The 576,716-nt window shown below is 38.8% G+C and overlaps 34 protein-coding genes, 5 long non-coding RNA genes and 2 other non-coding genes across 50 annotated transcripts; 24 read left to right on the top strand and 17 right to left on the bottom strand.

Annotated features, from left to right (window-relative positions):
* Window positions 1-2,904: 2,904 nt before the first annotated feature.
* Window positions 2,905-63,577, bottom strand: wdr83os (WD repeat domain 83 opposite strand). Of its 2 annotated transcripts, XM_072384601.1 has the most exons (5): window positions 63,568-63,577; window positions 6,883-6,991; window positions 6,392-6,497; window positions 5,240-5,337; window positions 2,905-3,309 (listed from the first exon to the last, which is right to left on the bottom strand). In XM_072384601.1, the coding sequence occupies exons 2-5, from the start codon at window positions 6,930-6,932 to the stop codon at window positions 3,243-3,245; spliced, it is 321 nt and encodes a 106-aa protein (XP_072240702.1). In that variant the 5' UTR covers window positions 6,933-6,991; window positions 63,568-63,577; the 3' UTR covers window positions 2,905-3,242. The 2 variants fall into 2 exon arrangements, with proteins under 2 accessions (XP_072240702.1, XP_072240701.1); XM_072384600.1 differs by lacking the exon at window positions 63,568-63,577 and having other exon boundaries at window positions 6,883-7,026.
* Window positions 7,215-11,461, top strand: wdr83 (WD repeat domain containing 83). 2 transcript variants are annotated; one of them, XM_072384595.1, is made up of 10 exons: window positions 7,215-7,330; window positions 7,568-7,683; window positions 7,909-8,029; window positions 8,375-8,480; window positions 8,625-8,673; window positions 8,920-9,046; window positions 9,265-9,332; window positions 9,502-9,610; window positions 10,258-10,372; window positions 10,589-11,461. In XM_072384595.1, the coding sequence occupies exons 2-10, from the start codon at window positions 7,581-7,583 to the stop codon at window positions 10,742-10,744; spliced, it is 954 nt and encodes a 317-aa protein (XP_072240696.1). In that variant the 5' UTR covers window positions 7,215-7,330; window positions 7,568-7,580; the 3' UTR covers window positions 10,745-11,461. The 2 variants fall into 2 exon arrangements, with proteins under 2 accessions (XP_072240696.1, XP_072240695.1); XM_072384594.1 differs by having other exon boundaries at window positions 7,215-7,334.
* On the bottom strand, window positions 18,851-20,699 carry gtf3aa (general transcription factor IIIAa). Its single transcript, XM_072384593.1, has one exon. The coding sequence runs from the start codon at window positions 20,614-20,616 to the stop codon at window positions 19,534-19,536; it is 1,083 nt and encodes a 360-aa protein (XP_072240694.1). The 5' UTR covers window positions 20,617-20,699; the 3' UTR covers window positions 18,851-19,533.
* On the top strand, window positions 20,734-25,745 carry yju2b (YJU2 splicing factor homolog B). The gene is made up of 10 exons (XM_072384592.1): window positions 20,734-20,806; window positions 21,291-21,332; window positions 21,456-21,509; window positions 21,594-21,676; window positions 22,789-22,844; window positions 22,928-22,988; window positions 23,134-23,276; window positions 23,566-23,738; window positions 24,475-24,613; window positions 24,750-25,745. The coding sequence occupies exons 2-10, from the start codon at window positions 21,330-21,332 to the stop codon at window positions 25,208-25,210; spliced, it is 1,173 nt and encodes a 390-aa protein (XP_072240693.1). The 5' UTR covers window positions 20,734-20,806; window positions 21,291-21,329; the 3' UTR covers window positions 25,211-25,745.
* On the top strand, window positions 26,786-54,420 carry LOC140305647 (complement C3-like). The gene is made up of 44 exons (XM_072384596.1): window positions 26,786-26,923; window positions 27,014-27,031; window positions 27,125-27,160; window positions 27,489-27,527; window positions 28,947-29,136; window positions 29,603-29,768; window positions 29,910-29,980; window positions 30,080-30,171; window positions 31,390-31,472; window positions 31,594-31,681; window positions 31,946-32,048; window positions 32,756-32,870; window positions 33,619-33,734; window positions 33,810-33,953; window positions 35,546-35,761; window positions 35,906-36,106; window positions 36,714-36,869; window positions 36,994-37,123; window positions 37,818-37,886; window positions 38,349-38,618; window positions 39,349-39,625; window positions 39,959-40,044; window positions 42,179-42,318; window positions 42,407-42,616; window positions 42,796-42,856; window positions 43,710-43,793; window positions 43,880-44,083; window positions 44,458-44,533; window positions 44,809-44,971; window positions 46,133-46,243; window positions 46,881-47,031; window positions 47,639-47,802; window positions 47,979-48,134; window positions 48,262-48,321; window positions 48,544-48,634; window positions 49,389-49,440; window positions 49,810-49,897; window positions 50,067-50,156; window positions 50,381-50,486; window positions 50,732-50,821; window positions 50,916-50,999; window positions 51,266-51,346; window positions 52,126-52,267; window positions 54,016-54,420. The coding sequence occupies exons 1-44, from the start codon at window positions 26,847-26,849 to the stop codon at window positions 54,158-54,160; spliced, it is 5,292 nt and encodes a 1,763-aa protein (XP_072240697.1). The 5' UTR covers window positions 26,786-26,846; the 3' UTR covers window positions 54,161-54,420.
* Window positions 50,654-95,921, top strand: LOC140305648 (uncharacterized). Its single transcript, XM_072384597.1, has 3 exons — window positions 50,654-50,664; window positions 93,346-93,441; window positions 94,252-95,921. Exons 2-3 carry the CDS (start codon window positions 93,423-93,425, stop codon window positions 95,736-95,738), a joined length of 1,506 nt encoding a protein of 501 aa, XP_072240698.1. The 5' UTR covers window positions 50,654-50,664; window positions 93,346-93,422; the 3' UTR covers window positions 95,739-95,921.
* On the bottom strand, window positions 56,299-58,476 carry LOC140305017 (uncharacterized). 2 transcript variants are annotated; one of them, XR_011915311.1, is made up of 4 exons: window positions 58,246-58,355; window positions 58,098-58,158; window positions 57,578-57,774; window positions 56,299-56,482 (listed from the first exon to the last, which is right to left on the bottom strand). It is a non-coding gene; the product is annotated as an uncharacterized lncRNA (long non-coding RNA). The 2 variants fall into 2 exon arrangements; XR_011915310.1 differs by lacking the exon at window positions 56,299-56,482 and having other exon boundaries at window positions 57,521-57,774; window positions 58,246-58,476.
* On the bottom strand, window positions 60,282-63,673 carry LOC140305149 (neural cell adhesion molecule 1-like). Its single transcript, XM_072383908.1, has 7 exons — window positions 63,494-63,673; window positions 63,136-63,363; window positions 62,532-62,864; window positions 62,189-62,407; window positions 61,690-61,956; window positions 60,481-60,747; window positions 60,282-60,289 (listed from the first exon to the last, which is right to left on the bottom strand). The coding sequence occupies exons 1-7, from the start codon at window positions 63,552-63,554 to the stop codon at window positions 60,282-60,284; spliced, it is 1,383 nt and encodes a 460-aa protein (XP_072240009.1). The 5' UTR covers window positions 63,555-63,673.
* LOC140305016 (histone H4) lies at window positions 67,390-67,777 on the top strand. Its single transcript, XM_072383799.1, has one exon. It carries the CDS (start codon window positions 67,406-67,408, stop codon window positions 67,715-67,717), a length of 312 nt encoding a protein of 103 aa, XP_072239900.1. The 5' UTR covers window positions 67,390-67,405; the 3' UTR covers window positions 67,718-67,777.
* LOC140305014 (histone H2B 1/2-like) lies at window positions 68,597-69,307 on the top strand. Its single transcript, XM_072383798.1, has one exon. The coding sequence runs from the start codon at window positions 68,614-68,616 to the stop codon at window positions 68,986-68,988; it is 375 nt and encodes a 124-aa protein (XP_072239899.1). The 5' UTR covers window positions 68,597-68,613; the 3' UTR covers window positions 68,989-69,307.
* LOC140305642 (histone H1-like) lies at window positions 72,672-73,846 on the top strand. The gene has a single exon (XM_072384591.1). The coding sequence runs from the start codon at window positions 72,729-72,731 to the stop codon at window positions 73,359-73,361; it is 633 nt and encodes a 210-aa protein (XP_072240692.1). The 5' UTR covers window positions 72,672-72,728; the 3' UTR covers window positions 73,362-73,846.
* Window positions 75,653-76,113, bottom strand: LOC140305013 (histone H2A-like). The gene has a single exon (XM_072383797.1). The coding sequence runs from the start codon at window positions 76,037-76,039 to the stop codon at window positions 75,653-75,655; it is 387 nt and encodes a 128-aa protein (XP_072239898.1). The 5' UTR covers window positions 76,040-76,113.
* Window positions 76,375-76,900, top strand: LOC140305012 (histone H3). The gene has a single exon (XM_072383796.1). The coding sequence runs from the start codon at window positions 76,382-76,384 to the stop codon at window positions 76,790-76,792; it is 411 nt and encodes a 136-aa protein (XP_072239897.1). The 5' UTR covers window positions 76,375-76,381; the 3' UTR covers window positions 76,793-76,900.
* Window positions 79,297-80,292, top strand: LOC140305011 (histone H2B 1/2-like). The gene has a single exon (XM_072383795.1). It carries the CDS (start codon window positions 79,306-79,308, stop codon window positions 79,678-79,680), a length of 375 nt encoding a protein of 124 aa, XP_072239896.1. The 5' UTR covers window positions 79,297-79,305; the 3' UTR covers window positions 79,681-80,292.
* Window positions 81,752-82,352, bottom strand: LOC140305010 (histone H3). The gene has a single exon (XM_072383794.1). The coding sequence runs from the start codon at window positions 82,271-82,273 to the stop codon at window positions 81,863-81,865; it is 411 nt and encodes a 136-aa protein (XP_072239895.1). The 5' UTR covers window positions 82,274-82,352; the 3' UTR covers window positions 81,752-81,862.
* Window positions 82,587-83,002, top strand: LOC140305009 (histone H2A-like). Its single transcript, XM_072383793.1, has one exon. The coding sequence runs from the start codon at window positions 82,616-82,618 to the stop codon at window positions 83,000-83,002; it is 387 nt and encodes a 128-aa protein (XP_072239894.1). The 5' UTR covers window positions 82,587-82,615.
* Window positions 84,745-85,938, bottom strand: LOC140305650 (histone H1-like). The gene has a single exon (XM_072384599.1). The coding sequence runs from the start codon at window positions 85,901-85,903 to the stop codon at window positions 85,271-85,273; it is 633 nt and encodes a 210-aa protein (XP_072240700.1). The 5' UTR covers window positions 85,904-85,938; the 3' UTR covers window positions 84,745-85,270.
* LOC140305008 (histone H2B 1/2-like) lies at window positions 89,145-90,147 on the bottom strand. The gene has a single exon (XM_072383792.1). It carries the CDS (start codon window positions 90,120-90,122, stop codon window positions 89,748-89,750), a length of 375 nt encoding a protein of 124 aa, XP_072239893.1. The 5' UTR covers window positions 90,123-90,147; the 3' UTR covers window positions 89,145-89,747.
* A 2,554-nt stretch (window positions 95,922-98,475) lies between the features above and the next one.
* On the bottom strand, window positions 98,476-99,302 carry LOC140305006 (uncharacterized). The gene is made up of 3 exons (XR_011915309.1): window positions 99,060-99,302; window positions 98,886-98,972; window positions 98,476-98,775 (listed from the first exon to the last, which is right to left on the bottom strand). It is a non-coding gene; the product is annotated as an uncharacterized lncRNA (long non-coding RNA).
* Window positions 99,303-102,568: 3,266 nt separating this feature from the next.
* On the top strand, window positions 102,569-105,119 carry LOC140305649 (C-type lectin domain family 4 member E-like). The gene is made up of 6 exons (XM_072384598.1): window positions 102,569-102,730; window positions 103,123-103,212; window positions 103,423-103,506; window positions 103,625-103,767; window positions 103,864-103,964; window positions 104,177-105,119. Exons 1-6 carry the CDS (start codon window positions 102,613-102,615, stop codon window positions 104,322-104,324), a joined length of 684 nt encoding a protein of 227 aa, XP_072240699.1. The 5' UTR covers window positions 102,569-102,612; the 3' UTR covers window positions 104,325-105,119.
* A 13,742-nt stretch (window positions 105,120-118,861) lies between these two features.
* Window positions 118,862-121,454, top strand: LOC140305653 (uncharacterized). The gene is made up of 3 exons (XR_011915368.1): window positions 118,862-119,093; window positions 120,786-120,875; window positions 121,435-121,454. It is a non-coding gene; the product is annotated as an uncharacterized lncRNA (long non-coding RNA).
* A 421-nt stretch (window positions 121,455-121,875) lies between these two features.
* Window positions 121,876-147,598, top strand: LOC140305210 (uncharacterized). Its single transcript, XM_072383960.1, has 16 exons — window positions 121,876-121,939; window positions 123,044-123,100; window positions 124,531-124,599; window positions 125,599-125,655; window positions 126,078-126,140; window positions 126,364-126,426; window positions 143,633-143,701; window positions 143,934-143,990; window positions 144,086-144,154; window positions 144,394-144,450; window positions 144,601-144,669; window positions 144,942-144,998; window positions 146,429-146,497; window positions 147,062-147,118; window positions 147,252-147,314; window positions 147,483-147,598. The coding sequence occupies exons 1-16, from the start codon at window positions 121,918-121,920 to the stop codon at window positions 147,596-147,598; spliced, it is 1,014 nt and encodes a 337-aa protein (XP_072240061.1). The 5' UTR covers window positions 121,876-121,917.
* Window positions 132,268-137,091, top strand: LOC140305005 (uncharacterized). Its single transcript, XR_011915308.1, has 4 exons — window positions 132,268-132,404; window positions 134,161-134,250; window positions 135,602-135,649; window positions 136,970-137,091. It is a non-coding gene; the product is annotated as an uncharacterized lncRNA (long non-coding RNA).
* Window positions 147,599-147,806: 208 nt separating the features above from the next.
* On the top strand, window positions 147,807-151,519 carry LOC140305654 (uncharacterized). Its single transcript, XR_011915369.1, has 6 exons — window positions 147,807-147,865; window positions 149,006-149,074; window positions 149,967-150,023; window positions 150,722-150,790; window positions 150,911-150,967; window positions 151,468-151,519. It is a non-coding gene; the product is annotated as an uncharacterized lncRNA (long non-coding RNA).
* Window positions 151,520-153,657: 2,138 nt separating this feature from the next.
* On the top strand, window positions 153,658-156,563 carry LOC140305209 (CD209 antigen-like protein A). The gene is made up of 5 exons (XM_072383959.1): window positions 153,658-153,682; window positions 154,098-154,160; window positions 154,521-154,663; window positions 155,070-155,167; window positions 156,361-156,563. The coding sequence occupies exons 1-5, from the start codon at window positions 153,658-153,660 to the stop codon at window positions 156,506-156,508; spliced, it is 477 nt and encodes a 158-aa protein (XP_072240060.1). The 3' UTR covers window positions 156,509-156,563.
* Window positions 156,564-165,383: 8,820 nt separating this feature from the next.
* LOC140305640 (centrosomal protein of 95 kDa-like) lies at window positions 165,384-177,166 on the top strand. 2 transcript variants are annotated; one of them, XM_072384589.1, is made up of 21 exons: window positions 165,384-165,582; window positions 166,277-166,405; window positions 166,997-167,104; window positions 167,219-167,329; window positions 167,737-167,854; window positions 169,875-169,993; window positions 170,312-170,541; window positions 170,921-170,987; window positions 171,210-171,277; window positions 171,409-171,602; window positions 171,721-171,850; window positions 172,357-172,474; window positions 172,704-172,915; window positions 173,254-173,340; window positions 173,946-174,096; window positions 174,766-174,935; window positions 175,018-175,092; window positions 175,183-175,335; window positions 175,670-175,816; window positions 175,914-175,985; window positions 176,212-177,166. In XM_072384589.1, the coding sequence occupies exons 1-21, from the start codon at window positions 165,558-165,560 to the stop codon at window positions 176,386-176,388; spliced, it is 2,661 nt and encodes an 886-aa protein (XP_072240690.1). In that variant the 5' UTR covers window positions 165,384-165,557; the 3' UTR covers window positions 176,389-177,166. The 2 variants fall into 2 exon arrangements, with proteins under 2 accessions (XP_072240690.1, XP_072240689.1); XM_072384588.1 differs by having other exon boundaries at window positions 167,734-167,854.
* On the bottom strand, window positions 176,885-187,859 carry LOC140305641 (uncharacterized). Its single transcript, XM_072384590.1, has 7 exons — window positions 187,618-187,859; window positions 186,681-186,791; window positions 182,817-182,906; window positions 182,532-182,625; window positions 178,658-178,748; window positions 178,493-178,568; window positions 176,885-178,405 (listed from the first exon to the last, which is right to left on the bottom strand). Exons 1-7 carry the CDS (start codon window positions 187,839-187,841, stop codon window positions 178,156-178,158), a joined length of 936 nt encoding a protein of 311 aa, XP_072240691.1. The 5' UTR covers window positions 187,842-187,859; the 3' UTR covers window positions 176,885-178,155.
* Window positions 187,860-192,770: 4,911 nt separating this feature from the next.
* LOC140305637 (E3 ubiquitin-protein ligase SMURF2-like) lies at window positions 192,771-242,866 on the bottom strand. Its single transcript, XM_072384586.1, has 20 exons — window positions 242,463-242,866; window positions 223,267-223,305; window positions 222,014-222,122; window positions 216,859-216,992; window positions 213,257-213,322; window positions 212,809-212,893; window positions 212,589-212,672; window positions 210,706-210,917; window positions 209,309-209,393; window positions 208,339-208,497; window positions 207,446-207,499; window positions 199,867-200,080; window positions 197,302-197,405; window positions 197,061-197,175; window positions 196,526-196,704; window positions 196,176-196,313; window positions 195,906-196,026; window positions 195,564-195,765; window positions 195,142-195,217; window positions 192,771-194,509 (listed from the first exon to the last, which is right to left on the bottom strand). The coding sequence occupies exons 1-20, from the start codon at window positions 242,512-242,514 to the stop codon at window positions 194,410-194,412; spliced, it is 2,328 nt and encodes a 775-aa protein (XP_072240687.1). The 5' UTR covers window positions 242,515-242,866; the 3' UTR covers window positions 192,771-194,409.
* A 1,036-nt stretch (window positions 242,867-243,902) lies between these two features.
* Window positions 243,903-251,600, bottom strand: LOC140305639 (importin subunit alpha-1-like). Its single transcript, XM_072384587.1, has 10 exons — window positions 251,141-251,600; window positions 250,914-251,054; window positions 250,401-250,489; window positions 249,499-249,767; window positions 249,014-249,108; window positions 248,049-248,312; window positions 247,210-247,443; window positions 246,826-247,008; window positions 244,812-244,961; window positions 243,903-244,157 (listed from the first exon to the last, which is right to left on the bottom strand). Exons 1-10 carry the CDS (start codon window positions 251,204-251,206, stop codon window positions 244,071-244,073), a joined length of 1,578 nt encoding a protein of 525 aa, XP_072240688.1. The 5' UTR covers window positions 251,207-251,600; the 3' UTR covers window positions 243,903-244,070.
* A 345-nt stretch (window positions 251,601-251,945) lies between these two features.
* Window positions 251,946-252,018, top strand: trnar-ccg (transfer RNA arginine (anticodon CCG)). Its single transcript has one exon. It is a non-coding gene; the product is annotated as a tRNA-Arg (tRNA).
* Window positions 252,019-253,638: 1,620 nt separating this feature from the next.
* LOC140305636 (uncharacterized) lies at window positions 253,639-259,343 on the top strand. Its single transcript, XM_072384585.1, has 5 exons — window positions 253,639-253,731; window positions 254,137-254,790; window positions 255,223-255,309; window positions 256,940-257,131; window positions 257,964-259,343. Exons 1-5 carry the CDS (start codon window positions 253,659-253,661, stop codon window positions 258,149-258,151), a joined length of 1,194 nt encoding a protein of 397 aa, XP_072240686.1. The 5' UTR covers window positions 253,639-253,658; the 3' UTR covers window positions 258,152-259,343.
* A 4,882-nt stretch (window positions 259,344-264,225) lies between these two features.
* On the bottom strand, window positions 264,226-305,017 carry LOC140305635 (nucleosome-remodeling factor subunit BPTF-like). 4 transcript variants are annotated; one of them, XM_072384581.1, is made up of 36 exons: window positions 304,195-305,017; window positions 301,384-302,206; window positions 298,162-298,213; window positions 297,796-297,964; window positions 295,478-295,735; window positions 294,869-295,072; window positions 293,700-293,885; window positions 293,236-293,411; window positions 292,830-293,006; window positions 292,370-292,551; window positions 291,913-292,044; window positions 291,031-291,160; window positions 290,203-290,338; window positions 289,483-289,755; window positions 287,246-289,262; window positions 284,940-285,064; window positions 284,562-284,690; window positions 284,174-284,324; window positions 283,960-283,999; window positions 283,476-283,701; window positions 283,095-283,244; window positions 280,188-280,318; window positions 279,532-279,646; window positions 279,184-279,401; window positions 278,362-278,602; window positions 277,869-278,152; window positions 277,599-277,712; window positions 276,949-277,110; window positions 276,547-276,629; window positions 274,320-274,545; window positions 273,836-274,170; window positions 273,279-273,452; window positions 272,421-272,613; window positions 271,803-271,887; window positions 269,109-269,295; window positions 264,226-266,290 (listed from the first exon to the last, which is right to left on the bottom strand). In XM_072384581.1, exons 1-36 carry the CDS (start codon window positions 304,763-304,765, stop codon window positions 266,254-266,256), a joined length of 8,892 nt encoding a protein of 2,963 aa, XP_072240682.1. In that variant the 5' UTR covers window positions 304,766-305,017; the 3' UTR covers window positions 264,226-266,253. The 4 variants fall into 4 exon arrangements, with proteins under 4 accessions (XP_072240682.1, XP_072240683.1, XP_072240684.1 ...); XM_072384582.1 differs by having other exon boundaries at window positions 277,875-278,152; XM_072384583.1 differs by having other exon boundaries at window positions 264,226-267,301; window positions 304,195-305,016.
* A 961-nt stretch (window positions 305,018-305,978) lies between these two features.
* Window positions 305,979-306,060, top strand: trnas-aga (transfer RNA serine (anticodon AGA)). The gene has a single exon. It is a non-coding gene; the product is annotated as a tRNA-Ser (tRNA).
* A 3,704-nt stretch (window positions 306,061-309,764) lies between these two features.
* On the bottom strand, window positions 309,765-317,521 carry nol11 (nucleolar protein 11). 2 transcript variants are annotated; one of them, XM_072384579.1, is made up of 18 exons: window positions 317,333-317,521; window positions 316,760-316,873; window positions 316,272-316,328; window positions 315,850-315,998; window positions 314,852-314,909; window positions 314,545-314,686; window positions 313,655-313,861; window positions 313,440-313,516; window positions 313,015-313,138; window positions 312,814-312,911; window positions 312,362-312,427; window positions 312,082-312,266; window positions 311,732-311,857; window positions 311,241-311,480; window positions 311,017-311,095; window positions 310,819-310,911; window positions 310,545-310,652; window positions 309,765-310,434 (listed from the first exon to the last, which is right to left on the bottom strand). In XM_072384579.1, exons 1-18 carry the CDS (start codon window positions 317,477-317,479, stop codon window positions 310,321-310,323), a joined length of 2,184 nt encoding a protein of 727 aa, XP_072240680.1. In that variant the 5' UTR covers window positions 317,480-317,521; the 3' UTR covers window positions 309,765-310,320. The 2 variants fall into 2 exon arrangements, with proteins under 2 accessions (XP_072240680.1, XP_072240681.1); XM_072384580.1 differs by having other exon boundaries at window positions 312,814-312,905; window positions 317,333-317,520.
* A 1,179-nt stretch (window positions 317,522-318,700) lies between these two features.
* LOC140305632 (beta-2-glycoprotein 1-like) lies at window positions 318,701-323,470 on the bottom strand. The gene is made up of 8 exons (XM_072384578.1): window positions 323,353-323,470; window positions 322,668-322,844; window positions 322,051-322,147; window positions 321,690-321,766; window positions 321,258-321,446; window positions 320,743-320,922; window positions 319,470-319,667; window positions 318,701-318,914 (listed from the first exon to the last, which is right to left on the bottom strand). Exons 1-8 carry the CDS (start codon window positions 323,426-323,428, stop codon window positions 318,850-318,852), a joined length of 1,059 nt encoding a protein of 352 aa, XP_072240679.1. The 5' UTR covers window positions 323,429-323,470; the 3' UTR covers window positions 318,701-318,849.
* A 1,371-nt stretch (window positions 323,471-324,841) lies between these two features.
* Window positions 324,842-329,044, bottom strand: LOC140305631 (beta-2-glycoprotein 1-like). Its single transcript, XM_072384577.1, has 8 exons — window positions 328,915-329,044; window positions 328,370-328,549; window positions 327,300-327,396; window positions 327,138-327,214; window positions 326,745-326,930; window positions 326,391-326,570; window positions 325,939-326,136; window positions 324,842-325,614 (listed from the first exon to the last, which is right to left on the bottom strand). Exons 1-8 carry the CDS (start codon window positions 328,985-328,987, stop codon window positions 325,526-325,528), a joined length of 1,080 nt encoding a protein of 359 aa, XP_072240678.1. The 5' UTR covers window positions 328,988-329,044; the 3' UTR covers window positions 324,842-325,525.
* A 3,672-nt stretch (window positions 329,045-332,716) lies between these two features.
* prkcaa (protein kinase C, alpha, a) lies at window positions 332,717-457,139 on the top strand. 2 transcript variants are annotated; one of them, XM_072384574.1, is made up of 17 exons: window positions 332,717-333,081; window positions 334,561-334,592; window positions 372,949-373,031; window positions 398,737-398,848; window positions 401,908-402,036; window positions 413,663-413,819; window positions 414,056-414,190; window positions 414,849-414,942; window positions 421,164-421,307; window positions 421,456-421,629; window positions 422,865-422,956; window positions 423,234-423,296; window positions 424,614-424,752; window positions 435,867-435,947; window positions 437,505-437,612; window positions 444,080-444,220; window positions 452,801-457,139. In XM_072384574.1, exons 1-17 carry the CDS (start codon window positions 332,915-332,917, stop codon window positions 452,963-452,965), a joined length of 2,016 nt encoding a protein of 671 aa, XP_072240675.1. In that variant the 5' UTR covers window positions 332,717-332,914; the 3' UTR covers window positions 452,966-457,139. The 2 variants fall into 2 exon arrangements, with proteins under 2 accessions (XP_072240675.1, XP_072240676.1); XM_072384575.1 differs by lacking the exons at window positions 444,080-444,220; window positions 452,801-457,139 and adding an exon at window positions 443,159-443,227.
* A 2,447-nt stretch (window positions 457,140-459,586) lies between these two features.
* LOC140305004 (voltage-dependent calcium channel gamma-5 subunit) lies at window positions 459,587-482,586 on the top strand. Its single transcript, XM_072383791.1, has 6 exons — window positions 459,587-459,801; window positions 469,337-469,579; window positions 475,642-475,728; window positions 478,313-478,453; window positions 478,633-478,778; window positions 480,235-482,586. Exons 2-6 carry the CDS (start codon window positions 469,384-469,386, stop codon window positions 480,496-480,498), a joined length of 834 nt encoding a protein of 277 aa, XP_072239892.1. The 5' UTR covers window positions 459,587-459,801; window positions 469,337-469,383; the 3' UTR covers window positions 480,499-482,586.
* Window positions 482,587-494,471: 11,885 nt separating this feature from the next.
* Window positions 494,472-503,942, top strand: LOC140305003 (voltage-dependent calcium channel gamma-4 subunit-like). Its single transcript, XM_072383790.1, has 4 exons — window positions 494,472-495,006; window positions 500,103-500,186; window positions 502,290-502,430; window positions 502,676-503,942. Exons 1-4 carry the CDS (start codon window positions 494,784-494,786, stop codon window positions 503,227-503,229), a joined length of 1,002 nt encoding a protein of 333 aa, XP_072239891.1. The 5' UTR covers window positions 494,472-494,783; the 3' UTR covers window positions 503,230-503,942.
* An 8,806-nt stretch (window positions 503,943-512,748) lies between these two features.
* On the top strand, window positions 512,749-524,825 carry LOC140305630 (voltage-dependent calcium channel gamma-1 subunit-like). The gene is made up of 4 exons (XM_072384576.1): window positions 512,749-513,303; window positions 520,163-520,237; window positions 523,122-523,268; window positions 523,413-524,825. The coding sequence occupies exons 1-4, from the start codon at window positions 513,066-513,068 to the stop codon at window positions 523,643-523,645; spliced, it is 693 nt and encodes a 230-aa protein (XP_072240677.1). The 5' UTR covers window positions 512,749-513,065; the 3' UTR covers window positions 523,646-524,825.
* Window positions 524,826-525,925: 1,100 nt separating this feature from the next.
* On the bottom strand, window positions 525,926-575,544 carry helz (helicase with zinc finger). The gene is made up of 33 exons (XM_072384573.1): window positions 575,462-575,544; window positions 568,113-568,355; window positions 567,784-567,820; window positions 566,877-567,001; window positions 565,923-565,979; window positions 565,545-565,593; window positions 565,277-565,352; window positions 564,147-564,345; window positions 562,085-562,192; window positions 561,801-561,942; window positions 561,182-561,337; window positions 560,780-561,050; window positions 559,135-559,261; window positions 558,810-559,022; window positions 557,413-557,543; window positions 553,791-553,970; window positions 551,658-551,759; window positions 549,516-549,694; window positions 545,582-545,700; window positions 544,373-544,518; window positions 543,536-543,683; window positions 541,757-541,940; window positions 540,489-540,717; window positions 539,425-539,704; window positions 536,236-536,281; window positions 535,652-535,839; window positions 535,213-535,417; window positions 535,005-535,091; window positions 534,385-534,888; window positions 533,068-533,326; window positions 531,638-532,268; window positions 530,864-531,152; window positions 525,926-530,744 (listed from the first exon to the last, which is right to left on the bottom strand). The coding sequence occupies exons 2-33, from the start codon at window positions 568,335-568,337 to the stop codon at window positions 530,365-530,367; spliced, it is 6,072 nt and encodes a 2,023-aa protein (XP_072240674.1). The 5' UTR covers window positions 568,338-568,355; window positions 575,462-575,544; the 3' UTR covers window positions 525,926-530,364.
* Between the last annotated feature and the right edge of the window lie 1,172 nt (window positions 575,545-576,716).

Here is a 576,716-nt window from a genome sequence, read left to right as displayed (position 1 = left end):
TATTTGAAAGTACTGTGTAGGCGTTCCTCTTGTGGAGCTCACCAGTCTTCCCTGTATGTGTTGATGAGACACCACAGGATATTCAACTCAGCATCTTCCCTCTCACAGTTTTCATCCAACAGTTACACCTTTTAAAATGAATGAATAAATCTAAACATAGATAAAGCCTCAGGCTGCATATGTGATCTCTCAGGCACATACATTTGAATATTGCAGTCGCTGAATGTGGTCATTTGAGCATCTGGAAAAGAATCTGACCACCGGAGAGTTCAGTACACACACAACTGCATGGCCACACAAACAGTATCATAAGCACACTCCCAAATGACAACGTGTCAGACTGCGACATGTTATTATTATGGATTATGGATGGTTAATATCTTAGATTTAGACTGTTTTGTCTTTATTGGATAATTATAATATGGAGAGAAGGGAAATTTAGTGCAAACCATATAGTAAAAGCCCAGACTGGCCAAGGATCAAACCAGCGACTCACTGCTTCAAGGGTCACCCCATGTATTATGTGCCCTAAAAACTCAGTTAACAGCTGCCCTGTAATTTTAATATCCATTAATGTAATTACACTTAAGGCTCAGTATCGAGTTTTATGGGTTAGGTTAATCAAGAGTCCTACTTTCTTTATCCCGACTGTTGTTTAAGATCACTAATTTCTTCACTTTTAGATATCTTGTTATTGTGATTATTAGAAATGAAAAACATCTAAAATAATGATAATATATGAAAAATCAAACATAGACATTTTCTTCAAAACAGAGATTGCACTTCAGCAGGACACCTACAGCCTCCTTTTTCCAAAGCAGAAGATAATGTGAAAACTGCAAATAAAAACAATATATCAGTACAAAACAGATGTTCAAAGTTTGTGTCTTTAGCATTGTTTGGTATGGTGTCTTTTCCCTGGAACTTACTTCCTCATTCTTGAGAGCATTGCTGGAAATAACATGCTTCACTGTACGGATGTGACTCATAGGTTTCCTCAGTGACACGCAACATGATCTCTCGAAGGAGACGTCCATGTCCTCCTGTGGTTGTCATGGGACTAGCAGCTGAGCTAAGCGGAAGAAAGCATAATGCACTCACTCATACATATGAGATCAGTCAATGAGGAGCTACAAACTTTCAGTGGATGCTTTAAAGCTAACTTAATTGACGTAATGGAGCCCAAAGCTTCCTCTGAATATTTCAAAACAAAAGGTGGCATCTCCATCTCTTCTGGATGACTTGGCATCCACTGTGCATCTTCAAAAAGCGTTGTTTAAATAATGCCTCACCCTCATCACTAATGCAATTAGAGTTGTTTTCAACTGTAAGCTAAAGCTCTTTTGACTACTGTTCATTGGAGACAAAAAATAATTTGTGATGCTATAGTGCCCTCTCGTGTTAGACAGAGATATAGGTCTGTTTCTAAGCAGCCTCCTTTCACTTTTCTCTAACTGGGCAGATCCAGCAAAGCAATGTTCTGAGATCAGATTTAATTAAAACTGCCTCGAGCCGGTCACCCACTGAACTTAAGATCTACATTCAGCAAACTGTGACAGTTTTTAATATCCATATTACACAGCCCAACGATCAATGATTACGATAACTGCTGACTCTGACAAATACAATATCCTCTCCACTGATAGCAATCAACAGCAAATGTACCACAGTAACTGGGGTACCACCGGATGGGGGAAAAAAAAAAAAAAAACATAACAAAAAGTACCGTTTCAGTGCTTGAAAAAAATAAATGTGTAGGTTAGCAGTTTGAGTCAGGACAAAGTCAGGGGAAAAATCAAGTGGAGTCTGCTGAAACGTGGCAGTAAGCCAGGCAGCTCAAGTGCCCAGTCGGCACAGTTGTAGTGGAGCCAGCCCTGGAGGGACGTGAGTTATACGCCACTAAATCAGTCTCACATCCAGCTGACTTGCCAGCTTCTTGTCTGTAATCAGCACTGACACACAAGCAGTTAATGGTGTGAGTGGCTGCGTGTTTTGTAGTCAGTGCCTTCACCTAATGAGAAGCAGCAGGAAGAAAGACCAGTTTGTGTGTTGTCGATCAATCAGCTGGCAGATATACCACTGTGAGATAAGGAAAATCAAACAATCTTGTTTATTGGGGTGGTGGAAGGTGTGATTTAACCTTTTGTCTTAAGTGAAAGGTAATAAAAGGTAGGACGGGCTCCCATGCATGCGCCCAGAAAATCCAGATAACTCAAGTTTGCATTAGTCAAGTTGATAAATGCCGGATCCTAAATAGATAGCTGATCAACACCGACCTTTTATTAAGGCTTTAATTCAACCTTCTATTTGTTCCATTTTCATTGTATAATGACATCCTCATCAAATTTGCATTGCTTGGCATGAGTAAATTATTCAATTACAGAGCAGACACTCAAGATGAGCAGAGTTAGCTTAAAATAATGTGCAGATTTAGAATTGTAAAAAACTTACTTGAAATATTAAAGGATGACCCTAAGCTTTGACTTTTTTAATTTTCCCTGGTTATTTGGAACAAGTAGGGGTCGTGAAACTTTAAACCTATGCATTGCCATGGAACAGCACAACGCTTTTGAGAAAGAACATGTTCACATGTTAGGAAGCAGGGTCACCAGAGGTCAAGAATACACATAAGTGATACACACATAAGTGAAATAGACCGGTGTGAAGTGGAACTCCATGAGGGCCTTTGACAAGAGGAATAAGTATTTGCTTTGAAGACAATTACTGTTATTTAGAACATGGTCAAATATATTTTAACACCGATAAATTATTTGATTCAATGCTGTAATTACCACTAAGATTTCTAGCTTGAATTATATTTACAAAACTAGTAAATAATATGATCTTAAATGTGACATAGGCACGGTGTTAACACTTTTCTTCCAAAGACAAGTATCAGACAGCTTTTCCTTTTAAAACTGTACAGCTTTATTCATGGCATGGTGCTATTCTGCGAAACAGTAAAATTATGACATTTTCATCATCAACCGCGAAAATTAGAAAAGGTTAAAAGAAAAATACGAGAACAAAGTCTTAGACAGTTGAGCTTGCCGTCTTGACATGGTGTCCTCATACCATCCACTTCTCTTCTGGTCATCTGTTTTTTCTCTTTCTGTTTCTATCCCATTATCTTCTTTTTTTGTGTCTCTGCTTTTCCACATAGATGGACAGAGGGTGGGGGAGGAGGGTCACCCACCCCTGCCTCCACTTCACTTCTGCCTTCTGCTCTGATTGGCCGTTGGTTACCATGGCGGTGACATTGGCTGTGGGTTCTGGAGGTAGGACATCACAACTGCTGAGATGGATAGCCTGCACACAAAAAAGGAGAAAATAGAACATGCCATTTCAGTTTCATGACAGACTGAAAGTCTGATGTATTTCAGAATTTCTCCGGCCTCAATTCAACTCATTTGCATTTCACAATTGTTTTGGGGTTGACCTATAAGAAGAAATCACAAATACTACATAAAGAGAAAAACTAATGCCAATTTTGCACTGAAAAATTATTTTAATTTGAAAATAATTATCATGTAAACAAACAGCACTGCTGACTTGAAATTTCCTTGTTTACACTGCTGAAAGATCACTTTCATCATGTACAGGCACTCATCTTTGTTTAATAACACAGGGATATTTGAATCACATTTTGGCTATTGACCAGTGTCCTAAAACTGTCCTTGAACCAGCTTCTGCACACACGGCTGGTGTATCGAGTTTGTAGTCAGACATAATTTGCTGAGCCAAACATTTTGTGTTACTAAGCTATGAGTGGATTTAGCTCATCTTTAATACAACCTCATCTAGAAGATTTTTCCCCATTGTAAATCTGTCTGGGAAGCCCTGCTTTAGTGCTCTTTTATAAGCAAATGTGTCCCCTGAAGGGATCACACACAGTTAAAAGCTTTTGGATATCGTTGTTGGCTTTTCTAACGTCTCAACGGCAGACAGAAGCAAGGTCCAGCCTGCACTTTCTAAACTGAATACAGCTCGACTTTAAAGGAATAATAAACTTTTGCAATCAGCTCTCATGACTAAGATCTACAACAAAAACAGGGACACATTCATAACCACTGCTGACAAAAAATAAATAAATAAAAATCAATTTTAGACCAGTTTGTGAGTGTGTCCGTAATGAAGGTGTTAAGAAGATTTTGAGAGATGACGCAAACTGAGCAAAACCTTAAAACTGTCTCCTTGTTATCCCGTTTCATGCATATCAAACAAATGCAGTTTAACCCAAGGATGAATACCGTAAATTCTGGACTATAGAGCCACCTGAATATAAGCCGCATCCTCTAATTTAAAAAAGAAAATCTATTTTGTACTTGTATAGGCCGCACCGGATTATAAGCCGCAGGTGTCCACATTGTAGTATGAGATATTTACATAATGATCACCTTCTTCATCTTCCTCCTGCACACTAAATCCATCCATTCATTTTCTATACCCGCTTAATCCGTCAGTCGGGCCGCGGGGGGGCTGGAGTCTATCCCAGCTGTCATTGGGCGAGAGGCAGGGTGCACCCTGGACAGGTCACCAGTCCATCACAGGGCCACACAGAGACGAACATACAACCACACGCTCACAATTTAGAGTCACCAATTAACTACCATACACAGTGGGAGGAAGCCGGAGAACCCAGAGAGATCCCATGCATACACGGGGAGAACATGCAAACTCCACAGAGAAAGACTGGGAGTTGAACCTGGAACCTTCTTCCTGTGAGGCGACGGTGCTAACCACCACACCAGCCACACTAAAACCATCAAAGTCATTTTCTTCAGTGTCCGAACTGAACAGCTTCAGAACTTCGTCACTCACTTCAATCTCTTTGTTGCCGCTCTCACAATTTCATCTCAGATTGATCACCTTTAATTTAAAAGCTGCGTCATATGCATTTCTTCGTTTGTTTTCCATGTTGAGGATGAGTACAAATGACCGATTGACAATAATTTAGTAGTGCAAGTGTGTTTGATTTATCGTACAATTTCATTGGACCACTGTGAACTATTTGTTCATTTTTATTGGTCTAATGTTACGTGGCAAAATGTTTTTGGCAGCAGAAAAAACAATTTGCCGCACCGGAATTTACAATATATGTTCTGAAATACAGCATTGGTTCACAATTTGAACCAAAACAAATGTTTAGTTAACCCCTTACGGTCCGACATACATTAAACACATATTGGCACACACATTTTGTATTATACAGAACATACACAAAGGGTTGTTTACTCACATAAAGCTGCTCATCATTTGTTTGGTGTCCTCTGAGCTTCTGGAGTTTGCAAAGCTGATGAAAGAACAGTAGACTGCCATCCAGGCACACCACTTCAGCTGAAACACAATTACACAAGTTAGCTTTGTGACGATCCAGACTGCTTCTGTTTTCTGACTAGCTTCAGGAAGCTTTGAAAGCATAAAAACTGAGCATAAGGAGTTACTCCAAGTGTACAAACGTATTTTCTAGGGCAGATAAAATGTGTAAACTATGTGAGCAGAGGTCAGCTCTTGAGCCTGAATGAACTGGAACATTTACGATTAACAGCCTGGTGTAAAAAAAAAAACCTCTATTTTATAGCAAGCATAGAAATATGCATAATGTAGCTCAGTTGTTTTCAAATGTTGTGACAAGTCACAAGTCCAGGAGGGACATAGTATTTTGTGACTTTACATTTTCCCAGAGCACAGGTATATCATTTGTCCTGTTAAGATATTAAAAAAAAAAAGAAAAAAATGTTTCAAACTGAGCCCTTGGTGGTTCGTGCAGTGTGTGAATGGCGGGAATTTTTTAGAGCGTGACACATCAAAGGCTCTGACTGACAGCCAGAATTAAAAGTAATTCCACAAGGGGAAAAACAGATTGCTTTGTAGCATGGAGTAAAACAACACTAATCACCAATGCAGAAGACTCACGTACTTTAACAGCATGCAGTTTAAGACGATTTTCTGTCAGGAAAACCTGAGGGATGCTGATAAAAACATAAGACTTCTTCAAAAGAGTGGGAGATGTTAAGACCGCAAGGCAAGGCTGTTTGTTGGACGGTGAGAAAGTGATAAATACGGCAATAGAGAAAAGGATACAGGTTAGAAGAGCTTAAAGCAAAGCAGCAAAACTTTACAATAGCATCGGCATCGCTCATCACACACCGGAAAGAGTTGGAATCTGCAAGCAGTGTTTAACAACTCATTTGCTGAATCAACTACCCCTAAAGTCCATGGTGGGTTGAAGACTTCATTCCTTCATCTGAGTTTACCTTCAATCTACCAAATGGAGTCACTGGGACAGACCAGGGTCTGCCCTTTTGAGGTCTAATGTGGACACACATTAGCTGGGATTCCCAAGATGGGAAACACAAAGGTTTATAATAAAAGTGTGCGTGGAGGTCACCTTGAGCATCAGCCCACACATGCTGAAGATCATGCCTAGCAGGTTCATGTAGTCAGGAGTGGGGTCTTCCAGTGTGGGGTTGGTCTCTGTACTGGGGGGCTTGTACCTGGCACAACACACATTTATATTAACCAAGAAGAAAATCTAAGTAATATACGATTCGTTGTGCAAGATCTTGCGCTAGTTCGTTGTACTAGTTCATCTAAAAAAGAAGCTTAAATGACTAGCTTGCTAACTGACAAACACAGGTGAATAGGTAATACTCAGAAAAAGGGAGAAAAAAGCATATGTATTTGCTTAAATACAACCAATTTCGACTCATTTTGCAATAACCTAAATCTTAATCATCGAGCTAACACTAATCTCATCTCGGTCCACTCGTGATTAATAAAGAAGGTTAGCTAGCTGCTAGCTGCCGAAAATCGTACTGTCTAGCTATCTTACACTCTCCGTTTTATTTGTTGTTATTTTTTAACAAAAGGAAAAATTACCTTAAAATCTTGTTTTGTCTCCTTGGATCTGCCATGTTGTTAGAGGCCATGTTGTACTACAATACACTCCTATGAGGAAATAGAAAGAAGTTTAACCTCCTTCGACCGACACACAGCCAGAGCTTTAGAGTGTATACAGCTCTGCACACAGCTAATTGGTCCCTTTGTGAAAAGAAAAAGTGTGAACAGTTGTTTCCGGTTAATTTAGAAATAAAAGCTTGACATATTGCCTTGGGGCAACATGACATGGGCAAACGGCTTTTGAACCTTTATTTTGACAGGAATACGTTATCCCAGTGTGCATTGCGCACGCCTGCTAGGAAACAAAACGAGTTAAATGAATGACAACAGCCTTCGAACGACGGCTAAATTTATTGTATTTTTGCTAGCTGCATCACGGATATCAACATAGCTGTCTCTGTAATGTTACAGTGTTAAAACGCCTTATGTAGGTGAGCTAGATAAGCTCAAAATATATTTTTTATAAAGGATTCCTTTCATTCAGTCAAACGAACTCGTGTGTTCGTTTTTAATTGTGGCTGATCAACTTACGTCAGTCCACATATGCCGTAAAACTTTTCTTGTATACGTTTGTGTAAGAGTGTTTAAATGTCACTTGAGTGCAGAAAGGTATCAATGTGAAACGTGGGTGACGGATGGATTTGTTTCGTGTTGCACCTCACAGGTGATGTGATGTGATGGCGTTTCCTCAGCCCAGACCTGAGGTTCCTCAGCTTCCTCAGCATCTCCTCAGGACCATTGATTGTAAACAAGGAGCTGTCAGAGCTGTTCGCTTCAATGGTAAGAGGGAATATCTATACCAGCATAGAGACTGTGAAGCTGTTAGCCTGGCAATTACTTGCTTTTCAAGGCACATCTGATGTTAACGCCTCCTTTAATAATGTAGTTGTCGAGTTCTGTTAATGGTATGAGCTTGACTGAGTATGTTGTTGGCTTATTTTGACAGTGTGAACTTTCAATTCTCTAATACCTGCCTCTGTCTCCTATCTTTTAACTTTTTGTCAGCTGACGGAGACTATCTACTGTCTTGCGGCAGTGACAAATCCTTAAAGTTGTGGAGTGTGACCCGAGGGACCTTGCTTAAGACATACAGTGGCCATGGATATGAAGTTCTGGATGCTGATGGGTGAGAAAATTGTCAGTCACCTCCGCAGTTTACCAGAAATGTTGATTAGTAGATATTAATTGTCAGCACACAATGGAGGCAGTAGAATTGCTTAAAGGATCTGCTTAAGAGACATACATATGTATAGAGATAGAAAATGCTGAAAAACTAACTTTATTTCCAAAGAGGGATTAACTGGACTACTATCTAGTTAACGGCTCTTTGCTTAATTTCCATGAAAGTGTAGCCATCAACATCATATGCTGTACGTTGTAACTTAAATAGTGTATTCAAGTAGATGTAAGCACACAAGTCTTTGTCCCTGCATGGAGTAACAAGCATCTCTCTCCTTGGCTGCTTCCACAGTTCCTATGACAACAGCCAGATTTGCTCCTGTAGCTCGGACAAGACGGTGATTCTGTGGGATGTCGCCACAGGCCAGGTCACACGCAAACTCAGAGGACATGCTGGGGTTAGTTCTGCTGTTCCTACCTCTTTGTTTAGGGTCATGGCATTCCATTGAAAGGGCCTTTCATATGTTTGTGTTTCCATACGGCTTTTTTCACTGGATATGCTTATATACATAAATCTTGCCAAAATATTTCTTGTCACGCAGAAAGTCAACTGTGTGCAGTTCAACGAGGAGGCAACAGTCGCCTTGTCCGGTGAGTTGTCACTTTATATGTGGAGCATTACTTTGGGAATGTATCTTGTAATAGATTAATTTCTTATCAAAAATATAATGTCTGATAAAACATCCAATGCCTTATGTTTATGTATCCATGCTTAAATCCTCTAGCTTTAAGCTCAAACTATTTCTGATTGTATTTCCTCAGTAAATGTGTCCAGGATTGTTTTTGTGGTATCTGCACATGTTTTTCATGTATTCTTTGTCCTTTCTCATTATCCAGGATCCATAGATGGGACAGTACGATGCTGGGACACCAGATCCAGAAGATTTGAGCCAATTCAGGTTCTAGATGAAGCTCGCGACAGCGTTAGCAGCATCAAAGTGGCACAACATGAGCTGCTCACTGGGTCAGAAAAGTAGAAAGGATTTTTACTGTGCAAGGCAACATGAGTCATCTGCAAGTTGTGTTGATCACCAGAGTCTACACGACTTTTTTGTCCTGCTCATTCACTCTGCAGCTGTTTAAAGATTTGAATAATCCCAGGCTTTGTTATTCCCCTAATCACCAATTAGTGTTTATTTGTAGATGTTGTTGTAGCAGTTTTTGAACCTGTCTTGTGTTTAGGTCGGTGGACGGTAGAGTGAGGCGCTATGACCTTAGAATGGGACAGCTGCATGTAGACTTCATCGACAGTAAGTGTTCTTTTCCACAATATTGTCTCCAAATTCATTAGAGCGATAACGACACCTACTAATGCAGTCGCAGAAATAGCTGCAGTTGCTGTAAATGTTACAGTAGGGAGAGTAAGTGACACCAGAAATGCAGAACGATGCAAATTGTGTATTTGTATGTATGTTCCAGGTCCCATTACCTGCGTTTGTTTTAGTCAAGATGGCCAATGCACCCTGAGCTCAAGTTTAGATTCAACAGTCAGACTCCTGGACAAGAGCACGGGGGAAATGCTGGGAGAGTGAGTGTTGATCCATTTCAGTTATAGTGCTTCCAAAAAAGCTTTGAAATTATATTGTAAGAAAATATATTACTAAAATGTAGCTAGTGCCATAAGTCCAGGGACCTTTTTTATTTCCTTACTTACCTTGAAAAGATGATCAGATGATTTCCATCCTGGGTTAATGCTACCCTTCAATTTTAATCTGTAGAAGCAGCTTTTGACCTCTGGTCTCATGCAAATAATTTCAAGCTAGCAGCTAGCTCTGAATTGCTTCTTGTTTAAAGGACAGTTACTGACACTGCAAAATGCCCTTGTGACTAAACAGAAATACTAACAGTGTTTAAAGTGTTTACTAGATTGACACTTTTCAGTGAATTCACACACTAATAGAGAGTGTCCATCATATGTTGCTGTGTCTGAGATTATAGATGTCCCGCTGTCCCCTACACGTAACCCATTGGTGTTTGCAGGCACCTGCAGTATTGGCAAACACAGTTCACATGCACAGGTCATGGTCTTCTTTTCATCAGGATAAAAAAAGAAACAGGGTTTAACTGTTTTAAATGTTCTGTTTTACTTACCTGCTGTTCTGTTCGTATATTTGTAAAGTTAATCCTTCATTATGGCATCACTCTTGATGTTTTTATCGTTGCTTACTTGTGTAGGTATACAGGACACAAGATGAAGGGCTACAAGCTGGACTGCTGTCTGTCCAGCAAAGACACCCACGTCTTGAGCTGCTCAGAGGATGGACATGTTTACTGTTGGGACCTAGTGGAGGTAAATATGCATTTTGTATTCAGTGCAGACCTCCATCTGTGCGTAGCAGTCCATTGTCATGCAAAACCTGTTCGATTTCATGGTAGAAAAGGTGTGTGAATAGTGGGGCTAGTTGTCAAACCCACAAGCACATTAATGCTATTTATTCACAACCTTAGAATAATAAGTCCTGATGAATAATTCAGATAAAATAGTTTTTGTCTTTTTCTCTTGCAGGGGTCATTGTCTTTGAAGCTGCCAGTGGGGAAAGCAGTCGTCCAGTCACTGTCTTTCCACCCCATAGAGACTCGCCTCCTCACTGCCATGGAGGGACGTGTTCAGGTGTGGGGGGCAGAGCCAGAGGAGACAGAGGATGGTGCTGTGGACACTTAGAAAGGCTGAAAGTAGTCGAATGTGACTGCTGCATATTCAGGGAACCTTGTCTTCTATTAGACAAGTAAAATATTGGTGACATGAAGATGTCTCACTGCCATATTCAGTTTTTAAGCTGTGCACAGGGTCATTGGAGGTTTGCGGATGGAATCAGCTGCAAACTGTTAGCAATATCCAACAGAGCCTTTATCCTGTCATACGTGACTTATTAGTTTAGGTTTGGGCTTAGTGAAAAGTGCACAGACTTGAGCAGACAGGTAATATATCAGTATCACAAGGAAATTATACACATTCTTATAATGATGGATGTTTCATTGCTTGGGTTGGGTCTGTTGAAAATGTGCTATCAATGAAATGAGTTAATGGTTCAGAAGATGTACAAAGATCAACTTTTACAATTCAGTGGCAAAGGAGACACTGTATAATCTTTATTTGGCCAGATGTGATCTGTCTACACAGATGCTAACTCCTAGCTGCATGTCTGTCTCATCAGCTTGCCTTTATGTCCGTTAGTATGAATTTAATTCTGTGGAAAGGAAGGCCACTCCTGAACATATCGCACAACTCAAACCCTAACTCTAATCCTATGGATGTTTAGTTTGTGTTCTCTGGACTTGAATCTAATTTGAATTCATTAACATTTTCTCCATCACTATTGTGAACTAAAGATTGTGTCTAAAATTTTTTATACAAAACCTGGAATAAATAAAGCAAACGCATCATGTTCTTATTATTTTTGCTCTCATAAAACTCCCATTAATACTTAGATGTTCAGTACAAGTTTATTTTTTTCATTACAGTTGTATACACAATGAAATGAGCAAATTACAAAATAAGTTAATCGGGCAAAATGTAAAAAAAAAAAATAAGAAAAACAGCATTAAATAAATAAATAACTTATCTTGCATAAATACATTTTCTAAGTAGCTGAACTCCTTAAAGGCTTAATTGCAAAGACCTCCAATCGGCAGCGTCAAACAAGGCATGTCTACACAGCATCACATCTGTTCTATCATGAACTCCAAATTTACACTGAAAATTTTTTTAATAAATACATGTTAGCTTATTTACAAAAATCAAGTGGTTATAGACTCGTCTTCAGTTTTACCCTTCTAATAGCTTTTAGGTGCCTTGATAAGACCTAGACAGTAAAATTTTCCTATTCATGTTGCTCAATCAAAAACCCTTTATAGGTCACCGCAGATCACCAGTGGAAGTCAGCCTGTCCAAAAATATACTGGTGAGATTGTCACCCTCAAGTTGCAGGAAATATAGCTTAAATCCGTTCTTTTCGATTTCGGCACAAGTAAGCTTTACAAATTCGTCCCCTCAGAAAAGCTGTATTCATAAACCTCTTCAGTTTTACACCCTTGCCCTCTCATCTCCCCCGATATGAGTCTACAGTCAGCCCATTAGCCGATACAGCTGCAGCCCGCAGCTGACAGTTTCTCCACTTTGTGCCAGCGGTGTAAATTATCAAGGAAGGCTATGTCCTCATGGTGGGTGGGCCTGCAGCACGGTGAATTGTGCCACAGCTCCCCAGGCGCTGGGTTGGGTAGCACTCCTCTGAGCAGCAGGTTGGTGAGGGTGAGGTCGTGGTTGGAGCGAGCATGGGGACACATCCCGCTGCAGTACTTAAATAAAATGGTCTCATCTGAGTCGTAGCCAAGCCCGAGGTCTCGAACCTGCAGCAGAATGGACCGTAGTCCACAGTGGGAGTCAAGAGTCGAGCGACGTGTCCGGGATGGGATTTGGACAATAGAGACAGGATATGGCCTAACTCCAGAGGCTTCTTTTTGGCTGTCCTCTACAGCTGAATATCTGCTTCTTTTGTCTTCATCTGGAGACGGGTGTGTTGATGCTGTTTCCTCTTTCTGACCTGGAAAAGACAAGTTATTTATAAATATAATGCACAAAATAACCAGTATAGTCACATTGTTCTCAAAGCAATGGGTCGTGACCTCCCTTACAGCCATCACTTACTGATTAGTGATCTCAGCCAGTGGCCCTCTCCCCTCTGGACGCAGAAAAGAATCACAACGAGCTTCAGCAAGGACCTCATGGTTAGAGTCTGTTCTTCGTCTTTTCTATCCCACAAAATGAACCAGACACGTTTGTATTTGTACGCCTGTGAAAGTCTGCTAGTGTGCGTGATGCTTAAGATGCAGACGAGTCACGACCTCCAATATATAGCCCTCTGAGATGAAGGGGGGTGAAGAGATGAGATGAGGAGTTGTAGGGGGAAGATAGACACTAACCCGTTACTTGCCAACTGACTATCCCACTCACCTGAGCTTGACAGAGAGCGTAGGAGGGCAGACGGGCGCTTGACCCAGAATTTGTCCTGTTGGGATTATCTAATTGAAGTAAATCACTGGTTTATTGTTGAGTTTCCCCCAGATGTTTTTCCAGAAGATGCTGGCCCCTGACAATATAGTTTCCCAAAGGTTTGAGGTTCTTATAAACCTGCTGAAGAGTGGACGGTGATGTCACTTGGATGCTTCTGAGAAGAATGCTTTATATATGAATCAGCAAGTATGTTGCTGAACAGACATGGTGGAAAGATAGATGTCCAACAGACACCGTTCATGGTCTGAACTTTGTTGATACATAAACAATAAAAGTCATACATGCTGGAAATCTAAAGGAAGAAGTTTGTTAAAAGGCCACATGACTCATTGTGACATTAAATAGGTCCTTGTTAAAGTCTGCTTTTTGTCACTGATCTGATTCAGAACAAAATAAATAAAAGATTTAACAGCAAAAAATGGAGGGTTATAATTAGAGCACAACAAGGCCTGTTTCAGCAGACATTCCACAATGGGGGACCTGAGCTGGTCCATAAATTGAGGGATTTCATCAGCAATGTGCGTCTGACATGTAGAATATGTAGAATATGCATTATGTAACGATTATAGGGCCCAAACAGGCAGTCAATGGAATTTGGAGACTGAAAGAAAGTGCATATTTGGACCCTGTCTCTACCATCCAGGTGCAGCGCAAACACCTCCGTGTTCCTTATTTGGCAACTTATTCTATTCAGGTTCATTTGTATTTTGCCAAACATTTGGAATTTATTCCGTTCCTCATACAGATTTGTTTCCAGAGAAAAAAAATTGGACATTTCATTCGTTTGCTCAAATGCTAAAGCTCGCTCACACTGCACCTTTTAACCTTATGTAAATTCAACAAAGCACTATACAGTGTGTTTCTTATTCACACAAACACCCGATGGGCATTTTGGGGCAATGTGGGATTCAACCGCAGCACATGCAAGGCCTTAGGATAAGGATAAGGATTCTACCTCCTGACCCACAGCCTTCTTCATTACTGTGTGACTATGATCCTTAACTAGAACTTAACTTGAACCATTATTAATGTATCTAACACTGTACAACTAAATAAATCCAGGTAATGAATGATAAAGCACAGTCATCTGTATCTCTGTGAAAAAAGATGCAGGAGAAACAGATTAACAAAGGAATAAAAGTGTTGGATAAAACTGAACAAAGTGAATATGCATGAGTAATATACAGTAAATACAAAATATGAATTGCAATGCATTCAGTAGAAATAGCAGTCATAACAAGATCATTATTTTGCTGTTTTTCACCTAAGGCCTGGCTTCACTTAGTTATATTTAGACAAGAGGAAGGTGTTGGATGAAGTTTTGAGTATATTTATAACTGTAAAACAGCCACATCTATCACATTGCACAGCTCTGTTGATATGAATTACTGAGCAGTCATCCCTAAATCTTGAAATAATAATTACCCACAAAATTTACTGCCAGGAATTTCAATCGTTCTTTTTGGGATAAAATTTTTGAGCCTGCATACAACAACTGGTTGGAACAAAAAAAATTCAAATTAAATGTGCAAACAAAACACTTTTATGAGATATATAGCCACATTTTGTGTTAACCCTTTTTATTCTAAGTCAGACCAAAGTTCCACACAATATCTCATCACTGATGAGTTGCAAGTATCTAAGTGCTCATATAACCTCATACAAACCTATTAGAAACCTATGAGTAATGAACTAACCCATAAAAAGCAAACACAAGGAGATTGTACAACATCCTCACTGAAAATGTCCCTCTTCTGACTCTTTTTAGTTGATGCAATCAATATATTAGCTCAAGTAAACTTCGTTTCCTTGCATTTTAAATTAGATTTGAGCATGAAGCTGGGCTGAGGATGTTTGGAACTGTGTGTAACAAATGTATTGTTCCGAAGTTTCACTTGGGGGGAAATCCATAGTGCTGTTCATATTTGACACTACAGAATTTGTTTGAACACAGACTGAGATTGCCATTTCCCCTTGATAAGATAACATACTACTACAAGAAAGGCATTTTATACGTTGGTCACATGACTTTTGCTATCGGCCCTTTTCAACCAGAAGATAATTTGTTCAAAATCTGGTTTGTGCGACTGATTTTTAACCATTCAGAACGTCATGATTATAATTAATCTGGTTACACTGAAAAGTCTGTCCCCAAACAGAAAGCAAACATTGAAGATTTTATATGAGAACTGTGATGACATCAGTGTGCATGTCATATTCGATTAGCTGTAAATGCGTGGAACACCCATTGTTGATGATGCACTGTCAAAATGTTTAATCTTAAACTACAATTCTTAATCCTTATTTGAATAGCAGAAGAGCATAAGCTAATTTTAGTAAAAAAGGGACGTTTGTAGCATACAGGGGACTCTTTTTATGCCTTATTTAGAGCTGACTGAATGCGTTGGAAATCCTCACAATATAAGTTTACTGGCAGCTTCCACAGAGCTGCATTTAAGAGGTGGTCAGAGCCCTTGTCAAAGAAAGTTTCTATTTCCTTTTATTTGCACGGAAAACACACACAAAAGGGCAGAAGACCTGACACATTCCTTCCACTTCATAGGGAGACAGGAGGATGAAGGCAGAGTGATAGATAAAAAGACAGTGGGAAAGCAGAAGAGGTGGTGGGAGAAATACAGTGGAGATAAAGCAATCCTTCTGGATTATGGCCTGAGGAACCTGTCTGGAATTCAGAATTGTCAGGAGACAGGAATGAAAAGAACGTGGCATTGCTTTCTGTAACAGAGGAGGAAAAGAAAACCCATAAATGTTGATTTTAATACATCTAATACAGTGGTCATTCTAGCCAGATCTGATCATAGTGCATGATACAAACCTAAAACAAACAGCATGACACCTTTCATTTTAAATGATTAATCTTATCTTATTTCATTAAAAAAATTTTGCTGTGAATTTATATTATTTAAATAAAACTGTTGCTTTTGTTTTCTCAGGGACTAATAACATTTAAGATATCTAATTATCTTTTTTTCCACCACGTGATATGCTTTGGGTATTAATGTAAATTATGTAAAAATATCTTAAGAATAAATTATACAACATATATATCATACATGCTAGATCGTGATCATTTAGATATTTGCATATGAAATCGACACAGTTTGACTAGTGATACCTGCCTCTCTAGCTCAATTTAAAACATTACTTACAATTTAGATTGTGTAGTATATAGAATAGCTTGATTTTATAATGGGACCAATACAGTTCTGCCATCTGGGCTGTGAGGAGATCCTCACATGTCACAACTGTCAGTTTTTAAACCCTACTTTTGCTTTTCTTTTCCACCAAAGGGATTGTATGCCTTTAAGGGAAGAGTCGCTGGTCCCAGTTCGTCCTCCCCTCTGCATTCCTGTATTTTCAACCCATCAACGGTCTCGTGAAGCAGACACACACATCAAAAATAGATTTCCCTCGTGATGTAGTGCTTCCTGTGTATCCATCCTTTTAAACAAATTAAGTGTTTTGATTAAATGTGTATGCTGACCTGATCCCAACAACTGAAATAACTTTAGAATGGTTTTATTGATCTCCATAGGTTTTCAAGGTTGTAACTTTACCTCTTGAAACAATACCGTATATAGTTTATACACACACCTACTGTACCTAATCATACAATTCACATTTAATGTGCAATTAAGTAGACTGTAAGAACATTTACATCCCCTTTTTTATGTAAGATATATTTAAGATGTCTAGTTGTGGCTACTTTTGAACCTATTGAAGTCAGTTTGAGTTTCTGGTGGAGTTAAGACAAATCCTGAATCGGTCAGGTAAAAATAAAGCTAAAGACTTTAACCTATAAAGGTTCAAATATTCTGCATTTTATAAAGTATGTCAACATTATTAAACTACATTTCTGAATGCAGCGTTGCTGTGTCATCGAGACAAATATGTTCCACATGATGCATTCATGTGTCATCATTCCAACAACCATGTATGAAGCTCCGACAACAGAAGGCTAAAATATATGTCACTTCAGATTCTGTGAATGATGATTGAAAGACTTGGGCTGTGCATTCCTGGATGAGCTGGTCAGGCAGTCAGTCCATATAGGGCTCGTCTGAGCTGAGCGCAGCAGGAATGTGGGGAGCAGCCTTCCTGTAACTGAAAATATGAGAGGATTTGGGCTTGGAATTTCAAACTTGCATGGAGCTGCTCCTGTTTACGACGTATATCAGTTTGTCAGAACTGAGATGCTCCACAGTTTGTCATCAAGGCACAAGAATGTGCTGGTTTTCGTTCCAGCTTTTCTGTGGAGCAGGTGATTTGACAAACACGCACCAATACTCTGGTTGAAGATGGGGATCTGGTTGAAGTAGGTGACATCAGAATCAGAGTATGAAAATAGATTAAATTAAAAAAATACTTTATTTAACCCAAATGAAAATGATCTGAATTACCATTTAGCTCATGATACTAAATGACACGTGCACAGTAAAACCAACTATGTAGGAAAGTATATGTAACATACATCATTTCATCTATATGTGACAGGTGAGCTTTCAGTTTCAAACTATTTTATCAAATCTTTAACACTGGCAGACATTTGCTGGTTCTAATTTACCAAACTGGCAAAAACATTTCTTTATAAACCTAATTTTGTCCACAGTGGCATTGTGGGTTCAGATCATCTTAAGAGTACACACAATTAAGTAAGTATGGAAGCATATTGTACGTGTCCCAATTTTGTGCAGTCTGAGAAATATGACTTGTGCACAGCCATTACTGAAATGTTGGTAACAGACCTTGTTAGTTGTTGGTGTAGATTTTCTGTCATCCAGGTCGTGGTAATCTAAAGTGCCATCAAAGGGCCACACAGAGACGAACGAGAAACACAACCACGCACGCTCACAGTCACTCCTAGGGACAATTTAGAGTCACCAATTAACCTGACATGCATGTTTTTGGATGGTGGATGGAAGCCCACACATACATGGGGAGAACATGGAAACTCCACACGGGAAGCGAAAATTAAAACAAAATAACAGTTACCACAGTTGAGCTGAGCGGTCAAACCACTGTTGTTGTCCCCATAAACATGAAGGGAAATCAATTCATTGACAGAATTTTGTCTGACACCATAACACTGTGCACTATTATAGAAACCTTTCCAAGACACTTTGCCACTTCCAACTTTCTCTGTGTAAGTATGCATGCAAGTATAGCTAAATTCACTGCATACACATCTTGAGGTTGCTTGAATGGTGATTTTGTCACATCATGCTGCAGTTATGGAATCAGGATTTTTTTTAGAGGAGTGTCTGTCTGGAAATGCTTTATACGACTGGGGGTTGCTAGTCTTAATGGGATTCCATTTTTATTATATTATATATTAGAAATATTAATATATTTTAACATTTTTACTAAAAGATGGAATTGTGGAGCATGTACTGAGCACTTAGGCCCATTTGAGTCTAATTGTGTGTGTACATGTAGGATTGATAGGATCCCCAACCGAATTATCAGGGTGGGTTTGGTGTTAAGAAGCCCAATTTTATACAATTTCGTTCAGACTGAAATATTTACATGTATTTCAAAATCTGGTTTAGGTTGGACTAGCACAATAATTATTTGTCTAGTGTCATGTAAACTTGTCAAGAAACAAAAAACATCCAAGTGAAAAATAGAAGACTACTGTCAACGGGAGCTGAACTGAAATGTGTGGATCATGAAAACTCTTACAACCAACTTTAAACTTCATAACAGTCAGTGACTAAATTGATGCGAGAAAAGTTCAAATTCAAGACAAAAAATAAAGTATATGCGACAGATTTTATGACTGTGATTGATATTTTTAAATGTGTTTATTGAAATTTTGGTTCGAGGTGTACACGGACTGAGTATAAACAGACGTTCGATGTGAGCTGTTGAGACAACAAAGTCGGAGGACTCGAGCAGGGCATGCAAGTATCGTTGCTCTGCTTCCAAAAGAAGATTCATTTATGGCATAAGTAAAGAATGTTTCATAATAACATATAATGCCCTGACGGATACCTGTAAATATTTCCAAAATTTCAAAATAAGGACAGAATAGATTTCTTTTAAACACAAATGTCACAGAATATCAGCCACGGGAGGCTGGGATAGGGTCCTGCCCCCTTCAAATCCACACAAAGCAAATACAAAAAAAATCCAATGACACATAATGAATTGAATGGCTCTGGGAAATTTGAAAATGCCCCAGCTGTGCAATTCCTTAAATCATATTTACAATAATCATAAATAAATTCTTAAATTAGTCCTTTTACACAGAGACAGAGGACCTGAGTGCAAAATGTTTCTTAAACAGGGATTTTACTCACTGGACACACTTCATGTAACAAACTTCTTGCAAGCATTTTAGAAAACATAATACAGTATATGTGCTCTCTTTAAGTGGTGACTGACTTCACAATAACGTAAATTTCTCCTTCACTTGACTACACTGTTAAAGGTGTAGTCAGGACATCAGTAAGCCCATGTGCTCCCACTGCAGGGCTGGACAACAAGGATGTATCCTGCAGTAGGGACACCAACTCAACAGAATCAGGCTGGTCCATCTTCTCCTCTGCGGACTCTCTGTGTCCTTCAGGCTCTCGGTGCTTCTTGTAGATCACTCTCTTTGTTTCGCTGTAGCCACTTAGCCTCGAAGCAAGAGATCTTTTAGATCTAGGTTTCCTCAGCTTCTTCCTCTCTGGATCATGGACAACACTGTGACGATGGAGGCTCTGTCTCATGGAAAAACTCTTTCCACAGCCAGCGTGGGTGCAGGCAAAGGGACGGACCTCCTCGTGGAAGGAGCTGATGTGGCTCTGCAGGTTAAAGGCAGTGGTGAATGACCTGTCACAGCCATCCCTGGGGCACTTGAAGACTATTCTTGTATCAGAGTGGACGTGCTGATGCTGTTGGAGGAACCAGGAGTCCCTGAACGTCTTGCTGCAGAGCTCACATCTCAGAACAGCCCGATGCTGCTCTTTCCTGTGCTTCATTAATTCCGTCCAGGTCTTTCCTGTGAAGTCGCAGTCCTTCTCATCGCAGGGGTACCCTTTGTGCACCTTCTCGTGGCGCTTCAGTTTACTTGGGAAGGCGAATCGCATTTGGCAGCCTTCATAAGTGCACCGGTACGGGGGCAGCTGAGTGTGTTGCTCACACATGTGGGACTTCAGCTGCTTGTTTTTCTTGAACTCAAGGCCGCAGCCATCAAATCTACAAACGTATTTCTTCTGCTCCTGGCTGTGGACGCGACTGACGTGTCTCAACCGATTTCCGTTTGTGGAGAAAGCCTCCGAACAGCCGTCTACGGCGCACCGAAACGGCTTCACTCCGCTGTGACTCAACTCGTGCCTTGCTAAGTGATACGAGCTACAGAAGGACTTACCGCAGCTTTCGCGCTCACATGCGTACGGTTTTACCCCCGTGTGTTTACATAAGTGAGCGTCCAGTTTCCACTGTTTGTTATAAGCGGCCGAACAGTCGGGAAACGAGCAGATGTAACGTTTGTACAACTCTGTTTTAGTTTCCATTTCTGCGGCATCGAGAAACAACAAGTAATGTGTTTCAGTCCGGTTTCTTGAGCACGTTCTCCGTCCGTACACCGGTACTTCCTAAAAGCCTATTCAAAGTGACATCACTTCCTACGACGCCTGGATATTACGTCATTACGCACCTACCCTCAGCTGTTTGGTTGTTAGCAGTGCAGCTTTAAGACAACTCGTAAGTGTAGTTTAGATTTGTATGTACAAATCTCAGTAAACATGAAATTGTAGCATATGAAGTAATTTTTTTTCATGCTGTCTTTATTTACTTGCCTCTCATATTTGTGTACAGAGGACATAAATAACATAACCAGCAAACAGTAGCTAACATTAGCTTGTGTTTTGCTAGTTTCCTTGCACGTCTACAACAAAACTTTAACGCTAGGATATACATTCTTTTTTTTTTGTTTGTATATGTGAATGTGAGCTTATACTGCATTTTGCTATACAGTTCAAATGTATTGCTATTATTGCCGCAAGGCATTCTAGGTGTACCAGGGTTTACGCATATTGTCTTGAAAGTGTTTTGAAATAGCTAGCCTACGTCTGCTACATGTACAGGTATATACGCTAAAATAAGTTAAAGGCAAGTCTCAGTTAAATTCAGTCTAACTGTTACCGTGTGGTGGCTGTGAAATTAATTATTTTTTTCATGTGAGTAGGAGTGAATTCATCAAAAGTGTAGAGCTCCAGTCGTCACTATGGTAAGCTGTGATGTGTATAATCCACTTGTTTCTCTCAAAACGCAAACAATCACCCAGATATATCTTTAAACACGCAGTCTGTGCCCTTTGTTAACAAATATTTTTTTCCACTTTTCTTGACAGGGTGAAAGAAAAGGAACAAACAAATACTACCCTCCAGATTTTGATCCAGCCAAGGTGTGTGTGTGATGACATACCTTATTTTAGTTCAGCTTTTGTGTTTTTCCATTCACTTACATCTCTATGAATCTTTGTGTTTAGCATGGATCCCTCAATGGCTACCATAAAACTCATGCTCTTCGAGAAAGGGCCAGGAAACTGTCCCAGGGTATTCTCATTATCAGGTTAGTACACTTGCATATAGGGAAATAATGAATTGTTGTTGGCTGGAGAATTGTCATGACATATCACAATATTTTCCTTTGTCTCAGTATTGTATCTTGTTTCATATGTCTTTACATATATTGTCCTGTATACTTGTTTTTCTGTGTAATTTCCAAAAGTTATTATTATTGTCATTATTATTATTACTATACTGTCAAATAACAAACACAGATGTCAGTGTAACACTGTATCGTAATGTAATGATATTCACTACAACAACCAACTGTGTTAATTAAATAATAATAAAAACTATGATAGAGTGAATATACTTTAGAACAGAATATATTTGGGCATATCTAGAATTAATCAAATGAACATATGTTTATTTGGGTACAGTAAAACATGAAGTTTAAAAGACGAGGAATAACAACATCCATATTGTATTTCCTCTATTAGAACAAGTTGGATTCAAATAAAAGCAGGGCCTTTTATCGGCAGGGAGAGAAAGGGGGGGGGGGGCACGTGTTATGTCAAAACCCAAATGTTGGATACAGTAAAGTTGTTCATCTTTCACAATTACAGTCCTGCAAAGGACAGGGATGCTTCTGTTCAATTCAGAAACTATTTGAACTTTATATCCTGCAAGAAATATAATGGATATACTAACAGCTTTTCAAGTTAATATTTTGTTAGCCTGTTCGCTACTTTGTTTATCCAACTTTCTGGCACACAGTATTGTCTGCTAAATGCAGAGTAAAAGTTAATTGCCAATTTACTTGAGGTCAGTTACAGCGGGAAAAGAAATGACAGCGGTATTTTGCGCTTTTCTTTTGATTATGGAGCTTTAGATAGGAATGAATGGACTTCTGGTTGACTCCCACATGAACATGCAGGTATTTAGAACTCACATCGGTGCAGATTTGTAATAAAATAAGGCATGTTTAAAAAGATATGACAAGTCATATTAGGAACAGTGATAATTAAAAAGTTGCGCCTGCCTCTAATAAAGGCCTGATACTCACAGCCGTTGCAGTAAATAAAGGCCCGGTCTCCACTTGAGGAAATGTGGTATATACTGTTTTTTATTGATACTTAAAGTGCATGCATTTACAACTATTCTTTGTCAATTTAGGTTTGAAATGCCCTACAACATCTGGTGTGATGGCTGCAAGAATCACATTGGAATGGGTAAGCTGAATAAAAAACATTTAATCAGTGATTTGCACACGTTATGTTTTCATATCCATAATACGTATGAACTGTTTGTACAGGGGTACGTTACAATGCTGAGAAGAAAAAAGTGGGGAACTACTACACCACGCCAATCTACAGGTAAACAAAGAAGGACAAGGCGGGCTGTTAAAACAATGCCATCTTCCTGTTGTGTGAACAAGAAATCAGAACTTTTAGTTTTTTGGGACAATCTACATTTTTTTCCCCAAATCTACAGTTTCTGTGTTTTTGCTTTATCAACCAGGTTTAGGATGAAGTGCCACCTGTGTGTCAACTATATTGAGATGCAGACGGATCCAGCTACTTGTGACTATGTTATCGTAAGTGGAGCACGCAGGAAGGAGGAACGCTGGGACATGGCTGAAAATGAGCAGATCCTCACCACAGGTACAGGATTAATGTTTATTGATCACATTTTAAAATGATGTCTTCACTTTACTTCATTGTATCATGTTTTGAGGTGAAAATGAGCTAGAAACGGCAGTGAGTATTGTTTCATGGTGTGCTAAGAGTATAGCGGTGCCTAGATCAAAGAAAGCAAAGCGATCAGAGTGCATATGACATCCACTTATAAGATTGTTTTCCCTCCCATTCTTGAGGTAGAATTTTGTCTTGTTTTTCTTTTACATGCTTGTTTTGTCTTTCCGTTCGGCTAAATTTTACATCCTCTGTGTAGAACGGGCGGAAAAGGAGAAGCTGGAGACAGATGCAATGTACAAACTGGACCATGGTGGGAAAGACAAAGAGAAGCTTAAAAAGGCTCTGCCCTCTCTGTCAGAGATCCAGGACCATCAGTCAGGCTGGAAAGATGACTTTCAGCTCAACAGCACCCTCCGCAGGAAGTTCAGAGTAGGATACTAATAACTTGTTATTAACCATCGCATTAATACTTCCCAATAGAGCCATCATTGGTTATACAAATGTGTGGTAAGTTAAAGGGAAAAGCACCTGAACCCAAATTCTCTTTCTCTCCTCCTGGGAATGGTCTTATTTAGAAGGACAATTCTCCCATCCATAAAGTGTCACTGAATGGTTTGATAAGTCTTAAAATGACACGAATTGTTTGCTGTGACCTTCACAGTGTCCAGATCTGAACACTAACAGAGCATTTAGGACCAGTTTGTTCGATAGCACTCATTAACATGATCATCACCATCAAAACACCAAGTGTAGGAATTTAATTTGAAGGAACAAGGCTCTGTTCCTCTTTTAGAGTACCAGGAACTTGTAGAGAAGTTCAAATTACTTTAAGCTGCCCAGGCAGCATGAGGAGGTTACATACGAGGAAACTTTCTGTTGAATTTTTTCTTTAATTTGTCAACTTTTTGTGGTTACATTGCCAAAGGTTTTGCGTGAGAGTTTCCATCTATACTTGAATGAATGGATAGTTTGTTCTAGACAGTCAACACTATTTTAGTTGCAATAATGACACACAAACCAGAAAATATAAGAAAATAAAACAATTACCCAAAAATGGTTAATTTTTGCACATGTAGCGCGACCTTGTTCAGTTTTCTTCTAAGATCCAGTGGTGTTGTTAGATGGCCACGTACTGTGCTTTTAAACTGACATCTCTGCTTTATAGACTGAGAAGAAAGTTGTAGCTGAGCAGGAGGAGAAAGACAATGCTGTAAGGATGAGAACCAACCTATCCATACCGCTGCTGCCAGAGAAGGAAGAGGACAAGAAACTGGCAGCACTACTCACCTACCAGGCACCTGACTGTAAGCACCAGATAAGAGGCTTTTTTTCAAACATCACACTGATTTATTTATGTTTTTAATGCTAATTTATGTAAAAAAAAAATGCTAATAACAAGACTCTTAAAACTTTCCCCCTGACTGTTGGCTTTCTATTCAGCGTATGAGGACAAACAGCACAGCAAACGGAAAGAGATCGCCTCCCGTTCCTGGTTTAACTCCACTTCATCACCAGCAGGAGGTGCGGCAGGCAGCCTGCTCCATAAGCTCGGGCTGCAGGGGAAAGAAGCAGCACTGGCCAAAGCCCTGGGCTCCTCACACAGCTCCTTAATCCGCAAACGCTCAGGAGGATCTGGAATTAAAACTGAAAACTGTGCCACAATAACGAGCCAAAAGTCGCTCTCTGATATCAGCACATGTGATAATGGGGTGCAAAAAGCGACTCTGACAGAGGAAGCCCCATTTACGGTATCGAGGCAAGTAGGTGAGAAAGTAGCAGAGACAAATGACAATGATTTGAAGGAGGTGCTTGTGAAAACCACAGAGGAAACTGAAAAAAGACGAGGAATAACATCTTTGGTGGCAGACTACAGCGACTCAGATTCAGACCCTGGACAATGAGACTGAAAGCTGAGCTCAGTTTCTGTATTCAGTGAAGGGCTGTAAGCAATGACAGAGATCAGACAAAAAAAAATGTTTATCACAGCTGCAGAAATCTGCTGTAACGCTTTACTTCTCACTAGTTGAAAATAAAAATGCAGTACACTAACCTTTGAAAGCATGATCTTTGACCTCAAGCCGTGTTTCAGATAGTCTGAAGTGTATCAGACAGATGCAGCTTGATTATATTAGATCATTTTGGATTTTTTTCTGTTTTAAATGCCAACATGTGTAATCTGGTGATAAAACTGGCTACAATTTTGTAAATGTAAATTTAAATTAAATAGTGTAAAGAACTGAACAGGCTTTGTTTCTTGAGCTGTAGTGGTCATAACTTTCTACAGTGGATCTATTAACCACCTGCATCCTTTTTACAATACAGGTCACACAGTATTTTTCTTAATGTTTTGGTGATAAAATTGATATCAAATCCAACTTAGCCACACCAGTAATGCCCCTTGTCTCTACTGAATGCACAGATAAGTATGCAGAAGGACTAAGTTGTTCAAGAAGTCAATTATTAAGACCTTAAAAATATCAGTGCAGAATATGACCTCACAGTCTGTATCAATCAGATGTGTTGATGTGCTATGGGTGCATCAGGGCTTCAGCAGCACTTTTCTTTCTGTAACTTTTTTATGTAACCTCGAATCCATAAAATGTATTTAAAAGCTGAGTGGTATATTTTTATTTTTTATTCAGAGAAATGATGATCTTATATCTAATGCAGCATCCACTGCATCCACTGCCTTCTTGTGGCGTGATTTAACGATTTTAACATGTCTGGAAAGGACAGCATCGAAGTGATGGTGAATGTAATGTCACTTAAAGCAACACTTGATAAGATTATGAACCTTATTGTGAACTATGTGCTTCTGACTTCTTTTTAAGTACATTGACCTTTATTGTACACATTGCTGGGTTTGAAAATTAACTAGAAAGCCGAGAGGCTGCCCTGTGCCACTATTTTCCTTTACAGTCGCTTGACTTTTTTTTTGGGCTTTTGATGGCGTCTTTGTGACCTCTTCAACATGACAACAGATTTGAGAGTATGGATGTACATGTGCAGGTTGAGATTGGCTTTTGTGACAGTGGTGTTACATATCAAGAGCAGCTAAATTCTCTACTGTTACTTTAAGATGAAACGTGCTTTTCTCTATTTCTGGAAACGGTGAAAAGAAGCTTGAATCTTTCTTTAGCTTGATAGAGTAATTCACTTTAGACAAAACACAGTGGAGCTGATGAAGAGCATTTAAGGCTAAAAGGGATTTTGAAAAGTATGAATATTAGGTACTGGCATTTTTCCTTTGGATAAGTGATGGTGTGAGGAGGTGATGTGGGGTAAAATTAAAAAGTTTGTTGTTATTCAGTCTGTGAAATTACAGTTTCTTCTGTGTTGTGCTGATCTTTGGCTGTGATCAAAGGTCGCTTTTCCATGTTAGCAAACAAGCCCGTGGTTTGCTTTTGTGTCTATTCCCCAATGATCAGAAATTCCCCCACTCTGGAAACCTGATGTTTGATTAGGTTGGAATATCAGGGTTTTGTTGTTGACCGTCTCCCTTGTGATCGCAGTAAACTGAGACACGAGGCAGTCAACATGATTCGGTGGAGAATTTATGTTTTATTTCTCATGTTTTTCTGCGATTCAGATGGACAGTTTGTTAGTAGCAGGAGGTAAGCTGTTCCTCTTCTCCAGCTTCTGCTCACTGTTGCACCAATTTATCTCAGAACTTTTGTTAATTAATCAAACTGCTTTTGTTCCAGAGTCAGCTGGCGTGACAGGTATGCATATTTGCAGTGAGCTAAAAATGTGTGAACAGTTGCAACTTTTAGCCTCTGACATCTTAAATTAATACCTCTGAATCTGATCCCCAGATTTGTACCAGTTAGAAAATACTTTGACCTCCACGAGTAAGTAACCAACGTTTGACTTGATATAAGTGTGGATGCGTATGCGGATTTTCTAGATCATTTCCCCTTTCTCTACAAACAATATCAAACTCCTGGTTGAACAGCCAGTAAAACTTTGAGCCGTCAAGCAATTTTTTCTTTTTTTTTTTTTAAGGTTAGCTAATTCAGTTGTGGGATGAATGGTCGGACACTCTGTCCGGTATTAAAATAAATTTAGATATCCTTTCTTTTGCAATAATTTCATGATTACACAGATTTATTTCATCTCTGCTTTAGTTTGCACTGCAGTCTTGAGGCTGAAATTAATACCTGTCCTGTTTATTTACAGAGAATTGGACCAAATTCAGTTTGTTAGCTCTGCACCAAGGTACTGTTGACAACCACTAACACAATTCCTAGCACTGTTTGGTCAGATTTTGTTTTATCCACACTTGAACATAAAAAAAAAAAACAAAACAAACAAACAAACATGAAATGATGAAAGTGAGGCATTTTACCATTTCATGAAAAATATTAGCTCATCTTAAATTTTTTGGCAGCCGTGAGGCCCAGTTTACCACTGTGTAGCTTCCCATCTTTTTCAAACATCTGGGAAAACATGTAAACATAACTGAGGAGACCAGTTGCTCGATTGTCAGGAGAAGAATAGTATCGCCTTTTTGTCTATAGCCCAATAGTCCTGCCCTGAAAACCACTTCAACTGAATGGGAACACACACACACACACACACACACACACTTCAGCACTGATGGTGTCTTTCCACATGTGCAATTTCCCAGAGCCACTGGCACTAATGCACCACTATACCATCAGAGATGGAGGCTTATGAACTGAGCACTGTTCATAAGTTGGATGGTTACTTTCTTCTTTTGTCCAAAGGTTGTGTTACTCATGATTTCTTAGAGGAAATTAAAATTTTCAATCCGTCTGACCACAGTTTTCCACTTTGTTTTGTCCATTTTAAATAAACTTTGACCCTCAAAGGCAATGTTTGTGGATCATATTAAAATAAGGTTTTTTTTTTTTTTTTACAATAGAGCTTTGACCTGCATTTGTTGATGGCACGATGAATTGTGTTTACAGATAATGATTGATTTCCATGACAGAATCATACCTGTTTTCAATGCAGTACCACCTGAGGGCTCGAAGATCATAGGCATCCAATACAGATTTTTCCTTTTCCCTTGTGAACAGAGATGTCTACAGATTCTCTGAATCTTTTGATGATATTATGCTCTGAAGCTGATGGAATATTCAAATTCTTCACAATTTTACATTGAGAAACATTCTGAAACTGCTCCATCATTTCTAGACAAAGTTTTGGCAGATTGCTGAATTTAGAGAGACTCTGCCTTTCTGAGATGTTGCCAGTAAACCTAATTTGTTGCTACATGCTCTTTCTCGCTCTTTTTGATAGCACTTTTTCAAGCTGTCATGACCTTTTTGAGATGTATTGCTGCCATCAAATTCAAGGTGATCAAGAAAAGGCTTTACAGCATTAAACGCGTTACATTATACGACTGAGAAGGGTTGGACTAAGAAAAAGTGCTGTCTGGGTGTGTGTCTGAGTGGTTGAATGTTGCTTGTTCTGTAAAACCGCTTTGGGTGGTCAACTAGACTTGAAATGTGCTCAATGAATGCAGGCCATTTACAATTATTTATGCCACAATACACTTGTAAGGCTGTCACTCTGGTAATGCCATTAAGCGTAACATTCAGACTAATAATGGTGAGAAAAAAAAGTCTCAAATCTTCATCCAACTCATGTTATGTTATTTTTCTGAAGGTTCACTTTGCTGGCTCCAGACCTGCTGAGGACAGACAGCCAGGAGAACATCTACTTACAGGCTGATGGTTTATCTAACCCCATCACTGTCACCATCACTATCCAGGATTTCACCAAAACAACATCACTCCTCCAGGAGTCTGTCACACTCAACGAGGGAAATGACTTCAATACTCTTAAGACTATACAGGTGACAGTCAAGATGTGTGGCGTAGACCGTGACCATAACAATGCCAACCCTGATTAAACGACATCGGTGACTGCGAGGATCTGACAATGAGTGAATCACAACCGGGAGTTTAAATGCAGAGGAGGGTGATTAGTGAGTGAAGGCAGCTGAGGGAAGAAACCCAGGTGAAGAGCGTAAAGCTGATGGCATGGCAGAAGACTGAGGCAAAAGTGGGGAAATGGCTAAACTAAAGACTGACCAAAAACACAGAATATGACAAAAAATGCAAAACATGACAGTGACTCTATGGGCTCACAGCTTCATTTTTCTTAAGTTTATAATTACCTAAAAAGTTTCGTTAGGAAAGAAGTTTTTCTGTGAAGATGCTTTCAAAGTGCTATCCACGTGTTCTCTGTATGACCTCTGTGAAATATTCCTATTCCTAATTGTAAATATCATGCTGTATCCTCATTTCACCCTATCCCAGCTCTCATCGGATGGTTTGAATCGCGAAGAGACAAATAACAAGTTTGTGTATCTGACTGTGACCTTCGATGGTTACCACTCAGAGGAGAGAATATTGATGGTGTCCTTTCACTCTGGATACATCTTCATCCAGACAGACAAGCCCATCTACAACCCTGGAAAAGATGGTGAGGTTGGAATATGTTGACAAAAGCTCACCAGATGATCATGCATGAATAACATGAACAACCTAAATGTGAGGGACTTGAGGTTGTACTTTTATAGACCGGTTTTAAAACACATCTTTTTTTACTTGTTCTCCTAACCAGTTCGATTCCGAACCTTTGTATCTTCTCCATTCTTTGAGGCAGTCGACCGCTCCATCACTATAGACATCCAGGTAAAGTTTATCTGGTAAACAAATGACCAGTCAGCAAATCACATATCATGAGTTCTGACAATGCTTTTGTAACATATTCACCTACATTTTGTATTTCAGAATCCAGATGGGGTGGTGGTTAAACAAATCTCTAGGACCAAAGCTATAAACAGCATCATTGCAGAAATATTTCCTCTGTCTGAAATGGCCAAGTAAGACTGATCTGTTTGGTTTATGTTTCACCCCTTCTAATCTTTGACAACGTTTACCACTAAGTATAAAATGACGTAGATTCTATCATCTTTCATCTGAGCTTGATATGTAAGGAAAACTTAGTTCAGTGAAGTCAACATTTCCATCTGAATTTGTCCCTACGCAAACATGTTTATTACAGGCTTCGACCTGCTCCAGTTTAAATATTGCAAAGTTTAGTGTGTGAATGGATGAATGTGGCTTGTAGTGTGAAGGTGCTTTGAGTGGACATCTAGTGTAGAAATGAGTTATAAGTGCAGGCTATTTACCATTTAAATAGAGACAGACTGAAATGGCAACTTCATATTCACAGGTTTTTAGAACATTTCTGTGTCTTTCAAGTTCGTTTTGCTGGAGAACAGTGTAAATTTGACCAAATTGGATCATGTGATGTGTAATACAAACTGAATGTTTCCAAGATTGAAAAAGAGCAATAAGTCAAAGTAAATTTGGAGCCAAACCAAGGTTTTTTTCTTAGATTTATAACTGTGAGATAGTTGCTGGTGTTCAGATAGCCCTCCGATGGCTGTTAGGACACTGTGTAAAATGTAAATATAAACTAAATATGATGATTTGCGTAGCTAAAAATCAATATTATCTTTACAATAGAACATAAAAACACCAGGTGTTTACAGTTTAGATTATATTTGATGCTGGCAACATTTTTAAAAAATGTTTGAACAGGGGCATCAAAAGGCTGGATTAGTAAGACGTGCTAAAAAGAAACAGCTTGAGGAACATGTTGCAACCAGCTAGGTTTTTAATTGGCAACAGATCAGTAACATGAATGGGTATTTTTTTTAAAAAGCACCCAAGAGAGGCAAAGTATCTCAGAAGTGACGATGGTCAGAGGTTCAGCAATCTGCGGAAATTTCCGAATTACTCGGGATGAATTGGCAATTAGTTGTATACCAACAGTGATTATACAGGAATGGCACGTTTTTTTGTGTTCTTAAGTTTCAGATTTTTGAAGTGAATATTATTGTTCAGGGCATGCAGCAGATTATGGGTGATGTGGTTTGGGAGAAACTGTCAGAAGCTACTACTTGTCACCTTTTCACCTAATGATTCTTATTTTACCCGTGATATTTTGATCTTATTCAATTAAACACGTAGCTCCAAAAGTCTGTGTTCTTTGCTTTTATGGACTTTCTATAATGTGACTGAATGTCTCACAGTGAAGGAACATGGTCAGTGACGGCAAAGTTTGACCACTGGCAGCAGAACACATTCACCGCCAAGTTTGAAGTAAAGAAATACGGTAAGTGAAGTTATGCTCCTCTTGTTAATGTCAATTAAATCAAATACAATTGTCTATATCTTCTATGAATGTACAATATTTGAACAGCAATATTATATGTATGTATGGCTTCTTGTTGTAGTGCTTCCTGCCTTCAATGTTACATTGACACCAAGGAAGTCCTTCCTTAGCTTGGATGACAGTGAGCTGGTGGTGGAGATATCTGCAAAGTTGGTCAAATTCACAGATACACACACAAACATACATACTTGTAGAAATGTTCAGACATCAATGTGCCATATTTGAAAATGACAACCCCTTTGTAATTTGAGTGTAACCTCTGTTGAACTTTAACTGAAATAACCTGTTCTTCTTGTTTTGAGTTTAACCTCAACGGTGCCATAATTTACACAAGAATGCATGAAATAGGGAAAATGTTATGAGGAAAAAAAGACAAGTATTGCAAATCTGTCTTTTTTGTGGCTGCATTTCAGATACTTATATGGACAGCCTGTCCAAGGAACAGCCTATGTTGTTTTTGGAGTCATGTTCAACCAGCAGATGAAAAGATTACCTTCAATGAAGCAGGTGTCAGATGTAAGTTCCCTTTGAAATTCACGAGTTGCTTTCTCTGATTTGTGGTTGTTGATTCTTGGCCGTTGTTTGCAACTATCAAAATATTTTTCCTCTGCTAAGTTCACTTCGACAGTCTTTGACAAGCTTTTTTCATGCTATTTGAACATTAATTTGGTGTGTCCCTGGCAGTAAAGTATACTATAATGTCGGTTTCTATATAAGAATTGTGTGTGTTGCTGATGGCAGCATTAATCTTGTAACAGACCCAAAAAAGAGCCTTTGGCTTGTCATGCTGCCGTGGCTGGTTTTTACCCACTTCATTTATTTCTCTTATTAGCTCCACCAACTCCTAAAAAAGTAGTCAGGGCTTCTGCCTGCTAAATGTTTTGCATTCCTCATCAAATAGCTGGGATATCCATGCCTTTATTGGATACAGTTGCTCATGCTTTTAAATTGAGTTGGTGAGAGCAATTAGACTCAATCGTGAAGAGGCAAAACAATGTGGTAAAAGAAAACAACATAACAATAAAGTTTAATCAGTAGCTAATTTTTGAACATCCATATGAGGTTCAATATTGTCTAACAATACCAAGTGTAGCACTTATAGTTTGCTAACTCAGCAAGTGAGATCTTATAAAGATGATTGTGTTCACTGTGTTTGGAAAAATAAAGAGAAAGCAGAAGAGATTTTATGTTTATGTAAAATAATCTTCTATTCTTGCATCCAGCTGGATGGAGGAATTGTCAGACTGAGTATGGAGGAGATCAGGAGAGCTTACCCTAACATTAGATCTTTGGTGGGCCACTCTGTATATGTGAAGGCTTCTGTGCTCACCAGTACAGGTAAGAGCCTCATATTTTAAGTTGTTTTTTTTTTCTTTTCTTTTCAATTTGTAGCAATAATGGTAGTTTGAAATGAAAATGCATACAAATCATACACACAGGAAATTCAGCTTTAAATCATTCAAACCTGATTCATTATGTTGGGTTAAGAGATCGTATTTACTTTACCATCTTAGCTGCTTCATAATGTTGAACAGTTTGTTTAATGGGGCAGCAAAGGGTTGTGTCTGGGCTCGTGATCACACTGTTCTTTGAACTACAACCTCGAAGGACAGAACTCTCCGATATGTCATAATCAGTCCAGAGTTTATCAAGATCTGTGGTGTCCGGGGAAACCCAAAATGAGCTCAAATGTTATTTTGCCCTCTGGACAAACTAAAACTTTGACTCATCGCAGTCTCATACTCAAAATTCATGTTGCTGTTGGAGAAAAAAGTTATCTTAGTTGCTTTAGATCAAAAGCAACATCTTGTTCTCCAATAGATAGCTGTCAATTTAAGTGATATGAACACCTAGACATGGACTTGAAACAGTCTTAATCATGGGAACAGACAATAACACAAAACACTAATAGTTGAAAAAAAACTTTTCTTTCAGTCAACAAAAAAAAAATCTTCAAGCTCTTCGAAAAGTAGAATAAATCCAAAACTCAAGGGTAACTTTTAATTCTGTGTATATGAAATCATTCCAGTTTATTGTTAGCAGGAGGCCTTTACTGTTGTTTGACTCCAGTTTCTCACCTGCACAGGAAGCGATCTGGTTGAGGCAGAAAAGACTGGGATCAAAATTGTAGAGTCCCCCTATGTTATATCCTTCAAAGACATGCCACAGTACTTCAAGCCAGGCCTCCCATTTGATTTCACAGTAAGGAGCCTTATCTGTTTAATTTAGTTTATTTTTTTGCAAAAATGTAATTGAAATTCTTTCCTATCTGTTCAGATTCACGTGAGCCACCACGATGGATCCCCAGCCCGTAACGTCAAAATCAAGATAAATTTGATGGATAAACCATTGACGGTCTCAACTGGGACTATCAGAACCACCTTGAACATGCCCAACGATCATCGTGCTCAAACCATCATCGTTAGTATAACATTTAATCTCACGTTTATTTAGTCAGTTATTTAATTATCATTGCATGCTTATGTTTGCCTATTATCTAATTACAGAATAGACATTTTTCAAATATGACTTTATTAATTGGCATATAACCATTCTTTCCTTCTCTATTTAAAGTTAAAATGAGGTTTATCTAAAATGTTTAAATTGCAGAGCTTCATACTTTAAAGGGACAGTGTGCAACAATTACTGACATCTTGTGGCCAAGTTGAAGATGGTAACCATCTCAAACACTATCACTCCACTTTCCAGTGTTGTGTCAGCAAACAAAAAAAAAACAAAACAGCGCTTCAAAAACCTAAACTAAGCAAGTGGATTCTTACTGATCACTATCTGAGAGGATATTCCATCCTAGTTCTTTAAATACATATAGAGCAGTCAGTGAAAGAAGACACATTTAGAGCCTTAAAGTAGCATTTCTACTATGTAAACATTCGGTTACATCCTTGTTAGATCTGCATGTAACCTGTTCCTTTCTTAACTCTCTTTTTGCTGTATTTCATTCACATTTCTGCCACAAAGCCTTCATTTATATTAGCAAAGTAGCTCCAACTGTCTTGATTTTGAGTTATCTCACAGAGTGTCATCTATATTGGGGTATATTTGGGCAGAGGAGACAGATATGGCAACATGAGGGAAATATATATTTTTTAAATCTATGCCTTATAAGACATGCAGAATGTTTACATGGAGTGAGCCCCAAAAAAAACACTTTTTTTTTCTTTAATTTTTTTCATTTTGTTTTGTTTTGCCCCAACTGCCAGAATTATAAGTGAAAAGTAAACAAGCCTAAAGATGCTTATTATATGCAGACTGGACAACCCTGTACTCTCTTCCTCGTTACCTTTTAATATCCTTCTCAGAAAAGATAGATGTACGGACGGATTAAAGGACAGACAGATAGAGAGATATAATGTTTTGGTCTTATTTTGCTGTTTGATATTTATTTATTTCAATCTGATAATGAAAATCAGCAAATTTGGAGGAACATCATATCCACTATTCTAACTAGTGGTAAATATTTGTAGTTACATTGAAAATAACATTTGAGAGCTGTAAATGCAAAATTAAAATGAAAAATTGATTAATGAAGAATGAACTGATGCATTAATTAAAGCAGTTTTCAATGAACATAAACCAGTCTGCTTCATCTGCAATGAAATATCGCTGCTGCATAAAGAATACAATCTCATGAGTCACCATTACACAAAACATGCTACTTTTAAAGAAGTCAGAGGCATGTTGCAGGAAAACTGGGGCTTTTAAAGCTGGATATTCCTGTGCCAACGCAATTATTATCAAACTAAACCTGAACAAGAGAGAGCAACAGGTTAATTACTTCAGGCTGTCTCAATTTTCATGAATCATAACCAACCTACCTCATTCACAAATTCTTTTTTAACATATATTTCCTTCTCACATTTAGCAAATTCATCAATATGTTGAGGGTCGCCAGTTGATTAGTCTTCTAAGAAAAGAAAAACACGACTTCATTTAACAAAGGTGTAGCATACTAATTGAAACATGTGACAATTTTTTTTTTCTTTGTATCCTAGACTGAGACCACAGAGACTGGCCTGAGACCAGACCAACAGGCCAGACAACAGATCACTATTCAGCCCTACGCCCCCTTTAACAACCAACAGCAAAATTACCTATACATCTCCACAGGAACCAACACAGTGTCTGTAGGAGATAGACTGTCCGTGAAGCTCTCGATCAGTGCTGCTGACGAGACATACAGAAAATTTGTCAAACACATTACCTACATGGTGAGACGAGAGCACCACTTCATGTTCATGTTACAGCATATTTCCAGTACACCTGAAAATTGTGAAGTGTAACTATAAGGTGTCAAAAATCTTACTGAAATAACATTTATATTCATTCTTGACTCTCCACCCAAAACTCTGTAGGTGCTCAATAAAGGCAAAATCATAAAAGCTGAACGTTTGAATGTAGAGGGCCTAGAGGTCACCAGTGTTGGGTTCATGGTAACATCAGAGATGATGCCATCTTTTCGAATTGTGGCGTTCTTCAGTATTCCCTGGACAGGGCGAGAGGAGGTGGTGTCGGACTCCGTCTGGATAGATGTAGCAGATTCCTGTGTTGGAGGGGTGAGTGTTTAGCTTGCTCTCTGTTTGCTGGCAGAGTTAACGACAGTGGTTCCATATTTAAAAAATCTAAATGTTCAAGTTTTGAGAGTATATCAAGATAAGCAGAGTTTGGATTTGTGAGGCTTGAATGGCAAAACAGCCCACATTCTTAACATCCCATACTGTTAATAAATCTCCTGAAGAGACCAAAATAAAGGTCCAACAAAAGTACAGCAGTGTAGGATGTAGACCAGAGGTCAATCCTTTTAAATACAATTAAGTCACATCAGTGCGACATACCAGTACTTTGGATAGCATATCCCCTCATTACTTTAAATATATACACCACAGTTTATTTGAATTTGAGCCTCCCAAGACCTGCTGCTGAAAATACTCAGTATGTACAAATTAGATGGAATAGAGAAAAGAAAATTTGGGATTATTTAAGATTTGTTAAGATAAAAATGGTCAGACTTGTTATTGCATTATGATTACTTAGAATTCCTTTTTATAGTGCTTTTTAATGCATAACTTTACTGATTTGAAGCAAAACAGGCCAATTAAACCAAGAAGAAAATGACAATACAATTTTTAATCTTTTATTCTTTTTAATCCTCCTCTCTTCTAGCTGAAAGTTGGACCAGTAGACGGCAGACACAGAGAATACGAACCTGGGAAAATGCTCCGTTTTCAGATCAAAGGTGATGCAGGGGCAGTGGTCAACCTGGTGGCCGTGGACAATGCTGTGTATCTTCTCAACAAGAACAGACTCACACAGAGAAAGGTATGTGAGTTTATATGCTTGTGTTTAAAGGTTAGAAGCATTTTAGAAAATCTTTTGCAGTTAAGTTGAAAAAGTTAAGTTTTACATACATTTAGGCTTTTTCCTAACTGAATCTTTTTTTCAGATTTGGGATGTGGTGGAGCATGGAGACATTGGCTGCACCAAAGGGGGAGGGCGAGATGCTACGTCCGTGTTTACAGATGCAGGACTTCTTTATTCCTCCAGTGCTGGGTTCCGAACCAAAACCAGACAAGGTATTTACGCTTATTGATATTGTTCTTGTCGTAGGGAGGATTTCAGCTTTATCTTAAAGATTAAACAAACAAAAGCATTGCTAATATTTTACAGTAAGGTCATATGTTCAGATGTTTTAAACTCCCAATGGGATTGAGCAAAACACAGAATGATTCATCTGAATTATTTAAATGGTTTTAACATCTTTTGAACAACAGAAATAGTGAGAACGTTTAAAAATGTCTCTGTTAAAGGGTCAATTTACTTAATTATCATAATTAAAACAATGTAAAACATCAATGTAGATATTAGAATTCCTGAAATAACTACTGTTGAAAAGTAACAAGTAACATTTAGCACCATGTTTGCTAAATGTGAAGCAGTCCTATGGGAAAGCTGATTTTCGTCACATACCAAAACATAAAACCTTGAAAAAGTTACTATTTTAATTTGTTTGTCTTTTTTTTTTAATTGTTTGTTTATTTTTTTCTCTTAGCCAATCTCTAATTTGTCACTGAACATCCATGGGACCCTGAAGACAATTTGTAGCTCAAATGTTGTTGCTTGATGTTTTACTTTGTTCTGTAAAATCATTGGAAAGTGGATACTCATCACAGATGTACAAAACAACTGACGATGTTATATCACCTGCTAACAGTTTGATAATGGTTGGCATATTAACTATTTGTCTGATGGCGACGCTCGTCTTTTTAGCCCTAAAGTGTCCAGGCAGTGCCAGAAGAAGACGCTCTGCTGCTCTGTTGCAGCGTAAAGCACAGCTGGGTGAGAACTGTATTTTCAATTCATTGCAGAGTTTGCTTTTGTGATTCATACTGGGCTACAAATGAGATATTCTTGCATTCTTGTTTATGCCTCACCTACTACAGTCAGTGCTCATGTTCCTCTAACTTAAGTTTGATTTGAAACTGATTGCCTTAGAGGGTAAATAATTATTATTAATTGTCAATTTTTAAGGTTAACATGTATTAATATATGGTAAAATAGCAATACTGTGATGTTGTTATGTTGTTTTAGTGAACAATTGCCTTTAGAGTTAGGGTTTGACAGACACATTGATGCCCTAAATTAAATAGTTGCCCTATATGCTATTCATTTATTTTTACATTGTCTTTTAATTTACTCTTGAATTAATGATAACAATAACAAAAAGAAAACATTGAGTGTTGTAATACTGGAGCTGTTGACTCAATGCTGGTTCCCTCTTATCCACCCTTCTGCCTCCAGAGAGTCACTACAAGGAGAAACTGCAGCGTCGCTGCTGTAACGATGGCCTGAGGGAGATCCCAATGCCATACTCATGCACGCGACGCTCCCTTTACATCACTGAGGGCTGGGAGTGCATGCAGGCCTTCCGCTACTGCTGTGCCACTTACAGGGGCCAGGTGTTTAACACAGAAATTCCCACCACCCCTGCACCAATAACCACAACCCTTCCACCCATGCCTACCTTTGCCCTCTTACCTGAATTTGAAATATCTAAAATTTTCACCTCATGTAAGTTCTGATTTCTTTTTTTTGTTTTTTTTCTCCAAAATTTTTATATTGTTTAGAGTTCAGAGAGCCTGCTATCTTGGGTATTTGTTTTAAATCTTATCTTTTTAACTTTAGTGATATATTAGTATGCTAAAAACACAAAGGAGGGTGATGGGAATTTGGTGATAGACTAATACAAGAGACATTTTTCATTAAAACAATGAATGTGAAACACTGATATTTTAAGTGAAAAAATGATGACCTAACCAACCAGTGCATCCTGAGCTACACCTCCAAAGTGGCTAAATATGTAATCCATCCCATCTACTCAGATCAGTTTATTTAAAGTTTTTAATCCCTGCAAGGGTGCTTTAGTTTAAATGAGCTTCTCAGTTTTTGTGGGACTAAAGTGACTCACATTGCTGCCTCTGGTTCCAAAATGCATCATTATAGAGAACAAAAGAGGATGACAAGCTAGAACACACATAAAATACACATTATGAATATATGATAGTTTCTATAAGAATGGCTTCTCTGGTGTTTTGTGATGAAGGGAATACACACACACATGTAAAGTTATGATGAAGATTCCTAAATGTAAGAAAAATCTGTTTTTTTCATTTGCACAAAAACTTTGCAGGGTATCAGTGGTTGTTTGTAATTTTGTTTGTGTGTGTATGTAAATAGTTTCTCTATTAATCATAGATGTGTGATACAACAGTAAAAAATATTGATGAATCTTTTCAAATAGCTTCGGGACGTTTGGGAAGTTTTCCCGTGGTACGAGGATCACCTGGGTTACGAGGAATGCCTGCTGTACCTGGATTTGGTCGAGGATTTGAAGCACCCATACAATATTCACAAATAGCATCAACAGCAGATTTTTCACCAATATTAGAGTCTGAGGATGAAGTGGAGGAAGATGAGGGGGAGTACCAGGATAAGATCGATGTCTATTTGCGTTCCAAGTTCTATGAGTCTTGGATGTGGGTGGATGTTAAGCTGCCCAAACAGACAGACAGCGACGGGTAAGTGAAAGATTAAAAAGGAGATTACATCAACAGGCATAACAGTTTCATTAGCTTAAACCTCATCTTGATTGTGAGATATTTTTGTATTTCTTTGATCCCCTTAAAGTAGGTGGGTTGTTAACATCAAATCTGACATGAAAATTTTGTCACCAAAGTATAAGCAGTTGACAAAGAATAAAAAAAAAATTAAAAAACACATTTGACAAATGGTGAGATTTGGAAAATATGTCTGTATGCTTGAACAGGAATATCTAGTGAACAATTCACTGCTCAATATCTGAACAACTCAAGCCCATTTTTTTCATTTTTCAAATTAAATTTGATCAACAGGTTGGCATCCATGACTTTTGACAACCCGTTACCTGACAGCATTACTGAGTGGGGAATTTTGGCAATCAGTGCATCACCTCAGAAAGGTACTGTTGGCAAATTGAGGAGGCGGAGTCAGGGAGCCTTATTAAGCAACTAGAAGAATCAAACTTTCTTCATGTATTTATTCATACCATTAATATCTTGAGAGGAGACGAACTGCTGAGTAAACCTCGTATTTTGTTATAGCTTTCTTCATCAGAAAAAGGTTAACCAAAGTTTTCCACACTAGGCCAAAAACAGTTGGACATCAAGCTTAAAACTACGTACAACCCTCTGACTCATCTGACCCGCCGCAATTTTTTTTGTCTCTTCTCAAAAGATTTCTCTTTATCTTTTAAACATGTTATGCACTGTCGAGTTTGCACTAATATTTTTTTCTTACTTTTTTTCTTAACCGATGAATGATTCTATGATAAAGTTCGGCACAAAGCTGTGAACCACAGCCCATCCTTACTTGGAGAGACTAAAGCTTTGTTTTAATCCCTTTTTAACACAGATCCTGACAGCTTAACCTGTTACCAATTAAGCTGCTAATTTAACAATCAGCATCTCCTTTCCTTTTAACAACAGTCTGTGAATGTCTGGGAACTGAAGAGACAAGTTTCAAAACCTTTTGGAGAGAATGTTGTCCCATCCTCATCTGATATAGGATTCTAACTGCCCAACAGCCAGGGTCTTCTTGTATTTTGTGTTTCACGATGGGCTAACTTTTTAATGCAGGTGAAGGGTCTGGACTGCAGGCAGGCCAGTCCAGCACCTGGATTCCTCTCAAATAAAGCCATGCCGTTGTAAGCAGTAACTAGCTCTAGCAGTAAGTGGTTTAGCATTGGCTTGCTGAAATATGCATGTCCTTATCTGAAAAAGACAATATCTTATTGTTCTAAAACCTTTACATACATTTGATGGAACTTTTCCAGATGTATAAGATTCCAGTTCCAATGGCTCCATTGCACCCTCATACCATCAGAGATGCAGGCTTTTAAAGTGTGCTAATAATTTTAGATTAGCTTTGGATGATGGCATCTCTGGATCATGTTCATATATGGCTTCTTCTTTGTATAATAGAGCTTTAACCTGAATTTGCCGATAGGAATGATTTCTAGAAGTGTTCCTGAGCTCATCACGTTTGAATCATATCTAGTTTTAATGCAGTGCCGCCTGAAGGCCTGAAAATCACGGGCATCCACTACTGATTTTCAGCCATGTCCCTTGTTCACAGACATGTTTCCAGATTCTCTGAATCTTTGGATAATATTATGTATTCTAGATGATGGAATATTCACAGTCTTTGCAATTTTATGTTGTAATATATCATTCTTAAATTGATGCACAAGTTGTAGAAACTTTTTTTGGGAGATTGCAGATTATCTACCCATCTTTACTTCTGAGAGACTCTGTCTCCCTATGGTCCCCTTTTTAAACCCAGTCATGTTACTGCCCTGTTGCCAGTTAACATCATTAGCTACAACAAACATTTATTTTTAGTACTTTGTGCTTTATATTCCAACATTTTTCATTTTGCCCCATCCCAGCTTTTTTAGATGTTTTGCCGCCATCAAATTCAAAATGAGAGTATTTTTCATAAAATAGTAAAATGTCTCACTTTCAACATTCAAACATATTTTCAATGTTCTACTGTGAATGAAAATGTTGGTTTATGACATCAGTCAATTGTTGGATTCTCTTTTTGTTTAGATTTTATACATCACCCTGAAATTTTAGCAGTTGTTTTTTGTTTAATTATCTCCAACAGTTATTGTTTATTTTATCTTACTTCTCTTCCAACTTTCCTTCTTGGTGTTACTTGAAAAATCAGAGAAATTGGAGTTGAGAAGTGAAGATACTTTTTATCTGTCAGTTAAATTAAGGTTCAAAATAATTAAAAAATCACAAATGTAAGGAGGAAAACTCCATTTGAGAAGACCCAGACATTTCTCTCGAAACATGGATTTTAAATGAATAAACTTCAAGAGTGGCTTAATACTTAATTAAGACAGTTGTAAAAGCACAGAATTACAGTTGACTACAAAAGTAAAGGATGACCAAATTATCCACACTTGACAAAAAAAACTAAGCCTCTAAAATCTCTAAATCTCATAAATCATTAGAACCAGAGCCTCTCATTCTTATACATTTGTGCAAAAAAGCCATTGTTAATCATCCTCTGACTGTTTGTAGGTTTCTGTGTTGCGGAGCCGTATAATGTCAAAGCATGGAAACGTTTCTTTGTTGACCTGAGGCTGCCGTATTCTGTGGCAAGGAACGAACAGGTTGAGATTAAAGCTGTGATCCACAGTTACATCTATGATGACTTGCATGTAAGAGGATCGTTTTCTCAATTTCTTATATTGTGTTTCTCCAGTGTCTTTGTTTTTGCTCACCATCCTTTGACTGCTTTCTGTGCAGATAAGGGTGGTGCTGATGAAGACAGAAGGCATTTGCAGTGTTGCTTTCAAGGACAGCCACACAAAGGAATTGAAGCTACCTGCCGGTTCGTCTGTTGTGGTGCCTTACACCATTATGCCCTTGGTGGTGGGTAAACTTCCTCTTGAGATCATGGTGGTTGCCAGAGACTTGATGGGAGGTGATCGTATCCAGAAAGTTTTGCGGGTGGTGGTGAGTCTTTCATGATGACTAACCAACTTGGGATGGTTAGTGTTGACTATAAATTTTTTCCTGTCAAGCTTTTCCAAGGTTTAAGAGATTCAGTTCCTAAAGTATAAATTTAAAAGATGATTAACTCTTGTTTATATAAAAATCTGCTTGTATAATAAGTCTTTTCATGACACAAACAGCTCGATGGGGTGCAGAAGACTGAAGTTTGGAGTGAAGTGTTGGATCCATCATCCCAAGGGGGTATGTGATGCACGATTTTATGTGATCTCGTTTGAAATGCATGTTGACATGCTAAATTTGTGGGATTTTAACTTAAGAGATCCTAGCACAACTACAGCTACCTTCAAGGTGCTTACAGAGGGGAGAAAGTTTAGAGAAGTCAGAGCACCAGCAACAAGCACAACTTAATTTCTTGACCAATGAATTTTGTCTTGTGGTCTTCATCCAGTTCAACATAAAACATCCAACAAACAGCATTTGAAGATAACAAATATGAGACAAAAACAACATAAACCAATCAAATACAACAAACATGTATTTGACTGGTTGGTCTGCACTTCTTAGATTCATAGAGATCATGCTAATGAAACTAAGAAATGAAAATCTACATTAGCAGCTTTTTAATCAAATATATTAACTGTTTTTAAGAACATGACTGAACTGATATTGCTGTGTTTTATCCTCTATTGAGAAATTGTTTATCTTGGTTAGTTGTCAACAATTATTTATCTGTCATAACTTTTTAACATATACATTTATCAGAAAGGTGGCGTTATAACATATATGTTTATTTGAGATAGGATATTTTGACTGGACTACTGATAGGTACATCTCACCTTCCCTACTCAGCTTGAGTTTATTTAACTGTTTATAACATTTATTAGAGAAGGGTTCTGTTGTCTGTTAAACTGAGACTACAAAAGATATCCAAACTCTTTATCATGTTGCTCAGGTCAAAAACGTTCTAGTCCAACTTGATTTGGTCTCTGACTGAATTGCTACAAGTCGTTTGGTCTGGTTTTACCATACAGAGCTTTGATAAAGTAGAGAGAATCACAACATCTACCCTGTATCATAGTTTCCTCTTTTACAGGAAGTCAGACGATCAGTGTTCCCAAATTCGTACCAACGTCAGTTGTGCCAAACTCTGAGCCAGAAACAATCATCAATATCAGAGGTGAGTCATTGATCCAGCAGGGATGAGGATTGAAAAATAAACCCCAAAAAGCTGATTCCTAATTCTTTCCCACCATTTCTCTCCAGGTCATCTTTTTGCAGACAGCATTGATAACTCCATCAGTGAGGACTCTCTAGCATCTTTGATCCGGATGCCCGGCGGCTGTGTGGAGCAGAACTTGGCCTCTATGACTCTGCCACTCATTGCCACCCTCTACCTGGACCGAAGCAGCAGCTGGGAGAGTGTAGGGGTAGAGCGCAAGATCGAGGCTCTCCGATACATCAGGAGAGGTTAGACAGTGGGGGCAAATGTGGATAAATGGATATTAAAAGCAAACCAGAATATATTAAACGATTAGATTTAAGATAAAACTGCAGTATGTGCTGCATCAGAATGGATAGAAAGAAAGAACGGTGGATGAGAATAGATCTTTTCTGGTAATTATGGATGAAGAAATGTATTTCTGATAGATGAATGACTACATTGATTAATGATTAATGCAAATTAATACACTAATCAATCAATGAATGAGTGCATGGTTGTATGAAATGCTATTTGGATTGAAGGATCACCAATTAAATAGTTGAATAAATGGATTAATTGATGATGGGTTAATAGATGCACATCTCAATTTAATGTTAAATTGTGTTTTACTTTTATTTAGGATATGAGAACCAACTGGCATACAGAATGAGTGATGGCTCTTACCCACCCTACAGGAGCCAAGGAGCAAGTACATGGTGCTGTGTGAATCATATATTTAACATTTAAACTTCTGAAAGTCATGAAACAATTGAAATAAAATAAAATTGTATAGGCTACAAGTATTTTAGTGTAAAATTTGTGAATTACTTAATTTATTTGTTTTTTACTTAAAAACAAAAAGTAATTGCTGTAAAAAAGTAAGATTAAAGTCAAATCGTAGTTTTTTTTGTTTTGTTTTTTAGCTAACCAGCATTCTTAGGATAATGTGAGTGACCAAATGTAAGCTAATCTAAGTCTAATTGAATGTCAGGATCACGGCGTACGTGGTGAAGGTGTTCTCCATGGCCTACTCCATTGTTGGCATCGACCAGCAGCAAGTGTGTGACCCTATGTTCTACTTGGTGCACACCAAATTCGAGCGACATAACAAAGTATACAAAGAGGACAACCCAGTTTACGCCACAACCATGACTGTGAGACATTGACATGCACATGCACACTCAAAACTCACCGTGCTTCTCTGCTGATTTCATGTCCTGATGTCCTTGTTTAACATTGAAATTATTCTAACATGATTCCTACACAGTGTTATGGTATTGATTTAAGTGGGACTGATTAGATGACACGTTCTTGGATCAGGTTCTTCTGGGTGGTCTTGCCCTCTGCAACAGATCAAAAACATGCAGGCCTTTATCAGTCTACATTACCTCCATGGCAGGTGAATCGTGTAAGAATGGCTCTCTGTGAGGTTACCTGATGAAGGACCCCACTTCTACCCATTGTCAGCTTAGATTATCTCCAGCCATGACCAGAAAAAAATTGTTGGCATATCTAACTGATGCAAGGATCATTGATCTATTATTCAGAGACAGATAAAGGTTACAATATCATCTGTTAGTCATATACGGAGGCTGTAAGCTGCCTTGCCTTATCCAGGAATGTGATGAAGAGTAAATTTATCAAATTTTCTCGAGAAATCAACCTTTTGTTTTCTTTAGACCAGCAAATACAAATATGATGATGAAAATGAGTGGTGTCGGTGTTCATGTATAATTTCATTGTTAATTATTGTCATGACAGTTGGGTGGAATATATCATAGTAACTCAGATAAGTGTGTAATTCTGCTTGCTGCACTGACTTTAGCACAACAGTTTGTCCAATTCCACTTTTATTCAGCTAGCAGCTACCTTCAAGCCATCCCACTGTCTGTGTTGACAGGAAAACAACCTTTACTAAAACTAATTAACAAATATGAACCTGTTGTCTCCAGAAAACAATCCACTATCTCGAGGTAATATCATAATTAATGAGTCATGACTACAGAGCAAGCTTCATCACCTCAGAATGAGAACAAGAAGTCGGCTTTCATAGTGAGGATTTTTCTTCATGTCTTTCTTTTATTTTAAGTTTGTTAATAGTACAATGGACAATTTGAGAAAACCACTTTATGAACTGACCAGAGTTCTCAAAAGCCTATGATTACGCTTATGGTTCTCCACAGCAGGATTTATAATTAGTCATTTTGTGAAACCCAGTGAAATAAAAGCAAAAGTACAAAAATTAATAGAAGGATGATGACTGAATATAATTTTTTGTTCAATTTATATTTTCATTTTTCTGTCTGCCGTTCCAGGGCGGTCTTCTTGGCGACGACCCAGAGATAACACTGACGGCGTTTGTACACATCGCATTAGCAGAGGCCGTGCAGGCGGGGATCACATGTAGCAGTTCAGATGAGTTGGCTGTGAGTTACATACACACAAACACACAAAGCACACAGTTTGGGCTGTTTAACAGTTGTCTTATTGATTTTGAAGGAGAGTCTATGTAAAATGTGACATGAAGAACTGAGGTTTTGAAGTTGATTCATTGCTGATACACCTCTGAGCTAGAAAGAGTGGAAGTAAATGAGGCAAAAGAGGCTCACTTCACTGTATGCTCATACACATTAAGCTTGCACGGCAAGCTTTAACCACCGCTTTAACCAATGACACTGTCGTCACTCGGCTCATTCAGAAACGCTGGCATCTGTTTTGCATGTGTGAATTACTGAGAAAGAGCAGTGGCAGGTTTACAAGGACACCATTTTTGCACCAGTAGGCTGCATCCAATTTGTGAAAAGGGAGGAGGCTCTATAACCTTACAAAGTGATATATGTCACTGAATGTCAACATTTCAGATATAAAAAGCTCAAATTAGAATGGTGGGGTTGTGTTTTGGGATTGGTAGTGACTTCAGGCTCCAAAATATATGCTCTCGAGCACAGAAAAAAGGATTTTTTTTTCTGTTATGTCCCTTTCAAGTTTTTGTTGTTTAAGAAAGGAAAATTCAGACTGGTGGTATCATCCCTCATTTCAATCTCACCTACCTGCCTTCTGTAGAATGCTAACATTCAGACAACGAAGTTACTGACGAATGCTCTGTTGACGAGGGGGAGGAGACCATACACGGTTGCCATAGCTTCTTATGCACTGTCTCTGCTGGGAAAACCTTCTCACCTCCACCAGCCTTTACTCGACGCTGCAGCTCCAGGTATCTTATGTACCCTGTTTCATTTGCACGCTAAACTGTTCAGTCATTGTTTTTATTAACTTATTACCGTATTTCTGGAGAGTAAGGCTAGCTGATCCTCCCTTACACCCTTCTGGGGAGGTGGGAAGCTAAGCTACACAATAATAACCTCTTGGCCCAGATTCTTGTTTCATACGCAACCATTAGAACTAAATTCATTCTTACGTTGAAGTCTCAGTGAGATAAATTAATATTTATTCAGCGGAAAGTTGAACAATTATATCAATTATATAATGCCATTATTCAAAATATTTGTATGTCATGTAAAATCGTAAAAATTTGGAATTAAAATAAAGCTATTACATTTTTTATTTTTTTTCAAATGTGTTTCGTCCTTTCTGTTTTCATATCACATGTACCTCTGTAGATATCCTCTTCTAGAGTCTCTGTGCAGTTTAGGCTAGAAAGTGATGTTGATGATGATGCTATGTTTCACATGTTAGGGACAAATGCTATGAAATTAATACTCTGGATAAGGTGTGGAGTATAATGTGATCTGTCAAACAACATCCTTCTGTTCTCATGTACTTACATAACTGGTCCCTCTCATTCCTTCTCTCTCTTCCAGATAGAAGCCACTGGCCAGACAAGGAAAACCGATTGTTCACGCTGGAAGCAACTGGCTATGCTCTACTGGCTCTTGTAAAATTAGGACGCATGGAAGATGCCGCAGCACCTTTCAAATGGTTGAACAGCCAGAGAAGAAGAGGCGGCGGCTTTGGCTCAACTCAGGTATTGACAGGGGTGTCTGTCAGCTGAAAGACATTCTATAGACTGCTTCTTAGTGTCAAACCTGAATTAATTAATTACACGAAAGTTGTTCAAGTCAAGCCAGTGAAAAAGGCACTACTGTTAAATGACGAATGTTAGTCTTTCTGATTCTGTTTTCCTTGTCTGCCCTCTTGCAGTCCACTATGGTGGTGCTCCAGGCGCTGTCAGAGTACATGATCAACAAACCCCCTTCTAATAACCTCAATCTGGATGTGGAAGTCAAGTTGACAGGTCGCAAGGAAATCCGCTACCGTTTTAATCCCCGCACAGCCTATGCTGCTCGCTCTTCCAAGGTGAGACACAGTGATCTTGGAGAAAATTTGGAGGATTTGAGAGCACCACATTGTATCAGGATTTTTTAAAGACATATAAGGATTTTTCACCAGTGCTTTCTGATTGTCTGGTACTTTTTCCCTCTAGTTGCCTGCTGATCTTGATCTGGAAGTGGTGGCTGAAGGAAATGGACAGGGAATATTGGAGGTAAAGACATTTTTAATGAGGCAACTTTGCTTTACACTCATGAATTTATTCAGTTGTACAATGACATGAACAGTCTTGTAAATTGAAACACTAGAATTTTGTGACATAGTGAAACTTCATAAATCAATTAAATACAGAAAAAGCAACATTTTGTTTCAAAGTGCTTTATTCTCCTTAAAATTTTTTGTCTGATAAACTTCTGTAACTTAAATGTTTCCCAAGGTTGTTACCTATTATAACCAGCTACATGAAGTGGATGAGAAAACGCCCTGCAAGGACTTTGAGCTCAGTGTCATGATCGAAGAATCCTCTGGTAACTCTTATTATCAAGTCTCTCACATAGGCGGGATGTCTAAGGTTTTCAGTTATGTTGTCACTTTGAGTGTCAGTTAAAAAATTAAATCCAAGCTAAGATTCATTATTTTTCCATGACCCTACTGCAAACAAAAAGCACAAAACATTTACAGAATAGCATAAGCAGAACATCGCAGAAAACCATGTCAGTAATCAACGTCTTACTTAAAGTAATTCACACCACTGCTATAGACTTCAACAAAATGAAAAATATTTAAAATGTTGTTGTTCATTTAGAAAACTCGAGTCAGTAGGCGTTCTGCACAGTAGTGTGTAGGCTGGCACTGTTGCCTCACAGCAAGAGGGTTCCTGGTTCGAATCCCAGCCTGGGCCTTTCTATGTGTGTTTACATGTTCTTCCCGTGCAGGCATGGGTTCTTTCCAAGTTTACAGCCAATACATGCATGTTAGGTTAACTGGTGGTTCTAAATTTACTCCACCTCTTGCCCAATGGCAACTGGGATAGGCTTCAGCCCCCTTAATTACCCTGAACTGGATGAAGCGGGTATAGAAAATGAGTGGATTGAGAATACACTCTTTTGAACAGACAAAAAAACATTGCAATGGACACAGAATCTTCAGTGATTACAATAATAATGCAATATTATTAGCATAAAAACAAATGAACACAGTTCATATAATATGAACTGAATATGAATTTTCCAGGTAGCTTGCTCTGCATAAATTATTGCTGTGTTTCTGTCCCAATTCTAGAAAAACCTCCGGCAGATGCAGAGAAGTTCTACAAGATGACCATCAAAGTGAGGTGAGCTTTTCTCATTCATGTATCCACAGTGCAAAATTTCTTCCATTAAAATGAGAACCTGACGCCATGGATAGGTTTTATTCATCAGTTAGCTAACTGACACATACATTAATTATTCTGGTACTTTTTGGGGTGGGTGGGGACTTATTAATTTGCCATGTTCATTCCAGATAATGAGTTTTTTTTCTTGCCTGGGATTGTATCTCACTAATGACAGATGACTCTGTTGTTCACATGCTAAATGTTATTCATTGTCTTTCTGATTCAGTTGCTGTTAATCACATCCCTGAAAAGTCTAATTAGATCAGTTGGTGACTGGCACTGAGGTTTAGTATCTTTTGTCAGTGCTGTTCTCTGTTCCTTTCACAGGGCGTTAGGACCCAGAGATGTCCGAATGGTCGTTCTTGATATCAGCCTGCCCACTGGCTTCACCCCAGATAACTCAGACCTGGAGCTGGTAGTCATACACAAGTTCTTAAAAATCTGAATGATCACATAGATCACATAGATTTGGCTTCTGCTTTTTCTTTTTTTCGTCTTTGAGAAGACACAAGACAACATTACAGCAGTGAGTAATATATCAAGTGCAGGGTTGCTAACAAATTCTAAATCTGTTTTTTGTACAGTTGTCCAACTCAGTGGACCGTTACATCAGCAACTTTCAGATCGTAGATAACCTGAGTGACAGAGGCTCCCTGATCCTCCACCTGTTTAAGGTAATAGCATGACAGGCCACAGTCTGATTTATTGGATGTGCCTATTTCAAGAAACAGGTCTTGTTAAGTAAAACTGAAGTGTTTCATAAAAGTCAATATATTATGGTTCCAAGCTTTTTTTTTCTGTCCAAACTCCACACTCAGACTTGCTAAAACAGCATTTTGTAATGTTTTATCTTCTCCTATTTGTTGGACTAATTATGCCTCTTGTCTTCTCCTTACAGGTTTCCCATAGAGAGCCAGAGATATTGGTCTTTAAACTTCAGCAGAGTTTTAAAGTTGGCCTCCTACAGCCATCCTCAGTTACAGCCTATGAGTATTACAACCCAGGTAGGCAACCAAAGTCGACTCTCACTTTACAGCCAGCTTCAGGAAATGCTCCTAAAACTTTTAAAAGAGCAATGTAGCTGTGTATCAATGTGTAGTCCCACCTTCTTCCCTCTCAGATAGTCAAGATTCACTGCATAATTAATCATTATAATGCAAATAAAAATTGTGCCACACACAAAGAAAATAGATTTTTTAATGTATTCTTTTATTTTTGCTGTACATTCAAATGTAATACCCTTTCTCAGATCACCGCTGCAGTCGTACTTACTCTCCCAGAGAGGACAAGGAGGAGCTCAGTCGGATTTGCCAGGACGATGTCTGCCGCTGCACACAGGGTAAAGTATGAATGTGCCTCCATCAGAACGTTATTGCATGAGTTTGCACTCACGTTGACGGTCACCTTAACGTCTCATGGCTCAACATTTCCAGGTGACTGCTGCATCTCCAAAACTGAAAGGGAAAACTTCCTCAACAAAGAAAGAGAGACATTTGCCTGCAAAGGCTTACTCCATGGTATGATAAACACTCACGTAATCACTGTTCACGAATGCATGCACATATTTTTAAGCTTATAGAAATACAAAATAAATACACACACACATAATTCAAAAAAAAAATGGCTCATGGAAATGAATGAAAAAATCATTGCAACAATAAGATTAATTCAAACAACACTCATTAGTGGACTGTACTAACATAATCCTGTGCATTCTTTACAGTTTTCATACATTTCATGGCAGTGATGCTCAAGCTTGGTCATTTCTGTGTTCTGTGTTTAGTTTTTCAGGTGAAGGTAATGAGTGTCAGTCAGAATTACTACGACAAATATGAGATGGAGATTACACAGGTCATCAAACTGGGTGAGTCCCAACAATGATTCTTTCTGATGCACATACACACACAGACACACACAGACTCATGATTGCACTCTGGCAAACAGTAATGTTAAATTACTCAGTCCGGTGACACTTCGAAAGATTTTCAGAGAAAATCATACAAGCGTACGGAAGCCGAAACGACCATGGATTTTTTTTTTTTTTATGCACTGTTATCTCGTGGTAATGACTTATTATTTCAAAGTTGTGAAAAAACAAACAAACACTAGCCACTGTCTGTAGCTATAGCCTACCAATAAGTTTACGTTAGTTTGCTTACTTGACTGGGTTTATTTAGGGGCTACCGGTTAGCAGATGTAAGGAAGCCGTTCGTGGCAGCTCTTGTACGTTGAAATCAAGACGAACACATAATAAATTAATTTGTTATCACGAGAAAACAATCTTTGTTATATTGAGCTAACGAAATAATAAGTTGCTTTTTTCGGGGGGTTTTCCACAACTTTGACCATTCTCAGCTTCTGTACAAGCGTAACAAGTTCAGCTCGAGAGTTTATTTTTTCAGTTTCTGGTGGGCATGTTTGTTTGTTGTGACTGGCATGCTCAAAATCCACCACAAACTCCATTCCATACGTTCTGACAGGAGTTTTACATGCATTTTTATCATTTGTTTAGATTAATAAATATTTCAGAATGGTATGATAAAGATACTAAAAGTACTAAAAAGAAAAGAAAACAAAAGAAAAGAAAATGCATTTGCTATAAATAATTTTAAATCTGTTTTTGTTCTTTTTTGTACCATCCAGGTGTTGAGGCTGGAGTCACAGTGGGTCAGAGAAGGTTTTTCATGTCTCATTCAACCTGCAGAGATAGACTCAACCTGAAAAAGGGGTCCATGTACCTCATTATGGGTCCCAAAGAGGACCAGTGGACCACTGACAGCAACGGGTGAGGAGAGCAAGGAAAACAAAAACTATCGCACTTTCAAAAAATATCTTTATAGAAACCAGAAGGAACTATGGGTAGGGAGGTTTACTTACAAAAGTGAGAGAAAGAGCAGACTAAATACTGCACATGGGGGGTGAAACAGAAGAAAAAAAACAGCTGCAGTAAACCAAGTTCTCACAATAGCACAAGTTCTGAACTGTATATGTTAAAGTAACTGTTAAAATATGTTAAAATATCAAACATTTCTGAAAATCCTCTGAAAGTCTGAGGAGCTTAAAGCCCATGTTCTTGTCAGTGCTATATTGATTTACTGGTCATCATGTTGGCAGCCATGGTTTAATTGCTACAGTTAAACATTACTATATAAACTCTGACTTTGGGTATTTTGGCTAAACACAAACAGCAAATGTTGATATAGTTTTGTTTTAAAGAAAAATAATCAGTATTTTTTTTCAATCTTTAGTCTTAAAATGAGTGGAAATCAGACTTGGTTCTCATGTATGATTTAACAATGATAGAGATTTATTTAAAGGAACTATACATATGCATGACTTTTTTATGCATCTGACCCCAATTACTGATCCACAGCTTTTCTGTTAAATTGTCACAACTTGCATAATTCTTCACTTTCAGCCACATTAGGCAGATTTTTGTGAAAAATACGTAAAACCCACCACTCTGAAATTAGCAAGTGAACAAACAAGAGCTTATTGCAAAGAAGCTCAAATATTTCCCTAGTTAGTACTCAAAATAAGTGAAAGAGTGTGAATATTGAACTTACATATGACAGAGATATAGGTTTAGACATTATCCCACAAGAATTATTAGTGTTGCATATTTATTGCTCACTATAGAAACTTAAACTATATGACAGCTGTATGTTCACAAATTGTAATTAGTAATTATTGTTCTTCCTGCAGTAGACAGCAGTCAGAGTGCTCTCGTTTTGGAAAAGCAGGGAGGAATTCTGACAGGAGATCTGAGCAGAAGATAGTTTTCACCATTTAAAACAGATAAAAGCTACAAAAATGTCATTTGAGTTTGAGCGAATAGTAAATTTTGGGTTAATTACACCTCATCATTTGCATCAGATAACTTTCTGACCCTTTTCTCAACCAAAGAACATGTCTCTCAAACACACTACATGCACACTGGCTGCGCATATCCTACAGTCCATCATTTGTGAGATATTAGATAGCTTACAGCTGTGTGTTATGTTTACAAAAATGTAAAGATAATACTTGTTTATGCTTTTCCAAGTTTGTTTTTTGGTCATTATGTGTACTTTCTTAAACTTTACATGCTAAGGTTAGAATGGTCAGACGCAGCTTATCAGAAGCAGGATCAATTGGGCAGCTTCTGTGCATGTGATGACAATAGCAATGATTGACTTGAAAATAATGTTGAAGTAAAAAAAACTGTCTAATACAAAAGTGACATGATATAAAAAGTTTTAAAAAAGAAACAAACAATGATAAAGCTCTGTCTTCAACAGCTTTTGAATTTATGAGGTTTGAGTTGTGTCAAGTGGATAAAATTTGCTAATAGCTAGCTTAGCTCCCCAGACAAAAGTCATCCCTGATTCTCCAAACTGAGAGCACTCTGACTATTACCTATTGTAGGTAAGACACTGACCGCTCATGAATATTTCACTCAGGTCCGCTTAAAAGAATAAAAAGAACTAACCATTTTATAGTGCCCTTGTGTCAAAAATACAAGCTAAAAATAACTTCCATTTTCCCTGTCAGATTCAACTACATGTTGGGGAAGGACACCTGGGTGGAGCGCTGGCCTTTGTCTGCAGAGTGTTCCAGAAATCCTAGTATTCAAGCTAAATGCAATAGTCTTACAGAAGTTGCACGTGAACTGTCTGTTAATGGCTGCAGGATATAAATGCATCTGCGCAGAATCACATGTAAATTTACTGTGTCATTGTGTTACAAAGATGGCAGACAAATTTGTACGATGCAGTTTATTTTTAATCCAGTCTCTGCAATGAAGACTTTATTTTGAAGAAAAGGAGAGCTGAACGTTGTATAGATGGTATAGGAAACCAGTTATTCTTTTTCTGTATACTGTGGAGATATTATTAGAAGAACTATAACCTGCTCACAACAACAAATAAAAAAGTAAAGTAAACAATCCTATCATTAGTGTCGGTGTCTTTTACAGAATGGTTGATAACACAGAACACAAAATTTTATCCATATTGTATGGATGTGTAACCTACGAGTCATATTTATCTTGAAGAAAACAAGAATTGTTCTCTTTAAACTTAAAGACCTGTTCTGAAACACATACGTTATGCTCACGATCAGAGGCAATAAGTTTTGAATGAACAAACTTTTTACATAGTCTAAAATTTAATTTAACTTGACCAAAAATAACAAGCTTGTATTTTCTGTTTGAACTTTCACATTGTATGGTTGCTCCATTGCTGCATTCTCAGACTGATGTTGCCTCAGAAATATACTTTATAACTGTTACTTGTCTGAGTACTTAATTGAAAGTGAATAGCACACCACGGATTCCATTTCCACAGTAGGTTTTATTCATTGTACTTTTCAAAGCAGCTGAATCCTCCCCAGTTTCTTTACCTCTGCCTCTGAGGGAAATAATACAAGGCAAAAATTAACATCTCTAAAAACAATGTGTGAATTAAATGGTAACAATCAAACTGGTAGAACAAACATTCAAAACATTTTATTCATATGATGCAAAGAGCTGCTCAATCGCTTCCACTGTTAAATTTGACCACAGAGAACAAAGCACCATCATATTCATACTGTAAAGCTCACTTGCCTACTTTACTTTTCAGCCAACCAATTTTACAACCAGTCTTACCCTAGTTTTTTTTTCAGATATTTGAGGTTCAAATTGCTTACAAATTAGAAGACCACCACATCATAGGCCCATAGTCTTTATAAACAGTTTTGAGACATTTCTTTATGGATTCCTCCAGCTTCAGTGTCCCACGAAAAGGTTTTTGAATTACACTGCAAGTGTGGAACAAAGAAAAAAGAATACAACCTAAAGACAAGTTCTCTGTTTCTCCCCTTTTTATTTTTGTGTGTCAGACTTATCTCTGTGGTGGGGGAAGGACACCCATGTAGAATGTGGCCTTTGTCAGCAGAGTAAATCACTTGATTAGGTTGGAGATGTTTAGTTTTATCCAGCACGAGCTAGTATCTGTAAAATTAAAAAGAGATTCTGTTTCATATTTGAAAATTATATTTCAAGAGCAAGGGGACCTGTACTGGAGTGTGTGGAGGTAATTTTATAGGTTACAGCTCATCTTCATCTGGATGCTGTTATTCTTTTCTCATAATTGCTATAGTCTTTTTATCTGTGAGCACTGTTTCACAGTTTCTAATATAAATGGGTTTAAAAAAAAAACATGCAACAGTTTCCAGGTGACACACTTCATCATTAAGATATCATGAGTTTGGATTCTCAGTTACAGTTGACAGCACATCCTGGATGTTTAATTTTAACTAAGCAGACATTATTTATGTATGATAACAAAAAAGTTGAATTGGAAATGATATGTGACAAAAACATTTAAGCATTTACACTAATTTTAATGTAGGATAGCTTTGAATTTAAGAACTAAATGCTCTATAATATAAACATGAGCTGGCCCTTCTGCTGTTAATCTCATAGCTGCTCTTCTCAATTCTTTGGTTGGCAGCTGTGATCATAAAACAGATGTTCTGTATATACAAGAACATTATATTGGACACATATTAGCCACTATCTTGGAGCTGAAAAACAAATAATGCTCTAAAAATAAACTATATTTCCTCTTTACATTATTTATGAACACTGTCAACCAAAAGTAGGCAAAAAGGCCAAGAAAACATTGTTTCCATTTAGCAAAATACATCTAGTCAAGGCAGCTGTATATATATCTATAGCTGTATTTATATAGATCTATATATATATAGATATATATATAGATACATCTATATATGTGTAACTTCATGATTTTATACCACATTTTATAATCCTCAAAAGCCCAGACTCTGACCACAGTGGTGATGCAGCAGGCATAGTCGGAAAATCACCAAGTCTCTGGTAGTTATAGTTCAATCCATCCAGTCTTTGTTGAGATTTTTTTTAAAGGATTAGTCAAAAGATTCCTTATGAGTTCATCTGATTTTGTTGACCACACTATACAATGAAGATGAATCCTCCCCAGGTTGACCTGCAGTTCTGAAAGAACAAGAGGGACATAAATATAAACAAACAAGCACATGGAACAGCAGAGTACTTAAAGGAGACACATAAATAAATAAGAAACTTTTTTGTGCTTGAGCACACATAATTTGGGTATCTGAAGTGACATAATTTAACATAATTTAACTTAATCTTTCATGTTGTTTAAGGCTGCCCAGGTCTGGCAATCTATTACTTTGTGAACCATTAAGATTAACCTTCCATGCACAAGGTGCTGTTTTATTCAGCTGCACAGAGCAACACCCATCGTTACAATCAGTACATAGACTTTATCTTCAAGAGGAAATGCTTACAACACTCAGTAAAAACGTGATAGTATATGCCAGACGCTTTTCAATTAGCTTGTTCTACCAACCTGGGCTAAGTCAATGCGTAACTCCCAGCAAGAAAGACCAGCACCAGACACTTTGGTTTTGTGATACATTGTCAGTTTAGCATTCTCTGAGGCCTACAACTGTACTAATGAATTAAATGTTTCCGGATTTCTTAAGTTATTCTCCAAGATCCACATAAATATTAAGCTATTTCTTTGTTAATCTGTTATTCTACAAAATAATCTTTAGTTTAACAATATTCTGAAATAATATGAGGGTAAAAAAAAAAAAGTTAACGTGCTAGTTGAAAATATGCTAGTTAAATTCAGCCAATCGGCCATTGCTTATAAATCTGTCACACACGTGTGTTTTTTTGTCTACCAGGTGTGGTTATATGTGCTCATTCTGCTGTGTGTGCAAGTGAAAGCACTTAGGTTAGGTACCATATGCTGGTCTAGGTGTAGAATGCTTGAATGGTTAGTAGTTTGCAAATGGATATTTGCAGTGCAAAGCTCTATCAACATATTAAAAAGAAACATATATTCCATGAAAAGCAGCTGCTCTGAACAGGGCTGCTTTGACAGGGTTAAGATGGTTGCTATGGTACTTTCTCTCGGTGGTACTGTGATGAAAATAGTTCACAGGAATTTAATTTATACCTCACAGCACAGCACATGACATGTCTCCTTTTATGATTTTAAATGTATATCATTTTAAGGTTTAAGGAGCCTAATGCTCCATAAGAAGAGCTGCTTACCTTGGGTCAGATCTAATATTAGTAAAGTTGACAGTAGCGTACTCTACACTCTCACATTCTTCCTCATTGGGTCTGTGGGCTCCAGCCACTCTGATGTTGCAATAGATAGGGTCTGTCTGGTTTCTCAAGAAGCGCACACTGGCATAGTGGATATCTTCAGGGTGATTGCCCTGTCTCTCCGGGTGAATATGTTGACACTGAAGAGACATACATATTTATGTATGTATACAAGTTTATATTTACCACAGGAGATTTTTAGAGATGTGATTAGGACATATAAGTGATTATTGATCCTGACCTACTAAACCACAATATTACACCAACACCATCAGAAAAGGCTAAAGCAGCAGCCTCTCAAGTAATACTGGAGGAAGTTTAATTATCACATCTGTAACTATATATTATACAAAAAAGGTAAGTGAATACAAACATAGGAAAGAAAGAAAGTAAGAACATCCACATAAATCAGGATAATTCAGTGTATAAAAGCTCTCTCAATCACAGAACCCTGCCACCTCACCTGTTCACTGTTGTCTGGTCTTTCTCCAGATTCAGATATTGATCTTGTTGGTCTCTTTTTTCTAATTTAGTAGAATGAATGACTCTGTTACCAAAATGAATTTGAATATGTTATTGTTGGGAATTGAATGCATGATTGATATACTCACCTGAACAGCAGGAAAACATAGAGTATGATAGCCAGGAAAATGACAGATCCTATTCCAATTATTACTATTTTCCCTGCCTGTGAAGAAGCTGAGATTACATAAAAACATATTTTAGATTTTGCCACAATGATCCCAGAGTGTCCCTGCAAAATTATATTTTTTGAAGGTAAAGTTGTCTCAAACAAAACTAAGTTTCCTGTCAAGATATGTGTGTGCTCAACCACAGGAATTGTGGTAGATCAAAGGTGCCACAGGAAGTCCCTGATAGATATTTATAACACACCGGCGATACAGTTACTGCTTCATTTCTCCATATAAGTTTGACTTCTCTGTGAGTCTGTTTAAAACTTTTCTGCCTGATTTCTTGTCTTTTTTTAATCCCATCTGATGTGTTTGTGACTCACCATGTTCTATGATTTCACCACAGGACATTGGCCACCTTTTTATATGTCAAAACTGTTAGTCTGAGCAAACTAGCCATTGTTGGTACCGGTATATAAAATAATGTGCTTTATATAATACACAATCAGGAAGTAACTTTACCTGCCACAATAGTCAGATGGTGTATAGTGGAGTTGTGATTGCCCCTTTTGTTCCAGGCTTCACAGTAATAATATCCACTGTGGCTAGGATTTGTGTTGGTGATGATGAAGTTCTGTCCTGAAGCTTGTAGCAAGCCTTTGTTCTTCTTGTACCAGGTGTAATTAGGTGGTGGCCTAGCATCACTGCTGCAGGTTAGAAGCACAGATGTACCCTCCACTATCACACCAGTGGCATTCACTGACACAGAGGGAAGCCTTGGAGCATCTGAAAAAACAGTATGAACATATTAATTCACATCAGCATGCACGATACAGATACATCTGATAATATGTAGACAGTTAGGTCTAAGTAACCAAAGCAACTCAGGAGTTTCTTTTAAGATAGAATTTTAAGATAAGAATGATCAACCCGACATTTCTAGGTATTTTATAGTTTTTGATATGTATTTGACTTACACTGCACATCAATAAATGTAAGTGTAGAATTTATCCCAAGATCACTTTCAGCTGTACAACGATAATCTCCAGAGTCAGTGGATTTGATGGAGCTGAAGACAAGATATGGTTCGCTACTTAGCAGATGAGAGCTTTGACGACCATTCTTCTTGATCCAGGAATAGTTTGCTGCTGGGTGAGCATCACTGCTGCAGGTCAGACGCACAGATATACCCTCCACTATGGCACCAGTGGGACTCACTGATACAGAGGGAAGCCTTGGGGCATCTGAAAAAACAGTATGCACATATTCATTCACATCAGCATGCATGGTACAGACACAGCTTGTAGACATGATGACATCATGAGGAAACCCAAAAAAGGACATCTACAAATAGAAATTTGGAGGTTATCCATCCATCCATCCATCCATCCATCCATCCATCCATTCATTTACCCATGTCCCTGACCTGCAAATAAATCAATAGCAGATACTGAAATATTCTTTGGGCTTGATGCTGAAATGGAAATGCTTATTCAGGTGTCGTTGGAATTATTTCTTTGCTATTTTCACTGGTACAAATGACATTTCTTTATCCTCCTGTATGGCAGAATCTGTCACAACCCTGTCTGCTCCTCCCTCATGTTATCAGGCTGTTTGCAACAGGAGCAGACTGAATGCAGATTTAGTAATTTTTTCACACATGTAGTTCAGCACTGATAAACCTAAAATCAGCACCCCTTGATGAGGATGACGAGAAAGTGGACACTGAGAAGTGAGCTGAAGGTAGCTATTTGCGGTAGACTTCTGGTCTGGTTTATCCAGCTTAAATATATGGAAACTTGTTTCAAACTCTTTTTTCAGGCCTATTTCTATTCTGCTATATTTTAGGGAAAGTAGAGTACTTTGTACTCCAGTATACACATTTTTAAGAGTTGACTCATTATGTTAAAAGATTTTAGATTTTCAATAGTAGATATAACTAACATGTGTGCTCATTCAAAAAATAAAAATTTGAAAAAAAAAAATCTGTTGCTAATGTTCTGTTCATTAAACTTCTATAAACCTGAGATAAAAGACACAGAGAAAGACTTTCATCCAATAAAATGTCTCAAATTCTAAAATCACTAATGCAGTTTATTGCGCATTATGAATCATAACTAAACATGACATCTAAAATCGATAGAATTTTAAGATAAGAATGATCAACCCGACATTTCTAGGTATTTTATAGTTTTTTATATGCATTTGACTTACACTGCACATCAATAAATGTAAGTGTAGAATTTATCCCAAGATCACTTTCAGCTGTACAACGATAATCTCCAGAGTCAGTGGATTTGATGGAGCTGAAGACAAGATATGGTTCGCTACTTAGCAGATGAGAGCTTTGACGACCATTCTTCTTGATCCAGGAATAGTTTGCTGCTGGGTGAGCATCACTGCTGCAGGTCAGACGCACAGATGTACCCTCCACTATCGCACCAGTGGGACTCACTGACACAGAGGGAAGCCTTGGGGCATCTGAAAAAACAGTATGCACATATTCATTCACATCAGCATGCATGGTACAGACACAGCTTGTAGACATGACGACATCATGAGGAAACCCAAAAAAGGACATCTACAAATAGAAATTTGGAGGTTATCCATCCATCCATTCATTTACCCATGTCCATGACCTGCAAATAAATCAATAGCAGATACTGAAACATTCTTTGGGCTTGATGCTGAAATGGAAATGCTTATTCAGGTGTCGTTGGAATTATTTCTTTGCTATTTTCACTGGCACAAATGACATTTCTTTATCCTCCTGTATGGCAGAATCTGTCACAATCCTGTCTGCTCCTCCCTCATGTTATCAGGCTGTTTGCAACAGGAGCAGACTGAATGCAGATTTAGTAATTTTTTCACACATGTAGTTCAGCACTGATAAACCTAAAATCAGCACCCCTTGATGAGGATGACGAGAAAGTGGACACTGAGAAGTGAGTTGAAGGTAGCTATTTGCGGTAGACTTCTGGTCTGGTTTATCCAGCTTAAATATATGGAAACTTGTTTCAAACTCTTTTTTCAGGCCTATTTCTATTCTGCTATATTTTAGGGAAAGTAGAGTACTTTGTACTCCAGTATACACATTTTTAAGAGTTGACTCATTATGTTAAAAGATTTTAGATTGTCAATAGTAGATATAACTAACATGTGTGCTCATTCAAAAAAGAAAAATTCGAAAAAAAATCTGTTGCTAATGTTCTGTTCATTAAACTTCTATAAACCTGAGATAAAAGACAGAGGGAAGCCTTTCATCCAATAAAATGTCTCAAATTCTAAAATCACTAATGCAGTTTATTGCGCATTATGAATCATAACTAAACATGACATCTAAAATCGATAGAATTTTAAGATAAGAATGATCAACCCGACATTTCTAGGTATTTTATAGTTTTTGATATGTATTTGACTTACACTGCACATCAATAAATGTAAGTGTAGAATTTATCCCAAGATCACTTTCAGCTGTACAACGATAATCTCCAGAGTCAGTGGATTTGATGGAGCTGAAGACAAGATATGGTTCGCTACTTAGCAGATGAGAGCTTTGACGACCATTCTTCTTGATCCAGGAATAGTTTGCTGCTGGGTGAGCATCACTGCTGCAGGTCAGACGCACAGATGTACCCTCCACTATCGCACCAGTGGGACTCACTGACACAGAGGGAAGCCTTGGAGCATCTGGAAGAGACATAACCATAATTTAGCCCCCAAATGAAAATATGATGTTAATACAACCTGTTTATTTGTTGAAAAAAAAAATTGAATTTTTTAATTCCTCCTTCCAGGACCATAAAGCTGAGAATGAGACCACTATCTCTGTAATATTAACGTAATTTATTTTTCAAACAAAACTGAAAATGTGTAAGATCAGATTTCATTATTCTGGTTAGACAAGGAAGACTAAACTCACACACAGCAAGAGATCGGTCCTTGTATCCATCTACAGAACACTGATAGCTGTCTGCAGGATCAATTATTTTCTGAAGACGTTTCTTTTTCTCTTCACTAAGTATCTGTCCATTCTTGTACCAGACATAGGACACATGATAAGGCTGCCAACAGTTGCTTTGACATACCAGATCTCTAATCTGGCTGCCCGATCTTTCCACATTAACCTGGATATGTGAATCTGTGTATGAACGACAGAAGTTGTTATATCATATTTTTGATTGAACTGTCAAAAAGACACACACCCATTCAGATTAATGTTTGCAACATACTGAAACTAAATGATTTGATATTGTAAATATTACCTCTGACAGACAAAGTGACTCCAACTGAAGATATATATCCTGCATTTTCATTGTTTGAAGTAAAATTGAACTCGTACTCATCTGAATCATTGTCTATGAGGTTTGAGATTGACAGAGTGCAGACACTGGCATCGCAGTGATACTCAGTTCTGTCTCTGAGGGTATTTTTCACATTGACATGTTGATTATTCTCCATAGCTGTAAAGCAAAATTTCTTCTGTTGAGAAGTTGTTATTGGTCTGTATGTGTAGTCGCAGCTTATTTTTAGTGTCGATCCTCTGATGGCACAGATCTCAAATGAAGACTCAATCACTCCCTGATTGTCCTCTACCGCTGAAACACAGAGAAGAACAGAAACCAGCCATCATCATATTTTGCACTATTGCTTCAAGACTGACGGAAAGGGTTTGTCCTCATTCAGATAAAATAGGAGAGTATACAAAAGGACAATAGGATAACTATTTATGAAGCTCATTACAAACACTGAAGCATGCAGGTCTGAAGGAGCCACAAAATACAAGTCTGATATAGAACTTTATGTTTAGTCAAAGCACAAAAAGTTACCGTACAGATTGAGTTGTAGAGTATTAAGATGTAAACTCACACAGTTTAGGAGAGCGGATGTTTTCATGTCCTGTCACACTGCAGGAAATTGCCTTTGCTTCATGAATGGAGACTGAATAATATTTAGATATTTGTTGACTAACTTCTTGTCCATCTCTGAACCAAACGTAAGATACATCCTTAGGTAAATTACAACTGGTATGGCACTCTAGCCTTGAAAAGTTATGTTTCCTACTAATGACCGATATTCTTTCCTTCACCTTGAGATCTGTAATATCAAAGAAGAGAAACATTAGTTTTGAATTTTAGTGTCCGCATAAAGATAAAGCAGACAGATGCAGTCAGAATAGCCACTGAGATTTAGAAGTTAATTGACAGATAATTAAATGAAAGTTTACCTGTGACAGACAAAGTAACTCCTGGTAAACCAGTGTATTTTTCATGTGGGATCTTTGTCATGAACCTGAATTTGTACACAGCTGAGTCGCTTTTTGTTAGATTTTTAATTTTAAGGATACAGACTTGTTTTTCACAGTGATACTCCACACGCTTTGAATAGTTTGAGCAATTTTTTAGATCATTATGATTTTCTATGAACCAGAATTCCTTGTCAACTTCGTTGGAAATTACATTTGGGAATTTATAGCTGCATCTCATTTCCACCGTTGATCCGACTAAGGCGCAGATCTCAGAAGACGTGTAACTCACTCCCCAGCCGTTTTGACCATGTACAACTGTAAAAGAACACATTAGAAACAACAATGGGAAACAGACATACGCTAACTTAGTATGTTCTTTCTTATTATTAGAACTGAACCGCTTCTCTCAAACAACTTTAAAAATCGTTGGAGTTTAAAATCCTCATATTTGAGTGTTTTTGCTGTGTAGAAGGATAGCACGGCAGTATGACAAAAAGACTGAACTGATATCACACACCAAAATTCAAAAGCTTTAGTTGTTATTGTTAACATTCAATATCTAAATTTCCCAGTGAGCTTGCCAGTGAGGGGGGGGGGGTTATGAGACCAAATTTAAAGTTACTGTGGCATAAATCCTCCAAATAGTAGGAGCCCTTTAACAGGAGCTGATATACCTCTGATATATATCTCTGAGTGCCAGTTCAAAACTAAACAAAAAAAAAAAAAACATTTAACCCAAACTGAGAAATGTATTTTCTTCAATAAATATTCTGCATAATTAGAAGCCTAAAATTAGAAATAAGAAAGTGCCCCCGGCTGGGTTTTCCAGACTGTATTTCAGAAACTATTCAACTTTATAAGTGTATGATCAACATCAAAATGAGGGCCAAGCACAAAGATCGATATGATATGAGCTGTGAGTTCTGAGGACTCATGTGCTGCAAGATTTTCATATTAATAGCTGTTGTGGCTCAAGGATAACTTGGCCTCCAGTTGATAAAGTGTATTCATGTTTACTTTAACAAGACAATAGACATCCAGTAAAGTCTATTCCACCCAAATTGCATATTAACTTTACATATAATGTATAATTTGAAATATATCTTACAATGGTAAAAGAATATGTCAAATGTCAAAAATATGAGCATCTACAAAACACACTGATCAGAGAATAAAGTTTCTTACACCAAAGTAAGATTTCAACAATGAATCTAAATACACGTTTACCAGAGAATAAACTAATTAAGATTTTTCCTTCTGTCTTACTTGAGTAGATATGCTGTTCTATGTAAAATACAAGTTGATATGCAGTACCTGCTGCAGTGACAAGAAGGATAATAACTCCTCTGGTTCCACCTGTTGAACTCATAGCTGCTCTGCTCGTCTCCTTACGTGAGTCAATCGTACATGTGCGGACAAAATGCATACAATTTAAGAAAACTAATCATTCTTATGGGTTTTTGTACAGAAAAGAAGGAAGCGGTCTCAACAAGCTGATCTTTCCCAGCAGACCGTATGCAAAAGAGAGATCAAGATTTCAAAAATATTTTCAACTTCCTTCCTCTTTTCAAATTCCTTTCGCATGATCAGCTCTATAAAGACCACAAGAAAAAAAAAAACTTTATCCTTCCACTGAAGTCCACACAAGTCATCACAGAAGCATCCTCAATTAAATGAGCAGAGCAAGTACACACCTAGGAATGTGGAGCGTACTTGTCTGGATGCGTACTTTGTATTGGAACAGTACTTGGTCCTTAAGTGATTACATTTCAGAAATACACAAGTACAGACAAGTACGCATCTCGAGAAACAGGTTGTTCATAGTGGATGATTTTAGAATCATTTCCATGGTGAAGACCAACCCCTTCACAACAGCCAAACAAGTGAATAACACTCTCCAGGAGGTAGGCGTATCAATATTCAAGTCAACCATAAAGAGAAAATTTCATGACAGTAAATACAGAGGATTCACTGCAAGGTGCAAGCCACTCATAAGCCTCGAGAATAGAAAGGCTAATTGGACTTTGCTAAAAAAAAAAAAAAAAAAAAAAAAAAACATCTAAAAAAGCCAGCACAGTTCTGGAAAAAACATTCTTTGGACAAATGGAACTAAGATCAAACTCTAACAGAATGATGGCAAGAAAAAAGTGTAGAGAAGGCATGGAACAGCTCATGATCCAAAGCATACCACATCATCTGTAAAACACAGCAAAGGCAGTGTGATGGCTTGGGCGTGCATGGCTGCCAGTGGCACTGGGTCACTAGAGTTTATTGATGATGTGACACAGGACAGAAGCAGCCGGATGAATTCTGAGGTGTTCAGAGACCTACGGTCTGCTCAAATCCAGCTAAATGCAGTCAAACTGATTGGGCAGTGTTTCATCAAAATAGATGGACAATGACCCAAAACATACAACCAAAGCAACTCAGGAGTTTCTTAAAGCAAGGAAGTGAAATATTCTTGAATGGCCATATTAGTCACCCGATCTTAACCCACTTGAGCACTTGTTGAATACTAAACTTCAGACAGAAAGTCCCACTAACAGCAAGTGAAAGCTGCTGCAGTAAAGGCCTGGCAGAGCATTAAAAAGGAGGAAACCGAGCATCTGAAGACTTTCAAGACTTCAGGCTGTCATGACCAGCAAAGGATGTTCAACCAAGTATTAGAAATGAACATTTTATTTTCAGTTTCTTTTCAAATACTTTTGAGCCCCTGAAATGAAGGGATTGTGTTACAAAAATGCTTTAGTTCCTCACATTTTTATGAAATCTTTTTGTTCAACCCACTGAGTTAAAGCTGAAAGTCTGCACATCAACTGCATCTGAGTTGTTTTATTTAAAATGATTTATGGTAATAAACAGAACCGAAATTAGAAAAAAAGCTGTCTCTGTCCAAGTATTTATGGATCTAAGTGTAAATGGAAACTTGTTTCTAATTCTGGTTTGCAGGCCTACTTATATTCTGCTTTATTTTAGGGAAAGTAGTGCACTTTGTACTCCAGTATCTTTTGTTTTAAGAGTTGACTCATTATGTTAAAGATTTTAGATTTTCAATATTAGCTGTAACTAAAATGTGTGTTTATTCAAAAAATAAAAACCGGGGAAAAAAAAAATTCCACAGTCATGTAAAATGCTTTAGGGCTTCCTATTCTTTATAGAAGTTTTGGAACTTGTGAGAAGAAAGCCTAATCCACAGATTTAAGACCCCACTCCACAGGGCCAAATGATTTGTATCTAATGTTCTGTTCATTATTTTTTTGTCTGGTTGTTTTGCTATATCCCTCCCAGAAAGGTGAGGTTAGAGGGACCCTATAGTCCAAGTACAATGGAGGAACCAAGCACGTCTGCTTACTGAGTGGGCCTTTGCTCCCAATTTACATGTACTGTAAGAAACTAATGAACTATGAAATACTAAGTTTCATAGTTCATTATGAAACTTACCCCCCCCCCCCCCCCCCCCCCCCCCCCCACACACACACACACACACACACACACACACACTTTTTGTCAGTGAAGCAGACAAAAAGGAAATCACTTCTATAGTGATCTCGGTTTTTCAATCATGAGGACAACAAAAAACACCGATTAAAACAAAAAAAACACATATTTCCCTTCTTCGCTTTATAGTGGCGTTGGATAAAAGCATTTGCTAAGTGAATATTAAAAAATTATCAGTGTTTGACTTCACAAAACTTACACTTTTACACTTACAACTGCTGACCAGTGAGTGGCGCTAATGCAGAAGTTGTTTATCCCCACAGAAGAAGAAGAGGTCCGCCCCTCTCTTCTAACACGTCCTCAGCCAACGTTGATATACATGTGACGGACGGATTCGCTTCATTCAGCTTAGATTAATTGAGCGAACGAAAGAAAAAAAAAAAAAAAACAAAGATGAGTGGTCGCGGTAAAGGTGGAAAGGGACTCGGTAAAGGAGGCGCTAAGCGTCACCGTAAAGTTCTCCGTGACAACATCCAAGGGATAACTAAGCCCGCCATCCGTCGTCTAGCTCGCCGTGGCGGTGTGAAGCGTATTTCTGGCCTTATCTATGAGGAGACTCGTGGAGTGTTGAAGGTCTTTCTGGAGAATGTGATCCGCGATGCAGTCACCTATACCGAGCACGCAAAGAGGAAGACTGTGACCGCCATGGACGTCGTATATGCCCTGAAGAGGCAGGGACGTACTCTTTACGGCTTTGGTGGTTAAAAGTCTTGTACTTGATCGTTAAAACAAAGGTCCTTTTAAGGGCCGCACACTGTTCTCATATAGAGCGAATTTCCTCATGACACTACATTTTTTTCTTGAATTCCTTTTGAATTGTTTTATGAATCATATCAGTATAACAAACTACTTAATGTACACATATTGAAGAGCTCTTATTACTCGAATGGCGGGTAGAAAATGTAAAGGAATTGTTTAAAATCAATACTATGATAGAGTTCAGTGTCCACCATATTGAGTGTATTACGGGCTTTTACGTCGACTAGTTCATTAATCCCCCGAACAGTCACGCTGGTATTTTAAATAAAAAAAATACAAGTACAACATGTGCCTGTTAACACGATTCTTTCATTGGAAGCCCAAGAACAAGCTGGAGAAATCATAAGTTAAAGTATTTATTAGTGGTCACATTTGAAACATAGCAGCGCTGTACTCGCAGGGACAGAGGTCCCATTGGCAAGCCGTCAGCCCAAGCGGAAAATTACAAACAAAGAACATAGGTTATTTAGAAGAAAAAAGAAAATTAATTCCATAATGTGAAAGAACAAAGACAATTATAACATGCAATATTTTAAACACGCACATATTACAGAGGGACAGTGCGGGTTAATGAATAAGGTGGTGTAAAGTGTTTTCATTAAGCTCCGAGGCGGATGTCGCCATGTTGGAGGCCTGTTCTTTCCCTTACTATGAAACTGCGCGCCAAATTCTAGTTTCCATGGAAACAAAACCTTAACGACACTATGCACGACATCGCGTCTTACAAGCTCAGCCAATCACAGACGAGGAACCGCACAGTCTAATTTGCTTAGTGTTTGTATAAGTTTAGTCTCCCTCCGTGCGGTTAATAACTCACTGCTGTTTTGAGCTACTGAAGGAAGATGCCTGAACCCGCCAAGTCTGCGCCCAAGAAGGGCTCCAAGAAAGCCGTTACTAAAACTACCCCTAAAGGAGGCAAGAAGAAGAGGAAGACCAGGAAGGAGAGCTATGCCATCTATGTCTACAAGGTATTGAAGCAGGTTCACCCCGACACCGGGATCTCCTCTAAGGCCATGAGCATTATGAACTCCTTCGTGAACGACATCTTTGAGCGTATCGCCGCCGAGGCCTCTCGTCTGGCTCATTACAACAAGCGCTCCACCATCACCTCCAGGGAGATTCAGACCGCCGTACGCCTCCTGCTGCCCGGTGAGCTGGCCAAACACGCTGTGTCCGAGGGCACCAAGGCCGTCACCAAGTACACCAGCTCCAAGTAAACTGAGCTCTTCCGGAAAAAACAACCCAACGGCTCTTTTAAGAGCCACACAATTTATCTCAAAGTCAAAGTGTTCCTGTAAAATCTGAACTTGTGTTCAGAGCGACGTGTGCTTCTGTATGTCACCCCAATATGAGTGACTTAATTTTGAAAATTAAATGCACACTTCAAACTTGTACCGAACTGATGCTATGGCCAATTGGTGATTTAACCAAATTAAGTTACTTAATTCCGGACTTGGTAGTGACCTAAAGCAAAGACTTCATTTAAATTTAATCTTTCTGTATTGCCTCAAATTGATCTCACACAAACTGTGCTGAGGATAACCAGGGTTAATCTTTGCCAGTTCTGTGGAGACCCCAGCACAGAGCCAGCCTTCTTCATCGGGTTGTTCAGTTTCTTTGAGTTACTGGCTGTAGCTACTGTTGTAGGTCCAGCAGATGGCAGCAAAGCAGACTTGTAACTAGTGGTCTTCATTTTATGGACTTTCTGGTTACTCTGAGTCACTCACCGAAGTGACCCAGTTCCCTTAAAGGAGAAGTTCGTTTTTTTTCTTTTCTTTTTTTGGAAAAAAAAAACGTTCATCACCGATAACAGTTTGGTGGAAGTCGGCCTCCTTTGGACGCCATTTGTATTTCTTGAGGTCCGCATATATCCATAGAACAGAAGTAAATGGAGCAATGACAATACAACATCTGAATAAGGCATCTGTCTTTATTTCACGCATGAACGCACTTAGTTCAGAGCTGCCATGTTGTTATTGGGGGGCTACCAATGGCTTTCTAAACACGTGTCCAGTGGGATGATGTCATCGATGCGCTCTGCTGTAGCACAGCTCATTCACTTCATCGTACTCAAAGTCATTGTCCACGACGTCAAAATCTGATGAATATTCTGCGATGTTGCACAAAACTAGCAGTAACAAACTCTGTGTGACGTTAGCCGTCCGTCACAGAGCACGGAGTAAATAAGACATCATCCCCCATGACATCATCCCACTAGACAAGTATGTGGAAAGCCTCGAGAAATTTATACAGTGACTGAAGGAGGCCGACTTTCACCAATTTAGACGATAATAAACGTCTACATTGTCGTAAGAAACGAGATAAAGTCTAATTTTTAAAAAAAATGAACTTCCCCTTTAAGTCAGTCAGTGGGGTTACATGAGTGTCATCGATCGGATTAATGGCAATTACAATAAGACTGAGTTATTCAGTTCATGTAGACACCTTAATGTGACAAAAATTGGATCGGGTTACTGCCGGTCGGATTAAGACCCCGAGATGACTCGATCCAAATGTACACTAAATGTTCCGCGCATGCTCGAGATTTTTTCCCAGGATCATCACCCAGATGTCGAAGGAGACGACATTACTGTTGTTGTCGTCACCGTCGGAAAAAAAAAAAGAACGCGATGGAGAATGCTGCATTGTGCATCGCGTTTTTGCCGTGCTTATCACAAATAAAATGTAGAGGGACGTGGCTTCATCTTGCTCTTTGTTCGCCATCTTTCTCGAATACCTGAGTTTGTTGTTGTTGGTGGTGAAGATGTCAACCGGAAGTGGCTCTATCAGTGATACTTCAAATGGGTACAGCGCCACCTATCGTACCGGGGTATGACATGCTTTGTGCCAGGGATTTGATTCATTAACCGCCATGTAACAAAGGATAATTAGTCTTGCTCAAATAAGGAGCATAACCATCATTAACATTATAGATTAGCTTCTTCAAGAAGTACTGTCTTGTGTCCTTCCTTCCCCTTAACTCCAGGTAAAGCCCGAGGTATCTGTATTCCTCAACCACATCTTCACCCAGGACAATATTGACAATGACTTAAAAAAAAGTAAAAGCATGAATGGTTCAGTTTCATTATAATATGTATTGAGTTGATCCTCGAATGGATGAATGTTTTTTTTTTAAATGACACGCACAAGTAACCAAAACAAGTATATCCATGTTTGTGTATATTTTACCTAGGACAGACTGTAATTTTGAATATTTTCTCTGTTCTTAATGTTTGAGCATTTCTCTGTTGGATTACACTGCAAAACGGTTATCAATTGAACATCGGTCTGTAATAACGTTTGGATATGCTACATGAGAGGACTGGCATGATTGCTTGGTAATATGTTTAAAAACATGCCACATATATACATTAAAGACAAGATTCACATACAATATTTGTACAGGCAGAGAAAAATAAAAATCGAGATGGAAAATACTGAAATACGTTATAAATTAAAGCTCCCACACAACAAGTGGGGTCCGTTGTTTCACATTCATTGCCACAACACAGTAATATACTCCTACTGTGCAAAGTACCAACTTGAGGTACCAACTAGGCCTCAACTCTCCAAAGAGCAGATAACAAGAACGTTTACTGTCAAATCAACAGTTAAACCACAAACAAGGGCGGCACACAGATGCTGGTGCTCGATAAGGCTTATCGGTATTAGCTGAAGCTGGAAAACATCAAATGCGACACAAAGGACACACAGGACACACACATTTATATAATCTACATTTTCAACCATAGTTTATTAGTTGGGAAAACTTCACAAAGCAACCATCTTCATTTAGGAGTTGAATTAAGAGATTCAAACAGATTTAAATATCAAGAAAATATAATGGAATTAAGGCTGACAGGCTACATGTGTTATTTAGCAAAAGCAGATTTCTTTCAAGTTTCATTTTTAATCTTTTTCACATGAAATGCAGCAAAATCAGCTCAATTGATCAATACAAACTCACAACATGCAGGTTAAAAATATAGAACTGAATATAAATTACGGTTTTTAGATTTAGCAGTGAAACATTTTTCATAACATATGTATTAGAAACCCTGAACGAAGGAAATGTACACGGTGGGCAGCTTATCTTACACCTCTGTCCTCTGCTACAACAAGTCATAAACTGAACTCTGTCAGATATTGCATGTATGGATTGTATATTGATAAAGCCTCAGATATTCAGATTGATACATTCATCCGTTAAACCATCACAACATCTTCAGTTAACATCCTGTGCTGCCACAGACAGCTGTTTTCTCCATCAGTGTGTTTTTTCCTCTTATTTATTTGTAAAACTATCATTAAAAGGAGTGAAATAAAGTTACAGTGACTGCAGAGAACAGTGTTATCTTTCCTTCACGTTAGCAGTCCTGAACAGAGGAAATGTTCACGGTGGACAACTTACGTAGCTGCGCCCTGAGCCTCCACCATCAGTGTGTTTGATGCTGCCACAATATCGTCACTTTATAACTAAATAACCGTGGACAAAGGGTTGTGTTTAGTTGGAGTATCTAGGCAAACGTGTCATCCTGCTTCAAGACTGTTTTTGATTGAGATTTGATGCGAATTAAAACATTTTAGCAGGGAAAAGTTAAGGAAAAGCGGTCGAGCAGAGCTGAACTCCGCGGTGAGTCGCAGAGGTTTGGAGGCTCTTCAAACAAACAGCAGAGAGAAACAGAGCTCTGCACGAGCTGAACACGAAGAGACAGAAGTCCTCTAACAGCTCTTTTACTGTCAGCCAGCAGCGAAGCTCCAACACCGGTATTTCGCTCTTTTAACGACGCAGAGAAAACACAAAGTGGCGACATTCATGCAGCACACTGGAGCCCCGGACATGGCTGAGTCCTTACGGTTCTCATGGTGTGTTTAAGTGCAGCCGGATGCTCTGAGGTTCTCATTGTTGCAGTCTGACTCTCGCAGCATCACCACTCAAACTCAAACGAAGGAAGAAATGGCAGAAGTAGCTCCAGCACCAGCCCCAACTGCAGCTCCGGCTGCGGCCAAAGCAGCCAAGAAGAAGGCCACCAAGTCGAAGAAGACCGGGCCCAGCGTCAGCGACCTCATTGTCAAAGCCGTGACCGCCTCCAAGGAGCGGAGCGGCGTGTCTGCAGCCGCGCTGAAGAAGTCGCTGGCTGCCGGAGGTTACGATGTGGACAAGAACAAAGCTCGCGTCAAGACCGCTATCAAAAGCTTGGTCACAAAGGGGACTCTGGTCCAGACCAAGGGCACCGGGGCGACCGGCTCCTTCAAGATGAGCAAGAAAGTTGACAAGAAGCCCGCCAAGAAAGCCGCTCCGAAAGCCAAGAAGCCCGCTGCAAAGAAACCCACCGCCGTCAAAAAGGCCAAAACTGCAGCAGCCAAGAAGCCCGCAGCTGCTAAGAAGTCCCCCAAGAAGGCCAAGAAGCCCGCAGTAACGGCCAAGAAAGCAGCCAAGAGCCCCAAGAAGGTCGCCAAGAGCCCCAAGAAGGTGACTAAAAAGGCACCTGTTGCAGCCAAGAAGGCACCTCCTGCCAAAAAGGCCACCAAAGCAGCCAAGCCCAAAGCAAAGACACCCAAGAAGAAGGCAGCACCCAAGAAGAAGTGAACTCTCAGCCCTACAAAAACACTAAAAAGGCTCTTTTCAGAGCCACCACTCCATCTTCTACAGAGCTTCTACCTCCTTCTTAAATAGCTCATCAATTTCTATACAGATCATGGAGCAACACAAAGACTATTTATTAAGGCTTTAGTTCATCTTTACAAAGCTTTCCTCTGATGACTTTTTGCCTTTTACTCTCGTCTCTTTTATTTTGCATTTCCAACACCGATCAAAGCATTTCCTCACAGCTCTTCACACAGTAATGTTTTAAAAGTCTACAACAAGGACCAGGATCTCAACTCTGTTGGCAAAACTTTCAATGCAAATCAGCAGAATTATTATTTATTGTTGAAGGACAAAAACAAGGAAAATGTATTCTTCTCCAGGAGCTTCCTGGTTGCTGTGATTAGGGTATCTGTTTTTTATACCATTTATATTCTTCTGGTTTTGATACATGAATAAACTTTGATTGCTGCATCTTTATGCAATAACACACAGTTTGCTGGCTCTTCTGTTAAGTTTGGAACTTTATAAAGAAGCTTTAATTCAGCTACTATTCTTAAATTATTTGGGAAAACTTTGCCTTTCTAATCCCATTAGTAATAAGATGCACTTTCATGCTCTGAGCGCTCATTTGCAACACCGACGTCTTACAGCATCTGAATAAAATTAGCGCTTGTAACAGGTTTCTAAATGTCATTATTCATATCAACTTTATCCTGACAATCCTCACATCTAGAAGAAGCTCATGATTGTTGTGTCTTCCAAACTAAAACTGCCAACAAACTTCATGAGAATATCTCATTTACTTTAAGGTTTTCTATAGCTGAACATCCTGGTTATGAAGCTGATTAAACCGTGTTGATGTCTGATCCATTAATGAGCTTTTATAAGAAGGCCTATTAAACATTTCTCTATACTAATATTAGTATACTGATACTAATGAGGATGATTCAGAGCATTATCTTTCTCGTCTGGCTCATCATAAAGACCAAAGCATTTCAATTAATGTAAAATTCAGTATCGGTGTAGGTGAGCTGTTGACTAATGTTCCATAATTGATCTATTTTACTGTATATATTACATGTTGGGATGCCTGAACTAAGTTCCTTTTCTCTGTTTATGTCACTAAAGTCAGTACTTAAGTGAAGTACTTTTGTGTCTTAAGTACAGAGTTAATGTACTTTGGTCGAGTTACGCCCTTCTTCCAGGAAAATAGAAACTTTTTTTCCCTTAAAACATCCTTTAGTCAGTTTTCATTGTTTTACAGCTTGCCCATCGAAAATGTGGAGCACAAAGTGTTAAAGAGACACACACACAGAGAAATATATACGTATATATATATATATATATATATATATCTTTAAATAAGTGGGAGCTGAACATCGCTGACACAAACTCTTTGACCCACTCCCCTCTGGTTTCCATCAAGACCAAAACCTCACGCCACAGGAACACTTTCTGGCCTCATAAACAAGACCAGAGACCCACACCCTTTACACAATTGCATTAATGTGAACCACCTCCTCCATGGACCATCTACACACAGTACTTGTACATACTTGTTTAACTTTTACTTACCGTTCTTATTTGTTTTTATTTCATTATCCAGAAAACAAAGCACCAGCACACCACAACAAATTCCCAGTATGTGTAAAACCTACTTGGCAATAAAACTGTTTGTGATTCAAATTATATCTATATCTATATATCCCAGCTTGTCTTTTTCCATCCTCATCTTCGTCCCACTCTGCCTCTTTACGTTAACCAAAAATGAAACAAACAGTTCATTTCTAATCTAGAAAGATATATAAATTGACGTAGGATTCAAATTAGAATATAATCCTAATTGAATATCAGCTGTACTTTGTAATGACAGTCAGATACTTTTATTTTGATCTCGCTCTCAGACCCGAATATCAGGCTTGACATACATAAAAATGTTGATCAAGAAGTAAAATGTGTAAGAAAATGATCCTTTATCACCATAGAAGATGATTAAATGTCTAGGTTTGTGCTTTTATCAGACATCTGTATTGAGAGATGTCTACAGCTGATCTGATCTTAAGTTTGTGATTCTTCTACATTAGTGTGTGAGGGTCTGAATTCATCCTGTCAAAGACAACATGGTTTCCGAGGTGGAAAAAGATATTTAACATTTAACCTGAACCATGTCTGTAAGTATTTATAAATAATTCATTCCCCCTTCCCAAGTTGAAGCTTTTTGGATCAGAACTCTTTATGAGACAGATGTGTGGCTCTTAAAAGAGCCGTTGGTGGTTGAGTAAACGACAGGTTTACTTGGCCTTGGCGGGCTTCTCGGTCTTCTTGGGCAGCAGGACAGCCTGGATATTGGGCAGCACGCCGCCCTGAGCGATGGTGACTCCGCCAAGAAGCTTGTTGAGCTCCTCGTCGTTGCGGACAGCCAGCTGCAGGTGACGGGGGATGATGCGAGTCTTCTTGTTGTCGCGGGCAGCGTTTCCTGCCAGCTCCAGGATCTCAGCCGTCAGGTACTCCAGCACAGCAGCCAGGTACACGGGGGCACCGGCTCCAACGCGCTCAGCATAGTTGCCTTTACGGAGCAGCCTGTGGACACGGCCCACTGGAAACTGGAGTCCGGCACGGGAGGAGCGGGTCTTTGCCTTAGCTCTGGCTTTACCGCCGGTCTTACCACGTCCACTCATGTTGTTCGGATTTTTCTTAAGTCGAGCCTTGAAGAAAAAGTGCCGTAAAGCTCCAAGCCCGGCCTTATATCTCCGCGGAGAGCTCTCACAGACCAACCACAAACGCCCCAGCGCGAATGGGACGGCTTGAAAATTTGGCGCACTTTTTCAAACGACTTTTCTCCAATAAGCAGCTCACCTTCAGGCGGGGCGCGCTGCTATAGGCGGCGCCGAGCTCCGGAAGAGCCGCTAACCAATCAGGAGTTCAAGTCCCGAAGCGCCGCCATTGTCACGCAGTTTAAGAGCAGCGAGTCTCCTGTGAGGTTTTACATTTTCCCCTCATACGCTGAGAGAGAACAAACTATGGCAAGAACCAAGCAGACCGCTCGTAAGTCCACTGGAGGCAAAGCCCCCAGGAAGCAGCTGGCCACCAAGGCCGCCCGGAAGAGCGCTCCGGCCACCGGCGGCGTCAAGAAGCCTCACCGCTACAGGCCCGGCACCGTGGCTCTCCGAGAGATCCGTCGCTACCAGAAATCCACCGAGCTGCTCATCCGCAAGCTGCCCTTCCAGCGCCTGGTCAGGGAGATCGCTCAGGACTTCAAGACCGATCTGCGCTTCCAGAGCTCCGCCGTCATGGCGCTGCAGGAGGCCAGCGAGGCCTACCTGGTCGGCCTCTTCGAGGACACCAACCTCTGCGCCATCCACGCCAAGAGAGTCACCATCATGCCCAAAGACATACAGCTGGCCCGACGCATCCGCGGAGAGAGAGCTTAATCTCACTCGTACCCACCGTCTCACAACCCTCAACGGCTCTTTTAAGAGCCACCTCCCTCCTCACCAAAGAGCTGCATTCTCTGCTTCAAGCTACATTCACTTTTACATTAATACACTGAACACACTTATTTTCATTTTTTTAAAACATGCTCCATTGTTAAAACTCCATTGTTTACTTTAATATTATCACTGAATATACAAGGATTTACTACGATCTGCTGCCCCTCTATTGTCAATACCTGCAGTCCCCAAGAAAGGCTCTTCACACTGGATATTTCACTTCATACAAACATCCAATAAGCAACATGGGGGGAAAAAAAAGGTTAAATGTGCCATATGTCACTCAAATATTAAAAAAAATTCATACAAATACAGCCATACACTTTCATTTTGTGGGATGCAATGGGTCACATGTTTAGTTCAAAAGCGTCACCTGTGACATTAAGGCTTACATCCAACATGGACGCAGAGGAAGGACACGAGTCTCCTGCAACGTTGTTCTGCATCTGGTCCTGAAGGTGCTCATGTCTTCCCAGTGTCTACTGAAGAGAGACGAGAAAGACCAATTAAAACTGGACATCATTTCGTTGGACCTATGCAGCTACAAGAGGAAAAAACAAACAAATACAAGTTCCTGCTCACCAACCACACTGCTAAACCTTACCCCTGCTGTAGCCAGGAAATGCTGTCCACACACGTCAAATAATTAGCACTGTGGGTTTATCCAACATCTGTGTATTAAAAATCAAACCTTTCTCTCTTGTTCAATTAATTTCCTTTTTTTCTTTCTCTCCCTTGAATGTGCATTAATTCATGATTAAAACTAGTACTTTGTTGTGATTTTTATGCTCTGTGAACCTCTCGTTCAGGGGAAACATCCAACTAACGACACCCACTGAATGTTTACTTTGGAAATGTTTTTTTATGTGTTTTTAATAGGTGAATGTGGATTTATGACTAAAAACAAAGCCCTTTGACTTTCTTCTTTGGTCATTTTTCCTGTTGTTTTCTACAATCATGGATCAGTTTAAACATGTTAACACTCATCTCTTCATGGACTCATCCACAATTTAGGGACACACAAGAAGGTGAGTCATCAAACTTTAGCACAAATGATCCAGACGAGCTACATCCTTACTCCTCATCTCTGTTTGCCTTTATCCGCTTTCTTCCCATTTCTGCTTCCTTACTCTTACTTTCCTGTGATCTAATTTGTTCAGCATGCTTCTCACAGGTGTGAAATCTTGGAGATGTGATTGCTTCGTGAAGCTTGCAACAGACGTGTTGTTTATTTAGAATAAAATAATATGTTTGTTTTTTTCCATCCTACACGTGTGATGGTTCGTTTTATGTTCTGAATGGTTTGTAGAAAGGATCATATTGTGGCTGGTGCTTGATGCTGACCTTGTTGCATGGCTGTACCATTCAAGCACCGATTCAGATCACATAATCTATCTTATGAAGGTCACATTTGTGTAACTGCTGGTCTGCTTCGTTTGTTGATTTACTAAACATGTATGACAGAATTTCCCCCTTTTTATATCTATTTGCACTGTTTTTGCTCACTTTGAAAAGGCACTTTGTGATTCTTTGCTGCATGGTTTCAGGCTCTACTGACTCACTTATATTCTCTGTCCAAAGAACCTGACCCATTGTAAACGGGAATTAACCTACATTACAGTTCAAATTCTGTACGGACGTGCTGCATGCCATTTTATCAATAATAAGAATAATATTGATCCAAACATTCACTGAAAAGCTTCAATCTAAACCAAAATACTGCAGCCAGAGTTATGATAATAACTGCTATCTCTTTTGTCTGTGTACACATTACATTATTGTTATTATTACCTATTGTTTCTCTTTCTCAGCAGGTATCTATGTCCTTGAGAAATGGTGTTTGTTGAGCCCTCTTTCCTGTCCAGATGGCCACCCATTCTGAGTCTGGTTCTGGTCAAAGGTTTCCTCCTATTAAAAGGGAGTTTTTTCTTTCCACAGTGGCCTGTGCATGCTCAGGATGGGGATTAGACCGGAGAGAGGTTTAGGTCCAATCTGTTGGTTTCCTTCACTAGGACACTTTTGAATTGGCTCTGTATGAAATGGACTATTTGGAATTGAATCAATTGGATTTTGATTGCATTACAATGAATTGGATTCTAATTGACTTGAATGTGATTGTATCTTTGCCCTTTGGTGACATTTGTTTTAATTTGGAACTATATAAGTCAAATAAAAATGTAATTGAACTACAAGTAACACTTTAGGACTGGTGAATGGTTTAAGGTGATTGACATATTCACATTTTAAATGTTATCCTGAACATCGAGCAGTGAATGAGTGAACGGTGTAATGTCTGCCGCTTTAAGTAACACAGGAAATAACAGAAGCGGCTGAGCAGCGTAACCAATCACAGAAAGGGAACGCCACGTTAAAATTTGCATAGTGCCTGCTTAAGAGTAGTCTCCCTCTCAGTGTGAAACTAGTTCTTAACTGTGTCTAATCAGTGAAGAAAGATGCCTGAACCCGCCAAGTCTGCGCCTAAGAAGGGCTCCAAGAAAGCCGTTACTAAAACCACCCCTAAAGGAGGCAAGAAGAAGAGGAAGACCAGGAAGGAGAGCTATGCCATCTATGTCTACAAGGTATTGAAGCAGGTTCACCCCGACACCGGGATCTCCTCTAAGGCCATGAGCATTATGAACTCCTTCGTGAACGACATCTTTGAGCGTATCGCCGCCGAGGCCTCTCGTCTGGCTCATTACAACAAGCGCTCCACCATCACCTCCAGGGAGATTCAGACCGCCGTACGCCTCCTGCTGCCCGGTGAGCTGGCCAAACACGCTGTGTCCGAGGGCACCAAGGCCGTCACCAAGTACACCAGCTCCAAGTAAACTGAGCTCTTCCGGAAAAAACAACCCAACGGCTCTTTTAAGAGCCACCCACTTTATCTAAAGAGACTTTTCCTATTTTAAGCCAATTTTTTTTATTTTATATATATTGTGCTGCAGGCTTTAGTTACAAATTGTCAATTTCATAAAGGCAAAGGATATGAAAAAGTCACTTGCCTATGATGAATTGATTAAACTGACCATGTTGACTTATTTAGCTGATGTAAACCCTGTACATGACTCATCTATCCAGTCTTTATTTTAAGGATGGAGACTGCATCTAATGTGCAGCTCCCTGAGCCTCAAACTTACAAATATATATTTTATAATCCACCAGCTCAAAGTAAATGGCTCCCACTTTATAAAAAGTCCAAATCTTCCTACTAAACCCAAAAACTAAATTAATGCACAGATGTCCTGGAGGTACTTTAATTTCTAGATAAATTAACTGGCTTTTCTAGTGACCTAACCATGATGTCAGTTAATGTTACAAACTGATTGTAGCTCTTTAGCATATTTACCTGCATGGTGGCATATGATCACCTGCATGCAGCCTGTATATATGAAGATAGGTGTTTATCTTAATTTGGTGTTGAAGCCATGTATGTAAACAATATCTGCTTTAAATGTGCTCATTCATTAAAACAACTTGTTTAAAATGAATCTGGTGTTTTTTCTTAATTTCACTTAATTTGCACAGCTATGTACATCTAATCATATCAGTTACCGTGTACACATCTTATACATTTACATGTAAATCAGTACATGGTAATGGTACTTCTAAAGGATTTGATTCAAGCCTCTTTAAGCTATATTAACTAACATCTCTAAACTAACTTAACATGTGTTATGTTGTTTTAGCGAGTGTAAAATCATGTTAAAGATAGACTTGAAATTAACACATTTTAGTATCAACTTTAATTAATTGGGAAGTTTGCTAAAATGGAAGAATGAGACCTGTAATTTGTATGATCTTTTATCTAATGGACACAAATACAGAAATTATTGACATCACACTGAGAAATGTGGCAAATCATAGTTCAACACTTCCTGCTTTACCTATTTTGTCCTCTCAAAGGTTTATTTTGCTGGTTCACTGATTATCAGTAAATTTCTTCTTATGGTAATATTTCGCAGTCAACCATAGCACCACCCATTTATTGAATATTTTTGTAGTCTGACTGCTAAGGACGGCAGCTACGTGCTAAATCAGCTACACTGATAATGTTACATGTAGTTAAACAGATGAGTACATAAAGGGATGCAGCTGACACTGCAGATCTGAAGATCAAGAGGAAGCAGGAACAAACTGTAGAAAATGGAGGGTTTGCTCTTTAATACAAAAAATGTGAGATAAAGCCAAACTTCATTTATAACAAAACAAAAAGAAAAAACATCTTTTCAGTTGATACATGCAATGGGTGTCGTTATTAGCTGGAGTCTTAGACCTGACAGCTAATAAAACTTAAAAATCACAACAGCAGTCATTATTGGAGGGTCAAAAAACTAAATGAGAAACCTTTCAGCTGTGGTATGAGGGTTAGTGTGTGGCTGGTTGGTGAGCAGGTCCTTGTATTTCTTGTTTGTTTTTTCCTCTTGTAGCTGCATAGGTCCAACGAAATGATGTCCAGTTTTAATTGGTCTTTCTCCTCTCTCTTCAGACACTGTGAAAACATGATTACCTTCAGGACCAGATGCAGAACAACGTTGCAGGAGACCCGTGTCCTTCCTCTGCGTCCATGTTGGATGTAAGCCTTAATGTCACAGGTGACGCTTTTGAACTAAACATGTGACCCATTGCATCCCACAAAATGAAAGTGTATGGCTGTATTTGTATAAATCTTTTTAATGATTTGAGTGACATATGGCACATTTAACCTTTAATTTTTTTCCCCCCATGTTGCTTATTGGATGTTTGTATGAAGTGAAATATCCAGTGTGAAGAGCCTTCCTTGGGGACTGCAACTATTGACAATAGAGGGGCAGCAGATCATAGTAAATCCTTGTATATTCAGTGATAATATTAAAGTAAATATACAATGGAGCATGTTTAAAAAAAATGAAAATAAGTGTGTTAATGTAAAAGTGAATGTAGTTTGAAGCAGAGAATGCAGCTCTTTGGTGAGGAGGGAGGTGGCTCTTAAAAGAGCCGTTGAGGGTTGTGAGACGGTGGGTACGAGTGGGTTTAAGCTCTCTCTCCGCGGATGCGTCGGGCCAGCTGTATGTCTTTGGGCATGATGGTGACTCTCTTGGCGTGGATGGCGCAGAGGTTGGTGTCCTCGAAGAGGCCGACCAGGTAGGCCTCGCTGGCCTCCTGCAGCGCCATGACGGCGGAGCTCTGGAAGCGCAGATCGGTCTTGAAGTCCTGAGCGATCTCCCTGACCAGGCGCTGGAAGGGCAGCTTGCGGATGAGCAGCTCGGTGGATTTCTGGTAGCGACGGATCTCTCGGAGAGCCACGGTGCCGGGCCTGTAGCGGTGAGGCTTCTTGACGCCGCCGGTGGCCGGAGCGCTCTTCCGGGCGGCCTTGGTGGCCAGCTGCTTCCTGGGGGCTTTGCCTCCAGTAGACTTACGAGCGGTCTGCTTGGTTCTTGCCATAGTTTGTTCTCTCTCAGCGTATGAGGGGAAAATGTAAAAACTCACAGGAGACTCGCTGCTCTTAAACTGCGTGACAATGGCGGCGCTTCGGGACTTGAACTCCTGATTGGTTAGCGGCTCTTCCGGAGCTCGGCGCCGCCTATAGCAGCGCGCCCCGCCTGAAGGTGAGCTGCTTATTGGAGAAAAGTCGTTTGAAAAAGTGCGCCAAATATTCAAGCCGTCCCATTCGCGCTGGGGCGTTTGTGGTTGGTCTGTGAGAGCTCTCCGCGGAGATATAAGGCCGGGCTTGGAGCTTAACGGCACTTTTTCTTCAAGGCTCGACTTAAGAAAAATCCGAACAACATGAGTGGACGTGGTAAGACCGGCGGTAAAGCCAGAGCTAAGGCAAAGACCCGCTCCTCCCGTGCCGGACTCCAGTTTCCAGTGGGCCGTGTCCACAGGCTGCTCCGTAAAGGCAACTATGCTGAGCGCGTCGGGGCCGGTGCCCCCGTGTACCTGGCTGCTGTGCTGGAGTACCTGACGGCTGAGATCCTGGAGCTGGCAGGAAACGCTGCCCGCGACAACAAGAAGACTCGCATCATCCCCCGTCACCTGCAGCTGGCTGTCCGCAACGACGAGGAGCTCAACAAGCTTCTTGGCGGAGTCACCATCGCTCAGGGCGGCGTGCTGCCCAATATCCAGGCTGTCCTGCTGCCCAAGAAGACCGAGAAGCCCGCCAAGGCCAAGTAAACCTGTCGTTTACTCAACCACCAACGGCTCTTTTAAGAGCCACACATCTGTCTCATAGAGAGTTCTGATCCAAAAAGCTTCAACTTGGGAAGGGGGAATGAATTAGTTATAAATACTTACACACATGGTTCAGGTTAAATGTTAAATATCTTTTTCCACCTTGGAAACCATGTTGTCTTTGACAGGATGAATTCAGACCCTCACACACTAATGTAGAAGAATCACAAACTTAAGATCAGATCAGCTGTAGACATCTCTCAATACAGATGTCTGATAAAAGCACAAACCTAGACATTTAACCATCTTCTATGGTGATAAAGGATCATTTTCTTACATTTTACTTCTTGATCAACATTTTTATGTATGTCAAGCCTGATATTCAGGTCTGAGAGCGAGATCAAAATAAAAGTATCTGACTGTCATTACAAAGTACAGCTGATATTCAATTAGGATTATATTCTAATTTGAATCCTACGTCAATTTATATATCTTTCTAGATTAGAAATGAACTGTTTCATTTTTGGTTAACGTAAAGAGGCAGAGTGGGACGAAGATGAGGATGGAAAAAGACAAGCTGGGATATATATATATAGATATAATTTGAATCACAAACAGTTTTATTGCCAAGTAGGTTTTACACATACTGGGAATTTGTTGTGGTGTGCTGGTGCTTTGTTTTCTGGATAATGAAATAAAAACAAATAAGAACGGTAAGTAAAAGTTAAACAAGTATGTACAAGTACTGTGTGTAGATGGTCCATGGAGGAGATGGTTCACATTAATGCAATTGTGTAAAGGGTGTGGGTCTCTGGTCTTGTTTATGAGGCCAGAAAGTGTTCCTGTGGCGTGAGGTTTTGGTCTTGATGGAAACCAGAGGGGAGTGGGTCAAAGAGTTTGTGTCAGCGATGTTCAGCTCCCACTTATTTAAAGATATATATATATATACATATATATTTCTCTGTGTGTGTGTCTCTTTAACACTTTGTGCTCCACATTTTCGATGGGCAAACTGTAAAACAATGAAAACTGACTAAAGGATGTTTTAAGGGAAAAAAAGTATCTATTTTCCTGGAAGAAGGGCGTAACTCGACCAAAGTACATCAACTCTGTACTTAAGACACAAAAGTACTTCACTTAAGTACTGACTTTAGTGACATAAACAGAGAAAAGGAACTTAGTTCAGGCATCCCAACATGTAATATATACAGTAAAATAGATCAATTATGGAACATTAGTCAACAGCTCACCTACACCGATACTGAATTTTACATTAATTGAAATGCTTTGGTCTTTATGATGAGCCAGACGAGAAAGATAATGCTCTGAATCATCCTCATTAGTATCAGTATACTAATATTAGTATAGAGAAATGTTTAATAGGCCTTCTTATAAAAGCTCATTAATGGATCAGACATCAACACGGTTTAATCAGCTTCATAACCAGGATGTTCAGCTATAGAAAACCTTAAAGTAAATGAGATATTCTCATAAAGTTTGTTGGCAGTTTTAGTTTGGAAGACACAACAATCATGAGCTTCTGCTAGATGTGAGGATTGTCAGGATAAAGTTGATATGAATAATGACATTTAGAAACCTGTTACAAGCGCTAATTTTATTCAGATGCTGTAAGACGTCGGTGTTGCAAATGAGCGCTCAGAGCATGAAAGTGCATCTTATTACTAATGGAATTAGAAAGGCAGTTTTCCTAAATAATTTAAGAATAGTAGCTGAATTAAAGCTTCTTTATAAAGTTCCAAACTTAACAGAAGAGCCAGCAAACTGTGTGTTATTGCATAAAGATTCAGCAATCAAAGTTTATTCATGTATCAAAACCAGAAGAATGTAAATGGTATAAAAAACAGATACCCTAATCACAGCAATCAGGAAGCTCCTGGAGAAGAATACATTTTCCTTGTTTTTGTCCTTCAACAATAAATAATAATTCTGCTGATTTGTATTGAAAGTTTTGCCAACAGAGTTGAGATCCTGGTCCTTGTTGTAGACTTTTAAAACATTACTGTGAGAAGAGCTGTGAGGAAATGCTTTGATCGGTGTTGGAAATGCAAAATAAAATAGACGAGAGTAAAAGGCAAAAAGTCATCAGAGGAAAGCTTTGTAAAGACGAACTAAAGCCTTAATAAATAGTCTTTGTGTTGCTCCATGATCTGTATAGAAATCGATGAGCTATTTAAGGAGGTAGAAGCTCTGTAGAGGATGGAGTGGTGGCTCTGAAAAGAGCCTTTTTAGTGTTTTTGTAGGGCTGAGAGTTCACTTCTTCTTGGGTGCTGCCTTCTTCTTGGGTGTCTTTGCTTTGGGCTTGGCTGCTTTGGTGGCCTTTTTGGCAGGAGGTGCCTTCTTGGCTGCAACAGGTGCCTTTTTAGTCACCTTCTTGGGGCTCTTGGCGACCTTCTTGGGGCTCTTGGCTGCTTTCTTGGCCGTTACTGCGGGCTTCTTGGCCTTCTTGGGGGACTTCTTAGCAGCTGCGGGCTTCTTGGCTGCTGCAGTTTTGGCCTTTTTGACGGCGGTGGGTTTCTTTGCAGCGGGCTTCTTGGCTTTCGGAGCGGCTTTCTTGGCGGGCTTCTTATCAACTTTCTTGCTCATCTTGAAGGAGCCGGTCGCCCCGGTGCCCTTGGTCTGGACCAGAGTCCCCTTTGTGACCAAGCTTTTGATAGCGGTCTTGACGCGAGCTTTGTTCTTGTCCACATCGTAACCTCCGGCAGCCAGCGACTTCTTCAGCGCGGCTGCAGACACGCCGCTCCGCTCCTTGGAGGCGGTCACGGCTTTGACAATGAGGTCGCTGACGCTGGGCCCGGTCTTCTTCGACTTGGTGGCCTTCTTCTTGGCTGCTTTGGCCGCAGCCGGAGCTGCAGTTGGGGCTGGTGCTGGAGCTACTTCTGCCATCTCTTCCTTCGTTTGAGTTTGAGTGGTGATGCTGCGAGAGTCAGACTGCAACAATGAGAACCTCAGAGCATCCGGCTGCACTTAAACACACCATGAGAACCGTAAGGACTCAGCCATGTCCGGGGCTCCAGTGTGCTGCATGAATGTCGCCACTTTGTGTTTTCTCTGCGTCGTTAAAAGAGCGAAATACCGGTGTTGGAGCTTCGCTGCTGGCTGACAGTAAAAGAGCTGTTAGAGGACTTCTGTCTCTTCGTGTTCAGCTCGTGCAGAGCTCTGTTTCTCTCTGCTGTTTGTTTGAAGAGCCTCCAAACCTCTGCGACTCACCGCGGAGTTCAGCTCTGCTCGACCGCTTTTCCTTAACTTTTCCCTGCTAAAATGTTTTAATTCGCATCAAATCTCAATCAAAAACAGTCTTGAAGCAGGATGACACGTTTGCCTAGATACTCCAACTAAACACAACCCTTTGTCCACGGTTATTTAGTTATAAAGTGACGATATTGTGGCAGCATCAAACACACTGATGGTGGAGGCTCAGGGCGCAGCCACGTAAGTTGTCCACCGTGAACATTTCCTCTGTTCAGGACTGCTAACGTGAAGGAAAGATAACACTGTTCTCTGCAGTCACTGTAACTTTATTTCACTCCTTTTAATGATAGTTTTACAAATAAATAAGAGGAAAAAACACACTGATGGAGAAAAACAGCTGTCTGTGGCAGCACAGGATGTTAACTGAACATGTTGTGATGGTTTAACGGATGAATGTATCAATCTGAATATCAGAGGCTTTATCAATATACAATCCATACATGCAATATCTGACAGAGTTCAGTTTATGACTTGTTGTAGCAGAGGACAGAGGTGTAAGATAAGCTGCCCACCGTGAACATTTCCTTCATTCAGGGTTTCTAATACATATGTTATGAAAAATGTTTCACTGCTAAATCTAAAAACCGTCATTTATATTCAGTTATATATTTTTAACCTGCATGTTGTGAGTATGTATTGATTTTGCTGCATTTCATGTGAAAAAGATTAAAAATGAAACTTGAAAGAAATCTTCTTTTGCTAAATAACACATGTAGCCTGTCAGCCTTAATTCCATTATATTTTCTTGATATTTAGATCTGTTTGAATCTCTTAATTCAACTCCTAAATGAAGATGGTTGCTATGTGAAGTTTTCCCAACTAATAAACTATGGTTGAAAATGTAGATTATATGTAGAAAATGTAGATTATATAAATGTGTGTGTCCTGTGTGTCCTTTGTGTCGCATTTGATGTTTTCCAGCTTCAGCTAATACTGATAAGCCTTATCGAGCACCAGCATCTGTGTGCCGCCCTTGTTTGTGGTTTAACTGTTGATTTGACAGTAAACGTTCTTGTTATCTGCTCTTTGGAGAGTTGAGGCCTAGTTGGTACCTCAAGTTGGTACTTTGTACAGTAGGAGTATATTACTGTATTGTGGCAATGAATGTGAAACAACGGACCCCACTTGTTGTGTGGGAGCTTTAATTTATAACGTATTTCAGTATTTTCCATCTCAATTTTTATTTTTCTCTGCCTGTACAAATATTGTATGTGAATCTTGTCTTTAATGTATATATGTGGCATGTTTTTAAACATATTACCAAGCAATCATGCCAGTCCTCTCATGTAGAATATCCAAACCTTATTACAGACCGATGTTTCTATTGATAAAGAACCGTTTTGCAGTTTAATCCAACAGAGAAATGCTCAAACATTAAGAACAGAGAAAATATTCAATATATATATATATATATATAAATATTCAGTCTGTCCTAGGTAAAATATACACAAACATGGATATACTTGTTTTGGTTACTTGTGCGTGTCATTTAAAAAAAAAAACATTCATCCATTCGAGGATCAACTCAATACATATTATAATGAAACTGAACCATTCATGCTTTTACTTTTTTTTAAGTCATTGTCAATATTGTCCTGGGTGAAGATGTGGTTGAGGAATACAGATACCTCGGGCTTTACCTGGAGTTAAGGGGAAGGAAGGACACAAGACAGTACTTCTTGAAGAAGCTAATCTATAATGTTAATGATGGTTATGCTCCTTATTTGAGCAAGACTAATTATCCTTTGTTACATGGCGGTTAACGAATCAAATCCCTGGCACAAAGCATGTCATACCCCGGTACGATAGGTGGCGCTGTACCCATTTGAAGTATCGCTGATAGAGCCACTTCCGGTTGACATCTGCACCACCAACAACAACAAACTCAGGTATTCGAGAAAGATGGCGAACAAAGAGCAAGATGAAGCCACGTCCCTCTACATTTTATTTGTGATAAGCACGGCACAAACGCGATGCACAATGCAGCATTCTCCATTGCGTTCTTTTTTTTTTCCGACGGTGGCAACGACTACAGTAATGTCGTCTCCTTCGACTTCCGGGTGATGATCCAGGGGAAAAATCTCGAGCATGCGCAAAACGCTCAATGCAATCCACCACGTGCTTCTGCCGTCTACAAATCTAAAAATCTCGAGCATGCGTGGAACATTTAGTGTACATTTGGATCCAGGTATCTCGGGGTCTTAGTCCGACCGCCAGTAACCCGATCCAATTTTTGTCAGATTAAGGTGTCTACATGAACTGAATAATTCAGTTTTATTGTAATTTAGCCATTAATCTGATTCGATGACACTCTTGTAAAGTTTTTTTTTTTTTTAAATTAGACTTTATCTCTGGCATAAAATACATTCATCTGCTCACCATTTACATTGGTGAAAGTCGGCCTCCTTCAGTCGCTGTATAAATTTCTCGAGGCTTTCCACACACTTGTCTAGTGGGACGATGTCATGGACACACAGCGCTGTAGCACAGCTTATTTACTCCGTGCTCTGTGACGGACGGCTAACGTCACACAGTTTGTTATTTCTAGTTTTGTGCAACAAGGCAGAATATCTATCAGATTTTGACGAGGTGGATGACGACTTTGAGTACGATGAAGTGAATGAGCTGTGGCTGCAGTAGAGCGCATCGATGACATCATCCCACTGGACACGTGTTTAGAAAGCCATTGATAGCCCCCCCAATAACAACATGGCAGCTCTGAACTAAGTGCAATAGTACGTGTTTATTCATTTGTCTTAAAATATTGGTGAAATAAAGACAAATGCCTTATTCAGAGGTTGTATTGTCATTGCCCCGTTTACTTCCGTTATATGGATATATGCGGACCTCATATGTAAATAGCGTCCAAAGGAGCTTTTTTTTTTTTTTTTTTTTTTTTTTTTTTTAATATAAAAGAATCGAACTTCCCCTTTAAGGGAACTGGGTCACGTCGGTGAGTGACTCAGAATAACCAGAGTCCATAAAATGAAGAGTTCACCACCACTACCTACAAGTCTGCTTTGCTGCCATCTGCTGGAGCTACAGCATCAGAGCCAATAACTCAAAGAAACTGAACAACCCGATGAAGAAGGCTGGCTCTGTGCTGGGGTCTGCAGACAGAACTGGCAAAGATGAACCCTGGTCATCCTCAGGACATCGTTTGTTTGAGATCAATTTGAGACAATACAGAAAGATAGGAGAGTAATGTAAAGGTTTGCTTTATGCCACTACCAAGTCCGGAATTAAGTAAGTAACTTAAATTGGTTGAATCACCACTTGGCCATAGTATTAGTTAAATACAATAGTGAGTTTGAAGTGTGCATTTACTTTGAAAATTAAGTCACTCATATTGGGGTGACATACAGAAGCACGTATCGCTCTGAACATAAGTTCAGATTTTACAGGAACACTTTGAGCTTTAGATAAAGTGGGTGGCTCTTAAAAGAGCCGTTGGGTTGTTTTTCCGGAAGAGCTCAGTTTACTTGGAGCTGGTGTACTTGGTGACGGCCTTGGTGCCCTCGGACACAGCGTGTTTGGCCAGCTCACCGGGCAGCAGGAGGCGTACGGCGGTCTGAATCTCCCTGGAGGTGATGGTGGAGCGCTTGTTGTAATGAGCCAGACGAGAGGCCTCGGCGGCGATACGCTCAAAGATGTCGTTCACGAAGGAGTTCATGATGCTCATGGCCTTGGAGGAGATCCCGGTGTCGGGGTGAACCTGCTTCAATACCTTGTAGACATAGATAGCGTAGCTCTCCTTCCTGGTCTTTCTCTTCTTCTTGCCTCCTTTAGGGGTGGTTTTAGTAACGGCTTTCTTGGAGCCCTTCTTAGGCGCAGACTTTGCGGGTTCAGGCATCTTTCGTCGGTTGTTAAGAACAGTAACGAATGACCACCGTCTCGGAAGGAGACACTTATACAAACACTAAGCAAATTAGACTGTGCGGTCCCTTGTCTCTGATTGGTCGAGCCGCTCAGCTGGTTTGTTGAAAGGGGATAGGCCAGTTTTTGCCATAGAAACCTTAAAGTTGGCGCGTCAACTTCGTAAAGAAACAAAGAAAAGGAAATCACCTAGTTTGCCCGCCGCTTCCTACATAGTCTTTGCGACGTGTCACTATGCTTTCTGGTATTTGCAGATATCAGTTAACATGTCACAAACACATCATTTTAACCACTATCACATTTTGATGGGTCTGCTTTATACAGAGAATATATGTTTTGATTGAGATAAAAATGCAGATGGTGAATAGTGTGTATTGTGTTGTAAACAAGTAGTTTTTTCAGGACTGAAGTGGCTCTGAGCAGGTCCTCAGCAATGTTGCATCATTATGAAACATCCAGCTAAGCATTTAATTGTCTTTGTAAAGCCTATTTGGTCCAGTTTGGGATGTTTGCTGGTTGGTGTTGGTGTATCTAATTTGGTTTGTCAGTATAGCTGCTGGTTTTAGCTGGTCTTAGTGGACATTAGGCTGGTGTACCTTGTTTGGTTTGTCAGTATCGCTTGCTTGACTGACCAGTAAATACTGTCTAGAATGTATTCAGTGGATTAAACCACCATACAATATATGATGGAAAATAATAAAAAAGAAACATTGTTCTACATCTATGATTGATGCTATAGTGACTTGAATTAATATTACTATACATATTTACTTTGTATAACTTTGTTATTAAGGTCTGTATCCATGTATCCTGCAAACCAATAAACAGTTGATTCCCTCTATTTCACGCTTATAAAATCTGTAACTGGTTTCTAGAAGTATGACAGTACCCCCATTCATAGCACAAAATGTGTTACTGAAAGTGTAAAAATGATGTTTATCATTTGTTAGAGACTTAACCGTCATCAGATTTGAACACAAATGAGCAATTGTGCAAACTTTTGAGCCAACATATCAGACAGTCCTCTCCTTCACCATCATTAAATCACCAAATGAGGGGATGTCTTTAAAGCAGCGGTGCTACATTCCTCCAGTAGAGCTCAATATAATGTGGAATAAGTGCAAAGGTGCACTGAAACTTTTCTGGCTTCATGTGTTGCCATAACATGGTCCTAAGACAGTCCATGAGGGTTTTTATTTCAAACTGTCATCATTGTTAAAGAATGCCACATATAAGGGCACGATCTGGGTCGTTATTTACTTATGAAATGTCAAACAGCAGGTTCATAGAGAAGAAATATCCCTCCAATATCCTTCTTTATGTCAAGTTGCATCTCAGACTCATATTTTATGAAAGCTGTGTGGTTGCACTAATCCGGAGGTTTTCAAAGTGTAAGGTAGGCCTTCTCAGGAATATATAAATTAATACAAAAATAGTCCAAGGAGAAGACTATTTTTGTTTCCAGTAAATGTTGGATCTGTCAGAAAACATTGTGTGGTTATACAGACTCACTTGCTAAGTATGTCTGGGATCAAACAACGCGATTAGGATCCAAACAAAGCACTGAGTTGGACTAAGTGTTGCAAATTTTTCCAAGTTTTATATTTTACTGTCTACCACTTTGAAAACCCCTGCCCTAAACCTTTTATTTTGGAACTGAATTGACATCCAGGCAGTACAACCATAGTTCAGCACCCAGTTCTCAGGCACAGAGAGTCAAAGACTATTTATTAATTTCTGTTTTTTGTCTCTCTTGATTGAGGTTGGTGCTTTGAGGTGGGATTCCCATTGGGTTCTTTATAGCTTTAACTTAATGCTTACTTTTGCACAGTGGGGTGACAGAATATTTTGAGGAAAATTTTGGATTTGTCCATTTGATTAGCTAGCCTTGCGTGCAATTGGAAAGTTGAAAATTGTTCAACCTTTCGAGCAACAGCAGAGGTGCACAACCATTCAAATAGTGAGACTGATTTGATGACTAATTACTTTGGCATTTCCACCATTGTCCTCCATAAGTCAGCTGGAGGGGAGCTGATAGTCGTAGGTCTACAATCATGACCTCTGTCTGCATGACATGTTCAAAGCAATAACCTGGTAACAGCATCTGTGCCAAAAGCAATTGTATGAAATGTGTTAAATAAGCACACTATGGCCGTGATGATGGTCACATTTCTGTCATACAATTAGGTTTGGTTACTGTTTCACAAACTGTATCTTGCACTCTGCTACATTGGTAGTCAATTCAAAACGTCACCCCTGCATAATTTGAGTCGGCAGATTTATCCAGTTTCTCAGAACAAGTTTTAAACTTGTAACACAAAAGTCATTAAAAGATATTTCAGTGCTCACAGACTAAAACTATTGGCTGAATAGACAAACAGGTGGTGCTGAATTTTTTCTCTTGTACTTTAAAAGTAATATTGAATACAGACATATGACAAAAGTCTTATAGTCATATAAATCACATATGCCAGTAGCATAGCGCTATTGTTTGTGGGAAAAGTAAAGTAGTAAAGTTGCATCCATAAACCCCTTTTCTGCACATGGAAACCAAAAAAGGTTTCCACATGCACTGACATAATTTTTTCAAACTCACGCTAATGCAATAACAATTAGATTGAAGAGGAAACTGTTTGCTTTTATAAACCACTTGAACACAGATGGGGAAAATAAGTCATTTTCATGATGAACTTGCAAACAGTGTGATGATGGGGGTTTGTTAAAATGTTATATGATAGATGCTCTGATTAAATTCAATTAATTAGTTTGTTTTATATAGTTGTAAGACATGTAAGGTATTGAAATAAAGCAAAGTATTTCCAAAGTTTGAACTGATATCGGTGTGTATTTTTATATGGACCCCAGAGCCTCTGTGGAATAGAGGAAGGAATATTTAGTATATTAAAAGTAAGATTCAACAAGCAACTTGAGATGAGTTATGATGTGATTTAGGCAATTTAGGAATAACATTTCCTTGAACTGCATGTTTTTCAAAGCACATTGTGCTTCAAGTATAGTAATAAGAATTACAGTACGATACAAATCCATGAATAGATTCCAGAAAGAAATGTGTTGAGCACTGAGGTGCAGAGATCCTGGAGATTAGAACAGAGCAAATCAGCAAAGGGTGTGCCCTGTGTGAGCTGTCATATAAACAGGAAAAAAGAAGCCTTTTCAACCACATTTTACGTTACACACGGCGCTGTCAACACACAGAGGAGCTTTACCTAATTGTAGTGGAGGAAGATTCTTCAGTGCCTGCCCATCTTAGAGTAACATGGGACACATTAAACTTGGTAATAACACACTCACTTTCTAAACCTGTATTTTCAGTCATCTGTGTGTTAATGACATATTGTTAGTATATGGTTTACTGCGTTGCTTGTGTAAAAAATAGGCGTTCAAGGCTTCAGGCTCTTTTGTTTTCTGCAGGTTGAGTATTCAGTCTTTTCTTTTAATTGTGGAGGTGTTACACTTTTTATAACCCACTTTTGCTGTTGTTAGTTTCTTTGTGTTAACTATCCCGGTCCGGTCAGTTACATGCAGCAGTAAACAGATAGGAATCGCAGCAGCAGCATGTTGTCTCTGCTGGTTCAACCTGACTAACCAGTCCGTTGAGAGTGTCTGACTGTAGGCATGTGATCCTTTTCATGAAGCAGCTTCATGCATTTACAGTTTATAAAGTGACTGACTGATACATTATAACTTATCTCATAACCACATTATCTCAGCAGTCTACATGTGGTCATGAAGAGCAGCTGTTCAAAACATTTTTTGCTTGTAAAAATCTTTGAACAAATCAAGAAAATCAACGAATCTCCTTTCTCACAAACATGTCTTCAAAGAACTATGACTGCTACAATGCTAATGACCACGTGTCAACCATGTTTTCAAGTTTACTACTGAAGGAAAATATAACAAAGAGAACTATTGATTATCAAATACACAGCCAACTGTGAAACAAATTAAACAATGAAAAGGGTAAAAAATATCAGTCAAAACAAAATAATCAAAACTTAAAACATATGAAAAGTAAACCAAGTCATCATAAATGTATATACTGAAAGAGCACCGCATTAATTGCAGCATTGCACCATCTGTTTCAGGAGGAAAAAGCAAGTTAAAGGAGGCAGCTGTGGGATTTGTCCTGGGAGCAGTGGGAGGCTGCATACTGGGAGCCACAGAGGACCCAGTGGACAAAATTGTGTCAGTGATGACAACAAGTGTTTCGCTAAAGCCATTGATGGAGGAAGTCAAGGCAGTGGGTGCCCTGGGTCTGGGGACCCTTATTGGGGCCACAGCACTTACGACAGCCATGACATCAGTGATAGCTGGTGTGATTCTTGCAGCAGTGGTTGCTTCAATGTTTGTGGCAATGAGAAGCTGTACCGGCTCCCACAAACACTCTGTTGGATTGTGGGCATCGGCAGGATTTGCAGGTGCCTTCGGGACCACACTTAGTGGAGCATCATTTGGGATTGCAGTGGAATGGATTGTTAAGAATTACGGCATGGTGGGACTTCTGTGGGCTCTGAGCTTATTCACTGTGATCAAACCACCCCTGCGTTTTATATTCAAGCTCCTCTGGAAGCAGGGAGAGATATGCTGCACACTGGGATCTGAGGTCAGGTCCAGGGAGCGAGAGCACATTGAGATCACCGAGTGGCAGCAGAGACAGAGGGTGACCGTACAGATAGAGCAGAGGATCCTGTCACTGGAGAAGGGTGGCAGCACAAGCGAGATGGAGGGCAGGACAACGTGGGCCACTCAGCAAAAGGACAGGGAGGAGTTAGAGAGGAGAAAGCTTGAGAATGCAGAGGCTGAGATGGAGCAAAGAACCATACAAGACTGGATCAATACTGTAATGGTCAAACATGTTGACTTTTTGGCTTTCTCGGGTATTCCAATGACAATAGTTGCCATAGTAACATCAGGATTTGGCTTGTTTGGATATGGAGGTCACCAGTCCGTATTTCTAGTGCTGCTGGCTTTAGTTGCCTTACTAGGTTATTTTCTTCTCAAATCCTCTGACTTCAATTATTGGATGTTGGTGGGATGCATGGCAATGTTTGCAATCTTCGTCATTGCCATGCTCACCCTACACTCCGGGCAGGTGGTTGTAACAACTGCAATGAAGATGAGAGCAGCAGGGCGGAATCTGTCCAGAGAACAAATAAGCACAGGTATGAACTACCAGTCCTCTCTGGAAGCTGTGAAGACAGCATTCTTTAGTGCAAAACTGTGTCAGTTGGGGTTGGGAGCTACAGTAGGGGGTGCACTAGTAAGGCGTTCAGCTGGGGAGGTAAAAGTTATTGCAGGGGCAGCTTCAGTGGCAGGGAGTTTATTGGCTGGATTGGAAGTCTTAGCCCCAGCTCTGAGTGACGGTGGAACAGCTGGAGCTCTGCTAGGTGTGGTGGGAGCAACAGGAGTGTCTGTGGGTGCTGCAGCTGGAAGATGGTCCTCATGGCCAGGAACTTTGGGAACGATAGGAGGGTTGATTATAGGAGCATTAGGGATAGGAAAATGGCATATTGTCAATATTGGATTGCAGTTGCCTGTGGCCTATGTCTTTGCAATGATCAATCCATTTTAACCAAAGATGAATGTCTCATACAAATTATATATGACATATCCCTTCATTACCTCTGTCCCATAAACACCTGATTAAAGAATGCCTGCTGAAATGATCCCCAACAAAGTTTTTTTCCTCTGTTTTTTTTGTTATTATTTGAGTATAGCAGCAAAGGGCCAATTGTTGGGGAAAATAACTAATGTATTTCATAATATATGTTTTGAATATAGAAAGTGAGAACAAAACAAAGTTTCAAAGTAATAAACATTTTTGATTGTTTTTATTCTGTCTACTACATATTCTGTGAGGTGATCTGGAAACTAAATAGATAACTAAATGAGCTGCCAGGTTTCACCAGAAACAGTGAAACGGGATCGTGTCATGGCCAAATCTTCCACAGGTCCCGTGATATTATCGACCACCACTATGACAAGAATGCATGTTATGTCTGTTGCAACAAATCAGGTACACCTGCATTTTTAGTTGAATTTTTAGAACAGGTTCAGTAACTTCAGTATCGTTGACTCATTATTCTGAAACTCTTATCTATACTCTAATCTACAGTTTGGATGAGGTGGAAGTAAGATTGTCAACTGCTGCTGGAGTACCTTATGTTACAGGTCAAAGTTTTTAAAAATAGCCAAGTGCTTAGGAAGCAATTTGATGGTAGTTTGGGATATATTTGAATATTTACAGCATATAGCACAACTGCACAGTACATATTTATAATAGTAAGAGAAAATGGAGTTCTATTTCATATGTTAAGTGGGAATAAACATGAGAGTACACTAGTAAGCATTCTCCTGTTTTAACCCAGCTGGTCAGTTGGTACCTTTCTATGGTGTTATTTGTAGTTTAAAAAATGTCCTCATGCTTCACTCACGCCATCTCCATCTCCTCTAACAATCATCAGGTATATTAATCACACAGCAGAGGGAGCCACAATTTATGCAGTTTTATCCAGAGCTTCTTTAATGATACAATTTTTTACATGTTTCTTCTTGCAACATCTTACTTTTGTGTCAAAACATGACTAACAACCCTCTCAGGGCATTATCAATGTAAATGATTATTTTTATATTAATTTATTTATTTTGTGATTACTAAAATTAAATGAAGCATCTCATCAAAATCAAGATATAATCATTCTTTCCAGAAAAATTTAAACATTACATACATACAGGTTTTCACTGTGATACCAGAAAATATTTTAAGAAACAAAGTATTCCTCAAAGTCTGTATGATACATCTTAACAGTTACTATTTGCATTATTGCAAAAGTTTTTTTTTTTTAAATCATTAGAATTTACATGTTTATGCATTTAGCTTTTATTCAAAGTGACTTACAAATGAGAATATAACATTACAGCTAACGTCAAGTTAACGACAAGCTACGTAGAAGCAAGCCACTAGTCATTGCCTCTTTTACATGTATAGTGCATGTACATACATTGAGAATATTTTCTTGTGCAGACATTATGGATTAGTACACAGATCTTTCTCACACAACCAGCGGCGCTTTAGTCCACAAGAGACATTGATCCAGCTGGTAAGCACTGGCTTTTCATGATTCATCACCACACAGTTATTTGGACCAACCTGGGGCTTCCCATCCAACCAAAATCTGAAGAACAGGAAAAATTGTGGAAGTCAAATACTTAAATGATCATGTTGGACTCCAAGATAAACAGTTTGTCCAACTCTTGTGGTCTTTACCCTAAATTAACCATACTGTTCAAATGACACTTGCATAGCAGACGTTTCCATTAGAAAATGAGCACTAAAAGTTAAATATCTGGGGGGGTGTTAAAAAAAAAAAAAAAACTTTTAAATGTAATGTTCTGCTTGAAAAGACTCTGTTGGAGCACTGATTTGTGATATGAGGAATTTTAGAGCAGGTGATTTTTTTTCCCTCAATATTGTCTATCTTTATTTAAATCTCCAACATAATTATAGTACAGCTTTTATTTGTTTAAATGTTCAGTAAAGAAGTTGAAGGTGGGGCTGACATATCACAGTGCTGACACTTTGGTTGTGTCATAACTGACACGATTCTTAACACAGCATTAAAATCAGCAATAATGTAAGAGAAAAGCTACAGATGGACCAGATTTAACAGCACTTGCTTATGTGATACTCATGTGGGAAGTTATTCCAAAGGCCTTACTGTTTGATCTGGCCAAATCCATCCACCCATTTGAAGCTCCCATTTGTGCCATATAGACCAATCCAGCACAAGAGATCATTGATTCCATCCAGACGATATATGTCCCTCTGATGAGAATAACATAGTATGAATGCGACGGGAGAAGTGATCGTGCAACACCAAAAATTAGACAAACAAACTGCACCTGTTCCTTCTCACTGTTGATGACCACCAGATCAGCTTCTTTACTATGACAGTCTCTTCTGCTGTCCTTCCACGTCTTAGTCTCTGTGGAGAGGAAGTAGCACCTGGAGTTGATCTCCTTCCACCCTGGAGGACATCGCTGAGAGGACACACAGCTAACTGTGTCTGGGAGAAAAAATAAACAAACAACAAAAGGATAAATGCAGGGATATTCAAATGGAAAGTTTGAAGGGGCAAGTGACTTCAACTTAGAACTTTAGAGTCTTTTTATATGGTTACCCCATGGCTTTTTTTGGTTTTATGAAGCGTTGTATAGTTGGAAATAAAACAGGAGTACTTCAGGTTGCCATGTATTGTTGTGTTTTAATATATTTTGATGAGAGTATTTTTTTTTTGGGGGGGGGTGTATAATATAATGGATAAAATACATCCAATGTTAATGATGATGTTGCAATAATGTACATTATTGTTCTGGGGTTCATCAATAACCGGAGAAAGTCTTTGACAAAGTTATTTTCTTACCCCTCATTTTCATTTTCAGCCTATCTCTCTCTTCCTCCACAGTCTTCATCATGTTTAGGAGTTCAGCGATTCTGTTTTCAAGTATGTCTCTGTCTCTGCTCAAGGCGTTGGTGCTTTCCTGTAATTCCTTAAGCTTACCGGACTTATTTTCACTAAAATGTGCTGTGTTAGATTGGCTGGAGTACACTGACATTACAGAAAAGAGAAAGTAACAATTAATCTTTTTTTTTTGCTCCTTTACTTTTTTTTTTTAAATATACACAATGTACACAGTCATAAGTAGTAGCAATACTCACATGTAAGACGTAAAGAGAGATTGAGACTGGCCTGTATGATACACAGTATCCCAAAGCTGAGAACAAACAGTCGGCAGACTCTTTTCTCTACGTAATAGAATTAAAAACAAACTTACATATAGATGAAAATTAATTATCACAGTTTTATATATATATATGTGTATTTTGTATTACCTGCTCGATTTGTATCCTCATTTATTTTTTGCATGCATTGTGGTTCCTCATAAATGTTCTCTAATTCAATTTCTTGCACCATTATAACAGCAGTCGTTTGCTCAGTGGACCTTTTCTTTCCAGTACTGGTGCATGTCTTCTTCAAGAATGATCAAATACATGCATTACAACACATTTAGAGGAGGATAGAACAGAGGAAGGAAGAAAAAACCCTCACAAATGTATGTTCTTCTTTTGGCTGAGTATGACAGTCTGTGGTTTGGTTGTGTTTTGATTGGCATGTTAGTTTAACATTATCTCTTCACCGCAAGTTCCATAGTGTTGCTTCTTGTGCTTACCTGCTCCACAGTTGTTTTGACTGTGGAGACTTCTTTCTTTTTCAATTTCTTTTTTTAATTTTTATTCATGCTTGTCAGATTGTCAGATTCTTGACATGTAACAGTGCTGGTGGGCAGCTAATTGATTTGAATTGTAGTGTATCTTTGAAGTGTCTTGAGATGGCATTTGTTGTAATTTGGCCCTATGTAAATGGAATTGGATATGATTTAAATTAATCTAAGTATTTAAGCTCTCTTTGGTCTGCATCCGATTCTTGAGTCTGCACATGGGTCCTCTCTGTACAACAAACTGTGATAATGTCAGCTTTTAAAGCTTTCATTGTTTTGGAGCTCAACATAACTACAAACCTTTCTATGATTTATCTTCTATTCACTTTTGCAGTTGAACTATAATATTCAGTGTTTCAATGAAAAAACAAAAGGTGAAAACTAAATCCACTTTTAGGGACTACAGCATTTTTAAACCCTTATAATGCAACATCACATAATCAGGCTTTGAGATGAATTACTGAAAAAGTCCATAATTACTTAATTAAATAATAACTAATCAAGTCGCCTTCTTTATCAAACTTTTTTGTTAAACCTCACATGTAGGACTCCAGATGTAAAGCTTGGTTTATGATTTGAGACTTGTAAATTCCAGTCATCTACCAAGTTTATGATTAAAGAATCTATTCAAAAGAAACACTTCAGAAGAACACAAAGTATACAGCAAATGAGAAAACAACTTCCTCATCGGTGGACATTGCATGATGTGGAACTGTGTAAAAACACATTTATGCAACATGCTTTCACAATTGAGCGTGAGATCACAACTAGATACACTCCCTGCGCACTCCCAGTTTAAAGAAAAGCAGGAAACAGGTGCAAAAATGATAACAAAACCTGTCTATACACAAAAAAATAAGAGCTCCTGTTCAAGAGCAAAACAGGCATAGTTAAACTTAATTTTATCAGTGCAGATATAACAGTGTCACAAAAGCTCTCATTACAGTCAGCTCACCCTTCACCCACTGCTGTACAAACGATAGCATTTCAATCATGAGCATTTATCTCACATAGCCTACATGTGTGCTATTTTCAACTTGGTTCGTAAAAGTTGTTTTCGATGTGGAACATTCTTGTGGTTTAACTTGCTCTAAATGTGCAATGATTTCACATCTCTTAGCTCTGTCAAGTCTAACTTGTAAACATTGTTAGTTGAATTTCATTCTTATGTTTTTCTCCAAATATCTTGGTTAATTTTTTTGATAGGAAACATTGGATTGGAAATAGAAGCACCAGTTCAGGCTATCCTCCTGACTACCTGTAGCTCAAATTTATAGTAGAGGATATTTATAAACTTGAATATCTCTCACCCCCTAAATACTACTAAAGTAACTCCTTTTGTACTCTAAAGACATTCAGGATTTTATTTTGATACCAAATATGTAAGGGTGGGCCTTTGAGAATTTCTTATTTCTCTTCAAAGAGAATGGTGGACATCGTCAAAAGCACGTTTCATGGAAAGACAACATGTAAGTTCAAATTAATTGCCTTTAAGTTTGTTATGCCTCAAAATGTTGTTGTTTTATTTTATATGAACCTCTTTAGAAGACTTTAAGTCATTTTCTAAAATAATATAACAATATTTTCTTGAAAAATTTCATTGTTTAAAAAGTGGTCGTGACATCCTCTGCCTATGGCACTGAGCCTCTGACTGCTAGTTCTTATGTTGAAATAGATATTTTCCTTGAATTTTTTGATAGTCATCTGGGTTTAGTTTCACATGTATGAAATTGTATTGTACACTGTAAAGGACACACGATATCTTTAAAATAAAACCTTTTTTTTTCAAATATTTGCAATATACTCATTGCCTCTAAAACAATTGGGAAAGATGAAAAAATTGTGATATGGCACCTTTTTTTTTCTCCCGGTAGTTTAGCAGAAAATAATCTGATGAACTGGTTAAATAATATGAAGTAATGAACATTTTTACTGATTAAGTTTTTATGTTTACTTCTAAATGATATAGTTCTGCTTTAAATTTTGGAAATGACAATGTCCCACCATGGCAGCAATTACCAAGAGGATGTGTGTGCAATGCTGGAAATTTGGATGTGTCACATCATAAGACTTCCAGTTTCAGTGTTGTTGTTATTCTATCATCATGTAGCTCTATGACGAGATGAAAAAAAAAGAAAGACTTAATTTTTGAGCTTCAAGTTAACAAGAGTCAAGCTATAAAGCCCTCAAATCACGTAGTTTTGATTGTTCGATATCTTTCTGCTTTTAAGATTTGGATTTTACAGGAATTACATTATTTTATTATTTTATTTTTGCTTGTAGCAGTCCCTCTAGTAGTCAAAAATATGCAGACAGATGCTTCCCAAAATTTGTTTTGGAGGTGCAGTGTAATAAGTTCACTTCACCATTATGTTTGTTTGGCTAAAACAGATATAAACTTTCAAAAATAAAATAAAAATCCATGTGTAAAATGTCTCAAAATAATCTGCAATCTAATAGGTTGAAATACATGCATGTTGAAAAAGATTCCAACCTTTTATAAAATTCAGAAAAGCACTAAAATACTCAAGGCCAGACATCAAACTTGGGGAAAAGACCAATCAATGTCTTCACAGGTAAGCCCTCAGATGGAATGACATCTGAACAACCAAATTCTTGATTCAGTCGCTGTTGGTGTTAATTGTTCCTGATTTGGTGTTTTATGTTTTGGAATACATGCCATAAATTGAATAACAACAATCTTGGCTTTCCAAAAGTATGTCACACAAGTCTCTACTTACAGTAGCATGTACAGCAAAGTTGTGTGAGGTACTGACCTCATGATCCTGCAAAAGGAACTGTATATCAAAATTGTAAATCCATTTAGGCTCTCCTAAAAATAAATCTTAGAACAAAGTATTCCCTGATTCTCTGCTTCTTCATATGAAAGTTAGTTTGAATCTTAGCTCACATGTTTAAACACCCAAATCAAGGCAGTTGGCAGGTCAGCAACAGATAAATCCATAATTTCCTAAACTGTCAATTGTTGAGTTTTTTTAATGCCCTCTATAAGAACCAGGATTTTTTTTAATTGACAGAAAGAGGAAGATAAAGCATGTGCTGCTTTCTCAAGAGAGAGGAAACTGCAAAAAGAGAAGTGGATTACACATCTGTTTTCTTCAAATACAGACTCCCTGACCACAAGCAGTGCCAAGTAAGAAGATAAAATGGTGAGAGTCATCCGCAGAGAGCAATCTGAGATCTCCATGGATTATGTTAATCTACCTGATGCAGCAGCCAGGAGCCACTCTGATAAAGACAATGAAGTGTATCCTCTGGCACCAAGTGGGTCTAAAAGCTTCCTTGAAAATTTTTACTTTAACCAAGTAGATATGGATATCATTTAAAAATTTGTTTTGCAATTACTGTATAAAAAATAATTATTATTTGTAGTGTTTGATGTTCATTTTGAAATGCAAAACTCTCTTATAATTTCTCTTATAATTGTTTTTATCATTCATTAATTTATATAAATGTTGTTTATTTTAGGGAAAAATCAATTTAATTTACCTGAGTTATCTGGATAGATTTTCTGAATTCAGCTGAAATAAATTTAGATTTTTTTAATTTTTTAGCTTTGTGGTTGGTTTAGGTTTTACTCACTAGATTCTTTACCCAGAAAACTGTGTAAACCTGCTTGAACACTTTGTCTTTGTGTCTGTGATTTCTGCATTCAGGGAGAAAGCTGTACAGATTGGTTGCTGTTAGCTTTGGATTACTGTGTGTCCTACAAGTTGCTCTCAACGTTTCTCTACGACTTGCTCTATGTGAGTTTCTCTACATTGTGTTCCTACTTTACCCTGAGTTTTCAAGAACAGAAAGTTGTATTTCTTTTACACTACCAAGATTTTCAAGGATTTGTTTACTAGATATCGTCCAACATTGCCAAACCATCCTTAGCTACTTTATGATATTAAACTCCAAACTTTTCCCAGTGCATGTTGAGGAAAACTGATACACTTTGGCCTTTCTTTCAGATCATCCTGACAGTGAGACATTAGATATTGAGACTTTTTGTAAAAACAGGACACAAGTTTTAGATCACCTAAGAAAACTATCGGGTAAGTAAGAGGATGGTGAAAGGCATCCGACAGCAGCGTTACTTTCTAATTAAAAGAAACTGGAAACTGCACATGTAAGTTTATATGAAAATTCACATATCTCTTTTTCCCAAAACAGATCAATATTTTCAACAAGGATTTGTGTATTTCCATCGTAGTTTCTACTATATTTCTTCTACCAAGAAATCCTGGCAGAAAAGTAGAGAGGATTGTCTGCAAAGAGGTGCAGACCTGGTTATTATTAACACCAAAGAAGAACAGGTATGTGTTTATGTTTGAAAGTATGGAAATATTAAGTGAAACACTGCAAAATATGCAAATTTTCTATCGAAACTGATTATTGATTATCTGTGTAAGGACTTTACAAGACAGTTTCAAAGGCTCACGTGGATCGGATTGACTGATAGAGGGTTTAAAGGGAAATGGAAATGGGTGGATGGGACTCCGCTCACGAAAAGGTTTACACATTATTTTTTAATTGAACTTAAATCACCATAATCTGAAACTAAGCAATCAATTTTTTTACTAAAACAATCTAAACCTGGTAACTATCTGGTGCTGATATTATCTGGTTAATTAAAATTAAAAAACATCAACCGTGGCTGTTTCTTTGTGAAAACATTTTTCTTGTTGTTTATGATGATGGTTGTTCTGTTTTCTTTTGTTTCAGCTACTGGGGCCCAGGAGAGCCCAATGGTTTTGAAGGCAAAACTGAAGACTGTGTAGAGATACGGTTCCATGATATTGAAAACAGCTGGAATGATATTCCATGTGAAGATGAAAATTTTTGGATCTGTGAGAAAAAAGTTGAGCTCTAAATCAACACATCTAATCCCATAAAGCCTAATCAAGTTTGATCTGAATGCATAAAATCACTGTTGGTAACCAATAGTTTATGGGATGAAGTTTCATAATAGCTTGTGGCCCTTTATGATATTGTTTTTTTAATTGATATTTTTTTATACATGCATATAGGTAAACACAGCTGCTGTAATACTCCATGCAAATACATCCTGACTCCAGTCCCACAGAAGTTTTTCTTCTGCAGAGCTGTAGATGTTTTGTTTTATGCTTTGTTGTTTTCTCTTTTCCTATACTAATGTATCTTATCCATTGCTTTTATAGCAGTCTGTCATGTAGGAAACATATCTGTGAAATGGATGAGAGAAGATTGATTATTTAGGTTGAGAAATAACTTCCACAATACAACCCACAATCTTGTTATTAAAACTGGTCAGAAATAGTGGTTTTCAGGTGAGGCTGAAAGTGTTTTTATGGTAAACATTTTGTTCTCTAATACAAATAATTTTAGTAATGTAAAAAATGATTATGTTTTTAATGGTTAAAGTTTATATTAAATCTCAAATGCTACAACTATGCCAACTACTGACATAAACTGGCAGGCTACCTGCATTGTCCCTTTAATAGTGAGGGATAAAATGTAGGAATATTTTAGCAAATTAAGCTCTTTGTAGTAAGAAATTAAACCAAAGTTAATATCGAGGACATGAGAGGGGGCTGCAGTACCCCCAGCTGGTAGGATATTGTATGTGCAAGACAAATAAATTTTTAAAAAAGATTTTTGAACACAAACAGCTCATAAAAGTGATTCTTCGCTGAATATTTGATATCTACCATTTGGTAACAATATTTTATTTAATTTTAAGATTTTTTTTAATGGGTTTTCAGTGTAGCCTATGATGCACAGGCCCAGTGCCATTTACTGCATCGGCCTAAATACAGGCCATGTGATGTTGATAGTCACAAGGAATCACAGATATTAATGATCAATAATGAAGTATCGAGTTAAGTTGTATCACACCTCATCACAAGAACCTGTGGGGTTTTACTGTCTAAAGTAAACAGCAATAAACAATTCTTAATTAGACAGATTCAAGAGGGTATAAACTTACTTTGCTGTTTATTGTTTTATTTCATACTTCTGCTGCTACACTTCTGATAGTGTGACATTCTTTGAATTAGAGGAAGAGATCTGACTGTGTGGAGTTGTCAGGTGTGGTCTTTAAAGTGATCTTCTACACAGCGCTGCTTAATCACTGTTCAGTGACATCAAGATATTTCAGATGTGTTTGTGTGTGTTTATTAAGTTAGAATGCCTTTTTCTGTAGCTACACATATGTGTCATGCTGGTTCCTGCAAAACTAATCATTTTCTGATTATAAATTGTCATTAAATTTGGGTATACCCCAACTGTTATTGTTCTGACATACAACATGATTGTGTTAACCTTTATTATCTCCTGTGATCTAAAACACAGTAAACCCATTGTAAATTTTAATCTATTTGAATTAAAACAAAATTTTCCAAAACAATGAGAGGCCCTTTTGACTGATGACTTGCTCATTTACTCAACAACATTCTAGTTCAAACCTAATGTTGATGGAATATGAGTGAGGTGGTTGCCAGTCATAATATAAGAAAACTGTCATAAAGTAAAACATAGTTTGTCCTTTGTTTTTCCAGCTTTTATGGTGATTTTGGCTCTGAACTTTTTTATCTACATTTTCCATCCACCAGAGGTCTCTAGTGATTTCCCTTCCCCTATCTTGTCACTAACCTCAGCTTGTCCCTGTTCCCAATCCCCACACTTGCATACATCTATCTTGTTACCTTTGTTGTTTTCAAGCCTCCACATTTCTTCCACTCATTGCCAGACTCTTTGTTCAACTTACAGTTCTGTAAGAAATTATATTGCTTTCATTTGGTTTTAATTGCATGTTCCCAGACTTGCTAGATTTTTTTAACCCTTTCTTTTATTCCATCAGGCAAAACAAGCCTTGCTGTTCTCCCTGTTTGCAGGGATACATGTTTTGTGTGTGCACACATTAAGCTTCTGTTTTGTTTTGTTTTTTTAACTCTGATATTTTGCTTGTTCTGCCTTTTCAGTTGAATAAATGAAAATGAGATCTAATTTGATAGATTATATTTCACAGAATACTGTTTTAGACTGATATACAGCCATATAGAACATTCAGGGGTGAAAGTAAACCGGTACGGTTCAGTATTGCATATCACTAAATAATTCAGTGGTGTTAAGCAGTACCAGGAAGATGGGAGAGCGGCTGCCTGCAATAAAGTCCTCGTTCAGAACCAGTCACGGTTCCGCTAGCGATATTCAGTCTTGAAAATGACTTTGTCTGTTTAAAAAATCCTTTTAACTCATTCCGAATTGTTTCTGAACTGCCCATGTTGTGTTTTAAATTCAGTCCATACTGGACGGAGTCTTATTTGAAGGAGAGTATGCAGTTGTATTTCGTGTTATTTTGTTCAATTTTAATGATACATATTGTATCATATGTGACCAAATATTTAGGAGGTAGGCATCATTTCATGCAGTCTGTGAAGGTAAGAACCACATGGGTAAAGTGGCTTGACATTTATTTCTAAAAAAAAAAAATAAACATTTTTCACTGTTGAAAATGAATTTAGTCTATCATAAGTTTCATGAGAATTGTGTTTAGATCAAAATAGGTAATTTTAAATTTGTCTTATACATCAATTGTGGTATCTATGAGCTACAACATGAGGTCATGAACCTAGCATAAAAGTGCAGCATTTTAGCTGTGGGGACTAATAAAGTCAAAATGGTAGCTCTGGGTTAAGTTGAGCCATTTGGCCAGGGGTAAGTTGAGCCATACACTTAATAAGTGTATTTTGGCTGTAGCCTATATGTCTTAATTATTAAATCAAGATTCTGCATTTGTATGATTACAGAGTGAACATCATGCCTCGAGTATACATGCGCAGAACAAGCAGGGGAACCACCACTGATGTACTTGAAAGAGCCACCAGTGAAGTTTATTATTAGAGCAGCAGCAAAAGATGCCAAAATAGACAGAATGACACTGAAGAGGTACATTGACAAAAAAAGAAAATGTACCTCTGAAAAAGAAGGATTCTCTCAGATGGCATGAAGTTTGAACTTGCCAAACATATAAAGAAACTTGCAGGCCGGTTTCATGGGCTTACTTCTCTCTCAGTTTGCAAAGCAAAACAACATCCCTGTTGCCATACAGCTGGTCAAGAGAAGAACGAGCAGGTAGCTGGAGATATTGAACATAGAGATGTATCTAAATATCCTCTCTGATAATTACTGCCAACCAGCCAGATAGCTAAGAAAATTCAAGCAAACTCAATCGATTTGTTGACAAGGAGTGGATTGGCTTGAGCTGTTCAAAGTCGACAGCATCTATCCCGTCGGACACCAGAGGCCACATCCTTGGCTAGGGCCACTGCATTCATTGAATACACTGTCACTCTGTTCTTTGATAAGCTGGCATCAGTGATGGACAGGTATTTGATACTTGATGTGAGAAATAATTTTTGAAGTCTAATTAGAAATTAATGTGTCCTCTAAAATGTAAAATCTGTGAAAATCTGTCAAATCTGTCTTTTTTCAGATGTAAGTTCCATCCGAACATGATCTATAATATGGATGAGACAGGCATAACAACTGTACAGAAGCAAATTGTGACACAGACGGGGAAAAAGCAAGTTGGCTCAGTCACATCTGGTGAAAGAGAAGAACTTGTAACATCTCAAGGAACGGGGTGCAAAAAAACAAAAGAAACTACAGCCCATCATGGAAAGCAGCTCAGAGTGACACCATGATTCCACTCGACACAGACTGTGAAAATTCCAAGTCTGACACAAGTGAAGAAGAAAATACTGAGCTTGCAGTGGGCGACTTTGTGGTTGTAAACTTTAAGGGCAAATCAAGAAATTACCACTACATTGGCTTGCTGGAGAAGATTGAAGGTGATGATCTAGAGTGCAAGTTCATGATAAGAGGCAAAGCTGGTTATGGTAAACCCACCTTTACTTTCAAAGAGAAAGATGAAGGATTCTTTCCAAGATGCGATGTAATCGCAAAACTCCCCAAACCTCACAGAGTTGGTGGCACAGCAAGGAGGTCCCAGCAGTTTGTAGCTATTCCCCTGCAACCTTGTGTTAGAAAAATTCACTCACAGACAACGGCATGAAACCAAGAAATCCCTCAGAGGCCTCAGTATTTTACTTGCAAGGAGAGAATAACACACGAACCTTTTCTCTGTAGCTTCACAAGAGTTCTCCAATGAGTGGTTGCCTCCCTTGCTCTTTTATTTGGTGACACACACACATACGTAGAATCCTCTATTTGCTTTCATGAGCCCAGGTCTGGTATATCTCCTGAGTTTGGAGGTATCTCCTTATTTGGGGAGCTATAAAGATAACGATCAATGGGGAGAGATTCCTTCTTAAAACACTGCTCTCTTTGTCTCCAAACTTCTCCTTGTGAAGTTTTGATATAAAATGGCCTCTCTGGCTGTGACATTTATATAGTGATAATAAGCAAACTTTTCAGACACCTCAACAAGTGGAATATTGAGTAAAAGCGGAGGTGGGAGATGGATGGTACGAGGGAGGGATGAGTTTAACGAAGATAACTTACCCCATACACGGGGTAAGTTGTGCCACGAGACACCTTCTTTTGGACATGCTATATTATCAAAACAGTTATGTTTACACTCATTCTGTTTGTTTGAAGGGATGCACAAGATCCTGAAATATTTGCTGATATATGAGTTTATGACAAAACTATGATTGCCTTGATGTAGTGATCCTAAATATGAAAAATGGCACATCTTACCCCAGTCTCCCCTACGTGAGTGCGCTTGTACGTCTACTTCCAAAACACAGCATTTGCTATGGGAATCGGTGCGTTTGATTTCATATAATAGTACCGGCAAGAATTTAACTATTTTCACCCCTGAGAACATTTAATCTTATGTATAAACTATACTAAAACATGAGATCATACAGTATGTTGGAAATAACTTGTGTCCCAAACCATTGACTTTTGCATAAAGCATAAAAATCCATTTTACTTTTAGAGGTAATTTTAACTATATTTATTGTGATAGTGTGCAGACTCTTTGTTTTTAAATAACATGAGGATATTTTTATACAAAAATTGTTAATGAACTACTTCGTATTTTCAGAGGTAACAGTTATATCTAGATTTAATAGAGCATACCTAGATTTCAGTCGATCTGTATTGTTTGCATGAGAAGTTACTACAATCAATCAAATTTGTTAGTAAAATGTACAAAGAGCTGCCAATGAGCAGCTGCAGCAAGAATGGCCAAGCGGTGGAGATAAAAGCTGTTGTTGATTTGCACACAGATCTGGGCAAATTAGATTAAGCCATCATATAGTGAGTGAGCGATAATTTTTTTCATATATTTTTTTAAAGTAATGATTGGATTCCTGTGATCTTTTGGACTGCATAATTGTGTCTTGGAAATCATTGCATGAGCTGTTGTGAAAGTTTTCTTAAGTGAGTCTGAATAAAGAGAAGAACGACTAAGTTGTGTTTTATGTAATCATTACTTGCAAAAAAGGTCTGTCAGTCTGAGTGAGAGAAATCTGCGAATATGCTTCAGTAAGTGTATTTACAAGTGTAGATGTGTGCTCATGTGAGCAAAGTTCAATATTCAAATTATCTTTCACTTCCTTTTTCTAGATAAATCTTAATTTTCCCTGGTACCTCTGGTCATCCCTTTCATGATGATTATTAATTGGAAAGCAAAGGTCAGAGCTCTCCCTCTTCTGACTGTCAACAGTTAATCTGAGGACAATCCAAACTTTGTATATATTATAGTTTTGAAGAGATTTTTGTAAAGAACCCAAAGAACCTAGCATGGTCTGCATTTGGGTTGAACTAAACTCATTAACGACTTAACAAACAACAGTTGCGGCCAAGCCGGAAATATGTAAAATATGAACAGAGAGCAACCAATGAGTAATCAACAGTGTTGGTCATCTTACTTTAAAAAGGTAATTAGTTACAGTTACAAATTACTTCTCCCAAAAAGTAATTGAGTTAGTTACCTCATTGTAAGAGTAATTGGTTACTCAGCAACTGTAACATTAGTTTTCATGTCCTATATGCTATTACGTTCTATAACATCTTTAACGTTAAAGATGTTTAACTGATTGAAGAATAAAAACATTATATACAGTATTTTAGAACATTTGGTATTTATTTGAACTCAATAGATTACAGCATGTGTGAGGTGCTAAGATTCGAGTTGCTTGAGGCAGACATGGATCAAGTCTTTTTTTCCTGGACACAGCGTGCATGTTACGTAAACATCCTTGCCTATAATTAAAATGAGCGAGAAGTAGTGCCATTTGAGAATGCTACCTTTGAATTTCTCTGGCTCGTTGCTATTGTCGCTGTCTTGTTGTGTTTGGCAGTGCAGTGAGAAGGTGTGAGCAGGGACTGATCCGCCCATCCAGCCAATCATGGTCGCATTTGCAACAGCGTCATCATCCTCACCCCTGCTCTCTCCAGGCAGCTGATGTGTGGCCAAAACCTGACACTTTGCGCTTAATTCAACCAAATTGTAGTAAAGCGCCATTTCACATTCTTAGTAACGGCAACGGCGTTGCAACTATGGTAAAAGTAATTAATTAGATTACTCGTTACTGGAAAAATAATAATACTGTTAGTATTACCAACATGGGTAATCAATGCACAAATCAAGACTAAACAAACAGAATAAATCCAAATCTACACATTTTTATCTTAGAAATGTAAGTTTACTCTAAAACTTGTAGCAGTGACTTTGCTGTTCTGCATCTTTCAGTGCTCTTTTTTTACTTTGTTTTACTCTGTAAACTGAACTGTGAAGTTTACTTAAAAAAATAAGTTCCTAAAAAGTTACAAAAATGTATTCTGTAAAACAGCATAGTCGTGTGAACGACTTCTTCACAATGAAACACATTAAGTTAAACTTTAACGAAACAGAAATTTAAAGAAGAGGAAGAATGTGGTTAACTAAATAAGCAGAATAAAAAAAGAGAAGAGCTTGTAAAGGCCCCAGTATGGTTGTCACGGTATCGTGCCGGCCATATATAGTGGCGCGAGTTGCAATCAGTAGTTGCAATCTTCTCCGCTGCTACGTGAAGGTTACTAACTAACTACTCTAACTACTCTACAATGACGAAAATGGAGAAGAAACAATGCCCCCATCAAGGGCAGGAAGAGTAGCACTGTCATCAATGATCAGCATTCTTACCTCTACGTACATAATAGCTGATGAGCCTGCAGAAGTTGAAATTTTAATAGGTGTGTTATCACCATTATAGTCTGATATAGTACTTAGAATATTGTTATAGGTCTTTTAAGTGTATTGTTTTACCTTTTCTTTCTTTCTTTCTTTCTTTGTTATGAAATAGGGTGCGTCAATGAACACACTTGGGAATTATCGTTGCCTTTAAGGATTCAATAACAATAATAATAATAGATCGGTTTGCTGTTTTACTTGCTTATGTTGTTTCAGTGCAGACGCACTTCCTCGCTGAGCCTGAGCGGAAATACGTCGTTTGACGTCACGCGCCGTCAGTGATGCGTCAACTATAAAACAAGCTTAAAGCTCATAGAAATAGCTGTTAGTAGTGTAGATAGATAGATAAAAGTGCAGCATTTTAGCTGTGGGGACTAATAAAGTCAAAATGGTAGCTCTGGGTTAAGTTGAGCCATTTGGCCAGGGGTAAGTTGAGCCATACACTTAATACGTGTATTTTGGCTGTAGCCTATATGTCTTAATTATTAAATCAAGATTCTGCATTTGTACAACATCCCTGTTGCCATACAGCTGGTCAAGAGAAGAACGAGCAGGTAGCTGGAGATATTGAACATAGAGATGTATCTAAATATCCTCTCTGATAATTACTGCCAACCAGCCAGATAGCTAAGAAAATTCAAGCAAACTCAATCGATTTGTTGAGAAGGAGTGGATTGGCTTGAGCTGTTCAAAGTCGACAGCATCTATCCCGTCGGACACCAGAGGCCACATCCTTGGCTAGGGCCACTGCATTCATTGAATACACTGTCACTCTGTTCTTTGATAAGCTGGCATCAGTGATGGACAGGTATTTGATACTTGATGTGAGAAATAATTTTTGAAGTCTAATTAGAAATGAATGTGTCCTCTAAAATGTAAAATCTGTGAAAATCTGTAAAATCTGTCTTTTTTCAGATGTAAGTTCCATCCGAACATGATCTATAATATGGATGAGACAGGCATAACAACTGTACAGAAGCAAATTGTGACACAGACGGGGAAAAAGCAAGTTGGCTCAGTCACATCTGGTGAAAGAGAAGAACTTGTAACTTCTCAAGGAACAGGGTGCAAAAAAACAAAAGAAACTACAGCCCATCATGGAAAGCAGCTCAGAGTGACACCATGATTCCACTCGACACAGACTGTGAAAATTCCAAGTCTGACACAAGTGAAGAAGAAAATACTGAGCTTGCAGTGGGCGACTTTGTGGTTGTAAACTTTAAGGGCAAATCAAGAAATTACCACTACATTGGCTTGCTGGAGAAGATTGAAGGTGATGATCTAGAGTGCAAGTTCTTGATAAGAGGCAAAGCTGGTTATGGTAAACCCACCTTTACTTTCAAAGAGAAAGATGAAGGATTCTTTCCAAGATGCGATGTAATCGCAAAACTCCCCAAACCTCACAGAGTTGGTGGCACAGCAAGGAGGTCCCAGCAGTTTGTAGCTATTCCCCTGCAACCTTGTGTTAGAAAAATTCACTCACAGACAAAAGCATGAAACCAAGAAATCCCTCAGAGGCCTCAGTATTTTACTTGCAAGGAGAGAATAACACACGAACCTTTTCTCTGTAGCTTCACAAGAGTTCTCCAATGAGTGGTTGCCTCCCTTGCTCTTTTATTTGGTGACACACACACATACGTAGAATCCTCTATTTGCTTTCATGTGCCCAGGTCTGGTATATCTCCTGAGTTTGGAGGTATCTCCTTATTTGGGGAGCTATAAAGATAACGATCAGTGGGGAGAGATTCCTTCTTAAAACACTGCTCTCTTTGTCTCCAAACTTCTCCTTGTGAAGTTTTGATATAAAATGGCCTCTCTGGCTGTGACATTTATATAGTGATAATAAGCAAACTTTTCAGACACCTCAACAAGTGGAATATTGAGTAAAAGCGGAGGTGGGAGATGGATGGTACGAGGGAGGGATGAGCTTAACGAAGATAACTTACCCCATACACGGGGTAAGTTGTGCCACGAGACACCTTCTTTTGGACATGCTATATTATCAAAACAGTTATGTTTACACTCATTCTGTTTGTTTGAAGGGATGCACAACATCCTGAAATATTTGCTGATATATGAGTTTATGACAAAACTATGATTGCCTTGATGTAGTGATCCTAAATATGAAAAATGGCACATCTTACCCCAGTCTCCCCTACGTGAGTGCGCATGTACGTCTACTTCCAAAACACAGCATTTGCTATGGGAATCGGTGCGTTTGATTTTATATAATAGTACCGGCAAGAATTTAACTATTTTCACCCCTGAGAACATTTAATCTTATGTATAAACTATACTAAAACATGAGATCATACAGTATGTTGGAAATAACTTGTGTCCCAAACCATTGACTTTTGCATAAAGCATAAAAATCCATTTTACTTTTAGAGGTAATTTTAACTATATTTATTGTGATAGTGTGCAGACTCTTTGTTTTTAAATAACATGAGGATATTTTTATACAAAAATTGTTAATGAACTACTTCGTATTTTCAGAGGTAACAGTTATATCTAGATTTAATAGAGCATACCTAGATTTTAGTCGATCTGTATTGTTTGCATGAGAAGTTACTACAATCAATCAAATTTGTTAGTAAAATGTACAAAGAGCTGCCAATGAGCAGCTGCAGCAAGAATGGCCAAGCGGTGGAGATAAAAGCTGTTGTTGATTTGCACACAGATCTGGGCAAATTAGATTAAGCCATCATATAGTGAGTGAGCGATAATTTTTTTCATATCTTTTTTTAAAGTAATGATTGGATTCCTGTGATCTTTTGGACTGCATAATTGTGTCTTGGAAATCATTGCATGAGCTGTTGTGAAAGTTTTCTTAAGTGAGTCTGAATAAAGAGAAGAACGACTAAGTTGTGTTTTATGTAATCATTACTTGCAAAAAAGGTCTGTCGGTCTGAGTGAGAGAAATCTGCGAATATGCTTCAGTAAGTGTATTTACAAGTGTAGATGTGTGCTCATGTGAGCAAAGTTCAATATTCAAATTATCTTTCACTTCCTTTTTCTAGATAAATCTTAATTTTCCCTGGTACCTCTGGTCATCCCTTCCATGATGATTATTAATTGGAAAGCAAAGGTCAGAGCTCTCCCTCTTCTGACTGTCAACAGTTAATCTGAGGACAATCCAAACTTTGTATATATTATAGTTTTGAAGAGATTTTGTAGAGAACCCAAAGAACCTAGCATGGTCTGCATTTGGGTTGAACTAAACTCATTAACGACTTAACAAACAACAGTTGCGGCCAAGCCGGAAATACGTAAAATAAGAACAGAGAGCAACCAATGAGTAATCAACAGTGTTGGTCATCTTACTTTAAAAAGGTAATTAGTTACAGTTACAAATTACTTCTCCCAAAAAGTAAGTGAGTTAGTTACCTCATTGTAAGAGTAATTGGTTACTCAGCAACTGTAACATTAGTTTTCATGTCCTATATGCTATTACGTTCTATAACATCTTTAACGTTAAAGATGTTTAACTGATTGAAGAATAAAAACATTATATACAGTATTTTAGAACATTTGGTATTTATTTGAACTCAATAGATTACAGAATGTGTGAGGTGCTAAGATTCGAGTTGCTTGAGGCAGACATGGATCAAGTCTTTTTTTCCTGGGCACAGCGTGCATGTTACGTAAACATCCTTGCCTATAATTAAAATGAGCGAGAAGTAGTGCCATTTGAGAATGCTACCTTTGAATTTCTCTGGCTCGTTGCTATTGTCGCTGTCTTGTTGTGTTTGGCAGTGCAGTGAGAAGGTGTGAGCAGGGACTGATCCGCCCATCCAGCCAATCATGGTCGCATTTGCAACAGCGTCATCATCCTCACCCCTGCTCTCTCCAGGCAGCTGATGTGTGGCCAAAACCTGACACTTTGCGCTTAATTCAACCAAATTGTAGTAAAGCGCCATTTCACATTCTTAGTAACGGCAACGGCGTTGCAACTATGGTAAAAGTAATTAATTAGATTACTCGTTACTGGAAAAATAATAATACTGTTAGTATTACCAACACGGGTAATCAATGCACAAATCAAGACTAAACAAACAGAATAAATCCAAATCTACACATTTTTATCTTAGAAATGTAAGTTTACTCTAAAACTTGTAGCAGTGACTTTGCTGTTCTGCATCTTTCAGTGCTCTTTTTTTTACTTTGTTTTACTCTGTAAACTGAACTGTGAAGTTTACTTCAAACAATAAGTTCCTAAAAAGTTACAAAACAGCATAGTCGTGTGAACGACTTCTTCACAATGAAACACACTAAGTTAAACTTTAACGAAACAGAAATTTAAAGAAGAGGAAGAATGTGGTTAACTAAATAAGCAGAATAAAAAAAGAGAAGAGCTTGTAAAGGCCCCAGTATGGTTGTCACGGTATCGTGCCGGCCATATATAGTGGCGCGAGTTGCAATCAGTAGTTGCAATCTTCTCCTCTGCTACGTGAAGGTTACTAACTAACTACTCTAACTACTCTACAATGACGAAAATGGAGAAGAAACAATGCCCCCATCAAGGGCAGGAAGAGTAGCACTGTCATCAATGATCAGCATTCTTACCTCTACGTACATAATAGCTGATGAGCCGGCAGAAGTTGAAAGTTTAATAGGTGTGTTATCACCATTATAGTCTGATATAGTACTTAGAATATTGTTATAGGTCTTTTAAGTGTATTGTTTTACCTTTTCTTTCTTTCTTTCTTTGTTATGAAATAGTGTGCGTCAATGGACACACTTGGGAATTATCGTTGCCTTTCAGGATTCAATAACAATAATAATAATAGATCGGTTTGCTGTTTTACTTGCTTATGTTGTTTCAGTGCAGACGCACTTCCTCGCTGAGCCTGAGCGGAAATACGTCGTTTGACGTCACGCGCCGTCAGTGATGCGTCAACTATAAAACAAGCTTAAAGCTCATAGAAATAGCTGTTAGTAGTGTAGATAGATAGATAGATAGATAGATAGATAGATAGATAGATAGATAGATAGATAGATAGATAGATAGATAGATAGATAGATAGATAGATAGATAGATAGATAGATAGATAGATAGATAGATAGATAGATAGATAGATAGATAGATAGATAGATAGATAGATAGATAGATAGATAGATAGATAGATAGATAGATAGATAGATAGATAGATAGATAGATAGATAGATAGACGACTTTATTAATCCCTTTGGGAAGTTTCCTCCAGGAAACTGAAATCTCCATCTCACTCACTCACGCTCAGCACTGTTATATACAGTGATGTACAGAATAAACAAAAGTTGAAAAACACTCAACACCAGCACCCGTATAAACAGAAAGATAATAATAATATTCATAATAATCTAAATAATAGTATACAAGTAATAGTAATGAAAATAATAGTAATATAATAATAACAATAATGAATAGTGATGCTAATGAATAATAGTACGTATATAAATTTAAGTATACAGTGGAAAGTAAGGTTATTGCACACCACATAGATTATTGCACTTGGTTAGCCAGACTGATTGACTGCCACCCGTCCTACAGTCCCTCTGTCCGTCCTTCTGTTACAATAGTGTGATAGTGTTGTGAGGTTTAAACGCTTGAGAACATACATAACATTTACAACAAACAAACAAACTGTTGGATGAAGAAAAATAAACGCCTTCAGACCATCGGTAAAGTTTAAGTTTTGTGGCTGGATGCTACACTCTATCTTTAGATTGTCCTTAAGTGAAAGAAGGCCAGATACAAAAGGGAATCGGGTGTCATTCTGGAAACTGATGACTCCCGTAATACAGGTGAAGATGTTAAAGCAACTTCTACGTTGCCTGGTAAGACAATAAATATAAAAATTAAATATCAACCAACCATTAGATTTTTTTATTAAGAAATAAAATCCCTCCGTTAGCTCTCCTATAGCCGCAAGTAGCCACATAACAGCACATATGAGCTAACAGAGCAATAGTACACGTTCATTCATTCATTCTTCCTAAAGTATTGGTGAAATAAAGACAGATAATGCCTTATTTAGAGGCTGCATCGTCCCTGCCCAGTTCACTCCATTATATGGATATACGCCAATCGCGAGTTTTCTAAATAGCTTCCGAAGGACGCCGACTTTCGCCAAACTGTTCTGGGTGAGTAGATAAACATATTTTATGCCAGAAATAAGATCTAGGTTTACAAATACCGGAGTACCCCTTTAAGTGTTTATTAAAATTAAACTATTAAGGTTTAATTTGCAACATTACAGATTTGATGATGGAATGATGGTCCTTGTACAAAAAAAAAAATCTCTGGAACCTGTGAATGGAAACTTGTTTTGAATTGTATGAACTACTTCAGGTTAAAGACAGCTCTGAAAGTGGCATATGAGACACAAATAATTAAATAATGACATTCAAGTAATGTATTACCCAATTTGATTTATATCTAAATATTAGTTCAATAAACAGTTTTAAGAATGCAAAAAAAAATAGTGGTTGATCGATTTATTCGCTATCGTGGCCTAAACAACACTGGTCGCTGATAATTTTGTAACACTTAAGTGTTATGAACCTGATTCTTTCATGAAGCCTTTAGTTTGTTCCGCTAAAGGTGAAACTCAAGGTTTAAGGATGCAGCACAAGCTGAATCATGTTAAATTCAGTAATTTTCTCCACCTGCTTAATCCAATAAAGGGTCACAGGGAGGCTGGAGCCTTTCCAATCTGCCATTGAGTGAGGGATGGGGTACAATCAAAGTAATAGATTCTCACAGATTTGTTTTGCTGATGATGGCATCTTCAACTCCAACCCCAGGACGATAAGCAAACTATATTACTTGTATTTTCTAAGAGCTTTTCTGTCTTTTTTTGCCTCTCTCCACACATGTTATAAGTGTGTTGCTTCTTCTAAATAAAATCAAGTTTTTCAGTCAAAGAAATAATTTCCTTTGAACTTGTGTATAGTAAATAAAGGTTCAAACTAGTCAAAAGAGTTGCAGATTTAAGTTTCCAATGCATTTTTCAATGTACCCCCCCGGGTATAGAATACAGTGCGGGATTAAATTATATAACTTTTTCTGGGGTAAATGTCTCTGTGAAAATAATGACAAGCAAAAATGAGGAAACGGAGAAATGTTTCCCAGCACTGATTTTGAGGATTTTCCACCTTTCAGCAAAATTGCTGGTCAAACTGCTGAGTTGATGGGACAAATATGCCACATGGTGAAAAAAAAAAGTACTGGTATTTCAGGCAGAAAATTATAAAAGGATAATCCAACGATAGACCACAAGCATTTGTGTGGTACAAAGAAACTCAGCCAACGCTTTTATCAGTTTCCAGTGTTCAAGATAACGATGGTTTTCCATAAAGAGGAATATGAATTGTCTATGGCATATGAGAACTTGAACAATCCTTCAGCAAGTAATGATGCACAGAGCCACTCAGATGAAGACAGCAAAGTGACTTCTGCAGCAGCCGGTGAGACACAAGTCTTTTGATTCAATAACAATTTAAAGGTTTGAAACATTAAAGTGACATGGGAAACAACATTAACATTACATTCTTTAAAAAGTACATTACATTGTAAAGAACAACATTCTGTCCAAAAGTTTAAATATATATTCCCATATTATTGTTTTTGATAAACTTTTTGCATTTACTTGTTGTACATATTTGCATGTTGTGATGCCTTTTGTTTTACCCCATTTTCATTTTTACTTAAAACCATTTCTCAAAGTCAATAAAGTTTACTTTTGACAGTTGAAATACTAATTTGAATATCTTGTTTATGCCTTCTCTATGTACTCAGCAAACATTAGACCTCCAGACCAATTTTAGCAAATCATCAAAATGAAATGTTTAGTTAGATAAGTTGTTAAATTAAGTAGAGTTTAGTTAAGTTAAGTTAAGTTAAGTTGAAACTTTATTGTCATGTAGATGCACAAAATTTCTCCTCCGCATTTAACCCATCCAGGTTGGCACCTGTTGAACACACACATGCTCGTGCACAGGGTCACACACTCATGGAGATAGATGCCATATACACTGGAGCGGTGGGCAGCCATTCACAGCGCTGGGAGAGCAAATGTTGGGGGGGTACGGTGCCTTGCTGAAGGGCGTGTACGATGTATACAGAAAAAAGCAATGTTTTGCATTCATTTATTAGTTAATGAGTGATTGATAGAATGGTATTGTTAGCCCGATTCTTTCATTGGAAGCCCAAGAACAAACTGGAGAAAAGCAAACAAAGTATTTATTATTGGTCACAGGTAAAGTATGGCAGTGCTGGACTCGGAGTGACAGAGCTCCTGCAGGAAATCCATCAGCCCGAGCCCCGATATCCAAAAATATTTCATATTTATCATCTTCAAATTTATCTCACAGAGGTTGTACTTACATGCGACCGTGTATAATTGGCCATTTATTAGTAACATGACCAGGCCAACCACCGTCCACGTCATGTTGTTAGGATGTGATAAACAACGTGTGTGTGAGTGTTGTTTCAGGCGTGTATCTAAGACCGATCTGACAAGATAGAGAAGCTTCATATGTCCCATTTATTTAGTCCAGTTATGCTATCTTGGTCTTGGACCATACACTGCGTAGTATATATATGAGCAGAGTGGACAAGTACAAAATAGGAACATAGATCATTTAGAAAAATACAGAATATGAATACATAATGTCTAAGAACAAAGCAAATTATAACAGTATTAATTTTACAGTAATCATCACTGAGTTTTTAATTACTCAATGTAAACTCATCTTGTATGTAAAACTTCCCAAATATTGGTAATGCAATGATAACTGAAGTTAAGGTTGACTATGACTAAGCTAATACAGTCACATTTTGGAGTCTTTCTAAATTATTACATTTTTAGATCAAAATAAGAAAAAAAGTAAACAAATATAGAGATGATAACAGTTTCAAATGTGTAGCTAATTTGATTCTTCAGAAGGATTCTAAGTGTTGTTGTCTGTATTTTGTATTTAATTACATGAAAACCTCCCTTGTTATGATAGTTGAATAACTTTTTGACATTTTGAAAAATACTCAGCTTACACAAAATTGATTTGATTGAGTTTGATTATCATTTTACCTGCCAATTACATTAATATTGTCTCTGAATTGAATTGAAGTGATAAACACGTGTGTGGGTGTGTACACAGGAGTACAACTGTACAGACGGGTTGCAGTGAGCTTCGGAGTAATCTGTGTCCTACAAACCACTCTCATCATCTACTTGAGTCTTGCTCATTGTAAGTGACCCCAACATGTTACTATAGAAGTTTTCACACGTGGACTTCAGATTTGAGCTTTTGCAAGTAACTTAGTTAGAGACCATAAATGTGGTTAGATCAGAATGAGTTAGATCAGACACCACGAATACTGCCTGTTCCTTGGAATAATATAATGGATAATGTTTGTATTGGTTAGAAAAAATTCTGTTGTCATGCAGATGTGTGAAAGGGTAACTCCAGACTAATGGCTTAGTTTAGCATTACACCACTAAAACAGGAAAATGAAAGCACTGACCATGAGATTAGCAGCATTGACACTTGTGTCCTGCCTATGATGACGGTCACATGCTTGGAGGTTTTAAAAAATATGCTTGAACATAATTTGACACTAAGGAGTGTGAGGTTAGGTAGAACTGGAAAATATCTTAAACTCATAGAAAGGATTATTTTCATATTTCAGTAGAAAAACACAAATGTCATCTTACATGTATTGTGCACTAAATGAACTTGCAAAAATATTTTTCTTTTTGTTTTTTCTTCTTTTTTTGTCATAATTTCTCTGGTTGTAAAATTGCAGCTTCCCAGAATAAATCACTGTCTGAAGAGAAAGAAGCATTGAAAGTAATCAACTTTGGTAAGTATGGTGATAGAACTTTCTGCATAAACTGACTTATGTGGTTTTATTATGACATAAATATAATGGCTGTATGTATGAGGCATCATATAAATACTTTCAGTAAAGTATAAGATGACTTTGTTTAATGCACTACCAGTAAAACTCTGAACACACCTGGTCCTTTAAAATGAATGGGCAGTTGTGTCCAGTCTTTTTTTACTGGTACTGTACATAAGTAAACTTTATCTACAAAGGATCTGTGAGTCAACCAGAGTACACAAACATGATAGTCCACATGTATTGTAATGCTCATCTGTGCTACTACATTTTAAATGATACCAGGGTTTTCTGTTTGCATCTAAGTTAATTAAATTGCAGTTATGGTAATATGTTTCAGGCATTGAGGGCAGTAACAAAAACTTAACTGAAGATAGAGAGGAGCTAATGAGGAAGCTGGATGACCTGAGTACGTATGATGATTAAACTACAGTCTACCTGTACACTGCTATCAATCAACAGATGCTGACTCAAATAGTCATGTATGGTTGTTAAACAAAGCACAAGTAAATGTTTATGTCGTTAAATTTTTTTTTATATCTAAATAGAAAATAAAAGTAGTTCTTCCAAATGGGAGTGATTTATTAATATATTGAATATAGCTATTGCTAGAATTGTCAAGTTGGTTGCAAGTAATGGGAATGACACAATTATTGGATTCACTTATGTCATTTTAAGACAAGATTAATATAATGGTTGTATGTATGAGGCATCATATCAGATTACTTTCAGTAAAATAATGGGATGATTTGACTTGCATTGCCAGTAAAACTCTGGACACACCCGTTCATTCAAAATGAAAGGGCTGTTGTGCCCCATTTTCCACTGGCACTGTATATAATTAAACTTTATCTACAATAGATCTGTTACTGAAGTTTGGAAAAAAAAATCTGTATTAAAATGAGTTGTGTATTTGCTATTTTAACATTCAGATACGTGAAAATAAGTTTGGAGGAGGTCCAAGGTCAAATGTGTCAATATCTAAACTGATCACAACAGGGACAGGGAACCTATATACAGTCTCAGATTCAGAAGAAGAAAACACCAAGTTTTGATGATAATGATAATGCAGGTATGGCAATTCTGTTTCAGTGTTGAGGCCAGAAAATGGTTGAATACAATAAAATTGATATACAGACATGATTTTCAGTCAATAAACCCACACTTCAGCTCACAGTGAGTCAGTGGAATCTACATAACATTTGTATTTATTTAGGACTGTGAGAATTACTCACAGTACTGATTTACCTGTCTGTATTTAGTTGTCAATCTGACTAAGTTGAAACTGATCGTAACCTGGGTGGGAAGGCCTTGGTGTTCCCCAAGAAAAGCTGAAGATCTGGGGATGGATGGATGGATGGATGGATGGATGGATGGATGGATGGATGGATGGATGGATGGATGGATGGATGGATGGATGGATGGAAGGAAGGAAGGAAGGGTGGAAGGGTGGACGGATGGAATTTACTTGTGTTTCCAACATAACAAGTAACTTGTATTCTCAAAATGACAGCTTTACATCATAATTCTCTGACTGAGGAGAGAGATGAGATAAAGAAGACAAAATATGGTAAGTGGGATGGTGGAAGCGTCAAAGTTTACTGTATAAATGATTAACAATTATTGAAATTGGTAGAATTAATCAGTAAAGTGAATATTTCTTTTGTTGTGGACTTCTTTTTAAATTTTGTTAATATTTCAATAAGGCATCGAGGCAAGTCTTAAAAATCGAACTGAAGAAAGAGACAAGCTGAACAGAACCATCTATGGTAAGTGTAAAGATCAAGACATTTTCTCCACAACATTAAGGGAGGTGACTATATTTTGAAAATGACTAATGCAAATATACAGTAGTGGTGCAACGGATCATCACTGCGTCAAAGTTTACTGTATAAATGATTAACAATTATTGAAATTGGGAGAATTAATCAGTAAAGTGAATATTTCTTTTGTTGTGGACTTCTTTTTAAATGTTGTTAATATTTCAAATCAGGCATCGAGGCAAGTCTTAAAAATCGAACTGAAGAAAGAGACAAGCTGAACAGAACCATCTATGGTAAGTGTAAAGATCAAGACATTTTCTCCACTACATTAAGGGAGGTGAATATATTTTGAAAATTACTAATGCAAATATACAGTAGTGGTGCAACGGATCATCACTGATCCGTGATCCGTTCGGATCAATATCTTCGGTTCGGCACGCATGTGATCAGCAGATTGATTTACGAGGGGAAAAAAAAGTTTTGCGCATGTTCAGTCCACTCACAGTGTGGTCATGGCGAGTGGAGGAACGGTGGAGCTTGAACGCCCCTCTTCATTTAACTCCCCTGTATGGGAAAAAGAGGTTAGTGGATAAAACCATGACGGTGTGTAGGCACTGTGGCACAGGAAAGTCAAATAACAGTGGAGACACATCAAGCATGGCCACGTATTTGAAGCGACATCACCCCGGTGTTTCACTGACAGGAGTGAAAACGAAGGCTGCTCAACAACCGCATATCACGCGGCAATTATGCAGCCCCTTGTTGCACAATCCGACCGGGTTAAAGCCATCACAAACTCCATGGGTGTGTTTATAGGTGCAGACATGAGGCCAAATTCGGTTAAAGGAAGGAAATATGCCGTTTTATGTTGCACTTTAAGTTGTTTTTCATTGATTATGTTAAAAAGAAGATATTATGCCTTATGCACATAAAGATGATTTTATATATTTCAATTTAATAATTTAAAAGTGTTAATAAATAAAAAGACCGTCTGTTTATTTGTCTTGTCTTTTTTTTTTTTTTTTTTTTGCTTATCCGAAAAATTATCCGATCCGTGACTCTGGTCCGCGAAACGGTCCGAACCGTGACTTATTTGATCCGTTGCACCCCTAATATACAGTATCAGTATCTATTGTTAACATGTGTGCAGTAACATGAAAACTGTCTTTGATACGCTTTGGAAAATCAACAATTTATCAGTGAAAATTAATCCAATAGATTGTTGTAATTGTTTCAGAAATTGAGGCCACTAACAGAAACTTGATTGAAGAGAGAGATGAGCTCAAGAGGAAACTGAATGACGTTGGTAAGTATCATCAGATATTGAATCCAAGAGGAAACAAGTATAGTTGTTACATGTTACATATAGAATTCTCAGAGCTGATCACTTGCATGTGCGCACCCATACATGGCTAAAAATGGGAGTGGAAATCAGGTTCATAAATGTGTACATGTTTCTCAAAAATTCTAATTTATAAAAGAGAACCATATGCACACATGGCTTTATAAATCTGATTAAAACAATGCACATACATATTTCTGCTTTTGTGCTAACACAGTTTTACTCGTGAATTTATACAGTGCCATGCACCTGCCCAAACCAGACTGTATATGAAAGATCGAAACAGTCATTGTGACATCACCTATTGTTTTTTTACGTGGAAAGGGGTCCAAACACACCTGTTCACACATTATTTCTATGTTACTGTTGTAGCTACATGAGAGTCCTAAATTTTGTCTTTGATGAAGTAGACGAAACCAACAGCTTAACACAATTATCATAAATTGCTTAATTGCCTTAGGAGGGAATGATCATGAAACTATATCAGTATTTTTAGTGTTGCTTCAAATTCATAAGCTGTACACACAATATTGGAAATATAGTAATGTAACATGTTTTATACTGAAAAATGTTGTAATTTGGTGTCATTGTTGATTTACAACATGGCAGACGGGCACAGCAGTGTAAGGGTATTTTGATGTACGATCAGCTGTTCAGTGGAACAGGTTGAAAATGTAATGAATCTTTGTTCCAACCCTCACCTGTGGTCATGAGCCGTGGCTGGTAACCAAAAGAGTATACCACCATGTCACTTTCTGGAAAGATTAAATATCTCAGCTGCCTTGGGAAGGCCTTGGTGTTCCCCCAGAAGACCTGAAAGAGGTCTGGGGATCTCTGCATAGCAGCAATGGATGGATGGATAGATGGATGGATGGATGGATGGAAGGGTGGATGGAAGGGTGGACGGATGGAATTTACTTATGTTTCCAATATAACAAGTAACTTGTGTTCTCAAAATGACAGCTTTACATCATAATTCTCTGACTGAGGAGAGAGATGAGATAAAGAAGACAAAATATGGTAAGTGGGATGGTGGAAGCGTCAAAGTTTACTGTATAAATGATTAACAATTATTGAAATTGGGAGAATTAATCAGTAAAGTGAATATTTCTTTTGTTGTGGACTTCTTTTTTAATTTTGTTAATATTTCAATCAGACATCGAGTCAAGTCTTAAAAATCGAACTGAAGAAAGAGACAAGCTGAACAGAACCATCTATGGTAAGTGTAAAGATCAAGACATTTTCTCCACTACATTAAGGGAGGTGAATATATTTTGAAAATGACTAATGCAAATATACAGTAGTGGTGCAACGGATCATCACTGCGTCAATGTTTACTGTATAAATGATTAACAATTATTGAAATTGGGAGAATTAATCAATAAAGTGAATATTTCTTTTGTTGTGGACTTCTTTTTGAATTTTGTTAATATTTCAATCAGACATCGAGGCAAGTCTTAAAAATCGAACTGAAGAAAGAGACAAGCTGAACAGAACCATCAATGGTAAGTGTAAAGATCAAGACATTTTCTCCACTACATTAAGGGAGGTGAATATATTTTGAAAATGACTAATGCAAATATACAGTAGTGGTGCAACGGATCATCACTGCGTCAAAGTTTACTGTATAAATGATTAACAATTATTGAAATTGGGAGAATTAATCAGTAAAGTGAATATTTATTTTGTTGTGGACTTCTTTTTAAATGTTGTTAATATTTCAATCAGACATCGAGGCAAGTCTTAAAAATCGAACTGAAGAAAGAGACAAGCTGAACAGAACCATCTATGGTAAGTGTAAAGATCAAGACATTTTCTCCACTACATTAAGGGAGGTGAATATATTTTGAAAATTACTTCCTAATGCAAGTATACAGTATCAGTATCTATGGTTATCAAGTTTGTAGTAACATGAAAACTGTCTTCAATTAAGCTTTGGAAAATCAATAATTTGTCATTGAAATAAATGAATCCATCAGATTGAGGATCTATTTCTGTTTCAGAAATTGAGGCCACTAACAGAAATCTGACTGAAGAGAGAGACGATCTCAAGAGGAAACTGAATGACTTTGGCAAGTATCATCAAGTATCAAGTCTTATATAGTTAGTAAAATGGTATCAGTCTTTCAAAGTTTCTCTCCAAATCATCAATATTAAAAAGTGCATTTGAAATGCATTTAATAAAAATATTAGACTGCAATCATTCACTTGTTATAGCAAAGACCTGCCACCTTAAATGGAAGATGGGATGGATTTATTTGGGACTGTGCTTTCCTTTGTGGTACCTTCTCCATCCAAAATAATGGTTTCACAGCAGTACACTGATACAGTGCCTTTTAAACCTATAATAGTTCTACAAGGTATTATACTGTGTATTTCAGGCTCTTCTCATGCTTTCTTCCATTATAAAGCTTTGAAACTATTCTTGCCTGCCTGAGTCTGCACTTGGGTCTTGTGTCCAGGAGCCAGATGCATAAATGAGGCATACTCACAAAAACAAAGTGCACCTTTTTCCACCAGACAAGCTCGCTCAAATAGGAGTGGAAATCAGGTTCATGCATGTCCATATAGTTTATCTATGACTGAGATATAAAAATGAAAACAACATGTTCTTATGGCTTTATGAATCTGGTTAAAACGATACACATGCATATTTCTGCTTTTGTTTAATAACACACAGTTTTATTCACGAATCTGTTGCAGTTTTATGCATCTTCCCTGCTCTTCAGGAACATTCCACACTGTATATAAAGATGAACACAGTCAATGGGACATCCCATATTGATTTTTTTCACTGGAACGGGGGTCTAGAACCACCTCTCAAAGTGAAAGTACCAGTCTATCGCACTGCATTTGTAGTTAACAATATTTGCCTCACCTGCACTTTTTCCTGCTGTGACAACACTAAATGTCAGCTGTTCAGTGTATCAAACTCTTTTTTCAATTAACAGATGTACGGCATCGTGCAGTGACTGAACAAAGAGACGAATTGAAGGCACATCTAAAATACTTGGGTGAGAACCTCTTTTTTTTCTGGATTTGAAAATAAACTAATTTAGCTTTTGACATCTCAGCGACAAATTGTTCACGTTTAAGCAATGCAGACATTAGGTCTGACAAAACTGATGTAAAAGACATTTGGAAAGTAGCTGCTGTATAACTGTGGACTCCATGCAAATTTTGCATGGAATGCTGACCCTGATTTATAATATGTTCTGAACGTCACAATGGACCCACTTGAAATAATAAATTACATATGGTGGATTCAGACAACTCTTCAGAGAATATGGCCATGACTGCAGAGCAGTCTGTAAACATAATCACACCAAAAGCTTTTTTATCATCTCATCTGAAAGGCTTTTCAGTTCTAACTAGAAGGAGGAGAGTTTCAACTGATAACTAGTTGAAAGAGCATCTACCCACACTTGGCAAGTCATTGAGGTCACATGTGTGTCACTGATACACCTGATCATTGATAGAGCAATTATGAGTCATTATTACCAGTAAGTTGTTCACCTGCCTGACCAAACATGTTTGTGAACCCACCTGGGGAATAGAGGCATGGTTGCATTGTAAGTGCTACTAAGGTGATACCTGAGACCACCTCCTACTCAAAGATGATTTTTCTAGTTTACATGGCTGGCTTATTTGACTCCTCTGTCAAAACAGCTATCTTCTTTGTCCAAAATGTATACATTGCTGTCCTCAAGAGCGTCCCTTCGCCTAAAGGTGGAGGTGAACTGCTGAGTCTTGGCCTGAGGAGCTGGCTCTCATGTGTTGTGTTCTGAGCATTGATTTGTTCATGACCTCTTTAACAAAATCACCAAGTAATGTATTGAAAAATCATTTAAATTCTAGCACCCTATTTGTCTGTTTTTTGTGTGTGTTTATTTTTAGCCCATTGTGTGAAATTTTGTCACTATCTGTCTCTTGGTCACCTCAGTCAGACTGACTTGCAAGTTCAAAATCTAGTCTGAAAAGTTCTCAAAAATAGTATTCTATTATATCAGTGGCAAACATAAAATCAAGAGACATGATGAGGCCAAAATAATCTTCTGTAGATAGCAAAGTGCAAGCTGGGTGCATTTATTTAGCCAGAATCCAAAGACAGACCAAACATGCCGTGAGACAGCTTTAGAACACTCTGCCTATTGTCTTGGGGCTTCACCTTTTATTCTGAGTGTGCGTCCTTCAATGTTTGCCCTCTCTCCTGTTTTCATATTTCTTAACTACAGCCCTCTTGTGTCCCAACTTTCCTCATTTTATGAACATTTGGTGGGTCATTTGTTAAAAGCCATCTGAAAGGCCCGTCATTAGCCGTCACATTTTCTTTTTAATTACACAAATGAATACTTCTGTGGTTGTGAGGTTACATAATACACGCAGTTAGTAACACACATAGATTGATAAAACATTTAACAGAAATATAAATGCAATCGTCTCTAGGGCTCCTTTTTTCTCTACAGCTACCACACTAGTTTGAAAGGGATTTAAGGTTTGATATCTGACTAATTTGGTATTTATATCTTAATTTTTTCATTGTTCTGATTCCATAATTAAATCAAATTTCTCTCTAATGTTTCTCCATTAATTATGTTGATTAATATTAATGATAGATTGATGTTCTCTGTTTTTTTACAAAGGTCAACAAGGATGGGTACTTTTCAGAGGTAGTGCTTACTATGTTTCCAATACCAAAAAAAACTGGCAAGAAAGTAGAAATTACTGTCTTCAAAGAGGTGCAGACCTGATGATTATCAATAGTGAAGAAAAACAGGTAGGTGTATGAATTCGTGTGCATGACAGACATGACACCAATATATTTTAGAATAAAACGCATAATAGTTAATGAATGCAAAGATCATCAAGGCAGATAATACTTTTACATCACTTCATGATGGTTGACTCATGTTAATGTCTCTCTTTTTAAACTAGAATTTTGCAAACCAATTAAAAAGGTACATGTGGATTGGACTGACTGACTCAACCAACGAAGGGACATGGAAATGGGTGGATGGGACTCAATTGACCACAAGGTTTAAGTTTTGATACAATTTAAATTACTCTTGTTAATACAGGCTTCTTATACCACAATATACAAATGACTAACACTAAGCAGGTAAAATCTGACCGAAATTCTGACCCTCTTTTTGTGTCTTTTTTAGCTACTGGTCTCAAGGTGAGCCAAATGGTAAAAGAACAGAAAACTGTGGGAACATAAAGAGTTTTGACAACAAAAGAAGCTGGAATGATGAACAGTGCTCCTTATCACTCCAGTGGGTTTGTGAAATGAAACTTCCAGAATAGATGAGAAATACAGAAATAGAGCTATTATATGTATCTCTCAAAAGAAGCTTTTAAAAAATAAATCACACCTTTTCAAAGTATTCCTCAGGTTTGAATGCCATATACAGATTTATTGCTTAGCATGAATATAAAGTGAGAGGTTAGTCTTAGCCACACACTGCTCTGTAGTCTGCTTTGCTTGCAAAATAAAGACTTGTGCTTTGATTAACTGTAAAACATTAAATGTATATTGTTTTGTTACTGTCATCATTCTACAGCAATTCAATTCTGTAAAGCCTTAATGTCTTTCTTAATGAATGAATGAATGAATGTGAATTCTCAAAGCATTCACATGGTTATTAAGCCTGCTTACCATTGCTTGCTCATATACCAACCACAATGTACACAAGGCAATAGTTTGTTGTTGCTGCTCACTTATTTTATCTGATATTTACTGAAATAACTGAAAGATAAGAACAAGAACCTACAGGATACAATGAGAAATCTAGCGACTTTTATTACAAACATCCCAAGTGCTGCCTCACATCAATGAGATCTTTTCCCCCATTACAGAAACATCTTTCCTCGCCTCTACTCTGCTCATCAAAAGCAGCAGCATTGTTTGAGAAAATTTGTACCTTCAAACTTTCTCCCTAAGAGATAATTGTACATGAAACTGTAGTTGAATTACTGCACATATGTTGTCTGTAACATAGTTGAATGGTGATCACATTGACATTTGTTAAAAACAAAGCAACAGCACTTTAATAGTGACTAAGGGTTAAACAGAAACAGAATTATATGTCAATCAGAGCAGCTTTATTGGGAGTGTGGCTATGTTAACACATGTTGTATATGTTAGCTTAGAGAGCAGGACACAAGCAAACAGATGTAAACTGATGTGGCATGATGACTAGTACACTATAGAAATTAAATTTCAAATAGTCAAAGCTGATATATATCCATTAATTCATTCATTTCACCCACTTCTTGAGTCATTTGCCATACTACAATGTCATAGCACTAATTATTTTATACCAGCACTAAAACAAATCAGCTGGACCTCAAAATTCTGCTGATCAATTCCCAAACCCAACAAGACAGTGAATATGAGTTAAAAGCCTGACAAAAGAACTCTCTCATATAAATGTGTTGTGCTTGAGGGGTTCATGAACTGTGTCTATATTTTCTATTGTCTATATTGAATTTTTCTAACTGAAAAAAGGCTGTTTTTAACTGACAGACGTGAAGTGAGAGTCATTCATTCACTTGCCATGTCATATCTGTAAGCAAAAAAGTGGGCTCCAGCACTCTGTTAGATTTGATTATATAAAGTATAGGCAGGGTACTAAAACCACCATTCTTTTTTAAATAAAAATTGGAATTGGAATATCCTGTTGGTTAGAAATTAAACAGAGTATAGCAGGTAAGAAATTATGTCACCATACAAATTGATATTTTATTGGATATTAAGATGTTTTGATGGCTCCCTCTTCAGCTGGAACTGAAGAGACTTGTACTGTTTTTAAGCACAGACTGTTTGGTTAAATTAACAATTACTTTTCACAATTCTCTGGAAATTAGGGATAATTTAATTTCCAGTGTAAGTTTCTTACCTTTTCTGCTTACTGTTCCAGAGTGTTCAGGCTAAAAGAGTCCCTCTGTACCAGAACACCTTTTAAAGTTCCGGGTGAAAACATGTCTCCATTAAGGAGGGGGGATAACATGTTTGGGATAAAGTCAGTAAGATTTTAGAGTGCAAGGCATATTATGCAGTTGTGTTAAAGCCTTTTTAATTGTCAAATGTTTGTTTTTCAAGATAGTTGATTGTTATGATTTGGTGTATTTTCTTGTTGGGGGACTGTTCTCTATAGAATCAGATGGTAGAGCCTGGGTAGTAGTGGGAGGCTTTAAAAGGCAGTCAGTTAAGATCAGAAGCTGGTTAGGCTGCTATTATCCTGGGCTACATGCCCTGCAGAGGGTGGCAATGCACAGATTCCTGTCATTTGGATGTCTGTTGGTGAATAAAAAAACTGGTTGGTCTGCACTGACTCTCTGCCTCAAGCCTCATCTGTGAACCGGCCGCTATCGGTCATCTTAACAAGTACATACAGTTCCACTGATCAAGAACAAAACTGATGTCATCAGCAGATGTGTGAATGTCCTCATCTTTGTTCATGTACAGAAGCCACTCCACTACAACTGCAAGGTCACACAGAGAGTCGCTGTTTCTGCATTTTGTACTTTTAACTTTTGAAATTGTTCAAATGAGGAAGAACATACTACATTGTTGCAGCCAAAAAGAAGAAGCAGTTCACAGACCTACTGTAGTCCAACACAGTTACTGGAGTGAAAGATGGCCTGTTATGCCCATGAATCAGAAGTTATTCAGAATATTGAAAAATTCTATGAGGTTCCAAACAGGAGTTTTACCTTTAAAATTGATACCAGTGAGGAGGTTGAAAGTTCTACTGCTGTGCCTGGTGAGAAAGAAATTCAATGTTCAATCAGTTATCAATGTTTAACAATAGTACGATTTTTTTTTAGTTAACCATAATGGTAATATCAAGAAAGCAAAATATTTTTACATATTTGTTACAATTACAATATGTTATTGGACTATGTTATTTAAGTGCCTTGAGATGACATTTGTTGTAATTTGGCGTGATGTAAATAACACTGAATTGAATTGAATATACAATTGGGAACAGTGCAGAGCTCCCGTTTTGTTTCTGTTGGTAATATGGTGGGGAGGAAGAGTTGGAGAGAGTCACTTGAAGACTTTAGAGGAGAATTGTGTTAGGGAGAGGTAAGGGTGAGGAAAGAGGTAAGGGTCAAGGAAAGGGAGTTGGGGGAGAGTTGAAAAAGTGGGAGAGGTTAGAATGAGGGAGGGTTTGTGGGGTCATAGATAGGAAGAGGATGAAAGGGAAGTTAGAATAAGGTGAGAGTGAAAAGGAGGACAGAGAAAGGTTAAGCTTTGGGTAAAGCAGGATATTTGAGCATTTTGGTTTTTGAGATATTGTGGATGTGTCATTTCAGTGGGTTAATCAGGAAGTTGTGGCATTTTGGCCCTGTCTTTGTTATGATTTAATTTATTCTATGCAGCTAGAGTAGGGAGATGAGGGGTATCTGCACACTTCCTCGTAGCTAGAATAAGTTTTCAAAATTTCAGGATAATCACCTGTGATATTGTAATGGTAATTTCAAATGTCTTTGGTACAACTGCTTAAGAAACCGCCACAACATGCTTTCCCATCTGCACATCAATTGTTTTTAACCATTTGTCTCTTAATTACCATCGAGATCTAATATCCTGCATTCTTCCCCAAGTGTGAGACACCCCCCAGGGGTGTGGTTAGGTGACGGTCAAACAAAAGGCCAAAGGGCACCCAAAGATCAAAGCCCCTTTCCTTGCCTCCTAAGGGGCGTTTCCTCAGGTATAAATGTTTTAGTCTCCCCGTTGTTCGGAGTCTTTCTTCACCATGACCGCTGAAAGTGCTGATTGACCTTTTCTGACCTTTGTCAGCAGGCAAAAAGAAGTCTCTATTTCATTTTTCATCAGAAGTAATATGACAAAAACTTCCACAACAGCATACAACAGGGTTGACAAGCAGTCTGGCTGTTAGGTACTCCATTGTGATGGTTAACGTTAGGTCAGGAATATACTTACTTCGTCATGGGTATAATCTTTAACACTATACCCAAATTAATGGCTCCTTATCAGGCCACTGCAGAGCTTGATGACGGGCTGATCATTTGAATCAAGTGTGGTGGAGGAGGGAAACATAGAAAACATGCAGGACAGTGGGTCATGAGGCCCGGAATTGAGAAACATTGTTTTACACAGCCTCCAGTGGGGATCTACATATAGCACCTTGCAAATGTGTAACGTTAACTTCTGAGCACATGGACAAACATAGCTCCAAACAAACTCATGATACATGAGGCACTCATGATAAATGCAAGTACTTTCCTGGCTTAAGGGGAGTGTGTGTGTGTGTGTGTGTGTGTGTGTGCGCATGTTTGCGTGTGTTTGCATACCTTTCTCTAGTTTTCTGCACATAGATGGGGGCTGGAACAATTTCAGAGTATAGACATTGTGTAATGTATGTTAAACCTTGTTGAAGGTTAAAGCTTCAACAAATATTATTACAGCAGGTTATAGGAAATAAATGTATGTTGATGAAATTTCATTGGAAGTAATGTAAAAATTTTTGTTTATGGTCTTGCTGTACCCAGGAAGAAAACTGCTCAGAGGGATTGCTGTGAGTTTCTGACTCTTGTGTATCCTTCAGGCCACGCTTAATATTTCACTGCGTCTTCCATTTTGTAAGTTAAAGTTGATTATTTAATCGTATTACATATATATGTATATATGCTATTATTATTACATAATACTGTATATAAGCACTCATGGTTAAGTCATTATAAAGTATGACTCAAAAATTAACAACTGTGCAGAAAACAACAACATTTTTACTTATGATGAATCTATACACCCTGGACAGGTTGTCAGACCTTCACAGCAACAAAGATAAACAGAGAGTCAAGATAACAATTTCACATTTTTCACTATCCTAACATACAACTTTTTTTATGACAAATAAAAAAGATACTTTACAATAAAAAAAGGAAAACAGCTGTGCGTTAGAGAAAAATAACTGGTGTCTGTCACAGTTTATGTTTTAATAGTCTTGTTTTCAGTTTCTCATGTTTTCAGGTTATGATCTTTCCATGTTTTTCCCCTGCCACCTAATTTCACTCATGTCACCTGCTTCATTGTCATCAGCTGCACTTCATCACTAATCACTCCCTCCACAGCATTTAGTCTCCTGGTTTCCTTTCATTCATTGCAGAATCCTCACCAACCCTTCATGTCATGATCACCGAAGTTAAGGCTGGTTTCCTGCCTCATAGCCTTGTTAATTTATTCGTAGTCATAGTATTTATTCCATAGCCTTGTTTTTTTTCCATAGTCTTGTTTTGTTTTCACAGTCTTGTTAATTCACCGTTTAAATATTTTTGAATCCAGCTCTGCCGCGCTTTTTGTTATTGCTCCCTGTTTTGTAAATAAACCTTTTTTTGAGTCTGAAAGAACTGCATCTGGGTCCTGCCTTCCACCGATTCTGACAGTGTCAAGTTTGAATATAATACTGTTGTTCTAAATTTGAATGCTATCACCAATAACTGTGTCTTTACCAACTACTAAACTTGTTATATTTTTCTTGTTTTTGAGCTTAGAGGTCAAAATAATTCAAAATAAAAAATTTTATTATTATTATCAAGCTTTATTCTTTTATCAAACTAAATTTTAAACAAATAGATGAATTCATAAATAAACATAGAATTCTTCCAATGATCAAGTTCAAAAGTTGTGAAAGAGATCAGAAATGGTCAGATACAAATGATTCTGTCATCTGAAATAAGGTGCAATTTTTGTAGCTTGACATAAAAAAGTTCATGCAAACCATGACAGAAAAATGATCAGATTGATTATGTTAAATTACATAAAATATGATATGCATACAGTTGTAAAATGTTCTATTTCAGTGGGTGTTATAAATAAGTTTTGGGTAAAAGTAAACTACAGTAATTAATACATTTAATGCGTGAAATGAGATTTGACATGATTTGTAATTGATGTAATAATGTAAGTAATCTTTTTTTCCCAAAATGATAGATTCTTCCCTGACCGAAGAGATGAACGAGTTGAAGAAAACCAACTTTGGTGAGTATTATGATGAAACACCTGTATTAATCAGAATAGAGTCTTGTTGTAAGAGACATGTTTAAAAGGCTGTAATGTGCTAAACTGGTCCAATTGTTGTCACATTTGAGTGAATTGATAGCACCATATAGGTGGGAACTTTCATTCAGGTGACAGGTTTTGATGCACAGAAGAGCAAACAGGTTATTGATTGCTACTTGATGTCATGTGTTTAGTTCTGCTATCGATAATACTGTGGAAAAAGAAAAGAAGGATTTATGGAGAGTCACGTGGATGCTTTTAGAAGGAATGAAGACTAGTTTTGAATTATGCATTTTGGATATTTTTTTCATTTAATAAGCCGAAGGCACTTCCAGCAGCAAGGAAAACGTGTAAGTGCCCATGCTAACAGCGTCTCTGTGGCTTTAAGTGTAGGCTTAGCCGCTACACTTATTGTGAACGTGAGGACACTATCTGGCCACATCACCAACTTCACTAAACTCTGAGTATTTTTGAAAGATTATTTATAAAAGATGGATGTGGCCATCATGGTCATTTGGTAGGGCTCCAATTCAGCATTGGACGCCTTCTTAAGTTTTAGTCGCTCAAAGTAAAGTCCTAAGAGTAGATCTGAACAAACACCTGAGAACCTGAGAAGAATTTTTGTTTCAGGCCATAAGCAAGTTTATTTTTGCTGTAAAGTTTGCACTTTAGATGGGTTCCATATGAGTTGTCTTCCTTTTGATCAGTAACAGTAACTATTTTCTTTTCCACTGAGCAGCTGTGCTCTCAGCAGAAATGAACGTCTAACTATACACCGCAGACACACAAATCCCTATGATTTGGGCAGAAAATTAAATGACAAAATATATGTCACAAGGACCCATACAGACCCTTTTCAACAGGTAAATGCACAAAAAATATAATGGCCTCAAAGGCAAATGGTAAATTATTTTAACGTATATAGCACCTTTTAACCTTATTTTTGGTTTGCTCTATTTGTTTTCATACTTCCAGCCATCATAAAGTCCGGAAACTATTAATGCCTGCCAGGGCCTGTCTGTACTTGTGTTCTGTTTGTATTCTCCTGTCACAAACCCAACTATATATAAAAGACGAGCATAGTCTTTGTGACGTCACCTATTGAGTTGGAGATTATTGTTTTTCTCTTGAAGGAAGGTCCAGGCACACCTCTATACATTATTTGTTACTTTTGCAGCTACAAGAAGTACTTGGAAGAAACCAACAACTTGATAGAGTAAAACAATAGATTTATCTATTTCAATTTGTTCAATTTCAATTTCAATTGATCAAAATCCATTTTGTCAATTTATTTTTCAGGAATTGAGGCCATGAACAAAAAACTCACAGAAGAAAGAGATGAGCTGAGAAGAAGGCTAAACAGCTTTGGTAAGTACAATAACCAAATCATGTCACTATTTTAGTGCCCCTTTTCATTAATATATGTCCAACATCAGTACAAATGTAGTGTGATAAAGAAGATCAAATGAAAATGATCTGGGGGGGACTTCAGAAATGGAAAATGAATTCTTACATGCATTGTATTGAGTGTTACTGTGTATAACCTGCAAATGACCGAACTGCAAGGTACCACCCTGTCCTGTTTTCTTAAATTCCTCTTTATAATGGTGAGCTTGTTATAATAAGATAGATGCACTTTAAGGGGGACAGGGATGAATCTGATATTTACAACTGTGTCTGGGTAACTTCAACTGTGGTTTGAGAAGGGAAGGTAGATTAGATAAAAAACAATCAACTATACCCAAGGCGTGACAAATGGGCAAAATAACTGTTTTTGCCTCAATGGTCAGAGCAACTCTGTATTTTGTACTGTGTTGTTCTCTCTTGCAAGATATTATTATAAAAGCCTCTTATATCCACAAGTCACTAGTCATATCCATATGGTTAAATATCCTAACTCAATCACAATTAGGCACTAAATTCGTAAACAGTGACACGATGTTATATTCAAGTTCCTTCATCCATCCATTTTCTATACCTTCAATCCGTCGGTCGGGTTGCGGGGGTCGCGTTGAACTTAATTATGAAATGACGCAGAATTTGCTCAGCTCAGAGCGTAGAATTATTATGAAGCACTTACTGTGCTGGTTTTATTGTAGTTCCTATTGACCACCAGCTAGCTCTGCCAGTCATGCTTCCTTGATTTGATTCATAGAGGTTCATTAGAATGTATGTGACAGTTGATATTTACATATTAGATAAAGAATATTTGAGGATTACATTAGAACATAAACTCATACCTCTGTTGTACAATGGAGAATGATGTGTACTTGTTTTTCACAACGAGAACAAAGAGGAAGGGGAAGACTTCTCTTTCACAGCTACGGTCCCACACTCATTGGAAACCACTGACACAGTCAGCAGTCGCAGACTGAAACCAACAACCCCAGCCATTGAGCAATATGTCGACCAAGCAGTCTTAGAGGACGACATTGGTTGATACACCCTGTGCAGGCATGGGGAAAGGCTTAGCAACATTAACCAAACAAAACAGCAGTTGTGACTTCCTGCTTTTTGTTTACCGTTTACATGTTGCAAAATATCACTAACAAAACTGGAAGAATTTAAACCAGCTGGGTAAATCAGGCTAAAGAGAGGGACTAAAAGGGCACAAAATGGGATGAAGCAAATTCATACACTGTATTACCAAAACTATTCACTCACCCATCCTAATAATTAAATTCAGGTGTTCCAATCACTTCCATGGCCACTGGTGTATAAATTCAAGCACCTCGGCATGCAGACTGCTTCTACAAATATTTGTGAAAGAATGGGTCGCTCTCAGGAGCTCAGTGAATTCCAGCGTGGTACCGTGATAAGATGCCACCTGTCCAACAAGTCCAGTAATGAAATTTCCTTGCTACTAAATATTCCACAATCAAGTGTCAGTGGTATTATAACAGAGTGAAAGCTATTGGGAACGACAGCAAGTCAGCCACAAAGTGGGAGGCCACGTAAAATGACAGAGCGGGGTCAGCGGATGCTGAGGCGCATAGTGCACAGAGGTCGCCAACTTTCTGCAGAGTCAATCGCTACAGACCTCCAAACTTCATGTGGCCTTCAGATTAGCTCAAGAACAGTGCGTAGAGAGCTTCATGGAATGGGTTTCCATGGCCGAGCAGCTGCTCCAAAGGCATACATTACCAAGTGTGATGCAAAGTGTCAGATGCAGTGGTGTAAAGCACGCCGCCATTGGACTCTAAAGCAGTGGAGACGCCTTCTCTTGAGTGACGAATCACGGTTGCCAGGAGAACGGTACTTGTCTGACTGCATTGTGCCAAGAGTAAAGTTTGGTGGAGGGGAGATTATGGTGTGGGGTTGTTTTTCAGGAGCTGGGCTTGGCTCCTTAGTTCCAGTGAAAGGAACTCCGAATGCTTCAGCATATCAAGAGATATTGGACAATTTCATGCTCCCAAATTTGTGGAAACAGTTTGGGGATTGCCCCTTCCTGTTCCAACATGACTGCGCACCAGTGCACAAGGCAAGGTCCATCAGGACATGGATGAGCGAGTTTGGTGTGGAAGAACTTGACTGGCCTGCACAGAGTCCTGACCTCAACTCGATAAAACACCTGAATTGGGATGAATTAGAGCAGAGACTGTGAGCCAGGCCTTCTCGTCTAACATCAGTGTCTGACCACACAATTACTCTTCTGGAAAAATTGTCAAAAATCCCTATAAACACACTCCTAAACCTTGTGAAAAGCTTGCCCAGAGAAGTTGAAGCTGTTATAGCTGCAAAGGGTGGGACGATTAAACCCTATGGATTAAGAATGGAATGTTACTTAAATTCATATGCGTGTAAAGGCAGATGAGCGAATACTTTTGCCAATATCGTGTATGACTTACCACCAGTCCCCATGTACAAAAAATGTAAAAGACCGAATATAACTTGTAAAAACATGTTGAATCTACTGCACCGAAATGTTTTTCTGTGATAATTTTCCCGATAGATAGATAGATAGATAGATAGATAGATAGATAGATAGATAGATAGATAGAGAGAGAGAGAGAGAGAGAGATAGATAGATAGATAGATAGATAGATAGATAGATAGAGAGAGAGAGAGAGAGAGAGAGAGAGAGAGAGAGAGAGAGAGAGAGAGAGAGACAGACAGACAGACAGACAGACAGACAGACAGACAGACAGACAGACAGACAGACAGACAGACAGACAGACAGACAGACAGACAGACAGACAGACAGACAGACAGACAGACAGATAGATAGATAGATAGATAGATAGATAGATAGATAGATAGATACAAAGATACAAAGATCACATAAAATATAGAAAATGGATGAAAACTGAATCAAGATTTGAATAGAGAAAGGTAAGTGAAAACATTGCTTTTCAAATTGAATTGGGTGATATTTACTTGTTGAAACAGTTTCTATTTACATTTTATCAAATAATAAAAGTTTTTTGGCTTTGCAGAATATAGTATGTGTCAACAATGTCCAAAAAAAGAAGTTGAGGAATGCCTCCCACAAATCTTTCAGCTGAATCAGCAGTGAAAGTTTCTGTTGACACAAGTGAAAATAATAGAAAGCTATAAAAGGAGAATCCCATCACACACTAGGACCATTTGAGGAAAACACTCTTACCATCACAAATGGTTCTTCACAAACGGGAATACGAAATGTCCACATTATGCGAAAATACCTGCTCCTGTGAAGACAGAAAAGTGACTCCTGCAGCAACGGGTGAGAAGGAAATCCTTTGATTCAATAATAATTTAGAGGGTGGATTTTAATCAATAAAGCAACATGGATAGCAAATTTTAACATTGATGTCAGTTATTTTGAAATTGCAGTTCACGCATTCATGCGGTAGGCACTTGAATATGTCCCCATGGTGTTAACGGTTTCGTTTTATTAAGGTTAAGCAAATAGTGATTTTGGTAAGAGGAAATCAGGAGATGAATCCATCTTTATTTATGTTCTCTGAAGTGATGCATGTTGGTTTTACACACAGGAATAAAACTGTACAAGCTGGTTGCTGTCACCATTGGACTCATATGCATGCTACAGGCAGCTCTCAACATTTCTCTGTGTTTTGCTCTGTGTGAGTAACCTTAACACCTCATTGTTGTTAAAGTCCTATCCACAGATGGACTGCAGCCCTGCCTTTTGCAGTATTTAAAAGCAGTGCAATATTATTTTCCAACTTAGTCAGGCCTCCCCATGCCAGTTCCCTGGTATAAAGTACATCCATCCATCGGGGCACACCCCGGACAGGTCATTGTCCAGAATTAATTTATGAAAACAGCTGTTTAGCATTTCACTTCTTTGAGCATTTCACAAGAAGCCTGTGAGTTCCTGCAGTTATATAAAAGCTAGATCATCACTTATCCACAACTCATGACTGTTTAGTACAGTACAGCTAGGCAATTATAGTATCTCTATTTTAAAATCAATTTGTACATTTAACAATGATACTGACCAGTCTAATAGAAATACACTTATTCATTCTTTGCCATTCATACAGAAAATTATTGATTATAAATTAATAAACTTCAGTTATTTGAAAATTTACATTTCTATGAGTAAATAAACTGATCACTACTATATCTATGGTAGAGCTAAAGAAAGTAGGATAACCTGATAATTCAAGATAATTGATTATGAAATCTCTGTTTTAGACATTAAATCTGGTAACAAAACCCTGACTGAAGAGATAGAAGATCTGAAGATCAGCTTTGGTATGTATGCTGTTGAAATGTCTCCAGTTATCAGGACTTGGATCTGATTTGGAGTCAGTCCACTTCTAGATAAAAACAGGTGCTAAAAGTGTCCAACATGCATTGTATCAAGTGTATCAGTGATGAGCTAATGTTTTAAGAACATCAGTGGAAGTTCTTTATATGTTCTCTAAATGGATTATTGAGTTAGTTTCTGCAGAATCTGTAAACAATAGATGACACTTAAACATACAACTCCAATTCTAAAAATGTTCGTACACTGTGTAAAAAGTAAATAAAAAACTGAATGCAATTATTTGCAAATCTCATAAACCAGTGTTTTACTCATGATAGCACAATGAACATCATATGTTGAAAGAGAGATATTTTACCATCACATTAAAAATATTTGCTCATCTTGAGTTTGATGGCAGCAACATGTCTCAGAAAGGTTAGGACGGAGCCATATTTATCACTGTGTAGCCTCTCCTGTCTTTTAACAAAAAACAACAGCCTGTTACCTTCTCGGAACTGAGGAGACCAGCTGCTGGACAGTTCTGGGTCTTCTTTTTAGCTTTTTGTGCTTCATGATGCACTAAAATGTTCAGTTTATTTTGTGTGTAAGTGTGAGTGTTTGTGTTCAAAGTCGCATCCTTGTCATGGCTACAGAAATTATACATTTTGATACATCCACGACCATGAACTCCTTTTTTTTTGTAATAACAGGTGCTATTATGACTTAAATAGAATAAAAAGTGTAAAAAAAAAACATTTTAAAAATTTAAAAAAAAACTTTATAGTTGCAGCTGATCAAAAGATTTAGGCTTTGAAAATGGAAAATAAATTAATTCATAGGATTTTTATAGCACTTTTTCTTCTTTTTCTTCTTTTTCTGAAGGTTCTCCACAGAATATTGTAAAAATATATGTCTCTCAAAACCATGTTGATGCCATAAATAACTGGATGACAGCTAGTTATCTTTCATTTAACACTAAAAAAACAGAAGATCTTGTTTGTTATCTTGACAGCTTTGCTTCCTAATTGTGATTAACCATCTTGGCTCTTTATTATAATTGGTTCAATCACTAGTCAGAAATGCAAGTGTTCCCTTTGACCAGCCTCTTAGTTTTGAAAATCATATTAATAGTCGATTTTCCGCTTTTTTCATCTACGAAATCCAGCTCGCCTCAGTCAAATGGTGTCCAAATTGAATTAGAAATTATTGTTCAGGCCTTTGTTTCCTCACAATTGGACTATTGTAATTCACTAACTCATCTTTGGGTCGCTTACAAATGGTCTAAAATGTGACTGTGAGGCTACTTTCTTGGTCCTCTAAGTGATCTCATGTGACACTTGTTTGTTGTCTTTGAACTGGCTCTCCATAAAATTCAGACTTCAGTGTAAGATCTATAAGAGCTTGCTTTTAATTTGTGGAATTTGTTGTTTTTCATTTGTTGATTATTGTTGTGAAGCACTTTGTGATCCTTATCTGGAAAGATGATGTCTGCATAAATTTGACTTACTTACAGTCAAACTTACAGTGCTGTCTGAGCACCTTAAGATCACAGCTATCCAATAATGATTTTCATGTCTCATGTTTCCTGTCCTGAATCTTTTATGATATTAGTCTTTGAAAGTCTTTGCAAGTCTTTGCATGTTTAGAAACATTATTCTTAAATTGCTTGACAATTGGCTTACACAGTTTTTTGCTGATTGTTGAAACTCTGTCTTTCTTCTGAGAGACTCTACCACCTCAAGGTTCTCTTTTCATACTCAGTCAGGTTACTCACCTGATGCTGATTAACCGTGTTGCTCCTGCAGCTGTTCCATTTGGTTGCATCTTATTTTTGCTGCCTTTCATTTCCACAACAGGGGCAAATTCAAGTTGAGCTCATATTTTTCATAAAATAGTAAGATGTCTCACTTTCAACAGTGAATATGTCTTCTGCTCTATTGTGAATAATGTATTGTTTTATGAGATTTGCAAATATTGTCTTCTGTTTATATGACTTTTTTTTAATTGTGGCTGTATTTGACTGCACATTATCAACAGATATATGTGTCAAAATTAAGTGTCTCACTGGCTGTCGATGTAAGATGATTCTTTTATAATTGATGATAAACTGTCAAACAGGTTTTGGTGCCAAAGTCAGAAATCTGCATGAAAATGGAACCAAGTTGTACTCGGCTATCTATGGTAAGTATGATGATGAAGACATCGGTTGTCAAGACTCCGTTTAACCAAGATTGGATACACAGATAACTGATTTTCTTTTTCAGAAACTGAGGCCAGTACTAAAAACCTGACTGAAGAAAGAAATGAGCTGCAGAGGAAACTGACTGACTTTGGTAATTATGAAAAAATGGGAAAATTTCGGCCCTCAGATCAGGTCATGGTTTATTAGACCCGCACCTTCCTATTCAAAAAGCATTATTTATGATAAGACATAGGATAATATGTAACATCTATGGGTTTTAAATAAAGGTTGGAGGGATCACAGGCTCTTTGAATGTGAACATAATCTAAGTGTGTTACTTTTAATGTAAGTAATGCAAATGAAATCTCCACTTCATATTACAGTTTCACAGCATGATTTGCTGACAGCAGAAAGAGACGAGCTGAAGAAGGTCAGCTTAGGTAAGTATGATGATGAAATTACCACATTATTCAGAACTTCGCTTTGACAGGTTATAAATCCAAAACATCAAACACCATTTAGAAATATTTTTCAGACACTGAGGCCAGTAATAAAAACCTAACTGAAGAGAGAGATGTGTTGAAGTGGAAGCTGAATGACTTTGGTAAGTATGAAAATAAAACTGCATTCCTTATCAGAGCTTGAAACATCAAGGGCAAATTAATTTATAGGTGTTAAGTGAAGTTCCCCTTTAATTATTCTAATTCTGTTTTATTTTATCAGCTCCAGGAAAATAATGCTCGTTTGTCTAATAGATACACTTTCTATATTAATTAGAATTTGATTCTGAATGTTATTTTATTTTGTGGCAAGTAACAGTAACTTTTTCTCTCAAAATGACAGTTTTACAGCATGATTCCCTGATTGAAGAGAGAGACGAGTTGAAGGGGATTAACTCCAGTAAGTATGATGATTAAACCCTTTCATTAATGCATTTTGAGGGATGTCATTACTGTACTACCTGCCATAGATGACACTGATATGACTGTTACTAAACATGCAATAAATTTTGCATGTTTAAATTTTTTATTCACTTTTGCCGTGTTTCAGATATTAAGGCCACTAATAAAAACTTGACAGAGGAGAGAAATGAGCTGAAGAAGAAGCTGAATAGTTTGGGTTAGTATGCTGACAAAACTACATCAATAATCAGATGCTGAACCTAACACGGAACAAGTTGTTTATAGTCGTCACATGTTACATGGAAAGCTTTCAGTTAAATGCTCATTCTGCTCGTCATAGCTACAGGACGAATATACGCTATCATCAGCTTAGAACTAAGAAAGCTATTGGTATCATGAATGAGTTAAGAATTACAATTAATTTAGACTGTTTTTTAATTATGCCAAAAACTGGAATGAAAGCAAATAAGTGCATTTTCAAAATTACAGTTTCAAAGCATGATGCCCTGATTGAGGAGAGAGACAAGTGTACGAAGTCGAACTTTGGTAAGTATAATGGTACAATCACTCCTGTAATCTGGGATTGAATCTGATTGTTTAAATATACAATCATATCAAAATGAGTATTCCCTATGGAAGTTATTGGCTTTTTAACTATTTATTGAACAATGTTATTGTTCAGTCACAAAAGTAAATGCCCCGGTACTTCCTTGCTACAGAGCTTTGTGTTGCCTCATTTAGCAGACACAAAATCTTGTCAGTGACTTGCATTTCAAGTTCATGGCATTTCCGACTCTCTTATCCCCCAAACATTTTAATGTGTTTTAATGTGTGCTTTGAGTAGGTTATTCACTTCACAGTACCTTGTCTTACTTCTGTTTTAGCAATTTGAGTTATACTGTATATCCTGGTGTGTTTTGGATCATAGTTTTGATCCACATCCTTGACAAGATGGGAAATTCGGGGCTCAATCAATGATTGCAAACTGCCTAATCCTCAAGGCAGTGAGAAAATCAAAACTGTACCCAAATTGCTTTTGTCTGTATCTCTTTTTGTTGTTATTAATAGGAGTATTGAAAGGTTTTAAATACAATTGTATGGTTTCAGTGCCCTTGTGCATGTATGATGCAAACAGGTTATGGGTTAAGATGGCTGCTCGGGCATTGTTGGAGGACCTCACTAATGTGACTTTGAGAAGAGAACAAATATCATTCTTGTTATATGACACAAGATAATAGCTGGTTTATACACCAGACTGTATTACAATATACAGCAGTCTGTATAACTGTGTCTTCCAGCTAATGATTAACATTTCAACACAAGGATGTTTTGCCAAAAATACAGATTACATTTATCTATTGCAGATAAAGCAGGAGTTGCCAATCCTCCTCCTACAGGCTTGATGTTTTTTTGGCTTCTCATTTTAAATCTGACCATTTTTTGCTCTGAATTTACAGAGTTGATGTTTCCTCTTAGCAGTCCAGTGATTTCTGTTCTGTTTGCAATTTTAGACATGGGGCCATATAACAAAATAGATTTAATTCTCTTCCAGTTTGTCAATGGTTTCATTGTCATGTCTGTATAGTTGTGGTGCAGAATGTGTTTTATAGAAGTGGAGTGTCAGCATCCATTCATAGCTAAAGATGGAAATCGAAATTAGGCCTGTGCATATGCATAAAATGAGAGAGATTTACAAAAGAGAGCAACATAGTCCAACATCTTCATAGATCTGTGTGCATACACACAGTTCTAGTCATGGAAGTGACAAACTCGTAATCAGAGAATTAGGCATCTGACCCAAACTGTTACAAAGAATAGGTAAGATATTGATTATATAGTGATTCAACTTGCACAACCTCTGACGTGATTAGAGGTTTGGACACACATTTCTGGCTTCACATGGTTGTGCAGAGGGGTTAGATCAAGAAAAAGTTATTAGTCACTCAATGGAATCAATATTTGTTCATTTCTTCTAGATATTGAGGCCATTAATAAAAATCTGACAAAGGAGAGAGATGAGTTGAAGACAAGCCTGAATCTCTTTGGTAAGAACTATGATAAAACTATATCAGTAACTGAAGGTTGGTTCACAGGGAACAAGTCCTATAAACTTCAATTGAAATTTCCATTAAACCCTATTAAATTCTCACAGAAGTGGACTGACTCCTCTTTCTTTTCAAACTAAACAAATGACCTGAACTTTATAAGTGTGACACACACCAATCAGTCACTCACAGACAAATGCTACTGACAAATTAAGTAAATGATATTGATTGTCAATATTCCGCTAGAACCCCTTAAGTCATGTAATGACAGTACGCCATTTTGATGACTAAATGTTTTGTGAGTATCTTCTAAATCAATACTCCTGCATCTGACTAACCTAACCTCAAAGGTCCTGTGTCAATGCCCACAAATGTTTTTGCAATACAATTGGGACCAGTACATAATATCAAATTAGTGAATTATTGCTGTATATAGTAAGGTATGATATGAATTATAGTTCATTGTAGTTATTAATGTAATCTATTTTTTTTTTACAAATTATGGAAATAATGGATAAAATGCAATAAATGACAATGACTTTCCCTGTTATTCCCTGTTAACAGTTTCACAGCATAATTCTCTGACGGAAGAGAGAGACAAGTTGAGGAACATCAATTTTAGTAAGTATGAGGATTTAATTACACCAATAACCAAGGATTTCATCTGATGAGGTGCCCATCTATTACTAAATACATCATGTAAAAAGTAATAAGATTTGATCATCTGAGCTCCAGTTTAAAACTTCTCAACCAGGTACTGAAGCCAGTTTAAAGAGTGTAACAGAAGAGAGAAACAAGCTGAACAGAACCATCTATGGTAAGTACGTTAAAATAGGAGAAGTTAAAGGATGAGATTCACATATGAATGGATCAGCATACTGAGTGATCTGCAGTGTTGCAGTTTTGCTTTTTTTATATACATATAAAGACTATCAATTTTTTCACTGATAAAATAAAGCAATCATTTATGTTGACTGTATTTCAGATATTGAGAGCAGTAATAAAAACCTGACTAAAGAGAGAGATGAGCTGAAGAGGAGGCTGAATAACTTGGGCAAGTATTACTTTAAAACTATATCAGTCATTAAAGTGTGGATCTAACTGTGGGTTGCTAAGAGGGATCACAATCACAGGCAGCAGAAATAAAGTGGCAAGATTATGGGCAAATTATGTAAAGACAAAGAAAGCTTGTTGGCAAAGAAAGCTTGTTGGGCCCAATTAGCTTTGATTAATGTTTTATTAGCTGTAAAGTGATTTTAAATCTGTCACAAGTTATACAAATAATGCAAATAACTTATCTCAAAATGACAGTTTCACAGCATAACTCTCTGACGGAAGAGAGAGACAAGTTGAAGAGAGTCAACTTAGGTAAGTATTAAAACGCATTAATCAAGGATTGGATCTTACAGCTGATAACTAGTTAAATATTGGTTTAAAGGTATGAATCATTATTTAAACTCACACGGTGACATCTTTTCAGCAAGTGATGAAATGGATCAGAGAGTTCAGGCCAAGAGTTTTATTTAAGGTTAGAACGAAAATATGTTTGTTATATCAAAGAAAAAACATTATTAATCACACAGTTAAACATAAATGATTTTAAGCAGGCACCAGATTCATGAAATTAGGTTTTAAAATCATGACAGTTAAACTTAGACACTTACCGTCACTGACCTGCTGATAAAGAAGGACGAGACCAGCAGAAGGAGAGTCTGTTCAGTTAGGATCAGAAGTGGTAGATGTTTAATTTTCTCTTAATCAAACTCTCTTTGTTGAACGTATTTGAAATTACATTGTGTGAAATGAACTCTGTTCAGACAGTGTTGTTCTTCGTGATCCTTAGCTTTTAAATGCCTATAACTGTGGTTATCTGAATACATGCATAACCCAGTAACCTCTGCAGGGCAGCAATTCAAATAGACAACAAAATTAACTGTGTGTAACTTTAGTGAATATGGTCACATACATGCACAGTCCCCTAATAAGAGTTTTAACTTGGCTCTTCAAATCAACAAGTGTAATTCTCGTTCTCTGAGCTGGTCTGTCGGCACTCCGTCATCTGTGATGCTGCGTTTCAGCTTCACTTTACAAAGTTAATCAATTTTTTCTTGATTTCCTTTATTCTCTTTAATATGATCTTTGCAGTCCAAGTTGTTCTGTAAATTCTGGTTTCATGGGGATATGCATTTCCAAGATGAAGGGAAAGTAGTTAGCTAGTAAGCTAGTGGTCAGATCACAGCTGGTTGGCAATGTTGGCTGGTTTAAGCTAAAGCACTCTGAAATACTCACCCTAACCCCATTCCTTACAGCGCTGGGCTGTCTTAAAAACCTACTCTACTTCACCAGGGATCAGGATTTCTGAAATAAAAAGTCTTAAGCACAGAAACAATGGAAAATCATTTAACTGTCTCAATCCACATTTCAGTACAACATAGTTAACAGTTCTCAGTATTTTATTTTGATCATGTAGCAGAGACACTATAATCATTTATGGAAATACTTTTTCAGATATTGAGGGCAGTAGTAAGAACCTGACTGAAGAGAGAGATGAGCTGAAAAGGAAGCTGAGTGTTGTTGGTAAGTATGATGAGAAACGTATTTCAGCACAGATCCAACAAGGAACAAATACAAATGATACAAATTAGTAATGTATTTGGTCCTCTACTCCTCTACTCTATCAGCTTCCTTTAAAAGACTAAACAAGTGGGGGAATTTTTTTGTACACTTCTTGGCCACAGCTCTCACGGCACTGTATGATGTGTCTGCTGTGAGGCTCAGTTTCTCTTACAAATAGTTTAATTTGTCCGCATATCCAAAATGTAATAATGTCACAGTCTGCACAGGTGTTTCATGACGCTGTAAAGGTGTGACAGGGAGGTTGTGTGTCCAGTGTCTTTGTAGCTCAAGGCGGGGAGGGTCATCTGAACTGAACCTGTACCAAACTAAACTATTTATGAAAATTAGAACAATAACAATATATTTTTAACTCCTAACCCTTACCATTTAAGGGTTGGTTGACAAATTGTCTCGTAGTGAGACACTGAACAAACTTTGTGTCTGTGGAGAAATGAGTACGACCAAGAAAAACATCACTGTGCCATTATTTAGCCTTCATTGTAAAACTGCAACATAATACACCATGAACCAATGTAGCCATTACTGTCACAAGATCGACTGGTGCCGTGGGACCAATCACTTCTGGTTCATACCATCAGGGTGAAAGGGGGATAGAGGGGGCTGTCTTTTATTTGATCACAAAGACAAATGGTAAATAAAGTATTTTTTCTAAATTATAAGGTTTGATATTATTCCACTGAATAGTTCAAGTGACACGTGTACACACAGAGTTTGTAGGTCAAATTATTCATCTCAGTTTCACTGAATTTTAAAATCCCAGCTGTGACACTAAATGAAAAAATCTTTTTTTAAATTGTGCTGCAAATTATAACCACTCCACTTATAATTACAGTTTCACAGCATAATTCCTTGACTGAGGAGAGAGATGAGTTGAAGAGGGCAAACACTGGTAAGTCTGAGTAATCAGGCTTTGGATATGAAGGGCATTGAAGTTAGATAAATGAATACATAGATTAATAAGGATCGTGCACAAATGGTTTGCTTTTATGCAGATTGGTTTCCATTTTCTATTAAACTCGTTTTGCTGTAAAATAAGGCAATCATTCACTCCATCTGCTCTCCAAATCCGCCTGTGTCAGATGTATTTAACAATGATGAGTACTGTAACAAATTGCTTTTCATTTAAAGTAGATTTACAACAGTATCCTACTGTATGGTAATGGTAGATTACAAGTATTCCTTGCATGTAAGTGGGTGATCAGCTGTGAGATCAGATAAAAACAGCAAAGAACAAATGAGTCTTTTCTGTCTTGTGGGGATTTATAGAAAGTTTGATGCAATGGTTGCATATTTAATTACCATTTGTACATTAGAAGAAACATGCTAGAAGATCTATACACAATAATATACCGTTTCAATAAATTACAGTTATTACACTGTAAAATATTAATTCAATACTAGCTTCTCTGTTGCCATAATCTCACTGGAATTCTTTACAGTGATCAATTTTTTGCACATTTTTGTTTCATGCCGCAGTTTCTAATGCTGTTGTGTCCTTTGATGAGAGATTTCTCATTTGTGCAAGCCAAATAATAGGAGTGTTTGCATGACACAAGAAAAATGTAATTGTTGTTAATTCTGTCTCAGATATAGATGCCAGGTCCAGAGGTCTTACAGAGGGAAGAGATGAGCTGAAGAGGCAGCTAAATACCTGCAGTAAGCATAATAAAGTTAGAAACTCAATAATCAACTAACGGATTAAAGTTTTGATATCAATTGTGATATTGTTTATGAGTGAAATAAGATTGTGTTGAAAATAAAGGTAATCTCTGACAGCTTCACAGCAAAATTCTCTGACGAAAGACAGAGACAATCTGAGGAGGAGAAACATTGGTAAGTTTGACAATTACCTTTTTCTATTGGTTACAGCTTCAGTCAGAGGAGCTGTAAGTCCAATAAGTGCTAAATATGAGTGAAGATAAAATTATCAGTCTTTGTGTTTTTATACTCAGTCAAACAAACAGACATTTTTTACAATTAACAGTTGAAAAAGTGTTACTGACAAGCCCAGCTCTATTACAGAAGGATTCATTGACAGTAATCAAGACTGCACACTAATTAAGACCCTTAAGCTCGCTCACTTTAAAGAAGTGCAGTCATTTCTGTTGTTATGAATTAAACCTGTGCTTTTGTGCTGCAACAAGCACAAATAAAGGGATTGAAACATGATCTGTATTTCAAAAAGACGATCTGAAAACAGACCATATCAGGGTTATTAGTGATCAGTGTTGCAACAACAGATGTGCATATTATACTGTTCAAGAATAATTCAGTGAAGGAAACAAGTTATGACTTAAAACGTTTTAACTTAGAGTTAAAAATTCTCTTTTCAGATATTGAGGCCAGTCGAAAAAATGTGACTGATGAGAGAGATGAGCTGAAAAAGAAGTTGAGGGACTTTGGTATGTATGAAAATGATACTCCAATTGTCACCAAAGTGTGGATCCAGATCATGTAATTCATAGATGCTACATAGTGAGGTGTTTGATATATGAGCTGACTTCTTTATATCAGTCAGTTTTCTCATTTATTTTTCCTTTGATGTTTTAGCTTATTGGCACCAGCAGGATGATATATATATATATATATATATATTTATATATTTCCATATGATATTATGTTTAAATGTATATATATGTTATATGAAAGGTCCCATTTAAATGCTTTATCAGTTAAGTGCTAATATGTGCAGTTAAGATAAAATTTGTCCCCACAAACCGAAACAAACTATTGGAAAAATATCATCCCTAAATTTAATTTGATGTTGAATGTGATGTTATTGTGCTGCAAATTATGTTAATCTCTCAAATTATAGCTTCACAACAAAATTCCCTGACAAACGAAAGAGATGCACTGAGGAGGATAAATGACGGTAAGCTTGAATTTTACTCCTTCAAAAGACAACCTGTTTCTATGACAGGTGAAAATCAAACTTATAAACATGGGAATTTATTGCATTGCATTGAATTTATTTATTTATAATTCTTCATTTATGTACAAATGTATTGCTTTGTATGCTGACTGAGTTTTGTTTCTGTTGTTTGAGTTGTAGAGCTTATACGTGTGGTTTAATCAAATCTACAACAACTTTTTTTATTTGCTTTTTTCTCTTTTTCTTTTTCATGGTTACTCTGTGTGCTATGTGCATGTTGTCCTTCGACAAATAAAACCAAACCAACAATTCTCTGTGCAACACATACGTTTTCTTCACACTTCAAACTCAAATTTTCATGCTCCCTTCCAGCTCCCACCTGTGAGCACAAAGTGGGCTTTTTTATTTAGTTCCATTGCAATGTGATTTATGAAAATGTTGTGTTTGTTGATTAACATATTTTAGAGCAAGTAAGGTTCAAATGCAAACTACATCAGCCTCATTAATGATCACTGTTGCAGCTAGAAGAATTATACTACAAAGATGATACAATATAAGGATAAGTAGAATTTGAAAAAATGCAATAAATTGTTTTTCAGGCAATGAGGTGAAGTCCAGAAGACTCACAGTGGAAAGAGATGAGCTGACCAGTAGGCTAAATACTTGCAGTAAGTTTGAAAGATAAATTTCATTAGAATTTTTATGGTACATCTGAATCAATACTCTACATGCTCAGCCTGCAAATATAAGTAGTGATCAGACAATAGACACAAGAGAAGTTAAGTAAACATGTGCATTTGTGTGTAATGTTTTATACCATACATCACATAAAAAAGAAAACGGTATTCAGGAAAGGTTTTATAACACACATATATATATCTTTTATAAATGTGATTATTTAACGAGATAAACAACCTTAACTTATATATGAAGTGATAAATGTGTAACTGGAGAGATTTACAAACACTTAAACCCAAATATTCAACGGGACCACTGTCAAATTGCCTGGTTGTCTTTACATATGTGCATGTAATATTTGCTTATTATTCATCTGATGCCTGTAAAGAAATTCAGATAGGTTGGGACGGGGGTGTATCTGCCTGTGTGTTGCATTACCAATTCTTTCAACAACTCCAATCCCTGCTTTGGAAGCTCATTCACAGCGCCTTCTCGATAATGCGTTACATGCTTTGTTGCAGCTGGCATTCACTGACCCCAGCCTCAGTGATGATACTTTCAAGGCACAAACACATTGCTGTACCATTTCAATTTTTCATAAAACCAGTTGTGTGACAGTTTGAATTTGTCTCACTAGCGAATGTGTATTGTTTCTATTGATATTAGGGGAATTAAAATATATTTTTATCAGCATGTAAATGAGTTCACCTTTCCTCTGCTGTGGCAGCTTCGCAGAGGAATTCACTGACTACAGAGAGAGACGAGTTGAAGAGGAAAGTAAATTACTTTGTTCAGTGTGAGGCAGTAACTGAAGACGCATTCATCCATTAATCAATTTATAAGTGTATTTTTGTAGAGCTTTATATTTATTTATTGTTTTCAGTTCCATACTTGCCTGATTAAAAATTATCTTTGGAAGATGTTTTATTATGATGCCGATAAAGGCCCAAAGCCAAAATGTCTTCATTAAACCATGAAGTACTTGTTTAAACCTCTTTGTATGTATGAAGTTCTGAAAGAAACCTCCAGTCAGTAGGAAAAATAAGTGTGTCGTCTCCATAAAAATCTGACAATATGGATTTGCACTGAAGCTTTTGTTTTTCCTGAAGGATCAATGCAGGAGACACGACTGTCAGTTTAAATATTCTCAACTCAACATTTTGAATGTTGATGGGTTTAATGCACTTTTTCAATTCAAGTCAGTTTTATTATCTAGTTAGCCTTGATTGAAACTTTATTATGAGAAATGTTGCCACAGTGCTCACATCTAAAGTGCTTTTAGTTCCATTGGACCTTTACTTTGGGTCTTTGTTTTATAAATAATCTGTCAAATCTCTGTGATTTTTTTTTTCATTCATACATAAGATGAAATGTGCTCATCATCAAATTAATTCCTTTCTTCTGCTGTGGCAGCTTCGCAGAGGAATTCACTGACTAAAGAGAGAGACGAGTTGAAGACGAGAGTAAATGACTTTGGTGAGTGTGAGGCAGTCGCTGAAGATCCATAATAACATTCATATTGTTTAAGTAAAATGTTCAAAAGAAGAGAGACATGTTGATTTCTTTATTTTTTGTGTTTATGAGATTTTTTAGATGATTTAAAGTCAGGTGAGGAATGTATCAAAAGCAGCACAATGGACATTTTGGAAAATGGACAACTTGGAAAACTTCTATTTTTTTGTCAGAACAATGTATTTCATGGTTGCATTTTTGGATACATTTTTAACTTAAGAACTAGAATTTAGATTAAAAATACATACATATGCGTATGATCAAAACGTTTTGTGATATTGCTCATCATTGCACTTACAACATGATGTCTCTTTTTGACAACAGCTCAGTATGCACAGGACGAGTGGTCGTACTCCAGAGGTAGCTTCTATTATCTTTCTACAATCCAGAAAACCTGGCAGAACAGTCGATATGACTGTTGGCAAAGAGGTGCAGATCTGATGATCGTCAACAGCAAAGAAGAAGAGGTATACACTAATGTCTGAATAATTGCTTTAGGAAATTGTAAAATTGTGTTTTATTCATGTATCACAAAATCATAACAAAAAGCCATGTGTAATGCACCCTTACCCAAAGAAACCCAACAATTTAAAAAAAAATTATTTATATTTATTTTTATGCATTTGGCAGAAGCTTTTGTCCAAAGCGACTTACAAATGAGGATCTAACATTACAGCTAACATCAAAGCTAATGATAAGCTACATAGAAGGAAAACCATTAGTCAGGCTCTGTCAGAAGTGACAGTGTAGAAACAGAGTGCAGGCATAGAGGGCAGTAGAAGGGGTAGAGAAGTACAGGGTAAGTGCACTAAAGTACTGGATGATGTGTCACCTTTTAAATGTTTGATGACTTGTTTGTTTTTAATGAACAAGGTATTCACAAGAAAGCCTCAGAAGGTGTTGTGGATTGGGCTTTCTGAAAGATCAAGAGGCCTCTGGAAATGGGTGGATGGGACTCCGCTGACGAAAAGGTTCACACATTACTGTTTAATCCATTTCAACCATTCCATGACTGTCAGTGCAGTTACATGAGTGCCATCGGATCGGATTAATAGCTAAATTACAATAAAACTGAGTTATTCAGTTCCTGTAGACACCTTAATCTGACAAAAAAAAAAACGGATCGGATCGGGTTGCTCGCGATCGAATTAAGACCCCGAGATAACTCAATCCAAATGCCCACTGAACGTGCATGTAGACGGCAGTGGATCGGATCGAGTGTTCTGTGCATACTTGAGATTTTTTCCCACGATCGTCGATGGAACTCGATGGAAACGATATTATTGTTGTTATCGCCGCTGTCGGAAAGAAAATAAACAACGCGATGGAGAATGCGCCATTGTGCATCATGTTCGTGCCATAACCACGCTCATCACAAACGAAATGTAGAGGGACGAAGTTTCATCTTGCTTTTCGTTCGCCATCTTTCTTGAATGCCTTAGTTTTGTTGTTGGTGGTGGTGAAGACGTCAACCGGAAGTGGCTCTATCAGCGATACTTGAAATAGGTACAGCACTACCTATCGTACCAGGGTCTGACATTCTTTGTGCCAGTTATTCGATTTGTTCACCGCCATATATCCAAGGATAATTACCCTTGCTCAAATAAGGAGAAAAAAACAACTATAGCTATAATCGAGTTAATCTCATCATGTAGACCCACTGAGTGTCAGAGGTCAGGGGTGCAACTACCTACTTTCTGAGGGGTATGCAGACACATGACTGGCGCCCCCCATTCATAAAAATTCAATAATAAGTTTACAGTATCAGATTACTGTAATAAGGTTACAGTAATCAGATTACAGTAAAAAGGTTACTCTAGTCGGATTACTGTAATCGGAATACTCAGATTAATGTAATTGGAGTACTCAGATCATTGTAATCAGATTACTCAGATTAATGTAATCAGATTACTTAGATTACTGTAATAAATTTACTGTAATAAGGTTACAATAATCAGATTACAGTAATAAGTTTACAATGACTTTCAGTTATGTAGTCGTGTAGCACGAGTGTTTTGTGTGGCGAGGGGGTGTGAAGGGGGAAGGGGCCCCTAATCAGTAAAAAAACTGATTCAGATGTTGCTCGCATGCTGTGTTTTGTTCATTAACTGTGTACGAACTGGTCTACTTTGCTAAAAGTTTTTTATTTTTATTTTGCTTTCAGCTACTGGTACCCTGGAGAACCTAACAATTACAAAGGCAGAGTTGAAGATTGTGCAGAAGTAAAGCACTACAGCTACGAATACAGCTGGAATGATGCCGCCTGCACAAATGAGAACTTCTTCATCTGTGAAAAGAAAATGAATGTTTAAGACAGAATCTTCTGTATATTGAACATAACATTTTTTTATCTATTTACCATTTTTAGCGAGAGATGTTTTACTTGGAAAAACAATTCTTATGTTCTACCAGTACTTTGATTGATTTTTAAATAAATGTAATTGCTTAGCTAAGAAATATGGCAGGTAAACTTTTTTATGATCATTAATGCTGAGTTTGACCTTTTTAAAAATCAATTCCTATTTGCTGTCAAACTTTTAAACAAGTAATCATTTTATTGTGGCTCATCAATGATTTGTGTTTGTGGTGTCTCCTGCATCAAACTAATTTCTGAAGAAAGGGTCATAGTATCCTGTTCAATGTTTGTGTGAAGAACATTCACGCCAAAGCCTTCTGTGATCTGTTGTAATGATAAATAATGCTTAGCTCAGATAAAATGTCAAACATATCGACAGCTTGGAGATGACCGTATAAATGGAGACTATGAATACGAATATGTTGATGTCCTTATGACGATCATTATGATTCACAGTGGTGAAACGGACAGCTGTCCTGATTAAGGAATTAAATAACGGTTATTATAGATCCATAACGAGCAAACAGATCATGTCCTGTTTGTGAGATTTCATTTAACTTTCATTTATATTCAGCCACACACAATAATGTGTTTATCTTGTGTTTTTTGCCAGCTGAAATGAAAGAAATTCAAATGAAAAATGTTAACTAAACTTACCATTCTGTTGTTTGCTTTTTCACTATTTCAGAGGGACAACTGACTCTCAAACTTGCCACTTTTTTAGGGTTTCTTCTTCTTTCTATTGTATTGTATTTAACATAACATGAAACATCAGTTTAACTTTCATATGAATTGTGAAAGCTGGTGTAAAGGGATGACAAAGTCCACCACATATTTAAACTTGGCTACCCCAAAAAACAGTATACTCCTTCAAATGTCTACCCAGTAGGTGTAAATCACTCACACACAGAGACACATATTTGCTGTAGCTCAGGAGGAAGAGCAGTCGCCCACAAATCGGAAGGTCGTGGTTCGACTCTGGCTTCCTTTCTACATGTCGAAGCGTCCTTGGGCAAGACACTGAACCCCACGTTGCCTCCCAGTGTATCACTGGGGTATGAATGTGTGTATGAATGCTTAGAAAGCACGTAGTTATGAATCTTAAGACGTGCTGTATGAATGTGTGTGAGTGGGGTGAATGTGGCATGTAGTGAAGCGCTTTGAGTGGTCAGTTAGACTAGAAAAGCGCTATACAAGTACAAGTCCATTTACCATTTACCATATTTGGTCTTTTCACATTAGAGCAGACATGACTTAAGTTTTCACACAGGAAATAACCTAGCCCTCAAAAGGAGGAAATAAGCCAGCAGGAAGAGCTGCTCACCACTGGCATTTGTGTAGTGTGAACTAAAACATGTTTATAATTTCCTAGTTGACTTCAGGCAATAACTTTAGCTGGTTATGGTTAGTAAAGGACCATAGTTCGCGTTCAAATACTACTTTAGCACTTACAATACTACTTTCATCACCGTGGATGTCATTTTTGCAAAATGGCATTATGATAAAATATTCTCAATTTCTTTTTGGCTTTGAAAAGCAACATCACTTGGTTAGGGTTAGATTTTAAGAGTACCTGGCTTGACTTAGATAAAAATCCCATTTAGGATTGAAAAACATTATTTTTACAACATGACCGTCATCGTCACAAATGGTATTTTGACTTAGAGAAGTTGCATTTTCTTTAAATGTAATCACTGCCCATGTGCCTTTGTATAAATGCTACATGGGCACATTTTGAGTGAAGAACATTCTCAAAAGTGTATAGGTACCAAGGAAGGTTGTTAATCTGCTGCTGATACGGCTTACACAAGGGATGCAGTAACTGAGGCAAAACATCCTGTAAGGACAAGCTGGCATCACATAACTCATTACTCTATGAGGCTGTCACCTCTCAACTGAGTGCAACAGCGTCACTGAACCGTCTCTGTCTGGCATGTGTGAATTACAGCAGTGGGCTAAGAAGGACGTATTTCTTGTGCCAATATGACACAAACAATATCTGCTTCCAATTTGTCTATAATTGCACCTGCACAGCACCAGGCTGCAGACAGATGCACACAGCAACTTCCTGGTAAACACTGTGGTGTTTACAGTTTCAGACACCACAGAACCAGAGTTCTCTCTCCAGGGGTAGACAAGACTAAAGACCGACTTAAAAGAGAAAAACATGAACACCTGAATTTAGCCAAATTACCAAAACAAGTTCACCTGATAAGGTGATAATGTCACTTGCACAACTTCCTTTCATTCACTTTTAAAGTTGAAAATAAAAAGGAAAAAACATCCTCATTCCTCTTGTTCAACGGGTCGTCTTCTAGACTGGGTGAATTTAGTTAAATTATTCTGGAGTTTTTTCTAATCTACTAATACCACAGTTAAACTCTGGTTATAACAAAAATATTGAGATTATAGAAATGATTCTCACGACAATGAGCTTAAATTCAAATCCTTACAAATTATGAAATTTGAATTGACCAGTAATAAACCCAAAGTTGGTTCTCATACTTCACAATTGTTCTGTGTTTATAAGTCTTGTGCTATTGTTTCTCATGTAAGACAATGCAACCTCAGCTTTTACAGAAAGAAATAAAGTATAGTTCAACATCAGAAGGGGAAGTTAAATATTTTCAGAAAGAGAGAGAGAGTGAATGACAATAGATGCAGCTCAACAGAGTGGAAGCAGACTAATTTGTGTCTTTACATCACCTCTGCAAGCTTGTGTCCTAACATGTCGGAGGAAATACATGTCTGCAACTTCACTGCAGAAACTGAAACATTAAACACTCAAAAAAGGCATTCGGGTAAGTTTGTTTTTATTTAGCTTTTTACTTAGCTTTGCAACATGTCTCAGATTCTAGCTCTTTAAAAAGTATACATATTAAACTAAAATAGATTTGATTGGTTATGATTTTTCAAGTAGTTACAGGTAGTTAGCCTTAATAAAAAAATATAAAAACTTCTGTCACAGCAGAATGATACCAGAATTTTTGTAAACATTTTCTGGCTATTTCCAATCATATAAAAGGAGTTCAGTAAAGCAGGTTGCAGCTAAAGTAAACTGAGAGTCTTAAAGAGAAATATTTACATGAAAATGAAGGGTTTTATCAAAAAAAGACCCACCAATTGTTATGAAGAATAAGTCTGGTCACAACATAGACCAGAAGGAAGCCCGTACCTCTATTTTTACTAACAGCCTTAGCAGCAGTGGTAGCCACAGTGGTAAAATGTCACCAGACAATTCCTCTTACAAACTACGTTAATTTTGTATCGTTATTGGTGTGCCTTAGTTCATAAAGGAACTCAGACTGACGAGGTCACACACTTAATATGCGATAAGTAAAGGAAGAGAAATACAACTAGAAAATGCTGTTCCTGCGAAACAGCAGTAAGAATGCTGATAAGCTGAGTGGAAATAGCTGACCATGCTAAAAGACTTGAAAAAGTTCAATTTTAGGAGAAAACCAGTTGGTTCAAAGGAATTTGAAGTTGAAAAGACAATAGTGGAATGATTTCAAGCTAATGGAAGAACTAAATAATTGATTAAAGGGCTGAAAAATGCAGAAGTCTCTTTAGAAAAAGTGAAGAGTTAAAAACTATAGAAGGAGAAAAGAAGAGAAATGCAAAAAGTTAAGATTTAGTGGAACCGTCGTTGCTGAATGTTGAAGTTTGGAGCCTCCACTGTACACACAAACATTCTGTCTCATTGGAATGCATTGTAAGCTCAGAAATTATCAATGATTTACTAAAATTTTAAACTATGATATTTCAAAATTGGCCGAATATTTTAAAAAGCTGAACCATTTGGTAATAGCTGAATGTCTTTAAATGTGTTTAAAGTTTGAATGGTGTCTCTAACTGAAAGTATGCTGAAGTAGTTAAGTTTCAAAGAAGAGGAATATTTTTAAAGAGTTGAAAGAATTTACATTCATTTCAATGACAGGAACATTTGAACAAAAAGTTTAATATTTCAAAAAGTATAAAAGTTAGAAATACCACAAGATACAGCACTCATCTCCTGAATGAGCTGAACGTTTTGATGCCAAAATTGTTTAATTCGCTCAAAGTATGCTGAAGTAGTTTAACGGCAAAAAACATACAGAACAGATAATACAGCATTCTCACAATAGTATGATAATGTCTTGTTCCCTCTAACACAAACATGATGTTAAATGTTCTCTACAGGCGCAAAAGTGTACACACTGTTTGCTGTGAGTGTTGGAATCCTGTGTGTCCTTCAAGGTGGCCTCAACATCTCCCTTCGTCTTTATCTCAGTGAGTTAAATCTTCTTTATAATCTAAACTTACACTGATTGTCATAAAACGTGTCAGGAGTGTTTATTTGAGCAGATATTCTGATGTCTTCAGTACCAAGAGGCAAAAGTAACCAAAGAGGCTGGAAGTAACCGGGCTAGACATAATCATTGTCAAGATGATGTGTAAGCAATGAGAAAAACAAGTCATCACACTGGCTTGGGTGAGAAGAGAACCAGGATGCCGTTTATTTTTTTACCTCCAAGAAGATCAGCAGTCTCCAAAATGACAAAACAGTGGGGGAAAAGACATCTTGTACATTAAACTTCACAACATAGAGCTGTGCTACCTCCAACCAGGCCAAACCTTTTGTTTGACAGTACACACACACACACACACACACACATATATATATATAACATGTATATATGTATACATATATGTATAGCATGGGACTTATGATGAGTTCAAACTGGCCAATCAGCTTAAACTTCTAGAAAAATTAATTGACATTGACAAATACATTGCATTGATATATTTCCAACTCCTTTTTCTCATTAACAACATTAAAAAACATTTCTCTGCTTTTGTATTGCATCTTAATTTAAACACATTCATTATTCAATCAAAGTTCAGAACGTACATACTCACGTCCTATAAGAGAACTGCTGTGGAGGCGGGTTTCCTTTAAAAACAGAAGCACAAGATGGCCTCCATTAGGAACACACTCTGAAAGGTGATGTATCACAAAAATGCTTTTAACTGATCAAGCAAACTTTTTTTCATAAAAACTATTATCCACACCTTGAATTAAAGTAAAAAGAAAAAAAACTGTGATCCTGATATCCACCTGTCTGCATAAAGAGTGAAGGTAGTTAGGGAGGAATCAAGTGATTTCTAACAATATGATTTTCAATAAAAAACACTCTGAGACTTTCTTTACTGTTTAGTTCCCTGATGAGCTCTGTCCTCCTGTTGTATGTCAACATGTCCCCTCAGTATGGCAACCTCAGATAACCTGTGTTTTTGTATTTTTTTCTTCAGTGTTTGACACTATTGAAATGTTCTGTGTACATCTTTCTGTGCTGCCAGAACCATGTGGAGACACTGAAGCTCACTTGAAAAACATGACTATGGAGAGAGACGAGTTGAAGAGCAAGCTGGCGAGTTTGAGTGAGTGCAGAAATAAAAGAACAACCGTAACTTTCTGTTTTGTCTTGCCCGGGTTTATACGTTTATGGACGAGTACTTGGCTGGACTGTTTTTTTTTTCTTTAGTGTTTGACACTATTGAAATGTTCTGTGTACATCTTTCTGTGCTGCCAGAACCATGTGGAGACACTGAAGCTCACTTGAAAAACATGACTATGGAGAGAGACGAGTTGAAGAGCAAGCTGGCGAGTTTTAGTGAGTGCAGAAATAAAAGAACAACCGTAATTTTCTGTTTTGTCTCTGATCACTTAACCTTGCCCGGGTTTACAGGTTTATGGATGAGTGCTTGGCTGGACTGGAACAAAAATTAGCCCTGGTTAGGTATTGGTTGTGGAAGTGGTATCATTCAGCTACCGAGTATCTTTATTGAAAAATTATGCATGGCCATATCTTTTTCAGACAATGTGGCCATGAATAGATTGCCTACTAGATGTTTATAAAGCCTATTCCATACTTGGTTGTATTATTCTAACTGCTCAGATTGACTTTTACATTCAACACTCAAAAAAGTCCTTAAATAAGATGTGGGTACCCTATCAATGAGCAAATTAAAGGAAAAGAAAACGAGACGCGGAAATCAAACATTCATACGAGATTTCAGAGGACAATGCAAACCATGATATGTATAAAATGGCTTTCTTAAAGTTATAGTACTCCACAGAGCTTACAGTAGAACCACATTCTGTACACAAGTGCTGCAAGACATGCAGTAGACAATGTAAAAAAAAATGCATTTACAAAGTTAGATTGATTTCTTTCTTTTCAAAAAGAGTGTCAACACAGTTAAATTGTCAATGGTTAATTTTTGAATAACACAATTAGACATTTGCCTGACAAATGCTAAACACAAGATCTCAAAATGAGGTGTTACAGTATTAGAGGTCCAGAGTGTGACGCTATGCTCTGGCTTAATTAATCACTAATGCTTTTGTTACTGCCTCTTAACAGCTGATTATTCACGCCAGGGATGGGTTCTTTTCAGCAATAGCTTCTATCACTTTTCTTTGACGGAGAAAAAAACCTGGCAAGACAGCAGAAATAACTGTCTGCAGCGAGGGGCGGACCTCATAATTATCAACAGTAAAGAAGAACAGGTGTGGGTGAAGGACCAATATAAACAGTGAAAAAAGTGTATCTTAAATAAGTGATCTGTGGGAAATGTAATTTGTTTCTATGTTTGCCATTAAGAAATTCATAGGACTCTACAGGTCGACGATCTGGATTGGAGTGACTGACAAAGAAGTGGAAGGGGTATGGAAATGGGTGGATGGGACCCCACTGACCATAAGGTTAACACATCGTTTATCAGTCACACTTCTATTAATCAGTGTTAGTAACTTATATGTTTAAGTAATTTAGGCATTAAACATAGCCTGAGTTTTTATAGCTGCCGTTTGACTTTAATTGCTTTTTCGGCATAAAATCCATATTCATTATGCTTTTTATATTCCTTTTTTTTCAGCTATTGGGCCTCTGGTGAGCCCAATAATTATGAAGGTGCAGATGAAGACTGTGGAGAGTTCATATATGTTAATAATGAAAACAACTTGAATGACTTACCCTGTGACCACACAAATTTCTGGATTTGTGAAAAGACTGCTGATTTCTAGGTATTCTAATCCTAATCTAAGGTTTATGTGAACATGTTAACCACTTTCTGCTAAGATGATAAGATAAGAGCATTGCTTTCACAGAAGCTGCAGCTGAAAGTATTCAGACCTCTTCACTTTTTACACATGTTGTGGAACTTTAAATTTAACTGGATATCCCCCAAAAGTCATGTTGTCATGTTGCTGGCTGCACTTACATATATTGCATTTTGACTTGAAAATTTAATTGTAGTTAATAGATTTTCACATGATACTGTCTGACTGTATTGAGTGTCTCTATTTGTTGATTAAACTGCTTACATAAACATGCTTACAAAGTTATTACGTGACTACATTACTTTCTACCCTAAAATCCTCACTATCTATTCATTATTTAGGACTTGATGTAACAATCCCCTAAAATAAGCACTCTCTATGTCAGTGTCAGTACATTATATATAATATCATCAATAGTAGATTAAATCAATTATGATCCTTAATTGTTTTAGATTCTAATATTCGTTTACACTGAACAGTGAGGTATCTATAATTGTATTTGTACCACATGTACTTTTGTACCACAATTATTCCTGAAGAATATCTTATTACCTAATAATTGTGAGGGCATTGCAGATCAGTGAGTTTGAGAGCTCATATTATTTGAGTATTATCACATTCTCCATGATTTGCTGGTTCCACGCCATTAGCCTGCAAAAGATTGTGAAAATCTCCTCTGAAACTATTGGACTTCCACTCAGACTATGTATGACCAACAGAGTCTGAGGATTCTGCATTAGGATCCTACAGGACCCGTCACATACTCTGTTCTAAGCATTTGAGAGCCTTCCCTCAGGACGTCAGCTCTGCTGCCCTGGCTGCAGGACCCAGAGGCCTTTGTTTCCGGGGCTGTCCAGCTCTTCCACTTATGAGTCCCTGCACTGAACAGCTCAGAATATCAGTCGCTGACAATCTTCTATCTGACAATCTCGGCTTCTGTTAAATCATTGTGTATCAAGGTCCTGCCTCATAAATATTTTGAGACTCATTATACATTAGGAATAAAAATGAATTAACCCACCTAAACTACTACTAGCCTCTGATAATTGAATAACTTGCCGTAGAAACCTGTTTTACAGATTTATCGAGAATCACAATCCAGTGACAAAGTGCCAACAGTAAGAACATCTATTGTATTATGAATTAATCAGAATACATATGCATATTTAAACCCTCTTCTGTCCATTCAAATGTCTACAGTTGATCCAAGCTGAAAACTTGAACACAAAATAGGTCAATATAACACATTTGCATTGCTATATTTTAACATAAAACATACACACAACTTTAAAAATCGTGTTTTTTTATCCTAATAGCTTAGTTTTAACCATGTTACTTAATGTCCTGAAAACCTGTGCTGAAACGTGACTAGGAACATTTTTGCAACATGCGTCGAGTGCCTGTAAAGAGACGTGAGACGATGCGAATGAACTGGCACAGGATGTATGCGCATGATCCCTATCCTGTTGTGCGTGAATTAACTTGTGTATGTATATATATGTATATAACAAGAGGCTGAAACTATCTTACCTTATGGGATTTTTGGAATAATCGATCATACATTCTACAGATGATAACATTGTCGTACAAATACGACAATTATCGTACATCTGCCACAACTGAATTGAATTGAATGTAATTGAATATTCAGAAGAACCACTAGGGGGCGACACGGACCAATCTAAATTCATTTCCGGAAACAAAGAGCGAGCTAACATCCAATCAAACGAGAGCTCCGTTTTAAATGTTGGCTGATAGTTCCTTGTCCTTGTTAACAAAAACTACAATACTGACACTAACTATTCGTATCAAGACCGGGATTCTGGACTTCAAAAAACTATTTTGAAGCTAGTCAGTGGTTTTTGAGCTCCAGCTGTCTTCTGTCAACAGTCGTTTCATGGGAACCCAGGAGGGAGACAGAAGTAAGACAGCCGACTCCTCTGTCCGGGTGAAAGCTAACGACACGTAACGCTAACTTACAGCTAGCGCTAGCTACTGAGTGTCTTTTGCTTCCCCATTTTCATTTAACCTGGTATCAGCTACTCATATCGTAGATGTGGTTTTAATGTAAGAATGGTAGGTCACCATTTAACCTGCTCCGACAGTGTTCTTGGGAGCAAAGATTAGCAACGTTAGCTAGTTACTTTTTAAGTTAACTCAACTGGCAAAGTTGCTGTAAACGATCGTAGAGGTGACTCCAATGTTGCAGGTCGGTTTATACAGTAGTTTGCTTTGGTTTACCCGCCCTCAATTCGTGTGTTATTTATTCGATAAAACCTATAAAAGGTTGAATGACAATATAATCTAGTTTTAGATAGCGGTAAGTCTAGTTAGCAGTTGGTGGAAGGGAAGAATCACTCCCCGCTCTTAAGATGAAGTTTGCCGGGCAGTTTCTGTTTGATCAAAGTCATCCCCCAAGAGAGAGCACGAACTTGTTTTGTAAATGTTATCTAAATAAGTTATGTACCAGTAAAAGTCATACACGTAAACATGCTACACTGATGTCAACGTTATGTGGAATACGACGTATGGAAAATGTAGTATAACCAACAGGATTACAGCTGTTATTAACATTACTTAGAAGGCTTTCCTGAACATGTTCCCTTTTCTTTACAGATTGGGTTAATGTGGCAAATGATCTACTCAGCAAGTGTCACATAAACTTGAGGCTGAGGAAGCTGACGGACTGTAATGCAGATGTTTTCATTGCTTTGTATGAAAACATCTTTGGGGAGAAGGTTCCAGGTAATCTATAAAAAGTCTATATAACTGATTTTACAGTCAATTTGGTTAGATTTACCAAATACACACTGTTTCCAGTACCTTGATTTTGATTATTTACTGCTTTCTCATGTGTAGTGATGATAACTTTTGAAGAGTAGCCTAGATGGAATCAATAACATTTTGCTTCTCCCTCGTACTTGCAGACAAAGTGAATAATTTACTTACATTGCCAAATAATGGGTAAAAATAAGCACGATTTGTTGCCATCGCAAGCAAATTTAATTCCAGTCAATATGTTATCAACTCTGAAAATGAACAGTGAGGGTTTAGTGAAGCATGTGATCTTTGGAGTGTGCTTAGTATGTCAGGAATGCATCCAAAGACCAAACATGGCATTATGAAGCTGTTAAAGTCCCTGAGCTTGTTCTTGTATTTTCAAGTACAAGGAAACGGTTTAAATGAAAGCCCAAAGTATTTAAGGAAGTGTGTGTGTGAATGCACGTTTCAGTAAGTTTGGCCTTGTTCATCATATATCCATATTTGACCGTTTAACTGATGTCATGCTCACAGATTTGATTGTTCACATTTGTATGTTTCTATATTTGTGTTTAGATTATATTGCATCACCATGCAGTCAAGAGGATGATGTCCATAATGTTCAGTCTGTGATTGATTCCCTGTCATTGGATTATCTTCAGATCAGTCTCTCACACATTACAGGTTGGGAAAAAACTTTAATTTGTGTCAACGAAATGTGACGGCAAAGTTTTTTTTTTTTTTTTTTCTCTCATTATTTAAATTAGTACAATTCATTGAGTGACTGTATGTTCGCAGGAGAAAATGTTGTCAGAGGGGATAAAGAGTCCATCAAGAATCTCCTGGAAATCTTCGATGGTCTCCTGGAATACCTTAATGAAGAGATTAATGAGGAATCACAGAATAGTGGTAAACTGTCTCTCATTAAATGACCAGATTATATGCATTTTTATCTTGATACGCACTATCTGCAAATCCTAGTAATCTAGCAAAGCTTTCCTAATTTTTTTAAGATGTGTGTGTGTGTATATATATATATATATATATATATAGATAGATAGATAGATTTCAATTAACTGCCCGCTGTTTCAGTGACTGAAAGGCATTTAGAAAAGCCTTACAGTACGTTACAGGAGGGAAATATTTACATATTGTCTTGCATCTTGTTGACTTGACAACTTTATGCGTTTCTTCCTCTTTAAAATTTCAGGAAGCTCATCACATGCTACAATCACAAGTGTTGCTTTTGCTCTTGAGCTTTTCTTTGTTTACTGTTTAGCCCTCTGGGTCAGCTTTGCTGTTCTTGTTTTCAGAAGAATTTAGTGACACTCTCAATGAGGATGAACCTGGTGAAAACAAGGAACCAACAAGTCTTGATGCCATGGAGCGAAAGGAGTCAAAGCTGGAGGGGGCATCTGTGTCATCCAGTGTAGAGTAAGAGCTTGCCTGCACCCCACAAACACTAAGAAACACAAACAAATTCCATCTCATTTGTGATGAATTTAGAGGGGTTTAGGTTTTATAGCGGCAACAAACATACTTTGCTGCTGTGACTTTTGTCAGACTCCTCAGAGATTGACGGGCTTTTAAGATTATTAAATAGTTGCCTTTGTGGAAATGCATTTTTTTTTTTTTGGTTAAAATTGCCTAATTATCAAAACAACTTAAAAGAATAACAACTTTAACTACCCCAAACTGCAGACCGTCAGGCCTTCTACACATTTCTTTATTTCAGTAACTAATTCAATTAACAATGAACCCGATAAGCTGACAAAGATGTGAATGTGAGTTAATGAGAAAAGGAATTTAAGGTATGCTGTTGCTTCTGATTTAACAACCATAACTGTATATGCCATAAAAGTATATGCATTAACTTCATGGCAAATTACCAACACCTCTTCCACCCCACAGTTAACCAGCTGATGAAAATGTGGCTTAAACTTAGTTATCCATTAGGGGGCAAACATAATTAATGACATCAATTTTTATGTCTGTAGTAAAAAAAAAAAAAAGTATAATTGCAGCTGATGTAACAGAAAAAAGTCTAAACATGGCGATTTAAACGTTGCTTTAGTGGATGCATTTATTTCAGTTTAAAAAAATGACAATCATGACCATTTACAAATAGATTTCCAAGTTAAAGAGGTGTACTTCTATGATACACTGATATAAGCTAAGTAGATGAGTAGATTTACACGGTGTACCTTTAATCACCTTGAAGTCCTTTGGAAATAACCTAAAGTAAGTGTAACTAACTAAGAACAAAGTAACTTCGATTCACAGCCACAGACATTCTGCTCGCTTCACCTTTGCTTGTCTGATTGTATTTGCATGTAAAATGAAGGAAGAGAGGTGAGCTTCCACTGTTCTGGCGACCTCTTGAAAGTGAATCGGCCGCAGTTTGTCTGACTCTTTGCTACATTTGGTGTCGGTATAGATGGTCCTGTCTGATTTTTATGCTGTTTGTAAAAAAAAAACTAAAAAAAACAGCGATATAAACTTAAAAAGAGTAGTCTAAGAGTGTTTTTTTTTTTTCCGTATGCAAAAGTTTAATCTATTTTGTAGATTAGAAAATTTAAACAAATTTGAAAGGGTCAAACTGATAATGATTTTGTTTCAAGAGATTTGCAATACCAATACTTTGATGGCATTATGGAAATAACTTTTTTGTGGTTGCACCTACAATATCAGACAAGTTATGCTCTACACCTATTAAATGGGAACTTCGTTATTTTTAAACCTAGACCTTATTTCTGGCATGAAATACATTTATCTACTCACCAAGAACAGTTTGGTAAAAGTTGGTTGCTCAGAGTTGGTGTGCTCTGTAACAGTCGGCTAACTTCACACGTAGTTTGCTACTGATAGTTTTGTGCAACATGGCAGGATATTTATCAGATTGTGACGACGTGGACGAGTGCGATGGACGGCCTTACCGGAGTGAATGAGCTGTGCTGCAGCGACAGGCGTCCATGACGTCATCCCATTAGACCAGTGTGTAGAAAGCCCTCTATAAGCCCCCTGATAGCCGCCAATAACAACAACATTGCAGCTATGAACTAAAAGTGCAATAGTATGCATTCATTCGTCTTAAAGTAGTGGTGAAATAAAGACAGATAATGCATTAGTTAGAGGCTGTATTGTCAATGCCCCGTTCTCTCCCGTTATATGGATATACGCAGATCTCAATAAGTCTAAATATCTTCCAAAGGACACAGACTTTCACCAAACTGCTCTCGGTGAGTAGATGAACGTATTGCATGCCAGAAAATAAGGTCTAGGTTTAAAAATATTTACAGAAAGTCATTTAATCATCATTTAACATGTTTTTGATGCCACAAATGAGTTTTCTTTGTGGAATTTTTACAGAGCAACTGTATGCAGCAGCTTGGCACCAGTAACTTGTCATGGTGCAGTATGAACCTGTGGTAGATTATCTTATTTCCTTTTTCAGATCTGCTTTCCAGTCCAGTAAACAATCCCTCCATTCACTGAATGCGGAAGACTTGGGATCAGCAAGTGAGCTCATTGAGTTGGGAGTCTCTGCACACACATATACTGACAAACAAGACGGTAAAAATACGGCTCATCTTTGCTTCTGATGTTCACAGTGCTTTGGCAAGATGTCTTGTTGTTTTTATGCTCACGACATTAACCACTAAGGCTTCTCCTTTAGGTTTAGTTTATTCTGTGGTCTTGTTCTGTTTTTGTTGATTTATGCATCAGTCAAACCTTCTTGTGCATTTGGTGGAGTAAACAGTTGCTACCTGATCTCTTGTATGATTCTACTGTAAAGCTCAGTAAAATGTAGACTAATTGAAAAATAGGTGTTTTCTAATGATGACTTCAGACATTATTTTATTTTCAATTTGATTTTTGTCATTTTGCAAGGATCAGCTGTCCCTGTCCAGACCTCAGATGCAGTCACTCCTTCAGATCCTGTGGACATTAAGGAACCTCCACAGACTGAACCGATGCACTCAGCTATCGCTTTACAGCCACCACACCAGGGCGATGCCCCGAACGGTCGTGCCGTGCGCCCACAATCGCCCAACCATCTTCATGCAGCTGCAGGCCTCAGTCAGGGGCTGTCAGAGGACGCTGCTCCCGTCTCAACAGAGGTAGCCTTGTAATGCAGTATGATGAAATTGAGTTTTCCTTACATGTGTCAAGTCTTTTTGACATCTAGTCAACATTTCATAGGTAAATCACTGAAAACAGGAATTGCCACAGTTACACAGTCCCTCGTTGTAAAATGACCTGCACTAACATGTAGTGACGTGCACCAGGGGCTCCTTGTCCATCTTAACCTCTGACCTGCTTCTATAACTCGGAACAAATGGGAACACCGACCATGTTGAAACTTTTCAACCATCACTCAGACCAGTCTGTTTTGTTAGTCTTTAGTTGGGTTTCTAAAACTTTTAGAAAGATTAGGCTCATCTTCATCTGTCGTTAATGTTAGTAGTTAATTATTCCTTTGATTTTCTGTTTTCACAGACCTCTAAACTGGTAGCGGAGGCTGTCACCAATGGAATACAGTCTCCTGCACTCTGCCTGTCACCTGGTGAGTATAAAAGCATGCATCTTTGGTATCATTGCTCATTAAATAACAAAGAGCTACATCTTGATGGAAGTGATCATGAATGAAAGTTGGACTTCACAGCGCAGCTAACAGATTTTACAGTTTAACTGATTAACTGATTTAACTGCAGTTTACTGTTAAACTGCTGAGACTGCAGTAAAAGTCTCCAGCAGAATGAGGTGTTGCCTGATGTTTCATTTCCAGCTGTGAGTGAGAAGTCTGTATCCAGCCAGCAAAGGGGGAGGTCAGAGGTCGAGGGGGAGTCAATAGAGGTACGAGAGCATCACGCTTCTCCTTGTGCAAATTTCACAGCAAGTGTATATAAAATTAATTGACATGAATAGTAACATACAGTAGACATGCATTATATCAAATTAATAAAAAGTATTTTACCAAATATCAGCCAACTAATGGAGGTCCCAGGAGGGTCTTATTCCGCACCCAGCCAGATGTGCTCTTCCTCACCCTGCAAAATGAGACGATGACCACCACCCCATCACCACCTGACACTGAGGAGGAAGATGAGGAGGAGGATCTGAGCTATACACAAAGATTTAAAGACAGAGGGATAAGTCACAGACATAGGACGGGCCTTGGGTAAGTCTTTAGAGTTCAGTTGTTTAAATATTATAAAAGTTGGATATCCTCATTAGTCATCTACTACTTTTATGTGAATACGATACGCTGATGCTGTCTTTGATATCACATGCTCAAGCGGTAGCAGGACAGCACGAGAGGGTTTTGAAGAGCCTTTGTCTTACCGCAGACAGAGGAACAAACAAGCAGAGGCAGAGCTGCATCACATATCTGAGAAACTCTCCCATCGACTGGAAGAGCTTGATCAGGTATATATATATATATATATATATATATATATATATGTTTAGTAGTTCCAAGAGGTTAGTCGGATCTCAGCTCATGAATACTTTGTATTCAGTCAAGATTTGTTTTTGCCATCACTGTTTGTGTTTTTTTTCCTGTTGGATCAGTTTTGTAGTGTTGAGGCCCTTACACACTACACATAGGCTTTTTAGGGAGTTCTTGATACACAAAGGGTTCCTATGCAGTTTTAAAAAGTGTTGAATTTAAAATTAGAGTATACCTCAGGTGGAGAATAGATTGTCTTCTAATTATTAGGTTTGCAGTTCAGTCCACTGCCTCTCCATATGCTGAATTGTCTTTGGTAAGCTCATAACAGTTTAACATAGATGCTACAATACTGCAAATAAATCAGGCCAATAAGTTTTTAATATGAAAATGATATTTCTGAGCTGAAAAAAACAACCATCTTGAAATGGAATTGTGTGATAGCTTGTAATGCAGAGAGCTGTGTTCTGTGTAATTCCTCTAGATGCTTAAACAAGTCTTGGGTGAAAGTGGAGAGTCCAGTGAGATCAGAGAGGAGGATAAGCAGTCCCACCACAGTGACAGCATCATGGAGTGTCGGAGGGCTCCCAGACAACACACGGGTACATTCTAGTTTCTTTGCAAGCAGCACATGTATTTTTTACACCATTAATGTTGACCTACAACAGCTTGTCACAACTGTTAAAGGTAATCCTGTATATGCTGCATGAGTGGACTCTGTTTTCCCAACAGTGTGAAATTGCAGGCTGGTTAAAACGTGAAACATACTGAGATGGGTCTTCCTAGAAATCCTGTGAAAAGTATTAAAGGGTGTTGATTTCTAACATTCAGTTTCAGGAACACCTGAGGCCGAACCCACCCAGCGGACGCGCTCCTTGTCGCCCTCCCCTACTCGTGTCCGTCGCTCCTTGAATGGACCGTTAGAGGAAGCCATGGCAGAGGCTTTGAGCCTGGACGATGGGAGGCAAACAAACCTCACAGTGTCTGATCCTTCACGGCGAGGAGAACAACACCACAGGCCGTCTCACAGGAAACGTAGCACGGTATGTTTTTCTGTGTGATATAACGATATGCCTGCGATTCAGTTCCCAGATAATTCATCATGAGTTTCAAATAGATTAATTTAATAACAGCATAACCTCTGCAGTGAAGCACATTAACACTTGCTGTAGTTGGCAGACAGCTCAATAGATTTAAATACTACACTGAATTAATATTTTGTGGACACTCTGGGCTAAGAGTGGTAGTTATTAATCTGTAGAGCCTGTAAAAATGAATCCAGATTAACAAACCTTTTTACTGCTGTGTCATCTCTGACTTGAAGATGAAATTTTTCATGTTGTGTTTGGGAAAAATAAATGACTCTCTTTGATGATATTAGGAGAACAAGGCCTTTGAGGAGTTGAGAAGATACGGAGACAAAGAACGGACAGAACTACACAAGGCACGTCTAAAAGCTCAGAAAGCTGTAAGTTGGTAACATCATTTCTGCTGTAGTACGAGTAAAGTAAGCACACCGCTGTGTCATTGAAAGATCATCCCCAGAAAAAGCAAAAGAAAATCTAAATTCCTTTTCATCATTTTACAGGTTAAACTTGAACACTTTAGTTGGAGGCTTAATAAAAATAAACAAATTAATTAAACAAGAGCAACCAAATAGACTGTATAAGATTAAATAACTTGGTTATAGAAGATATAAAAATATTAATTTAATATGTAAATTGTTTAATTTTAGATTTGATGCCAATCATCAAATTGAGGTGTTTATTATATTAATTGTAACTGTAACTGTTTGTACAAAAACATACAATTGGCTGTTAAACAGTAGAGATTTTCACAAGTATTAACAAGTAAGAACTGTCCAAAATCACATACTGAGGCATTCACTTCTAAGTTGGGCTGTGTCCCTCCAACTTCTGGTAAATATTTCTTGCAAATTTAACTGAAGTTCACAAACCTTCATGTGTGATGAAAGTCTTTCATCAATTAGAAAGTTAAAAGTCTGCTGTGTGCTTCCAAGCATTAAGCAATTTGTTCTAGTGGACTAAAGCTTGAGGGTGTGTGTATGCTTAGGAGCAAGAGTACAGAGAGGCCATTCTAGAGGAGGTTTCCCAAGTGGCGAGGCGGTCGCCAGCCAAAACAAAGACCCAGCACAGGACACATCAGAGCACACATACGGCCGGAGGACAGAGACACCAGGAACCCACCAGGAAAGTTGCACCAAGTAAGTTAAAAGATGTGTTTACTGTGTGGAGTTCCTTCATATTAAACATGTCGCACAGGGATTTTTACTTGGACTGAGGAACAGGCCTGTAGTAATATTTATATCATCATATAAAGTACTAGATACAGGTACAGGAATGTACTTTTAGGCTCTTTAACTCCTTTTCTGAATGCGTTTTCTTTTTTCACTCAGACCATTTGTCTAATTATATCCCCTTTTAATTTAATAGTTATTTTTGTCTGCACTCGTCTTTAGCTCCTAACTTGGCTCTACTGTGTGTGTGTATCACTACCTGTGTGCTCCTTGGTTTTGGTGGCACTTAAGCCTGATGCTAAAATGGACTTATATTAGAGTTACTGACCTGAGTCCAGTCTAATTCTGAACTGTTTGAAGAAGCATTCTCTCTCTGATGGACAGGTTCTTAATCGACTATATAATCAGCAGAGAGGGGCTTGTTTTATTATTAATGAACATTAGCTGCGATTTTTTTTTGGCAAGACTGGACTGCCCTTATCTCATTGTCTTCCATTGTCCCTCAGTGGGACTGTCTTGTTGCAGAAAGAGGGGTTTGTTAGTTCTAACGTTTTTATTTATGCAAGCAAAATAGGTGGGGAATAAACCAATATCGATGTTCTGGTATAAAATGCCCCCATCTCTTTCTCTCTCCAGTGAAAGTGAAGGAGAATGAGCTCCTCCCTATGCTCCGGGAGGAGTTGCCTCACCTTCACATCTCCCCTCATGCCCTCGGTCGGATGTGGGAGCAGCAAATGCAGCAAGTGGACAGACTCCATGCGCTGTCGTCCTCTCACCGTCGGCCTCGTAGCAAACTCTCCAGTCAGGTAGGTCGAATTCAATGAGAGTGCCTGCTGACTCTATCCCTTTTAAAATCTGATCTACATTAAACCGCTGCTTGTGTTTTAGGTGGACGAAGCCCAGAGGAAATACGACCTGCTGTTGGAGCTCGTCCATAAAGATCAGGACCACAGCAGACGCCTGGTGAGCATCGACACACTCACCTGGCACGCTCTGCACTGGAGTGCTTTTCATTAAGGTGATCAGTTGCAAGCTCAAATGTTTATTCTCCAGAGCGATTTTAAGGATCGAATCCAGCAGCAGAAGTCACTACAGAACAAGCTGAGGGAACAGAGGCAGCAGGTCGCCCGCGCCAAGAAGTACCACAGCGAGTACCATGTTCAGCACCGCGCCCGCCTGATGAGGGCTCGCACTAAGGAGGAGAGGGTGGGTAATAAAGGCCGGGCATTACCGTGGCTAATAAACATGCAAATAACAAATACTTAATCACAGTTTTCAGAATTTTTTTCAGGTATGTATTTGTGCTCGATGCTTCCTTAGATCTTAAGCAGACTAAAATGAATGTATTGAAAGAAAGTGAAGTGAGACACTTTTATCAGACTACAGCTAAAACTTTACAAACTACAGGAACTCATTTCATCCATCTCCTCTTAAAACCAAACATCATTTGTCAAGTTTGCAACCTATCTTATAAAGTCCTTGGCTCCAAATATTTGCAAAGATGACTGTATGACCCAGTTGTGGTTGTGTGTATTTTTAGATGTTCCGGCAGCTATTCGAGGAAGGTTTGGAGTTACAGAAGAGTCGGTTAAGAGAGCAGAGGGCTTATGCCAAGGAGCAGCGACTGGAGCATCAGAGACAACACCAGGATCAGATAGAGTCCTTGGAGAACTACTACAAAGATCAAGTGAGCCACAAACACAGCACAGCCGCACGTACTTCTGTGTAGTTTCAAAACTGACTGCTGATTTCCATGAGTCACATTACATGCTTTTCTCTCTCAGTTTTCACTACTAGCAGAAAAACTTGCACAGGAGCGGGAAGAGATCCAGGTTCGGAAAAAGGCTCAAGAAAAAGTAAATCGTTTTCATTTTAAAATTTGACTCTAGAAATACACGTTATCGCCGTATCTGACATGAATAAAATATTCCAAGTGGTTTGCCTTGCAGTCCAGCAGAGGGCAAGGGTTTTAAGATTCCCCTCACTGTATTGTGACAACAAATCTGAGGATTTGCCATTGGTTTAGTCACCTAAATCTCCTAAAGAAAGTTTTCAAATACGTCCATCATTTTATATTTACAGGCTCTGTTAAAGATGAAGCGAGAGCTGCGTTCCCGGATGGAGCGTGAGATCGGTGAACTGCAGAGAATCATCGTCCAGAACGATGAAGACGACCATTTCCAGGACCTGGAGGTCCAGAGGCTGCGTAATCGGGTCCACATGGCTTCCTTCCAGTACAACACCAGCTACCTGCACTGACGGGGAAGCTGCACACGTTTTGTTCAAAATAAAGGCTGGTTACCGTCAAAGGAAAGAGCTGCACTGGACCTCAGCTGTTCATAACTAGGGGTACGAGAATCTGATGCATGAACAGTCTCCTCGAGCGCTTTTCTCCAGAGATTTTGCACAGGAGCAGGAAATTTACATTATGAGACCTCACACAATCCTGACTGCTGATTTTTAATGAACTGAACACAGTAACAAAATGTAGCTTTTTGCTAATTTAGCTAAATCTTCCTCCCACCTCAGCTGCTACACCTGAACTTAAGACACCTTGGACCAAGTCCCCCTTTTTCCTTGGGTTGAAGAAAATAACGAAGAATGTTCTAACTCCCTGACTGTACAGGAAATGTGTGCTCATTGTAAATTGTTTCTCTTGCCAAAACAAAAAAAACCAGATGCAAAGTTGCTTTGTATGAATGTTACACTGACAAGACTTACTAGACCTACTAGACTTTTTACTTTTCCATGAGATGTCTTCCTTTAATGTTTTAACCATGCCAGTGGATTATTTATTTAACTTTAATGTTTTTTAATTGAGCTGGTGTGATCTGATCACCAAGGGTAACGATAATCAGTCCGTCGCAACTTCACCGTAACCTCTGCTTCATTGTGATTGTTTTCCACTCCCAACATGACCTTAAAATATGAGTTTTGGACCATTAGACCGAGGGTCCGGTTCATTTAAACACTATCTGACATTGTGAACATACATCTGCCCTGTCAACAACCATTAAATGTGTCGACTCACTCTTTATTGCAGGTTTAATGTGTCAGTGAATTGCATGAGGTACAAATTTTAGTGTTTAAAGATTTAGGGTTGACAAAAAGCATCTAAAACAATAGAATAAATTGTTACTTCCAGGAAAAGTTGAAGGTGAAAAATGGTTGTAGCGGGGCTTAAAACAGTTTGGCTTATCTCAGTTTTATTCATACAGCACAAAGTTCACAGAGAAGACTTGACAAAGAAACCTAACATTTCCTTTTGAGAAAGGATTTAGCATCAACTGGGAGGGAAATAAAATCCCACTCACTTTAGAACAGGAAGAACCCTCCAGCAGAACCAGGTAAAGCAGCCATCTGCCTGAACAGGCTGGAGTGAGGGGTCAGCAGGAGAGAAAAGCTCAACATTTACTTCACAATACAGCTGAAAACTGGAGGAAGTGAAGAACATTGTTCCAACCACCAAAGAGAGATTATCTGGAAACTAAAGTTGACTGGTGACTAGTCTGAGTCCATTTACATCTGTATCAAATTGTGAAATGTACATGAGATTCAGTCCACAGGTAATAGGTGCCAATGAAAATGTTCGTATCTATTCAGCATCTCTTAATCCAAATAACCCGTTAAACATGTCACTGGTTAAGGAAAACAACACCTGATGGGCGGCTGTGCGTCAGCTTTAAATCCCTTTTTGCTGGGGGTAAACTTGCCACCGTTTCTAGCTTTTGCTACACTCATACATAAGCAGGACAGGGAATTGGGGAAGGTTTCATCTTGTTTTGGGGAGACTCAAGAATGAGGACTACAATTTAGATGTGAGAACTCTACTGCAGTCAATACAATCACTGCCACCTTAGCACAACATGCACTGATGCTGCAGTCGTTTGTTAACCTGGATCATCAGCAAATGAGTGGAGTGGAAACATAAAGGCACTTGTGGTTCTGTTGTAATCCAGAGAAAAGCAGCAGAACTTAAGTCCAACTGCTTAATCTGCTGTAGGCTATGGGTTAAACTTGAATCTGTCAACTAGTATTGCTGCTTGGCGACATTGCCGAGTTCTGCCCGTTGATCTGGGAGTCACTATCGTCTTTGTCATAGTCCTCATCTGATAGGTTGGTCCATTGAAAGTGATGCTGACAGAAGCAGCATGTCTGATTAACGATGAGCTTTAGTCCTGTGACATGTTTTCTGACTGTGCACTGTCGGTTGCATTTCCGGCATGACTTGAAGAGCTCCAGGATGCACTCTTCATCGACGATTAACTCCGAGGAGCTGAAGGAGAAAAAGCTGTCAGGAACAAAGGAAATACTGTGCAAATCGAGGTTACATGTTAAAGATTGTAAGATGTTTTTGAAGTACCTTCCTAAATCCACCATGTAGCGTCCATCACCCACGCTCAGTGAGGTGTTGAATTCTTCATCCTCATCTTCTTTAACTGTGTGAAACCATTTCGAACAGTTACATCTTTCCTGTAGACGAGTCGCCTCTTTTTGCCAGAGTGAGACTAATGCGAGGTTGACTCACCTCTATTTTCTTTGTTTTCTGACTTTGTTAATCTAGTCTGCTCGTCGTGGTGTGCTGACCTTTGACAAGTGGCATCCTTTTTCTGGAGCTCCTTTAAGACAAGGAACAGACACCCATCAGAGAGTTGAGTGGAAACAGGCAGCTTTTTAAAGGGGAACTCCAGTATTTTTAAACCTAGACCTTATTTCTGGTATGAAATACGTTTATCTGCTCACCGAGAGCAGTTTGGTGAAAGTCTGCGTCTTTCGGAAGATATTTAGATTCCTCGAGATCCATATAAAGGAGTGAACATGGCATAGACGATGCAGCCTGTAAATAAGGCATTATCCGTCTTTATCCGTCTTTATTTCACCAATACTTTAAGACTAATGAATGAATGAACGCCTCTGGAAACTTAGTGTTCTGAGACGGTCGGCTAACTTCATACAGAGTTTGCTACTGCTAGTTTTGTTAAAAAATGTTAGCATATTTATCAGTTGTTGACGACTTTGAGTAGGATGGACGTCCTTACCGTTTTGAGCCAGAGAATACAGACGAGGAGCTCCTGGAAAGGAGGATGCAGAAGCAGAGAGAGGAACAGCTGACCAGAGAACAACAGACCGCTGCACGTCCGCGAATCGATGCTAACTGATGGTGTACTTGTCGACGTCTGCCTATGCCAACAGAGGAATGACTCTGTGGCTCCGAGTGGGATTTGAGGCCAGGAGACACACGTCTGGATGTCTCCAGCAATGACTGTTTCACAACTGCCGAGGATTTCTCTGTTTTGGTCGTCCTGGTTATTTTTATAATAAAGTGATGAAAATGTCCTGGTTTTCACTATTTGTCATGGGACCATGCAGGAGTGGGAGCCCCCACCGGACCAAGGGACACCCCTCACTAGACCGACTGACAAAGCCCCCCACCCCTCACTGGACCAACGGATATTCCACCGTTTTGTACTTTCAGATATTATACACTGCTCCATGTGCACGGGTTATAACCTAATAATATCATTATACTGCTTCAAAAGATATGCATTACCTCCACTGTGTCTGTTGTGCCTTCTGCAACCATCGGGACGGCATTCTTCCTGAGGATCAGACGCCGTGTTTTCTGGCCTTCTTTCTGTGCCTTTTGGGGGAAAAAGTCTTCTAGAGCGAAGTGAGCACCGCAAACCCGATAATCTGCACGCTTCAATGCTACCACTTCGGTCTTCAGGTCTATTTTCAGCGCAATTAACCAGAGCTTTAGTAAATTCGGGTCACGAAAAGGAAGACCGTGAAAGCTGAACTTCGTCCAACTAGTCATTTTGTTTGGACAACTTGGAAAGACGCAAGCACGAACCATGTTACCAGCAGTAGCTAACTCCGTGTGAAGTGACCGACCGCATAGACATTATAAAGATTAGACGCCGCATCGACCGCTGGGGCGCGAGAAATACGGCCGCCATCTTGGACCGGTCATCAGACCCATAGACAGCACAGTATATAAGATACTAGAGCACTGTATTCCTGTGCAAATCAGCGGACGATTGCGAACATGGGTCGGGGGATTACTTTTCACAAGTAAGATTCAACAGTGTTATTGGTTGTATTTTCAGAATAGAATATTATTGTACTGTATTTATATCCGCCACCGAAATCGCAGCCAGCAAACGTTAAGCAAGGCTATGTTTATAGCCGGTGTTCACTCGGCTAGTAGGCCAGTGTATTTCAACTCCGGTCCTCGGGACCCACTGCCCTGCATGTTTCCCTCCTCCACCACACCTGATTAAAATGATCAGCTCATCACCAAGCTCTGCAGTGGCCTGATAAAGAACCATTAATTTGAATCAGGTGTGTTGGAGGAGGGAAACATCGAAAACATGCACGGCAGTGGTCCTGAGGACCGGAGTTGAAAAACACTGTATTAGGCTAACTGAGACTTTATAAATCATATATTCCATAACACGGGCTTAGATTGAATAAGCTTGACTAACTTTTTAAAAAGTCTTCGTGTTGACTTTCTCGAATCTCCCGTTTTTATTTTTCTTTGTTTTTTCAAAGACAAGGATATGAGGAAGAAGTGGGAAGGATTCAGTGCAAGCGAGTCCTAAGGCTACATCACATTGCCAAACTCACCTCTGTTGACCTGCAGAAAGGGAGCACGAGAAAGAAGCTCTGCAAACAGTCCATTTTCAGAGCTTTTAGATCATTTAAACTTTCATGATCAACTTTGTGTAAATATGGTTTGGTGCGGGTGACGTCATGTTCTTGTGTTTAACTTGAAAATTTACATTTCATAGGATTTCTCCATCATCCATCTGTCTGTCTGTCTTTTCTGATATATATAGATTTTCATTTATTTCAGAGAGAGTAATTAAATAAGAATTAATGTAAATTATTCAATGTAATTGTATTATGATTGAATTGTATTTCGGTATGTTTTGCTTTCGGCAACAATGGTTGATACCATTCATGCCAATTTGAATCAATCTTGATATAGATTAAAATTTTTTCTAATGTATGTAGACATAGATATTATGTATATGTTATATATAGATAGTTATTATATAGATATTAATTTTTTTCTGATATACAACTTCTCTCTATTGTGTTTTATCTTATATAAAGTATTATTTATTCATTTTTCAACTTATTAAAATAGCTGAGTAGTACACAATCTGCTTCTCTATCATATATTAGTATTTTCATATGTGTGTAAGCGTATTATATTTCATGTGTCTTTTGCAAAATAGCCTACCTATCATACATACCATATATCACATACCAGAATATTCTATTACTGTTAAGCCTAAAATACGCTGAATCGTGTGTCCGGTATCATGCCTACATGTATGACGTTTGCAGAAAAAAAACCTGTGAAAATCAGTATTGTATTCAGCGAGTTATGATTGATTTAATACGATGACACTTCATTGCGCCTGCCAGACAGATTACACTGAGTGGAGCGGGTGACCGGTCCAAGATGGCGGCCCCACGGCTCGTCTACGCCAATAGGCAGCAGCGGTCGATGCGTCGTCAATTGTTTATGTCTATGACCGACTGTCTCAGAGCACGGAGTAAATAAAAGCTTGTGTCGATGACGTCATCCAAGTAGACGCCTATGTAGAAAGCCCCCTGAGCCCACCTATTTCCCTGGAGGACAACAGCATGGAAGCTATAAGCTAATATTGCAATAGTCTGCGTTCATTCATTCATTAGTCTTAAAGTATTGGTGAAATAAAGACAGATAATGCCTTATTTACAGGCTGCATCATCTATGCCATGTTCACTCCTTTATAAGGATCTCGAGGAATCTAAATATCTTCCGAAGGACGCAGACTTTCACCAAACTGCTCTCGGTGAGCAGATAAACGTATTTCATGCCAGAAATAAGGTCTAGGTTTAAAATACTGGAGTTCCCCATTAACATTTAGGACTTTATAATTAAAAATAATGATTTCTAGGGGAAAAAGAAGTTTCGTTCAGCAACCAAAGTGGAAATGTTGAGCTTATTGCATCACTTTAATGTGCATGAGAGAAAACAAAAAAACTGCTCCATTTTCTAACATAAAATCAAACAGCCTACATTTACTTTATTTAATGTATTGACTATAAATACCACAAAATTACCATTTAAAATGTTTCAAAAGTGTAAAGTGAGTTCTTCAAATTGTTCTGTCTACAGGGTCAAAAACTCAAATGTTTACAATAATTTACTATAGATAAAAGTACTTGTACTCATACATTAAGGTAGCAGAAAAATAGTTTTTTTTTTAGCTAAGAAATTTTTAATTTTTAAAAAAAAGAATAATACAATAAATTAATTGACAAAATAGTTGGATTCTGGCTATGGATCAACCGATGGACTATTTGTATTCCTAAAAGAAAGCTCAGACGTTCAGATTTACCTCCTCTATTGTTGAAGGCTGTGTAGAAGGAGCTGTGTCCTGCTCAGCTTCGTTTGATGAACTCATTGTAAACGGGTCTTCATGCACACCTTTACTAAAAAAAACAAAAAACGGATACATTGGTTTAATAATGATAATTCTGGGTTGTCTGTTTTTTAGTATTTGTCACAATTACTTAATTGTTAAAAGTACAATATAATGAAGGATGTGATTGTTTATCAGACAGAAAATCAGTAATAAGGAGGAAGGACTCGGTATAAAACTTTTACACACAGGCACTCTCACCAGCTGTCAGTTGAAGGGGGCCGATTAGAGCGAATTTGCGATTTGGTCTGAAAATGACTGCAACGACACATCAGTGCGGACACACACAGTCTGAAGAATTAAAAACACACATACACAGGAGACTTAAGAGCTGAAATGGGCACAACTGTTTGGTCAATTTATTATTTTTGGCAAAGTAATTCAATTTCAATCTCAGGCAGGCGAGTTCACCTTAGGAACGTTCAGCCTTTTTACCACCCCCCCCCCCCCTTTTTCCTGCAATCATCATCTTATTGTCTTATGAAAAACAACAGAAAGGAGCAAGAATTTGTGTGTAGGCTTGTGTGAGTGAACAGAGAAAGTTTCTACAAGTCTGTCATCGTTGTCACAATCAAACCTGGAAGCAACCATACAGAGAATGTGGAGGTACATCACACAGTGCTGCATGCTCACCCAAAACGTCCATTTACACCATTGTTGCTGGGTCAGATTTAGTCTGGATTGGATAAAAATCACTATTAAATCTAGCAAAATCCAACCCCCTTATTTCACTGCTAATGGATCTAATGTAACAAATTATAATACATTCAGCAATGTATTAATTTTAATGGAGTCATGGTCAGAGTTACTATTGATACTAAGTATATGTTTTAATATTAAAACCAATTCATTTCTACAGGCAGTGGATAGACTTGTTTAAAATGTGGTTATGAGACTTGAAATCAAATGAGATATGTTGATAGAGGATTACATTGAGTGTTGAAACACCACCCAAAAGTGAGGTTTTTGGACACAAAAGACAGCTTTAGAGTTTCTCAGCAGTTAACGTCAAATGTGGCTGCTTTCAGGCTGGCTTTGTTCCTGAACTTGTCATCAACAACAACAAAAAAAATGGGACAGATGACCTACAATGTGCCAAAATTAGTTTGGGTGCAGGTTTGTCATTATTATATAAAACTGCTTTTTAGGGGAAGCATTGAAAAATGAGGAATTCTGACTTTTCTATGCTTTTTCCTAAACCTACCTGTGAATCCATCACGTTAATATAAAATACGGAGGTTGGATTAGCGCGATTACAAGTTCAAGACGCACAAAGTTATTCATCTCGTAAATGTCGCGATAACTTCAGATTTCCTTCAAATTTCTCAGGGTACAAAATCTGCCTGGGTACAATATAAAGTGCAACACTAAAGCATAAATATGATGATTCGAGTACCGTCCTCCATCAGATACCGACAAATGCCGGGAGCCACACATCAATGTTGGCACTAAAAACTAAATAAGAGCTGAAACTACATAAACACAGCATTCAATGCACACGGAGAGAAAACTAACACGAGTTTGCTGTTCAGAGAACTAAGTAAAGCTGAGAGATGAGTTTCTAGCTTAGCTAACTAAGGAAATGACGTTACGGCCTTTGGGTTGTACGTCCAATCGAGACGTTCCCGATTAATTACCATCTGCTTTTAGGTGGCCGATAAAAAATACAGCGAACAGCACAGGCAGAACTGTTGTATGGTTCGCTTTGTTGAAGGGTTTGCAGACTGTTGAGCAGCTCCAGTGCAGAGAGGAAGAGATCATCAGCAGCACCACAACGCTCCTGCTGCTCCAGCTAGCTAACACCATCACAACTCTTAGATTCCCGAAACGCAACACACCACCTCGGTCACCAACCTTTTTATCAAGCACAAACAGAGGGACTTAAGCATCCGTTTGGAAGCTACCGCTGGAAAGCCTAAGTCCAACCTCGGGAGGCGTTCCAGCTAATTCGTTCAACCGGAAATTCGAAATTCCGACTTCCCATTGAACACACCATGACACATGTGTTCTACCAATATACTAATTTCATGATGACAGCCCAAACCCAGAATCTAATAACACTTAAATGACTGTTCCTGCTGGTAAACTTAGCTGTTGTGGTTAAGTCAATTGTTAACTGTTGTATTTCCACGAATCCTGAAAGCTGCTAAATCCCTTCATTCTGTGGGTGAGCTCTGCACTGAAATTACAGATGAGTGAACATCATAGTTAAGCTAACTAAGGTATAAATATTTCTCATTATGATATTGATAACTACTACAGAAGTTATTTGTTTTCTAGATTTAGGGTCTGTTTACATGAACATTTTACAGGCTGAAACTTCTCTGAGGGGCAATAGGCTTTAAGAAAAGATTAAGAAAAATAAGTGTGCTTGTGCTAGCAGGTACTTCTGGGTGCATTTCAACTGAAATTAGGCACCATTTGTCTCACAAAATAAACAAAGTTGATTGTTTTTTTTAAAAAAAACCTCACCGTACTTACGTATTCAACCAGAAAAAGTCAACCAATTTACGTTAGAATGCTATCAAATATAACCCTACGTTTGTTCCACTCAGTGAACGTGACGCTGAAGTTGGCCTCCATTCTCAAATTAAAAGGAATATGTATAAAGAGCAACTTGTTTTTTTTTTTGCATGTAGATCACCCTGAACTCAGTCCTTTACCCCCAAAAAAGACTGATTTTTTTCTCTTTCTTTCTCTTTTTTCACACTACTGGGATGCGAGTATGCGTATGATGCGTAAGCGGCATGATTAACAAAGAAATTAAAACAAAAAAATTCATCCAAACAATGACAGAGCAACATTTACCTGGATTCTACTCCACTGACCTCTTCTTTTCCTTTGCACAACAACTGAACATCTTTATCCCTAAACAAATGTAATGACAATGGATGTATTAGTTTCACAACTCTTAAAACCTCCACAAATAAATGAAATGTTTTAGAGAAAAAAGTTTCAAATAGCAAAATGCCAATCCAACATTTACAGAGAGACACAATGTGCCACTAAACTAACGGCCAAACAACAAAAACACATGAGCACTGGGCGTGCCACGAAAACACGACAGAGGTGTTCACAAGTCATTCTTTGCAAGTCTAAGTCAAGTCTCAAGTCTTTGAGCTAGAGTCCAAGTCAAGTCTCTCGCCAACAAATAAATCAAATTCAAATTTTTACCTTAGAGCTGCACAAACCTCCACATAGAGCACTATAAAAATGTATCAATTGTAGGTTCAGTAAATAGAATACGGCAAAGTGATTCGAAGAAACACATAGGCCTACAAATAATTATTTCAATTACATAACTGTATTTTCTTCAAATAATATCATTATCATTATAATCTGCTTGTCAATCAACTTGCTGTAAACCAATTTGAACCACACTGCTGTATGAAAGGTGCTATATAAATAAAGTTTGATTATCACGTAGCTATGCTTTTACTAGTCTACATAGGCTAACTTTTTACAGATTGGGTAACACTATGGAGACTGTAACTTAAGACAATGTCATAGACTAATATTCTGACGCATCCTATACCTGGTAAAATGTTAACCCAGTCTGTCACATATGCCAACAGCAAATATGCAATCTGCCTAGTAATGCATCAAATGTATGATACCGAAGATGTGCGCTTCACACATGGTGCATGACGTGACGTTGGCGTTCATCTAGCTCAGAGCCACAGATCATACAAAATGATGAATGATTAATGATAGATGAATGAGACTAATAATAATAACATGACATAAAGGTTGTTTGCGAGTCTCGAGTTGAAGTCACAGTTTAGTGAGACTTAAAGCTGCAGTGCGTAACGTCTGTTGCCCCCGAGAGGATTTCTGCGTTATTACAACGATGCGGCCGGAACCTCAATATGAGGTATGGCCCGGTGTAACCCTCCCCACCACTGTATGCGATTGAACAATATTTTAATGCTTTTTTGAAGAACAGTCTACACATATAGAAATGTCATGTGTGGATATTTACAAAACAAGAGAGCTATACAGCTACGAATTCAGGCTATATGTTGGTTTTGGGACACACACTCACACAGACACAAACTACTGTACCTTTGAGATTCAGTGTCATTGCTGGAAAGTGATGGGGGAGGAGGTGGGTGGATATTTCTGTCAGTCTTCATGGGGGTTGATGATAATGGCCCCTTAGAGTACTTTTCGTAACTGTAATGAAAATAATGTAATTTGTAAATTCTGTGTTTAGTGTAGCTCTCCGTGGTACCGTGAAATGCACATCACACACAGCAACACTCACCAGACACAGCATACACAGCACGGTAGACAAAATAACACTGGCTACACAATGTCTACAGCTCCTCACGTTACAGGAGTAACACTCGCGACTCACCGCATGCTCCTCGTCACTGTACACTGACTGTACCCCCCCCCTCCTGCTTCTCTTGCCCTGCTTCTCTCTCCCTCCCCTCAGTCTTCTCTGCGCCTAGCCTTTGAACCGTGTACAACACGTTTAATGTCTTTACGTTCGTTGCAAAATATCCCAATTAAAAATCAGTAGGAGAGTAAGCAGTTGTGTTTCGTGTTATTTTGCTCAATTTTACATACATAACATAACAGCTCGGAAAATAAACAGCTTATGAGCTAACGACCGGAGATTTCACTCAGCAGTACGTGAGTGCGCATGCGCGTATAGAAACACAACGGTTGCTATGGCGATCGGTGCGTTTGGTTTGATTTAATGTAATAGTACCGGCAAGAACTACTTTCACCCCTGCTTACACCGACTGCAGCTCCGTTGTGTCACGGCTCCGGAACAACAGGCAGGCAGCCATCCCTGCAGTAAGTTACACACAGCAACGGGCTACACACCTTGTAACTTACTGCTCGTTAGGCTAAGTTAGACAATGCGGCGAACACCAGGCTGCTAACAATACACTACATTCATAGCACCATTTCCAAGGAAACAATAAAGTACTCGGTCCAGTACATGTAACAGCAACATATTCTGCTCGTAATGAACAGGATCACTTACTTATCCAACAGTATCAGGGCAACATCGGTGTCTGACCTCAGTCCTATCTCCTCCTTCAGGGCTCTCCATCGAGGAAAAGCGACACCGATGCAAATTCTGGTTAGCCTTCTCCTTTTGTCACTCTCTCTCTTCGCCAACAGACCTTCTGCAGAACGGGAAGGCCTTTTCTTTTTAGTGCGATCCACTTCTGAACCTCTTGGTCGCTTTTTCAGGTTCTCCGCCATGTTGCTTCTAGCAGCACTCTCTTACCCCCTCCCTTCTTGTTGTCAGGTAAAACCGAGTAGAATGCGTCATTTCCTGTGCGCCAGCTCGGGAATGTCGCCCAGCGACACCAAATACAAATACTGAAAAATACCGCGAGGTGGAGCTGAACTGCTTAATGAGCGTTGTATCACCCCCTCTTGTAGTGGCTTGGGTGAAAAGACTATTTATAGACATTGTGAAGTTAGGCACTACAGCTTTAATTTCAACTTGAGTCCGAGTTGCGAGTCCTCAGCTCTGGAACATGACACAACTATCAAGTCTCAAGTGAAGCCAATGTGGCAAACTGGTGTTAGAGATTAACTGGTGTTTAGATTAATTGATGAGTCCTGGGGCAAAAGGTGTGGCTTTTCAGGACCCAGTGTAAACATTTTGATTACAGACAGCTTCCTTTTTTAAGCAAAACATCACAAAACGCATAATTCACCTTAGATTTGGGAGGCTTATTACAATATTGGTAATCAAAACAACAATCAAGATTAAAAGCTTCCAATCCATATGGTTAGCCACAATCAGGGAAAAGTTGCAAGGTGCCGTCGAGTTATTTTCCCACAGAAATTCCCAGTGAATAAAGTCAAGCATGATACAAATGGTTTAAGGAGGGAGGCGGGATTTCCTTTTATCTTTCTCTTCAGGTGCTGGTGGCCCTGTAGGGCATTTAAAGATCTTCATCAGGAGGCTGAAATAACTGGTAGATCTGCTCCCTTAAACGTGCACAGAAAACCAAGACAAACTGCATTTTATCGAGTTCATAAATAGCTTTTTCTGCATTTCGTTAGCAAACAAATGTCGGGATGCAGCGTAGAAACTGAGGGAAAGCCAAAATCATTTCCTCCACCGTGTGTCGTTTTAAAGCAACAGTTAGATTTCAAGATGACACACATCAGAATCTTTAGAAAAAAAAAAAGTTATTCTCTGAAATGCTGCAGCCAGAGTTCTGTCGAGATCTCCAGGTTAACTTCTCTTCATTGGGTCTCTGTTAAATTCAGAATATAATTGAAAATTCTTCTACCAATTCTCCTCACATATAAAGCTCTTAAGGACCAAGCTCCATCATATCTTAAAGATCTCATAGTTATATATTTTCTCTATAGAGCACTTTGCTGTCAGACTGCAGGTTTACTCGTGCTTCCTAAAGTCTCTAAAAGTAAAATGGGAGGCAGAGGCTTCAGTTATCAGGCCCCTCTCTATGGAACCAGCTGCCAGTTTGGGCTAGACATCCTCTCTACCTTTAAAATTAGACTTAAAACTTTCCATTTTGACAAAGCATATAGTTAGGGGCGGCTCAGGTGACCCTTAAATACCCCATAGTTATGCTGCTGTAGGTTTACATTGCCAGAGGACCTCCCATGATGCACCTTTCCTCACTCGGCAGTCCTCCATGAGTTGGTTCTGATGGAGGTTTCTTCCTGTTAAAAAAATTCTTTTATCTCCACTCTCACATGATGAATGGAAGACTTGATACAATCAGTTGGTTTCCTTAGCTTGGCAACTTATTTTTTTTAAATAACATATTAATATAGTTTTAAGGAATATGACATAATTAGGTAATACTGAATTGAGCTGGATCTTTAAAGTGCCTTTAGCTGACTTCCATTGTGAATCGGTGCGATGAATTAAAAAAGCGGACAGAATAAACATAAATGCACAGTCATGTAGGTTCCATAAGTAAAACATCTTCAAGTGTTTCTTTCATCTCCGCTTGAACTCTGTAAACTTTGACATAAAATGCACCTACAGGGAACATGACATTTCACGAGATAGGTTCATGCAGAGGGATAAGTGAAAAGCATATAGTTCCCCCATACATATTCAGCCTTCAGATGTCCTCAATGCGCAAATGCTTCCAGGACGGTATATGTCTGCTGTATTTGATAACTTTTCACGGGTTCTCTGAGCACATTGATTTCCTAAAGGCGAAAGCATAATTCAGCAGATGAAACATGTCAAGTGTTTACGGTTTTCCTCAAAATGTGCAGGTTAAGAGAGACTTAAAACTCCAGAAAGCTGTCTCCACACGAGAAGAGTTTTGATGTTTTTTAGACTATGCTTTACTGCTAAGTCACAAAATAGGTAAATAAAAAATAAATAACCAATCAATAAGACCAAAACAACCTGTGTGATGCATTTTATTAGTGACAACAGATGGTGTATTTACGCTTGCAATGTTTTGATTAGGCATTGACATAGGCTACTACTCACTTGCGTCACTCACAGAAGTCCGACACCAGTTAATCTCGAATACCAGCCCAGGTCATTTGATGTGAAGTTGTCATAACCATCTAAGTTAAATTCTGTGGTAACGATTGTAATATTTTCAGGATTATAACTCAAGGCACAAATAACTTTATCAAGATCTAAGAAAAGCAAACGATACAACTCAGAACAAATTAAGTAACAGGTTATTACTCACTATTTCAGGAGAAATATAGCTAAATCGGCATCTGTCTTGCATCCTGTTTCTGCTCTGATCTTTCTCCATTGATTGAATGCAGGGCCAATGTTTATTCTGGTCTTGTCTCCGACTCGTCCACTTTCCCTCTTTCTTCTTTTCGCTTCCTCTGACAGCCATTTCCTTGGTCGCGTTGCCACATCTGCCATCTATGTAAGTGTTGTGTGAGCAACAAAGTAAAATGCAATTCTCGCGAGACAGTTGCCGGGCAGGGAACCACAGATGTGAACTACAGTAATTAAATCTCAGACATTCCAGGGCAGTTTTGATCCCGGGAATGTGCACAATGAATCTTAGTGTGCCATAAAAGTTTTTTTTTAAAAAAGCACCAGAAGCAATTAAAGTTAAGGTTTCTCTGACTTAAGTTATTTGTTTTGTGTGCAATTGTAGACCTCAAACACCTCAAATTCTCAATACATTTTAATTTGCCGCATGTTGTCCTTTAACTGCTTGGTTAAAAATATTTCTTTACCACACTGGATGGAGGGAGAAGCAGCAGAAACATGGCAGGATAGATAGGCCTGTAATTGGAGGCTCTTAGATATTTGTCTCCATGTCCAATCTATTGTATTCCCTTTAAATCTCTGGGTGCTTGTTTATGAGAAATTAAGCCATCTAAGCATTGGATTTGAAGCCATTATTGTAGTTGCTTCCATGAGAGTGAACACCGGGCAACATTGTAGGAAGATTCTGCTTTGCGTTCACCTTTCTGCATTTTTTAAACTTTATTCCGTTTAGATTTGATCAAAATGTGCATCGATGGTTGCCAATTTACTGTGTAGCAGGTAGTTTATCCAGATTACTGAAGACGTACCTACTGTTACTTACAACATGACACACAAAAAAATCTGTCTTTGAGTGTTGCAGCAGCACAAAAAGACAATAATACATGAGGTTCTATAAAACATACTGCTGTTAGGTCCAAACAGCATAGTTTTATTGCTCAGCTTTCTGCAAGGCTATAAGAAGTTTCTCACTTTGCGTCTTTATTGTCAATATGTACAAGTGTCAGTTACAAACTCACAGAGCAGCTGATATGGAAACTATGACCAAATGTACTGTTATAATAAATACAAAAAACATACAGAATTTCAAAGAAAATGTGGTGCCATTAAAAAAAAAAAAAAAAAAAATTTTAATTGGTTTTGCATTGAATTCAATCAAAGCCATTAACACACGCGCGTCCACACACATGAATTTGCACATAAAATTTGGAATTAACCCGTTAAGACCTTTAGGGCCTTCACATAAGACGTGTGCATTACACTCGCATTGCGTCAGGTTTTAACAGGTCAAAGCTTGGGGCAGTTTGCCAAACATTCGACAGCTTCTTGTTGTCTGGAACCAGTTAAAAACCTTCACTGACATTCGCAATTTTTCACCGGAGCTGGCCTTCAGTTTATTCCGATCAGAGCGGACAAATCTCTTTATATCACAGACTTGTTGATTTAAAGGGAAAGTTTGTTAAGACTGATCCATTTTGGCATTTAAACTGAGGAACCAGTTTCAGTTTCAGTTTGTAGAAATTGCAGAAAACGTCTGCACTGAAGACTGAACCAGCCAGAGAAACAACAGAGCAACAAAGGGCAGAAGTGAACTGTGTGCTCAGGACAAACATACATGTGTGTGCATTACGGGTGTATGTACATATACTGTATATGAATTCTACATACAAAAAAATATATATTGAAAAAAAAAAAAAAAAAAAATCAGTCCAATAACTATTTGGTAAATAGAAGGAAGTGTTGGATTATAAATTCAAGGCCATGTATGCATGTGTGCAACAAAAAAAAAAGAAGAACAACACTTGTCTACACTTCTCTTCCATATCAGAGTGAACTTATTAAAGATCAAATAAGTTATCTGCAACTGTACAAGGACCACAATTCAGATGTATTCTTTTGTTTTTGTCTCATGACCCGAAAATAAAAAATAAAAAAAAGACGATGTCGATGATCTGCAGCGACAAACAAAATGATTCAAGGTCGCAAATAAATGCAGGCAGTAAGTACATTTGTATATATATGTGAAATTAATATTTGCCAAGTCAAAAAAAAAAAAAAGGTTTTCCGACAATTAAGCAAATAAATAGTCTTTATTTCTCAAGAATCCATTCATGCAGTGGATGTGTTTTTTTTTTGTTTTTAATAATGGATGGAGGCTCTGTTGACGGAGAAGAAGCAGCTCCTCACCGCTGCCTCTCTGGTTTTCAGTGACACTTCATTTTGGTTTCCCTGTGCAGCATCCAGGAGTCCAGCAGCAGTCAACCCGCTGCATCGGCAGCTCTGAGGATTCATTTATTCTCTCTAAAACTCGTGCTGATAGAAACAGAAAGCTGGTGTTGTGCAATAATATCGTCATCTATATCATTTGGTGTTCGGTGTTACCCTCCCCACCCACCCACCACCACCCTCCTCCTCCTCCTCCTCCTCCTCTTCTCCTCTTCTCCCAGAGCAGCAAATACTCATCGCCTTCACCTATGAATCTGGGCCTTTGTTAACAAGTGAAAAGCCAAATCAAAATGTCACTTTAAACTGCCAAAGGTTTACACTATTATGGAGGCAGGACTGCTAAAATATAGTTTCCTCGTGTATGAGCATAATGTATGATTAAAAAAGATTTACCAAAACATTAAAAAAAAAAAAAAAAAACAAGAAGAGGACAGCTTCACCTGAGAATGCTAAGAGGTCTGTGACAGACATCAACATGCTTTCATTTAAACTGAACAGGGAACAAGCAACAATATACAAAATAGCTATGTATTTGTACATATATACTCAGAAAATAACAAGTCTATAGATACTTTTTACTCCGTGTATTTCTAATGTGTATGCAAGCAAAAGAAATCTGATCATTTTAGTCTAACATAAAGGAAGCACTCCCGCCGTCACCGCTCAGTCTGTAAAGTGCTCGTAAGTGTCACAAAGAAGGAAAACTTGAACTGATGTGGCTGAGAAAAGTCATCTGCACTGAATCTTTTTTTTTTTCTTTTTCTTTTTTCTTTTTTTAAATCAAACCTCGTCCTGCGGACAGATGTGCCTTTCTCACATTTGATCTGACATTGTGTGTGCAGGGTAAAGCCTCAGTGGATGTCATAGTGCTGAATACAAAGGTGTGACTATGAGCCAGGATCAAACAGTGAAGTTCAATCAGCTGTGCAGTGAGATGTAGGAAACTGAGTGGGTGGAAGTGAAGGGCAACTGCACCATGTCTACTTGTACATACATGCAGACACATACAGACAAGAGATGCGGCTAATTATGGAAAATAAAAAAACCTTCTGTGTCACCAGAGTCCGTCCCCAAAAACACCACAAAGTCTTAGGGATGCTCCTAAATAAACGTTAAGGACCTCCACCTTCGGATGATATGGTCACTTTTCAGATTATATGGTTGTACAGGTACAAAAAGACTGCTGGTGGGAAAAAACTAATTATGGATTGCGGTTTGAAAAATTTTCTAAATTTGAGTTCAATCGTCACTCGAAAGATGGTACATGGCATTTTAGAATGAAACCCTTCAAATATCAATGCATAACACTGAGGTAGGATGAATTCATGCTGCTCCTAACAAGATGAAGAACACCAACTGTGCCGCCACGACAACTACAAGGTGTTTTGGTTGAGGTTAAGATGGCTACTGAGGGAAAGATATGGCTACCTGCAGTGTTAACGATTCAGTAGCATGACATAGATCAGTCAGTAAAAATTTCTAAACTAAATAGTGAATCATGTTTGTCAAGTGACTTAAGAAGAATTTTTAAGCAAACAATTTCTGTAACATGTTGAACTGTAAACTGATAATGTTTCCTAATTCAATTTGATCGGGAAATTCTATCCTGACGGTAAGAAGAAAGAAAAGGAAAAAAAAAATAAAGACGTAAAACTAAACCAAAAAATACAATGATGGGATGACCCTGTAGCAGCTGTTCAAACAGATATTAATGAGGGGAGACGTGGACAGCGGGGAGGGAAGAGGAAGATTCAATGCTCTGAGAGAGTCCATCGCACGGTGCTGTGACCAGAAGTTTTTCAGGATCCTACACGTGTTTATATGGAAACGCTCTCTCCGACACGGCTCTCATTCCACCGCGAAGCCGCATGTCTCCTCAATCGCTGTCAGTAGCTTGTCGTATAGTTTGTCGTAGCTCTCGTAGGGAGGAATGTCGATCCGGTTGAAACTAGAAAAAGAAAGAAAGCATTCGCATAAATAACAGCCAAACGGGTAACACGGACTGGCCTTTTTCACGAAAAGCATTTGGGCAGGTCACAGCAGGGAATTCAGTGGTGTTTAAAGGCAGTGAATCTTTAGGTTTCACCTCATTTGATTCAACACTATTCTCATTTCACTACAGTAGAATCAGGTTATCTGTCCGGAGCTAAAGATCCTGCACACACCAAACAGTCTGAGAAATCAGTTCCTCCAAAAGATTAATATGTCATCAGTATAGAATCCTAAAGAGATGAGCAGTTAACTATCTCAAAGATAGAAAAAAGGTATTTAGTATTCAGATTTTTCTCATTTCTTAATCAAATCTGAGTTTTAGTTTCTATACTAACAGTTGTTTTGTTTTTTTTCCACTAACATCGCTTTTTGATGCAACTTATACACTTAATGATGGCTGAATTCCATTTCGCTTCAGTTTCAGAATACTAGTATTGATTATGATGGCTTGCTGTGACTCTGTTAAAGCTTACTGGGATATTTGAAGAGAACAGAACCATAATTTATGTCAATAAGGCCTGTAATTCCTACACTTGATTTAAACAAAAAGCTGACAGGAAGAAAATTCCCTCCTTTGTTGAAACGCACCAGGTGTGGGCTTTGGGCAGATTATTGGTGTTGGCATCAATCTGATGAATGGTGAAAAGTCGGGGTCCTGCAGCACCTGCAACCACAACACAATCAGGATCCATCTGGTGCAGCTTAGTTTGACATTCTACTAAAAAACTGTATTTAATTAAGATCGGGCCATTTCATCACAGCAAAGATTAAATAAATTGCTTTCAAAGCATTCAAACATATTAAAATGTAAACAGAATTAGTTGCGACAGTCTCATGGGTCCTGTTTTTCATTAGAATTTGAGCAAAAGAGAAAGGTTAGTGAAAAATAAAGATTAAAAGAAAATAAATAAATTCCCCCAAGGCCTGTGGAACAGAAACTAAGCCAGAAATGGGGGTGGACCTCAGCTTTCTAATGTTTGACTGAGAAATGCAGGAGTCAGTTTAAGTACCCTGTAAAGCCTTGAAGCCTTGCAGTGGAACTCTTGATGAGCCAGTGACAAACTGCAGCAGCCGGGCCCTCCTCTCCTCGTCGAATGACTCCACGGCTTTCCAAAACCATTTGACAATGTTGGTGTCTGGGGTGCAGTGCTTCAGACGGGTGTTTGACTTCCAGTCAGCGATGTCGATCTTTCCCAGGCCGCACACTATCAGCTGGAAGCAGAGCCAAACTTTTAGGTCAGCTCAGAAAACATTTCACAACAAAAACTCCGAGCGAGTTTTTAGAAAACAAAGACGAACAATAAATGACTGTTTTGAGTTTGTGAGCTTTAAAGTGGGAACGTGTGTCGTACCTCCAGTTCCTTCTCGTCAAAGGCTTTGAGAAGATGCTGTGGGATGACCTCATTGAAACCTTTCTGCAGAGCTAAAAACTGAGCCTCAATGCCATGAAGGAAACGCCAGTTCACATACAACCTGCAGAGAGTGTTGAGTGTTTATGAAACGGTGGAGACAAACACATCATCTTCATGCTGAATTATTGGCAATGCGACAGGAAAGTGGGAATGTGGTGCGTCCGTGCTATTGCTACGCCCTTGTCTTGGTGTGTGCATCCCATTCTGTACCTCACATACTCCTTCTTGGTTTCCTCCGTCACAGGGATGCTCTTCCCGTTGGGCTTGAGCTCATGTGGGATGATTTCACCGTAGGCGTTGTGCTCTACACAGAAAGTGTGGTCCAGGACGCCAGTAATATCGTTGTCCCTATGCAGAAGGCAGGAGACAGACACTTATTAGATGGCTTGACTACACAAAAACAACACAAACTTCATAAAAGTCTGTGGGTGAACAGCACGTATGCATTTTTTCCCCCGTCTCTCTAAATTCTCCCAAAAGAATTTCCTCAAGGCATCTGTAAAAATTGCTTTCACAAAAAAAAAAAAACTTAAACACAAGAGCTGGATAAAGTGTCTTACAGAATCCAAACCAGACTGTTGTGGAGGTCGGGGTCGACAGATTCCATGTCATCCAGCGTGATCGGTTTTCCCAGCAGCTGTTTGTAGAAGGGCAGAGTGAAGCCTCCGTCAATGTAGTGGCCATGAAACACCGCCATGCCCATGATGCGACCCACAAAATGGAAATATGACAGGTGCTCCTGCAGATTAAAAAAAGGATATTAACACGCAGACAGTTTTCATTAATACGGACTCAGTCAAAATAAAACAACAAATACAATCAAATTACAAACATTTCCAAATCAAATTATGGTACAAAGAAAGGCATGGCAACAAATCTCTAATAAAGTCTTTTTAATCCACATGAAATGGATATCAAGTAGTCAGTCAAGCAATTTACTGAACCATGAAGAAAAAAACAATAAACCTTATACGACTCTAGTTTGAGCATTTCAACATGTCAGTATGCTCCAACTTCTACATAAACAGGTGCCATGTCTCATCTTCCATCACAAGTCTACCAGAAGGTATGAATACAATGCAAAATGACTCATACAGGGTTGACCGCAGAGTCTGGGTTAATCTGTAGGGTGTAGATGTCATCTCTGGAGTACTGGAACAGGCCATAGTAGGGGTTCAGCATCTCATGCGATAGCAGGTATAACCACTCCCTAACACACACACACACACACACACACACAGGAATCAAGTGTGGAAATGTGGTTCAAATCAGAGCCTTACAAGCATAAATTAACATTTGATGCAACCACTTAAAAATAAATAATTAAACACATTACCTTGCTACACCTCCATAATCCAGTCCCTCTTCTCCTCTGAATTTGATCATCAGTCTTTTCCAAAGGTCTTTTGGGCGCATCTTCATCACCTGCCGGTATGACTCCTACGATTCAGTACAAACAGTAAAATTAGGATTGTTCGATGATTTGTATGAAACTATGATCTGGGTCAAAAGGTCTCTCTTGCATAAGGTGGGTAGTGGTAGTGCTCCAGTATCTGTGTGTGTGTGTGTGTGTGTGTGTGTGTGTTACATGGTGTGCAAAGTAATGTAACTGCTACAAAAGGAAACACAGGGTAGCTGAGGATGTGTGGGATGGCCTCTGCAAAGAGACTGCACTTTGGGTTTTTGGAGATAAAAAAGGTGACCTTAACCCTGAATGGATCTGTTTTCGTCTTACTCCATCACACGTTTCCTATTGATTCACTAAAAAAATACAGTTTCCTTTCTGCATAATGCAAGAGTCGTCTGTCCATCTTTCCTCTGACAGCAGAGACTCAGAGGCCACCCTAAGGGAGCGATTTCCTGCCACATCGACAGCACATGCTGTAAAGAGTCTCTCAGAGGATGCTTCCAAACATGCACACATTCTGACACCTCTACATGTTACTGAGCCTCAAGGTACATGAGGCAGAAGTTCACAGCCAGGCCATCGAAAACAAATGCGTGTCAAAACATGACTAAAGAAGGTCACAGTAAGAAAGTCAGTAACAACAACACCAATAAAAGGACAATCCTTACGAAACAAGAAAATCATATCTGAACCAAATCAAACTAAATTTTAATTTAAAGGCATAAAAGGTTTGTCTCTACTGTTGGCTGAATTACCAGCTTAAAGGACTACTTTATGTAACAGTGAGAGCAGCTGAAAGATGTTTTTTCCTTTCTCCTGTACTGCACCTATACTGTACATTTAGGTCCAGCTTCAAACCGGCAGCTTGGCGTGCTGAACCACCAACTTTTCTGCAGCGGTGCTGCCGTGGCTCTGCTACTGCCTGCACAATCTTTTTACACACTGATGCCTTTGTCGATGGCTGTAAATACACATATTTTTGTGTAATCCATTAGACATAAAAAGATTGTAACTTGAGATCAGTCACTGGTGACTGGTCTGGGAATGAAAGAAAATCATCATCAGGTAATAATGAATTTTTAATGCCTATGACATTTTGCAGGCACTGAAACGACAGTGAAAGGTCAATCCGATGACCATTCAGCTAAGTATTATTCTGAGAACTGGCTCACAAGAAAAACAGGCAGCATGTCAAACCACTAGATGGCATGAGGCTGCAGCATAGCTGGAGCTGCAGCTGAGACGTGAGTTTCATGCAGCTAATGTGGATGCTCTGATCTGTAAACATGGAAGCAGAAGCGAAAATCGTAACGTTCCGTTCACGCCAAGCTGGCACCGTCAAACAAATAAGAAAAACAGAAGAGGAGTAGCCACAAGTACGGCAGCACTTACAAAGACATGGCTCTACTTTATCTGCCAAATTAAAAAAAACTTGTCTTAAACAATAAAAACATTAAAACATGCATAAATAATTAACGAGGATCCAGTGTGTGGGCACAACAATTAAAATATTACAACAAAAAGTTATACGATAATGAATTAGATTTCCCGACTATGTCAGAGAGCAGGGATTCACCTTCAATGTGTGTCTGAACTTATTAGAAGCATTAAAAGGTAATGGGGGGGTCATTTGAAGTACAATAAAATATCAGCTCGCGGCACACACTGCTGGTGGTAATCTGCACCGATGGTTCGTGCACCAAAACCTCAAGCAGATCTGCAGAGCAGGTTTTCACACTTGACTTCCTCCTTCCACAGCTGTCACGTCAAAGCAAGATGAAGTCATAGTTTTCATAGCTCAGCTTGTAGTTATGAACTTATGTCTGGCCACAAATACTTGCCACTGCTGTCTTCACTCCTTTTCTTGCCTGCTCCACCCCCTCCCCCCATTACTTTAGTTGCTGAAATCACTCAGAAAGAATGCTTTTGCCTCAGCTGAACAAATGATTGGGAGAGCAAGACAAAAAAGGAGTCAAAAGAGAGGAGGAAAGAAACAGAAATATAGCTTTGTGGTGTTGTGAAGGCCACTCTGTTTCTGTGTTTCTCTGGAAGTTGTGAAGCAGTTCTGTGCACTGGTTCTGTGCTGTCCAGGGTGATTTCTGAGGCGCGTCATAAACAAGTAAAAAGAAAATCATTTCATATGCAAAGATCTGTGTTTGTGAGGATTACTCTAATGTACTGTAATGTATCCTCTGTTTTAGCAATTCATTTGTTAGCTTTCAGCCACTTTTAGACGTTTTACAGACATTTTCTTTTATGGTTTAAAGCACACCAACAGTTTTACGTAAGATTTTCATGTTTCGAATTGTCACAAAAAATTTTTTGATCAAAGCTCCATAAGTGAAACATAAGGTGCATGGCAGCTTGTAATTGGTGAACATAGAGAGAGGACGTGATTATGTTGCTTCTGAAGATGTGTAACTGTTTTTCAGACTATTAAAACATTGTAGAATTATCACCACGTGTGAGTGTTTGTGAGAAAGGGTCTTTTACCTCAAAGATCTCCTCACGGCTGACCTCGATGCGGCAGTGGCCAGCCTGTGGTTGGTGCTGAGAAAGCTCCTGTCGAAGGATCTTCAGCTTCTGCACCAAGTCTCTCTTGTATTTGGGCACTGTCAGGCACTCCGCCTCTTCAGGTAACTGAGCCGGGGACAGAGCTTGCTGAGGGGCACCAGGACCACCCTGGTCCTTCAGCTGAGTTGGATGGCTAGAGTGAGAAAAGGTGGGCGAGGGCAGATGGAAAATGAAGAGTAAATAATGGATGAAGGGGAGAGGAAACAGTGTAACAGATGGAGCAAGATAAACAAGGCATGAAAAGGTAAATGTGGGACATGAAAGAAGGGCCGGGGAAAAGACCGGAGAATGTTGTCGGTCAGTGTGACTCACCGCTCACTTAGACACTTACAAAAGTTTGACCAAAGCTGCTCTTTACTTCCAAAATATCTAAGCTGATTACAACTGTGTGACCACACTCATTTACTGCTTTGATTCTGTTGAAGGCAATAGAGATATACAAATATAGAAGAATGTGTTGTAAAGGGAATTCCCGAATCCTTCCATCTCACATGACCTGGGGAGTTTTGTAAGAAATTCCCTCTCTAGCCCTCAAACTCCCCAATGGTCTTGAAGCAAAGAGCACTAAACGGAGCCCTAAGCCCGGAGTAAATCTGATCCAGACCTGTGAACAGACAGGCCTTTTGACAAGACATTTGGTAAATATCACCACCAGGAAAGACACAGAGGGGGAGATAAACCCAAAGTAAACAGAAAGAGAGACAAACACACATAGAGGAAGAGAAAATGTACAATGGAGAGAGGCAAAAGCAAAGCTGGCGCCTCTGGCGAGCTCAAGTGAACAGATAAGTTGTGTTTTCTGGTTCTCTCCATCACGCTTTTCCAAATTCAGCAACTGTTTTTTTTTTTCTTTTAATTCCCTCTAAATCATTACTCCTGCTGTGTGACTGTGTCTGTCTCCAGTCCATGACATTTATACTTCCTGTCTAACGGCTAAAGAAGCACACAGCCCGGGTTAATTCCTTGTAGGTACACCTGTCCATCATCTGACCACTGGGGCCACCACCTTTCCTCGTGTTTTGAGGTGAAACAAAGTTTGTTGCAGCCTCGTTTTGTAGCTGCTCGCTTTTCACAACAACACGGCCATTTGTACGAAAGGGCGAGTGCGCGAAGCAATTCAATATAATGAATTTAACGACTGACCTTTATCCCATTTTGCGCTCATGCCCTTCTGGGCTTGTAAGAAAGAATCAGATACAATCTGGACAAAGGTGAGCCTTCTAGTTCTGGCCTCCTCCAGACCACACTGTGGTGTTGGTGGTGAAAGGCCTGGGTGGGCCTCGTAAAAATACAATCTTTCTCTTCAGCAGGACACCAGCCCTCATTTTCCCTCGAGGAGACGCTGAGCCAGCAGAAGACTTCTTTAAAAGAGGCTACTGTCCTCTGCTGGGAGTGGAGTGTCAAGGCTGCTGTAGGCCAGACAAAGGCAGCACACCAAGAGGCCTGAATTAATATATGAAGGAAGGAGGGGGCCTTTAAGTCAGCAGCACATAGCCATCCACTCGTGCCAGCATTTGTATGCTCGGGTTCACTGGCTCAGTGGGTTGAAAATGGCCTATCTATCCATTTGGGCTCTCCAAACTAAACGGGTGCAGTGTTTCTCCAGTGTATCCCTGTATAATCAAGTCCACAGCTATTTATTTTACTGGCAGGCACTGGGGCTCCTAGCATGTCAAAGAAAGGGAAAGACTGCAGCAGAGCAGTCTTGAAAACCACTTTAGGAAGGAGGATGGCAAGAAAAGATGCCTCAGAACAAAATGGAACGATTTCCTGTTGGCTAGAAGACTCAAGAACCATATAATAAAGAGTAATTTTAGCGCACTCTTTTTTCAGATGGTACAGTGTAATTAAAAATATTTTTCAACATAGTTAAGCGTTTCTAGTTTCCAAATGGGAAGAGCTCTACATATCTGATGGTAAATATAGAAAATACTTGCAGAGAAAAGAATGAAGTACTTTTCCAAACCAAAAAGAGAAATATTGCTTGTGTGAAATATTAAGACTAGACGAGAGTAAATACCGGAATTCAGACAAAGAGAGTAGGATTGTATCATTGTTACTCCAAGGCAGAAGGGATAGGAAACAGAGGCAGTAAAAAGAAATGAAGGTGCAAACATTTGCCAGAGCTGGACGACCCACACTCAAACCTCCAGACTCAGTAAAGGCCTCCATACTCGTCCAGTGTTTGCTGTGTGTGTCCATTAAGACTGCACTTCCAGGGTTGTAGCTGAGAAAGTGTGTTTGCTTCTTTCACACAGCAGCTGGCTCAGGTGGGGTGTAATCAGTGTTTGCTAAGTATAGTGGTGTTAAAGCCACACCAGCCACCTCGACACCACCCTGCCCATTGAATCAAAGGGTCCTTTAGGAGTCTGCTCTTTTCACTTACCCAAAATACAGAGGGACCAGAGAGAAAAAACTAAAAATACCAGTAAAAGCGTGACCTCTAACATTCTTCCCAACTGCAAAGCTCCCACATCTGCACTGTCTTAAAACTACATAAATTACAGGAAACCAGATGCAGACAGATTGTGGTAACGAAAGTGACTACCGAGAAAAATGTGTCACTCTTGTAGAAACTTTCAAAGAATAAAAGATTTGCTAAATGTTGCACTACTGATGACAATGGTTCAATGAGAATTCTGTGCACACTTTCCAGCAGATATTATGACCTAACCAACAACAAGCAGAAATAAAACTATATATACAGCATAAGAGGGCTCAAAGAAAGTCTATGTTGACTATAAAGTGCATGAAAATAGAGCAAAGGACATTTGTTAGTGAAGTAAAAAGTATATATATTTATATTTTGTAATGGGGGAAGAATTTAACACATCATCCAACGTGTGCTCCTCTGTTCGCGCTTATACATTCTGTCTTTTAACAGACCGCATACAGACTGAACTTTTCCCTCGATATATATATATATATATATATGGTTTAGACAGCTGGCACTGACTGAACTTTTAAGTGACAGGTAAATATTACACATATATGTGGGATGTTTTTGCCAACCCAACAGTTAGCATTTCTATTCATTTTTCACAGGGTAAATACACCAGACATATATATTGTACCAAACACAATCAGCACCTCTTAAAACATCAATGCAAATATTGATATAAATGTCATGAAGATTTACAGCTCGGTTGGGAAAATACCTACTGATGCCCACTGAATCTAATTCCAGCAGCCCCTAAAAATACCCTCAGCAAACACTGATGTAATCTTTCAGACATACAGTTTGTGCTGGTGTGAGGGAAGAAGCTAAGTATGTGAGAGACAGTGTGGCACACCGCAGTAATGCAGCTGTGTCTGACTGTCTGACAATTCAAGGCCTTCATCGGTCGAGGTCAAAGGCAACAGGGCTGTCTAAGTCATATTCAAATCAAGTGCCCCAGAGGATCAGGAGACTGAGGTGAAAACTGGAGACACGGTGTCGAAATGCGTAATCTGTTCAATGCATCTAAGCTTGCAGACAAAACACAAACTGTTCGTGAGCGAAGGGTGAAAAAAACAATGAACAAAAAAATTGGGGAAAGTTGTCCAGAGCCAATCGAGAGCAAGTTTTTTTTATTCTTTGGAAAGCCATTTAAGACATTGAAGTTGAGTTTTTCAAGGACGAAGCTGAGGTGAAGGATTATTAAAAGTGGAGCACAGTAAATCATTGATGAACTTGATAAGAGCAGCCACTTTGGAACGTAGCGTGAAAGTGACAACGAAAATAAATTAAATCACATTTCTTAGAACAATGCAATGCCTATTTGAGGGGGCACACAGCTGGTTGCTAACTCCAAGAGCAGATAGCAAAGGTTAGAAGTATCTAACCTTTAAGGTGAAGGCTTTTGGAAATGGAGGTATTTACAGAGTTTTAAAGGGACTTTTGTGGGTCGTGACTTAGTTCATTCATCAGTTGTGAAATCAGCTGTAAAGGTTGCCCTGTACATCACATCTGTCAGCAAACTATTCACCATTTCTATTTTCTTCCATTTCTATTTTCAGTCAACATTTATTTATTTTCAAGTCTCGTTCCTGATTTAATCAAGGAAAGCCAAAGTTTTGTCGCTGTTAACTGGTTTTAGTGGACGTCTTTGTTTTGTCTTTAACCACCTATTACACAGAAAGTCTACACAGAAGGTTTCAGAAACCTTTCTCCACAAATCAGAAACCATTTCAGAGCTGAAGAAAAGCAGACCCAAAGGTTGATGCCGTCATCCACATGTTTCACAGTGTCATTTGTTATGTGTTGCAAATATTTCACATAGTTTTGAGGGACTGGCTGGATTTTTTTTTTGTGCAAAATCTAGCTTTGGGTGTTTTTTTTTTAAATGAGAAAAGCTTAGTGTTACTGCTCCACCCCATGGCTCAGACACATGCAAAATATCTGTTCTCACACAAACAGCCTGTAGTTTCCAAAAAGTATTTTTCTGCTCCTTTGCTGTCGCTAAAGGACTTTTGGTGCCTTCTTTGACCAGTTTTCTCCTGTTTGTAGTAGCAACATGGTTGTCATAGATTTTCTCTCACAGTAGTCCTTGGTATATCGAATGCTTTGGATATTCTTTTGACCGATCCTGTTCATGATCTGAAAGCTCTTTGTATATCTTTGGTTTTGCAGTCAAACGACAAATTGTGAGAATCAATTCCCAGCAACATCTGACCTTTACTCAGTCTTTCATAGATGGCAAGTACCATTTGTCATGAAACCGTATACTTGTACTTGATTGATTCTGAACACAACTACATCTGGAAGTATAAAAGAGGGTGTTTTCACAGAATCTGTATAGATTGCGATTTTAATCATAATTATATTATTTAACAAATGAAAAACCTACTATTTATCAGTTGGCATAGTTTTTTTCTTCTTCTTTCTTTTGGCTGAATTTCTCTCATCTTCTATTTAAACTTACGGAATTCAATCAAAACGCAATCAATGCAGCTCTAACATTGGTATTGGCAGAAATTCAGCTTTTTAACTGCTATTGGCCAGTTGGCTAATAGGACAACATCAACTGACGTGTCACTTTTTTTTTTGCCCTGAAGATGAAGAGATTTTCTTACAGTTAATTGAAAATTAATAAATAAACTGTTGCTCTATGTAAGCAATGAAAAGTAATTGAGTTGGTAATGGTTAAATAAGTTAATTTTAAACTTTGTTTTTCTTTGTATGTGAAAAATTATTTTTAAAAAATTATACATTTCTATCAACTATCTTGTACTCATTCAAAGATGGTGTGATGGAGGCTGAAATGCTTACAATGCGTTTTTGGTAGTCTCCCTGGCATTATAAAGGACAAAAAAAATCAGTTGCTATGGAAAAATTAATATCTTTAACGTCAGCATTGGCCCAGAATTTCAGTGAATTCCAATATGAAGAAAGACAAAGCGGCCTTTTTGCTGACACCACACACACACCAGCACAAGGCGACATTTACTCTGTTGGTCCTGGGATCTGGATTCTCTAAAGTCACCGCCTTCAGCGTTTCTGTGTGGAAACAGCGCTGCATACCTGCAGGGTCGTCATGCTTGTCTCATTGAATTACGGTATGTGGGTGTTGGGTTAAATATTCTTAAATCCTGGTGTTGATTAAAGACAAAGGTCCTGACTCTGAGCCAGCACAGAGATTGATAACACATCTTGGAGCACAGCGGATGAAAACGGCAGAGGTGAACTAAAATAACTTTAGTAAGAAAGAAGATTTGCGAAACAACAGTCAGGAAGTACTTTGACTGGCTGTACTAGTTTCTCTTTGTATACCAGAGGCTTTGGACCTCAATAACAAAGTCAAACTTTTCTGATTTTTTTTTACAGTCATGGACATTTAAAATAAAACCGCTTGTTATACATACACCTGCTACTGTGACCTACGTATTTCTGTCTGCAAAGGTAGACACCTTCAGTTGAACCTCTTAATCCTGCATTATGTCTGTATTGTTGTTTCCATTTAGCAATTAAATTAAGAACCTATGGAGGGACGTGACTTTCTAAACTGTCCACTTCCATTCAGAGATCCCATCTTCACTAATGCAGTGAATTAGTCTTCAAGCAGAGGCTTTGATAACAGCTTTTGGTTGTGGCTGTTATAAAACTTGAAATTCTTTAACTAAAATTAGATTATTCTAATTATTTTTTGCCTTGACTTAAATCTTGAGCATCTTAAAATAACACAATTAACAAAACAATTTCAAGAGCCAAACTGCGCACCACACCAGTGGACCATCACATATCAAAGTCTTGTGAAAGTAAACTGTTGGATTTTCAGCTAGGCTCTCCAGATTTAGCTTTGTCTGCTGTGATCACAGTAATTCAAAAAGTAAAAAGGTAAATATTGTGCAAGGGCTTCTAATAACAGTTATATATGAATGTAACTAACATTTAAACAGTGCTATGCATTGCACATGCTGTGACTGGGAGGGCAGCCGAGCAATGTTTAAATTTGATTTGAATACATATTTACATGATAAAAAGCTGCATTACAAATTAAGAGCTTATTAATTCTGATCTTTTCAAAGTTCTGAAACTTCATCTGGACTCCATCAAATCTCTCCTAATAAGGAGCCAGACAAGCAGTTAATGACACTAAGGGGATAACATAGCTGAGCTTCAACTCCCAACCGGAGCCTGTTCGGACACATATGGATACTATTTAGCCAAATGACCTGATGTTGATTTCCCAAACATGTTTTTCGTGCCAGGCACTGTTATTCCAAGAAGTTTCAACAAAAAAAAAGAACAATAACGGAAAAATTTTGATGTGTCTCTTCTTCTAATGGCCTTCTCTTTTTCTAATATCTCCTGGGAGACCAAAGGTACCAGGCTCCTTCCTTTTTTTTTGGTTTTCATTTTTGTCCATGTGATTTCCTTGCATACATGAGAATTTTTGACATTTTTTTCTGGTTGTACTTTTATGTAAGCTGACTGCATCCTTCAGGGAGGATAAACGAACTGGTGCTAACCTAACCGTAGCTGCAGCTGTGCTAACGCATGTTTAGTAAATCTCTGTGTGGGGTCTGCATTACAAGTCCAGCTTCAACAAGGTCAGCTGCCTCTGAGCTGATCGTCAGTGAAGGCAGGTTGTTGATGAAAAGCACAAACTGACAGTCCCTGATATGGACAAGCGCTTAGAGAGCATGTGTGTGTGCATGTGTGCTGAACTTGAATGACATCCACATGAAAGTTAACCTTGAGAAGAATGTGCATGTATTTAAAATAACAGTCACAGACTAGATATTCCTATTTGGAAAACTGTGACAGTCAGCATTTCTCTCATAATATTGTTACTGTGTGTGTGTTGTGTGTGTGTGGTGTGCACTTGGGAACTAAAACTGATTTGTACAGACTTCTGGGGTAAGTATGAAAACATCTGATTGCATTGTTCATATGCACGTTACAGACCATGTCCAGCCATGCATAATTTATTATCTGCATGCAATTATGTGAACTCACATGTCCGTCTGTACAACTGTGTGTGTGCATGTGTGTGTGTGTGTGTGTGTGGGTTACCTGAGGTTAGTGTTTTGGCTGTCCGTGGCCACACGGGAACCATTTGGACTTGGGCTGCTTGAGAAAACAGGAGGAGAGAAGGGAAGAGAAGACCGAGAAAAACAAAAGGGGACAGCAGGAGAAAAGGGCATAACAGAGAATGTGAATGACATGGAAGAGGATTGGAACATTGAAAACAGAGATGTGATTAAAAGGGAACAGAAGGAGGACAGATGGGACAACGAGAAAAAGATACAGAGAAGACATGGACAAAAATGACAGAATAAAGGGGAATTTGACAAGAAAAAGAGTATGCGGTGTGGGGGAAAGAACAGAAGAAGGAGACAAAAACAGTTCAGAGGAAAACAAGACAGGACAGGACATGAATAGAAAGATAGAAACATTGGTGAGAATGATGGAAGAAGAAAGATGGAAGAAGACCATCAGCAGAAACATGAAAAAAAATGGATAGGGGAAGTGATAAAGAGGAAGAAAACAAAAATATACGGTGAGATAAATTGAGGTAAGAGCCACGAGTGTTCATCCTGTAACTGAATATCACATTTGAAATGTAAAAGACGTCTCAAATTGATCAAATTTAACCATGAAATATCTCTGAGCCTGAGGCAGAGATACTTTGTTGCCTTTCCTTCAGGAAAAGTGTGTCAGTTAAAGTTATTGTCATCAAGAATTAAAACAAAAATCAACGTTTTGAATGTGGATATCTGTTACTTTTATGACCCATTTTGAATAGTTTCAATTACCAACAGACAGAGAACTTAGGCCAAAGATAATGATAACAACATGAAATAGACACAGGACAGGTGTGCAAACGGGTGTAAATATTGGAACTGCCATGGCATTTCTCTGACAAACTCTGTCATATGGGCTTTAAAACCGATTGATTCACTCACTTGAGCACTCGATGCAGGTTAGCAGACAGTCGTGGGTCTGTGAACTGTGTTGTTCGATTGTTGTGATCGACAAAGTAGACACGACCGGTGGCAGTATTTCTGATCTCCCAGCCTGGTGGCAGTGGGCCCAGCTCCTCACAGTTTACATTACTTAAGTCCCTGAGTAAAAAAAAATAGAAAGCATTCACATCGCATTAGAAAAAAAAAGAAAGACCAACTGACCAAATGCTCAAGAAAGAAGTGAGAAAATGATTTCCTAACATGCATAAGTGAACCATCTCACAGCCTCCCTTCAAAGATTAGTTAGGCAGCTGCAACACTTTATTTAATAAGGAATGGTAATTGGTTACTTAGATTGATGATCATTTTTTCTATTGTTCTATAAGAAGTGACAAAATACTCATATACTAAGATTTAAATGAAAACATACATTAACATTTATTGTACATTCATAAAACACAAGGGATGAAAAGTGCACCAATAATATAAACACTGCATACATCCTTTTGACGAAATTTTTTCTTCCTCAATTATTCTTCTGTCCTGCTTATTATCTTTGGGGAATTAGGTAGATCTATTGAGAGCTAGTGAAAGAGTATGATTGGCTTGTGAGGCTTCAAGTTCAACATTTATCCAAAAAGGCTGTTCCAGCTCAGACCAAGAGGTCATGAGTTTAGCTGACCACAACATGAGCCTGAAATTTGACTAAGAAGACTGTTTTTCAGCACATGAAGTAAAAAAAATAAATAAATAAAAAAATAAAAAAAAAGAGGTCTGATCCAATCCAGTCAAGGCCAGTTTGGTCAGTAAATGTGATGTTTTGTATCGGGATTGAAATCACACAGGCAGTGAGCACTGTGCTGCAATTCAATGTGCAGTTAATTCTAAAACAATTATGGTTACATTAACGAAGCTAACTAATCACAACTTTGAAAAACACTTTACAAGTCTGCACAATAAAAGGATTTACCTCGGTACCCGCGGGTCATGCCAGGTGCTGACTCCAGTCTGCGTATGGAGGAAGTAGACCTGGCCTTGCTGGGTTGTTCTTTGCTCTAAAACAGAAATAAATGTAATCTTACATATGTAAGAAAAAAAAAAGGCAAAACCAGAAATAAAGCAGACTTCACGTTGTTGCTAAAAAGCGTTGTTTTGTCGTCTAGCTCCAGATGGGCACAAGCATGGATGGCGAGTTTGTGTATTTTGGAAAGGAGGAAGTCTGCTTATAATTTATGTGACAGGCAAACCCTTTGGGGCACTGTTGACCTAAGAGTTTCTGAAGGTGTGTGCCTGCCAATGTTATCAATTAGTTCCTGTCCAGTCTCCAACAGACCTATCCCAAGAGGATGAGGAAAATAAAATGTGAGGGAAACTTATCAAAGACTTCCATGAGTGTTTTTCCTTAAAGAGTGCCCTGATGTAGCCTCATGGCCTCTTTTTCATTTAGAAAGTAGTTTGTGTTTTCAAACGAGCCCACTCCTTATTAAGCAAAGAAATATGCTGTCCTTTATAACTGCAAAGCCCAGTAAGAAATACATTGTAATACACTGAAAACAAAGGAGACAACTGAGGACATGACCAATCTGAGGGGCAAGACACTCATTTGTAATAAATCAATGGATTAATGGGTCTTTGGTTGCGTCCAGGTTATGGATTACAGGAGAGAGTGAGTCTATGTTGGCACAAAGAGTGGGTGTGGTGTTCATGTGTGTGTATTAACAAGCTAATCCATCACAACACCTCCAGCCTGACTTCCTATTGGCACCACTTATTTCCGACCCACCTCTCACTCTCTTTTTTCTCTTCACACATTCCCCCTCATTCTCCTTCACCACACCCAGCAATAAGTTCAGAGGGTTCAGCTAAGGAAGACAGCTCTTAAGCTGTTGGGCATCAGTGACTCACTTTGTCCAACCTCAACCAGCCTCGGTGGACACAGCATGATCTTTCAAAGGGGGCAGAGGTCCAACTGCGCCATTCTGAATCACTGGCATACAGCGCCACACTTAAAAATAATAATTTATTTTACAGACTCTGCGGGTATTGTGGGGTGCGCTGTGGCTGACTCTGAGAAGTATACTGTTTTCTAAAGAGAAAGAAAGAAAGAAATTGTTCCAGTGCTGCTAAATATACTTGTGTAGCTTGTCGGTTATTTTCCAAATATGCTTGTATGCTATAAGTAAAGTCGGCAAACGGATTGCAGACAAAGAAAAGCAGCCAATAACCATAAGCGGCATCTTAGAGCGAAATATATGAGAAACTTCCACTGCATTAAGATGTACGTAATGAACACTCCATCAGTGCTGACTTGGGAAGTGAAGACAGTGTGTTTATGCAGTGTGTATGTGTTTCTGATCCGTCTCTCACCATAACCCTCGGGCAGGTCAGGCGGCGTGTGCAGGTGCGTTCGACTCATGTAGTTCCGATGTCGCTGCGATCGAACCCGTCTCTCCTGGATCCGCTGTTCGCCCGGAGGGCCACTGGCCACGGCCCCATTAACGGGTGTCATCACTGGCGTGTTCTCATCCACCACGCAGCTCAGTGGACGCCCTGATGGGCTGGAGTACTCTGATGCTGGTCTGGGAGAGAGCAAAGAGCACATATTCATGTTTCTGAAGGCTGTATTCTTCTCTGTTTGAGTTTCTCTGCATGTAAATTCCAGTTTCAGAAACACTACATAATTGATAAGAGCTCTTTCCTGCCATGAACTGGATAGATATCTCATGGCAAAGACACCAACAATGCCTTTGAATCTACTTAAAGGTACACGGTTGAGAATGATCCTGTATAGGTGTGCTTTGGGTTAAGTCCTATGTGTAGCAAGTTGTACTCTTTTTGTGATCTTTAGATATACACACACACAAATAGTGTCAGTAATGCAAACCACTCATTTCATCCATCCATCCATTCTCTATACCCGCTTGATCCAGCCCAGGGTTGCAGGGTTTGGCTGAAGCCCAAACCAGCTGCCACTGGCAAGAGGTGGGTACGCCCTGGACAGGTCGCCAGTCCATCACAGGGCCACACGGACACAAATAAGACAAACAAGCATGCACGCTCACACTCACTCCTAAGTGAATTAGAATCACCAGTTAACCTAACGTGCATGTTTTTGCCGGAGCATACAGAGAGAACATTCAAACTCCACACATTCAAACCAGGAACCCTCTTACTGTGAGCCAGTACAGCTTCCACTCGTTTCACAAACTCTCAAAAAGATTAAAGTTTTGTTTTTGTTTGCAGCGTTTACGCTCAGAGAGATATCAAAGATAATAGATTGCATATAAAAAGAACAGAAAGCCCAGATGAGACAGCAGTCTGTGGTAGCACACTCACTTACTTACTTAAGATCAGGCCGTATAAACAGATATTCTGATAAGCAGAGACAAACGCAGACTGGCTGACTTACTGACAATTACTGTATTGTATGTGTGTGCGCATGTGTAGCACTGTCTAACCACTGTCTAGCCAGAGTTACTGACGCCTTGGCTATCTACAGCCTTGGAACTGCAACCCCTCAACACACTTTTCTCCCGCCCTTCTCCTCTTTCTCCATGTTATTTTTCCCCACCTTTGCCTCCACTTTCCTTTATCCTGGATTCATGTTCTACCACTTTTCCCAGAGCAGCTTTTACATAGTCTCTGTTAAACTCACAGAACAAATGGCAGCCCCTCATTATTCCATCTACACTGTCCCCACCTGCTCATCATCTCCCTTACCTTAACAATTTCCACCTCCCTCAATACCCCACTTGACCTTTTCCACACCACTTTGAGTCTATCCAGCCTCATTCGGCAAAGAAGCGACTAAAGATGTATAGTAAGAGTGGGTGAGGGGACGGCGAGGTTTATTTGCTTACTACCCTAATGGCTCCACTGATATGGGCCAAGTAGGAAGGCGACAGTTGTTCCTGCAGCAGTAAGGGCCAAGTGTAGCCTGGCTGCCTGACTGACTGGCTGGTTTATTTAGCTGTGCGCACTCAAGAACATGATGGGGTGGGGGACTAAGGAAACTGACAGCACTCATTACCAACAGACTGTTATTGTTGTGCTTTAAGTGGAAGTGCTCTTTTTTTCTGTTTCTGAAAAGGGAAGTTGGGGGGGGGGGGGGGGGGGGGGCACAGCTACCAGCAGTACTGGTGTACATCAAAAAAGGCTGCAGAATGTTCCCCAATTTCACATCAGTACAGTTTAATGTAATATTTCACATGCAGTCAAGGATGCTGAATTTAGGACTTTTTCAAAAGTACCTGGTGGGCCTTTCCCATTGTGTGGTGCGTGTGATGTGGTTCAGGTACTGTATCCTTCCAGATGCTGTCCTCCTCTCCTCCCAGCTGTTTAAAGCAGACATTGAGAAAACTATTGGTAAACTGTTAAAAACCTCATCAACATCTTCAATAACAACATTTGTGCGTTAATTTATAACAACAAAAAAGAATAAATAAAAAGCAAGCCTGTCATGATACCGACCCGTCAGGTAAGTCATTGTCAAATAGGCGACTGCAATCTACCACTGGTCCCCCAGTCCCGATCCGGTCTCTGGACTGAAGACTCACTACAGTTGACAAAGACAAGAAAGATGGCAGATTAGTGACGTTTAACAAGCAATATGGCCCAAATAATGATGAAAAATACCTTTCAATGTATTAAATTCCAAAAATCCTTTTGAGGCAACCGTAATCTTAAATACTTAGGTAAGATATAAAGGACTATTCTCTCAATTCACATTTCAATACATGCCCTATATCATAAATACTGATTATGCCAGAGTCATCCTTTTAACATAAAAAATATATATATACACATCATCACTGTGGAGTTTACTTTATCAGATAGAAAGACTGATGTAAAATATATATACATATATGACTTTTAATTCTTTGTTTTTTTCTGAAAAAGAGAACAGTGTCGTCCTTACCAACTATCTGTCCTCTCACAGTATCGTTGTCATTGGGGCCCAGCTTATTCAGATCCAGTCTCTGATCTGCAGATCACACACAATCATTTATTCCACCTTTGTCCCCATTTCCACATTTTCAGTCATCCACTGAGCAGAGAACAAAAAGTCAATATATTAAGGAAATATTAGAGCCTGCATACGTAGGGATGTGGTGCCTTTATGTAGCCGAGGAAGGCCACCTGAAAGAAAGTCAATTAGGAACCCTTTCATGGGGTTACCAATAGAACTACCCTAATCATCTAAAAATGATCAACCAGGAATGTGCAGCATCTGACGCATTGCTTGTGTTTAGATATGTTAAATTAACTCCAAAGAGCACTTGAAATAATTGCCCAATAACAGGTGACTTCTTCTGTTTTTCCAGTGCATGTGTGAAACAGGAGGACAAAGTGAACCCGTCACCTCTCTTTCTAAAAGACTACATCTACTCCTTTTCTTTTTGAAACTCCAGAATACAAGTGCCACAGGAAAGCCTTTTCTCACAAAGTGAACAGGTGGCTTTAAGTTTAAACTTGATTATTATTTGCTTCAAACCAGTCAATCCTGCTGGTTCAGCCAGCCACTTAAAGCCTTTTCACATATGCCTTACAGGTCAGGACTGATGTGCTCCCGCTGCCCAGTGGTGTCATGTGTGAAAGAACAGTGACAGCAACATGGTGGGATCAAAATTGATCCACCCCTGATACGCCTCTGAGACAGCAAGGGAGTTGGTAACATGGACAAAATAAATAGTGTGTAAGGACAAGCAGGCATCGCGGAACTCGCCACTCTAACTCACAATGCTGTCGTCACTCAGCTAATTCCACAATGTCAGCTTGATGTGTGAAAGCACAGAGGCTGAGCTGCCTCTGTTTGGCATGTGCAAATTACCAAAGAGTGAAAGTGGTGGGTTAACAAAAGGTTTAAAGACATCATGTGTCAGATAAAGTGTCACACTCCGCTTGGAGAAACTCAAAAAGACAGCAAACATAATTAACCTTGAACATTAATTTGCTTAAAGTTTTCCGTTTCTGGATACGTACAAATTCACCATCTGTTCAGCGAAGCAAATACATGAGCATGACCAGTCCTACTGAGCACCACAGGAGCGATTACACATCCAACAACTTGTGTGTGTGTGTGTGTGTGTGTGTGTGTGTGTGCAAGGTGAGAGACATAACTGGGCACAAAACAGTGTTAGTGTGGGCTAAGGTAGGAAGGAAAAGACCGGACGCAGAAGAGGGCAGAATGAGAGTGAAGAAAAGGAGATAAAGAGACACCAGTTCTCCAAATTCCAATACTTGTTTTGTCCTATATACTTTCATATGCATGTGAAGTGGTGTGTCTGTCTATATAAAAAGCATGATCAATCCTAAAGTTTGTGTATGTGTTTGTGTGCGTACATCTGTTTTTGGAGATGTGTCCAGACTAAACAGGGATGGTCTAAGCCTTACATGACAAGAATAGTAAGCAGATTACTTTCTTAAATAAGAGAGAAGGAAAACAGTGAGACGGAACATTTACAGACCGTTAACCACGAGCACTCACCGCAGAGATTCCTCAAATCTCTAAAAAGCGTGTGCTGTGGCAGACTAAACTAGATAAATGTAAATGCAAACCCACATGTAAACCTGCAAGAACTGCCCTAGTTTGAAGGTGGCTTCATGTAGCTCATTGACACATTTAGCAATATTTGTGCATATGCTTCACTGCTTGTGTAAAAAAGTCAACTGTATAATGATCCACAAACCAGTCATTACAACAATATAAATGATGAATAAAGCGACTAAAGTGAGGCTGTCTTATATGTGTAGTGTGTTAATGTAATGACGTGTGTTAGTGAGCTTGTGGGTATAGAAGTGAGGCAGATGACTTGCGTCTGTGATGCGGCAGGAAACAGGGCTCCGTATAGAGCCAGACAGACTTTTCGTAAACTAGACAACCATGCTGGATCCACTTTTGCAAAACTGTGCAGGGGCCTATGTACGTGGGGGAGAAGAAATTGTTTTGTTTCGGTTTGAATCAGATGAGCAAGTGTAATATGTGTAAAAATATAAATATATATATATATATATATCTGAATGACATATGAAAACCAAGCCGTTCCAGTAAAAATCTTTTTGTGTGGTTGGGTTAATTTTGTGGTTTTGTGTGCACACATCTTGTTTAGACCATAGACTGGGCGCTATTTATCTGTCTGCAGCACACAAAACAAGGACAAAGGGATAATGTGAGGACTGGTGGTGACCTGTCATCGAGCATGTCTCCCTGTCCACTTCCCGTAGCTGAGATTAAGTTTAACTTGTGCCACGTTGGCTGTACAGGAAGTGAATTATCTCAAGCCTAACTGGAGCCTACACTATCTGCTCCCGGACACTGATGATAAATCTAAGGGGTCACTCTGTGAGAGGCATTCAACTATTTTAGCACAAATACAAAACTTCTTGGGAATTATTCTGAAGGGATATGTGAAGCATTTAGCTCGACAGTTTGAATCTGCCATAAGAAGTGGTTACATCTGGACCTACCAAACTACATCTGTCTGCATTTGTGGAATTTATGCGTCATGATTCCAACATTAAAGTCTGGATCCAAAACAATAATAATAATCTTGCATATGACAAACAACTCCTAGAAAGCTATCAAATGAAATGAGGAAAAGGTTAAATACATTATCAAACAGGGTAAAAGTATAACTTCATGTGGTCTGGTACTTGCTGGAAGGCCTGCTTACAACAAGGAAGATAGATTATTAGAACAGAAGACAATGAGTGAAGAAATGTTAATTTGACAGTACGAACAGTTAGGTTAATACGTATTAGCACCAAGGAGACTGGGAGGGCTAACAAACATTTAGCCACGTGGACCACAAAGACAAAATAGAGTCTGAATATTTCGGAAATTAAATCCAGAGTGGCGACAGTCGTAAGCCATGCAGATGGGAAACTGTTCTGTGTGCATCTGTTCAAATGTATCAGATGTCCTTTCATGTGTTGCTTGAATTCACATCTTTCATCTGTTCCTCTAACAGAAAGTTCTGTTGCTTTAGAATTAACTGTGGGCATTGATTGAGTCCAAGATGCCAGATGTCTGCAGCAGGGAATATTTCTGATGTCTTGTTTAAAGGACTTGCACGTGTGTTGTAGCCATGAATTATGTGGTAATGAATGAGTAGAATAGAAGAAGTGGCAGCCTTGTGAGCTATCAAACTGCTGAAACTAAGAAAAAAGAAACACATGGACAAACAATCACAGAGGTTCACATACACAATGTTTGTCTCTCATTGGAGACACTTGATCTGGCCCACAGATTTGCCCATGTGCGATGAGCTGAGTGGATTATGCACTAAGAGCAGTTAACATGTCTCACGAAACCACCCAGTAGGAGTTTGGTTATTCTTTTATTCATTCTGCACCTCCACGGACTCTCCCCAGTGTCTTTACTAACAAGCCTGACAAATCCATTGGAATAAAGGTCAAAGTTAGCAAGCAGAAAGAACACGAAAGGACTAGACACCAGATAGCCGTTTCAATGAATGCTCAGTGACACATATGTAGGCAAAAACACAAACGGGTACTCACAGCCTGTGTCTTTGAGTCTGTTAATAGCGTTGGACAGGAGGCGGACACATCCGAGGAAGCCTGCACCCTGCTTTTTGTGAATCTTCTTGTGGTTCCATACACTGATGGTAATGGAGTCTGCCTTTCCAATGTAACTGACAGAGAAGAAGAAAGAAAATAAAAATGCATCAAAAATGACAGGGAAAAAAAAAAGGAAGAATGATGACAAGGTAGATTTAAACTTGACATTACACTTCCAATGAAGCATATGTGTGTCTGCACAAGAGACTCAAACATTAGGATGAGGGGGGAAAAAAATCTTCAACCTGCACAATATAAATCTTACAAAGCAAATGAACAGAAACATGCTCTCAAGAATTTGAATACATAGACAGAAAACAAACAAAAAAAGCTTAAACCTGTTTTTCCACTCTTCTAGAGGGTATCGTATTTGTGTGTGCGTGTGTGTGTGTGTGTGTGTGTGTAGAACTGAGGCCAGTCTAGTCGCGGTCGAACAACAGAGGAAGTCCCCGTGAAGTGATCAACCACTGTCTGAGGCCTAGACATTTCTCAGAGTAAACACACATTTCACACAACATTCAAACGCACAATCACACACTTGCTGACATGCATGTAATTACAGTCTAGCTGTCTGCTCTCATGCCAACTCTATTATCTGCATGTCAGCGAGGGGATTTCCTACGTATCAAAACACACAGGTATGGTACATACGACAAATAACAAAAGTTAGCAAACTGAAGTTCTGAGACTGAATTACAGCTGGTGATCAGGGCAGCAGCACCTTATGACATCTTTTCTCCTGTAATAGTCACTGGTGTGTTGAGGCCTGTGCTTTCCTGCATCAAAAAGTATTCATCTGCGTTTATAAATGCCTGCAATGCACTCATGTTCACCTTCATTACTCAATATTTATATCAAATATACATACATTGTCTGTTTTTTATATATCTTTTCATTTAAAATCTTTTATTCTATTCTTATTTTTTTCTATTACACTACGCTCTATACTTGCTGCTGTCACACAGAAATTTCCCAGCCTGGGATTAATAAAGTACATCTGATCTTATCTTAAATCTCATCCCAGCCATGGTCATAAATAGATGAAACTGATTTTTTTATTTTTTCTTGTCACGACAGCTCACATTGTTCCCTTAATAATCACAGTTTATTTGAGTGGAAACCAGTAGAAAGTGGGGCGGTTAACACCATCTTGTAAAAAGGCCTCCGTCTAGCACTTTTTTTCTTCTTCTTTTTTTTTTATTAGTTTGGGCAGCTCTTTTTCACCTTTTCATTGAAAAATAAAATCAGAAAATAGACCAAACAGCTAAATGGTTCAGATGATGCATTTTTACTAAAAGCAATCCTGCTGCTTACCTTGATACTAAGTTTAAGTCCATTCTTGATTGGGATGTAACAGTAATCTAAGAACAACAGACTGCAGACGTTCAAACTACTGCACTGTCTCTGTGAGATATGCTCCTCTGCATACTATGTGATGTGGTGCTACTCAAACTGCCTTGGTGAGGATGCTAATTTTCAATGCTTACTCTCTACAGTGTGGTTGAGATGAAACGTTTGCTGTGATACTAAGTTCTTTCCTGCAAAGAACAGTCTGGAGTTAAAGAAAAAAAACATTAAAACAGAAATAGCTGACAGACCACTGAGCGAGGATAAGAGGACAGGTACAACAAAATCTCCTCACTTACAAAAAGTTGGCAAAAAGCTGCTATGAGCAATCTTGTCCTGTACATTGTTGGCACATACAGGCTGGTCATCCCTACCAGAATATATAGATTTAGTAGTCTGAACTTGTTAAAAGGGAAATAATTGATAATGTCTATTAAGGTTGGACTTCAAAGCAGATAGAAAATGAGAATAACTGTCAGCATCAGTGTCATATGGAACAAAGACCCCACCCCCTAAAGCTGTAGACTGCAGATGGGGGTGTGGTAAGATGGCAATCTGCCAAGTCCACACTCCCATCTGCTTTCTGTGGCATGTTAGCCATTTCCTGAACCAGAGGAAGAGGCCAAGGGTCGCTGGTGGGGAAAAGGCTTCTCTGAGTGGGTGGGGATCTAAAAGGGGATAGAGAATTATGTAAAGAGGATGGAGATCTAAGGTTAAAAGACGCATTTGAAAATTAAAGCGCGTGCCCAAAAATGCCAGCTTATCAGTAGCTGCAGGAAAATGTGAAAGGCAAAAGATAGTCATAAGCATGGTTTCCTCAGCTTGGCTTAATTCTGATGAGTGCAGCTACCAGCAATTATTCCATCAGTTAATTACGACCGATATTGAGTTATTAGCTCATTTAGCCTACAAATTCCAGAAAATTGTAAAAGGAAAATGCTAGTTTTAGATCCCAAGAACAAAGTATGCGAAGATACCAGCTGTCATCCATATTTTAACCAAATATTTCAATAATAACTGAAATTCTTGAGAAATTCAGTTTCCCCTGTTGCTTCACTCATTTTTACTCCTTACTGGAAATACTCAATTTGACTTCATATTCCCCTTATTCATACTCTTTTACCATTCATCTCTTACCACTACATAAGCTCGGTTGCCAGAGGGCCCTTTGGGAGGTCAGTCCTCGTAATGGCCATCGACACAAACTTCAGTAGAAGAAACATTCAGAGGACATAGTCTCAGTAAAATCACTCCACCTGACACCCACTCAAATAATATTTATTCTTTTCACAAATGTTCAAACATCTTTTAACGGTCCATGGCATCAGCGAGACTTTACACACTGTATGAGAAGCCTATACACATGGACAGATTCTAATATGTGACCAATCAGAGTGTACTAAAATAAAGGTTTGTGTCGGCCATATTTGGCTTAGAGAAAAGAGTAAGAAGTCTTCAAGTAAAAAGAACCAAATCCATAGTTTATGATACCCTTAAATGCGACCCATCGGGGCAGCATTTAAACTACTCTCCCTTATGTGGAGGTAGGTGTAATTACGAGCAGTTCCCTCACTCATGGTACCCTTGATCAACACCCATACACGACAAAGTTTTTCTTGCTTGTCTTTTAATATTTTGGATTATGTTTAGACTAAAATAAATCCACTAACCCTAAACCACATCACCATTTCGGTATCATCATCACCAGTTTGACACTTCCCATGAAAACTAGACATTGCATATTCTTTAAATGTAATTATTGTTCATAATTTCCTGAACAAATCAAACCCGAGAATAGTTCAGGAGCACAAGACTATTTCATAAATACAACGTCTTTATATCCAAAAAGGGATGAAATATGTTATTTAAGCTAGAATAAGTTCCCATTAGCATTAGGTAGGTGTTTCCTCATAAAATCTAACATGAACGTGTTTTAAGTAGGTGTGTAGCACAGAATGTCTGCAATGTCACCCAACAGGATATTTCTTTATTATGCAAAACTGATCATCGAGATTCTTAAGGTGTTTCTTCCACACACAAAAGACACGATTGAATCTTCATTCCTGAGAAACCTGTCATAGCACTTCCATAGAGATACGACTGTGCAAAACTAGCATGCAGCATTTCTTCAGAAATAGTGCTTTATAGTATCAGGCTTTGGGCGGAGAATGACTTCAAATACATTCCCGAGGCAACATTATTAGACTCTTCTTAGACAGTTTCATCATGTTTTAAATTAGTCTTGAAATGGATTCGGTTTTCTTTTTCTCATCAGTTTGCAAACAAGACTCCTAAATAACAAATAAAAAGAGAGTTTTTAGTATTTTTCTTTACCTTTCTATATTAGAATAAAAACACAGATGTTCCATTTACATAATTATTCAAATCTTTCATTTAAATCTTAGTTAATGCACCTTCAGGTTTTGCACACCTTTTATTTGGATGTTTCTCTCATCTTTCTAGGCAGAATTGTTCATGTTCATCCAGGATAGATAAGTAGCATCAATTTTTGTGCCTCTCCAGAGCTGCAACACCAGGTTCAAGTTGTTGGTTGACCACTCTAGGAGGTCATGTGTCTTGATGGCATGTTTGAGGACGTCTTTTCTTGTTTAAATGTAAATCTCATCTCATCTTCATACCCTGAGCACTCAGAATAAGTTGACTGTAATAATTGTCTTATTGACACCTGTTCATTCTTGGTACTTCGCAAAAACCAGCCAGAGGAGGTTCAAACCCACATTGGTGTGTGTTTACACACATCAAGCTGGCAGAATCACCTGAGTGATGACAGCATTGCTGGTCAGAGTGGCAAATTCCATGATGCCGGCTTGATGTGTGAAAGCACACAATGACGCGGGTCTGTTTCACCTCTATTACCTCCACCGTTGTTAGTTTAGAAGCATATCAGTGGTAGATCAAAACCAACCCCCAATGCTATCTTTCAAAAAAGACTTTCACACATATTGCACAAAGGCCCATCAGTCGTGTCATTGCAGGCATGTGTAATCTATCCAGATTAATCACCCTGCCCTGATACAGGGAAAAAAAACCATCCCCACAGTATGATGCTACCAGCGCCTGACTGTGGGAACAGCATTTACTCTGCCTGGTTAGCACATTGTGGCTTAACTGTTCAATCTATATTCCACTCAACCAAATGTTTCTGCTTATCGTTTCTGAGTCATTCAGATGCGCTTTGGCAAACACCCAGAAGGCTGTCGTGTGTCATAATGAGGAAATGCTCCTGTGTTGACATTCATTCATTCAATCATCCAATCTTTATACCTTGTTTATCCTACTCATGAACGTGGGGGGACTGAAGCCTATTCCAGCTGCCACTGGACAAGAGGCAGAGTACATCCTTGACAGACCATCCGGGGTGCACACTATACCATAAAAGGCTTTTTTAGTGAAATGCTGTTGATGCCGATGCAGGTGGTTCAAAACTCCTTCCATCTGAGTATCATAGAGGCTGCTAGAGGCCATTTCCAAGCAAAACTCAGTTGAATATTTGCTTAAAAAGGACATTTTTGGTGTTTCAGTTTGAATATATTTTCAAAACACTCAAACAAATATTTTTGCTTTGTCATTGTTGATTATCTTGTGCATACCAATGAGCAAAGAAATTAACAAAATCCATTTAAAATGACATTGAAACATTAAAATGTGGAAACACTACATACATTTCATAAAGAGGTATAAAGGGCATTACGTAACATGTTGTTTTACAGCTCTCTTATGGACTTACAGATCATAATGTTGATTCCACTTTGGGTCAAGAGTATTTCTCACAGTGTCTGTAGAGTGGCATTGTCCTGAACCGTCCACCACCACTTTGGCAAAAGGATCTGGCAACCCTGTAGATGCAGACATGGACAAATTTAAAGGTTGCTGTACCTACTTTATCTGCTGATGTCACCATTCACAGCGACTGGAGGTGCAGCAATGGCTGCATGCAATTAACTCTCACAACTAAGTATTAATGTCATTAATGTACCGTAATTTGTTAAAAAACACACACTTGACACAACCCTGCTTAAAAAAAACACACCCTTAAAATGAAAAGTTTAAAGGAAATACTAGATCCCATAAAATGCACATACACGTGTGCATGCACAGCAATATACACCTTATTCAATTTATTCTAAATATGACAATATTACACTTATGGTGTTTACATAAATTGCCAATTGGATTTTCCATTCATATTCCTTTCACATCCTATGTCCCCCTACAAAATCGTGATGTTTTCAGTAAAGCTCACTGGGGTTTCTCCCTCGTCTTTTTGTGCCGCAGCCTTCATGTTCTGCACTGAACTCTACCAGAGATTCTGGTTTTTTTTTTCTTCTTCTGACAGAAACAAGCAACTCAGTGTATGAAAACAAGTGCCAAAGCAAGTCATAGTGTTCTTAGAAAACAAGCCAAAGTCATTCAACATAAGCAGAACTGGCGGCGTCTAGAGCCTAGAGCATGTTAGAGCAGATTAACTGAAAACTACATTGCGATTAAGGTGTATAAATATATACATAATACAAATAAGATCAGCACATAGGTAATGTTAGTTAATGCTTACTCCAAACATGACCTTATTCTGGTCATTTTAACTTAATAAAAATGTTGTTAACATGGCAGCGTCTTATTTGGACCAACATTTAAAATGTGCTTAAACCTGGAATACTGCTGTGCATGTAAATGTGGCCACTGTTGTGTGGCATTATTCAGAATCTGTATATGCCATGGAAAGCCATTTCCATCCAGTTCAATTAAATCCTTTCAGTCTTGTGCATCTGTACCAGTCTGCATTATGCTTATTACTGGAATCTAGGTTAGCAGCAGGTCCCTGTGCAGGTCCCGGCTCCTGGTGTGCATAACAGACAGACAGCTTCTAAGGGGCTTCATTTACAGCACAGCTTCAAAAAGGAGCAAGCTCCTGATGCTGACAAAATCCATCCTAAAGCAAAGATACAAGAATAGCAATATATCAAAATAGTCTTTACTTACGAAAGAAGTCTTTCTTTGCCAGATTCTTTGCACAAAGGACTAGAAAAAGGAAGACAGACTGATGTTAGAACAGGTTAGATGCACATAAATTATTCAAAGAAAATTAAGCGGATTTTGAAGATATACAGAGTCAGTTTGAAGTGGAACTTCTTTTACAAGCAGACATTCCTTCCAGGTATTTCATATTTACTTTTGAAATTTAGGATACAAACGTAATGTGATATAAAACATGAATCTCCACTGTATCCCAGCTATAAGCTTTTCTATACTTTTAAAGATCATTATAAAATGACAGTCAGTGGCAATATTTCTTAGTAAAATCATTCTATTTCTGGGTATGGTTTGTGTGCCCTTGTGGGCCCTTCAAAAGGCTGGGAGACCAGTTAAAAGTTTCTCATTGTAAAATATTGATAAGACAAGTACTCTGTCCCGTACAAAGCTAGTCCACTGGGCTTTACTTCACTGACAACATACAATAGCTTTCAACAAAAAGAGAGTAAGGAAGAGAGTAAGGCTTTGTGCCAAATCATAGACAGCTAGAAAAGCCTTCCATGGGACAAAATGGACATCATCTTGTCTGTAGAAAAGTGACAAATAGAAGAAACAAAGGACTGAAATCATTTGTGGATAGAGAATGCAAAGGAAGAGAAAACCAACAGATCTTGGGTCATCTCCTTCAGAAAATCTTATCGTAAATACTGTATATTTGAAAGAACCAGCTTGTGCGCAACACCAGGTATTTCCAGGTATTATCAGGGCTTTTTTATTAACATTAACATGTAAAAATTCATTTATGTTCATGTTCAGTACATTAAGCTATGCTGTGAACAGAGGGAGAAGAAGACCATTGTATTAAACTGCAATACAATGCAAAAAAAAAAGGTTTTAACTTCAGGATCCATACAGATAATATACTGGGTCATTTCTCAGAAATTCTAAAGAGATACTAGCTATTATTCAGTGCAAAGTACCATACAATATCATCATTTTTCATGCATTTGAGTATACTAGTAGGGAAACTGCTGACATAGTCAGAAATTCAAGTCAGAAAGCAGGCTGGTAAAGTACTCTAACACTCCAAGTCTGAGCAATAAAGGCCCAGTTGCAGTTTACTTGGTGTGCTTACCATTGCTGAAGAGGCAAAAACAGATTGGTTACACTGAGTGTTCTTGGTCCTCCAGTTACCAAACTGTGCTAAGAGGAAGATTAAGGGATTAACTTGCACACGGCTCCACTGTCTCAGCCACAGTTACCACAGAAAGAAAAGCCACCCTCATTGTTATCAATGGCCTCTCATCAACTGGGCCGCCAGGCACAACAGGCTAATGTTACTGATAGTGAGAAATACCTTCAAATGGGGCCATAAAGTACACAATCCAGCAATAAGTGAGCTTCTAAAACTTTAACCTGAACAAAATACCAGAAGAGATTGGTGTGACTCATGGAGGTTCAAAAATCATAAAAGAAAAAAAAAAAGAGAAAAAAATGACAACAACAACATCTGATGTTACACCAGATTCTGAGTGCGGATTTTCTAAAGAAAGCTGTAACACCATAGGCTGTCCAATAAGATGCTAAGACTACAATAACGATTCAAGCAAGAGCCGAGTGTTCAGGCTAATCCATTATGATTGTGTGCTTGTGTTAAATGCTCCTTACACAAAAGGTCTGTATCAGTGATTAGCTAATGGACTTCTTATCCATGAAATCTGGGGAAAGCTAAATCTTCTAAATGGCTCCTTGGATACAAGTGTCATAGAATTTCTCTGCTTAAACGGTCAGCCAACAAAGCAGCAGCACTGGGCTTCGATAGACAGAGCTGAGTAGTCCCAACTAGAGGGAAGAAAACCAATTTATAAAATGTACAAAGACACAAATGTCAAAATTGTAAACTGCAGAGTTAAAACGGACTAATCCTCCTTGCAGCTCTATCAACGTGAATAAAAAGTTGTTGATAATACAAAGTTACATATTTTTGGGCTGTAACAGTTTGCACTTTTTAGAACAAGAATGCCTTCAATTATTTTACGTACCCCCACATAACTAATATCAATTTACAGAAGCGCCACATGAATATGTAAATATGTGTTGATCACCTTGTCGGAGTTGTTTAACAGTATCATTGGGGCCTTCTCATCAATCATGTCAAATCTCATACTGCTTCCCTACTGGAAATCCAGCAATAGTTGACCTGATAGCTGCCACGTGAGCATGCGAGCCATGGTGATCCAGAGCTGGCAGGAGACCAGACTCATTCAGATTCTAACATGGAAAGCTAGGTCAACTGGGAAATAGTAAACCACCAGAAAGCCCTGGGGTGAAGCTGTCATCTGTGTAGTCTCTGGGTCATCCTACACAAAATCAACCCTCATTTTAATAATGCAAAAAGGAAAAGCACAAAATGTGGATAAACTGCTGAATACTGCAAACAAGCAGTGATGGAGTTAATGACAACCGTGTCTCACCAATGAACCATGAACGGTGATTCCACAGAGACGTTACCTCTGACAGCGTTATACTGACAGGAAACAGACGGGCCTACATTAAGAATGGGGGGGCTGGATAGTGTAGTGGCATGATTGCCACCCTTCAAAGGCAGGCACCACCTCTAGCAGGGCCCCCCCTACCCCATCTGCCCACCTGTGAGCCACCTTGGGTAAAAGCATCTGCTAAATGCATAAACATAAACAAGAATTAAATGTCATATTCTTTAAATAATTTTCCAAAATGCACCAGCTTACAGGACAGAGCGAGAGAGACTAAATGGAAGTATGTGCATCAGTCTGGCCTTAAGCAGGCAGTGTGAACAAGGCTTTAAACACCAAACCATGCTTAACAATCTTAAGTGGTTAACACACAAGGATATTGTTTTACCACTGTCTGTTAGCTAAGGGACAAGGAGACAAACGGTGCCCTGAGGCTGACCCAGACGATATGTCCTTTGACCTTTTTCAGAAGTCAATGGTAAACACCAGTCCCAGAGGGAGCTGATAGTGGACAATTAAAATCTAAGCATTTATTTAGCTTCAGAACCTTTGAAAAATGTACAAAAAGACGTCTCGTTGTACGTCTTAGTACCTTCGAATCTGTTCTGTCACCAGCAAAGCATGAAATCGGTGCCATGTGATGAGTCCGTAACCATAAAAAGCTAACAGTTAAATGGTTACAAATGTTGACCCATCAGTACCACTACCCTATAAACTGGATAAATAATTCCTTGTTGTGATGGGGGCTTTTATGTGCCAGAACACAGTTCGGTTAAGTCAAAATTTGTTTAAACACTGTGTATTAAGATTCAATCATTACTTTGTAAAATAAAAACACAGTTCCTCCAATGACGAGCTGAGATTTAAATCACTCCATAACAATATATGATAATTATGTGATGTGGATTATAATTAAGGATTGTGGGCAAACCGAACCCATTTGTATTCATTACAAAGTATACACAGTGGGTCTCTGATAACAAAGTGAGGCCGTTAGAAGAGCTGGAGCTCTGCAACGTCTCCATCTGTCTGAATAAAAACGTTTGGCTGAAGGTTGCTGTTAGTTCTGGTCACAAGGTCAAAGGTTGTAAACGGGCCTGAGCAGACAGGCTCCCGGGGATTCCCGCTTGTTTTCTCAAGGGAGTCTCATCAAGTTGCCATTTGCATTTGTTGCTTCAAACTCAGCTCACTTTTGTTGAGGGGAAAGGCATGTATAATGAAACAGATGCTTTCATCCCTGAAGCAACAAGATAGCCTAATAGTTGTTGGTGTATATGACACTGAAATTACAATGCCAATGAGAACTTAAAAAGGATGGTTTCTCTGGAAACTGACACTGGTTATCGGGTTCTTTAACATGATGCTGTGCTTTAATAAGAGTAGCGGAATAAATTAAAACTGGAATACTCCAATACATTTTTTTCAAACAACAACAACAAAATGTTTTTTTTTCATGAAATCAATCACAGGTTGGATTCTCACATTTAATCATGATGGCATTATTCACCCATTGAAAGAGAGCTGTGAACAGTTCAAGCTAATTATCGCAAATCATGTATAATTCTGGAAAAATTTATTGAATTTTAGGAAAAGGACAATGTACTTACTGCTCAATGATAGCAATGCTAAAAATGGTTTAAGTCAAGCAAACTGTGTGAAGACCTTGACATTGTAAAATATGTTCTTGAAAATATTTCACTTGTGGATGAAAAGACAAAGAACATGAGCTGTATTCAAGTTCACTAAAGCTTATAATTTGCACTGTCCAGTTCACCAAATGACCAACATGCTTCTAGCTTCTTGTAGTCTGTTATTATCAAACCACAGAGCTATGCTGCTTTGCTCTACACCAAAGAGTTTGTGGTCAGCAACTCTAGCTGATGACTGTGTGATTGTGCACTGCCAACTCCACATTCAAGAACAGCCATTTTGTTGTCCATTTGCTCAATTACTTATCCAGCGGCACCACAAGGACAGCACAGTTAGCACGTGCTGCATCAGCACCATCATCCTGCTGAGCTTGAATACTCAAAGAAAGAACCCCATTTTGTAGACATGCTTAAGTGTTTGTTTAGAACAGCGCTGGCATTTATACTATGCAAAATGACATCCAAAAATGTTACCAAATATTCTTAAGGTCTACACAAAGAGCAGTGTTAAAAGACGGTTAAGTTTGACTCCTTATTACAAAAGAAGAAGGTTCAAGATCAATGGATAACCTCCACGAGGGGCAACGACCTTTAAAACATGCTTGTTTTTCCTAGATTTCCTTTTTTAATCACTTAGTTTTTGGCAGACAAATAAAAAAATGTTTAGCTAATCCGTAACCAGATCGAGAAAAGGTCACTGACATGGCAGTCAATACGGTGAAATAAAAAACTGGGACAGAACCTGCAGGTGCTGCGTGAAATGCAACCCCATCAGCTCAAGGAAGTAAAATGGAAGTCATGAGCCTCTGTGACATGTTAAGCTATTGTAACCTCATGCAACTTATGAATCCATTTCCCCTTCAGGGCTTTTGTGACATTTGCATGCTTCTACATTTCAATTCTGGTTTTCGATACTCACCAATAATGACTTATTACTTTAAATATTAATTAACATAAGAGCAAAGTCAATAATCAACTATAAAAGCTTTATTTTTTTATTTATATCATTCATATCTAATCATTATAGTTCCTTCGGAGGTGGTGAAATAAAGATTTTTGTGAACAGTTTTAGACGTTTCAGGAAGTCCTGAGGTTTTAAGGGCATGTTTTCAAACTGCTCAGATTTTTGCTTTGCTTTTTAAAGGAAACCTTATATCTGATTATGAGCTAGATTCATTCTTATCAGCTTCTAATGCATCCTGTCAAAACTGAGAATGTCTACAAACAAGCTTATAGTCTTTTCTACAGGGACAACTGCTTCCTCCAGGCATGCAATGACCTCAAAGCTGTATACTTGGTTTATTTGCTCGCTGTTCTTTGAGAATCTTTGGTTCTTGCTTCTCTAAGACCAATAAAAGAAGAAGAAAAAAAAACTAGGTGAAAAGTCAAATCAACTTCTATTCTACCACTTAAAATTAGCATGACTTGTATGACTGAAAACCTACACAGATATGTGCAGCTGTACTGACAATGTAGACAGCTTTAAAGAAATACAGTCATAAAAGACCATCACAACAGGAAGATTAATAAAACTGAGAAAACCTCACTCTTAAGAATGAGTCCTCCTTCATTGTAATCGAGGTTTCCAGATGAATGCACGTATGGCCGAAAGTCATTTTACCTTTGAACAAAGCTCACCTGGTGCCAGTCAATGACGTCTCCGTGCAATGACTCAGATGGCTAAATGAAGCCGTTTGACAAGGCTTTCGATCGACATACCTTTCCTTTTCAGGGCACAATTTCTGCGTGACGAATCCACAGAACCTGCCCTAGAAGCTGTAGTTTGTGTTTTAAAGTAGGTTTCATGTACATTTGTTCCAAGCTTCACATGGTCTGAAAAATAGTTCATTTATAGCTGTATTTACACATCCTCACTTCTAGATCATATAAGCACAGAATCGTTCAGATTTAAAAGAAGCAGCCCCACTACTCCCCAAATGTTTGCTTCTGTTACGACTCTTGCCACAGCCCCATGCTGTCTCATTCACAGTATTGTTCAACGGTTAAACAAAAGACTTCCTTTTCCCCTCCTCTCGCCTCTCTGGCGGGCTCGTTGTCTCAGTACAACACACAAAAAATGTCAAGTACAACTATTCTCTGTGTACGTGACCAAGTTTATGTTTCTATGGGAAGTGCACATTACATTAAATAATGCTGTGATATGAATCAGCATTTTACAGGTCTCCTGAATCAAGACAGTTTTAACTACGTTATACTACCTCTTTAGAGTAATTGCTCGCTTTCCCAACCTCCCACCCCAAGTGTCTTCTCCAGTCGAGTGAATGCTTGGGATGCCAATTATGTCATTCAGCTAAGAGGCCAGTAGGCTACAGCTGACACTCCCCCTTCTCTCTGTTCCCCGAGGAGACGCAACAATCCAGGGATAGGAATCTGGAGTTAGCATAGTCACTTCAGAGAAAGGGGTGAAAAGGTTAGGACCAAATGTTCATCTGGAGGCAGGAATTTACGGTGGAATGATGTGTGTGTGTGTGTGTGTGTGTGTGTTTGTGTGGACACTATCAAAAGTCATAAATCTGCAGAATACAGACAACAAAATGGGAGAAAAGACGTGAATATTGAAAAGTACGGAAAGGGAAAGTGTGGAGAAGAAGATCACTTGGACCCAGGGGACGACAGAGATATTTACCTATTGTAGCTTATCTTACTTTTATCAAAGCTTCCATAAACTGTCTTTACAACAGGAGGCGCGGAAAGCCCTGCAACCTCAACATGTAGCAGAAACTAGGTTTTTGAAAAAATACGTCTTATATCGACTACAATAACATTTAGAAAAGTTTCTCCTCTAAAGAGATGGAAAATGTCAAGTATGTGACACATCATACCCTTATATTTATGAGCCTGGAAGCACAAATGTTTAGTGGAGATAATATCTATCAGACAAATTAATTTTGTGGTGAGATGAGAAATGGTGCATTGGGGAAGACAAAATGGACTACTCTGAAAGGCTACTTGTTTTTCTGCATTTAATTTTCATATATACAGTCATTTAATTGGTTAGTGACATTTCAACCCCCATTTTCCCAAAGTATTCTAAATATAGTTGGTAAAAAGTCAACCCGCAAGTTGCGTTTTAACCTCAAGATTCTCTTGTGAGTGAGATGAATCAAGATGTGAATCATAAATATGGCAGATCTTAGTTGTCTTCATCTCACAAGTTCTCAAGCAGATGAATGAAGTGTCAAAAAGGCTCTTCATAGTCTGATTACAGCAAAAAAAAAAAAAAAAAAAAACTGAATCAATAGTGTCTGAAACAGGTCATTCTTCCTTCTCTTGCACTGAACGAATGAGCATTTGACTACCCATATGTAACAAGTCCGCATTTTGCCCAGAACCCACATTATCAGGAGAACCCAAACAGCTTGATCAGTCATTACAGACTTTGTGAAGACCTTGCCCTGGCAGCTCTGTAGTTTAAAGGGTGGACAGTGTTCAACTGGGCCCATGTTTGAAGAAAGCTGGTAATTGTCCTGAGAATTCAAGATGAACGACGTGATGACATCTGCCGCTTCATATTCTCTCTCCTGTTTATTTTTATGTTGCTTTTTATCTTTAGGTCGAGATTGTGGCTATGTCCAAAGACATGTAGTGTTGATATAAATGTAAAAATATTCATCCCAACTGATTAGTAGCTTTGTTCACCCCGCACAATTCATAGCATGTTAAGATCCGTTTACTTTGTCTCGTCTGCTGTCAGCGTGATACTGTTTTGTCTGAAATATGCCAACATATATCAAGTTGTACCTTTATCTCCTTTGGTTTTGCTCATTTTTTCTTCAGACAGAAGTCTGGAGCCTTATCTGAAGTATAATAAATGAATATGTGAGACAGAGTGGTGAGAAACAAGCAGCTGTGAAGATGGAGGTGGAAGAGACATTGAGGAAGAGCAATGAAGGACGAGATTGAGCGGTGCCTGCTAGGTTTCCGGTCTCTGCGACTGTGAATGACATGAAGGGGTCACTTTGGGTTGTGGTAGCTTTTTTTTTTCATTTCCTTGTACACATAAATATCCAAGTGAGTGTGCGGAAGTTTTCTGGTTGAGTTCAGAGCCTTTTGTTGTCTGTTTAGGGAAGGTGGTGACAAAAAAACATCTCAAAGATACTGAGAATATTTAGCTTACATGAACTACGTTAACCAGTGAAAAACACATCAAATGCTGAAAATGAGACATTTAAGCAATTTAATGAAAAATACTTGATCGTTGTGAATTTTATGGCAGCAAATCATCTAAAAATAATTAAACTGGGGTGTGTTTACCACCATGTAGTGGCCCATCTTCTATAAGCAACACTCCTTAAATAACTGGGAACTGAAAGAGGAATCTTGTCTCTTTCTTGTCTGAGCTCAAGCTGCCCAAAAGTCCCGGGTATTTTTTTCCCAATACTCTTTGTTTCATGATGCACCAACTTATGTCAACTGGTGAAAGTTCAGTCTACAAAGCCTTAGCACTGCTTTGCTAAAATTTGCAATGTCTTCCATGAAAAAGGTCTTCTGCATCAGAGCATATGTTGCCGTAAAACCTGCCTTTCGGCATTGATGCCAGCTTCAGAGCCACTAATACAACCCCAAAAAAATAAGGGATGCAGCCTTTTGAACTGAGAGCTGTAACAAGCTGGATGTTTCAAACATGTTTCGGCCCAGAGAAGACGTTGGTATTTCTGGATCTTGCATGATAGAGGTTCAGTCTGCATTTTGCGGACGGCACAGTGAACTGTGTTCCCCAGACGATGAGCCAGTGCAGTGATTTCAATGACAGAATCGTGTCTGTTTTCATTGCAATGCTGCCTCGATGGTCTGAAGATTATGGGCATCAAATATCGGTTTTCAGCTGTGTGTCTGGCACACAGAGACGTCTCCAGATTCTCTGAATCTTTTGATGATATACTGATGATACTGTAGATGATGAAATAGTCAAATGTATACAATTTGTAGATGCAGTTTTCTGCTGACTTCTGAGAGACTCTGCCTCTGAAAGGTGCTCTTTTTACACCCAATCATGTTCATTACCCATTGCTAATTACACGGATTAATCTGCTCTTTCTCCAAACACTTTCCCAGCTTTTTTTTGTTTCCCAATCAAACTTAAGAGATGTGTTGTTGCCATCAAATTCAAAATGAGCTTAAAATAAAAGGTTTTATTGTGAATAAAATATTCATTTATAAGACTTGCAAATCATCACATTCAAGTTTAATTAACATTTTACAAAGAGATCAAATGTTTTTTGCAAGCAGGTTTATAGATTCAAACAAATCTGTAAGAATGTCGAATATGTTGTTGAAACATAATAATAATTCACTCTTATTTCCCCTCATTGTTGATTTATACTCCAAGTGTTTTTGGTTTGTCTCTAAATTCTCCTGCACATATAGTGAAAAAGTTGTTGCATTAGACATTTTCATGTTCATTTTGCCTGTTGCACATCTCCACATAGCAGTTACGATGCTGATATGATATATCATGCAGCCACAGTGCTGAAGCAAAGACTGAATCATCTCCGTTTACCTGAGGATCTTTGTACTTGGACCTGCTATTCAGGTGAGGAGTCTGGGCAAGTAGATCCCCATCTCCATGATTAAAACCACTGCATCATTCACATTCTCCGACTGATTTCTTCACCCGCATTTAAAATGAAAACACAGATATAGAGGGGGAATATGGTATATGAAAGGCGGTGGATGCGAGTATGCACATGTCTTTGTACAGTGGACACGGTGAGTAGTCTAACAGACACATACACATGGAGGTGGGCAGTCTGACCTCAGGAACAGTAGCCGGAGGAGAGTGAGGGGGAGGAAAGCGTGATCCATACAGTCTAACCTTCCATCCTCATTCAGTTCCAATGATAGGTTTTGTGGATGCTGCACACTGTCAAAATACATGAAGTACAATGTTCTTTGTTGATCCAATTTTAAGTTGTATATAAACTATTTATGTTCATTAAAGTGAGATCTATACTGTCAATATTTTCATGCAATGTTTCAGACACTTCTAAGTGATTAAAACTGTGGATTAATTACCACCCTGAGAGTCCCTGGAACCCCCCACCACTCACACACACAGTCTCCTTAAGAGTCCCCAAACAAATTTAAACAAACATAAAGTACACTGTTGTGGTGAAGGATCGCTACAGGAAGTGTGCGAATGTGTGTGCGCACACATATCACAAGCTGAAAACAGATAAAGAAAAAAAATACACCGAACTGGAGCCACACCGCTAGAGTCGTCTGACAGCTGTCTGGACTAGATCCGGGGGTGAGTGAGGGAGAGGAAGGAAGAGAGAAATGACAGAGAGATGAGGAACATCCTGTTAAAAGAAAGAAAGAGTAAAAAAAAAAAAACTGAGAAAGAGAAAACTGCAGGAAAGTCTGCAGTTTATAAGTGCAACAATTAGCTAATTGCTACCACTCTGATCATTCATTGTACAGGTCTTTGAACATGAGCTTGGAAGACCAAATAAAAATAAAAAAAAAGGTAATTAACAGTTAAGACTGGTATGATCATGAAATTTCATGTGACAAGTAAGTAATTGCAAATAATAGTTTAATAGCCACTTTTATTCTTTGTCTGTTTTCATGTAGCTGCCATTCAAGTTTGGCAAATTGGGAAGAAGATTTGTAAAAACAAGTGTGATCATCTCAAATAATGGATAACTAAACCATTTAAAAAAAAAACTAGATCAATTATAAAAATACTGGTTAGTTACTTACTGGGAAAGTTAGAAATTCAGGCATCGTGTCTGTGGACCGATACTCCGCTTTTTGCTATGTTCAAAATTTTTTTTTTTTTTTTTTTAAGAGTCGGCTTCTTTCCCCCTTAATAATTCCCCGTGGCTGTCAGAAATATCATGCTGTAGCCACAGGAAAACAGAGGGGTGATATTTCTCTTCCATAATCTGCAGGAAAATCCTCTTGAACCACTTGGAAAGTTTAATGTATTCTGCATATTGAAACCCACCTTCTCTCTAGTCAAAGGCTTATGCAACACCAAGGTGTTCAGTCTTTCCATTTCCCTGCTCAGAAGTACAATACCACCAAGTTCAAAAGTAATTTGAAAAGCAGATTAAACTAAGGGTTGACTCTAACAACAGAGAAGAGGAGAGAGGTTTTACAGGTTATTTAGAGAATAGGTTAGATCAAAAGCAATGTAGTGGCTTTGTACAGACGTAAGCAAAGTGGGATATTTCATTTGATGCGTAATCATTCTTGTGCATGTCTTGTTGTTATAGGCAAGCGTTGTTTTTGTTTCTTTTTTTTAAATTTCCTTTCTACGTGAGCTTATTGTGCTATATTTTTGCTGAAAGTGCCTGAAATGCATTGAGTGCTTCAATTTGTCATTTTCAAAGGAAATTACTCATCTAATCATTCTGGTCTGATCTTGAGTTGAGGTTTTTTTTTTAAGACCATCTCACATCTAAGATCACGGCTCTCTAAAGCAATGCTCGCCTATGTCTGCTCTGTCGAGGTTGTGTAACATGTACGAAATTAAACCGCAGCTGAAAACCAATGCATTAAACAATGAAACAATAGGATATAATTCAGCACATCAGAGAGTTGAAGGCTCGAAAATAAAATGACATGAAACGAAAGGAAAACTTTGTTGATTATTAATGTTTGTTTGTTGTGTAGCTATCATTATCAAAACCTTAAAGACCTTAAAAGAAAAGGGCATTGGATTTATTTATTACCCATAGGTCAATACCACAGTGATAACACTGAGGATTTTAACCCTTATTTTCACATCACAGACAAATGGCCCTGACCAGAGGAAAATCAGATGTTCAATCAGCAAAGTCACCGAATATAAACTCTTCAAAGACACGATATTCTTACAGACGTGTCCAAGTCTCCGGCCAAAAGCCTACGATGCTAAATATTGTTAAGAAGCCGACGAGGATGAGTTAATAAGTGAGCCGTCAGCAAAGACTTGTAGCTAATGAGTGTGCAGTGCAAGGGGGAATACAAAAAAACGTGGTGAATAAAGCACAGTCTGCTTGGACTCAGGAAACTGAGCAACATTTGGTTACACTTCAAGACCAACCTGTGAAGGTAAACTCTTCCCTAGGTTTCTTCACTGATTCTTCACTAGGAGCCGCTTGTATCATACTGTAACATGAATGACGGCAGAGGGAGCAGTCTGTATGACAGCTGAAGCTGCTTTACGGAGATCAGTCGGATGAGTTGGGGGTTAAGTCTGGCAAAATGAAATATTGAGTGTGACCCCCTGCGACTGATTACCCCACAAGAGTCACAACACAAGCACACCTCGCAGCGTGCACAACAATCTGATGATGCTGAAAACTGTGCAGCCTAACCTTTGCTTGAGCATTACCCCTGTAGCAACTCTAAAGCTGTACTTGAGCCACTATTGGCAAGATAAACCCTGGACTGATTACTGCGCTGGTTTATCGCCTGCATAATATTGCAGATTAAATAAAGACAGCTTTGTCAGTAACGGCACTGCTGAGTCACGGGGATTCTAGACAACACTTAATTTGTCTATTTGAATTGTTCAATTTAAAAATAGAGACAAAGTCAGCAGCTCGTTAGGAGTGTCACAACATAGTTTCCAAAATATGACTGTGTGCTACATTCCTAAACATTAAGTAATAAATCCATCAAGAGGAATAAATGCTGGACATGGCAATAAAGATAACATTATCTGTGATCCAGCAGTGACACAGTTGAAAATTCAGAGCACATGCAAGTAGCATTTCTGCAGAAACTTGGTTTCCATTCACTCCTGAGCATGCAGAGGCCTGCAGCCTCCCCACAGACAAAAGATTACAATAAAACAGTTAAATGCAAACTAAAGAGCACACCCTGCTTCACCTTTATGTTCATTCTATAGTGTAGAAACAGATAACTGTTTAGAATTAAAAACAAACATGTTGCATGTCTATTTCCAATCAAAAGAATTTCCTCATGAGAGCCAGTTAAAATGCCAGGTCAGCTCCAGAGCCGAGATAAGATGAGTTATGGCGGGATGTTAAGAAAGAAAAGAAGAATAGCTACAGTGATTACGTCATGCTTTGCAATATGTTTTCATTCTATACATCCTTTCAGATTTACCAATACCAGAAATGATAAATATCGCTGAACCAGTTGCAGCATAAACTGGATAAACATTGCCATATGATGACAAACGACATGTGATCGCTAAATAAGTGTACTGAACCTGTGTAGTGTGTGCGGTCAACTGAGATATACGCCAGTGATGCAGACTAAACAGAGCTGGAGGAAGTTTGGGTACAAAGCTCAGTGCTGAACTACAAAATCTAACCACAACACAGTGACCCCAGGCGCTAGAGGCAAGATCAAGCAGACATGCAGACGCGCAGCTAAACACACATACCGAAGCACCATCTCTTTCCTGGCATGGACTGTGCATTTATACTGTGCGTCATTTATAGCATAATTTAGCTCAAGGTCCACAGGCAACTGGCTCAGCCAAGTTGATAACTGCAAATAAAACCAAATTTGTTAACTAAACCACTTATTCTTGACACAGAAGCTGCATTTAGAGGCCCCGATGTATTGCATTAACTAAGTACAAGAACAATTCATAAAACAGTCTGGGACCCAAGTTACTCAGTTACCTCTTATCCTGCTAACAAAGAGACAAAAACAAAGCGAATCAGCCATGGCACCTCCTAGTTCACACTTAGTGGCCACTATCTTTTGCTTCATAAACCCATGATTGGAGATAAACAAATAAGTCATTGTTGTTAATGCACAGGAGTCTTTTTTGTTGGACTTCTCACATAGTGAACTACAGTCGTGCATTTCATCCTTTAATTTAAGATGATTCTGATTTAAGAATGGCTTTAAGATCAAACATATTTACAGCTCCCTTATACTGTTGCACATATGGAATAAACTGCGACACTGGTGTCATTTCTTTCATTAGAGATTCTTGAGTTACCTTATCGGCAGTGATTAAAACCCAATACGTGGGTTGACCTGCTCATTTCTGCTGAATGTGCTGCACTCAGAGCCGCAAGAGTGAGTCCAACCCTGTGATGAGATTTAAAACGACATATTTCCCGATAGAAGTGTCTCACACAGATGCTCAGAAACTGACAGTAACATAATCATCCCACAATAAGGCACGTGTAGGATGCATCTTCCCAGACAGCACAGGTGTCGGCTGCTGGGATCTCCATGCAGTTGTGTAGAACTGGCTTCAGTGACCCATTCAAAAAATCTAAATCCTTTTTCTTAGACAGTCACATTTGCCCAACTGTGGTCCACCACAGCTTGTAGGATAGTCAAATAATTCCACTTCTACTGTAGTAGTCCACAAGGTTGTTTAAAAAAAGTTTAAAAAAAAAAAAAGGCATGTGGGCACTAATTTAGCTGTAAAAAGGGTCTATTACTATTCTTTAACACATTGAATCTGGTGAAAAATAAATTAGTAAACTAATATTTCTGTAAGGGGAGGCTAAAGTGAATAAAAACAGATGGATTCACAACTACTATTGTGTTGTAAAACACTTTCTCAATCAATGTATATTAGTTGTTGGAAAAATGACATGGAAAAGATGATTAACTTAAACATTACAGGCTAAAAAGGGTCTAAAAACCAAATACAGTCTTCACAACCAAAAATTAAACCACTTACAGTTCTTTTGGGCAAAAATCGCGTCACAAAGCAGACAAACAGTCATTTTCACTGACTGTTTTCTCTGGAAAATTCAGATATTTTCCTTTCTACCAGCTTTTTTAATACCCTAGAGGATTAAAAACTGCCTAAAAACTTATTTTACTTTTCATTATCCTTTACAAGCCTTGTGTAGTTTCATCCGCATGTTTATATATCACAACACATAACACAAATAAAATCAGTTTAGAAAATTAGCAGTAACTTTAAAATGTCTTAGACTTTAAATATTAGCTCCAAATATCCAGTGCAAAGGAAATAGATATATCGACAATATACTAATTGTGCAATCATGTCAGGAGTCACCTCAAGACTAAATTCATAAATACTTAAATACAAGCATTTAAGTGAAACTGAAACTACTGTCGATGGTTTCTAACTAAGAACACTGGTTTTAGTTCTTAAAGCACTCAGACAGTTCAAGTACTTAAATGAGAGAATTTAGAGAGAGTTTGGTATATGTGGGCACAGATATAAGAGATGACCTCAACAGAAAAGGAAAGATAAGAGGTATTAGAAGAAAGTGAGCATGACACAAACCAATGGAAAGAGAGATGAGAAACAGAAGAGCTGAAAGCAGCAGTAAATGACTGCCCATGTGGGCTGCTCTCTTGTCTCGAATGATTCAATTTAAAAATGTTGAATATTGAAATGTGGCGAGCAGAATGAAAATGAACAGGTAGGCAAAAGCACATCTTATACCAGATGTGTGTGGAGAGGCACAAACTCAAATGAATTTAGTGAAAAACATTTGGAACAGCACAGTATCTTACAGGCAGCTTGTTTAATAAATGTTTCAGAAATGCTGAGCAGTGCCCATTAATTAGAATTAATCAGAACGATCGGGTCAAACTGCACCAGAGCGTTGCTAAAGTAGAGATTAACAATACAAACATGTCACTGTGTGACTTACAATTACTGCGTGCTTATTAATCATAATCACCAACTCTGGCCAACGTTTAAACTGCCAAAACTCAAAAGACTCGGAAAGTAAATTAGACGTAACAAAATAATCAACAAAAGCTGCGCATGTGTTTTCCAAGCGTCCACGTTTTTCTTACGTCTTACTGGGTCTTGATAAAGCACAACCGATGCAACCAAGTTAATCCATTTCAGCTGAGGATGAACAAGTAAGAAAACAGACGATAAGACTGATTTTTATAAATTAAACTGAACTAACAATGAAAGAATGTCCACAACTAGGTCCAAAAAAATTAATTAATAAATAAAAAAAAAAACACTGAAATATTTCAAGGTGCATCTTTTTTCCTACTTAACATTATCAAGCAAACAGTCCCAAAATAGACGAGTATTTGCTCTTTAAAATGACGGAGATTTGTTTCATCATACTTTTACTCGCATTCTTTTTGACGTACAACCTATCCATGACGTAGATTTACCTTGAACACCTGTATGAACATTACAACTAAAAAGTTGGCAGCGCCTGTTGGTTCCTCGGCGTCACAATGGTGCGTTCTCTTTGACACACTGTTCGCTTGTATCTAAGGGCGCTGACAATGCTTTTTTTGTGTGTGAAAATCGTGTGCATCTGTCTCCTATTTTAAGAACACAAAAACTGAACTTGCACATACAAACAAGCTGACGCGCACAAGTGTATTTTCTAAAAGCTGACGGTGGAATGCTGAGACAGTGGTCTCTGATAACATCCCTGAAATGCACTCTGCCCTGGTGGTAGTGCTGTGCCTGGAACTAAGGCAGGATTTTTATCTTAATCACCAGCTTCCTGGCTTCCCCCCCCCCCCCTTCAGCACACGCATGCTCCAGTCTCAGCATCAAATATAAGAACAGGACAGACATGCACACACAAAGTGTGACAGGAGATAAAAATATATACATACACATGCCAGCTTCCTTGTCTGCCGGAGTGTTTCATGCTCGCACAGAACAGGGAAAATGCTAAAATGATGCTTGCTGCATGCCAACTGGAGAATAATGGACGCAGATAGAGTCCCTTCCTCACAATAGAATAGAGTAGAAAAATACTTTATTCAGTACAGTACAGTGTAGCCAAGAATTTTAAGGGGGAAGAGATAGTTTCATCCTTTTTTTTGCATCTCATGTAATTCACCACTGGGAAACTTGATGTTCTATCCAGTGAAAGAAACTGATGAGAAACAACCCAACCTTGTTCGATTTCAGTAAATCACACCATCTTATACAGCACAAGAGGCTGAGAAGTGAGTGGGGAGAAGGACGCTTCTACTTGCACCCTGCAGTGCTGGCGTAACGCTATTAAAAAAACCAAGATTGCTCTCATTTTTAAGCTCGCCAGGAAACTCTGTGGGAGAGCACATCCTTCGTATCAACAAACGCTTGCCATTTTGTTATATCATTATTATCAATTAAAGCATCAAAGAGCAGCTGTCCTTGATAAACATGAGGATGAGCTGTAAAAAGCTTTTCTGAGAAATGGTGTCAGTTGGCTAAACAGGAGATGAATCCCATCAAAATCTTAAATCCTGCAGTGAGCGCAAGACCACCCAACGCAAATTCTGACATTTCTGAGGATCCCAGAGATGGTGGGGAACACAGGGAAGGACACATTTCTAAATTTGTGACTCAAATCTCGATAAAGTTCAACTCTGACAGATTGAAAAGAGAATTAAAAAGAAAAACAACAACTCTGGAGGATTTAAAATTGACCTGAGACCGACACCGAACTTCAGTTTGCAGCAGAATTTTTAATAATTCAACAACAAAAACAAAAAAAAAAAAGAAAAACATCTGTGATGCATCACTAATAAGTTAAATTTGTGGCCAAAGCCTCTGCATATGTGACTTAACTGTTGGAAAAAAGGGTTAAATATTACTGGTGATAGATTGGACCCGACTGTGAGAGAGCAAGGACCTGTAGCAACATGAGGAAAAAAGGAAACGATCAAGTTTTATATTTTATAAACAGGTACTAAGAAGCCAGAAAAAGAAGATTATCTTGGAAAATTCTGATCGAGATCTAGAGTTTCAACTTAAAGACCATGTTTGAAAACCACTGTTTTACTGTGGTTTGACTGGCTTAGACAGCAAGGATGGTGGCAAGCAGGAAAGAAGAACAAATGAGACATTAAAAAAATGATTTTAACATATCATCACCAGTAAAAAACAAGTAAATCTTTTTCATGCCAATATCGTCTCAAAAATTGAGGTTAAAACTCAAAGTTCAAGACTAAAGAAACAGTTCTCAAGCGTAAGGACTACTCCAAATCCCTTAATATCTTTAGAGTTCAGCTAATCCCGATTCTCTCTGACAGGAATAGGGAGGAAAAAACATGGCAATTATGAGACCACCAAGCAGACAGAGTGAAACTGGACTGGTATGCAGTGTTAGCTCCAAATGCACACTGGCTCAAACACAAATTAAATCAGCCACAACAAAACACCAATGTAAAGCCTACCATAAAGTCATTGGTTTCCACTGTAAGAGCGAGCAGAATTCTGGTCATTCTAACAATCATATGAATCTCGCTTTGAATGAGTCTATGATCAGAAAAGACTGAGGTTTCACATTCTTGAAATTCCGCCTGAAGACCACTGCAGCCCATTTAAAACCATTCCCCATATGGAGTTTGGGGGGGGGGACACCCTAGGCGGGCAAGAAGGAAAGACAACTGGGCAGATTTCAGAGTACTGATTTCTCTTTAAAGCATTTCTCTATCTCTCAAATAGTTATTCACCAACAGCATGTAGTGCTGAATGAGATCCAACCAAGTCTACCAAAAATGATACCAAGATAGAACATCAGTCTGCTACTATGGGAGGTAAAAGCTGTTGCCATAAAAACAAGCTTAACTGTGATTTATAATCAATTATAAGTTAAAAACATAAAGCATGAGACAATAAATTCATTATTTGACATAGGACACACAAAAATCTGGTATATCATAGCACAGTTCCTCGGGGAAATATGGGAAATGTTTTGCCCTGTGAGAATATACATTTACTGTAAATCAATTGACATGTTACTGTTTGCTTTCAAAACAGTGATGTAGGTTTCTTTATTAACTGGATGGAGCGACAGATTTCACTAAGTTGTAAGGAAACTGATCATTAGCAAAAGGGGAACGTTGGCCAGCTGAGTTAACAACATAAACAGCGGTGTTGTCATAGCTAATGTCTGCTAACGAGGAAGGCTCACTTACTGCCTTTCAGTGCTTCTCAGTGCGTCTCAGTGCGTTAGCCGTATGGAATTAGATTCAAATCATCTACGTTAGTTATAATGTTGGTGAAGCAATATACGTAATCAATACTAGTATAATCGCACAACACGTTAGCTTTCACAATCTGGATGTTACTGAGAAGGATTAGCTTGCACGCTAAATGGCTAGCATAACTGAGCGGCGTAAGAGGGGGTTTAAATTTGCTTACCTGTCAACCGCAGCTTTACTGGGCCATTTCTCCTAGCTCCTTGGTTCGACATTCCCTATTGTATTCCACCTTGACGAAAATGCACAATAGATGTCTAATTCATGTGTCAGCGTAATGAGCTTTTCAAACAGGTATCTCCCAAAACAATCCCTGGGCTAGCTTGGTGTTAGCTTGTGGTATCACCATAGCAAATCAAGCTGACTGTGCATGCAACATAATGGTATCATAATCACATCGCTGGAAAAAACACTCTCCACATGAGTCCATTTTCCACGAAAAAAAAAATCATAACTACATTGCCACGTGTAAATCGTGCCACGAGAACGGACAGAAATCAAGTGAACGGTTTGTCCCCCATCCGAACAGGCGTCTGCTCTGCTCGTGCTGCTCCAACTGAAGTTGCTCGCGATGACTGTAAAGGCTGTCCTACTGAAGGCAGACGGGACAAAGGCCCATCCGGTACAGATGTTACAAATTAAACCGCGATTCGTTTGTTCTTTGCGCCTTCAACATTGCTACGAAGGACTTAAATGATAAGGAAATATATTTTTCACAACCCCAAATTCTGTCACTATACAGAAGCCGTGGCCTCATTAAGTAATCCCGCTACAGCGAAAGGATTGTATTTGTAATTTGTGCGTTTATTTTGGTAGTTTTTCCAACATGGTGTTGATATGGTTTAACCATATGGTCACAAATATATTAATCTGGAGAATTTGTGGCCCTTTTGACTGTGTGACATAAAGAAATTGAACCAATAATGATCTACTGTCAATTTAAGTTGTCGCTACTATAAATTTAAGACCTTAACACCAGTTTGTGATTATACCTATTAAAATGTGTGACCCTCAAGGCATTATCTATATACATTTTTATACAATAAATGTATGGTCACAAAAGGGCTCTTAAAACTATTGAGTGGCATTTGTTGGTGACATCATTAGGTTTGTAAACATTTGTCCAAAAGAAATACAGATTAAATTGGAGCTAAATTAGGGTTTCAACATACCCTTTGATAGATTGAAGATATATAGCTTATTGTAGTGAAAATAAAATCTAATATTGGTTTGATCTTTTAAAGCAAAAAAGAAAAGAAAGAGGTCATTGTCAAACTTGCTTTAGGGATCATTTATCCATTTATCTAATGTAAAATGGACTGACAGTCATGATACATGATTCATGTAACATCTACTGTCTGTTATACCTGACTGGTAAAGTATAAACTACCATTGATTTAAAGAAAACCATCATAGACACAGGATCTCTCAAATTGAACATGCAAACATAAAGAATGAGCACAGTGCCACCTAGTGGTGGTAAAGACACAGAATCAAGTTTTATTTCCCCCATTATTAAGAACTGATTGTTCTCGCCAAACAAATTAAACATGAGTCACTGTCTCCAGCCTCTTCACATCACAAACAACACGGGACAAATACATTATAAATGAATAAAATTTATTTACAAATAGTTCTTTAAAACATGGATATTTGTGTCTGTACTGTTATGTACAAAGTTGAAATGTCTCGAAAAAAAAAATACAAAAACAGAAGAAAACAAACACTGGGTGAGGATATTCCTTTTATGTTACAAAGAAAAGTCTGCGTGTTAAAACTTGAAAGTATTTTGGTCCTCAGGGATGTGGAAGGCATAGCAGTCTGCACCAGCCTCAGGAACCAGAGACTCATCCTCATTCTGGAAGACAAAGGGGGTGGGAGGAGAAGCATTTCAGGATTACACAACTCAGTGTGCTTTGTGGATGGCCTCATGAACATGGATTATAACATAATTCTGTTTAGATGGTCAGGCCCTGGTTTATGTCCTCTATAAAGGATCATTGTGGCTCCTATCCGTAGTTTGACTGGATGGCCAGTTTGACTGGAGTTTAATAGGTCAGAAACTTCCAATTCCCAATCAGTCGGGTCACGGCGCTCTTCTAAACGCTCTAAGCTTTAGAAATGGTTTCACACCCTTACTCTGATCTATGCCTCATCACCTGCACAAAGTTCCTTATGTATTGCACTATGGATTGTGAAACTTTACACCTTAAACACACGTTTAATCCTTCTCAAACTCTCTCCAATCAGAGGTAAACAATCAGCCTCTGGACAAGAGAAGAACAAAACATTACCTCCCCAAATAAATCCACCGCAACCATTAAAAAATTTGTACTTTATGTCACATATATGAACGACTCTACATTAAAGTTTTTATCACTGTCAATATTTCAAGATTTAGAAGTTCTTCCTGTATCCCTTTTTTTTCTTTTTCAATTTCTTTGATTGGCCAATGTTCATGTACTGGACTAAAGGAATCTAATTTGTGTAGATAATCTTAACAAAAACCCACCTCTTCAGAGAAGAATCTGTCTATAATGTTGAGGGACGACTTGTAAACAGCTTCATTGTCATGAGACTGTAGTGCCTCAATCTTGTCCAGTCCACCCAACTCCTCAATTACCAGACACAGTTTCTCTAGCTCACCAGTGCTTTGTGCCATCTGAAAAAAAAAAAAAGAAGCAAAAATAATGTTAGATCGATAGTTCACATGATAAACTGGCAGCTGTGTGAGGTGGCGCAATGATCCACCAATCAGAATCTTCAGTCCATGAGCTGAAGTGTCCTTGGACAAAATACTGAACACCACGCTGGCCCTGACATGTCGTTTGACCAGGAAGCGTGTGTATGGTGGGTATAGAAACTCTTTAATGTGCTGTATCAATGTGTGTGTGTGTGTGTGAACCTTGTAAACCACTTTAAGATATCTTTAAAAAATTTAGCCTCGTCCCATCTTTAATTTCTGACCGAAATTAAATTCGGAAACAGCTCAGATGCTCTTAGTGTTTATCTCTGTTTTCCAATAAATGCCTGCAGTAGAATGTTTACTTGAGGACTTTTTGATCTGTTAAAATGAGTTTGATTTGAGGGCAATAGTCCATTAAAACTTAGACTTTAGTGCATGATGCCTTTGAAACTGCCTTTATTTTATTTATTTATTTATTTTAAATTATCGGACTACCCACTGTGAGAGTGGGTAGTCCAATAACCTGAAGGTTGGCGGTTCGATCCCCACTCTCACCGCTCAAAAGATTGGTGAACTGACAGCTGGAGGGATGGCAGTTGTCACCCCCATGCTCCCCGGGCGCTGTGAATGGCTGCCCACCGCTGCAGTATATGGCGTCTGTCTCTATGAGTGTGTGACCCTGTGCATGTGTGTGTCAACAGGTGCCAACCTGGATGGGTTAAAAGCGGAGGACAAACTTTGTGTGTATACATGACAAATAAATCTGTAAGTAAATTTTAATCTTAAGTTTACAGCCTTTTTGAGCCGACTTCTAAAGTAGTTTTGAATATTTTATAATACACCAGTACTCCAAAACCACAAAATTACTTCAACTACAAGACTAACATATTTAGACTTTTCCAACAGATGCATTTCTTAGTCAGATGTTTTTCCCCAAGTTACTCATCTCTCATCATTCATGTGATCTACAAGTAAGCAAAATGTTTTACTCAAACTTCCCCTTATTTGCAGTTCAACAAGCAAGAGAAAGGGAGGAAGCAGCAGTGTTCAAGTGAACATTATGGAAATAAAACAAATACACAGCAGCGCCCTGGTGACAGAACAAAGAAGTGAATCTGGAAAAAAAAAAAAAGACTAATTGACTATTTCACAGAAGCAGTCAGTCAGTGAAACCACAGTGTTTGCATTCAAAGGCACAATCAGATTTCATTGATATTGACAGGAAGAGTCAGAAATAGCTGCTTCCAGACAAGAGGCAGTTCCTCCTTTTTTTGGGCATGCAGTAGAACTTTGCTTGACAGTAGTTCATAGGACTCGTTCTACCAAACTTAACCCGTATCTAGACAGCGCAGTTGTACAATGACTGCTCCAGATGACATAGATGTATGGTGATTTGCCAAATATCTGAAAGTTTTCGGTCACTTCACAGTTCCTATCAGTGAAGGTATGCTGTTCTTAGCTAAACACAAAAGAACCCTGAGAACAGCACTTTCTGGTCCACATGCAGCAAAAGTAACCTGGTTTGGCACTTTTACTGGCTGATGGCAGCATACTTACTGCCCAAAAAAATTTGTACATAGCAAAACAAGACAAGAAAAATGAGGCATCTGCAGATGAATTAACATCCACACAGCTCTGGTTGGTCATTAGCGATGAGGACGGGATCTTTAGTTTTATTATTAATGGTATATAAATTATTTTCAGTTTAAAACTACATTAAAACTGCCTTTATAACTACAATACCGAAATGTAAATGCCATGCAACATTCATTGACTATAACACATGTATATTTAATACATTGAAGTGAATGCAAAGAGCCTGCAGTAACTGCCAACGTACCTGTAAAATATTGGAGACTGCATCCAGGATAACCAGGAGCATCTTGCTGTCTTTGACTGTCAATAGTTTGAGTAGAGGCTCTAGCACATTGCAATGGACCAGATAGGCCACTTGATCCACTGTTCCCCCACTAGTGTAATTGGTCACAGCCCACACTGCTTCCTTCTGGGTCTTGTAATCTCCCTAAACAAAAAAACATATCTGAGATTTGGGGCAAGAGGAGAGTGTGTAGGAATACAATAAATAATGGGGGCACATCAGATGAAACTATTTCACGTTAATGTCACTTTAATCACTGACAATAATAAACTTTTATGATCTGCCTTCTCATTAGGTGCGTTCTAATTAGCCTGCTGTGTATTCCATCTACTCATGTGCTCCGACCTGCTGGAGGATCTCCACCAGGATGGGTACCAGGCCAGCATTAATAACTTCCTGAATTTGGACATCCTTGCCGGCAGTGATGTTGGATATGGCCCAGGCGGCTTCTCTCTGGATGTGGGACTTGTGGTGGCTCAGAAGGCTGGGGAACATTGCCAGGGCACCTGCATTTAGGACACACTGGGTCTGCTCATCTGTTCCTGTCACGATGTTGCCAAGTGATCTCAGAGTGGGAGTCTAAGAGGAGAAAAAGAGCAGGTTGAGCATTTGATAGATATCATTTTAAACAACGTGCAATTCAGGCTGAGACATTATAGTTGGAAGTACACAACACAAACTGACTGGATGTACAGCTATTAAACTTTCATGAAAACACAATCACAATAACATTAACAGGCATAAATGTCAGGAATAATCAGTTGTTGTACATTTAATAATAACCTAAATTAATTTGAACAATGCAAACAATGAAAACTAGTCACCTTTACTGAAACTAACCCCATTCACAACTACATTTCTATGTGTGAAATCCTTCTAAAACCTTAATGGTGTTTGAAAACTGTAACATTGAAATGTAAATTGTCACTTCTTCCCTTCATTTCCCAGCATATGAAAATCTATTTGACAGCCTAAACCACTGACTTTTATTTTATTGACTGAGCCCCCAAAGTTCATCAGATTTGTTTAAAATACTCTAAATAGGTCTTGAAAACAGGGGCATATTAAAGTTGATCAGGTTGCATAGGGCTAAAGCATTGCATCCTGTCTCAAAGAGAGAAAACAAACATCCGTACATTTACAGCATCCAGTCTGAAGGGGTTGTGAAACTCTGAACTGCATACCACAATGGAGAGTTCCCCGCAGGCAAGAAGCTGCACAAGATGGGGCACCAGGCCAGCGTACACCACCACCTCGATCCTCTCATTAGAGCCATCGGTCAGATAGGACACAGCCCAACAGGCATCAGCCAGCACTTCCCTGTCATCGTAGTGCAGGAGGTGCATCAGTGCAGGCAGCATCTCTCGCACTGCCGCCAGGGGAGGGGGTGGGTTCTTGTTCCGACAGAGGTTGGAGAGGGTCCAGGTGACATTGCGCAGGTAGCCAGACTGATACAGTACGTGAAAAGTTGTGTTAGTTTAGAGCAAACAGAAAAAGTGAAAATTTTCAACAAACATCAGCATTTCAGAACTGTTAATAATAGAAATCACCAAAAGATTTAAAGGTCATTTTAGGGTTGGAGCTCAAATTTAATTTGTGCATTCAGGATTACTGCAGTGAAGAACTGTACTGTCCTATTCATGAAGAGTCATATCAACTGTTCAAAACATATCAATGGCCTCACGCCTCCACCACTAAAACATGTCACCAAGTAGTGACGATTCCTTAGACCAAGTCTTTGGTCAGGGTTTTGAATATATAAAAAAATGAGAAATCAATTAAATATTACCCTGTTACTCTGTTCCTTCAGTGTTTTACAAAATAACACAGGAGATGCAGAACCAATATCTGCATTAAATGTCAGATGGCAATATTTACAAATACAATCCTTCCAACAATAGAGGAACTGGAATCAGATCTAATTACGCCCACAGATACACACAGTGGGGGGAATTAACAAAGCATTCAAATCCAACTAATTTCCCTACAACAAAAACTTTGAGGCAAGTCAGGCTTAAGCAGCCATCTGTCTATTGGGTGAAGACAGTGTGGACATCTGGACAGAAGAGATTGTAGTGCAACTGTAGTGCAAGGAAATATTAACGTGTATAAGAAATAGTACACACAACAATATCTATTAGAAACCTACAGGAAATATAGACAGATCGGCGGTTGACACCAAGGCCAGGAGTGGCTCAAGTCCTCCATGTTTGATCACCAAATCTCTGTGACTGGGCCCATCACCTAAATTTGGGAGGCAAAAAAAAAACAAAAAAACATTTGAAGTTAGCTCTAATCAAAAGTGCACAGCAAATAAATTATGAGTGCAGTGGGTTACTTCAGATGATTACCACAATTATATTATTTGGCTGAGATTTTCAGGGGTAGTGTAAACACTGAAAAAACGTTACGTTTTAAACAGTAACCACAATATCCACCCTTACATTATTCCAATCCATCACAGGGTTACTTCTTACATCATGATCTGCCCTGCACTGTACTCAGGCTATACAATTTACTGGTGTGTAATTGCCAGTGAAAGACAAAGTCCTGACCTAACTCTGCAGACATGGTTCTGAGTTCATACCTAGTAGGAACTACAAAGAGATGCTGAGTTTTGTCAGCGTACAATACCTGCAATGTTGCCCAGGGCCCAAATGGCCTGCTCGCTGATGTGCTGGTGGGGTGATGTCACCAATCTGATGAATGCTGGAATGGCCCCTCCTTCTACTACAGCAGTAGTCTGGTCTGAGGTACCTGAAGCGATGTTAGTTAGGGCCCAAGCTGCCTCAAACTGGATGGGAGGGTATTCAAACAGTCCCAGAAAACTGACAAACTTCGGAATGAGGCCAGCAGCAATAATGCTGTCAATAGGTGGTTGTTTTTCTCTGGAAAGAAGCTTTCTGAAAATCAGGAGAGAGAAAAGAAAGGACTCTGAAGAAGTGACTTTCAAACATTTCTTCATGAAACATATCTGATATTTGGGAGTAGCTTCAGTGCTACAGTGCTAATATGGTAAGTCTTTTTAAAGTTGCATCTTGAGTTAATTGTGATCACAAAAATCCCACAACACATCTGGGTAATCCCATGGCATCAATCGAGCATCACAAAAAAGATCTTTGTGAGAATTTGAGCAAGATGTCCACATTGAGTCACTGGTTTTCCTGAGCTGTGTGTAAGCATAAAACACCTGAGAAATAACATGGAAAAGTTTCATAGCATTAAATCACCTTCTGTTAACCAATTCAGATCTTTAGCTTTGTTTCATAAGCCTTCTGAAACTAGAGGATTTTCTGCAAAAAAACTCAAATATGTCCAATCAATAGCTACAAACTTAAATCAATAAACGTTTGGGAGATTAAACCACTGTTTGTTTGTTTGTTTTATTACAAAATGCTGACTTTATCCTTAAGTTTATTGACATAAAGAAGTACTTACAGTGTTGAAAGTGTTTATGCAGCATGCATAAAGTGATATGCACACATTTGTTGCATCAGGTATGAAGAAGTTAGAGGACATACAAAATTATTCTTTACCTGGCTGTCTGTGTTGCCTGCAGCTGAAGATCTAGATTCTGTCCGTTTACACCCCCGACAATCTCCTCCACAGACCAGTGATGAGGAGGCTATGGAAACATAAATCAAAAGCGATTACTGGATAGAAAACTTGAGTCAAAGTGTAGTTAAAAATAACACTGAGTGGAGTGTGTTCAGGATTGAACAGATCAAAAATAAATAAATAGAACAAAGTGACAGTAAGTTTCCTATGAACATCTTCCACACGGTTTTCATTTGGCAGACACTTAGGTTTGCACCAAGATTGTAGGTGACCTTTGGCCACTGTGTGCAGAAAGGCCTGAGCTCCGTTTGTATCCGTTTTCCCGCTTTGGTGGGTGCAGACATGTTAGCATGCAGGGCAGGCTGCGGTGTCACTGCAGATTATCAAATGTTTCACACACTAAAATCACATAAAAATCCTGCTGTATTTATTTGTGAAGGGTCTTGTTACGTATCCCAGTCAAATGAAGGAGACAGCGAGAAAGGGGCTACCTTTGCGTTGGGATCCTTCTCTTGAAGAGGGGAGCTTGGCTCGTCCAGCAAGCTTTGAACGTTTCTCCTCTTCAGGATCTGATCATCTTTCTTTGCTTTTCGGAGCTCTACGTTGACTTCCGCTCTCCTTCGCCTTAGCTCCTGAAGATGTCAACATCCACAGAAATTAGCGCATTGAACTCGATTATCGATCTAATGCTACTTTTCGTTTTATTGACAGAACCTACATTGGCATCTTTTCCTTTGTTTTTGAACTTGTTGAGTCGAGCTCCGCTGTCGGTGCCAGCTGACATTCCTGACCGTTGAGCAAGTCAGCCGATTCCACAAACGTTATAAATGATCTCTGTTGAGCGAAGCGACAAGACTTAAACGGCTGAACCAACGGTTGCTTTCACTTGTGTCCCTCGGTTTTCTTCACGTTTGCTCGTTAGCAGGCGGTAAGCTAGTTGATTGAACGGGAGTCTTTAGTCAAGCCGGTTATCTAATTCCATGTGTTCCAAACGAAACCTGGGTGAGTACGCAAATAATGAAAACTCGTTCAAATGAATGGTAAACAAGTATATCAACTAAGTAACACGCGGTAAAGCAAATGTGATTTTAAAAATAGCGACAGATATGTTTTTAAAAGTCTCAGAGCAACAAAACATGTGCTACGTTCTTACCTTACAGGGTTGTTGTAAAAAAAGAAAAAAAAATATTAGTGTGACGTTATCTATGAATTGTCGTCTTTCCTGATTATTGATTGGTCAAATGGCCCATAAGACCCGCCTACAGATCCGCCCAAGGCAAAATAAAAAAAATAAAAAGCCTGTCGTCAAAGGCAACTGCCTATATTATCGCGAGATAAAGAAAGTGTGTTCTCTGGCTGTTTTTTGCGTTCTCTTTAAGGACTGTTACTGCTGTCTGAAATTCACATTGACTAATGAAGAAGTAGTCCTGGGTTTGAGATAGTTTGTCACAAACGTACGACCTTATTTCTGAAATTACGTATCTAACATATAATACGTGATGTGTCTTGGATAACTACGTAATGACCCAGTGGCCTAATGGATAAGGCATCAGCCTCCGGAGCTGGGGATTGTGGGTTCGAGTCCCATCTGGGTCGCATTTATCGTCTTTTTAAGGACGTTATTGCGACCGGTATCAAAAATGCACGCATAACATAACTCTACAAAATTGTACAAATACTACACAAATTCGGCCACAATATCCATATGTCTACCATGTAAAGTCAAGACTCTCACAACAGAAGCATAAGCCAAATCTTTATATTGTTTCTGAAAGTAGCTAAAGCATGTGAAAGAACAAGGAGCAGCAATGGGGAAAGAACACTGATTTAGATTAGCATTTCTTCTAAAGTTGGTTTCTGCTATATGAAACACAATCAAAGGACTCCAAGGGACCTATGATAAGACATTAATTTGTTTAGTTTACCACCTCTCTATGTAACATTTCTATATATGGATATCTGTACTTTATCACTGTATATATTTTTCTATCATTTCAATTTGCTAGCAAATCAAGATCTTACCTAATTTCATTCATAAAAAAATGCTTTGCTATCTTTCTCTTATCTTCTCAGACTGTCTTTGTCACTATACAGTATCTACTTTACCATCCAGCGAGTACTGTGAAAAAACTACTAAATATCCTCACAGTTTAACACAATTGGTTGTTGCTATTTGAATAATTCTGTGATATTTCATAGTGCTTGTAGCTACAATTGTTTTTGTTTGTGCAATAAAATTCTTTTAAAAAGACCTGACCACTGTGGAAATAATTATTAATTTCTGTTCATCTTTTTCTGTCTGTTCCTGTTTGCTGGAAGTCTCAATGTATCAGTTAATTTTATTTGATTTTTTTTATTTACTGAACTGGAAACATTTCTGTAACATTGTTCTGTAACATTGCTGCAATTTAAAGTCGTTGTTGATTTGATTAAACTAGGATGCTACTATTTGTGTTGTTATTGTTTAGGAACTATATTACCCATAAGGCCTGGGGGCGAGGGAAGTGGGATGAAAGAAATGGATATATGCAGAGAGAGCTGCTAATCAGAGGAGTGAATTTAGTAGTATATGTTCGAGATGTTAAATAAAATAAGCTGAAACCCACTGAGCCTTGTTTGTGACTCTCAAGTGAAGAGACAAACATAATACTATTCAAATCCAATCGTCTTTTTTAAGATAAGCAAATATTTTTGATTAAAAAGATACGTGTAAATAACAATATGAGGCAAGTTAATCTTAACCACAGCGAAATCAGCCACGAGTTGTGCTGAAGTTCTCCTCTCTGACCACCAGAGGGCAGAAAAGACTCGTGTTTCCAAATGCAGCATGGTCAAATTTACCCTTTTAAACTTTGGGAGACAGCTCAGACCTTGTTGCTCTGTGATGTAAAAATACTTTGCTGTTATTTAAACGTTAAAGGAGAGAAGGGCAGCTGCCAAAAACAGAAGATTATGAACATTTACCTTGACACCTGTTACAAAAAGGTCGATAGATACCCTTTTGATAACAGCACACAGCAGACAATGTCAGCTCCATCTCTCTCACGTAGTGGACATTGTTGGCGTATTTATAATTCGCGTATGACTGAAAGTCATGTCAAAGTGTTTATTTTATGTTTGGTACGTCCCACCACCTCCCTTTCCATTCCATCCGCTCCCTGAGCGCTCCTATATAAACACCAGGAATCCCAACTCTGCAGCAAACCGTGCAGTGCGTCCAACAGCGAGCATCCAGGATGACAGGGATTATTCTGATCCTTTTGTTTCTGGTCTTTCCTCTTCATGTCACACAGGAGCATGCTGTTAACGGTGAGTGGAGTTTGTTTTTTTGTTGTTGTTGTCGTCTTCTTGCACCTGTTTTGTGCGTTTTTATCCGGTTTTCAGGACAACGTTCTCCAATGTTACGGTTTATAATTAACTTTTGGACACTAGGGGATATTTGTCAAAAATACATCTGAAAAAATGGGGATCAATCAGTGATAATTCACGCCTAAAAAATTATAGAATCAAATTCAAACGGATGTGAAATTATACACATTTCTTAAGTAACCATCAAAGCCTTTTTCATCCCTTTTTTCCATGCAACATGTTCATAGATTCAGTATGATCCGGGGTTAGAGTTTGGCTGCATGAAACCCATTTTTGGTGCTCACTGTAGGGCCAGAGTTATATCAGACTGTGTGACTAAACTGCAACCGTCTGCTTTAACTACAGAGCTGTACACTGTTCTAGAAAAGGGTCAGGACAGCTTTGTGGATCCTGCTCAAAACAACCAGAGCAGGCTCCTGCTTAAAGAGCCCTCGTTGCCCATCAATGAACTCCTGGAGAAAAGCAGCAAGATTGAGTCCAAATTCAACCTCCACCCTCTACCCTCTGCTGTGTGGCCGAAACACAGCGACCTGGCCCCCATCCCTCGCCACCACAACAAGAGCAAAAAGGGCCCCAAGAGCGACCGGTTGACGGAGCACAACAGCGAGAAAAGCCGAGGAGATGCTGCGGGTCTGCTCCCCAAAATTCAGCTGACAGGAGCTGCAGGTGCCGCCGCCGCCAACCGCACAGCGCAGAAAACCCATCAGGACTCCCAGGCCCACATCAGCCCCCCTCAGCAGGGTGAGACAGAGGGACACCCAAACTCCAGATCCAGGGCTCCAGCCCACACACAGCCCCAGACTCAGCCGCAACAACCCGCCGCCTCCCCGCGGAAAGATCCCCCAAACCGAAGACAGGACCCAGAGGAGAACCGGCCGAGAAAGTCCAGCCTGTACCAGTCCGGAATCAGCACAGGAACATGGAACAACAGTCGCCCGCCGGTCGTCTTCAACAGGCGCTCCTCCAGCCTGCTTTTCCAGTTCGACATCCTGAGACGAGGTATGGGAGTGTTGTTTCCAGATCTGAATATCATTACAGAGCTCCCAACAAATCTGTCACTGGATCTTTGCATATACCTCCCTTTTGGGAATATATATCTTAAAATTAATAAACTTGTGTGAAACTTAAGCCACAAGGAAAACTATTAGATGTTTTACATAATTAAAACAATTAAACAATAGGAATAACAGTTTTTCATTTTGTGAATATAAAATGGTTGAATATAAAATACAACCATAAATTTAAAAAAAAGTCTGTGTTTGCTTGATATAAAGAGACAAAATGAGTTTGCACAACGACATACCAAAATGTGGATCCTCTTGATCCACTTGATAGTCGATTAACTGTCTCGTGCAACTCTAAACTCTGCGGTGGTTGGAATGAGAGCGCTGTGTCGTTCTTATCCCTTCATCCTTTTCCTCTTCTCCGCAGAGTCCGACTTCACTCACGACGCCTTCTGCATGAGCGAGTGCAGGAAGGAGAAGGATGAGAAGGAATATTACTGCTACAGTGAGTTTGGTACGTAGCACAAAGACAGACTTTGTCAAAGACACAAACACACGAGAAGCTGTGAGCGATTTAACCAGTGGATCGATCCTGTTTATTGCACTAAACAGTGGTCCACATTTCTATCAAACAGTTAACATAAAAAAAAAACTAAAAAAGAAAAAAAGGCTCTTTAAATCTTTAAATTCAGAATGATAAACGTACTGAACTCAAATGAATTATGAGACTGACATGAGCAGCCAGGGCAAACAGTCAAAGTTATCTGTGAGATACACATAAAGCTGCAGCTCAATACAAATTAATCATCATTATGGAGTATGAATAGTTGAGTAAAAGAATACAATTACATAAAAATGAGAAAATTAAAGGCTTTTATGCAATTAAACCTACAAACATAAAATGTTCACTGGACACAATTACATATGTTAAATGGACAGATGAAAACAAAATACTGTTCTATGGGAATGTGGTGCATCAGTTTGTTCACAGGCAACACAATGATCCCCAAAGATTTATGCTGTGAGGCTGCTTTGTTGCCACTGGTATTTGAGGCACTGAAAGTATAAAATTAATGGTGAAATCAAAGGATTGCAGAAGCTTTTTAAAGCTAAATGTGTCGGAAAACTGTGTTTGAAGTAACAGTCTTCAGTTTTTCAGAGGGATAACTACCTTAAGCACACATCAAACTATGTTCAAACTATGAGAATAAAACGTTCGAAAAGGAAAAAGAAAATCGCTGTTTCTAAATTGACCAGCAATGACTTCCGACCTAAAGCCTAATGACAACTGAAACTACTAAAAGTACCCAATACCTAATGGTCTGGGTTTTTTTTCAAGGAGGCGAAAGATTATGCCATTTCAGGGTCTTTTACATTTTCCCTGAGGTCTAAGATGCATGACGACGAGCCAAATTAGTTTTGCTGATGTATGAAACAACCCTCTGTTTGTGCTGAGTTTTGATGTTGTTTTTACAAACATCCATCCATCCCTTTTCTACACCCATTTAATCCAGTTCAGGCTTGCGGGAAGGCTGGAGCCTATCCCAGCTTCCCTGGGCAAGAGGCAGAATACACCCTGGACAGGTCACCAGTGTGTTTACAAGCAGTCACAACTATTTGTGCTGTACAACTTAAAATTACTAGATTATTTGTGAGGCAAAAAGGCACAAATAAACACGCTGGAAATGGTGAAATAATTCTAAATGTTCAACTCTACAAACCCCACCCTAAAGGATAACCTCAAAACTATCACTACTTCCCTATCAGCACTATATGTACATTTATACTTAAATGCTTATTGTTGTTGTTCATTAAAGTTACACATTTTATTAAACTTTTAATTTGATCCCAAATTGGATAATTTTACTCATTTCTGAATATTCCTACATTTCAGGAGTGCCAAGACCTCTTACAAGAAGTATTAAACCCATAAAACCACAATGTACCATTTCACCTCACATTTGACAAATGAGATAAAACAAATCAAATATTACTTTTGGAGGTGTTTACTTTTGTCTCCTGTTTTTTTCATGCTGAGCTAAAATAGGCAGCACCACAGATTTGACTGTGGTATGTCTTCTTAAATTGACCTTTTATCTTTAAGTAATAACACAGGATCATGTTTTTCTCTCCTTGTGTAACAGCTGTCAATGGGATTGTCCATGACATCGATGTGCTGCGTAAAGGAATAAGGCTCATTACGCTGATGGTCAGCAGTGATGGCTTCTACAAGATGAGCCGACTGTATGTGACTCCGGACAGCTTCTTCTTCAAAGTACGCCTTCTGGTCTTGGACACCTTCAAGTGCAGCAAGCCCTGCCCTGATATCAAACTTGGTGAGTGCAAGAGCATAGTTCAATAGTTTTTTAAAAATTTTATTCTGCAGACATACTCAAGATCTGCCTTTAAACTTGGTTTAGTTGGAAATAAAACGAGTAACAGTTTAAACAACTCCATACAGCCTTTAAAATCTTTAATTATGTTCGAAGAACATGCAAACTCTAGTGGTCATGACAGAAACTGCCTGTGAAGTGGAAAGATAATTGTGGCACAAAGAATGTATTTTAGTCCTAAGTGTGCACTTTTATCCAAAGCGACTTACAAATGAGAATATAACAATGCAGCTAACATCAAAGCTAACAATAAGCTACATAGAAGGAAACAAATAATGATTTTTAACTCAAACAAAGACATGGCAATGTCTAAAACCAATCAAAGCCAATTTAAATAGTTTTATTAAAGTTCATAGCATGAACTCTTACTAACTCTTTTACTAATTCATACTCCTCTGAAGTGGCTGTCCTGAAATTGTGGTCCTTAAACTGCAGCCTCTGGTTATTCAGGAATAATAATAACTCCTTACAGGAGTGAAATATAATGGGATTGTATTTCCGTAAATACAGCCCATTGGAGTGACCACTAAACTAACCGCCCCTCCTGGCGGCATGAGGGGAATATAATCCCATTGTGTTATGGGTTGTTCTAGGATTAAAGTGCAGTTTAGAGCTGTTTCATACCTTCACACAGGTATCAACCATCTTTTTAACGCAGGTGGACAAATGTGCACTCCTCCAAAAAGCTAACAGTTTAAAAAAAAATGTTATAGTGGAGCATAGCTCACTAAAGCAAGAATGAGCAGCTCACAGTGCCCTCTCCTTTGTTCCAAAGGTACCAGATACATTGTAATGGGTCAGATCTACCACCGGAGGCGCCACCTTCCCAGTGACCTCCTGAGCCTTTTGGGTAGTAAACTGAAGCCCGGAGACGGCCTTCTGCGAAGCAACAACTACGTCAAGAGGTTTAACAAAAGGAGACACCAGAAAGTTCTGGAGGCCACCCGGTCCAGGTGTAGGTGAACCAGAGATAGGACTACCGCCCCCTGCTGCGGGGGAAGAGACATTGCAGCTGACGTCAACTGATCTTAACTAACCCCTCAGTATTGTACAAGACAGAGGACGCGTCACAGAAGCCATGGATGTTCTCTCATGTGGACTCCCGTCATGCATAATAATATTGGCTCAAGTTTCATCCAGGTTCCCAAAGTGCTGAATTTTGACCTTTTTGGTAAAGCAGCTTCAGCTAAAAGGATTGTTCGTGATGATATAGTAACATCTGGGGCTCCTCTAAACATGTCAACTCCACTTAAACTCCTCATTCATTCATGACTGGTTCACGAAGTCCCTGAATTAATAAGTCATCACACTGGCACACTGTCATTGGGAAATTTGGCTCATCTACAGCACATACACTTCTATGAAATATGGAATTAATTTACAGAAGGGAGCATTTAGTCATCTTTCTTTTTTAACTTCTTGATCTTTGGCTTGTTTTTCTTTAATATATGTATATGTTTAAAGTATGCCTCAGATAGCTCTACAGAATCAGCTTCCAAAACAACATGATGCCAAAATACTTCAGTAGATATACAGTTACGTACATGGTGACATTGCAGGTCATATTAGTGTGGAGGAATACAAACAGCAAAATAAGAAAAAGAGGGTAGAGAAAAGGGGACATAATGGCAGCAAAAGAATCTTACTGGTCATGAGAGCACCTTTTTTCCAAACTTTAATCATGTGTCCATGATGAAATGTATGCCTGACATCTAAAATGGGGCCTTGCTGAATGAATGAGGAGTAAAAGGTGTGGTTTTGTTGGGATTAAGCCATGAATCTAATCGCAGGAATCTGATCCTCTACACACCTGGACTCTAAAAGAAGTGCCTCCGTCACAGCTCCTTTTGCTGTTTTCTTGCTTACACACAAACTGTGAGGGCCAGCGCTCAGAAGTGGGTATTTGAAAAATGTTGGCAGGCTCAGAGAGAAAGGGAGGTGGGAGCAATGTGAAGGACAAATAAAGGAGGTTATGTAAAATAAGGACAAGGACTACAATGTCTTTCTAAGGGAATAGCTTGATCTAAAATCCCTGCCTCGATTGTAATACCACCATGAACTCATGCTTCTTATGAGAGCGAAAAGATTTGCACTGAACACTTGCATTGCTTTGCTAAATATGAACTCAATAAAAATGTGTTTGTTTTGTACTCAACTGCCCAGTGATTTTATTTATCTTTAAACCAGCCCTTTTACTCACGCTATCACATGCATCCACTCAGTGACTGAAACAATGATCTTTGTTATTATTCTCAGTGACTGCATGAGAAGAAGTCCCCAAAGTGGGACAGTATAATCAGAGTTTCACTGCCATATTTTGAGCCAGGCCTCCAGGCAGGCTGCGCTGAGCCTCTTTCTTCACCCATGTATGTCTTTCAGCTTTGGTCAGTTCCCAGGCTCGATGAAGCCTCTATCTGGGATCAGCGCTGGAGGGAACAGATGCATGTGGGCAGGAAACAGGAGCCCGCTCCACACTGTGGCTACTATCGCAGCAGGAGGACATTCCTCATCGCAGAGGATGTAAAGGAGGAGGAGGAGGAGGAGGTTAGGTGGGAATATCTCAGAGTTGCTTCCTGTGTGAAAGCTCCCAAACGACTGTGGGCTTGTGGTCATCTCAGCATCCATGTGAATCTCTGGATCCATTTAGCGGTTTGTGTGGGGAGTTAAAGAGGTGGAGGTCAGGGAGAGGGGAGTGACACATCAAAGCTGGAGGATGTTGGAGGTGTCATTTCAGTAATTTGATCCCAGTAATAGCAGTAGAATGTACAAGGGTCATGACCTTTTCTCTCAGGGCTCATCGTTTCACTTGAACCGACACTGAAGTTAAGATGAAGGTTAAACTCGTTGTAAATGGTTAGATTAACTCACTTTGCCTCAGAGCAACAATTAGTGGGCCACCCCCTTGTACTCATGCTGTTCTAATCTCTGATTGTTTCGGCTTGTAAGTCGTTTGTTGCAACTTGGCTCAGTCAAAATGTAATGCTTCACATAATGTCGGCTCATTTCTATCATGATATAGAAGTCTTAAGGCGAGACTTTGCTTAATAATGCAACTGTTTGATATGATACAGATCCTAGTATCTCAGTTAGTACAGTGTGTTCCTTTTGAACTCGTTGAAATTCCTGAGTTCCCAGCGGGATAAAATCAACAGGAACGTCCTCTGAAGTTGCAAAGGTGGAGAAGTTGCAGCAATAAATTGTTTGTTAGCACTTCTATCAGTTTGTGTTGCTTTAAAATTAGTCACACTCATAGTACTGTCCAACCTCTAACATACTGCTACTGTTCTGCTTGCACAAAATAAAACGATAAGTGTGCTGTTAGCTTGTGTGGTTAATCACAGCTAACTTGAGTCATAGGCAAGGACAGCAGTTCCAACTCATTTTACCAATAACAACTATAACCCGGGTCGACTGCAGTGTGACGTTATTCCCTGATCAGAGTTCTGACTTCCCAGCCAAATGAGAAGCAGCAGTAAGCGCCACCTATACCAACCAGGGGCCAGATGCACAAAACTGTAGATTCAGGACTAAAACTGTGTTGTATGTATGCAACACATACACACAACTTTTCACTAGATTTATAAAGTTGTCTATTTATAGTTGACTTTTGTCAATCACAATCAAACTATCCACACAAGCATGAAGCTGATTTTGACTAATTTTAGCCAAGAAAAAAACCTGCTGAATTAAAGCGATCAGCTCTATAAATTCAGAGCTGTTTATGCATCAGACCCCTGGGGTCATTGTTCTTACTTTTAGTGTTTTCTTGGATTTCCATGTTCTTTATTGAACTTTACTTTTTTTCTTTTTCATTTTGAAATCCATTTTCTTTCTGCACCTTTGTTTAGCTTCTACTTTGTTCCTTCCATGTGAGTCCAATCCTGTTCCCTGCCTCACCTTGCTTTTTGGTTTGGTTTCTCTTCAGCTGCTGCACATAAGGTTTTATTTTAGCTGAATGAAAGTTTATTTATTTCTTCACCTGCCTGCCTCCTACCCAAAAATCTGTAATCGGGTCCGCCACATCACACAACCTTTACACATAGAGTCTTTAGGGACGGAGCCTTTGGGATGATATACCAGTGTATACTTAGACTGCAGTTACTTTGTAGTACATATAAAGTTCTTAATTAATTATTTCCCTTTGAGCAGAGAAGCCACACTGACCCACAAAGATTATCCTCTCTTTTGTGTTACTCTGTTTCGACTGTGGCAATTCTTTCTCATCAGCACTTGCAAAGCAAAGTTGGACTGCAAACAAGAGATCCAAAACAATGCTCCAAAGATTTTTGGCAAATCATCAATACTTCCCTACCCCCTCTATCTCTGCACTTTATCTTTCTGCACTTCTTTCTATGCCTACACCCTATTTCTACTCTGTCACCTCTGACATAGTCAGACTAGTGGGTTCCTTCTATGTAGTTTATTGTTAGCTTTATATAGCTTGTTAAATCTTCATTTGTAAGTCGCTTTGGATAAAAGCGTCTGCTAAATACATAAACATAAACATCAATAAAACCTTCTTGTGATACAGATTTCCTTACTTGGTTCCCTACAAATTCAAGAAGAAAATAAAAGAGCTCCACACAGCTGCCAACGCTCAATATCTACTGCAGCCCTCCTTGAACTTGTTGAGTGAAGCAATTTGATGAAATTCTTCTGGTGATTTTCTGATTTCATCGTTCCTTTGATATATTCAGAGCATCAGGTATCAGAGGCAGCAAAGCAGCTGCACAGCACGATACCACCTCCATTATGTTTTATTTGGCTGTTCGTAGATGATTTCAACTCCAACAAGCTGATGCTTTACATTCCCAAAGAGCTCTCCTTTGGTTTTCCTTGGTGTAGCTGAAGGTAGTGAATGCTTTTACCTTCCTCTGCCTTTCTTTCAACAGCTGTCTGGCCTTTGGTATTTGCCCACGGAGTCCTGCTTGGTTCAGAGTGCAGTATGACGCCACCACTCCATACTGCTCCAGGTCAGGCTCTTTAAATATCTCATGTGGTGTTCTTCTACAATCTGCACCAACCTTCACAGACATCTCTCATTGCCTCTCTCCTTAGTGCCACATTCTGGAAACATTTGACCAATCTTATGATGGTGAAACTCAGGGATAGCATTACAGATTGTTGAAACAAGGATTTTAAAATCTTTGGTTTTGATCATACAATTTTTGATGCTCCATTGTTTTTGTCAATGTAGAAACCAGAACTGGAAACTATCAGTGCATTTATAAGTGGTAAAATAGTCCCACAATGTTTAATTCATAATTCATTTTACTGGTTTAATGGGGAGTCAAAGTATTAGAACTGAGAGTGAGGGTATGGATGACTGTAATTGTCCTCTGATCAGGCTCATATGGGATGTCTTCGTGATTCGAGGGTTAGGAGGAGACTGTAAATGATGTCTGTAAAAGGAAGGAATACTTCATGAATGGATATGAAGAGGGATGATCAGTATAGAGAGGTGAGGGACGAGCTGGATGATAGAGGGAGAGGGAGGGACGGATGATGAAGTGGGAGGGTGAGATAGCACTGGATGGAAGAACCGGTTATAAGGCAGCTTGTCAGGTGGCGGTTGAGGTGTGGCCCTGCTCCTGAACCTAACTTCATTCAGGTCGTGAGAACACATTAACTTTTTTTTTGAAGAACTAATTGATAAGAAATAAAGTATAGTTAAAAAGTACTGAGCCACACCTCACTTCTTTATATATTTCCAGGAAAACTGGAAATAGGTACAGCAATTAATTGAAATGTGCAAACATATGTGGAAATATAGTACATAGGCCAAAAACAGAGCTTGTACAGTTCTAACGAGCTTGAAAGGAAAAATTTGGTCACAGCCTGAAACCTCTTAGACAAGCTTTCTTCTCATTTCTTTAAGTAGCCTTCAGGAATAGTTCTCCAGGCTTCTTGAAGGACATTTCAAAGCTCTTCTTTAGATTTTGGCTGCTTTTGGTTCCGTTCTCCGTTCGGATGATCCCACACTGCTTCTATAATGTTGAGGTCCGGGCTCCGGGGAGGATTCATCACTCCATAAAACCTACTGCCAGTTCTCGTGTTATTTGGCAAACCTCAGCCTTTCCTCCTCGTTTCCCTTCCTTAAGAATGGCTTCTTGACAGTCACCCTTCCATGGAGATTGTTTCTGATGAGGCTTCAGTGAACAGTAGATGGATCAACTGAAGGTCCGGATGTATCCTTCAGGTCCTGTGTACAGACTTTTTTTATTCTTTTTTTTATTTCTCAGGGAAATCACTTTCAGATACTGTCCATCTGCTGTAGATAGTTTTATAGGACTGCCGTTTCTTCTTTTGTCCTCCACATGTCAACTTTCCTATTTTTTTAAGGACACAACTCTTGGACTCACAATGTTAGTGCAAAAATACAATTTTCTGACTATGAAACAACCTTGCCTCTCTCCTAATGGCAGCTGGGATGGGCTCCAGTCTTAATGTGACCCTGGATTAAGCGGGTATAGAACATAAATGGGTGCACTGTCAAACTGTTCTCATCTAAAGAAAGAAATGGGAAGAAATCATGTGCCTTTGTGACACATTGTTAGTAATGACGTGCCTTAAGATACAAGTTAAAATTAGATCTTTGCAAAGCTGTTATATATAGAAGCAACACTAGTTCATCCTTTGAGTTGGGTGTCTTTCTTCATGGTTAAGTGATTTTTAGGACAGTGTTAAGTGGTTTAAACAAATAAACAAAACAACAAAAAAACAAGTTCCTCTGAAAATACCTTTGGAAAGCCTGAAGAACTATTGCTTAAGACAAATGAAAAATTTTACACAAAAATCTGTCTCCTCAGAAGCAAAACATTAAGAAATGGCTCAAGTCTTTTACACAGAAATATACATTTTATATCCTATTTTTGATTCTCAGGAAAAGCTATCTTTGGTTGGACTTCACATGTTTCGTTTATGCGAAACTGATAATTTGCATTTATTTTCAAGATATTCAGAGTTTTACAGATCTACCTGCACACTTCCCTCCAAGGTGAGCTCAATGGGCAAAGAGAAAGAGAGAAAAGACAATGTCCAAAACATTACTTTATTATCTAGGATGAAATGTCCTATCAAGTACAAAAGAGAATCTCTTCAGAGTGGCCACAATCTGTTAAAAACATAGAGTACTTTTTTTTTTTATCTGCAGTTACATTTCCTCATTACTCAAAAAAAAAAAAAAAAGATTTTTTTTTTTTTTCATTGATATGAATAAATAATACAAGAAATGCAATGCCATTATAGAAGTTATGCTGAACGGGTTGGTTTCTTACAAAAAAGAAAAAAAACTCTGTACAAGTTGCCGTTTCACACTACTCTGTTCAAAACCTTTATGCTCACAATGTGCAGCACTTCATTTATATATATATACAGGAAAAATCACCTAAATGTAGAGTTCACCTCAAAGAAAGCGAGAAACAGTTGAAATATACAAGGAGGGCTTTTGTTGCTGGTTCAAACAGTGAAAAATAAAAGTTTCTACTGTTCTAAAAATCTTTTCTCTACATATTTGGACAGTGATAATATACAAAGTAAATTACAAACAGTGGATAAAGCACATCATCATCGATTACAAAGTGATGGGACATTTGTGTGAAAGACAGAGAGAAGAAGACAAGACGCTACATTATCTCTCAACTCTGCTTTTACGCACAAAAATGTAAAAACTTTGGGAATAAAAGAGAAACTTCTGCCAAATTTCTGTTTTTTTTTTTTTGTCACATATCAACTTAAAGACAGGCTGCTCCCTTCCTACAAAACTGATAAGATTACAAAAATGTTCCCAAATATGATTAAAAAAATGCAGCTATAAATTTCATACAAACCCCGCGGTAGAAAGACTCAAGTCTGCACTCAAAGTGTACTCCCAGTCACTCTGCCGCAGACCGCAACATAACTGAGCTGATGCTGAGTGGAAAAGTCCATTATCCAATTACTTAACCATGCTTTGAGAGTGAGTTGAGAGACATATGTGAGCCAACCTGTCAACTTCGATGCTGGAAGAGGAGGCTGAGAGATAACAAGAGAAAGACTTACAGACTCTGAAACAGAGCTTTGATGTACTACTGTTTATAGAGGGAGCTACAGCACTTCCAGTCAGATTCGACAAGTTTCACCTTCTCTAAAAAGGCTTCAGTGTCTTTTCCTCCTTCAAATAGAACCAGTTTTTCACTTGCGTTTCAGATCACTACATGGGAAAAAAAAAAAGGTCAAAAGAGGGGCCGGATGCAGTGGGTGGGATGGTTTGTCCGGGGTGTTTCCCTCTGGAAATGAACATGAAAGCGTGTTTGCCTTCAAACACCCCTTGAATTAGTCATCCCAGATCAAAGTACTTTGATAGGGAATGTACCACTGACAGAGAAAGCCAAATTAGCTGTCAAGTGCGTTTTATGAGGCTGGTTCTTGCTTCATGCAGGGCTACACACCTGAGGGTAAAATCAGAAAAATGTCGGGGGGGATCTGGGCTTCATTAGAGGGTGATACAGCATTCTCATTCAACTGATTTCAGTGTCAGACCAGGAGTGACCTGTGCTCACTCCGTTGTTTTTTTTTAGTTTTTTTCAAAATTTGCACGTTCTGCATGTGAAACATTTCTTGATGTCGCAAATCTATACATTTCTGTCTGAAGAGGGGACATGAAGCCGACACTTTGTATATAGAGGATACATAAAAAATGAATCCAACACAATGAACTTAATGAGTCTCCTGCAGCCATGAGGTGAGACTACCACTGAACATCTGACCAGCATGCTTAATGTCTTCTGCCATCTCGTCTCCATCTTTCTTCTTATGAAGAGGCTACACTGGTTGGGCTGTAAGAGTCCGCCAGAGAGACCCTGCAGCTGTCCTTCCCCTGGTCTAAAGCAGGAAAAGGGGGGTTTTCACTTCACTTCTTTGTGAAGGTGGTGGAGGGTTGGGCACTTTGACATCTGTGTCGGAGGGGAAGGGCACGCTCTCCTCCAGAAAGAAAACTCAGGTTCAGACGCAGCCTGACTTGGACCACGAGTCCCAATCATTCAGAGGTGTGCCTTTTTGACTCGCTTTCGCTTTTTAGGAGGGAGCTAAGATGCTGCTGACTGTAGCTTGTTGTTATGTGACCTACAGAGACGAGCAAAGAGAGGAGGAAGAAAACTGTTGGAAAACCTCTGGCTGTTTTCTTTTTTTTTTATTAAAAGCTTTACAATATATGACAAAAATATGACTAGGGGAGGATACAAAAAAGACAAGCAAAAAAAACCCAAAAAAACAAGCATTGGATGCCAGTGGGTCAGACACTTTGATGTAGACCAAGCAGCCATGTTGGTTAAATGTCGCTGAAACGTGTGTTGTGATGTCCGCCCAACAATGTATGTACAACTTCTTTTCCATTTTTCCTAACCTGAAAACTGCCAAGCTTATTGAGAATGGAAAAGCTAAACTAGAGCTATCTTTACACTTTCTACCATTATTTCCTTTAGAACATAAAAATAGTCCTTCACAAAAAGATATAATATGAACAGAATATAACATTATACACGGGTACAGCCAATAAAAAGAAACTAATAAATGTGGCATGCGTTTTTTTTCCTTTTCGTGTAAATTTTCAGCTAAGAAATGAGGTAAAAATGTTCTGCTGCAGCATGTTATGTCCAAAATAAAAATGTCTACAAAATTAAAAGAAGTTATATGTTTATGTGTGTGGAGCTTAAGTCTGATTCTGCAACCACAATTAACAGATTTTCTTTTATTTGCTTATTGTTTTTCTATCAAATCTCAAGACAGAGAGCGACAAGATCAGCAAATTTTCCTATTTTGCCTCATAGCCAACTCACACATAATCAAAATGCCATCTGGTGTGACAGTGTAAGAAAATACATTTTCCCTTGAATGCTTTGTGCTACCAACATGGCTGCAAATATTAAACAGTAGAAACTTAGTTTTCTTTCTTTTGCTTTTAAAATAAAAAAATCATCACACCTAATGTGTGTGCCTGATATATCAACTTTCTTACAAAGTTTTTTTTTTTCTTTTTAAATGCTGTTTTAATTGAGTAAAAACAGCAACATCCAGGATAGCAAATTAGGTTTTGTTTAAGAGTGACCCCGGCACCCAGGAGTTTGACATCACAATCTGCAAGAGAGAAAGAAAGAATGGATGGGAGTCAATACATGCAGGTGAAGAAGATCTCTGTTTCAGGCACATAAAGCTGGATGCAAACCACAAGTCTCGGTGCCCTAATCAAGCATTACAGCTGAAAAGCTCAGAGTTCAGGGCCTCCAGTTTTACAAAACTATGAAGTGTGCTGCATGATTTCTCTCTGTCAAAACATCTTCATTACCTTTAGACACGATTTCAGTTTTTGGGAAATATTAGTCAATTTTTCCCGCACAAGCTTTCTAGTCCTGTGAGAGTCTTATTTTCAGGTGTGACCACTGACTTTCAATGATGTGTGAGGACTGCGAGGGTGAAGTCAAACCTTTATGTCGCCCCTCCTGATCCACTCGGATGTGATGCCTCTACTTTAAGAGCATAATGCGACTGGAGTGCCTCTCAAACACTTGGTTCTAGCTACTTCAGAGGCTGGGAAATAAAGCGTGTTAGTGGACAGGTTTAGGTTTTTCTTGAAGAAAAGACTTTTTTAAAACAAAGCTTTAGGTCTGAATATGTTACGGTACTTTGTTGTGGATTTCAAAGTTTGCGCCACTGGCAGCAGCAACGGCCCAAAGCATAATCAATTCACTCTTGTGCTCGTTGCACTGAAGTTTCTCTTTTGGCTTCATTAGTCCGCTGACTTGTTTCAAAAAGCTTCTTTAAACCTGAAAACTTCTGATGTTGAATGTTGAGGTGATGATGCAGGAAACCGTTTCATTAAGGTCATATTTATGCAGGTGTATGTAGCTGCATGGTAGAACCATGCACCATCACTCCAAAGTCAGTCAAAAGCTCCCCAAAGTTCTTTTCCAACAATACAAGGGTTTTGATTTGCCTTTCTAGCAACCCTACAGGAAGTTCACTCTTTTAAAATGCATTATGAAATGAGTAACAGCTACTGGAAAAAAAAAGCTGGGCTATATCTATATACATTTTCTCTTGTGGGCATCAATTATTTTATTTTTAGAGGGTTAGGAAGCTGCTCAGAAGAGATCAAATTTACATCCTTTGGCCACTCCCCAAATAAGACAAATATAGTCTGAGTCCTTTGATGTTCATCTTACTATAAAACGGCACAAAGCAAAAAGAACACACTTGTTTAGCTCCATCTTTAACTTTGATAACTTTGATTTGATCAATGGTGCCCAAACCTTTTTATACGACTGCATATGTAAAGGCAGATATAACTCATTCTGTTGCCAACAACTTGTGGTGTGCATCCATCCAAAGAAATCACAAGATACAGCGATGGCAGAGCAATGAGGTGAGCTCAGAGGCGCGGCCACGTGCATGCAGACAGCGAATATCTAATTCAGCTTGAAAATAAGCCTGAATCCTCACTCCATTATCAATGTATCTGTACTGTAATACTGTGAGACCAAATGATAGAAAATGTGGGTCTTTATATGGTCTGCATTACTGAAAACAGTAACCAATATCAGAAAGTGGATCTTCACTACAGTGAAAGCTGAAGCCAGTTATGGGTTGATGTGTGTTGAAAATAAGCCTAAATGTCTGAGAAGTAAAGATCGTGTAAAAATGGTAAAAGCTCAGTGGTCGTCATAAACTGAAACATCTAGAAGAAGCTGAAAATGGTGACAGGGGATCCAAGACAAGAAGGAATCAGAGAACTAGTACAGTTCTTAAAAAGAAACAACCAAAACATTTTATTGTTCACACTAGAAACAAAAGGACTCGATTTTTTCGTACTGAGGATTAAAATCTGTCCCCCCTTGTTTTTCTCATCTTCATCAGCTGTTGGACATCGTCATCATCACCACCTTACCTGCTGGCTTTGAAGCCTTTGAGCTTCTGGACGAAGAAGTTTTCCAGAATCTCGGCACACTGGTAGAAGGGCGAGTCGCTGGGGTTGTAGTAACGGCAGTTGTCGAAGATTTTGGTCATGTCTGCTACAAACTCTGTCAGCTTGATGTACTCGTGTTTCTGTAACCTCTCCTCCATGGTGGACAGGTCTGAGAAAAAGGCATTTTCAATGCGTTTGGTTAGACTGAATGTGCCATATGTAATGTGAAAGCACCAAGAAAACCCTACAACTACAATTTAACAGAGAGATGTTCCCAGAGAAGAAACACCACATGCTGTGGACGTAGCAGATAAATGTTTTGGTTTTCTAATCGACTTGTCTCCACAAATCAGCGAGCTAGCTCCACAATAATTGCAGCTTATGTGGTATGTGCCTGACAGAGACACAGTGCATCACTCTATAAGTGACAGGAAAAATCCAAAATCTCTGCCAGCATTAACCTCGAGCTACTCTGGCTTCCAGATAAGTTACAGAGATATGAAGCATTTGTCATTCCTGAGGAGAGCATCATTTCTGAAGAAGAAAAAAAAAAGTCACAAAACCACAGAAGCGTTTGAAAATGCAGTGAAAACCAGGGTCTCCATTTCCAGGCTTTTCCTGAAAAGGAGCTTTCAGTGTCAGTAACCTTTTTAAATCAAAGTGAAGATTGGGAAAAAAAATTTTTGATCACATTAGCAAGGAAGCTAACTGGCAGCGGCCAAAGCTTCATATAATCTGCTACTGCCGGTGGAATTCTCTGCACGGCATCCCCAGGGCTGCGTTTCAAACAAACACATCCGACTCTTGGCCTCCTTAACCCCCACCCAGCTGGCCATGAGCTTAATATCAAAGACCTCCTTCTTTTCTGTCATCAGATTTCATCTCAAAACCCTCTATAAACTACCAACGGCCACACCAGCCAAAGGCGCTTTTTATTTTTTATTTTTTCAAACCAGCGAGGTCTTTCTCTTAAGGTAGAAGGGAGGGGTGGGGGTGGGGACTAGAGTTTCCAAGACCAAGCCAACAGGAGCTAAGTGTGGGGCTGGTCCCTTTCCACAGGGAGGCCGGCAGACCCAGAGCAGCTCATTAACAGTTTGTTTGTATGGAAGTTCAAAAAGGCCCCGTTGACGCACGTCCCCATTTACATGGCCGGTTTGATCTGAGTTGGAGGGCTTCCTCCCAGTTGGCCTCCTGGCAGCTTTATTTCAATGTTTAAGATACACAGACCGGGTGTTACTTCCATAGCTTAAAGCAACTACAAAATAATAACACATACTACCGCAGCAATTTCTCCCACCAAACCCGGGACTGCTCCCAACCCCCGTTCTGCGTAATTTAGTGGATCATGGCTCCTGAATCAACATTAAAAGCAGATCAGCATTAAACCGGTAAAACCATGTTTGACAGGCGAAAGAGCTCTGAATATACTAGTTTCCTACATATTACAAAGTGATATGTAGGACATTTTAAGGGAGTTTCTTCCACTTTGTGATTATTGTTTTGACTGTTTCTGGTGATTGTATCGCTGTGGTCATTGTGTTGCATACACAGAGCTTATGTATGAAGCAAAATTGTGCGTCTTTTAAGAGATTTACAGTGATGCAAATATGAAAATGGAGAACAACTCACTTTTAAGCCATTATTCATCAATGAAAGACACTGATCGCTTTTGCTTGCTGGCCTCCTCACTCAGGCATTAATTGGACAGTTTTGGGTGTCATTTTGCAGTTTAACCCATTATGACCTGATACGACATATGCACATTTAATATAGATTCAAGCCTTCAAGCCTTGAGTGGCACAGATGTTGCATGACCCTTTTTAAGACACCATCTATTGTAATATTCAAAGATAATGATAAATACCAGGGAAAAGTCTGTAATTAATGCTAAAAGCAGAGATAATTTTTCTTTTCTTTTTAAAACAAAGCCTGAGGACGTAATGGGTTAAAGCCGTAAGCTTCTAAGAAAGGACAAAATACTTTTATTATGGTTTTGGGAAGTGAAAGTACTCTAAACTTATCAACCTCCAGAAACACCACAGAATAAGATAAAGCCAACTATGAATACAACCACAAGGAGAGAGAATGCATCAATGAACCCTAAATACATTTGTAGTACGTTACAGTAAGCATTTTCCACACGCATCATTTAGTAAATGAGCTAAAATATGCAGTGAATTAAACTAATTTCAAGATTTCAGTGCCGATGTGTTTTTATTACACAGTGGAGCAGCTTCATAAGCAGGTGAGTGATCAGACTAAGAAAGGCGAGGGGAGAGTTGACCAATGCAAAAATGGTGAGATATGTTATAATTGTACAAATAGAAATATTCAATAGATTCAGGAACACACACACACACACACACACACACACACACACACACACACACACACACACACACACACACACACACACACACACACACACACACACACACACACACACACACACACACACACACACACACACACACACACACACACACACACACACACACACACACACACACACACACACACACACACACACACACACACACACACACACAAGGCTTGGATCAAGACTAATTGTGGCTGTTGGCAAGTTCATAAGTAATGTAGGAAATACAGTGGGTCCTAATCTTTCAATTACAAACCTTGTTGTAATCATCACTGTCACACATTTCCTGCACTCACCCATTGGTTCCTTGATGACCCTGTAGTAGTCCGGGGCGTCATTCGTATCCACTGGTTCTAAGAACGGCCACGCCATTTTATGTGCCTGCAGAGGAGGGAGGGACAAAAAAAAGGCAGATACAGACACTTGAGAAAGCTGAAACCAAAAAAGAAAAACAAACAGCACCATGAAAATTACACTGAAAGCAGGTGGGTCAACACAGATGTTCCCTCTAACTTTCCACTCCATTTCTCTCACACACAACGCTGAACAGAGAAGAAAAAAGAAAGAGAAGTCAGGAAAGAAGAAAAAGGCTGAAGCCAGGCAGATGTCCAAGTAGGGGAGCCCAACCCATCAGATAAGATGGACACAGAGGACTTTTGTTTGCTGCTTTTGAACTGCAGTGGGGCTACATGGAGCTGTGTTAGTGTTAGGCCCACCGCTGATGATAAAACTACACAGCAGTGCTTCTGCTGAACGTGTTTGTGTTTTTATTTACTGTGCACAATGCAGAGGGGAGTAAACCTCCCCACAATACACATTAATAGGTGAACGCTTCTCTTAGATGATGACAACCAGCAACAGTTTTACACTGTAATGGTGTGAGTTTGTGCAGCAACTGTAAGCCTTCTGCCCACCTGCAGGGAACGGAGGATCCTTCGCAGGCCTTCGTAGTCTTTCTCTGTGAGTGGCGTGAAGACCGTCATGGCGTCCTCTGTGGACTGACACTGCGGACACACGTATTCGTCGATGTGGTTGGCTTCGCTCTGCAGGATTCCCACACAGCGACCGTGGTACCAGTTCTGACATCGATCACAGCCGATGTAAAACCTGGGAAAGTACAAAGTTGTGCTTATTTGGAGCACCATCACATTATAATCTCACAGTGTGAAAAGGTGCGATTCAAAAAACTGAAACAGTTCATTAAAAGGGCGGAAGTCAAGGTAAGACAGGCCAATGCAACAAAACAGAACCATGAAATTTGAACCTGTTGAGCATTAAAACTGGTTTTGCAGATGGAAAAAACCCACAGGGCTCCGATGGAGAAAAATGCCACAGAGCAGTCTTTATGAGAGGCTGTTTCATGTTGAACCAAACAGTTTCTGTTGATTTATTATCAGATTAACTGATGACAGCTTGTTTAATGACTGGGTACCTCTGGCAAAGTCTTCACATTTCATTAACTGAAAACACCAAACATTTGTTTGCTGGGATGCCAAAGATGTCATCGTTGTTCATTTCTATGGTTACAGTCTGATTGTGGCTCTGCTTCAGTTTCTGTGTGCAATCTTGTAAACTTCTTACCAAATACATCATCTTTGATGACAAGATCAGAATATTTTTGGCTGAATGACTACTTTGGCACTTTGCTCTGTCATATAATTTGTCTTTATTTACTTATTGCATACCTCAAAACAAATAAAACATGTTTCCACAGAAGCAATATGAAGCACACACACACACACACACACACACACACTCTTGCAGCTCCTTACTGAGACTCATCATATGGAGTTTGACAGATGCAGTACAGCTCCTCTGTGCTGCTCTCCTGGCCCCGTTTACACTCCACACAGATGTAGTCGTCCATTTTCTTGGCCTCCTTCTCCGTGATGCCCACACAGTCTCCGTGATACCAGTTGGTACAAAGGTCGCAGCCGATGTAAAACCTTTACAGAGCACAGGGATAATCCTGGTTAAAACCCCCACTATTATTGTTGAGAGAACAGAAACTAAAACAGGTTTGATAAAGTGAAATGAGATGGCTGCTGTTTACAGACGTCTTATATCAGAAGTATGTGGACTGATGACCTGCTGCGCATGGATTTACTTTACACAATGAGTGAAGGTGTAATGAAGGTGTGTAAAGGAAGCAGAAATCCTTTTATGTTACATTTCAATCACAACTAAGGAACTGTGTGGATTAAGCCATTCAATAATACATCTAAAAAGATCCCATAAAGTAGACAATGCCACTGGATTAACTGTGTTTTAACATTACTAATATTTCCATGCTTAGCAATACTGAGTGTTCGCCCTAGTATTAGCATACTTGGTCTCATCGTAGGGCGTCTTGCAGATGCAGTAAAGCTTTGTGTCCTTTTTGCTCTCCTTTGTGCTTGTTGTAGAGATCATTTTCTTCTTCTTGGACTTTGTTGTCGTTGCCATGTCCCTCTCCTCGTCCCGTTTCCTCTTGTGTGTGGAGGTCACGGCCGTCGTGAGATGGTGCTGAGAGGAGATGCCATGCGTGTGTGGCAGGCTTTGCTGTTGCTGATTGTGGGCTGCAGCAGCAGCAGCAGCTGCAGCAGCCTGGGCTGCCTGGTGGGCCACAGCCTGAGCCCGTTCCTTCTCCCTACGCATGCGCAACAGGTCCCTCTTTAGTTCCTCCTGACAAAGGCAAAAGTGAAACGGATGGAGTTCAAGTCAGAGCCCGTCATTTCCTGTTTTAGGGAGATGTTTTAAAGCAATAAAGGAGCTCCCAAATTTAATTTGTCGCCCGGTTTCTTCATAATTATTCATGCATGCTTTCTTTGTACCTGAGCCTCGAGCTGCAGCTCTTTGTCGAGAAGCGCTCGTTTCTTCAGAATCTCCATCTTCAGACTCTCTTTGTGTCGGTAAAGGAGCGAGGAGAGCTTACTGGCATTAGCCAACCTCTTTTTAGCCTCCACCACCTCTTCCTTCTTCCTCCTCTTGGCCTCCTGCCTCTCATCTTTGTCTATCCGGTCTAGGATGTACTTCATCACCTGGTTACAAACAATCATCCTGAACAGATATGGAGAGAATAAGCTGAGTGAGAAAGGACTCAGAGTGTTATAACCTCTTAACCTTTAAAAAAAAAAAAGTGAGCTTTGTTATTACAATCCTGTGTCTGACTGTGGTTCTGACCTCATCGCTTTCGGGATCTAAATTGTTCCTCTTAACGAATAAAAATCAAACAAAGTCTGAAATGTGAAAAAGAAAATAAGACACTTCCACCAACAACTAAGTTTTAAGACTTAGTCAACATCCTACTGGAAAATAACCTGAACCGGACGTGCAAATTTAACGTAATCGCAAGTTTTACAGACGTTAACAGGACAATGTGCAGTGTTTATTTTACTGAAAATCTAAGTCACTCAGCAGCAAGAGAGTGGAGCTGCCAGCCGAAAACTAGGAGAGAGGAATGATGCGAGATGGACAGATAGAGAAAGAGAGGTTATGGAAGGAAACAAGTCACATATTTAAGCAAATGAACCATTCTAGATCAAATGCCATGTTTACATGCTTCTCTCTTAAGAGCCTGGTGTTGACGGGAAAAAGCTACAATCTAAGAAAAAAAAGTTTTTTCTTTAAACTCAGATTTTGAAAGACCGTTTTCAAGCTCTGCTTAAGCTTTAGAATGTGTTTTAGAAGGGATGCCTTTGGCTTTAATGAGTTAAAGTGCTTGCAGATAGAAAGCTACGTACAGGGTCTTTAACTGTGTGATTTATGCTCTTGCTAATTAAATCACAGATAAGAAATATTAGCAATAAAGAAGAAAAAGTGAAGATGCACAGATAAAATCTCTTCTGAGAACATTTTCTTAAGAACTAATGTCAGTCTATGACAATAAATCCACTTAATTTATAGCCCTCAGTCCACAGTATGTTCACTTGTGTTCGCTAATATTCACAACTAAGGTCGAAAGTTGGTGCCTCATTCCGTGTACATTTGTGTGAATACCACACAAACGCATACATGGCTGCTAAGGTCAAGGACCGGCCAGGGTTCCAACAGCGATCACGCTGCGATCAACAAAGCAAATGCAGCGTGAAAGTAGAGGAGTCGGAAAAAAACAGAAAAACAAGAAAACTGATGTCAAAGTGCCGCGTAATTACAAACAAAAACATATTTTTAAGGGACAGAGGGATAGGAAGGATGACATGAGGAAATGGAAAAAGCATGAAAAATAAGCAGGCAACAGACAGCTGCTGCAGTGATGTAACGGCAGTCTGGGTTTGGTATTTCAGGTCTGTGTGAATGGGTACAGTGTTGACACAACTTCTGTGGACATAAACATATGGTTGTCAGGGTCAACTATTGGTCAGAGTATAATCCAACTGCAGCATTTTATTTAAAAGTTGTAGTATTCCCAAATTAGCCTCTCTAAACTAAAACAATAGCTTATTAACATAGCACTTTTTATACCAAAATCTTCAAGTTGAAACCCAAATACCAAGCAATGAACACACACAAATTAAATATGAAAATCCCGTTACGCAAACAAGTTCTTGATAAAACTGTGTTTGCATCCCAACAGTAGTTTTGGTCAGTGGGTAAACAGAGTTAAAACAAAGAATCTTCATCAAATTCTTTGTTTTAAAGTAACTACATGCACAAGTCTGAAGTAGTTGGGCAGGCCCCGTGTATTTTTCATTGCTCAGCTCGTGTCATTTATAAACGTCGCAATGTGGACACACAACCATCGTGATGATTGCATCCCAAGCTGTGCTGCATCTCCCAATTTGGTGTTAAAGAAAAGTCAAACAGAAGGAGAGGAGCACAGCGCACAGTCTGGTAATGTCTTATTTGCATATGATGACAGTTTGAACATTTGGAGAGAAGATTTAAAAATAAATGGACTGCAGCTTCATGTCTGTGCTGCTGCCTGTGCTGCTTCAAAAAGTATCTTGGCAAAAATGATTTCCATTGACCCACGATGTTTCAATAGATCATTGCTTCACTACCTTTGACTAAATATAATTCCTACATCCTTATATGCAGTAAGCACTTCTTGACACAAACCTCTGATTTTCCTCCCTCTCTGCAGGTGTCATGGTCTTCTTCTGTTTAAGGTGCTCGATCACAGCGTTTTGTTTCATGACCACCTGGGAACATGAAGCATAAAAATATGTCAGCATAAACTGCTGTTTCTACTACTGGGGTGATTGAAACGGTCAAAGAGCAGCCAAACAATCATTCGTCTGCCCACCGACACCACTAAGAGAATCTGTGACTTCAATTTATCTTAGTTCAGTTGTGATGTTCTATAGATATGTATCATTATCAAATAAGGACAGACCATACAGACTGAGCTTAAAGCCAAATAAAGGCAAAACTGTAGAAATAAAGCGGGTCTCAGTGGAGGTGAGTGTTTATGTGCTGATGGCAGGGAGACAGCGAGTGGACGGAGATGATGATAGACACCTGTTTCTGGATGATGTCGCTCTGGTTGGCTGCGTTGTGGGCGAGCTCTTTCTTGGCTTCTGCGGCTTGTTTCTTCTTCTTCTGCTGCTGCTCCCTGAGCTGCTGGATCCTCTGCAGTTGCTCTTGGACAGATGCTGCCTGGATGGTAACTACATTTCCAATCTGAGCAGAGATAAAGGTTTGGTAATTAACATTAGCTTTGAGCTGAGTCGGATTTACGCAAGTGGTAAGGATCATGACTGAAAAAGCACCGTGATGCAGTGCTTTCCAAAATTCCGCTTCCATGGTTTTATCTATGATGACTAGCTGCAGCACCAAGTCGTTTTTTCAGATGAAAACATTTATTATGCTTCTGCTCTTTGTTTGATCCTATTACAATCATTTAAACTGCTCCCATCCCTCACTATTTTGTTTAACCCAGTGCTGCGTGTTTGTTAGCTCGGTATGAATTTCGTGACTAAACAACAAGTTGTTATTGGAAAACTGTCACTCTAGAAGGACTTAGAGAGTCCCCAGCATGGAAGGAATGAGTGAAAAGGCCCTGGATGATGGAATACCATTTCTGTAAAAGACTGATGAAGTCGTTAACATTACTTCTTTCATGTCTGAAAAGGGCCTAAAATTTGAGTAAAGCAAGCTGGATTGGATACCTGTCCGCCCTGTGCTGAGGTGGTCCCACTCTGTTGGATTTGGATAGGAAGCTGCAATTTGATGTGCTGTGGCAGAGAGCCTCCACCCTGTTGGGCCTGCAGCTGGGCCAACACCTGACCATGACACATGCCGTTCACAAATTTAACACAATAAAACATAAAAACTCAAAGAGGCCAAGCTACTGAACTATAGAAGACCATAAGTGACTTTTAGGTGAGATAAAGAAATGAGAGCTAAGTGAAAGTCGGGACTTTTTCTGCTAATCATACCTGTACCTGCTGCTGCAGTCCAGGCATACTAATGAGCTGGGGCGTCTGCTGCAGCTGCAGCTGGGTGGTTCCCCCCTGAGTTTTAACTTGCAGCGAAGTAGGAGATTGGATGGGCATGTGGGCCTGTGTCTGAGGGGGTAACTGGCCCTGAGGGGTCGCTGATGAAGGCGTGCTGGTAGTGGCCAGTGGGGTGGCTCCTGCCTGGATTGGGGCAGCAGCTTGCTGCGCAGGCTGGGCTGGGGTTTTGTTGGAAGTGGAGCTGGGCTGACTGGGAACTGCAGTGGCTAGAAAAATAAATAGTTACGGGAAATCTTTAGACTATCCAGCCTGCATAAAATCTTAAACTATTTAATATGACAAACAATGCATGTGCATGACTGGTTCAACCGTAGCAAATTAACATTTGATATTAAGATTTATTTGACTTCAAACTAAGTTGGCATCTGGATAAAAAGTCATACTTTAAGCTAATCCTTGTTGTGTTACATCATACCTGTGCTTGATGTGGGTGCGGCAGCTGAAGCAAGGGGGGTGAAGAGGAAGCGCTGCACCTGGCCGTTGGGCAGTGTCGCCTGCATGAGCTGCTGGCCGGGTCCTGGAATGACGGTGACACCGTGAGGTATGACCTGCAGCTGGCCGGTGGTCTGCCCCTGACCCTGAACCATCACCGTCAGAGCCTGCTGAGCTCCACCGACACCAGTCTGTCTGTCCACAGTCGACCCGGCCTGCTGTTTCTGTGGTTAGCAGAGCAGAGAGGGAAGGCCTTTGAATCACAAAACACTCCCGTTCAAACAAATATAAAGGGTCTGTAGTGAGAAATTGGTGGTGAAATGTGTTAAGAGAAGAACAGCTTTGCCAAAGTCAAGTTACATTCAACACAGAATGTAAAAGTTATTTATGACTAATACTTTTTGTATGTAGTTAATTATAGTTATAGTTAGTTAGTTATATAAACAAAAGTGAGAAAAGGAATGAACATGGTTTAAGGGCTTTAAAATGGTAGACAAACACACCTTTGCTTTGAGAAGAGCCACATCAGTTCATGGGTTCATTCATTCACTTAGGCTGACATTTTCCTGAAGACATTTCTTTTCTCATCTATGCTGGTTTTTGCCATTTTAAAACCCATTAAATGCATATCCTTCTACTGAACTATCAAAATAAAACTTTCTCAAGAGGTGTGATGAAACCATTAAAACCAATTAGTGGTTACCTAAGACAGAAGTTTTATGAACTAACATATTTACAGGCCACAGTTTCTGCAGCACATGCGGAGAGTGTTCATTTCTGACCATGCACACAAGGCAACACAAACCTGGGTGAGTTGTGTGAGCTGGGCCATGGTGAGTTTAACCTGGCCTTGGCCCTGTGTCCGTGGGGTGCCGGGTGGTGTTTGGCCTGCAGTCTGAACTGCAGTGTTAGGACTGGCCACTCCCTGACCCGTTACTGTGGTGACAGGGCTAGCAGCGGATATTGCCGTGGAAACTGCCTGGCCACGGATGATCTGTGTCACTACTTGCTGTCCACCCTGACCTGGAGTAGAGAAATGTGACAAGTTTAGGAATCGGACAAACCCCTGTAAACACAGCTGGTCACTGTTCCACCCACCCAGTGGTTCTGTGAGGTTGTCACCAAACTCAAACATACACGACAAGTTTATTACCTTGCTGGACCACAAGGGGTGTGCGGAGCAGGGTCTTTCCTATTGGTCCTGTCTGCTGGATTGGGGTTCGTATCATTGTCATTCCTGGACGGATCTGACCGCCACCTGCCAGAACCTGGAGGATATTTTCATTAAGACAAAGTCGATTGATATTTTCAAGGCAGAATCTACTTTCTAAGCTGTCAGAGGTCAAAGATCAAAAGGGTTAGGTCCAGCAGAAGCATATCTGGAGCTGAGTGAAAATAAAAAAATATAATAATCAGGAATAATTGCAAATATATTGATATAGAAATTGCATTAAGTCAAAGTAACATAAAGACAATGTCTGGGGAGTTATTTCGACTTTACTTACATGTACAATGTATGTGTAATGGGGTAAGGAGAGTGTGCCGCCGCCAAGATCCAACTAAATGGGCAATATGGTGCATGTAGAGGTTCTTATACACAAGACCGTCGCCAAGAACAGGCGGTGACACACAAATGTTCCTAATGGTCAAGTGTCGTCTTGGTGTGTAAGAGCCCTAACTATACTGACAGACTGACTCAGCTTGGAGCATATTAGCACAGAGTCTCCCAGAGGGACTTTAGGCAAAGCAAAACAAAGAAACAGAATGAAAATAGTTTACAATTATGACTCAGAAATGCCACAGCTGTACCTGCTGTTGAGAGCCCGGAGTGTTGGGCTTGATGTTGAGCGTTGTAGTGCGTGGCTGGAATGTGGTGTAGGTTTGGGCAGCACCTGCTGTACTAGATGGGATAATACCCAACACTTTCTGCTGAACCACACCTGCGGAGAGAAGAGGAAGAGAAAGACACCGGAGAGAGTCAGAGAGTGACGAAAGACGAGGAGGTGGACAACCTGTCGGGAAAGCCTAAAAATCAGTCAAGAAAATCAAAACTCAGGAGAAAGTGAAAAAAAATAAAGAAGTGGAGAGTTTAAAATATGTAGCACTGCTTGGTGGCTTATATCTTTAGACATTAGTTATATTACTTGTTAAACACCTGCCTGCCGAAAATGTCAATATCAACATCAAGTAAGAATACTTTACCCAACACAGACGACTTAATACAATTACTAATGCTACAAGTGAGCAGTTGTAAAGAAGCTGTGCAATAACACAACTGAATCCATCATTTGTGGGGGTCTCTCTTTGCTAGAGTGCCAGCTTTTGATCATAACATTTATAAATATTAGCTGAGAAGGTAAACAAAATCTTCAAAGGCTCACTGAAAGCTTAGTTGGGCTTCCCCCAACATACCTGCACTCCCTCATAAATTATACATGAATTGGCATCCTCCTTCTCAACTTTAATCTGACAAAGAGGGTATTTCATATCTGTTCTCTGCCTTCATGAGCTCACGTGAAACTGGTGGAAGAGCTGGAAACCAAAGAGGGTGGCTTTTCTGCTGACTTTCTTTTTCTGCGGTTCTGCAACCGTAACCAAGCAGGTAAACCAATACATCAAGGGTTTCCCTCTTCAAATAGAGATGTTAAGCCTGCTCGTAAGGCTGGGGAGTCGCTGCTCTGATCACGCACATGAAACACGCTTTTCTATGGACTGGCTGTTTGAAGAGGCCGAGGAGTCGGGACTCCGGTGAGCGGAGAGGTACGTTTTTATTGAAAAAGACGGAGGGGAAAAAAGAAAAATGGAGCCTTACTATAGAAGCCTACCTGTCTGGGAAGCAGACCTCAGGGAAAACTTGTTTTCCTGCCTAACTTCCTGAAGCCATTCCAAAACAAACAGGGCACCCAGCAGTCATGCTGAATAAATACACATGTCCATTAAATGGTTACACTCCATCTGAACCAAAATTCTCCTTCACGACGACTTCAAAAGTAAGAAAAATCACTTTCTTTGTACCCCTCTTGAATCTCATTCTCTTCAACTGTTGCAATGTTTTAATTAAACAGGTCTGCAATAAGTTACCCGGTTAGGATAGTTTTAATTTCTATTTTGGTAGTCATCCCATTTCACCATCACTGCAGCATGCTGGAGAGTTAAGACTTCTTCAGCTGTTTCTATCTCACAATTTTAATTTTTCGCTGAAGCTATTTTTTTGCTCAAATTAGTCCACTTTATTTTCAAATATACAACAAGTACCACATACACCAATGCAGACATATAATAGCTATAGTGAACCTTGACTATGACCCACACAAGAACTGTCAACAGCTTTAATAAAGCATATCAACCATCTCTAAAGAAGCCATTGTCTAATTCAACATTGATGCATTGTATTTTTTCAGGATGAAATACAGTTCAGAGTCTGCAGTCTGGATTTAGAGGCCCAGACTACACAAGTTTACCATCCAAAAAACCATCAAACCAAAATAACAGCCTCCTATTGGATTACCATGCCAACAGGACACAACCAGACATGGCGTGCCACACCAAACTGAGCAGCTGACACATCAGGCAGGCACATGTCGGGCTCTACAGTGCAGGTTTAGACTGCTGTAGCACAAAGCATTGTAAACGTCGGCTGCTTCTGAAACGCTATCATCTTTTGTATTTGTGTGATATCAGAAGGCAGAAAAAACATACTTACACCACAAACCATCCATTATTTTTTACCATATTCACAAAACAATCAGTTTAGCCATTTCCAAATGTGTTCATTTATCCAACTGGAACTTCTCGCTGCAGTAGCGGCTTTATAAGGTCTGATACATTATTATAAGTTACTACATGCATTCCAGATTAACAAAATACTGATTTAGTATTTTCTGAATACAAAGTTGTGCTTTGCGTTTAAAAAAAAAAGATACTTATACAATTGCTGTTATTCCTGTAAAAAGTGTTCCCAGCTGATTTTTAAAAACACTTTTAGCAGCAGAAACAGGCTCCACAGACGATTACGTTTTAAGTCGATACAGCTGAGAACTATCACATCCACAAACTGAAGCCCAATGTTCACTTTAACTGCATCTCTGAAACAAGCTGCCTGCTGCAGCCAAAGACCGAGGGTGGTAATGAAACCAAGCTACACAGCCATAGAACTTTGGAATACCAAGGAATTGGTGACAATTCTCTACACGTTCATCACTGCGAGCATCCCTTTAACCTTTAACACATGCAAATTAAAACATAATCTAAACCAGCAACAGCTGTCTGACTGATACTGATGTAGAGTTCAAAAGAAATCTTTATTCCCAGATTTGAGCACCATAGTTTTTGTGGGATTTTAGAGAAAAAAAAAAAGTGTACTTGCTCACCGAGATTGGCAATAAAGGGCAAAAGGAATGTCTAATTTGTACCAGATTTGTACAGTTCAAAATATTTGGGCCTGTGGTAGCTGGCAATAACATTTAAAATGAATGAAGACATTCTCGGTCTTTCTGAAGCTCTGTGTGCGTGGTTGGCTGGCTGACTTGCTTACAATGGCATCCAGTTAATGAGACAGATCTAGTGTGACTTCTTTAACACATCTTAAATGTCTCAGGTGTGGGTCTGAAGCGAAACAACAAAAATGTACAGAAACCCTCATATGTCTACGTTGCCTCAATGTAACACGAACCCTCTATCCACCTCTGAGGTTTAACTAATTAAAACCAGCCATACCTCCTTGTGTAGTTGGCACGTTCACTGTGACAATCTTGCTATTTGCGGGTAGAGGCAGCTTGGTGGTAACAACCTTTCCACTGACTGAGGTTCCTGTAATGTGTAACGTGTGCCCACTAGATGTGGCCACGGTGGTCTCCCCACCCGCACCTAATAACGCAAGCAAACAAACAAAATGTTCGGAAAAATATTGTTACTACAGCACATACAATAAAATCTGAATAGATGCCACATCCGGAAGCGCAATTACATGTGCGAAACAGAAAAGCGACACATTTCAAGATGAGCACATAACAGAGCAATACCCGGCAAACGCAGGAGTGAACGTAGTTACTATGAGTTGTTCTGGCATGCTTTATGAGTCACTCTTTGCTGATGTACCTTGTGTGCTCTGACCCTGCTTGACCCAAGTGGCAAACGATTGCTGGAAGTTTTTGTTCTGCTGGAATGTGACAGGGGAACCCATCTTAGTGGACAGCACCACTTTGGCGCCCGGGGTACCCTGACCCGAAATTGAACCGACGATTACTTTGGGTGTGGCAGCGGGTGTTGCAGGAGTCCCCGTTGGAGTAGCTGCGACTGATCCTGGTTTCTGCTCGAGACGCTTCTGAGAAGGTAATTAATGTGGTCAGCACAGTCTTATGTTTACAAAAAAAAAACTAAAACAAATATTACTCATAAATTCTACCAGTTGCTGAAAAAAGGTTAATTGCTTCTTCTTTGTCACTTCCTATTTCATGTATTGAAATAGGAAGCTGATGTTAGCTCAAATAAACTATTTTAAAGGTTTTTCCTTTTAAGGGTTCACCCAAGATATTTTTGATGAAAATGAACACAGATGCCAGCTGGTGTAAACCACACTTACTTTTGCCTGCTCTGCTGCCTGAGCTTTCTCTTTCTCCACCCTGTAAAATACAGAAAGAAGCTTTCACGTTTACAGTAGTTCAGAAAAAATACATTCCAGTTATCTCAAACTTTAACACAAGTTAGAAAGATGATTTTGGATCTAAATTGTTATATGGATTAACATCCGATTGGCTGACAGACAGCACAACATGCGTTCCCCGAGACTCACTGACCTTTCCGAGAAGGCTCTTATCTCCCAGAGGTCCAGCTCCTCTTCAGCCACCCAGGTCTCAATCACCACTGGGCCCGTCTGTTTTGCCAGCTCAGGCTTCTTGGGGCGCAAGGCGCTGGAGCGTAGACCTTTCCTCTGGGGAGTGTGCGTTTCTAGGATTTTGGACAGGTGGGCAGATAAACTATTGACAAAAGGCTGACGCGTCTACGTTTGGCGTTTGAAAGGACGTAGAGTAAAAAGGCTGTTTCTGTGTAATACAAACAGCCAAAATAGACTTTTTTATGGAAAAACAATAATACCCATTATTATTCTGAGTAGAGCATTTAAATATAAATGCACAAACCAATCTGGTGGGAATCATTAACTGAAGGACAAAATGGGAATTTCACCTTTTGGCGTCTCAGGCACTCCCAGAGGGCAGATGATTTTGCGAATGCAATACTCTGAGCGAATGCCATACGGTCCCACATCCCGCCGCTTTATGATCTCTGTGGTGGTGATTTCAGTGTCCGATGTCTCTGTAGCAATGAGTGGGGATAGGGCTGGGTTGGTATGGTGATGAAAAGAGAGCCCGACAAAAAATGGACGAAATGCACACCGAAATACGAACAGTGATGCCCCAGTGAGACTGAGAGCAATCATTTTGTTCTGCATTGTTTCTATGAACCAACATGGGGATAGTATATCTAGCAAATGTATAAATAATAACTATTTCTCAAGAAGCATGAACTTCTTTATTGGGTGGTTTGCAGGGGTAGAGGGTCTACCTGTACGTGTGGTGCCAACAGCAGCGGACGGTTTGACCGCCATGTCGTCCCATCTCAGACAAGCCCACAAGAGCCTAAGCATGAGGCTCACTCCAGCCAGAGACTTCACCGTCTGCAGCCGGTATCTGGACGGAATACCCAAAGGAAGCATTAGTCATTTTGATGTGAAACTGTACCTAATGAGAGTGTTAAACTGTCCAATTCACCAGTGTCGTAATGAACTCGCTCAGAGTTACAGAACACACTGCAAGACAACCGTAGAACTGAAGAGTAAAAACAGACATGAGGTTGTTGGAAAGGCTGCAGTCCATTCACGACTGTTTCCGTGAAACCAACAGAATGACTGGCTTCCACTTTTAATAAACCATTTCATTCACTAATCTGTATGAGGGAACAATATTATCCCTCAGTAAAGAGCACATCAAACAACCAAGGGAAAGCTACATATTTCACTTGGCCCTTTTGAATTTACATGACAGGATGTTTTCCATCAATTAATCATTTCCAAACGATGACATTTATCACGCTTGCATCATTTCATGTCTGAGAAGCTGATTCGACAATGAATGCGGTACTTAGACACGGTTATTTAAAAAATCTTAAACATCTACAAAAACACGATCATCACAGGGCCATGAGTGTGTACGGGGTTTGGTAGATATTCCCCTTCCCATGTGTAACCACAGGCGGAAAAATATGCATGGGTTGCAGGGCTTGGTCAGTACACAAAGTGAACATCATGACACCTCTCCAACCACCGAATGATTCACGTCTGCTTCGGAACTCTGAGGTCTGGTCAAAATAACCAGAGGTCCCTGTGTGACACCAGACTGGGAGCTACAGCATCGCCCTGGGCCAAAGCCACAAATGGCAGACGGGGAGGGTGAAGACATAATGAACGACAAACCAACACAGGACATGGCACCGCGACAAAAAACGAGAGCAGATTTAAAGGCGAATGACAAAGGAGAAACTGGTCGTTTTCTTTTGGATTATTGCAAAGGTTGATCTGAAGCTCCAGCTGGAAGTGTGTGTCTGACTGTTGATTATCTGTAGAAACTTAATGCAGAGCAAGAGAGCACATAGTGCACATTGGAGGAGGGAGAGGGGGTTGAATCCTGTGGTTTTCAGAGGCGTTTGATTGTCTTGAAGTCTGAGAAAATGACCCTGCTTCTCAGTTGATTTGTAACCTCAATAAACTTTCAACTTTCCAAGCAACGTCATGGTCTCAAGCGCTAGTCTTTATTCATCTTAAATACAGCATAATGTTTGTTTTTTGCAGGCCATGTTAAGTTGTTTTATGATTGACAAGTCACTAGTCAGTGGGTGGGCTAGATTATGCATTTTGGAGACAGATCCACTGCTCGTGCATAATCTCCAGTTTCAGCAGAGCAAGATGGCGACGCAGAACTTGAGGCTTTAAAGCTGTAATGAACAAGCCAACAGCAACCCTCTTCACCAGTCTACATGTGAGATGGAGTTTTGACATAAGAACGCACAGATGGACAATCCAGAACCCTCCTGACACAGCTGTTACCGATGAGAACGCATTAAATGAGTATTCAGATAGTAAGAGAAGTTTGTTCGTGTGCATCCAAAAAATACATTTTATTCCCAAATGATTTTCTTTAGGCTTTTTTTTCTTCCATGTGTGGTAAAAACATAGGACTTAAGAACACTTTTTATCGCAACTTCGTCTGACAAAATTACATGAGCAGTTGCTCGCGGTAAACAGTTTCCCACAACTGTGGATAACTCCATACGTCACTCTACAATGTCCCTAAGCCATCTGCTTTGTTTTCTATTTCAAAGGATACACTTTTGATGACTCTGCGTTTTGCTCCAAAATATATCATAACTTTGAAAAAAAATACAAAGGGGATGTTCTCTGATTATTATCTTCTTTGAAATATGTTACCCCTGAGTGGTCAGCCATAAAACAACGGTGCAAGTAATTTACTTTTTGATTCAGAGCGCTGGCGTTTTTATGTACAGTAAACACAAATCAAGCCTGACTGTCCTAAAAATCTTAAAACCAATATGTAATGTTTAAAATGCAATAAAATTTACATCTGAGAGTTCTGTAAGGACATTTTCCTGCACAATTTAAGCATTCAGTATCCTACAGTACGTCCACTGTGATGTGTTACAGCCAAGAGGTTCACCTTTCCTCTTATCCCATCTGAGGACTGTTTCCTGTGCATTTAGATCAGCTTCAAGTGCTACAGCAAACACCAAAGCTACTCTTCGAATTCAACAGCGAGTAAAAAGTGCACGATAAAGATGAAACAAGATAGTGAATTTACCTCCAACTGATGCCAAATGTGGGCCTGGGAGAAGGATATGGCCAGATATCCAGCGCCGGCTTGGCATTGTAACTAAACACCAACACCTCACGGAATCCGCCTCGCCTCGCCAACACCTTCAAGTCGTCGTGTGGCAGTACAAAAATACTCCTCCGGTTGCTCTTGGTGACAAACTTGCAGTAAGACGGAAGTGCTGTGTCAGAGCGCATCTTCTTGGTGCGGGAGAATTTGAGAAGGCGCACTCGGCCCTTTGTTGACGACGAGTCTTCCTGGCTCACAGCGATAGAGGACTCTGACGTTCTACCACTGGTGTCAGTTGTTGACTTGCTGACAGAAGCAGAGAGTGTTGTTTTCTGTTCTTGAGTCACTACTTCACTCTGGTTGTCTTCTGACTGACCATCGAGTCCAGAGGAACTGATTTTGGTCACTGTTGTTTTGGTCATGGTAGAGAGAGTAGACACCGCACTGCTCTCCGCTGTCAATTCTCCAGACGTTTTCGGCGGCACTTTGGCTATCCTCATCTCAGTGGAGACTACTGTTGTGGTGGAGGTTGTAGTTACCTGGGTGACGATGGTCTTGAATGGTTCTGTTGACCCACTGTTACTATTCTCCTCTGCAAAGTCGTCACTCAGACTGGACTCCTCTGCCGAAGGAATAGGAGAGGGGGCCATTCTTATGATCTTGACCCCGGGATTGTGTTTGGTTTCCACAGAATGAAAAGCTGAGGTGCTGTTGTGTTGCAGAATGCCCCGAGTATTATCTCCAAGTATGTCCATGTTGTTTTCAAGCTTTGTCATCTTCAGTGGAGGTTTGTAATCCTGGTCCGACATCTTTATCTTACCCTCTACCTCTACTTTAGAGCCTACACTCGACTCATTTCCTTTAATCTCTACACCAACATTTACAGGTGCCAAATCTCCGTTCACTAAAGGCTTTTGCGGTGTGCCATCTTTCAACGAGACAATCAGCTTTTGTTCTTCAGTTTTACCAATGCTGTTAAACTTGGGCTGGGGCCTGTTGGCGCACACACCATTATTCGAGCTCATTACAGAGTTACTCAACATGCTATCACTTCCCAAGCGATCATTACCATTTATCTGTGGCAAAGGAGAAACTGGTTTGGAATGTCCAATGCCTTGCAAATTTTCTTGGTTCTCCTCTGGCCCTAAGCCATTTTCCTCCGTGCCCAATTGCGCTGAGCTTCGAGTTTCTGGGTTTTGCTCAGCAGGTTTAAAAGGAGATGTGTTTTGATTGTTTTCTTGGTCAAGAATACTTGAAAGTGTCCTTACAGAGTCCGACCCTGCGTTTTGAATATGTTCAGCCTTAGTTGCATCTGATGCACCGCAGGCTGTTTGTTGCTCTAAAGAGCTACGGATCTCCCCAGCTGCCGTCTCTTGCATATCAGGCAGTTTGGCACCTTCTTGCCCTGAACTGTCTGAACCAGTTTCCTTTGGCCCCATAGTCCTTTCTTCCAGTTCTTGGGGCATGGAGGTGATTTGATGTTGTGGTGAATCAGAATCTTTACCTGTACCTATATTGCAATTGTCTTTGGGTGTGGAGTCTGAAACAGGAGAATGGGAAGTGTTAGACAGTTCAGTGTGCCTTTCTCCTTCTTGTACTCCAGCTTGTCCTGATCCTGCAGTTTGTATTGTGGAAGATTTCTCCTCCACTTTTACAGCTTCGCCCAGTTTGAGCTGTGTCTGTGCCAGAGTATGGGGCTTGAGTGGGGACCGTGGTCGGACTGGAGTGCTCAGAGCGGGGCTTGAACATGACGAAACTGCTGGAGGTCCCAGAGGTTTGGATGCAGACACCTGTTGACGTTGCCTCTCCTCGAAAACGTGCTGTTTCACTCTGCGCTCCAGCAGGCAGTCCAGCTTGGAGGTCTTCACCTTCTTCTTGTAGGCAATGCGGCTGAGGAAACCCTTGCTGACGTCAACAACATCGTAGTTGAAGGGCTGCTTAGCACCATCTGTAGCTTCCTCTTTCAGGGAAGCTTTAACTTCAAGCATATCGGACCCTGGAGAAAAGAGGAATTTTGGCTTTAATTCATATTAATAAGAGATGAAGACAGTTAATCATACAGCATCTTTTAAAAAATCTTAAGAATAAAGTTGTTTCTGCATGTTTAATTCCTCTAAAATAAACTGCCCTATATCTTAAACTGGTTTGAATGTGACTCTACACTCTCCACTTTAGGACCACACACATTGTTTAAGCATATTAATGTAACGTTATACTTTGCTCTTTTTCTGACGGAGAGTTTATGGGATCCACTTCCATCTTCTCAGGTGATTCATCTCCTGGCAGCTGCTCCTTTGTCATCTCTTTTTCATCCAGCCCTTTCTTTTTTTCTGCCATCTTCTCATTAGGCTCCACATCCTCCGCTAGCGGCTTTGACCCCTCGTCTTTTGTTTCGCTGCTTAAAGCAGCATCGCCTTGAGCTTCTGGTCCGGCCACGCTGAGGCGTCTGCTCAAGTTCAGCAGGGTACATTTCTTGCCAAGTTTAGCATCTTTGGAAAAACAGATGTGACATTTTATCTTACAGATCAGCTTATCTAAAAAAGTAATCATTGTAATATGGCTTGAGTGATTGAGCAGCACCATCAATCAGTTACTGAACTACAAAACCTTTTAAATCAACAGCAGTTAAAAACAATGACAAATCATAAGTAAGAAAAGTCATTTAATTGGCTTTTTGATTAATAAAGTCATGGAACTTTCTTTATAGTTCTGGTATATCCAAGCGATGTTTTCACATCCTTTGAGAAATATCATAAATAACTCTACGAGATCCAAAGGCACGAATAAAAGAGACTCTTTAACTGTCCACCTATCAACACAAACAATGGCACCATTATGACAACTCAGTGAGACGTAATTTGAATCATGGACTCAAATCAACTTGAATTTGAATGACTAAAAAACACTTGTAAGGGTAAAAGTCTCTTGCGCCAAACCTTCCAGTTCTTTGCGGTAGTTGGCATTGGTGTTGCCCGGAAGCCTGGGGACAAACCGCGGCACATAAGTCTTACTGATCCAGCTCCAGCCCCCATAGCCCGTTACGCGATACTCCTCTCCTTTCTGCTTCCACACCTTCACACAGGGAATAAAGAAGAAACGAGGAATTAAAAAGGAGAAAATGTCAATTGCAATATAATGAAAACCTTGGTGGATAACAGAAGGAGTGACCAAATAAGGAGCCTAAACGTTTAGAGGTTGTTCACATACTGATCACTAATTGCTAAGGGAAATGACTCGCAGCAGTGCTTAACTTGCTGTATCAAAGAGCCCTTGATGGCCACTCATGCCCAACATACACAGCAGTGTTTTCCACTGAAATGACTCATTTTTTTAATCACTTGAGTTTTACTGTGGACAAAAATTACAGTGATTTCTTTTTACCATCATCCTATCTTCAGTTTGTTTTACATCATGTTGGTTCAGACAACATCTGGGGATAGTTGACCAGTTATATTACACCATCAATGCTTTTTCACTGATGTAAGTATAAAAGGATGCCAGGGAATGTTTGATATAGCTCTAATTTCACGGACATCAGCACTGACAGTAAATGAGCATCCAAATTCAGTGACCATGTGAAAAATGAATGGCTTTTTCTGGTCTTACTGGACAGTAATCAATATTAATGTATAGTCATTTCAACCTGTGAATTTGTGCTTAGTGTATGCATAAGTTTCAGTCTGGAATGTAAAGAATAAAATCTGAATTATGTCAGGTTTTAAACACTTGATTGAAAAGCTGTTATTTGTATGCATGTGATCTACCTGGTGCTTAATTGGAAAGGTGTACTTGACCCAGGTTGCCTGCTGCATAATCTCCTCATCCTCCAGCTTCTTTTCCCTCTTCTTCACCTTCTCCTTCTCCTCACGCTCCATGGACGTCATGCGGTTTAACCTGAAAAGATTTTTAAAGTCGTCATTAAAGTGAAGCCTGCAGTTCTTTAATCATAAATGACAGAATGTTATTTCTGGACCATCGCCAAAACACACAGGGAGGGAAATTTTGTCTCAATAGTGTGCTGCTCAGACAACACTGTTGCTTACAAAAACCTTATAATGTCACATATTTTCGTTTCTTCAGTAACTTGGAAATACCTCCTATATCAATAACCAATTTTTAACTTTGATGTTGCAGTACGATTTAAGACTTGATTTAAGAAGAGAAACTTCTTTGCTTTTGGAACAGCTCCATGAAACATGAACATACAGACTTGTCAAACAAGTCTCTGAAGCGTAGGTTTCTCGCTCACTTGCTCTGATGCTTATAGTTTAGTCAGACACACACACACAGATCCTAAGCTTGTGCAATCTCGGACAATCGCCTCTTTTAAAGGGGCCTTCTGATGCTGAAGCAGTAGTAAAGGCAGAGTTGGGTGGTGCTGCTCGTGGGGCTGCAATCCAAATATTATGCCTCACAGCTAGGGTGGGCCTTTTGATCTGATCTGCTTATGATCGTCTCTGCCCACTAAACTGGGAGCACATCCCCTGTGTACATGCACTGAAGGCATGTTTGACTTTTTTAAGTATTTTTTTAAAATGTTTTACAATTAACACGACTGAATAATACCACGGTATGAAAGTGCAGATTTATACACACACAGAATGAATACAATACATACTCAACCCTGATGTACAGTATTCATCTACCTGGTGTGGCCAAGTGAGTCTTTCCAGATAGGCAGCATAGCCACAGGTTTGATGGCACACTCCAGGATGGCCAGAGCCAGTGCAAACTCTCTGGCCTTACTGCACATCTGAACTGCTTTGATCCAATTGGTCCTTCGAAAACAAACAAACAGACACACATTCAACAGGTTTCAACTTTTTCGTCTCGTTGCTTTTCTTATTTAGACTTCCTTACTTGGTTGTTGATTCTCAGTTTGGTCATGGTTTAATTTTGACAGAAATGCCACAGCACTGACTTTGCTTTTATTGGTTCAAAAAAAGTCTCTAGAATAAGTGAATTATGTTCATTTTGACTGCAAGCAACAAAACTGAAATGAATACACGCTGAAAATGTTGTGTGATTAAAGTCAAAGTAATCAACACTGCACAAGCTGTAAAATGCCATTTTGATATCCCAGCTCTTCACTCTGTCCTATACCTGTGTGAGGACCAGTTAGGGTGCATGAATGGAGCTGGAACATTGTTCTCAAGCTGGATGATGGTGAGTCTTAACGTAGAGATGGTCAGGACCTTGGAGCCATGAATAGACCCATTCCATTTGAACTCTCCTGCTGGTGTCATACAGAACTTATGGGAGAGATGTCGCCTTTTGTCATGGTCCTACAGAAAAACATATGTGGATTTCAGTCAGGAATTAAGCTTACGCATCTGAAAGTTCAGGGGTCTGAAGCTGCTACACAAATGAACCATCCTCAGTGAGACAGACACAGACCAACACTTGTTCAAAAACACCTCCAAACTGACATACTCCTATTGGCAATGATGGGAGAAAGTGTTCACATGTGCAAGTTTAATGCCTGAAAAGCCACCCTGTGGAGTGCATTTCATGACAGATGAAACAGTGACAATTACTGACAACAACTGAACATGCTACTTGCCTCTCTGTGCTGGTGCTTGTTGAGGGCCAAAGCATTCGAGCTGTACTGGTTATGATAGACGCGGTACTTGCCCTCCTGACCGAGCTTGAAGTATTGGCTGAGGGTCCCCTTCATCACCACCTCCTTGCTGCGTGTGCTGACACGGGTGATGTCCCCCTGTGCATTTACCACCAGTACCTACAGAAGCAATCACAAAGTAAAGCCAAACTACTGCAAGTACTAATTCTAAATGAGTTGTCTTCATTAAGAACATTAATAATGTAACTGTCAAACGAGGTGCAATTACTACTTTATGTGTCTAAATGCTCTTCCTTTTTAGAAAAATCATATAGAATATGTTAAGCACTGTGCACACATTTTATATTCATATCTGTGGAACAAAACCCTTCTCATCCACGTTCCTCACCTCTTTGCCTTCCTTAAAGCCCCTGTTGGCTTCATGAACAGCAGCTGCAACCTGCTGATTTTTCAGCTGACTTAGCTTGCTGTCTGGGTTCCTCAGTCGGGTCACCATGCGCGTTGCTGAGGATTTCTTACTGCCGAGACCTGTCATGTCACCGTTTGTTGAGTCTTTACTGTCTCCTGCAAATGCAAAGCCCAAATCAGTCAAAGAAATTAACCAAGTAGGCCATGGTTGAAAACCTACTTAAGCTAAAGTTCTACAATATGCAGAATCTATTAAAAGAGAAACCACAATCAGCCTGTTTTGCACCTCTTTTGCAACACGACAGCTGTAAAACGTACGGCGAGTCAGGCTTTGTTAAGGCCTACTTAAAGTTTACAATGTGCAGATGACTACTCTAAGCCAGAGAATATGCTCTATGTTTTATAATGCTTTATAATAGAATTATAATGTTGTAACTGAAGCACCTGCGTCATCAAAGCTTGCCAGGGATGATTGGGAAGACCTGTCAGCAAAGTCTGGGGGTTCAGGACCACTGGGAGGGACACCAGTTCCTATGCTGCAGTTACTGTTCTCCTCACAGGGCTGGCAAGGCTGGCTTAGGCTTGAGACACCATCTCCACAGGCAGGGATGGAATCTGAGGATGGGTTTTCTGCCGAACATTCAGAAAATCATTAACATTACTGATCCTCAGATAAACGAGGCTCACGTGTTTCTTCTGCGCTGTTCTTGCTTTCAGAGGTTATCATTTCAGATACCTTCCGTGAATCACTTTAATTACCAAGATATCTTAGTCCAGACTGAATTCATAAAAAAAAAAGATAGAATTTTTTTTTTTTTTAAATGAGCCAACATTATCAGTATCAACAACAGTGTGCAAGTAAACATCCAGTGTTAGTTACGTGCTGCACTTTCCTGCCATAGAAAAAAAAGGTTGTGGCTCCCTCTGCTGATAAATTGCATGTAATGCATGCACCAAAAAACACAAGAAAGGATGGATAACTTGACATTAATCAAATTAAGACAAAGCTCCAAAAAGGTTTGTGCACACCTGGCCTCACTGAACACAGCAATGAAGGGTGAAGCTCTGTCAGTTCAGAAGATTAACATGTGTATATCATCACCACACAAGTTATTCAACAGAAGCAATAACTCAACAAAATAAAATCCAATAAAAGGCCAAAATTACAAGTAAGCAACAGAAGAAATGCCTTTTCCAACGTGAACACTGTCTCCAGTCATTTGGGGCTCCACTTTAGTCATGCAGATTATAGACACAATACCACTGGACTGCAAATCAATTAAATACAATCAGCTTTGCCGCTCCAAAGAAAAAGAAGGTGACAACTAACAGTTTAAGTGCAGAATGGCAAGAAGGGATCCACAGCTGAAGCCAAAGTTCAAGAAATAACAAAAGGACAACTGAATACAAAAGCTGTAGATGGAATGAGAGCCACATGCAAAGAAGCAGGCGGAGACACGATCAAGATCAGCACTAAAGCACCGAGGGAATATGGGGAAATAAGCCCAAGCGATAAACAGCTCAGGCCGGTGAAGTTGCAGACCATGGCAGCAAAGCAGATGCCCAAGAAAAGCTTAACGAGGGCGGTTCTACTCTTAAATGGTTGTATATACCTTCAGTGTTGTTAGACACCTCCACATGGGAGCATCCCTCGGTCCGAGCTTCTACTGAGAGAGCCAGGAGCTTTGGAGCTGCAGTGGGCGGACTAGAGCTCATAGTGGAGCTTTGTGTTGGAGAAGACGTTTCTGGAGGTATGGATCCGTCTGTGATGCTACTGCCACTACCACCCTCTTTGTCAGTGGGTGGAGCTTCACCGACTACAGATCAACAGCAGTAATATTGAGAATGTGGTTGGTAATGCAAAGGTGAGTTGGTGAAGGGGGGAATAGATTGTTGGGGCTGGAAGATGTGGTCAAAATCGTGAAATCACAACTAGAAAAAAAATGTTCTTACGCTGAACATGAAATAAATCACTAATTACTCTATATGAGCCCTTTTTTCAGACGTGGTGGAGCACATTTGGCAGGACATAGAGAGTAAATCAGCATATGAGCTTTGTCAGTGCCAACCTTGCCATATCAAAGAGCACAGTGTTTTAAAGTGTTTCAAGAATCAATCACGTGAAAAAAAGACATAAATAAGAGAAAACTTAATATTTCTTCGGTTTTTCAGTCATTATTTGGTCATATTGTTATGATTTGGTTAAATCTAAACATAATTACCTCCAGCTTTGAATCCATCTCTTTTATCGTGTGCAACATCTACTTTTGTCTCCCGCTCTTCCATTATCAGATCTTTCATCTTGCCGTCCTGCTTCCCCTCGCCTGTCAGCTTGGCCTCTTCATCTTCCTTCTCCGGATCCATGTCTTTCCTCTCCCTCTCCCTCTCCAGTCGTGCTTTCTGGGCCTCCTCAGCAGCCCGTTTCTTCACCTCTTCCAGCTCCTCCTCTTTTTTAGCCCGCAGTTTCTCCAGTATCTCCTCTGGATGAAGAAAGAAAAGTCAGACATGAGCAAAGGAAATAAAAAAGGCTGTGAGAACAAAACTGACTTCATAACAGATTTCATAATAAGAAATACCACCAGGAAAGTATTTGGTCAGACAATTCAAAACCTCACATACTGTAGTGACTAAACAACAGTATCATACTAGAATTCAGTCTAAGTCTTAAAATACTATGAACTTTTAAAAGAAGAGGTAAAACTTAGGTGTCATGGAGCCAAACTGTTGTATTTTTATGATAATATTCAAACAAAAAAACAGATTTGCATTACACCGGACACCATCTTTAAACTTCAGTAATGGTAGCTGTTTGGATACGATTTGCATGTACACATCTGCCCATTAATGCTGACTAAGACGTATATATGTGTGTGTCTTAAAGGTGTGTGTGTGTTGGACATCAAAATTAGTGACAGTTGTGTTCAGTTTGCCTTCGACCTAATAGGCAATCTTGCACATAGCAGAATCAATAGCTAGTTTATTCTATTTTAGAACCTTAAATCTTACTCCCCATTGGTTAAAACAACACCCAATCTGTTTAAATGCACAGTTGAGTCAAGCTACGGTTAGAGTTCCACCTGGCTAGTATATTGGACCACTATTGCTTCCCCAGTATGCCAGTATGCAAGCATGTGATGTAATCCAGCTGTGGACTGTGTGAGAAAATGTGACATTTTATTTATTAGAGCAGAGTGACAGTCTGAAAATGCTTTTAGACACCTTGAGTTCACGTATAGTCTAACTGAGCTGATTTTTTCAGCCACAATTCTCACGTTTAGCCATTGAAGAAAAGAGAATAAAATGTGTGAATGAAAGCAACTTTTCCTTGGTAACAGCTGTAATAATATGGAGTTACACTTTACTGTTTTTACAAAAAGATGCATTCAATTCGTTTTGATTACACTGTTGTTAAAAGCTTCTTCTGTGTATTGGACAGGAACTGTGGGGATAGTTGAGCACATACAAGTAAAAGTGATTCGATCCTCCATCTGAGAACTTCACTTTTGTATGACTTAGGTTGGATAAACACGTTTGCAAGTATTTTAATAGTCATGTATGATGATAACAGTGTATAACATCACATTAAGATGTCAGCAAGTGTGAAAGAAAAACAAACTGAAATGAACTGAAAAAGAGTTAAAAAAAGCCTATATTAGCTTTGAGAATCTCTTAAACGTTTCAAGGTTTTAATGCAGATGTTTTATAAACAGTTAAAAAGATAATTGAATTCAATTACAATTTTTTTTTTAAATTAGGGGAATGAACTTTCAGGTCATCAAATTATTTCTTCCTAATCAGCTCATTTTATTTCTATCACTGTAGTGAGGACGTTGCATGTCTTTATCTTTGTGAGTTATGAGCTGAGCCAAATGGAAAAACAGCACCGGGTTTAAAATAAAATCAGCTGCCAGTTAAAACACTGTATTATCTGCTTCTATAAGGGGAAAAGAGGTTCATGTCTGCAGTAAAATTGCACTTTTTAACTTATTTGTGCACATCTGATATTAGAAGTGCCGGATCCACTTAAGTTGTGGCATCAAGTTACGGCCACATTCAACAGCCCCACTTATTGTCTAGACTTCTTTTAAAAGTGCAATTGTTACAAACGTACACTTCAAAGAAAATGCAATTCTATAAAAAAAAAAATGATGTGCTGATGATATTTGTTCAGATGTGCACCATTTTTACAGACCACAAGATTCTGGTTATCCTACAGGCAGAAATGAAAGGATGAGGTGCTGAGGGGAACAGCAAGTGTTGGACACGGACCAGACCGGGACCAGAGTAAGGTTACATAATAGCTGAGTTGATTCCTACGGCCTGACCACATATGACTGGGTGGTATTCATTATTACTGCCAAGAAGAAGGCAAATATCTGAGCAGGGAGAGAGCGAGATAAACAAATAAGAAAAGAAAATAACTTTGAGATTAAAGAGATCCCCATCTTAGCTTTTATTAAACCTAAAAGTCACTGAGGGCATCTCAGATTTCCAGGGCCTACGCAATGAAAAAAAGAAGAAAGAATGATAAGTTCTTCACCGTTCGCAGCAGTGAGGAAACACTTGTTGCTGCCTCGAGCCTTGTTGGTTAGGTCCTCTGTGATATCCATATGGGAGTGCACCTCGTCCCTTATCTCCTCGAGGGCTGCATACAAGTCGGCCTCCCAGTACTCCTTATCCAAGCGTTCTATCAGCTCAGCAAGCTGGACCTGGAAAAGATAGTTTATGGAGAATTTATTAACACTAAAATAAACACAATACAAATGATCCTCTCAATGTTACTGACTAAAATGGGAATATTAGGACACATTGAGAAAGAACAGGTTTGTGACACATCTTGTCACAGATGTGCTTGGACATAATAACGTCAAAGGGTCAGCAGGGATAAAAGATTCGACCCATTTACCTTGGTGCTGTAGTACCAGATGGCTTTGTCCTCCTGCTCACCATCCTCCTCGCTGTAAGCAAGACATATGTGTTAGGTAAGAACAATAAGTAAGTGCAATAAACAACAAGGAGACTGAAACTGGAGGATCCATGATTTTCATTTAGGTTTGTCTGCTCCCTGTATGTCATTTTGCAGCTGTTGATCATTTGACCAGGTTTGTTTCCCCTTTTCCTTGATGCTCGACACATTTTCTTCTCCTTTCTTAAGAGGTCCTGACGGTTTAAGGATTGGGTTTGTTTTTTCGAGGCTACTTTTGTGTTCCCTCCACCTAAGTCGTGTCCACTTTACCATAGTTCCCTTGCAATGTTTACAAAGATAAGGGGTGAGTTGTGTTATAAGTACCCTTATAAGAATCCTGGCAGTTCAGGAACAAGTCTGTGCCACTGCACTTTGAGACATTTTGACTTACAGACAAGTGACAAAGGAAAGATAAACAAATAAATGGGCGAAGAAGAGTAAAACTAATGTTTTTACAGTTACACTGCCTGGTGCATGTAAGCCATAACAACACTGTCATGTTCTGAGATGTATAACATTGCTGATGAGCTCCACTGCATCCTCACTTAGAAGAAAGTTAATTGTAAATCTAGTTAAAAAGACTGCTCAGCTGACTAGTGTTTTACCAGCCTGTGTACAGTGTGGCTGCAACAGCCAGGTTTTCTTTGAACCATCATGAACATTTGAAGCAAATTTTAGAAATCTGATTAAACAGAGACATTGCAAATTGCTCCATTCACTGGTTTGGAGCACATAAACTCCACTATGCTGTCCCACAAGAAGGAAAATCAGTATCAACTGTTTTTCTTTCATGCAAAAAAGGTGTAGAAGGCCCAAGTTGATGCCAAACATGAACAAAACCACTAGCATTGAACATCTACAAGAGAAAAATGAGGGCAAGTTGCAATCAATCCATAGTTAAAAATATACATATTTTCCAATGAAGACACCTTTTTTAAATAGATGAAAATGGTCTCTTCCAGGATGGCAACGCCTCCAATACATACAGTAAGACATCAGTGTGTCGAGTATAAAAATCATAGAAATCATAAACTATGACCTCTGCAGTCACCCATTTTAACATCAGTGGGAGATGTATTCTGAGTGTATTCTACTTCATGAAACAAAACACTTAACACATTTTTTTCCATCCATCCAGCAGAGCTTCACAGACACTTATGGTAACAGAACACCTCAGTATGACACTTTATCTTCATTTTAGTCTGTTAACAGCCTGTGGTTCACTGGCTGCTGCTGAAGTAGATCGAGACGCATGCAGCCGTGATCATGAGGTGTTCCAGTGACTGAAGCCATGGCATTAATTCATGATTAGAGATGCTTACATGCAGCAGACGTATGTGTGCACTGAGGGTTGTGCTGGTTGAGTGAGTTGTTGAAGTTACTCTATCTATGAACTCCTGCACTGTGCTGAATGCACACAGGTGATAGCTGCTCTCAGAGTCTAGATTCAACTTTAAATCAAGTCAGCGTCCAAGCAATGATCATATCCACCCAATTAACCCAACTATTTAAATTGGGTGTTTGTTTCATCATTGCAAAAAGACTCAAACTATCTGCTCTGCATTCAAAGTTTCCGATAAAAAGTCACGTTGGAGGCTAAAAGTTCTGATGGAATAGTTCTACTTGTTTTGTTTTCCCAGAAAAAAAAGCAATAAAGAGACAGTGAATATGTTTAGTTTTTAGGAACATCTAGGAAGGGATAACGGTGGAACTGAAAATAATTATTACAGCTACTTTGTGTATTTAGCACTCAGTAAACTTTGTTCATGAATGACTGAACAAGGGCCAAATACAGTGAAAGTTTATGTACAGACAACAGGGCAGTTTGATGTAAATAAATCAAATATCACAACATTTATCACACTTTTGACATTAAAACACATGCAAAAGTTAATAAATCTTGTCCAACTTCTAAAGAGAATAATTTTGTAATTGAGCTTTTGGATTAAACTTCCCGATATAATAGGGGATGCTTGTCTCCAAGAATGTGTTTGCACCTGTACTTCACAAAAAGACACAGGGGTTTTGTAGCAGCTGCTACAGAGTGGACGGCTTTCTGCTCAGCACAGTCGCTGCCTCAAGAGTGTGAACCCAGCAGCCATGAAACAGTAGTGTCTATTCAGCAGCTTTCCTTTAGGCGCACAAAAACACACTCATTGTACATACGCACATCGAGTAAAAGCAAACTTTTTTTCCTGTGCGCACTACTTGTGCATGCAGAGGCTCAGCCTTCGAAGGGAAAGACCGGGAACTCGGCACCTGCTTGGGGTTATCTTGGCAAGCGGCACGAAGCCGAAATAGATGAGAGTAAGAACTGAAAAACTCTCTTCCACTGTTATATCTCTTATGCCATTGGGTTGAACTGTACTTCTTTATGGTTTATGTGGCAGACTTTCTGTGGCAGGCTGCCTGCTGCTGCTGAGCCAACACACACAATATCCGTGACTGCTCACTACCAATATAAACTAGTAATGTCCAGGGCCAATACTGCTGATGACCAGGCGATGTTTAAAGACTAGAAAGGGATGAGGTCATTTTTGGTTTATTAAAGAGAAAGTCCAAACAAAAAAAAAAAAAACAACAACACATCTGCACTGATGTGCAAACAAATGAGCTACTGATAATCTGAACGAAGCACCTAGAAGCTCTCTACTTTCTTCACTGTGATATCAGGACCAGGAGCAGTGGGAAAATAGTCCAATCCTTTAGCTATATCATAGTTTGTGGTGCTGCACCTTAGATGTTAGTCCTGAAGGTGTATTGCCTGTTCCATATATCTAGGTTTGACTAAGCTGCCCGACACTTCTTACCTACTGTCACACAGAATGACTCTCTTTATGAATGTCCTGACAAAGTCAGTTATTGGTTTGAATCCTAGTTTTGGGCTTTGTACCATTCTGCAGGAATCAAAGTTCAATTCAGTCGAATTTAAAAAATAGAGGTTAATGAACAATTCTCTGGCTGGAAATATGAGTATAACGGCCAGGTATTAGTCTGTGACAATATTTTCTTCTGAATTGATGGAGTAAATCTCAAAAAAGAAAAGAAAAAAAGGATGACAAAGTCAGTTTGATGTAAGTTGTATAAAATTTAAAAACGCACCTCTGAGCAACTTCGAATCCTGCTCAGTAATCTCAACACCAAACCAAACACTGAACTTACATGACAATCCGCCGGTTCAGGAACCAGTATTTACGGTGGTGTCTGTCAAAGCCGACTGGTAGCTGCCGGATAAACGGTCTGCTCTTCTGCACTTCAGGGATGCAGTCTGCCACACCGGGCACCTTGTGTGCCGCACACACCTCGCACTGCCACTCATCCTCTGGCACTTCCTGCAGTGGTGGCTTCACACACTCCAGATGGTAAACAGCTGAACATGTCTCACAGCACAGCAGGTCACCAAGGCGGTGGCACACCCTGCAGTGGTCGTCGTAGGCGACCACCCCTTCTGACATGAGCTCCTCCCGGGCAATGTTAGTTGCCAAGAACTGGTCCACCAAAAACTGGAGAACTTTAATTTTGCTTTCCAATGGTTCATACGGGTAATCCTCAGTCTCCTGCAAGGGCAGAATGTGCCGGTATTCTGGGTCACTCTCACAGTATGCCCGCACCACCTCAGGCCAGGTCATACCATCCACAAAATACAGGGTGGAGTTGACAGAGTCCTTCACGTCAGCGGGACCAAATGTGGTGTTGGAAGTGTCCTCTTCTCTGAGAATAGCTTTGAGTAAGGAGACGTGGGTCTCTGCCAGCAACGTGCACTGCTCCTGGCTGGCAAGGGCTGAACAGAAATCCTCAAAGCGGAAGGGGGAGAGCCGCAAAACGGTGCCGAAGTTGCGTAGGACCTCGTAGACGGCGGACACATTGAGGAGCTGTGAGGTAGGAATCAGGAGGTCCTCAGACGTCTTGGGAAGCTCCAGGGAAGGAATGTCCTTTGCCTCAAGAATAGGAGAACGTGGTCGCAAGGGCCGACTCTTTTTCCGACCTGTGACAAGTAAAAGAAAAGGTCAGGAAAGAGTAGAGAAGAGCGGCAAACAAAACACAAGAGAAAAGCTTAGTGCTGACCCATTCTTAACAACCAATGCAAAAGAAATCACTAACCCTTGAGGATTGAAGGGAAAAAATTTATTTCTTCACAGAATTAACCACCATAAACTGTTAAAAAACAAAATAGTAACAATGTGCATTGACATAGCAATCTCAATGTAAGCCAACTGAAGCCACTTGGAAAGATTTCATGTTTCATCCTATAAAGTACAAGCAAATGTTGCAGCATCTGCACTGTAACATCAGGACTGTCTGTGTACATTTCTGGAGGAAATCAAGTTCACTACAGAGGAATAAAGTTGTATTTGCATTTGATTTCAATGGGTTAAGCCAGCTTCTCTCAAATGACCTCATGACCCCACTATCGAAGGAGGCTAAACGCTTGCCACTACATTCACTGTGGTGCGAGGATGGTGTACCAGTAAAATCTTCATCACACAGCACGTGTGGGTGTGCGTCTCTTGCCCTATCCTCTCAATCTGAGTTTCTGTGACATCACTGGCGAGAGTTAGGCTGCAACTTTAACGTTTTGTGATTGCAAATATGGTTGACTGCAGGTTCACCATCAAACACAGGCAATGTGAGTGGAAAGGGGTGGGCGCGCATGCGAAGCGTGCCTGAAAGCATCGTATAAATGTCAGCCAGTAACAGTGAAAGCATTGTAAAGCCTGTCAACGCTGGTTTTAAGAAGAAAAAAAGACCCTCATACTTGGCTGTACAATGCTGCCATGGTCACGCATCCTTTCAAAAAAGATGACAGCATGGTCACTAGAAGTGGAGGAATGTGTGTAATGCCTAAAACACTTAAATTGTATCTGAGCTTAACCAAAGTGCAGGTTGAAGATATAAAGGAATAAAAACCTGATTTTAGACGCTTCTATCTGGCAAACAAAGAAAGTATTGCAAAAAACAATCAAAAGGCAGAAATTTCATGTCACAGTAACAGGGTTTTGTTGATGGACACATCTGAACGGAATCAAGACCCAAGTTTGGGTCCCATTTGAAACTATCAACGTTCTCCTCAGCAGAAGACCTCCCAGTAGTTGGCAAACTGCTGACAATGCACCGTGTTACATAAAAGATGTGTCAAAGGATTCTTGCCAACACTTTATTAACATGACTATCAAAAGCTGTGAATGGGAGATATCTCATTTCCACACCTGATGAACGTGAAGTGGTTGCTATGGAAACGATGCTCCGCGTAATGAGTTAGTGTTTGCAACAAGTGGGGAAAAAAAGAAGAAAAAAAGAGCGCTTCACTTCAAAACACGTGCCTGTCAAACTCATTTAGGGACGTATGCAACGAAAATATAGTTAAAACATGAGCTGGATAAGGCATGTCCGTCCAGTGCTTGCGTAGAAAAATCCAACCATTGTTAGTAAGATCTTTAAATGGTTAATACCTTTATTACGAACTGAAGTTTGAGATGAAGTTGTAATAAATGTGTATTCGTATACAGCTGGAAATAAACTTGTGCACCACATGTGTTTTTGATACAGCGTAGTTTGCACAGAAGAAACTACACTTATTGTGCAAAAGTAAAAAACAAAAACAAACTAAAAAAAGCTGAATGAATTAAACGCATAGAAAGTCGCGAGGGGAGTTTGATCCCGTTGATTAAACGAGTTTGATTCGTCGTTTAATCTTTATGCTAACAAAATGATTCATCATTCATAACTGCAAATATGACAACGGAAATGTGCTGATCCCGCAAAAAGTAAAAAACACCAGAGCCGGTCGAAGCGTGGAGCGGATCTGCAAGACAGCGGACAGCAGAGCACACGGTAAACAAAGGCCTGTTTCTGAGTGCAAGCTCCATTTTGAACAATGCGGCTTGCTTTCTATACTGAGCTAAAAATAAAACCCACACTTTAAGTAATGCATGCCCGCTTTACTCAACCTCGTGCACTTGCCAACGAACGTACCTGGGGTGCTCCCGAGCGTGCTGTGGCTCCTAAAACTACTCTCCGTACAGTAGCTGGCATCCTCATCATCTGGTAGGTCCTCCAGATAGTCGGAGTCGTTTCCCAAGGCCTCTTCATCTTCAAGATCCGACGACGGGTTGTCGTTAAGTTCATCTTCGTCTGACCGGTAGCTTATATTATCTTCCTCCTCATCGCTGTTGTCGTCGTAGACCACCTTGGTTAGAGGCCGCTTCACTCCGCCTCTGCCGCCGCGGCCGCCTCTCGACCCCCTGCCTCTACCTCTGCTCCCTCTGCCCCGCGATGTCGCTGCAGCCGCTGTGGTGGAGGCTCCAACTTTCCTACGGCCCCGAGACGAATGAAAGTTCTCTCGGCCGGATATTTCTGTATCCACCTCTAGAGAGCCAATGCTGCAAACACCTCCACTTCCTCCCCGCCCCCGACCCCGTCCTCTGCCTCTTCCCCGTCCGCGCATCCCTCTGGTCCTGCCGCCCCGAGAGCCCCGGATTGTCCCGGGTGAACCTTCCCGCATCACGGCTGCTTGTTTGGGCGGCCTTCCTCTTCTTCCCCTCATTGTAGGAGGGAGGCTCTTATGTTCCGCTTCAATCTCGGTGCTGGAAAAAGCCACGCACACCGGAGAAAAACGGGGAGGAAAAAATTAACAGGTCTGGCGACGGTTCCCGATTGGTCCCCGCCAAGCCCCGGTCTCAATTTCAAGGCGGAAAGCTCAAACTGAATGGCCGGTGTCCCGCTCTGGATCGCCTGCAGACGCCATTTTTCTTCTCGACTCTCCCTCCGTTGAAAACACAGCAGGCCTCAGAGCTGCGTGAAGTTAGAATCCGGTAGCGAAGGTTATACCGGAAGTTGATAATTATTTCCTTCAAAGTAAACGTGTCTAAAATAAATAAACAAATAAAGATGTTTACAAGTTGTGGCATACAGTATACTAGACTCCTTCAGTGTTTACGTTAACTTTGACATCTTAAATAATCCGGAGCGAGGCTTCCAACAATATCGTTTTAAGGGGCTCATTGCAAGACCGGAAAAGCAATTTTCATCTCTAACTTTACACTGGCAAGTCTGAATTTATTTGGGGTCACGTGACTCTATTCTACAATAGACGCAATAGCCGTAGTTCATAAAATTAGTTGTTCATGCAAACGCTAAGTGCCAGTAGTATTTAATTAGCAGTTGCTGCTTCTGGTGGCTAGTTTTAATCGCAGGTGGGTCAAGTGTATTTAGTGAACCTTCGTCGTTTTTTCTCCCCTGCCATGCCGCCATTATCGTCACAGTCAGCAAAGCGAAGCAAGAAGATAATACGTCCGACAGAGCGCTCTTCACACAAATAAGCCGTCTTTAAAATTAATACTGCTAATTTTTGTCCACGTATAATAAGGTGTGGACGTCATATTGCTAGTTGAATATACATTTTGATATCATCATGATTATTTAGATGAATAAAGATTACTTCATTTGAAGTGTGTTCGGGTTACTGAAAAATAAAAACTTTGCTAAGTTAATGCTAAGAGCGCAGCTCTTTTATGTATAGTGTTATAACCCTAAGGATTGTTAATTTATTACTCACTTTTAATTTTGATTAATTTTTCAGATAGGTCTTTCCATTTCGGCAGCTTGAAACAACAGCTTCAACAACAGACAAGACACAATAAGAACCAAGACATCTGACATCACAGATACATGTTGGTTGGTACAATTAGGGTTAGGGTTAGGGTTAGGGTTACGAGATCATTAGCTGATGTTGGTATTTTTCACTGCTACGTATATCCGTTGTCGTGGCCGAGTGGTTAAGGCGATGGACTAGAAATCCATTGGGGTCTCCCCGCGCAGGTTCGAATCCTGCCGACAACGAATTTTTCCTTTTTTGCATTATCAATAATCGAGTCCGAGATATTCACTAGTGACATGTAAATTATTTACGAAATCTCAAGGAAAAACTTGCTATTTAATAATAGAGAGTTTCATTAGCTCATTTAAAGAGTCCCTCCACAGTAAGAAATGTGTTTTACTTTGCCTTTGTCGAGTTTGGCACAAAAATTATTTCACACTCAACTTTATGTACTCAATGTGATTTTAAGTGATGGGCCTAGGAGCGTGATTTGTGGCATAATAAATAGTTTGGAAGCCAATCTTGGCCCTTGTGGAAATATTTTTAATTTGGAATTTTAACAGCTGATGACAGCTCCCCCCTGAGCTGTCACCTTATCGTGGTGGGGGAGTTTGCGTGCCCCAATGAGTTATGTTATGTAACTATGAGCTATGTTGCCCGGGGCTTTAAGCCCCTGGTAGGGTCACCCAAGGCAAACAGATCCTAGATGAGGGACCAGACAAAGAACAGCTCAAAAGACTCCTTATGATGAACAAAAAATTTGGACCTCGTGATCCCTTGCCCGGATATCCTCGGCTACTGAAGCTAGCTCTTGGGACGTGGAATGTCACCTCTCTGTTGGGGAAGGAGCCGGAGATGGTGCGCGAGGCTGAGCGGTTCCGGATAGATATAGTCGGACTCACCTCGACGCACGGCTTGGGCTCTGGAACCAGTCCTCTTGAGAGGGGTTGGACTCTCTTCCACTCTGGAGTTGCCCGTGGTGAGAGGCGCAGAGCAGGTGTGGGCATACTTATTGCCCCCCGGCTGTGTGCCAGTACATTGGGGTTTACCCCAGTGAACGAGAGGGTAGCCTCCCTCCGCCTGCGGGTGGGGGGACGAGTCCTGACTGTTGTTTGTGCCTATTCGCCAAACAGCAGTTCAGAGTACCCACCCTTTTTGGAGTCTCTGGGGGAGGCACTGGAGAATGCTCCTACCGGAGACTCCCTCGTTCTGCTGGGGGACTTCAATGCTCACATGGGCAATGACAGTAAGACCTGGAGGGGTGTGATTGGGAGGAACGGCCCCCCCGATCTGAACCAGAGTGGTGTTATGTTGTTGGACTTCTGTGCCGGTCATGGACTGTCCATAACGAACACCATGTTCAGACATAAGGGTGTCCATATGTGCACTTGGCACCAGGACACCCTTGGCTGCAGTTCGATGATCGACTTTGTGGTTGTATCATCGGACTTGCGGCCGTATGTCCTGGACACTCGGGTGAAGAGAGGGGCGGAGCTGTCAACTGATCACCACCTGGTGGTGAGTTGGCTCCGCTGGTGGGGGAGGATGCCGATCAGACCTGGCAGGCCCAAACGTATTGTGAGGGTCTGCTGGGAGCGTTTGTCAGAATCCCCCGTCAGAAGGAGCTTTAACTCCCACCTCCGGCAGAGCTTCAACCATATCCCGGGGGAGGTGGGGGACATTGAGTCCGAATGGGCCATGTTCCGTGACTCCATTGCCAAGGCAGCTGATCGGAGTTGTGGCCGTAAGGTGGTCGGTGCCTGTCGTGGCGGCAACCCTCGAACCTGCTGGTGGACAACAGTGGTGAGGGAAGCCGTCAAGCTGAAGAAGGAGTCCTATCGGGCCTTTTTGGCCAGTGGGACCCTGGAAGCAGCTGATAGGTACCGACAGGCCAGACGGGCCGCGGCTTTGGCGGTTGCTGAGGCAAAAACTCGGGCCTGGGAGGAGTTCGGTGAGACCATGGAGAACGATTTCCGGACGGCCTCGAAGAGATTCTGGTCCACCATCCGGTGTCTCAGGGGGGGGAAGCGGCTCACAGTCAACACTGTTTACAGTGGGGACGGGGCTTTGCTGACCTCAACTAGGGATGTTGTGAGTCGGTGGGGGGAGTACTTCGAGAACCTCCTCAATCCTACCAACACGTGCTCGGAAGAGGCAGAGTCGGAGAGCTCGGAGACGGGGCCTCCCATTTCTGGGGCTGAGGTTGCCGAGGTGGTCAAAAAGCTCCTCGGTGGCAAGGCCCCGGGGGTGGATGAGGTCCGTCCTGAGTTTCTCAAGGCTCTGGATGTTGTAGGGCTGTCTTGGCTGACACGCCTCTGCAGCATCGCGTGGACATCGGGGACAGTGCCTCTGGACTGGCAGATTGGGGTGGTGGTCCCCCTCTTCAAAAAGGGGGACCGGAGGGTGTGTTCCAACTATAGGGGTATCACACTCCTCAGCCTCCCTGGTAAGGTCTATTCGGGGGTATTGGAGAGGAGGATCCGTCGGATAATCGAGCCTCGGATTCAAGAGATGCAGTGTGGCTTTCGTCCTGGCCGTGGAACAGTGGACCAGCTCTATACCCTCGGCAGGATCCTGGAGGGTGCATGGGAGTTCGCCCAACCAGTCTACATGTGTTTTGTGGACTTGGAGAAAGCGTTCGACCGTGTCCCTCGTGGAGTCCTGTGGGGGGTGCTCCGGGAATATGGAGTGCCGGACCCCTTGATAGGGGCCGTTCGGTCTCTGTATGACCGGTGCCAGAGTTTGGTCCGCATTGCCGGCAGTAAGTCGGATACGTTTCCAGTGAGAGTTGGACTCCGTCAGGGCTGCCCTTTGTCACCGATTCTGTTCCTAACTTTTATGGACAGAATTTCTAGGCGGAGCCAGGGCGTTGAGGGTGTCCGATTTGGCGACCTCAGAATCGGGTCTCAAATGATGATGCAGATGATGTGGTTCTGTTAGCGTCGTCAGGCCGTGACCTTCAGCTCTCACTGGAGCGATTCGCAGCAGAGTGTGAAGCGGCTGGGATGAGAATCAGCACCTCCAAATCCGAGACTATGGTTCTCAGCCGGAAAAGGGTGGAATGCTCTCTCCGGGTCGGGAATGAGATCCTTCCCCAAGTGGAGAAGTTCAAGTATCTCGGGGTCTTGTTCACGAGTGAGGGACGAATGGAGCGGGAGATTGACGGGCGGATCGGTGCGGCGTCTGCAGTGTTGCGGGCTCTGCACCGACCCGTCGTTGTGAAGAGGGAGCTGAGCCAGAAGGCGAAGCTCTCTACTTACTGGTCAATCTACGTTCCCATCCTCACCTATGGTCACGAGTTGTGGGTAGTGACCGAAAGAACAAGATCGCGAATACAAGCGGCCGAAATGGGTTTCCTCCGCAGGGTGTCTGGGCTCTCCCTTAGAGATAGGGTGAGAAGCTCAGTCATCCGGGAGGGGCTCGGAGTAGAACCGCTGCTCCTCCGCATTGAGAGGAGTCAGATGAGGTGGCTCGGGCATCTGGTTAGGATGCCCCCTGGGCGGTGTTCCGGGCACGTCCCACTGGGAGGAGACCCCGGGGGAGACCCAGGACACGTTGGAGAGACTATGTCTCTCGGCTGGCCTGGGAACGCCTCGGGGTCCCCCCGGAAGAGCTGGAGGAAGTGGCCGGGGAGAGAGACGTCTGGGTTTCTCTGCTCAAGCTGCTGCCCCGCGACCCGACCCCCGGATAAGCGGCAGATGATGGATGGATGGATGGATGGAATTTTAAAGTACTAAATCCCATCACTAGTTTTTAAGTGTTAATTATACGTTCTTTACTCTGCATAAACCATGTCAGAAACAAGAATATTATTGTATGCCTTAATGTGCAAACACATCGTAAACAAGAAAATAAGAAAAAGCAAACGAGTGCATACATTTTTTTGTTTTTACACTATGCAACCACAAACCTCCATTAACACATAAAAACTTCAACGGATCAAAAGTCAGTTTACTGATCTGGATTTTGACAGCAGCTTTTAATAAAAAATAAAGTCACACCTGAATTAATCCCCCTTCTATCCAACATACAAGGTTTCCATGTGGAAAATTGTAAAAAAAAATAATATATATATATATCAAACTGATAGATTTACAAATATTGAGCTGTGTTGGGACACAAACAAACACTAAATAACACTGACTCTCATGGGAATCTTAAACCCCATTAAAAGTAGAAAACATTTACCATAATGTTGTACATGGTAGCTGTGGCATGCATTTTACTAAGCCATAATTAAACCAGCCGGGCATACGAGCGAACTGTGAATCCAACATGCAAACCATATCATCTGAAAGGCCAAAAGTCAAGAGCTGAAACAATTTTACAAAAAGGCTTTATAGACATCTGCAACAAGTTCAATGTCTAAGTTCTACCAGGATTTTCACATGTCACATACAGTAAAACCTTTCGACAGGAAGCAGAAAGCACTCTGATATTTAGCCTTTAAACAACTTAATCTGAAAACTTGGAATTTAAAAAAAAAATTATCTGTACACATTCTAAAACAGCTCAATGACTTCAATGGAGTATTGTCCAACAGCCTTCTTCATCTTCATCTTGTTGAGCTCTTGGAGGCCTCCTTCGATCTTTCCAAGCTCTGAAAACAGCTTGACCTGAGGACAAAAAAAAAAAAAAGAGAAGAATATCAGAAAACTGTGATAAAATCTACATGATGCCAACAGAGACCGTTACAGAGCGGCAACAAGGGAAAACCGTTTGTTACCTGTGAGCTAACAAAATTGTGGAGCTTCAGCAGCAAGCCTTTGACCTCCGGAGTCATCACTAGAACTGTAAAATGGGCGTCCAACAGCATACAAACCCAATCCATGACCTGTACTCAAACACAATGAACAAAGAGTTAGAGACGTGAATGTTTTCAACAAGAAAATCGGATTCTTGAAATCCACCGCTGCGTTTGTGCACAGCTATGCATATGTGTATTGTACTAGTAAGTCTACTCAAGCGTGGCCACCCTAATGACAAAGTCAGATACAAACCTGATTCAGGCTTGGTGATCTAAAGCTGTGTGCCGGCGGGAGAGCATTTTCAGAATATTGTACGTAGAGAAATTGCAGGTACTGAAGGAAAAGCTGATAGGTTGACAAAAAAAGAAAAAGGACAATTGTTTTAGAACACAAAGTCAGTACTGAATGGCTTATTTTGGAGACAAGGCCAACTAGGTAGCTGTTACTGACAACAACATGTTGAGAGGAGAGATCCTTCAGATGTGGGAGGAGGAAAGTATCGCTGTACGCCGTCTGCAGGACCTCATTTCTACGCAGCCTGAGTTAAGTTCTCACACGTTCACAATTCAGTGTATTTTTACCTGCCACAAAGTGTAAAGAGATATAAAAAAGAATGGTACACAGAGGTGAAAAGGATGAATCTGAGTCACTGTGACTGTGCCTTGGGAGGATACAGTAGAGCTGCTTTATGTAATCCCACTGGACAAATCTCTTGTGGTGGAGGTGTGGCCTTCTTCATGTCTTCTGCTCCTCTTTGTTGGCCACCGACCACGTCTGAACAATCCTCCTCAATAGAGGTGGGACTAACACCGTTCTTCAAGCCAACCTCGCCAGGCTCTCTTAAAATGAGGGTTTCCATGAAAGAGACGCTGTCAGGCTCCAGGCTCAACGTTGCTGCATCAACATCTGGCAAACTGCAAGAAAAGTGCGAGGAAAGCATCGAGGAAAGATCGATGTCAGGCTTACTGTCAAATTAAACTGAACAACTTCTTTGGTTGGTTGATTTCAAACCTAAATTAAGTTTCATCAAACTAAACAGTTTCATGTGACAGTTTGCAGAGTTTCAAGCATTTAACTGCCCCTCTGTGGCAAAATAATAATAAAAAAAAATCAAATAATGCCATATTAGTGTTGATTGAAGTGTTTGTAAAAACATTGCTCTTACCTGATGAATGCCTTGAGACAGGCACAGGTGACAGCCTCTGGGATGTCAGGGAAGAACTGCAAGCACAGCTGACAAAGAAAGTAATCCTTCTTCTCCAGGGCCAGCGGCAAAAGATCAGGACTCACACTGTTGACGGGAACGATGGTACTTTGTTACATTCAAGAGAAGCCTTGCAGGTTGAATTGAGCCGCTTTTATTCACAGTAGATACACAGTTTTTGTAATTCAGTTCTGTTATCAGATAAATTCATTTGCAGCCTGAAAGCCTTAAATTCAAGGTTAACATTTTTGTTTTGTTTTTTTAAATAAAAAATTAAAATAAATCATCATCCCACCATCTGCCTCACTGACCTGTGGCAGAGGCACTGGGTGTGCACAAGCTGTGCCAGGGTGCCGGGCGGGTAGAAGGCTGGATCAGCCAGGCTCCGGGACACAAGGGTTAATGCCAGCTGTCCCAACGAGGGCTGCAGGTCGTGGAGGTCGTGTCTGGACAGGAGGCCCTCTACCTCCTTCTGCACTTCCTCTACAGGTGCCGTCTGCGTGAGGAAAAATATTAGGCGCCTTTAGATTTGCTTGGGAACCCTTTTTGTTACCTCTGTTAAGTGCGACCATGAACAGTTATATATTTTACCTTGACGAGTTCTAGCACTTGGTCAGTAGTTAAACCAGGAGTTGACTGTGTCTTACGGGTTGCTCTCTGTATGGAAAAGGGGAAAATCAAAATAATGATCTTACTAAAAGCATTGCAGACAAATATCTTCCACATACAAAAATAATTCAATCTGAAAAGACTGGATAAAACAGAGCGATTTGCTAAATTAGCATTATATCTCCAATGAAGACAGGAGTTCTAATTCAGGTACCGATTCATTTGATAAATTCAAAGGATAAGCAATTTGATTCATTTTAAAGGACCTTAAAAAGGTTTAAATGATCATCTTAAAAAGAACACCGATCCAGGAAGTAACGACTGGAAATTACAATTTCATATAGAGAAACAGCCAATCATGTTTTTTTTAGTTTAGGTTTCATTTGTATGGCTGATCAATTCAAGCTGCCATTTACAACCGTTAACCAACGCACCGTCTTCCTGGTCTCCACTGCTTTAGGAGGCCGAGCTGCGTCTCCATGCAGGATGTTATTCCAAGATGGCACCAAAGCCGGAGGCCTGGACTCTGTGGCTGTAAGAGAAAACACACTTATGTGAGTGAACGTTTTCACGTGTCAGATAATTGTGATCTGCTTTCACGAAGTTCCAGAGCATTGCTGATTGTTACTGCTCACCTTCAGTCTTTGCTTGTCTTAGTTTTCCCAGAGCGGCAGCAAGGGAAGATTTGGGACATGCAAATGGTATAACAGAGAGGGTTTTCCCATGTGGAATAAACAACTTGTTTGAATAACTCCATAGCTATACCAGAGAAGGATTAAAATGAAACAAATATACGGTTAGTACATGTAACTGAAAGCTGTTGTAGATGCCCAACTAGTCTATTCATGCAACAGTTTTAGGATTGTAAACTGCTATAAAGTTGTGAGAAGGGACAGAGAGCCCCCTCACAGTGGAGAGCAGACGCAATGCTCTACCAAAGTCATACAGTCCTCCATCAGCACACAACAGCTGGAAGGACAGGGAACCTTGGCCTGTTTATGTCAAAACTTATGAACACATTAAAACATTTATATGCATTCAACAAATGACATATTCCCACCTGGCCGTAGATTTTACCCGCCATCTCTTTTCCCGCTTGAAGCGTCTGAAAATTTGTATTCCAGATGCAGAGAAAGTCTGAAATTGAAAGACAAAGACACATTCATGAACCAAATAGATCATTCCAAACCTCTGGTGCTGACAGCGGAACCATAATGCAGCGAGAGACAAGAGTAAAGTAAAGCTAACATTCAGGTAAGTTTGACCAGCATTTACCTTTACCAGCACCAGCAGACGGGTGTGGAACCCCCACAACAGCTACGTGGGCATCATCCAAGACCATAGCTGACGCCGCTTCCAGCAGGTCCTCCCCGACGGGAAGACTCAGCACCAGGCTGCGCGGCAGCAGAAGGGCCTGGGCCCCTTCATCAGCCCCTGGGCCCCGCACAGAGATCACGCTCTGGTACATGCGACCATTAGGGTCTGAATATCAGAGAAACAACACAGCACAACAGGTGTGATTTAAAAGAAAAACTATTCAATTGTAGTTGCTTTGATTTAGCCCCTAATGGTATGGAGAAAAGTAGAGAGCGAGCCACACCTCTGCTGCCAAACACTGAAAGTTATTGTCTGTCACATAATCCTCAGTCATGGCTATTTATCACCTGTTAAATTCAATTTCATTTGAATGCGCCACCCGTTTAACTCAGTTTAACACGGTCACCTCAAAGAGCAGCTGCCAGAAGTCGAAGCTCCTGCGTTAGTATTGGAAGGCAGCTGTTGCACAGACACCACTGACTTTACTCCACTCTCTTCATCCATCATATCTGATCTATATATTTGTGAACACTTCTCTTTGGTTGCGCTCGGGTGTAAACTGAAAAGGCCAAACGGATGTCATATATATATTCCACTGCAATGTGCCGAGATTGCAATGTGAATAACGAAGGCAGACTACGAGACAACTTGAGACTTAAAGATCATCTAAGAAATCTATGAAATTAAAGCTAATGTTAAACTAATAAGCCATCCAAGTCATAATAGTGGGTGTCCCACTTGTGTTCCGGTGTGCCGATTATTTCCTCTTTGCATTATCTACAACCCTAGACTAAGCCATCAAACGTGGATACTAAAAACATTTTCAGAGGCTAGAAATTCAGACGTACAGAGACAAAGCAGGCAGATGTGTTTGTCCCTGTAGGAGGCAGAGAAGCTGAGCGGGGACAGTCCAGGTTCCTCTCCCTCCAACCGGTACCTCTGTAGAGAGTTGGGGTTCAGTCTCTGCAGGTAGAGGAAATGATCTCCTCTCTGTGGGCACACAGGGACAATCATGTAAGGCATTTAAAAGGTCCACTATCATGAGTAGATGCAGATGTTTATCAACAAAACTGAGTCATTAACTGTAGTTGTAACTTTAAATTGAACTAAATTAATGTCCAACCGTTTTGAGGCCTTAAATATAAAAAGTGTTACCAGGTCAGTTCTGAAGATGACGATCTGCTGAGTTTCTGCCACTACACTGGTGCTCCACCTACCAAACAAACAAAAAAAAAAAACAAAGAAAGAAAAAACTGCACATCATCAGAAAACATGGCATAGTCCTGCTAATACCTGGAATTATTTCACAGGCCAGTTTTAAACCAGCACAGCAGCCCTGGATGTTTCTAAACATCAACCAGAGCAGCTGTGAGCACAGATTCTTCCATCATTCAATCCCAATTTTGTTTCTCAGGAATGTATCAATAATGAAATAACAGTTAGCAATAATTTGAAGTAACTGCAATTAATAATCGGAATGTCTCTATACATGTTTAATTCCACTATTATACAATAAGCCCACTAATAATGTAGTTACTCATCTAACCTCAGTAAAGAATAATGATAATTTCTTGGAAAAAGAAAAAAACATAAATAAAAACATGTCTGTCTGCCTTTTAGGAATTTTCTAAGGAAACAAACTGACATTATTATGAGGCATTAAACTCCATTATTTAGGTGGTCAGCACTGTTAAACTTTGAAAAGCAAAGTGGAAATATGACAGTATCGTCACTTTCACAACTATGTTTTCATAGAAGTAAAAAAAGATGATTATAATAATTATTTAACCATGATAAAGACCATCTCTAATAAGTGAAACTACACAATTTAATTGTTATATGTGACAGGCCTGTTCATTTGAAATCACTGCATTCGTATTGTTTTTTTTTTGTTTTTTTTTTTAATATGATTTACACAGCAACCCAGGTTTTTTCTTTTCAATGGGTTAAAAACAACTCGTTTAATGTCCAATTATGTCTGTGTATGTACAGAGTAAAACTGTTGGTTTATTAACAAATAATTCAACTATTGATATGACTGATATGTTTGGATAATGGACTGAATTCCAGCAATGCGGACATGTTTGCCAAAACAATCTCCTCTTCAGTGCTACATGTGTGAAAATGGCTGCTGTTTGCTTTCTGATGCCAACCTGATGGCCTCTTCTTGAGCAAGGACCTCCTCTATGGGCTGCTGCGGCGCAGAAAGCAGGGAGTCGAGCAGTCTCACGGCTCCTCTCTGAAATATGACCACAGGCTCTCGTCCACGTGCACAGTGCACCATCCAGACATCTGCGGACACCTGGTGAGTAAGAATTCACAAGAGGAAGGAGTGACCATTAATGACCGCATAGATAATGACCTCTTAGGTTGATACTCAGAGTGCTAAAGGGAATCTTAACCATAAGGAAGAGGCCAAAATAAAGACAAAGTTCATCATTATGCAATATATATGCAGTGAAAAGGAAGAAAAAAATGTTTAAAGTTCTGCAATTTAGTATAATTTCTGAACAACAGCTTACTGCATGTTTGATGTAATTGTCCCTGAAACAATAAAATATATATTTAGACTCACTGTTGCTTTGAAGGCCTTGTCCAATATGATATCCTCTTCCTTCCAAATTCGTATCACCTGAAAAACAACAACAAAAAGGACTTTTAAATGCGACTGATTTCTCTGAGGGTCAAACCTTAACAAAGCAAAAGAAGGATAAGTTCACATTCAAGAGCAAAAGTGGATCAACATATGTGGTGTATAAGTAAAGCAATATGGGCAGCAACACAGATGCAAATCTTAAGGATGGGTAAGGAAGCGTATGGTCACTTCAATAAACTGGCTTTGGTGTAGTTTTGGTGTACTTTCTGTGAGAATTGATTGGTTCCTTGTGGGAGCAGTATGGCTCAAAATAGATGACGCTGCATCAACAAATGTATTACTTGAAAAAAAAAAGTCCTATGACAATCAATCAGACGTCACAATTAAAGACAATACAAAGTGTGCAAGACAGCTAAAGAGGATGTAAGAACCTAAATCTTGACAACGCAAATTCTAAAGCAGGGTACCTTGTTGTCTGAGACTGCAACATACTCCTTGGTCTGTAAGTTGAAGACTGCTGAACAGGTCAGATGTTGTCCTTGTTTCACTGTCCAGCTGCCCAGCGGCTTCTGGTCTGACACCTGGAAGAACAGAAGAGGAATGAAAAATTACAGAACATGCTTCACAATTTAAATCTATCTGTAAGAACCAGGAAATCTTAAAGCTGACACGCTGTTTTAAAATGAGTAACTGTATTTATACACAGCAGCAACATATATCAATAAGATAAATGCTCACTGAACCTCCCAGTTTAGAAGTTTAGATGTAAGTGATGTTATGTATGTTGCTAGCGTTAGCTGCCATCTGCCTGTATTTGAGGACAAGCATAACACATTTACCAAACTAGGTGATTTTTCCTGTCTGTTTTCAAGGAAAGGTGTCAATGTACGATATAAGTTCAGCGGTACGTCTTTTTTTGTCAGACGTTATGGCTCTGGCTCGTTTCACCCAGACGAGCCGAGGATGCTAACACGAGTTACACTGATCGCACCAATCAGCTGGCACATGTTACGGGAGCCAAAACAAAGTCTAAACGTTACCTTGTACAGAGTCACAGATCTAGTTGAGTCTGTAACGATGACATGGTCGCTGTCTCTCTCCTCTTCGATTCCCTGAATTCCAGATATAGACAAATTTTGATCTGGAACAAGTCCGCACAACGTGTATCCCTCATACAGCGCTGCCATGCTGGACCAGAAGAAAGGGGAGCTCGTTAGATCTCGCGAGAATAGACTACGAACGCGCCACAAGGGGGCCTGCAGCAGCGTGATGTTCAAATCTATTTGGTTTACTCTTGCAGCCTATGATCCAGCTTGTTTGCGATTCTATTCATTTAAACTTGGAGATCAATAAAATGATTAGTTTTTATACTTTCATTCTTAAAATTGCCTGCATATCGTCGCCATGCCTCTTTGAAAGAAGGCAAAGTCCAGTTATTACCTCCCCCAACAGAACAGCAGTGGTCGCTAAAAAAAACTGCTTAGGAAAGGCTCAAATAACCTGACAAATAGTCTGAATTCCCTGGATATCAATCTGATGGAATCTGTCAGGAGCCAAGGGCAATTGATAAGGGACTAAAGGAGAGAGCCAGTACCAGGCAGATCAAGACACCATCAGATTTTCTTTGTACATATTCTGATTGGTCAGAGCTCTTGAGGAGGACCTACACAATATCATACCTGTGGTCATAATGTTGTGGCTGATCCATAAAGGTTTAATTTCTGAATACTGAAATACTGAAAAGTAAATACTGAATATGAGATTTTGTCCTACATCACTGCCAGCCTGTTATCAATGAATGTGTAGTGTGCTTAAGCTTTTATAAACAAAATCAGGGAAAACATTTTTTGCAAGATCACAGGATCAGCATCAACTAAATTATAAACACGGTATAGTCCATCCATTTTCTATACCCGCTTAATCCGTCGGTCGGGTCGCGGGGGGCTGGAGCCTATCCCAGCGGTCATCGGGCGAGAGGCGGGGTACACCCTGGACAGGATGTATAACCTTATATAAAGGTTAATAAAACTCTGTAAATCTTCAGAAACAGAAAACAGCTTCACTATCAAAGTAACTGATTGTATAATTTTTAACAGTTACTTCACATACTGTAATAAATCAATTGTGTCATAATTTACAGTAGCTTTGTAAAATATTTCTTCTGCAGTATGTTTTCTGCATTTGATGGTCAAAAAAGCACGCTAAAGAAAACCCTCTCAAACAATGAAGGGACTTTTTCACGAATCAAAAGGCAAACAAACAATCTGCCTTAATCTATTCAGATGATTAACTTACTGAACACATGCTGTTCCTCATCACTGGTCTTAAATATTATTGCATCAGTGAATCGTAAGTGCAAAATAATGTAGCCACACACCACACATTCTTAATCAACACTGAGTCTGACATAATGTATTGATAACTGAATCTATTGGAGCTGCATCATATGCAATGAAAAGGCAGACAGAGTCAAATATATTTTATTTCATGAACCAGAAGACAAAACTTCTGTTTCGAACTCCAGTGGCCTCATTAGATTCGGAGATCTTCTCCTGTTTTAACACTTTTCAATTTCTGATGGAAGTGAACTCAAATCAAAGGTAGATTTAAGCACACTGGGTTCTAGAAACAAACAAACACACAAACAATCAGATAAGCAGACTAAGTTAGTCTTCATCAAGTAACAAAAAACAGCAGATAAGAAAGAAATATTACCCCATTGTTATAGTTGGGAAAACAAACACCAAATGCATCATTGTGGTAAGTTGTGCTTTTATTAGTTTATCTGATTTTTTATTTATCTGCAGGTTTGAGCAATTACTAGTCTTATTGAAAGTGAGAATCTGTAGTGACTATAAATGGCAAGTAATCTCAAGTTTCCATCTAGCCAAATCTAAAATTTTTAAAGAAAAAAATCATTTTCATTTGATTTATGTTAGAATTTAAAACATGTTATTAAAGTCTTCTACATTTGTGTAAAAAAAAAAAAACATGGCTTGCATTCTGCTTTGAATTCCATTGAATTTGACCTTAACGCCTTAATCTGATGTCCTTAAAGTCTAAAAACAGCATATTGTCATTTCCACAAACATAAACTTCTGCTATTATAAGAAGACAAAAAGGCTTTGGCTGCTGTTCTGCTTATTGTCTTGTTTTATGTCATTGAGTGTGCTTTACCTTTAAAGCATTCAGGGATTTTGAGTGTTCCATCGATGCACTGAGTCGGCACAGCATAACCACATTTCCTGTCCTCATTCTTGCAGTAGACTGAGACGATTTCTTTGTGTAAGATCACGTTTGATGGCAGGTCTTTGATTCCGATCTTCCTTCCCTTGTATAATATTTTTGCTCTCTGTATGCCGACCTCACAGGGAGCTAAAATTTACACACACACAAAAAGAACTAGAAATAAATGTCACTTGTACGACTATTAATGAATGTACTAAATGTATAAAATAATTCAGTAAAATAAGCCTTCATGGCCTATGAGAAGATTCCAAAATATTCTACTTCTCCAATGAAGGAAAAACTTCTCTAATGAGGCAATAAGTGAATCTTTTTTTTCAAAATACTAATATTGTATCGTCAGCTGTACACATTCTTTCTAATCAGTCAAATCCACAATAAAGTAGACATTAGCAGACATTTAGGGAGAGTTACATTTTGAATGAGATATTAAGCGTCACTCTCCATCTCTGTTCTCTTGTCTAAATATGGTTAATTCTGGCGTCAACATATTAAGATGTCGACAGTGAAACCTCAAGATGAATATTCAAGATGAACTAATACATTTCATGGCGTGGAAAAAAATCTCACATTAAAAAATTTCAGATGTTTTCTATGTTCTTATGTGATGAAAATGTTGGTTTATGAGATTCTTATAAATCATTGCATTCTGTTTTTACATACATGTTGCACACCATCCGAACCTTTTTGGAATTGAGATTTTATATTTATACCTCTCCTGAGGAGGATTTAGAAGCCAATTTAATTCAGTTAAACTAAATTCTGTTTTATTCATATAGCCCCAAATCACAACAAATGTCATCTGAAGGCACTTCTGTACGTCACCACTGCGTGTGGATGTAGAAATGTACATTTTGTATACAAGTTTCAGAAATTGGGAGGACATTACATACATTGTCCTTTTGATGCTGTATAGTTTAACACTGATCTAGCCACAGATGTTTTTTATTATGTATGTAGTATATAGGATCCTTCAGGCCAACTGACACAAGTCCAACACAGACAGTCATAACAGACAGGTAACAATGATATTTTTGTCAAAACAGGGAAATCTGTGGGAAAAATATTACACAACCCCTTATTCAGATAAAAAAAAAGAAAAGCTTTATTTAACGTTTTAATGTACCGTTGAAGTTCGTGTATCTCACAAAGCTGATATCAAATTGGCTGATAATAAAAGCAGTGATACTGATTGAAGTCCTACCTTTGCAGGATGGCTTTTCAGACCAATTGCCATTCTGCTGGCAAACAATCTCAAAAATTCCTTCCAGTTCATAGTTGTCTTCACAGCCATATCTGACTTTCTCCATGAAATCATACTCTCTCTGGTCACTGCTTGACATGTAGCCTCTTTCAATGTTCTCTGGTGGAGGACAGGTCACGACTGTGGAGGAACAATTTTAGTCCATAATCATGGGAACAGGATGAAAGAAAGAAAATCACAGCTAACCCCCTGTGACTGATAGCAGAACTGAAAAGTCTTTGGACAAGATTGTGTCAAATGATGCTCAAACTGGCTTCTGTGCCAAGACAAAAGGTAAAACACTGGTATTAAAAATGAACTATTTAAGTTGCAGATGTAGATATGCAGCAATTTTGGAACCCTGAAACTGAAGGAGACTAATCTAACAGTTTATCAGCCTTCATTAAAAAAAAAAGCCACATACTAAGGTATCCTGTACACATGCCAGACTTTGTTCACTTTTACAATCTTCATACCTTGGCATATAGGTGTTTGGGTCCAGGTGCCGCTGGCAGTGCACTCTGCTGTTGGATTGCCAAAGACTGCATACGGAGGCAGACATGCATATGTAGCTGTGAGGCCATAATCAGTTGTGTTCCCTCTGATACTCTTGTCATAAACAACTATTCCAAACTCTGGGATTGGAGCGAGACCACAGGACACAGCTACAACAGTAGAGACACAACATCACAGATTAGATTAATTAGCATATATCTGATCTCTATATCTCTTTATAAATGGGTGATTTTAAGAGTTACAAAAGTTTCTAGACTTGGTCAGTTGTCAATGATCAGATTTTTATAGTATGTTTACATCTGAAATAGAATACAGGAAATTTCATGACTGGAATTGAAAAGCTGACAGTTATATTTAGCTTCTTCTACTGAATAACACGGTGGAGGACATACGTCGGCACTCTGGTAAAGGTGTGCTCCATGTTCCACTGGCTTGGCACACAGCAGAGCTGGATCCTATCATTACATACCTGTGCAGTGGCATGTTAATCAATTAGTTCAGGCTTTAAAAGAAAATCGAGAAAATGCATCAACTGAAATCACATGAAATACAATGGGAGCCAAATGCAGATTACTTTGTTGTTATTATCATGTATCATTATTATTAAATGTCTCCCCCTTATATTATGTACAGAACTGTATGGCTCGTAAGATGTTCATTATTTGTAAAGACACAAATTAAAAAAGACTTTTTGATCAAATTGGGGAGGCATCTCTTACGCAATCAAAATGCTATGTAATTCTCTTGCTTTACCCTTCATTACAAGTATAGTTGATAGTGCTCTGGTACACTGTATCTTCATAGTACAATTCTCCACTCGGCAGTGGATCGGGAGAAGGACATTGCTTTGCTGTGGAAAAGAATATAGGAGAACAGGTTCACGTGGAAAGTTTTGCTATTTAGTTGTTTTTTCATGAGTGATGCACAAAAAACAGTACAGAAAACCTTACAGCACATAAGTCACAACACTTTTTCTCGAATTTATTGGAAAGTTGTGACCCTTATGTGTAAATTAACATTCTTCTCACTTATTTTTGCCAGTTTTAAACAATAATTTGTTCTTCGGCAAAGGACAACAGAGTATACTAGAAATGATTTGCAAGTCTACAGATCTTACTGCTCCGCATTCTTGATTGATATTCACCCAAAAACGTGTTGCTGTGATCCAATCCCAAACAGAAGAACAAAAGACGGAGGATTAAAATGGCTCTATGTAAGTTACATATTTAACAATAGAAACATTGGTGATGTCAGTAATTAACATTATTTGAATTATATTTCTGTTAACAGACGTTTATGTCGAAATTCAGTTTTCCACGCAATATAATCTCTCACATGAACTTATTTTGATTTGAATAATGGAGACGCACGTATGCACTTTAATCTGGTTTTTGTCCATTCCCCGGTGGCAGTGCAAACAATCTTGCGAGGACTCGACACTGGGGTGTATCCCTGTTTGCAGGACAATGCTACCTCCACACCGGGGCCAAAGAATCTCTGGAGCTCAGCTATTTCAATATTGCCAGTCAGCTCAGGTCTTAAGCATCCTGGAAAAAGAAAGGGATTTATTGTACACAGTGTCAAAGTGTTAAAAAAATAATCCAATACATTCAGTCGCTTGAAGGATTTACAAAATTTACAATGTAGCAAAACAGGCACTGCACTGCAAACAGGTTTTCATATGAACTATTTACACCGAAATAAATCATTTACCCCAAACTTTGACGTCATGCAGTGTTTAATAATGAAATTGCAGGATGTCATTATATGTGATTACAATTTTTTTTCTGACACCGAAAAAACATCAACCGTCTACTACTAAGATATTTTCAATGCCACTGATTTAGAGTAACATTAATGAAAATATTTAAATATGGAAATTAAACATAAATCTGAATGTTTTTCTTGTTTCTTGCAACAAAAATGAAGAAATTATTCCCATGTGTGGTTGTACTAAAACTGAACCAAACTAATTCTTCCTACATTTCTTTAGAACAAATACATTATATTAAAGCTATGAAATCAGGTTTAGATACATATCAAAGGTAAAAATACCATTGTCTTGTTCTGACGTCCCAGGAGTAAAAAGAAGACCTGAACACAGCAGAAACAAAGTAATAAAACCTTCCATCCTTTGTCTTCTGTTTCCTTTGCCCTCTGGTTCAAATAATGACTCTCTGCCCCTTTTTCACATCTGTTTGTGTTTTTCTAAAAGCAAACAGATAAGAACAGCACAACGTAACCGCCTGCTTCTTTTTTTCCTTTTTTTTTCATTTTGCTTACCGTTTCCAGTAGCTCTTGTTTAATTTTACTGGAAGTGAAAGACTCAAAAGAACGGCCTTTGCCTCATTGCAACATGAGACACAAAACAACAATATTTTTGAGCAATTGCTGATGCATTTTTTACTAATGTCAGTGCTGTAGAAAAGCAGTAATCCACTTATACTGCTTATATCTATGTCCATAATTCAGTTAATAAAGAGGTGCCATAACTCATGTGTAAGAGTTTAGTTTGTTTATTATTTGTATTTTTTTACAGTGACGTATTCAAAATGATAAGCAACCAGTTGTCATTAAGTATTTTATCACAGCAGTTACAGCTGGAGTCATTTTCCAGTCCCAGTCCCTCCATATAGATATTAGAAGATTAAATTCCCACAGAGTTAGGGTGTGAATAAGTGAAATGAAATCCCCCAGAACAGGACTTCAGGTGTAAAAGAGCAAGGTGTGTCAGCCTCTCTCCTGTTGATAGCCTAGCAATGGCCTCAGGCTTTGACATGACCCAGTTGTTTCTTAACAAATGGTTCTATATTTTATCTGTTGTAGAAATATCTACTTTATTTTAGATGTTTGAAATGAGAAAATGTGACAGAATAAAATACTATAGTCTGTCACACACATTTGCCAGTTATTCATAAGTTATTGCAACATGTGACCTGGGTATGGCTATATCAGTGCAGTGACAGATATCACCTTAATCTGAGATGACTAAAAATGTATCGGCTTGGAATGATTGCAGTATTTCTAAGTTGAACAACAGGATATTTGCTTTAGATGCAATCAAAGGTGACTGGTGTATATTCACTTGGCCCCACAGTGGTAACTAAATGCAGCAGAAATCAGTACATGTCCTGTTACTGACATTATTCAGTGATTATTTCTTATTTCTTATTTCTTATTCAGTGATTATTCAACTCTTTGCTAAAGAGGTTGTGTTTCTCTACCTCAAGTGCGTTCCACTGGATTCAAGTCAGGACACATATATTGTCAAGTCACAGTTTTCACTTGTTTCCTTGTACAAAGCTCTGGTGTAATTGTATCAGTTTTAGATAGTTACTTACTTCAGTATTCCTCTTCTGTCATGCTTCTGGAATCATTGGAATTCTTGTCAGCCATTTTTTCAGGTACATCCACAGGTATTCATCACACCAACCTTTTGCACTCGTGGAGCCTCGTATCATCGCACTCAGACCACTGTGTTTCACTGTGCAGTCATTTTGGTCCTATTCGATGAAAGAATTTACTTCCTATATATACCCATCTGTTTTCTTTTTATGTTAAGTTTATTTGTTTGTCTTGAATGACAAATAAAAAGGTAGATACAATGATATTGAAAGTCTGAGCAATCACAGAAACTTGCACAGAGAAACTCAGCCCACAGGCTCAACAGTGGGATGTCCACAGGTATGGTAACACCATTCATGCAGAAACGCTGTTTGAAATTCACAGATGAGCTCAGATTTGTTTCAGTGATCAAAGTTTTTATTTTTTTAAATTTTGTGTCAGTGATTGCAGCTACATTCACTTTCGTTGCCTCAACTTCCTACTTTAGGGCCTGTGCTGTCCATGAAGTCACTCTAAGATATTAATTTTGCATTATTTCTTACTTCTAGTAAGTAATAATACAATCATTTAAATGCGATACAGTTTTGACAAACAGGACTGTAGTCACATTTATAATATAATTCAAAATGTACATATGAATGTGAATTAACTTTTTACAATAAAAGCAGATGCATCTCTAGTTCATTAGCTCCCTTGTGTACAAATTCACCGTTTCAAGGGTTAATTAACACACATTTCATTCATTTCATAATCATCTGCTACATTATATATCTAATATCACTTGAAAATGAAAGCCTAAACTAGCATTAACAAAGGTGGCCTCTGTCTCAGCATGTAATCCAGTTTATTCATTCTTTAAGAAGTCATGCAGGTCTTGTAGAGCTCATGGGCTGGCAGGAGGGGAAGCAGCACACATACGGATTTCTGATGGAAGGCTTTTAGACCTCAAGTTGTACTCTAATTTGCTTGGCTCTAAAAGAAAAAGGAAAAAAAGAGAGAAGCAATTATGATTGTAGCCTAACCACAAGATATTTTCATCTGTCAACACAGCCTTTTCCAAAGACATCTGCAATCTATCCAACCCATTAAGTAACATTTTTTCAGGAAAATATGTTACCAGAGAGTTATCTTGAGAGTAAGTTTAGCCAAAACTCAGTTTGAAAAATCCAGAAGCTCATGTTTAGTGTACAAACTATACTTCCACCTACACTGTTCACATAAATAGTCATATTATTGGTTGATTTGTCATGACCACAAAAGCTTGAAACTTGATTAAGTGCCCTGACATGAACTCACCCTCAAAGCATTCTGGAATGGGGAGGGTTCCATCATTACATACGCTGGCCACAGGGTAGCCACACTTCTCTGCTTTGTTCAGACAATAGAAGACAACAGGCTCTCTGTGGAGGACTCTGTTTGGTTTCAGGTCTGAAATCCAGAGCTTCTTGGCATTGTAAAAGATACGGCCTCTCTTTATGCCAACTGTGCAGGGAGCTGAGCAGTAAAACAGATCATTTAAAACATTTTCACCAAACGTCACTGATCCAGTCTGTGGGCTGCAGAATTACAGCCGGTTTGAAGACAGTTTCAATTTTCAGTCATTCACTTGCAAAAAAGCAGAGCTGAAAAACTATGTAATATTCCCTTTTAGAGCCTAGACACTAGAAACATCTTCTGAGTCACTGCAGTAAGTTGATATAAATATAGAGCTTGAGCCTGAAGGAATGTCGGATTTTCTAATGACTCACCTCTGCAGACTGGCTTTGATGACCAGTTTCCTGTGTTTTGGCACTGAATCTCAGCCTCGCCATCCAGAGTGTAGTGCTCATTGCAGGCGTACTTAACTTTCTCCTTGTAGCTATGTGGTCTCATCAGAGCAAATGTGATGATGCCATTGGGTATTTTTGTTGGGATGGAACAGCTCACCTCTAGAAGAAAGATGTGTAGAAGAATTATGTGCAAAAAAAGAGTTTAGGCAGCAAAACACAGACAAGCTTTGTGATGCTATGTTTTGTGTTATGGAAAGGAAGAATACGAGTAAACGTGAGGCAAAAGATGAACATATACTGACCACATAAGAACTTATCCCAAAGTTTACATACCTTGACAAACTGGTGGCTCAGTTGTACTTCCATCAGCCATGCAGGATCCTCTCTCATGACTTGGTGCTTTCGGTGGATTGCACTCATATGTCCATCCTTGTCCATAAATGGTTGTGGTCCCTGTAACTGGTTTATCATGGACAATTCTACCATCTCTTGGTGGCTTTGGTAGGGGGCAGATCACAGCTGAGATGACAAACAATTTTGTTCATAATTATATCTTTTTGTATCAATATTCACAGAAGCATGATGAAGCAAATCCAAGTGCTTCAGCAAATAAAGAAGAATCAACTAGCATATAAAAATAATTTCTCTTTGTTGTTCTACGGTAAATGTTGTGTCTGCCCTCAGCTGAACATTGATGGAGTCTGTTTTCCCATTGCTCCAAAATACCTTTGCATAGAGGCGGTGGATGACTCCAGGTGCCATCATGTAAACAGCTGCTTTCATTTGCTCCGAGCATTACATATCTAATGAACAAAAAAAGGCACAATCCTGTCATATAACATAAACTGAAACTACTTGTTTGGGAGTGAATTTCACTGTTACTCTTACCCATCATCACAAGTGTAGTTAAGCACACTCTTGAATGGAGCCTCTGTTCTCCCCTTTGCAAATGGCTGCAGAGGTTTGGGGATCGGGCACATCTTGGCTAAAGAGAAGTTCAGACATGAGCAACAGTGAATCTGTTATGAATGTCTAGCTTTTTAAGAACATTAATACCTACTTGTAGGATAAACAGCAGAATGATAGATACAACAATTACTGATTGTATTTCAGAAATTCCTATTTCAAGGCTGTAACTGCCTTTCATTCCTTATGTTTGAGCTACAGAGAAGTTGTGGTTTTGTGCATTAAATAATTATTCTGTTAAACATTCAATTCACATTCATGATTCAAGTCTTTTTCATTGGATTATTTAATGTTTATTTGTGTTTTTTTTAACTTAAATTTACATCAAGGAAAAATATCACAGTCTCTGATTTTGGTTGTGCTTTTGGATAGTTGTATTGTGTATCTGTTTGCCTGACTTCCTATTCTCTTTTGAAATGATTTAATTTGTTATTTTTTGCTTCCTGCTTTGCTTACGTTTCACCTGTGTTCATTTAGTTAATTGCTAATACTTCTTGGTAGTTGATTATACCCTCAGTATATAAACTGCGTGATTTTGTTTGCATCTTGTCAGACTTTTGCTGAGTTTTGTTCCTCTATAGGTTACCTGTATTGCATTGCTTTGGTTACCAAAGTTGTGGTTCTCTTGTAAATGACTTGTGGTATATAATCCTACTCTAGAAACATCCTAACTTTTTAGAATTTTTTTCTTCAACTTGTATCTTTTAACTGACTTTCTTGTTTGTTATGATGGAAAATCTGATGAAACGGCATTCGGACCATTGAGAGGTAAGACAGAAGGAGGCCAACATTGCAGAGTAGAGTGAACCTTCCAACTTAAGATATTGATTTTCCTGGGGATTATGAGAAACAGGATTGGATTTCTGAAAGGTCAGCAGGACATCAGTACATTTGTAAGCTAACCTTTGCTCTGAATTCCTCTACACTATTCTTGATAGATAGACTTGAACTACAAAGTAAAAGTACAGTCTATTGCCACAATCTTAACTCACGGGAACATCCCAGGTTTGACTGCGTCCACTCTCCTGTGGCAGTGCAGGTTATTCTGGGAGGTGTTGCTGTTGAAGGCAGGTACCCTGGTTCACATGTAAGGGTCACCTCTTCTCCAATTTCAAACACACGTTTCAGGGACGAAATATTGATCTCATCAGTGAAAGGTGGTCGGCCACAAACTGGTTAGAGGGGAAAAAAAGTGAGCTGAAAAATGACCTGAAAAGATTCACAACAATTATCTCACATGTGCAGGCAATTAAATTAGGAATAGTTTAATAACTGTATAAAATGTTTGGTCCTAACTCCACAAGAATATTCCATCATTCACTGTATGGATTGGAATGATCTGTGGAGGCTGTAAACACTTCACTTCTGATGCAACACCATCAATCATTGAGGTTGAATGAGGCACAGAATGCATACAAGTCAAAAGACACTGACTGACAGCATGTCAAGTAAAAGTACTTGCAGCAGCACAAGACCAACAAGCACAAATTAATTCCAAGCAAAATTACAGTGTTGCAATAATCCTAGTTCACTTTACCTTTCACTGGTGTTACCAGTGTGTATAAAGCTGCTTGGCTTAGAAGCACCAAAGCAAAAACTGGAGCCATCATCTTGGAGGTGAGGTCTCCTTAGTGTTCCCTGCCTCTGGGTAGTTATGAAGCCAGTATCAGGGTTGCTGGGTAATGGACTCATGGTAGTTTCCTCCAATCAGATGCTTGTTGAAGCCCATATTGACTGAGCACAAAGGTCACAAGTCCTGAATGTTTACCTGATGTTGATTTATGTCCTTCATTTAGTACAAGAGCAAGGAGCAGACAAACAGTGTCCTATGAAAGATAATTTATCAACAGCAGTAATGACAAAAGGGGATTAGGGCTGCATTTGTTCTCTAGTTTATGAACATTTGCTATTTGGTTCCTGGCTATAAACAGCATTGAAACATGTACTGAATTAGGATACAATAAATGATATTCTGTGTTATTAAAAAAAAATTAAACTCTGTGCCCTCCAGAACCATAATCAGTGGTGAAATGATGCGGTATGTCACTGGGTAAAATGATTTGTTAATTACGGTAGCAAAAATAGCAACATTTCCTCATCAATGGCTTTAACTATGCAGTTAGGCAACATTGCTTGCATAAAACTCAAGAGCTCTCATTCTTTTTCTTCCACTATTTTGCTTTTCAGATTGATATATGTTGCGCTCGCTGTGACATGATCTTGCAGAACAGCAGATGAGATTTATTCCAACAGATTTGACGTGTGTATATTTGCTTTTAAGGCATGATAGATCACGGTGGTGTGGCTGCTCTGCAGGTCAGTGAACCATACCGGAAATGCATTTCAAGTGGCAATTTAAAGCGCTTCAATCAGGCTTCGGGAGAAAATTTGTGTAAAAAAAAAAAGTTACATGAAAAAAAATAGTTTATGACATTTAATAATGAGTTAAATATACTTCAGAAAAGTAGCGTAAAAATACTATTAAAATGTAGCAGACACGGAATTAAAAAAAAATTTAAAATAAAAAAATAGATACACAAATACATTTTGTGAAAAATGTTGTTACATGTAAAAAGGAATAAAAGTGATAACTGAAGATGGCATATCAATAAAAAGTAGCAGAAAATTAGTTTAAAAATGACACCCTATTTTAATTAGTTTATAATTAAAAGTGACTGAAAATTGGAAATAAATTCCAGCAGAGGGCAGCACAACGACTGATAGCCGTTCCACTTGACTTCTTTTAAAAAAAGTTTCTCAAAACGTTTGAATAATCAGGTTCAAATCTGAAACATACTTTATTGTAAACATGAGGAAACATTTCTTGGGCCACGGTGTTTCAACAGCTGCAAGGCAGCAAACTGAAGCCAGTTAACTGTGATGTAGAGTGTGAGAACACGGTTTATCACATTAATAGAAACAGTTACTAATAGCTCAGTTGGAAAACATGTGGGAGATATCACCCTCCATGGGGTGGGTAAATTATCTATTTACCAAATTCACACAATGCACACTGCACATTCTGAATCCCTGGTTCAAGACACAACATTAAGAGGAAAGCTAAACATTTGTGGTACATTGCAATGGGAACCTAAACAACACAAATCCACTTGTGAAAAATCATTTAGTGTCTGTCTGTGCAGCTAAACTCATCAGCCATGACACATAGGCCTATTCATCTTTTAACCAGCCCACATGCCTGAAATGGCCCTTTACACACAAAGTTGTGCTGAGACTTGACTGATATTATTCTGGTAATGTGATCTCATTGTCCTCAAGGCTTCAGTACTCTTCCATAACACCAGAGAAAAAGAAAGCAGCAAATCTGGGAGACAGTATCTTAAATAGCTGTATGTAGCTTAGCTGTTTTGATCGTTTTAATTCATGTATTACAAGTGCGGTTCCTTATTCTACCAAACTGGATCTATACGTTTATTAAGGGTGCAATTTTTTTAAATGTTATATTCAATACATACATATACAATATGTAATGCGCTGTTTTTCCACACGATGACGCGCCGATCCTGAACTCCCTCAGCGGGACCAGGGGCCTCCTCCCTCTCTGGTGTGACATCAGCCAGAGTGAAAGAAGGAAGGGAAGCGAAGCAGAGTAAAGTTACACAAAGTTAGATAAGCGCACGGCTACAAAACGCGTCTTCATAATAAAATGGGTGAAAAAAACTTTTAGGACACTCGCCTTTGAACTGAATGTTGCCTTTTCAAATTTGAATCCAAAGATTCAAGAAATTGTGGGTTGAGAATGCTATTCATACAACCTATTGATGGGTACAAGACATAAATATTCATGAAAGCTCCACTGATTCTTTTTGATGGATTCAAAGGTTGGTTTTTGATGCTTTCATGTATTCTACTGCAGAACCCTTTTGTGATGATCACTGTCAGATGAAAGGCTGCACAGACACATGGACATGAAGGGACCCAAAAGCTGTTTTTATGGTATTTTTCAGCCACCGAGGTGCATTATCATATATTCCACTGTGTTTTCCATAGTTTCATTGGCAACTATAAAAAGATAAACACCACAAAACAAGATTGTCAGTGAATATGAAACAATTTATCCTCATTCCAGTGGGATTTGGTGCTTTATTATTTTAACTAGATGAAGATGAGCAAAAGCTGGAGTCTATCCCAGCTGTCATTGGGCGAGAGGCAGGGTTCACCCTGGACAGATGGCCAGTCCATCACAGGGCCACACAGAGACAAACGACCACACACACGCTCACACTCACTTCATTTAACACCAATTAACCTAACCTATGCTTTTAGTACCGGAGTACCTGGAGAATGCCCACGCAAACACAGAGGGAGAACATGCAAACTCCACACAGAAAGGCCCCAGTTGGAACACATATGTATATATTTTTACAGGTGTATATATACATATGTGTATATTGTATCTTCAGGCAGTTTGTTTCTTTAAGCCTATTGCAAAGTCACAATTTGCTTTAGCTGCATCAATGACAGATGCCAAAGATAACATAGTTTGAATTTTAAAGATTAAAGTAGTATTTTGGCACCAACGAGGTGACTGCTAAAAAAGCTATAACCCAAAAACGTGGCATAGCTTAGGATGGTGTTAGAGTGTGTCCTTGGAAAAAAGATGAGGACACTGGACAAATGGAGGTGAAAAGAAGAAGTTTCGGGCCTCTCAAAACTATGTACAGCAGATGAGCAGGATCTGAAGGGGAAAATCCAGGTAATTCATCTGCTGTTCACTGAGGCCTCATCAGAAATGGTCTCCATGGAAGGATGGCTGTCAAGTGGCAATTCTTAAGGAAAGGAAACAGGGAGAAAAGCCTGAGGTATGTCAAATGAAACAAGAAAAGGAGTGAAAATCAGTGGCAACAGGTCTTATGGAGGGAGGAATCCTCCTCAGAGCCTTAACCTCACCATTATTACAGCAGTGTGGGATCATCTTGATAGAAAATGGAACAAACGGCAGCCAACATCCACAGAAGAGTGTTGAAATGTTTTCCAAGAAGCTTGGAGAACTATTCCTGAAGGCTACTTAAATAAATGGCAAGAAAGCTTGTTTAAAAGGGGTTAAGCTGTGTTAAAAAACAAAGGTGCTCATACCAAACATTGACTTTCAAGCTTGTCAAAAGTGTAGAAAATAAATAAATGAATAAAACAAGATTGAATAACTCAAACAAACAAAAAACATGCAGTCATACTGGAAACATACCTGGTTTTGTGGTTGCGTTTTAGGGTGTTTGTTGACAGAGAACCTGCAGTTACAGAGAAAAGGACAGGGCAGACTTTTCATTTGAAAGTTGCAACCGGATGCGATTTCTCTCCCCACCGCTGTCTTGACGACATGCGGAGCTGTCAGAGTCAGCGGAGCAGTCCAGTGGCATCGACAGGCAGGGAAAGCCCTCAGACAGTAAGTCTCCTGTGAAGACCGCCGCTCCGCACTCTGCTGGCTCCACACTGAGGGCAGCGCGTGCCAACGGACAGAAGAACAGCCGAAGAAAGCACAAGCCAAGCTGTTGCATTGATTTGTGTTTTAGGGGGACATGGCTGATGTAAGTTTGAATGAGTCGTCCACCGCGGACGTAGCGAACAGGTTTGCCCGAAAAGGTGCTCTGAGGCAAAAAAACGTCCACGAAATCAAGAACCATAAATTCATAGCCAGATTCTTCAAGCAGCCGACTTTCTGCAGCCACTGCACCGACTTCATCTGGTAAGCCCTCCGTCTTCCACCTCCACCCCCTCCCCAGGCTGCTGCCTGTTGCATATCGGATAACTTCAGTCGAGTACACTGCTTGATGATGTAATACAACTTCAGGGTGGCTTCCTTCTCTTAAACCTGCGATCCCTGCACTTTGGAGGACTTTCTTACAAACGTACAGGCGTGTCTGTCTTGATCCTCGAAGTGCACTTTTTCAGGATAAAATTTGGTGCGATTTTGTCCAGCTACCATATGGGAGGAGTTATGCAGCTCTTCATGCTGCTGCTGCTTTGCAAATAATAATCCATAGTGTAAATGGAAAAGCAGTAGTGGAATGAATAAAACTGGATTTATAGGCAGTGTTTTACTGGGGGAAATTCCCAGTGAGGAACGCTGAAATTAAGGCAGTCATTCTCATTTATGAGGGACTAAGTGGTGCCAGGATTCCCGTGTGAGAGCAGTTGTATTAAATGAACAAATGCCTACCAGAGCTAACAAAATGACAACTGTTTATTCTATGAAAGTCCACTTCTTTTGCTGTCTTCCCTGATAAACACATACTTGCACTGGAGAGAGTTGCACTGGAAAAGTTTGACTAAACATGTTTGAACGTTTTATCTAGACTGTTCACAGGAGTCTGCTTAACAGGCTAGTGCACCAATGTACACAATTTTAGGACTTTCGCTAAGTCTAAACAAGCATTTTTTTACTTAATGTGAGAGAAATGTGAGCTTGCAGACAGCTTAATGATGATGAGACCCATGTTTACAGTCTTCTACCGTTTATAGTGGACGTTTGATCTCATGCCCTTTATTGGCTTGCATCACTGGTTTACATAGTGACCTGTGGAATACTCACTGCCACTCCTTAGTGCAAAGCACACACTCAACAAGTCTCATGATCTGAAACTTAAAAGCATACCACTTGTTGCTTTTCTTTTTGAGCTCGAAGAGCAGATCACCTCCACGCAGTCCGGGTTATTTATTGTGGTTTCTGACATCACAGAGTGATTGAACACAATGAGAGGCCAAAATATATGTGTACATCTGAAGCTGATACCCATATGTGATTGTAGATCACTATAAGCACATATCTGTTGCTCCTCTGGAAGGCTTTCAGTAAAATGCCTCACTGTTTAACTCCAATTAAGCCCAGAGAACATTAGTGCAGTTAAATTCACTTAAATTCATCTAAAAGGTCTTGGATTGGGCTCACGCCAAGGCCTATTGAAAGCCAGCCAAGTGTCTCTTCTCTAAAAGTGAAAAACTGTGTGGATATTGCTTTTTCCTCTGGGTGTGTTGTTGTAATACCAGGTAAGATGACAGTAAATGCTCTAAGTGAGACATGAAAATGTGAAAGCTCTGTAACACTCTTGTTCAGTAGGGACATACACAACTCTGTGTCCTTGGAATGAATGAATTGATTGTGACTGTGTTTATATGTGTTTAAAGAGTGAACAGCTATTCAGTTCAATCTCTTCTTGTTTCACAGGGGGTTTGGAAAGCAAGGATTCCAGTGCCAAGGTAAAAAAAACAACTCTGCCAAAACAAAAATCTCTCTGTGTCTGTGTTACATGTTCAGTGTGCAATGTGTTTCTTGTTGTTTTTCGTCTAGTGGATTTGATAAGTCTGCAGATAGAAAAGACTGAGCTATAGCACTTGGTGTTGATCCATTTCTCACTTTTTGATGGTTCTGGCTCCGTTTAATTCTCAGCCATCATGACAAAGGGAAGTGTGAATACCTGACTTTATTGTGAGTGCCTCTCTGGCTGTTTTTCTTGACTGCTGTTTAATAAAAAGAATCCTGCATTACTGGCAAGGATTACGTAATAGAATTATTAATAAAAATGACTATCACAGACTTAAGGACATAGGCTTCAAACTTTCCAGATGTTCCTAAGCCTCATATCATGGTGACAGTGCATCTAAATTATGTGCCCAGAAGGATATTGTTTGTCACTAATTTTGAATAAAGTTCAGACCTAGAAACAGATTTACTATATATTTATGTGACCAAATATTATGAATTAATGCTTTTGTTACATGGTGTTTAAATGGATTTAAAATACAAACCATCAAAGTAGTAATTGGAGTTTAATTTGGTTTGTAATGGCTCATTTTGCACAAAGAGCCTCTTAATAAGGAAACTTCTCCTGAGGAAAACAAGGTCTGGAGGGGAACAGTATGGCATAAAGAGAGTGTAAAGGAAGCAAGTATGTGCTGTGAAAGCTGAAGACCAAACATAGACAGTTGAGGCAATTTTACTGAACCAGTACTGAACACTCTTTGGTCAACTGAGGTTGTTTTAAATGTGCAATAGAAATAAACTTGACTTGAATAGACTACTCACCCACCTCGGATATATTGCAACCGACATTCTATGAAGTAGTCTGCTACTTGAAGATGCTTCTAATTTTTGTAAGTCTTGGTGCGGCTCTTCCCCACAGGCTATCAAATTGCTCCTATCTTAGCCTGAGGTAGACCTGGAAGCAGTCACTATGCTGATGCTGCTCCTGGATGAGCCTAAACTCTCCGAACTCCTATCTTGCCACGAGGGCTTCTCTCTGACAGCTGCATCCATATCTGCATCATGACTGGAAAACAAAGTACTTCCTAGACATATTTTTGGTAGTTTTGCAACTTGTGAAGTGTTATGCCCTCTGCTATGCCCTCTACCCTGCAGTGAGCGCAGCACATACTGCATCCTATGTGAAAGCAGTTTCTTTTATAGACATTTTCACAGCATCACCAGAAATCTTTGAAGGTGGTATTCCCCATCGACTACAGTTTGAACACATAAAAGCTCAGAGCTGTGGAAACTTTCTCGCTTGCAAGTTTCGTCTTAGTTTCCTTGATGATACATTGCTGGTTACTGTTTAAATTAAATTGAAATGCCACAACGACAATATATAAATCACCCCACGTATATGCTTGCAAGTCGGTTTGTGTGTCCTTGTCTAGCTGCAGAAACAAATTGGAGACCTGCTTTGTGTTATAAAACTCCACAGTGTATTTGCTATAAGTATTCTGCAAATTTTGCATTTAACAGTCTTGCATTTTATAAAGTGCTTTTTTTTCCTGGTGCAATGGGAAAGCATTCTCTGCCTGAGTGAGTATGTGACGGTCTTGATTATGTGGGATTAAAGAGTCAAATACAAGTTAAAGCAGTGACATTTATGTCCAGTGAATTATGTAATTAGAATCGCGGCTTTTGAAGTGGTTCGCTGGTGCAGTAGACAGTCTGTCGTTGGAAACTTGAAGATAAACAACTCACTGAGCAAGGAGTTTGATTTCAATGATTCAGAAAAACCGCTGTTTAGTATCAGAGAGCGTGAGACATGCAGAGGTTGTACCTGAAGAATTACTCACTACAGCTGGATGTAGATGGCTCACAGTGTCTTGTGTGTCTTTGAGAACTTATCTCTTGGATATGAAATCATGCAGGAACATGGACATGTCTACTCGTGAATCCATATTTTTCCCTCAGGCATGACTACCAACAGCCTAATGTCACACTTCTATGTGATCTCCTCCCATTGAAGTGAGCTGCAGCTTGCTCTGACACCTTTAGATCCTACTTGAAACCAGCCTCCTAATGAGTCTGTCTAAGGCGTCAGGGTGTAGATAACCTAACATGTTTTTTCACAATCTGACATTATTGTTAGCATGTAGGTCGGCCCCCTCCTCTGCTTTCACAGTAACTTGTCATTTTCCTTCTGCCTCATTGTTGCTCTCACAGCTTTTGATACAGGAGATAAAGTGAGCCAGTGGAAGGACAGCGCGTCTGACACACAAACACAGCATTGGAGATTTTCTGTTTCCATTCAACACCTGAACACTCCTTATTTTTCCTATCATAAATCCAGGCCTGGAGCTCTTGCATAAATAATGATCCTTCCTAATCAAGATGAAGGTGATTGGTTACACTGCAGCTATTCAGAGAGAAAGGTCCTCAATTTATAACATCTGCCCAGCCATCAAATATTAAACTGAAGATTCCATAAAATCAGGGTCAAATTCTCCTGCAGAGACAGCGAGTGTCTCAGGCACTACTTGAAAATGACAAAGTGATAAACTGGAGAGTGGCATTTCTGTAACTAGAGTGACATTTAATTTTCAGCCCTGCAAATGTCCCTTTTCTAAGAATAGGCTGGGCTGCTCAGTGTCGCAACCATCTTGTGTAGTTCATAGTGTTGTGAGCTTACATTTAAAAGGTTTGATGTCTCAGACTTGCATGGCATATATTTAAATTAAGCTGGTTGGATATGTTAAATTGGGATTTTGGAAGTTGCAGTGGCTAGATATAAATATGCTGTGACTTTTTGTAATCCAAAGAATAATTGTCCGATTAACTGATAACAGACAGAAGTAAAGTGTTTGGCATCTTAGTAATGGCACTATACTTTAAACTGCAGGATGTGATAATGGTATTGTATGGGAGGATGTGTGTAGCACATTCTGACATCAGACTTTACTGTGCTTATTATCATGATCTGTGTCTTTTTGTGTTTTTCTGTCTCGTCTCAGACCTGTTCACTTCCTCACCTCCTCAGTCTCTCTTCAGCTCCACTCCCTTCACTTGTGTTATTTCCCTCAGCTGTCTTCACTCACCAATCACCCACATCTGTATTTAAACTCCTGGTTTCATTCACCCTTCGTCAGATCCTCTGTTCTCTTCAGGTTGTCCTCCCGTGTTGCCGTTGCTGCTTGGTTTTGGTTCTCCAGTTCACTCTTGTTCCTGGTCGTTTTTGTCAGTTCTTGGGTTTTGTTTTTTAGCGTTCTTTTGGAAATGATTATCTGGCTTTGGTGCGCCTTTTGTGTAAAAATAAATAGTTTTATTTTCATTTAACCTCCTGGCTTCCAGTCTGTGTCTGCACCCTGGTACTCCTTCCTCACCACCTCCAATGTATGACACTTATCATGATGACCAACAGAAAAAAAGAAAAATCCAACATGACACTTGGAGTTGCATGCTACAGCAAAGTTAATGTTTTGTAAACAAACAGGCCCGTCAGTAGCCACTTTTCTAGATGTTATCTGCATTTTGAATAATCTGTCTCTTGTCCCCTGATTACTTTTCATATGGACTCTTATTTCATGCACCTTGCTCACTGCCTTTTTGCATCAGGGTGTCTCAGATCACCATTTAGGTGACGCTGTGATACAGCCAGACAATTTGTACTCATGTCACTCAGCTGATTTGCCATGCAGATCTAGTTAAAGTCACTCAACACCAAGAGAGTTGGGAATGTTGGGGTAGACCAAGGATTTCTCATTCTGTTTTTATTACTTGTAGTTTTGATTCATGAAGGTTTAATCTGCCAGAGTCAATCCTGTTCTGGGACCCGATTCATATTCAGTCAGCTAAACAAACTCATAGAGAGCCGCAGGCTTCAGTTGGGCTCCGAGCAACCAAAGTGTTGGGTGGTCAAGCGGCTTCTTTGAGGGCAAATGTGTCAACACTTAAAGTGTTGGTATAATACGTTAGTAACAGGTTTCAGTCCTTGTACAAGATGTTGCTTCTAGGCTTTCTGTTGCAATGGACTTTTTTTAGGAGGGTGTAAACTGTAGTATTATGCTGTTTTTGGCCAATTCAAGAGACAGTTTTAAAGCTGGTCCATCTGTACTGGTAGAATGCATCGGTCTCATCCTTGTGAATAGATTTCCATCCTGCCTTGCTTGAACAGGTACAACCACACTATCTCATCTAATATGGGTTGTATTTGATGCATGGCCATACAATTAGCAGCTAAGACGGAAGCTGATGTTGTTAAGTTGTGTTTTGAATCTGCTATCGCATCTATCGTAGAGGACATGGGCTTTTTATTTTTTTCACGCTGTAGCCTGTTAATATTTTTCTATTTGTTAGTTCTTCACATCATATGTTTTGTAGCTCACATTGGTTGGCAGTGTACCTAATTGTGTCCACAAGTATTTTGTTCTGTGTCTTCTGATAATGCCTGTTGGGAATTGACCATGAAATGAGAGGTTCAAGACTAATCAGTATTTGTGCACTTCTCTGGTACTGCCAGGCTAATTGTCTTCAGCAACTGTAAGCTACGAGATAAAAAATGAAACCATTAGTGGAGCACTATCCCACAGTATTGATCCTTTCTGCAATTTTCTTGGTAACTTGGTTTTGAGTCCATCTAACTCTTTTAATGCTTGTTTGAATCAGCACCTTCAAACACTTTGCACAGAAATGCATGTTCCTGCTGACCATTGTCTAAAAACAGTAAATGCAAATATTAGCCCTAAAAACCTCCTCTTTGTACTGACTATAATTTCATCATCTGAGGCAATTTCCCATAGAAGCCATGTTCTGTAGGCAAAGACAAGTATAGGAAGTAGATGTGAAAGCGCCAGAAGGCTTCAGAAATCTTGTTCTTGTTATCCTTGGAGAAAAGGTGTTCCTGTAAACAAAGTGCTTGCTCAAGTCTCATTTACTGCTCAACAAACTAGAACCAATACAGATAATCTGTGAGATAATAATGACTGCTGAGGAAATCTATGGATTTGTTGTTGTGTGATGATTTCCTCAGGATGACCTGCAAGCTCCTCATTGGTTTATTGGCAGATTATTGTTGACCAGATTCCACTTGAGGCTTTTTTAAAAATTTCTCTCTGATGGTAGTTAAAGCTAATGAGCTCAGTTGTTTTTAAGGAAGCCAAACTCCCAAGAGAGAAAAGTATTGTCCAGCCAAACATGATGACTTCATTGTCCTTGTTGCAGCCGCGTATCTGTAATGAGTGTGTGAGAAGAGCTCAAAAGCTCTTAAAGAAAAAGCTGATTATTCCAGCCTTTTTCTCTGCTCCTTTGATGGTTTGGATTACCTGATGTGGTAGATCAAACTTTGATAGTGCTATATTTAAAGCTGCACTTGTTTTCTTTCTCCATCATCCCGTGATACACATTGGTCTTGTCAAGGTGATGCAGCTCAATGTTTGGACAGTACAGAGATGTCTTTGTGCCCGTTTTAATTCCAGTACGGCTTTTGTTGAAAGTGCATAGCCTCCTTTCACTCTGGCTTGTGGATGTATTCTTCTTTTATTTGTGGTTGTTTTTTTATCTTGCCATTTTAAGATGTTCAAGCAGCCGTTTCCTGCTTTTTTTTTGGATAAAATGTATTAGAAGCCCTCAATTATGGGCACAAATGAAGTGTTCTTTACAGTATGGCTGAACAAATATATGGAAATGCTGACTAACTAAAAAGCAGAGTAGAGTTCAGATGTTGATAAATGAAGGTAAACTGTCTGACAATGTTATGAAAGTATGTTGATAGTATATAACCTGCATTTAAGTTCGATGGCTTTGTAATAAACTTTTGTGAGCTGTCTTTTTCATGAAAGACAAGAGAGTTTATTACAATTTGAACCTCAGCTGGCCTCAAATAAACCATGCTGATGTAATCCTTTTACTGAGAAATTATAGGAAGACAGTGTATGTCTGCAGTGGCTCTTTTCATTTGTGCCATCATTAGGTAGAGAACAAAATATTATGAAAAGAAATCTAAAAATGCAAAATCACCAACCACTTATGATGTGGAGGAAGAACAGCTTATTTTTTAGGCACTATAGTGATGGGTTTTCTCTCTCAAACACAATACAGTTTTGAACTGAAAGTAGGATTCAAGACTGCAGTGCACCTTTGAGGTGACCAAACCATCTGAATGTCTTCATTAGAAACCTCTGAAATTCTGAGAATGACAAAAAGAATGGCAAGGCCAAACTTAAAAAGCTCCACAGTGTGTCACAGTTTCAACCATGAAAGCCTTTCACAACATTTTTAATTCCATTTCCTATTGCTCTCGAAATGACTGTGAGAGGAAATGGCTTCTGTCAGACGAAATTCTCATAAGTCCTCAGCTTCAGTCAGGGCTGTAAAACCATGACCACCCAGAAACATCTGTTGCTTTATGTGCTACTGTAGGACTTCTTTTGTCCAGGCCTTGTTTCTCTGTTGCCCCTCCTCACCTCCCACCCTGTTCTAAAGCAGCGGCATACTTACAACAAAGATGCAGATTCATCACAAACAGCTTTGATGCTAACAGTTGAATTGTCAAGTAGAAAATAAGCTTTCAGCTTTCATTGTTTCTTGTCCTTTCAAGTCTGTCTTTCTGCTTGTTCTCTTGGTTGTGCCGTGTCAGAAAACTGCCCCCTGGTCTTTTGTTCACCCTGAGTGGCAGCTTAGGGGGTTTGCTCTATATGGCTACTTTCTATATGTTTCAACAGTAAATACACAACAAAGGAAATCAGTGCTCAGGTTGTTTTTTTTTTTTTTTTTTTCTGCATGATCTCATTTCACAGAAATGCATGGTCATCCAGCAATAACTTGATACACTTTTAATGCATATAAGACATGAAGATACATGAAGATGAGAGGTGGTTGGAGTAGAGCAGAGAAAAGGTATCATGTCACAACTGTGTGAGTGAGCGGGTGTTTTATGAGACGGAGAGTGACAGGGGTAGAGTTCGGCATGGGCTATATTTAGTGCAGCTCCTTGGTCCCCTGAAGATATACACTGCTATGCAATGCATGCATTCTGTTTATAGGAGGACATTTGCTTTGTGTTTGGATATGGCCATATTTGGATACATAAATACTTTATCTATAACACAAAATGTCACAATGAAAGCCCTGTAAAAGGATCTTTAAAGTTCACCTGGTAATTTTGAAATTTATATTGTTTTAATTCCAGCCTGCTCTTTATTTATCCATGTCACAGACATTTTTACACCACAGAAGCTCAGAGACCTCTCCACCGGCTGCTTGAGAAATTCGTCTAAGAGTATCACATTCGCTGATCGGTCCTGTTAGTTAAAAAGTATACAGAAGGAAGTAAGTGCAGTAAATGGGTACTGTTACACTGATGCCGGAATAGGTGAGAAAAGGTTACCTATAAGTGTAATAGGTCAAATCAGCTGCTAAACAAATGCAAAACATATATTGACTTGATTTCACATCCTCTCAACATGAAAGATACAAATCATATCTGAGATTTTTTTCTTTACGAGTTGTTTTGTATTTTGACTTTTAATGGCGGGATGATGCTGTCCTGTAAGAACATTAGATCTCATGTGTAGCTGCTATTCTTTTTTGTATCAAACAGAGTCATATTGAAATAGACTGAAATAGTGAAAGTGTGTCCCAATAAGGCTGTTAAACATACGTATCACTACACCGATGTTAGTAGCACTTTGCTCTCACTGATTAGCGCATCTGTCACATATGGACAGACTTTTACACTTGAGAACTTGTTGTCATGACAGTGATTGTCACTTCAAATGCACTGTTGGACCATGTACAAAGGACCATGTACAAAGGACCCTGGTGCTAGAGGACTGCATTGGGATTGGGCCCCAACTCAAATCTCGCAGGAGCGGGCGGCTAAAAAAAAAACACTGCGGGATCGGGATGCACTGTTGCCAGGTGTACAATAACTGTCGTATTTGTTTGATAATTTTGCCCTGTGTACGATGTACGATCAATAATCCCAAAAAAGGCCACATATACGATAATTTGACCATTCTGTCAATATGTGGTTGTAATCGGTTGTAATCAGCCTGTCGCAACTGTCTTCCGGATTTTTTTGTGAACCCTGAAGGCATTTCCATTTCCATGTGACAAGTTTCAAGCCAATCATGCTTTCCTATGTGAGCTACGAGTGACGTGCATGCGTTTGCCTCAGAATTTCCTAACAGTAGGTGGCCTTCAGGCCTCATGATTTGGCTCATTAGTTCCCACTCGTCATTGTTTACTGGGGACATTTAGCCTAATGCAACCGTGGGGTTGCTCATGCAAAGCCGTGAGTGCCTGTTAGACGCTATTCAACACTAGAGTGACTATAGCGCATCAATAGACTTGTTATTTTGGTTATGACGGGTGTACGATAATTTCCCTCAAAATACGATAATTTTATGTCTCTGGTACATAATACTACATTTCCCACCTGGCAACACTGTTGGGATGTATCCTAGCGACAGGAAGTCAATAAATGATGTGGAAAGGAAGCTCAAAGAAGGTCTTTACAGCACAAAGACAAAGCAAGGCAAGTCTGACATTTGGAGAAGTTTCTCAATTGTCCATGAATCTCTTTATTAATAGCCTATAAAATGACGTGTTTTCTCCTGCTGGACGGGAGAAGACACAAAATCAATGCATTTCTATTATTGTGCGGGCATAAATTCTCAAAGTTTTGCGGGTGGGGGCGGGAGTGGACACACACGTTGCGGGTGGTAATGGTCAGAAATTCAGCGGGAGCGGGATGAAGAAAACAGTCCCGCGCAGGGCTCTACCTGGTGCCTTTTACAGGGACACACAGGGAAAGACATAGAATCTCTGACAGTGACCATAATAGCTCTGCTTCAGTGAATACCCAGCAATAGTCCTAAAGCCTCCCCAGCAGTAAAAGGCTTACAACTCTGACTTCATGTTATCCAGTGAAAATGTTCAAAACAACTCCCGGCTTTTACGTTCTCTATGCGTTTGTCTTGTTCATAAGCACAACAAACAGGGAGCTGCTCTGTTTTCAACTCCGTTGCTCCATCTGTGCTTACATGAGAGGCATTCTGGTACATTGAGTTGCAGAGAAGCATGCAGGGTACACAGTTACTCAAGTGTAAATATAGGCAGCTGGTTTGAAAAAATAGATGTTAATAGTAGAGACATATTAATGTGTAGTTAGTTATTTAAAGGTAGTTAGAGACCTCTGAGACAGTCTATTTTAGAACAAGATCAAACAGCAGAATGACAGTACCTCCATTCGCAGTCCGCAGTCTCAAGATGTTAACCCAGCCGAACGCCAATGTGTTTTGGAAGAGAGGTGCTGTGTCCCTTTAAAAAGCATTTCATAGAATTGATGTCACAAAAGTAGCTCAGCTACCAAATAGTCTCCCACCAAATAGCAAATAGCACCTCCATTTATCACCTGTCTATGACTATTACCTGATGAGAGCAGCTTTGATTAAACACATCAGACAGAATCAGTGTTTGAATATAATTCCAAATAAATCGAAAAGCTTCCACATGAATACAAGGTTCACACATTTGATTTTTATATACACCTGGATAAAGCCCTAATCTCAACTCTCTGAAGAGGAGCTGCCAAGTAAGTGTTTGGGCATGTTGGATTTCCATGAAAGCATCTCGTCCCTCTTCCTGCTTCATGGCAATCAATTCACCTCAGCTGCATTAAGATTAGACTAATCCATCATGACGGTGTGCATTATTTATCACCTTAATTCCCACCATGGGGAAGAGCTGCATTGGGTTCAAAATATGACCCATCGTTCTGTGTTTGGCAGTTTCTGAGGTTATGTTTGCATTGAAAAATTTAACCATTATTTATATTTGTTAGCCTAGAGAGACTGTTTGATTATGTAAATCCTAATGCTTATAACATGAGCAATCATTACAGATACTTCTTTTAAACTAAGCACTGATGTTCAGTCAAATGTGTCAGTTTTTTAAATTATGTTTTGCTTGCTTGCTGCAGTGCTTCTCCCCATGCTTCTGAGTCTGGTTTACATTGCCTTCTGTGCCTCAATGGAGACCTTGACCACACACTGGTGCAAACCTGTTTCTCTCTTGGCACAGGACAGCTCCGGCTCAAGGGAAAGGCATCCTCTGACACCTGCATCTCATGAGATACTCGAACCCTGTTCAGTTCCTGATTGCATGCTGTCATGATGTAGCTCAAATCTGCTTCACAGTTTGATAAGGGGATTTTAGTGCAGGAAGGGGACCAACTGAGCAATCACAGGTGGGATGACGTCTATGTTCCTGCTGTTAGGATTATGACACATGGAATTTAAGTGGTCAAGGTTTTCTTTTGCGTCTTAATTAGTTGGAAGACAAAATTACAGTGTTTCTAAACATCGCAGCCACTTTATTTCGAAGGCGGTCGTAGATTTTTTTCTCTTTGGGGTGAATTACCCTGTTCAGCAGTCAACTGAAGCTTTTCTCAAAACAATTATCACTGCTTATACACATTTATTACTTAGTGATTGTTTTTGGAAATATAAAATCAGATCCTTGTTGTGCTACGAAACATAATCTAGAATCAGCCCTTTATTTTTCATATGGTCAGGATGTAGAAATGGACAAGAAATGTGTGCGTGGACAGTATGCCCATGTAAGAAAAGAAACTGTTCCTCCAGCTGCTTTGCGTTGTCGTGCTTACTCTGTGTTTGCTCCGAGTTTTTGAGCTCCTCCAGGAGGAAGCGTTTTAGAGTGAAGCCATAATTGGTTCAAGTTGAGAGCATCCAGATAAACCTTTGATCATGCTTTATTTTTCATTATTAATATTTATGTATTTTCAAAGAGACTTGATGATCAAATAGTTGTAATTATTATCATATTATTCTTAATCTGTTTATTCCAGTATTATAACTTGTGACAGCCACCAAAGAACAATTTATTACATGTATTGTAATGATTCTCCAATCTATGCTTTGATTTGAACCTTAATCATTTTTTCCTTTCGCCATTGTTTGGTTCATATCTTGAGTTTTTGGGGGCATTGAATTGTTCTTTTTTTTTTTTTTTTTTTTTTTTTTTTTTTTTTTTATCAACTTAGGCATAAGCTCTCAGAGCTCCTGGCTTTGAGACCATTTGTTTCCCAGTTTTGGGCTTTGTTATTTTTAACTCAGTGTTCACAATCATTTGTGGCAAAATCCACCATGGAAGAGGCCGAGTATATTGTTCATTTCTGACAGAGACTGTAGTGCCACACATTATCTGTGCAAATACATAGTCCTTCAGAATGCATAGTGTGTGGACCGAGCTTATCTTTTTAGAAGAACCCTTCATGGCCATTTAAGTAGCTATTAATCACCAATTTAAATGATTTAAGTCTCGTCTAAAGCACAGCTGGGTTGTATGAAATATACCATTGGAGTATGGGAGCAGTTGGGAATATTGCTTTCCTACACGTTTAACCATAAGGGATACATTATACATATGATATATTATGATACATATTACTCTTACAGTAACAAGCATAGTTGCTGTCAGCTTGCTTACTACACCTCGACCACAGTCTGTTTTGTGTGTAAGGCATAGAGTAGAGGCCACTGCATGGCTACAAATGAGACAAACAGTATAGAACATCCAGCATAGCTTCTTCCTGCTCATCTGACTCAGTACAGTAAAAAGGTTTGAGCAGCACTTATGTATTTATTTACCAAACCTAGTTGGGAATACTTTGTGAGCACGTTACCATGTGACCAGGCCAGCTTCAAACCGTGAGCCTCGCATTTCGCACGGTGTGCGTGGAATGTGATGATTTTAACAGCTAACCATTAACAGATAAAACAGTAAAATGATCATGCTTTGGACTCGTGAGGCATCTAAAGTTTTGACATGGTGCCTATTTTTCATACCTTATATCAGCAACAATGCACCTTTCACTGTAGTTTCAGTATGTAGGCAACAAGTCAGAGACGGTAAAGCTTAACTATACGATGATGATCAAAATGAAAAGTTTTCATTTGATTTCAGCAGTTGCATGTTACTGCTCTCAAGTTACAGCTGGGCAACTTTTATGCCTTCACTTTTACGAATCATGTAAACCATGGATTACTCAAAATTATGTGTTTGTGGTCATTACCAGCGGCATCCCTGTGTTAAAAACAATTGTGAAGGCAGCAGCTGCACTGAAGCAGAGCTGGAGCTGCGATGCAGCAGTTCAGCAAAACTCACTCAACACACATGCCATGTTCCCAGTGTGAAGCTGGCATTGGGTGTTCATTCAGACATGAGGCTGAAGCATTCAGATGTGACAGGATAATGAAAAGGAGTGCATGTCTGAAAGAGGCATTAGGTGCTGTTGTTAAATTCATTTTCAGATGGCTGACAGTGTTATTTAAGGGAAAGAAATGTATCGTGTGTGTGCAGCATGGGAGATTAACAGAACTTTTTACCAGAACTGAAGGCTCAGACAGCATTTCTTTTCTTTTGTGAATAAGAACACCTGTTGCCTTGTCATTTAGTCATAGGAAGTGTGCCAGATTACTTGGATTAACATTTGGCTGGGTGTGAGCAGCAGGATGTCATCCTTAACAGCACCCTCTTAATCAATGCTGTAACATAGAAAGTCTCCAATCCCACCTCGGTCTCCATGTAAAAGAAGTCTCTTGACAGGCTGCAGTGCACCTCTGGTGGATCATCTGGCTTGCTATTTAATACAGTCCTCTTCTTCACCACTGCAGGTAAACAAAACCATCAGTCGTTGTGTGTTTCTTTACACAGATGGCTTGTGATCTTCAGGAATTCCCAGAGGTCAGCATATACAGACTGTGCTGTCTTGTTGTTTATTGATCAGCACTAGCCTTCCTTATCATTGTTGCTCTGTAATTGCACATTTGGTAGAGTTACTATTGATTGATAGAATTCATCCTGTCAGCTTTAAAATGAAGGCTTAAAGAAAATTGCAATGGGAAATAACTTTTCTTCTGAAATTAAGAGGCTGCAGTGTGTGCAGGAATGTGGCTTTGTAAAAAAATTAAGATAATCAAAGTTGGAATCAAAGTTGATTTGAAAGATGGGAAAAAAAAGCCCACACAGTCACAAATGGCAATTTCCTGTTGTCACTTGATTTGTGGGGTTAATTGTCTGTACATGGACAAGCCAGTGGGGATATCTGAGAGGTTAAGAGGTTCATATCCTCCCAAATCTCTCCTTGTGAAAGATTAGAGGTAGAGAAAACTTTTTACCATAACATAACAGTCTCTACTTTTCCTCCTATATCTACGTTTGTTTAAATTTGGTCCTGGTCGATGCAGACAGATTAAACTGTAAATCATGTCTCCATAAAGTTTGTAGTGTCGTTGAAGTGTCATATTTTTCAGTTGGCTTAAATAAGCTTGCAGGCTTTTATGTTTTCCTCATGCAGATTTATAGACCCCAACCCCCTTTGGTACATTAAGTCATAGCTAAATTGCCATATCGCCACAATCGGTTGCACTGAAATCACTCATGGATTACAGAGTGCTGAATAATCCTGATGATGATACATTTTATTGAGCTCCATCATCTCAGTCATAAATTTTAGTTACAGCTATATGGAAGTTGGTAGGCCCCAACAGATAAAGTGCACATGTGGCCTGTGTGAGCAAAGACACAGTAATCAACCATTCTGCTGATTTAGTTTGCTGCAGTTTACAGAAACAAATGTATAGACTCACTAATACACAGTAACTCATGCATGGTTTTTAGTTCAGGGTCATTTAGAGTTACATGTATGTCAGCTTCTGCTTCATTAAAGCGGCTTTCAACTTAATCCATACAGAGAACATGCTGCTTGATTTGCAATTGTTTTATGTATTTTTCTCCTGTTTTTCTTGAATTTGGAGTTGATTTATAGATGAAATAAGAATCAGGTGTTTTCAGTCAGTGGTATGACAGTGAGATGTTTGTGGATGCTCTATTTTATTTAAAGAAAGAAACCTGTCAGTGTCTGATCTTTAGGACGTGTCTTTTAAAGTGTGTCAAGTGTACCAAACGATCGATTTCTGGAGTCCTCGGAAAATTACTTGTTGATCCTCAATGAGCATCAACAAGTGGAATAAAATCAAGTAAAAGGTTACAAAACCATTTTTGAGCTTCCAATCTGGAGCCTCACATATTGTACACAAATGGAGGTCATTCAAGCCAACTGCTACAATCCTCAGGGGTGGCTGGCCATAAAGATAACTTCAAGCATAATGCAATTGATGTAATGATCCAGGGTAACTCCTCTCACACATAGTTGTTTTTTATTGTTGATGAGACCACCTTCCAGAAAACACTGGATGACTATGTCGTGCACGGCAGGGCGGTGAGAAGAAAGCTACTGCTCTTTTAAAAGAAGATTTTACCGTTTGCTAGTGATCATATAAACAAGCCAGAGGGTTGTTGGGTAAATTGCTTTGTGGGCATGTGAAACTGTAAAGTTTTTGTAGCAGAATGGTTTAAGAAAGATAAAGCTGTTTAAGAAGGTCAAAGTCCTTAGCTGAATCCAAGAGAAATCTGTAGAAAGACCTAAATATAGAATATTCAAATGTTTTCCCAGAGTGTATTAATGAAGGGGAAACCTGTTCCACTATAATGATACAGACAGAAAAAGGCTGTAGTTTTTCTTTCTTTCTGTCTTTTTCTTTCTGACTTTTAAGATCTGTGTGCTGTTGGATGTTGCTACACTGTTTACACTTTTTAAATAATGATTAAAAGAGACACTGCATTCATACAGCTTTGATAATGGTTACATTCAGCAACTAGTGTTTGCTAGTGTGTATGTTTATTTCTTTGTTGTTATGTCATGCAGAACATGAGCTGGGAGATCATAACAAAGCTTCTTCTAATGTTTTCGGCTAAACTGACGATTTTCTCTTTCGCCCTTAACCATCATCATCATTATGGTGGTGATGTGTCCTCAGTTACTCTTTGTGATGTTGTGGTGAACACTTACTCTAAGTCCAAATTGCACATAGTATGGAATGTATAATTAAAGTATCTGTGGATGCTATGTTATTAGATCAGATTTCCCTTTATTGTCCCACATTATTATTATAAATTGTATTCAAATCAAACAAATAATGGTCCATGAAAACACAAGCAAGAACCTGCAGATTTGTGCTTTCCTTTCCAAACAAATCTGTCTGCAAAATATGAAGGCTGCTGCAGATGAACAAGTGCAACCTGTAGAAGGATGGAAGCGGTGAATCCCACTCCATCTTTCCCCTTTTGTTATTTGTGGGATTTAGCTCCTTTTTTTCCTGTCATGTCATTCAGAGACATATGTTGCAAAGTCTCGATTTTCCACATCAACTTAACTTTCATTTTATCCATTAGAAAAGATTTGTTATATTGAAAAGCTTTTTCTCTCATACCGATCACCCATACCAAACTAGTATGCGGCGACAGAGGAATTAAACTCTGGCTGAATTGAATGATCTTCTTGCAGACTTACTGTGGGAATAATGCATTCTTGATAAAATTTCCCCTTTTTTCTAAGAGACATGAAATAAAAGGTTTACCTCCAGAGGTGAATGTCACTTTGGTTATGGATCAGAATGCTTTTAAAACAGAGAGGGTTTGGTTAATCCATGGGGAGGTGGCCCCACCGAACATTACTAAGGATTAGAGAAGGATATTACTGCCTGAATGCATTAGAAGTGTATTAGATAGCTCCATGATGGAGCACAGACTAATGCACAGGCTCTGAATTATTGCGTAATCTGCATTTAATTGCCGTGAGTTTTGTTGTGATAACGGCATTATCTAATGGAAGAGCCTGGGAAGGGTTGTCTGAAGAACAAAAGGCAAGGCAAATGGAAAGAACAGAGTTGTAGATGTGGGACTCCCACTTTAAGATGATTATGCAGGCTGGCAAACTGCTGAAATGTGTGGGGTTTTTTTTTTTACCCTGATTACACAAAGACCCCATTCCTTGCAACTGGGATGTTTTTCAACTTCGAAAATGTCAAGAATGTAAAAACAAGATTGTGACTGAATGCAACCAAACGGCATTCTGAAGCTTGAAACAGTGTTGTTTCTGACAACCATCTTAGACTTAGTCTTAGTTTTTTGGACTAAAATGCTTATTAGTATTCAATCAGTTTTAGTAAAAAAAAAAAAAAGAATTATAGTCTTTTAACAAATTAATTAAGGTCAGTAAGTATTGGAGATTGCTGTTGGGCAGTGTCATACATAAGTTGTGAAAATAGCAGATCTATAATTTTTTACAACACATCGTGAGCTTGCAGAACGGCGATTTTCACCAATAATTACAATAATAAAGTAATGGTTTTAGACATTTAAGGTTTCCACTCATTAGGAAATACTTTCTGAGCTAAGGTTTGTGCATTACACACAGATAGAGTGGTAACAGTGGAATCAATGTTCATTACTCCAAAAAAGCCATTCTACTGCTGGGTTATATTTAAAATAAAACCATATGTCATCTCTACATTTGCGACCACCAAGCCCTCGTGTTGAAACTGCCGCCATCATGTCGAACACGTTGTGCGCTGCATGCCGGGTGGTGGGTGTGACCAAACAAGGAAAGGATGCAGCAGCAGATACTATTTATGGTTTAATTGACAGATTACACGCACAATAAGCATTTTAAACTTCTGACAGACCACCCACTAACATTTCCGTCCTTTCTTGTCTCGTCATGTTTTAGTCATTAAAGAGCCATGTTTATCTCGTCATCATCTCGTTATGTCATGAAAAAAAGTGGCGTCAACGAAATGATTTCGTCATCATCATAGTTGACGAAAACAACACTGGCTTGAAATAAACAAAACACTTGTTCTGTGCGCTATTGTCAATACTTACAGGCTCTTTTGGGTACATTACACTGGCAATTTGTAACTTGTAGTAATTCAGAGTACCCAAGGGGTCAGTGTTAGAGACTTTTTACTTTCTTTTATGCACCATTGTCTGTTATAATCTGTCTAAAGTTAGCATATAGAAGAAGAGCAACACCTTGAACCCACAGTTTTCCATTGAATGTAACGTAATAGACTTTTATCAGCAACGTAATAGACTTTTATCAGCAACGTAATAGACTTTATCTTGTGAACAGTTTGAATATCAGAAAGAAACAAAATTTTTTTGAAAAATGTTTGATTTGTCTGTGTTGTCAAGCTCCTAAAATCTGGTGGATCAACTCAAATCTGGGCAGTTTGTTAGCCAAAGTCAGTCTTTCTTGGAAGTGCGTTATTGCAGAGTTGTCTGGGTTTTTATTCACTCGCTAAGTTGACGACTCAGTGAATTTAAGAACATTTATGATTATAGACTAGAATGTCACAAGCTGAACTGGAGAAGACAGACTATTGACAGAAGTCTTATTTTTTCATTTTCTCTTCTGAAGGAAGTATTATTAGGTACTGTAGCAAGGAATTGAGAATTTGTGTTTGGAAATATACTAAGGCTGATGAGACTTTGATTATAAATTTGCGGTCACTGAAAACAGTGTCTATCTGGAAGTTTTGCTTTCATGAGCCTGCATCAGAATGTGTAGTAGCTTTACTCTCATATTTAATTGTAGTTTGATATTTAATTACCAGACACTTTCTTTGAATTTTAAAGTAAAAAGGAAATTTTATACATGCCCTGCAACATTTAATGACGGGAACATTTGTTTTATGTTGGCCCTGTTGATATTTTACTTGTTGGAAGCCTTCCTGCACACACCTTTTGTTTATGATAGCTGCCTTTAAGCTTCACCTTTATCAAATAGAGACTATCAGTTGATTCTGACAGGGTGTGCTGGATTGACAGTTGTCTTTTAAATGTTTGCTGTTTTACAAGCAAGAATGCTTTCCCCTATACTGGACAATGAATGAAATCACTAATTGATTAGATTGCTATTTAGTGGGCTGCTATGCAATGAATCAATCTTCTTACAGCATCTTTCTTCTATAAAGGAGTTTTTTCCCCTCAATGTGTAACTACATGGTATGTTTAAAGCTAAAACTTTATAATGATTCATGATGAATTTACTTCTAATATCTTGTATTGATAAAGCTTTTCTTAGTACTGCCATGCAAGTTCAGTCAACATTAGCTGTTAAAAATTAGTAAAACACTAAATACATTAGGATTTACATGCCAATTTTGACTTCAAGAGAAGAAAAACAAATCTACTTCAACGCAAAATCTGGTTCCCTTTAACTGTGTATAAATGGTTTATACTTCAGCTCACAGTAAAAAAGCATTTTGCAATCCTTTCTTTCAAAATCTCCCCATTGTTCCTCTAACAGATCATTCAAATGCCTTGTTAATCCTGCCACAGATGGCAAAGTGTTTTAGAATCCATTAAGATAAGATGAGACTTAAGTTGTTTTAAGCCGATATTACAAAAGTAGAAACAAAAAAACCCACTACTCTTTATAGTTAAAAAAAACAACCCAATAGGATGTTAAAATGGGATCAACGGGCAGGTGTCTGCTGCTCTTGGCTCAGTGAAAGTAAGGATTTTAGAGATAATTGAGGGTGTATTTGTGTTCTCTTAACGTTCTGCTCTGCTTTTCCAATCACATGATGGAGAAAGGAAAAACATTGGTGGCGACTTTGTGTATAAATTGCTCATTTTAGATTAATAAAACTATATTTTCATGCAACTTCACAATAGTGAACATATAGTTAAGAATATTATATTGCACTTTCTTCAATAGTTCACTGTAACTATGGCACACTGAATCTTGGCTTGAGTTTTGTCACAAAATGCAAAACGCTGCAAGTTTGTGATTTGACCGGTACAGAGGACATTTTTTATCAGATGCCTTTCACTGATATGTCATTATCAAAATGAAAGGTCACAATGAATCAGTGCAGCATAAATTGGTTGTGCACTTCACACATCAGTCACATGTGGGTTTAGCTCCAATTGATAATACTACAGAAGTGGATTGTAATCTGCATTCCTGATCACAACCTTTGAAACCATCTAAATGCCGAGCTCACCTCTCAGAGTTGGACTGAAAAGCAATAGAAATTGCACCTTTGGCACAACAATATTAATTTGACCACTTCTACTACTATTTAATTCACTTTGCGTGTGAATGGGGTGCTGTTTCACATCATGTGCCCATTGGATGACCCTCAATCACTCAGCCTTTGGTTTTGTTTGTGGGTTCAGTGAAAAGCAAATGGACTCCTAAAGTGAGATGAGAACGCTTGCTGTTGTCCACACTGTGAGTCAGCATTTGGTAGCTGGCCTTTAGGAATGAGTCATAGTGGATATACGATGTGAGGGGGAAAAGGTGTTGGAGCTGTTTATTCAGCCGTGAGAGGTGTTCCTGTCATAGCCACGGTTAGAAAACATCTGATGTGTGTTTGAGCGGCTACGCTCCTCGTTTCCTGCAGAAAGTGTACAGCAATGTGTCTTTTTGCTCAGCACACAGCCTCTTGAGATCTCTTTTGTTTACTGTCTATACTACTATATAATCCCTATGTTTAATCCCCACTTCTGAGGATTAAAGCTAGTGGTGTACCACATTGTTTGGACCTTCACAAAGGTCTCATTGGAGACGAAAGATTTGTCAGGAAGACACCTGTTGTGGTAAACAACGTTGAAAATTTTCATTTTAGAGTTCTCAGTTTTTTTTCTACTTGATCTTAATCTTTTAAAGTACACTATAAATTTGGCACATGCTCAAGGTACAATGCTGCTAGATAAACACACTTGTTTTATAATCCCAACATCACACACAGAGAGTTTTCTTACTGTGAATGTTATTCATATCAGTAAATTTCATGGATGAACATAAAAAAATCGCAGTTTTAGACTGAGGATGTTGCCTGTTATGACATGTAATCAAACCATGGTCGTCAAAATCACACCAGACTATACGACTAAGCTTTTACCTTTCACTGAACACAACATTAATTTCTGTCTTTATTTGTCTACCATGCTGCTGACAAGTGGCATTTAAAATTTTTAATGAAATAGCTTTTTCACTTAGTGTAATTGTCGATTTATCATGTGAATGTTGGCATTTTAGTGAGGTGTAGTAAAGACATTCAGAGCAAGGTTTTTTACCATGTCCAGCATCTTCTCTCGTTAACTCTACAACCACACTTTTGTTTTAGTCTGTCGAACAGCTGATGTTGCTGCTTAACATAAATGCAGCGGATTTTCCCTTGAAACCAGCCAGAGCACGCAGGTTCATCTGTGCAGCACAGATGTCATGACCTGCTATTAGTGTTAGTCAGAACAATATTCAGGAATGTCATTTCCACGATAATCCAGGATGCAGGATTTTCTCACAGTTTTCAGCTTTGTAGATGGGGGGGGGTGTAATCAGCACGATTTGGCAGATTTTATTAATGCAACGGGAGATCGTGTTAAAATTAATATATGTATATAATATATCACGATTTTGTTCTAAAAATGAGAACTGCCTGTGAATGGGGTTCATTACACAACTGGTTTTCAGTTTTTTTGTAAACTTATTGAATGATCGTATTGACATTGAATTGCACAGATGTTGTAAAGTTAGTCAAAGTGAAGCTACATTATCTACCTGTACATGCCAATAATTGCTAGGAGATCAAAAGATGTAGATCGCTGGATAAAGCCTGTTTCAGAGAGTCATATTCTAAACCCAGTCCCAATAATAACGTTCATAATTTCATTTCATATTTCAATTTCATACACGTATCTTTAAGGCAATTAGATATATTGCAGTTGAGATCCTTTGACCTCAGTTACATTAACTCGGGTGAAGAGGTTAGGTTTTTCTAGAAGTGTTGAGATCCTCAGTTAGTTTAGTTGTTTTACTGATCCAAGTACACTAAATTTTAGATACCAGGCAGCAGATTGACGGATAATTACTTTAGTTAGGATCCACCCATCTCTATCACTGCTTTAGTTGCTGTAGCCTACATATGGTGATATTCAAAACTCTTCCTGTATGGAATTTGCTTGTTTTTGTGGGGCCTGTGTTTAGTCAGGTTTTGTTTTGTCTGGTTTCATCCAACTTTATCCAAATTTACCATTTGATCGATGGCAGCTGAGTTTGGCTCAGCAGATGTGGTTGCAAGCAAAGCCTCGAAATGTCCTTAACAAGACTTTTTTGATGCAGCAGCAGCATGGCGACGTGCTCGTGAGGCTGATAAAGAAAATGATAACCATCAAGAACAAAAATAATGGGAACACTGTGACTAATTACAAAAACAAAAAAAAAACAGTAAGGAAGCCAAATCTAGGAAGGCTTCATGTAGTGTGTCAAAGAAATCTGTGCATATTTCTATTACACACTGTGTCTAACACTGAGCTCATTAGAAAGCACAACCAGAAGTTATTAGACATAGTATTTCTCCGCTGTTGCAGAGGATTTTTGTGGCTATCATTTTACTGAATTCTGAAATATTTATATTAATAGAGATGGATAAATCCCCAATGAATGCACAGAACTACATTTGCAAATGCTTTTGAACTACTTTCAATACATTCATTTAATGCAATAAAGGGAGAACATCAAGTTTAGTAGATGAGATTATGTGCCTTAGAAGAAAAATGAAAAACACCTCATGGCAAGCTAAGCTACAAGTGTGCTTACAAAATGCTGCCTCTTTCCTCATGTGGGCTAAATCTCCCTAAAGCTTGACATCGTTAATTTCTGAACAAATCTCAACCTCTTTTCTGGATATTTAACTATTTTCCCTCAGGCACTCTGCCAGCCTGATTTATTCTCTTTGTGTGTTGTCATTGCTTCCATAAACATGGCCAACACATGCTCTTTATCTGCTATTGCATTTAATCAGTTCTGACATCACAATCACAAGCCAATAGCCCACTGTCTCTTTTTCTTCACCAGCTTGTGCAGTCCTGACAGGCTCTTTGCCCTCTGTGCTGCTTTTATTCCTCCACCTTAATTTAGCAGTTGAGCCTTTTTTGCCTCAAGGGAGATGAATGCATGGCATATAACACAGAAAGGAGCAGTGAAACGGTGGCAGAATAAGGCAAAAGAATTGTCCTGACAGAGCCTTGGCCTTTCCCCAGGCGTCTTGGCCTGAGAAAATACCTGCTGCATTGTTAAACCTTTCTATGGAGCCTCTCCCTTCAGAAATGAACTTTGCTCAAGGCAGTGGTGAGGAGATAATGATGTGTTGTCTGTGTGTGTACTGAGGGGTACAGGAAAAGGTCAAGGTACAGTTTCTGATAGGGAAAGTTTGCTTTGTGATGTGCTTCTTATATTGTGAAGAGAAAAAAGGATGGCTTTTTTGTCATCTTTAGGTCCAAATAGGCAAGAAAATTGGACCACTGCACGGTTTGAGAGAAATCTGTTGTCCAGTTTGATGTCCAATGACAGTAAAGAATGAGGATGGTCTTGCATAGGAGATGTGGGGTCCTGGAGAAGAAGACGAATATTTCAAAAATGAAAGGTAGACAGGAAAGGGAGGAAAGAGGGCTTTGCCAGACGATCTAATTTTTGTGGAGAGGCGAGTTGACAACCAGCATGAGGTCATCTGTCACTTTCTCCTGAAAGTGCTAATTTTAGCATCATCACCCTCATCTTTCTCCTCTCTCTTTTCCCCTACTCCTCCCCCCCCTTTTGTCACACCATTTAACTCTGGCTGCCACGCGCCACCCTTTGTGTCAGCAGTGACTTGATGGTAGTTAAAGGGTAACATTTCCGACGGTGGTGGCTGTTTTTGTCTGTGTCTGTGTCTGTGACTTGGGGCTGTGGTTGTGAACTTGTGGCTTATAGATGTGACCTGAGTGTTAAAGTGTTTAAAATTTTCGGCCACATAAAGAAAAACAAAAAAAAATGGTAGTGCTAGTGTTTCTGTGACATCAATCAGTGTGAACCAGGTCATGGATGGAGTGTGTGTAAATGTGTATAGTGTCTTTGTTTCTTGAGTGTGTGATGTCGAAAGTGAATGTAGAGTTGTTCCTTCGATAAACTGCCTTCAGTCCCTGCAGATACTGTGCTCTGTCACGTGCTAACAAAATATCCTTTGAACACAGTAGGAAACTAACGGAACACTTTTAGGCCACAGAAGGGCATCAGGCTATAATAACTCTTACTGAAAAACAACTGGCTTCTAATCGGCGACTTATTTGCACAATTTTTCACTGACTGCAGTTTGCAAATAATTTTTTGGATGGCACTAATGGTGAAACAACAAATCATTCAAAAAACCTTTATAAAAATAAAGATACAATTCAGTTAAACAATTCAAGCAGTAATATTGTGGGATAGAAGGAATAGCTGCTTTTGACAGTTTTTCTGGACTGTAATAATTCTCCAAAATCATGTTGGGTTCAGTTATCAAACCATTTCCCTCTGATCTCTAAACATTCCAAATGTTATAACACTACCATCTCCACCTTCTCCCCATAGCTAATTAATTGATACTAAATTATGGCTATTTTTTAGGTGGCGTTGTGTTAAGAATGTATAAGGAGGGAGCTCGACTCAGTTAGGATGGTACCCGTTTGTTTATAGAATCTATGGTGATCTCCATCTGTTTTAAAAGACGACAACCTGCTTCCTTAAGATGTTTTGACTAAACAGCTTAATCTGATTTAAATTTAGATTAATGTATTCACTGAACATACCGTATGGTGGAGTAATTCCTCTGTTATCGCTTTGTTTGTCATTTTGAATATTGCATAATCCTCCGTATGTGTCCGTGTTTAAGGTCATGCATGGAGCTTTTTTTTTTTTCTCCCCAAGTCTGTTGTTTATTAAGTCTTTTGTGTGAGGCTCAAGGCAAAATTATGCTAAAATGTGGTCAGTTAGCATCTTTGTGTTGCACATCGTCAAGTGTCTGGTACTGTGTGATTAATCTGCTTTTAATGTCAACCACTTATCCTGGCAGTGTGGCATTTGACAGCTGGCTGTTATAAAGATGAACTTGAACACGCCCATTTCCTGACATGAAACCAGTCACTGCTTCCTTTGCACAAATATCCTCCTTCCTGCTCTCCTATTAATGGTTGTTGTTTTCTGTGACAGGAAGTTATAGACCCATAAAGATGGACACAACTGTGTGTTTCAGCAGCTTCTGTCAACATCCAAACAGCCTGACACAGAAAGAAGATCTCGCACTAGCGCACACACTGCAAACACGCATGGATGAAATTTCAAAGTTCATCCATCATCTGCTCTGAGTTGAAATTTGCCTGTCACGACAGATCTTATTGCCATCTGTTTGGTCAACTGTCTGGCTTCTTAGATCTTCTAAACTCCACAAAATTGGAATATGAAATTATTTTACAATCCTTTTATTCTAAAAACCATTGCTTTGTTATATTTATTGGTTTTGCTGTTTAAAATCACTCAGAGATGATTTGAGCTGCGGTGCTCTGTTGTTACTTAAAACAGAAGTCCATGACCAGAGAGGTTGTGTTCAGTTGATATATGAAAAAATAACTTGCACATGCCTTTCAAGGCCTACAGTGCCAGGCAAATATTTTTCTAGGGTTGTTTGCATTGCAGGCACAACACTCATATGACCTCGCTATTTGCATCGGTGAACCTGCTTTATGTTTACCTGCTGTTTGCAACTGTTGTAAAAGGATGTGGTTGATTTCAGCAGCACGCTGTGAGGTGGCCTCCTCATTGCTGTGCTCTCTTTGCCTCTCTGGGCTAGTGCAATTTCTCAAAACCACAGAGTAACTGTTAAAGCTGTTCCTGCCTTGGCGTTTTTTTGCATGCTGCTATGACAGTGAACAATGAAGCCCTCGCAACAGACTGTGTTCAGTCCTCGTGTTATTATGTATGGCGAGATGTTTGAGATGAACCGAATGTCAGAGTGGGAAAAGGGAAGTGGAGACTGCGAAAACAGGAAAAGAGAGAAACTTGCATGAAAAACATGGGAATTACAGGAAAAATAAAGAAAGGCTCTTTTTTGTAAGTGGCAGCAGTCTTGTGCTGATATCCTGGAGTTTTTCCAGCTCTGTGGTGCACGCCTCCTCTCATATTCACACACACCCACCCACACAGACCCACTCTGTGCAAGGCTGTGGAGTGTAATGTCCTGTCTGACTGCGAGCTGTAAGAACCACATTAAGTGCTTTTTCTGGCCAGCTAACCGCAGCTGAGGGAGCTGAAGGAACGGCGGAAATACTTTATGAAGTAGTGGAGTGTTCACGCCAGCAGGCCACAGTACAGTCAGCAAATTTTACATTATTCTTCACCCCCTATATTCAGTGCTGCTTTTATTACCCAGGTTAACCTCATATATGATATGAAAGTTCTATTTTCTCTTCGGTCATGTTTAGCTATAGGCTACAGTTTTCTCAGTTTTTCTTTTTCTTTCCTTTCCAACATGTTAACTTTCTCTCGGGCAGCTTTTATTTCTCTGCTCACCCTGTTTTTGTGAGGTCAGGGGTCCATCTCTCTGCTTTTTAATTTTACCATCCATTAGTTCTTAACAACATGGTGTTTTTTGTTTTTATTAGTCCCTGTACAGTTCAGGAGGAATGTTCCTCTCTGACTCAGTAGGTTTACAATTCAGGGACTGTGTCTACTGTCACCATTTTTTGACATTTCCCAGCTGTTAGGACTTTTAAACTACAAATCTCAGCAGTAAATTTGGGATTGTATCACAGTACTGTTACAATACTGTTAAACTGTGGAATCCTGTGGAGATGTCTAAAAAAATGGTTGTAAACAAGTGATATTGTTGGGTCACATGTGGCTCATATCAGTGATGGTGGGTAGTGTAGTGACAGTAAGGCCAGATGCTTGGTGCATGGTGCTCATGCTCTGGTAAACCATGGAATAAATCTGTTGACGGATGGTACAGAAATCCAAAAAATAAATGTACTTAAGCACACATCTTCATTTTTCATATCATCATATCTGTCATTGTATAACGATGCTGATTGTTTGTTCAGAAAATCTTGTCTTGAGATTTATGCTATTTGAATTAAGGCTGTGAGGAATTTTTGATATAAAACTCAGTAGGTGAAGGATTCATTTCAACCTCACATGGACCTGAACTTCCGTCTGAGTTTGTTTGACTGTGAAAAGATTGTGATAAAATGTATTTTCTAACATGTAGCCAAATCCACTACAGTGTTGACACACTGCTTGATAATGAATGTGACATGAATCAGGCTGTTTACCAGCGCACTCAGTAATCTCTGATGGTTATTTATAGCCTCCCCAGTGTAGACCCCCTGGGAGGATGGAGAGGTTTAAACGCGCTTTCTGTCTGGAGGGGTGTCACTGTAGGTGTTTGCATGCTACAGTGTCTTTGTGTCTGCACTATTTTATTGTGCTTTTACTCAGATTGTACTGAGGCCTGGTATTACAATAATGTGCTTTAAGACTACCTACTTGAAGTAGTGTGTTATTGAAGAAAGATAAACAAAGTTCGTAGGTAGGAATGCTTCATCTTCTTAATGAATGTTGGACATATTTTTGCTAATTGCATGTGAACAGGCACACTACACACATGTACAGTAAAATGCAAACAGTCTCAAATCTTCTACCTCTAACTGATTAGAAGAGATTTTCTCTCTGCGTAGTGAAGTGCCTTTCATGTTGTTCATATTAAAGCAGAGGAATTGTTATATTTGTCATCATCTAGTCCAAACCAATGGGATGTATTTTCACGCCTGTGAGTTATTTTGCAAACCCGCCTCAACTTTGAGAAATTAAGTGTTTTCAGACATCCTGAGGGTTTTGGAAGAATTAAATCCCAGTGTGCTGCCAATAAAAACTATTTTTCACTGAAGTGTTGTCACAGTGTTTTCCATTTATTAGCCTGCTCTGTCGTAGTGTAGAATTTATAACCCAGATTAATATCAGCAACTGCAGGGACATCATCAGAGATCGATGTTTTCGACTCCATCTGAAGCTGTAGCTCACCTGAGGAAGACCTACTGCGTATGAAACGTTGGCAGAATTGCTCATAAAGATGGAAAGATGTTACAAACTATTGCAGGTCAATGCAGTTCTCACCCCTGACTTCCCAACTCAAAGGTTGGTCTGTTTTTGAATATGCCTTTGACTCAATAATTTAACAGTCAGAAAGTTTGTATGTAACAACACAAAAGAAATAGTATAACTACTGTGTCTGTGCTAAAAACATAAAAGCTGAGCTATTAGATGGGCAGATAGATAAGTGACTTATTCATCTCTTACCCCAGCCCAGTACCCAGAAATGAAAATGATACCCCAGAGGAGCGTCACTTTAAATTAAAACATAAGTCAAACAAAAGAATAAAGTAGAAAAGGACACTGAAATCCATGTTCAGCATTATTTCCCTGCTCACAAAGTTAATATCATGACGTGGGGGATTTGAAAAAAAGAACTACAGCATAGTATAATACTGACAAAGGAGAGGGGCATGGATAATGTATACACATCGTGTACAATGTATAGCAATAAAACAGAGTTGCTGCTGCAGAGACTTACTGTAATGCATTGATCAGAATTCCACCACGCATACTCAAAAAGCCCTGTATGCTCCCGATAAGATGAAATTGCACTTAATACCCCCCTTTGAACATGATCACGATATAACCAAACACCATCATACCCTGCTTTTCATGTAGTTAAATGTTTTAGAACACAACTTTTATTGTGACATTTAAGGCGCAACCTAAAACTACTTCCTCTGCCACACAGTTTTGTAGTCTGTATGCAGGGATGTCTCTCTGTGTCACTCAGTTAAGGTGTTTTCCATTATGGAAGGGTTTAAATGTCAGAGCTCTGCAGTGAATAATTGATGTGGATAAAAGATCGATCCCTTTATCTTCGAGACAAGGGGAATGTTCACTGTTATCAGTGGTTGGCTAAAATAAAAGTGACTGTGTCTTCACAGGAATCTTTTTACTCCCTCGACAAACAGAACGCCAAGTTGACATTTCTAAAATTTGAATAAGCTTCTTTGAGCCGATACGGGAGCTGTTCTCATGATTGCATAGTAAATAGTGAGGAACGTTCTGTGCTCACTAATTTCCTGCACTGCTATGCACAGAACTTGCGAGGTTTTCTAAAACTCTAGCTTGTCAGTTAGAACTTCTGTTTAAATGGGAGTTTGTGACTGTAGTTATTGTGAAACTGCTGTTTTGTTTTTTTTTTTACTTTTAAAGAGCTCCTTCTATGAAAAAAAAAATAGTACAGAGGTGGTTTTGCCTCATAAAAACATTGTTTTACTGCAAGCAGAGGTGTCATTTCTTGCCTCCCTGGTGTGTGTTTTCCTTGTCCTGCTGAGAGATTACAGGCTGTGATATGGATTAGCCCTGCCTTTTCAAAATCCCATTAAGACTCGACACTATCAATTACCTCAAATCTCAGCCGGGCCAAGGTTGCTTGTGAGTTCACTCTCTGAACCAACAATCACCAAATTCCACTGTAATTAAGAACCAACTCTTGCTTACAGATACATTTTATGAAAAATATACATTACACGGTGTGTGTATTTTTAACTGGCTACAAATGCTTAGTTGTTTAATCCTCATTGCAGACTCTGTACAGATCTTATTTAGTCTGTGCTAATTGTTAAATATGTATAATCCCACAACAGTTTCCCAAAGGAATCACACCAAGATACAAGCATATACGTCCATGTCACAAAGGCCAAGTATGTCAACACCATGTAGATCTTGTGTCAGGAGTTTTATGTGAGATGTGAACTTTTTCTGACTGCATTAGTGAAATGCGGTACTTCAGATTTGTTTCCTTTTACCAAAAGTAGATGTACATTGTCTGCATTCAGAACTTTGGAGGAATTTGACAACAGATAGCTCTGTAGGCTTAAACCTTTTTGGCTGGATCACTTACTTTGGGCAAAACAAAAAGATCTACATGCTAAGCAGCATGTTGTCTGTGGAGAAACCGTGCAAATGAAAGCCAGCTGTTTCTTCCTTGTGCTAGTACGGGTCTTGGAACAGGAAGCTGGGCCCAGCCCTCTGAGCCTACTGAGAGAAAAACTACACTGTTGTTTTAAGGGCCTCTTCCGTTAGAAAAAAGTGCAGCAGCCAGAGTTTACAAAGGCATTCTATATCTGCATTGAGCCTGTAGCTAAGTGGAGTCTTTTGAAGTTGTTCTACACAGTACCAGATAACAGTTCTGTGTATAGAGTCATAGTCATGATAATCTTACTGTCATGATCATGAAAATTTTGTTGATGATCAAACAAATATTTGTGAGGAACGACTTCATGGTCTTTCTTTGTTTATTTTTGTAGAAACATATTTTTGGCCTAAAAATGCATATACTCCTAATGAAGAAAAGGGGGGTTGGGTGTAGCATCTATGAGGTTTATTTTTGGAGAAGTGGTATTGGTGCCTTGAACCATGGCTTGAACCATCTTTTCTGCTGTAAGTTCAACAAATCACCATGACTTTCTATTTTCATTCATCTGGAAACTAAAAAGTGCCAATAGTGGTGCTTTTGTGTTTGGCTTTGTAACTAATTCTGTAATTTTTATTAAAAAGAAAGTAACAAGAAAAGAAGTGGCTTCTGAAAATGAGGCAGTTCTGATGTTCTGACTTTATTCCACTCACACGTGTCAGCTGTATGCTGGGCTGAGGTTACTCCTAAAGAACATAGCTGCTCATGTGTTTCAGTATTGTTCTTGGCAATAATGATGAAGTCACCTTTGTATAAGTTGTGGAAGAGTTCTGCAGTTTCTTTCACAAACTTATCTTTTCCATATCTATATCTTTTACCAGATATGTGGTTTTTTTTTTTATAGCTAACAATATCTTTTGTTTTTTTGTCAGCATTTTGGCTCGCTGTGAATCAAACATTGCAGTTGTTCCAACCAACATCCAGGATGACTTACTTTTTGTTCTGTTTGTGTTCCTCATGACTGGGTTGTGGCATCACATAAAGTGTCCTTGGAAGTGGTCACTATGCACACTGACCATGTAACAAGATCAAATGGTTTAAAAGACACAGAGTGCAAAACTAAGTGAATCCACTGATGTGCTTTACTGATATTGAGAAAGGGAACACCTTCATCAATCTAAGATAAACGTCAAAGTAATCCACTGAACATGTCGATCATGTTTTTCTCCCTTATCTGATGACAACATGGGAGGCATTGGCACAAATGTGTGCAAGCTCCTTTGTTATCACCCAAAACTCGTAGACAAAGCAAATACACTAAACTAAATATGGCACTATCCCGCTTTACAGCCCGTCTGTAAAAGACTTTATGAATCCATGTAAACCAAGGCAGCCATGTCCAAACTCACAAGACACCTCATGGACAGACCTGTCAGCCTGTTGAGCCAAGTCAGTGAAGGATTGCTTGAGAACGTCATGGTTATAAAATGACTTCATGGCCATTTACTCATATGGAAGACAAATAAATGTCATCTATATGACAAGCAAACTATTTACATCAGAGTTTGATAGACAGTGAAAGGCAATGAAGAATGTTAAATGTTGTTTTATCTTTTAAGCAAACAGCTCTACAATATAAAGAAATTCATTGTTAGCACTGTTAATGTTCACTTCATCATAATTCACAAGCTGTTATGATCAGCAAATCATCAGTTACTGCTAATAAAGAGAAGCAAGGGGAAATTTGATTATTGCACACCATGACCTTATTATTCATAGTTATCCAGTTTTTAATGTGATTTTCAAGAACATGGTTACTTATCTTAAAGTTAACAATAAATCAAATCATAAAAACAGTTTTAGTGAGCATGAAAACAATAAACATGAATGACACTAACTGTTCGGCTTTTACTTCCTGGTGATAAAGCTGAAGCCCGTAGTTATACGTATGTCCTGCCAGAGAGGTCTGCATTCCACTGTGCTCGTTTTATAGTTTCCTTTTTAGTTAAATTAAATGTAAAGCTGACAGTTTATCATATAATGTTCTCTTGAAAGTAATTCAAAACTGTCAAAGTAATAAAACTTACTTTTTCTGGTCAAAATGTTTTTTGTGTTCAAACCACATCATTTTTCCTCATGTTTTGCCATAGACAATTAAATATGATGTGTACAGTGGATATTATTTAAAATTAAGCTGCAAAAGACATCATGCAACCTTAATACTAACCATAATGAGTGAGGTGAACTCGTTCTGGGTGTAAAGATATAAAGACTGCAGACCTAAACATTGATTCTGTTCCTTTCTTTCAGTTGCTCTTGTGTGTACAAACCACAGATCTGTGCAGCTGTTTTAGTACTTTGGCTCATTTGTTCAGTCTTTATTTTAGAGACCTCTGTAATCCTGTTTGTTTGTAACTTTTATCAAAGTTTACTTTCAAGTTGTAATTACATCTAAGAGGAAATATAAGCAACAACCACCTCTTTTGCTTGTAGGTTTCTATTTAACTACACACCTTTTGTACATTTGTTGATGCTGCTCAACATTTTCATTGCCTTTTGATTCACTTCCTTTCAAAGCCATTAACAGCTGCAGAATGACTAATTTTAAAGCCCAAATCGCTCTGGTCCTTCAAAACAAGTCATTCATGTGTGAAAAGACTTTGCTTTACCTGAAAGGATTCAGTCAGGCATTTTTCAAGGGCCAGTTAGCAGAGAACAGCAGCGTCTGGAGAAGAATCCTAAGAATGAGTTTCACATAAACACACACACACACACGCACACACACACATATATCCAGCATCATGAGATGACTGAGCATCCCACTCCATCGAAAACCCATCTGTGTCCCTCGGCTAGAATCGATTACTTAACTCAACAAGAAATGCGAGCACTATCCAATAATTGCCTTCACAGTTGGCTCTTTTCAGTGCTCATATTAAGCAATTTCCTATGCAAAATTATGGATCACATTTAGTGATCAGTAATCGCTGAAAATACATTTTATATTAAAGTTGTGTTTTTTCTAACAGAAAATCTATGTTTGAACGTTTAATGTTATAAATTTGTGACCAATTTGCTTTATTGGAAGAAGTGTGAGACACTTGGAATCATTTCTAACCCATTGTTTAACCAACAAAATGGATGTAGTCTACAAATGCCAACCATCTAGTGTAAAATAATGAAGACAGCTCCACAGATGTATTGCTTTCAAATGACTTGGCTCATGTTTCAAAGAACTGATTGGATGAACTGCTGCAGGAAAAGTTCACCTACCTCTGTGTGGACATAGTATTTACACCTACAACAAATTACTATCTGCTGTACCTGACATTTGGAAGAATATTTACATTAACATACCCACCTCACAGGCCATGATAACTGTGGCACATAATCTTTCAGACTATGAAATCCTTCACAGATGTATAACTTGTGGTTAAAAACTGCACAAATACTATTTTCTCATCTGTAAACATTATTTATCATTTCTTTAGTGATTCAGTTACTAAATAATTCATCATCATAATCCCTGTTTTCACTTTATTGTACTCTTTGTCCTCTTTTCCAAATGTGAATCAACATGTCATCCTTAAAGGTGCTATTTATTAGTGAATTTTTGTTTTTATTGATTAGTTTAATTCAGTAATATAAGTTGTGGATCTTAGGTTAACAGGTACTAGTTTTTGACCTTGATAAGAATGTTATCTTTCCTCCATCAATTCCAAATTCACTACCACTTAAGACATGAGGGATAAATGTGGATAGGATGATAATGATTAATGTCTACACAACACCTTTAACTCTGACTCTCCTATACATCATAAAGAAGTTGGTCATTTGGCTCATTCTCGTTAAATCTGCAGGGTTTTCTCCATTGTGTAATTTGTGTAGACCGCAATCAACATCCTTTTGACTGCTCTAAAGGGCCTGAGCAGCGTACTAATTATCTGTGGTGTGTGCCAATTATCAGCAGTCAAAATGCATATGGATTTTCTTTAGACGTTTCTTGTACAATTAGTGAGCCATATTTTTGAGTCAGCATTGATTCAAATGTTTTTGAATCCTCACATTTTGCACACTCTTGATAACAATAATAATAAAAAAAGACTATTTGCCATTTAAACACAAGCTGACCAGCACCAAAAGAGCTGGGTTCAGATTCTTATCCTATGATGGATTAATGCTAAATTGAGATGTGTGTCTTGGATCTTTAGAACTTGTTAAAACATATAGATAAGATGAGCTTTTTATAACCTCTATCAGTATTTAGGACTGCATGGTGGTGTGGTGGTTAGCAATGTCTTCAGACAAGGCTCCTGGTCTAAATCTCAGCTGGAGCCTCTGTGTGAGGTTTGCTTGTCTTCCCTGTGCATGTTTAGATTTTACTTTGCCTTTCTGCTACAGTCCAAAAACATGTTAGGCATGATACATGTTAGGCTGAATGGTGAATCTATACTGACCGCAGAAGTGTCAGCTTGCATGGTTGTTAATCTAATTTGTCTCTGTGTTGGCCTTCCAACAGCGTTCCAGGAATCAATCTTGCCTCAAACTATCCACTTGTGGCCAATCATGTGTCGGGTCCTATAATGGCAGCTACAGGCCCGTTTTGGATTTGACAGCAGTCAGCAGTGGCAGCTCCAAACAGGGTTACCATTGATGCTGTCAGCACATAGAAGTATTTTTCAATTTACATTTATGTATTCAAAACAAGTTGATGTTATCCAAAGTGAAGAACACATTGGGCAGAATATGTGGTATGTTCCCCAAAGGCTTGTCAACATGTGGACTATGTAGGGTGGGAATCAAACTAAAACCTTTCCAGTTGGTGGACGACCACTCAATCTCCTGAGAGTACTTCTGAAGCCACCTCCAAAATGTGTCTTTATCAGAAACCCCATGATGTGTTGTGTTGGTATAATACTGCATTAAACGGCAACATATTAAACAAACTGAGGACATAATTTATCTGCTGTACGTCATTGCCTTTGATATAATTCTCCATGGTATACCTACATTTTAGACCACTCCCATGCAGCTTGTGTCTGATGATAGTGATAGTTTAGCCTTTCAGATATATGAAATAATGAAAACTTCAGTCTTTCGAGAGTGGCTTTTGTCAAGTCCAACAATCAGCTGCAAGGCCTCTTGGTAGTTTTGTCTCACAGCCTTGGTTCCTTTGTCTTTGCAAGGTACCTCGGAATAAAATCATACCTATAGAACCGATGAATGAAATAATTGTCATAGCCTCATTTCCTGTCTGTATTCATGAAAAAAGGGCAAAGAAAAAATCAGGAAATTGCTCTTGTGAACTTTTGTGAACTGTAGAATATTTGGAAGGAATTGATTATTATTATTTTTTTCCTCAAAGAGGGCGTTGGAGTGGGTCTGAGCCATTCTGTGTTGTATAAAGGGGATAAAGTGATTGTGTTGATCTGGAAAGTACCAATTGGAAAACCCTCATTACGACCTTATTCGCTGTATAATTAAACCTGTCTACAGAATGAGGGAATTGTTTGATTTTACACTGACAAATAACTTCAGTTACCCCAGAACACATGATTAAAACACCAGAACTCAGTTGCTTGCTGTGCTCTGAGGCAGCCAAGGTGTTTAAGCAAATATCAAATCTGATTAATCAACACTTAAGATGACTTTGTGAGACTTAAATGCCTTTATTTTTAAGTGTCATTGTTGAACTTCAAAGCCCCCATTTCCAGTACCCTTTAACGGTAATACTGAATATTCTATCCTTTATCAAAAATTGACCCGTTGCTGTCAGTGTGATACAGATGCTGTATTCTATACTTGCCAGCCGTCTTAGACCATGCCGTGTCTCCATTGACCTCTTCTATTACTTCACTTCCAAAAAAGTTTGTTTGCTGGATAAGATATGGAATGCAATCATTTGCAAATCTAAAAAAAAATATGTTTTATTCACAATAGAACATTGAAAAATTACATATTTTTTTATTTCATAAAACATATTAGCTCATTCCCAAAGTTGGGAAAGGGGCAACAAATGTGCCAGAAAAATGAGTGTTACTTTAAAAAAGATTGTTGAATTAACATGTTGCAACTGGAAACAGTTCATTGATTTGAGTTAAATGCTTCCTATACACAATTTGTTTGCACAAAAAAAGTGCAAATTTCTTTCATGAAAAAAGACATCTGCATTTTGAATTTTTGTATTCCTTTTCTTTTTAATTTTGCTATTACAATCTCTCTATTTTAATGCAACAGTCAAAATTTGTGTTAAAACGAAACACAGATGGAAATGCTGCTGTTATTTATGAGAAGAAGCTTTTTGCTGCTGAAGAACATTGACTACTAGAAAGTTGAGGAAACTTACACCTCATACAAAAAATCAAATATCAGAAACAAAACAGTGGATTGGTATATGTACATGTAAAGTGTGAACTGGGGGAATCCTGTCCTATCAGCTTCTTAGTATTAGATTTTTTTTTTCTGGCAGTTCTATGTAACTGAAATTTATGACCTCTGGGTTGTGGTTTGGCAGTGATGTGAGTTATGGGTCATAGTGTGATGCTGGTTATGGACTGTACTGACGAATGGCTCCTCTGAGGCATAAGGGAGTAGACGGGGTCGAGCTGAAGTGATGTGATATCTTTCTGTGGGTGGGTGGGTGGATGGGGGTGTGTGGGGGGGGGGGCTGTATTGATTTGCCATCATTAAAGTGCATGTGTTTGCAACCAAAGTCTTTCTTTACTTTACTTTTTCATGCATTACATGAGCTGATTAAGAAATATTGCCTTACTATACTTTCTTTATGTTTTAATTATTAATTTTTCTAGTTTTGAAATCTTTACAAATGGAAAACTAGATTGTTGCCATAGTGCTGCAGTTACTGTGTCTCTTCCTTTTGAAATTAGGGATGTAAAACTTGATTCTTTCAACAAAATCAGTTATTGTGAAAGAATAATTAAAATTTAGTAAGAAACTAACTTATTTGCACACTCAGTGAATTTGTTACTGGAGTCTGAGCTGAGGAAGGTTCCCACATTTGTTTAACATTGCTTAACATTCGTTTTTAGTGTTTCCTTCACACCCCCGAACCATGTCAGCTGACCTTATAGGTTAGGTCATTTGAGATACTGGAAATCCTACAGCCTGGTGGCTTGTTCAGATCTGTCAGATATATTGTGTGTTGCTGCAGAATGTTCTGGTTTCTCTGATTCACTATAACACCTTCTTCATGATTCAAGGTGAGAATCTCACGTGAGGATACCATCTGTTCACCGTCCCTGCGTCCAGTAAAGAAACGTCTGGAAACAAATATATGAATTTCAGAATTATTAAACCTGGGTATGGTTTCACTGTGGTCAGTGCCCATCACTGATATTTCTTTACCCAAACAGCTCTCTTTTTCTTATCTGGTTTTTATCTGTAATTTGTTTCTCATTGTAACCACGGAGGTTGGATTCATTCAGTTTCTGCAAAAAAATTGCTTTTTGTTATGTCTGCTTTTTGAATTCTTGGAAATATTGATGTGGGCTTCCATGTGAAGTGCCAATACTCGACAGTTTCACAGAAAGTCTTCCACTGCACCTACCTCATTGGGTAATCCAGTTTTGTGGTTTATGCAAATCCAAATGAAAAAACTTTCAGAATTCTTCAGATTTTCCAGGTTGACAGTTTTGATATGTTTTCATTTCACTTTGTGTAGTGTGTTTTGCCATAAAAGAGGTTACAACATTAGTTGAATACAGTTATTTGAGGGTATGTCAGGGCTACCTCTGTACAATAAAAAAATGGCGGTCTCAAATCCAAGTAGAGTCTAAGTAATTGCACTTCATAAAACTGATTAAGATATTGCATTGTGCAAAGTTGCTTATCAATGCAATAAGTAGCTTCTCTGTGTAATGTAAAAATGAAAAATCTTGTTTTGTTTAAACCTTTTTCTTACTCCATTCTTGAATGAGTTGCTCTGTCCTTCTGACTTGTTAATTCCTAAAATCTGTACTGTGCTGTACGGCTGGAGACAAAGGGCACGTCCTCAGAGCAACACTTTAAACTACTTTGTTATATCTGCCAAGTCTCCAAAGGCAATTAAATGTTCAGATTTATTTCAGCCATACTAGTTGGATTTTCACATGGAAATGAGTCATAATACTGTTGAGTATACTGTTGCGGCAGACTTTTGACAGCCTGTGCGCAAAACTTAAAAACATTTTTAACAAGCGGACTGATATAGCAAGTATTAGTAGATGTGGCTGCTGATCAGGTGCCAGAGGGAAAAAAAATCATCCTGTGTTTTGAGTTATTTAAACCTTAGATATTTTATGAACAAAATTGAATGTGAGACTCACAAACTAATCTGTGGACATTATCACTCAGTGAAGAATCTCTTCTTTTGTGTGATAGGATTTATGCTCAATAATGTGTCACAGAAACTGGATTCATGAAGCACTTTTTAAAATTTTTTTCAAAGTAGCTTTTTGGTGGCACAAATTGGTTATGGCCCTACAGGTTTAGTCTAATTTAGTGGTGGTTTTGATGCAGTGATAACTGGTCATTACCACAGTTATTAAATGTCACAATTCTTAAAAAAACACTTGCCAGTCAGGAAGTTTATGTAACTGCTTTTTTTGTTTTGAAAACAGGGAGCTGTGTTTTTTTTTTGGGTTAATTGTATGAATAATTAATTAAGTAACTAGTAATTTAACACAGCGCAAAAACTTTAATCTAAAGTTGCATGTAAAAAGGTCAGGGTTACCTTATTAAATTCAGGTACTGCAGAAACTGGAACTGATACTGAAAATCAAGCGAGTTCTTTGAAAATGCATCACATCACTGATGCAATTCACATCACTAATGGCAACTGCTCTGGGATACTGGAAATGTAGACTATTGAAATCTACCAATTCAGATGCTTTTATCTCATGCAACAAGCACTGGCCTTGAACACATTAAGTCTTGACAAGCAGAGGTGGAGGCGCTCTTTCCAGAGAAGACATAAGCAGAAATAACACTTTTCTACACACAAGTAAATGGAGTTTTTGTTTTTTATGACGACCAGTCTGCTCCTCAGCCTTTGTCGTCTTGGTGTTAGCTGGTTTCTAAGAACCAGTAACAGACGATGTCCTCCACATTGACTCAGCTGCTTATACCGGCTGCATAGTATGGTGTACTCAGTGACCTGGCACTTTGCTTAAAAGAATGACTCTGTTCTCTGACAGTGTGTGGGCACATGGATTCAAGTGTGAAGGCCAAAATGTGTGTTCAGTGCATGTGTGTTAGTCAAATAGTGTCAGTCTGTGAATCTGTTTGTCTTATTTTGAGTGTGCTTCATGTATATGTATGTGTGGATTGTGTGTTGTTTGCCTTGCTCCTATCATGTTAGTGAGGAGGTGGCACGGCACGGTGCAATAGGATCAGCCGGGACTGGCCATTTGAAGACAAGAAAGGAAGCCCAGCTATCAGACTGTTTTTTTTCAATACCTCATTGTGTTATCAGATGTGAATTTCTTTTTGCTGTTTGTGTATTAGTTAATCCTGGATTTTAACCATGTCACTCTTTCTCTTCTTTTTGTTGTCTGTCTGTCCTAACTGTCTATGTATGTCATTCTCTCCCCATCTGTCTACCTCTCATTTTCTTCCCCTGCAGTTTGCTGTTTCGTGGTCCACAAGCGGTGCCATGAATTTGTCACGTTCTCCTGCCCAGGTGCAGATAAGGGGCCTGACACAGACGTAAGTAACCAAATCCCAGCTCTTCCCTATCGTGTTTGAGTGTGTATGTGGTTCACAAAGGAGGTACCTTTCTTGTCATTAGACTAAAGCACATACAGAGTGAAACCAGTACATATGCAGTTTTATCAACCAGACCCCTTCTCAAAACACACAGGGGCTCTTTTAACAGCTGAAGAGCTGCCATGTATCCTTATCATGTTATGAAGTAGTGCACGTTGAGAGGCAGAGGAAATCTGAAGCTTACTTCTCCTCCGACAAGCATCACTTTTAAATTGCATACAGCTGGAAAGTGCATATTAATCCATTGTCAGTTTCAGCAGTCTCTGGATGCTTTGTTACGATAAGATGATAACTTTTTGCATTTAAATTGATCACATCAATGGAAAGGAAATTACATTCATAATATAATGCACCATCTCCACTGTCAGACCCTATCAGTGTTGTTTTTTAAGCCCATTCAGCATGTTAAATCAGTGTCGTGTCTCTGACTGGCTGTTCGATGTGGCTGGAGAATCCATGATTCTACCCACTTAGAGCTGTTTTTCCTTATCTCTTTAATCCCTGGCTCTTCCTACCAGGTTTAGCTTTGCGAACGCCACTCCCTCAAAGTTATCACCAGCCATATTCTTAAAATAAGAGTGACGGTGGTATAATATCTGCTTTGTTTACATTCTTTATCTACATGGTCTATCAGTTTCCCTTGTTGATTACTGTCCATAGACTACTGCCCCACCTGCGAATGAGTTATGTCCTCTTGCGCAGACGAAGATTGCATGTCCAAACTTCCAGGTGGACATGTTTTTTTCTGGTGTTTCCGTGCCATTTTTCTCCCCAGATACTTGTGATGTGAGGAGACCCAGCACAGAGTATTTTTGTCACCACTGTTTTTTGTACATCGGTTTGTTGTATGAGAAGCCTTAGTGTCATAAGAAGGAGGGCTATTCAAGGGTTAAATCTAACCGGCTCATGATTTAATCGCCGCAGCAGCAGGTGGCTAATTAGATTCATTCATTGTCAGTGTTCCTGTCGAGTCATTGGGCACCACCTTTAATACGAGTGATTGAATTGTTTCAATGAGTCACTATACGCACAAAGAAAAACAGAACCTAAATTGTACATAATGACATCTCTCAGTGTCATTATGTTATTCTTCAATGAAACGTCTAAACATCACAGGTTGTGACTTCACAACACGCTGACTGTGACCTTTATTCTCAGAGGTCTTGTAAATGTCATTGTTATCCTATTAGATCTGATTCCTCCAGCATGAGTAATTATAGAGAAAAGCTTACTGGAACATAACTGTGCCATAAAAGGTGACCCGATGTGTTCAAGAGACAGATAGGAAATGCAGAAGTTGAGGTTTTAAACAGCACATCTACACCTGTCTTACAGACAGCATTAACAACTGTCTCTGTAAACCATGGATGAGAAAAAATGATGACTTACTGCATTAGAATTAACTTCTGTTTGTGAAGTTCAAAACAGTTCTCATAATGAAATATTTTGTAAACTAGTTTTCTATCGGATAAGCAGAATCATAGATAGAACCTTACCCCTAAAAACACATTTCTATTACAATTCAATATGAAAATAAATTGAGATTCTTCATAAATGTAGGCTCTTTTATGACACTATGAATGGGCTTTCCTGTTTCCTCTTAGGTTTCTAGTACCAACTTATGTGCCATCAACATTTGTTTGCATGCTGGCAAAGTGCAAAACTCCATTTACATACCTGCTTTCTTGCTGGGCATTCATAGCCTCTTGGCTTTACAGCAGCACAGCCTGGCCTCTGTAACTGGAGATATGTCAGCGTGTCTTTCAAGATCATCAACCCAGTCTCTTTAAATAGAGCGCTCCATGGATGACATGGAAGCCGGACCAGGATAAAATAGTCTGAGCGAGGGGGTTCTTGATTCACGAAGGAACATCAAGTTCATTGTTAGCAGGACAGCTAACCTTCAATGACCTCTTAGATCTGTGTGTTCCTCCCATCCAACATCCCTAATTTGTCTGTCCACTCTCCATCACCAAACTGCAGCTTAGGTTGGGCAATATCAATTTAGCACATATTATTACAATTTGTAATAGCATGTGGGTTTGAGAGATGTCTGTACAAGTTAAACATTTTCCAACATTTTTCTTGCACCTATAGAATTACTGGAAAAATGTACAAGAAAAATACTTTTTCAGTATATTTGCTCATGTTACAGTATGTAGATAAGTTTCAGTCAGTAGGATTTTAATAACATTTTTGGTTTCGTCTTCCCTATGTTATGAAATAAATAAAGACAACTTTTGCCTTTAAGAGATAGTTGACAGAAGACAGAAGAATCCGATGCTTCACAGAACTCTGTGTTGTAACTAACATCCAAGTCAATTGTAGTTTATTTCTAGACTATCAAACCTTAGCTTTCGATGCTTTGATTATATATATGTTATTTCTGTGTAGATACACACAACAGCATCGAACAGGACAGGACAGAAACTTCAAATGAATCCAATCGAAAAACGAAATCGAAAAAAGTCGCTGTCGCTGCAAATCGCTGTCCTTTAAAGATGCACATTATTTTATCCACTACAAAAATATTTTGTTCTTCGTTTTGATATAGATCTCTCTGCACTTACAGCTGCAGTGCTGTTGCCAGGGGCAACCACACATATTACATGGCTTGCTGCCTCCTGGGTTTGCAGTCCAGGAAGGCAATAACTCCCTTGGCCAGCAAATATCCTGAAGATCTGCTGTATCTAAGCTTCATGTATCTTATGACTCACGTCTGTGTTTTATAACTCCTACTGCAAGTAACTAAGAGTGCACTGTGGCCACAGGTCTTTCCACCGGCAGTTAACTTTTGTTTGACAGGGCAAGATTACCATGAACACATTCTTCCTCACAGTAACAGCCACAGCATGTTGTTTTAAAGACAAGGGAGGCTGCAGATAGGCTGATAATTACACAAGAGAATTTCTCTGTGTAGTCACTGAAGTGCTGTCAATGAAGCAATCTGAGGTTTAGTTTGAGGATGTTGTTTTTAAGTACCGAGATTAGCTTCATCCATCAGCAGGTGCCTGTTGGGTACAAGGTTGGTATGTCTTTTTAAACTACTAAAATACTACCTCAAGTTGTTTATATACTTAACATTTAGAGAGTAATTGTACCCGTGCTAGTTTCACTGAGTCAAATTAAAAGCCTTAGTTGAACAAAATGTTTTTGTTTGACTGTTGGGTGTAACGTTTACCTGCAGCTCAAGTAAGTTCAGTGCTTTACAGGACAAGACCATCAATAATGCAGGAGTTTTTTGTTTCACCGAAGGGGCTCAGCAGATGAAACTGAGAGGTTTGATGTGACTGCGTTTGTGTGGCTGTTGCATCATTGATGTCCACTTAACCAGTGCAGCCCATTTGACCCTGGGCAATCTGCAAGTCCGTTTGCACTGATTTCCTCTCTTCTTTCACACACGCATGCACACACACACACACACTGACACACATACTCTCAGACAATCACCCCGAGCCCCTCGGGCCTGTTCAGTGCACAGATAGCTTTGACAGAGTAACACGGTTAGGCTGTAGCACAGTGGCCTCTCTGTCTCATTTGCTTGGAAACAGACAGGCATGACCCAAGGGTGACATGGCAGTCAGGCATAGCATAAACAGTCTCACAGAAATAAAAATTTTCCTAACAATTTCTGTTCTTTTGCTTTTTACTAAAATATGTAAGTTAGAGGAAACTCATAAATATGGGCTTAAAGCTGTCAGATTTAATTTGAGGGGATTTATTCATCAGTTAAACAGGTGAGAGGTCTTAGTTGATTCCAGCTTTGGCATTTGCATTTGAAAACTGTTGATGTAAACCCACATTTTATGGTCAAAGACAGCTGCAGTAAATGCCTGGCAAAACGTCAGAATAAAGGAAACACATTATTTGGCGATGTGAAGACTTCAGGCACTAACTGCAAAGGATTCTTGACAAAGTCGTGGAAGTTTCCATCGTATTTGTTATGTTCAGTTGTGGAGTTGAAAAAGAAGGTTCCACATACTGAAGAACTCTACTAAATAAACTTCTTCTAATTTGCATGTAAATAACTTTTTAGTGCTTAGAGTCCCCTCCACCTCTCATGAATGGTGTGTGCCAAAATTGATGACACAGTAGCTGGCGCTCAGGGGGCTTTGGTGTAATTTCGGCCGGTCATGCACCTCTCAGTTATTTTTATTTCATTTTCAAACCTGGCAAGGGCTGTGCTAGGGTGCTTTTGAAAAAAAAGAAGAGCAGCAGAGAGGAGTGGCATGAGCAGGTCCGGTCTTAAAGGCTTCCATCGAAATCCAAGAAGGCACAACGACTGTAAATGTTAAAAGTTTTTAAAAACTGCATAAAAGCCAAACGGAGAAGTTCAAACTGTGTAGTTTGTGCTTGCATATTTTACTTCCTGTAGGACTTCTTCTATTGCTTTCCTGTGGTGTTTAGGCACTATTTTCTCAGTAGTGACACCTACTGTGTAGAAAAAAAAACTTCACAGTATGCCTGAAGCGATGGTATAAATTAAAGTGCTGTGCTGACATCATAGTTTGCTCCCCTAACGACCAATGCAACATGCATAATTGCAACATTTGTATTTTGTGAACTCGTCTGGTAAGTGCTTGAATGCAGACAAACCTTTATAAGTTAAAAGCCTACTGCAGGTTCACAGTGATGCTCTCATACGGTGTTACCAAGCTGTTAATCTGAGAGGAATCTGTAATATTAATGAGTGCTGTAGGCAGCAGTGATCTAATATTTAAAAGGGCAAATCACACAGGAGACGCTGGTTTTGCCTGACTGAAGGTTTGTAAGAAAAAAAGATGTTCTGGTTTCAATGCTTGGCACACACACGGTCCCATTACAAGGACTCTGCTAGGGAATTGAAAACGAGATTAAACTGGAGTGGTGCTAAATTACATCATCTGTGCCACAGGCATCTTGGATTGTCACAGGCAATGGAGCCTTTCATCTGTATTTTATTATGTCTGTTTCCTTCCAGCAAGGGTGCTGGCAGTATCTTTTCAACAGGCCTGTTGTGGCCCACAATTTACCATTTTACCATTTAGCCAGCCAATGATGCCAAAACAGAAATCCAGTGGAAATTCACTTAAACACTTGTTCTGAATAGTAGACAGGGTGTAATGGTGGTCCACACATAAGCGAAGAGAAGGGTGTGAGAAAAGGGAAGAAATTAAGCAACACTTAATCAACCAATACAGTTCAGCACAGACCATGTTAAACCATTTTAGTTATATTACTATACAGGAGTACTACTCAAAGTAGCCCATTAAGATTATTTTTCAATTCGTGGTAACCTAAAACATTTCCAGACTGTATTTTTAATAAAATCTTGATTTTATAACCACACCATCTTTTGACAAGATATCACTATGCGTGTAATTAGAAGACAAAGTCTGTACAGTGAATTTGGCTATACTTACCTGTGAGATAATCTCCTACAGAGAAAGTTTGAGGTGTAATAACATTTTCACACACCGTCTCACAGCATCGCAGCGTTGGACATACATCAGTCAATAAATCAATATCTTGCCTGTGTGTGTGTGAACTGAAACAAAGGAGAGTTGTTAAATTAACTGGCCAAGTAATGTAAACATGTAAAAGTATTGTCTCCATAAATCTTGATGCCAGGTTATGCGTTAAATCTGCTCCATAGCTATCACAGCACAGCCATGTGCCTCACACAGTAGTTTACTTTGAAGCTTGATGTGCTCAAGACTATACAATATATGGACAAAGACCACAGAAGCTGTGATTTGTCCACTTGGTATGCCATTATAACCCTTTTCTCAAAGATAGTGCTTTACTGGAACAAAAACACAGTAGGTTCTAATATTATTTGAACAGCTCATAATGCTAAAACTAACATCTGTATTCAACCTGCGTAGTTATAGACTCTCGCTATACTTCCATGTACAGACTCAAAAGGTCCAGTGGTTGAGCATTTCCTACAATATCTTTCCTGTTTTCTGTACTGCAGAGTTTTAGGTAAAAATAAGCTGTTGCTTAGATTAGCTCAAATGTGGGCCATAAATAAACTCATATAAGAGATGCATGTAATAACCTCTGTTTTCAATCAGCCTTGCCTAAAGTACTGAAGTACAGCTCTGCTGATGTCAAGCAATTTCTAATTGGTTTACAGGCTGGACTGGCTGTTCAGTCCAGCCTTGCTGGTTTGTTGGAATAGTTGGTCAGCTGATATGGTGTCTCTTTTGAGTTTTTGTCTGCAGGCCAATTAGCTTGGCCATCCGGCTGCACTGTATGGCTTATGAAGAAGGACACAAGATTAACAGAGTTTTGTTTTGATCCTCGAATTAGTGCTTCAGAGACTTATCTGACTTATCTTATCTGAAATAGTCTAAGTACATTTGTAAGGGATATATTAAATCATGGAGGTAGGTTTTGTGTTGGCAGTGTAATTGCAAAGTGACAAAAACAACCAGGCAACAGTATAAATGCTCAGCAGCATAGGCTGTGCGTTGATGTAACGCAGAAGCATAAATCAAGCGTAAGTCAGCCTCCCACTCCTTACAGAACTGAATACCAGTAACACATGCTTTTAGCACACACCCTTATGCAAGCATTGGCACAAATGCTGCTTCCAAGGAAACACTGTCTCAAATAAGCTCTAGCCTGCCTTTGGGTGAGCTTGGTGCTCCCAGTTTTCTCTGTGTGAGTGCTGACAAGTCCTACAGAGCCTGCCAGGTTATACTGTTTCATGAAATGAGATTATTGTTGACTCAAATATACCTTCAAACACACATATGCACATAAAATCGCTCTTATAAGTGCCAGAAAGGATTATCTCATTGTCTTTTATTGGAGCTGGCATATGTGAGGAGACATATAATAGCTACTGATGTTCTTCCACAGGGAATAACACGATACACTGTGCTTATCAAGCGTTCCTAATAAAGTTTGGCCTCTTTCACCAAGCTATATTCGTTGTCATTGATTTAAGTCCCTACTGTATGATGTCTGAAAATGCTGCTGGGATGTCACCCTTTACCTACGGTGCAGTGTGTTAAGTGTGTTTGTGTGAAATCTGTGTGATCATCAGTTGTATGGAGGTGTGCCATGATTGTCATTACTGAGAGACAGGAGACCAAATGAGAGAGGCACTGTAAGGACTGCCTAAGTGGGAAAAATGAGAGGAAAAGGCTTAAGCTCATCTGTTGGAACTAGTATTCAGCATGCTCTCTGGAGAGCACAAGTTTGCACCATGACAGACACAATTTAGTAGAGGGAAGAGCAGGAAATAGAAAGATGACATCGTATTCTGTTAAGGTAGACAGGGCTGTATAAAGGCTAAGCCGACTGCAGTTTATTTGAAATTTGATTTTAAGGTGTGTATGCTGTAGTGTTCTGCTACAACATCTTTTGTTTGACAGTTTTGCTGAGAAATTCATTGGAGCTCTATCTATGAGAGGATTATTTTGTATTGGCTCAGGATTTCTATTTTCTTAATTTCCATCCCCTTTTATTGTTGGATAACCTTTCTTTTTTAGTTATAATATGGGAAAAATTAACTTGAACATTTATCATGCTAACTTAGGCCTGTAGAGTCTGAGAAGTAGCTTTTGGTTTTTTTGCACTTTCTTTGGGCATTTCACAGTTGCACTTTGGGGTGAACTTTCTGAGGCATCCACTCCTGGGTCGATTGGAAACGGCCTTAATTGATTTTGCACTAATTTCCACTGGTGTATTTTGTGTTCATTTGCACAACTGGAGTACAATTAAATGAAATGCAATTCCATGTCCCTGCTGAGGTGCTCTGTACAACATGCATGTGACAAATAAAGCTACTATAATTATGACTTGTGAATAATCTCTCTCACTGTGGAATCATTGGCTCCAGATTTTTTTGAAAATTACATTTGAATTCTTCCTAGATTAATGGGCTTTTCTAAGATCATAACTGATGTCTTTCTTCCTTAGCATTGTATTAAAACACACATGTATGCTCCAGACCAGCAAACTGCCAAAACGTCTGCTTTTACAGAGGTGGTCACACTTACCGATGATCAATTAATCAAGTACAAGGACTTTTGTCTATACTTTGCAGTAGATCCTTGTTCTAATAGGACAAAGTCTTATGGATTTAATGTCTTAGAATCTGAAATAATTCAATTTCCTAAGAGAATGCAGGCTATTAAACTCCATATAAATATGGATGGGGATACAGAGATATATTCAAGAGCTACTTTATAATAAAGATATGATCTATATGCAGCATTACTTCAACTTTTGTTACACAGTCAGTCATAAAGATGAGTTCCCATGCTCTGTGACAATCAAAAACCCAAATTGAGAACATGACTGGTTATTATTTTGTCTGGGAATTGTTTACAATATAGAGTTGTACTTTAGATCTGAACTGTAACTATGTGCCTTGAGTTTTATTAATCACAGGCACTGAATAAAGCCAATATCAAAGTTGGATTACTGCTCTTTCACTACATGCATGTCTTTTAGATTTGTACATGAGTGTGGGATTCAAAGTGTGTGCAATCCTGGTGGCTGTTCTCATACGTCAAATACGACTGTCAGTGTTTGTTGTTGTGTTGCTGTCCCCCAAATGCTTCCTTAGATAGCAGATTCCTCTGGTGAGTTACAATTCCTGCACTTAACCCTTTAAAGGGAACTCCAGTATTTTTAAACCTAGACCTTATTTCTGGAATGAAATACGTTTATCTACTCCTCGAGAACAGTCAGGCGAAAGTCGGCGTCCTTCGGAAGCTATTCAGATAACTTGCGATCGGCGTATATCAATATAATGGAGTGAACTGGGCAGGGACGATGCAGTCTCTAAAGAAAGCATTATCTGTCTTTATTTCACCAATACTTTAAGACGAATGAATGAACGAAGGCGTACTATTGCTCTGTTAGCGCATAGCTACTCTTGTGTGGCTACTTGCAGCTATAGGAGAGCTAACGGAGGGAATTCTACACACACCTCTACTGGGACCACTTCATCGACACACATGGCTGCAGCACTGCTCATTCACTCCGGTGAGAACGTCCATCTTACTCAAAGTCGTTGTTCACATTGTCAAAATTTGATAAATATCCTGCCATGTTGCACAAAACTAGTAGTAGCAAACTCCGTGTGAAGTTTGTCACTCTGTCTGTCACAGAGAAACGAGTAAAAAAAAAACTGTGCTCCAGGGGGGCGTGTGAATGAAGTGGTCCCAGTAGAGTGCCTATGTAGAAATCCATCCGTTAGCTCTCCTATAGCCACAAATAGCCACATAACAGCACCTATGAGCTAACAGAGCTATAGTACACGTTTGTTCATTCATTCTTCTTAAAGTAATGGTGAAATAAAGACAGATAATGCCTTATTTAGAGGCTGCATCGTCCCTGCCCCGTTCACTCCGTTATATGGATATCACGTTAACATTTCCATCTGTCATTAAAACTACTGAGTACAATTTTCCTTCCTAAGTGCCTAAAAGGATTATCTCCACATGTTGATATGTAACAACATGATATACTCATTCAACAAGCAAATCTGTCTCTGGGATAGAAATAATGTACTTTAGTGTCTGCTGCTGTCACAGTATGAGTTTGCTTTTTTTCTTTTAAAACGGTTCTAGAGGTTCTAGAAATGAAATTTGTTTGATACTTTGTTTGTTTTGATATGTTTTGAATTTGTTGAACAACTACAAACATGTGATATAAACTGTTGTAGTTACAGAAAATAGAGACAACTAGATAGAGGACAATATTATGTACCTCGTCTTTATAGCCAGGTCATCGCTTTGAGTATTAACAATTTTGAGTGATGGTTGATGAGATGGATGAGAATCCCCTGGGCTGCCTGCTGATGGTATTTATACTCTCTGAGGTCTTAATGAACAGATCGTGAATCTTTCTTGCTAATGGTCTGTGACGTGGCTGTCTGAAACGAGCTCTGATCAAGACCTTGCTGAAGGCGTTGCAAAAGGATATAAGCGTTTATATGTTCACATGCATTCAGTTTGTGTGTGGGTCTGTGTATGTTGATAATGGTGGAGGACAGAGGATGGGTGCGCTCTGGGATCTCCTGCATCACTTGATGTTGATAATGGTGGAGGACAGAGGATTTAGATTTTATGACGTGGTTCTTCCAGACACATTAGATGCGAATCATGTCTTAGAGCAGAGTTTTTATATGTACGGGTGCCTCCCAATATGAAGATACTGTCTGCAATGGATTTTTAAAGAAATTAATTTGTATTATTATCATTAATTTGAGAGTGTAGACATTGTTTAATTGTTTAGTTTTTAATTTGGTAGCCAGAATAAATGACATGCAGCACATAAACAGAGACGCATAATTTTAATTTCACATTCATATTTTAATTTTCATAATGGCATTCATATGACTTTATTTCTTTACTTGAAGCTTGAAGATTGTCACACGGTTGAGGTTATCCAAAGTTTATGCTTTCAAATCCAGATGTAACCTCAACCTTCTCTGATGACATATTTCGCCTAGAGCCTGGACAAGTTGCCAGTACATAACAGTCTACTACTGATGTTACTTTTAGAAAAGCTTGATTAGAAGGCATTGCTGGATGTATAATTAATTCTCTTATAAAATAATTTTGTAGAGTTGCATTTTACACTTACGTTTTGGAAAGCTTGATCAATGAAATCCCTCAGCTGATATACAGCATATCCTCAGATTTCCATTTAAGTACCAGGCTGAGAATATTCTTTCTTTCAAGTACCTGTCTTTTCTTGTTATGACGGCTACACATCACATATCAAGTTGTTGTTTTTTGTTTGTGCATGTGCTCAGAAATGAAGGCTTAATGTACATGTATATGGAAGTGACTGGTTGAGGCATTCTCAAGAGCAGGGATGTCCACATCAGGTCCTCGAGGGCCACTGTCCTGCAGGTTTTAGATGTTTCCCTGTTTCGGCACACCTGATTCAGATCAATGCATCATTAGCAAGCTTGTGCAGAACTTAACAATCTTTTGAAGAAATCCCTTTCATCTGAATCAGTTGTGTTGAAGCAGGGAAACATCTAAAACCTGCAGAACAGCGGCCCTCGAGGACCAACTTTGGACGTCCACGCTCTAGAGTCACCAGATATCCAACATCCTTGATTTAGGGGCCTCAAAGGCCTTTAAATTAGGCTGCACTGTTTTTTTTCCGGCAGTTTACAGTAATTGGTTGATTTTACGCTTGACCAGTACCATTTGCAGAGTTAAAGCCAGAGACACTTGCCAGCGAGCAGTGAATGTTTAAGTGGCACCACTGGGTATACATTTGTTGACAACAACCTCAAGGTACCTGGTTTCATTCCTCAGTTTTTACAGTATATACAGCCCTTTATTTTATGCTCAATGTTTATTTATGTTCAGAAAATGTTTTTTAATGCGCTTTTATATTTTACGGTGAGTAAAATGAGAATGTTCAGGACCCATAACCTGGTGCATAAAAGAGATATACTCTAAATTTAGGCATTCCAGTCAGGCATAGTACTCAGATACGTGAGCAGTTACACCAATAACAGAGCAGGCTGCTTATATTAGCTAAAGGTTACAAAGTAAATCTAGTCTCAGCATTAGTAGTTGGTCATTTAGCAATTCAGAAGACATTGGAACAGACAATTCCTTGTTAAACTGTTTGATTGTAATGTAGGGAACCAAGCACTGAACAGAGCTTCATTGTTCCCCCTTCATTCAAATTTCCCTTGTCTCGTGGACCCCTTTCATTGGACTTATTGGGTACTGTTCTGCTATATTATAAGCAAAATTGCCCAAGTCGTGTCAAAAAGTCAGTATACTACCATGGATGAACAACATTAGATGACAACTTTATCAACAAGTCTTCACTCTGCAAATTAACTGGGAGGCCTCTAGGTGCACCGGGCTTCTCAAGGCTCAGTGTTTGTTTAGCATGTTTGGACAGAACGGCTAATCAGAATTCCAATCTCTTTGACCTAAAACACACACACACACACAGCACAGCACAAGAATCCAAAAATGTTCACGCTGTATACAAGTACACACACACACACACACACACACAGACACACAGTCACAGTAAACTGGAGTAACACAATTTAGCACCCAAAGTACACACAAATGCATTCCATGAGTCCCTCTGAGGCTTGTTTATAACAGTGATGTGGTGGCTGTTTGTGATGCAGCATCTCAAAAGTAAGTTTAATAGTGACCAGTACATGGGAGAGTTGGCTCTGCTCTTGACCCTGAATCAATTTGGTATCACGATTCCTGTGAGAGTTTATCCTTATCAGACAGACAATGGACTACAAAGTGTATGTTTTCATGATTCTTTTGAATCAGTATTGACTTCTAAAGCATTCAGTCGCGCTAAATGTTTTAGATGATTATTTACTAAATGCGAGTGTGGCTACTGCGATTTTGTGTTCGGGGAAATCTGTGTCACTGGTGGTGGCATTGTATCATTTCCTTGTATATCAATATGCACAAAAGTAGATTAAAGGCCAGACATGCTCTGCAGTCTAAACTTGACTTCATATGTAAGAGTGAAGCTTGAAGCTGAAACAGCAAGAGGATTGAGGCTCCTTGCCAGAAATAGAATGATACAAGTTGGAGATGGGTCAATGGGCCTCTCTCCTGCTACTTCTGCATCTTGGGAGACTTAGATGGAAGTCTTCAGTGCTTGTCTATCGTATTTCAGGAAAATAGATAAATATTTATCAGAACTGCATCTGGCAAAGTTAGTGGACAGTGATGTCGTCCAGTGTTAAAGCATAAGCAGTTCATTTTGAAAGTGTGGATGCTGAAAGTGTTTGAGGCAGTTTGGTCTTACACAACTATGAGATGAATTATCAATCTAACTCTGACCTAATACCATTGTGATAACTTGATGAACGAACTACTTTCTGTATAAATAAGCTAAAGTAAGAAAATATACTGCATCAAGTCTCTGTTTTAAGGTTAACTCCATGACATGACAGCATTATTTGAAGAACCACTGACTGGCATAGTGATATTCTTATGAGCAGTTGATAGACAGATTGGAGCAGCATCTGCAGGGTTGTTGTTGACTGTATTGGTCTGCCGTGGTCAAGATAGCTGAGGTGAAAGATGAAGCTGTTGATCTACCGGTCAACTTATGGTTATGAGCTTATGTTTATTCATTTTGCAGATGCTTTTATCCAAAGCAACTTACACTCATATCCCAGATAGGCAGGTTGTGTAAGGGGGTCTTGCCTAAGGACCCCTACTGGATATAATACCTTTGATGTGGGTGGGTCAGGATGCGAACCCCGGTCAAAGGCGGCAATCTTACCACTACACCCCTCAGTACTGTCCGGAGTTATGTGTAGTAACAAAAATAATTGGATTGCAAAGACAAATGGCTGAATGAGCTTCCTCTAAAGGGTGTCTTTGCTCACAATTAGGGGTAGAATGGGCTCAGACTACAGTTGCAGGTCCTCTGCATTGGGCATCTTCTGGACAGCTCCCATAGGATTTTATTTTATTTTTTTCACGTTCCACTGAGAGCAAGCCTCTAAGCAGACCCCGGACTTGCCAGAGAGATTATATCTCTTGGGTGGCTTGTGAACGCCTCTATGTCATGCCGGAAGAGCTGGAGGAGGTGGCTGGGGAAAGAGAGGCTGGGGGTTCTATGTTAAGACTGTTGCCTGAAGATAAGCAGCAGAACATTGAGTGATGGATGGATGTTTTGATACCATCACATCTTTAGAAATCTGCCAGTGATAAAATTACTGCTGCCCCAACTGGCCTTTCTAACATTTCTGTTTTTGTAAATATAATAAGTACTTCCTGAAAGAAAGATGTTTTCCTCTGTCCAACCATCATATTTCATTACATTTATTTAGAGACAATTGCAGGAAATTTCTGCTTTTCAAAACCCAGAGTGAGAATCACAGAAAGCAGAGTAACTACTTCCCTTGTCACAGTAAAAAAAAAAAAAAAAAAAAGACATTAGCAGCTAGATAACTTTTTGGAACACTTTGTGAGATACTTTTAATTATTAAGTGCCTGACAGATGGCCTGTGTCTGATGAGCCAATTTATTCTGGCCTCTGGTGTTAGCAACCAAATGAATCAACGGGTCTCCCCCCCCCCCTACCTGTTCATTTGCTGGAGAAACTCTTGTCATAGAAGCTGGTAAACAGTGCCATCCTATTCTAACCAATGTGACAGCTGTGACAGCCCCCCTTGTCCTCTCCTGACCTTGAGGATATCACAAACAGCATGTGTGCGCGTATATACTAATGAGCCAACGTCTGCAAATTAACACATATCCAGCATCAATGTGTGGGAGTGCGGCACCAAAGGGGCCCTAGTTTTATCCCAGCTGTGGAAAGTCAGGCAGGAGACTTTGTTTAAAGGGCTCCAATGCCTAAGAGGTGTAAACTGCATTCAGTGTGTCTCAGACTGTGTCTTTCTCCTAAGGGACTATTTAAATAAAGCAGGTCAATTCAACACTAAGGATAATGTGTGTATTCTTGAATTGTTGGTTCAAGTCCCTTGTCTATCCTGTGTATTTCAATCTATTTTTCATTGCACTCACACTCGTTGTTTGTGTTTTTAGACACCAAATTTGGTTAGCTTTAATAAGTTATGGACCTCATCCATCATCCTCAATATATTGTAAACAAAACATTCATAATTCTACTTTTCACTTCATGTTCTGACCCCTTGATTTGTTGCTTGTGTCTGTAAGACTGGTCACTGTGTGAAGTGACGTGTGCAGTTTCATTTCCATATGAAATTTTTTTCCATGTATTTGCATAATGTCCTTATTTAAGGGAACCAAATAGCTAATGATCTGATATGTTCCCAGAGTAGACCCAGTTCCCAGAGTCAAGGGAAGAAGAGATATGCAAAACAGGTGGTTTGTAAAAAAAAAAAAAGAAAAAAAAAAGGCAGGAGCAGAAAGAAAATTGAATTATGCACAATGGATTACTGATAACATTTTCTCAGGCTTGAGTTTAATAACAGCAGAAATGGTATTTCTTGGACAGCACTGTGTTTGGTATTGTTCATTCAAAGCACACCAGAAAGCCAACTTTGAAGCTAGCAGTGGTTAAAAACATCAGAGTCCACTACCAGAGTTGACAGATGTGTTAACAGATAGCGCACAGCAAGGTAAACCCTCCGTGAGCTACGGTGGCAACCTGCATCACTGCTCAGCACTCAGCAGCTTAGTGAAAGGCCAAGAGGAATCAGGGGGGTGATTTATATGCTAAAAATAGTAACCCTGCCAAGCCTAACACCTCATGTCTAGATAAATGATAGCTCCATATTGTTCTCTACAAAACCTCCCCACACCGTATCATCCATCAACATTTGCTACTACAACTAAAGACTAAGACAAGGATTTTCTTCATAAACTATGTATTAAAAAAAGGGTTGAAAAATGTATTGAAAGGGATATGAATGGCTAGTTGATATAAATTAAACTGTTTGGCCAACAGTTGTTGCTTTAAAGATTTTAAACAACTGTGTATGTCTTTTCCATGTTTATCAGTATGATTATGGTATGACACTGTTTTTCTTATGCAATAGGATGGGAGCAAATTGAATTATTTCTACCGTGCTCTGTGTTAATACTCTATTATGATTTGTTGCTGGGTGTCCTTTAACTCCTCATAAAGAGTGCCTGCTGATAGTTGAAGCCAAACTGTTTGCCATTCTTAATAAAAATGTGGGCTTACTCTGTGTCACTGGCATCAGCTGCACAGGTGTTGACCCTAACTACTGAACTTTGTGTCACAATCTGCCACTTCAATCCGCATCCAAAGGTGCACATGGCCCACTATTTGTACGGTAGACACTTAATATAGAGAATTTACTGCTGCGTTTAGGCATGTTGCTTTCTGGGTAAAAGTCACCATGTTTGCGGACAGCCCTCTTTGGTTATGTGGTCAGTGTAAGCAACATCTGTAGCATACAAAGACATTTTATTGCTTTTTTTATTTAAGGGGAAAAAAAAAACAAATGAAGATTCCTCATTGAGAGAAAAACTGAACAAGCAAGCAGATAAGTGCTACGTTTATGAAATAGGGAAAATAATGGGCTCAAGCTCTACAAATCTGATTTACTGCAAATGCACTCATGCCTGCTAAATGCATACATTGCTTTTTCTCTTGCCCTATATAGTAACTTGCATTTCGGATTAGTGATGAAAGTGCAGTTTATCTTTTCAGTCTGTTGTTAACTGATGGTAGCTAACTGTAGCTAGCCAGGCATTAGTTAAGAAATTATATTAGATATGATAATGGCAGCATTGCAGGTATGTCATCAGTCTAGCTTTGCCACAGTGAGTGCTTTTAGGTTTGATAACAAAGAACATGTCTACATGTCCTCTATTAGCATAATCCACAAAATAAAAGTGACTATTAGATATAAGTAATTATTTGCTGTTAAGTGACTTGTGAATTTGAATATTTATTTTATTGGATTATTGATACTGTAGTTAATATCCTACCCTGGCAATACTATTGCTCCTTGGTCTACTGCAACTCTTCTGACTGCGAAACCTATAATGCCTTTTGATTTCATGTTACAATGCCTTTCTCTATTGATGTGGAGAGAATGCCATAGCTGGGGTTGCTTCATTTGGTCAGGTCTAGGTTTAGCTATGTGCTGCTTGACTGAGTTTTTTTCAATAGTTTTTCTTCCACCCTGTTGACACAGGCATATACCAAAATCATAATGTCAAGATTCACCAGGCTCCAATTGTGAAAGAGTGGTTCAAAGAGCATGAAGCATACTTTTCACACACTGGCCACCCCAAACTCCAGACCTTAATCCCACTGAGAATCTTTGGGATGTTTTTGAGAAGACTATGCAGTGGTCTAACTCTCCCACCATTAATACAAGGTCTTGATCTAAAAATAAATGCAGCTGTGGACAGAAGTTAATTTTGTACCTCTCAGCCTTTTGTATTTGGGCCTCTCTCTGTTTTACTTAAAAAAAAACCTATAGAATTTGTCTTAATGTTTTAATGTTCTACGTCATGCACTTAGCATAGTGTAGCTGTTGAATTGTGCTATATGAATACATTTGTCTTGCCCATCCTTTTGACATTGCATTAGCTTATGGAAACAATCCCTTGGCAAATGCGTCCCGTAATTAAAATTAAAAAGTTATTTAAACTAAAGAAGTGTGTAACGTGACTTTTTAGCCAGGGAGTTAAGATCAGTTTCCCTGTCCTCTTTAGCAATTGACCATGGTATAAGTGGAATCATGCCTTTCGAGGTGCTCATAACAAGGAATTATAGACTTTGTGAAGGCAAGTGTCGTCCCCAGCTCTGCCCTCCATGTTTTTCATTAATTTGCATTAATGGACACCTCATCAAGCCTCATCACCTTATGTCAATTTTAATTAAAAGTTGAAGGATTTGATAATGGTGACAGATTTAGCTGACAGAGGCTGCTTTGCTGTGTTCAACCTGTTGTGAATGTATTGTGTGTTGTGCAAGAGCTTTGACAATGAGTCTTTGAAAATGGGTTTCAGATACTGGGTAGAGTAATGTTGTATAGTCTTTTACAACGAGACTTCCAAATGAACCCCAATAGCTCAGCTAAAGAAGGGAAAAAAAAAAAAAAACTCTAGAATCTAAGCAAAGATTTTATGAGGATGCATTTAAGTTTGAACTGTAGACCGAATTCGTGGATTTAACTAGAAAGTGCATGAGAAGTGACTGGCATAGAGCCCCAAAACTGCTCATCTGACACTAACACAGGTTAACTACAAGAGAGGATGACTCAGAAACTGGAAGTGGGAGGAGCATCCTACCACCTTCATTTCAAATGTCACCCCCCAGAGAGGAATGATGGGTAATAGAGAGAGGCAAGTGTTTGGTGAGTGATTGAACAGCAGAGGTGAATGAGAATTCAGAGACAAACTTGATAAAGATCAATAATCAACAGAAATTAATTATCATTTTTCCCCTTCAGTCATCACTGTAAGAATTTATTCTCCAGCCCCATAGTTTGGAGATGGTCCAAATAAATAGATGAATAAAAAACATGACTGCGATAAAGTGCTAATCAGCATGCCTCATTTATCGCCCCTTTCACTGGCTGCAAATGTCACAACAGGTTGATCTCTTTTGACCCCTTGGGGTGCAGCTGGTCTGTATTAGCTACCCAAACTCTTTGATGATTGCTACACTCATTTAAATTTCTTTTCATACATCTGAAGAAAAATAATTGCATTTGACATTGATAACTTCATAGCCTGAAACTGACTTTGAATTTGGATACAGTTGGTTACAGTGTTTGAGGAAACTAGCATAAGCTAAAAAAACTGGGAAGATGGATTTGTTTTATTTGGATGTGTTTGAATGTGTGCACTGACATGCTCTCATGCTACTTCTGTGGCGTCAATTTGATTTCAATAAAATGTATTAAAAAAACTCAAATTTCTGAAATCAGAATGAAAATAACCTGATTTTACCAGCTGGACTTCTACTGAGAAATTGACTCTTTGCAGGTTCACTTTGTTGCACATTTTTGTTTTATCTTTTTTATGTTTGTTTTGTTATTGTCTTGATGTTTAGATTTAGAAGGAGATATTGTTCCCATTACTGTAATTATATGATGGTGGGAGGGCGGGATCAAATGATGAGAGGAGCTGAGAAGTGATTAAGGTTTGACATCGATACTTCATCAGTCAACCATATTAATGGCAGCGGACGTGCTATTTCAGAAAGGAACACAGGTCAGCTTATCTGTCTACAGCTCCCAAACACTCTCTGTCTTGAAAGTAAAATATATCTGGACAATAATTTCACAATTGTGGGATTTATTTTATTTTAGTATGCAAAATCAATTGGCTTAATTCCCTATATTTTAGAAAAGTATAACACACCACAGACTGTAGTTAATGTAGTTTGGTGCTGATCACTGGATACAAAAAAAAAAAAAAAAATGAAAGAAGGGTTACACACCAGGACTCCATATGCATTCCTCTTTTCTTCATTGATCTTGAGGCAGTCCTGAGCACCAAACCATCAATAAATAAAGTGGAGTGCAAATGGAGCCAACATGTGACATTTTTTCAATTTATTTTTTACAGATTAGTTCCCTGGCAGGGAACTATAGGCACATAAATATCGGAATTTCAACACAGTCACATTATGTTGTGTTTGAAAAAGACATAAGTTTCTGACTCGTAGAAAGTGTCATTTTTTCTGCAAGGATTTAAAAGTTTATCCTTTCCAGTGATTATACATTTTTTGTGATTTACATAAATTTAGGTGTAGTTTTAAACAAGGTGAGATTATTGTGAGACACAAACAGTGTCTTTTAACAGAGAATAGGATGACCCTCATCTTCCACCTCTGCCCTCCCGTCTTCTTCGGGGAGGCCCCTGTTCAGCTTCAATCTGCCAAGCTGTTTATTAACAGTGGCTGGTTGGGGTTCTGCTTGCTAATTAAGCTGGACTGGAGAGTCTGGCTAATTAGCCAATATGACTGTGCTGACCCCATGTGTTTCTGTTTTCATCACCATCTCATGGTTGTTTGAAGTCTTTTATCACTCCTCCGCTCTTTGTCTTTTAATTTTCTTTTTTTATTTGTGCGTTATACTATGTGCATTATCTTTATCTGCTTTATCTGTATGGGATCGCTATAGGGAGGTTACAAAGATATTGCGATGAATTACTCTAATTATAACTTGACACATAAGACATTTTCCCTAATTTTAAAGAAAACTGCCCCTCTCAGAATATTGGGAAATTTTTTTGGGGGGAAATAAGGGTTTTTCATTGAAAACTTTTGTTGGCCTTATTTCCACCTCCCTTTTATTGTTGTACACATAACATAAAAAACTATACTGGAATGCCAATTTATTGTTTATCTAATTGGATTAACTCAAATTGAAATAGAAATAATACACAAGCTTAATCTTGATAGAAAGGCTATTTTCTTAATTTGATGGAAAGTTACTGCCTGTTTGTGCATGTGACATCTGGGAAATTCTGTTGGCCCACATATTACCAAAGGGCATCCCCCTGACTACATCTAGACAACATATAACACTCCCTTGTTTTGCCATCACAGCCTTTTGTGTTGAGTCATTGTTGCTTTCAGTGTTAACACTTTGCCTCCCCTGCTGCTCTGGTAAGAAATTGCCTCTCACTCTGGCTTGAATTTTCCTTAAAGACTTGATTAGGCTATAATAGGAAACAGAACCTACAGGGATAAACCCTTCCATCATAAAGCTTACAGAGATAATATGTTAATGGGCAACCTAGTGTTCCCAGTGATGCCCAGTCATGTACATGCATTTCCAGGTTTCATTTTCTACACAGTACCATTGTCCCACAGTCATTCTTTAAAGGGAAATTGCAAATTCAGTCAGAGCAGAGAGTGCACATCTTCTCTTTCTTGACTTTGGCATTTTAATCACTTATTTAGTTTAGATTAAAATATCTCAACTGGTTCAATGAAATTTGTAAAAATGCAAACTACTGAAATAATTTTGATGCAGTTTTATATTTTCAATCACATCCCTCTGAAGATGAACTGGAAATTATGGTGATTGATTTTTCAGCTTGCAATTCATCTGGTCATGTTTGTATTATTTATACATATATCCAGTTTTTGTAGCAGTAATGCTACTTACAAAACAAACAGAAATTCGCCCAGCTTTGCAGTAGTATGGCGAGGCTAATGACTAGCATTTATGCGACCTTGTCTAAGCTACCCCGACTCTTTGTTAATATGGATATTTTACCTACTATTTTAAGAATAACTCTGTCCAGATGAGAATCAGTTTGATACATGGTATGCACTTTTTGAATATCAGCGTGATGTAGCATGTTAGCATGTTCATTGTAGGACTACTATTAACTTCTAAATTCAGCTGTTGCCTACAGAGCTGCTAGTATGGAAGACATTACACTATTTTACACACTTTTGAGAGTCTGCACACTTGTCTTACACATCTATCAAGGCTCAAGTGGTGGTGACCTGTAATTATTTTGTCTTCTTGTTGTCAGTGTTTTCCATTATTTGGGAACCATTAACCCATATTTCAACTATTAGAAAAAGCCATGTGACATTTGATAAAACATATGATCCATCTGTTGCTCAGTAGTGTTTCATTGCCATCACTCATTCATGCCACAGAGGACGGAACAAAGGGGAGGGGTGAGGTGACAAGAGGATAATCCTTCAGCATCAGCTGTGTGTGGGTAGATGTGAGTAAGTGCTGTTGGCAAAAACTCCTTTCGTCTCTTTTTTTCCATGTCCTTAGCGAATACACTGACTGCTTGCCTGTAAACACTGTGATGGGGGTTGACAGTATGTGCTGCATGTGATTGTATAACTGCATGAAAACAGTAACTTGACAAATCAGCTGGAGTGTTTTGCATGTCATACGTGACATATTTAGAAGAGTTTCTTTAAAAAGTACGAATTAATGAGTTGGATATGTGCAGCTACAAGGTAACAAAGCTCCCTCCATTTGCTGGCTGACATTATGAGTTTTACACCCCAGTACAATTATTACATTGAAGCGTGAAAACTCGGTTTGGTTTAAAAACTGCCATGCTGAGACCTTGAGTTTGTAATTTTGTGTACTGCTGTAATGAATTTTAAGAGATAGGTTATGTGAGGAATGGATTTGACTGAAAACCTAGTAACACCAGTGACAAAGAGGGTGACAAGACATGTTAGGAAGCTGAACATGAGTTTAACTGGAAATATATGGAAATATATGGAAAAAATAAAATGACTGCCAGGACATGATGTATGTAGTTGTTGTTAATTATAAACAAAAAGAAAACAAACCAAAGCCAGGGGATTTCTTTTGCATTCAAAAAGCCATCCTCTCTTGTGGTTATTTTCACCCCTTCATGTGTATTAGATGTCAAAAACCAGAATAGAAAGAATGTTGTATGTGATCAAGCAGCCTGATAGCAGCTAAAATGTAATCACAACACATATTTTGTCAGATCACTCACAGAGTTTATGACTACAAGGTAAAAAATGATGGCATATCTCTTTGTCCAGTAATGTTGTAAAGCTTCTGAGGTGAAACACCAGATACTTTATACAATTTGATACCTTGGCTGGACATTGCAGTGATATTTTAGTTTTAGGCATAAGTTCCATGAAGAACATATTAAACGAGAAAAAAAATAAAGCTTTTTGAAAAACAAAAAGCCCTAATGGCAGCATTGTCTGAACCTGACTGAGTCTTTGTTGCATTAGTCCAGAGGCCATTGTCAAACTGATATTGATCACTGTGGCGCCTCAACAAGAGAAACTGTCAGCTCTCAGCTGTATGACATGTGGCTTGCTTTGCTGATGCTTTATATGTCCTCGGTCAAGCTTCTTAATTTAGTTCACATATGACACTATTTCTCAATATACACAGCAGTAAGGGGGTATTCTCAGCTCTGATGCATTCTGCTCAGATATGTGACTCTCTCTTATACAGGAGAAGTAATACATTTATATTTTCCCAATAAATGTAGTGGAAAAATAAAGACTAGCCTAGAAAATGTGCTTAATGCCCAATACCTCCTATATACAGTATGTCTTGTTTGTTACCTTCCACTAAGATTTTTTGTTAAAAACACATTCAAATAATTTGTGTATTTCAAAGTCCTCAACGTTCATCACATATTTTGAAACAAATCTCTACTACTCTGATGACGCAATCACGCTTGACAGTTTCAATTTTAATGATGTTACAACTTTAACCAACTAGCTGTATAGATATCTTTTCAATGCTTTTGGTTGAGGTTTCCAGTTAAAAGTCAATAAAGGCAGTAAAGCAAGCCTTCACAGCTTTTCAAGGTAATGAAGGAGAAAAGACCGCTTCCTATTGACCTGGTGTTTGATTCTTGTCAAATATTCCCTGATTTATTAGATAATTTGCACGTGTTGCATTATTGTAATAGGGGACAGTAACAAAGTGTCATTAATATTTTATTAAACTCTGTTAAACTCTTTGTGTGTGCTGTTGTTAGACATGCAAGCTCAGCTTTTAAAGAAGCTAAACAGCAGCTCTCAGTAACATGTGGTTAACATTAGCCACAACTCTCTTTCCCACAGATTCTTCATACGTGCACACTCATTACCCTTTTCAGCCGATCAAACATCTCAAATCCAGTCAGAGTGCAAATATTACAGAAATTAACTACAATTGCATCCAAAATGACAAATTTAGACTTGAATTTAAAAGGTCCATTAGTCTATGCACTAATCAGTGCGAAACTGTCTTCAGTCAAAGTACCTGCCTTCCCGAGCTTGCTACAATGTTATCAGCTGATGGAAGTTGATTGAGATTCTTCACTGGCAGAGAAAGCTGAAAGCACACACATCATAGAGTTTCAACATTCTCCGCTTCCCAAGTCTCTAATCTTTGTCATCCAGAGAAACATTTCCAGTATTATCTTGAGTATTGTTTTCACCACTTACTTTGAGCTCAAGTTCTAACTAAGGTCGAACAAATTTCATATTTATCTCGTTGAAGGGTCCACCGACTGAACGTTTATGGCCATCTCATGTCACCTCTACCCTAATGTATTGTGATGAATGCATTGTGGTGGCCTATGAGTGAAAAACAGAGACATCTTGATTGGTTTAAATACCACTGTATCTGTATAATATATGCCAATTTTAATTTAATTTTAAACGCCATAAAAGGCCATATTAGTTGGTGTTCTCCCTAAATGGTTTCTGTCTTTGTACAATTTGAGTATGATTAGGGATGTCCTTTGAATGAGTGGCAGTCCTCCACTTTTCTCCTCAGGAATGAGTACTTAATGTACTGCAGGTTGAGAGTGTTAATGGCTGCATGCATGTGACAGGGATCATACATTGTGTTATTTCAGCAAGTGTGGAAGTAACATTACAAATAGTCTTTTCTGTATCACATACCCAGCATTTCATAGCAGTTACAACATGTTTGCCATATGCACAGCTTACAGCTCTGTATTTACAGTGGGCCGTTCTGTTTTTTTTGCTGCTCATAACACAAACATGGAAAACAGGGAGGCAACTGCTTGTTCATGAGATCACTTGAAGAAACTACAGGCTTTACTTAACACAGATATTTACTTAGACAAGGTTTACACCCACTTCTGCTTGTTTAAGCTGTTACAGTCTTCCATTGAATTGTAAATGTGAGTGTTGGCTTATATGAATTCATATTATCAAATATTTTCCCTCTGCTTTATCTTCCTACACCTCTGTCTGTTTTTACTGTATTTAAATATCACTGCGTATTCAAAATAAACCCTTATCTGAGTACCAAATTATCTAAATTTTATTGGTTCTGGCCCTGCAGGTGATGATGAGGGTGTGGTCAAACGATTGATGTGGTTTCTACTTAAAAATTGCAAAACAAATATTAAAGCTTGTGTTCAGGGATGACAAATGCGCGATTCGTAGTGGATGGGTTGTTGTATTACTCATGTGCTATGATACTTTCACACATATTAAAATTTGACACTGTCCATTTTTATCAATTTTTACAGTTACTTTGATTTTTCCCAATGAAAACCACATTTGGTGTCTGTGTGGTGACAGCTTGGGATTCAGTTGGATGGGATTCATGTAAATTCATGTTACTTGGTTAGTGTTTGATGTAATCATGTGGCTTATTTGTAGTTTTGATTTGACTTTTTTGTATCCAACTCTGAGTGTGTGAGCCGCAGTGTACAATGTTAGTAACACACTGCGGCTGTGTCAGACGGCATTCCAGTCTGTATAACACTTACTTAAGAGCCATTAGAGTAGGATTAACGCTTTAAGATGGCTGTGGGTGATAAACATATCTGACATTTCCCTTCAATAACTAATCCCATAGTTTCGGAAGGCATGTCAGGTATGAGGTGACTCATTTCTCTGCTTATTTCTCAGTGCACATCCTGAAGAAGTCTTATCTGGTTTACTTATAAAGTACTTGTTTCTGAGGTTTGTTTGGTTTTTGCTTTGGGCATACGTGCTACTTATTCTGAACATTAAGTAAAAATCCTATGCACCTAAACATTTCAAGTCTTACCTTAAAACATAGAGGCCTCTGGTTCGACAGTGATAAACTAAAGCATCTAGTGGAAATGGTTTGTGTGATCAGTGCAGTACACAAACAACTGGTGACATCAAGCTACTTTCATGATGCAAAAAATGGAAATAAAAAGAGACCAGATTACAGAACATTATCGCGTAGTAAAATAACACTAACCCTAGATGGTCGATGCCAGCAAAGATGTGATTCTTACTGTTGCAACCCGTGTCTTCTTCGCACACCCTCCATTAAACTACAATGTTTTTCACACTCTGACTGATGAAATATTTATGTTGGGAGCCTGGAGCAATAAACAGTATTAATAGAAGTCAAATGATGAATGAAAAGCTTTGATGGCTTTGATGACTGTGTGCACATTTACACACAAACTATTTACTAAGCAACAACAAGGATATCAATACGGTACAGATGACAAATACGTACAACCCTAAACAAAGTAAATTTTTCTGAATTTACATGGAAAAATAAATTCTCCCTAAGCTTTCTTTCTTTGTACTGTCATCAGCAGTGTTTTTATAATATAGGCTTTCATCACCATTTTTTCTTCCTCTGAATCAATATACTTGAATGGGACACTTTGCATGCAGTATTTTTTTTCCCTTGTCATTTTCACATCCTTACCTTTTTTCCTCAATTTGCTTCCTGCAGGATCCCAGAACAAAGCATAAATTCAAGATCCACACCTATGGGAGCCCCACTTTCTGCGATCACTGTGGCTCTCTGCTCTACGGCCTCATCCACCAGGGCATGAAGTGTGACAGTAAGTAATGGCACTGTAATATTTAAAACTTTTTGGTTGTTTGGAAAGGGATTCTAACTGGACAAGGAGTTGCCACCAATATATTATTATTACCACATAGTTTTAAGGATTAGACATATAATTCTTTTTATAAGGATGTGGTATAAGTGGCTGCTAAGGTTGTAAATCACGAGGTTGAAATTGATAAGCATGATTCCTGGTGTAAGTGGCTTCACAGAGATTATTTTCTATTTAAAAGACACCTTATCAGTTTCAGTCTCGTAAAAAAGTTTATTTTCTCTAAATAACACTAGCTGATACTGTATATCCCTCTCCTGCTAGACTTTCACACAGCAGCGGTGTTCTCACCACAGTAAGCGAAGCTTTTATTAATATCCCTCCCTCATCCTTCCTCGCTTTAATCATGTGTTAGTGGATTAAAGTCTGAATGCTTTAATGAGCTCCCAGATACATTATGTGCTATGTACTACAGACCACCAGTTATGTGTAATGATGGCTCCAGGGGGTACAAAAATAGAGATGCGAAGTTGCAAATTAGGGGTGGACAATCTTGCAAAAAGATCACGATCCCTTTTGATAAACTGAATAATCACTGTCTGAATCAGTACTCTCCCCAAAGATTTAGTACAATTCTTGTGATCACATTATTAGTTTTGCATCTTGTTGCCTGAACTAATGGCTGCATTCTGAACACAGATGTCTTTGAAACCTGTTTTTCTCAGATTTTAATCTGAATTGTGACCAGAGGTGGTGACTCCTATCTCACAGCTTTGATGCTTGTTCAGTTTTTTTTTACTCTAGACGAAATAATGTCAATTCCGTCCCATCTAAGAAAGGAAGAGAAAGGTGAAACACTATTAACCTGAGAAATATCCTAATATAAGGGGAGGACACCGGCATCATCTCTGACAAGCATTAGCAGTGTATTGAAATTTTATAGGGCTTGATGTACAGCAAGTTGGGGCTGGAGCTTCATGTTGAGTTTTGAATTTATGCCTTTATTTTTTTCATACGAGATATAAAATCAGGTCATACCATTTATATTGTTATACAGTTGTGCAACTCTTCAGTAGATAACCAGTCTCTTCTGTAAAGCCGTGCTAGTGCATATATTTCTCCTCTAACTCACCGCATAACTCACACCTCCACTTAGATGTTTGTGATAGACTCATTGAGTTGCAGACAAATTTCTCCACATTGCTGGAAGCTTAGCAAATTTATTTGCATATTTAGAAAAACAAACAAACAAAACACTGTTTGGCTACTTCCTTTTCAAGGGAATAGTCAGAACAGCACAACTCTTTTCTTCTTGCTTTTCTTCTGCAGTCTGCAGTTACAAACTGAACCCAGCTGTGAGCTGCTCATAACCTGAATTTTTCACTGTCATTATACATATAGAAACAGTTGACATTATGAGGAGATATGGTTAACATGTCACTAAATAGACTTAAGAATCTGATTGGCTGAACATTTGACGGAAAACATTGGTAAAAAGCATCTGCATCCAGATACATGACACCACTTTCCACTGTTGGAAACAACCCACACTCAGGATGATTGAAGGCACTTGTTGAGCTGTATCTGGGATTGAAAACTTCAGATCAGTGTCAATCTACTGTCAGGAGTGAAATCTCACTGTGGCTGAGGTTCCCATTAGGTTACAGCATTGTAAAAGAAATTGGAAGTTTTTAAACGTGAATGAGAATATACTGTTTCTGACAGCAAACAGGGATTTCTCTCATCTGGATACATATGTTTTTCATCTAGTGGAAGGGACTTAATGGGTCATTTAAGTTAAACCTTGTAAATTCTGAAATTTGCTTTATTTTGAACAACAAATTCTGGAAGTTTCATGTCATTGTAAATTCAAAGAACCCTCATTAACTTAGAGACCTTTCTTAAATGGTCACAGTTGTCCTTTGATACGTACACGTAAATTGCCATTCATTGTTATATTTCCTTAGTCACAGAGACATCACATTTCAATGTAGAATATAATTTGAACATTTCTGTACTACTTACTTGATATTTGTGTTGCTACAGACATAGTATAGTACCCAAGTGGTACTCAAATAATAGTAAGTGTTTGCAGAATGTATTTTATGTCTGACAATATGCACACACATACACACACACATATATATGTATGTGTGTGTGTGTATCCTAACCAGGCCTCATACTGTGTGCAGTTAGATTTATCTTGATTCTGTTGTTAATCCTGTTTACAGGTGGAATAGAAAAGAAAAATGTGCACAGCACTGCTATTAACACATTTATTGCCTCTATCTGTATTATTCCTGTTGGACCTGCTAACATGCCACATGAAGAAAGTTAATGATGTTCTGTACCTTAATGTACTTGGCAGATCACTGTGGCACCACAAACCACACCACATTGAAGTTGCCCAGTGGTGTTTTTACACACGAGTGAGCCACAGGACTTATTTCAAGCAGCACAAAAAAAAATAAGATGTCTTCATGAAGACTTTGGTTGCAACATTTACATTTTTTATTGTTCTTTTTTTTTTTTAAGCCACTGACCTGGTGACATGATGATGTAACCATTGGTAACCATTCTCAATCCATGTGGCTCAGCTGCCAGACAGAGATGACATGTATGGAAATCATCACAGAGATGAATCTGGGTCATAACCTTGTTATCTCCTCCCTCACACAGCTCTCAGAAAAACAATCCTTTAATATTGAGCCAAACATGAAATGAGATTGAAATATGTCAGCAGAGATAGGTGCAGAAATAGGTACATTAAATTAAGAAAGCGTTTTAAAGCGGCTTACTACACTGACACATTAAGCATTGAAATGTTGCATGCACACATTGCTATTTTCATTGTTTTTTTACATATAAATATATGTAAAACTGTGATAAGTGATTAAAAACCGTATGTCATTAAATCAGTCTTTTGCATCTTATCATGAAATTTACAACCGTATTAGTACTTTAGTCAGTTCTGAAAATGCTTTTGTTTGAGTTAGATCAACTGCATAATGCATGAAGTCCCTGTTCCCTGATGTCCTTATCTCCTCTCTGTGTCCCATCAGCCTGCGATATGAATGTTCATAACCAGTGTGTTATGAACGTGCCGAGCCTGTGTGGAACTGACTACACTGAAAGAAGGGGGCGTCTTTACCTCAAGTGTGAGGTCAGCGGGGATAAGCTGCAGGTGACAGGTAGGCCTCATAACCTTCCTTCTCTTTCAGTGAACAGTAAACTGAAGGGGATTTAACTGCTGATGTGATACATTTAAAATGATTTGAATTACGTTTATGTCAAAAGCTTGTGTTGCGTTCGTATGTGTGTGTGTGAGACTCTCCACTTAGCCTGGGATAATGCTGTACACTGTCCTGTTCTGTTTCAGTTGTAGGCCTGGATCAACACTTTACCCTTTCTGTCACTAGTTACTGATTGTCTAATCTCACTCTGGCATGAACTATTTGTCACATGTTTCCAATAACCTGAAGTATCTTCACATTTAACGCTGTCTTAACTCCTCCTGCTGTTAATGAAGTGAATTTATCTTCTAGCATCCAAGCCTTTATAACTGTTGGCTATTGATTTGCATATTTTGAGTTTCTCTTGTTGAACTATCTGTTACAAAACACAATTAATAGTTGTGCTGCATTTGGAAGGCAATCCCGAATTAAATTTGTGGTCTAGAAATAGTGTTCTCTCTTCTGTGTGGGCCTCCCTCTGTCACTTTTTTAAAATAGTCACGACTTGCTATTTGTTGGCTGCACTTTCTGATGTAACTGAATTGTTTCTGCAAAGATAAGTGAAGGCTTGATTTATAAATTCAGGACAGGATCTGAATAGGTTGTAAGAAGGGTCATCTGAGAGAATTAAAAACAAAAGGGATATAAATGAAAATATATATGGTACTTTCTGACCCTCCGGCCTTTTGTGGTGTATTAATGTTTCTTGTTTTTATTATCTATATTTATTAATTATTCCCATGCCTTGGATGGTTTCCTGATACCACCACTCAAGGTGAAAGGGTTTTAGTTAATGAATCACACTTTATTTCAGTTAATAGTTGATTTTGCAGATAGTGTCAAATAATCTATTCAGGGCAAATAATGGCTGACCAGCTGCTGAGATAATTTCAAGCATAATCTGTTTGAATGCATTTGTTCTTACATTTTGAGTTGTTTGCTCGATAACATCTTCAGAGCTATGCAGGAAATCGTTCTAAAGGTTGAGGTCCTCCAACAAAGCTGCTGCAAAATTCTGCATTATAATAACACTCTGCAGAGGTCCAGACTAATTCTTTGTATTGTTTGCAGGAACTGCAAAACTCTTTTTTAGCAACATACACACATAGTCCTCTCTGGCTCGGAGTCTGATGCGACTTCCTGTGCTAGGCCAGGGTAGCTGTTTGCCATCTAATCAGGTACAGGGTAGACAAATGTTTTCATAGTTATCTCAGGTGATGGTGTAAAGATTTGTTTCTTGGTTTTATTTGCTCTTGGACAGTTGCCTACAGGTCACAGTTTCAAAAGCACACATCAGTCTTGTGTAATCTCCCAGGCTGAGCCAGTTAGAGGTGAATACCTGCCAGTTCCCTGTCTTTAATTAGCTATTTAATATTTTTCACAAAATCACAGACACAGAAACAGGCTTGTGAGGTGCTAGACCAGTGTAACAAAGGAAGAAAATAATAATTAGCATTTATATTTTGATACAACCATACATGTATCAAGAATAAATCCAACTGATCATGCACATCTCTTCCTGAAAATACCTAACTGTGCATGACTGTTGTCATTATCAAGGAATTGTGGTGTCACAGCTATAACATTTAAGCTAACATTTGTTAACCGTCTCAGTGCAAGTGCAAAACTTCCTCACCACACCAGCTTTAGATGCTACATTATTGTTTTATGTTAAGATGATTGATCTGTTCATCACACATTACTTAGTTTTACTGACCAAATATGTGCAGTTTTAAATTCCTTGAGCTACTAGTCCAGAGTAATCACGCAACAGTAAGTAATTAATCACTTCCAAGACTGGAGTTAAAACATGCTCTTGAACACACTTTTTAATGAACTCCAAATTATAATTTGACCAGGGAGTATTTCTAATTGCATGCTTTTGTTAGAGCTGAAGAATAAACCCCTAAAGTGATCCATTTTACACAAATCAACATTTTTAACCATATACTCCTTGCAGAATATATAGTTTGGCAGTTAGTAAAACTGCATTTTGATGGTTGATACTCATTTGCTGTTCTTTGTACTGTAGTGACATGAAATAGAACAGACACACTGTATCTAAACTATCCTTTCCTTATCTAAACCATCTTTATAACTTTTAAAAGAGATTATTGTGGGGAAAAAAGTGCAATGCACTTTTTGTGATGTAACCCATTTTTCTTGATTTTGAGGCATGCTGTTAATCTCCTGGCTGTAATGATAGTGCATTAGCACATCTGCTTGAACAATAGTAATGGCAGAGAGCTGACAGCAGGCACACATAATCATTCAATTAACTTTCAGACAGGGGTCAGTGCATCACAAGACCCCAGTCACTAAACCTGACTTATTCGCTTATCAAATTATCACTTGAAGAAAGAGGGAGTATGAGAAAGCACCGTGGCTGACTTTACATGTGTGAAAGTACTGAACCTGTTTGAGTGACTTGTACTTTTGTGTCACTCAGGAACATTTATTATCTGCATTATTTATTATCTTCTTATACTGGAAATCAGTTTTGTTTTTTTTTTGCATATAGTCAAGCCCATTCTGGTGTTTCGTTCATGGTAATCACTCTTGCCATTGCACCTGGTAAAAATATAGGGAAGGATAAAGAAAAGGAATATGAAAAGATCAGAAGATATCAAATGTGGTTATGCAAATGCCTGGCTCTCACCTGAGGCAAGTTTGTATTTATTTGCCAGTTCATTTGCAATCTCTTATTACACCGGCACCCATATGATCTAGTTTTACAAAATGTTATCCTTGTAGCTCTTGTAAACACTATATATTACATTGCTGATTCTTAAAAGTGGTTATAGAATTACAATTTACATTTCAGTCACATATATAAAGGCTAAAACACCCAAAGAAAATTCACAGTAGGCAGACCAAAGAGGAGACCTGCAGAATATTCGTCAGATGGTTTTAAAATTTGTGGCTGATTGGCATTCATATTAATGCACCCTCACTGGGATTAAGCAGCCAGGTTGTATGTTATTTGGATACAAATTATATTTGTATAACTAACAAACCCAAGTGGACACAAAACACCTGGTGCACTCTTTATTCTTATTAAAAATGGCAAAATAGACTGCTGTTGACAAATTTCTCTCCTCCAATTGAATAAAAATTCAGTCTTATTTGGTCTCTAAATTCAGCAGCTAATTTGATCCTGCTGGGCTTCTTGGCTGCATCTCCCTCAACAACCCTCTCGTCTATTACTTATTTCCTATTTCCTCACCGATGCACTTCCCTAGACATATAATGACACAACAATCATCTCCTGATGATGAAAGGTTCACGGTTACACACATTTTTACAGATACACACACGACTTAGTGGGCGAGATCGCCTTTACTCACTATTGTCCTTCACACATTACACTTTAAAAAAATAAGTTCTGTTCATTTTGCTTTAATTTGTCATTGCCATGGTAGCACTGCTTCACTTACTATCTCTGTGGTTTGTTTTGAGTTTGCATTGTGTTACAGTTTTCATCGCAACATATAAGCGGCTTAAAGCAAACACAGAGTTATGAATTAGTTCAGTTATCTTTATTGACTTGTTTGTTTTAAATATTGCCAAGTAGTTTGTTCCTTTGTTTAGATCCACCATGCAGGGCTTGTGTTTGTGAGGAGCTGGACCAGCACTTCCTGCCTTTTAAGGTATTGCTGATGTCAGAGATTGTATTAGATGGTAAAAAAAGTGTTTTTGTCCTTTTTTTTCTTTTTTTGACTGCTTTTGAAGTAATGTGTCTGGATTCGTAATCTTTTTCAAGACATTCTGTAATGTCATTGAGTTTGTAAATTGATTTTACAATGTCATTTGACTTATTTGTACTATGATTATATATTTTTTCATAGGGTTCAGGCTAAAGCAGAGCAGCGGGCTGTTCTATGAAGTGAACTTAGCTGAATGGTTTAGCGAGGTGTCTTGAGCCTAAAGTCAGCTGTTCTGTGCTGCTGATATTGAATCTAACACAGATTAGAAAGTTAATAAGTATACTTAATAGTTCATTAATAGTTCATTGTTAATACTTAATAGATTTGATTAGATTTTATTTGTGCTGATATTGAGGTAACTTCCATGATTCATGGTGCACTGCCAGGGCTGAATGCATCCCTCTACTATCAAGTTAGATTTAGAAGTTTAGATCTTTATGTGCAGCTAGACAAATTGAAGGCATACATTTACTTACTGCTTTGCACAACTAACAATTTTCTGGTTGCTTTCTTGTCTTTATGGTAGCAACATTGTTACTTTTGCCCTAATTTCATATTCTTCACACACGTACATTCATACAACTTGCGCTTATTATGAATGAAATGTCAGGCAGTCTGTGTATTTTGTGTGGAAAAAGCGTGAATGAATGTGTAAAACACTCACACAGACTAAAGAGGAAAGTTTAGGTTAACAAATATACAAAATCATAATGATTCTTGAAGAACTTGTTATCGCTTATTGAAGTTTTAGGTTTTGTAGAGCCAACAAACTCAAAGAGGACGTGGCTGTGTTGAATTTACCTTTTTTGTGCACTCTTTTTTATAAATGAACATTCACTACTAAAAGTGAAAACATTTACCTACAAATGTACTAACATTTAAGCCACAGGTAGCATTCATACACTGAAGTACTTTATGTACTCTATATCTGAAGATCCATGCGTTTTTCACACATGCATGTTGGAGAAGCAGTGTGACAGTATGCAGGAATGGCCATTTGTGTTTTTTCGACTATCAGGTGCATGATATTTTGTTTGAGTGTAAGCTGCAGATTCTTGGCAGTTTTGTGGTACATCGTATTCCTGATGTTGTCTCAGCATGCATGCTGTCATGTCCATGTGTGTTCTGGCTTGTATGTGTAGGTGTGTATAACTGCTGTAACAGCCTGCAGCCCCCTCAAGCCAGATTGCATTTCACATTACATTAGCTGTTGTAGATGTCTCACAGCCTGCCAACAAAATTGTTACATGGAGAGTAGCAAGAGGGTTTATTTTATGGCTGAGGAGGATGAGGCATTGCATAACCTTTAGATATATGATTCTATCATTTTTACTATGATGTGTATGCACTTGCTGTGTAATTGTGCATATATCTTCCTCAAAGAACATGCCGATACTGAGCCTGAAGTAGCTGCTCATGGGTAATAGATACCTGCAGACTGTAAGCAGGCTGTTTGGAACCACTTTTCTGTCACTGTAGTTGAGTGTTTTGTAAGCAAATAAGCTTTATTTCAGGGTGAAGCAAGTAATGAGAACCTTATTACAACAAAATACATATAACCCAGTTATGATCCGTTGAAGCAGAAGTAAAGCTGTTGACACAAACCCCCTCTTTTTCCTGGAAAGAGTTCAGCTTCATTGTCGGTGGTTATTGGCTGATGTCAAGTACACACAGTCCGTTCAGATTTCTTTATTGCAGTGAGTTTTACTAAGACACTTTCGGTCAGAAGCACATTTCCTGTGTTTGCAACCCTATGTCCTTTTTTGTAAAAATCATCTTTGGCGCAAAAATATCTCAATCAGTGTCCTGACTGAAAATAGGACATGCCATTGTATTTTCACTACACGGTAATGCCAAAAGCATTCTCAATAATAATATTATTTTGATAACTAAAGAAACATAAAATATGATATAGCCATCAGACTAATCCACTTTTAGTTTTATTTTTTTCTTGTTTTTTTCTTTGCTAATTGAATCACACTAATAACAAAACATAAACTATATAAAATATAAACTGTGATCAGTATTATTCTTTCATCTGAAATCAAATCATGATTTTATCATATTTGATATTTCATCATGATTATTGTTCATACCGGTTTATAATGTAACACCCCCAGATGAAAATTCTCTAAAATGTGTCCTTGGATAATTGATTTTGAATGTTTGGACTGAATAATGCACGGTGCGTTTGTGTGAAGAGAAAGCCTGATTTCCTAAGTGAGGCCAACAATTACCAGAAACACACAAGCAAACAGACAGTACTCACACCCTCAGCTTTGAGTGAAGAGCTACTCAAAATTTTTCTGCGTTTCATCAATTGGCCAGAGCTAAAATGTCTAACGGGAAGTGACATAGATGCCAGGGGAAGCAGCTGGTCTTTATACCCGTACATGAACTCCACACAGTCCGACGGAGACAGACAAACAGACTTTTTTGGCAACAGACACTGAAATAGCTAAATTAAGTAATGAGTCACTCAGAAACAGTGAGAGATATTTGTGCAGTTTCCAGAAACCTTAGCTGGGAGAGTTTTTGTTTTGTCAGTTGGAGTAAAATGGAATTAAGGATGAGCCGAGAAAGACAAAACAAGTTCTGTTTCTCTGATGAAGAACAGGCATAACTAAGCTTGTTTTCTGCCTCTTATACCATTTGCCTGCACAAATCTCTCCTTTGTCTGTTGGTGCTGAGGAAGCCACCCTCCTGTTTGTTTCAGCAACCCCATTGTTCATTGATTCTGTGCAAAGGGTTGTCACTTGGGAGAGTGCTTTCCCCTCTTAGTTTCTCATTTCCACTTATTCTCCACACTGTGTGAGGATATGTGCATACACTCTTTGCTTCTAGCTGTTCCTTGGGGATTATGTGAGAGACAGTGGTAATAATTACATGTTCCTCCCTCTGTGACTCACCCACTTCTGCAGAAAACATCACTTACATGCCCTTTCACATCTCTTTTATCTCCGCTTTAACCTTTTCATTAGGGTTTTCCTTCTGCCTCCGAGTTCAAATGTGCTTTTGTGATTTGTTACACAAATATTGCTCTAGAAGTCTATATGTTTTATATGTAGGTGCATTGTGGGTGTGCATTGGTCAGATTGGTGTTTGGAATGGATATAGATGTGGGGGTGCATCAAGGAACAAAGATTTTATTGTGGAACCTTATGGGGGTGTAGTGACACTTAACATTAAGAGATAAAATGCACTCCTTTTACTGTTAACATCCTCTGGCTGGTGAAGCTGTAGTAGCAGAAATCTATCCTACTTTTTGTGGTTCTCCTATTACAAGCCAAATAAAGAGCATAAGATCAGAAACAGGTAGTATCAGTGCTGTTATACTTGAAGAATGCTGAAAGATTAATGTTAGATTTAGAGTCACAACCACAAGTTTCTCATCTTTGTGAAAAGGTTGTAGGCTGTAAGCAAAAATATCTTCAGTGGTGCATGAAATCATTCTCTGTGCAAATTCACTTTTCATATCTGGATGCATTTTCTGCACTTAAATGCAGAATACAACAGCTCTCTAGTTTTCTAGGAAATGCGGAAAGTATGGATAAATCTAGTCCCCAATGTTTTATTATTAAAACCAGGTGCAGCTCAGTTCTTTATTCAAGTTTAATGTTAAATACTGCAGGCAAAACAATTGTTTTTTACAATTTTAACAGTTACTCTTTTTTCCAAACTAGTAGAAACAAAATGCCTCAAGTTCACATTACTGTTGATTTGACTGTTTAAGCAAAGTGGAAAATGCATAATTTGCACATTTAAGCATGCAATATCAGAAAATGCATTTTTTTCAAGAAAAGTTGTCTTAATTGAAGTAAGTAACTGGAAATGATATTATTCAGTTAAGAATGTTACCTTTATATGGTGTTTTCCAAACAAATTGTATGAAATATTCGATTACATTTGTTTAAGGGCCGTTTTCTCATTTAGTCAACCAGTCATTCAAATTTATTCAGCAAAAATTCTATGTTCTCTCTTCTTTGAGTCCAAGCAAGCACTCTGAAAAGAACAGCTGTGGTTGGATCAAAGCTTCATCTGGTTTGAATTTGGCCAGCGGGTTTTTAAATGAAGTTCACTGTCCAGTGATCTGACGGCTGCTGCATCCACTCACTGCAGATTTTCTTTACAGTAATTTCCATTCCTTTGTAGTGCTTGATTCAATTTGCAGAGGATTCAACAACCTCTTGCCAAGAGAAAATGTACTTAAAAATCCAGTTATTATACATCCCCAATGAGTCAGAGTTGGAATGGAGCAGCTGACACCACTTGTGGTACCAGTGCCAGCATTTTTCCACTGCTGGGCCTCCAGCCCAAAGGTTCTGGAATTGGCCTTTTTGGCTGTAAAACTGTTTGGTTTCACTTTTTTAGAAAGGCATAAAATTCGCTTTGATTATGTATTTGAACGACTAACTAGTAAGTAGCATATAGACATAGACAAAAAAACACACTGAACTTAAAGATGATGTATGAAGTAACTGTAGGCATGGTCACTCCATGCTGATGTAATTTGTAGAGAGATCAAAGTCTTATGGCTGAAGGTTTGCAGGTTTTTCTTACATAGGGAGGCGAAGAATAAACATGGCTGGGATCATTTCTGAGGCGGTGTCATTTGGTGTCAGCTGAAGACGAGGCTTTCAGTGTCTGGTTGCATGTTTTCACAAAACGAATAAAGTGTAAATAAAGAATGTATTTGGAGTTATTTCTTGACTCAACTTTAACACATTGTTTAGCATTACACACCCAAACCAAATATTACATACAATTTTGCACAGCATTAGTTAGAATATATTACAAACCTTGACATGTGCTCACTGAGGCAACCTGATTTGAAACTGTTTAGATAAATCTTTCTGCATATCGTTTTAATGGAGAAAGCAGTGAACAGATTTTTTATTTCATAGAAGCCGTGTGCCAAGTTCAATTACAAGTTATTATAAAATCTGTTCATTCTAAAATATCAGTGGAACTTAAGGCCATCTTATGAAGCTTGTCTCATCACATTAACATGAATACACGCACAGAGACTCTCCTTTTTGCAGTATCTCCATGGAGTTCAGAGAACAGCTAAACTTTGTTGCTGTGGAACTTCTACTGCCAGAAGTCATGTCATTGGTATTCCCGGTGTGTTGCCTCAACTCCTTGCTTTCAGCTTGTGCACTCTGCCTTCACACAGCCTGCACAACTGCCTATGCCTTTCATTCTTTTAGTTTTTTCCTCCTCTTGATTGGTTTTTCTTTTCCGTTTTTTCATTCTTGATTTGGTCTCATTTTGCGGAACAGAAATCTATCTTTGTGAGCTGGATCTTTTAACATAAAACATGAAAATGTATTATATAATCTGAAGAGTGAGGATCATTGTGCTAATACAACAGTTATTAGGAGTAATATAACTTGTGAATAAAATTGCAGTAAATGAGGCACAAACTTTAACAAACTTTATTCAGATTTATTTCTATGATGCAGTCAGCACAGTTGCAACTTTTGTGGTGATTCATAGTAAACAATAAGAGTTGAGCAGGGAAAATTGTGCTCAGTATTTTTACAGATCCACCCAAAACTGAGTGCAAACACATTAATTTACCAGTAGTATGTAGTACAATTCCTGCAACCACTTAAACAAAAAATTCAACACCACTTTGACAGTGAGTTTTCTATGTTAAGCACAGCGGTAAGACTAAGACAGCTCAGAAAAGCCAAAGCTCTTTGCTGGTCGAGCACAATTAGACTGTCTAGATCTCCCCCCACTGGCAATAACTGGAAGTGCAATATGCAATGACTAAAAGTACAACTATCGTTTGTAGTCAGAAAACCCAAAGTGCTATGGTCAGAGGAAAGTGAAAATTCACCCAATTTCAGGTTTTTATGACCTCTGTTATTATTTTTTACTGTGAAAGCCCAGTACTGGGCTTTTTTTGTAGTATGTCCCCATTATGTATAATATTTATTTTCTTTAAGTAATTTTATAAACTTATACACCTCGTTTTCGGCAGAAAAATAAACTTAGATATGGTCTATCGTCATTAATTAATAGATTGTACATTGATAACTGAACACTGTCTTGGGTCCAAAGAACAAGCCACTGAACAATGTCCCCTTTAAGTCCGTTGTAAATGTAATTTGGGTGCAAAGATTTTTGCATATATACAGCCAGCATATGACATATTCAAAACGTGACCTTGTAAGAATTAACAAATGAGGATGTAGCATATGCACAGAGTTTAAAGGTTATTTGGTTGAAGTGCATGTTATCTTGAATTTCACTTAAATCAAGCACCTATAACACTTCACAGAATGTCTGTGTAGCTACAGTAAATCTCACGCAGGCTAATTGCAGTCAGATGGATTTCAGTTCATAGAACAGATAAAGATTCCTTTGTTCCGTACACAATAAAATTCTCCACATAGCTTCATTCAGGAGCTGACAACAAAAATGATGTTTTCGATTTTCATCGGGTGCAAAAAGCTTTTTCTTTCTTTTCTTTCTTTTCAGCTGTATGGGTGAAATAAAAAGAAGGCAGCATGGCTCAGTTTTTGCTTTGGATGCTTTGTCCTGACTTTACTGTAAAGTACGTCTTGCTTGAATTCACTCAAGTGCAAACAGAGCATGCAGTTCTTCAAAGAGACCGGTTCAACACATCTCCACTGGATTTATGAGAAAACGGAGGGTTGCCAGTTTAGCATTGCTCAGTATCTTCCCACACCTCAAGATGCCTCTGTGAGCATCTGACTCTGATCAAATGTGCTCTCCACATGTATGTTTGCTCTCACCAGCACTTTTATCCATCCCTCATCTAACTTTACAGCTTACTATCGATGTTCAAACCCGTAGAGAAAGAAAGCAAACAATGTAAGGCTTTTTTCTCTCAGCCTTTTAAGAATCTAGTCTATTGGTGCGCAGAAGATTTAAGCAGTAAGTGAAAAAATGTTTTCAATCGTAGTGGACATTGTACAGTATTTTCGTCTTCAACTTTCTCAGCGTTATTCCATTTGTCTTTTGCAACTGTGACTAACTCACGAACTGACAATCCCTCATTGATTTAGTTAATTTCTCTCTCTTAATTCTGTCAGTGCATTATCATACCCTGATTAAAGCCATTGGCCTTAGCGGTTCTGGCTTGCATTGTCATATTGGCTCAGCACCCACCCTCCTCTCCAGGACAATGGTCACTGCCTCCGTCACCATTGGGGTGTGACTGACAGGACCACATTGAGAGGCTTATAGTCTCCAGGGTTTTAGGTTTAACCAAACAGACAAGCCTTCACACCGTCTCTGTGGAGAAGCTATTTGCATTGTGTCAATAAACATATTGTGTGTATGTGTGTGTGTGTACACCTGACCTGACTGCGTGCAGGGGTGTGTATATGTATTTGAGCGTATGCGTGTGTGTACTGTGTTGTAGCTCTTGTCTGGCAGTGCTCCAATGCTCGGGGCTAATAGACTGCTAATGTCCCTGGTGTTCCCTTGTTTACTTAATAGCTACATAGAGGAAGACAAGAGGAGACCTACTACCCTTCTGACTCACTGTTCTCATAATATTTCCTGCATTTGCTCCCTTTATGTCTCAGAACTATAAGTAATCCTCTTGGGCTGTGACTTGTTGTTTGTTTTGAACACCTACGCTTTATTCTGTTCACATTCACCTGTTGATTAAGAGAAATGGTCCATTTGTTTCATGGCCAAAGCAATTTGATATCTTTAAACCAAGCCGAATGTGAAAGCGAACATGTCTGTAGACAGAAGATGGAGAATCATTGTCTCAAACTGAAGGAGTGATTTTACATAATCATATTTTGTTATGGTAAACGCACTCAAATTGCACATATCAGAGAGATTCCGCCTAGGCTTTATATATTTCTATTCCTCATCGTTCTCAGTGGGAGAAGGCAGAAATCTTATCCCCATGGACCCCAATGGCCTGTCTGATCCATATGTCAAGCTCAAGCTCATACCAGACCCCAAAAATGAGACCAAGCAGAAGACCAAAACGATCCGCTCCAACCTCAACCCTAAGTGGAACGAGACTTTTACTTTGTAAGTACACAACATCCTCTGTCCTACAGTTGGCTACAACACAGCTTGAATATTTGATTCAATATGGCTTATTGTTTATGATGCAATACAAGTTTAATTTCAGAAGTATTTTTATGAAAAGCAAAACTATAGATTAATCTTTAAATATTAATTCTGTTTTCCCTGCATTTGTAGACTAGTTTATTCTGTGGTATGTATGATGTATTTCTTTATGATAACCTCAATGTGCTACGCAGCAAGCTGAAGCCATCAGACAAAGACCGCAGGCTGTCAGTAGAAGTGTGGGACTGGGATCGAACCACTAGGAATGACTTCATGGGAGCCCTTTCCTTTGGAGTGTCAGAGCTCATGAAGTCTCCAGTCTCTGGCTGGTAATGTCCAATTTCTTATGAATCCATGATTGGAATTACAAAGTTTCATAAACAGTCATGTATTTTTATTCTATTTGAATTTCTCATGGTAAAAAGAGATTAGTGTCTAATGATATTAGTGATATTTGCTTTTATTCCACCAAGAAGTTTAATGTTATTATATTCATTATATACTCATTGCATAATAGATCCATTACCTGATTTTATCAACTAACCTCAGTCTTTCAAACTTTCAAAAACTTTTCAAAGCAATAATGGCTCTATGAATTTAAGGTGAATTCTTAGGTTAAAAGAACAGTAAGTTAAGTGCGGGTTTGCCATAAAGGGGCTAGTTATATTATATTTCTCACTTGTTTGACCAACAGTTGTGTTTGTCTCTGCCTTGACATGTGTGTTGTGCCAGAAGGAAGTTTTTGTGCAAAATAAACCAGAGGCAGAGAGGCGTTTAGTTTATCATCAGCTATATTGAGGCACAATACAGGTCAAGATCAGTGGAGGAGTGAAATAGTAGCACAGAAGAAGAGGAGGCTGACAGAAAAATCTTCCACTTTCGTGTCTCTGAACAATTCTCTTTGTGTTTCTCTGCATGTGTCCATCCTCTTTTTCTCTCTGTCTTTGTCTCTCCCTCTTCTTTCCTTTCTTGTCTCTGTCTGTTCAGGTATAAATTATTGTGCCAGGAGGAAGGAGAGTATTACAACGTTCCCATCTCAGAGGAGGATGATGGTAATGAGGAACTGCGACAGAAATTTGAGGTGAGAATTGCACTAAAGTGGTCGCCGCTGTAAGTTTGTCTGCTGACTGGAGCTACTGATTTGTGTGTAACACTGAGTTGGCTGTGCCACGATTTTGACAGGCCATCATAATAATGGTGTTTATCCAAAGTGGGTCTGCACTTATTTAGGGCAGACACAGGTTTTTAAGCACCTTCATGGTTGATCCAACCGGCCTGAGCTCAACAGCACGTCCAGCGGAATTAATAAATTGTCACATGCTCTCCTGAGTGGCGCAGCTGTTAAATTAATAACCATGTGACAGCTGCAGCTCACAAAGCCTTTTGCAGCTCGGGGTCTCTTTGCACTCTGAGAATTAGTTTCTACAGTGAATATGTTTGCTGTGTGTTCGTTTACAGTTCAGTACAATACAGAGAATTTTGTTTTCCCATCAAAGAGTTTCCATCCCTAAAGACAGTTGCAAACTTTTTTGGGTTCAGTCTTATTGTCTTTTCTGCTTAGAAAGGTTATTGATTGAGTTAAATGACCCGTAAGTAAGTGGCAGACATGATAAGGGGGCTGTCCAATTTCTCTAAATTCAAAATAAAGGAGCTTCAGTCCTTCCTTTAATATCTTCTTGAGTATAGGAAACACTGGACCATCCATTCACTCCTTCCAAAGGGAAGGAAATAATTCCATATCCACAATTCCTTGTGGCAGTAATTTTCAAAGCTAAGTTAAATTGTTTTCATCCAGTTGTGATTCTTGTAGATCAATAAAAGGACAAGCGGGCGAATGTGAGCAGCGTGCACCAACAGTATGTCTCACTTTTGTGCCCTTTTCTTTCCTATTTGAATTATAGTAACCTGATTAAGAAAATTATTTTTATGTTATTATACCATTGGGTTTTATATTTTGTGTAACACTCTGATAAGACTGACCCTTAGACAAAGTCCCAAAAGCACTTTTTGTAGAATATTTATTGAACAGCTGCAGTTTCAGTAGTGCAGTCCCACTTCACAGCTTAGTATAAATTCTGAGTGCAGCATTGTCCTGGTGAATTTTTCTTTACCTTCTTCCTTAACCCATGTTTTTCTGACAAGATCAAAGAAAAGAGCTTTGGAAAAGGATAGGAGGTCATTTTTTCTGACTTTTCAATTATTTTGGGGGCTAAATTCATGTAATGATGAGAAAAGACAGATAAAAAGATGGGACAAACAGGAGTTTTGACTCGGGTCAGTAAAGGTTAGGGTATGCTATGGTAACAAATCCAGAAGATCCATGTGTTCATTAAAATGAGATGCACAAGGCCCCCTGGTCTCACACTTTTTCTTACTGTGCTAGTCGAGTGCAAATATAACTACTGGTGTGTGACTGAACATGTCAACATCAGCAGATTCATGAATTTGCTATGAAGAACCGCCCACTGTGGTCATTGTGTTATCAGTTGTATTCTGTTAAAGTTCTGAAGGTATCATCGACTTGACTTTACTGCATGTTTTTTTGATCTCTTGATGGCCTGGGGAACTTTTCTCTCTTCTTGCTTTCTTTTTCCTCCTCATAAACCCCTCTGTGGTTCTCTCCTTTTTTCCCCTTAGCTTCCTGCTCCCTCCTGTGTCCTTGGTGAGACTTATACTGTACATCCTGTGTCACATGTTCATATTTAATGCAAGAGTTTCTCTCTTCCTTTCTCCTCGTCTCTCCCTGCTCTCAGGACTGCCATATTAACTTTAATCTAAAGGTAGCCCTCTCCCCTCCCCTCTTCTGCTCTCATCTCCGATTCTTTCTTCTCTTGTCTCATCTTGGTGTGGTGACCTGTTCCTTCAATCCTCTTCATGTCTGATCATTTGTATGTGGCTCCATGCTACTATAAACGGATCCACCAGTTTACTAATAATATGTATGTACTGGACGTGGGTTTGGGTTTTTCTAAAATAATTTTGAATTCTAAAGGTAAAGAAATGGATATGCAGTCACCTCTAGTTCTTCAGAGTTTGTCAGAGCATTGTTAGGAAATCCTGACAATGTTCTGTTTACATTTCATAGCTTTACGTTCTTCTGCATGTTTTAGAATTTTTTCTTTCAGAATTCTGTACTTGTCCTGTCTGTGCATCGTGCTATTGGTTCCCATGTTGTGTGCTTACATCATCATGTATAAAGATGCAACCTGAAAGTTGGTGGCAGTTCATGTCTTCCGCCTTCAACCTTGCTTCAGATTTTAATGTATCTGTTCTACCTACAAGCATCTCACTATAACCTAAGATCAAATTCCACCCTCTAGCATATCTAGTACATGATTGGTTGACCACAGAAGTTTTGTATTCATGGAATCTGCAGAGGGAAATAGGATTACGTATGACCACAAGATGTCACCATTAGACTGAAATACATGACAACATTTTTGGGCAGCTGTTCCTGATTGTGTGTTTGAGTGGGTGTGAGTGTGTATGCGTGTGTGTGTGTGTGTGTGTGTGTGTGTGTGTGTGTGTGAATGTGTATGTATGTGTGTGTGGGTCTGCACGCTTCTTATTCATGCATTAAAATTTGATTTCCACACAAACTATATGATGATTTTCTGTGGCATTTTTGGCTTCATTTACTTATTTTTTAATTTTCATATTGAACTCAGACATGTTATCTTTAACTCTGATTCATGAGTCACATTGAATGTGTTCGCTTCACCAGGAAAATGTGAGAGTGCAGCTATTTTCCCTTGGTTATGTTACCTTTAAATCAATTATGCTATACTAAATCATTGTGAATGATTCAGTTAGTGCACTGCAAATTTCAACTATCTTGTACCTGTAGACTAAGACATACCCTCTCTTTTGAGTGCACTGGTCCAGTGGCTGAAACTTAATATTCAGTCCTGTTATTCTTGCTTCTTTATTCATATTGGTGTTTTGCTTCTGTGTGTATGAGCTGCCCTTCGGCTGCTCCTCAACTATTTGCTATTTGTCAGCTGTTGTAGCTTGCACCTATGCAGAAGTGTACAATATGTGTCAGCCCTTTTGGGTCCCTTCTCCCTGTGGTTTCAGGACCAAGCACTTGTGGAAGACTCTGATCAGGTGCGTCTGAGAGGAAGGAAGTAAGGCTGCTGCGCTCTTGGCCCAGCCAGGCTTGTTTCTGTGGCTACAGGTGTGCTGTGATGTGATTCAGTCTGCTCTGCTTTGTGTTTCTCTGCTGCTCTGTCAGTTTAGGAGCAGACTATTGTAGTTGTCATTAACCAAACTAAAGCTGCTCAGCACTGATTGTTGCAAGTTAAATCTGATTTAGGTGCAAAAATGAGTGTAGAATTATTTCAGGTTGCTGTACCTAATAAATAAGGGATTTTACTTCATTAATCTGGTATTTGACGACAAAGTTTCTGACAATTACTTTATCTGTAAATATTCAGGTGTAGAGAATATCTTAAGATGTTTTTTATCAGAGCTTTCTTAGAAATAATATATTATATTATTTTGACAATATTAGATGATAACAGGCCCTTATGGTAACTATTGATGAGAGAGTAGCGAACTGAGAAGTCTTGAAACGGCTTTGACTTCTTTGAAATTTTAACAGATTTATATGAAGACTTTTTTGACAATGAGATACCACACGACAGTGAGGTCTATTTGTTGGGGGCCTTGGTAAACCAAGCAACCTTCTTTGTGCATCATGTAAGTGTAGATTTTACCTATGATGTCAGTCTACAGCATGTTTTTGTTTGTGTACATTGCCCTGGCTGAGAGTGGAAACTTGACATGGTAATGTGGTACGGTTGTTTTGTTTGTGCAAAGATCCAGAGAGGTGTGGAACCGTGTATTGTACTTGCTTGTTGTTTGGCATTCAGACTGCCTCAGAAGTGTGTAGTTTGAACCTGGTGCACTGTAGTTTTCTATCAAGCCTCTTGAAGCATTTTGCCCTGCTGGGAGATTGAGCATGAGTTGGCATGAAGGAAATCTGTTTTTGCAGTTTGACATCAGGGAAGTTTGTCTACACATGCATGTAGGTGAAGAAGCCACAGTGTGGCATCCGTCTCCTTTATAACTGAAGCTGCCACACAAGTCTCTCCTACCCTAGTGAAAAATAATAACTGCTGTCATAGGGTCTGACATGAAGACATCAATCAAAATAGCCTTTTAACGGAGTTTTTCCTTGGATTTATTTATTTTTCTACCCGTTTAGATGTATAGCTTTGGTTAGAAGCTTCTACTGGACTATAATCAATGTCATGTCATCATGAAGATTCCCCTGCAAATAATGACTGTACAACATGCACATTTTGAAAAACGAAAGTTTTGATTTATCGTGGGTTTTATGAAATGACAGCAGGCTAAAGAATATATATACAAGCTCAAGAATTTGTATGCAGAACATCAAATAATTGGTTGAATCTCCCAAAACAAGTTACACCTTTAGCGAATGCTTTTGGTAGTTATCACAGTTCTGGTTGTGTATTTCACCACTCCTTGCAGTAGAATATGTAGAATTCAATTAAGTTAGTTGCTTTCCTGGCATGGACTTGACTTTTAAGTACAGTCGTATTTTCAGTAGGGTTGGGCTCAGCATCTTAGGAAGGCTATTCCAAAAAAGATTTATGATATCTTGCTATATCCATTGTAAAACCAGCTTCAATATGTGTGCCGGGTCATAGTTGGAGACCAAGATCTGTCCAACATCCAGAGTCTAGTGATTTGTTGGAGACCATGATGAATAATTCTGAGGTAGCTTTCTTTTATTATTGATAGTTTTATCTTAAATACATGTTTTAAATACCTGTTTTGCTGGCAACAAACCAACCCCACAGCACGATGCTACCACCACAATGATTAACAAATGATACAGTTTTGTTGGAGCTGAATGCCTTATATTAACTGTCCCAAAGCTATCTCTGGCCAAAACACCAATTTGTTTAATCTGACCTTAAAACACACACAGATGTTTCAGCAGTTTCCAGTTCACAACTGGCCTGTGCTTTTATGGTCCCTGGCTTGTTGCAGACCATCTAAACATATTACCTCTCTGCTGAGGGCGATAATTAGGCTCTTCCTCCAGACCTGTGCAAAGCTGCTATACTTTCAATAACTTGTATCATGTGAACTTAAATACCTTGATGAGCTATTTGTGTATTATGTAAACCTAAAATCTTTTTTGTCAGATGTCCACTGACCTTCTCAGACTTCCCACTGTGCTGATCTGTCAAACACACGTTTTATGTAGGTTTAGGAAAAATCCCAGCTAGAATTAATCAGTAAAAGTTGGCTGTCTAACACTGTCCAAACCACACTACGAAATGAATAATCTAAGTGGAGTTTATGTTGTGGATGTATGTTTTGAACCCATGTTTTTTTATTTCAATTAAAGATGTATGTCATACAATAATTTTTTCTCAGAGAGGGGGAAAGACACCATTGATAACCTAATATTTCTGTGACATTCACCTCCATGATGAGTGTGTAGAGACTTTCAACCAGAACTGTAAAAGCTGGTTTCTTGGTGTAATGTGTAAAATAGTGTTGTACACTGCCTACAATTACATCATCATATGTGATGTCTTATAGACAGATAAATATAGATAGATGAAATGATTCTCCTATTTCATACATGATAATAATTTCCTTGTAATTTCATAGCATTTGCAGACAATTTGCATATTTTTTAGCATGTCTCATCATATTTTGTGTCCTCATTTTTTGTTTTGTCAAGATTTTATTTAACTACAGTTTTCTGAATTATCATCATCCCTGCTTACAAGAAAAGCCAGTGCTGAAGTTTTAATTTATTTGGAGGATAAGTACTTGTTAATACATGTCCAGCTGAATAACTTATGCTTTTTATTGAATATAATAATATTACAAGATTACAACTGTGGAGAAATGTCAATGAGACATTTTTGCACTGCAGTTTTACAATGCCACTGTAATCTCATTTCATTCCATTAACTTTGTATTCTACTTATTATTTGGTGTACTGCGGCTGTGAATGAGCTGATAGAGTGAGTGTGCGCTTGAAGAAGAAATTAAAACATATAGTTCTGTCATTTTGGGAAATAAATTCAAACATATTTATCTGCTATAGCAGTGTAAATATAAGGAGACTGAACAGAGAGATTGGAAGTGCAGGAATTTTGTCATTTTTGTGACAGGAATCAGCCACAAAGAAGCTTCCTCCAACTCTTTTCATCGCTTTAGTATCTTGTGAAATGCACAAAAGTTTAATGTAATCTGCTTTAAGATGTTTATCCGTTAGACACTTTATTTTTTGTGCCCTGAGTACAGAATGCCAAGCTAGGTCCAGGGAAGAAGGTGATCACAGAGCCGGACGACAGTCGCTCCAGCCAGTTCCCATCCAATAGCCTGGACCAGGTCAAACTCAGTGATTTCTCCTTCCTGGCAGTGCTCGGGAAAGGCAGCTTTGGCAAGGTGAGATAGCGTTAGTCAGCTGAAAGATAAAGTACACTTATTAGTCTTTCTGGCAACAGACACTGCATAATGTTTAAATGCACCAGAAGAAGATGATTATACATGGACGCATTCTTCCCACTGCTCTAACCCCATGGTTTCTTTGAAGGTCATGCTTGCTGAGATGAAGGCCACAGAAGAGCTGTATGCAATTAAAATCCTGAAAAAGGATGTGGTTATCCAGGATGATGATGTTGAATGTACAATGGTGGAAAAGAGAGTTCTGGCCCAACAGGACAAGCCACCCTTCCTCACACAGCTCCACTCGTGCTTCCAGACTGTGGTAGGTACAATGTCTCTGGATCCAAACAAGTTACCTCAGGTCAGGTTGGGCATATTAATTTAGAAAGTCGCTTTTAGACAAACAAATTAGTCATAAAGTGTTGTAGAGGGCATTGAAAGACATATGTGACAAGTTTAATTAAATTTTCATTTTTTTAATTAAAAGAAAGAAAGACAGGGAAATAAACAAACCCCAATTAGTAGGCTTATGTCTGTGAGTGTGTGTGCATGAACAAAACAATGGTTCTGTACATTTATGGATATGTAAATCAACATTGGGACATGAGAGAACATGCTTGCAATCAGTCTTTGTTTCCTTCAATATATGTAGAGTTAGCTCTTACTGCCCTGGTGTAATACCTGAACAGAAATTAAAATTGGATTTCCTATTCACGTAAATTCACCTCGCAGCTAAACTCTCTTGTAGTGTATCTCATAGTTTATTTGACAATAACATCAACTGAGCTTTAATGTCACAAAATTTGGGCACAGACTGCACGTACGTGATTTCTTGTTAAGACGCACCTATTGCTATTTTGCTGAAATAGCAATATTTTTTTTAATAACAGCATGCTGTTGGTATCCACTAGTATAAAGACAACATATAAACCCTTTTAGTGACCTACTACTGAGTGAAAGAAGAAATTCAATATTAGAAATGCAGATATGTGATGCACATTTGGCTGAAGGCGCTGTTACTGCCTTGCAGTTAGGGTCAGAGTCCTTAAATGTCAGGGGCAAAAGCAGTTTTGCCATGGGTAGTGACACTTTGTCAAACCTGGTGGATGGCTCCACTTTGCTGTCAGTATGGATTTGTTGCTATGTGGAATAGTTGCTGTTGTTTTGTTTGTAAGGGACCATCAAACACATCCAGACTGGGGTCAGGCCAAACTTGTCATGGGAAGTATGGGACCAGCACTTTAAAACAAAGCAAATATTTCCTGACAGAAGCCTGTGTTGAGGGTTTTCTTTTTCCATGGCATGGTTTATTGTGGGCTATTCAGGTCACCTTGTCATGGAAACAGTTGCAGTAAGGATGAAACATCTCAGACAGCAAGGTTAGGGTTTGCCTCACAGCTGAACTGCATTTTTCTGTTCTGAGTTTTGTTTGTGAATACAAATTTTGAAGTGTTTTGTTATAGAACACTTTTTGTGAAGCTTTTTTTTCTGTAAAACAACAAAGATGTGTGTTTCATCTTACCTTGCCCCAACTTGTCTCTCTCTGTATGACCACAGGACCGCCTGTACTTCGTCATGGAGTATGTGAATGGGGGAGACCTTATGTATCATATCCAGCAAGTGGGAAAGTTTAAGGAACCTCAGGCAGTGTAAGACACATCAATTTATCAGCCACTGATCATACAACTTTGCTTTATGACTAATCATTTCTACAACCACAATAACATTATTGTTAAATTTAGTTTGGATTTTGCGACATGGCATCGACATCCTATTACAGTATGATTTTACTTTGCATGCTTTATCTGCTAACAATTGAATGACCATTCTATTAGTACAAGGAACTGTTCCTTAATTTCTATCTGTAATGTTGGTCAAGGTTAAGTTATTTTGTGTGTAAATCTGTAAACATTATTTTTGTTGCAGATTCTATGCAGCAGAGATTGCTGTTGGTCTGTTCTTCCTGCACAGTAAAGGAATAATTTACAGGTTTGTATTAATGAGTTTACATGGTTTATATTGCATAGACTCCACACTGCATCAAATTAGATAATGCTTTCAAAATAAAAACAAAAACCTTTTTCATATGATTAGTCAGTTTTCTGCACCACATTCCTTGTGATAATCATGAAGTCCCTTGGACGATTTATTGAAACACCTTGGGCCAGATGCATATAACTTTGTGTAGTTACTGAAACTGCATGTGCGCACAAAGGCAGAATGAGCACATGTTCTTTTGGCTCTATTTCATAAATTTCCATCATTGTGAAACTAACCATACGGGTGCAATCCAGATTTCCACTTTCCCATTATTGCCTGCGGAAACTCCCCTTATAATTGTTCAGTTGCATATCATAACCTAATTTTCACCATAACTACACAAGACAAAAAGCAACAGCAAAGGGGAAGTGCAGTTTTATCTAAGGTCAGATTTAAAAATCTGTTCAAATTTGGTGTTCTCAGCTCTGGAATCAGAAATTGAACAAAAACTGCTGAATTAAAGGGGAAAGGTGAAAAAGAAGAGGTCATGTTATAAAAAAGATAAAACACACATAGCAGCTCATACAAAGACAACTTCAGGGCTGCAGGCATAGAATCAGCAAGCCCTCTTTTACCTGCAACAGACAAACCCAAAGGCCGCACGGTATACAGCCATGCATGAAGGGTATCAGGAAGGTGACACAGGTGTACATATGGAGCATGGTATGTTGGCTGCATTCTCAAACAGCCTTTTGAAGAATTTTAGATGATCTTGTGCCAGAAAATCAGAGAGATATCTAAATACTTATTCTCTCTAAAGCTTCATTAGAACGGTCTTCTACAGCCATTACACCCGACCGTGATGCATTGCTGTACTTATTTATTGTACCCACAACTAATATGTTAGAAAAAATAATGATAAGGAATGAGATAAAACAATCTCTATCTTACTGACCAACCTCTGGAAATTGTCTCTTAGGTTATTATGCATCCTCTTTTTCCATCACCATCTAATATCAGGTTTAATGTCCTTTTAAGGTGTGTGTATGCATGCTCTGATGGTCTGTACATGAGGTGTATGCATTCGCATTACATATTATTTCTTTATGAATACCAGTTTGGAGGTAAAGGTTTATGTGTTTACCCACTGTTTATGCATGAATGTTTTATTAGATCGTTAGAGCTTCTATAAAAACTAATCAATAGTAACGTGTAATTTGTTTATTTGGAGAAAAGGATGAGAAAACCAGCAAGATAGAGTTTGGCTGTTGTAATCAGCTCTGTTGCACTGTAAAGGGTATTTTCAAAATCCTTCTTCATCCTTAGGGATCTGAAGTTGGACAACGTGATGCTGGACTCCGAGGGACACATTAAAATTGCTGACTTTGGCATGTGTAAAGAGAACATGGCAGAAGGAGTGACCACACGGACTTTCTGCGGCACTCCAGACTACATAGCTCCAGAGGTAAGTAAGATTGAACATGTAAATTAGACTGTGTGTGTATGTGTTTCAATGGATGCACGTTTGCACGGTGTGACGCGTGAGGTCATTCCTGTCACTGTCTAGTCCGAGGTTGGTCAGCCTTGTACTCCACATTGAGGTCACTGCCTCTGGGCAGACAGACAAACACACATTTACACAGGCTTTCTATGGTGACGTAAGCATATCAGTCAAACAGACGTGCTGCGTGTGTGCTGGCGAATCCAAACTTAACCCAAACGTACAAGCCAGTGCATTCCAGTTGATGTTCCTGTGTGGAAGCATTTGACCTACATTGGAATGTGGTACTTTCCAGTTTCAAGAATATTTATTTCATTATCAAGAAATCTGTTTGCCTTAACTGATTAGACCTTATCATTTGTGATTACAACTGCATCCATTTTTTCAAGATAACGGGATGTTTTGCATCCCGATTTAGTGGTATCCCTATAAAAAGATGACCTTACCCCAGAGCACTTTGTCACATTAGATGTGTCTCTGAGTTACTATAGTCACTCACATGAAGTGTTAATACCGTATATGACCAGTTTCTGAACCATTGTAGTCCCAATTTATTCTGACAGTTTCTTTATATAATAAGCTGCTTAACATTGGGAAACGGCCTGTCCTAGTGGAATTCATTCACAGTAGGTGTGCAGTGCTGTCATAATCCACCTTGATTGACTGAATGGAAAATCAGCCTGCAGATAGCCAGGGATGGGTATTGCTATTTTAGCCTAATACCAAGTATGGTAAACACAAGATGCACCAATCCACTTGAATTTCATGACTAGCTGTCCAGTACTGTATAGATCCTACTCATGCCACCCCAAAAAACTCATGACCAATCATAGTGTGGACAAAAAACATCTGTACATCTCCTGGAGTGTCTGGTACATGGACGGTAACAAGATGGCCTGAGGGCCCTGTGGGTTGTGGGGTTTGGTCTTTGTGGATTGAGCTGGCTTCACAAAGAGGCCATCAGATTCCACCAGACTGGTTTGTGGGAAGCTTGGAGGCTGGGTCAATTCCCTCAGACTCTTTGTTGTGTTCTTTAAGTCCTTACTAAATAAATTCTGCTTTCTTGCTTGGGGACCATGCTTATCTGCAGAGGGTGACAGGTCTGCAGAAAATGTGTATGTAGCTGGCAAATGTCAAAGTGTCAAAGTAATATGACTACCAGGATGCAGGTTTTCACAGCATAACATTGCATTGTAACAAAATAATCAGCGTTGCTCACTATACCTGTCAGTGATTTTAATGTTGTGGCTAATATATCGAGTTCAATATGTTTTGCTACCAGTACCAAGCACCAGAAGGTGCTGAAAAAACAAAAACGTGATCATTTAGTTTGCTTAAGGTCAATCTTTTGAAAAATTTAAAAATAGGCACAGCCAAACTGATGACAATGATAAAATGTTTGATTGAAAATTTAAATGTTTAGTTTAATATGTTTATTATTGGGCTATAACATTTATGCCCTGCAAAGTAAGTGAGAAAATTCACCTGCTCCATAGATGATAATAAAATTTTAGATGAACTGTCTTCGCTTCAGACCGGCTTAAAGCTTGTTCTTATTCCTCATTGTTTTGCTGCGTTTAATGTGCTGATGAAAAAAGACCTAAAAGAGGATAAAGTTCCATGTTTACCCAAAAAATTAAAAAGATACATAAATCAAAGTACTACTTGAAATTCTTGGGACAGAGAAACGGGGCGCATTGTTTATAATTTGATTTTATGTTTGTGCTTATAATTTTTATTTGTTAGTCTCATTTTCACCAAATATAGACAAAAGAAAAGTCAGATCGGAATTCACTATTCACTGTTCTATTTTAGTTTGTCCAGCTCTGTGGTTATTGTATTGTAACTTAGTTGACTTCTATGTTATGATGGGCTGAGTTATTGATTCTTTCTAAAAACCCTCTCTGATAGATTGGGAGATTAATTACACTTTATAAATGCAGACTGTGCTGCGAGTGGTCAGAGTCAGACTGACACTAATGCACCAGCCAGGACACAGTTCTTATGTTGCGCTTTATTGATGACAGCATCACATGCAATGTCAACATTAATTGGGCAGCCATGGATAGATATCTATTAGCAAAAATCTATTTTATTGGGACTTGTGCAATAAACATTTACACTAAAATATTGTGGTCGGTGACCTTAAAAATTTGTCTCACAGTGTTGGCATTTCCAGAGATTAACTCTTTGTGACAAAGGAATCTACTTCTACGTCTTTACTCCTACTTCTCTACTATCTACTTCATAGACTGTTTCCACAGTCATGAAAACCTTAATAAGTGGTTGTCTTTTCTGTGTTTAAGAGGGTCAGTGTTTATTGGCATCAAGTTGTTTACTGATCCCTATTCCCAACTTAATCTTTTTTTTTTTTTTTTGCATCTTCTATCGGTGTTGCCAACTATACCCTCTAATCGTGGAACGCAATACATTGTTCGTCTGTCCATTCGTCCATCTATCCAGCCATCCAACCAGCCCTTTTTACACTAGCTTTATGTTGTTGAGGGTTGCAGGGAGCTGGAGTGCATACCAGCTGCCATTATGCGACAGTCAGTGACAGCTCATCGCATTCTTCATAGCATTAACACTGAAAGACAACCGTAACTGCTCACACTCACATTCACTTCCAATTTAGAATCAGAACCAGTTAACATAACACTCATGAATACACACCACACAGAAAGACAACAGCCCAAGTGAAACAACATTGCTCACATTTGCAGATAAAAATTCCACCCCTAAGTATCGAAAAGTAAACTGGTCAAAATGGCTCAAGAGACATTTTTCAGTTGTCTTTGCTGTTAAGTTTAAGGAGGAAGTAATCCATTTTACTTACTGGACAAATCCAAAACTGTCAAAACCTTTTAATAAGGTTAGCAAAACATATTGTTATAAATGTTTTAAACCTGTGCCAATTTTGGCTTTGAAGTCTTTTGATATATTTCTGCTTGCTTTGGAAAATCAGTTAACCCATGCTCCCTGTTACCTAAATGCGCTGTCCGTCTTCTATACCTACTGTCTTGTAAGAAAGGCCGAATGCTTATTAGAATTATTAGAACCATCCTTGCAGGAGTTTACCTGAGCTGAGTTTTGAACCATAAGTGAGCTTCTAGAGTTGTGCATGTTTGTGTCTGTTTTTGAGTTTGGGTTAGTTGTGGTACGAGAAATATTTTTCCCTTTTTCTTTCCTCCTTCACCTGTGTATGTGGTCACAGCTGTATTAGTGAAAAAGTACATTTCTATGTAGCAGTGGGTCCCTGATTGTCAGTACACATGTATCAGACTGTGGTCCTGCTGCTCAGCACTCCACACAGGAACACACTCACACATGTTTACTCACACTTTTTTCACAAGGTGTACACTGACCTATATATCCAGTCTTGTGAATTTACACCTCAGTGACTCTGACACACAAAGAAAGGAGGGATTGGGGGGGGGGGGGGGGTAGACAACAAAATAGAGAAAATATAAGGTGTTAAACTGTGGGGAAAAGAGCTAAAGCTGACAGGTGTAATCAAACAGTGAAGTAAAGAATCAAAGACATGGTTTGAAATGAAGAGGTTTGGCCTCATGGTAGCTATGTGTGCCATTACAGAAGAGTATTCAAGGATATTGAGCTATATGACGTGAATCATTTTCCTCTTTGCTCTAGCTGTTTCCAACTGCAGTGTGGCAGGAGGTATGGGTGTCTGCTCACTGCTCTGTGGTTTAAAACAGTACTTAGAATTCCACAATGATAAAATGCAAATTCAGTCACTGTAATGTAACCACTGTTCAGACCCTGAGCTAGTGATCCTAGCATGTTGATGTGTAATAATTCAAGATAGACTGGCGTTAGACAGAGACAATGCAAATGGAGTGCCATGAGATTTGTTGCAACCATACCTCAATATTGCAACATTCAACAACATAAGAAATGACTGTAAATTTCTTTCTGTTTTCTAATCTTGATATTCACTCAATTCCCCCCCAAAAGGCAATTTCTTTACCTTTCTTTACCTAAATTTCAAAGTGTGAGACATCAGAGGCTCTGATTGACAGCCAATAGAAAATCGAAATCCATGAGGGGGAAATAGATTGCTTTCTTGCATAGAGCCACCAGTACAGACGACCCAACAGCTAAAGAACAAGAAACAAAGAAAACTGCCAGTAAGTAGACTGGTATATGGTTTCAGCTGTAAAGGATAAGTTAATAGTCATCCGCTCAAATGTACCATCTACTGACAAAAGCTACTAGTGCTAAAATTAGACTTTAACAATTAGATAGATAAACACTTTATTGAACCCCGAAGGGATCAGTAATCAAACTGTTTAACAAAGCACAGTTAGTTGGACTGTGTGAAAATGCTATTTATTGTTACTGTTATTTGTTATTTGTGATAAGGCAGTGCAGGCAAGTTGCATCGTTGCTGATCTTATGTAGCAGCAGAAGAATCCTCACAGCTGCAGACTTTCTTTGTTTTGGGTTAAATAGTATTATAGTTCAAAATAGAGTTTGAACAGCAAACCTGACTCACCGTGCAGTTGACATCTGCCCACATGCTTTAGCAGCTGCAGTTTCAATTTTAAACTCTTGGCCAATTGCTGCGTACCCAAACCATTGTTTCCACATGCTAGTGATCAGTTGTTGGAAAAGTAGGGTGAGAAAATGAGATGAAAACAGCAAATGCTGGCATCCTACTATGTATTTTCCATAAAAGATTGAAAGCTTTGATTTGTGGAGACAGTTCTTATTGTTTTCATGTAAATAGGTGCTATTTATCCTGCAGTGTAGAACACTGATTTAAACCCCAAGGCTGCTAATTAATATTGTCAGCGATAGAAACCAACCACATCTGGCATATACAGTACAGTACTGAGAAAATGCTTTCAAAAGGAGGACACTCAAGCATGGTCTGATGCATTGCAATATGCTTCACAGCACAGTTGTTCCTCAAAGGGATTCGGTAGCAACAGTGAGGCAAATATTCATGTAGTGCTCTCTGAAAGTACTGGTCAGAAGGCTGGTGTTGTCCATTGTGTTCAACCACACAGGGCTTTTTTTGTTTTCATCTGCTTCTCAAAGATCAATGGTCACAGGAGCATAGGTTGGTATATCTGTGTACATTTGTGTGTTTGTGGTTTACAGAATAGACTTAAATAGCTAGCAGTGTGATCCAGAACTGTCATGTAGTATTAGGCTTAATGGATGAGACATGTCTTCAGCAATGTACATGCACACACACACACACACACATACACACACAAATGACATACATAACAAACACAGAAACACAAGGCATAAACAAACATCTATGATGACAAAATCAAAATCTATTCATAATCTAATCTAAACTCTAATCAGAAAGACTAAAATCTCTTTCTCCTGTGCACAAGCTTGCACACACATACCCATGTACTTCAGTGAATCTGCTCTTCTGGCCAAAGGCTTTCATGTGATAAAGTAAAAAATAAAATGGGATGAGAGCAGATAATGTCAGGCAAAAGTCATGCATGACCGTTTCCATCACTCACAACCCAACAGAAGGAAAGATCACCTCATGTATCAGACCTCATTCAAACATTAGGAATTAAACAAATGTCTCTATACATGACAACTAAAGTAGAAAGATTAAGATCTAGACTTATCATGCTGCTTTAGAGTACAGATGTCACCGTGCCTGAAACTGTTTATGTCCACTGGTTGCAAAACAGCGGTGGGTGGCGAGGGCAACAAGCCACAGCAGAGTCACATTAGCACAGCACTCTGATTCAGGCTTTTTTGGCTGGACTGACTGTCCTCTGCATTTTCCTTTCTTTTGGCCCCAGTATCACTGGTTCTGAATCCAGCTTCTCTGCCCTCCACCGACTCTTATGCTTGTTGTTTCGATCTATGTAGTGATAGCTGAAAGAAATAAACGCTTGTGAAAGTGAGTTAGTAACATCACACAAGACACTGTTTTATTTCTGTAAGGATTTTTTGGGCAGGAGTGGGCTTTATTGGAAAGTTGCTTGACATAAAATGGGGACAGAGAGAGAGGGGATGACAAATCGCAAAGGGACCACAGGCAAGAATCAAACCCAGGGCTTCAGCTTCTGTACATGTGGAGCCTGCTCAAAAGGTTGAGCTAGCTGACTACAACCACGCAGGACACTATTATTTATAATTTTTTTTATAATTATTTTTGAGAGAGACGACAGAAGAGTTCACTGACATAGTAGTGCCCTCTGGGCCTGTAATTTTGCCGGTCACCATTCTCAATCTAGCGAATGGCATTGCATCCCAAAAATTGATGCCTCAATATCTGGTGTTACAAATAGCTTGCATGATGGCCAGTACTTTTAGCATCATGTATAGAGATGTTTGAGGGATTAGCTGACAATTACTTCTACACTGCGTAAAAATGCAAACAGGAGACACTGCACAAAAGTTGCATGCACATCTGTGTCACTCAACTAGGACATTACCCTCAAAAAGTATCAGGTACTAGCTATGTTTATCTTTGTAAACCAAAAAATTCTATTCTAACAATAATAGGAAAGTCAAAAATGGTAGAAGAGTCAGAAAGTGGGAAAATGCCATTAAGCACATAAATGCCATATCACCATGGTTACAGTAAAGTTTTATTACTTGACTTATTAATGACACTTGCAGCTGCTTTTGTTTTATATTGTTTGTTTTAAGTTACTGCTTTAGGAATTTTTTAGGAATTGTTCGCAACAGATACACCGTACATTATGTAAAAAATGACCGACAGATAGTAATTTGTTTTTGTTGGATTTTTTGGTAATATAATGGATGGCTGAAAATAGGAAATGTCTATTTGAGAAAAAAAAATATGCCCTTTCGTCTTGTTTCATTCCCATTATACAAGGCGGCATGAGGTTGCAGATCTAAATGCTTTCCATGCTTAAATTCTCCACTGCACACAATTTCAAAGGTTAAATCTCAGTAACACAGAGCACAAAATGCGACTTGTCACAGCAAAGGTCCTCAGAGACATGCTGTCGAGCGCTTGCTTAATTCACCCTGTTATAATAAAATTCCCTTCTCTTAGCAAATCAGTGGTGTATTACACAGCTTGTCTCTCCTCATTAAAGATGTGTCATGTTTGAACTGTGCAAAGCTGTTTTAACATCTTGTGTTGTATCACATCTATTTTGGTTCTGAGGTGAAAAGATCTCGAGTGAGGAAGGTCTCTGTAAGCTTGTTCTGCTTTCAGTTTTCAAGGATAAAGGATTTATACCCTCTCATGCATACGGAAATATTTGACATATTTGATTTTCTGAAACAGCAGGAGAGTAAATCTGATTGGAAAACAAGTCTTCAGAGCATGGAGCTGTTTTTGTTGGCAGTTGTCAGGTTAGACAGAAGGTCAGCACGACTCCTGCAGGAAGAGGGATTTGAAGAGGCACAGGGATTTCACTCAGAGGTTTCCCTCACCATGAAGTCTTTGACCCTCAAGCTAATTAAAAACACTGAAGCATGACAAACAAAAGGGTCTTATCCCTGCTGCCTTCTCACCAAAGCACTATGGAAAGGCAAGGATTTAGGCCTCTCACCCCCTCACTAGATACATTTTTTGCTTTCATGTAAAGAGTTTTGCAAGCTGAGCTTTTAACCTATTTTTTCATGTATGTATTCAACATTTTAGCATAATTATTTGTTCATGTAATTATGATCTTTAAGAGCTAATACGCAGTGACTGATAAAACATTCCAGAAGCCTCAAGCTAAAAATATCAACACAGTCGTGACTTTCAAATTAAGTGAAGTTGCAGCGATCCACTGATGCATCACAGCAATTTGATAAAAGTATTACTGCTAACTTGAAAACATGTTTTGTATAGGTCTTAATGCACCAGGTAACACACAGTAGTGCAGTTAAAATGCAGTTCAGGCTCAAAGTTCAATACAGGCAGAGTCAGTTTTTTTTTTTTTTTTTTTACTTGACCACAAACTAAAGGAAACTAACAAAGCTGCACATATAGGAATGACTGACATTTGTAGTCTAAAATACTCTAACTGTATTATAAAAGTATAAATACATTAGTGGTAGCTGACATATGAATATCTTCTGTTTGCATATTGCAATTAAAGACAAATTGAAGTGGTTTCTGGCACAACCTTACCGACATCCATGGTGGGGAAATTGTAAAAGGATTTAACAGAAACCTTTTTGTATACTACACTCTGTTATGTTTAAACATTTTTTTTTAAGTGTGATCTCTGTTATCTTGATTAACAGTCTTCAGTGGTACAGCATTGCTAACTGTGATTCCCAGCTGGTCAGAGAGCCTAGTCTTATTTCTTAAAGGTTTGATAGCTTTATGTGATCTTTATTAACTTGTGCTCAAATGAGAGTGACAGAAGTGAGCTGTTTAGTCACCAAGTTGTCTGTGTATTCAAGGTAGAAATATGGTTCTAAATTCTTGCTTAGATCCATTTGAAATACAAACTCAAACAATTTGATAAATGTTTATTACATTTTCTTTAGTATTAATTGAGGGCCTTATAGATATCTGAAGCAGCAGTCTTCGCAATTGCTCACTGATGGTATTTCCGTTCATACTAAGTTGTGTTATTGTACCTTTACTTTGCTGTGTAAAAGGGTTTTGTGCATTTCTACCCGGCCATCAGTTCTCAGTCAGGCCTCCAACCATTGTCATAATCTACAAAATTCAGACATGATTAAATAATATTTCCATCAAAGACCATTTCATATTTCTTTAAAAAAAAAAGCCAAAAACAATATGTGCTTTCAGTCTATTCAGATTTTTAGAACTTGAACTGATGAACATATTATTCAGCCCTCTTCAATAGAGATGAGTGAATGAATTCTGCATGACTTCAACCGTTCAGTCAAATATATATCATGAGTTGAGTTGAGATGAAAGTGGAATCTGTATTACTGGTTATTAATAATTGACTTGTTTTTTGTATTACCTTAAACTCTAAAGTTGTGCTGCTCATTTGCCTTGGCCTTCTAAATCACTGGCATTTAGTCTGTCCTCCATTTCCACTCAGTGAGGAGGTATAAATGTAAAGATTCTTCTTCTGTCCAGATGTGCTTGCATAGGCTTTATTAAGCTAATCCTCCTAATTTCATGGAAAACGCCATCTGGCTGTCAGTTACTGTCTGCACAAATGTCTCCGGTATGATAAGTTTCATAAATTGTGTAAATATGCATGAATGAAAGAAAAACGTTAACTATCAGCACACATTAAGTATGCTGTCCAGAAAAAGAAGAAAAGAAAACAAAGGGAGATGTCCCATCTTTTATCTCCACTCTTGTTCTGCATTTATCTTTTACTCTCTGAAGTTGCACCAGTTGCTCTTTATTGTGTCAAAGCTCATTCCTCTGTTCATCCAAAACAACTATCATCTGTTTGAGCAGGGTGAGGCCATCTGCTTCAGCAGGCAGCTCATCTTGAGTATATGTGATAGGAGCTAACCTCTGTTCTAGGATGTTTTCATCAGACAGGCAACAACAGCCCTCATCTTTGTGGCCTGTAGTTATATGAAAGATTCTGCAAGGTTTGTATATTATTTGTATAAAGTTGACCATTTAAAGATAAGGAAACATGTTCAGTGTCAAAGATGGATGCTGAAAAACACAATTTATTTTTAAAAAGACACCAATTCACTAAAGATTCTTCATTAAAAATGCTGGTGAAGTCCCAAGCAGCACGTGGCATCAATTGTTTTGCCATAGCATTGCTCTCAGTTACTGTGGCTCTCATAGTTTAAATGACATCCAAATGCACATTTGTACATGTGCATCCAAGGTTGTGCAAATGCTTGCCTTTTAAATGTGGATATAGTGCATGTCCAGCTGCCCTCAGGACTGCATTTTGGCTGGAGGAGTGTTTGTCCACCTGTGTATATTTGTGTGTATTTCTGGATTACCATGGAAGAGGCAGAGGTCAGGTGTGATGCAGTGAAGGTTGTGATAAACAAGGTAGATCTGCTTCCAAGCACCTCAGTAAATTGCTGTGTGCGCCTATTGTTTATGTGTATACATGTTCAGAGAGAAATTGTGTGTCTATGCGTAAGTTTTCGCTCTCATATGCAGCACAATGTGCATGGGTTTTTTTGTATGTGTGTCTGAGTTACTTAGCTGGTGGAGTGTCTCAGGGCTACATATGTGTAGCAGAGGTTACTCAGAAGGAGACCTAAAAGCAAATTATGACACTAGTGATGAAGCACACCTAAGGTTGTTTGTGTTGGTTAGAGTTTTGTGGTGCATTTCTTGTGTATGAGGAAGAGTGCATGAGTGTATATGAAGCTGTACTGCATGTATGACCATGATTGCATCGACTGCTGTTATGTATCGCAGAAGCAGCTCTTTAGTAATGGCCAGATGTATGAATGGAGAGGTGCGAATCGGGTCAGAACGGATGAGAGCTCTAACCTTGACCGGTGTCAGTCTAACCCACAGGAAATCTTTCTGTCACCAGGGAAAATGTCAAAGCTGAGAGAGGTTTCCTGGGAGTTTCTGGTGGAGGTTTTGATGCCCTTCCACACAGCACATGTCTGCTTGACATACTAGATATTGGATATAACCAAGTCATACATCTAAAACAAAACAAACTAGATGAATAATAATTTTGCAGTCCACTAAAAACATAAAACAAAGGTCCCCAGCTCAGTAACGAGTTAATCTTTGTCAGTTTTCACAACTCTTTACATAAAGTTGTATCATTATTTGAAATTTTTCCACCTCAGAAGCAGCCTTTTTTTTTCTTAAATGATATAAGGTGACTCTTGTCTTGGATTTGTAGGTTACTTATGTATCCTTTTTTGTTGCTTTCATGTCTCGTCACTGTTCTCGTCACGTCCTTCCTTTAAACCTCATACTTTATCTGAGTCTAATCACTTGAGGAAAAAAGCGAGTTTGTTGTCAGCTGTTGTCAGTTGCTGTTTTTAATCCTTTAAACTGTATTTTTAAGACTGCTGTAAAACGTTAAATGCTTATGTCTGTTGAATGTCAACATGAAACAAATTTCTGAAAATCATTTTGCAAACATTTGTCGACTGAGTTATAAAAGTGATTTGAGTTTAACTGAGTTTAACCCTTTTTCTTCTTTCCTCCACAGATCATTGCATATCAGCCATATGGGGGCTCTGTAGACTGGTGGGCATACGGAGTTCTGCTGTATGAAATGCTGGCTGGACAGGTGAGTGGAGCACATCCACAAACACACTCACAAAATGGTACTTCTTATGTAACTGCTCACTACAGGCTATGCTGCCAGCCTCACACAAAGCTGTTTGAGCTTGTTGGCTACTATTCTGAACTAAAACTAAAACTAAAACTCAAGGTTAATTCAAGAAATGATGTTGCATTTGTGCACGAATTGAGCAAATTAAAATTCTCCTATTTCTGGATGAAATAACTGCCACCATCCTTGTTTTATCCCATACACAGTATGGTGTTCTGCCAGCAAATATGAGTCAATTTTCTTAGCAGTTCAAGTGAGCATGTCAATAATCTGCTGGCTTGTAAAGAAGCAGCCGTCTTTTAAAATAGAATACAGCAAGCCAAGAGAGACAGCTTCCTGAGGAGCTGCACCAAAGTTTCATATATTGCTTCCAGAGTTAGAAGTGTTTTTTTCTTCTTTTTGTTATCGTTCTTGAATCTGTATTCAAATCTGTATTCATAACACATTTTTCATCATACGAAAACATTTTTATGCTTACACTGCCTTGTTTGTAAAAAACGTATTTTCCACAATCTTGTTTGTGTTTGATTATCTAACAGGATAAACATTTGGTGGTTATATTTGTACAATGTGACCTATTTATAGATTGGCCATGCATTAGCTTTTTATCATGACTGCTACATCATCATCATCCCCTAAGCCATTTTGCCTTGTGGATACTGTAGTTAGAACAAACAACATCCACTTAAAAAGCATACCCATACCTTTGTTTGACTATATAGACATTGGTTAATGCATGTTGATTGACTAATTAACTTATCTCCCCACATCAGTATAAAGTGTTTTAACAGCCCTACCCCTTTGAAAGGGAAAAGCCTCAAAAGGCTTTATTGAAATACATTAAATTAAAAACAATGTCTAATTAAGAATATTGAAATAAGATAATGAGTTTTTAAAATCAGCATTTCTTTGTCGTGACCTCAATCCAAAAAGCCAAAAGTAAGTTCATGTAAATGAAAACATTCACTTCCTCACTGCAAAGTATGAAGATTCATAGTTCATTGCAGACAGACTTTGTCTAGTGGAAGGGGCCAGTGGAGTGGAAATGACGAATAATCCATTATATGGACTGTCAAAATACTCGTATTATGGTTACTGATGATAACAACCCAGTAAGGAGGGAAGAAAGCTGGGTCATCCACTCCACTGGCCCTGCAAGGTATTCCTGTGAAACATGGTCCCTAATGTTACTTTTTCATGTCCTTATCGTTCTCACTATTCTCTTTCTGAATTTTTTTCATTGAACTTTGTCCTATTTATTCCAACTTGTGTATTTTGTTTTAGCTCTTTTTGTCAATATTCAGAAAATGAGTTGATTTTACTTTTACAGAATAGGAAGTATAAATGCCTTGCAAATGTACCGCTGTTTGTATCCTTTTGCTGCAACATGGTGACACTGTTTTACCAGTGAAAGCTTGTTAATAGAACATCAACTATTTGTGGATCAATTATTTATAAACTCTTTATAGACTGTGATAATGGATTCTGAATGTTGTGGCCTTCCACCCACAGCCTCCATTTGATGGTGAGGATGAAGATGAGTTGTTCCAGTCCATTATGGAGCACAATGTGTCCTACCCAAAGTCCCTGTCCAAAGAAGCTGTCTCCATCTGCAAAGGGGTGAGTAGATGATGATTCATCTTTTTTTCAATACTCAACGGTTTTTGGGTAAATTTAAGCCCATTATTGTAAATGCGATCCTGTGATCAGGACAGCTTTTTTTTTATTATTAATTTATTCATCTATGTACCTAAATAAGTTTTAAAAAAACAATACTAATTCAGAAAAATGCACTTAAACCATCCAATATTAAATCTGTCACTTTAATTAATTTTCCTGTTCGTCTCGGGATGTTTCCTCCAGAAGCTTTTCCTACCTGAGGAAAAAAAATCCTGCAAATGCCGTTTAAGCCCTGTATCTTTCACGCCATTCACTGAAGCCAAAGTAGCTGAATTTCATTTAAGACAGGTGCAAGTTTTTCACGGTAGTTCAGCTTTAGCGAGAAGAGACAGGCTCTGTCACAGTTTTTTTTTTTTTTTTCAAGTGTGATTTTTCAAGCTGAGATTCTCTCTCCTCCCAGTCTAATGTCTTTGACTTATTCATTATTGAAACACTGATTGGAGACCCACTAGGTTATTCAGTATGCTCAGCTTCATTAGAATTAAAGGTTTGTTCAGTATGAACTGCTATACTGAAAACTGAATGTCATCTTGCTTTGTTTATTGGGCAAAAGCAGTTTCTTGTTCTTAGCTGCTGACCACATTACTGGAATCAGCCACAAACAGTTCTCATACATAAAACTGTAAAAAGTAGGCAGCCAAAAGGAAATTCCTCTGAAGCAAATGTATCTATCCCTTGTGTAAATTATTTATTAAAATTAAAATGATATATTAAGTGTGTTGTTTTGCCTCATTGACCATATGTATAGAAAAAGGAGTTGATATGTTTCTCATTTACATGAGACCAACTTTCATGCTGGAGGAAACATGCTGACACAGTAGTAGCAATAATACTGAAGGAAATGCAGATGCCCTACTACATACAGTTTGTTGTACTTTTTGTTAATTAAATCAGCTATAAATAGTAAATGAGTGAGGTGTTATAAATCAGACTTATTTCTGCACAAAGCTTTCACTGTTACTATCAACTATATGCAGATATATGTACAGATTTTCTTTCTCAGTCATATCAAGATATTTCTACATCTGTTTCTCCTCTCCTTTAACTCATCACTATAAATGTCTCATCAGATTTCTGCTCAATATATGTATACAGTATGTACACATACTATAAATGTATTTGGTTTTATTGCAATTGCCGTACCTGTTGTGGAACCTGTTGGGATAGTCCATCGTTAGTCTTTTGGCAAAAATGTTCGTGACACTTAACTGATCCTGTGTGATTTGATCACTATGAGGGGTAGCAGACCTGTTTCAACCTCTGTTTGTATAAGGAAAACTGAATCTCCACAGATTGAAGGGCAATTTACAGTAAATTGATTCAGTGCGTGTTGAACAGATTTTAGGACACTTGCCCAGTGGATTAGATACAATGAAATTCTTGGGTTTCATATAACTGCCTCAGGTGCATAACTTAATAAAGCAAATCATGTGTAGAATTTGCCCATACACTCGCTTTTTTGCATGTTAACCTCCTCTTACCTGGACTCTCCCATACTGGGTCTGGCTGTATTGGCTGCAACAAATATAATATAACCAATGACTTCAGTATCACCTATTCTTTGTCATAACGCTGCCATTTAATCACTAAATTACTGTTTTTAACAGGCAGAACTAAGAAAGAAAATGTTTTCAAAGCATACTCTGGCCTGGTAGCAAAGTTCAGGAGACATATTAATATCTATATGTTCTCAAGTGTCTTTTCTTGGGGCGCAAGGATGTTAATTTTCTTTACAGTTGTGGAGTTGTTACTGAATTGAAATATGTTTTTCAAGTTTCAATGCTTATTCTGGGGATAAAGACATTTAACCTTTAGATAAATTAATCTTCTGGATAATTGTTGATTATGACATCCGTCTGTAGTGTCATAGACACCGATGACATGAGAGCCACATAAGGTGAACTGTAAAAGATGAAATCAGGTTCAGGCTGTGCCGGCAGTGAATTTGGATTAGCCACATGGAGGGAAGAGGTAACCAAGACAATGGCCTTAAACACTTGTTATACTTGGAATATTCAGATATATTGTCAAGTGAGTTTTTTTTTCAATACAGAGGCAATGCAAAGGCAGTGAGCTGTGCAATAATGTGCTTTGTCTCCCTGTCCCTTCCTCAAATCCACTTGTTTAACCCCCCCCCCTTCCTTTCCTTTCTCCTTTATTGTACTTAGTGATGTGTGTGTGTTTCCTCATGCTCCTGCTGTGGGGACGTTGCTGTTTACATGGACATCTCGGACATCTTTTTGGGAAAAAAAGTTCTAGTAATGTCAGTCATGACAGGTGTCATGTTGCTATTTATGGTCAGGGATTGGCAAGTAGTGGTTATAGATTATTTCATTATAAACCCTGCTGAATGCAACTCATTGTAATGTCCTCTCGAGTGATGAAAACACGACTGCATGTTGTGTATACACAGCCCAGTTCCCTGGGTTGTGTTTGGCATAGGGATTGACAGCAGCCTGACCCATAAACGAGCAAGCGATACAGGGGTGGAAAAATCAAGAGAAAGAATAGTTAGATGGAGATAAAGTGACAAGGCAGATCATTTACAGGGAGCCAGAGAGGAACATATTAAGCATATGAAAATACAGAAAAAAAGGAAAGCAGATGACAAAATGCTACGAGGAAATTACACACTATATGTTGTACTTGTGTGGCAGGCAAACTTACCCCTGCTCAAAAAAATTACTCAGAAGGTCAGGTACTAACGACCAGTTTTGTTACTTTCATTCCTACCAAAGGATATCAAAAGAGCCATTTTCTGACTGGTCTTGGACATCCCTTTGCAGAATTACCTCTTCTCCACTGAGAAAGCTCTGCTGTCTTTGACAAAGGCCCTAACGGCTGCTACGGCTGCAGCACATTCCTCTATTCTCACCCTGTTTGACCTCTTTCGAGCCTTTAACATGATAAATTATTCCATCCCATCTGTTCAGGTAGGGTACAATCTTGCTTTGAATCACACCTCACTGGGGATTCTTTCAAAGTGTTAACAGCAAGAACAAACACTAGTGCTCTGCTGCCTCTCTGCTGGGGTGCCCTATGGTTCTGTACTGGGACCTCTTCTCTTTGCAATATATACAACCTCTTTGGACCTTGTTATCCATTCACATGGCTTCACATCTATACAGAGATGATACACGACTATACCTATAATTCCCAGAGAATAAACCCATGGTTTCAGCAAGAATCTCAGTTTGAATTAGAAATTTAAAAGCATCTCTATTCTCTGGACCAGTGTTTCAGAGTCACCCTAAAAACAGCATAAAATATTGTGGTGACAGCTGTGTGTTTGCAGCAAGGTACTTTCTCACTGTAACTGACAGCCCTGTGAACAGACAGAAAACTGCTAATGACTTTTTCTTCCTTGTAAACAGCTGTCTGATGCACTCTGCCAGCTGAGTGCACACAGCAAGTTCAAATGTGCCAGAGCCAGAATGAGGGGCCAGCAGCAAATGAACTGGCTCTGAAATTCAGTATTGACAACAGAGATTCTTGTATGTTATTTGAGGACTATTTCTTAATTAAATAAAAGTAGTTGATAGTGTACTGATATATTTCATTATCTTGTAACTATTGAAGCTCATTCTGTTTCCATCTTGTCATTTTAACTTGAAGTTTTCTAGATTTCTTGTTTTGTCAGGAAAAGAATCAAAGGTAGTTCAGTCAAATTAAAACCAAATTAAGGTTTAGTTATTCATTTAGAACAATGAAGAACACACAAAACAGACAAAAATTCTAAAATCTAAATAATAACAGAGTATAGTGTTCAGAGAGGGAGACAGAAAGCCTGCAAGACTTATTTAAAGCCTCCATCCAAAACATCATTACCATACAAAAGTGGTCACGACTGATAAGAAAACAAAATACACCAACAACAGGATGCAGATGTTAGCTAAAAATATCAGGTTGTGTAATAGTATGCATATGATGATAAATATCTAACATATAATAGCTTCTATGCCAACATTAACTGTTATACATTACTACTTGTAATGATACATGTTTCTATAAGTGAAGAAAATTAAACATAAAAACATGTACAAAAATATATCTATTGTAACATTTTATAGAGGAATAGTTTTTAGCCAGGTGGTAAAATATATTCCCCTGTTAGGTATCCCTTATATCTTCTCAAAAATTGACACCATAAGCAATAAATTTATGTGGATGAAGAGCTGAAGATTGATGAGTTAAATAAGAACAGTAAAGTGAGTTTGAAATAAGATTCAAACTGCATATTCCCCTTTTCTTGAGTATCTTTTGTAAATAAAAATGTCCATATTTGGAAATCAATAAGAAAAAACATAATTTAGGATGTATTAGAAATATGTTTATTTAGGACATGTTAAAAATTTGTTCAAATCCTAAGAATCTGGATTTTCTTAAACAAAGGGAATAGATGGGGATATTTACTGTGATAAAATTTTAGTTACATCAAAACAATTCTGCGGGATCAAATTTTATGAAATTTGTTAGGAAAAGTTATCTATGCTACAGAATGTTGAAATGAGAATTAATTTACAATACAACTTTTGTGCCAATTTGCAGTAGCAAGTTGATTAATCTTCACTATTGTATCTCTAGATTTATTCATATTTCTGCTAACCCAGTCAGTCTGTTTTCCCAACTCAAACTCATCTGCCAAAAAAGCAATCATTCTTTGGTGAATCTTTTTGTATGTGTGTGTGAGTGTGTGTGTGTGTGTGTGCAGTAAATTCAAAGCAATTTAGTCTGAATGTTGTAGCATATTCAGTTAATCCAACATTTGCACCTTTGACCAGTGCTTACAATTTTTAGTGAGCAAGAACTACGGTTGTGTCATCTGCACACAATATTGGAGAAAGAATATTTGACACATTCAACAAATCATTAATAGGAATTAGGCACACTAATGGTCTAAGACTGGACCCCTGAGAATCATCGGGCATCATCGGGATAGCAGCCCACAACACAAACATAAAACTGTCTTCTCTTTGGCACATGAGTAAGTTGGTTTCTGAGGTACAACAGTTCACCTAATTTCAACAAACTACTTGATTATAATGTTCAAGATAAGGAGAACTTTTTAATACTTTTGAGTGAAATTTTAAGTACAAAATTTAAGCATTTTCATGCAACCTCTTTTGTAATAAGGAATCTTTAATTCGTTCTTGTGTGTGTGTTTGTGTCTTAGTTGCCGCTGTAAATATGTCAAATACTCTTTGAGAACTGTCAAGGTGACTTCTACATATGAAAGTATGCATCACTTACCTTGAGGTATTGCAGTATTTCAAATGTGTGTGCATGTGTCTGACTAATCATGGATGTAAATACTTTGACCTTGAACTTATGACTCAGAATACACACTCTGTTCACAATGCAAGCACAGAAAAGTCAGCCTCTTTAATCGTTTGAATTAACTCAGTCAAGTCATTTTGTCCTTGAACAAAAGCCACGAGGTTCTTCATCCATCTCAAATGAGCACTTTGTCTTTCTTTGCTTTTCAGTCAGGACAAATTACTGCACTGATGGAAAGTCAATACAAAATATCTATGTGAGTAATAAACTGTAAAATTACCAAGACCCCATTCAGCACATATGTCCCATTATCAGGAGGCATTGCATAGATGCATTTAAAATTTGGTTTGGCCTGAATGTTTCCTCTCACTTACTGGCTCTGTTGTTATCAAAATGTACAGGTTTCCCAAAAGAAAGTTTAACAAACATTTAAGGTAAAAGTTATATTACCACATTATTTTAACACTGCTTAATCTAAGGAAAACTGTCTCATGGTTAATTCAACATGACCATTCTTTTTTTTTTTTGTTCTTGCTTACGTTTCCTGTGGGGAATTGAACCTTTTTGGGGGTTTTTCACATTTCTAGCAAAGTGCAGACTGTCCTCATGTTGTTTGTGGTGTGACTGGAAGTGGCAGCAGTTCTCTAAAGGCAGAACAAGCAGAGGAGGAGGAGGAGGAGAAGCAATTATGTCACTCGTTTTCAGACCCATCTGTTTAGCTGTCATTTGCTGACCTAGAAAAGAGGTGGAATCAAATTACAAAAGACATCAGTGAAAGAACAGAATGTAGGAGATTTCCTGACACACTGGTCACTTTACAAGATATTCACTTGTACTCTGCATCATTTAAGTGAAAGTAATCCCTGTTTGAATTAGAAACTGAATAAAATAAAAAGGCTTTTTTTTCTTTCTGATTTATATTTTATATAATTTTTAATTATTATTTTAAGATGATATTATTTTATATGAGTAAAAGTTTTTAATCAGAGAGAATTCAGGTTTTTTTTTTTATTTCATCAACTCTATTTCAGTGAAGAAGAAATAACAATGATTTAGCTTATTATGCAGAAATACGTTTTAATCCATGTCCATGCTTCCTGTATCTTTCTTTTTTTTTTCACTGTGAGCAGTTGATGACCAAACATCCATCCAAACGTCTGGGCTGTGGCCCTGAGGGTGAGCGGGACATCAGAGAGCACGCCTTCTTCAGACGGATCGATTGGGATCGCCTCGAGAACAGAGATATACAGCCACCCTTCAAGCCTAAAGTGGTAAGTCTTCACACTTTGACAATGAATGTACTGAAGCCAAAGTTAAGAGGATTGGAAGCCTCTGTCGAACAGAAGTTTAACCTTATTCAATATAAGACCTAACACTTTTATGATGTTGTTGTTGATACTTTTGGTTTATTTATAAATGAGTATGTGGTGCTACATGCACCAGAGGTGCAGTGATGTTTGTCTCACCTGTGGCTGCACTGGGTTTTGGTGAGTCATGAAGCATCACATCTACAAGAGAGACAGTCATTGGGATACTAGTAAGTCCATTTTCATGCATATAAGTGAGGAATTTCTTCATTTCCCTGAGGGAAACTCCTGAGGGATCAATAAAGATTTATCTATCTTTCTAGCTATATATCTACCTACCTACCAAAACCTAAAGCCGGTGATTTTTTAAATTTTTTTATAAGACAAGTACGGTAAACAGAACTCCAAACTGCATATATCCATAAAAATATATCACAAAACAAATCTTTTATGGCAAGCCATTTGATGCCTCTCTGCTGTGACTTCTACTTTCTTGGGGGCTAAGTGTTCTCTGCTTGTTTACCATTCTGTTCAACAGCTTTCAGTCAGTGTTGTCAGACTACACAAACACAGATGAGAAGCTACAGCTTAACATGTCTCTGATTACTCTCCCGTTGTGCAGTAATGTGTCTCCTCATTAACTCCATAACTTTATATTTTATTCTTTGACTTGTGACTTATATTCAAAAATGAGGAAAACATTTAAGTAATTGTCAGTCAGTCACTGTCTAGCCAAAGTTGAAATGTTAATCACTGGCTTTTTGTAATATAGCCATGTCGTCTAAAATGAGATTTACACAAAATGGTTTTCTATCTTCACTCTAGCTGATGCTTTTAGTTTGACTAATACAACTGAAAAAAAGCTTATCTGAACTACTCAGATGTTCTCATGGACCCAGTCTCAAACAACACAAAGACTCACACGAACAGATTACAGATATTCCTTATCTATGTGCAGCACACAGTGCGGTCATTCTCCATGTGGTTTTATTAACATTTGATCCAATTCTTTTTCTTTTTTTTTACCACATAAACTCACTCCAGGAAATAGTTCTTGTTAATAAAAATGGAGGTATCTGCAGAATACAGGGACGTAGTCACATAAGATGGATTCATATTCATATTATGTGATAAAATGTGAAAGCTTTCATTTATAGTTAACTGAAGGGAAAGCTAATTATCAGCAAACTCTGCTAACATTATCTTTATGTTTCGCCTTGTCTGCTTTATTTTGTGTCCATACAAAAAAAGTCATGCAAAGTGAACATCACTCTGTTGTCAGGAAAGTGCGCTGTCTAACTGACGGAATAAACATTGCTGAAATCTGTGAAAGCTTGGATTTCACTTTGATTGATAAGTACATTTTCCAACTATAACAGCCAAGTAAAACAAGAGCACTGTACAGGATGTACAAAGAAGATATAGTGGAGGTTGTATGGATGGTATTTTAAAAAGTTTGAGGATATGCATTTGAGAAATGGAAAATATTACTTTTATTTAATGCAAGAACAGCCAAGGACACATGAATAAGCTGCATCAAAGAAGCAAAAACATGAATAGGTGAAATTTGGGAAAGCCAAAGGCAGAAAACAAGAATCTACACTGGTGTGGCTTTTCTCAGATGTAAATCACAAATGAAAATCATTATTGAAAACGTTATGTTGTAGCCAGCTTGTTTTCTCCTCAGCAGGTAATTTATCTTACCAATATAGATGCACTTTGTTGCTACGCAGGTAGTGAGTGGATTGCATTTGAAATGGTTGCCATTTCCATCTTGACTGCTAGTAATTGTTACACACCGGTCCCTACAGAGAGCACATTTCATGGCGTATTGTTTTAAACACATAGCACCTTTTTAGCTTAATGAACTACAACCAAATGCTCCCTTTTTTCAGAAGAAAAACCCATTCTATGGCTTTGAAACTGCATTTCAAAGAATACATCAAAACACTGGCAAAAAAAGATCAAATTATTTATGACTAAATAAGGATTAATAAACACAATGAAAACTATCTGCATTGTTACAGTAGGTAAGATGGACGACATCGTGTTTTATTAGTCCACTTGCACCCACTGGATGGTATAAGGCTACAATATAATTGTAATAATCTCCACAAAGTACATGTTAGCACATGAGCAAGATACTAATTACCAGCATATAGGTAATTATAAGATATTGTTATTTAATATAGATTAGACTTATGTTATATCTTTAGCTCTAACTGTACAGTGATGACTATTTTATTGTGCTGGATGAATCCATTTTTACTGAGCTAGCTGATGTACAATGACTGCAGAACCCTGGTGAAAACCCATCCAGAGTGACTGATAGTGTCAGAGATGTGTGTAACAAGGAAAGTCAAACCAGTGGAGTTACCCTCTGAGTTTTTAGGATTTTATGTGCCTGTCCTTCATCACAAGGCCACAATCAGAGCTTAAGAACATCGCCAAATAATGGCATTGCTTTATTAGTTAGTTTTCACATTAAACATACACTAAAGTCAATCTTGTGTGATCAAAACACAGCCGTTGGCTGCATATGACATCAGTTATAAGTGATATTAAGTTCTATTGTATTTTCATAATTGATAATCTTAAAAGTATGTTGCACATATTTTCTTAGGGTAAGAAGTAGTTCAGAAATCCCTTCAATTTGCAGGCGGTATTGTTGAACACACTCTTCCTCCCTAAATGTTTTGAGTCTATGTTATGTTTATGCTAATATATACTAAAGGGTTCACTACAGGGTTCATGTAAGCTGTGTGTTTTAAAGAGAAAAAAATAGGAGAAAGTAGGTCACTCAATGTTGTGTATGTGTGTGTGTGTGTGTGTATGTCCCCTACATATTCATTTTTAAAATTTTAGCTCTCATCAACATCAGTCATCAAGGGCTCCAGTTCCTCTAATAAGGTGATTCCTGGCCTCTGACTGTTTATTATCCTGCTGAGTGGATGTGCTGTGTGTCATGGAAAAGCTCTGTGTGCTTTGTATGTCTGGGGAAAATGTATGTTTGCAGGTGTGAGTCGGAGAAGATGGAGATTAACAGATTTAGAACAACACGGGAGGAAGATCCTCTTGTATTTGTGTAAATTTGTCGCTGTGTGTGCGGGAGGGGGGCAGTCGATGTTGGAGTATGTGGAAAGCTTCTGAGCATACATATTTGCTCATGTTGATTTTGCAGGCAGGGGGATGCATGCAAATGCGCATGTTCTTTGCACAGTGCATGCTTGCATGATTGTAGTCGTAGGTGCAGGTAAGGTTGACAGTGGAGAGAGACAGAAAGGGAGTGATAAATAAGCTCAGTTCTTATGGTAGTCATGATCTCTCTCACCATAGATTCATCATGTCCATTTAACAATGCCATGTAATACTGTGTCCATCACAAACAAATGGCTGTCATTATACATCTCCTTTTCACCCCTTACCCATCCCATTTACTCTTCTCGAATCCAGCTCCTCCTCCTCTTGCCTCTCTCCTTTTTTTGCTTCTCAATCTCACTTCATCCACCTGTGACAGCTGTGGAATTGCAATCAATACACCGGCTGCACCCAGCCAAGAGATTCAAACCATCTGTATCTATTGGACCAGGACTTCAGACACCACACATGACAAAGTCAGTGCGGTAGAATGAGCACCAAGGCAAGCTTGGTTAGTGTTGATCCATATTTATAGGGCTTGGTGCTGTCACTATACAGGTGTTTGCTGTAGGTAACAAAGCAACATTGAGCTAACAGTGGGGGTATTTTAAATCAGGCTAATATGTCCAGAAAACAACACACTGGATGCCCACACACTTTACATCAATTTATGGAAAAAGTGGGTCAATATGAAGCTGCTGATTCATAGTAAATGAAGGAACGGAAGGGAGAGAGGCCAACCATGAGTGGGAGGATTTAGTTATAACACAAATGTCTTGGAGCAGTGTCCAAGGAAGGGAAGCGCACTGCATATGAGATGCATAAACACATACACATAGAAGCCGATGACATAATGGATGAGTTATGACTCACTGTCACTCTAATAAAAAGAGGCAAAGACAAACACTGTTGTAACTTGACTAAAGATGTCTTGCTCTCCTCTTTTCATGTGGATCATAATATGAATAATTTTGAGTTCTGTATTTGTTTTTTTCTATGTTTTTGTTCTCTGATGTGGTGTTATGAGAGTACATTTCTTCTAATTTGTTATTTATTTCTCATTTATTTCTGTTATTTTATTTGTTTGGTTTTATGTATTAAAGCTGGAGCTGGAAATATTCTTCCCGTTCTGTCCTAAGTCCCTCATACCAGATGAGCATTAATATATATTGTAAATAGGTCACCATCAATTGGAATCAAACCCCATTCTCCTGGGTTAAAGTCTGCTCTTTTGCAAATTCATTTTCCACGCTCTACTCTCGCTGGAACCTTATTTCTCTTTATCCCACCTCCCCTGACCTTTGATTGACCAAAGTCTGTTGTCTCCTCATGGCTTTTAATTTAATCTATAGCTATGTTAAGCGCTTTATAACATGAAAGTTTCTAATGCCTGAAAACAGAGCCAAAAGAAGGTGCAGCGGTCTGGTTTCTTAAATCAAAAAGTCCAGTCTGTCATTTTACTGTTCAGACAGTAATCAGCCGTAAATCTAATTTGAATAAATATTTTCAGTTGAAATTACTCCACTGTTTGAGCTTGTGCATCGTCTAGATCCTACAGAAACTAAACTAAATAAATGTAACTTTTTTTTTTATTTGTCAAAGCTGGACCAGGGATGTTTTGAGCAGCTAATATGTTCCAAGGTGAATTCCTTCAGGCAAAGCCAAACTCATGACTTTATTACTGGTTTCTGCACCAATATCCAAGAGGTTTCAGCTATACTTTGTGATATATTAATATAACAGATTCATGAGGTAATGTGTTTAAATGTAAATAGTTAATAAGTGTCACTGTAGGACAGCTTTCCAGAGACCAGAAACACGTTTCTAGAATACCGTACATCCATACTCCCCACTTCAAAGATAGTTTACGTTGAAATTGCTCATACCTCTGTGTGAACTGCTCACTTATGTTGGCAAAAGAACAATTCAACAAATAAAGCATAATGTGTGGGAGAGGTTGAGAATGCAGAGCTTTGCATACAGTTGGCCTCAAGGAGAAGAAAGTACGGAAAAAGATAGTGTGTGTGTGTGTGTGTCTTGGCACTACCCTAATGGAGGCAGGCACTCATTTATCATCCTAAGTAGCTGAATGTTCTTTTAATATCCTTGAGTGCCGAGGCGTGCACGTCTGTATGTGTGCACTGAGAGAAGGAGAGAGATTAAAGATGAAAGAAAGTAGGTCAAAAACTCATCTAGGACACTGTGTCACAGTGCATGGAAGGCTATCCAATAGTCTCACATCGCTTCAATATAAAAAGAATGAATAAATATATACAACAAGACAGATGGGAATAAATGAAGTGTGTCTGGCGAATATTTCCTCGACTCAAGCCTGTCAGTTCTGCAGCTGAAGCTTCATCACACACATATGCTTTATGTTTACAAACTGGTTTGAGTATTGCCTGGAAGCAGCGGCCTGATGTCACAAAGAGTAACTTCTTCAGGATATAGAGAGGGACATCATGCTGCTTGAGGTCGCTGCTTGAGGTTGGGTTTAAAAGTATGTTGCTTCACTTGAACGATGAATGGTCAGTGATGGATGGAAGAAGACAAGTGGACGGAGAGACATATCAGTTGAAGCATGCTGGCGATTACCCATAAGGTGTATTCTGTAATGGGTAACACATTCAGAGGCCACATACACAAACACTTACACACAGAGCCACATTTGTTTCCCATCTTGAAGTGTGTGCCCTGCCGTCGATCCACTCTGACAGGTTGGTGGTGGCTTCCAGCAAATGTTACCTGCTGGTGACAACAAACAACAAAAGCTTTGCACGCAAACCCATTGGTCTTACACACATTGGTCCGCTCATGTTCTTGTGTTCTGCTGTGTTCAAAATAGAAATGTCTGATAAACAATTCTTGACGCACTTAATAATGCTCATGTAAACAGAAATATACACACATTTGGCCGACAGTGATGTCACGTCTGAGAATGAAATGTAGGACATCTGACGATGAAGTCCATTTGTCATGAGTTAGTCAGTACCTTAAAAGCCAGATCACTGTGGACTGTGGGTTCAAACTGCCCTAATACCAACTGCAAAAACTGACTGAAAACCTGAAAAAAAATGAGAGGATGTGAAATGACTAACTGAAGTTTGTGTCCTGACAAAATGTCAACTTTCTCATAAACCCTCCAAAAAAAGAGGCTTCATCCAGTTAAGGGTAAAGACATTGTTCTTTGAAAACAAATGATAAAGATAAATAACTTTAGTTTTAATTCCTTCCTTTAAATTAAAATGGTAATTTGGTATTATTCCAAATCGTCTAACAATCTTTTTGTCATTATCAGTGATGTAAGATATGAGAAATATCAATGGAAGTGATGAACAACTTTAACAACAGCTAATTGTGCCAACAAATAAGGGGCCACGTCGGTAGCTGTAGATACATTTCACAGCATCCCTGTCATTACAATAATTCATAAGTGTGACCGCTCAAAAAGAAGTCAGTAGATGCCAAGTAGGATTTACATCAGAAGAAAGTTTAAGATGCCTCAACCTGACTAAACTGTTTGAAAAAATGTTTAGCATGATTAAAAAAAAAAAAAGAAACCAGCTCAGTGAGGAATCTAACTTAAAGGGATATTTATCATCTTCAGTGTGATTGGAGAATCAGAAGGACAATGAGAAACGTTAACTAAAGAGAGGTATGCAGATCCAAACGGTAACTTAAACTGCATATTGATAGTAACCAATAAACCTAAAGCTGGTGATTTTTGAAGATTCTGATTTTTCTGTACCATTTGAGTTCAAGGCACTGGTGTTTATTCAGTGCCAGAGGAGCTTTGGATGCCATCATCCTTTGTTTCTCTTCAAGCCTTCTGTCAGAGCTCCATGAAATTTGGCTTCACCGAATAATTTATACTTACAGCCAGCTGTGGAGGAGAACGTCCTACAGGGAATATGAATGCTTGCGTGTTTTTCACTGATTATAAGAGTGTGTGTGTCTGTGTTTGTGTGGTTTTAAATCCATGCGTACATGTAAGTGAGCCCAGTGTGTAGGTGGAAAAGCTAATGAGGATAGTGGTTCATGTACAGATTTATCTTTTTCCCACTTACTTGCTTGTGTACATTTTTTCTCATTTATTTTTACTGAATTTTTAAATAAATATGTTTGACACAAGAATGTGTCTTTGCTAACTATGCAAATGAAAGTAAATGTGTTTGTAAATGCAAATCTTAATAGTCCAAACAAATGTCTGCTGGTTTGTGTCTCACACATTTTCTTTCAGATCAAGTTACCAATACTTAACATGAGATTGAGGAATTTATGTGTGCAGTGTTAAATTTGCTCAAACAACAGCCCAAACTCATCCCATGTACCACAATATATTAGTACTTAGAACAAAAACCAACTATACTCACATATTCAATATTTAAACTAGCCCAGTTATAGTTTTTTTTAATCCTAATGTGCTTTTACATGTGAGTACAATTTATTTGGTTAAAACGGAAAGATGACATGCACGTCCACATCTCCAAATATGCTAGTCTTTCCTTTGCTTTGAGGCGTTCATGCTGTCACCATGAGGCATGATCCCTTTCTACATTTTTTATTTTATTTGATGATTATGTCATCATGGAAACATGAATTACTTCTGATGTTGCCTGTCACATAATGACAGCTTGCCTCTCACATAAACACCTTAATTAACCCCTCTGTGACCTTGTTCCACCTTGATTCTGCTGCTATGCTCATTCAAGATATAATTTGCAGTCTTTTGTAAGATGATTAAAGTATATTTCCTACCTGAGGCAAAATAGAGGATCTGCTTACCGACAGTTTATGAGGTCAGTGGAAACATAGAGCCCCTCATGGCAGAGGTGCTTACTCCATTTCCTCTCATCAAATCAAATCAGAGCATTCTTTATTTGAAGCTGCATTGCTGTTCCACAGCTGTGGCAGTGTTACTTCAGTATTTAGAGGGATGCTTTGTGATTCAGAATGAGAATGTAAGTGATTTTTTTTTAACTTCATACAACATATTGCAATGGAAAAAAATTGGGATCGAGTGTGAGACGTCCATTTTTATGTAAACTGAGGTCAGGACGGAAATATGAGAAGCTCCAAATGTTGCTCTTTGTACCATCCAGTCACATTTTTAATATGAACTGTTATGATGGTGGCAGTAACTAATAATGTTTGATGATGACTATGGTGTTGTATGTTCTTTTAAGGGCTTATTTGTGTAAAAATTGCAAAGGTTTTAAAGAAAATACTGCTGAATGCAATGACTGGTGTTTTCTTTGAACTGCTGTGGGCTGGCCATGAACAGAATGACAGTTTTTACACTCCTGCTTGTGTGCCACATTTTACTGTCTGTTGTTTGCTTGTTTTCTCTTATTGTGTGTTGTACCTGATGTCTAAACATTTCTCCCTTTTCTGTCTTTTCTGCAGTGTGGCAAAGGGGCAGAGAACTTTGACAAGTTCTTCACACGCACCCAGCCCCAGCTCACACCACCTGATGAGCTGGTTATTGCCAACATCGACCAGGCAGAGTTTGCAGGGTTTTCTTTCATCAATGCACAGTTTGTGCACCCTTTGCTCGCCAACAGTGTATGAGAAGGATGGTAAAACCTTTGAAGAACCTCCCCGTTAACAGCCGCCCAACTAAACCAACCATCGACATCTAACTATAGCTTAAAGTCCCACAATAGATCCTAATGTATTGGTGTAATTCATAAGCATGACTCTCAGGCATGCATATTTGCTTTGTACAATATTTCTGCCAGTGTAGATTATGGATTGGATAGTTCAGTTTGGTTCTTTGGCCCCCCCGACAGCATGATTTCCTTCAGTGATGATGGGTAGGCACAATAGAGGGATGTGCCTCGAAAACCCAGAGGTACAAAGACAGAAGGGTCAGGCTTCATTAATCTATGCCAGTATAAGACTTACAGAATAAATTAATCTGTTTACAAATCTCAATGGGTAAAATGCTCTCCATAGATCCATTTGATGGGTAGCAGCATGTATTTATGTGGATGATCATATTGAGAAACACATATTAGGCGATGTAGATGCTATAGCCAAATATGAAGGACAGGTGGTGCAGGTGTCGAAACAGCACTATGTGATTCAATGTTTCCTGTATCATGTTTACAGTTTTCTTCTCATTTTATTTCATGTTGATGGTATAAAGTAAAATTTTAGTATAAGATTATTTTAGCCAGTCTCAATTTTCTTTATGTGTAGCAAGTCGAGTAAAAAAGGAGCAGTTATGTGATGAACATATGCATCCTTTAAAGATGTGAAAATTAGAGACTCGTAGGTATGAGAGCATTAGTTCCAGTTTGTCAAAACTTTGCTTATCTTGAAGTGTTGAAAATTACAATTCACACACAGCTGTTTCCTTGCCCTTACTGAGCTGCAGATTGTACCCCGATCTTTCCAATAATTCTGTCGACACTGTAGACACATATTAAACTTTTATCAGTTTCAGATATGAGCAGTATCAGAACTTGCTTATATCCACCATGAAATCAAACCTTAACAGTTTATAGTTTGTCATATTTAAACACTCATGACGACAAAGCCTCTCACTGGCCATAAATGTCTTAACAGAAGCTGACATTTCGTCTCATCTGATGTCATATACAATGTTTTGTTGCATACAGAGTTGCTTTGTTGTCACAAGAACAAACTTATCTTTCATTTGGAGTCAACAGACTAATCTTTAGTCAAGTTATTCTTTGTGTCCCTTTGTGTTTCTGGAGAATATTTAGGAATAGAATTCTTTTTACTCTTCTACTTTTTTGTGATCTCCTATTTTTCCATTAGATCAGATCAATATTTTAATGTAACAAAAAAAAAGATCAGTGTGAATCTCCTTTGTAAATAATTTTGAGTTATTGAAAAAAAGTATATCAAGTTACATTTTTCTACTAACACATGAATGTGCTTATTACATTAATTAGATAAGCCAATATTTGTATGTTGTATACAAACTTAAACCACTGAGAGTGTAAGCCAGTGCAGATTACCTTTTTAACAGCTGAACGTCTTTAAAAGAATCCAGATTTAGCTAATTGTGAAAAATATCAGTTCTGTTTTTGTCACATTTATCAAACTTTTATTTTCCTTTTTTAAATAATTATCAGTAATGTTGACTGCAGTTTTGTGATGGTTGAATGCATCTCCAGCTGTTGAATGTCCCTCTGTGTCTGCATGCTGTTGGTAGGTTTCATTCATGCATGTGATCTGCTAAATGCTGCATGTTGCTGAGTATGAAACTCCAGAGTGTTACAGTGTCCAAGTGAAGCTACAGTCAAATCTGACTTTTAAGAGTCATCTTTTGTAGTGTTGAAGAAAATATCTATATTGAATGTTTAAGATGGATTCCTGATGACATATTTTCAGTTATGACTGAAAAGTTGTCAAACTATTCCTGGAAATGTTTCAAACTGCTCATACTCCATTACATTACTGGCTCTTTGTCTGCAGGCTCAATTTATTACAAACTGAACTTTTGCACTGTTTCTTCTTCAGTCTTGAGACATACATTCATATTTAGGGAGGATTATTACTGTCAGCATACATCTTGATTGGCCAAAATAAAGTGGCCCATTTCACAATAGTTACCATAAGAGTACTGATCTGAAACCAGTTAGACTTTCAGTGGTACTGATGTTGGTAAGTTAGGTGTAAAAACATCAGCAGTTTTGCCAAAACAGTTCATATTACTGATCCTCAGGGGCTAAATAACATAGAATTAACATTTGATTAAAGTTTATAGATTTAAGTGGAATGTTGACTACTTCAGGAGACCCAGTTGCTGCTGCTGGTTCTGGATCAGTCCTCTCTTCTGTAAAATGAATTATCACATTAGGAAACTCTGATGTTGATAGGAACTATTGAAACCTAAATATTCTGTCCATGTTTTTCCACGAGTTGCTCTCTCCCTCTGTGTTTTCTATCTTCCACAACCTTTTGCACGTGCCAAACCTGGAGAACACCAGACCCGACAATAACAGCGTTGCACTAGCTGTAGTCACATTGATGATTTACTGTGACAGCTTCTGTGTCGGCCACAAAACATATAGTAGCATGGTGCCATTAGTATGCCACTGCATAATGTGTCAGTGCACTTAACAGTGCCAGAAAGTTTTATAGTGAAGTTACTCTGCATGTTAGTGAATTCTCCTGTTATCATCACTTGATCATTTTCTGAATTTGGGCAAAACTGTCAAAAGAAGGGGGGCATTTTTAAGTTGTGACACATTTAATTTAACATTTACAGTAAATTTCACAGAACTTAGATATGATAATCCTTGTACATACACAAGACTTTGCTCAGTAATGGTCTTATCAAAGCCTATCTTGCACCTCTGTATGTGATTATGCCCTGCTTGATAGTGTGGCTCCATCCCTTTAATAGAATATCTTTTGTCTTACTATATTTGCAATCTGTTAAGATGCTGGCAGTGAGCACAAAAGAATAAGATTTTCCTTCCTTGTGTGCCTTCCCCAGCTTGTACAGCTGTACTGTACATATTCTTTTTAATAGTCATCTTCCTTTCACTGACCTAAACCTCCATACAATTTTCCTGCATTGCTATGTATCTTGTAATTAGATAACTTTCAAAGTAGTTGATTTACTAAATGTTTTCTTTATTTTATTCTTTCCTTGTGTTTGATCATCTCTCACAGTTCATATGGATGTCAATTAAAAGTTCTAGAAAACTAAGAGAAAAAAAATCTTACTGCCAACAATAACCTTTACAGTTTAAAAAGTACAACTGGATTCATCCTTGTTTCTGCTTGCTTTACCTTTGCCTCCCTGTGCCTATCGGTGACTGAATTATATGGTGAATTATTTAAATAGATGTATGTACTAGAGGAAAAGACGATACTGGATGACAGAGTGGTGAAGAAACAACGAGCAGGTGATGGATTAGATTCTGTGAAACAAATATCAGAATAAACAATGATTTCTTGAATCCCTGTGCCTCGCCACACTGACCTATCCCTCCTTTCTCTGTGCCTGGGCTAAGTCAATCCATCACCTTATTGATAGTTTCCTCCTCCTTTTACCTGTGAAGTCCCAGTTCAGGAAAGCACTTGATTTCCCTTGTGCAAAGTACTCTACAGAGATGGCATCAATTCCACCTTTTCCTCTTTTCTGTTGTGTCCTGCTAATGCACCATGGGAAAGGGAGTAAGCCAAATATATTTGTTTTACTTTCTTTACACTCTGTTAGATGTCCAGAGCTTTTTCATCTTAGTTTAATTTGATTGTCAGAATTCATCCAGTAAATTCTGTTTAATGGCAAATGTAAGGTTCGAGAGATGCTTTCCTTTTTAAATGGGCTTGTCCTACAGTCTAACCCCTTTAAATGTAAATGGTGTCATTTTTCATTATTTTAGTCAGCCATTATTCTTTGCTGTGTCCTGAGAGATGAAGAAAAACTGCTGTCGTCTTGAAAGTGCAGGTTTCAGGATCAGTGATGTGCAAGAATGCCTTATATCTGACTCCACACAGCAACATGTTCAATAACTCTGTTCATTTATAATCTCTGCACCCCTGTCCTTGTACATAATTTACTTACAGTAGATACCTACAGAGACTGTAAAAGAAAGAATATATTGTATTTTGCAAATGGTGTATCTTTGTTTTCCTTGTCAGCCTGAAACCTTTAAAATGCGTCTGAGCTACTTAACCTCGTAACTGATTGTGTCATTTGTACCTAATGTATGATAATGCAAATAAATAAAAGGCTAAATGAGGTCTACATTTATGCAAGTCCAGTTCTTACGTGTGTGTAAAAGTTAAGATATATGTATTTTTTTTAATTTACACACACACACATATATACACACACACACACACACGTGTATCACAAAAAGCATTAGAAGTACACATTCTTAATCTTTGCTATTTATCTCTGCTATAACAATGTCTCTAAATCCATTCAAGATGTGTAACAAACCAAATTATCTTTTTTTTTTTAACATGCTCATTTATTTTACCTACGATCCCCACACTTATTTCCTGAGTCATAGTCTCTCAAACTTTGCATAGATAACAAATGTGTACAAAGAGCACAGTGAGTTCTTCTAAGTTCTATACTGGATGTGTGCCTGTGAGATTTTGTTTAACAGTTATTGGTTGTACTTCAATCACACACACACACACACACACACTATAAGGAAACAGCAGAAACAAGTGATGTGCATCTCTGTGTATGTTATCAGTTCTGTTCTGGCCTTAAGTAAAACAGATGCATTATTGAAGCAGTGTGATGCACGTGTATCTTTGTGAATAAATACTGAAGCAGGCTTTGTAACCAAATCTGCATTATTTATGTTTGCATTATATGAAGAATAGGGGAAACAAACAGAGAAAGACAAGATGACAGTTCCACATTTACCATGGCTTGTGAATAGCCAAACTCCTCTCTACAACAATCTACATTGTTGTAGAAAGCTCCTAGTTTTTGAGCTATTGTTCTGTACACTCTTGTGGTCAAATTATGGTGTTTAACTTCTAATGCCTTTGGAAAATTCCTGCCTCAAGTCTCCTTTTTTTCCATTTTACCTCACTGTCACAGGGATGCCATTTTATTCCTCCAGCTGGAGAAAAAATAAGTTTAGCCTCACAGATTACACTGACTCTCTCTATAAGAGGCAGCAGCTTTTTCTAGCCCCCTGTCAGAGGCTGTCTATACTCTGGATCATCATGTTGGCCTTGGTTCAGATGTTGGAGTGGTGGTTTAGTTTCCAGCCCATCCATGTGTCAAAGTGTCCTTGGACATCACACTGCGTCCACATATTAACCCTAGTACGCTCACAAGTGTGTGATATAGGAAAGTGCTGTATAGAAATGTAAATACGTTAAACAAGAAGAACTTTTTGAAGATTTATGCAAATGGGTGGATGAGAAAGACACTGTAGAGCACTTTGTAGAAATTAAAAGGCACTTAATAATTATGGACCATTTATCATGTTGGATGCTCCAGTTACTGAATGATTTTTATGATTTTGTTCATGTTTTTCTTTTGTATGATAATGCAAGTAGGAGAAGGGAACTCCTGAGTTTGGAGCCTTGGACACTTTGCACTTTGCCTCTCTTGCTAAGATGTTTTTATTTTTGTTCTGATGCATGCATTCATGCAGTCTGTGGATGCACATCCACCAACTACACGTTGAAACCAAACACAGACTTTGCACTGGTCAGCAAGTGCTCAGAATTTCATAAAGGATGTCATCAAGGTCCATGCTCACACTCATATGGATGTTTGATTGTTAAAGTGAGGTTTAAAAAACATCGGAGGTCAGAAAAGGTTTGCTTACAAGTCTGAAGCGTGTGAAAAATAAGCTTCTGAAAGATGGAGTGAGTCAGACTAGAATAAAAATTTGGGTCTGATTACATTCCAATTAGGCCAATGAGCGGTTGTGTAAAAGTCCAAGTCAGAGCCAAGCTGATGACAGCTTCTTTATTCATTCCAGCCTGTGATCAGCTGTGGTGCTTAGTCAGACACGTAGACTGAATGAGTTCCCATATCTAGACATGGTTTGTGCTGGATTCATTCTGACATCAATTTAACAAGTCTGTACCTTTCCCATCAACATGAGACCAAATGTTAACATTGAATTACCATATGAAAGTCAATGGGGTAAAGAATAGATAAGAACCACACATCCTCCTCTCTTGGTATTCTGCAGTTAAAGAAGGCTCCTGATCTCATGTGGAGAGGTACAAACTATACAGCACATCTGTTTCCAAGTCACAAAAGAACAGATGTTACATAAGAATCAGGAAAAGAGTTTTTATAAGTGCCTTCTTACTGTGGCTCTTATTGTTAGTGTGTTTCAGAAACAGATACATTTTTCAGGGTTATCATTGTAGTTGAGAGCTGGCTGCATGCCATCGCATGAGAACGTAATTTTAAAACATACTGGAGCAGCTGGCATCTTAGTTAATATTTTGGATCTCCAGCGATGCAATCCTGCCATGACAGAATTGCGCTGTAGTTGTGATTGCAAATTCTATTTTAAAAGTTCTGAAGTCCTAAATGTTTAATGCGTATTGTATAAATAACAGCTAACAGTCTAATCTATTTTTCAACAAACAGAAATTCGCTTGTCTCCCTCTGTGTCGTCCTTGTCTTGAACTATTCCACATCACATGAACACAGCATCTCCCACTCTCCTCCTCACACCTGAAGAGAGGTGGAGTGTGGAGCTAGCTGCCACGTGCCACCCACCGCGCGCTCAGTACTGCCTTGGATGGTAGCCGAGTGGTGAGCCAGCGAAGCAGCTACCGGTTCCGTTCTGCACACTGGCTTAACGCGCGCCAAACCCGAGATACGACGGACCCAGTGAACACGGAGAAAAGCGAAGAGGACACAGAGAAAGAGAGAAAGGTGGTGCTTCTCTCAACGAGTCTTCTCCGTGAAGGTAAATCATGTTTGACAACTTTTTTCTTTATTGGAGTCTAAAGTCGATAATTTGAGATGATATTCTGTGCAGGAGAGACGCAAACACCACAGCATGGGTGTTTTGTTTTGTTTTGTTCCCCTGCCTCTAATGCTTTTCGTCGTTACAGTTATAAACTACTCGTTTGAAGACTTATGTTGTAAAATAGCACCTTTATTGTTTAACAGTCTAAGTAATAATCAGAGCGGAAGACTCTCTTGACGTACACTTTGTCTGCATTCCTGTGGGATCATTTGGAGCGTTTATGTGATAAAATATAGTCTTACCTTGTGTTGGACACCACCATATCTAAGCTTAACATAAATGCTGGCGTTTCAAGATAATCGAGTGTTATTTTGCAATAATGCTTCACTTTTGGAGGCATAAAAAGCTCAACTGCTTTTTATTCTCGGAATTGTGTCACATTGAATACTTGTTGCAAAAATTCGCTGTAATTTGAAGATAGAAAAGGAAGTGTGAAACATCTGCCTGTTTTAGTCGATAAGGCGAAATGAAAACACAAACAAAAGTGAAGCAAAAACAGTATAATAATATTGCTACGACAATAACTAAATATTTACGTCAGAGCTTGTAATTTGTTGGACGTGAATAAAATGGGGGTCGATGAGAGTTTTCTCCCACCACATTCCTGTTTGTCAACACGCTCAGACTGCATTTATCATGGCTGAATTGTTCAGCAAAGAATAACAGCGTGACTGATTCAGCACCGTGGACAGCGATGTCACTCTGAACAAAGATTAAACGGGAGGAATTAACAGCTGATCACACTACAGAGCATTAAAAGAAGACTACAAATTTGAATTATAAGATGTGAATGTGCATTTGTGAATTTCAGCTTCTGTTAGATGTGAGAAGTGCTCACATTTCCTTATAAATCCTAGTTATTACCTTTAATACAGCAGTGCAAAGGCAGTGTACTTTAAGCAATCTGAAAGTAATCATCTTTAGATACAAGAAAATGTCTTCTAATAGCTTAATGATAAGAAAAATCAGATTTTTGTGGAAAAAGTTAAAGAACTTTGCTCTGATAAGCTACCTATATATTTATGTATGTACATATATATATATATATATATGTTCATGCCAGCTCGACTAATGTAACACATGAGACAGAGATGGTTTGGGTCTCTGGGTATGATTTTTCTTAAAGTGAGAAAATACTCGTTGCAGTGATACAGATGTAGGTTGTATCGTCTTGTTTGGACATATTTGTGAAGACTGTGACATACGGCAATGATTAAGAACTGTTATTTGGGTAAAATGATCATCTTGTGCTATTAGAATGAAATATATCTTTTGTTAAATTTGTACTACTACAGCATGTTTCTCTCAAAAATTTCAAAGTCTTATATTCAACATATTCCTCAAAGTTCCTTGAGGTTTTGGAACTAGTTTCCAGTCAACCTAAGTCCTGGTGTTTTTGCATCAATTCTAACTATTGCCATCATTAAAATCTTGCTTTCAAGTTTGTTTAGTATCTTGTTCATAATTTGAATCACAAGTTTGACCCTTGGGTGAAAGAAAGTTTTTGCATTTATCATCTCTGGTATGAAAGTCTTTATGCAGCCTTACAGGACTGTCATAATGAGCTGAATTTCAAAGATTCGTAGAGCTTCAGACTGAGCCTCAAAGGTCATTGCAGTGTGTACTATGTGTCCTGTCAATTAATAGACTGCAGTTGTCCACCTCTTAAACCTCCAAGCTTGTCTTATTAATGCCAGTGTTGTCACCCCTGCTGACAGGAAAACATATGATGAATATTAACATGAATGTGTCAGTTGTCGCTTTTGCTAAATGGAATGCTGTAATGTCATATAGTCTTGTACCAGTTATAGATTAGTTAGTGTTATGCCTAGTATGGCAAAAGCTGGTTTGTGTTCACTTTACGGGAAACATTAGCTAATGTAGATTAGAAAAAATAGTAGTTACTAATGATTTCACCAATTTACATTAAGTCTTTTGTCTGGATGATGCTGGTCAAGAAGTATGGCTTATCAAAATGTTAAATATGTGTTGTTTTTATGTGAGGTTTTAACCTCATCCTCACTCATTTCTCTTAGTATTTACACATATCGTGTGCAGTAACTAAGTGTTCAACACTGGATCATTTTATCGCCTTGGCTGCAAATCAGTGGTCCCTTTTTCCTCTAAAGAACTTCCTGGACGGAATTTCCTCACTGTAAAACCTAGTGCTCTCCCGTGATCAGAGCTGAGATGTGCTCAGTTTTTTCACCTAGTTCTTTAGGATAAGTAGCTTATTAGTTACTCTAGATTGCTAACTTATTTCACAAAGACAGTTATAGGGTTAAAGTCATACAGAATCTTGAAATATTCAAAATATTGGCTAATGATGCAGATGTATAGTGGAAAAAAGTGTTTATCTACTTGGGATGTGGTCAATACAGAGTAAATTAAGTCTGTCAGTGCTATTGAAAAGTTAAAAAAAATCATTAGATAGCTGTTTTTCTTAACTCCTGACATTTTTCTGTGTGTGTTTGTGCCTGAATGGCTGCATGTAACATGTCTTGTATATTTGTTTATGGATAAATATCTATGAAATATTTTGTATTCATGTCTTAGTCCTGTTTTTGTCTTATTTCCCTCTCTGGCGTGTAAAATGGACTGCCAAATAGAAAGCCTTGTTTTGGGACTCGCTCATCAGTCCATTCATGCTTAACTAATTTGGAGGCTTCTCTGTATTGCGTTGCCTGGCGACTGGGACAAGTCAAGCTCTTTTAAATGGCAGACTTGTTCACACAACAAACACTGGAAAAACGGATGCTAGTGCTATTGCTGTGGGTCACTGTTTTTTTTACGCCACAGTCAATGGAGCGTCAGCCCTTTTAGAGATAACTACTGTGCTATTGATTTAGTTATTGAATCTAAAGGACTTGTCTGCCATCTTTGCTGGTAATTTGCATGAAATAAAGTAGATAAAGATAATTTTCCTTGTACACAAAATTTTTGTCATGGCTCTGTTAATTCTTTCTTCATTATTTTATCCAATTCTTGTTCATGATATTCAGTAAATATTGAAGAAGAGGTAGACAAGAATTCTTTAAAGATTGTGGTCATGACTCTGTTAGAGCGAATACTCGAGGAATGACAGGTCAAAGTCAAAATCATTTGCTAAAAGACTAAGGGAACTGCCTTTGGTACAGCATGTAAAGCATGGGCTAGCTGCCGCATTCAATTAAGATGATCTGGCATTACAAAAAAAGATATGTACTGTGTTTTGATGCTGTCTGCCCTAGAGATCTTGAGGGCGAGGGGAAGAGAAAACCAACTATTAGATTGACTGGTTCAGCTTTTCGCATACAAATGTGTGGTAACATCACAAAGTAACCTGTAACCTGAATGATGTGGAGAAGAGGGGAGAATTTGACCCAAAAAGAATTCCACATAATTCTCCAGCTTGAACTTGCACCACCTTCTATGACCACTACCTCTCTCTGCTCTTTGCCATATTAAGCGCTGTAAGCTGTGTTGCTTACAGCACGGATTTGGCTTAAACAACAGTGTGCATTCTTTCATTTTGGGTAGGCATCCCCTCAAGGGTCTGCTGAGGCATCTCCAAAATTAGACCACAGAGAAATTATTCTAGCTTGTTAGCTCTCAACTGGAGGCGAGCATTGCTCAAAGGTGCTTACTGATATATGAGCAGATGGGGAAATATGTGTTGTAACCTCAGTACTAGGGCTGTATAATATTTGGAAAGCATGTGATTAGCAATATAAGTGTAGAATAGAGCATTGATAACTTAACTATAATCAAATACTTCAACATGTGGGTTTAACATCAGGTGTATAAATGAGGGCAACATTTCTCTTCTTCACTTGTGCACACTACTTAGTTGGAGAATATGCACAAAAGAAGAGTTTCCTTGAAGTTGAATGCAGCTCTCATTTGTGCTCATCCTTTTTCGAATCAAAATATCTTTGCAATATTGCTTTTGTGTATGTTGATAGTACAATTTTGAAAAATGTTTGATATATAGTGCAGTCCTACTCAATACTCAGAGAGTTGAAACACAAGATAAACACCAGATAAGTCTGTGCTGATTGGAAGAATCCAACAAAACAATAAATGTTACAGTTGTAGTTCTGCTAAATTATAAGTTAAGATACAGTATTTGTAGCTTAAAGAGGTGACATATTTACCTACTTATACCTACCAACAAATTGTTTGATTCTTGAGTACCGTATCATTGTTTTTGTTGACTTGAAGAAACTATTACATTATTTTGCCATGTCACTCTGACTGATAAAAAGCCAGTAGTGGGAGCAGCTTTAGAAAGCAGAAATGTTTTATGATAGCTTAATTTTGACCCTAAGTGAAAAAAGATCCCTTTCTAGGCTCACTTTAATACATAAATCAAATAAATGATGAACATTTATAAATACTAATGGTATAATTCCTCTTTAACACTTTTTGCAACAGGATGTGGGGCTTGTTTAGGCCAACACAAACTGCAATCATTCATGTAGCTATCTCAGGTTAATGAGAGAAACTGAGAAAGCTACATTGGTCCACAGTACAAAACAGTGCAGAGTCATGATAAAGACTCAAAAACATTTAGAAATACTACATTATCCTCACTCTTTTCCCAAAAAATGCAAGTGTTGAGTCTACAGCTTATGGAAGTCTAAATCTCCAAAAGTGATCCTATGTGATGATGTCGACTTTCCATGTATTATTTGTGTTTATATGGCAGCAAATAGTTAAAGGGAGGTTGGAGGAGATGATGGAAGGTCCAAATTTACTAACCTTTATGACACTCTCATATCCTTTGTTTAAAGAATTGCTGGTTCCAGACTCATTCTGCAATCTCACTCATGAATCACTAGGGTTAGATGTAATGAACATGGTTACGTCTACATGATAGGAAATACGTGGTTAGACAGCTACAAAAATCTGAGTGCTTATAGCTCACATATTTTCATATTCATCCTTCATAACTGTCACCTCATAGACATTCGAAGGACCTTGATGTATGTATGAATTTATAGTTATAATTTTTAATCAATGTGTAGCATGTCTGCCGAAATTGCTAAAACAGACCTCAGCTGCCCATGAATGGGGGTTGCCAGCTTCAACCAGCTGTGTCTGTGGCTTGATGACACATATCCTCTCTCTCTTGCATTAGACCGCTTCTGGCCTCAGGGTCCGCCAGCCAGTTCCAGCAACTTCATCCAATAGGAACTAAATCTCTCAGTGTGAGTTGCCTGTCTAGATCAGAGGCAACAGAGGGACTGGACTCACAGCCACGCTCTTACAGCCACAATAACTGGGTCAAATAAGCAAGCCAAAACAGATCAGTGCTGTGACACTGACAAACCCTGGGCAGAAGTGGACAAATACACAAGTTTGAATTATGGTGCCCTGTTATTTGTAGTAAAATTTCACATTTCATAATGCAGCTGTCGGCCACATTTAGCATATAGTTCTAAATAAAACTTTAAGGATTAGCTTTGGTGGACCATTCTTTAGTCTTTTGTCAAGTAAGGCTAAGATAATGGAAAACCTCAGCAGTGAATTACAATGTCCACCCAAATGATCATTGGGTGTTTGGGGCAGTCATTGCTCTGTTGAAGCAACATATATATATATATATATATATATATAGAACTGTTTCTTTACAAGAAAACATGTTGAAATTAGAAATCATGTGCTTAGCATGGTAAAAATTAGGTCTAACATTTAACTCTGTTTTTTGAAAGTAAAGTATATTCAAAATATGTCTGTTGTCCTGACCTTTTCTGACCACTTGTTGTTGGAAATGTGTTGTCTTTTTTAAGGAGCTGTTTAGATCAAAGTTGACAGGCGGCGGCATGCATTAAGGAGACATGAAAAGAATTGCCCTACTTTTGGTGATGACGTGCCCTTTACTCAGACAACAGTGTACATCTGCCTGACTTGACATGAGCATGGTCTCTAGGGCCCTAGTAGCATTGCTTTGTATCATGTTTATGGTGGAAAATATGAACATTATTTGATTATCTTAGTTCGGCTCATTTGGAAAATGTTTTTTGTTTTTATTTTTGACATTATTATTCTTTTTTTTAATATTTAGCTTGACTGACTATTTAAAAAATGTCATTGTTAATTTTTGCCTAAGAAAATATCTTTAAGGGAAGCGGTAGATACTGCAAATTATTCACACACTTCGTCATCGTTTTCAAGCTGTAATAACGGATTCAAGCAAAACTTTCAAGGACACATTGATGTTTATTAATGACAAATGGTGTTTTGTGTATGAATTTTCAAGTAAAGAGATACTACTTTAGCAAGCTCCACTCCAAGTAGCTTTGAACATTTAATGAGAAACATTTCTCAAAGATGATGCCTTTTCTTTCTCAGCTGAGATCAGTCACTATTTACAGTCCTTTAGAGAGAAAATCAATGGAGAACATTTTCAGCCTTCATGAGGGATTGAATATGGGGATGCTGTGTGTGCTCATCTCTGATGTGTGGTGCTCTCATCTTGAAACAACTGTTCACACATGCCTGTTTTATGAAATGCAACAACTCATTTTTACTGTCATTGTATTGTTTTCCCTGCTACTCATGATTATAGTACCAAGAAATGCAAATGGGAAAAGCATAACTGAAGCAAGCTTAGTTTAGACCATTCTGAAAACGCTGTCAGAAAAAATTGGTGCTAACAAAGTTTCATCAAATTGAAGGTGGGAATTATTATATAGTAAATAGCTAGGGCTAACTAAAAGGCTTTTTTCATGACACACATCCTGACATAGCATACCACCAGGGAAGAAACTAAACCCCCATGTGTTAATTTGTGTGAATAATAGAGAAAGAGTGCTTCACAGGCTAAAAACTGTTTAGACTAAGAAGTACTGCATGAATAAGTCTGCAAATGTGTGAATCTGGTTTGTATTTGAAATGATAACCAGGGCACTCAGCCAGTATTCCTATTGAACACAGAAAAACTTCATAGAGATGAAACTACCAAGTCGGCTAACACAGCCGTGGTATAACATGTATGTAAGAGCTACATTTCTAATTCAAACAATTAATTTGTTTCTGACAAACTGAATCATATCGGTTTAATGTCCACTGATTAACAATGTACAAAGAAGCGTGCATTTAGTTGCAATCAACCTCTGCAGTGTGTTCAATTTGTGCTGAACAACTAAAAACAGCATGGTTTACATGAAGGTTTACTAAGTGGAAAAAAATGATTTAATTGCACCTTGATATCAAATTCCTGGAAACAGAGCCCTCACGTGTAAATGAATGGTCACTGATTGCGCATGGCCAAGAACAGCGGCTGTTTGATAATAATCACTTCGCATTATTGTTGCTCTTTTGTGCTTTAGAGATCTCTGATTGCTTATGCATTCATCCCAACTATTCTGTCACCATTACATATAGATTTGTGGTCCATAGTTTGAAGGCAAAAAAATCAGACTTTTGGTTTATGCATGTGTGAAAAAATAATCCTTTTAATAACGTATTTTGAAGTTAAAGCACAATTTTCTAGAACTTATTCCTCACTATACTTGTAAGAGGGATTTAATCTGGAGCCTTCCCACTCTCACAATTAAATGTGTACCTTTGTCCATATCCAGTATACAGTACCCTCACATGTGGAGTCACAATAAAGGCACAGCAATTGCGAAACTGTAACATTTACATTACAACTGTTTTGTATAGAGCAGTATTGATGTGATGTAAATCTTGAACCATGTATCTGTTGATATGTAACCCTAACCATGTGCGTTTGTGTAACTGACAGCAAAGTAGAAATGTGTCTGAAGTCAAAATAAGGCTTGAGCTCGGTTTTGTGATGTGACAGTCAGCGGTGTGACATCACACTTCTCGTGTTATTTAACTTATTATTGTTGTGCTATATAAAATCGCAAAATGTTGGTATATTACAAATAGCCAAGAAAAACTAGGTGTGTGACATCTTTAGAGCCTTGAAATCATAGTATTTACAATATGTATTTTTTAAGCATACATGACAGTTGTATGATGTAATGCAAAACGTAGACATTTTCAGATTGAAAGCTTGACAGCTTTGTCTGCTGAGACGCTGGTTCTGCACTTCAAGCTGGCAGTTTTATGAAGATGTCACTGATTTGTGCAACTGGGTTTTTTTTTTTTTTTTTTTCCAGTCATGATACAAAAAATGTATCTATGGAGAGCCAGATGTCAAATGCCAAGTTCAAAATCCTTTCATGTGTTTCCTCCATCTTCCCAGTGTCACTGTGCATGCTCAGTGTAACAGCATACTGAGAACTCATTATTCAAAATCAGTTCTTTTCAGCATGTATGCCAGGCTCCTGAGGCTTCGGTTTCCGGAAAATGTGGGCTTCAGTTATCAACTGATCCATGGTTTTGTGTGGTATACATTTAAATGATGACACATACTTGACACCATCTAGTAGTGTTTAACAGAGAGGAAGTAGAATTATATAAGGTATTAGGAGCTGCTTATGATTATTTAAGCAGAAAAGGAAGCAAAACAAACTCCATCCATTTCCTATACCCGCTTAATCCGTCGGTCGGGTCGTGGTGGGGCTGGCGCCTATCCCAGCTGTCATCGGGCGAGGGGGGGTACACACTGGGCAGGTTGCTAGTCCATCACAGGGCCACACAGAGACAAATGAGACAAACAACCACACACATGCTCACACTCACTCCTAACGACAATTTTAGAGACACCAATTAACCTAACATGCATGTTTTTGGATGGTGGGAGAAAGCCGGAGTACCCGGAGAGAACCTATGCATACACAGGGAGAACATGCAAACTCCACACAGAAAGGCCCCAGCTGGGAGTTGAACCCGGAACCCTCTTGCTGTGAGGCAGCCCCAAAACAAATTCAGTGTCCTTTATTTTTCTGGAGGCAGTCAAGGGAAAACTTTTCTGAGCCAACATCACAAAGCTTTTAGTCCAGCGAAAGTTTTATCACATAATAATATAATAATGATAAAGTTTTTTTATTTTCTAACTTAGAGGTCCTCTCTTGAACAGTGAAAGTCCCTGTTGTGGCATCTTCTATGTATATGTATTCTCTGTCAGTTTGTAACTGATCCCCTCTATGAGTCAAAAGAGACAGCCCACTTTAGCTAGGAGTTAAGAGGTGGTTAAGTTAAAGCATGAGCTCCTGTCTGTGTCACGTTATGTCTGATTTTCTCGAATTTTTAATTTATTACTGTGACTTGTGGAATAACATGAAACAGTAAACCCGATAACTGTACCTTATTACTTAGATTTGTCATCAGAATAGCTCAACTTGATTACATGAATATTACCTATACTCATTGTAAATTTAATTTCCAAGAAATAAGAGCAAATATATCTTAAGCAAGAGAGCAGGATAAGTTACACCACTAGTTCAAGAAAATATTTGAATAAAGTTGATTTATCTTCAAGAGTCCCCTATACATCTCTTCAAAGGTATTATAGTTTTTTTTCTTTCTTGTGTCTCATGGTAACTTTTTTATCTCTCTTCTATTCCTCCAGCTCCCCTTTCTGCCAGCAGTGCCCCCCCCTGCTTTTGAGGCTGTGGTATGAGCCTATGTGGCAGGAAGGCGCTGACGTTGCTGAGCAGCGTGTTCGCTGTTTGCGGCCTCGGCCTGTTGGGGATAGCTGTAAGCACCGACTACTGGCTCTACCTGGAGGAGGGAGTCATCCTTCCCCTCAATCAAAGCGCAGAGATGCGCATGTCCCTCCACTCCGGGCTTTGGAGGGTTTGCTTCTTAGCTGGTGAGTTAGTAAATATAGCTTTTTGAATTCAGAATGGATTTTTATCTATGAAGACATAGATGGAGAATAATCTAATTAGCCTCAGCAGTAGATACTAAGATAATGGAAACTCCTGAGGTGCTCTAAAATGGAAAAAACTGAAGTCCCATTTTCAATGCATAATTTAAGGTAAAGGTAGGTCTATTCTCACAAAGAGTCATGTGCTAAGGTAATTTAAACACAGCAGAGCAGCTCTGATGTTACACTGAAAGCTGTATATGCAAAACAAGCCCAAGCAAACTGTTTTAGCCACTGTGAATGGAACAGAACTCTTCAGGCAAGCTTGCAGTTATATGTTTTCTACACAAACATTTAATTGAATTGGTGAACCACTTGTATTCATTATACCTATGAGCAGTTTTAGTATCACCTTGATATTTATATAGAAATACATAATAATTACTAACTGGAAAAAAAGCCTTTACCATAAAAATTGCAAGAAGATTTTATGTTTCTAACACATTTAGAAACATAGTCCAGTCATTCAGCAATATTTCAACATGCGCTCTACGACACAATGCTGTTTCCTATTTTTTGTACAATGTAAAAAAAAAAGAAGCTGGGACACTGTGAAAAACGTAAACAAAGACTGAAACATCAATGAAAAAAATATTAGCTCACCTTGAATTTGATGGCTGCAGCGTATCTAAAAAAAAAAAAGTTTGAAAAGTTAGTGGTACAAAAAAGAAGAATTTGCAGCAAGTGGGTATAAAAAAGAAAGAGGCAGAGTCTCTCAGAAGTGAATATGAGCAGACGTTAAGCAAAGTGTTTAAAATAATAGAAAAAACAGTATTGCAATTTTTAGAATAATGTTCTTCAATGTAACATGGCAAAAGATTATTCCATCATCTACAGTACATAATATCATCAAAAGGTTTTGTGAATATGGAGTCATCTCTGTGTGCAAGGGACATGTCTGAAAATCAGTACTGAGTTTCTGTGATCTTTAGGTCCTCGGGCAGCACTGCATTAAAAACAGGCATAAATCTGTCCATGAAATGCCGTGCACATGCTCAGTAACTTCTAGAAATCATTGTCTGTGAACACTGCTCACCGTGCCATTCAGAAATGCAGGGTAAAGCTGTATAATGCGAAGAAGAAGCCATATGTGAACATGATCTAGGAACACTGCTGTCTTCTCTGGGTCAAAGCTAATTTAAAATGGACTGAGGCAAAGTGGGAAACTGTACTGTGGTTGGATGAATGTATATTTTGTAAGTCATGTATGCTGCTTCCTCTGGACTAAAGAGGAGAGATATCTTCCAGCTATATATTTGAATAATTTATATTGTGGGTATGCATCAGTATCTATGAAACTGGCAACTCGAGGGGACATCAACGCTGAAGAGGGGATGTTACATAGTATTAAACAAAGCTTGGCCCCAATTTTATGAGAAGTGTTGCTTCCATAAATCCACATAAATCCAGCCATTTTCTGTACCCACTTAATCTAATTCAGTGTCGCGGAGGGGCTTGGGCCCGTCCCAGTTGCCGTTGGGCAAGAGGTGGGTTACACCCTGAACAGGTTGCCAGTTGCCATCAATCAAGATGAGCTAGTGAAATAGTTTAATGTCTTACTTTCAGTATGTAATATGTTTTAAATATTCCATTATGAATTGAATTTTTTTTTTTACACAGCATCCCAACTTTTTTGGAATTTCAATTAGTTTTTTTTTTTTACTTCATTGTTGTCTTTCCAATGAATTTTGTCTTAAGTGTGCACACTCATTTTTCTTTCTTTCCTCATTACTTTCCTTCTCTTTATCCACATGATTTCTGCAAGTGGAAGACTAGTTTGTGTGCAGTGTTTGAATACTTGAGCATGAATCTTTTAACTTTGCCCTCCCATCTGTGTAACTACTGGACCAGTAACTACTGTATTTCCTTTCCGTCTGTGGGTAATCTCCAACCTCTACTTGAGATGTCTTCTGTTTCCATCAAACTGTCAGTTGTTTTTATTCCAGCTGATAAATGGCTGACCAAGACCTCTTTCCTCATAACATACCTAAAGACCTAAGACTCTACTCCTTCCTTTGGACCTGCATTTTGTTTTCTACTATAGCACTCTAACGTTAGAAAGACATGTATTTCCACATTGCATGGTTGAACACCTTTTGAACCTTCAAAAATGTCGTTCCTCCCCAGTTCCAGCATCACAAGGCATGTTTGAAGGTATTGATTATAAATCAGATAAACACTAACTGTTAGTTTTTAATCTTTTCTTAGAGAAAAAAACATCCAGACAAGTGTTGTCCCAGAGTAAACCAGGTATCAATTTTTGTTTTACCCTCTTACTTTTCATGATAGCAACAGAAAATGATATTACTGTTATGTAATGTGTTGGTTTGCTGTCTTTTATTACACGGCTGATTTTTATGTATTTTAGAGTTTTAGAGTTTATAAGCTCAGTGTGCACTTCAGGTATATTTTGGTCATAAGTACAGTACCCTACAGAAATACATAATCTACTTATGTTAGTAACAAAGAAACTACTAGAAGAGCTGACCATCATTTAATGATTGTTTGAACATCATTAGGCCTCAAACAAATCCACACAAGCCAGCAGGATATTTGTTTAATTCTTCCTCACATAACTGATGTTTAGAGTGAACTAAGATCATCAACAGCATCTCTTTTGGGATCAGAACCCAGACTGGGACAGTGAACTCAGTGTCAGATTTTCTTTTTAGAGGTCACTGTTGTACACTAGCTTCATTATTGACAAACTATGCAAAAATAGAAAGTACACCCTTTTTCAGTTCAAACTTTTTAGGTACCAGGAAATGATAAATATCACGTGTTCCCTACCAGGTCTTAAAATCAGCTATATACAATCTAAGGTGAAAAACAGCACATGGCACATTACACCATGTCAATTTCTTTTACAAAAAAAGCGTAAGGCAAAGAGCCATCTCTGAAAAACTAACTAGATCCACGATTCAGTAGTTTGCTGAGCCATGTTTAACTGCAAAAACGTGAAGTGATAGGCTACAAAGTGGTGGTTGTCATTGTCACATTACTGCAAGGAGTTTTGGGGGCTGTTTGCTCCTCCTCAGTGTGCATTCATGGGTTCTCTTGGTTACTCCAGCTTCCTCCCACAGGACAAAACCCCACATCCGGTTGATTGGTGATTCTAAACAATCCATAAGGGTGAATGCAAGCGTACACGTATGATTGTCTCTGTGTTGACCCTGTGATGCACTGGCAGCTTGACAGGTGCCTCTCACTTCTTACTGGGATTGGCTCCAGCCCCCACGTGACCCTGAATTGGATAAAGGAAGTTGAAGTAATCAGATTCTGTATGACGTTATCATTCTCTCACATTTTAGTGAAGATATTCAGTCTCACTCTTGTTTTTTTTTTTTTGCTTGTTTAGTTTTTTTTTTCTACTTTTCTTCTGTTCATTAAAGTTTGCAAGCATTTATTTAAACACAGCTCTCTTAAGGTCCTGCCACAGAACTTCAGTGAGGTTGAGGACATTACCTGGGCCACTGCATCACACTGATTCTTTGCTTTTCAGTCATTCTGTTGTAGATTTGCTGCTGTTTAGGATCACTGTCTTGTTGAATGGCCAAATTCCAGCCAAGTTTTTGTGTTTAGACAGGTAGCCTCAAATTTGACTCAAGAACACTTTGGCATATAGAGGAATTTATGTTGAACTCAATGACTGCAAGTTGTCCAGGTCCTGTGGCTACAAAACAAGCCCAAATAATCACCACTTTGCTTGGTAGTTAGTGTGAGTTGTTTGTGCCGACATACTGTCTTGGTGCTGTGCATTGTGACCAAACATTCCAGAAATCTTTGGTTTGTTTAGATTCCCCTCTTAGACTCTTAGTATTTTGCCAATCTAAGCCATGCTACCACACTCCGAAGAAGAGTCTTTTTCGCAGCAACCCTTCCAAAACAAGTCATACTTGTTCAGACTTTTTCAAATTGTACTGTCATGTACATTTCACATGATAACTGAAGCTTGTAGAGTCTGAGATGTTGCTTCAGGGGATTTTGCCATGTTCTGAGCACACTCTGACTCTCTTAATTCCACAAAGCAGTAAGGGTGGAGTACTGAATTTTGACTTAGTTTAAGTTCAATAAATGTAATATGTCATGTGTTTTTACATATCTGCGGTAATATTAATTTAGTTCAAAGACCTTATAAGAACCAGATGATTTTACTGGCTAGAGTATGGTTTCCTTTTGGGAATGTTTTATATTCATGTTACAAATCGCATATTGTGAGTGATCTTGACACCAGTGTTGTTTTCTACTTTGAATCTGCAGTGCACTACTTGTGGGTTGGGGCTGTTCAGCACATTTTGAAGTTTTTCCTGGCAACATCTTGAAAATGTGCAATTCTGAGGTACACAGATGAGGTCTTAGAGGATTTATAACCCCAGTGGGACTTTAAAATACTTTAAATTGTGTTGGTTTATACTCTTCTTTCTGCCAAATTGCTCCATTAAGCCATGTGTCTTCTGTGTCCTGTTTTAGGGTTATTCGCTTAGACATGATACATATGTGGCTCGTCAGTCCAACTGTGGCATTAGGTAACAGATGTTTTCCTACCGTGTAGCAGACCACTGTGGGAAGCAGGCCACACATTAGCCAATGGTTCACTGTCTTTTAGGGTCAATTGAGTGGCCTTATTGCCAACTTTACTATTCTGGTGCACAGTTTGACCCAAAACATTTACTCCTTACTGACACAATATTTTGTTGAGTCTAACAATAATAATGAAGGATATTGCGTAATATTTTGAAGAATACTAATGTTGAGTGAATTTATTGTATGTTTCACATTTTGTGTTTCATTCAAATATGTAATATTTTAGATTATGTTGAACAGTAGTATTTCTAGAGTCCTCCTAGACTGAGAGTCCGATTAATATTGTGTGAATTTTTCCCTTTGATGCAGCTACATTACAGTCGTACTAAAACACATAGTATTTTTGTCATTAAACTATAGGTTTTACACTAGATTAAAGCAGACTGTGAGGCGCACGCCAATCTCTGTTCACAAGCAACTCTGTACAGCATCAGGTGCTAACTTTTATAAGCAGGTGTCCTTGCTGATGTTGCTGTTTCATTTGTTGTCTCTGCGATGTCGATGCTGTATTTTTTTGGGGGGTGGTCCCAAGACACCCTTTTCCCCATCCCCGGAATGCAAACACAAAACATATGGAAATAGATTGACAAACAAAATCAGGCATAATGTTTGAATCTACCTGCGATTTTTTTTTCTTCTTCAAACCTTTTGGACTATCAGGGCCATGTAGAGCCAGGGTTTGAGCCCCATTAAGCCCATTAATCATAATGACACTAAGCAAATTGTTGATCGTTGACATTATCACAAAGTGAGGTATAAGCAACTGATGCATGATAATTTATCCCCAACAACACCAAGACTTGTTAACTATGAAATTACTTCAAACACAACTGGCAAAATATGTGAAAAATATTGTCTCCAGAGAAGTGAATCTTAGCTTTTCATCATCATGAAGTGTTCTGTGTGCATGTATTGTGAAAACTAATTATATATGGTGAGGCACATACTATCCCCTCATCCAGCACCTCGTGGTGTGTGGGGTTAATGAAGTGCTGACGAAGACAACACTACGTGTATTTTTGTGCCAGACTTGGTGTCATGTGTCAAATTAATGGTGTTAAAATCTGGGTTGTCCTCAAACAAATACGGAGAGCAAGAACTGTGTGTTGCATGAAACAAACTGTAAATTTGAGATTGTTTGAAGTGATGTTCAGCAGCCTTAAAGATGGAATAAACAGGAGTTCTTGCCCAGACATTACTCAAAGCTAATTAATCAGTACAGTACAATACATTTTCTATTTATAGGTATTCATCATGCAAAAACTTCAAGATGTCTTGATATACCCTGCGTATGTATGCTGCATGGTTGGGGCTTTTCTTTGTTGTACCTATAACATTTTAGGTCAGTTGTCAGTGCTGAAGCATTTCCTCAGTTATGTGAAACTTAATTAAGTATTATTTTTCTGTGTCCTTTGTTCCAGGAGAGGAGAAAGGACGATGTTTTACCATTGAGTATGTGATGCCCACTAATGTCCAGATGACCTCTGAATCCACTGTTAGTGTACTCAGTAAGTAACTGCTCTTGAGAAACATGTTTTTGCACCAGGCAGTAAACACATTTATTTCCATTTTAAATTTGGTATTTTTAATATGTGGGTCCATTGGAGTTTTTGGTCTTTCAAGATGCTGCAAAATTTAGACTTTAGTATTAGCTGCAATTTTCAGTCCCAACAGTTTTGCCATGAAGTAAACAGGGACATTAAAAAAAGAATCTCTGAATGAGTTTTTCCCATGCATCACATATGAGGGCATTTGACAAGACAGATTTTTGTTGATTTGAGTAACCACATAAGCAGTCTTTGAAATTTAAAAAGAACTTTGAAATTAAATTCTGTGAAATGAACAAACTTGAAAATAGGCCCTCATCCTCCTGCTGAACCTCTTTTTTTGGTAAGAAAACATGTTGGCTACCAGCTCTTTAATAGCAAATACCAAAGTTCATGTTGACAAAGATTGTAATGAATTGTTAATTCTCTGTTAAGTCCAAAGTGATAACAGACAGGACTTAAATCTGACCAAAGAAGAAATCATTTGACTTCAGTTGACATTTCTGCACCACACTATTATCGCAAATGTGGTTTGGTCTAGTTCTGGTCTCATTTCAAAGGCCAGTCCACTCAAGAAAAGGACTTGGTATGTTTGAAAAATTTAAGGGTGAACCCAATATGCTTAACGTTGAATTTTTACTCTGGAATTCAGAAGTCTGTAATGGACTGGCAACCTGGACGTGGGTATAGAAAATGTTGACTTTGATCTAGTGGCATTAATTTGGTTCGACAGTGAGGCACAGCTAGATGGGATACTTAAGGAAGCTAATGTATTATTTCTAATTTTAGAAACTTTTTCTGGAACAAAGTTGTAAATTCATTGCATTTAGTCATGGGGACAAATTCAGCTGATGTGGATCTGTAGGGATTTTAGAATTATATTGATTATTGTTAATCAGTTGGAAGATGTTGTCTTGCTGATTATTTATTTGTTGTAGAAATAGAGCTTATTTTTATAGATCTCAAAATCAATTTGTAATTTGTTATTTTTCATATAATTATTATTATTACTATTATTTTAGCATATTCCCTTTGCTATCTTCACTTTCTCATTTTCTCCAAGAAAAGTTTTGATGGAAGATCAATGACATACTCATGAAATGATAATGTAATCTTTGTGATATAATGGATGAAGATAAATTACTTTTATGAGTCTCTGAAAGCAAAATCAAATATGCATTAAGACTTCAGGGATCATACTTCACAGCCTTACTGGGAAGTCTATGCGAGGCCTCTGGAGAGAAGAGTGCAGTTGATAGTGAACATCTGATTCAGGAGAAGCGATGCAGAATTCTTATGGTGAGAAAAGTGAGAGCTTGGTTAATGTTGCTGCCATTGAGTCAGACTTGTTTCTGTTATGTCTTGGACTCTGTGAAGGCTGCCTTTTGGAACCCATTCTGCTCATAACCTTTTTTGACAGGATTTCCAAGGACAGCCAAGGGGTGGATAGTTTCCGGTTCAGTCGGCTTTAGATGGCATCTTTGCTTCTTTCAGATGATATGGTCCTGTTGTCAGGGAAGAGTTTCAGGCATGTTCCATCAGTAATGTGCCTCAGGACTCTGGGAGATAAGATATCTTTCAGCTGGCTTGGTAATGCTTCAGTGTCCATCTGGAAGAGCTGAAGGAGGTGGCTGACGAGAATGAGGTCTGGGGATCTCTGCTCAGACTGCGCAGAAAATTGATGGATGAATGGATGGAACTTGAAAGTGTTTGAGACTTTCCTCGAGTAAAAAAAAATCCTTGAGTAAAGAAATGAGGCACCAACAGATAGCATAAACAGTAATAATCAGAGAAAATTGTCCTCTTTCGAAAATATCACAAAATATAAATCTAGAATAAAATGGGGCTTAAAGGTGTTTTTTCTTTTGGATATTTCATAAAAAAAACACAGGTTAAATGTAACACATTGTATGCATTGTTTGTAACTGGGAAACTAGTACAACATCAGTATATTTGAAATGATAAACTATGGCAGGTTAACTCTGTTCTACCATCAGGTTTATCCTTAGAAGTGACACTTAAAGCATATTTAGGGGACGTAACCACAGAAACTCAATGTGAATCTGCACTAATTCACTTTTGTTCTAATTTTTTCATTCAAACGAGATGTTATGGTGGGTAGAATATCTACAGAAGCTTCTAATAGGGAAATTTACAATGCAATCCAAAGTTTAGCCAAATACTTCAGTACCAACTTCCTTTAGGGTTATAGCCTTAGACATTTGGTCCACTTAGCTGGAAGAGTAACATTTTATGTAATGAAAAACACAACATGGTAAGTAGATACAAGCTCTCTTGTCTCTCTTTACTTATTTTACCATTTTACCATACCACAAGAATTAGGCTCCTGCTATCCAGCAATAAAGAGTCCAGACTTAAATCCACGAATTACTTTCCTTCTGGATAAGAAATATAACATAGCAAAGCCAAAAAATGTCACACTGCATGGTAATGTATAATTAGAAAGAATATAAAATCTTAAAGCATCTCTCAAAATGACCAGTTCCTCTGTTCCCTAATTCTTGTCTGTCTCTTCTCTTTTTAGAAATGATTCGTTCTGCTACACCCTTTCCTCTGGTCAGCCTCTTCTTCATGTTCATAGGTTTTGTGCTCAGTAACATCGGCCATATTCGCCCACATCGTACCATCCTGGCCTTTGTTTCTGGAATCTTCTTCATCCTATCAGGTACTTAGTTTGTCCCTTTATTTATCCCTGGTGTAAAGATTCAAATTCAGATGATCAATTTTGGTCCTGAAGAGAGCACAGAGTTACATAGTGTTGTTTTTATTGAATCATTGAATAAATCTATGTTTTTACACATTTAGTCAGTGCTATCTGTCTGCCTCTTCTCTTGCCCTCCACAGGTCTGTCTCTGGTTGTTGGTTTGGTGTTGTACATCTCCAATATTAATGATGAAATGTTGAACAGGACCAAAACTAATGAGGCCTACTTCAGCTACAAGTACGGCTGGTCGTTTGCCTTCGCTGCCATCTCCTTCCTGCTCACGGAGGTAACCTCTTTCATATTTATTCATATCTGTTATTATCAACCAAATCCACCTCATGCATCTCTTTCGGCTTTATATTTGTTTTTCTATAAGCATGAGGCTTGTGTAAGGTTTACGGACTTGACTAATTTTCTTAATTTTCTATATTTATCAACGTGTTTTTGTTCATTCATTGTGTGTTGATTCTTTACATTTCATCCATTGGATTCAGAACTTGTGCTGCATTTTCGGTGATCAACAGACACCAGAGTCTGTCTTCACTTCTTCATCTATGTGATAAATCTGTTTTCTGATTTAAGTTAGAACTTCCAGGAAGCTGAATATTTTAATGTAATTAAATTATATTTAATTTATATTCAACAAAAATCATCTCAGTGCACTTTACACATAGAAAAATATATATCAAATTCTCTTTGAGTGCACTTTTAGCAGGGTTAGTTATGATTCATGCCTTACTTTGTTGAGGATAATAGACGCATTATGTGCAATAAGTGCATTCCAAACAAACAAAGTTAGTGCATCTAATGCTGTCTGTCTTTCAAATGATATGTCATAACCCTGACTTAAGAAGTCTCTTTTATTGTGCAATTTTGACTTTAATGAAATGTGAACTTGGACCTACAGACAAATATACAGATGGCCTTTGGATGATTTCACACTCATATATAATACAGCCCATTGCTGTATAAGAAATGTATAAGGAGGAATCAAGGTGTTTCAAGGACCCAGCCAAGGTCCAGACCTCAATCTGATTGAAATACTGAGAACTGCACAAAAAAAACAAATAACCACAAGCTTTAATGAATTGATGCAATGTTGAAAAGTGGAGTGGATTAAAATTCATCCACAGCAATTTGACAGACTGGTACATCCAGAAAGCTAAGCAGCAGCTACGACCACAACACAAACTTCCACACATCCATCTATACGCACCACAGTACACCTTACACACACACACCTGTCATTGTCTGTCTTCTGTCTATTGCCTTTATCTGTCTTGTCCTTTTGTATTCCACTGTTGGTGATTCTAGTCCTCTCTGACTAAATCAAGGTTTTTTGAATCAATAAAGCTTGTTACATTAGGTGGTCAAAGAAGGCTGGTGAAGGACACACTCACCATCACTTGCACCTATGCACAAGAAAAATTGCAAGATTAAATTGCATATAGAAGAAAAATTGTTTCTTGTCAGAAGTTGGCACCAACCATTGATATATATGCAGACAGTGGAAAAAATTAAAGAAAGAAAGCTATAGGTGACATTACAAACTATCGAATCATTGGGTGTACTTGTCTTTCAAACACTACTTTTGTATACTGGGTTAGATTTTGATACATGTTATATATTTTGAATATATAGCGACACAGTGTAATTTGTCGTGTTTATGACCTGGTAAGGAACAGATCACTTTTCATTATGTTCTGAGATGTTAAAAGTTTATTATTTGTCACTCCTCCCAGACGGCTGGTGTCATGTCAGTGTACCTGTTCATGAAGCGCTACACAGCGGAGGAAATGTACAGACCCCATCAGGGATTCTACCGGCCTCGCCTCAGCAACTGCTCTGATTACTCCGGCCAATTCCTTCATCCAGATGCCTGGGCCGGACGTGGCCGCAGTGCCTCCTCCATCTCCTCTGAGGCCTCCCTCCAGATGAACTCCTCCAACTACCCTGCCCTTCTCAAGTGCCCTGAGTATGAACAAATGTCCTCCTCACCCTGCTGAGGCAGACGGGTGGCACTGTGTCCGCACTTTTAGGGTCATTTGATCTGCATGGATTTTGGCATATATTTGTCCAGTAATTTGATATCATCCATCTTGAAGTGCTCTGAATATGACCTGATTCACTTTCCCCTCTCTGGAGCTGAATTTTATTTACAGATTTTGGTTCTATAAAAGATTAGTTAATGGTTTGCAACTTTGTTTCTAGTCTTGTTTTAGGCAGATCTATTGCAAGACGAGAGAGGAAATGATTTGTTTGAACTTTGATCTGCTTGTACTATACTTTTTAGTGGCAGAAAGTTATCAGTCAGCAGAATTTGAGGGTTAGAACTGGACAGATAACTATAAAAAACAGATCTTAACCTTGTAGATGTTCCCTCAAAATCAAACATTAAAATAGGAATATTACTTTAGAAAACAGCAACAAATGTAAGAAATCACTTACTGTAGGTTCGTAGTATAGTTAATACTGGGACTTTGTTTAAGAAAAAATGTTTTCTCCAATTAAGTTTATGAGATTATTCGAGGTTATTGCACATGACGATTATTTCAGCCACTTTCTGTAAAGTGCAAAGTCTATGAAGGACATGAAAGAGACTTTAAATCACTCAAAATAAAAAGTCTTAACTGACAAATCATTTCTTTAAACAAACTGTTTGAAAAGCTGAGATGCTAGAAGAGTTTGTTTATGACTAATGGTATTTGATATTTCATGTGAACCTCGCTTTTTTTCCTATCTTTCGAGTTTTTCCAAAAATTCTAATGTCATTTAATTTCATTCAACAGGAACTATTTGGCGTTATGAAGCCAGGATTTGTTTTTCTAAACCTTTAAAGTTGTAACTAATTTATACATATGAGACACAGTAATTTAAATACCTAAGTTTGGATTTCTTAATTTCTTTGACATTTCTTGAAATTATCATTGAGCTAATTGTTGTATCTTCTTGTCAAGAAAAAAGGAACAAAACAATGTTTCATATGCACCCTTAACTCATTAGCAACAATGCAGGACAGCTGTACATTAGTGAATCAGACAATAGAAATATAAACAAACCTATTTAACTGTACGTAGAGCGTTCTTAGTTTGTCAAGTAAATAGAAACAAAAGTTGTAATGAAGCAACATTTTCAATGAAAACAAGCAGAAGACAAGCAACACTCTTTGAATTTGTTGTCAAACTAGAGTTATAGTTTAGATAAGGTAAGAGAGCCAAAGGGGATGAAGATGACATTTTGCCCCCCCATCTTCAGTGTGGAATGTGAATGAGTCAGTTGGTTAGAAACACTATTTTCATCTAGAGTCATTGTGAATGTAAGATGTGCTGAAGGAAATAATGCAAATTGAGATTATTCTGCATAAAATACCTCTCCCGTTGAGTTATACAGTATAAAACCAAATTACAGACAGATATTTTCTTAATTTACTCCCTCATAATGAAAGTGTATACTTCAGAGTTTAACATACAGTCAAACTGGGATTCTTAGTGTGCCAAGGAAGCTGTTGCACCCAGGTTAAGCAGCAAAGCATTGAATAGATACATTTCATTCAGTGTGAGTAAACATATTACATAGATACTTTGTGTCTTGTGCAATCATGTTATGTTAGTTTGATATTTTTCTGAAATTATGATAATTGTTTTTATATAATGTTGCATGGTGTGAAGTCCACATGATATTAACGACATACAATGTTTCATCACCCAATCAACAAAGCACAGACAAGTAATAAGTTAAACTTATTCGCAACCACTGTTTTGGAATGTTGACCATTCATCTTATAAGTTCAAAAACTGTAAATATGAAATTATTAGTGTGTACATAGGCCAATTTTTGTATAAACAACACATTAAAAAAAAACCTAAAGAAAAAACTATGGTTGTTCTGTAGTTGTGTAGATCCATCTGCAGTAAACCCGACAGCTGCTTTGCCTCCTGCTTCACAGTGAGAATGTGAGCGTTTTCATAATGTTACGCTCACATATATGTAAAGTGCATGGTATCATAGTCAGACATGAAACTAAATCAAAATACTATATGTGTATTTTTACAGTCATATTCATGATGTTAAATGTGTAATGGATGGTGTATACTCTGAAATAAAATCAATGAGATTTGATAAACACTGAGCTTGTGTCTTATATAATTAGGGCCCAAGCAGTGAACTTCGAAGGCCCTATTGTTTCAAACCTCACCAATTTCGCCAGGGACGCCAGTCGTGGGGGAAACGGCACAATTTAGCATTCGCGAACATTGGCAGCGCAAAATGGCTCTGTAGCGCCACCTACAACATTGTAATAACGCCAAACGAATGGGGTCATTTTTTTTGTACCCTGACGAAACTCGGTACACACCTTCGTCATGCCCAGATGCACAAAAAAGCCTATGGACACCATGGTGCCAGTTCCACAGGAAGTCGGCCATTTTGAGTGGAACATGCGTTTTGGAGACATTTTTGCCCGTTTCCACACCTCGCATATGATCGAACTCATACTACACACTAAATGCTAACGGCTTCAAACTTGGCCAGGTTACTCTTAAGCCATGGGAGATAAAAAAAAAAATCTTGCAAAGCTTTCTCAAACCTTAAAGGGTGTGGCTGTGGCGAAATCTCAAAGTTGGATGACTGGCCACTGCTCGCCATGAAAAACAAAGAAGCTTTTAACTCCCATATACATTATCCAATCTACCCCAGACTTAATAGCTCCTCTCAGAATGTATACAAATGCCCAAATTTACACATGCTTATAGCGCACTACGCCAGACAGGAATTCTCACATCCTGCTCTAACGGACGGCTGTGCTGTGCGGTGCACATCGGACGGAGTCCAACGCCTACCCCTACGTGCGCAGGGGTGCGAGGGCCCGGTCAGAACTGCTTGCAGCCCTAGTTGTTTTTGTCTTTGAAATGTTTGTTGTGAAGTCGGCTCGCATGGGTCAGATAGATAGATTACTTTAGTCATCTTGACAGAAATGCTGGGGATCCTACAAAAATTAATTGTGCAAAGATACAATAATTTGCAAAGATATAACCAGTAAGATACATAGAGTAAAGGCAAATATAAGTATGTTTAGCTTTACTTAACTAAAACTCCATACAAAAAAACTAAAGTCACAGGATCACAGAATGCTAAATTAATTATACACATCCTTCATCTTCATCCTTCATTCGTATCTTTAAAAGTCTCTGGAAGAGGTCATATGCGCGGTCTGTAAAATAACAGTAAAGGGAGATATTTGATCCAGTCAAATGGTCAAAATGATTAGGTACTTTGCTATACCTTAACATGTTCTTTCCCTGAGGCTAATGTATAGCTATTGTATTAGTAGAACATGATAAAAAAAAATTTATAATAATTCATTATCAGATTTGGTAATTCAAAATTGGAAAGAAAAGCCTTAATAGTCACTACTCTCATCATGGCTGCAATTTAGATACTTCTTTGTCATTTGATTTGTATGCGAGGAACCCTCCATAGCAAAAAGAAGAAAGATGGGACCCTTTATCAACTACCTGAGGTGGGCAGTGGGCTATGTGAAAAAAAGAAAAAAGAGTTTGTCAACATTAAAGTATGTAAACTTCTTCTAACTCCAAATAAATATTGAAACCTATTGTTGAGAATAATGATTGGCTTATTGCCAAATAGCCAAGGCTCTAGAAGGTATTCAAAACCACTTACAATCATTTTAAATCTATGTGGAATCGTTTATGGGGGAAAAAGGTGATTATGACAATAGTCATTAAGAGCTGTAAAACACGAGTCATATAGGGATACAGCACTTCAGTCAACAACATAGCCCAATCAATAGACTTCAGAGATTGGATACACATTGCTAGTAGGCTAATGAAACTATTGCTGTGGATCTATGATGTCACATCAGAAAATCTTTTTTTTTTCAGTAGAATACACATTTTAACTAAAGATATAGAACAATTTCACCCTCTACTGACAAAGTTAAAATGCATATCTCAGAGACACTGGTGTAAACTATAACAACTACTGAGAACAACTAAGGCTCACTAAGGAATTTTCCAAATCTTGATGAACAATCCTTTAAATTGTGAGACCTCATTAGCTCTCCCGTACCATGATGACAAAGTCAGATCAAAATAGAGCATCAGTTTGACTGTTTGAATGGGCACTCATCCATCTGGATGAACGAGATGTAATAGGAGCTATCAGTGGGACGGAAACTGCTAATCTGCATCATGCAGTGATGCACTAACAAACTAAATGAGCAGTTACATTTACTGACCTGATGAAATGGCACTGTCTCAAACTGTCTGACACCGTCTCATCGTTGCAAGTTGCATTGCTGGAAAAATAAATAGATTAAAGAATGAAGTGATTCATTTGAATAAGGATACATTTTTGTTTTTAAAATAAAATAACGTATCATCAGATCAATCATCTGAACGACAAAATACTTCAATTTATGTAATTGCTTTGCAAAAGTTGCAAGACAGCTCCATCTTGTGGGATTTTTGTGACAGCACAAAATTTCCACATAATTGCTATCCTGTTGCACAGACAATAAGAGAAGAGACTGCTGAAGGAAAGACACTAATTTATGTTTTTTTCTTTAACTTTGTACATTCTTTCTTGTTGACCTTACATATAAAAACAAGTTGAGAACAGAGCTGGGTAACGCCTTATTACTATTATAATTCTAATATTCTAAATTATTTTGGGCAATGATTTTTGGCATTGAATAGATAATAAATAAAATATATCATTTCAAGTTGTCTGTTCTTTTTGACATGAAGACATTCACATTCAAACAATACACTGAGAAATAGAGTGGACTGAATAATGTAACTTGTCTTGAAGTATGGTTGAAGTATGAAGATTTATATTCGATGGTCCCAGTTGCACCTGTCCCCTTAACCTAATATGCATGTCAGGTTAATTGGTGACTCTAAAATTGTCCTTAGGCGTGAGTGTGAGCGTGTGCGTGGGTGTTTGTCTCGTTTGTCTCTGTGTGGCCCTGTGATGGACTGGTGACCCTTCCAGGGTGTACCCCGCCTCTCACCCGATGACTGCTGGGAGAGGATCCAGCCCCCCGTGACCCGACAGTTGGATCAAGTGGGTACAAAAAATGGATGGATGGACATTAGTATATAGAGATCCTAAAATATGACTGAGATCATTATAGAGGAGGACTGAATCAAACAGTTACTGAATAAAAGTGTTAAACTACAGGCAATGGAAATCCAGATGTTGATCCTTTTTAAAACTCATCAAAGTCCCACCTGAAAAGGAGTCACCACTGTATTTGCTTACAACAGTGGTGAGAGAGGAAAATGAGAATATAGTTTACATTTATCTTATATCATTTCTTCAAAGCACAGTTATTACAGACATAACTCATGTAGTCAAGGCAGCTGTGGCTCAGGAGGACGAGCAGTCATCTGCTCATCGTAAGGTCAGCAGTTCAATCCTGGGCTTCCCCAAATAGTGATAGAGAAAATAGCACTGTTCCTGGCTGGGATGTGTTGTCTGCGTAAATGGATGAATGTGGCTTGTAGTGTCAAAAATACTTTGAGTGGTCAGCAGGACTGGATGAATGCTATGAGCACAGTCCATTTACCATCAAGGCAGTCTTTGTATCTTTTATTTGGCTTAAAGTCTTACTTTCACCAATCAGAAGACTTTAGTGGTTAATAATTCCCTAACTAATTGTGTGTGCTGTAACATACTCTGGCTCTTTAAAATGTGGGGCTGTTGCACTCAAAATGAAAAAAGAACAAACATTTTATTCAAACTTATTAAGCAGCAGAAGAAAAGGGGATTACAAGAAATCTAAATGAAATGTCACATTTTCTAAAACTTGTGCCAGATTGAATTGTAAATCCTCATTATATAGTAAAATCAATTTGATTATTCATTACTTGTTTTGAATCTTTCAGACCAAGAAGATTTTCAAATCAATTCCAAACAAGTTCCAAACGCTTTCTTCAACATATAACAGCTCTGGCTCCTAAATTATTTAGAGGGAATTCGCTGCCTTTAATCACAGATATGATGCCACCACAGTCAAACCCTGATTTGAGTTAAAGGACTTGAAAATCAGTCTTTGAAGAGCAGCTCTGCGACATAAAATCACTCAACCACCCACAGTACAGATTGCTTGCTGCTGCTGATGCAGGAATGTTGAAAAGTCAGCACATACAGTGGACAGATGGCCCACACAGAGGCCCTGAAACCACTAAGTTGATGAATTCCTTAGCGCCGATATGGCTAATGGGCTAAAATTGTGCAAAAGTGAGAAGTAGAAAAGTCTGTTTCCAACTTGTTTAATTTGATATGACAGTTGAAATCATATACAGCTACATACTGAAAAACTTCACCAATATATTAGTTTTATTTCTTCTTTCATCTAGTTTGGGCATTTTTGTATTAATTTAAATCTCTTAGTTGTAGTTTTGGCTTTTGTTCCAGTCAAAAATCATATTTTACAATATGAATAAAAGCAGTCAAGAAATGCAAAGAGGAGAACCCTTTCTTTAACTAATGAATGAGTGCATGGGATGTACATCAACATAGAAAACCCCACAAAAACTGAGAAAAGACACACAGCTGTGAGTACTATAGAAAAGGATGATTAATGAGAACTGAGAAAACCAAAGACCATCACAGTTCCAACATCTCATCCGTTGCTTATTTAAGCAATCAATACTGAGAAAATACAACTCTTTAACTACTACCAACACTAAAACTAAGTTACAGGTGTCTTTGAATTTGATATCCCAGAAAGAAATGAAATAAACTAAAGGGAAAAAAATGCTGGTGTAAACTACAGCTTGCCTCAGCACAGCTAGTCTCTTTCAGCTTGAAGGCTTAGTCCGTTTGCTTTTTCTTTAGCCCTGTCTCATAGGGTCCTTACTTCTGTCTGTCAGGCTGAGTCTGCTCAAGAGTCAGGCTGCCACATTTGAAAATGTGGTAATTTTACAATTTCTGATCATGCATGACAATTTCCTGCTATAAAAATATCAACAGAGAACAATATTGTAGCCCACAAAGTAAAGTACTTTTACAATTTATGAGCCTTTTTTTGTGAAATTGCTACTTTTTGCTGTTTGTTGTAGTAGCTGATATTTTAAAGAAGTTGTTAAGGTTGTCACATATTCTGGAGTGCAACTTTGTTTCTTTTGCACACACAAAGGCTTGTGTTACTGCGGCAGGAAAAATTCATGCTTAGCTTTATTGTAACCTGGCCACAGAGATAATTATTTTTCATCACACTCATGTCTAGCAAAAGGTTGTTATGAGGAAGAATGTTTTCTGTGCTGATGTTGCAGAGTTACCCTAAAAGCAGTACATCAGTCATCAATAAATTATCTTTTTGTAACCCATTGTATATCTCTTTTGATTAAGATATGCAAGGCTTCTGATACTGTGGATCATGCATTATTAAAGTAAAACTAATTAGACCTAGACTGCCAGAATGGCATGTCATTTAATTGAAGAATTCAGGCAGACCTCATTGTATTACTTCTTACTACTTCAGTGCATTCAAAGGTGTGCTCTGTGGATCAGTCCTCCTGAAAATAGAAATGCAAATGTACATCACCTCTGTGATGTACTGGTCTGAACCTACACTAAACCAGGTTCTTTATCAGGGGCAATTCTCATTTACAACAATGCCTCTGAATGTGCTTTGATTAAAAAACATATTTGAACGCTGATTAACTATATCTAATGATGTTGTTAAATATCAAATCTAAATCATTAAATATTCCATCAGTCACGCTCTCTCAGTGCTCTGAGTGTGAATCTGAGGTTTTTTACTCATCTGACATCTCTCAATGACCATTGTTTGTTTTACGATGGTCTGCCTCGTCTGTTCAGACTCAGTCACTGGTTTGTTCTTGCTCAGCTTCCTTTGTACATTTATATTTATATTCAGAGAAAAAAGAAGTCCATACAGAATTCTAAATCTTTTTAATTGATCTACTAAATCCATTAAATCATGTTTTCGTCATTCAAATTGACCCTGAATATCCTGTAAATGTATGCTGTCCTATCCATGTAAATTCTGTCCAGCTGTTTTATATTGTTCTGCTGCCATCTTGATTTACTAAAGCTGAGACTTTTCCTGCCTACATAAAAGTTAGATAGTTAAAGATATGAAAATATATTGCTTCTGGAGGACTTTCAGTGTTTGAAATTTAAGGTAATTTAACATAAAGAAAGACTTTTTGATAAAATAACAAATAAATGTTTATCTGTGTGTGTCGGATCATTTTTCCTCGCAATAATTCCCCTGTTCCACTTTGAATCTGTGCTGTTTTCCTGGAGATCAGAAGAAGTTCAGTGTTGAACTTTGGATGAACAGGGGTCTCATTTCTGGGGTCTTCCTCTGCCCTGTGAGATCATTTGTGAGGTCACAGATGATGTCAGATATCAGATATTACTGTGGGCTCATTTTGTGGATTTGTGACCTTATATCGCTCATATTAATGTGACTCACGCAAAGGTCACTGACTGCGACATTTATCTTTGCTGATGTTGACATGTCTGTGACAACAGGCAATTAACTCTATTCTATATAATTTATGTGATCATTCCTAATATCTCCTAATACATGTGAAAATACACGTGGCATCGTCATACAGCTGTAAAAAACGCAACAGATACAGTGTATCTTTGCACACAAAGATATTAAAGAGCATATGTCAAAACTATCACTGCTCCTCTACTGCATGGTCACAAAAGCATTTGCAGACTTAGGTTAATACTGAACTTTCACAGCATCGTTCAGCTGGTATACACTGATTTTCCTTTGCATATTTTAGCTTTAATCTTCCCTCTCATTTTACCACTAACAGGTTTTTCTCTAATGCTAATTTGCCAATTTCTGAGCAAATGGGCCTGCTTTCTCTCGTTTGCTTTTCAAAAGAAACAAAATTCAAAAACTTCTTACAATTTTGCCCAAAACCAGACTGAATTTGCCAAAATCATTTAAAAAATGATAACCAATTAGTCGCCAGATAGGGGCTTTAGTTATAAAGGCCTAGCACATTGGCTCATTAACTGCTGCTTTACTACAAGGCAGAAGGCTGCATCTGTTTCACTGGATACGCCAGATTGTGACTGCTACTCAAAACTGCATGGAAAAAACTGCAGCGAAGACAAACTATTAACACTTCAAGAGCCATATTTGAAAGACAAGAAAAGAAAGGTCATGGAGAGGTTTCATTCCCGCAAGCCAAAATCTGTAATGAATCGGAAAACAAAAGCAGAGAGAAGGAAGCTGGTAAAAGAGCCGTCAATTACCAGAATGAAATGACAAGCTGCACGATCACCCTCTCAAGTCAAGCAAGGACAAAGATGGAGCTGGAGAGTGGAGACAGGAAGAGAAGAAGTTGAATTTCACTTTGGAACATAATGATGATGATAATTAAATTCATTATCAGAGACCCCTGTGTCCTCACATTACAACCGCTACTTTGGTCAGGACAACTTCAAAAGCCCATGCCAACTCTATGAAGAAGAATAAGCATTTAGACACATCTTTAAAACTAGCCCAAGGACAACAGAATTGGAGGCCAACCACATTGGGAATATGCAGCAAAGAACAGTAGACACAAAAAGCTAAAATGAAGTGGGACAGCATGGTTTTTGAAACACACTCTCCCTCAGTGACAGAGTGGAAAACGAAGACTGCCAAATGCAAACTGCCAAGGGCTGAAAAGTGCTAAACACGGTCCCAGACTTGATACAACATCTTTTAATTAGCTACTTGCAGTCTGAGTTACTGAGTTGTGTATGATATTTACATGATATTTACTTTTATGAGCTGTGTGATCATGCAGGCAGTTTTTTTAGTTTTGTTTTTCTACTTCACTGTGCTCAAATCGGGATTTGACTCAGTTGACAATTTCAAGAGGCAGTGTTTTACTGGATGATCAAGTTCTGTCTTCTTCTGAAAGTAAAAGACAAAGCAGCCTCTGAAAGAATTTACGGTTTCTGATCACATAAACACTTTTGAGACTGACATTTTCTATTTACTGAAGCTGTCAGAAACTCTACATTTCTTTCGACTCTCCTGCTGTGATCTCCCCTCTTTCAACTTCTTGTTACCCTTTTGTCTGAAGAGTAGCGCATCACATTGCAGCTCAATCAACAAACTGAGAGCCTCGCTTACTCTGCTAGATCACATCTGAACAACATATACATAGGACACACATGTCACTTGCTTCCTGGTCTTTGAGTGTAAAGTGCAAAATTAGTAAGTTATTTTGCACATTAGTGTTACTGCTCTGTGTTTGTCTCATTTTTGTCCAACATCTTTGTGATAATCTAAATTTACTATCCCTTTTCTGTTTTTTTTTCCTTCTATTCCCATTTTTCTGGTTCGTTTTCAAGCTTTTTCCTCAACTTACATTCAGCCCCTGACACTGACTCTTTGCACTCTTTTTGCTCCCTTTGACAGGACCAGGAAGGGAGTCGGACTCTGGGATCTCACAATGAGGCCAACAGCCAAAGATGGACAGTAGAGAGGCAGCCCAGACAAAACTCTTTGTCTCAGTTTGAAAAAGATCCACAGGATCCAACACCAACGGCAAGGATTTAAAGGGACATACAAACTATACTGTAATATTTCATAAAATCAACATCATTTGACAAAGAGTTTGATTTAACAATGAATTTATTGTCATGAGCAGTACGATGCAAATGTCTTCAGCCAGCCATCATTTTTTTGTATTTTGTTTCTAAGGAGCTGTGTTTCTTGTAATCTTTCAAAGTGGTCTTGAGTATTGGTTCTCGAAGGCTTTCTGAATTTTTTTTTTTTGTTTTTATAGCCTAGACCTTTTTTTTTAGCCCTTTAGCATTTTCTGCATAACTTTGTTTGCTAAGCCAAATAATAATGACCTTAGATTCTATCAAGCCAAAGAAAAAAAATCACCTAACTTGAGGGATTGTTATTATTGGTTATGGACCCGTGGGTGTTCTTTTATAAATTAATAAAGTGATTAAGAATATGAACCAGTGTTGTCTCTATATATAACAACTGTATAAATCTTTAGCCCCTTTTAAATTAGTAACCTGTTGACACATCATTTGCTCTCATTTCTTTAGGTGTTTTTTATGCAAAATATCACAGATAATGTCGTTTGATAGACATAAATTCAAATTTTGTACCAAAAATGTCATTCCCAAAGAGCTAATAGCCTAAAACTAGGTATACAGGCATGGTGTACAGTGTGTCCTTAAATAATTTAAGAAAAAGTGGAGGACAGAATAAGTGTCAGACTTAAAGAAAAGAAGAAGAAAGGGAAAGACCTTAACAAATGGGAAACAATCCAGAAAGGATCTAAGACAGGACCTGCTGGATACATCGATCATTGATATATATACACTGATCCATCTACTGTGGGCTGAAGCATCTTCTGAAATGGTCTCCATGGAGGAGTGGCTGTCAAGAGGCCACATTATGGAAGGGAAACAGGGTGAAAAGGCTGAGGTATGCAAAATTGGACAAGAACGTGACTGAAAATCAATGACAGCAGATCTTATGGAGTGATGATTCTTCCCTGAGTCCAGACCTCAACGTTTTTGAATCCAATACAATTTTTTATAATACAATCATAATTGAATCAAATCCAATTAATTAAATTCCAAATTGGTCCAATTCATACAGAGACAGTTAAAAAAGTCCCTTAGCTAAGGAAACCAACAGATTACATCGAAATTTCTCTTCAATCCAATACCCATCCAGAGCATCGACAGGGCAACAGTGGAAAGAAAAAACTCTCTTTTAATAGGAAGAAACTGCCATCAGAACCAGACTCAGGGAGGGTGGCCATGAGGAAAGAGAACAGTGAGGAAAAGGCGCATCATTGGAGGTTCCCCAGCAGTCTAGGTTTACAGCAACATAACTATGGGATGTTTCAGGGTTGCCTGAGCCATTCCTATCTATAAGCTTTTAACAACAACCACAAGTAAACCTGCAGTTTGAGAGCTAAGTGCTCTTTTTGGAAAATATATTAGATCTTTAAGATATGGAGCTTGATCATTAAGATCTTTATATGTAAGGAGAAGAAATTTAGATTCTGTTCTGAATCTAACAAGAAGCTAATGAAGAGGAGCTTAAACTAGAAAAATATGATATCTCCTGTTAGTTCTCATCAGAACTCTGGCTGCAGCATTTTGGATGAGCTGGAGGCTTTTCAGAGATTTTTTTGGGACTTTCTAATGATAAAGAATTACAGTAGTCCAATGTTGAAATAACAAATGCATGCATGCACTAGTTTTTCTGCATCACTCTTAGACAGGATATTCCTATTTTTTTTTACCATATTATGAAGGTGAAAGAAGGAAGTCCTAGAAACTTGTTTTATGTGAGTCAAAGCACAGATCCTGGTAAAAAAAAAAATAACTCCAAGAGTCCTCACTGTAGAACTAGAAGCAAAGGAAATGCCATCTTGAGTAACTATAACAACAGCTGGACAGTTTTTTTCCCTGAAGCACTCGGATCCAAAGACAGCAACTTCAATTTTGTCTAAATTTATAAGTAGAAAATGCAGTGTCATCCAAATCTTCGTCTTTGATATGCTTGTAGTCAACCAACTGAGTAGTTTCATCTGGTTTCACAGATGAGTACAGCTGAGTTAAAAGAATCAGTTTAAGCACAGAACCCTGTGATTATGGTGTGCGAGTGTCACGGTTCGTTGGAGAGGTAGGACCCAGATGCAGTTCTTTCAAACGGAACAAGGTTTATTAACAAAAAGGGGACAAGGAGCAAGAACAAAAAGCGCGGCTCAGCCGGATTATCAAAAACACTAAACTATGAAATAACAAAACCATGAGAAACAAAGCAAGACTAAACAAGACTAAGATCGGCAAAACGAGACTTATCTGTGTGGCAAGGCATGAAGGGAGGTAAGGATTCTGCAATGACTGAAAGGAAACCAGAAGACTAAATACTGTGGAGGGAGTGATCAGTGAATGAGGTGCAGCTGTGAACAATGAGCCAGGTGACTTGAGTGAACCGAGGTGGCAGGGGAAAAACATGACTAGAACATAACTGAAGACATGATTAAACATAAATTGTGACAGATAAAACATAGACTGTGACAGTTTGTTCGTGTTACTTTGTTAACACGAACAAACTGGAATCTATCAGATAAATATGACTTAAAGCAGCCTAATGCAGTTCCTTTTATCCCAATAACTCAAGCCTATGTAATGGAATGCTGTGATCTATCGTATCAAATGCAGCACTGAGATCCAACAGAACAAGCACAGAGACCAGTGTGCTATCAGAGGCCAAGAGGAGATCATCAGTAACTTTGACCAGTGCTGTTTCTGTGCTATGATGTGCTCTAAATCCTGACAGAAACTTTTCAAACAGAGACAACTATTACTGAAGACTGTACTGAAGAAATTACCTTTATAAGAGGGTTCAGGCTTTAATGGCGAATAAAGGTGATCATATCATATATGATTTTCAAGCTCCACTGTTTTAGAATGGTACAAACAATGTTTTGACATATTCACCGTATTTTCATTGCACCTACACTATGAACTACTTCAACTTCAAAGTTATTTTCTATAGATCCATTAAGAGTAAATTTGGTCAGTAGGGATCCTTTCAACTTTAAAGTGTGTACAGTAGCTCAACCATAAATCCCATCTCTCCTCTCTGATGGCGCTGATGTTTTTCTTTTTCCCCTTTCTCCATTTCTTTCTAGATTTCTAAATGTCTGTCAAAAACGATGCATGTTTACGCTGAGTTGCTTACGTTGAGACTTATTTCTTTGTTCATTTTACTTTGGCACACCGCCTATACGTACTCTTTTCCTCCCAGAAAACCGTTTGATTGTGCTGTGGGTTTAAGTGATGTATTTTTGTTAAAGCAGCTGTATCATTTCCGTTTCCAATTGGTTACAGCGTGGAAGGTGTGGTCTGGATGCTGCATCTGTTGAGCACTTTAATGTCAAACAACAAATTTTACAGAAACGAACTGTAGTCATGTGTGTGGTGGATTTAGATTTTTAGACCGTTTTAGATATGAGTTTCTAAGGTTTTTCTTCCCATCTGTAGCAGGACTGAATAAATGATCGTCTCTTCTAAACGAAATTTAACAAAAGCTGCGAGGTTCCAAGCTTTGACGCTCGAACTGAACTCCGATTGAAGTTTGGGAGAAAAGGCGGATATTTAGTCGAGGATAAGGACCGACTTTCAGGTTTACACTTGACAGAGCGAGCGCTTCCCTCCGGCATTATGCGCTTCTCGCCGTGTGCGTAAGCTGCTGTGTGGTGTCCTCACATTATGAGACGCCATGGCATGGTGTGACCGAAGGGTTCAGACTTTGTTGGCTATCGTGGGGGCCTTCGCTGCCTTCAGCCTCATGACCATCGCCATCGGCACCGACTACTGGCTTTATTCTCGGGCGTACATCTGTAATGCCACTAATGTCACAAACGACGAAACCCAGATGCAAACCAAGAAAGTCAAAGGGGATCTAACGCACTCAGGGCTGTGGAGGATCTGTTGTATTGAAGGTAAATATTAAGTGTACTATATCAGCTTGTCTGTACAAACTTTTTTTCCCTTTTTTTAAGACTATCTTTTTCAAAGAGTAGCCTTTTCACTGCATGCGAAATTAACATCTGGGAACTCAGGAAAAAAACGCCTTTAGTTTTCATTTTTTCTTTAGCAAAATGTACAAAATCGTTCGCAACAATTGTACGATAGTTTGTGTAGTGACGCACAGAAATTGCTCCTCTATTAGAATATTACAAGATAACATTTCCAAGTTACAAGACTATGGTGTTTTATGTGAGCGCAAAGGCAGCGCTGTTTGTGCGTAATGAAACGTTTACGCCTCTTGCAAAAAAGTATTGGTGGCAAAAAGACAAGACACGTCATACACAATCCTTTCGCTTTTTCCTTTCAGTTTTTTTATTTCATTTTATTTTTTACGTTCAAACATGACATCGTTTTATGCATCGAAGACTTAATGTTTAAAGTGCAGTCCTAATCTTTGTATTGAAATGATACTAAAATATTGAACTAAAATCTAAAGAAGCGGTCTTCCGGCAAGAAGCTGATTTAAGGTTCTGGAGAGATTGCCCTTTTCTCATTTGTTCTACACCTCGCTCATGTTTCCAGAGACACTTCTGAGCAGTTTGGGGCTGGGCGTCTTGTCTTTGGACAACAGGTCGATGATATTTTGACAAGTCTGAACATATTCAGATGTAATATTCATTCATTAGAAACAAGCTTTAGCAATTCTATCAACAGGTTGATACGTGAAAAGTAGCGACTCCACCATCGGCCCCTACATTAAGGCGCTGTCAGTTGCCAGTGGTTCTAAAATCCTCCCTCTAATCATTTGTTCACTTTCAATGAAAAACACACCAACTAAGGGAACTAAATTCACAGATAATTTTGCGTTGTCAAGATAGATCAGCTGCCGTTGGTCTGGTGTGGCAGGGAGAGAAAGCCACTGTACTGACATGTTGTTTCGTCTTTCCATACAGTTAGACAGATAAAAGAGAACTCACATCTGAGACTGAACCTCTGTACCATTATTACACATTTTTTATTTATTTAATGTGAAAAAATGAATAGCTTTTAATGGATTTCCAATAAAACACTTTCTCTCTCCTCTGGCTTGGGAACAGACCACAGCACAGCTGAAATGGATTGCAGTGTTCTTAAACGTGATTTGCATTTCCCACTCTGCTGGCATAGTTACAGGTGTTGCACGTGGAGCAGAACTGGATGTAACACATTGTCAGTCATTGTCAGATGTGCCTACAGCGACCACATTTCAAAACACAACTCAAAATCATTATTTTGCGTTCTTCTCACTCTGAATATTGTCTTTTCACAGTCAATTATTTTTTTTTGTTTGTTTGTTTGGGTGATTTTGCAGCCTGTGGGCAATATGGAGTCCAAGTCCACATGTCGTATCATGTAAAATGAGGTTAATAAATAATGGGTTAGCCTCACTAGATGGCAAACCTTGCAGGAGAAATTAGGCTTGTCCATGTGCCAAACAAACAACTGTATGAGGGCTGTGTCTTGCAGAGCAAATTACAGGTTTACTGAAGATGTGCATGATGGAGAAAGAACTTTTTAAAGAAAATCATTCTAAAATATATCACGTGAACTCTTACTGAAGGAATATGACAGTGTTGTCTAAACATATTGGAGTGGAGCTGAAGATATTATGTCTTTCAAACTTTCAAAATATGTTTAATTTAAGATGGTCAAACCCTTCTTATTTGCAGATTTTTCCTGGGGTGCATCATAAAGCTTAGTGTTGTGTGTGTGTGTGTGTGTGTGTGTGTGTTAGCCTGGTGAATGCATTAGTAAGATGTCAAAGGCGTTCTCTGAGAAGCAAAGCTAGAAATGTGATTCTGGGTTGCCGGGGGTAGGTTGCCATGGTGAAGCTATGCTGAGTAATAAAAGATGGGCTCCGGTCTTCCAGACAGATGGGCTCTGGGGAGATTCCTCCCCCACTGAGCTGGCTCTCTTTCTCTTTGCTCCTTCATTCTACCATCATCCCCCCAGTTATATCCATATTGGCCCTCTGTGTATAACTTGACTCTTTTATGTTATCTTTTACTCTACTTCGAATGACACAATCAGTGAATTCAACCAAATATACTACTCTTATAGATTTATATAAATGCTAGATACAGCTGGAATTATGCCACCCAGTGACTGTGCTTCTGTTACAGTGTGCTTTCTACACAACTGTTCAAAAGGAAACAGATATAGACTTAAAGAGCAGAAATTCTCAAGCCCAACAGGGAAGTGGGTTATTGGGAAACAGTGGTGATAAGAGCACTGTTAAAAAGATGCAGAATAAGCGTTCAAAGAGACTGCAAGAGTGATTTTGACAGACTGAGGTTGTTTCATAACTTAATCCCTGCTTCATCTTAATTTTCTTTCCTGGCTGCCACAGACATCAAACTTAAAAAAAAGGTGAATTTCAAAGACAAGTGACACATCAATCAAATGTGTGCTGGGGGCAATGATGACATACCTTAAGAGTACTTAATGTGTGTCATAACATGCATATTAACCTAAAATTGGTGAATGCATGCCTAACCACATAAAGTATTTTAAAAAATGCCTTGTGGCCACATGATGCATAGAGTCACTCAGACACAGATGAACAGCCAGTGATTACAGCTAATCAGCCAATATTCACTCCGATTTGGATTTTTTTATGCCACAGCTGAGCTCACAACTGGCCACACTCACAGCGAATGGTAAACACCCTATCAAAAAAAAGGAAAAAAATTCTAAAATGAAATTCTATTTCTAGTATTTGCAACAGTATGCTCCATTAATTCGGAATGTTATCAGTCAGACACTGTTAATTGGTTTGGAAGGCACCCTGTAGAGACTCCTTGGAAACACAAAAGTTACATTCAGAATTTTTTTCTATCTACTAACAACGTCAAAATGTCCTGTACATTTACTAATGACAGATTAGTTCAAAGTTGGTTGAGTTTGACTTTCAACTTCATTTGGGGTTTACCATCGCACTTTGGAAATGTGTATTTTACTCAAATGAATGGGTAATTCAGAAATTCATGCTCTGTGCTCTGAACGAAAAAGGAAAATTCCTCAACAATTCAGACTTCTATCAGCAATAAATACAAAAGCTACACTTTTTGATGGTATAGGATTGTATTATATTGGATTAAAACCTCAGAATCTGGATGCATAAAACTACATATTCATTATGAAAAAAACACTATCCTTTGGAAGAAGACAAACACATGATCTGCTTTATCTGAGACTGAAAATGTCCAATTGCAGTCACAATGCTCTGATTTGATGATTGCATACATGTCTGACTACAGTGGTAATTTCCTCCCGACAGCAGAGTGACCGTGATCAGAAGTTTTCATTTCTAGATACGACTAAACACACCCCCATCATATTCAAGAGTATTGTTTGTTTCCATTGGTGATTGGGGATTTAAAGTGTCTGGAAACAGAGATTTTCATTCAGTGTCAGTCAAGTCAGATTTATTTGTACAGCACATTTCATGTACAAAACAATTCAAAGTGCTTTACATAAAATAAAAGCATTGCAGCTGGGAGTGGAAGAAGCGTAAAAAATACATAAAAGAATATAAAGACAAAGAAAATAATTAAAATTATTAAAAAGAAGCAACAGTTTAGATAAAATAAAAATATATCGTGCAGATTTCATGCATAGACGCATGAGAAAAGAAATGTTTTAAACCTGGATTCTAAAAATGTCTACATTTGGTGACAGTTTAATCTCCACTGGCAGTTTGTTGTCAATGCCCTTGGAAAAGCTTGTTTACTCTGTGATTACAGCACTGATGCATAAAAATTAACTTTTTAGATTTTAAAGCATCAAATTCCTCCTTCAAGATGACATCTTTTCTCGGGACATTCTTGTATTTTTCAACAAGACAATGCAAAACCACATTCCACAAAGGTGTTGCTGTAGAAGAAGAGGATACGGGTCTGCCTGCTGCCATGACCCCACCCCAACAGAGAATCTGTTAAGAGTTTTGAAATTAAAAATTAAACAATAACCCTTTATTGTTGCACAGTTTAACACATGTTGGCATGAATAATTTGGCATAACAACACCTGAAAGGCTATATTACCGGTACTTGAACATCTTAATGCCAGAACATCTTTAAAGTGTTGTAATGGCATGGCAACATTACAAAGAAGTAAAAGCATATGGTCCCAGCTATGAATGGATGCATATTAACCACTGAGATGAAGTTGATGATAAAAACTATTAAATATCTTGGGAAGTCAGCATAAATGTAGGAATCACTCCTGCATTTTCTATACTGTCCCAATGTTTTTCTTATTGCACATATTGTATGTTCATGCAGCACCACTCTACAACCGCCTTTACTAATAAGCTTAAATCAGGGGCAACGTGGGGTTTCAGTGTCATGCTCAGACACTTCAACACTGGAGATCAGCTATCACAAGAATTTCACATGCTTTTAGACTACCCGAGTAAGCGCAACAATCCAAGCTGTCTGTGTTAATTTTAGTCTACTTTAGGTGTTTATACATGATATTACTTTCAAACATACGATACTTGTGCCACTAATAGTCTGAATGTGCACTTCTGGTGTCTTACATAGTTTTAGAGCAATCTATGCAGTAACATAGACAGAACTCACAGGACACAGTGGCAAATAAGGAGTTAGACTTTTAATTCAAAGTCTAATCCTTAAATATTCATAATCTTCTATGTTTTATTCTCTTAAAATTTGAGTTTCTTGGTGAAGAGACTGGGTCTTTGAATAGAAGGTGCCTAAGTCCCTTAAATCCAAACCAGCCTGTCCTCAAATGGTTTCTGATATAGTTAGAGGGAGAACATGAAATTTTACCTATAACTTAGGTATTATATGCACAGAATCAACAATGTTCCATGTTGACTGAAAGATTGACTGATGATTGGTTAATTTAAATCGCTCTTATGCTAGAGCTTCTCATGACAAATATTATTATAAGAAGATACAACTTTACTTTAGCTGTTGTAATTTTTCTTACATGTGCTGATCATGTAGTTAATGTAGGCATAAGTCACAATTGCCCTTACTGTGCTTTTGGCTTCTCCACAGGTATAAACAAAGGAAGCTGTTTCCGGATCAATCATTTTCCAGAGGACAACGACTATGATACAGACAGCTCAGAGTACATCTTACGTAAGTCAGTGCAACCTCTTCATCTTCAAACACCTCAGTGCTTAATCATTTCTCCTTTTTTTCTTCAGTGATGATGGAGTTATCACAAGGGTACTTAATGTGTCATGACATCTCTATCCCCTCCATTAAAAAGCCTGATGTCATGACAGTAATTGCAGCTCTGCTGATAATGAAGTGTGTAGCTTGAGATCAGCTTCAGTCGACATTCCATATATTGTGTTTACATTGTTGCCGTTTGCCCTACAGCTTTTCTATTTATTTTGCTGTCTGAATCAATTAATTTCAATATACACAGGAAAATTACACTGCGCTCACTTAATTTATAGCATGAAAAGGAAGTAAAAGTTTCTAATCAGCCACTAGTACCTCTACAAACATTAACCTGTTGAACATCTGAATGTTTTTGGGCATCTTTCATTCCCCTCATTTCAATTGAAGCAGACTTATTGTGTGTTAGGTTTATATATCCCTTTTATGTACTTCTATTTCAGGAACAGCTTGACTGCACAGCCATTCCAATACCTCTCATGAATGCAGTGACTAAAGCTTTAACCTTTATGAAAATTCTTATTGAATTGCAGCAGCAAATAACATAACATAGACAAACTATTTGTTTTAATTAAACCCTTTTTAATTACAATTATTGCAACAACACATGAGAGAATGAGTGAAACCCATCCATCCGTTCACCCATTTCGTAAACGTGCATAATCCAAGTCAGGGCAGCTGAAGCCTATAATTGGGATGACATAGCTTTGTTATTCATGGAACAAGAGCATGTGGCAGAGGTTTATGCTCTGGATTTGTCAGAGACTTTAGAATATGTGGCCAAAATTCTAAAAAATAATTACTTATCTTTAGCTTTACCAAGTATTTCAGGTGCCAAAATAAAACAAAAATAAATAAAAATAAACTTTGGCAAAAAAGGGAAAATCAGGAGAAAAACTGATAACGATGATAAAGAGCTCATATCCCAAATGAATCTAAAAAATAAAAGGCCAACACTGATGTTTGCCTGAGTTACAGTGAGGCATTGTTGCCTCACAGTTTCAGAACTGGATACTGTTGGTGGGTAGGCTGTCACTGTGTTGCATGAATTTTCTCATGCAACATAGATCTCTCTTCTCTTCTCACAGTCTTAAGACATGCATGCTAGGATAACTGTTGATTCTAAGCCGGCCATACGTGTGAGTGTGAGCATGCATTGTCAGCATCGTGTCAGGATGAGAATTCATGAATTGAACCTGTAGACACAGCAGTCACCTACTGGCAAACCAAAGAAAAATAGTTAGCCGGATATAAGATTGTATTTTTGCACCAACAAGGTACCAAAGACAAAGTATTAGCCAAAGACATGGCATTTGTCAGCATGGTGCAGTGTTCTTTAAAACAACTGAAGTAAATAAATAAGTGAAAAAAGAAGAAGTAGTAGACATAGAACTACCAACGAAGGAAAGCAATTTCTGAGGGTGATGTCCTTAAGAAATAGAAAAAAGTCCAGCAAAGACAGGACCTGAGAGACCTGAGTAGATGATCCATCAACTGTTCACTGAAGCCTCATCAGAAATGGTCTTCAAGGAAAGGAAATTCTTAAGAAAGCTAAACAGGTAGAAAAGGCTGACGTATGCCAAATGACACAAGAATTGTACTGAAAATCAGTGGCTTTAGGTCTTATGGTATGACAAATCCTCCTCAGAACCTTGACGTTAATATATTACTGAAGCAGTTTGAGATCATCTTGATAGAGAATGGAGCAAAAGGAATCCAACATCCAAAAAAGCGTTTTGGGATGTGCTTCAAGAAGTCTGGAGAACTACTTCTGGACTACTTAAAGAAATGACAAGAAATCAAGAAAGAAGTCTAAGAGGGTTCAGACTGTATTGAAGAATAAAGGTGCTCATACCAAATATTGACTTTTAAACTCATTAGAATTGTAGAAACTCTGTTTTTGCCTTCTACACTGTATATCTATTTGTATTTGCTGACTGTAAGAAAAAAAAAAAAGGGTGGCTCAAGACATTTGCACAGCACTGTATGTGATAAGCTAATATCGGTGGCTAACGTTAGCCATTGTCAGGACGCCTTTATTTTGTCCGTGAACAGGTATAGTGCGTGCATCAAGCCTATTCCCAATTCTCAGCACCATCCTCCTGATGTTGGGTGGCCTGTGTGTCGGGGTTGGACGCATCTACAGCAGCAAGAACAACATCCTGCTTAGTGCAGGCATCTTCTTTGTGGCTGCAGGTAGGACAGTGCACTGAAGATAAAGACACAAACTGGGTTAACAACAAAATGTACATGCACAGCCTGTACATAAAAAAGTCGTAGAAGAGGTTTCTTAAATCCTTACAGCTCATCTTCCACACACTCACACGATAATGTGTTACAAAGGAGCGACATAATCTGATGACACCACAATGTGAGGCTTTTTCTTATTGTCAACCATTTCCCTCTACATATTTTTCTTACTCATCTGTCATTCTGTGCAGGCCTGAGCAACATCATCGGCATCATTGTCTACATCTCCAGCAATGCCGGAGATCCAAGTGACAAGAAAGATGAGGACAAGAAGAACCAGTACAACTACGGCTGGTCCTTCTACTTTGGTGCCCTCTCCTTCATCGTGGCTGAGTCAGTGGGCGTTCTTGCAGTCAACATATACATTGAAAAAAACAAAGAGACACGCTTCCGAGCCAAACGTGACTTCATCAAAACGACCTCTTCCTCTTCACCATACTCTCGCATACCAAGTTACCGCTACAGACGGAGACGTTCACGCTCCAGTTCGAGGTCAACTGACCCTTCCCGTGAGCCGTCCCCAGTGGGAATGAAGATTGGTGGAGGGTCTGGAGGGGGAGGGTTGGGGATGGGTTTGCCGATGGGGGATATATCCCTGTATACATTCAGCAGGGACCCATTGAAGGTTGGAAGTGGGACTGCAGGGCACTACAGCCCTGAGAGGGATACTGGGTTTTTACAAGTCCACAACTGCTTTCAGAAAGATGTGAAAGATGGAGCAAACCGAAGAACCACGCCAGTATGAGGTCAGGAGTGTGTCGATGTGTTAAACAATTAGCTCAATGGAGCTCATTAATTGTTGTACAAATGTTGAGAAAGGACAGCTGCACTGCATAACTGTTTAGGCAGCAGTGATGTTGAAAGGTCAGATTTGCTTTTCTTGTTTCCCTGTGACAAAAATGTGCCAATGTGTGATTTGGTGGAAGACAAAAAAAGCTTTTAAACTCTCTGAAACATCTACTTTAAGAAATGATTGCAGATACATTTAGCAATACTTGATGGGGTTAATTCTGAAATGTGATGCCTGCTATTTGAAAAGGTATGTTCTGCTCTTCATGCTGAAAAGCATTGAAACTATGGTTGTCATGTTTTGTTTTGTTTTCTCATGTGAAGTAGTGTTTTGCTCTGAGACAAAATAATGTTTGTGTCTGAAATTGTTTGCTAAAAGTAAGTGACGTGTGCGATCAAAGCATTATCATATCGTAATGGTTTGTAACTTAACACAAATGGTGCTAACTAAACCTGTCCACCTTTGACAGTCTTAAGCCCCATCAACAACAATCTAAATACTCTCACTGTATCTCAATAACCTCTCTCAAGCCTGTGTGTGAGTCATGTGATAAATGTGTGTGTTGCAGTATGTGGGTGTGTGTTTGTGGCTCTGAGACAATGCCACACTGACACAATCACTTTCTGAATTTCTGTAAATAGATATTATAAAGAATGGCAACACTCACAGTAATGCCAGTACATTCCAGTACACTGTGTGATGTATCAATGTAAACATTATTTAAACAGACTGCTCTCCATTCGCTCAGGGATGATGTGTGGAACAATTAATTCCTCACTGAAGCCAGGCAGACTGTTGGAATTGGCAAGTTTAAAAAAACAGAGAAAGCCCATGCTCTGTGTCGCTAATTAACTTTTAGCATTAGATTATCTTCTTTTCTGCTGTCACTGCCTTTGTGTTAAAAGAGTTTTTGTGCATATTTTTTCTATCATGCTGAAAGAAAGTTCCCCCGTAGACTCATGTTTACAGTATTTGTGTTGTACAGCTCCATGTCAGCAAGAACTGTTTCAAAAGTTTTCATTTTCAATGAACTGACAAAAAAAAATTAATAAATGAATTTGCGTCAGGATTTAGGTTCATAACTTTTTTTTTTCCGCAGCTGATTGATATTGGACATTTCGCTTCATCGTGGCAATTGATAGTTACAGTTGGGTTCAGAACCTATTAACTGGATTTAGAATAGCAAAAGTAACTCTGTAGTTTACTCTGTAGTTTTTGTTTCAGATTGACCAAATGACCTTTTTTTTCACTGCCAGCTTATTAACTGTTTTACAAAATGCCAAACCAGAAATGTCATTTTCATTCAACACACCACCTTTAAACTAAACAAATCAACAAAAACAAAGCCAGACCCACTTTTCACCAAACATAACATTTTAGACATATAGAAAAAAGGGAACACGTGAAACAGGAAAAATAATGAAACATTTGAAGAAAGTTTAAGAGAAGAAACAGAAATCATTTCACAAAACTTACAGATATCACAATATGTCCTGACTGCATTGTTTAAAACCCAAAGTCACAGATGCACGACAGGCTACGTCTGTTCAGCATCTGACATTTTCAACTCTGTTCTGTTGCTACAGTTATCGAGATGTCATCGACACTTACTGGAATGGCAGTCCTCGTGTTTTATAACCAGAGAAAATCATTTTCTACACAAGATAGGCTGGTTGTGTTTGAGATGTTTTGTCAGGGCCATTTTCTCAAGACAACATAATTTATTCTATTATTATTCTCAAGATGACAAAGCTCATTTTGTTTTGGGTCATTTCATGTCATCTCTACCTTTATTTGAACAGCTGTAGCAGACGGATGGAGAAGGTCAACTTATCTAACCCTAACCCATATCTTTGCCTACTCTAAAGCCCTTTCTTTCCACTGGTCAAAGAAAGTTCGCTACCATTCAGACCCACATCAAATGTCTCTTTGGCAGTTACTTGTATTTTTCTGCCTTGGCTACATTCGGCATTGATTAGAAGAAAACACCTGCATGCAGATGCTAATCATCGCTGAAGATGCTACACTTAGGCTACAGTGGGCCCTGCTCACATTTTGTTGACTAAAACATTTAGATTTCAACTGTAACATCTCAGATGGAGACTCGGAAACTAACAGCACCAACTCTCTGACAAACAAGAGGTGGTTGATCAGTTTTACCCATAGTCAGATTACACTGTTGCCCCATAAGCACAGCGGGTAAACATACTATGACCGGCAATGGGAAAAAATTTAACAGGCTTGTTTTAGTGGGCATACCTGTGTTTTAAAACCCTTTAAAATGTTTGGTGTAAAAGTGATACAAAACAATATCTCCTGTTGTAATTACCTAACTATAGTAAACAAAAAGCCTTGATTAAGTTTTCAGTGATGATATTAGTAGTCAGTTTCACCGGAGCAGTCAGAAGATCACTCTCAGAGGCTGAAATGAGGTGTGAGCAAATTAAGTGTCCACTCCTTTCTCATAATAATTCCATGAGCTTGATAATAATAAACCTGTGATCATGAATGAATTAGCTTTGATACCTTGGATAATTAAACAAATACCTTGTGATCTGTCGATAGCAGCACTTGGGAATAATTCAAAGAATTAATGTTATATTCTTTGAATTGTGTTTAGTGAAATGTGTCTTCTGTTTTGCTTTGTGTTGGGAACATTTGTTTTTTTCTTTTGATTGTATATTGGTGATTTTGTGGGTTATTTTTTTCCCCTAATGTGGTTGTCTTTTGCATATGAGGGCCACCATACAATACAAACTGAAAAGCAGTGAATCCTCCTCAGTAACAATCCAAGAAATACACATCATGTTAGCCAAAAAAGTTATAATTTAATATGACTAACTGAATAATCACAATATTTTTCTTCCAGTCAACTAACTAATTACTTTATTGACATTTTCATTGTTATTGTCTACATTTAGACACGAATTCTGTAAGAATCAAAGAAGCCCTTTGATGACTTTATCGCGAAAGTCCAATTATCTTCACTTGTGGTTTAATGCAAAATAAGACCTTGGCCTCATGATTGGCCTGAAGATGCGCCGCACTAGTATTTTTCATAGCCTTTGGTTTTCGTCATGGAGGAAGCATTTGGATAATATCACTGGGTTGATGGGCCCGTTATGTTCGGCTGTGAAATTGCATGGCAGACAGTCGGGCAACCACAGGGTGTTAAAACAAATCAGCATCAGCCAACTTATCGCTTGACTGAACTAACAGGCTCCCAAATGCTCACCCAGACTTCGTATAGCAAAGAGTTGAAGCAAAGTTATTGTGAGTCTAAATCCACAGAAGCTCAGATTTACTCATACTTAGTATAGTGCATGCTTGACTTGCGTCTATGTCAGCTTCATGGTTTGTTTTCCAGTTAGATATTTATGGCAGAGGTTGGAATTGGTTTAATTTGGTTGCTAGTTTGTGAGTCAGTGTCAGTGGCTTCCATGTGTGTTTAAACATACAGACCCATGAAAGGGCTAATAGTCTCAGTGAAGTCTCGGTTCTCCCAGCTATAGTTGACATTCAAGTCACTGAGGTTTACAAGGGGATGTCTTGAATTAAAATAGACTTTTTTCCATTCTGTATATGAGATGTATCTTTGCTATATGAATTTGAGCAGTTCTTCTCCACCCTTCTCTCTGCCCATCACCCGAGCTGTAAAGCCTTGTGAATTGGAATGCCATGACCCCTCACTGATATTTTCATCCATAATAAAGCTTTCCATCCTCCTGCTGTGTGACAGTGAAATATATCCTCCAGTAATTGTTAGGAAAATGGCAGGGTCACCGCTCCATGCAGTCACAGGACTAACCAAAATGCTTGTTAGCAGTGGTAGCTCACCATATAGGAGTCACTGTACAGTGGGGGAAACAAAAGTTTACTCTTTTGTACTTTCCCTGATAATGCAATGTCATAGCAAAGCATTTACACCCAACAAGGGTTTATTTTACACAACAAACGGTGTAAATATGTTCTGTAAATTTGATCAATTTAACTATTAAACAGACTTAGATTTTACATCTTAATATTCTAGAAAGAGAAAAAAAATTACGTTTTTATTATCTACTAAGAAATTGGAAAAAAGATTTTTTTCCTGATGATTGTAAACTTATAACCTACAAATCAATGTATGTCAAAAAGATACCAGTCAATGAAAGTGGAGGTCTTCTGGGTGTTTTCTTCTGGGTGATTCCATCTCCGAAGGGCCCTCTCTCTTCTTCAAGTTCTTTTTGAACATTTAAAATGGCTGATATCTTTCCCAGCAGGGGTTTGATTTCTCACTCCCTTTTGATATTGGTGCCATACTGTTGATCCAGGAGCTGCAGGCATCCATTAGGATGACATCTGTCACTGTGCTAAGACTGGATTTAGCCAGCAGCAGCTGGAGCTTAACTCTTTTCATCATTGATGACACATGAAAAACATCAGATCATGATGGTGTCATTTAATGAAATGAATAATACTTTTATCAATCCCAAAGGGAAATTGTATCATTACAGTAGACTACTGAAAAGCAACTGCTAATGATCAAAAATGAGGAAAAGTCTAAATCAAGTGGAAAAAACAGAACACACAGTCATTAAAAAGAGAACAGGATTGACTTCCTTTACCGAGCTACAGTTAGCTCCTGGGACTCCAGAGTAGTTTCCAAGACACTCAGCTTTCTTTATCAGTTTTTTTGTTTATTTGAGACACTGTTATTGATGCTGCTACCCTCATATAGGGCTGCAAAGCAGATGCACTCTCCACCACAGACTTGTGGAAGATGTGCAGACATTTAGGGACCTAAGTGTCCTCAATAAGTACAGTCTGCTCTGCATCTTCCTGAAGTCAACCTCAGTGTTGTATTTCCAGTTCAGTCTGTTGTCCTGGTAAATTCCCAGGTATCTGTTGTCCTCCAACATCTCCACCTCTTTTCTCGGGATGGAAATAGCGTTTGGACTTTTCTTGGTTGTCCTAAAATCCACAATTATATCTTTATCTTCTTTACATTCAAAACTGAATGAAGTGAATGTTTCCACATAGTGCCACAGTGGTCGACCAGTTCCCTGCCGTCAGCCTCTTGTCCATCACTGATACACCCAACAACCGCAGAGTAATCTGAATATTTCTGCAGATGACAAGCCTCCATTTTGATTAAAAAGTATGAGGTGTTAAAGTGATTGCTGTATGATATTTGGAGATATCTTTGAATAATTTCACATAAATCATTCCAGTATAACCAAAAGAATAACATTGATTTCAAACGTCTACCAACTTCTACAAGACTGGCTAATGCTTGCAAATTCAGTCCAGTAACATACCATTTCATAACAGAAGTCTCTGTGAACCTCTAAATGTCATCCCTAAATAAGAGTATAACTGTATGTTAGTAAATTTGTCTAGGGAGGTTGCCAAGAAAAAGCTTTTGCTATCCAAAATTTCATCCCATAAAAACTTAATCAGGGATAATAAAGGCAAAGCTCAGACCTTTTGGAATACTGTGCTCTAAACAAACCAATCAAAGTTGTAACAGTACACAACATATACAGTGCAGACCAAATACAGCTTCTCAAGCGGAGGAATCTCATGTAAGCATCATATTGATGAGAGCTACAACACAATGTGAGGCAGTATATCTGAAAGATGAAACTGAAAAAGAAGTAGCGCTGGAACTGTTTCAAATATGATCAGCATGCAGACACCAAAGCCCTCTTGTTTTGAGTAACTTCCTCCAGCTTCTCTTCAGGGGTCGCCAGCTGCTCCCAAGCCAGCTGGGAGATTTTATCCTCCAGTGAGTCCTGGGCTGGACACCCAGCTGCCCCTCACTTATAAATCTCTGAAAGAGGATCCCAGGAGACATCCTTCTAAGGTTTGTGAACCACAGCAACTGGCTTGTCCCAGTGTGGAGGAGTAACGATCTCCTCCCAGATTCTGAGCATTGCAGTTAAATCAGTTACAGCTCCTGTCTTCTTATGTATAGCAATAGTTAATCATTAATAATCAGTGTAATGTTTTCTCATATAGTTCTCATAGCCATAAAGTGGCAGCTAAATCCTAATTTCAGGTTAAAGTCTTCCCTTTTTTGTGAATATATTGTACTTTTTGGCACAAAATGCTTTTTTTTTTAAAGTATAATAACAGAAAAGCAATCATAGAGGGAAGGGGAGGACTTGCACCAAAGGGCCACAGGCCAGGATTTGTACCCAGGCCAGCTGCGATGAGGAATTTCAGCCTTGATATATGGGGCACCTGCTCAACCAGTTGAATTGGCCAGCATTGGAGAATTTAACAGCCTCACATTGAAGATGTAAAAATAATCAATACAAAAGAAGAACATGATTAAATAATCTCTTAATTTGTCAGTTTTTCATTATTAATGAAGAATATCCTCAGAAATTACACAAAAATCAAATATTTGGTTTTCAAATGTAGATGGTTGCTCAACACAATAACAGAAACAGCTGCAGTAATTAATCATAGTTGCTCTTTGAGGAAGACTTCATCTTACAGACTGTAAATAGGAACAATACTTTTAAGCATCCATATCAATGTACAGCCTTTCTTCAGATAAATGTTTCCTCTTTTCAGCTACTGCACAACCAGCTAAGGAAATTCATTTTGTTGTACAATTAATTTTCTGTAATTTTGTTTTGCAGGAGCCATTGAAAAAGTTATATGTGAGCAGTATACATGTCTTAGAATGTAACTGTCTGCATTGATATATCTTTATCTTATGTCTGGAGAAAAAACAAGACCAGTTTGGGTCTGTTGAGACTAAAAATGAGCACAGTGATTTGTTGTATTTGTATGGCTGAGACGAAGTCTTGACTAGCCATGATAAATGCCGCCTTGTGCCCTGTATGAGATCAGTGAAATTAGTGCCACGCACTGGATGAGGTTATTTCCCCTGGAAGATATTTGAAGTGCCTGAAGCGTCTTCGGGGAATCCAGCTCACCCTTACAGCTTGAGTATTGTCCTCTCAGGGCAACAAACGGTCAAAGGGTGAATAAGTTAATGTCTCTGAGGTTAGGTGTTGCTGCTCTTTTAAAAGTCAATTGTTGGGGCAATCAATCACCACAATGATGAGTTGTCTAAGGGATGGCACTGACTAAAGGTTCATTGTGTGGATTGCCATTCAAACCACCACACACTGAGTGTGATGTGTCAGCACACATGCACTTCTTTCACTCATCTATAGAGTATATACCTTCATACACATTAAAACTATCAAACTGAATTATTTAATATCAGTAATGATAGCAAATAACAATAAAGCAATTGTCAAAACCTGGAAAATATAAAAGAGTAAAATAATGTAAAAGGAAACAAAAATGGTGGAGAATGATTGTCTCAAATTCTTTATATAAGTGAAGATTATACATAAACCAGAGAATAAGTAGTATGATAGTTATTTACAACATATTTGTATTGTATGGTATAGTAATGTGTTTGAAAATGTCATATTAACTCTGTCTCAGACATGTTGAACCATCCTCCAATGATGATAAAATCACAATAAAAAGAGAGAATAATTCCAAAGTTAAAATACAAAACATCATAAGTAGGTGGCATTCAAGGTGGAAAAAAATATCTGGAAATAATAGACTGGAAAAATAGTTGATGGAATAGAGCGCAATGCTTGGACACCAAGTGATTACAAACACAGAAGTCAACTCATCAAAGAAAAACTTGAAAAACGCACTGACTTACAGTATAAAAAAAAGTTCGCATCAGCTTTGCAACTGAGTCTTTGAAGCATCACAAACATCAGCAATGAAACAGCTTTTGAACATTCCCATTTGAATCCATCTGAAAGTGAAAGCAGTGATGAAAAACTGCTGGAATTGTCATTGAAATACCAATCAGCTTTCAAGCAGCCCTGCCTGGTTGGATTGATGGATACAGTAATGGTCACTTTGTGTCCAAACACCTGCACTATTTTGCTTGAATTCTTTTTGTCTTCATGAACCAGATTGTTTTTTTGTTGACAATATAGTTCTGAATTCATCATAGAGCTGCATATGAGAGAAGGTGAGATAAAGCAGAATACTGAGGATGTCAAGCTGTGTTCTGGTTTGCACTGATCTCTCAAGGTTCCACTTTGCAGCTGTGACATTTATTTGACTGGTGCCTCTGCTCAAGCCAGGGGGAAGTGGGTCACGATTCTTATAAAGAGACATAAAGTGGGCCAGTTCTTACAAAATAATGCCCCTTCACGATTTACTGAGGCACAGTTAACATAGGGATGACAACTCCTTTTGTGATTTCTAACTTTTCACAGTTTATTTTTACACTTCAATTCATCAAGTAATTTAGATTGATTTATGAAAAATAAAAGACTAGTGTTTCGTTGCTTTGAAGTAATTTTTGTGACAAATGTTGTGAACAGACATGATGATATGTTGCAAAGGGATTATGGGTGAGCAGAAAGGCTTATCTTATTACTTATAATCAATCTCTGAAAGATGCCAAAAACTAACTCAGTTTGACAGATATCAAATAGTATTGTTTCATCAACAGGGTGATTCCCTATGATCTATTTGCCAAAAACTTGGCCTATCTCAGCATGAATTCAGAGTGTGTCCATAGAAATGAGAGGAAACTGGATAAGTGAAGGACAAAAAAAGGAAGTGACAAGCCTCAAGTAACTTTCCTAGCTAGATGAAAAGTATCTGAGAATAATGTACTGAAGAAAAAGTAGAAAATCCAGCAAAAGACCTGACACAGGACCTGAGGGATGCATATGGCTCTTCAACTGATCCATCTACTGTTCACTGAAGCCTCATCAGAAATGGTCTCCATAGAAGGATAGCTGTCAAGAAGCCATTCTTAAGGTGGGGAAATGAGGAGAAAAGGCTGATGTCTGTCAAATGACAGAAGAACTGTACCGAATATCAGTGGCAACAGGTCTTATGGAGGAATGAATCCTCCCCAGAGCCCAAACATCATTGAAGCAGTTGGTGATGCTCTTAAAAACCTTAAAACCATCCTGAGGAGAAATATTCCATGAATGCTGATACTGCTGACACAATCAATAAATTATTAATATGAACTAACCTATAAAATACAAGCCAGAGTGGGAATCCCAACAGAAATGACTAACAGCAGTTTTGTTTCACCAGGGAAACTCTTCTGTTGTCTGCTGAAACCTTGCTGCTCCTCATTATAAACACATCATTTTTCCTCTTATAAATAGTTTATAGAGACAAATCCACACCGAGGCGTATAGATGGAAACTTGAAGCCAGGGAAACTATTCTCACACTTGTAAAATAAGTATCATAAATAAGAATTTGCATGTTTTTAGGAGGAGAGAAACAGTTTATGTTAGTACGTTCATGGCACGTAACGAATCTCAACACACTGGTGCTGTAACCGGATAAGCAAGGAGCCTGACAACTTGACTCACCAGTCACATTTATAGCATACTACCCCCTGAGAAACACACCCACCATGGTAGACAGTCTGATCATCAACTTCTCTGATCTACCTCAACAGCTGACTATCTAAACTTGCAGCCCCACAGTAGTGCAGCAGCTCATAGTGTGTGGGGAAAGAGGGACTTGAAAGTAGGACAGAGCAGTCTGGCCCCCTTCCTTTCGAACCAGAAGCACAGATTTGCGACAGGGTGAGAGAAGACTAGTCTACGGTGGGGAGAGAAGGCTTTCTGGAAGACTTGCTGCAGTCACTGAGGAAAGAAGCCTCTGGCACAGACCAGTGTGTCCACTCTGCAGAGCCTCCAGTGATATAGTTTTTTTCTATATAATCAGAGGAAGAATATTCACTGAACAGAAATCAATCCGCCTGGGATCATGCACAAGCGTACCAAGATAAAGATTACCATCTTTGTGTTGTTGGTGGGTATGGCATGCATGTTCACGGCAGTGGTAACGGACCACTGGGCAGTGCTCAGCCCACGGGTGGAGAGATTCAACGAAACCTGCGAGGCGGCCCACTTTGGCCTGTGGAAGCTGTGCAAGAAGTACATCTACATCACATCGGAAAACTATGTGGAGGGGCAAGGCTGTGGCCCCATCAGCCTGCCTGGAGGTAAGCTAAACTCAGAGCAATGAAATGAGTTTAAAGCTGAAAGACATTTTGTCTCTATGGTTGTAAAGTTCAGACCAAAGGTTTGGCCATATAATATGTAACACTGATTATCAGGTAAGGTGTTTCTTGAAACACAGTCCCTGCTGATTAAGTATGAAGCTGCTAAGAATAGGGGTCTTGATGGAGGATCTCCAGGCATGTCATGTGACTTTCTAAATTATATACTGTTACACCAAGAAAGATCCCGTTGTACTTCACTTGTTTATCACCTTTCATAATGCAGTAAGCTTTCTTTGTCTATTAAAACATCTAAAGATGTTACACTAGATAAGGTCTGTTTGATCAGATGTTGGGGACCCCACACAAAGTGTTGAAGGTACCAGCATGATACAAAGTTATAAAGTGAGAGTGAGTTGGTCAAAAAAGGTATGGTATGAAATTTGAGGACCACTAGGAGTTGGGGCATAGATGATACTGCTGGATTTTACTCATTGTCACATGACAAGTCACATTTTCCTGTTCAGCTTACTGAACTATATCAAGAAATGAAGTTTCTCATCATAAAACTCAAGTGAGTTCAGTCTGTCCTTTTACTATCTTCAAGGAACTTGATTAGTTCCTTAAAAACTTCTCCATGTCTGTTGAGATTCCATATTTATGATCTCATTACCTCCACAGAGGAGGTTATGTGGTTTATATGGTTTGTTTTAGTCTGTTTTTTTTTTAGCAGGAAATAAGCCAAATCTACCAAGCAAAATCAAATGAAGCTTTGTGGCGTGTTGGAACATCGGGCAAAGGAATAACTCATTACATTTTGTTAATTAGGGTCAAATTAACTGCATTTGCAAAACACAGCATTAGCCATGGGAGAGAGTGATCTCTGAGCTTTCTTGTTATTGGCCGAGTTGCTTATTTTCTGTATTATGTCTTTCAATGTCAAGCAGACTAAGTTACATTCTGTGAAATGTGATATTTAAATAAGGTTTCTATTTAAAATGGAAGTTTTTTTAAACAACTGTGTTACTATTACTATTATTATTAATAGTACAAGCCTTAAATAAAACTATTTATTCTGGGTTTAACGTAAAACCTGAACATCACAAATGTTCGGAGAGGTTTCAACACAACCTTTCCTGATTCAAAGGAGAGTTGCATTTGTTTAACATTGATTATCAGATATATGGCTTGAAAGCAGCATGTGTAACCCAAACTTACAGAGGGTTCATTAGATTTGAACTACCTTGGTGAGTGGCACCTCCAGCCTATTCATACTTAAAGCACACTTTAAACATAAGTAGAGGTACTCGTATATATGTTTCAACAGGTCTTAATGTGCTATGACACCAGAGAAAGGCTCCAAAGACTAAAGGAGACAACTGTAGATATTTGGCATCAGGTTATCAAACCTGAGCCTAAATGCAGAGTAATATGAAAAATAAATGAATAACTAACCAACAGTAAAAGATGTCAGATGCCAATCCTTCAGGAATGAAAGTGCAATAACAACAAATAATGCAACAACTAAGTAAATCATTGTAGTGTTACAAATGCTTTTAAATTAAACTTAGAATGGAATATGCTTCAACTGTGTTATTGATACTCTTACTTAAAGGGGGCGATCTGAATACTTTGGCCACAACGGTTTACAGGTCACGTGTGTATTCTAATGCTCTAACAAAGGCTCACCTTGCTATGAACATCTCAAAATAAAAGTCATATGATATCTGATGCTCTTCTTGCTGCTTTGATAAAATAGAGACTTTAATTGAATAAAATGCATCAAACTAGTGCTGAGCTGGTGCTGACAGCAGACTTGCATTTCAAGGGGTTTACGGTGGGAGTCACTCATCTCTAGAATTAGGTCTACGCTGCAGGCATGTTGCGAAGCATTACTGGACTGTGTGTCGGATAAGTGTTTTGCCTGTATGTCAGTTTTTAGGGACAAGGGTATAGACACCCCACCAAATCCTCACTACTCACAAAGAGAAACAGTTGACTGATGGTGGCTGCTGGGATTTCTGCACATTTGCTATACTTCAGGGCTGTGCCAGGAGCTGATGAAATGCCTGAGGGTGGTTCATTGATGCAAGCATGTGCTGAATATTCAAAATCAGCTTAACTCATCCTAACTGCTGGGGATTTCTGCAACGACATGTGGCAAATGTTTCTGATAATGGAGGCTTTATCTACAATTTCTACTTTTGAAAATATATATGAATTGATTGTGAAAGCACTGATCTGTCGTTTAGTCATTTGGATGCTTCCTTATTATATCACACTCATTGTAACAAGACTGTTATTTGTCCTTCGCCACATGCCTGTTACCAGTACGGTAGCGCTGATGTTTACAGTAATACACACAGCTTGTCATGGCCACCAAAGCAGCTTTTATTTAAGAAGCAAGGAAATGTAGCGGTCTCGCGGGTTTCCCGTGGTCCAATAGCTGTATTTGGAGAGGAACATTATTGTTTATCACAGCTACATGTCCTCAGAGAGGTGTCAACCTCTGATCCAAAACAGGACTCAAACAGAGTGTGAGGGGATTCTCTTCACAGAGAGACATGTATCTGGAAAGTACGGGCTGACTTGTTGTTTAGGTCAAATGCTGACAAAGTACAGATGGAGGGAGGATGTCAGATAATTTGTGATATCTGCATAACACACTCACAATATATGTTGCGTCATATGTGTCACCTTTTAAAAAAAATTAAGCACAGATTTATCTAAGGACTATTTCACAGTGAGATGCTGCCATGCTTTCAAATTTGGTTCTCTTTTTATATAGACATTCAGAGCTGTTGTGGACAGTAAATAAGAAACAACACATATTCTACAACGCTTTGCCATTCTGTGGCAAGTTAAGTTTTCAAAAAGCAGCACTTTTCAAAACACTTTTGTTCTCCAATGACATTTGGGCAGTGAATGAATTTATTTCTTTATTATTAATATTGGGCTCAGCGAGCACTGCTGCAGTTACCAAAATAGGTCATGTAAATACTCAGCTGTGCTGGCCAAGAGGGTCAAGTGTTCACACACAAGCCCAGCATCTTTGTGAGTGACGGGGCCACCTGACTAAGTCAGGCATGACTCTAAGGCTCACAGTCCCATCAAACTGTTCCCTCAAGACCTTCCTGCAGCTTCACATCTCCATGCATCCCACACAGCCACTCACATTGCTTCAATTCTCTGGGGATGGGATGTATAGTCCAAAAAAGAAGTGGAATTACTGGTACTTTTAAATACCATACCAACCCAGGGATAGGCAGTATATATAGGGACTGTGATGTCTTTAACACCGACACAGACTTGCGTCCAAGTGGTAAAGCGTTACTTTCATCATCTGGGGGGAGTGGGTTTACATTTAAAGAGGCAGACAGAAATGAAGTCAATGCAAATGTGGTGACTTTTTTTTTTCAACAAGTATTATATTTTGCACAGGTTTCATTTAGTATAAAAAATCATCCTACAGTGAATGTTATTCTGGTAGCATGCTCATGATAAAAAAATAAAAAAAAACAGGGAAGGTTACAGTAGGGGAAACTGAACAGACAAGTGGACTCAATGGTCCGGGCCAAACTTTGCTCCTGCTCCAGACAAAGTTAACTGACAGCTCACATCAAAGCTATAAAAGACACTAGTGTAATACGACAATGTGTTGAGATGCTGCCAATCCAACATTTATACCTGATCTCTGGAAACTTGACAGATTGCCCTATTTGGAACAAGGGAGGTGTTACAGAACTTGTCAGCAGAGAGCCAAAGAAAAAAGATGAGCATGTGACATATCAGTGACCTACACACTTCCACAGATGAATACAGATTCCAGTCTACCACCAGTTTATCTTCAGATTTATGAAAGATGTGTAGTTAACACATATGAGAGTAAACCAGTGTGATATAGATAATGAGATCAAACCATTCACCATTTACTCTAATGTGTTGCTCTATTCAAATATATATAACAAGAAAGGACTTTAACTGCCAAAGTTTTAAATCTGATAGCTATAAAAGAAACCATGAAAGATGAGATCATGTTTCCTGTCTTGTAAAAGAGAAAATATATCATGATGCATAGCACCAAATGGATAAAGAGGACTGAGACTGATTAATACTCTGTTAAGAAAAATAATTTTAGAGTTTGGGAAAATTGATGCATTTGAAGAATACCCTCCAGCCTCATATTTGAATGCAAGGTTTCCCTCAGAGGTACAACTAGTTGACAAGCCTCTGGCACACCCTCATTTGTGCTCGCTACAGTGAAATAGTGAGTCTTGTTGCTTAGTAACAACCTCTGTGTGGGTTTTTTTCTTTCTCTTTTATGGCCAGTCCCTGTCCTCATTCATAAAAACAAAACAAAACAAAACTTTTTGTGCACAATATGGCATAAAGCACTTACAGCTTTCAGTTTCAAAGGAAGGGTTTTGTAAACACTGCAGTGCTGACTTGGCTCATAAACATATGACTCATATCTAAAAAACTCAGGGTTGTTTCATTTTGGGAGAGGATGAGTAAATTGGTTCCCTGCGTAAATATGATAATCAACATGGGAAATGATGCTCTTTCCATATGATACTATGTACTGCTATTGCCACAGGACAGCATTTCCTTTTTTAAGTGTCCATGTGGTAGGAGATTAAAAACGTGAGGGGAGACCTCATGCCCACGCGATCACTGATATGCACTTGACTTAGCTTGAGACAAACGCTTTCAGTCTTTCAGCAAACACGATTTCATGTTTTTTTAATGCGAAGACATTCTTGTGCTTTCAGAAACCTATGTTTCTCAAACATGGCTTTGCGTGATAACTGCGATCCAGCCTGCATACTCTTACCACTCAGCCTCAACTGTGTTTACATTTTTACTACTCAAAATCAACTGCGTGCTATAAGCTAAGTGAAATGCCATCAAGATTTGACCATTAACACAGCCTGTTCCTAAACTGGATTTAATTTTTTATGGACCTGGCACAGCATCAAAGACTATTTAATGTAGCAAAGCACTGAGTGAACGCATAAAGTAACTTGGCTTTATTCAAGCAAATCCCAAAGGTTTAACACCTCAGCTGTAGGAGGAAAATCAAATGCGATGGCTCCTGTAACAATGTTTACTTTGAAAGTCAAACCAAGCAAAGCAGACCATCGTTTTAGAACTGCCGTGATTTTTGTGTTAATATCATCTTAAGGTTGTCAGTTTTAACATGCTTTTAGAGAACGAATGAGATCTGACACCGTTTGAAGTGTCAAAGGGAGGCATCATATTCACAAGGTGTGCAGTAGGTGGAGTTCAGATGGTGGTGTGAAAGTATGTGGAGCAAGACTTCAATAACGGTGTGAAAAGATTCCAGGGGCTGTTAATACAGTTTGGGATGCTTGTCTGTATGAGATTTATTTTAAAACAAAGATTAAGAGCAGTGTCTGTGTTGATGATGATTTGATTCATTTGCCAGGCACTAAAATGCAGTTTAACTTAACTGGGTAATCTACGACCTTTGGACTGTGCAAAACCACCAACCAAAAACTGAAGGTGAAGCTTCAGGTACAGCATGTCATAAATCTCTCATTAGGACAAAACAGGCTCTTTGTGTGAGTGTCCTTAACTGAAGAATATGGTTTATTCTATGTAGGAAAAGCTAAAATGCTGTACACATATTTCTTTCTTTCTTTTTATCTGTTTGGGTCACTTTTATTTCACATGAAGTCTTGACTCCTTTGTAGAAGTACACCATGTTTACTTATTCCTCAATTGATCAAATACGATCAGAAGCAGTTGCTACTGATAAGCTCTCTGAAATGCTGCTGAATTTAATTAGAAATCACATAAGATAACTACAGATATGCATCGTTCATCAGCTTGTAGCGTTAATCTCTGGAGCTCTTGAAAGTAGTTTTCCTTCCTGCATTTTTTACGAGGTTCAGGAGCTTCAGTAAATCCATGGTTTTACTTAAATTGTACTTAAGTTCACTGATGATAATAAAAAAGAACAAACATATATGGAGATTTTTTACTTACAAATAAAAGCAAGTAGGCTGGATTGCCTTATATTTCAGCTTTTGTAACAATCATGTGTCCTTCTCTGTTGCCCTTATTCATTAGTTCTGAGACCAATCCTCTTCTTACTGCTGCTTCACTTTATAGGCACTTTGTGTCTCATCAGTGTTACAATCTTTGCTAAAACCAATAGCATGAATAAATTGTTCTGAGAGTGTTATTGCTCAGCTGCCATGAAATCCTGGTAAGTGGACCTGATAACTCTGTCACTGCAACTGTGGAATCGTACTCCAACATGAAATCTTCCTCCAGTCACATAAGCTCATCCAGACCAGCTTTCTGGAGCTAACAAATTCTGGCAAAGTCAGATGAATATCTTCAATTATCTTAAACTACTGATTCATACTTTCATTTTCAAATAACTAAATAACTAATGTTTCTCTTTGCAAATGCCTCAGGTAAGATGCTCTAAATGACAACAAACACAATTGTTTATTTCATTGGTCACATCAGTACATCTGTCCTGCGTCTTTCTCAGGATGAACTGCAAGACCATCATGATTAATCATTGGGACAAGCTTGACCTTATATTTCTGACCTCCTTCCTCTGCTTAACCACTGATATGATCCTCAAATCATTTTCATAATCTATCTCCTGCTCTAAATACAAAACAACAGGTGATCGTCCCAATCTATCAGATTTTCAGAAATTTAATATTCTCTTTGCCAACAATCATTATGTTCATTATGACATTATCACTATGTTCTGGTTCTTTTTATTTCATTTATGCGTTTTAAAAAGTGACCAATTTCACATGTCTTCATGTGGTGAAGATCTTCAAACTGAATTTATTTTTTTCTCTTTTCACAGAGGAAAACTGCACTTACTTCCGGCACTTCACTCCAGGGCAAGATGCTGAGATATTCGACTATAAAACCCAAAAAGGTAGGTTTAGCTTTTTTTTCCTGTTCTATTTAAAGGTTGCTGCACTCCATCCCATCAAAAAATTAGATAGAGATCCATTTTGTTTCATCCTCTGTGTGAACTGGGACATCAAACAAGTGGAAGTGGTTCCCCTTACAGTTTCCCTACTGACCTTTCCTACTGGTGCTGCTGCTGTTCACTGTGCGGGGACACATTTTCTCTTATGTTTCCCATGGCAGCACAAACAACATTGGACTCACTTGGCTGCTGGTGACAAAATCTGTCACGAGACATAAAAATTCAAAAGTAGAGCTGCAGTTTCTACTTTATCTTTTGCCAACACGTTGTCCAGCTGGCATACACAGGTCATTATGCCTCACGCTGTCGCTGCACAAATAGTCATCAGCACTATACATTAATCTCTGCTCTGGAATTAAACTTCTGAATACTTTTTAGGACTTCAGTCATGGTTGAAGGCTGTGTATCATATAGTTTACTCACTGTGTCACATGATTCACCGTCTGCGTACTGACAGAAGGCCAACACGCTTTCACAAATGCAACCTTAGTAACAGCACAGAAGCTAGAGTTTATACAGTCTCCATTTCATGTCTGTGTGGGTTTGTTCCAGCCCACGATCCCTTCATCTTCCATTCCTCCCATCTTCACATCAGCGGTACTTTGGCCCCACTGAGTCGGTGCGTTGGGGGTCAAACACATGTGGAGCCCTGTCATACTCAATCATTGAGATGTGAATGTGAATAAGCTTGCGTGTAAACTCACACACACTCCCTTAAACCTACACCCCTGGACGTTAATGCAAGCTTTCATGGGTGCCCTTCTCCCCATCCTCCAACACAAACAAACCCACGTACTACACACTCAAATGCCAAATCCTTATGATCAGGGCAAGTCCTTCAGAGACCTTAAGTTTGCAGGAATAACTGCAGCACTGACCTAAGATCCCCTGCAAGGTTAGTCACTCTCAACTGAGGTGTTTGGCTACACTATAATGATCAACTAGGCTGAAGAAACACAACAGATGTATGATAACACAGACTTATCCATTCATACAGCTTGTGTCTAATCTGCCACAGGCAGGTTGCCAGTAAAAAATGTAAATGAAATGTGTGAAGAGAAACTTTTCTAGGTTGAGAAAGGGAGGGAAGTCATAATCGGATTAGATTATTTGGAGGTTCTTCATACATGCTAGCAAAAACTATATATAGGATCTACATGAATTCTATGGTGTCTTTTCATTTTGGAGGGCCATCTCCTTCCTTAAGGCATGCAAACTTGAATACAATTGACTTGAAATTCTTGTTTCTTCTTTGAGGCAGTGCACAACATCATGCCAACAGAAAGTTTTCAGACTCTTGAATTTTCACATTTTGTTGTTTAGAATCATCATAAAACAGATTCAGTTCTTTTTTTCTTCTTCTCACCAATCAGCAGACAATGATCAACCATGACAAAGCAAAACCAGCTTTTCTGGAGAGATTTGTTAAATTATCTGGCTTTAACAGAATTATCAGAAACTTTATGACTAAAATATCAAATTAGCATAAATACTCCGAAACTTTGCTTTGACCTTTGCATGTTACATCTGTAAGTGGTCATCCTTGATTAGAGTCCACCTGTGTGTAGTTAAATCAATTGGAAATAATGGTTAAAAAGGCCAAAGTCTATGTAGACTCTCATTGCTGACTTTGGTCAGAGGGAAAGCAAAGCCATGAAGTTAAAAAACAAAAAACTGTCAGTTGACCTGTGAGCTGGACCAGAGTTCTGGAGAAGGATCCAAGGAAGAAACCAAAGAGTTTTCAATGACCAGCACAATGTGATAAGTGATAAGGCTCATAGGGCCTCGCGTAAATAAGAATCCGATACAAAAATTATCTTAATTTCCTTTCTGGAGATGATTACAAAAGGACAACCATGAGTGCAGCACTCTATCAATCCAGCCCAATAGGGAGGCTGCCAAAATGAACAGGAATGACTCGAAGAGGCAAATTCATCCTGTGATGAAACGAAGAGTGAAATGCATCCACTGTTCCAAACAGCTTGTGTGGAGGAAACCAGACACTGTGCATCAGCTCATCACCACTCCTACAAACCTTTTGTGGTGATGTTTTAGTCAGGATATATTATGATACTAAATGCAGACACATCTCTATGCATATACATTAAGAGCAAATCAATTTACTCAATAACACACACAATCAACAAATTTGAGAAAAAAGTGAGCAAATGTGCACTATATAGCCCTGTTAGGGCAAACATATGACTTAAAAACATAGTCACCTTTCAGCTAGAACAAAGCCTCAAACACTGCCCTTTCTACAGAAAAAGCGCCACATTTGGAGTCATGTTCATTTCTTCTGACTGAGGAATCTTTCAGCTGTACGGCGAAGCAAGTCTTGTATGAATTAAATTCTCATACCTTTTTGGTGCTGGGAATCAGGGGTGTTTCAGACTTGAGTTAACTCAACAGACTTAAAATCTATCATAACACATGGTATTCAGGGTGATGCTCATCCTCCCCTGCCAGCAAAAGATGAAGGCTCTGCCCCCAGAGGAGTGCCTCTCCCATGGGCATGGCTCACAGGCAAGCAGGCGGCAGATCAAAGGCCTCGGATCCCATCCACCTCTCTGCTCGGAAAACAAGCCAGCTGCTGTTCCAGTTAAACAGACACTATCTGTAAATACAAACTCTAAAGTACAGTCATGGTGGTTTATTTGTGAAGATCAACATGATTGTACCATTTACACAATATAAAGTGAGAGAGCAAATATTAGCTGGATATTTGTAAAATATGTGTGAGATAATGTGGAAGAAATCACTGATTTCATGCTTTTTTTTTCGTGGCGTTTAAGCACATCTTTTTTTTTTTTTAAATTCTTTCCAGAGTACAACATCTCTGCTGCAGCCATCTCCATCTTCAGTCTGGCCTTCATGATCCTCGGGTCTCTGTGTCTGGTTGGATCATGTACTGGGAAAAGCAAAGGAAGAGACTACCTCCTCAAACCTGCTGGCATGTTTTTTGCATTTTCAGGTAGGTTCACTACCGACTGAATGCCCCCCTCCCAGCAGGTTTTACATTTTGGGATGCGTTTGCCTTTAATGCCCCTTTAATGCTGAGTCACCATAGATGCTACTACAAATTTGGTTCACAAATACACATCTTACACTTTCTCAGGCCTTTGTGCTTTCATCTCGCTGGAGGTGATGCGCCAGTCTGTAAAACGGATGATCGAGAGCGAGGACACAATTTGGATTCAATATTACTACGCCTGGTCCTTCGCCTGCGCCTGTACCGGCTTTGTCCTCCTCTTTCTCTGCGGCTTTGCACTCCTCGTCCTCTCCATGCCACAGATGCCCAGGAATCCATGGGAGACGTGCATGGACGCCGAGCCGGATCAAGTCGAGTGACCACAGGACAAAAAGTTGTTCTTTTGTTTTGACTAAAAAGTTTGTGAAGAACAAGAGTTTGTCATCAGAGAATAAAGGTAACACAAGGGGAACTATTGCTGGTGTTTGTGGATCAGTCATCTTCCAAACAGCAATTGAATGGGCCTTTTGTGTGGGTTTAGTTTGTTTGCCTTCCTGTATGCACAGCCTGAGTAAAAAAGAGAAAAACACCAATCATATCATGTTTTAATCGCAGCTCTAATCTGATCTATAGCTTAAAACTCACCTTTCATTCTCAGCAAGAGCAGAAGTTTCACCAAACAGCTTTTGCAAACACTTGAAATGATTTTAAAATGCTTCCCTTTTCATATACAACTCATCCTTTATTTAGAGTTGATGAGCCGTCTGTAATGTGACCGTGGTCTTACTTGGCCTTCCACGTGCCATTATCCTGCACGTCTTGGCTCGAACCAACATTAAGCTCTTAGAATAAAATCATTACAGCAACAGCCTGGCAACAAGCTAAACAGCTTTTATTCATAGAATAATGTATGATTTTCTTACTATTCTACAGTATTTTCTATGCTATTGCTAAAGCCACTGATCATCTAAACAATGTTGATCTATCTACATATTAAAACTGTACATCTCTATGATTTTATTAAGAGCCTTTGTGGATGAAGAATGTTGGATTGCATTATGAAGTTAAAAAGAAAGGATTTGGATCAAACCAGACTGGTTTGTGTGAATGTGGGAGGGTCAAGCTGAATGCTAAACACTCACACGGTCTGCAGCACCAACCGGGTTGGAAAAGGTTCAGCTTTAGCAGGTGCACTTACAAGGCCTTTTACTTTTTGCTCGTGGCCACAAAAAAAAAAAAAAGAAAATTCTGTTCATTTTCATGCAACACCATGATCCACCTGAAGCATGTGGCAAATGTGCATTTCAATCCATGCTGGTTACTATGTTTAAAAAAAAAAACTAAAAAAAACATACAGTATATATGATTGTCTTGGTCAACTGCAGCTTTACAAACTGAGGTTTTGGGATTACCATTAAGAAAAATGAGCTGCATCCATGATGCTCTGCTAAAAGCGTACCATGTTGGTTTAGCTTGGTTTGATGAAGCAGAAAACCTGTCAATCAGACAGAATGACTTTTAAAATATAAAAAAAAGTTGTGTTGTACGATACACGTGGATATTGTGTTTTTACTTTGATTATGGTGAGCAGTGTGAAAGTTAATCTGAGCTTTTGCACAGAGACAAAGGTGGAATATCAAACCTCAGCACACTGTTGTTCTGTGCAATTATTTTCAGTATAAAAATGTCTTTACTCACAATTTAAAACATACCCTGTTCAAAAGTTTTTAGCAACTCATTTATGCATATTTTGTTTCCAAGGAGACAGACTTTTAAACTGGTGTTAAGCAGTAGTGCACGAGGGTTTCCAATGGCGTTTCAAAGCTTTTCTTTGGACAGTGGCTGAAATAAAGTGGCAACAGGTTTTATGGAGGGATGGATCCTCCCCGGAGTCCGGACCTCAACGTTATTGAAGCAGTGTGGGATCATCATCAACGGAACAAACAGCAGCCAACATCCAAAGAAGAGCTTAGAAATGTCCTTCAAGAAGCCTGGAGAACTATTCCTGACGACTACTCAAAGAGATAACAACAAAGCTTGTCTGAGACGATTAAGACAGTGTTGAGGGATGAAGGTGGTCTTACCAATTATTTCCTTTCAAGCTCATTAGAATTGTACAAACCCTGTTCTTGACTCATATATTGTATTTACATTTGTGTTTGTACACGATTCAATAAAAGTTTGCATTTCTTTCAGGTTTTCCTGGCTATACATAAAGAAATAAGATGCTTCAAAACTTTAGCACAGTACTGCATCTATGCAATACCAATTAAATGTTTGGACATACCCACCCCTTTATTTACTGAGTAGACGTCCAAACTTTTAACTAGTACTGTGTATCAAATGAAAATCCATCAAAGTAGGGGTGAGTGTTAAGTGCCTATGCTGTTGGTTCTAACCTTTTCATCTGAATATGGAAAGCACTTGAATAAGTTTTAGAATGCAGTACGTCTGTGTGTTTGTTATATAACTTTGTAAAGAAAAGAAAATCTCAATGGAAAGCTTGAGTCTGGGATCACTTCTTACACGAGTTTCCTGCAGACCCAGGTGACGCAGCTGATTTATGCAATTCTGACACAAAGGCTTCTTTGTGCCGTTGTGTGCAGCAGAAAGAAAAAAAAAAAAAAAAAGTAATAATAAAAAACCTTTAGCTCGAGCAGTTTCAATAAAAACACTTTAATAGAGAAACAAATTAAAAAAAAGAAAATAAACCTTTAAAACACAGACTAAATCCTTTATTATAACCACCACCAACCGAAATGAAGAAGGGTAAAACCAATCTATTCATTATTTTGTACCCACAAGGGAGGAACCAATGGGACTAGGAAGCAGGGAGAACGGGTGTGCCATTGATTCACTGCAGCAAGAGGAGAACAGAGGAGTGCCAACAGATAACAGGGAAAAGATGGTGCTTATAGAAGGCTGAACACAGTGCTCTCTGCTGGCCGGGCAAAAAGGTTGCTCCCTTCCCGTGAGCCACACCCAAGCGGTTCGTCTTGTTTTCACTATAAGGCATAAACAACAGAGGGTCTCAAGAAAATTTTAAATTCATGTCATGATATACGGTGAAATGTTGGGACCCGAAAAAAAACATTTTTGATCCAACTTAATCACAAGAGTGAAGACTTAAAAGAATTAAGGATTCTGGGTAGAGAAAAGAAAAAAAAACAACTAAAATCCCTTTAAAATGTCTTTGGCTCAATCTCCTCTGCAAAATAAAAATAAAACTGGAGCTAAAGAAGCGGCGAAGTATTAGTATTGCACAACTTCAGAGATTAGCCAGTGACTCCTTTGTGAACCCCCCCCCAATCTGTCAGGGAGCAACCTCAGCTTTTGCCCTGCTAAGTAACTGCAGAAAAAGGGGAACTTACATGATCCATTCAATTTTTGATCGACACATAAGCAAAAGTAGCATAACAGTTTTGCTGATAACGTAACAAGTTATTGTACACATCAAATAATATACCAAAATTTGACTTTGTCGGTTGATCAAAAGCTTTTTTTTTCCTTTTTTCTTTTTCTTTCCATTCATAAATCAATAGAAACGGATAAAAACAGGGATCGAAACCCAGCCAGGTCACCTCAACATGCATGAAAAGAAAAACAGACATCACATTTAAAAATAAATCCATGTTGATTGTTGTACAACTGTGGTGGGAAAACATAACAGGGACAGATCCAGCAACATGTCATCAAAAATACGCATCGTACAGTGAAATAAGTCGTCTTGTAACAAATTCTCCTCTGCCAAATCAGTCAGACACCATCTTTAAGAAAAAAAAAAAAAAAGAAAAAAAAAAGAAAGAAAAGAATCTAAAAAGTTACAAGATGTTGCAACTACCAATCAGGTTGTTGTCCATTTCTAGAATGATCGGTTTTTTTGTGTGAATTTGCATAATTAAAAAGGGCATACACCTCTTCTTTGAACATCTTCTACAAAATTGAGGCGCTCCCAAAGTTCTTGTTTGTAAATACATAGAAAATGCATATTTACAGGTACGTGTTTCTGTTAAGTCAAAAAATCTGGACCTTTGAAAATAAGACCACACCTTTGACGAAGCTCTCCACTGACAGTTCAAAACACTTCTAAGATATCAACTGCAAGATGTTTAAAGAGTCGCATCAGCGAGCAACTGATGTGTCGCGAAGCAACAGGAGTTTTTTTTTTCTTCTTTTTTTTATTTATTTAAACCATTTCATCAATTTGCAGAAGGGGCAGTGATCTCACTTAAAACAGGCCGAGTCATCGGGAACGCAACTGAAATTCACGCGCAAGTAGCGGCGCGGCCTTCTTTTACGTCAACCGGTCATAAGCAACTCCGTTAAAATGGGAACCATCTCGTCATGTGTAATCTCTGGGTGTCAGAGGCAAAAAAGGTTATGCGGCTGTTGCAAAAGCAAAGAAAGATCAAAGCTATTTCAGCAGTGAGATACAACAACCGCCGTGACATGAATTCACCAGATCAGACGAAAGAAGCGGATAATCCGATACTGGGAACGACCGGGAACAACTTCCACAACATTACAAATGCATTCCTTTTATGCAGAGGCAAAACACAAACATACGATCAGTTAAAACGGGTTTGAACACACCACTTCTCAATATTTTTACTTAAATTTGGGGAGACTGATTTATTTATTTTTTCTTAAACGCCATCAAACATGAAAATAAAACTGAGCCTTGGAAAGTGTCTTTAATCCTCACTATCATGAGAAAGTGTGCAAAGATCCCATCAGGAAGGAAGAAATGGCTACGATTTACTCTAAGGGTTCCCTTGCTGGGGGATTAAAAGACTGTCTTATTGGATGAAAAGGCAAAGGATATTTGGCCATTCTGGCTTTAACAATAAAAAGAAAACGACAAACTGAGATATACTGTAAAACATCCATGAAACCAATAGTTTGGGGCTGTTCTATGCCAATTCAACCAGTTGTTCACAGTCTTGGCCGTGCAACAGCTACTTAACAGATTTAGAAATGTAGGGGTCAAATTCAGCATCAACATTTTCACTGAAATTACAGTTCTAGTTTGAAAAGGTAAAATGCGTATAACCATAATTTTGCTTATGGAGACAGAAAAATATGTAGCCAGACAGTCATCTAATTAAATGTTAAATGCAGGCACCCAAAAATGGAACAGAAAAGGAAATGAGGACCAATAGAAACAAAACTTCCCTCTAAAAAGTCATTTTTTCCGTTACTTATTTTAAATATTCAACATTTGAGCTTTTCACTCTGCAGCCATCTTCTTTACAGACCAGTTCCTGCCAGCATTAACTATCTGTGGTACTGAAACCGCACAGCAAACAAAAAGCTTTGTTCTAGAGTAAGAGCATGAATAGAATTAATACCCTCGAAGCAGCAGCGGTCACAGTGGCACAGTTTCCCCCCATCTTTGACTGGCTGTAAATTTAAAAAACTTAGGTGTCACTGAAGCTCTTTTAGGGCTTAATTTTGTCTATATAAGCAAAAGGACAAAGTCTTTCAAAGTAGCTTTAAGAAATCTTTTGACTTACTCTAATATTCAAGTGAAAAATCCCAGTTTTCCACCTCTTCATTTGATACATAAAATCTCAATAGCTAAAACATTGGGATTGCTCCTTAAATCAAGGCCTTTGGACTGGGAAAAAAAAAAGAAAAATATTAAAAACTGGTTGACTTTGCAAGGATTGCCCCATGTTAAAACACTGTTCGACCACAACATCCACATCAGCTCAGATCATCACGATGCCTGGAAATGATTTAAACAATATTCTTTACGTACGCTTTCAAACCTGAGGGCGCTTACTCCTCAGCTACAGAAGGCGTCAGACCAAAGAAAGAAGGCGTCAGAGCCTTCTGTGTTCTTAAGCTCATCTGACTGGAAGCATGATGGCTCTACCACCTCGCCACTCGCTCTTCACTTACACAAACCATCGGTACGGCGAACGTTTCAAACAAATACATATAAAAGGCTCAAAACTCATTTCCATCAGCGATGATAAACGGATCCCTCAGTGAAACAATGTTCCCAGCGCGGTATGGGATGAGTCGGGAGTTTCTCCACAATTAAATGACGGCTTCAAAGAGGGAGAGAAGTAAAAATCTAAATAAAAGGGGAGGGGTGTCCAATAAATAAAACGGTCAATCTGATCAGAGAAAGCAAAGTCTTGTGTTCTTTGATCCTTAAAGTTGACAGAGGAAGAAAAAAAAAAAACGCTGCGGTTGTTGCTATTTTGTCTTTGCACAATCTTTCCCAATAAGATCTGGGTGAAAAGTCAAATATGCAATAAATTGTGTTGTTAATTCTCTATAAATAATCACATTTACCACGACTACCAGGTAAGGATGACTAAGAATGAGGAAGAGAAGCTGAAAACAAACAAAAAAAAACAACTCATAATGCAAATACTAGCATGATGTCTTAGGCATACAATTCAGTCTTTTATTTTCTTTATCTGTACAGATTAGAGGAAAATTTATCTACTTCTATACACTGTTCCATGTAGTTGCTGTCAGTTGACCACTTAGCTTTTAGTCTATTATCACGACAACAGTAGTATGAAAATAAAGAAGCAACGTCAACTGAAAACTCAGGAATAAAAAAAGAAAAGAAAAAGGGACAATAAAAACGTCAACATACATTTTTTTGTCAGATTTTTTTTTTTTTTTTTTAATAGTATCAACTAAACAAACTTCAGTATGGGGGGGGGGGGGGGGGGTAGCTAAGTGGTCAACTGAGTCTTACCTTTTTTTTTTTGTTTTATTTTATTATAGTTTTTTTTTTTAGCATTACGTACATATACAAGTGTAGATAATAGAAGTATATATTCATATATACATAATGAGTATGTATATATACCAGTAATGCATTCATTATATATACCTACTTTCTTCACAGATATGTGAAACTGGAGAAAAAAAGACAGTTAACGATAAAAAGTTAAAATGAAACAAATGCAGAAAAACAATCTACTGATAAAAACATTTTGTAAATGCACTTTGCACTATTTTTTTTTTTTTTTTTATTTAATCAAGAAACTTTTTACCTTTTTGTCTAAGTTTTTTTTTGTTTTTTTTTTGTCTTATTTCATTACTTATAATGAAGGAGAAGTGACACTCATTTAAAGTAGGAATAGTATCCATTGCTACCATTTGAACTTCCTATACTCAGCTCTTGGAGGAGGGACAGGGGGTCGCTGTTCTTTTTGACCTGTTCGGGCCGAACAGCTCGGGGCTTGGGTGGAGCGCGGAGGGCGCTAGCATAGGACATGGTGGGTGGTTTGCTTAAATTTGGAGCCCCCTGGCTGGGTTCTGTGGGAGGCTGTGGTGGTGGCTGCTGCTGCTGCTGCTGCGGCTGCTGCGGCTGCTGCTGCTTTTTATTTGACATGAGAGGAGGAAACTGGTGCTGAAGCGAGCTGATGGTTTGTGGATGCGTCTGCTGTGCTGCTGTGGGCTCGGGATTTACCTGCTCATCCGTCTGACGAAGGACCTTGGAAGCTGCGGTTGAAACATGTCCCAGAGTAAAACAACAGGGGTAAGTTAGACACGGACAGGAAATGTAGCCTACAGAATAAACAGCTATGACTTGAACAAAGAACTACCCCAGCGATACCTACCCAAAAGGTCCCGATGCTGAGCGAGTGTGCCGGCTCCGTTACATGGAATGTTCTGAAACGGACCGGGACCCCCACCATTACTGGGCCAGAGGTGATCTTGTGAGGGATAACTGTAGGGTGCATGTGGATGCTGATGATGCTGTAACTGTGTATGGTCCTGGGGGTCCGATGGGCAGGGCTGGGGCTGCTGGGACAGGGCATTGTGGGTGCTGGCTGGAGAAGATTCATCTGGATAGCTGGACGAGATGCGGCGCTGATAGAGGGGCCGACCTGGACCTCTGGGTTCATACTAGATAAGGAAGTGAGACGGTAAGGAAGTTACTCATTTATGCGATCCAAATTAGTTTTAATAGAAAAAAAAACAAAAAAAAACACTAAAGACAACAAATCAAGCAAACAAACACGACTTTGAAGATTTAGTGGGAACAGCCATTTGTGTTTATGAACATCCTCATTTATCCACTAAACTCACTTTTGCTACTAAATATTTTCATTCATTGTTTTTTAAGTTGCAACAGGATGCACGTCAGCTGCCGTGTAATTCTCATTCTTCTGAATTGCAGTGCTGAACATAGCCTCGTAGTAGAACATTTCGCTACTTTCGATTGTAAATAAGTGAAAATATGCAAATTTGTTGTCAAACATGTTCGCAAGGGCGTTAATATTTGGGCGACCCAACCAAGTATCAACATTATGTGGGAAACCCTGCTACTTGAGGTTCACAGCTAATTTGATTTAACTACTAAATGACACTGTTCTCTACAAGCGTCTTACCTCATCTACATTGTGAAGGGCTGCTGCTGCTGATGTTCTTGGAGACAGTGGGTGGTAGGAGTCCTGGTCTGGACCTTGATTTTGTTGGTGTTGTTGCTGTTGATGATGCTGCTGCTGCTGCTGGTGCTGATGGTGAAGTTGCATCAGGTGTACTTGCTCCTGCCTGCTGGGGTGAGCCATAATGGGTAGTCCATAAGGAAGGTTGTGACCCTGGTTCCCTAAAAGGTGGTTTTGCTGTGATGCAGATGCAGCTCCACTATGGGACCACTGGGCTTCTTGCAGAAGGTATTTGACCTGGGAGGGAGGGGGGCTGCCAGAGTGTCCTGGGGGCTGATGTTGGTAGCTACCAGTATTGTATAGGGGGTTCCCGGGATGCTGTTGCTGCAGAGCTTGATTGTTGAGAAGGTTGTCATTGAGAACATTACGACCAGTATCATGGGAGTAAAGTCCAGTTGGAAAAGGGCCAGCATGATTGGAGATGCCAGCTAAAGAGGCTGAAGGATCACCTGAGGCACGGGACTGGGACTGTCGGTATTGGAGGAGACGGGACTGAGGTGGGGGTTGCATCTCAGCCGTTTCTCTCGGTTCAGGTTGCTCTTGTGGGGGTATCTCTCTCAAGAGGCCTGGGTGCCTAGGAATTGAAAAATTCATGTATATATTTGAAATCGAGATCATATGACCCACTCAACCCATCAATAACCTTGGAGCACACTTTTTTTGATATGAGAGATCATACAACAAATAGCCTGAGAGCTAAGACCACACACCAGGATGATTTAAACATACTTAACTAACAATTGTATTCTTAATTACATAGATCCCCCCCCCATCCCCCCTTCTCCTCTTGGAACATGAACAGCTAGCAGGCAACAATCGATCTTTGAGGTACAATCTTGTTCTGAGTCTTGTGTTGAATGGCTCAAGTTGTTAAAACACAGAAAATAATAGCTGCTGGCTGGTTAAAAACACCATGGTGAACTCAGTGTAATTCCTCTGTTACATAACAGCTCAATAATCTCTGAATGCATCATGAAGTTAAAGCTATGCATAGACTACAAGAAAAGGGGCTGGATAACCTTGTAGAGTGACAAAAGTATCCCCTGCAGATCTGAATGACTCATATTTTCTTATATATGGGCCCAAAACAAAATGCTTTTTTGATATGGTAGTGACTTTAGACATAAAAATGTACGCTTTCAAGCTAAGAAAAAAAACATGTCTCCATCACATGTCCCCTTTAAGGGGTGAACTATAACTGTAGAAGGAAATCAGGCAAAGCAGTCCGACTCAAGTTAGTTATTGTGTTCCATTCTGTTTTCAGTTTTTACCAAAACAAAAAAAAGACACTATATGTTCAATGACAATAGTGGAAGATTTCTTTGGGATTTGTCTACCAGGCTCATACAAAGACAATAGTATTTAGTCCCAACCTGTTGAAAGATGGCCCTGTGGAGTGAGGAGGAACAGCTTCTTCATCCAAATTGGCACTGAGGCCCCAGCTAGCTGCCCGAAGCAGTTGATGGGGGAAGCGAGGCATGCCAGGTTGAGCAAGGTGGGCGAGCTGCTGGGGCAGAGGAAAGGCAATGCTTCCCTGGAGGAAAGGGCCCGCTGCCTCCCCCCACTGGCCCAGCCTGGCTGCCTGCTGCTGCTGCTGGCTCAGGGCCTCAAGAGCCATGGGATTCTGGAGGTCTGAAAGGGCAAGTGAGTGATTATTTACTGTTGTAGTATGACATCCACGTCCACAGGAATGTAACTACACACAGTAGAGCAACACAAGCAAAAAACAACCAACTCCATTCCCTCAGCGTTCGTGATGTACATTTTCAAGTATCTCATTAAAAAAGTTAAAATGGAAATAAAACAAACACACATGGTGACAGATTGAAACGCATATTCTGAGCAGTCATTCAATTTCTGCATTTTTTTGCAAGTCTCACACTGATGATATATCCGAAATCTAACCTCTTAATGCTAAAGATATCCTCAACTCCACTGTCAATCTGTGTTTTAGCTGTGAAATTGACAATGGCTCAATATTACCAGCTCTTTTCAACTTGACATTAAACTGCAGGTGAAACTGTGTACAACTGACAAAACCCAACCACTTAAAAGGAGTAATAACAATGAAAAATTTAATTAATTATGAAAACTCTTCATTTTTAAGTGAATTCTTCTCTCAGCTAGGCACCATTTATTAGCAAAAGTCATGAAAAGCATCACTCCTCCTCAGACAATTAAAAATGAAACTACAAAAACAACAACAAAGGACTGCTTTCACTCTCATTACTGACTTTTGAGTAAATGTATTTGGCTTTTTAATCAAACTTTAATCCAATCTACTACTCTAATGATAAAAACTAATGACTTAAATTGAAAGGAAATGATTGCTTAAGTAGTGTAATAAACAACAAAAGCTTTCTTCCCATCGTTGAAATACCGAGTGATACCATGGGCAAACCTGAAAGAAACAAATTTTGAAAACTAACTTTGAAGAGTGGGTGAAGGAAAGCTATAAAATAGCCTCTAAGCAAACATAATAGAGTCTGATAGAAAAATGAGAGGCAACTTCTAAACAAAGAGAAAAAAGTAAGACTTTAAAACTACCTTTTGGCTCCCTTCCCATGAAATTTGATGGCAGTTATTCTTTTCATGACTAAAAGTAAATCGGTGGCTAGTGCTAACAGTTTATAAAATACAATCCACATCTATATTTACCAACTATAAAAGGAACCCTGTGTTCCACTCACCCAAACTGTCTCCCAAGCCTCCATCCTGTCCATCCTCCCCGAAGTTGCCGACCCTGTTATGCTGTGTCAGGCCTGTGTGGTGACCCACTTGGTGCCCCATTGGAGTCCTGATGGAGCTACTCATCTCCTCCACCCCTCCAGCGTCTGGCCCATCCACAGACGGTGATTGTACAGGTCTGTGAGTGGGTATGGGGCCACCGAAGAAGGAAGCGCTGTGGCTTCCACCAGTGTAGGCAGGACTGAGCTGCTGCTGCTGATTCTGTGGAGCCATTCCTGGGTGCTGAGGCTGGCTTACCCTATAAGGAAGCCTAGATACAGGATACTGTTGGGGGAAGGTTCTTCCACTGACAGGATGTGGAGGGAAAGCTGGGCTGGGTGGTGCAAGATGGTAGTTGAGGGGTCTTTGAGCAGCTGTAGGGTCTTTTCGATGGAGCAGAGCATTGGGAAATCCAACTATCCCATCTGTCTGTGAATCCAGATTTCGACTTTGGCCTGTGTCTAAATCTCCCTGGAAAACCAGAAGTGAACAAGTTAGTTATCAGCAATGAAGCTTGTAGGTTTTTTTTTTTTTTTTTTTTTACTAAGCAGAAAACATAAATGCCAACTGATTATGAGAAAACGTGCCTGTTTTTCTTTTGCATCGGTGTTTTTCCTCTCTGGGGTCTGAAGACGGTTCTGTTCAGACTTTGGACATCCTTCTACTTTACCTAAAAAGTCAGAATGTAAAAGGATCCTGAAATGACTTGCTGTTCTCTGTAGCTGTATTTCATTAAAGCCCTTTGTGACAGCAGCCAATCATTTGATATAGAAATAAAAATCAAAGCACACCATTTCTGATGGGGTCAGTCTGTAGCTCCTTGTCAGGGCTGGGCTGGCCCATTCCTAGAGAGGAGGGGTGCGCCACCCCACTGTAAGGGATGGGGGAGCCTCGATTCTGTGCCTGCAACAGATTGAAATTGTAGGCCATGGCTGCTGGGTGGCTCATGATGCGAGGATCCACAGCAAAGCGGTTCTGGTAACCTGGCCAGGGCAGCTTTGAAAAAAACAAAAAAAAAAACAAAAAAAGCTTTTACATACAACACAAAATCTTTGGTAGTATTCTGCACATAAAAGGAGGGCTGTTATTATTTTGCACACAGCAACTTGTCAGCTAATAGGCTAGTCTCATCAAAATAAAGGGATTTTTTAAATATGCACTTTTTCGCACAGAACTTAAAATACATATAGTACTCATCTGCCAACATGGTACCAGAAGAAGGAAACCTACCGGCAGAGGCATGGGCATGACCATGTTTCCACCATAGACAGCTGGAACGTAAAGAATACTGGCTCCTGTATGAGGATCGATCCTCTGCACAGGGCTGGGAGACTTGCCCATACCAGCTGCTGTGCCCCCTAAAGGAGGCGTGAACGCTCGAATAGGGTTTCCCATCAACACAGCAGGGTTAGGTTGGACTGCAATGGGGGAAAAATGGTAAGGTAGTCTTAATCAAATAGGAATAACTCTTCCCTTCAATGTGATGACATGTTAATGTTACAACAATCTCAGTATTTCTCAGGAAATACAGTACAAATGTCTGATTTACACCCTGTATTAATCCTAAAAGCTTTTCACAAATCATACACATTACTTTGAGCAAATATTAATGTAGCTTATTAAAAGACTAGAGTTGCTGACACAATCAGACTAATTCTATCTCAAAGAATCTCAAAGGTTCACTGAAAACATTAGTGATCATCATTTTCTGATTCCACTGTGATATTTGATCACAAACGATAATTAATTTCTCAACTATTCTTTAATAATATCATAATAAACAGTAGTTAACACGGGCAGCAGGCTGCACTCACCATATCCTTCAGGTGGAAGGTGCTCTGCGTGGTTTGAATGTTTCCCCTGAAAGAATGAGGGAAAAGAGAGTGAGCGTAAATACGAGTCTGGAGACATTAAGAAATGTATGGAAAGATGCAGGATTACACTGACATCCATACTCTCTCACATCTGTGAAGTAAAGGACAGGTTGAGGATTTTATATTTCTCATGTGTCAAACATTCTCTAACATATACAAACAGCCATTTGCATTGAACCAAAACAAAAATATCACAAGTATCATTTTGGGCTATAACATGTAGAGGAACATTTGCAAAGTACCAACACAAAGCTGTTGCAGAACCATGTCTAAGCATGTGTCTTACACCTGTGTGAGTACTGATGCACATGCAACTCCCACCTGTGGTTGGCAGCAGGTTTCTAGCTCTGCTTTAATCAGCGGTGATTGAAAACCAAATTTACAGCGACGGCAGCTTTATGAGCACTTTGAGAGCTAATAAATGTTAAACAACAGTCACTTTTAATGGAACTACTGCATTACAGAAAAGAAGAAAGAGTATTAATCCAAATTAATATTTGTGTTGCTTTAAAGAATGCAGATCTACTATGTTGCTATGGTAATGTCAGATCAATATGATTATTTATCTACATCCATCTGCATGTACTCAGATCAGTGGTTCCATGAGAAAAAACTACCTTAACAGAATAAAAATGCATTTGCATTAAAATTCAAACTTCTATCCAACTACACCCTAAAGCATAAATCAGGGCTGACTTGCAATATTATAGCAATGATGTGATACTTTCAGTTACTGGTATTTGGGAGATACCCTACTGAATTTGTTTTCTCTCATTAAACCTGGATATCATCTGAAACAGTAATCAGAAAGATTGCTCAGCTATGCCAAAATCATAGTTAGTTATTCTAAGATACTAACCAAAAATGTTCAATATGCAAACAGTCTTTCCCAAAGTCGTTTTCTATTCAGTCTCACTTTGTTACAGAAAATCATGCCCAGCTTATTCCTAAAATAAGGTTACAGCTCTGAGATGACAGGTCCTCGACCTTGAGCTGAGAAGCAGGAAAAACACACAGAACAAGAGGGCACAGATTCATTTCTGTTCCACTTAGGAAAGATTTCATTTAACACAGAAACCTTTAGTGCTGGCAAGGGGAGAGAATATAAACCAACCCAATGAGAAGAAATCAGGATCAATGGAATTTGCAAAATGTTTGATGTGTACTGCAATTAAGACACTTTTTTTTTGTTGTTGTTTTAAACTGACGAGGTCTTACATGCTGCAACAGACACACCGGATTGGAACTGAGGCCTGAAGTCCGTTTATTTAATCTAATCAAAATATACTGCTAACAAAACTCTCATAAGTATGATTTCATGGATTGTACAAATATCATGTGACTATCTACAGATGGCAATAAAGAGATGACAATGCCATTGTTGTTCTTAGTGTATTACATTGTACTGAGGAATCAGGCACAAGAGGTTCTAGTTTAGAAAATAAATAGAAGGACAAATCAAATGAAAAGCCATAAAATCCAGAATATTTGATGAGGACAGATAAGTTTGATGTGAAAAAAAAAGAAAAAAATCTAATTACAAGACATATGTTGACTCAAAAGTCTGTTTCGCATGCGTGCACCAAAACACCATCTGTACCAGAAGACAGCAATATGAAGCCAAATGAAGTGTATACATCATCTCAAATGGATGCCAAATAAAAGGTGGGTTTCACTCCAAATGTACTGGAAAGTTTTAAGAAAATCTGGAAAAGGAGAAGTAAATATCCTAGTTCCCATCCACCACCGTATCAAGATGTGTTTACATAGCTGGATCAGAGTGGATCCAATGTTTTTTTTTTTTTCACAATGATCAATTTAAAGGGGGACAGAATTTGCACCAACTGATGCATTAACTAGTTAAGTGATGCTTTGCAAGATTCTAATCATTGAAACTACTGAGCCACATAATCTATAGATACACAACATTCATAAAGTGAGATATTGACAAAAAGAAATCATAACTGATGCATGCAAAAATATGCACCGATGCAATCACACTGCAGTCTACAACCTGGGTTTCAGAGCGACTTAGAGGAAGACGACCTACATTTGAGATTAACTCTAAAGTTTCTAGGAATAAACACTTCGGAGCAGATCGGAGAATGTACTGATGGAAACAATAAACTGTATAGTTTCCTTAGTGGTAGCTCCATGTCTACGTGTGCTGTGTAGCTGCATGGTACGGCTGTGGAGAAAGAAAGGGGAGGAAGTGCGTGTTTATCTGGAAAGCTGGCTGATACTGCGGAGCTTCAGCTCATTAGACCCAGTGGGTGATGGCAGCAGGTTGGCAGCTGCGCTGATTTCGTTAACCTTTACCTCAGGGCATGCAGGGAGGGGTAGACGCACACGAAAAGACAATTCTAACTGAGCTAAACAATTTAATAAGAGACCCTTCTGCAAAACCTGCATCGCTAATTTCCTTTCTGTATTTTCTTTCTTTTTTTTCTTTTTTTTAATATACTTTTCTAGGGCAGAAATTAGTCATCATTAAATCATTTCCTGTGGCGAAAATTAAACAGTCATGTTAATAGGTTTGTGATTGGTTCCCACCTGTTTGAGACTTATTATTTTTCCTCTCTAAACACAAGGAATGCTTTTTTAATATCTTATTTACCATTCCCATAGGCCATTAAATTGTCCTCTGCCTTATTACACCAACAGAAAGTTTGACAGCATTTGAGTCTCCTCTATCCCAGTGGATCTCATGCTCTGTGTGACATCCCAGGGACTCTAAGCCACTTAACTTACAGTATGACAGACAAAGATTTTAAGTTTAACAACACAGACGTTCATTCTTTGTCACCCAGACTCGAGCCAGGAGATGTTCTACAGGTTTGCAAATATCCAAGTTATAATAAACAAAGAACACAGTTAAAAACACTAATATAAAGTGTTCTTCTGTTTCCAACTGCTGAGCAGCATTTTCTGTGTGTATTGTGTTACGTTACTATGACAACCACCAACATAGGTGCAAGGTGTCAGTGACAAACTTTTGTGCATATTATACAATTTTTACAGAAGTGATGATGATAACAGTGGGATTGATCAATATCTTCAAGATCATCTTGAAAAAGAAGTGAACAGTGATTCACTCTGCTGCACCATAATTCCTGACAAACACCTTACCTTCGGAGGCGACTGCTGCTGCTGCTGCGGACCCTGCTTGCTGGAGGCCGGCTGTACATGCTGAGGATGTGGATGATGGAGGGGATGAAGGGCCTGCGAAGAGGACTGGTGTCCTTGCAGTGGCCTGAGGGCACGGGGGATAAACTCTGGGGCCAACGGATTGAGCACATAAGTCTTCTTGAGCTCCAGGGCCTCAAGCTGAGCCTTGATCTGCTCAAAGGTGATGCCATGTAGGCTAGAGTTTACATGGCAGATGGAAATAAAGTGCTCCCAGAATTTTCTGGAATTGGGAAAAGGCAGGAATGAATAAGTGAAACAAATATTTGTTTCTGCTCTTAGTGCAGCCAATCTGAATACAGCATAAATAATGGAGCAGTGAGAGGAAATTAGGAAAATGGAAATCACAAATAACAAGAAGACATTTGACTTTGCAATTGCTCTATAGTTACACCTGAACTCACCAAAGCTACTTTCTATTAAGTCTATTTTAACACTTGATTCAGCGACATCACTGACCTAGACCTTTTGCTCCTGGATATTGAGGCTTGGGTAAACAATGCGTTTGTCTCCAGCACATCAATTTCACTAGTCTGTTGTCTGCAGGCTGACATTTGCAGCCTGACAGTGAAATCCCTGACATGTAGCGTCAACTTGCACAGACAAATCACAGTCACTATGGAGACAGCTGTGAGCTAAATTGATTGTAACAGAGAAAGGCGATCGATTACAACCGACTTATGGCTATAGAAAAAATATATAATATATCATAATGAGGAAAATAAATAAGCGACCGCATCTAAGTTTAACGTGCTTATCAGAGCTCATCTTAATACATCTATTTTATTAGATTCCCTGGGATTTTTCTTTACTTCATCATGGAGCAGTAACAAGTAGACACAAATAAAAGTTATATCATAACAATACAAGAAAATTAAACAAATAGAAATGATTAGTAGAGAGGAAGGAAGTAATGAGGCGCTGTAATTTTACTTTTAACAATAATCTGCTATGTCGCCATATCCAAGGTGACGGTTGAAAACTTAAAGAAAAATAATAATAATTACCTGCAGCGTCCAACAGAGCACAGCGCTATGGGGTCTCCCACAACTGCAACCAGGGACTGAGCTCTGGTGATGGCGGTGTTGAGTAGCTTGTAGTTGGACAGGAAACCATAGTCAAGGTCCTCTGTAGAGTCCTCAACCAGTTGCTCTTTACGCTTGATGGCTGTTTGCTTGTGCTTGCAGGTGTGCCGTGTCCGCACTGTGCTGAGGAACAGCACCCGGAACTGTTTACCTGCAGCACAAAATGTAGTAAATGTTATCTACAGATACATTTTTAAACTTCATCTTTAATCTTTTAGTTTCTAAGCACTCAGAAAAGCTACGAACCCCGACATGATAATAAAGGATCACCTAAGAAAGCTTTCTTTAACGTTTATGTTGAACAGATTACGAAACATGAGTTAGGTGGGTCGGGAATAAAAAAAAATAACAAAATAAACAAAAAAAAAAGAACACACCATTCTTGAATTATTTTTATTTCTTTATCAACTTGTTCGGAATCTGACATGAGAGGAAGCTAAACATCGATGTGCTTCCCACTTTTAACCCGTGACACAAATATCTTTTTTCCCCTCAGCCTCTGAAGAAATGAGAAACATAAAATAAAACCACTGGAGAAGCTAAATCTGCAGCTTATATTCTAACTGACCAACTTTGCCCTCATGTTTGCATTTAAAAAATCTAAAATACTGCGTCTTGAAAATGTTGATCTGACAAGTGCACTGTTCCAGGCTCGAAAGGTTGCTCCAGATCAATGAGGACTGATTATTTCTACAAAATAAACGACGGAACAAACTCACCAAAACAGGCTTGGTAACGAATCAATATTCTTATCATTTTAGAGGCTGTTGACAGAATAGAGGAGCACCGTGCGTGTCAACTTTGAAGTCTAGCCTAACCAGAGTATCGCTCTCCTGTCTGCGTGTGCACATGACCACGTTTCATGTGAGATTAATGAGCGAGTTAATGACCTGTGAAAAACAGCTGGAGGAAATACAAGTGGGAGCAGCGTGAGGCTGAGGCAACAGAAAGTCTGAAAAGAAACCTTTACTGTACACTCTGGTTCTGAACGTGATAATATCAGCACATCTCTCATCACAATAATCATGTTTACTACAGACAGGCAACTGGACAAGCTTCAGAGAGAAATATTAATGAGGAACTATAGCAATATAGTATACATACACACACACACACACACACACACAAACACCAGTACTGAGATTTCTTAATGCAGCACTAGTTTTCATAGGCATGTTTTTTTTTCTCACCTTGGACATTGAGCACTCTTTCAACGCTGACCTCAGACATTCTTTTCTTTCGGAGCTCGGCACGAATGCGGAACACTTGGTCGGCGTACGGTGACACCACCCCAATGCTTCCCTCATCCAGCTTACCCCAGGCAACAGGCCACTTCTTGCGCAACTCCTCCACCCGCTCCACGATCTCAAAAACCTGGAGAGATGCACGAGGAATCAGCAGCTTTAGAGCGCTTAAAATCTACGACTTTGTGTGACTTTAAGATCAGCTTGATGACATCCAAGACATTACATTTACAAAATGGAAAACAGCCCAGGTGCACCTCGTGGACCGTCATGGCTGACGTCTGCCATTTGGTTTGCAGTAATCTTCCTACTCTTCACAAAAACTGCAAGAAAACTGAACTCCTCTGCTCTCTTGTTTATAGCATTTTAAAACCTTTGACAGATCAATTTAGCCGTTACTCTTCAGGACAGCTGCGGTTTTTCTATTGAACCAATAAATCTTAGCCTTTGTGATCAACAACAGACAGTCTGGATGGAGGCGTAATGTGGAAAGAAAAGAGGAGACAAGATGAAAAAAGCCACATTTCACACCATAATCCCAACGTAAGCCTGACCTGAAATGAACTGTGGGAAGTCGGGGATATTTTCTACAGAGGTTAAAAGGCATCAGTGGGGGACAAAATATTTGAAGAACAAAGCAGGCTTTGTGACTTGTACAGTGGTGAGACTTCAAAGACTACTCATCAAAACAGGAGGCTTTAAAGGAGGAGTGTTATAAAAACCTGTGAAATTAACGTTGACCATCACTGTACAAAGCTCTAAACGCACAGTTTTAACAAAAGTCTTCAAGGTTCAACTGACTCCATATCAAATCTGCACTTCAATTAGAGTTCCACTGAATGAGCTTCTGCTTAAATGAAAGTTATTAAAGCAGTATGAGGTGCGATTTCAACACTTTTCTTTATGTTTTTGTGATATGTGTGGTATTTTGCCTTTTTGTTGTCTCCATTTCTGTTCCAACCTAAGGCGCATTGCCTGGGGCCTGGAAATGCTGTCTCCCACTTAAGGATAAACCCATCAAAGACACATGCAGAAAGCACATAAATGAGCAGTTTTTTTTTTTTTTCTTCCAGTGCACTGCAGTTCTCTGGGATTATAATAACGTAGCTTTGGGTTTGACCTGTGCACACTGAAAAAGGCAGTAGAAGTTTATTTGGCATTGCTTGGGAGCAAACATCAAGAAGCACCCGTGATTTAATTGGTTGGAGCATGCTAGTAAAAGGGTCAGGGCCACAGCTATCCTACAGCTGTGTTTCCATTCGATCGTTAAACATGTCTTTAAACCAAATTGCATTATACATATATTACAGGAAAAAAAAAAGGGACTGGGTACGTTGTAATTATTTTTTCATGTCAGGGACAACTGACACCGTTTCTTATTTAGAGGCAGAAGCACTTGACCCTTCATGTGATCTATTCAAATCAGCCTGCAACGTAAATATCAACCACCTTTTGTCAAACAACTCCTAAGTTTGAGCTTCCTTTGTTAAAATTTGCAACAAACCTGATGGAACATGTCCACACCAGTTCAGACTAAGTGTAGTTACATGCATATAACAATAAAAGTACCCTCCGTGTGTAAATGACATAAGTACAAAGTAAACAAAAACATCACAGGGAAAGAAAATTGATCAAAATATTTCATTCATCAAACAAGTCAGATGAATTACTTCAAAATGTGTCTAAAATGCTTTCAATGTACAGTAGATGTGCTGTAAACCACACCTCAGCATTGTTGTAGTAGGCAGTGCTGTTCTTCTCCTGGACATCTTCTCCTCTGGCTGTGAAGAAGGTCAGAGGGTAGAAGTCCTTATGGGAGGGCTGCTTCCCACTTGCCATCAGCTTCCCATCATAAAATAATTCTGACGTGTAGCTTTAGGTAGAGGGAAAGAATTGGAGAGGAAACATGGAAATAAGACTTCTGTGCAAGGACCTTCATCATAACATCAACCCTCAAAACATGAGAAGTGTCCTTATAAGGTCTTAAAACTGACCCAAGTTGGACAGAAAAGGAATTTTACAGACACTTTCCTGTGATACTCAGTGTGATATTTGAGACTGTTACGTATGACATTTTGACCAACAGTATTATGAAGCAGCTTCCTGAAAAGGCTAAATAAGTTTCTAACGTAACACAGATTGTGTTCAAAAATTAAATAAATATATTCATCCATTGGTGTTTGTATACGACCTTCAAACCAGTACTTGCGGTACCAAAGTTGTGTTTGGTCTGAGCCATTATCACATGAATGAGTTTTCATGCTGTCACAACAGCGTAGCTCCTCTCCAATTCCATCAATTATCAATGTCTTGATAACCAGTGGCTGAGCTGATCATTCTCTACAACCAGCAATCAATCCATACTCACATCCAGTGAGGTATTGTAGTCCCCATTTCTAGAATCAATTCTTGCAAGTAATTGGAAATTCTGTCAGTTTCTCCAAGGAGAAATTCTGCCTTCAAGTGGGGTCATTCAAATCAAACTATAACCCCTGATTTCCTCCAGCTTTCCTGCATTTACCACCGTTTCCACACAAGTCAGTGCCGAGCGCTCAGACCTACTTGATGATAGCTTCGTGGGAGCGGTAGTTCTCGCAAAGGAGGATGCGACAGGGGAATTCTGGGGGGTAGTGCTCATACAGCCGGTCCAGCAGTGAGACGTGCAGATTACGCTCCCGTGCAAACTCGCTGTACACAAATGGACTGAGCTGAAAATTTAAGGACAGAGAGGAGAAAGAGAAAGAGCAACCTCGGTTTCAAAGTTTGTCCTTTAAAATGCACTCGCAACATTTCAAGTTAATCAGTAAATAAGCAATTTGGGTTACAAAAGAGAATATTAAAAGGTTTTACTAAGTAGTGTCAAACCATGTTAACCAAATAATCAGCTTATAAAGGTGACAAGTCGTACTTAAATGCAACATTCTTCAGTCAATTCATCTTACAGCCAAATTGTGACAAACAGCCAATCTGTGATAAAAACGATGCCCTAAAATATAAAGCCAAAACTATTTCTGAGGTTATTTACCTCACTGATATAAAAGCAGTGAGAAGAAACTGTTTCCATCTTCTGCTACGACTAAAACGAGGTTAAACACATCTGATCAATAGAGGACTCAGCCTTCAGTGGAGATTTAGCTAGGTCCTAAGTGCTAAATGGAGAACTATTATCATGTGAGTAAAAGAGACAAAGTAAGGTGAAGAAATATAAAACCTGTTGAGTGAATGAACCGTTACAAAGAATAAAAACAGATTAAGGAACGCAGAAGTCAGCAACTGAAAAAAAGATGAACACAAAAGTGGATAATGTCTATAAATCCTGTTTTTCTTTGCTCAAAGAGCAATTACTGCTTGGCAGACTCTTGCCTCCTCTTCATCCACTTGTTACTGGTAATCCTTCTGCACTGTCTCGAAAGTGGAAGACGAGGAAATGAGGTTTTAATTCCTCTCGTTGGTTCAGAGAGCTTGGCTGACCGGAGTTTGTGTTATCTGTTGCCGTAGTGGTCTCTTCACTTCTTTGTGGAAGAAGCCATTACATCTACTGAATGTCACAAACACTATCGGCGGTTTTGCCGCATCACGCCCTAATTAATCTGCATTTTAATTCATTTCAGAATATAAAGAAAAACCTTCAATCATGTGAGACGAGGTGGTTAGTAATTCATGATTCACTGAGAATTCCTGACATTTTACCCCACTTGAAGAAATGTGCAGCTTTTATAAAGTGAAAATACAATGAAGTGCATTTTAAATGTACAACTGCTGACCCTTTACCTGCATATGGTCGCCAGCCAGCACAATGCGGGTGGCCTTGCTAGCCAGAGCAAAAGGCATGATGGTTTCACACTCCATGGCCTGAGCTGCTTCATCCAAAAGGATGTGACTGAACAACCCTGCCAAGAGAAAGAAAGAAAACACATCACCAACATCGATTCACTTTCAACTACTCAGGGTACTGAATATGCTGGTATACACAGTATATACAGTCACAGAGCTACAACGTTTACTGAACAGCATTACGACCTGATGCATGCTTTTACCTTTTACGCCTGATGTGACCCTTAAGTCACAATGAGTCACAACAACTACACTAATGAAACCTGGCATGAACAGAGGGGAACACAGTTTAAGTCTGTAAACTGTTTATATTTCTATCTTGTTTCTCAATCTATGGCTGTTTGTCAGATTTTATATGAATTCTTGTCTTCCAAGTGTCACTACTTAAGCAATTCATATCATTTATCATCCTTGAGCGACTCGCAATACATCTTCAGAGCAATCAATTCAACAGAACAAAGAATTCTCACGAGTAATTGGGCTTTCACTTTCTGCAGGGAGAATAGTTTGGGGCATTACACACTGAGGACTACAGCAGCCCTCCAACCTTTACATTCATATAAATATATATTTTCATAGGAGGCCTCAAAATGTTCATGTCTCTCTTGTTTAACAAGTCCTCCAAACCTGAGGGAGGGCTTTGTGGAAAGTTTGAAAAGTACCGAACAGTAACCTAACCCTGATTTAAAAAGTTCAAACGGTGCTCGGCGGTACGCGTGGAGGGGATAAAACAGCATGGCAAATGAGTGCTGGAGCAGAAGCAAGAAAAAGAGGCTGAATACCAACCAACAAACAGGCTCTATGCTACACCAGTTCCACAGGAAAGTATCTGCAGACATGAAATGTGACAGCTGGAAATAATAAAATAAAGTTGGAGGCTGTCAAAAAGTAAACAAACAACGAAAACATGTCTGGCATGAAGAGAGGAGGAGCAGCTTGATTTGCAGCAACATTTACTCCTTAGTACATTCCTTTGAACAAATGCCTGCAAATGTATTTTCCTGGCAACTTTTCCAACTGTAAAGCTTTAAAACAGTGCTCCCTTTTAACTGTGAAAGCATTTCATTGTATCACAGGATGGCACTGCTCCCCCACTGTGGCCCTGATAAAATTGGTGTACACTTTGATACGTTGGTCTAAGCCTCTGCATACATACAGGGTTCATCTGTCATGGTTACTTTAGAGTTTTACAGTTAAAAAAAAAAAAAAGACGAATCACACAAGAAATATTTGAATAACCTTAAAAATGAAATACAACAATGTAAAATGCGGTGTTACTTCATGACAACACCAGGAACCTTGGCTAACCCTTGCAGTAAATTGTGAAAAGGAGCCCCACTGCATCCTGCCAGCTATTAATTTCAGTCCACGTGAACACATAACAGCCTAATAAAGCTCCCAAATGATGTACACGGGTCATTCCAAATGAGGATGTTTCCCCAGGCTGGGAAGCTGAGATTAGTTGAGAGGCAAGAGGGGAAAAGGATCGTCTTTATGAAAACCAAGTTGGCAGAAAGGCAAACATAAAGGAACACAGAACTTAATGTTTCACCTGGGACATAGCTGCCTGCCTTGTAGAATACATCTCTAAACCAAAGGTCCAAATTACATTTCTGGAGCTGCCATCGGTCACTGAGCTAATAATGGCGCTTGAATCTGGACAAAACAATGGCATGAGAGGGGAGGAGGGATAGTTATTAAGCAGGGGGGGGGGGGGATCAGAAGCACAGTACTGCAGATGTGATCTGGTGGAAAGATGACATTTTAATAATAAATGGCAGCTCCTTTTACATACTCAGTCTCTCACTTTCCCTTTAAGAATCTTTCAATCATTTCCATTCCATAGATGAGATAAGGAAGGATTGTGAAATGGTCTGAAAGGATCTATGCATGAAACTGTGTCACATAAGACCTGCTTTGAAAAGCTCGGGTTTGAAAGGTTTGTCAGCCTATTGTCATTCTCTCAAATTAATTCCCAACACTGCTCTAAGCAGAAAAACTACTTCTCATTTAGTTTTTGATTCATCGTCATTCTTGCTGCGCAAAAAAACCTTTTTGGAAACGACTCCATTTAAGATGAGACCATCCACTTTATTGACATCAACAAATCACCAGGCTTTAAAATCCAGGAGTCTTAACAAGGTTCCACATACACGCGATCCACAGCATCTCTGCTAAAAAGGGAAACTATTGGATCTTCTTTAAGAGCAGGTGCATGTCCTCTACACGCACCACTCAGTGTATTTAACTAGATTTTCTTTTTAAATCAAAATATGTAACAATTCTGTGGTTAATATGTAACCTTCTTGAACTAAAAGCCGGAATGTATTTATTGTCATAAGAAATAACCGACCATGAAGCATATCTGAACTACACAGCAAACTGCTTTCTCCCAGAAATAAATACAGAACATCCAGTTTCCATAGGTCTGAAAAACAAAGAGGCATGAAGATATAAGAGAGAATCTGTCGGGTCAGCTGATGGTGGACTGCAGGCTGCTGTTCATTCTTTCTTTGAGGAAAACCAAACAATCCACAGAAGGCAGATGTGAGCTTCACGTTGATGGTGAGGACTTTCAGATGGAAACTGGACATTTTACCTACTTCATGATGTATTTCTGTCCTTGTATTAAATTATGTATTAGGGGAACAAAACAGAGCTGCAGGCCTTTTATTTTGGCAGCTATAAACTCGTCTCTACTTTCGCAGGTCAGGGTGGAATACGCTGGATCAAGTATGCAAACAGATTCTTTTTTTTTGTTTGTTTATTTTGTTTACCAACTTAGATAATGGGCAGTAGGAGTTTTTTTTTTTCCTTTATTAGCTGTTGAGCTTCAGGCGTTTTTGTGGAAGCTGAATAGTAATATAAACAATGTATAGAACTAATTAATGCTTATTTTTGTATGATAATTGAAAGAGTTGCTTTGTAGATTTGAAGTAAAACCACAAAATTAATCCTTGTAAAGATAAAAATGTGAAACTTTAGTGGCATATTTGAGAGGTAAAAATGTTGTGATTTCAGCTAATTAGAAGTTGTTTTTTTAAATCACTCTTTTACAATCAAATTAAAAGTAGAAATGTCATGGCTTGGTTTTAACCTGGCTAGGTCACCATAGAAACTGATGCCGATACATCGGATTTGGTAATGCCCAATTTTAGAGTAAATCGTCATGAGAAAAAAAAAGAAAAAAAAAAAAAAAAAAAAAAAACATTCTTTGAGATGATTCAGGATTCAAAATCTGACTGAAACTGATTCAAATCTTGTCAGGCCAGAGCATTCAATCTATGCTGATGACTGACATTACTGCCAAATTAAATGTTGATGTTGAAAAAAGGAAAGTAGAGCAAAAATAATAAGACATATTAAAGCCATCTTTAGAATGACCTGTGCGATTGGGGAGAGAGAGATTTGTTATTGCTACTTAGAAGATTTGCTGGCCTGCTATTGCCTCATTTCCTGGCTATTTTCATCACCATCAAACACCAGGAGAGAAGGAGAGATGAAACACAGGGAAGAGGGCTAATAATGAAAAGTATATTAGAAGCAGGCAGATGGTGTTCCCAAGCAACAGACAGAGCCCCCTCTACTGACACATTAGTGTCGGTTATTAGCCTGCACTGACAAATTGGTTTGTTTTCCACATCTTTGAAACAACTTAAATGAGTTGCACCCCTCTCTGAGTGGTGGGCTCCTGCCAGAGTCACAGAAAGACCGAAGAACAACAAACTAAATGCACAGAGCTCTTTGGATTTTGCTGTGAGCTTTAACCATGTGTACATCTAAAGGCTTATATGTAGAAAACATGAAATCGTAAAAAACAAAAAAACTGAGTCTTAATATCTAGGGGATTAAATGTGTTTTCAGGACTCACCAGGCTCTAATTCAAGCTGACAGAGGTACTGGGAGGTGCTGAGGGTGACCACAATCACGCGGTGCCTGAGGATATCTTCCCTTGAGGGCATCTGGAAAGTGACCTGTGTGCTGGAGATGAGACAGTACTGCTGCACCACTGGGTGAACCGTCTTAACCCAACGGTTCCGGAAGTATACCCTGGAGAGGAAGGGGGAAAAAAGCAGAAAGATAAGGGGAAAGACTTAAAGCCAGGGCGTGACTAGAGGAAAACGCATAAGTCTGGCAATTGTCCTTTTTTATTTCTTTCATTATCATTTCAAGATGGAAGAGTAATTGTCCAGAATTTTTTATTACACTGAGGGAAGAATAAATGTTGGTATGTAACACTGGAGAAAACTCAACAGAAACAGTACAGAAAGCAGGAATAGTTTACAGATATCCCTCTGGTGATGTTACACCGTCTGTATCTCGCCACAATCTGAATATTGTTTGATAACACCTCCACACAAAGGAGACATTGGGACCGGAGAGTGAATTCTGAGGTACCTACAATGGAAAATGTTGAAATTAGACTGACCACTTATATAAAACAGGTCATTTGGTTGAGCCTTTGTTCCCTCGGCTTGTATGCAGTGACAAAGACACAAAAACATGGCCGTCACTTTGAGCTTGTCAGGACAGACATCGCCTCCCAGTCCTTGGTGACTTCTGGAGCTGCTCAAATGTGATTATAAGTCACTGATGTAATGTAGCAAAGTTGTCAGTATCTGTTTGTGTGTTGCCTCAAGCCAGTTCTTAGAGCAGCAGAACTCTTGAGGTCACATCCCCAAAGTAAATGTTTGCTTGTCGGTGCTGTGGCGTAAAAACAGCCCAGTTCCTCAACCGTCTCTGTGCTGAATAGATGTATTAGTGTGACTGCAGGCTTTCCAATAATGACAGTACAACTGATGTATTGATGAGTGTCAGCGAAATGCTTTCTGGCTCGGGTGGTCCATGCTGACAAAAAAAAGCAAGTGACACAGTAGAAAACTTGAGAATGAAGAAGAATGTTTGCCTTAAATGGCAGATATTTTGGAAGGAGGAAATAATTTTCCCGGCCAACGCACCCATTACTGATTTATATAAAAACACACCACTAATGGGCCCATTACTGGTGTAAAAATGACTGCTTAGTTATGTTCTTTCACTCTTTAAAAAAAAAAGAGGGAAAGAAATAAAACATGTAAGAACATTGCTCTTTGTGGGTCTGTATTGACCCAATTTCAACTTCTACATAAACTTGACAAATTCCTCTCTAAGTATGTATGAACTTCAGCGTATAAATATTCTAACTGCAACATCATATGCGGATGCAAGGAAGCTTTACATGCCATAAAGACTTATTCATACATGTAACATTAGAAAGAGAGAGAGAGAATATTTCTCAACTGTGATGATTGCACTTAAGATCTGAGGTATTACATAATTTCTTTGAAAAATACACATTTTTTAAAATGAGAATTTGTTTACAACCAAAGCACATTCATATAACCAAGTATAGACGCACACATCAGTGCCAGGAGTGTGTGTAAAGGTGGCCCCAGACTGCTTCATCTGCAGTGGAAGCTGTCGTGGCTTTCTGTTGTTCACAATATTTTTAGCTTGTTGGTCTCATTTTAGAGAGCGAATGTATCTGTGGGATGCATCAGGTTTCAAAACTAATAACTTTTTAGTCGAAATGCTTAAACAGCTAAATCATAGCTAAGAAGTTCACAAAAACAACAAGTAATTCTACAAATTAAAAATGCATTGCACTGAGATTATGTGTGCAATACAACTTTTTTGTCAATTAAGTGAATTGTGCATGTGCACGTATGCATGCATGAGCCTAACAGCCCATTTGGGACTGGCCTGACTGCAGGATAGTGTAATTAATGCAATCCATTCATGTTGCGGTAGTTTCAGGATAATTTCTGAAACACACTGTAACCCCAGAGCACCAATAACAAACTCCCTGCTTCAACTGAAGATTTTAAACTGTCAGCTGGAGGGAATTTAACTGGCTTTTTAGAGGGTTTAATAGTGTTTAAACACTCAACTTTTATAAACAGCATAACAAACAGAGTATTTGGTATAAGCAGAGGTGTATGTTTTGGCTGTCAGACAGAGAAGGTTACTATACCTGAGAGGTCTGGCATGTGCATTGCCTGCTTCAACATAAGGATGAAGGTAGTCCTTAATGTAAAGGTCAGCCGCACTGTTGGAATGAGTGCAGATCAGGACCCTGTAGACACAAAAGAAGTTTAAACAATGCTCATGAAGCATAATGCACAGCTGCTGCAATACTAAGTGAGAGGTCAGCTATCCAAAAGCATCAGCAGGAATAAAAATGTCCGAGTTGCTGCAACATATCACTGCAACAAACTCCCAAAATGTTTCAAAATGAAAGATGTGTATTTAAGTCTCAGAAAGCGGTGATTTCTACTAATTACAAACATTCAGAAAATATGCAAGGAACAAAGAGAAAAAAAAATAAATGTAATCATGAGATCTTCAGGACATGATTCTGTATGGAATACTTTGGGAATCATTGTCAGTCCACAGCTCGCTGCTGCATCCACAAAGGCAAAGCAAACCCAACATCGCTTGGAGGAAAACTGTCACATGATCCCAAAACACTGTCACTCTAGCTCATTTAAGATGGACAGTATTCAAAAGGAACACTGAGCTGTGGGCTGAAGGATGAGGAGAGGGACTATCTTGTTAGCTTGTTATCAGTGCACAGTTAAAAACATCTGTGATGGTGAAAGAGTACATCATGGGTAACCTGAACATCTATGAAGGAACCATTAAAGATGAACAATAAATGCAGGTTGAAAGCATTTATTTCAAAAGCAGCCAAGTACCAAAAGACAGCAGTTCTGCTGAGAATGTAGACGGTAGCTTATGTGAACGCAAACACATTCTTCGAATCAAATATTCAAACACCAGTAAAACATCCTTCTGACAAATTTCAGAGAGAGTCTTTAGCACCAAACAAAATGACATCTACACTTTAGGAGGGTCTGCAGAATATCCTGTACTACACCAAGGGGCTCACCCCCTCTTGACTTGCCTTTTAAAATATCTATAATTTACAGAATATCAAATGCATTGCAAGTGGAATCAGAAATGAATATTACATTGTTACACATTTTTCAAGGTCTTCTTCCCACTTTAACACTGCATACACACAACCTGCTCTCTGCCTCACTGCAAAACAACATGTTAGCTTCTGTTAGGGGATGCCGTTTGTGTTATTGCATTCATTTTTCATGGAAATTATGTGCTGGTGCTCCACAGCTTTGCTTCCAACTCAAGAAACTGCAGAATTTCCAGTGGGAAACTGCACACTCTGTGGGGGCCAACTAATGAAAAAAAATGCCAGTTATGGGGGGGGTATCTTGCCGTGTTGTATTGTTAAGCGACACCGTGTGGCCCACTGAAGTGACATGACTCGATTTAATGCCTCGGAGTTCACTTGGAATTCAGATTCCTGAAGTAATGAATTGTAATCAAACTAACCATGTGCATAAAGCACAAATGACACAAATTCCTCCAAATGACCAGCACACTTTCCCTTCGAGAGAGTGCTAAACACACACAACTCAGCACAAACAGAAGCCCCCACACACACATAGAGGGCTGTGTTTTCTTACCTTTAAATGTCAAACCCATGGCGAGCACTGCCCTGAAGCTACAACCAAGGTCACTGACAGCACAGCAACCCTGCCACCTCTGTTGTGTCTTTTAATTGACCCCCCTCACCGTATGAGGCATTTATGCCTTAAGTCACCACTGCTAGCAAGTGCTTAGCAAGGCACATTTTTATGTAAATATAGAAGTCATAATAAATACATGGGCCAGAAAAAATATTACCATTCTAGTAATGCTGAAATACAATAGACCCCAAATCTCAAAAAGGACAAACTTCTTTCCGTCGGTGACGCAACAAAACGGCGCCATCGTCTATAAGTGAAATCCTCACTTCTCGAGAGTGAAATGTCTCTCCTTCAGCACAAAAATTTATGACAGAATTTTTCAGCATTCTTTTTCTCCTCATCCTGTCAGTGCTTTGCTTTGATACATGATAAAAGATCACTATGGTAACAATAATCACCCATCTTTCAACACCACCACAGGAATTCTAAAGGGGGCTGAGGACTACACAAAAAGACAGCTTTTCTGGCTATTGGCAAACAGCGGTCCAAAGTTATTCAATAGATCTTGAAATTAGAAAAAAAACAAAAAACAGGAAGAGATCATATCAACAGACCTGCTGTTGTCCTGGCGAAGGATGTGCTTGACAGCCTGTGCCAAGGTAAAGGTCTTTCCGGTACCGTAGGGCCCAATGATGAGGATCGGGGGCAGTTGGATAGAAATGGGTGTGGTGATTGCAAGAATGGCCTCTTTCTGCTTGGCATTCAGACGGGGATCCAGCTGCTCATCCCACTGCCTGAGGGCAGAGGAAAGATGGAAATATTGTTAGATATGAAACGGTTTGTTGATCTTATCGAGTTTTTAATGGAACAGATAAAAAGTCTCGAACGTAAATACAGGAAAGGAATAAAAACCCAGGTTTAAAAGGACAATCTGCATGAATATTACACATGAATACATGAAAATTATTGGGTGCGCTCGACACTGGTGGAATGAACAGTAAAGAGCAAAGAAGTGTGAAATACGTGGGATAGAAGGAAAAGCAAAGGAAAGAAGGAAACAGTGGGGGTGGGAAGTGGGGGAGAAATTCCACTGCTCAGAAGGTAAATGCAAACAGTTTGCTTAACTGCCTCATCCATATTGATGAATATGTTTAGATTCACACTGTTCCAATGTATAAGTGGAGAATGCATATTTTTTCCTGTGGTTATTGCATTATGCACTTAATTACAGGTGTGACATTCTCAAATTTCAATAAGCTGGACATGATGCAGTGCCTGGTGTTCAGGTCAGCTTTTGTTATAGCAGGTTTCACACATATAGGTTAGAGTTTGTTGAGTTAAAACAAACTTTTACTCTGAAAGTCACTTCACCCACTGCTGCCTCTGCACAGGTAGCCACAATACATCAAGACACAAATTCCAGCAGCTTCATCCAGTCTCTTTCTCCTTCTCATTGGCTTTTGAGAGAAGCAGACTGCTGCCTCTCTTCATCGTGCCAACCTCTCATCCAGAGAAGGCCTCAGCTCAACCCTTGTAAGCTCCAATGATCAAGGCCACAATCTTTCTCATACAGCGAAAAAGCTTGCATGTGGCTTTCCTCGAGTTAGCCTGGCACACCGCTACTAGCACAACAGCTGATTCAGTTATTTCAAGGAGGAATGTGGAGTTGGTGCCAAAGCCAGCTCTGCTTGAATGAGGAAAAAGTTCAAACCTTAACTGCCTCCTCTGTACGCGTTACATCTGCCCCAGACTGATACACACAAACCAACCAACTCCAGCCCGACTGCAGTGTTTACTAATTAGTTCCTGATTTGATTTTTTTTTTCTCCTTAAAACCCACCTCTCGTCATTGGCCTTTGACCCTAGCTTGAGTTGATTTTATCATAATTTACATTTGTACCTCGTTTTATAATGATATTATTTTTAATTGTTTTATTGTGTTTATGTTGTTAGATTTATTTTTATGCTTTTAATGCTTTATGTATTACTAGTGTTCAGCATTTTGGTCAGTACCTGCTGTTTTTAAAGTGCTTTAGAAATAAAGCTCATAACTAATGATTTCCTTTTCCCAGTGTAAAGAATAATAACCATCCTTGGTGTGTGATCACAAGCACATATTTGTGAATGAGTGACTTATTGCATGTGTGCGCGAGTCTGTCTCCCAGCATCACAATCATCATTAAGACTGCTGCTTCTGAGGCTGAAAATCCACCAACACCAACTGATTGAACTCCAGCTGAGACATGCCTGGGTGCCCAAGAGATTTCTCAGTGTGTGCATTTGTACATATATATGTGTGTGTATTAGGAACACTGAAATGTCATGCTCAGCGAAGTGAGTAATTCATTATGATAAACAAATCTAATAATTCAAATGGCCAACCCAAGGAGTGACTGTATCATATACCATATTTCCACAAGCAGAGACAGTGATTTCAATGGATTTGGTTACCAGGACTGTATCGAGGGCAGGCCTTTGTTTCACAGTCTTGTTGTATGGAACATTGCACATACATTTTTACGCCTTGTGTCCACATTACTTCTGGTTTGTTCGCAAACTGGTGAACAAAGTCCATTTATTTCAATAGGCGTGTTCCCACATTTCCAGTTTAAGCACTGCTTAAACTTAAATATCACCTTAACTATTAGAGTGAAAAACCTTTAAAGGCATACATAACATGTCCAGCAACTAGCTGGCTTTACATTTCACTCTTCAACTGTTACTTTGTCACTGGTTTGCTAGGATACAACTTCATACTGAAAAAGTATAAAGAACACTTCTAAAAGGCTCTCTTGATAAGTTGCAAAGATAAGGTTTAATGCAAATTTTATTCAGCTTTAAAAGGCACTGCAAATACAGTTGTATCCCCATGTATACTGATGATAAGAGTTAATCAGCCACCGCACAAAAAAAACGTGGATTTAAACTTGATGTAAATTCCCTCTTTGGTTGCTATTTCATGAACACCCCCCTCCCCCCTCCCCCTTATCCAAACTCCAATTAAAACAAAAGTCGACATGAATGCTTCTCTAGAGCCCAGATAAAGCCGAAGCCAAGAAAAGCACGAGGGATTATATCTGCCTTTGGCTCTTGTCAATAAAGATTACTGCTTCACTTCCTTTACCTGTCCAACTTCTGAAGAGAGATATGTAAAGCTGAAGGGAGATGAAAGCATTTCTGAACGGCCAGAGTCAGCAAGGTGGGGGATATTCACCCAACTCTCGAATTGAGGTCGTGTCCCCTTCGTGATGGCGTTTGTCAAACTAATACGATGTGTAGGTATTAAAGTAGTTTCTGTGTAAAACCCATTTTTAGGATAAGCTGAATTTATTGTGCAAACAAATGTTTGCTAGGTGCAAACTTTTTCCAACTATATAAACATGAGAAGAGTTCTAATTGATCCATTTGGGAAAAAAAACTAAATAATAAGCAGAAGAAGAGGTGTGGGAGCACCTAATATTGTTTTTCAAAATACAATCCAAACACTGGTTGGTTTTCTGAAATATGGTGCAAATGTATTTTTGTGTAGAAAAATGTACAATCTCAGCTTGCGTTTGAGTTTAGGGCTAAACTAATTATTTCCAACGGAGCGACGCCGTCGTGTTTGAACGAGGTAACAGTCGCTCACATTGTGGGACGTGCGATGCTTGACGGGGCAAATTAATTAAAACGGCTCATTTTACAACTGATTTGCTGCTTGAAAAGGGAAAACTTGACGAGATCTCATTTTGCTTGACTAATTCACAAGAGTTATGTCGGATGAAACAGAATTAAACTCAGATTTCAGTGCCTTCAGTATGCAGCAAAGTTGTGTCTTTTAAATCTTTAGAGAGTTTGTTGCTGGTGGAAGACGTGCAGATTCTCCATGCAAAGGAAATATTTGGTTCCAAAAAATGTTTTCATACAGGCAACGGCCCTACTTTAGTTCACCTTGAATAACAACTTCATCAGTGGATTAAGGGACTTTTCAGGCTGCTTTGATGGCTTTCTTAAAAACATTGTTAAATGTAGCATTTTTCATCATTCTGCAATATTGCACTGTGAAAGAGAGGCATTGCTCCCAGACAGCTGGCACACATCCATCTGCCTCGACCCTGTTCAGCCTGTAGCAGCAACCATAAGTTATTCAGGAACAGACAGACAAAGCTTCAAATGTTTGCTGGTAATTACTAATGAGTATCCACAGCTCAGAATGGAGTATGTGGGACCGCCCTGCTCACATGGCTGAATACATACCTGTTGGGGCTCCAGGGGATGGTGGGGACCAGGCTAACATCAGGGAAAAGGATGGTGTTATCTTTGATGCGATCCAGGGCATACTGCATCTCACATAGTGGCAGTCTATTCAGCTGGAACTGGAGCTCCACCTGAGAGAGGCAACACAAAAGAGCTTGTTTATCTACCAAATTATCTCCATCTATCTACAATCCAGATATAGTAAGTTAGAAGCATTACATTTCAATGCCCAGTAATTCTATACAACAAAAACATTTCTTTAGTTTAGATCTTGAGCAAATGTTCCTCTTTCAAAATTTATGAATGCATATTTATCAAGGTAATATATATAATGCATAATATGCATCACATTTTAAAGCCGACATCTGTAAATAATTTGAAATACAAATACAAGTAAGTGCTCAAGTTTTTTGTTTTTTTTTCCATCTTCTACAAGACCACAATCTCTCCAGTTGCACTGGAGCTTGACATTCATGCCCTTTCAAAACTTGACTTTCCAACTCTTTTTCAGGGATTTATTAATCTTGAATGAAGTTCAAATACTACATGTTTTTCACTGGCTTTCCCACAGCTGAACAGATAAAAAATTTTACATTTTCAACTAGATGTCTGCAAGAACAATTCACTCAGTCACAACATCAATCTACATTTATTTTTAATCTCCTGCTTTCCGCAAAGTGCACAAAATAAGGACATTTTTACGCTCAGTCAAGTCCTCTTATGAGAAACAAATGCTCCAACAAAAGGTATAAAGTATGTGACGCCTTTCAGCTGGGAATAACAACAAAGATCAGGAAAAATAAAGAAGCATGGTAAAAAGAAGAGGAATATAAAAAAAAACTAGATGCAAGAAAAGGAGGGGAAAAGAAAGCTAGGAAGAAAAAAAAAACAAACAAAGAGTAAGTTTTAGATATGCAAAAGGAAAGCTTTAAGTCTCTTTTTAAACTAAAACCCACAAATGAGATGGGTAAATGAAACTGAAGCACATAAGCAGGCAGGAGAAGCATATCCGGGAGAAAGAGGAGATTATACTCCCACAATGAGAGTTGTTTGATAACATTAACATAGCACGTTGTTTCTCTGTCAATATTCAGGCTGGAAGGGAGAAAAACGATCAAGCTGAAGCTGCCAGGATGAGTCCTTCCAAACAGAGAGCTCCAGCAAACAGTGCCATGCTGACATTGATCCACAAGCTCGCTGAAGCTTCCCTGGAACCCTCTAATCTCCTAATGCAAGTGTGTGTCTTAAGTTTTGGTTATAAAACCCGGGGGAAGGAGTTGTCAAAAACTGCTTGCATTAAATGAGATCATTTAACACCCTTTTCTGAAGTCTTATTGCGCACCTAGTGGTGAGAGCAGAAATGAAGCACCACCTGGTTCAGTCGGCTGCACCCATACCTGTAATTCTCTGTCAGGCAGCAGCCCCAGCTCGTCACAGCAGTCCTTGCAGATCCTTAGGAAGATGTAATCCTTGGTCTTCTCCTCAATCACAGCCTCATAAACACGCTCTTTGACGCCAGGAGGCGGCTGGCAGATGACCCCGTCACGGCCCAATGGCAACACCAGCACTGAATTCACCTTTGTCATCACTAGACGTCCAGCCAGTGTGTCCTAGCATAAGAAAAATAGAGTTTAGCAGATCGAGCAAGTCCATTCATTTGTGCTTTAAGTGACATTAAAAGAATGAAATTCTTATTATTTTAAGAGCGAAAAGTATAGTTACCTCAGAAAGTGTTTCTGTGAGTCTGAAGCGTGCAAAAAGCTGTCCATTTTGAGCGTACTTGGCTCCAACAGAAATGCCAGTCAGCATAAAGCTAGTGACCAGCTGCAAGTTCACCTTGATGTTAAACCTGGAGGACAAACATGGACAATATTTATGCTAATACTAAGCTTAGGAGTTGAACACTGTCAATCTCAGTTCAGTTGAAGAACTGTTTAAGATTCCCTCCCTGCAGTATGCAAAATGATGAAATAGGAAGAAATATGAATTCTGATTAATGATTGACATGTGCAGATAAGTTAATACATTCTATAACTATATGAAAAGCAGTAAGTGTTTACAACCAAAGGAGCCCTTAAGGCTAAAGTCTCTAAGAATGAAACCTTCAAATACACACACACACACAAAAAATAAAAACAGCAACTCTCTCCCCAAGCTCATTTTAAATAATGAACAGATGCCTCCTACCCTCTTGTACAAGATAACAAACAGAGATATCATGCTGAAGCCAGATACAAACAGAGTTGCTGAATTATACGGAACAATTTAAATAATGCTTCTTTTTAAGGTGAGTTTAACATCAGAACTGGAAGAAGCTGCTTGTGGTGAACAGAATTCATACTTTATAGGAAGCCAACTATTAAACTCAATCAGCCATGAAACGCAACGTAAGCAGAGAAATCATTCAATGGTAATAGTAACTGTGGAGATTAAAAAAACATTTCATGCTGAAAGTGATAACAGAAAGATATTTGATATTTAATTCCTTAATGAGACAAAGGACACCACGAGTCATAACAAAACCCATTTAAGAGATTTTTAAGGAGCTGAAGGAGGGGCTACAGTACTTATTGTACTGACTGTGGAGTAACGGCTTACTCCATTAAACTAGTGGAGCAGCAGGTGAATTTGGCCTTTTCTTTTCTTTTTTTTTCCAGGCAGACATCTGTGTTGATTCTAGACAAAGAAAAGCGCTTTTCCTCAGCTCACACCTTGTGTAACCAGTGCCAATTCTTAGTGAAGCTGTGTATCAGTTACACTCCCCTCTCTCACACAGCAAACTTATGAGAGTCAAGTCTGACACCTTGTGGTGGGAGACTTTTCATCACAGTCAACACTTGTATGTCTCAGTGTCAGACATTATGGATTTCGGGGTATGGATGCTGAACTTGATAGCTGTTCTGTACAGTCTGAGTAAATAACTTCAACTGATATGCAATGAATAATAAAACTCAATCAGCTGCTTAGAACCAGTACAAAAAAAAGCTGCCCCGAACAAAAGAAAAAAGTGGCCAAAATCTCTGAAAAAGTCCATTACTCTCGGTTAAAAAACCGGATACGTGTGTCCTCTCAGAAACAGAAGACACGCCTGTGGAGTTGCCTCAGTGAGAAGATGTGCTCCTGTGTGAGTGGTGATGGAGGGAGAACCTCCTGCATCACCAACAAAATAGTTGATTTATTAAGATAATCTTCACAACTAAGAGCTGCTTAAGGTTATGTCCCACTGATTAGATAGTTAATAACAACAATCGGTCAATCCTTGATACACCTGTGTTGTTCCAAGTTATTTCTTCTACATAACATTCACCAGTGGTGACAAAATATCACTACTCCAACAAGCAGAAACCTTGAACATCCAACTACTCACTTGCTAACTTCCTTATATTGTGCAATCTCTTCTATGTAGAGCAGGTCATGCAGCCGGGCCTGGTAGTTGTCTTTGGTCAGGGTCTTGTCCAGAACTGACTGGGTGAAGAGCTGGTCGGCCGACAGAGGTATCTGATATCGAGCAAGGAGGCTACGCTCCAGTTCACCCATCGTCTCGTTGGGGGTAAATTCTACAATGGTTTTACAAGAAGAATCCCAGCGCTTCGCAGTCATCAACAGCTGTTGCCTGGCTGCCATCAGATGTTCTAAGTCTGGAGAACAAGGGAGAAGTGAACAGGCCGAAGCATTCATTCCCATCACTTCTTGAAGGTTATATAATGCTATTCATTTTATTATTCAATATGCACTCATTTTCAGACCTCCAGAGTTTCTTTAATCATACCTTCAATAGAAGCAGCATCCACCATGATTCGCTGCATCAGCACAGGCTCTGAACCAAAGTCAAAGACAATGGTCTGTCTGAAGGTACCAAAGATCTCTGTGCTGAAGCCAACTGCCACTTTGTAGACACAGTGATCAAGGCCATTGTCTGCTGCCACTGTCAAAACACCACAGTGGAGTACATTAAAATCCTCAATCCGAAGAGAGAAAGTCATCACTTGAACATCAATTAAAAAATTATAGGAAAACATTGGTTGTAAGACCAAAGCAAAATAAGGTCAATTCATCAGGGATTACACAAAAGTGTGTGGTTTAAATGTCATATAAACAAGGCTAAATGACTTAATGTTTGATTCTGCTGTCAGAGTCTGAAATAAAAGCTGAAATGCATTAAATTAAGTGTATTATGCATGAGCAGTCGCAGATTTTAAAACTAAAGTCATATGATAAAAATTCAGTAACGTTCAGAAATGTGAAATGATCAAACAGAAAGTGAGCACACAGCACCTCCTCCAGCTGAACATTACAGGGGATATCCAACAGTAGACTACACTGATAATAAAAAGAAGCCAATCTGAAAAAAGATAGGGGAACGTTTAACAAACTGCCAGCATACAAACCTGCTGTTTCCTCTCCTGGAGTCCACTCTTGGCATGCTTTGGGGACGGCTTGAAGCCGATCGCCAGCTGACACGCCTGTGATGAAGAAGTGTGGCCGATGGGCATCATAGAGTAGGGCAATGCGGTACAGCTTTCTAGCCGGCTAGAGAAAGAGAGCATAATGACGATAAAGCTTTTTTTCCAATAAACAGATTCAAGCAGCACTGTCAACCAGTCAGTAAAAAAAAAAAAAAAATGGCCAAATTGTCTTTTCTCACTCTGACATTGATAAAGCATCATCCTACCTTGCACAACAAGGAGAAGATCCAGGAGTGGGCTGATTTTTTGGAGGTGACAGTAACAGAGAGGCTGGAGCTGGTCTCTACATTCACTCCTTCTAAACTGTCACTTAGCTAGAAGGACAAAAAAAAAAAAGCTAGTCAGAAACTTTCTCTCCATTCATATCTATATTTAAGAAAACTCAGTCAAATACTTGTAGAAGCCAAGTACAGTGGTGAATAGAACAAAAACATGGCAACATTATGTATCCCAAACTGTGAGCTATGAAAATAAACCGTTGTGAATAAAAAGGTTAAAAGGTTTCTTTATGTCCTTTAATATCCTGTAATTCTAGAACACTGCTAGTAAAACCCTGCTAAATGAAAACAAGAAAAGATTATGGAAAATTAAAAAAAAAAAAAGAACATTGTTCAATTGTAGAATTAGACCTTTAACCAACTTTACATAATCTACGGGATCAGGATTCAATTATGTAGTAGAGCCAATGTTCAAGACGGCCCTTTTTTTTTTTAAGGCCCGTAACGCCAACATGTCGGGAAGACCACAGAGAGTCAGCATAGCGCTGAGTGATATGGCCCAAATACTGGCACCAGGTTGGGAGGCATTTGATACAGGGCTGCAAGTGGTCCAGCACAAAATAAAGAAACCCATTTACATTTAAAATATATATATATATTATCCCTGAATGGGACAGAATCAGACTCCCACAGATTCTGTGATATTGTTGAGATGAAATGTGCGAGTCGTGAGGGAAACGTGTTATCAGTGGTACAGCAGCTGAGATATGGCTTCCATGTTGCATGTCTGTACTGATATCCTAATTAGCCATTTAGTGATTATCTGCTGTGGAAGACAACTTATCTAATCTGAAGATAAGACACTGCTTCATCTTCAGCTCAGAGAATTTAGCCAGTTAGTGGTCTCACTGGACAGTTTTCAAAGTTTATGTTTCTTGGATCTGTCTTGCATGCTGCAGTTTTGCGTTAGGATACCTTTTTTGGACACCTGTGGTACAGCGCATGCTTTATGAGCTGATGTAATGGAATTGATCCATCATCATCATCAAGACTGCAGACATTAGTTTAAACAACCAAAATACTGGGAAACGGCTCACAAACACAAGTCAAACATGCTAATAATAGTTTAAAAACGTGTGCTAAGTTAAACAACAGAAGTTGAGCTAACATCAGAAACCATGAATAACAGGACTTATTCACACTGAGGGTTCAAATAAAAACTTAAGCCTCACACGACATGGCATTGAGAGAAAGGGGAGCAACCGAAAGAAAGACTAAACACGCAGCTGGAACTAAGCGAGATGAACACGTTCAGATTTTCAGTGTCATCAGATTGTTATATTGGTCACACGACACAGCGTGCTCCTCTTGTGTTCAGGGCTTTCTGTGGCAGGGAGGGGACACACACTACAAGACTTTTTTACTTAACATCTTTAGTAGTTGAAAACCGTTTTCCCCACGAGTTCCGAGTCCGTCATCAGCAAAGCACGAGTGTTCGAACCATCGTTTAAACAAGCCATCTTCAGTTTCCTGAGCAGACCATGGGTTCCTCACCATGCGCTCTGTCATGTTGAACGTTATTTATTTGACTTTTCCAGGTTTTGCCCTGTCGTGTCACCTGACCGGGCCTCTTGTGCTCCCATTGGCTGTCGTTTCCTCTCGACAGTTCACTCAACTACTGCTCTGCCAACCCTGTGAAACGATCAAAGCTGCTCGACTGGAGCGTTAACGCATGCCACTCAGCTCTCATATTGCGTCTTTCAAACTGTCACACATCGTGATTCGTGAAGACCCAACAAACCACTGACTTGCCTCAGATGTGGGCCATTTGTCTATGACTTCAAAAACCTAGCATAGCGTGAACCAGGCTTAAGAAAGGACCCTCAGTAGTTACAACCACTGTCTCAGCTTTCTGCAGGATTCTTCGTGTTATACACAGAGTCAAAAACACAAACAGGACTTGGAAGAAAGTGAATCCTCACTTTTCTACAGTATTTTGCATGTTTTCTATCGAGTTACTTGTGCTTGCATGCACCCCACAGCCACTCACCACTTTCTCTGGGGAAAGGGAGTTCATCCACTTTTCTATGAGTGTTTCCATGTAGTTCTCTGTGAAGTGTTTGCTCTCCTGCTGCTGTTTGAGACGAATGAGTCGTGAAGCATAACGCTTCTGCCATTCCATCAGTTCCTCCTGCGAATGAGCAGATGTACACTGGGCCCCGTACCGACACAGGCCCTGCTCCAAGTACCTACAGGACAAAATAAAAGCAGTTATTGAATCAACAATTCAGCTTATCGTTTTAGGTTGTCACCGGTTTCTACGCTCAGATACGCAGTGCGTATTAAACAAGAGAGAAGGAAGAATAGAAACACGATGTTGTTGTATAAAATGTCACACTGACCCAGTTGGTATAAATTAGTTTCAATATGTAAAGAAAAATAAATCTAAATGAATACAAACGAGGGTTCGTGTGCAAATGGCTGGACTGCAAGGTCAGAAACTGATTGGAAACACATTTTTGTCTTGCAAATTGATGTGATATGGTTAGAAAAACTAAAAGCAATTTGTCTTTGAGTGACTGCTGATGTGAAAGCAGAACGTGCTCAAATTGAATCAGCAAGAACAGTCCATCAACAATTACAAAGAAATGGATATCATTGTAGGAATGCATGAAAACCTCACCACAAAAATGAATGCACCTTTGAAAGTTCAAAAAAGGGCTAAAGCCAAATGGGCTGCATTTCCGAGTAGTAGTAACAAGTGATTTTAGTCAGATAAGTTATCCTTAATCACATTCTTGATTTGTGGCATTCACTAAGACAACAGTTCAGGCCTGAAAATGCTATTTTATTGGCATGGTTTGGGCAAACTTGTCTTTTTAATGGAAGGGTCACTGCCGATCAATAAAAAATTAATTAACCAGACCACTATTATCGTTTGATGAAACATTTCGATCCTATAAATGTGGTCTTGTCCAGGATTACAGTGGTGTTGTAGCCAGTTACATTACAACCCTCAGTGAATTACAATATTATCATCTTTTATGATATTAGCTACTGTATAATCAGTCACTTCAAAAAGCAAATCAAAAGGTACATACTCCAAAAAAACAAAAAAAAAAAAGACCAAATTCTTCATTATTTACTTTTGTGTTCAAAGTAGAAGATGATATATTTGACCTTTTACAGAGGGTGTATTCCTCGCTGCTGGTGACTCCTCTGGGAGGAGGCCGGAACTGCCAGCCATCTTGGACCTCTGTCAATTCACAAGTCAAGTGGTCAACGAGAGCAAAAACAATATTGGCATAACAATCATAACATTAATCAAGATGCCAACTGACTTAACAATGCAAGAAATTGACAGAAAATATGTCTACTGCACATAAATAAAGGTTAAAAGAAAACTGAAAGAAATATTGATTCAAACTCCTGGTACAGATTTACTCACCTTCGTCCAGGTCGTCTGTGTATTCTGGTGCCATCTCTCTATTTATAGCCTGGCATGAGATGGAGCAGGTTGGGGTGGGTGCAGAAGATTATTATTAATATTATGTAAACTAGTACTTTAGCTGCAAACAAGCAGTCGGGCTACTAAATTTCCATAAAAGGAGAACAAAAAAAAAAGAAAATTCAAAAATAAGGCAGACAAAATAATGATGTTAATGTTAAAATCTGGCCTTAAAAAAAAAAGAATCTTATGATTCACACTTCGTAAGTACGATACCATTATTTCTAAACACCAAGAACATGCTGAAAGGCCCAAACAGGAGGGTAGAAAGCACAAAAGTAAGCTGAACAGCCTCGATCCATAAACTCAGGCACTTACCTCTATTTCAGAGAAGAGCATTTTTAGTCTGGTCAGGTCTTTTGTAACGATGCCATTCTGTGAAGGAGACGGAAAAGGATCTTCATTAAAGCATAACCGCAATAAATACTTTCAGTAATTGGAATTAACAGTCATACTTTTTCAATACCATTTTTACTAAACATTTTGCTTTATGTAATATAAAAGTCTGCCTGCTGTAAATTCTATTATTTTACTAGAAAGTTGTCTTTAACAGCTCCTAGAAATTGCTCCATTGTACAACTACTTGAAGCCAACACCGCCAAAAAGCTCAGATCACATGAAATTCTACCCTTTTAGGTCATGCCTTACCATATGCATTCATGACCATATACTTATGGTTTATGTAGAATGTGTATGTTGCCTTTTTCATCCGTCACTTCAGTGGGTTGAGCCCCTTCCAGTAACTTACACCAGATGTGAAATATGTGAAACAGTCGATCTAAGCACCCTCTAGAAAAATGGCTTTTTAAATCAGTGGTGATGAGGATGGCATTTTCTGCAGCAGACACATATTCTTACTCCTAATTAATGACTGTTAATTAGAGTGTTTTTCCTCAAAATATCAAGACTTCAATTAACTAAATGAAAGTATCATAAGACGCTCCAACTTTGCATGTAATGCGATGCAATCATTTGCTGTCACGCTTTGACTGTCTGCCCTAATCGTCCACTTTACATTGTTTTCTATACGCTGTCTGCATTGTGCATGTTTGATTAGGGCTTTCTTACTCTTTCAAAGTTCTGATCAGATGGCCGGTGAAGTGATATTTTTATGCACATCCCATAAAAACAGTAGCTGGTGAGCCTAAACTAATAAATCTTCTAATCGGATCCTGAACAGCCATAATATTCTTGCTTGCACATTTAATTACTGTCAATGCGCAGCCTGAAAACATAAATGCATAGTTTGGATACAATGTACATTAATCATACCATTTGCTCTCCATACAAGGCTTTAGAGAGGATGCTGGCCACTTCTTGCAGGCTGCCATCCAACAGCATGGAGTGCAAACTCGCCTGTAGTGAACCATCTCCTCGTGCAATTTCTTCTGCAAGAACTGCGACAGAATGAAGAACACAGAGAGAACGGGTTGGAAGAGAATTAACAGATCTCTTCTCAAAGAAAAAATAAAGACGCAAAGTCAATGTACATTTCCACATCCCATTCTGTGTGGCACTCTTATCCAAAGCCAAACATTGACTCATGACATCAAACCTTTGGATGGCTTCTTGTCGCACCTCTGACTTGAAGCAATAAAACCGATAAAAATAGACACAACGTACACTTTGCACAGCAGATGGACCCAAATTCAAAACACCCATTTCATCATGACTGATGTGTGTTTCAGAAGCCTCTGTTGAGTCTTGTTGGCTCAAAAAATAACTTCAAACTGTTGGTAAAAGTGGAGAGTTCAATGATGTGTAAGCACACCTGAGGCGGGATGGTTCTGTCTCTGTTAATATCTCCCTTGTGGATCAAAGTTGACGCCTCTGTACATTCACATGGCACAATGTGCAATGTAGGTGAATAAATCCCGGCTTGTAAAGTGTTTCCCCACACACCCAACACTTTGGTGCTCTGGCCAAATGCATGTGCACAAATGGGTCAATATATATATATTTTTTCTATTTCTTTACAATACAAACACATACAATCTTATTTCATTGTATAACTACGTGCTCCTCATCGATTTACCAATTTAAGAGATCCCTTCAGCGACTTCCCTTTCAATAAATAAAGACAAGCTACTTTTTGTTTGGGGCAATGCAACCCAAAGCCCTTTGGAAAGAGCACAAAGAGAATGTGATTGTAAAAAAAACACTTTTGAATTGCACTCACCGTGTTTGCAGTCTTCATCTGCTTCATCATAGTTTTTCTGTTAACAGAAGGAAAGTGGTGCTATAAAAAAAATGGGGGTCACATAATCTTCAACTATGGCTGTCTTTGACTTACAACAGAGTCCCTCATATTGTTATTACAGGACTTAATATTAATGTAGCTACTTCAGTTCGAGTGAATAACAACACCACGTAGAAAAACTAAGAAATGGTGTTTCTTAAAGTCATACTGACGTACAAAACTGGAATTAAAACAATGATCAGCTTCTGTTTTCATTAAGAGATACACATAACTATGTCAGCAGGGCTTAGAACAGCTAGTGTCCTCACCAGTTGTAGGAAGGCAGCAATTCGGTAGAGCAGGGCTCGGCTACGGAGGGGTCCGGCTGCAACAACGGATGGAGGGCTCAACGGGACAGGGGCGCTGGAGGATGGGGTTTGGGGCCCAAGGACCACCAGGGCATCTGTGCTGTGGGTGACTGCCGCCTCGTACTCCCGCCTGGCTAACGATCTGCTGGCTTCTTCACATGACTTCTCCGCTCTCCTGTCTGCCATGACTTAGAGACAAAACGTCTGTAAGCACAAGAGGAGAAAAAACAGCACACAGAATAAGCTGAGCATCCTTTCCAAAAAGGAGGTAATTGGGGGGGGGGGGAGGAGACGGACGGACTATTTCCTCCTTTTTTTGGACCAGTTTTACTGAAATTTGAAACTAGCAGCACCAGCACAACTTTCATACTCGCCAAGCACATTTATGTACTGTGCTCAGATATGAGTTGCAAGTAAAATACAACTACTCCATGCTGCTCAAACTATTCTGGGCCAGATGCACTGATGGACCTGCACCCCTAGCATTTTGGAGGCAGGAATCAACTAATCAGCCTACAGAAGAGCCAGAAACGACAATAAAATAGGCAAATGTCGGTTTAATTTTATCAAAATTAAATGTCAAAATTAAGATATCCGTTTAGTGTGTCTGTGAGGTTGTTTTGTTTTTTTTTGTCCCCTTATTATTAAAGCATTTATCACATATCTGACTGAGAATGGATATCATGACTGTGTTGTTCTTGAATAAGTGGTGTTCTGAAATGTTGGTGCTTTAGTTCCAGTGTCTGTCTGACATTAACCTTCCAACATGCAACCATTTGTATGTCGCTAACATCCCACAACATAATGACCTTTTCCCTCCTCATGTTAACAAACTTTGTTCAAGTATCTTTCACTGGAAGAGCTTGGACGTGTCCATACTTCCCAGTCAATAGAAACTTAAATTACTGCCCTGACTTACGAACAACTTCTCACTGCTGCGGTTTGTATAGTTGGAGAATTCGCACAGGAGGCACATATTTGGATTTTGCTATGCAGGAAATCTTCATACGACGCCAAAAATGCCAGAGATCTGGTAAACCCAGAGTGGATAAAGTCTACACTTCAATTGCATCTTCATTCCAAGTCTACAAAACCAAATTCTGAAAAGCACGTCATTCTCCAAATACTTGACTAAATATTCCCGTTGTCATGGCGGTGCCAGAAGACACTCCAGAGGAGCTGAAGGACACTGATCTGGATATGTTTGCAAATTTGTTTAGACTGTTGCCTTCACGACCTAATTACTGATAAGTGGCTATCACATAATGACAGTGAAGATTAAAATATGTCCATGAAGTCAGATAAACTCTGTAAACCTGTAGCATTTAAATAGACTCTCAAAGAGGTCGTGTTTTAAAGCTTTCAATGTTCCAAAGAGCACTTCAATAACTGTGATGTGTCAGAAGCTGATATTTTACAAGTCGACATGAACACAAATCTTATTTTTACACCGATGGAATTCTAGCTTGTAGTTATGCCTGATGATATGTAGCATGCAACGGACGAACAACTCTGAGACGTTATTTATACCTCTGTCCATCACATTTCTCTCCAAACAGCCGCACAAGCTTGTTGATTGTACTTCTGCTCACTCGAGGTGCACACAGACCTTCCCCTTTTCCTTCGTGTTCGTCAGCAATAAGACAAGCTTACAGTCACTCCTCACTGTTGTCAACTTAGTCCGCCTAATGAAATAATATATTATCGATCAAATAAATCAACTGGCATTAAATGCAGCAACGTCTTGGGAAAAACAGTGGCCAAATTTCCTTGAGGAGTGTCAACAGAACAGCCAAGTGAGAATGAGTATTGACTTTTCCACCTTCACGCGTCTTCCCCTGCAGAGCAGCAGCCTGACTGTGAGCCACGGATAAGAAATAACTTTCCCAGAGACATTCTATTCGTCACCAAATCTAAACAGATGTGCTCGCAGGTGATTTTATCAGGCAATGCTGGATTTGTAAAATCAGAGACTGCTGGTTTATGTGCAGTCTGGGTGGGTGATATTTTAGTCACAACAGTATTTCTGAGTCATTGTGCTCCCAGATAACAGAAACAAAATGTAAATACCGTATACAGTACAACCCAGTGTGAGAGCAGAGACAGTGCAAGAGAAGTAAATAGTTGTTAGCTGCTTAGAGATGTTGACAGTAGGTAGAATGCAAATACTTAGTGTTCCTATGGCACTACTGTCAATGTTATGATAGTGAATATTTATAAGTAACAAGATATATACCATGTATCACCAGTCAGAAAATTCTGATGTAGAATGTTTTTTGGCCACATTGCCAAGCCCCAGCAAAGCGTTAAACTGCTAAGTGCTATAAGACGACTAAATAACAGCTCAATGTATTAAGTTTGTCTCTAGACCAGCAGACTGGCTCCTTCTTGGACTGCAGCTGTTGATAGTTAGCTATCTCATTTCGGACAGACTTCATGGCATCCTTGTTCTGCTCTGCAGCCTTAGTGGGCTTGGCACAGCGACACATGAACTTGTTGTCTACCTTTTCCAAGTTCTGACTGGAGTGGCCCTCCAGCCTGAACACGAGATTCCGAGAACCCGAGAGCAGAACAAGGCCTATGGTCACTGGCTGCAGTAAATGATGGTGGAGCTGGAGTCTACTGAGATGTGAGCCTCAGTGGAGACCTGAATGGCATCAAACACCAACCCAAAGGCAGGGATACACGAGAGCAGACGGGCTGGTTTTAGCTGGTAAGTTGCAACAGAACTTTTAACATAAAGCACTACAGCAACAAAGAAACCAATGAACTGGATCACAACTGGATAACACCACTGCCCGTGTTAAAAAGAGCGACCTGTTATCTAGCTGCCAACACGTACATAACCCTGTAAATGTGCAGCACACCATCCATTAAGGTTATCTATGTTTATATCAGACAATAATTTGGAACTGTACTGACAATCAATCATGAGATCAGATATAAAATTAGTCTGAAATTTGATTGGGTGGGGCCTCCACTGCCACTTGAAAAAGTCAAACCAATCTCAACTTTCCACTGCGAGCTGGACTGGCAGAGCAAACTACAGACCCGGAATTCAACTCAGCCAAATGACATGTCACCCCATTCAAAGAATGAAAAGCAAGACTTTTTTATGCCTAAAACAAATATGGCCTCTGTGGGTGAAGAAAGTATCTGATTATTTGCTTTAAACGTGTGATGTAGAGCAGGACAAATCCGTGTTTAATATTTCATATGAAAGTCAAACAGTCTGACATATATGCTTCACTCTCATAGGAAGCAGGATGATGAAGGCTAACTAGACGCCACTTCTTAACCAAAAAGCGAGAATGTTCAGATCACCATCTTAGTCTGCATGCTTTCCCCTTCCCCATTTACTTAGCTTGGCTATTTGTTAACTTATATTCAATGCTAACCTTAGTTTACAGTACAGCGTCCACACTGTTCCACCTTTTTTATGTACTTCTCACCAGGCAGCAGAGGTCATCACAGAATCAAATCTACATGACTGTGAAAGGTGCTTTAGACACAGAGGGTTTTGTTACTTCTCGGATTTTACAATGATACGGTGCTACGCTTCCTTTGTTCGGTCAGCATCATGATGCAACGATGGAATAATAAAGGCATCCACTTTGCAGCAATATAGCAAAATCTCTGTGTAAAGAATAAAAGAAATACCAGAGCAACAGAATAAATTAACAACTTGTCAGCAAAAAGCAATGAAGTGAACGCGCATGTGAATTTAAACATTAGTTTGCCATTACATGAAGCCGTGTGGCCTTTTTCCTTAATAAACAGCACAGATGAAAATAGGAGGGTATGCCATGAGCTGCCGGAGAACAGCCTATCCTCAAATGCTTAAAAAAGTCAGAAAGTCTTATAGTTTGTGGTCCTCTCTTTTACCACCTCACCAGTTTCCCAACTGGCATTGCAGCTCATCACAGCGTGCCAGATAAAGCTGCTTTATTACAAAAATGGGCACCCGACACTTATTATCATCATTATGTGCAAAGGTGGTCGGCTAAGAGAAAAAAAAAAAAAAAAAGGAAAGAAAAATTGAATTGCACAGAAACTAGCCGATGTTAAAATTCCATCCAAACACTCACCACACCCTGGGATGCAGCTTTTGGAAATGACTGGCTGAAAATTAACATTTAAACAAGGGCCTGTGGCCCAGTGACTTTGTAATACATTTGCAAAAGCTAGTCATTAACTACCATACACACAAAAAAAAAAAAAGGTAGAAACAAGGGAATGTTAATCTTTCAAAAGGCGTTTCAGATGGTTATTTCTTCAATAATCGGCAGTAAGGAACTTTGCCTGTAGCAGCAGCTTGAGTTCCACCGACAGTTTCTGTTTCAGTCAGCTCTCGTCTCGTGGAAGTCAGGATAATGACGCGCGGACAAATTCTCAACTTAATGTAATGTTGCTTTGCCAGCTTCATCTCGAGCAGGTTTTTCCTTATGCCGCCAAACGAGCTATGACCAGCAAGGGCGTGTTCAAAGGACATCTGAAGGCATCCTGGATTGAGCCCTGTGGGGTAACGGGTGGGGTCACTGTGGGTTGGGCTTGCTGCGCATAGACACCATAGAATTGTTACCTGGGGAGTTGGGAGGCCGGGTGAACTCCTCAGATTCCTTGCAGTGTTCTTTGAACCTCTCCTGTACAGTTTTAGGTGGGGCCCACTTCTTCCCCACCGGGCGAGGTTGTTATTGTGAGGGTGTGATGTTCCTTTGATCTTAGAGTTGGCAAATGTCTAACGTCATATCAAAGCCAAAGATAGGACGCAGGTGCGTAGCTCATTTTACCTGTCAGTGGTTTTAACGATATGGCTGATCGATATGGACCCTCTATCATTGGTTTTAGATAGGAATGTGCAGATATATCAGTCTAATATCGGTATTCTGCTTGGTGACCGCAATGGCCTATGAGCAAATAGATGGCTGTGGCCAATCTTTATCTGGAGAGTACTGAAACTAACAAGATGTGCTTATATTTTGTTTTGTTCTACATAAAAAATAAAAATAAAATGTATGTGTGATGAAGGCCTGAAATACTTTGAAACTGTACAGTTGTTGTTTTTTTTGTTACCTTAGCATCAAAAGGAGGATAAACGACTAAAACCAATCAGGCATGTGAAAAGTTACAATGTTGTTCGGCGTAAAGTAAAATAATGCAGAATATTTGCACAAATTTTATTTTCTCTTAACATTCTATGTGGCTGAAAACAGCCCAACCATCTCTACAAGACGCCAAAGAACATTAAACAAAAGCTCATTTTACATGTGCAATGCAGGTCTCAAATGATCGAGACAGGTTGGAGGGCGGTGGCGTGTGAGAACGCAGATGACCGCCGCATCCGCCTCAGAATTCTCGCCACCTTTTAAAATGTACATGATCTGCAAACTGTGCACAGGTTCTCTGGAACATCTCAAGGTGCTTGCCCTGAGTAGCTACCTCTTTCCTAACTCATCTGAGTTTATGACACGTCTGAAAAGCTTCATATCTGCATTTACACAAAGTTAAAAGTGAGCTGGAATGACTTCACTTCCCCTAAAACTTACATCATCTAGCTCAGGAACAATTTATGACTGGGTTATACTTACAATCTATCCTTGTACACCATGCTGATGAGACAACTGGCCAATCATGCCGCACCAGCCATTCTGTAACAACACACCTACACAGCATCTGAAATTCCACACTGTTCACTACATACTCAGTGTGTGTACCTTCATTTAAATAACATTTGGGAGCGTAAACAGCAGTACAAAACTTATTGGATGCACTTGATAGCGTGTATTATCATGGCTCCTCCAGGGACCTTCATTTGCAAGTGGAGGGGTATCACCAAGGTAATGGTATCCAGGTAAAACTATTTCAAAACATATAGTGCTCAAACTGAATGATAACTCAGATAAAATATTATTAGTCATTTTTGCTAATCTTACAGCTGAGATACATCAAGTTTTGTGTCGCTTAGATTATAGGAAATTTATGTTGGCGTAGTCTCCAGTGCTACAGGGTTCACCCTCAAAATAGGAAGCCTTTCATGTTCAAATGTCTGACTATTTCTGTGTACTTAACCCCAGATTACTGTAGAATTTCAAGTCAAGTCAAAATGTAAACCAAAATGAGCATTTTCTGTATTTAATGTATCTCAAACAGATATCTGAAACATATGGCATTACGAAACAGCTATGATGGGACATGCTGTGCTGATGATTTAACTGCAATCATGGGACAATACGCAATCAGCAAAAAACTAGGCAGCAAAACGTGTGGAAACCAAAATGAGGGCTGAGAGTTGCTTGTATAAGCAGTGGTTTGTTGCAGACTAGTAGAAAACGGGATCCAAGCAAAACCAAACGTAGGTCTGATATTAGCACAGCACCCGCTTGTACCAAGAAGGGCTACTTGAAAAAGTGTTGTGTCACATTCACCACTGTATGTACATCCGTTGTCTAATATCCAAGTTTCCAAGTCTCCTACTTTACAGAGGCAACAACAAGTAGTTTGGCGGGATATAGTGGGTGGACACCTTCCTTCATTTTTGGCGACCACAGATTAGTCTACAATTAAGTGAGGCGCTGTAAAAAAAAAAAAAAAAACAGAAAAAAAAAAAGAAAAAAGAAAGGTCACTTTATCCCTAATGACTGTTATTGAAGAACACTGACTTGTCTCACTCTGCCATAACGTTTCTTGGTTTGACAGCATCGTTAGCGACAACGTTTAGAAAACACGAACGTAAAACATCCAGATTTAGCTGAGCTCAATTATTAAGCGTTTAGAAATAACGCATAACCATAAACACAAACATTTGGGATGACAGGTTTCGTCTTTCAGTGGATAGTTGTAGCTGTTGTTTGTCTTGCAAACTTGTCATGACTGCTGTAAATCAGAGCGATGACGGCAGCGTTACAAAGCCCTGAAAAATGTCCCCACAGTGTTGGTTAACTTATCGTTTCTTGTTTGCACTGGTTAGGCAATGTTGCTACTAAACGGAGTGTGCGTAGCTAGCAGTTAGCTCACCAGCCAAAACACGGCCTTTCTTGGCACCAAACTGGCAAGCTCACAACAAGAATAGCTGGCTGGTTTGTTAACGTTAGCAGGCTAGCTAGCAGGGTTCGCCGAAACAAAACGGGTTCGGGCCTGAAATTTTGCCACGGTGTTCAGGCGCATATAACCCAAATGACATCCTGTTGTTATCCGTGCATGAACTCAAAGCATTCGTCATTATCCTAATGATTTATGGAGGGGATTCATGTCGGTGGCTTTGCGATGCAAAAGACAACTGGAAGGGCTGAAAATGGGAAGTCAACACTTACCTAGCTTTACTTTCTACGCCATCTTGGATCCACTTGTCAGACCATCGCAAAGCATAGTGGGATGTACTGATCTGAAGGTTGAGAGGACTGCTGCGTGCGTGCGTGTGCGTGAGCCTGCCTGTGTTTATGTGGCCTATGATGGCAAGGATCTTTCATGTCAAAAGGCGTTTGTCTGAGAGTGCATTACTTGCAAGTATATCACTTTGGGATGATAATCAGTAGTGGGAGTATTTACATTCTTTGCTTGTGTAAAAAAAAATGCAAATACAGCAGTATTTTCACACTGCACTACAAGTTATGCATGAGAAATAAAGTCACTTAAGTAAAAGCACATCGACATTAGCAACAACAAGCTACATTCTTTCATATATAATGACATCAAACGATTAAAAAATGAATGATGGGAGGAAAAAGAGTTCTGGTACACAAATCTACCTTTAAATAGCGTAAATATTATTCAAACTTTGATTTTGGTTGTTACATTTGATGATGATCAAATCACGTGAGGGCATTAAAGGGGAAATCACTACTTAGTGGAACTACTTAAGATGTAGAATCTGAATCAAACGTGTAACATCAGAAGCCAAAATGTTTGTAAACTACCAGGATACTATATGGAGCAGAGTGTTTTAACTCCAAGCTTGTCTTACTATCCTCAGTGTTCAATTTTAGGTATAAGTACCTTGTTATTAAAGCTGTTGAGCACATGTAGTGGAGTATAAAAGTGCAATATTTCCCTTTCAAATGTAATGGAGAAGAAATGTAGTTGTGTGTAAAGGAAATACTCAAATATTGAAATACATGCACAGTGTTCAGTAATTCATTGTCCAAATGCAGATTTTTAAAAAAAGGACCAAAGTGATCAAAAGAGGCAAAAATATTCTACTCGTTCATTTATTTATCAGTTAAAACGATCTACTGTTACCTATCAGTGAGTAACAGTATGAGTATGTGAGAATGTGTTGGTTAAAATAATCCATTAGTTTAAAGCTGGAATAAATATATAAAACATATATAAATATTATAAAGCAATAGCTCATTATCATTAAATATATCAATGTTATTAATTTCCTTTTGGGATAAATATATATTGTTCATCTAATCTAAATGAAATGTCATTCTATTTACTATAAATTGTGATTTTGCTAGGTTAAACTATTAAATTGCCTCACAACGGAATTGGAATGGAAGTAAACATGTTCGCCGCTGAAAAATAAAGCCAATAAGAGTCGAAAGAAAATTTCTTTTGAGCTCC

The sequence above is a fragment of the Leuresthes tenuis genome, unplaced genomic scaffold, assembly GCF_036924035.1.
Source record: "Leuresthes tenuis unplaced genomic scaffold, fLeuTen1.0.hap1 SCAF_4, whole genome shotgun sequence".
Lineage (NCBI taxonomy): Eukaryota > Metazoa > Chordata > Actinopteri > Atheriniformes > Atherinopsidae > Leuresthes > Leuresthes tenuis.
Note: the sequence above shows the minus strand (reverse complement) of the source record. Positions and strands in the feature narration are given on the sequence as shown.

What these genes read in the sequence shown, in the direction of transcription:
- LOC140305635 (XM_072384581.1), bottom strand. Translation starts at nt 304,765, where the DNA reads ATGAGGGGAAGAAGAGGAAGGCCGCCCAAACAAGCAGCCGTGATGCGG. An exon ending in TCCGTCAGAAAAAGAGCAAA is followed by an intron (nt 289,263 to 289,482) that starts GTATAACGTTAC and finishes TCTTTTCTCCAG; the next exon opens with GGTCCGATATGCTTGAAGTT. An exon ending in AGTGCCTGAGACGCCAAAAG is followed by an intron (nt 284,325 to 284,561) that starts GTGAAATTCCCA and finishes CCAAAATCCTAG; the next exon opens with AAACGCACACTCCCCAGAGG.
- LOC140305640 (XM_072384588.1), top strand. Translation starts at nt 165,558, where the DNA reads ATGGGAACCCAGGAGGGAGACAGAA. An exon ending in TGAGGAATCACAGAATAGTG is followed by an intron (nt 167,330 to 167,733) that starts GTAAACTGTCTC and finishes TCTTGTTTTCAG; the next exon opens with AAGAATTTAGTGACACTCTC. An exon ending in GGCTCCCAGACAACACACGG is followed by an intron (nt 172,475 to 172,703) that starts GTACATTCTAGT and finishes TCTAACATTCAG; the next exon opens with TTTCAGGAACACCTGAGGCC.
- wdr83os (XM_072384601.1), bottom strand. Translation starts at nt 6,932, where the DNA reads ATGGCCTCTAACAACATGGCAGATCCAAGGAGACAAAACAAGATTTTA. An exon ending in AGACAAAACAAGATTTTAAG is followed by an intron (nt 6,498 to 6,882) that starts GTAATTTTTCCT and finishes GTGTTGTGCCAG; the next exon opens with GTACAAGCCCCCCAGTACAG. An exon ending in TGTGTGGGCTGATGCTCAAG is followed by an intron (nt 5,338 to 6,391) that starts GTGACCTCCACG and finishes ATTGTGTTTCAG; the next exon opens with CTGAAGTGGTGTGCCTGGAT.
- gtf3aa (XM_072384593.1), bottom strand. Translation starts at nt 20,616, where the DNA reads ATGGAAACTAAAACAGAGTTGTACAAACGTTACATCTGCTCGTTTCCC.
- LOC140305016 (XM_072383799.1), top strand. Translation starts at nt 67,406, where the DNA reads ATGAGTGGTCGCGGTAAAGGTGGAAAGGGACTCGGTAAAGGAGGCGCT.
- LOC140305630 (XM_072384576.1), top strand. Translation starts at nt 513,066, where the DNA reads ATGCACAAGCGTACCAAGATAAAGATTACCATCTTTGTGTTGTTGGTG. An exon ending in CGACTATAAAACCCAAAAAG is followed by an intron (nt 520,238 to 523,121) that starts GTAGGTTTAGCT and finishes AATTCTTTCCAG; the next exon opens with AGTACAACATCTCTGCTGCA. An exon ending in CATGTTTTTTGCATTTTCAG is followed by an intron (nt 523,269 to 523,412) that starts GTAGGTTCACTA and finishes ACACTTTCTCAG; the next exon opens with GCCTTTGTGCTTTCATCTCG.
- LOC140305210 (XM_072383960.1), top strand. Translation starts at nt 121,918, where the DNA reads ATGAGGAAGCTGGATGACCTGA. An exon ending in GAGGAAACTGAATGACGTTG is followed by an intron (nt 124,600 to 125,598) that starts GTAAGTATCATC and finishes TCAAAATGACAG; the next exon opens with CTTTACATCATAATTCTCTG. An exon ending in GATAAAGAAGACAAAATATG is followed by an intron (nt 125,656 to 126,077) that starts GTAAGTGGGATG and finishes TATTTCAATCAG; the next exon opens with ACATCGAGGCAAGTCTTAAA.
- LOC140305011 (XM_072383795.1), top strand. Translation starts at nt 79,306, where the DNA reads ATGCCTGAACCCGCCAAGTCTGCGCCTAAGAAGGGCTCCAAGAAAGCC.
- LOC140305014 (XM_072383798.1), top strand. Translation starts at nt 68,614, where the DNA reads ATGCCTGAACCCGCCAAGTCTGCGCCCAAGAAGGGCTCCAAGAAAGCC.
- LOC140305642 (XM_072384591.1), top strand. Translation starts at nt 72,729, where the DNA reads ATGGCAGAAGTAGCTCCAGCACCAGCCCCAACTGCAGCTCCGGCTGCG.
- LOC140305003 (XM_072383790.1), top strand. Translation starts at nt 494,784, where the DNA reads ATGGCATGGTGTGACCGAAGGGTTCAGACTTTGTTGGCTATCGTGGGG. An exon ending in GAGGATCTGTTGTATTGAAG is followed by an intron (nt 495,007 to 500,102) that starts GTAAATATTAAG and finishes GCTTCTCCACAG; the next exon opens with GTATAAACAAAGGAAGCTGT. An exon ending in CATCTTCTTTGTGGCTGCAG is followed by an intron (nt 502,431 to 502,675) that starts GTAGGACAGTGC and finishes CATTCTGTGCAG; the next exon opens with GCCTGAGCAACATCATCGGC.
- LOC140305636 (XM_072384585.1), top strand. Translation starts at nt 253,659, where the DNA reads ATGACAGGGATTATTCTGATCCTTTTGTTTCTGGTCTTTCCTCTTCAT. An exon ending in ACAGGAGCATGCTGTTAACG is followed by an intron (nt 253,732 to 254,136) that starts GTGAGTGGAGTT and finishes CTTTAACTACAG; the next exon opens with AGCTGTACACTGTTCTAGAA. An exon ending in TTACTGCTACAGTGAGTTTG is followed by an intron (nt 255,310 to 256,939) that starts GTACGTAGCACA and finishes CTTGTGTAACAG; the next exon opens with CTGTCAATGGGATTGTCCAT.
- LOC140305649 (XM_072384598.1), top strand. Translation starts at nt 102,613, where the DNA reads ATGGTGAGAGTCATCCGCAGAGAGCAATCTGAGATCTCCATGGATTAT. An exon ending in TCACCTAAGAAAACTATCGG is followed by an intron (nt 103,507 to 103,624) that starts GTAAGTAAGAGG and finishes TTCCCAAAACAG; the next exon opens with ATCAATATTTTCAACAAGGA. An exon ending in GGGACTCCGCTCACGAAAAG is followed by an intron (nt 103,965 to 104,176) that starts GTTTACACATTA and finishes CTTTTGTTTCAG; the next exon opens with CTACTGGGGCCCAGGAGAGC.
- LOC140305013 (XM_072383797.1), bottom strand. Translation starts at nt 76,039, where the DNA reads ATGAGTGGACGTGGTAAGACCGGCGGTAAAGCCAGAGCTAAGGCAAAG.
- LOC140305647 (XM_072384596.1), top strand. Translation starts at nt 26,847, where the DNA reads ATGATTCGGTGGAGAATTTATGTTTTATTTCTCATGTTTTTCTGCGAT. An exon ending in GGATCCATCATCCCAAGGGG is followed by an intron (nt 42,857 to 43,709) that starts GTATGTGATGCA and finishes CCTCTTTTACAG; the next exon opens with GAAGTCAGACGATCAGTGTT. An exon ending in CATGATCGAAGAATCCTCTG is followed by an intron (nt 48,635 to 49,388) that starts GTAACTCTTATT and finishes TCCCAATTCTAG; the next exon opens with AAAAACCTCCGGCAGATGCA.
- LOC140305641 (XM_072384590.1), bottom strand. Translation starts at nt 187,841, where the DNA reads ATGGCGGAGAACCTGAAAAAGCGACCAAGAGGTTCAGAAGTGGATCGC. An exon ending in GCCCTGATACTGTTGGATAA is followed by an intron (nt 186,792 to 187,617) that starts GTAAGTGATCCT and finishes TTTTCATTACAG; the next exon opens with TTACGAAAAGTACTCTAAGG. An exon ending in TACATGGTGGATTTAGGAAG is followed by an intron (nt 178,406 to 178,492) that starts GTACTTCAAAAA and finishes TTTCTCCTTCAG; the next exon opens with CTCCTCGGAGTTAATCGTCG.
- LOC140305012 (XM_072383796.1), top strand. Translation starts at nt 76,382, where the DNA reads ATGGCAAGAACCAAGCAGACCGCTCGTAAGTCCACTGGAGGCAAAGCC.
- nol11 (XM_072384579.1), bottom strand. Translation starts at nt 317,479, where the DNA reads ATGGCAGCGCTGTATGAGGGATACACGTTGTGCGGACTTGTTCCAGAT. An exon ending in AAGTGCTAGAACTCGTCAAG is followed by an intron (nt 312,267 to 312,361) that starts GTAAAATATATA and finishes TTCCTCACGCAG; the next exon opens with ACGGCACCTGTAGAGGAAGT. An exon ending in TCTCCTCTCAACATGTTGTT is followed by an intron (nt 310,912 to 311,016) that starts GTCAGTAACAGC and finishes TCAACCTATCAG; the next exon opens with CTTTTCCTTCAGTACCTGCA.
- LOC140305632 (XM_072384578.1), bottom strand. Translation starts at nt 323,428, where the DNA reads ATGGAAGGTTTTATTACTTTGTTTCTGCTGTGTTCAGGTCTTCTTTTT. An exon ending in ACCTTTACCAGAGTGCCGAC is followed by an intron (nt 321,447 to 321,689) that starts GTATGTCCTCCA and finishes CTACTGTTGTAG; the next exon opens with CTGTGTCCTGTGGTCTCGCT. An exon ending in CCAAACACCTATATGCCAAG is followed by an intron (nt 320,923 to 321,257) that starts GTATGAAGATTG and finishes GTTCCTCCACAG; the next exon opens with TCGTGACCTGTCCTCCACCA.
- LOC140305149 (XM_072383908.1), bottom strand. Translation starts at nt 63,554, where the DNA reads ATGACAAAGATCCCACATGAAAAATACACTGGTTTACCAGGAGTTACT. An exon ending in AGTTACTTTGTCTGTCACAG is followed by an intron (nt 63,364 to 63,493) that starts GTAAACTTTCAT and finishes TTGATATTACAG; the next exon opens with ATCTCAAGGTGAAGGAAAGA. An exon ending in CATCCGCTCTCCTAAACTGT is followed by an intron (nt 62,865 to 63,135) that starts GTGAGTTTACAT and finishes TCTGTGTTTCAG; the next exon opens with CGGTAGAGGACAATCAGGGA.
- LOC140305004 (XM_072383791.1), top strand. Translation starts at nt 469,384, where the DNA reads ATGAGCCTATGTGGCAGGAAGGCGCTGACGTTGCTGAGCAGCGTGTTC. An exon ending in ATCCACTGTTAGTGTACTCA is followed by an intron (nt 475,729 to 478,312) that starts GTAAGTAACTGC and finishes TTCTCTTTTTAG; the next exon opens with AAATGATTCGTTCTGCTACA. An exon ending in TCTCCTTCCTGCTCACGGAG is followed by an intron (nt 478,779 to 480,234) that starts GTAACCTCTTTC and finishes CACTCCTCCCAG; the next exon opens with ACGGCTGGTGTCATGTCAGT.
- LOC140305631 (XM_072384577.1), bottom strand. Translation starts at nt 328,987, where the DNA reads ATGATGGCTCCAGTTTTTGCTTTGGTGCTTCTAAGCCAAGCAGCTTTA. An exon ending in TCCACCGCCTCTATGCAAAG is followed by an intron (nt 326,931 to 327,137) that starts GTATTTTGGAGC and finishes TTGTCATCTCAG; the next exon opens with CTGTGATCTGCCCCCTACCA. An exon ending in TGAGCCACCAGTTTGTCAAG is followed by an intron (nt 326,571 to 326,744) that starts GTATGTAAACTT and finishes TCTTTCTTCTAG; the next exon opens with AGGTGAGCTGTTCCATCCCA.
- LOC140305009 (XM_072383793.1), top strand. Translation starts at nt 82,616, where the DNA reads ATGAGTGGACGTGGTAAGACCGGCGGTAAAGCCAGAGCTAAGGCAAAG.
- LOC140305008 (XM_072383792.1), bottom strand. Translation starts at nt 90,122, where the DNA reads ATGCCTGAACCCGCAAAGTCTGCGCCTAAGAAGGGCTCCAAGAAAGCC.
- prkcaa (XM_072384574.1), top strand. Translation starts at nt 332,915, where the DNA reads ATGGCTGATGTAAGTTTGAATGAGTCGTCCACCGCGGACGTAGCGAAC. An exon ending in CCAGGGCATGAAGTGTGACA is followed by an intron (nt 398,849 to 401,907) that starts GTAAGTAATGGC and finishes GTGTCCCATCAG; the next exon opens with CCTGCGATATGAATGTTCAT. An exon ending in ACTCGTGCTTCCAGACTGTG is followed by an intron (nt 421,630 to 422,864) that starts GTAGGTACAATG and finishes GTATGACCACAG; the next exon opens with GACCGCCTGTACTTCGTCAT.
- LOC140305209 (XM_072383959.1), top strand. Translation starts at nt 153,658, where the DNA reads ATGAAGTACTTGTTTAAACCTCTTT. An exon ending in GACGAGAGTAAATGACTTTG is followed by an intron (nt 154,161 to 154,520) that starts GTGAGTGTGAGG and finishes TTTTGACAACAG; the next exon opens with CTCAGTATGCACAGGACGAG. An exon ending in TCAACAGCAAAGAAGAAGAG is followed by an intron (nt 154,664 to 155,069) that starts GTATACACTAAT and finishes TTAATGAACAAG; the next exon opens with GTATTCACAAGAAAGCCTCA.
- LOC140305639 (XM_072384587.1), bottom strand. Translation starts at nt 251,206, where the DNA reads ATGTCAGCTGGCACCGACAGCGGAGCTCGACTCAACAAGTTCAAAAAC. An exon ending in AGAAGGATCCCAACGCAAAG is followed by an intron (nt 250,490 to 250,913) that starts GTAGCCCCTTTC and finishes ATGTTTCCATAG; the next exon opens with CCTCCTCATCACTGGTCTGT. An exon ending in GGCCCTGGGCAACATTGCAG is followed by an intron (nt 249,109 to 249,498) that starts GTATTGTACGCT and finishes TCCCAAATTTAG; the next exon opens with GTGATGGGCCCAGTCACAGA.
- helz (XM_072384573.1), bottom strand. Translation starts at nt 568,337, where the DNA reads ATGGCAGACAGGAGAGCGGAGAAGTCATGTGAAGAAGCCAGCAGATCG. An exon ending in TCCCACGAAGCTATCATCAA is followed by an intron (nt 543,684 to 544,372) that starts GTAGGTCTGAGC and finishes CTCTACCTAAAG; the next exon opens with CTACACGTCAGAATTATTTT. An exon ending in AGGCTTGGGAGACAGTTTGG is followed by an intron (nt 533,327 to 534,384) that starts GTGAGTGGAACA and finishes TTGCCCTTTCAG; the next exon opens with ACCTCCAGAATCCCATGGCT.
- wdr83 (XM_072384595.1), top strand. Translation starts at nt 7,581, where the DNA reads ATGGCGTTTCCTCAGCCCAGACCTGAGGTTCCTCAGCTTCCTCAGCAT. An exon ending in GCATGTAGACTTCATCGACA is followed by an intron (nt 9,333 to 9,501) that starts GTAAGTGTTCTT and finishes TGTATGTTCCAG; the next exon opens with GTCCCATTACCTGCGTTTGT. An exon ending in ACTGTTGGGACCTAGTGGAG is followed by an intron (nt 10,373 to 10,588) that starts GTAAATATGCAT and finishes TTTCTCTTGCAG; the next exon opens with GGGTCATTGTCTTTGAAGCT.
- yju2b (XM_072384592.1), top strand. An exon ending in CAAGAATCACATTGGAATGG is followed by an intron (nt 22,845 to 22,927) that starts GTAAGCTGAATA and finishes CTGTTTGTACAG; the next exon opens with GGGTACGTTACAATGCTGAG. An exon ending in CACCTACCAGGCACCTGACT is followed by an intron (nt 24,614 to 24,749) that starts GTAAGCACCAGA and finishes CTTTCTATTCAG; the next exon opens with CGTATGAGGACAAACAGCAC.
- LOC140305637 (XM_072384586.1), bottom strand. Translation starts at nt 242,514, where the DNA reads ATGTCGAACCAAGGAGCTAGGAGAAATGGCCCAGTAAAGCTGCGGTTG. An exon ending in GACAATGACTTACCTGACGG is followed by an intron (nt 212,673 to 212,808) that starts GTCGGTATCATG and finishes TGCTTTAAACAG; the next exon opens with CTGGGAGGAGAGGAGGACAG. An exon ending in CAATGGGAAAGGCCCACCAG is followed by an intron (nt 210,918 to 212,588) that starts GTACTTTTGAAA and finishes GCTCTCTCCCAG; the next exon opens with ACCAGCATCAGAGTACTCCA.
- LOC140305650 (XM_072384599.1), bottom strand. Translation starts at nt 85,903, where the DNA reads ATGGCAGAAGTAGCTCCAGCACCAGCCCCAACTGCAGCTCCGGCTGCG.
- LOC140305010 (XM_072383794.1), bottom strand. Translation starts at nt 82,273, where the DNA reads ATGGCAAGAACCAAGCAGACCGCTCGTAAGTCTACTGGAGGCAAAGCC.